Source organism: Eurosta solidaginis, chromosome 2 (assembly GCF_040869045.1).
Source record: "Eurosta solidaginis isolate ZX-2024a chromosome 2, ASM4086904v1, whole genome shotgun sequence".
In the NCBI taxonomy this organism is placed as follows: Eukaryota; Metazoa; Arthropoda; class Insecta; order Diptera; family Tephritidae; genus Eurosta; species Eurosta solidaginis.
The window spans coordinates 182,277,286-182,854,001 of record NC_090320.1 but is presented as its reverse complement, the minus strand read 5'-3'; the positions used below and the strand labels follow the sequence as shown (position 1 = coordinate 182,854,001).

General features: G+C 38.3%; 5 protein-coding genes, 3 long non-coding RNA genes and 1 pseudogene across 21 annotated transcripts; 4 read left to right on the top strand and 5 right to left on the bottom strand.

The window, feature by feature from the left end:
* Positions 1 to 17,843: 17,843 nt before the first annotated feature.
* On the bottom strand, positions 17,844 to 19,821 carry LOC137242480 (uncharacterized). The gene is made up of 4 exons (XR_010950254.1): positions 19,683 to 19,821; positions 19,587 to 19,620; positions 19,323 to 19,523; positions 17,844 to 17,919 (listed from the first exon to the last, which is right to left on the bottom strand). It is a non-coding gene; the product is annotated as an uncharacterized lncRNA (long non-coding RNA).
* A 39,320-nt stretch (positions 19,822 to 59,141) lies between these two features.
* On the bottom strand, positions 59,142 to 61,128 carry LOC137242479 (uncharacterized). 2 transcript variants are annotated; one of them, XR_010950253.1, is made up of 6 exons: positions 60,936 to 61,128; positions 60,651 to 60,870; positions 60,363 to 60,590; positions 59,981 to 60,280; positions 59,331 to 59,927; positions 59,142 to 59,275 (listed from the first exon to the last, which is right to left on the bottom strand). It is a non-coding gene; the product is annotated as an uncharacterized lncRNA (long non-coding RNA). The 2 variants fall into 2 exon arrangements; XR_010950252.1 differs by having other exon boundaries at positions 59,981 to 60,590.
* A 6,907-nt stretch (positions 61,129 to 68,035) lies between these two features.
* Positions 68,036 to 72,934, top strand: LOC137242478 (uncharacterized). Of its 3 annotated transcripts, none has more exons than XM_067769766.1 (3): positions 68,036 to 69,386; positions 71,033 to 71,388; positions 71,448 to 72,934. In XM_067769766.1, the coding sequence occupies exons 1-2, from the start codon at positions 69,029 to 69,031 to the stop codon at positions 71,047 to 71,049; spliced, it is 375 nt and encodes a 124-aa protein (XP_067625867.1). In that variant the 5' UTR covers positions 68,036 to 69,028; the 3' UTR covers positions 71,050 to 71,388; positions 71,448 to 72,934. The 3 variants fall into 3 exon arrangements, with proteins under 3 accessions (XP_067625867.1, XP_067625866.1, XP_067625865.1); XM_067769765.1 differs by having other exon boundaries at positions 68,036 to 69,394; positions 71,033 to 71,381; XM_067769764.1 differs by having other exon boundaries at positions 68,036 to 69,394.
* A 31,426-nt stretch (positions 72,935 to 104,360) lies between these two features.
* On the top strand, positions 104,361 to 409,102 carry LOC137240373 (golgin subfamily A member 6-like protein 1). Of its 2 annotated transcripts, none has more exons than XM_067766525.1 (5): positions 104,361 to 104,694; positions 171,507 to 172,768; positions 263,734 to 264,124; positions 321,034 to 321,557; positions 408,527 to 409,102. In XM_067766525.1, exons 1-5 carry the CDS (start codon positions 104,467 to 104,469, stop codon positions 408,678 to 408,680), a joined length of 2,559 nt encoding a protein of 852 aa, XP_067622626.1. In that variant the 5' UTR covers positions 104,361 to 104,466; the 3' UTR covers positions 408,681 to 409,102. The 2 variants fall into 2 exon arrangements, with proteins under 2 accessions (XP_067622626.1, XP_067622627.1); XM_067766526.1 differs by lacking the exon at positions 408,527 to 409,102 and adding an exon at positions 353,476 to 353,605.
* Positions 145,789 to 473,378, bottom strand: GABPI (zinc finger DHHC-type palmitoyltransferase GABPI). 5 transcript variants are annotated; one of them, XM_067766531.1, is made up of 4 exons: positions 473,271 to 473,378; positions 472,976 to 473,108; positions 453,914 to 454,772; positions 145,789 to 146,162 (listed from the first exon to the last, which is right to left on the bottom strand). In XM_067766531.1, the coding sequence occupies exons 3-4, from the start codon at positions 454,762 to 454,764 to the stop codon at positions 146,159 to 146,161; spliced, it is 855 nt and encodes a 284-aa protein (XP_067622632.1). In that variant the 5' UTR covers positions 454,765 to 454,772; positions 472,976 to 473,108; positions 473,271 to 473,378; the 3' UTR covers positions 145,789 to 146,158. The 5 variants fall into 5 exon arrangements, with proteins under 5 accessions (XP_067622632.1, XP_067622631.1, XP_067622628.1 ...); XM_067766530.1 differs by lacking the exon at positions 145,789 to 146,162 and adding an exon at positions 387,699 to 388,493; XM_067766527.1 differs by lacking the exon at positions 145,789 to 146,162 and adding an exon at positions 439,350 to 439,688.
* LOC137240079 (splicing factor 3A subunit 1 pseudogene) lies at positions 353,520 to 354,759 on the top strand (annotated as a pseudogene).
* Positions 473,379 to 481,111: 7,733 nt separating the features above from the next.
* LOC137242477 (uncharacterized) lies at positions 481,112 to 485,151 on the top strand. Its single transcript, XR_010950251.1, has 4 exons — positions 481,112 to 481,300; positions 482,658 to 482,827; positions 483,769 to 483,880; positions 484,040 to 485,151. It is a non-coding gene; the product is annotated as an uncharacterized lncRNA (long non-coding RNA).
* A 1,630-nt stretch (positions 485,152 to 486,781) lies between these two features.
* LOC137240372 (protein transport protein Sec24C-like) lies at positions 486,782 to 489,010 on the bottom strand. Its single transcript, XM_067766524.1, has 7 exons — positions 488,994 to 489,010; positions 488,391 to 488,933; positions 488,101 to 488,326; positions 487,914 to 488,041; positions 487,810 to 487,857; positions 487,411 to 487,753; positions 486,782 to 487,357 (listed from the first exon to the last, which is right to left on the bottom strand). The coding sequence occupies exons 4-6, from the start codon at positions 487,960 to 487,962 to the stop codon at positions 487,440 to 487,442; spliced, it is 411 nt and encodes a 136-aa protein (XP_067622625.1). The 5' UTR covers positions 487,963 to 488,041; positions 488,101 to 488,326; positions 488,391 to 488,933; positions 488,994 to 489,010; the 3' UTR covers positions 486,782 to 487,357; positions 487,411 to 487,439.
* Positions 489,011 to 505,300: 16,290 nt separating this feature from the next.
* vri (vrille) lies at positions 505,301 to 574,585 on the bottom strand. Of its 6 annotated transcripts, none has more exons than XM_067766520.1 (4): positions 574,478 to 574,585; positions 573,338 to 574,069; positions 515,588 to 515,980; positions 505,301 to 515,500 (listed from the first exon to the last, which is right to left on the bottom strand). In XM_067766520.1, exons 2-4 carry the CDS (start codon positions 573,378 to 573,380, stop codon positions 513,558 to 513,560), a joined length of 2,379 nt encoding a protein of 792 aa, XP_067622621.1. In that variant the 5' UTR covers positions 573,381 to 574,069; positions 574,478 to 574,585; the 3' UTR covers positions 505,301 to 513,557. The 6 variants fall into 6 exon arrangements, with proteins under 6 accessions (XP_067622621.1, XP_067622620.1, XP_067622624.1 ...); XM_067766519.1 differs by having other exon boundaries at positions 574,155 to 574,529; XM_067766523.1 differs by lacking the exons at positions 573,338 to 574,069; positions 574,478 to 574,585 and adding an exon at positions 568,193 to 568,293.
* Positions 574,586 to 576,716: the final 2,131 nt, after the last annotated feature.

Genomic DNA, 576,716 nt, shown 5'->3' with positions numbered 1-576,716 from the left:
CTGGCAAAATATAACAACCACATGAAATTAGATTTTATTAGAAATAAAATTTTTAATTTTTGTGGTAATTTTTTACGACAGCATGACACTAATACGTGTCCAAAAATATCGAGAGAGGTATTAAACGATGCGCCTTGACATCAGTATTTATAATCCAAAGGCAGAAAATAAAAATTTTAACTCGTTCAAAAGATATTAAACAAAAACCGAAAAAAGACAACAACATTACAACAACCACATGAAAATCGCCAACTTCAACTGAAAATATCTCCGGACAGAGATAAAATGCATCTTTTCCGCCACCGAATTATTGTTCTCGAGATTAATACGCGTGTTTTGACACCTCTCTCAATATTTTTGGACGCGTATTACCAGTGTCATGCTGTCGCAAAGAATTACAATTTTTGTTTTCGGATTCTTAAATCGGAGGCCGAAACGTGTCTTTTGATACCAACATTGAACATTTTTTTTAAAAATTAGGTGGTGAACCTGTTACGGTCTGCTGCTACGGTCTATGGCTGCGATCCACTTAGGAGCGAGTTCACGGGAACACGCCTAGCGGTGTGGCGAAGGTTGCGATAAATAAAAATATCGAAAAGAGAAAAAGATAGACCGGCCATCACTAGAAAAATTTTTTCTTTTTCCTACCATGAGTTTCCGCCGACCAGACACGAAAAATTAAGAAGAAAAAAAAGAAACCCACTACTAGAAGGAGCGAAGAAAAAAACTACAATTGCTTGAGCCTAAGTTTTGGCGGCCCTGCGATTGCACAAAAATCACACACAGCTCAAATAGAAGCTCGAAACCCGGCTGAGAAGTGTGAAGAACGCGAGTGTGAATCAAAAAGATATCTCCTACACCTGCACAATTAGAGAAAACCAGATATCACGAAAATTGTTGCAAGAAGAATTCTATCTGTGCGCAAATAAGTTACGTTCTAGTACTTAATGTTTTTATACTACAACAAAAAGCTAGGAGGAATCGATAGCGCAAGTACCGGCACAGTCCATTCCGGCGAACCTCTTTTCGTTTCGTTTATTTTGGGTGGTAATATACATTACAACGGGTGTGTTGTATTGGCACAAACTCAACGTGTGGAATATCCTGTTGAAGTAGGTCGGCGGGTCACAGGCACACCTGGCGAGGAAAGTACTAGTGATTCCGATTCAGATTCAGACGGCACTAGACTAGTGGTGATGAGAATCCTTGGGGTCCGAAGATAAACCCCTCTCCCTACGGGTATGAAGTACACCACCACTTTTGGGAAAGCCTCCAACACCACCCCCGCCTATCGGGCCAGCAGTACGCAGCAGCATTACACAACGAACGCCAAAATGATCACCAAGTCATCAGGATCGTAAAGGTCAACACGGAGTTCTATTGCCACCAGGTTCACTTGATCACCTCAGACAGAGCGCAACAACCAAGGACAGTACCAACACCAACCTGCAACGACAACGTTTAAAGCAATGGGTGAGTTCGTTCCAAAACGAAAGTAATATTAATTCCCAAAATAAACGCTCGCTTTTAGGCACAATAAAATAAATTTTTAGATGATTACATATTTTCGGTAATACATTTATACTTAGAGTGTTTATAAGTTGTAACTAAACATTTAAATATGAATTTTAGTATTTAAGGAGTTGTGTTTTTTTTTTCTTTTAACACGCGCTCCCAGTAACATTAACGTTTAGTTTCACTACATTAGGAATTTGGTTATATAGATATATATAAAAGTAGCACATACATATAAAATTGTTGCACATTGGCGCGCGTTGACGCATTTAGGATGCTACAGTCTTAACTCTACTAGAGCGCAGTTCCAGTTGATTTATTTATTTACATACATTTGTTTTGCGTTTTCCTACTGCTAAATATTGTTGTTAAATTTGCCGAAAGGAAAGACAAAGTTAGTAAATGTGCTAAATCTTAATACATTTTCACGTTTAGAATTTCAACTAAGTTTAGAAATGTTTAAAGGAATTTCAACACATATTAGAAATGTTCGAATGTAGTTTATTGTAGCACATGCAAATGAAAATTTAAATCAGCTAGGAGCTTGCTGATACGAGAAAAGTATAATTAACGTAATTGGATACAATCGAATGAAATTATCGTAAATTGGAACTTAGAAAAGAAAAAAAGAAAAATTTTTACTAAATACAATCCAAGGTAAATTGGAGTTTGGAAAACTATAATTTCAAATAAATATGACATAAGCAAATCTAATTAAATCCTAACCAAAAAGGAAAATTCTAAGTTAGAAATAAGAAAATGTAATTCAAAACCAAACAAAAAGAAAAAAAAAAGGAAATTAGGATTAGGAAAACCAGGCTTAGAAAACTAAAATTCCTGATAAATTAAAACACGCAACCTAAGATAACTTGAGGAACAAAAAGGAAAAAAAAAATTATATATAGGCAATTTTTTTTCTGAAATAACAACATGCTATACACATACCTATGTAAAAGAACACCCAATAAACCAAATATACCAGAAATAAAAGGAACTATAATAAACTACAATGCAATTAAGCAAAATTTAATAAACTAAACGATTACAAATAATAATAATACAAATAAATTAAATAAAATACAATAAAATAAGATAAACTAAAATAAACTAAAATAGAATAAAGTAAAATGAATAAAATAAAATGAAATAAACTGAAACAAAATAAAATAAAATCAATTTCAATAACATTAATCTAAATATATCAAAAACCAAAAGCAGCCTACGATCAAACAAAATATTTTTTTTTCTCTTTTTGCTTAGGGCTATCCTTAAAGCGTGTCAAATAAGTTCTTAGACATTTCGAATAAGTTCGTAGATAAGGGCAGCTTGGTTTGCAACAAACACTTAAAATAAATATTTTATCGGAACGGTTGTAAGGAATATATAATGAATTGCTGTAAATAAATTTTTTAATAAAATGGGAATGCTGACGTCGCTATTTATTTAGAAGGCACTTAGGGAACAGGTAAGGGGCCACCGAAATTTTAGGTGCGTCGGTGGCCATGGTTATTTGAGGGTGGGATAATGCACCGGGCGTCGCAACAAGACCCGCGGCGCCCCCTATGTATATTCGGCCCTTTTCTTTTTGTGTTCCCTTTTCTTTTTTTTATTTTTGATCTTTTCAGCTTTTTGGTTATTATTTGATTTTCAGCGTTTTTTTTTTGATGTTTGATTTTTAGAGTTAGTAACCGGTCATGTCCGGTTCGGTAAATTTTTTTTTGCGGTTATTTTTTTTGAATTTTATGTTGAATTTAGATTTTGAATGTCAACGGTCTGTCCGTGACATCCGGTTCGGCCGGATGTTGTTTTATTTTGAATTTTTAAGCGTTTTGAGTCGGTCTCTGCGCTTCTGTCGGTTTTGTTTTGAATTTGACAGCTGTTGCTTTTGAACAGGCATGATATGACCATTTTCTCTGTTTATGGCGCAGGAACAGTAAGGTTGGCAAGGACCCGCCCCAGCCGACAATGACTAGCCACTGTGCACCACAACATCATGCCGACCGCCTTCCTTACTGCTTCCAATGTAAATGCGTAACCATAACAGATGGCGCCCAACGTGGCACCTAAGGCGCTGGCCGCGGGGGTCAGTCGGGCCAACCTGTGAGTTTGACCATCCCACCAGTCCGAGTGCGCAGCCACAGAAGCTGCCACCTACGTTGCGGTGGGATGGTTAGACGGATCAGGTTGTCCAGGCTGGTCATCGGGGGCAGTGGCCGAAGGAGCCACGGACTTTACGTCAAGTCTCCGGATTTTTTTTTCATTTCACCCGATGAGGCAGTGCTGCACGCACTTGATTTTTTTTGTAGTTGGGATTTTGGTTTGCCGGATGTTTTGTCCGTTAGTCGGCCCTGGTAGCAATATGTCCGCTAACTTGGGTTTTTTTTGTAAAGTAGTTTTTTTTTAGGTTCCTTTAGCCGAATTTGTGTTGTCCAGGGTGAATGTGTGTGTGCGTGTAGTGAGGACCCCAGCTCATCCCACGTCCCAGGTGGTAGCTTGGAATACCACCTGGAGGGTGATGGGTTGAGTTGGGATTCCGAGTGGCACTCCTTTCTGTCCCCGCCAGACTGGGGAGCGGTTTCGAAACCGCTCCACCCATTGCGGCGGAGGCAGGAGGGGTGTCCAGGGAGAATGGACGGGAGGCCTCAACACCCCCAACCAGTCCCAGGGGCAAGCCCCTGGAGACTGCCCCTGTGTTGCGGCTGGGCGTGTTGAGACCAACCCGTGGGTGCCTGGAACGGACCCTAGTGGGCCCAACCTATCTCGGAGAGGGCCTTAAGACCCCCCCTCGATTGCGGTTGGGAGCACTAGGGCCAAGTATGAATGTGTTGTACCAAAAATTTTTTTTTTGCCTGGCCTACTGCCTTCTGATGATGGGATGTCAGCGTTCCCATCACCACCTACATTGTTCATATAAAATTTATATATAACTAACCGTTTTCTTTTCAGCTTTTGAAATTTTTTTCTATTTTGGTGCGATCATTGATAAATGATTGCATTAATTCTCGCACAATTTTTTTTTATATATAGATATATAAATTTTTTTTTTCCTCTTTCAACAAACCATCTTCTGGGAACAGAAGTTTTTTTCGAATACTAGGATTTGACAAAGTAATTTTTTTCTAACGGATTATGTCGCGTGATCAGTCCTACGGGCAAACGGGCCGGAACACTCCGTTCGGGAGTGCGGGCAGTTTTCGAGGGAACCAGCACCGGGGCGGTGCTAATAGGGGGGCTTTTTCGAAAGCTAGGCGTCCTTTGGTGGTGCATACCCCAGTAGGGGGGTCCTACGGAAATCCCGCGGGGACTCATATAGGCTCAAACCGGAACGACGACCGCGACAAATTGGACATACCTGTAAGCACCAGCAATTTGAATGCATCGCTGCTAAACACACATAACATCTCGGGGCTAATGACCAATGTGTCGAACTATGCACCAGATGGAGCTGGTGCCTTACCACCAAATCAAGAGGTTGGAAATTTTGGGGACGCTACCAGTGATCAGGCGAACACCCTAGGAATGCAGGACGAAGCCACTCGTGGAGGCTCGTGGGTGGACGTGCTACACCAACTGTTTCAGGCTTCGCAGGAGGAAATGCGGAGAGAGATGGGCTCAATTAGAGCCAACATGGCCCAGCTCAACGCCGCTCTCGAATCCACGCAGCAAGCACACCAGCAACACAGGAACGCAAGTAGGAAGGACCGTAACCCATTGCCATCGGTAGTACCGCCAATGTACCCGACTCCAAGCAGCATAGCAGTAAAACCGCAGGAGTGGAAATTCGCATTCGACGCACTGGCAGCGTAGCCGATTTTCTTTTTAAACTGAACACCTTGTGTGAGCGCACACAATGCACGGATGAACAAATAATGGCCAGCTTCCACTTGTTCCTTTCTGGACGAGCCGAAGAATGGTACTGGCTATTTACCAAACAAAACCCAAATGCGACTTATGCCTTTTTGTGCTACTCGTTAAAAAGAGAGTTTGGCACTTTGAAAACGGACCACGAGATCATGATGGAGATCTCCATGCGGAAGCAAAAGGCAAGTGAGTGTTATGACGTGTTTCACGCGGACATAATCTCCTTGAACGCGCGCTTAAGGGAGCCAATGTCAGAGCTTCTACTGATTGACATAATAAAAAGGAACGTCAACAGTAGCCTTAAGCTAATGCTTTTTAATGCGGACGTAAGGAACCTCCATGATCTACGCGATGTAGCACGCAGAGGTGAACAAGTGCTGAAAGAGAGCAAGCTGCTGGGAGCCATTTACCCAGGACGGCATGTAAGCGAAGCACGCGTGACAACCCCGGACGCGAAGATGGACGGCGAGGACGGCGAGATAGATCCCCAGATAGAGGCGCTGGAATATAGACGCAGCAGAAGACCAGACTACTCGGGAATCCAGTGCTGGAATTGCCAGGGAATGGGGCACTCCTATATATATTGCGAGGAACCCATAAAAAGTCCTTTTTGTTTTAAATGTGGGTATAAGGGTGTATTCACTCCTAAATGCCCTAGGGACCATCGCAGGCAGGGAAACCAGTACCCGAGCGAGAAGGCGGGGGAACCTCGTTCGGCTTCATAGCTCCCACATCAGCCAGTGCTCGAGGCGTCGTCCCGTGCGCTGAACCAGAGGGCGAATCTCTGCATGGAGGTGGTGAGCTTCCGAGGTGCAGTAGTACCCTGGCAGAAGAACCCTCGACTGTAATAATAACCTTCCCCGATAGTACCGACGATTCGAATAGTTCTGAATCCGAGAGTCGAACGTCCTCTTTCACGATGGGCGAGCAAATCAAAATTCTGCGACGCCAGCATAGGGATGTCGCGTGCCAAACGCAACTTTCCCCAACCCTAGAAGAAAGGGAGCATAGGTATGAACAAATAAGACATACCATTTTTGACCAATATCCGGTATCGGACAATATTTTGAAGTGTAGGAAGAGATACCACCGGAGAGTACAGGAGCGTAGACTGCTGCAAGCTACCACGTTAACGCTTACAGAGGACGAAAGGCCTCTAGTAAAGGCTAAAATTAAAAATAGTTTTCTTGTAGGGTTGTTGGACTCGGGAGCCAACGTCTCCATCTTAGGGAAAAATGGATTAGAATTCCTAAAGGATAACAGCTTCGAATATCAGCCCTTACATGCGTTCGTATATACCGCAGGCGGCAACAAGCAAAAAATTTTAGGCTCAGTATCTCTACCGGTCACTTTTAAAAATATCACAAAGATTATTCGTTTTTACCTTGTTCCCTCATTGCTCCAAGAAGCATACTTCGGGGTAGATTTTTGGAGAGCATTTGCGTTAGCTCCCGAAATATTCCCGAGCGTAGAGTGTTTAGAGACTAGGCTTGAAAAGGAAGAGGAACTTAACCTCCATGAATTGTCACCAGAACAGAAATCAGAATTGCGAAAAGTCATCGAGACGTTTCCTTCGTACGAGAAGTTAGGCCTAGGGCAAACTAAATTAGTGGAGCATCACATCGACACCGGTGATGCTGTACCTATAAAAAGCAAGCATTTCCCCCTTTCGCCGCCGAGGCAAGCCGAAGCTTTTAGAGAACTAGACAGGTTACTACAGTTAGGAGTTATAGAAGAATCCAACTCCCCGTGGTGTAGTCCTGTAGTACTGGTCCGGAAACCAGGCAAAGTCAGGCTGTGCATAGATTCGAGAAAGGTCAACGCGGTGACTAAGAAGGATTCGTACCCCCTGCCTCATATCAACGGCTTATTGAGCAGACTCAAGGACACGCATTTTATTAGTGGCATTGATCTGAAAGACGCGTTCTTCCAGATCAAATTGACAGAGTCCTCTAAGGAAAAAACAGCATTCGCAGTTCCGGGGAGGCCTCTGTACCACTTCAAGGTGATGCCATTTGGTCTGTGCAATGGACCGCAGACTATGAGTAGGCTGATGGACAAGGCGATCCCTTCGCATCTGCGAGAGAACGTCTTTGTCTACCTGGACGATCTGATGGTATGTAGCACTAATTTTGAGGATCATCTAAAATTGCTAGCGGAAGTGGCGAACTGTTTGAGAGATGCAGGTCTGACAATAAATGTGGAAAAAAGTAAATTTTGTCAGAAGGAAATACGCTACTTAGGGTACTTGATAGGCAGCGGGTGTCTGAAAGTGGATCCGGGAAAAGTAGAAGCAATACAAAACTTCCCGATCCCTAAATCCCCTCGGCAAGTGCGTAGGTTTGTGGGCATGGCGAATTGGTACCGAGCATTTATTACCAATTTTGCTGACTTGGCAGGTCCCTTGACCGACTGTCTCCGCAAGTCAGCAGGCCCGTTTAAACTCACTCCTAAAGCTATAGAGGCGTTCGAAAAACTAAAAGTAGCCTTGAGTTCGGCGCCAGTCTTGGCCCAACCAGACTTTTCCAAAGAATTCGTAATACAATGCGACGCTTCCAAAATAGGTGTTGGCGGAGTGTTGTTCCAGGTCGATGATGACGGCGCTGAGCATCCAATCGCGTTCGTGTCGAAAAAGCTGAATAATGCTCAACGCAATTATATAGTAACCAAGCTGGAATGTCTTGCAGCCATAATTAGCGTGAAGCGTTTCCGACCCTATGTCGAAGGATTACCTTTTCGGATTGTTACGGACCACTCCAGTCTCAAGTGGTTGATGACACAAAAAGACTTGAGCGGGAGGTTGGCGAGATGGTCACTCTTACTGCAAAGATACGATTTTAGAATGGAACATCGTAAGGGCACCCTGAATGTAGTACCAGACGCGCTGTCGCGTTTTGATGTTGACGAGTTAACTTTCACTACCACGCCCGGAGAAATAGATTTAGTCTCTCCCGAATTTTGCAGCAACGAATATTTAGACTTAATTCGGACCGTCACCGAAAACGAGGAATCACTTCCGGATTTACGAGTGGTAGACGGTGTAATCTTCAAAAGAGTTAAGTTTCGTAAGGGGTTGGAAGGGGAAATAGACTCGCTGTGGCGTTTATGGTTGCCAAAAGGGTTGACTGAGGAAGCAGTGAGATTAGCACATGACGCTAACCGGAGTTACCATGGCGGATGGCAGAAAACCTTAGAACGTGTTAGGCAGAAGTACTTCTGGCCGCAGCAGGCTAAGGACGTCAGGGACTACGTCCAGCGTTGTGACACCTGCAAAACGGTAAAACCCACCAATCAGCAGTCGGGACCACCTATAGGGAGTACCTTTGAATCCGAAAGGCCATTTCAGCGGTTGTATTGCGACTTTCCAGGGCCGTATCCAAGATCTAAACGGCGAAATCAATTTCTTTTCATAGTACTAGACCATTTTTCAAAATACGTTTGGCTAAAGCCCATGCAGAGAGCTACCACTGTTAACGTTATAAATTACTTCGCGTCAGAAATTTTTCCGGCTGTAGGGGTCCCTGAGTTTATTCACAGTGACAATGGTAAACAGTTTGCCTCGAAGGAAATTAACCAATTTTTAGTAAATTACGGGGTGACGCACGTGAGGACGGGGCTATATTCTCCCCAAGCGAACGCATCCGAACGCGTCAATAGAGAAATTGTTTCTAAGATTAGGATTTTCCTGAAGGATAAACCTGACCACACTAATTGGGATAAGCATATACCCGAAATTTTATCAGTTTTGAGAAGTGATTTTCATACGGCGATTCAGTGTTCTCCATACTTTGCATTATATGGCCAAAACATGGTCCAGCATGCCTCAACGTACAACATTTTAGGGAAACACGGCAGCCTTCGAGAAGACCAGGTTACGGTAGTAAGCCGAGCTGACAAGTTGACTAATATTCGTGAGCAGATCCGCAGAAATTTAGATCAGGCCAAAGATAGGGGAGTAACCACCTATAACAAGCGCTCTAGACACGTCAACTATAAGGAAGGTCAGGAAGTTTTTCGGAGAAACTTTGCCTTAAGTAATTTTAAACAGGGCATTAATGCCAAATTCCTACCCAAATACCTGAAGTGTCGCGTGCTTCGAAAAATAGGCAACGCATTGTATGATCTCGAGGACCTAAACGGGAAATTGATAGGTCGCTTTCACGCTTCGGACATTCGTCCACAATGAACCAGCAAACGTCTCCTTGCTAAATTACAATTTGATTTTTTTTTATATATACCCACCAATTGGACCTTTTTTTTTGTCTGGGCGTTTTGGCGGTCGGGGACATCTCGCCCAGTATTCTCCCCGAGCACTGACCTCATAGGATGTTCACACGCGTACTCACCGAGGACCGTGAACACCCTGGCAGTCCACGCTTAAGGCGGACTAGCCTTTCGGAGTTTGGACGAGTTCTCCATATCAAAATGTCTATACTTTTTTTTTGTCTTGCCTTTTGTGGGGGCGATAACCACTAAAACCTTTCGGAGTTTTGACGAGTTCTCCATAACAAATGTCTAATTGCCGCAAAGCCCTTTTAAACTAGGAAACAGAATTAATTCCCAAATTTGACTTAACTTTTTTTTGATGGACCTATGTTGCCCGGCTAGCTTCGTAGTAGGACTTTGAGACTCTTATCTCAGGGGTGAGTCGTGCCCCACGTTGCTTGTCGTCGAAGATCCCTGGCAGTAGCTTCCCACAGATGACCCGGTTTCCTGTTCGCTTCATCGTCAGGTCTCCAAAGCGAAGCCGGTTTGTTACGGTCTGCTGCTACGGTCTATGGCTGCGATCCACTTAGGAGCGAGTTCACGGGAACACGCCTAGCGGTGTGGCGAAGGTTGCGATAAATAAAAATATCGAAAAGAGAAAAAGATAGACCGGCCATCACTAGAAAAATTTTTCCTTTTTCCTACCATGAGTTTCCGCCGACCAGACACGAAAAATTAAGAAGAAAAAAAAGAAACCCACTACTAGAAGGAGCGAAGAAAAAAACTACAATTGCTTGAGCCTAAGTTTTGGCGGCCCTGCGATTGCACAAAAACCACACACAGCTCAAATAGAAGCTCGAAACCCGGCTGAGAAGTGTGAAGAACGCGAGTGTGAATCAAAAAGATATCTCCTACACCTGCACAATTAGAGAAAACCAGATATCACGAAAATTGTTGCAAGAAGAATTCTATCTGTGCGCAAATAAGTTACGTTCTAGTACTTAATGTTTTTATACTACAACAAAAAGCTAGGAGGAATCGATAGCGCAAGTACCGGCACAGTCCATTCCGGCAAACCTCTTTTCGTTTCGTCTATTTTGGGTGGTAATATACATTACAACGGGTGTGTTGTATTGGCACAAACTCAACGTGTGGAATATCCTGTTGAAGTAGGTCGGCGGGTCACAGGCACACCTGGCGAGGAAAGTACTAGTGATTCCGATTCAGATTCAGACGGCACTAGACTAGTGGTGATGAGAATCCTTGGGGTCCGAAGATAAACCCCTCTCCCTACGGGTATGAAGTACACCACCACTTTTGGGAAAGCCTCCAACACCACCCCCGCCTATCGGGCCAGCAGTACGCAGCAGCATTACACAACGAACGCCAAAATTATCACCAAGTCATCAGGATCGTAAAGGTCAACACGGAGTTCTATTGCCACCAGGTTCACTTGATCACCTCAGACAGAGCGCAACAACCAAGGACAGTACCAACACCAACCTGCAACGACAACGTTTAAAGCAATGGGTGAGTTCGTTCCAAAACGAAAGTAATATTAATTCCCAAAATAAACGCTCGCTTTTAGGCACAATAAAATAAATTTTTAGATGATTAAATATTTTCGGTAATACATTTATACTTAGAGTGTTTATAAGTTGTAACTAAACATTTAAATATGAATTTTAGTATTTAAGGAGTTGTGTTTTTTTTTTTCTTTTAACACGCGCTCCCAGTAACATTAACGTTTAGTTTCACTACATTAGGAATTTGGTTATATAGATATATATAAAAGTAGCACATACATATAAAATTGTTGCACATTGGCGCGCGTTGACGCATTTAGGATGCTACAGTCTTAACTCTACTAGAGCGCAGTTCCAGTTGATTTATTTATTTACATACATTTGTTTTGCGTTTTCCTACTGCTAAATATTGTTGTTAAATTTGCCGAAAGGAAAGACAAAGTTAGTAAATGTGCTAAATCTTAATACATTTTCACGTTTATAATTTCAACTAAGTTTAGAAATGTTTAAAGGAATTTCAACACATATTAGAAATGTTCGAATGTAGTTTATTGTAGCACATGCAAATGAAAATTTAAATCAGCTAGGAGCTTGCTGATACGAGAAAAGTATAATTAACGTAATTGGATACAATCGAATGAAATTATCGTAAATTGGAACTTAGAAAAGAAAAAAATAAAAATTTTTACTAAATACAATCCAAGGTAAATTGGAGTTTGGAAAACTATAATTTCAAATAGATATGACATAAGGAAATCTAATTAAATCCTAACCAAAAAGGAAAATTCTAAGTTAGAAATAAGAAAATGTAATTCAAAACCAAACAAAAAGAAAAAAAAAAGGAAATTAGGATTAGGAAAACCAGGCTTAGAAAACTAAAATTCCTGATAAATTAAAACACGCAACCTAAGATAACTTGAGGAACAAAAAGGAAAAAAAAAAAAATTATATATAGGCAATTTTTTTTCTGAAATAACAACATGCTATACACATACCTATGTAAAAGAACACCCAATAAACCAAATATACCAGAAATAAAAGGAACTATAATAAACTACAATGTAATTAAGCAAAATTTAATAAACTAAACGATTACAAATAATAATAATACAAATAAATTAAATAAAATACAATAAAATAAGATAAACTAAAATAAACTAAAATAGAATAAAGTAAAATGAATAAAATAAAATGAAATAAACTGAAACAAAATAAAATAAAATCAATTTCAATAACATTAATCTAAATATATCAAAAACCAAAAGCAGCCTACGATCAAACAAAATATTTTTTTTTCTCTTTTTGCTTAGGGCTATCCTTAAAGCGTGTCAAATAAGTTCTTAGACATTTCGAATAAGTTCGTAGATAAGGGCAGCTTGGTTTGCAACAAACACTTAAAATAAATATTATATCGGAACGGTTGTAAGGAATATATAATGAATTGCTGTAAATAAATTTTGTAATAAAATGGGAATGCTGACGTCGCTATTTATTTAGAAGGCACTTAGGGAACAGGTAAGGGGCCACCGAAATTTTAGGTGCGTCGGTGGCCATGGTTATTTGAGGGTGGGATAATGCACCGGGCGTCGCAACAAGACCCGCGGCGCCCCCTATGTATATTCGGCCCTTTTCTTTTTGTGTTCCCTTTTCTTTTTGTGTTCCCTTTTCTTTTTTTTATTTTTGATCTTTTCAGCTTTTTGGTTATTATTTCATTTTCAGCGCTTTTTTTTTTGATGTTTGATTTTTAGAGTTAGTAACCGGTCATGTCCGGTTCGGTAAATTTTTTTTTGCGGTTATTTTTTTTGAATTTAAAATTTTTGAATTTTTTGTTGAATTTAGTTTTTGAATGTCAACGGTCTGTCCGTGACATCCGGTTCGGCCGGATGTTGTTTTATTTTGAATTTTTAAGCGTTTTGAGTCGGTCTCTGCGCTTTTGTCGGTTTTGTTTTGAATTTGACAGCTGCTAGTTTTGATAGGCATGATAGGAACATTTTTCTGTTTATGGCGCAGGAACAGTAAGGTTGGCAAGGACCCGCCCCAGCCGACAATGACTAGCCACTGTGCACCAACATATCATGCCGACCGCCTTCCTTACTGCTTCCACTGTAGATGCATAACCATAACAAACCGTCTTCTAAAACGTAAAATTTTTTCAAAACAACTGCAAAATTGCATGAGACAACTGCTAGTAAGCAGTTGTATAATTTTGACGTTTTTGACAGCTACACCAACACAAGGTTGTAAACGGCAATGCCACAAAAAGTTGTAAGACTAGACAACTCAACCGAAATTTTTTTTGACAGGTTGAGTTGTAATCTGTAATACCAAATTGCGAAATTTCAACCCAACAAGAGTTGAGTTGTAAACGGTAATAGGGGCATTAAGACTCTTATCTCAGGGGTGAGTCGTGCCCCACGTTGATTGGCATCGGAGGCCCCTGGCAGTGGCTTCCCACAGCGGATCCGGTTTCCTGTTCGCTTCATCGCCAGGTCCTCAAAGCGAAGCAGGTTTGTTAGGGTCTGCTGATACGGTCTACGGTTACGGTCCACTTGGGAGCGTATTCGCGCTAACACACCTAGTGATGGGGCGAAAGTTGCGATAAAAAGTATCGAAAAACAAGGAAAAAAACAGACCGGCCATCACTAGCGAAAAAAGCCATGAGCTTCCGGCAAGAAAAAAAGGAGGAAGGTTGGTAAATTGTGTGAGCAAAATTTTTGGCGGCCCTACAATTATATAAAAGGGATTATATAACATCTAGGGGCACAACTTCAACAGCAAAGGCGTCAAGCTCAGTTAATATACTGCTTCAGTAACCTTATTGCTCACTTCAACTGCGTATCCCCAATGATACTCAACTAATCACAAAACATCCTCGCCGGCTATGCGCGTAAGCAGGTAAATGTCCAGAAACTAGGAAAGAGTCGATAGCACAAAGTACCGAAACCGTTCTTTCCGACAAATCTCGTTTCTACGCGTCTATTTTGGGTGGTAATAAACCTTACACCGGTTGTGTTGTGTGGACACAAGATCCAGTTGAAGTAGGTCGGCGTTCGCAGTTACACCTAGTGAGATAAACCCCTTCCTCTACGTTTACGAAGAACACTACCACCTGCGGAAAAGCGTCCCACACCACCTCCGCCTCCAGGGCCAGCAGTACGCTGCCGCGTAATACAACTAACGTCAAAATGGCCAAGTCATCCGGCTCGTAGAGGGCAGCACGAAGCTTTACCGCCACCCGGTTCATTCGGTTACCTCGGCCCGAAGCGCCAGCCACCACCAACGGCACCTACTATTATCACGGGCATCACCATCGGTAGTACCTCCCCCAACCCCTTCATTAGCACCAACCACGAGCGCAACAACCACCAGACGTACCGCCACCACCAGTTGCAACGCACGTAGCAGGGCCGCGAACATAGGCCTGCGGCCACTAATGTTAACACTGACAACAGGCGGTACCACCGACAACAATACTAGCCGCAACCATATCAGCTACGACCATAACGGCTACAACAATACTAGATGCAACCTTATCAGCTACGACCATACGGGATACAACAATACCAGCGTAACAATACCAGCTACAATAACCACCGCTGGGCAGCGAACATAGGCCTGCGGCCATCCCAATTACGACAACGAATATCAGCGGTTAAAGCGGTGAGTTCGTTCCGATACTGACTAAATATACGTATTTGTAGCCTCAACCCTGTTCTTTAATTTTTTGTTGACTCTGCAACAACATATAGTATTAATATACAAACATATTAAAATGCAAGGCTACAACCCTAGTATCGAATCTTAACATGTAATACATACATACATGCATATACCTAATTTAAAGAGAGCAAGCAGCATCCACTTGTAGTAAAGTTAAAAAAGTAGACGTAACGTAAAGTTAAGTTAAAGAGGTTTAATTAACTTAGAAGCAAAAAAAAAAAAAACAAAACAAAACAATACCAGCACTGACTGGTAAATGCAAAACAGTTTACGTTTTACTTGAACATGTAAAACGAATTCGTTAATTTTACTATAAATTTAAAAGTTCACGGTTTACCTGAGCATGTAAAACGATTTCTTAATTTTACTATAAATTTAAAAGTTTATGTTTTACTCGAATATGTAAAACGATTTCGTTGATGAGTATGATTTGCTATGAATTTAAAAGTTTACGTTTTACTTGAATATGCGAAACGATTTCTTCGAGGAGTATGATTTACCCCAAATTTAATCTTAATTGCTTGTATAACCAATTTTCTTAGTACGTATTACATATTAGTGTCCTTATACTATGCGTTATACCAAATGAATATTTTGTTAAACTCAAAAATAAGTTCTACTACAACAACATAATTATTTTGTAAGGGGGCCCCAATTATCGGAATTTGTATCCAAACTTTATAGCCCTAAATATGTTTTGTGAATAACAAAAAAAAAAAAAAAGGCATCTAACCAAATTTTTACTTTGTATGTAGTATATCTACTATTCATAAGCACATTTAATTATTTTTTTTTCTCACACCAAGCGTTACAACCCCCCTTATCAAAAAAAAAACAGGTGACATAAATATAGGTATAGCTTGAAATATTACGAGCAAAAGTAAGAGAAAAGAAAGGAACCCCAACAGGACAAACTTAGCCAGACTTAAATATTCATATTAGATTTCGTTTTCAATTTCGGCCCAATGAAGTGGGAACTGTTGGATCATTTTTTTCTCTCCCTTTATATACTACACGCACTTACATACATTTTCATAGCGTAATTAGCTGCTCGTCTTTCAACATTTTTTTTCCTCGTTCTGAAGTTGTCATGGGACGATGCTATAAGCAGCCTTGTTTTGGCTTTGGAGCCTAGGCGGTAGCCCTGGTTAAGAAACCTGTACTATCAAAAATTTTTTTTGTAGCATACATACGCTAATAATAATGAAATTTGAATAAACTTTATAAATAAAATGGGAATGCTGGTGTTCTGGCTCATTTAGAAGGCACGTAGGGTTACCAGGTAAGGGGCCACCGAAAAATAGGTGCGTCGGTGGCCATGGATTTTGAGGGTGGGCAAAGCACCGGGCGTCGTAACACCACCCGCGGCGCCCCCTATATATATTCGGCCCTTTTATTTTTATTTTTCAGCCGTTTTTTTTTTTTGTTTGATTTTCAACGTTGGTAAGCGGCCATGTCCGGTTCGGTAATTTTTTTTGCGTTTGATTTTTTTTGAAGTTTAATTTTTTTGAATGTTAACGGTCTGTCCGTGACATCCGGTTCGGCCGGATGTTGTTTTATTTTGAATTATAAGCGTTTTGAGTCGTCTCTGCGCTTCTGTCAGTGTATTTTAAATTTGACAGTTGTTAGTTCTGATAGGCATGATATGACATTTTTTTCTGTTTATGGCGCAGGAACAGTAAGGTTGGCAAGGACCCGCCCCAGCCGACAAAGACTAGCCACTGTGCACCACCACATCATGCCGACCGCCTTCCTTACTGCTTCCATCGAAAATGCGATTCCATAACATCCTGCACTTAAAATTCGGGTCGCACATGTCGATAGCGGTATCAAAAGACACGTATTTGCGTCAAGATTCAGAATCCGAAAGCAGAAACTACATTTTTTTATCTCGTTTAAAAGTTATTCGCGAAAAACCCGTCGGTACTATTGTCGCTTTTTTCGTTGTTGCAATTAAACAAATGACGGTGGTGAATAGTGTTGCCAGCTCCGCAACAATATCTTTTTATCTTGGTAGAACAGTATAAGGTTTTGGCACGTTGACATAAATGCAAACAAACATACACTATTAATGTATTTTGTTTTTGTAAAACACTTTTAATAATTGTAGTCTAATATTATTTGGGGTGCTGCGCAGAAGGGTGTACTACGCAGAAGGACATAACCGTGGCGGTAGCCACGGTTATACCACACACCCGGACTTGGCATGGCGTAGCCCAGGGTTATTTTTTATAAGCACGGCATTTATGTCGACGTGTCACCACCTTATAATCTTATACCAAGTTAAAAAGATATTGTTGCGGAGCTGGCAACACTATTCACCACCTTCATTTGTTTTCGTTTGTTTAATTGCAACAACGAAAAAAGCGACAACAGTACCGACGGGTTTTCCGCGAATAACTTTTAAACGAGATAAAAAATGTAGTTTCTGCTTTCGGATTCTGAATCTTGACGCAAATACGCGTCTTTTGATATCGCTATCGACATGTGCGACCCGAATTTTAAGTGCAGGACTTAAGTTGAAATTTTACTAAATTTGGAAATTAAAAGGCTTATATTTCATAAACTAAGAGTTTCCTAGAGTTGCGGATGATAATTTTGTGATTTCTAGGACCCCCGCCACCCCTCGAACAAAAAGAAAAGTTGGAAAATCATGGCATCTTATTCTAAATATTCCCCTCCTCAAGATATGAGGAAGGAGAGTTCCACACTCTTTTGCCCAGAATGAAAAAAGATGGTGCAAAATTCTTTGCATGTATCTTATGAGGCAATTCACACCTAGCGGCAGCAGCACTGCGCGACACTTCCCAACGCGGCTTTTTTGCCTAGTTGATCAAATTTGCCGCGCTGTGCCGGGTCGCGCAGTGCTGCTGACGCTAGGTGTGAATTGGCTCATAAGAATACATGCAAAGAATATTTTGTAGTGCAGTACAGTGCTGCGTAGTGCAGCCTAATGTGGCCTTACCTTTAATTGTATTTAAAATATTGTTATCGTGATTATCCTCATCGATACGTTCACGCTTGAGCGGCGGCTCATAAAAGTATGGCTTTTGTTCTTTAGCGGTTGCGGCCAATTGTGTTTCGCCTGTAACTGTAATTACTAAACGTGAACTTATATTATGGTATGATATTTAACAATAATTAAATAATAAAAACAAAGTACACTTCTTTTTAAACTGTTAGCAAATTATAGAGCGAAATGAGTACCAAATTCTTTTCTCAAATGTTGTTGTTGTAGCAGTGCTTCGCCCCACCTAATAGCTGCGACCTATGACAAATTGTCATAAATAGCCTCCAACGGGAGTCAAAGGAAACTTGCTGTTTCAACAGGGGTGGACCATAATGAAAGGGGTGTTAGAGGCGTTGGTTCCACATTACAATTAAAGAGATGTTTGGTGTCATGTGGGGACACATTGCAAGCGAGGCATACATTTTGTATGTAGGGGTTGATTCTGGATAGGTAAGAGTTTAACCTGTTACAGTATCCAGAATGAAGTTCAGCTAGAGTGACTCGCTCTTGGAAATTTAAGGTCGAGCTAAAGGTTCGAAGGGAAAGTTCTGGTAAAACTCTCCTAACATTCAGGGAGGGAAACACAGGATGAAGTGAACAGCATAAGATCAAAAGTCATAGAACTGTTATGGAAATGTTTTTTTTTTTTTTATTTCTATAGCAACACAACATAAATTTGAATGCAGGTTTGAAATCATGAAGTATTTTGTTCTACTAGTGGTTCTATCATACCTCATTTAACGTAAACTGGGAATCAAAAACTCACGGAAGGAATTGTTTGGATGATCCAGCTTGAAATCGATCCCGAGATAGTGGGGCTAGTATCTTAAAGGTAATATTTTGTTGTACGTACCGAAATTATGTATATTCGGCAAAGGATTAACAACACAGACCCCGGCGGGTTAAGGGGTCAGAATATACCCGCGGTGGGTATGCCTGTCGTAAGAGGCGACTAAAATAACAGATTCAAGGGGTTGTGTAGCGCAACCCTTTCAGGTTACCAGAGCATAATATAGCTTCTCCAAACCCAATTGTTAACTCCACCTATCCGTGGCGAATCCTGTTTCATTAACGGCCGAGGCTCTGGCCACCCCGAACTCATCATGGATCTAGAGGGTGGGAGGGCGGTATGGCCAAGAAGGTTGCATGAGGTCATAACAAATCGTTCCCGAGATGGTCGGGCTTGGTATCGGAACGTACCGGATCTGCATCCGGCAAAGGACCATCAACATCGATAACACGCCCCAAGGCCTTGGGGAGTGTCCTTATCGCTACAACAACAACAACATTAACAACACTGGGATTGAAAGAGTTGTTTATAAAGGGTCGCACATTTGACCTACTACCACAGCAAGCACAATGAAATATCTGTTTACATATTGCCGAATCTGATCGCATTGCTCATGACAATGCCCCTTTTCAAAACCACGCTCAAATCCATGTATATATGCATTAACTTTTAAGTACTATGTAGTTTCACTTACGGAATTTGCTGCACAGAAACTTCAGTTGGTTATGACGCCTCAAGTGCACATGATAAAATGATTTTAGTAAAGCGCGTCCACAGAGATTACAATCCATATACTCATCATTTTGGTAAACTTGCCGTCTATGTAAGCGTGAAGCATTTTTCGTAACAAATCTATTTTCACAAATATCACAGGGGAAATTTAGATTTTTATCTCCTAAAAAATGGAACAATTCAACAAAACTTTTGGTATATAGCGTAGAACTCCGTAAATACCTACCATGATCTAATTCATAGTGATGTAACAAGTCCCTCTGAAACTCGAATATAGATGTACAAAACTCGCATTTAAAATCAAAACAAGTTTTACGTGTACCACGAATACTCATCTGGTAAATTATCATCATAGCCAGCAACTCCTTTTGTCAGCCCGTTCTCATCATTTGCAATACTATCCTCTTGCTCAATACAAACGATGCCGCCTACACTTTCACTAAGGTGTAACTGCTTTTTACTAGTATATTTATTTATTTATTTTATTTATTTATTTATTTGTTTAAGTCTATGAATTTTAATCCTTACAGACTATGATACAAGGAAAATTTAAAAAATACTTATGCCTAAAAGTAATCGGTTTACTTAGAAAGCAGACTTCAAAATATTCATAAATTCAGCTCTTTGTATAGAAAAATCAAGAGCAACGGAATTACTTATTGAGTTAAGCTCCCGAATAGCACGCGTAATGGGAGCATTACCAGCGTAATTCGTTCTGAAATAATCGTAATAAAATGGAGAGGAATTTCTGAGAGATCTTTGGGGAACATTAAATCGAATCCTTTCCAGCAAATAAGGGCAATCAATGTAGCCATTAATAATATTATACATGAATGACAAGCACAGTATAGATCTACGATTTTCCAAAGACTTGAGGCTTAAAAGTAAAAGACGTGCAGAGTAGGAAGGAATCGGCTCCGAAAAGTTTAACGGGCGAAGGGCATATTTAAGGAAAATTTTTTGAATTCTCTCAATTCTACAAATGGCCGTTTGGTTGCTTGGTCTCCAAATGAAGACAGCATATTCAATGTGAGATCTAACGTAAGACGTGTAGAGCAGCTTAAAGGTATAGGGGTCTGAGAATTTTGAAGCATTGCGCCGTACAAATCCGAGCATAGAATATGCTTTCGACGTTACGTAGTTAATGTGATTAATGAAGGAAAACCTTTTGTCAAAAACGACACCCAGGTCTTTAATCTCGTCAACACATTGAAGTTCACAGTTAGATATACTGTATTTTGTAGAGAAATTGTTAGTTGATTTTGAATAAACTATTTGGAAGCATTTTTGCGTATTTAAAGAGAGACAGGAGTTCAGGCACCATTGGTGAAGCTTATTTATATCATCCTGCAGCTTTATGGCATCTTCTTGCGATTTAATAGCTGAGAATATTTTTAAGTCATCTGCATAAAGTAAACACTTTGCAAACGAAAAACAACTGCTGATGTCATTAATAAATAATATAAATAAAAGTGGGCCTAGTATGCTTCCCTGGGGAACGCCAGAAGTCGCAACAAACGGACTAGACATTTTCCCATCAATGGTAACAACGCAGTGTCTATTACTTAAATAAGAACGAATCCACAAAAGAAACGTTGAATGAAAACCGATACAGCTTAATTTTTTTTATCAGAACTGTGTGAGGAACTCTATCAAAAGCTTTGGAAAAGTCAGTGTAAATGCAATCAACCTGTAGTCCAGAAGAGAAAGAATCTACACAGTATTCGCTAAAAACAGCAAGATTTGAAACCGTGGACCTATCAGCAACAAACCCGTGCTGGTTGGGTGATATAAGGGATTTAACAGCAAAACTCAACTTGGCATTCACAGCATGCTCAAAAAGTTTAGAGATTGTGGACAGCTTGGATATTGGTCTATAGTTACGCACATCGTTCTTATTTCCACATTTGAAAACGGGCGTAATCGAGGTGAGCTTCCAATCATCGATGAACGTCCCAGATGATAATGATTTATTGAAAATCAGAGTCAACGGATAGACCAAGGCTGGACAGTTTTTTAACAAGACAGAAGAAAACCCATCAACGTCAGTTTGGGATGAGGATTTAAGTATAATAATAGCCTTACTAACATCCTCACAGGAGAGAGTAAGCGTACCGAAGTTCAGGGTACTAACGGCATCCAATGAAAAATCAACCGCTTTATTATTATCATCCTGAGAAAAATATTGGCCGGTTTTATGTGGGTTGAGGCTTTCTACCACTAATTTAGTTAGCTTTTCGTTTGCGATTTCGAAATCATAATTATCGGTATCACTTATGTCAACGGGATCATCAACAATGTTTGCGTTTGATTCTTCGTATTCGAACTCCTTAAATTATATTTAGTTACATTTCCATTTTAATACACATATCCCTATATTTACCTTGCTAATGAACTCCACTTCTGCGTCCTCGTTCCCGTCCCCTTTTACGGCTATCGCACATCCTGAATTTTTAAAATAGTCTTGATGAATTTGCGTATGCATATTTTTTGATTCCGCGTTTAGCTCCTCCGCTGCGGTATCAAGTTGTGCGATTTTATAATTTCATCGCAGCCTTTTAAATATAAATTAAACACAGTGAGAAATTTCGTAAACAAAGTTCTGTCTATAAGCCACGAACAATTTCACAATGCCAATATCGGAAAAATATACCAAATATTAAGAAACAACAACTACCCACATAACATGATACAAAATCTAATACAGCAAAAAACACTGAGAACAGAAACGAAACATACCAAAGCACTAACATCGCAAACAACGAATTCAACGAAACAATACTACAGCGTTACATATATCCCCAAACTTACGGAAACTGTTCGAAAAAGCATGAATATTAAGCCGAACATTACAATAGCACATAAATCCAACTGCACCCTATCCAGCATATTTACAAATACAAAGAGCCCCATCGAGATCCTACAACAAAATAATGTTGTGTATGAAATCAGTTGCATGGGAAACAAAAAAGTTAACGAAAATTGCAACCGGGTATATATTGGGACCACAAAGCGAAATCTGAGCGTACGACTAAGAGAACACGAAGCTGTCATACAGAAGAAAAAGAACAACACTGCGTTATCACAACACATAACATCAACTGGACATACAGCTGTTCTCGCGAATACCACAAAAATAGACAAAAACAAAAGAGGAAAGAGCCTCCGAATAATGCAAAAAAGGGAAATCACAATAAACAAGAAGGAGGATACAGAAGCGATTGCAGCAAGCTATCTTTTATGTTTATAATATTTTTATGTTTAGTATGACTATGATACCCATTGCAAGTGGTACCAAAAATTTTTTAGAGTTAAGAAAAAATATCATGTGAGTGATGTTAATTTTTGTTTACGTGTATATATGTATGTGCGTCCTTTTTGTACCTAAATTAGTATTAGCTTAGCTAAAATTGTTGTTTTGTGACACTTTATTGTTGTTGATGTAAATAATTTCAAAAATTGTGACAAAAAAACTAATGTAATTATTTCTTATGTTTTATTGTTGAAAATAAATAGACTTCGCCCCTGAAGAAGCTAGGACGGCTAGCGAAACGTAGGGCCGCAACAGTGGAATAATTACCATATTTTTATTTCTTACTGGAACCCACAATAGGTCAAATAGCCTAAAAACAAAATATTAAAATTTATTAAAATTGACCGGAATAACCCTAATACTTATAATTTCTCAGTAATATTTGATTATTCAATTGCGCTCGGTTTATGAATTGATGTGATTGCTTTAGATCTTGATAACGGCGACCACACAAATAGTGACATGGTGGATATCCTTTGACATCGAAATCATCAGGTTTAGTTTGTAATTTTGCATATTTATTGAAAGCCTCTAATATAGTGGAAGTAACATCACTTTGAGAAAGCGTAAATGACTCCATCAGATCTATATAGTCATTAAGTTCGTCCTGACTAGCAACGGATAGACACGAGCGACAGCAGCGCATATATTCCAATGAAACTTCCGTTCTTTGTGAGGAATCCATATTTGATTTAAAAGCAAAGATATTTTCACTTCATTTTACTGATGAAAAAAGACTTATCTTTTGCCCAGCCAGCCCCTTGCCAAAAATCACACACACAAGATTGGCGGTGGATCTAAGTGAATTATATCATATACACCAAGTGCTTGAAGCATAAGCACAGCATTCCCAATATTTATGAGCCGTATCCCTGGTACAATATTATTTTCTGATTCTTGTTTGTAAGCCCAAGCGGTATAGAGGCGAAAACATTTGCCTGGCGCAGTGTGTCCAGCACGTCCTGCACGCTGATGCTTTAGAAATCGGTACAACCATTAATGATTTCATACCAGTACGAGAATTAAAATTATTTTGCTTGGCGATACCAGGATCTATCACACATATATAATGTTGTCAATTGTGAGCGAAGTTTCGGCGATATTTGTTTAGATATGTTAAATTATAGTTGACCGCTAAAAACGATACATTTCTCGGGTAACCGTAAGGCTAAAAACCGTTTTACAATTAATTAAAATAGAATAAATTTACGCAAAAACATGCTCTTTTATTTTGCAATAAAAACAACATATCAGCTGTTCGCTCAAGTCAAATGTGACGTAGATGCGCAAAACGAGGCAATTTTAACTCGTCAATGCGCGATCTGGGTAGGTTATTAGTGGGTTTTAAATTTAGTTCGCATTTTTTTGACAGTTAGCTCTTAGAAAATTATGTCAAAAAGCTGCAACTAAATTTAAAATCTATTTTCTTTTGACTATGACTATGCGCCAGTGTTTTTAGTATAAGAATACTCGTGCTGTTTTGTCAAAACTGTTGTCATATTATTGAACTCAGTTAAGTGCATTTATTTCATTAAATTGGCCTTTTGTAAATATATGCAAATAGTGTAATGCGAAAAATGAGAGTGAAACATAAGCACTTCAACCAATTTTATCATAAAAAATGAGGTAGTAGGAAAACAATAATGCAATGTGAAAGTAAGGCAAGATGCACACGAGGCGTAGCTCATAGACGCGTACAAGATATGACATGTAGCTACGATTTCTCTACGCCTCAAGATCTTCACACGAAGCTACTTTCGAGCGTCGCTACAAAAAGCAACAATTATTGAAAATAATAAGAAATTAAATTTCTTCAGGTATATTCGTCCCCGAAACCAAAGGAAAATAGGTATTAAAAGTTGTTTGCATCCCCGTGCCTTTGTAAATTATGAAAGGCAACTTTACACCACCGCGGACTAGAGAAAAAAGTGATTTCTAGTTTCCAACACTTTTTAGCCTTTTAATGGTTTCAAAAATGTCTAACTAAGATCTATAGTGTTGAACACTCTTTTTCGCTTTGGTAATATACCTTTACTGTTGGCAGCCATAATTTCGAAATACTAAAAGACTTCGTTTATTTTTAACATGCATAAATATTTGTTATACTCAGCGTGCTTTGCACACAGAGTATATTAACTTTGATTGGATAACGGTTGGTTGTACAGGTATAAACGAATCGAGATAGATATAGACTTCCATATATCAAAATCATCAGTATCGAAAAAAAATTTGATTGAGCCATGTCCGTCCGTCCGTTAGCACGATAACTTGAGTAAATATTGAGATATCTTCACCAAATTTAGTACCACTAGCTTATCTGGAATAGATTGGTATTGGAAATGAGTGGAATCGGATGATAACCACGTCCACTTTTTATATATATACAATTTTGGAAAACACAAAAAACTTGATAATTTAGTAAATAATACACCTAGAATGTTGAAATTTGACATGTGGACTGATGTTGAGACTCTTGATAAAAATTTGAAATATTTGTTTAAAATGGGCGTGGCACCGCCCACTTGTGATAAAATCAATTTTACAAACGTTATTAGTCATAAATAAAAAACCGTTAAACCTATCGTAACAAAATTCGGCAGAGCGGTTGCCTTTACTATGAGAAATGCTTTGAAGAAAAATTAACGAAATCGGTTAAGGGCCACGCCCACTTTTATATAAAAGATTTTTAAAAGGGTCGTGGACGAATAAAATAAGCTATATCTTTGCAAAAAAGAGCTTTATATCAATGGTATTTCATTTCCCAAGTGGATTTATAACAATAAATAGAAAAAATTTCAAATTTAAAAAAATGGGCGTGGCACCGCCCCTTTTATGACTAAGCAATTTTCTATGTTTCGGGAGTCCATTTTTGCTTGGTGAAATTAAGTTTAACGTTCCTATTAGGCCATCTAGACATTTTCAATCCATTTTTGTAGCTACATGCAGGTCGAATTATGAAATGCATGAACCACTTCGCTGTTTATGTCGTGTTTTTAATAAACACTGTAAAAATTTAGACGGATGCGACTCATTTCTTGGTATTAAAAAATACCTTTTAACTACATTAAATTTTTAATTCGAAATGAAGCAAAGAAGCTAAACCGTGATAATACTGTTCAACCCTCTGTTTCAAATATGAAGTACCAGTTACTTGAAACTTGTTTGCAAAATTGCGTTGTGATCATTATTTGTATATGTATTTAATCAAATTTATTCTGTATAAATTCTATTCTGTATAAATTTTATCTACTATTAATTTGATCTATTGTCAATTTCATAAATTATTATTTAATTTGCTCTATGTCAATTTCATAAATTATTATTTAATAGCTCCTTCATGAGTACATTTTAACACATTTACAACATTTTAACTTTTGCTTGCTTCTAAGTTTTCAATTGAAATTGTCAAGCGTTTAATTAAATACTGTTTAAATATTACTTTAAAATGGATGACTGCTTATGTTGTTTATATCGTGTAATACATCTGTGAATTAAGTATCGGTATATTTGGTCTGTATAATTGTTTAATTTGTAGACTGATAAATAAATAAATAAATAAAAGGGGCGTAGAAGAAAATAATAAGCTATATCTTAGCGAAAAAGACCTTTGTGTCAATAGAATTTTACTTTCTTAATTGAATTATAACATTAAATTGTAAAACACAAAAATTTTTGAAAATGAGTGTGGCACCGCCCCTTTTATGACTAAGCAATTTTCTATGTTTCGGTAGCTATAACTCGAAGAAAAATTAACACATCGTAATGAAATTGTGTACACACATTTTCCTTATAACAGAAAATATTTCTAGTAAAAAGGACGGGATCGGTTAAAGACCACGACAAATTAGATATAAAACAAGTTTTAAGGGTCGTAGACTAGAATAATAAGCTATAACTTAGCAAGAAATAGTTTTGAATCAATGATATTTCACTTATCAAAATTTACTGTAAGAGGAAATGGGAGGACATTTTTTTTAAACGGGCGATGCCACATGTTATGTAGAAAAGTAATTTATCTGAAATGAAATGTACAATTGAAGCTCACGCTGAGTATATAATGTTCGGTTACTCCCGAACTTAGACACCTTTACTTGTTTTTCAACTAACATATGTATTTCCGTAAGGTAAATTACTGTTAAATTTTGTTCTGTATAAAAATAAGTACTTCAGAAAAGAATATAAAAACAGTTCATCACCAGCGTATGAACAATTATTTTCGGACGGCTAAGGAAAACCAAACTGGCGACCCCGCTTTTGACTATAATATTTTTGCCGAATTTTTAAACTTTTATAATGGCAAACAATAGCGCAAAGGAAGGTGAAAAGCCAGCCTTCCGTCCGATTGGACATACATATTTTCCGTCACCCTTGTCAAATATGGTTTCGAGACAAACCGATTCGCCTTATTCTCGTTCTTATTTTCCGTCCTGTTTGTCCTATGTAACTGTGTTGGCATCGGCAGGTAAGCTAAACGGATCCTCTGAGTTAGTATTAGTTCTTAGATTCCGCCCTAGATTGTTCGATGTTTTCAACGCTGTATTAATGTTGTACTTTTTAAAAAGTTTGCCAATTTATATGTAGCTTTTCCAGTACATGCCATAGTCGTCCAGGTGTTGTTATTTTCCTTTTCATTATTTCTTGTTTGTTCTCCATGTGTCTTTCTGAGCTTATTTATTAGTGCTTTCTTATATCCGTTGTTTGTAGCAATTTTATATATTACTTCAAGCTCTGTCTTATATGCTTCTTGTGTGAGAGCTCTTCTTTCAAGTCTACATGCCATATGCCTTAATGCTGCATTTTTATGCTGTTGGGGGTGATTTGAGGTATTATGTATTATTCTGTCGCTGGCCGTTGCCTTTCTATTAGAGCTGTAAAAAGATTGAATCAATTGAGTGTGCATTCTCTCAGCATTATTTTAAAAATTGTGATATTTTGGTTGCATTTAGTGACGAATATTGATTCACTAATTGAAACTCACATCCCTAAGATCACTAAATAAATACACAACAACAAAAACATTAAAGCAAGCTACATAAACACATTAATCATCATTTACCCACATAAATACAAGGCAACGAAGAGATAACTCACAAACATGTCATTATCAGCCGAAGTAGTACTCACATATACACACGCATATGGATACAAACTACACATATACATGTATATCCTGGCAACCAAGCATGAAGTTCACCAAATTACTAGACCTTAGGAGAAATGGGTGAACGAGGAAACCGAGAGTTTAAAAGCAGAGCAAGCTGAGGCAGGACTAAACAATTTGATTTAAGCACGTAATTAGTTGTGAAGTAAGATTTATTGTGAAGTACTTTCAAAATAGTCTAATAAAGATCATTTTGCATTATTAAATATTGCAGTTATTTATTCAATAGTTTAGCAATTCGAACGTTAGCAGAAGGTTTGGAATAAGCGGCATTTCACTAAATTCGTTACATTGGTGTCACAAGAGGAATTTTTGAATAAATTCCCAAGATTTCGAATACAACTTGGACATGGCAAAGTTAAGTGAATTAAAGATCCAGCAAATGAAAACGGAGTTGGAGAACCGTGGATTGAATACAACCGGCAATAAGATCGAACTTCAAACACGCCTACGAGCGGGAAATGAGTCGGAACGAATTAATGTGGACGATGATTTCTTTCATCCTGATGGGGACGCGACAACAACAAAAATTGAAGAGAAAAACGAAATATCACAGACATCACAGACTTGAACATGATATTGGCTGCAATATCTGCACAAACATCGACAGTAACATCTAATATGGCATCCAAACTGGAATCGCAGGAGACACGCACATCATCAAAGATTGAAGCACAAGAAGCGCGTATTTTAGAAATGTCGACACAGATTACATCCAAGATGGAAGCACAAGAGGAGCGCTTATCATTGCAGGTGGCACAAATGTCTTCACAGTTAGAAGCACAGGAAGCAAGGGTAACATTAAAGCTGGAAGCACAGGATACAAAAATTGTACAGCTCGAGGACAAAGTTGATGCCGAGATAGAAGCTTTGAGAGGTCGTATACAGGAGTTGCAAATAAATCGCCCTGCAGTTTCAGCGAGTAATCCAAAGGTAAAGACACCATCTTTTGACGGTTCTGTTCCTTTCCAGGTCTTTAAGCTACAGTTTGAGAAGACCGCAGCAGTGAATAACTGGAATGCCGAAGATAAAGTTGCTGCTCTATTCGTATCATTGAAGGGGCCAGCAACCGAAATCCTACAAACGATTCCCTAAGGAGAGCGAAATAACTATGAAGCATTGATGGCTGCTGTAGAACAATGTTGCGGAAGCGAACACAGGAAACAAATCTACCAAATAGAATTGCAAAACCGTTACCAAAAGGTTGGATCATTTGGCAAATGCCCATGCAGCCGTGGAATACACAGAAAGGGTAAAAATTCAGAGCTTTATCAATGGAATACGGGATAAGCGGACGGAAGAAAGGAAGCGGACGACATATGCAAACCCAAAACCTACATTCCCAGAAACGGTATCACATGCTCTGATTCAGGAAACAGCATCACTTCTGTGTAAGCCAGCTTTCAAAGCACGCAGTGTGGAAGTGGAAAGGCCAGATTGGGTAGACACAATTTTGGAAGTACTGAAGGGATCACAACAGAAAAATGCTGGAGTTATGCAGTGTTTCAAGTGCGGTAACCCAGGTCACATTGCACGTCATTGCAGCACCGGTCCTGGTAGTTCCACCTTGGCTGGTCGTAAACGCAAAGCTGGAGGAGATAAGCAAGAGCGAGTCAGATGTAAAGATCGAAAACTTGCCCCAGAAAGCCCTGTGATATCTATCTCGCAAATTGGAAGAAAATCGAGCAGTCTTACCGTCAAAAGAAATGTGGATGGCAAGGAGCGTGTACTGACTGTAGATACGGGCACATCTCATTCCTTAATCCGTTTTGATACGGTCACTGGGGAGTATAACCAAGTCTAGGGAGAAGTGATATGCGAATTTTTAATTAATAAACTCACGGTTCTACACAAATTCGTTGTGGCGAAAATCGTTGATAGTCATATTGGGAGTGGACTTCTTAGTTGACCATGACATCAGGATCGATTTGCAGACAAGGATTATGCGCTATCAGAACCAGGATGTACCACTAAACTTCAGTTTGGAGAAAGGGTTCAGCAGTAAGCGAGTGCTGGTGGAGGCGATTCAACAAAGACCACCAAAGTCAAAGGCAGTAGATCGGTGCAATTCAGAAACGAAACATCAAAACCAAGGAGAATTAAACAAGGGGTGCCACAGGGTGGTGTCCTATCCCCACTTTTGTTTAATTTCTACATATCTAAGCTACCTTCACCACCGGAAGGAGTCACAATCGTTTCCTACGCCGATGACTGCACAATAATGGCCACAGGCCCAGGCCCAGAGATCGATGAGCTATGCAATAAAATAAACGGCTATCTCCCTGATCTCTCCAGTTTTTTCGCCTCGCGAAACCTGGCATTGTCACCGACTAAATCTTCCGCGACCTTATTTACAACATGGACGCCCCAAATGTCGACCATATTGAACATCCACGTCGATGGCACTACGCTACCGACTGTCCTACACCCCAAAATCTTGGGTGTGACGTTTGATCAGGATCTACATTTTGGTGCGCACGCAACCGCAATTGTTCCGAGAATTCAGAGCCGTAATAAAATCCTCAAATCCCTTGCTGTCAGTACCTGGGGAAAAGATAAAGAAACGCTCATGACCACATACAAAGCAATTAGCCAGCCGATTACGTGCTACGCGTCACCCATATGGTCGCCAAGCCTAAAAACTACCCACTGGAAGAAACTACAGGCCTGCCAAAATACTGCTCTCAGAATCGCCACGGGCTGTCTTCTTATGTCCCCAGAACACCATCTGCATAATGAGGCTAGAATACTCCCCATCAGGGAGAGAAATGAGATGCTGACCAAACAGTTTCTGTTAAATACCCAGAAACCTGGGCATGCCAACAGACATCTGATTGACGAACCAGCACCGCCTAGGGGCCTAAGGAGTCATCTCCGTAAGCATTTTGAGGAAATACGGCACCTGAGAACCCAGCCGTATGAAGCGAAAAAACACAAGCAGGTCCTTGGTGAACTCCATAGACAGGCGTCGGACCTTTATGTCGGGAATTGCCCGGTGAATCCAGTACTTGAAGAAAAATCTCCAGAACTCGCGGAAGAGGAACGCATACTCCCCAGGGAAACGCGTGTCACTCTTGCTCAACTTCGTTCTGGATACTGTAACAGGTTAAACTCTTACCTATCCAAAATCAACCCTGACATACAAAATGTATGCCCCGCTTGCAATGTGTCCCCACATGACACCAACCATCTCTTCAATTGTAATGTGGAACCAACGCCTCTAACACCCCTTTCCTTATGGTCCACCCCTGTTGAAACGGCAAGTTTCCTTGGACTCCCGTTAGTGGATATTGATGACAATTTGTGATCGGTCGCGGCTATTAGGTGGAGCGAGCATTGCTACAACAACAACAACAACAACAGCAGTAGATCGGGCAAAGGTTGATGGAACGAATGGGCCAAATAAAGCAAAATCAAAGATACCTGCGAGAGAAACACTGGCATTGGCAAAACCAAATGGACGCACTATAACGAAGGAAAGAATTTCCCAGAAAGAATGCAAGGGTAGTTTCAAGCCAGGGCACACTACTCTTGTGAACCGTCAAGACGATACTGATGATGCAAAGTCAATCCGTCAAGATAAAGCTCTGCGGAGTAGTTCATTGGCCAAAGAACAGAGTTTGAGGGAACGGTCCAGGATAATGAGCAGTGGGATGAAACACAGGTACGACAAGAACAATAATTCGGAAGGTTTCCTGGAGGGAGATTTGGTGCTGTTATACAACCCTCATTGGCGGAAAGGTGTTCCATCCAAATTTTGGTGCAGTTGGGAAGGCCTGTACAAAGTTGTGAATCAGTGATGCCATATACCGCATACAAACCATTGGGAAACCAAGAAATAGAAGGGTGGTTCATTTGGAGAGCCTCGCAGCGGTTAGATCGAGAGATTTGTCGGATTGGGACGATCAGACTTAGGTGGAGGGCAGTGTGACGAATATTGGCATCACTAATTGATACTCACATCCCTAAGATCACTAAATAAATACACAACAACAAAAACATTAAAGCAAGCTACATAAACACATTAATCATCATTTACCCACATGCATACAAGGCAACGAAGAGATAACTCACAAACGCATGTCATTATCAGCCGAAGTAGTACTCACACATACACACGGATACAAACTACAAATATACATGTATATGATGGCAACCAAGCATGAAGTTCACGAAATTACTAGACCTTAGGAGAAATGGGTGAACGAGGAAACCGAGAGTATAAAAGCAGAGCAAGCTAAGGCATGACTAAGCAGTTTGATTTAAACACGCAATTAGTAGTGAAGTAAGAGTTATTGTGAAGTACTGTCAAAATAGTCTAATTAAGACCATTTTGAATTATTGAATATTGGAGTTATTTATTCAACAGTTTAGCGATTCGAACGTTAGCAGAAGGTTTGGAATAAGAGGAATTTCACTAAATTCGTTACAATATTATAAATCTCCATTCCTGAGGGGCTTAAAATACTTTCAACTCAAAGCCAAAGTGTGTGTGTTATTGAATGGTAAAATATAATTCAATATAGAGTGTGAATGTACGAACCATTCCCAAACTTTATTGAATATAAACTTGAAAAATGAGTGCTCACTTTTTTCATTCAGTACTAAATACTTTTGCCCGAAAGTTATTTTTTTGTATACTTTCATTGCCCCAGATAGGTTAAATCAATTGAAGAGTTGGGTGCAAAAAGGCGTAAAACTGGTCAATAGAAATGGCCCCTTCTAATTATTCAAGTAGTTTATTACAAAACGAGAAAGACTAAAATCATCTTCATGGTGTCCAAACATAAGACATACAAGAAATAGTACTTCATAGCAGATTTTGTATACATCATAATTGGGTTGATTTTTCTTTCACTAATCGTGTAAAAAATTTTGAAGCTCTTGTGGGTTGACTGGTTTCCTTTTTAGGTATATCTCGCGGAAAACTTGCTTATATAAAATCATAGGGCTCTTCATTATGTAAAGTATTATGTAAGGTATTCCAAAAACATGAAGATATAGTCGAATTTTGCGGAAACTGCGCAAAGACAATCTACTGCTTTCTTGTTATGTGTCAAAATGTTACTATATGTCCTACTTATTTTGCTATTGTTGTAAAATGGATTATGTACATAAATGAACACATTGTGCATTGACCAAATAGAGTAAATTGCGGTTATTTTTTGTCGATCATATAACAAAAACAAATACTTGAATTTTAAGGCATTTAAATTCATCAAAGCACATACATAGGTCTATCTCGGCAATTTCGATGGAGCTTTCTAATTCCGAGAATTTCGATAAAATTATGTCTATTTCCATGGCATCGTCGTACAGCGATTCAGGCTTTATCTATTCACCTCAGTCACCTTCCCCGTTTTCTTTCATCTATGCCACAAAAATTGGTAGAAGCTCTTCAGAGGTTATTAATTTCCCTCCCCACAAAGAGATTGACTGGCTCCTTCGGACTACAGTTTTTTTAAAGCTGATGTTTTGACAGTGTTTGACGGGATATAAATATAGGACCCAAGTGATTGAGAAGGACCATTAGTCTATATGCCTATTTGCACTACATTGGTAAAAGATTGAAATTGCTTTGGATGGTTGATATCTATCTTACTTGAGCAGATTTGTATTCAAAGTCAATTTTCTTTGCTATCAAAAAAGCTACAACTGCCTATAGAGCCTAGGTTAATTGACTGTAATTACAAACTATTGTGTTTAGAAGAATATTTTTCTTAGAAAATAGAGAAAAATAGTATATTGCTATTATAATTTGCAAACCCACAAACCCGTATAGATACAGTATTTGACCATATACCGCTAAGAAGAATATATGAAGGAACTTAAGATCTTTTTTTTATTGAATTGCATTGTCTTCAATTGTTTAATCACCAATCGAGGACTTCAAATGTTAGTACTTTTTAATGCAAATATCTTTTATATGGCACATTGGCCACACTTATTTGAAACGATGACAATTTTCGGAACAGGGATGTTGAAATATTTGTCATTTGCTTTTTTTATTATTAAATTTTTAGGAAAATTTCAATAAAAATACTTTTCCAATTAACTTCTTTGTGCTTTATTACCATTTAAATAACGAATAAACTGGTCCTCACGGACAATAATTAAATTTTTGTGTTGATATTAAGTGGCTTTAATTAAATGCAACCATGTGATATTTGAGAGGGTTTTGTGCATGTACGACATTTTTCATAATTGATTGGTACTAGAAAGTGTGTGCACACTCAGCAAAGGGTGCATTCCATTGTAAAGGTCTACAAGTATGATATGTAGCAGCACGCACCTGAAAAAATGCTTGTTCTTGTACGTTTTTTTTGTGGATGCTATTTGGTACTGTTGTACTTCTTAGGTCCAAGAAAAGTGTAGTAGCAGCTAACGAAAACTGCGTAAAATGTTTATTGTAAAATTACAAAGAAATATCCTTATTTACTTTCAAACGAGCATTTAATTACATCTCTCTTTAAAATCCATATGCTCTGGACAATTTTAATTAACAAATTGTGACACTTTATTACCGGGGACGATTGCTAAAACACGACCAAAACCGTCGGGGGAGTTATTAATAGACGCGTTTTTGCCTCGCTTCCAATAATTCGAATACTTTTTCGCCTTTGGACTATTGATAACAGGAAAAACCGCGTATTTTCATTTCTCTTGATCGTACTATCCGTCATTGTGAATGACAACTAAGTGTGATATCTTCTGCATAGACGTCAAAATTCCAAAGTGTTTGGATCACCTGATTTGTATTTGACTATCGCTGTCTCATTCTGTATCTCTTTCTATCACCCGCTGAAGATAGGCTCCGCCATATTGAACACCCTGTCAAAACGCTAAAAAGTAGCCATATTGAAAATCCTGTCAGGCATTTGACAGATAAGATATCACACTTAGTTATCGTTCACAATGCTATCCGTCACGTAAAATGTTACTTTTTTGGATTACTACATACGTGAACGTATTTGTGGATCGTAAATCGGTATCGCGACAACCGTGAACGAGAGATAATTGCACTCGATCGTTCGTGTTGTTATTCGATTACAAACCGACAATCGAAAGCGAGTACAAATATATAAGTATACAAAAATTAAATACAAATAGAAGAGAAAATGTCAGTTATTTCTCAAAATATGTGTTTAAATTAAAGTTGAACTAAATTTTAATGTTAAGGACGAATTTTAACAAGCTAAACCCAAACCAAAAGGAGTGCATGGCACAGTTTATGGCGGAACACCCGAATTTGGTGAAAAATAAATGTCCCAATTCTGCACAAGGTAGAGCAACGTCAAATAGACTGTGGGAGGAGCTTCCCAAGCGTTTAAATGCTGACGGACCACCAGTCAAAGGCGCCACGATGTGGAGGAAGGTATATATATATATATATATATATATGGAAAGTGCAACAAAGATACTTACAAATGTTTTCTCGTAGGTTTTCCTGGATCAAAAATACCAAGCGAAGAAGCTTTCCTACAACAAATTATCGAAAAGATAAACTGGACGAGCTCCCTATAACGAAATTCCCATCAGTGCAACTGAGGAATTGATTATAGAGTCTGCCGGACTTGAGGTCACAGTGGACGAGAATAGTACCGTTTGTAGTAATTGAAACCACGTTTTTATTTTGAATACACACCACACAATTTTTTAAAATAGGCAGAGATCGCCAATGTAGTAATTGAAACCACGTTTTTATTTTATAACAAAACTTTAAACTATATTTTTTAAAACGCTCAAATGTATGCGTCAAATTATTTCTAAATTTTTCACCATCATGAAAATTTTTGAAAATTGAAAAATCAATATTGAAAATTAAAATATTGATAAAACATTTTAAAATTATTAAGTGCAAAGTCACTAAAATACAAAATTATACAAAAATAATAAGCCCCCACACCGTTCGCACTTTTGGCAATTCACCCGCTCAAGGAAACAGCACCGTAAATAGTGATAGTGAGAGCAACAGTGATGGTGGAATAAGCAGCGCATAAGCCAGCGCTTTGCCTGTTCCATCTAAGTTGGTTACTACCCCAAAACCGCGTGTAACCTCTCGGTGCAATACTCCACGGCGAGTAAGTAAGGGTGCCGAAAAATTGTCCCTGCTCCAACAAAATTTGAGTAGAGTGTCTGATTTTCAGCGCGATTTGGGGAAGAAGATTGACCGATTGGTGCAGGTGCAGGAGAGGTTGTTGCAAGTGCAAGAAAGGATGCTGACGATTAAGGAGAAGCATCGACTGCAACAAGATTCACATGCACTTGATTTACAAATCAAAAATTTAGAATTAGAGTTTCTAGCAATAAGTGTAAAAAGAAAAAGAAGAAATTTAAATTTTAAGTTAGCTTTAACAAGTTTGTACCTGACCTTTTTTTATTTTTGTGATTTTAAGCAATTAGACGAACAGTCATTTCGTTTATTTTATTTCTAATTTTAACATACATACTTAGCACTTAGTAAAAACAAAGTTTGTACCTGAATATTTTTTTATTTTTGTGATTTTAAGCAATTAAACGAATAGTAATTTCATTTATTTTATTTCTAATTTCAACATACATACTTAGGACATAGTAAAAACAACTAAATGAATTCATTTGCTTTTACAAATCGTTTTTGCTTAATGTTTACGTGGAATTAGAGAGAGTGTTTTATTTGGTCGCTTGTTGTTTGACCAATTGTGGTAAGATGGTTGGCTTCGCCTGGGTCAACATCGCTGATTTGGTCTGATTCATACCTTCGTATGTTGTAATCAATTTTGAACTGTATGCAGATATTATGTAAAGCTGCACACACATTGGCAAATCGTGCCACTTGTAGGATGGTATCTACCCCTATTGCCATACCCGAAAATTGTCCAACGTCCTTTAAAAATACCAATGATTTGTTGGATGATACATCTTGCTTTGAGTGTACATCATTAAATGCGGATTCACTGGAGCCATCGGCGGGGTTTCGGTAAGGCGTTATGCACCACGGATCTAGTGGATAGCAAGAATCACCTGTTTAAATGAAAATTCGCATTATAAAAGTAATATTAACCACAAAGCATACACTGTCGTACCTAAAAGCAATGCATTGCTCCGCCTATTAAGTTCAAACCGCTCTTGCAATACTCATCTTTGATCTGAATACCTCCAAACGCACCACCACGCACGACAGTTGATTGCCAAAATGTGTATATATTTAGTACAAAGAATAAAGAAGATGAGCAAAAACTCACTATCATGGCGTTGATACTATGTTATCCTTTCCTATTAAAGTACATATGCTCATCCACAGATGGTCTTTGCAAGCCGATGTGTGTGTCATCAATGCAACCGATGACAGTAAAATAGATACTCAATTAAAAACCTTAATTTATAAATTTAATTGCACGTTTGCCTACCTCCAGGTATTTTGTATTTATCCATAAACCATTGCTTGCATTCCGAAGTTCCGTTTAAAAGAAATTGTATATGTTGTGGACACAACTTGTTCTCTATTTCGAGAATAACGTGGGATGTTATCTTCAACACAGTGCTCTGGCACATTCCAACCAAATAATCACTGCCGACACAATGTTGATACCCGCCACTTCCTAAAAGAGAAAGTGTGGCAGCTAGTTGTAGAACTGGAGGCTCCGCTTTTGCATCCGACTGCTTCAAATTTAAGGCATGAAGTAAAAACTGGAAATCCTCTTTAGATAATCTAAATCGTTTCAAGAATCTGCAAAACACATATTTTTGTATACTTGTAAAACTTTATTTCCCACATACTTACGCAAATTGTGGTAAAGCTAAAGGATCACTTTTATCTCTAAGTAGCCTCCGTGGTACTGTTTCATCTTCCTCACTATCGCTTGAACTTATATAGAAAAGTAAGTGTACATCCATTTTGAAATTTCGTTTGTTTATTAAAATTTTTAAATATTTTAACATTTCCACATCTATTGTGACATAAAAATAAAATCCGCAGTGATGTGGACCTTAAAATCTTTTGTGAACTGAGAATGAATTACGATACGAAAGCTTTCGTATGTGGTAATGCCAATCGACCTATACGTCTGACGTATCACGTAATTGTCTTTTTGTCTTTCATATAGTTTCCGATCCGTGATCGTATGTGGCGATTCGGGCCCTGGTATATATATATATTGTACATGTCTATACCAGGGGCGACTGCTTATACGCGCCGTAAAAGATTCGGCTTGACCTCAGTATTAATAATCCGAAAGCGGAAACCAAATATTTTGAGTCGTTCAAAAGATATTAACGAAAAACGAAAATACTTATTTATGCCAAAGCTCTCTAAAAGAGTGAGAAGAAGAACACTCACATATGTGGCGTTCCATTGAGTTATAGAGCTCTGGCTCACGATCAAATCTCACTGGAACGATCTGAATCAACTTAATGAGAGCTGGGTGCACTAATATAAAATATCTGTTTTGTTGAAAATAAGAAGAAGAAACGTACACAAAAATTGAAGATACTGATAGAATTATTAACATTTAAATAATTTCGCACGTAAACAAACTATTTATTTTCCTTACATGTTCTTCAGTGGTTTATTCTTTGCGTGTTTTTGCTTATAAATGTGGCGAAATCTTTTATGTACATGCATATGTTAACATATTTATTTCCGTGCTACCATGACTCAACTATATGGTTGGCTCATCCCACCAGCTGATTTTATTTTTTTCATTTCACTGGAGTAGGGATTGTCAGAAGGAGATGACAAATGAAACCACCACATTGACAACATTTTCTTACTACACACAAAAGCTGCTAAGTTTTATGTTTTCATCCCATTACATTCGTCTAATACCAACACGCTGATTTTGATAATCTGAACAAAGGTATGTTGTTACTGTAGAGATGAGCCAACCACCCTGCAAAAATCGTGTGACCAAAAACGCACACAGCCACACGAATTTTTGACAGCGGTGACGGTTTGGAATGAAAAATTTTGCAAATGAAATAGCATGTTGACAATTTTAGCTTTCCCACAATGTATCGTTCTCTCTCGCACATATTATATTCATAAGGATGGTGAAATATGTCATTTTTCCGTCCAAAAATATTTTCTTCCAGTCCACCATTTCTAATTCAGCATTCCATATCGGCGGTGGAAAATTTTTTAAATACTTTGGAAATTTGACTCAAAGTCAGCGTAAATTTAATGAAATACATTCTTCAACGCGAATGGTTGTGAATATACATATGGACTTTTAAAAGGACGTTTTCAAAGACTTGAAGTTTACCTAACTCGCGGATTTGGAAACGATTATCAACATCTAATTCAGCATTTGAAGTCATTTGGCGGTGGAAAATTTTTGTTAGCGAATTTTAACTGAAATATCTCCGGACAGAGATATACTACAACATATAGTACAAGCATAAGATAAATCGGTAAGTATATACATGCAAACATATTTTTAATTGCTGGTTGTGCTACTGGTGGCGGCTGCTGTGGTTGTTGCTGTGCCACTACTTTAGATTTGAGACTTGCGGATTTTGTGCGGCCTTGTACTTTAGACACAATTTCTCGGAGACATGTGCCTTGAGATAATAGTGCAATCGAATCTGAAATCAGTGTTGTGGCAGGTCTGAAGCCTTTTCCAATGGATAATTTGTAAGTTGTTAACAGCGTTTAATTGACTTTCCCCAAGTGCTGCCGCCAAAGAGACTTGAGGATTCTGTTGCGTCTTGTACTTTAGATACAATTACATCTCCATAAGCACTATGATGAGATCCGGCACCTGTAAACACAGCCATTTGGTCCAGATAAGCATAAGGAAGTTTTATCGTTATTACAACAACACCAACAACAACAACAACAACAACAAGTATAAGGAGCCCCTAGGCAAAATCCACACAGAATCGGTATACGCATTTGTCAGGACTCGCCCAGTAAACCCCTTTATTTATATGCAATATCCCACCCTTGCAGAAGAAGAAAGCACACTACCAAAGGAAATACGAGTCACCCTGGCCCAACTTCGTTCTGGATACTGTAACAGGTTGAACTCTTACTTGTCCAGAATCAACACCGACATACGTAATGTATCTCCTGCATGTGATTTGTTCTTATATGACACCAACCATCTTTTCAATTGTAATGTGGAACCTACGCCTCTAATACCTATCTCCCTATGGTCCGCCCCTGTTGACAGCCAGATTCCTTGGAATCCCGTTAGAGGACTTTGATGGCAATTTGTGAGTGGTCGTGCCCATTAAATGGGGCGAAGTACTCTTAATACAAAAACAACAACAGCTGGGTCCTAAAACCAATGCGTTATATACAATCTTTAAACCTTTGAGTCTAATGTAGTATTATCATACGTAAATTTTTTATTACCGGTACCTTAAAATAAAAGAAAGACTATCATTTTTTGGACGTATTAACAGTGGATTTACTATTTTCAAGTTATTCAAATTTTTGGTGTATGATTTCAGCATCTGAGTGACCAAATAATAACGAGTCCTGGAGCCCTGTTTGTGTAGTACTATTAATATCAGCAATTTCGCTCTTTTTACGTTTGGACCAAAAGCTAAAGCAACCACTGTACAAGCCAAGCAAATAACATTGTATGGCATGCTAAAATGGGGTGTTGGCAGTGAAAGTATTAATGATTCAGTACGAATTTCTAAAAATATGGTGTACGCGAGGCATTAAAAGAAGCAGCGAAAATATGTTTATCAACAGGTCTATCAGACTTATCTTGTTTGGTTGATTTTCCGACAGGGTGGATAAATGATGTATATTGGAACGATTTTCCGTCATCCCTTGTCAAATTTGGTTTTGAGACAAACCGGTTTCGGCGTTGTGCCACCATCAGTGTCGATTTTCGTTCTGATCTGTTGTTGTCATTTGTCCTGTATTTATAGTTCGTAGGTATATGAGCAGGTATTGTCAAATTCATGCTTGTGTATATTTAGTTATGTGTATGTGCTGTTGTTCGTTCAGAACCGAGGGTGGTTTACTAATCGATTTGTGTGGCTGACTGGGGTAGGTAGAAATCTGTGATTTTAGTCGTTTGACCTTCTTTGTCGGTTTTTTGTTTTGGTGTGTTAATTGTTTTGTGTTTATTTGTTGTTGTGCGTTTGTCTGTTGTACCTGTGTGATTAAGTTGTTTCCTGTAAACAAGTTTTAAAGGCTCGAATATTGTGTCAGAAATGGTGTTTATCTGTTCGTTTATTATTCTACCGTCGAATGTTTTCTGTTTGTAGATTTCCATGTTTTCGAGTACGTTGAGACGTCGGCCCTTTTCTTGTATGTGAAGAACCCTAATTGTTTTATTGATGTTTGCTGGGGAACATTCATTCTCGACCATGTGATTCGCGAAGTTAGACTCGGGTATAATGTTTGGATTCCGTATTTTTTTGTTGCAATCTCTAATATGTTCTCTGAACCTCGTTCTTATTTGCCGTCCTGTTTGTCCTATGTAACTATGCTGGCATCCGCAGGTAAGCTTGTATACGCCGTGGCTGCTAAACGGATCCTCTGAGTTAATGTTAGTTCTTAGTTTTCGCCCTAGATTGTTCGATGTTTTGAATGCTGTGTTAATGTTGTATTTTTTAAAGAAATTTGCCAATTTATATGTTGCTTTTCCAGTATATGTCATAGTCGTCCAGCTATTATTTTCTTTTTCATTATTTCCTTTTGGTTCTCCATTTGTCCTTCTGAGCTTATCTACTAGTGCTTTTTTATATCCGTTGTTTGCAGCGATATTATATATGACCTTAAGTTCTCTCTTATATGCCTCTTGTGTAAGAGGTGTTCTTTCAAGTCTTTCGAGGACGCAGTTGTAAGTAATTTTCTTCTCTTAATATTTTGTATAATGTTTATACTCGTGCCTAGTTTTATATATTACTTCATAGCAACATTATTTGCAGATTACATATTTTTTTCGCTCTCAAGGGCGGGTCCGGCGATCTTTGTGGTGTGGTAAAACCGATATTAGCCGTGTTTTTTTCACACGCGTATACGTTTAAGTTTGCGCGTGAAAGAAAACGCGTATCCTCGCTTAGATAATGCTTAGGATACCCATCTAGCGGCAGTGGTTAAATAACTACAGCTGCAACACAGGGTGTGCCGAAAAGCGAATACGCAACCCTCTGATGGCCATAGGGTATAAAATATAGCTGAATCAGTTGCGATGAATTGTGGACACACATAGAATACATAGAATTAGTGTAGAGGGTGAAACAGAGACACATATTTCAGTTACATCTGAGTATAATGCTTATTAAAATTTAGTAGGACAAATTTTATGCGCAGCAATTTCAGAGGTGTATTTAAAGTTTGTCGCTTAGCAGTCCATATAAAGTTTAAGCGTAAACGTATATAGAAGAATAAAAAAACACAACTATTAGCGATGATGTGCTCGAAATAATAACAGAAACTGCTGCCACCGACACAACGGTCATCTCTACTTCGCCAAGTAGCGGCTGGTCCGACTATCTATCGAAGACAGTACCATCATATCTTTTGCCAACACAGGTTAGGGATGTGCTTGCGCAGGACCGTGCCTTCGCTACTTTATGATGAATGTCAATTCCCACCAATGGGTATTGCTGCGCGCGATTGACCAACAAGACGACGGCACAGTATAGAGGAAGAACGTTTCACTGCCGCAGCGAAAGCTTAGACAATTTCTGTTTGAGCATGAAAAAGGATTATGCATTCTTTTACTGGTTTAGTGGAGGCTGTTGCGGCGGCGCTTGAATTGTGAAAGTTATCAAAACTTTAATTTGATAGTAAATTTAAAACAAAAAACGCTTAAGCTTTGTTATCACGTCATTATTATGAATATAATATAATGTAATATAACAATCTTTTGCTATGTACAGTGCTGGTCACTTAGACGACGCTGCAGCAATATATCTCAAAGCAATTAATATTGTAACGTATTTTACTTGCAAATCCTCTTATTTGTAATCCTCTGCTGAGTTCGTATCACTAAACTGTTGAATAAATAACTCCAATATTGAATAATGGAAAAATGGCCTTTATTAAAGTACTTCACAATAACACTTATACTTTGCTACTCGCTGGCTTAATAACCAAACTGATTGATAACTCAAATGAAACTCTACTATTGGCCGCCAGATCGCGTGCTTAATCAAACTGATTGATAGCTCAACTCAAACTGAATTACAGCGCCTCTACATCTGTTGCCTTTTATCAAAGAAATTGAAATTATAAGAAGGTTGAACTCGCTGCTTCAAAATTCAGCGAGAAAACAAAAATTTTCTGAAAGAGCAGGTTAGTGGAGTTCACCATACTCTTTGGCTCGTCTTTCGCACCGCGCGGCGAAAACGAATTCTAATTGAATTTTCGTGTAGTTTTGTTTTGGATTTGGTCAGTCGCGTAGTTTTTGGTTTTATTTAAATTATTATTTATCAGTGAATAATTATTGAAATAAGTTCTAAAGTGTTGTTAAAAAGTGAAGTGCTTTAAAGGATTAAAAAAGAAATTGTGATTAAAAAGTGAAGTAACAAAAGAAACTGTGTGAAGTGCAAATTTAAGCAATGTCGGCCATTGCTGAAAATGATAAGAAAAGAAATACGAAGTAATTCTTTCAAAAATGAATTAATAAGTGATGGTCGGTTTAGTAAAATTATAGTAATCAAAGTAAAAAACCGTTCTGAGTGAAATAAAGAAATATGAAATAGTGTAAATAATATCAAAAAGTGGTCTGAAAGAAAAAATATTTGTATATTTGTGAAATTTGTGTTGTGTTGTTGATTTAAATGTCGGCCATTGCTCAAAGATGTAGCAAAACAAAAATGTGCAAGAGGAAGAAGTGTGAAAGTGTAAAGAAGTGTTTGTATTTTAATTTTGAAATAATTGCCAAAATAAGTGTTTATATTATATTTAAGTTGCATTAGTTGTATTTGAAAACTGTGCAACAATATATAAATAAGCAAGTGTTTTGGTTTCAATCAAACAAAATCAAAAGTGAATTGTGTATTAGGTGGTATAGTGAAGCAGTATCTAGCAAGGTCAACAGCCGAGAATATAGCAAAACAAAGACAAGTGATGTGTTTACAAACAAATAACATATTGCCAAAATTGGAGTTTAATTATATTTAAGTTGCATTAGTTGTATTTGAAAGCTATGCAACAATATATAAATAAGCAATTGTTTTGATTACATTTCAAACTTGTGTTTGTGTTGGATTGAGCTTGCTTTGTCTAATTGGCAACCTGCAACCTGCAACGGTATATCTGATTAAAGATAAGGAAAGATGCGCCAAAAATGATGACAACTTTAAAAAAAATTCTAACGAACTTCAATTGTTCGCCAAGAGTGAATGCGTTTAGGAGTGATTAAAAGTGCTAAAGTATTTTAATAAGCAAAAAAAAATGCCAAGTGATAGAAGGTGCGTGGTTTTGGGATGCGGTCGTACATCCGTATCCGACCGCAAAGTGAAGTTCTTCCTTATGCCTAAGAACATGAAGGAACAGTGGTTTGCCAACTTAAGGCTGCAGGAGCACCAAAACGTACTGGTGTACGTTTGCAGCCTTCACTTCCCAAAGGAAGCTTATGGAGATAGGCTTAAAAAGAATGCTGTACCCACAATTAATTTGGGTAAGTATATTTAATTACAATATTCTTGTATATAAAAGTGAATGTGTTGAGTGAAGTGACTACATACATAGTTGGGCACATTGCAATGTCAACCTTGGCCAAAGGCAGAAAAGTGCTTGAAGCTTATGTTTATCTTTTGCTTGCTTCATCATTTTAAGTGAAGTTTACTTGACTTTTTGCTAAGGACGGCATTGCAAAATTTTTTAAAATTTTTAATTTAATTTTATTTTAATTTATTTTTTTTTTCATTTATTTTATTTGGTTTTACTTTACTTGATTTTATTTACTTCATTTTATTAAATTCAATTTTATAATTTTTTTTTTTTAAATTAGTTTACTTTGCTAAATTTTATTAGAATTTTTTGTTTGTTTATTTTTGTGCGAGTGAATGGTATCTTTAATATTAAATTGGATCAACCATACCCCATCTCATCAGCCCCAATCGCCTAGCCCTGGACCCTTAATCTGTTATCTACTGGCTAAACAGTTTTCGGGACTATTCCGGGACCTTTTTTAGACCCTTCCGAAAACATTTCTGATGGTTTTCGGATCATTTGGGGATCCCAGCTCATTTAGTTCTTTTTTAATACAAAAATAAAATACGTTAGTCAGAAAAAATTTTTTTTAATAGATAATGCTGATAAGCAAGCTAATACCAATTTCACACAGAAACTAATCAAATATATGACTATTTTTGAAAAAGCTACATATATTATTTATATTTTCTTGGTGTTTTTCATATATGTAATACTCCTATATTGCTACAAAAGGCTAGGTACATTCCCAAATATCATAATGCCGATATATTGCTGTTTAAACGTTTTATACTCAGTTGAGCAGAGCTCACAGAGTATATTAACTTTGATTGGATAACGGTTGTTTGTACAGGTATAAAGGAATCGAGATAGATATAGACTTCCATATATCAAAATCATCAGTATCGAAAAAAAATTTGATTGGGCCATGTCCGTCCGTCCGTCTGTCCGTTAACACGATAACTTGAGTAAATTTTGAGGTATATTGCTGAAATTTGGTATGTAGGTTCCTGGGCACTTATCTCAGATCGCTATTTAAAATGAACGCAATCGCACCATAACTACGCCCACTTTTTTGATATCGAAAATTTCGAAAAAACGAAAAAGTGCGATAATTCATTACCAAAGTCGGATAAAGCGACGAAACTTGGTAGGTGGGATGAACTTATGACGCAGAATAGAAAATTAGTAAAATTTTGGAGAATGGGAGTGGCACCGCCCACTTTTAAAAGAAGGTAATTTCAAAGTTTTGCAAGCTGTTATTTGGCAGTCGTTGAAGATATCATGATGAAATTTGGCAGGAACGTTACTTCTATTACTATATGTGTGCTAAGTAAAAGTTAGCGAAATCGGATTACGAACACGTCCACTTTTAAAAAATTTTTTTTTTTAAAGTAAAATTTTAACAAAAAATTTAATATCTTTACAGTATAAAAGTAAATCATGTCAACATTCAACTCCAATAATGATATGGTGCAACAAAATACAAAAACAAAAGAAAATTTCAAAATGGGCGTGGCTCCGCCCTTTTTCATTTAATTCGTCTAGAATACTTTTAATGCCATAAGTCGAACAAAAATTTACCAATCCTTGTGAAATTTGGTAGAGGCATAGATTTTATGACGTTAACTGTTTTCTGTGAAAATGGGCGAAATCGGTTGAAGCCACGCCTAGTTTTTATACACAGTCGTCCGTCTGTCCTTCCGCTCGGCCGTTAACACGATAACTTGAGCAAAAATCGATATATCTTTACTAAACTTAGTTTACGTACTTATCTGAACTCACTTTATCTTGGTATAAACTATGGCCGAGATCCGACTATGACCACGCCCACTTTTTCGATATTGAAAATTACGAAAAATGAAAAAAATGCCATAATCCTATACTAAATATGAAAAAAGGGATGAAACATGGTAATTGGATTGGTTTATTGACGCAAAATATAACTCTAGAAAAAACTTTGTAAAATAGGTGTGACATCTACCATATGAAGTAGAAGAAAATGAAATACCATGATACCCATGTCATACAAACACATTCCAGGGTTACCATAGGTTCACTTTCCTACATGGCGATTTTCCCTTTTTTATCTCCAAAGCTCTCAGCTGAGTATGTAATGTTCGGTTACACCCAAACTTAGCCTTCCTTACTTGTTGTTTTTGATTTCAAAATTTGATTTTTCAAAAAGTATTAGGAGACAATCAGTTTACAAATACTCGATAAGTATTGAACTGCACAATTCATTGGAGCATTTTTTAATTTTATGATGAATTTATTAACTATGTCATGATCTATTAGTGTGGGTGAACATAGTTTTTATGAAAAGTACGGACACTAAGGAATCGTACAATTTCGTAAACCTATGAACATACGAAACCTAAACTAATTTTAAATTCTGTCTGTTGCACTTAGTAATAGGTAATTTTTGCAATTTTAAGGTTATGATGGAGAACCTCCGTACAAATACATTGACCAAATATCACAGCGTAGAGCTTGTTGTATGGGATGTAGGCCAGATAAGCGCCTTATTATATACGAATTCCCGAAAACAGAAGTAGCCCGTCATATGTGGATAAAAGCTTGTAATTTAAAGCTGTCTGACGTAGCCAATAAGACGCTATATATTTGCCAACGTCACTTCGCCGGTAAATATATTTCCACAAAGCGATTGCTTGACGGAGCTTTCCCAACATTGCTTTTAGCACCACAGCCAACAACAGAACAAACCTTCCCCACTCAAAATGTGACGCCCGCTAAAGCCGCAGCTCCAACCCTAAATTTAACACCAGGGCCAAGCGTCGAACAAAACGTCCAAACTTGTTATACCGAAAAAGAGCGAACCGTTGATTCTCCTCCGTTAAAAGAAAATATTGTAAAGTCGCCTATAGTTTTAAATTATCAAAGCGATTCGTCAAACAATTTGATAGTGCCACCTATCAAACGTTCGTTTAAGGCACCAGGCGAAATGACGTTAGAGGAATTTGAGCTATTCTCTGATCTTGAAGAGAAGCGACAACGTTTGGACGTACGCTACAGTTGGGAAGGGTTAGATGAGAATGTTGAGCTAGTATGCGACCATGAACGATTTGCAAAAAATGCTCGAAGGCACATAAGAGTTAACGGCAAACTACGCAAAATGATTCAAAAATTGAAAAAAGAAAATGCCACTCTTAAATTGCAAATCAAACAACTTAAGCGTTCACAATTCACGCCTGCGGGCGGGGCAAGCAGCGATGCCATAATATTCGCGCAGATGATAACCGGAGCTAAAGGTAAAACGTATTTACCAGAACAAAAAGAGTTGGCTCAAAATGTATATTATATGTCAACGAAATCATATAATTTTATGCGGCAAGAGTTAGGTTTCCACCTACCACCTAAAACCACTCTGCTTCAGGCGAGACCAATACGCTCCGTTCGCCCTGGTAACGATCCGCAAGTTATCGAAAATTTGAAATTAATCATACAAAAAATGTCAGAAACTGATCGGCTTTGCGTAATAATGTGGGACGAAGTCGCAATAAAAAAGGACCTGCAATATAACAATACCATCGACGTTATTGATGGTTTTGTTGATTATGGTGACGATAACAGAGAACCAGTTGTAGCCGACAAGTGCCTATTTTTTATGGTGAAGGGCATAACATCTAAGTGGAAGTACATACTATCGTACTATCCAACAAAAACAGCGGCCAGCCAAAAGCAAATAATAGAGTTGTTGTACAAAAATATAGATGTCGCACAAAGCATTGGGCTAAAGGTGAAAGCAACCTTATGCGATCTAGGCTCGGGGAATACAGCAGCATACTCAACCCTTAACGTCGACAAAAACAACACCCATTTCATTTACAAAGGCATGAAAATACATTTTATGTTTGATTACTGCCACTTGATTAAAGCGGTCCGAAATAATTTCTTAAGTAATAAAGAAATAGGATCTGCTGATGGCATAGTAAGGCACGAAATTGTTAAAGAGCTTTATAACATTGACAAAAAAAATAGTAATTTTAAAGTGTGCCCGAAATTAACCGATGCTCATGTTGAGCCGAGTCCATTTGAAAAAATGAGTTTGTCCAGAGCCGTCCAATTGTTAAGCCACTCCGTATATGCGGGTATAAAAATGTTTGCAGAAACAAATCTGTTTGGTAATGATCCCAAAATTTTAACATCCATTGAGCCGACTCAAAATTTTATAAAGCATTTTAATGATTTGTTTGACGAGCTCGACTGTCGATTTATTGGCAATAAAAATCCACTTAAGTGGCCCTTGCGGAAAAATGACGAGTGCAAAATTTCCCGGCTACTCGATCACATAACTTACCTGGAGTCGCTAAAGTTCAAGCGTAAGATATATTGCATTGATGGATTTATATTAACGATTCGCTCAATGATAAATTTATCACAAGATCTATTTGAAACGCACCCAGAAATAAAGTTTATTATGCTGGGAAAATTGAACCAGGATGCACTCGAAAACTTATTCTACAGAGTGCGAGCGAGTCAAGGAATAAACATGCATCCATCAGCATATCAAATGCAGTATATTGTATCCAGGTTGGTGTCGATGAACATTTTGCGACACCGCTTTAAAGGCAAAGGCACAAACTGCGAAGATGATGATGATGTGTTCCTGGAATGGATTGATGACAAGTCCACTAATCCAGATGAGCTGGAAAAGGATCCAGATGAGCTGACAAGTAGTCTGGATCAAACCCAAAACGATCCAGATGAAGAGGCAGCCGTGGATAGCGAAGAACCAGCCGTGGATAAAGAAATCGCGGACATTATAATAGAACATGTTAAACTCGATTGCTCAACAGAGATTCCGGTTCAAAGATATTATGCCGGTTATACAATAGGCAAACAAGTAGCCAAGAAAATTAGATGCGAAACGTGTTATATGGCTATGACGAAAGATAACGTTGATCTCACAAGCTCAGAAGCCTTAATAAGAGCCAAAAGCTTTGTGGAAGAGAACCGATTAGTGAACCCATCCCGTTTGTGTTCGAAATATGCACTAAACACATGAAATGGTTTGTTGACGTATTTACTAAAATGGCCCATTTTTCGAACATTAAAGCCAGTATATTGTCTTATATCAAACGTAAGACTGACGAAATTTTGCCAGATTGGTTCGGAGAAGATACAGAGTGCGCTAACCATCGGATTCAGTTGCTGGAGTTTATGATAAAAGTTTTGCTATATAAAAACGCTAAATGGCAAATTCGCAACGACGATGACAATAGACGTCAAAAAGCCAGGGACAAAGCCAAAACATATTAATGTATAGTATATCAAGCCATAGCAGAATGCCGCTAAAAGGATGCGTGCAGGACTGACATTTAGCAACCAGGTAAATATTTCCAAATTTAAAAAAGTAACTTAGATTTTTTATTTTTCTTTTGATATATATTTGTTTTTTAATATTTATTTGGTAAATATATAATAATTTTTTCTTTTATTATTGTTTCTTTTTCAGATGTCAGATAACGGCTAGTATTGAATTAACACGTTTCGCACGCATTTGAATTCCTAGCTGACATTAAGCAACCAGGTTAAATAATCTTTTATTTCTTTATTTATTTACATTACTCTTTACTTTTATGTTTTTCAGATATGTTGGCGACGTAACCGTACATACAAATATAATAATATATACATACATACATATATAGGTATATAAATATTATTCATATTTTGTTGTTTTTTACTAATTTCCAATTTATTTCATTTATATTATTCATATTTTGTTGTTTTTTACTAATTTCCAATTTATTTCATTTATTGATTTCAATTTTCCAGATGTCGCACTAAAAAAGGAGGAGTGCTGGAACAGGACAAGTTTTGGAACAGGAGTGCTGGAACAAGAGGAGTGCTGGAACAGGACGAGTGTTGGAACAGGAGGAGTGCTGGAACAGGACGAGTGTTGGAACAGGAGTGCTGGAATAGGACGAGTGTTGGAACAGGACGAGTGTTGGGTGCTGGAACAGGACGAATGTTGGAACAGGACGAGTGATGGAATCCACTTTTTTTTTTAGTTTTTTCTTTTCAGCTTTTCTCTTGTATTTCCGTTTTTTTTCTTTTCAGCTTTTCTCTTATATTTCAGCCAAGTAGTTGTTGCGTACTACTTTTCTTTTTTCCCCTTCAGGTGCATCTGAGCTTAGCTTTTTGAAGATTTGGTTTTGTCGAAGTGGATGAAGCCAGGTTTTCAAGAGGCAAGTAAATAAGATTCGGTGCATATTTGAAAAAACTTCATACTTTAGTCAAACTATTATGGTGCTTTTTTAAATATGCACAGAATTGATTGAGTCAGTTGCCATTATATGGCAGTAAGCAAGCTTCGCAATTCTTGTTAAAAAAATTGTAATGTGTTTGTTTAATATAAGCTTTAAGTTAAAAAAAAAGAAAAATAAATAAAAAATTTAATTGAATTGAATAAGAAATATATGTATATTAAAAACAGAATGTTTTTCAATTATTACTTTGTTGTTAATAGTTCGGTAGGTAAGTATAAAACATTTATTTCTTAGGAAATTTACATTAAATACGTTGAATAAAACGTCTTAATACAAATCCAATTTTTTATGGAATTTTGAGACGGAATCCCCCATAGATATTTGAGTATCTAAAGCTTATCAGCACAATACAATATTATACATGCATACTAAATTGCTTCTGATATATGCATATATGTACATATGTGTTTATGTTCATAAGTTCAATGTACTTTGCTAACATCGCAAATCTATTTTTATCTCCATCTCCATCATATGTAGATACAAAAGTGTGTCAAATAACATACGTGTATGAATGTATGTATGTATGTATGTATGATTTTCAACCAACCCTCCACCAAAAAAACCACATAAGCAACAAATGATAAAATTGATAAGCGCTTGCAAGTGCATACATACGTATGTACGTACATGCAAAGACAAGTGCATATGTACCAAAGTATTTCTTTTATTTTCTGTCTGACAAGTGCATGTGCACCTCGTTAGTAAATCAACTTTGCCAAAAAAATGAAAAAATCCAATCCATTTCGGATTTTGTTATGTTGCATATTGCTTTGTGACGTAGTACGCGGGACGAAGACTTAATAAATGGAATTAAGCAAGAAAAATAATTTTTTGCAAAACACTCCGATTTCGGCATAGGTTTTCCAAAAGAGTAACAAAGTAGACAAGATCCTAGACAATATCATTTTTATTCATTCTATTTATTTGTATTTTGACATTTCTCATATTTTATTTTGTTTGTGGATCAGACGAAGGCGAGAACGGAAGAAGATCTTTTTATATTATTTCCTAAGTCTGAAATATGAGATGGCTATACTCACCCTCGTGCGTAAAATTCTTTGCGTAAAAGGAGTTGCATACATGTGTCCGCACGACCCCCAAAAAATTCGTTTAATATTTTTGACGGACACGCGCTAGTTTTTATGAGCGCCAGGTGAAGTAAAAATTTCCCTACAAATAATCTTCTTCCTAGATAGAGGAAAAAAAATTCTCTGCAAACAAAATAAATTCGAGAAATTTGCTTTATGACGAGAAGTAGGAGGGAATGGAAGTTTTCCTCGCCTAAGTTATAAGATTGTGTTAGTTTTGGCCTATACGTACGAGGCCAGACAAAAAGTGTGCATGTATTAGTAGCAAGAATCGAAATAAAATCAAATTTTAAATTTTGTCTGACTGCTCTGCCATCGATTTCTTGTTCTTCCTTTTATGGCTGTCGATCAGACGTAGGCGGGAATGTAAGATTTCCTCGCCAAAATGTTAGATTGTGTTAGTTTTGGCCTATATGTACGAGGCCGGACGAAAGGTTTGAATGTGTTGGTAATAAGAAACGGCACAAAATAAAAATTTAGGATTTTGTGTCTGGTTTGATTTTTGTGCTTGTAGATGAGGAGAAGGCGGGTATGGAAGTTAGGAAAAACGTTTGCATAATTTTAGCGACATATGCTATTTTATATGGTCGCCTATTACCATGCCAGCTTTCGATGGTCTCTTCTTTTACCTCTTGTTTTTGAATATTCTTGAAAAAAATTTTCCTTTTATATTTTATCGGCAAAATTTTGCTATTTTGGCGCATTTATCAGCATTTTTATAATTTCAGCTAAAAAAAAAAACTAAGAATTAATTTGAGCGGGCTTCGAACCCACAAAAACCTACAATATTTCAGCAACCTATACAGCTGTGCCATAATAGCTGATAATATCCCGTAGCCTAACAGGCAGTTATATGAATGATGCATAAGTTTTAGTCTAGTGAGGGTTGAGTGAATGCGTAGGATATACATACTAACTAACGATAATTTCTGGCTTCAAACATATTTACATGTTGTACAAAGAAGATAGCTCTATTATCCTTTGGTTTGTATATTACTTTTTCTTTTCATTCATTTATGGATGAGTATTTAATTTACATTTTTCTAACATACTCCAATACTCCAGTAACCCTACATATTTTTCTGATGGCCTGGTGTATTGGGCTGTTTTATACATTTTCGGGCTTCTCTGTTGTGGCCTTGTGAAACAACAACTTTTTTGATGATTTTGGTTGTTGATTCATTGTGATGATTTAAAGAAGAAAAAATATAAAAATAAATAAAATGTTGGTATTCGAACCAAGAATCATTAAAAGTTGCGCGCGCAGCGGGGCGAGGACATTATGAATTATGAATGAAAGTTTGGTAATTGCCACACACCTAAGAATTTAAGGCCACCACAGTTAAAATCAATTGGTGGAAGTGAACAAGTACCATAATTGCTTGCCAAAAAGCACCCCAATTTCGGCATAGATTGTACCGAAAGAGAAACAAAGTAGGCAAGACAAGATGATTTTTATTCAATTTATTTGTATTTTGACATTTCTCTCATTATCAAACATTACGAATGAAAGTTTGTTAATTGACTCACACCTAAGGATTTAAAGGCCGCCGCGGTTAAAATCAATTGGTAGAAGTAAACAAGGAATATAATTTTTGCCGAAAAGCACCCCAATTTCGGCATACATTTTACCGAAAGAGTAACAAAGTAGACAAGATTCTAGGCAATATCATTTTTATTCATTCTTTTTATTTGTATTTTGACACTTCTCATATTTTACGCGGCGAAAATATGCTCGCCGCGGCTTGCATTTGGTGAATTTGGCAAACACGAAAAATAATGTGTGGCATGTGGTGAACTCCACTAATTTGTTCTTCTGGACTCAACTCGCCAAAAAAACTGTTATACCGACGTGTTCAACCTTCTTATAATTTCAATTTCTTTGCTTTTATACTCTTTGGTTTCCTCGTTCGCATTTTTCTAGAATCTACTAGCATTGTCCATGAGCTCTCAAACTTCTCAGCTATAACTAAAATTGCACAATTTTATACATCTTTTAGGCGCTTCCAGAATCTACTAGTCCAGTAGCTCTCAAACTTCTCAGATATATGCATGTGTTTGCGCACTGACTCTCCGCTGGTCGTATTCGTACATGGTACATATGTGTAGACGCAATTATTTATTCGTTTATGTAGATACATAAAGATTGAATTATTGATGTGAATGTTTGTAGTTTACAGTCTCTCGCGCGCACATAGGCGTATAAGTAAATGCATCTGTGTGTGACATCTCTTGGCTGCCTTATATATGTGTATACATGATTTGATTATTGACGTAAATATCGCTTAGCATGGCCTTAGTGATGGTATAGCTTAGTGATGCTAATATCCGTGACAATATATTTTTTATGTTATTGTAACGAATTTACTGCAATTCCCCTTATTTGCAATCTTCTGCTAACGTTCGAATCACTAAACTGTTGAATAAATAACTCCACTATTCAATAATGCAAAATGGCCTTTATTAAAGTACTTCACAATAACATTTATACTTCGCTTAACTCAAACTGATTTTTGATGCCTCAGCCTGTGCCGCTTTTATACTCTTCGGTTTCCTCGATCACCCATTTCTCCTAAGGTCTAGTAATTTCGTGAACCTGATGCTTGTTTACGAGCTATATACACGTATAATTGCAATTTGTATCCATATGCGTATGTATATGTGAGCGGCTGATGATGACATGCGCTTGTGAGTATCTCTCTCTGTTGCCCCGGATGTATGTGTGCAGACATAATGATTAATTTGTTTACGTACATACAAGTATAGCAGCTCGCTTTATTGTTGTTGTGGCTTTATTTACTTAGTATCAGATTAGTGATGGGAGTATCACTTAGTGTCACTAATATTCGTCACATTATTATTAAAGTACTTACTTTTCTTTATATCAACTGTATTAATTTAAGTTGCAATTTCATGTACATATATAATAAGGGATGTCGTGATCCGATTGCTGTCGGAATTGGATTTGAAACCAATCAATATTCCTGCTAAGGGTTGCAGAATTATTGCTTGATTGATTAGATTTGGAACAATAATAAGTCTGACTAAGTTACTAGTCCTACATTTTTAAGTTCATATTTTACTTTACTTTATTGCTTCCAAATTCAATTACGACAGGAGTCGGATTCCACGACACATTTGAATATTCTTGATCTGAAAAAAAAGAGTTAATCTAATCTAAATTTCTACTTAGCTTTAAGTTGTAGACTTAAATTGATTCAAATAATTAGGGTTTTTTCTAAAGCTTAAAATTATTTTCTGCTCGCTTGGAAAAGATTTCAATGGGAACACAAAAACCAATTAAGCGAGTTTATCTATTATTAAAGTACTTACTTTTCTTTATATCAACTATATTAATTAAAATTGCAATTTCATGAATATATATAATAAGGTATGTCGTGATCCGATTGCTGTCGGAATTAGATTTGAAACAAACCAATATTCCTGCTGAGGGTTGCAGAATTATTGCTTGGACGATTCGATTTAGAACAATAATAAGTCTGACTTAATTACTAGTCCTACATTTTTAAGTTCGTGGAGAAATATCGCTTTCAAATCTAAGATTCTACTTAGCTTTAAGTTGTAGACTTAAATTGATTCCAATAATCAAATTTTATATTCGAAACCTGGTACATCCAACGATTCCTGAAGATGACTTCCAGTTGAAGTCGAAATATCGATAAATAAAAAACGACAATATATAACATATATAATTAAAAAGTTTTTGTGTGTTATTTAATATTGTATGGCCTCGAGCTCGACAATTTACAAACATTTTTACAAACTAAAGACCAAAAAACAACAAAAAAATAATTATATTTTTTATGTTATTATTAAAGTACTTACTTCTGTTTTATATTAACTGTATTAATTAAAGTTGCAATTTAATGTACATATGAGGCTCCTAGAGGCAAAACCAGATGTATCCATTATAAGCGAAACTTAGAAAACCACAAAAAGGCTGAAATTTTTAAAATGGTCTATGAATTTTCAATAGGGGTTTTTAAAATCTGATTTTTGTTAGTATTTTATTTGAATGTTGGCTAGGCGATGCAATATTGTCGCAATTTAAATATTAATTAAAAAATTTGAAATATCTGGTTTTGCATCTACCCAGCAAAAATGTACCAGTAAAATGACTAATATCTGTGTCGATGGAACACGTAAATCGTTAAGTAGCATTTGTACAGGGCGTCGGGCCCTTTTGTGACCAGTCCATTTCGTCGTACCTATTTATGTGATTGTCCATACTGCTCACACATATGCGGTATTAGGTTATCGAAATGTAAACAAACTATAGTGCTGTACTGTTCTTACATTCACGTTATGGGAGTAATTTTTTAAGTTATATACCTGTAACTTTGCGAGTATTTTTACAGTATTTTTATGTTAATATGACCGCCTTTTCACTAGTATTATGACCGTTTTTTTACTTGGATTATACTGCTATATAAATAAAACATTTCTTCAATTCAAATCCATTAACATTTCTTTTATTCAACGTTTTTATAATATATTAGATTATTTATAATAGTTGTAAATTATTAACTATAAGTCTTAAGGAAGGAATAGTTTTTCAGTCTTGTTGGTGAGCCATAAATACAAATTTTATTGTATGCGATTGTATGCATACAAAGTTAAGGGAAACTTAAATAAATAAATTAATGATATAGAAAACAAAAGAGAAGAACTAACAGAACTATTCGTTGCAGTAAACCATCAAATCGCGAGTAGGCAATTCACAATTTGAGTAAGTTGACTTGTAATTCGCCAATTTTAATCCTATACCTTTTTTATTTTAGTTCAGAAAGCTGCAATTGAGGTTCGAAAGTTACAATTTAAGTTCAAAAATTTCAATTCAAGTTCAGAAAATTTAAATTCAAGCTCAAAATTTCTATTTGTAGTTCAGAAAATTAAAATGGAAGTTCAGAATTTCTGTTTGTAGTTCAGAAAATTATAATTGAACTTAAATTGTAATTTTCTGAACTTCAGTTGAAATTTGCTGAACTGCAGTTGAAATTCCTGAGCTTCAATTGTAATTTTTTGAACTTCAATTGAAATTTCCGAGCTTTCAGAACTTCAATTGCAACTTTCAAATTTTTTTTACATAAAATGAACAATTTAACATTTTTTCTGACAGTTAAAGTGGTGAATTGCCTACCAGAGGTTTGAAACCACTTGCATTCGTATTGGCGCTTCTCTATATCATTAATATAACAAAATCTTTTTAATAATTTCATTAACAGACAAATATAAAATTTTTTCCTTTACATTTTAGAACTGTGTACAAAAATATGTAATTTTATATATTGCAACCTAAACCAAAAAGTATTGCAACTCATAATCAGAGAAGATTTGTGTTGAATGTTGATTTATACCACAAAAATAACAAAATTCTTAACAAAACCAGGCTAAACGATAACGTTAACTACCAAAAAAACATACGTTATTTTACGATGCTTTCATGGATCGATTTACACTTAAATACCGATTTAATTTTTTTTTAAGTTTTCACATCTTTTAGCGATATGTACATTCAGTGGAATAATTTTAGATTGAGGGTACTTCATGCAATTTTCTTTCTTCGTGATTTTGCAATAATAAACGTAGGTACTCATAGTAATTTTTTGTTTTGAATTATGTGATTACAATATTTATAAGGACCATTTAGTTGATGGTATTGGTACTGTCAGTTAAATTCATCAGCAATTATTTCTATTCAAAATATTTTTTTGTTATACATCTCTTTTTTAAATTTTGGTTAAAAATTGTTGACAAATTCGTTGCAATTAAATTGCTTTAAAAATCTTTGCAAACTTTAAGAGATTGTTGAATATTATTTTAATTAGAGCATAAAAAGCTTAGAATAGTAACGTAGGAAAAAACTTAGAATTATTTCAGTTAAGTTCATCACAAATATTTATATTCAAAATACTTTTTTGTTATATATCTAGTTTATAAATTTTGGTTAAAAATTATTGACAAATTCGTTGCAATTAAATTGCTTTAAAATTCTTTGCAAACTTTACGAGATTGTTGAATATTATTTTAATTAGAGCATAAAAAGCTTGGATTAGTAACGTAGGAAAAAACTTAGAATTATTAGATTCTTAGATACTTTTCAACCAAGATTATTTCAGTGTGTGTTGTTCGTTTGTTGTACAAATTCGTTGCATATTAATTTTCAGATCAAGAATACTCAAAGGTGTCATGGCATCGTCTTGTTGGTCAATCGCGCTCCGCAATATCCAGTGATGGGAATTGAAATTCATTATACAGTAGCGAAGTAACTTCAAAAAAACTCACATTCAAACCGGTGTCATATCCCTTCTTCTGTTTAAATTGTACATATCAATAGCTAAGTATCTTCACCACTAGAAGGAGTCACTATTGTTTCCTACACCATATGGTCGCCAAGCCTAAGGATTACCCACTGGAAGAAGCTACAGGCCTGCCAAAATACTGCCCTCAGAACCGCCACGGGTTGTCTCCTTATGTCTCCAGAACACCATCTACATAATGAGGCGGGAATACACCCAATAAGTGAAAGAAATGAAATGCTAACCGAACAGTTCCTGTTGAATATCCAGGAACCTGGGCATCCCAACAGACATCTGATTGATGAGCCAACACCTCCCAGGGTCTTGAGGAGTCACCCCCGTAAGTACTATGAGGAAATACGGCACCTGAGAACACAGCCGTATGAAGCCAAAAAACATAAGCAGGTCCTTGGTGAACTCCATAAACAGGAGTCGGACCTCTATGTGAGGAATTGCTCGATAGATTCAGTGCTCAAAGAACAATACCCTAAAATTGCAGAACAGGAACGCACGCTCCCTAGGGAAACGCGAGTCACTCTAGTCCAACTTCGATCTGGATACTGTAACAGGTTAAACTCTTACCTATCCAGAATCAACCCCGACATACAAAATGTCCCTGCTTGCAATGTGTCCCCACATGACACCAACCATCTCTTCAATTGTAATGGGGAACCAACTCCTCTAACACCCCTCTCTTTATGGTCCACCCCTGTTGAAATAGCAAGTTTCCTCGGACTCCCGTTGGAGGACATTGATGACAATTTGTGATTGGTCAGACCTATTGGAGGGGGCGAAGCACTGCTACAACAACAACATCAGAAGGCACTCGAAGACGATGCCTCAAAACTGACAACCAAAAGCAATAATTATCATTTCACTGACACAAATTTTATAGTTTTTTCTTCCGTAGTTGGACACAATCTTTTCATAATAGTACTTAACAATTTAAGATTAGACATTTTTTTCAAGTTGTATTTTGACTTACCAGCAACAATAGAATCATGTTTAATTGTACGCTCCACAATCATTGTACCATCATGTAACGAAGCTCAGTTTTTTCCAAAAAGTGTTCGGCACTGCCACGTAAAATCAATGCATATGTTCTAGCATTAACGCAACCTTTAAATAATTATAAACTATAAAAATAAAATTAATGTCAAACCCACTATCAAACCTTGGAAAATGTTGAAATGTTCACCACCAAAAACACTTGAATTAATTTCATTAGCTGTAGTCATAACAGCACCACCACAAGCATTCATTGTACGTTTCAAAGTGTACGAACATCACCAATTGGTACTTTGGATAACATAACATTAGCGTCGTACTTGGATAGTTTATTTTACAGAATACGCCATTCAGCATCAACAATTTTCTGATACTTTTGAACATTATCAACACGTACTTCAGCACTATCACGCTCAGCCTTGAATTCCAATTCTATATTTAAATTAGCGATTTTGTATTTTTTGTATGACGTTGGATCCACCAAAGAAAAGTACAGCGTCCACAACCATTTTAGAAAAGAAATCTTTTATAAGTTTGGAGGACATTGCTGTGGCAACGCAGTTTTCCAATAAAGCACGTTGTTGTTCCTTTTATTGGCGCTTCGACATGTTCAGCCATGTCATATTTTGGTCATGCATAATTGTAATGCTTTGCGTATAGCTTTAATGATGATACGTGCATGCACGCCTTCCTCAACATATGGCTTAACTTATTTTAAGATTTCACATGCTTAAAGTACTACTGAAGTGGTGCCATCGCCGACCTGATAAGAGAAACATTTTTATTCTACACATTCCAATATAACAAAAAACTTACCTCAGCATTTTGAGATTTGGCGATGTCGACTAGAGTTTTACGGCTGGATGCACAATATCCAATAGTTTCATAATGGTTGCCCCATCATTTGAAATTGTGGGCCTACCACTGGAATCAACAATATGTTTGTCCATACTGTGTGAACCCAATGTAGTGCGTACAGCGTCCACAATTGAATACGAGGTATTGATGTTGGATATGAGTTGAGGTTCTACCTTGAGAGCTATCGGCACCCAAATATTTTTACACAAAAACTCATGTCCACAATACAAGTTCAGGACGTTCATATTTATCGACACGCTGTCCGGTGTGGCCCAAATGTTGGCAGTTGAGAAAGAATATGGATCAATGAACACAAGTAAAAGTGAAAGAGTATTTTTACCATCTGTTGTTACTTTACACATTAGACATTGGAAACGACGACCAGCATCTACAAATTGCATATTAGCTTTGCAACGATCACATCTAATTGGACCCATTTTACCAAAATTTACAATGGGTGGCTCATATTCACCCTCAACCGTGAGTGCCATTGGTGAGATGGTAAGTGTAAAGGACAAAGCTGTTGTTTTTAATAAATCAGCTGTTGCAGGTATGCAATAAAAAAGGCCTGAAAACGAGAAAGATCAATGTAATTGCCAAACAAAAAATTAATTTCGAATATCAATACCTAACGTAACCTGGCGAGGAGTTACCCTGATCGTGTACCATATATTTTGTGGTCACAAATGGTGGTAATAAACCCTATTCATTAGTAATAAAAGCACCACCAGCGCTATTTTGATTTTCAACGATAACGCTTATCGGATTAGGTATCTGATCGGGATCTATACGGCGTTGGGCTACTGTTGCGGCTGTTGATATTTACCAGTACCAGGTGCAGGTGGTTGCTAAAGAAAATAATACAAAAATAATCATCAGTAATATTTGAAATATATTAGTTGTATTAGCATACATTATAACCATGACGTCCGGGTATTGGGGATTGACCCGGCATGGGTGGCTGACTGGGCATTGGCGCCTGTCCAGATTGTGTTGGTGGCATCATTTGACCCACGTAACCACCTGGTGAACTTGGTTGTTGTAGAAGTTAGCCTGGATGTTGAGGTTGTGGAGGGCAACCAGGTGGACCAGGTTGTGGTGGATAGCCCGACTGTTGTGGCATTGGCAGATAGGTTGTTGCTGCTGCTGTCGTGGCATTGCATAAAAAATGGCTTTTCGTTTGAACTCCGGAAATAGCTTTCACAACAGTGGACTTACCGTGCCTAATCCTGCCAATATTGATTGTTGCCTGACGCGAAATTACCTCTGGCGATAATGGGGACAAATTTTCGATATCCTGTAAATAACAGTTTTTTATTAATTCAAATTATATTAAAGCAAACCTACAATATAACAGATTGAACGATGCAGATTTTGTAGCACCAGTAATGAAAATGAATGAACGGATGTGTAGCGATATGGGAAAATGATGTTAGATTTCCCAGAAAATGGCTTTTCCCATATCGCGTTAAAACTTACTTGATTTTGGTTCCTTTGTGGAAAATATATATGTATTATTAATATAAAATGCAAATACCGTAGCGCACACAACACTTAATTTAAATTTAGTTTTTATTATACCCGAAATGGTTTGTAAATCATTTTTTATTACTCTGCTGTTGCTGCGCTTGTGGTTTCAAGCTGAAAACAACAAATGTCGGATTCGCAGAAAATTTTTGTGACGTATTTGAGGGTACATTGCCTGTAAGAAAAGGCAAGCATATATGGATCGGACATTTCAATTAGGCCATCTCATTCTGTCATACTAACAATTGTGGAACAATGTGGGATATTTTGTTGTTGGTCTCCATTTTCAGTCACTAGATTTTTGCTGGGTAGGGCCTCATATACAATAATCTTATTTGAAAAAAATGACTAAATCTAATGTATAGAAATTTATTCAAATAATATAATATTATCAATAAATAGTACATATAATGTTTTAAATAAATGTTTATATATAAGTATAAATAAATATTGGAAATAAAATTTCTTGTGGCTGCTCCAGGTAAAGTAAGTCGACAGGTAAAATTCAAGTAATACGGCGGTTATAGAAATGGTAAAACCGCGGTAAAATTGATTGTCACATGACTCGAAAATGTAGTGTGAAATGACCAAAAATATGACCGCCTTTTGACGAGCATTGTGACGTGTGTGACCAGAACAGTGCTATGTTCATAACCTATAAGTGTGACCGAAATGCACAATCACATAAATAGGTACGAAATGGGAAAGAAGTGTAAATAACCCTGCAAAAATCGTATGACCAAAAACGCACACAGCCACACGAATTTTTGACAGGGGTGACGATTTGGAATGAAAAATTGTGCAAATGAAATAGCATGCTGACAAATTTTGCTTTCCCACAATGTATCGTGCTCTCTCGCACCTATTATTTTCATAGGGATAGCAAAATACGTCATTTTTGCGTGCAAAAAAATCCGCCATTTCTAATTCAGCAGAGACAGCAAGACAAATCGATTTTTTGGTTAATTTTTTCAACCTGTATTTACTACATTTTGCAGAAATTAATATACGCATTCTTTAATATTTTTTGGTCTACTAAAGTGTGTTTTAGCAAAAAAACTCATATCAATGTGTGCATGTTTATAAAGAAAGAAAGTGAAATATGTAATTGCATAGTATAAATAATCGTGAGCAATTCTAATGCAGAATAGTAAATTTTGATTTCCACATACATACAAGGAAAAAATTCTCGTTACAGTACTTATATGGATCTACTTATAAAATACATACCATTAAGATTTATTATCCAAAATTGAAAACAAATGATTAGAAAATTCGGTGTAAAAAACGGCTATGTGTGCAATAAAATAGAATCTCTTGTTGAGATACCCATCCATGGTCTCCATTAATTATTGTGAGGGAGGTGTGTTTGCAGCAGCAAAGTGAACCGCATCAACTGGACCAGGTGGGGCATTGACGCCACATCCAGTTATACCAAGGTATATACCACAACAGCAACCAGGTAATGCAATGCCACGATAGCAGCAGCAACATCGTATCATCGTAAATTTATAAAAAAACAGTGTCATGCATCTGTAATACTTAAATATATTCGTCTGTTGAAACAGTTTCCACGATTCACTGTTCAACGAAAGCAGCAGCTCAGCGTATGCCGCCACCGAACAGCTGATAACAAAAACGTGGATGCACAGCAGTTGAAGGCCAAAATGGAAGTTGGGGAAATAGCTGAAAATAAGGTAATTATATGTTTCGCGTTATTAACAAAATCGCCCTAAATTTTATGAATTAACAGATCGCTACGAACGACAAAGCACCCGAACGTGTGATCAAAGAAAGCACTACAGAAATTATTGCCGGCGGGGCCGTATTCTACAATCCAGTACAAGAATTTAATCGTGATTTAAGTATGTCAGTACTTAATGTATACTCAAAGCGGCTGATAAGAGAGCGGGAAGCGGCGGCGCATAAAAATGCACAAAATACAAACAAAAGCAATGCTAATGACAATAAACCATACACGGCTGGTGTAAAATACGACGATGGACTGCGAATATTGGAAGCGCTTGCTGCATCAGGTTTACGTAGCATACGTTATGCAAAAGAAGTAGCAGGCGTGCGTTAAATTGTTGCAAATGATCTATCTAAGATGGCAGTAGATTCCATTAGCGTAAATATGTGACACAATGGAGTGGAACATTTAATTGTGCCAAGCGAAGGGTATGCAATGTAGGTTTGATATACGAATCAATAGCTAGTGATTTAACTGTAATAATAATAAAATTCGCAATAAGACTCTCATGTACCTTTCAACTTCATATGATAAGCGTTTCGATGTTATAGACCTGGATCCTTATGGTTGTCCGAATCGCTTTCTGGATGGCGCTATACAATCCCTGACGAGTGGGGTTTTATTACTTGTAACTGCGACTGATATGGCTGTGCTGGCTGGCAATACGCCTGAAGCCTGCTATGCCAAATGTAGTTCTGTGTCTTTGCGTATGAAATGCTGCCATGAGATGGGATTGCGTATACTATTGCATTGCATTGAAACGCACGCTAATCGTTATGGAAAATATATTGAGCCACTTTTGAGCATTTCTGCCGATGTTTATATACGCGTATTTGTGCGTGTGCATAGTAGTAAAGCGAAGTGTAAATAAAGCACGAGGTTGGTATACAGCATTTTGGCCTTTTACCACAGTCCAATTACGTACCATATCTTTATATTATGAACACAGCAAACAATCAATGATATTTCAATGCACTGGTTGTGATACCTATACGCTACAGCCTATGGGCATTGTTAAAAGCAAGATCTCAGATAAAGGCAATGCGGAAGTAAAATGCGGTATATATGCGGTATTATATACCTTTTATTAAAAATTAATACAAACAATATTTTCAACATTTTTTTCTCGATTTACGAACACATTTAGAAAGGCTACAACGCCTGCTAAATAGCCGGTATCTTGCCAACGCTTTAGCTTGGATTTAGAGGAGGATCTACAAACTTTGCTAGAAGCACGCGCAGCTCCTCGTGTAGCGAATATGGATCAACAGGAAAGTTACGTTGCTGTTAGCGGAAATGCAATGAACAAAATATTTGAAATTGAGGATGATGAAAATAAATCCAACCAAATAGAAGATGCTAAAAAGCGCAGCGCCGATGGAAACTGTTTTAAAACCCCTTGTAAACAAGGTAAGTGAATATACAACATATTGAAAGCTGATAAGATTGTGTGGTTTAAATTTAATAATATAATTTTAGAACTACAAGAAATAGATGAAGAAGCACAATCATTGCAACGTCTATTGCATGACTTATGCGTACAGGAGCAGCATCAATTGGATAATGAAACTCCTTTAAAAAGTATGATGTAACACTCCTAGAAGATATTGAATCGCCATCTAAAATGTGGGACTCCACAATAGTGGGCGATACCACTTTACAAACTTCACCTTTGAAAATGGTGAGACATCTCAGACCATCTACTATACTAGAGGAAAATTTCGAAGATCAGTCTAATAGTTCTTTGGGTGGTGATGATGTATCATCACACATAAGCTTTCAAAGCGCTCAGAAAGGCAGTGAAAACAAGTAAGGAAGGCTAAGTTCGGGTGTAACCGAACATTACATACTCAGTTGAGAGCTATGGAGACAAAATAAGGAAAATCACCATGTAGGAAAACGAACCTAGGGTAACCCTGGAATGTGGTTGTATGGCATGTGTATCAAATGGAAGGTATTAAAGAGTATTTTAAGAGAGAGTAGGCCATAGTTCTATGGATGGACGCCATTTAGGGATATCGCCATAAAGGTGGACCAGGGCTGACTCTAGAAATTGTTTGTATGATATGGGTATCAAATGAAAGGTGTTACTGAGCATTTTAAGAGGGAGTGGGTCTTAGGTCTATCGGTGAACGCCTTTTCGAGATATCGCCATTAAGGTCTACCAGGGGTGACTCTAGAATGTGTTTGTACGATATGGGTATCAAATGAAAGCTGTTAATGAGTATTTTGAAAAGGAGTGATCCTTAGTTCCATATGTGGACGCCGTTTCGAGATATCGCCATAAAGGTGGACCAGGGGTGTCTCTAGAATGTGTTTGTACGATATGGGAATCAAAGGAAAGGTGTTACTGAGCATTTTAAGAGGGAGTGGGCATTAGGTCTATAGGTGGACGCCTCTTCGAGATATCGCCATTAGGGTGGGCCAGGGGTGACTCTAGAATGTTTGTACGATATGGGTATCAAACGAAAAGTGTTGCTGAGCATTTTAAGAGGGAGTGGGCATTAGGTCTATAGGTGGACGCCTTTTCGAAATGTCGCCATTAGGGTGGGCCAGGGGTGACTCTAAAATGTGCTTGTATGATATGGGTATCAAATGAAAGATGGTAATGAGTATTTTAAAAGGGAATAATCCTTTTCGAGATATCGCCATAAAGGTGGACCAAGGGTGACTCTAGAATGTTTGTACGATATGGGTATCAAACGAAAGGTGTTACTGAGCTTTTTAAGAGGGAGTGGGCATGAGGTCTATAGGTGGACGCCTTTTCGAGATATCGTCATTAGGGTGGGCCAGGGGTGACTCTAGAATGTGTTTGTACGATATGGGTATCAAACGAAAGGTGTTACTGAGCATTTTAAGAGGGAGTGGGCATTAGGTCTATAGGTGGACGCCTTTTCGAGATATCGCCATTAGGGTGGGCCAGGGGTGACTCTAGAATGTTTGTACGATATGGGTATCAAACGAAAGGTGTTACTGAGCATTTTAAGAGGGAGTGGGCATTAGGTCTTTAGGTGGACGCCTTTTCGAGATATCGCCATTAGGGTGGGCCAGGGGTGACTCTAGAATGTGTTTGTACGATATGGGTATCAAATGAAAGGTGGTAATGAGTATTTTAAAAGGCAGTAATCCTTAGTTCTATAGGTGGACGCCTTTTCGAGATATCGCCATAAAGGTGGACCAAGGGTGACTCTAGAATATTTGTACGATATGGGTATCAAACGAAAGGTGTTACTGAGCATTTTAAGAGGGAGTGGGCATTAGGTCTATAGGTGGACGCCTTTTCGAGATATCTCCATTAGGGTGGGCCAGGGTGACTCTAGAATGTGTTTGTACGATATGGGTATCAAATGAAAGGTGGTAATGAGTATTTTAAAAGGGAGTAATCCTTAGTTCTATAGGTGGACGCCTTTTCGAGATATCGCCATAAAGGTGGACCAAGGGTGACTCTAGAATGTTTGTACGATATGGGTATCAAACGAAAGGTGTTACTGAGCATTTTAAGAGGGAGTGGGCATTAGGTCTATAGGTGGACGCCTTTTGGAGATATCGCCATTAGGGTGGACCAGGGGTGACTCTAGAATGTTTGTACGATATGGATATCAAAAGAAAGGTGTTACTGAGCATTTTAAGAGGGAGTGGGCATTAGGTCTATAGGTGGACGCCTTTTCGAGATATCGCCATTAGGGTGGGCCAGGGGTGACTCTAGAATATTTGTACGATATGGGTATCAAACGAAAGGTGTTACTGAGCATTTTAAGAGGGAGTGGACATTAGGTCTATAGGTGGACGCCTTTTCGAGATATCGCCATTAGGGTGGGCCAGGGGTGAGTCTAGAATGTTTGTACGATATGGGTATCAAACGAAAGGTGTTACTGAGCATTTTAAGAGGGAGTGGGCATTAGGTCTATAGGTGGACGCCTTTTCGAGATATCGCCATTATGGCGGGACAGGGGTGACTCTAGAATGTGTTTGTACGATATGGATATCAAATTAAAGGTATTAATGAGGGTTTTAAAAGCGAGTGGCCCTTAGATGTATATGTGAAGGCGTTCTCGCGATATCGACCAAAATGTGGACCAGGTGATCCAGAAAATCATCTGTCGGGTACTGCTAATTTATTTATATATGCAATACCACTAACAGTTTTCCTGCCAAGATTACAAGGGCTGTTGATTTCGCCTTGTAGAACTTTTTCATTTTCTTCTACTTAATATGGTAGGTGTCACACCCATTTTACAAAGTTTTTTCCAAAGTTATATTTTGCGTCAATAAACCAATCCAGTTACCATGTTTCATCCCTTTTTCGTATTTGGTATAGAATTATGGCATTTTTTTCATTTTTCGTAATTTTCGATATCGATAAAGTGGGCGTGGTTATGGTCGGATTTCGGCCATTTTTTATACCAAGATAAAGTGAGTTCAGATAAGTACGTGGGCTAAGTTTAGTAAAGATATATCGGTTTTTGCTCAAGTTATTGTGTTAACGGCCGAGCGGAAGGACAGACGGTGGACTGTGTATAAAATCTGGGCATGGCTTCCACCGATTTTGCCCATTTTCATAGAGAACAGTTACCGTCATAGAATCTATGCCCCTACCAAATTTGAGAAGGATTGGTAAATTTTTGTTCGACTTATGGCATTAAAAGTATTCTAGACAAACTAAATGAAAATGGGCGGAGCCACGCCCATTTTGAAATTTTCTTTTATTTTTGTATTTTGTTGCATCATATCATTACGGGAGTTAAATTTTGACTTAATTTACTTATATACAGTAAAGATATTAAATTTTTTGTTAAAATTTGAATTAAAAAAATTTTTTTTTTTAAAAGTGGGCGTGTTCTTCATCCAATTTTGCTAATTTTTATTTAGCACATATATAGTAATAGTGGTAACGTCCCTGCCAAATTTCATCATGATATCTTCAACGACTGCCAAATTACAGCTTGCAAAACTTTTAAATTACCTTCTTGTAAAAGTGGGCGGTGCCACGCCCATTGTCCAAAATCTTACTAATTTTCTATTCTGCGTCATAACGCCATTTACCAAGTTTCATCGCTTTAACCGGCTTTGGCAATGGATTATCGCATTTTTTCGGTTTTTCGAAATTTTCGATATCGAAAAAGTGGGCGTGGTTATAGTCCGATATCGTTCATTTTAAATAGCGATCTGAGATGAGTGCCCAGGAGTCTACATACCAAATTTCATCAAGATACCTCAAAATTTACTCAAGTTATCGTGTTAACGGACAGACGGACGGACGGACGGACGGACATGGCTCAATCAAATTTTTTTTCGATACTGATGATTTTGATATATGGAAGTCTATATCTATCTCGATTCCTTTATACCTGTACAACCAACCGTTATCCAATCAAAGTTAATATACTCTGTGAGCTCTGCTCAACTGAGTATAAAAAGCGAGTCCGCCGAAGAATCGCATGAACTGGAAAAAAGTATAATACTGATAAACCTAGATAACACACTAGAGCCGCCAGCAAATGAGCATGCAACTGTGACTGAACTTATCACCAGTGATAATAAAAATATGCATGGCAGTGAAAAACTATCTTCCAGCGCGTCCTTTGATGATTCTTTAGGAGTAATTGAGTTGTCGGATGATGAGCCAGATGAAACGGGCGGAAATTTTAACAAAAGTGTCTATTAAAGAGGAGAAAGAACAACAACAGAAGGAAATTGCAATAGAGCCAATAGCATGAAATGCGGAAAGCATGCTCAGTAATTACCATAACAAAAGTTCTATTGACTTTGAAGAATCATTTGAAAATGATAAAGAAAATCGTAGTTTGTTCAATGAGAGTACCGAAAAATCATTGCACGTCAATGATACCATGGAAGAAGTTGAGTACATGATGAAAAAAGGTATGCAGTATATGCAAGCCGCTGAACCTACAACAAAACTGGGTAATCTATCGTCAACCGTAAATGAAACCCAAATGGTGGTGAAACCATTACAGGAACGTGAAAAAACATTTACGTATTCGCCGAAAAAAGCAAAAAGCAACTGTGGCTCGCCAGCTAAAACGTTTATCAATGGAAAACCTACAGCTGTTGTAACAGGCACTAAAGGTATGCAGGTAAGAGTTTTTATTTTTATAATCATTTGTTGGAATAATCCTAAAGACCTTGTGAAGTCATACCATATCTCATTAAAGATGTTGATGTTGTAGCGATAAAGACACTCGAAGGTTTTCGGGAGTGTTAACGATGTAGATGGTCCTTTTTCAGATATAGATGCGTACACTCCGGTAACAAGCACTATTATCCCCAGTGCTTTAGGGGGGTTAGAATATAGACGCGGCAGGTGTGCCTGTTGGAGGAGGCGACTAAAATACCAAATTGATTCAAGGAGTTGCCAGCGCAATATATAGATACTACAACCCAATTGTCAACTTCCCCTAAGCATGGTTCATCCTATTTCTTTAACAACTGGAGCTCTGACGACCTCATAGCTTTTGTGGTGAGAGGGCGGAATGGCCTTGAAGGTTTCATGCTGCTATAACATGTTTGCCTGTTACTTTTAGCTCATCTTGATTGGATTGCCATTTGGAGGCGATAGTTTTGAGCACAGTAGAGAATGAGGGCATACCCCAACTGCAAGTAATTAAAATAAAATCAACTTTAGCACTGGTTGCTGTTGTAACAATGCTTCGCCCCATCCAATAGGTCTGACTAATCACAAATTGTCATCAATATCCTCTAACGGGAGTCCAAGCAAACTTGCTGTTTCAACAGGGGTGGACCATAAGGAAAGGGGTGTTAGAGGCGTTGGTTCCACATTACAATTAAAGAGATGGTTGGTGTCATGTGGGGACACATTGCAAGCGGGGCATACATTTTGTATGTCGGGGTTGATTCTGGATAGGTAAGAGTTTAACCTGTTACAGTATCCAGAACGAAGTTGAGCTAGAGTGACTCGCTTTTCTCTGGGGAGTACGCGATCTTCTGCAAGTTTTGGGTACTGTTCTTTGAGTACTGGATTCACCGGGCAATTCCTAGCATAAAGGTCCGACGCCTGTTTGCAGCATTTTGGCAGGCCTGTATTTTCTTCCAGTGAGTAACCTTTATGCTTGGCGGCCATATCGGAGACGCGTACCATGCAAACGTCTATTTATATTTATCCCAAGTACTGCCGATTTATCGAATTATATTAAATGTTTGTTACAGCTCTGGATTTTCGTTACTAGTATTCGTGCTAGTGCATGCTCTCCAAGATGTAGATCCTGATCGAAAGTCACACCCAAAATTTTAAGGTGTAAGACAGTCGGTAGGGTAATGTCATATGGTCGACATTTGGCGCGGCCATGTTTTAAATAAGATCACCGATGATTTGGTTGGTTACAATATCAGGTTTCGCGAGGCGACAAAACTGGAGAGATTGGGGAGATAGCTGTTTATTTTATTACAAATCTCATCGGTGTAGGAAACAATAGCATAGGCGTAGAAGCAATAGTGACTCCTGGTGGTAAAGGTAGCTATTGATATGTAGAAGTTAAGCAGAAGTTTGAATATGAGTTTTTTTTAAGTTATTGCAAAAAAAAAAACGTTGAGGATTTTTAATATCTTATCAGGTACCTTCGTACATGTTTCTAAGAATGAAGAATAAAACCTATTGAAACTTCGCTACACTTTAACATACAATAATTTACCCCATTTTGACACAACTATCATTTTTTGATTTTATTAAATTTTATAAAATGTTTCTTCCTCCACAGTTCAATTTACTTATTAGATGGTAAAGATAGCTTCGCATTATCTCCATCAGTAACTGCGACAAGGAGGCCACAGCGTGACTCGGAGCGTCTCTTCAATAGCTCTCTAGTGGTGATGGTGACAGCAGAGAAACCCAACTGTTTATAAATGTTACACTTCAAAAAGAATCAAAATATCTGCCATTGCGTCTACGGCTCAAATACCCACAGTATATGTATGAATCGAACGCACCTAATTGTCTGCCTAGCGGATAGTATACATAATTAAATCGAAAATATTGCACCAAAGGAACTAGGTGTGAATACTGAAACAGTACACATATTCAAAATCGATGAGAAGGCTGTGATGATGGTAAAGGGTGAGTTGTTGAATACCATACGAAAACCACTTTAACCCATCTATATATTTGCATTACAGCTAAAGCTTTACAAACAGCAAAAATTGCTGGCGCCAAGCAACTGGAAAAGGCAGTGAAGCATTCATCACGCTGTACGGATGGTGCAAAGTTAGAAACTGCTGTTGTAACTGCTGCCACCGACACAACGGTCATTTCTACATCGCCGAGTAGCGGCTCGTCCGACTATCTATCGAAGACAGTATAATCATATCTTTTGCCAACAGAGGTTAGCGATGTGCTTGCACAGCAAAAGATTTCAATTGAACCCAATTATGAGAGTTTATTTATTATTAAAGTATTTACTTTTCTTTATATCAACAGTATTAATTTAAGTTGCAATTTCATGTATATGTATAATAAGGGATGTGATACGATTGCTGTCGGAATTAGATTTGAAACCAATCAATACTCCTGCTATGGGTTGAAGAATTATTGCTTGAATGATTAGATTTAGAACAATAATAAGTCTGACTCAATTACTAGTCGTACATTTTTAAGTTCCTCAATTACGATAGCAATCGGATTCCACGACACCTTTGAATATTCTTGATCTGAAGAAAGAGTAAACCTAATCTGAATTTCTACTAAGCTTTAAGTTGTAGATTATTCAAATAATTGGAGTTTTTTCTAAAGCTTAAAATTATTTTCTGCTCGCTTAGAAAAGATTTCAATTGGAAAACAAAAACCAATTAAGAGAGTTTATTTATTATTAAAATACTTACTTTTCTTTATATCAACTGTATTAATTAAGTTACAATTTCATGTACATATATAATAAGGTATGTCGTGATACGATTGCTGTTGGAATTAGATTTGAAACCAATCAATACTCCTGCTAAGGGTTGCACAATTATTGCTTGAATGATTAGATTTACAACAATAATAAGTCTGACTCAATTACTAGTCGTACATTTTCAAGTTCATCAATTACGACAGCAATCGGATTCCACGACACCTTTGAATATTCTTGATCTGAAAAAAGAGTAAACAACCATGGAAACAACTCAAATTTTACATGAATATAACACACTTCTGAATTGTCCAAATATAAAGTTAGCTGCTGCAGCAATATAGCTCCAAGCAATTAATATATTTTTTATGTTATTATTAAAGTACTTACTTCTTTTTTATATGAACTGTATTAATTTAAGTTACAATTTCATGTACATATATAATTAAGTATGTCGTGGCACGATTGCTGTTGGAATTAGATTTGAAACCAATCAATACTTCTGCTAAGGGTTGCAGAATTATTGCTGGAATGGTTAGATTTAGAACAATAATAAGTCTGACTCAATTACTAGTCGTACATTTTTAAGTTCACCAATTACGACAGCAATCTGACTCCACGAAACCTTTGAATATTCTTGATCTGAAAAAAAAAGTAAACCTAATCTGAATTTCTACTAAGCTTTAAGTTGTAGATTTAAATTGATTCAAATAATTGGAGTTTTTTCTAAAGCTTAAAATTATTTTCTGCTCGCTTAGAAAAGATTTCAATTGGAAAACAAAAAACAATTAAGCGAGTTTATTTAATATTAAAGTACTTACTTCTTTTTTATATGAACTGTATTAATATAAGTTCCAATTTCATATACATATATAATAATATTGAAAATAATAAATATTGAAAATTCAATTTTTTGGTTCATATTTTAATCATATGGCTGCTCCAGGTAAAGTAAATCTGCAGGTAAAATTCATGTTATATGGCGGTTATATAAATGGTAAAACCGCAGTAAAATTGAATATGACCGCCATTTGACGAGCATTGTGACGTGTGTGAGAAGCACAGTACTATGCTCACATCCTATAGGTGGGAGCGGAATGCATGATCACATTAATAGGAACGAAACGGAAAATTTGGTCACAAAACCTAATCACGCCATGCAAATATGACTATGAATATAACCGCTGGGAAAAGTCACAATGGCCGTAAAATGGCTAGTAAAATGACGTGGAGCGTTTTTGCAGGGAAGTTACCGCCCTACAAAAAATTTGGCCACAAAACTTACCAACGCCCATGCAAATGTGACTATGAATATAACCTATGACTGTAAAATGACTAGTCAAATGACGTGGATTGACGCGAGCGTTTTTGCAGGGCGACGACTGAAATGGAGTGACCGCACAATGGCCGTAAAATGACTAGTCAGAGACAAGAGCTAAAGGAAAATTATGTAAAAATTGCCCATAAAAGACAGCTGGTCTTTTGTTTACATGCGCAATGTGCAATCTTGTGTGTGTGATTTGTGCAATATTACTGCAATAAAGCTAAAGCTGCAGACATTGGTGCGTTATCGGTAACCGTATCGGCAACCTTATAACAGCTGATTAAACCAACCTTCTGGGAATCAATGTAATCGATTATTGGTTTCATATCGTAACGCTAAGTCGTAACCGTATCGTAGCCAACCAATTGGTTTTTGGTTTTTCTCCATATCCATAACCTAAAAATATTTGAGTTGGTGAATTTAATACCTTTTTGTAGATTTTATTCATTGTTTTGGATACATTATGACTAGGAGACTTATTTTTTGTGAAATATGTTTGTAATTTTTTGCGTTTCCTCATTTTTATGAAATTTTCACGATTTTTAGGTTAAGGCACCATTAATCGATAACAATGTATCGTATAGGGTTCGTTAATACTAGGTTCAAACACACACCAAATTGGCAATTTATACTATTTGGGCAATTTATTACGCAATTTGTCATATAATAAATTGTAATAATAAATTGCCAATTTAAAAAAAAATTGCGTAATAAATTGTTTCAAACTGCAAATGCAACATTGTAAAGTGTGTTTATTGAGTATACTTAAACGTCAGTTACGCATGTCTTTCATTTCACTGGAGTACGGATTTCAAAAGAAGATGGCAAAATCAAAATGAAACCAAAACATTGAACACATTTTCTTACAACACACAAAAATTTCAAAGTTTTATGTTTTCATTCCATTTCATTCACCTAATAATGTGCGTGTTCATTTTGACAGTCTGAACAAAGGTATGTTCTTGCTGTAGAGATGAGCCAACCAGCTATCAAATTACTATTGTGTAAGCTAAATCGAGTTGTATGAACAGCACTCAATTCAAATCGAAATTTCCTCAATTTATTTTTCTGTTTGAACATAGTATAAGGGCGAATTAATGGTGATTTATAACCATATAGCCATAACCAGATAAAACAGCTGATCGAACCTACCTTATGGAAATCAATGTAATCGATTAATTGTGCCATACCATAACGCTAACTCCATTACATTGATTTCCATAAGGTAGGTGTGATCAGCTGTTTTATCTGGTTATGGCTTTATGGTTATAAGTCACCATTAATTCACCCTTTAGGGGTACGACTACAGCGATACGACAAACGGCACCAATGACTCCACTTTAACAATAAACATTGATTATGTTGGAACTCTACACACTACTGTCACGGGTGGCAGCACTATTTCGGAGTTGGTACTTTTTCCAAAGAGGATAAATATAATAAGAGCCGTCACTCGTTATATTTTAGGCATTTACTCGATGTAAACTATGAGGTGGTTGCTACTTTTGTTTTATGAGGGACATTTTTGAATTGCCTTCCATTTATCCCTGCGGTGTTGTCACTTTATGCAAACGTGTTTTTTGGAAAGAGAATTAAATAATTAATTAAATACAGTCGGAAAAATAAACACAAATACCCCATGAAAATGTATAGAAGACATTTATAAACATCTCGCCCAAAAAAAAAGTAGCGACTACCTCATAGTTTACATCGAGTAAATGCCTAAAAAATAACGAGTGACGGCTCTTATTATATTTATCCTCTTTGGAAAAAGTACCAACTCCTCTTTGCTTTTTCTTATAACTTTTTGTTACTACAATCGTATTCAGTTAAGCATATATGATACTACTTTATTTTTGCTTGGATTCCAAGCTAAAAAAACTGACGAAACTTTATCGGAACTTCAAAAGACAAAAACAAATTCTATCATGAAAAAGCGGGACCACTATTTCCCTAAAATTGGTGAGTTTGACATGTTTTTGTTTATGTTTATGTTTTACATTTTATTTTTACATTAACACTTTTACCAATAAAAACAATGCAAATAACACGCGAAAATAATTTCGGCTCTAATGGTTCATTTTTTCACAAGAAAGTTGATTTTAATTGTTTTTATTCACCAAATTTTCAAACTAAAAACAAAATTTTCATGTGTCAGAAAAAAATAAAGAAAATACGGCCGAATGTCAAAAAAACGTATCGAAATACAAACTGGCTCGTTTGCTTTTAATGAACTAGATTGTATTTTCCTTGTATTTCGTTAGTTTTTTGAAATATAGTTTACACACTTACACCAGTACTAAAGCCGTATTAGGAAGGAGTGCGACAAAAAAATTAAGATAAAATACAAGAAAAAATACACGAAAATAAAGCAGTGTCATATAGGTATTAGAAGGGACTTTTCATATTTGTTCCCAAGCATTGACTTTCTAGAACCTCTCAAATTAACACGCATACATTTTGTATTAGTTTTAAGTTTGATTTATTTGATAAATAAACGTACATTTTGAAGTTGTACGAACGTTTAATTAAATGTGGAAATTATTTATCCCCACAATTACAAAACAATGAATGCATAGCCATAACTTAATCCAAAATAGCGGATATATTAATTTTGGATATAGCAAAACTGGCTAGACTTAAGGATGAAACCATAGAGGATCGTTATTATTTTATATAATGGGTGTGGCATTTAGGCACTTCTTAAATCAACGCTCATATACTATTCGCCCTATATGTTGCAAGTATATATCTATACACCTAGATAAGCGCTTATGAATTACTACTGCATCCTAAAATATACTTGTATGTAGAAATTATCCTAAGAATTTTTGATTACGGTAAAGGTCTAGTTGAGGGGTCGACTGCTAATACGCTACCAAAAATATCGAGAGAGGTGTAAAACGACGCGTCTTGATATCAGTATTAATAATCCGAAGGCGGAAAATAAAAAATTTAACTCGTTCAACAGATGTTAACGCAAACTCGAAAAATTACCCGCCGGTCCCTCCGAAACCGGGGATGGTATCCATAGTTTTTTTTACGCAGAACACCTTTCTGCGTTGGCGGCCTTCGGGCGCATTTATTAAAAATTACCCTGGGTGGGTCCAACACCGGTTTGGGACCAAAACTATATCCGCGCAAAACACTTATGTTCACAATTTGTTTTGTGGGTACCGCAACATTACAACAACCACATGAAAATCGCCAACTTTAACTGTAAATATCTCCGGACAGAGTTAAAATTTTTCTTTTCCGCCTTCGGATTATTATTGTCGAGGTCAATACGCGTCTTTTGACACCTCTCGATATTGTTGGTAGCGTATTAGTAGTCGACCCCTCAACTAGACTTTTACTTTACTATTACTTTTGATTTTTATCACTAATCGTAAAGAATCATGATTTTTTTTTTTTGATTATTTTTTTAATCAATTGGAAAGTAATCATTAACAATAGAAAATAATGTCAAGCAATCATTAAAGGGCCTTTAAAGAAAATAATCAATTGAAAGGGTAATCATTATTCAACAGGTCTGGTTAAATATTTTGGCAACTTTGTCACTACTTATGGTGATAGATAGTTGATTCCTCCGTCTTTTTCGGTTTACATTGTGAATTTTATGTTCCGGTGCTGCTTGTTGAAGTACTGAAGTACAAGCTCTTCATTATTAGTAGTTAAAACGCATATGTGGACCGCAAATTATCTGTCTGGCCGGCAGACATCGATGCAATTCAGGAACGTAGCATTTAAGCCCAGAAGAATTAAACAATGTGTGCTTCTATCACCGCTTTTGCTTAAAGCCGGAGTCATTGGTGCCATATGTCGTATCGCTGTATCCGTATCGCTAACGTAATCAGCTGTTTATCGTTACGACGGTAAACCAAAACCCAATTGGTTGGCTACGATACGGTTACGACCTTAGCGGCACCAATAATCGATTGCATTGATTCTCATAAGGTTGGTCGAATCAGCTGTTAAAAGGTTACCGATACGGTTACCGATAAAGCACCAACTTAACTTCTACGTATCGAAGCTCCCTTCGCCACCAGAATGAGTTACCATTGTTTCCTACGCCGATGAATGCACGATAATGGCTACCCAACCAACATTTAGGTTAGAAAACGATTAGAAGGCGAATCGAATTCTAATGTATTTCTCTAAGGTAAAAGGTTAGAGGACGATTTGCGAAACTGTCACGAATTATACCATTCTCGACAAAAAGGGGACTTCGTTCTCGATATCGAGAAAAGGGTTGGAATTCTAATCGAATTCTAACGTCAATTGCCAATGGGTTTCTAATGAGAATTTTGAAGTGATGCGCAAGTAAGTTCAGTTATTTAAAATCAGCGAAATTATCATTGTTTCAAATACTTTTATTTGGTTATAAGCTTATAAATTATAATAAAATAAAAATAATTCAAAATCCTATCGTATATTTCACAGTTTTCAGTACTAGTTATTGTGTTAAAATTTTCGCTTCCACTTATTTCCCCAGGATTGAGCTCGCCATTGGTTTGAGGTACGGATGAGGAAGCGTTTTCTTCCTGTCATTCAATAGCACTTCAATAATCTCCTCGCTTTCCCCTTTTTAACTTTTCCATTTCATTTACTAGTATTTATTATTATAAATAAAATAAACTTCTTTCGCAGCTTATAATATTTCCACACAACTGTTCACTATTTTTTATTATGTTTTTATAACACTAAGGATGACTGATCATGTCGTGCAAATAATCGATAACTGTGACAATAATCATAACTTCGTATTTCCAGTTTTATTCAAATCGTTTCACAGCCGAATTCTAGCATAGTTCTCTAACCTATTTTTCGATTCGAAATGCATTAGAGAACTACATAAGAATTCTAATGTAAAACTACAATATTTCTCTAACGTTAGAAACTGTGTTTGCTGAGTACAGGTTCCCCCCACTCATCGATGACCTACATATATAACTAAATAACTCTCGGGTTTTCCCTTCGTGAAACCTAACATTGTCACCGACCAAATACAAATACACCGACCAAACATACAAAAAACAAATGCCGAACATATTGGACATCCACGTCGATGGCATTGCGTTACCGACTAAAAAAAATACTAGGTGTGGCGTTCAATCAGGATCTACATTTCGTTGAGCATGCATCAGCAATTGTGCCCAGAATCCAGAGCAGTAACAAAATTCTCAAATATCTTGCCGGCAACACTTGGGGTAAAAATAAAGAGACACTCATAAAGCAATTGGTCGGCCGCTTCCATGCTACGCGTCCTCGATATGGTCGCCGAGCTTAAAGGTTACTCACTTGAAGAAAATACGGGCCTGTCAAAATCCGCTCTCAGAACCTACATAGTAAGGCGAGAGTACTCCCCATTTGGGAGAAATAAAATGCTTAAAAAACAGTTTCTGTTGAAGGCATCTCAACAGACAACTTATTAAAGAGGTCCCGCCTCCCAGGCTCGCAAGAAGTAATCTCCGCCATCATTATGAAGAAAACGTCATCTGAGATCTCAGCCGTATGTGGAAGAACACAAAAAGGTCCTCAGTGATGTCCACAAAAAGGCGTCGGACCTCTATGCCAGGATGGCCCAGCGAAGCCCGTTGCTGTTGTTGTTGTAGCGATAAGGACACTGCCCGAAGGCCTTGGGGAATGTCATCAATGTTTATGGTCCTTCGCCGGATGCAGATCCGGTACGCTCCGGTACCAAGCCCGACCATCTCGGTAACGCTTTGTTATGACCACATGCGACCTTCTAAGCCATCCCGCCCTTCCACCCCTAGATCCATGAGGAGTTGAAGGTCGCCAGAGCCTCGGCTGTTAATGCAACAAGATTCACCACGGATAGGTGAGATTGACAATTGGGTTTGGAGAAGCTATATATTGTGCTGGCAACCTGAAAGGGTTGCACTACACAACCCCTTGAATCTATTTGGTATTTCAGTAGCCTCATACGACAGGCATACCTACCGCGGGTATATTCTGACCCGCCAACCCGCTGGGGGAGGCGAACCCCGTTCTTAGAGTTAAATACCCTGAACTCACAGTAGAGGAGAGCAGTCTCCCTAGGGAGACGCGCGTCAATCTAGCTCAACTTCTTCAATATGGATACTGTAACACAGTGGTTTTCAAACTTTTTGCAGTCGCGACCCAAAAATGGCTTCCAAAAAGTCCCGCGACCCACCAAAACTGCCAAAATGTCTGAAAAACGTAGAAATCGTACAAAACACAAAAAAGTGAAGAGAAGACACTTTTCTATTTCCCTTCATTGTGGCATTCTATTATCAAAAACCAATATAAAATACTAAAACTAAGACCATTGCGCCGTTTAGCGTAAAAGTGTATCAACGCCACTCTCGGTATCAGCGCAATAATGCAATGGGAAAACAGATTTAAAACGGCAACGGCGACGCGGCATCTGTCAAATTATTTTTACACATGTTCTTATGGGGATGAATTTTTTGAGCACGACACGCCAAAGCGGCAATCAATCAGAATAGCCGCCGTCGCCAGATTAGATCTTTTTCTATTGTTGACAGCGACGATCGTGGCGTCCTTTTTTCTTCTTTATTAATTAAAATGATAAAACAAGCAAATAACTTTCAATATGTGTTAAAATCGACAAGTTATACATTTTTTAACACGTGCTATAATTTTTTGAAAATTTGTTGCTGTTGTTTGAGAAAATTCGCAACTGTCGTTGCCATTTCCTTTATAATCATGTCACCAATTGGCGGAAAATATCGTCAAGCATGGGTTTTTCGTCACTGTCGTTCGCAGCCGTCGTTTTGAATGTGGGCATAGCTGCAGAATCACTGAGAGTAACTAACGGAACTAAGCTGCCGAAAAACTTTTTCTTTTTTTAGTTGCAACTTTCACTCCGTTGTTGACAGTCGTGCATCATAAAGTAAATAACTGCAATTGCGTAACATTTATTATTTATTATAAATATTTAAATGGATAAGTTTCTAAAAAGACTTGGGGGGGGGGGGGGGAGGGGCATCTATTTCAGAGGCAGGTGACTCAAAAGCAAAAGTAAATAGAATTTATGACGATGCATATTTACAATATGGTTTTACTGCCATTGATAACAAACCACAATGCGTGATTTGTGGACAAGTTTTAGCACAAGAAAGCATGAAACCTTCAAAATTACTACGCCATCTCTCATCAAAACATGAAAACGACAAAAATAAACCGTTGGATTATTTCCAAAGAAAACTCGATCTACTTAGGAAGCAAAAGACCAGTATGTGCCAGGTAATTTCAGCACTATATCCTGACATTAGTTAGGTTTGTAATATGTTCCCTCTTTTAAATACCTGAATACTAAAATAAGTGAAAAAGCTTCCTTGGCTAGTTATAAAGTTGCATATCTCGTGGGTAAAAATGGAAAACCACATACAATCGCTGAAAATCTTATTTTACCGGCAGCAGTAGTCATGGTTGAGATAATGATTGGAGAAAAAGAAGCCCACACATTGAATTCGATGAATCGACAGATATATCCAGTTGTGCCCAGTTTCAATGTTATGTTCGGTTTGAAAACCTTGATCAAATTGCGGAAGAGATGTTGTTTTGCAAAGATTTACCGAAGAATGCAACTGCTTAGTGTTTGTATGAACTTTCTATAGAAAACACCCAGGATTTGGGTTTTGACTGGGAACTTTGCTTAGGTATTTGCACTGATGGCGCTAGGGCAATGACCGGCAATAAAAGTGGGTTCGTAGCTAGGTTGAAAACAAAGATGCCGAATGCACACTGGACGCACTGTTTTCTCCACCGTCAGGCCTTGGCAGCCAAATTTTTTCCGTCGAATTTAAACGACGTGCTTAATTCTGTCATCAAAGTTGTGAATTGTATCAAGGGAAAAGCTTTACAAACAAGGTTGTTTCGTACGGTGTGTGAAGACATGGGCGCACTACATCAAAATCTTCTTTTTCATACAGAGGTGAGGTGGTTATCTAAAGGAAATGTGTTGACAAGAGTAATAGAATTGAGATCGGAATTGAACATGCTTTTGAAAAAAATGATCCCGACAATGCGAAATTGTTTACTGATCCTACATGGCTTTTAAAAGTAGCATATATATCAGATACTAGTATGCAAGGAAGAGACGAAAACATTATATCAGCCAAAGATAAAATAAAAGCTTTTGTTTCAAAAATTTAAATGTGGCTATCATATCTGCAGCACTTAAAATTTGGTTCATTCACTTGCTTTGAAAGTATTGCTGCAGAGATTTCATCAGACGAACTGGTAAGGAAATGTATTCCTTTCATGACTGAAGCGCTGCAAAATTTAAAAAACGAATTGCACCGTTATTTTCCAAGAGAGCTACAGGAAGATAACAGCAAGTGCTGGATATTAAATCCACTTCTCAGTAACTGCGCTGAGGTCGCAGATCTCGGCAACATTTTGAACGAAAATTTATGTGAGCTAGCAGCTGACAGTATGCTCAAAATGGAATTTTTATCCGAAAATATTTCAACATTTTGGATAAAGCGAAAGCCTCAGTATCCTGGCCTAGCGAAAATAGCGCTTAAAATACTCACTCAGTTTCAACATAATATCTATGCGAAATGACTTTTTCACAAATGGTGAACATAAAAACAAAGAAACGAAATAAACTTAATATAGAAAATGATTTGATTGTTTGCATGTCACGTATGTAGCCGCGTTATTCAAAATTACTTCAAAATAAGCAAGCCCATCCTTCGCATTAACTTATGTCTGTAAAATTAATGTAATACGTATAATATAAAATATATCGCGCAGGTAGATCTAAGCAGCGATAAACTAAGAAAATCACAATTTTCAACTTCAAAATTTCAGATTTTTGAGTTAGCTCCCCTTAGATTTAGGTGCGCGATATGTACATATGTCATTTTTGGATTTTTTAAAGAATGAATAAATTATTTTTCTGTTTAAAAAAATTTATTCAATCAAGCCCGCGACCCACCAGGAAGGGACCCACAGTTTGAAAACCTATGCTGTAACAGGTTAAACTCGTACCTATCCAGAATCAACCCGACATACCAAATGTATGTCCTGCTTACGACGTGTCCACACATGACACCAACTATCTTTTCAATTCCAATGTGGAACCAACGTCTTAAACACCACTTTCTCTGTGGCCACCCCTCAGGTTTCCTTGGACTCCCGTTAGAGGATATTGATGACAATTTTTGAGTGGTCGTTCTAACTGGACAACAACCAGTAGAGATATTGCAGTGCAAAGTACAAAATTCCTATTAGGTAAATCTCTCCACAAAACGTTTGATGCCATAAAAAAAAATACTTGACGCAATTTACCTCTCTTCCAATTTACGTCGTGCTACATATTTTATAGCGATTCCGAACGGTATTTGCAAGGCAGATGAATCATCACTGGGAAGCTTTTCATAGGAGAAGTACACTCGGCGTGCTTGCCGAACCACTGCCGATAGGCGACCCCGTTTATAAAAACTTTTTTCTAAATGAACAATTTTTTTATCGTCATAAATCGATCAAAAATCTTTTAAATCATTTAATGTTCGTGACGTTTCTCTTTAAATGTATCATTAAGATATATGTAAGAGCACACAAATTGGTATATAATGTTCGGTTTCGTCCAAACTTAAACTTCCTTACTGGGTTTCTATTAAATTCAAAACATACGATCTCATTTAAAAAAAATAACTTTACTTTTGGTAAAGCTTCCGAAGTACTCATTTGGATCGAGTATACTGGATACTGGAGAGAGATGTTGCAGGCGCGGACTTCGGTGGAAAGCAGCGGAGCTTTACAAAATTCTGGTAGGTCACTTCCACCACACCACAAATTTTAACACAAGTTTTAACATCATTTAAGCACACAAAATACACGGATTGTAGTTTTAGAGTGTAAAAATGTAACTTCTGAACACATTAGTTGAATTAAAAGTGTACAAATAATTGCTAAATAATAAATACGGACGGTGGTAGTTTAACAAATTCTGCTGTGGTAAGTAGTGAATGTGACCTAATAGAATTTTGTGAAGCTTGCTTCACACAATTTTTCGTCCCTGCAACATCTCTATCTTAAAATTGTCTCAGGACCTGGAAAACTTTAGTTCGACGACTTTTTTTCCTAGAGCGTCAATCTCTGCCGCAAACAAATGTGTAACCAAAAATTTTTGAATATAAAGATGTTGCATGCGCGAACTTCAGTGGAAAGCAGCGGAGCGTAACAAAATTCTAGTAGGTCACTTTCACCACACCAAAAACTTTAACGCAATTTTTAACATAATTTAAGCACAGAAATACACTGGTTGGAGTTTTAGTGAGTAAAAGTTAAAATTATGAACACATTAGCTGAATAAAAAGTGTACAAATAATTATTAAATAACAAATACAGACAGTGGTAGTTTAACAAATTCTGCTGTGGTAAGTGGTGAATGTGACCTACTAGAATTTTGTGAAGCTTGCCTCACACGATTTTTCGTCTATGCAATGTCTCTATATTATACCGTTTCTGGTGTAACTGCAGATACGCAAGGAAAACTTTAGCCCCCATTACTGATACTTAGCATAGACTTGACTTGACTTGGCGTAAACTTGGCAACTTAGACACGATTATACTCCACTTGGCGCATAAAATCTGGCATCATAATCAGCGTTGAAATTTATTTTTAAATAAATGTCAATTTGTATGACAAAATGTCAAAATGAAATGGAAGCAAACAAATGGCATCTCAAAATGTAAACGTCACTTAGAACTTACATAGAAAATCAAAATTCAACAGACTTCTAAGTCAAGTTAAGTTTTGAGTAATCAGTAACATGCAATGTTCATTTAACAGAACTGTAAGTGACAGTTCGCAAGCCAAGTCAAGTCTATGCTAAGTATCAGTAATGGAGCCTTTTGCATCTCAAACATGCATGGGAAGGCATTCGATCCAGAGAGATTTTAAGACGTCGCCGTTTATCTTGCCATTCCCTAGCTCTTTCATGCGCTTTAAAAGCTGCGACGATTTAATGTCACCGAGTTCGACTTCTTTCACCAGCCTGCGTAACTTTTTTTGGTCTGAGTCGGAGAATTGCGAAATTAGTGCGACTTTTACGGTATCATACTTGCCTGTTTCAGGAGTGCTACGAACAATGTATTGGACGTCGAGAAATGATATAACGTGGTGTATCCTAATACAGCGAACTGTGATTCCATTTGTATGAAGTAAAGGTCTGGCTGTTCCTTGCAGGATACAATTGGCTTGATGCCGGCACGGAAGCTATTGCCAAAAAATCGCTGAGGCACGGGAATGTGGTGTTTATTTCACTTATTTTCTTTTGTTGATTTTCCCACAGGGTAGATAAATCCCTTGTCAAATTTGGTTCCGAACAACTCATAGAGGAAACGAAATGTCGTAGAATAAGAGAATCCCATGGACGAATACCAAAAACAAATGAAAGTTGCTATAAAAAATGCAACAAATATAGTCACAGCTGCTAATTCCATACAGCGCAATTTCGCAGTAGAACGAAAAAGCTCATTGTATGACAAGTTAAAATGTCTTGAAATTTTATTTAGTTAGCAGCTAATTTTGTTGGAGTAAGTGATCATACCGAACATACCGACAGAGGATGATTGGAAGGTACTTACTGTATCTCGACCTACGGAGGAAGGTCACTTCTACATCTTCCAAATAAATAAGCAGGCGGAGGATATATTGTACACGCAGCTTGGCAAAATGTCCTTTGGTACAGGCAAAATTTATATGCGACTCAGGAAAAGAAGTCCCGAGGATAAAAATCCTAACACGCTAGAAGTAGGTGAAGTCGAAAAGGACCTCAAAAGCCTAAGAGAAAAAAGACAAGTGGAGGTAGTCGACGTCACCACGAAGGTGTTAGAAGAGGACCAACAGCCAAATGGTGCTGCGAGTCGCACAGAGGAACACCCGGCATAACAGTTACGATAGGCTGAAGGGGGCCTCGAATACTCTAAACCAAAAGGGCAAGGGGAGGACGACGACGTCACGACGAAGGTGATGGAGGGGGACAAACAGCCCAATAGTGCTGCGAGTCCTACAGATAAACCTCCAACACAGTAAGGTGGCGTCGAGCGAACTCTTTCTAACCCTTGAGCAGGGTTCGTTTGACGCGGCGCTGATCCAGGAGCCGTGGCTCTCATCGGGAGGAAATGTTTCTGGACTTAGCGCGCGCGGATTTGGCGTTTACTACGCGCAAACGGAAGGACGGGTGCAAGCTGTAGTAATGGTAAGGAAACAGCTGCATTCATATATGCTGCCTAATTACACTACTGAGGACCTCGTAGTGATGGCCGTTGAGGAAACGAATAAGCAGGCATTTATCTTGCCATCCTGCTATAGGCCCATGCTGCGGAGTTTCCACCGATGGAGTGAAATAGGCTAGTACAGGACGAAGGGCGGTTGGTCAAAGGCGCGGATGAAAATGCGCACCATAATGCGTGAGGGGGAGGGCAGATTCGGACGAGGGAGGCGAATCTCTATTTTGTTAAATCCTGCAAACCAATTTGCAGATAGCCAACAGGGGAAATGTCCCTACATACATTGGTCCAACATCCAGCAATGTTATAGATATTACATTGAGCTCCGAACGTGATATATCAAGGTATGGTTGGATGGTTCTTGATAGGCCATCCTTCTCCGACCATGCGTATATCACATTCAGCATCCCCCTAATGAGGTTAGAGAAGGGAGGAACCTTTAGAAACCCTAGGTCAACGAACTGTACTAAATTCCAGAAACAGGTAGGACCAAAACTCGGACAACCGAAAGAGGTCGCCAATGTGGGTGAAAGGGAGAAGTCTAATGAATTCCTAACAAGGACGCTTATGCCTGCGTATAACAAAGCTTGCCCTCTGGGAAGATTCAGACGAAAAGCAAAGCCGCCATGGTGGAGCAATGAGCTGAGTCTTCTAAGAAGACAGGTAAAAGAAATGTTTAAGCTAGAAAAGACCGCGGAAAGCGAAGCGTGTTGAGAGGAGTACAGTGATCTACTGAGGATCTACAAGCGTGAAATTTCCAGGGTAAAGAGAATCTCATGTAAAAGTTTCTGTAGGGACACAGAGTGCTCCAGCGAAACAGCACGGTTGAAAAAAGTCCTAGCAAGGCGAAAAATAGTCCAGGGACTAATAAAGGAAGAGATCGGGGAATGGTGACGTAATAGTGAGGAATCCACTGAGGTGCTTTTCGATACACATTTCCCATCGGGAGATGGTTTAGAAGAGCCAGCACTCGCACTTCGATCACGGAGCGGGTAGTGCCGGGATTGGTGACCAATACCAAGATCGAATGGGCAGTGAAGACGTTTTCTAAGTTTAAATCGCCGGACCCAGATGGTATATTCCCGGCCTTGCTACAAGTTTTAAGTAGAACGGTTCTGGAATGGCTTAAAATAATTTTCGATGGGTGGATAAGACTGAATCATGTTACCGAATTCTTGGAGATCTGCTCGTGTAGCTTTCCTACCCAAGGCGGGGAAGATCGTCCACTTGTATCCCAAAGACTATAGATCCATTAGCTTAGCATCATTTCTGCTCAAAACCTTTGAGAGGCTGATATATGTGTACATAAATTCCAACGTGGATGAAAAGCTGCTCTCCACAACACAGCATGCGTACACCAAAGGCAAGTTGGTAGACACTGCATTGCATGGGTGGTAATAAGCATAGAGAAAACCCTGGAATATAAGGAATATGCTCCAGGAGTCTTCTTAGACATTTCCGAGGTTTTCAACAATGTTTCTAAATGGGCGATTATGGATGGTCTTAATTACATAAAAATAGGGAGGGGTGCTATCACCTCTGCTGTGGACGCTGTTCATCAACCAACTGCTCTGACGATTCGATGAGGGGCCCGTAAAACATACAGAAGACGTTGCAATTGTCATAAGTGGAAAGTGTCTTCCAACGATGGATCGGGCGCTCGGGTTGAAAGTCAGCGTGGAGAAGACGGATATGGTCTTGTTTACAAAGAGGTACAAGGTCCCAAATTGGACCAGGCGGGTGAGGAGGGGTGACCCTACGGGAGAAACCTTGCACAAAATATCTAGTTATCATCCTAAGCAGTAAGCTCTAATAGAAACTCAACGTTGAGGAGAGGGTGAAGAAGGCCTCAACGGCACTTTATGCATGTAATTGTAAGCCCTATTCTATACTATGGAGTTCTTGTTTGGTGGAAAGCAATACAAAAAACAACCTACCTCAAAAATTAGAGGTGGTATGCAGACTATCAATGCTTAGCATTTCGGCAGTCCTGAAAACAACCCCGATGGCTAAACTGTATGAAATTCTGCCCATTCCATCTGTAGACCTGGTAGCAAAGAACATAGCGTTAACAACTTCAACCAGGCTCGGTGCCTCGGGGCAGCTTGAGCGCCGACCATATGGCCATAGTAGTATAGCGTCATCAATCACAAGACGAACAGACCACCTTATTCCCTATGTGCCCTTCGAAGGAGATCTTAAGGCCACAATAGAGGTGGACGGTTGACGCAAGGGTGCTCAAATGGCTGACGAGGCAATACATGTATACACAGATGGTTCCAAAGTAGGGGAACGAGTAGGGTCTGCGGTGTTGTTGTTGTTGTTGTTATAGCCGTGTTGTGTTGTATTAGCCGTAACCAAAGCAGTAGAACCCTGGAACAGAACAGCTTAAACTGCAACCGTGTTAACTTTTATATTGACAGTCAAGCAGCAATTAAGGCAATAATCTCACATAGCACAGCATCTTAATGCATGTTAGAGTGTAAGTAATCTCTGGAGGGAATCGGGACAGGGAGAAGCATACATCTATATTGGGCCCAGAGCATATGGGAATAGATGGGAATGAAAAAGCGGATGAACTAGCTAAAAAGGGCGCATCCCTTGAAGCTTGAACCGTAGACGTCCCAATTAGACTGGGCGAGATTAAGCGAAGGCGAGAGGTGCACATGATCGACCAAGCGGGAAAGGCGTGGGTTCAAGCGCGGGGCTTTAAGTGTCGAAGATTATGTGTAGGTTTTACAATCTTAGACTAACAAAGTTGCTTATATCATTAAAAAGGGAGGACTGTAGACTCATGGCGGGTATTCTGAGTGGACACTGCCTTCTGAAGTCACATGCCTTTAGATTAGGCTTGGCCAGTGATAGCAGATGTAGGAAGTGCGGGTTGGAGGAGGAAACGATCGAGCACGTTCTGTGATCGTGCCCTGCGCTTGTCAGGCTAAGACTCCAGCTTTTAGGAGTGATACAGCTGTCAGATCTAGAAGCAGCAATTGGCTTAAGTCCTAGGAAGCTTCTAGTACTTACCAAGAGGACGGAGTTATGTTGTAACACAGGTCCTGGTTTTTGATAGGGTTTTTCAGTTTCATCGTTAAAAAAAATTCTGGTAACACTACGGACTCATTCAGTCTATGTGAGGTCCTCATGGAACGGTCAGTTCAACCTAACCTAACCTAAGTGATTCTGGACAGTAAGCACATACTTTCCTTTTACCACAATATGCAGAAATCCCACTCCACCATTATCAAAAAGTTTAAGTTAATGGACTGAACTTTGTTGAATTTAAACATGTAGACCATCGGCACTTGATAAAGTATCAGGGAAAATTATCAATACTCTACTCAGCAGGGCATTTTTTAAGGATTTTTCACTAGGTGGCCAAAAGAAAAATATCTCCTCGAGATTTTGCGTTTGGACTAATTCAAAAATATTCTTAACGGTTAATAAAAGTGAGTATTGCTCTTTACGTTGTAGATATGTTAAACATGTATCACAAAAAATTGTAATTGTCTAGTTTAATGCCCTAATCCAAAACCAAAATAGGTCTCAAAAATTAGAAAAAAATAGAAAAAGCGTGTTTGAAGAATAGAGTAAGACCGAAAAACGTCCTTATGCAGTTCATAGCGAAAAGTAGCAAAGGACTGTTCGACTCAGAATAATATGAAGAAAATTTGGGAAAAGTTTGGTCTGTGAATTCCACCCCCACTTGTAAAGACAGCGCATTTATTGTTTAAACTTTAAGCTTGAATAACTTTTTTAATTTTGAGTAATTTGAAAAATGGCAAAGGAAAATTGTCTTAGAATTTTGAAAACTACAAACTCCTAAAATATTGATTGTTGACTGTGGGACACCCTGTATGTACATGGAAAATCACAGTATGAAAAAAAAATCATCATATTGCAATTTTTAAATCAAATAAATCAAAATAAAAAATATTGAATAAATATTATTGTATCATATTTTCAGTAAATATCTGATTATTTTCCCTTATAATGCTGATCTCTAGCTGTGACTGTAGGTGGCAAACACATGAGACAAATCGTCGTTACTGCGCTAGGGTCTGTTGATGTATTCTTTTCATTTAACATAGTAGATTATTGTTGTGAAACTGCAAGCTGCAAGACAGGAGAATTTTTCTGCCACAAAAAAATAAAACTCGCGTCATGCGCTACATCTGTACGTTCTCCCTTTTTTAAAAAACCTTTTTCTGTATTTTCTCTGAATTTTTTGAACTAAGTTCGGACTGGAGCAGCTAAGCTAGACACTGACTACTATTTTATTTCAAAACTTTTTTGACTTCAAAAGCAACGGTTCCTGAAATGAAACTTTGGCTGAGCAATACCACAGCTGTGGCCAAATATTTTCGTACATCACCTTCGGAACTGAAGGAAATACAAAAATTTTGCTCAGAATATAGTTCATTCCCAGGTTACTTTGAAGTAAGATTTGCCGAACATGTCAATAATTTGATCACTGCAGTTTTACACAATTTACCGGGATGTTTTAAGTACAGGCGACATTTCTCAAAAGCTCCAGGTTCACTGATAGACAAGAATGTAGCAGTTGGGATGCTTAATACTTGGAGCAAATCGGAATTTCAACAACTTCTCCAACCATGCTTAATGGCACATGTTTTATTGATCATGAAAGATTTGCAAAAAAATCTCCAGAAAGGGCGTTTGATTCTGCCCGATGTTTTAACTTTGAAACAAAACGCTCTCAGAAAGTTGAAACTCATGCTCCAGGGCCCATATCTAGGTGGACAGGAAGAGAAGTTTCCTTTACACCAAAAACATTTAAAAGACTACTCTCACAATGAAGAAAACGACAGAAAAAGACGCAAAGTATCGCATTCTCTCGTCACAACAGGCACCCGATCATGGACGGCACTCCGAGTCGAAATAATATCAGCGTCCATCAATTTTCTTGACATCCGGCTCAACATTGAAGAAAATGAGCTGGTCAAAAGATTTTCTACATTTCTAATGGCGAAAACCACAGCAGAAATGATTCAAGAGGGTCGATTCTTGGTCGAAACCATTTTTGGCGAAGAAAAAGTTTCCGACTTTTCATCAAATGTTTGCGATTATTGGACAGCAATCCAAGAAATCAGAGATCTCGATACTTCAGAGGAAGGTGCAAAAATCTCGCATAAGCTGCTTCGACTGATACCAGTGACATGTGGGATTTTGCAGAAACTGTTGTGCTCTTTACTGGTCACTTCACCTCACTCCATGATTGTTGAGAAAGTGATTTCTCATTATAATCAAATTAAATCAAACCACCGACTGTCAACTTCAGATGAGACCATGAACTCGAGAATGTTTGTGGCACTGAATGGAGTAGGTACAGCTTTATATGATCCAAGGCCAGCTGTAGCGGAGTTCCTTCGCAAGAAAGAGAAGCGTTACCGAGAACCTGATCTCACGTTGTACTCCGACAGGGATTTCGTTCGGAAGTTTTTTCGTAAAGATGGCGGTTTGTGATTTTATAATCATATCATTTAATAGACGAGTTGTCATTTTTATTATACCACATCGAAGTATTGTGGCAGATACCTACCAAAATAAGTATTTTGTATGGAAAACTTTGAACTCTTAAATATTTTAATATAAATATGTGTATAATACTACGTTTCCACCAAACCCAAACTCCGTGTTTGCCAGTTTCGTAAGACTGTTAAAACATGTCTAAAAATATCGCGAAAGCTATCGAAAAACGCGTTTTAACTTCGGTATCAGTAATGCGAAAGCAAAAATCAAAAGTTGCATTTCTGCCAAGAGATATTTTGCATAAAAGAGTTGGCAAACACCGAGTTTGGGTTTGGTGGAAACGTAGCATAAGACTGAAAAATTCACCTATGTATATGTGATGAAATGTATTTAAAATTTTTTAACGTGCAATGTGAATTTAAGCACTTTTTTGCTATTGTTATATTAATTTATTAATTACATTGTTTGTGTATCAATAAATAAGAAAAAATAAATTTGGTCCTTTTTTTTGAGTTTTGGTCCATTTTTGGTCAAAAAAAAAAAACATGCTGTGGCAACCGTGGTTGTGACTCACTCATACCAAAACATTTGCAATGAAACAAGTAATCCCAAGAATAGTTATTTTTCATATCCAACTTATTATATACTTGCCCAAAATTTGTTTATTATATGCTGACAAAAATCCTCGAGCAAGTGCAGAATTTGTAGAATTTTTATATGTCACGGAAGTCGTGAGTACCTATGTTCTTTTCCATATAAATCCTCATTGACAGTATATTTGATGAACTATCATTCATTCGTTGATAAATTTCTTCGATTAGCACCAAACAACTTCATTAGAATTATCACGTTATATATTTTTTGACATTTTGGGGAAATCACGTATGTTCAGAGAATTTCTGATATTATTTCAGTTAGGTGTTGTTCACGCATTTTCGAAATTTAATTGTGGCCAGATTATGATTACTACGTGGCCATTCGGCCACGTTCGTATTACTTAAAAAATGGCCTGTTACTCAGGACTTGCAAAAAAGCATCGAGTACGAAATATTCCAGTATTTTTTTGGAACAAATATCGATACTACTCACTCAGTACTCGTATCGTTCTATCACTAGTCATTCCACTAACTAGTTGCACTTCACCAAAAACATATACCATATATGCTGCAAATTGTTCACCCATCAACGTATACGGACATATGGTTTGGGAGTTTGTCGAAGCGGATGTGACTAGACCAATATTGGGTGCGGAATTCCTGTTCAAGCATGATCTGTTAGTTGACTTACGCAAACAAAAGCTTGTTGATAACAAAACGAAGTTTGAAGTTAATGGTATGAAATACAATGACTTCATACAAAAGATTTTTACAACCAACTCACCATAAAATAAAAAAAAAATAAATGTAAGGCACGATAACCTCCGAAGAGATCTAAGGCCGAGCTCCTCTTCCAATTTGCGTCGTGCTCCTCTTGATTTTCCCTACAAACTGGCCGGACGGGACCTACATGTTTTATGCCGACTCCGAACGGCATCTGCAAGGCAGACGAGTTTTCACTGAGAGCTTTTCATGGCAGAAATAAACCCGGAGCGCTTGCCAAACACTGCAGAGGGGCGACCCCGCTTAGAAAAAGTTTCTTCTAATTGAAAACCTTATTTCCTTATTTCTAAAATTTTGATGTTGCTTTGCCCGGGGTGCGAACCCAGGGCATATGGTGTGATAGGCGGAGCACGCTACCATCACACCACGGTGGCCGCCAAGTACAACAAAATTTACGAGGTCCCTGCTCGAAAAGTACAAAGACTTGAAACAACCTGTAAAAGTATCATTTTCTTCGCGAACTACCACTGTACAGCACCATTTCATCGCATCAAGTCCACCCATCTACGCAATGGCAGCCGGCTTAACTCAGAAAAAATACGCCATAGCAAACGGGGAGTTTGACTTCATGCTGGATCTGGCAATTTGTTGTCCTAGCAGCACCCAGCGGGATCATCCGTTACACATGGCCTAAAAAAATCAGCCGGTGATTCGCACCCGTGCGGCGATTATCGTCGTTTGAACGCTGTCTCGAAACCGCATCGCTAACCAATCCCGCAAATCCAAGATTTCTAGGAGAGAATGTGCGGAATAACTATATTTTCTCTAATTGACTCAGAAAGGGCCTATGATCAGATCTCAATCATTTCGGAAGATCGCGAAAAGGCAGCAATCATCCCACCGTTCGGTCTGTATGAATTAAATTTTTGATAAAAAAAAAAATGTTATTAAGCGGCCTTGGTTCAATCAATGAAACTAATGTTTACACCTTGAAGTGTTTTTATCATGGTAAATTCGGTGACTGACGTTGGCAGCTTCTCTTTCTAATCCGCCATTTTGAACTCCCACTCTGAAATTCAATTTGCCTCTTTGCGAAACTACTTTTTCATTCAGAGTAAAAATCGTAGTAAAATCCACACAAATAAATTTTCCTAGCAAATTATGCAACGGCATCAATTTTTTCTCTAATTCTGTTTTGTGTTGACTTTTATATGATTCGATGTTGTGACAATTTTCATAAAATAATTTTGTTTATCTAACAAAATTATAGAAATTTGAACATTTTCGATACAAAATGAAGGTATTTTGTTTAAAATAACTCAGTACGGTATATGTATGTATTCTTATTTATCCCTATTTAAATTAATACAAAACGAAAAAAATATATATAATATAATATGTATTTGGATATACAAAAGAAAGAAAACGAAATAAGCGGTGAAATAAAATCTCGTTCACAGTGGTACAAGAGTGGTGCAGTGCGCGTAATAGCCAACCAACTTAAAAACTATCACTACCGAAAACAGCGAGGATATACAAAGGTTGCAATCATCGGTAAATAATTGCCTTCAAATTCTCGCCACGAAACAAGTCTCCACAGATAACTGGGACCCAATTCTTATATACCTCGTTACCTCCAAACTCCCGGAAAACACGGCAACCCTGTGGGAACAGTCTCTAACCTCCAGGAAAGAACTTCACAACTGGTCCCAAATGGCCCAGTTCCTCACAACGCGATACGAAGTGGTAGAAAGAGTTGATTAATGGCGCCCAAGTAAAAGTAAATTCACTCCTCCTCAAACTAGGAAGCCATTTAAACCTCAATCGTCCCATTCGTTCCAAAATAGATCTACAGCTCAGACTCAGTCTCACGCAACAGAGCATCGAACGATGTACAAATGTTCAATGTGCGAAACCTCCTCTCATCCCTTAATAAATTGTTTCAAATTTAGGAAATTGTCTACCTCTGACCGCAGGAAGTTTGTCGAAGACAACAATATGTGTTTCAATTGTCTCTCCCAGTCACACATGTGGAAAGATGGTCCTAGCAGTCAAACCTGGAAGCAATGTCGGGATCGGCACAACTCAGTGCTTCATGAAGACACTTCACCCACGCCGAAGAGACAATCCTCCCGATCGCAAAGGACAACCTCCCAAACCACAACGACAAACCCCATTAACTCATCCGACAAAACCCCGGATCAATCCGATCTCATGAATGAAGAACCTTCCTGCTCTCAGAAAAGCCAAGTACAATCGTTCTGTGCAGAAACGGATTGTAAAATAATTTTGCCCACGGCTATCGTCCCGGTAGAACATAGCGGGGAGATATTCAAGCTTAGAGCTCTCGTAGATCAGGGATCTGAAAGAACCTTCATTTCCACAAGAGCCCAAGACAGGATCAGACTCCCTTATAAACCCTCCAAGTTTGATATCTCTGGCATGGGAGGGAAAGTAGTGCAAACCTCCCTGGCCCTTGTTTCCGCTGATATGCAAACAAAAATCAATGCGGAAGCGATAGTATTACCTCGGCTGACGAAAATGCTCCCTAACATCCAATTGACCAACGAACTCCAGCGAAATGGGCGCACCTTAACCTCGCGGATTCGAATTGTCACTCTCTATCCCAAATATACCTTGTTCTAGGTAGTGACATAATCCCCCACATAATTAAGGAAAGCGTTGAAAGGCTCTCACCCCACCTGTTAGCCTAAAACACGATATTTGGATGGATCATCAGCGGCAAGGCGCCCGTGGAAGTAACCTCCTACTCCATCCTAGTATCAGAGGCAACAAATAACCAGCTAAGCTCCCTACTAACGAAGTTTTGGGAATTGGAAGAAATACCCAGCTCAATGACAAAACTCCTGAAGATGAGTTTTGTGAAAATTATTACACAGACACAACTACCCGCCCGGATAATGAACGTTATGTGGTCAGGCTCCCCTTTAAGCCTAGCTTCCCTGACATGATCCCCTTATCCAATTCGCGCCCCTCTGCCCTCAGCCATTTTTTAGGGAGGGAAAAGACTCTCCACAGAAAAGAAAATCTCAAGGACCTATATGATAATGTATTAGAAGAATACATCACCCTCGAGCATATGGAAGAAATGGGCTCCCATGAAAAATTCAACGAAGGCAAATGCGCCTCGTTTTATCTCCCCCATCATGCGGTTATAAAGCCCGAGAAAAAAACCACAAAAGTAAGGGTCGTATTTAACGCCTCGAAAAAATCGGCATCAGGATATTCTCTTAATGATGTTCTCTATACCGGACCTACCCTCCAATCGGATCTGATGCTCCTTATTCTCAAATGGAGGACATACCAGTTTGTTTTTAACGGAGATGTCGAAAAAATGTATCGTCAAATCATAATGCATGAAGACGACAGATACTATCAGAGGATCGTCTTTCGCTCATCTCCGAGCGACCCCATAAAAGACTATCGTCTGAAAATAGTCACATTTGGTGTGAACTGTGCCCCTACCTCGCCATACGTACTCTTCACCAATTGGCCAAAGATGTAGAAGAAACTTTTCCCAAAGCCGTCCCTGTCTTAACCAAAGAAACGTATGTAGATGACATTCTCTCTGGTAGCCATGATATTATCTCGGCTGAAGAGTCTCTCTCTCAAGTCATCCAAGCGCTCGGTTCAGCAGGATTCCCATTACGGAAAATAACGGTCAACCACCCTGGTATTCTGAAGGATATCGACAAAGAGGACTTGCCCGACACAAATCTCTTAGAGTTCGAGAAAACGAGTAACGCCAAAACTCTCGGAATTCAATGGTACGCCCTCACCGACACTTTCTCGTATACAGTCGACTCTATACCCCTGTCATCGGCTAGGGCAAAGCGTCAGATCCTCTCCTCTGTCGCTAAACTTTTTGACTCCGCAGGGTGGCTTACGCCGATAATGATTCAGGCAAAGATTCTCCTCCAAGAGGTGTGGATAGACGGAACCGATTAGGATGATGACGTCAAACCCCTCCATCTCATAAAGTGGTCGCAATTCACAAAAAATATATACGGTATCTCGAACATTAAGATCGCCCGATGGGTCAACTATAACCCAACCAGCAAGTAGAATGGCATGGATTCTGTGACGCATCGGAAAAGGCATACTGCGCCAATATATATGTTCGGACAACTCACGATACCAGTACCTCCTCTCATCTCTTGGTTCCCAAGGGTAAAGTTGCACCCCTTCGCACTTCCAGCCTGCCAAGGCTAGAGCTATGCGCGGCTCTTCTTTTGGCACGCCTCGTCGCTGTAGTCCAGTCAAACCTCAACCTCTCGATTACAAAAGTAACACTATGGTCTGACTCGGAAATAGTTCTAGCATGGCTGGAAAAACCCCCCATATAAATGGAAGACCTTTGTCTCTAACCGCACAGCTGAAATAATGGATCTAGTCGGAAATGCGTCATGGAAACAAGTCGGCACTCGCGACAACCCAGCGGACATGGGCACTCGGGGATGTAAATCCATCGACTTGGCTAGTTCTCCGTTATGGTGGAATGGCCCTGAGTGGCTGACTTTGCCCCCGGAAGCCTGGCCAAAACGCATCATACGAAACACCAACCCACCGGAGGTGCGCCGAGTCGAAGCTCTACTCGCCACGGAAGATGAACCGGATTTTCTCGACCGATTCTCCTCTTTTCCTCGCGCCCTCAGGGTCATGGCATATGCCTTCAGGTTCATTAATAATCTCAAGGACCGAATTCGAGGCATTAAACCCGCTTACACTCCCTCTCTGTCTCATGAAGATCTCCGCAAAACGAAAAATAAACTTGTGACGTTAACGCAAACCCGATATTTTCCTCGCGAAAGAGCATGCTTGGAAAATGCAAAACCCATTGATAAAAGAAGCTCTCTACTAACCCTCAACCCATACCTCGATGAAAACGGGCTCTTCAGGGTTCATGGTAGATTAGTTCATTCGACGTTGACTTACAATGAAAAACATCCCGTTATTATATCAGAAAAATCTAGATTCGCTGCCCTCTATATACAGTACCTCCACGAACTTCTCCTGCACGCCGAAATACATCTAATGCAGCATTGCCTCAGACAGGATATCTATATTCCACGACTCAAACCCCTCATCAAGAGATGCATCCATCAGTGCAAAACTTGTACCCTCCACAAGCAGCAAATGCGATCGCAAATCATGGCGGCCTTGCCACCGGAAAGATGCACATATGCTCCGCCTTTTACCACTACCGGTGTCGACTTTGCGGGGCCTTTTCAAATAAAAGCCTCCTTGCTAAGGTTTCACACCTTACTGAAAGGCTACGTGGCCGTTTTTGTCTGTTGTGTGACAAAAGCGATCCATCTTGAGCTGTGCTGGGACTTAACAACCAATGCCTTTCTCGCAGCATTTGCTCGCTTCGTCGGACGTCGTAGATATCCTGCCACAATGATGAGTGACAATGCAAGACGTTTATTGGAGCCAAACGAGCGACCGAAAAGGAGTTCGTTGACTTCATGAAATCTGTCTCTCAAGAAGTAATCGCAAAATACTCTCCCCAGGGCATCAATTGGAAATGCATTCCACCCGGAGCTCCCCACATGGGCGGCTTGTGGGAGTCTGCAGTGAAGAGTTTCAAACTGCACTTCAAAAGGACTGCAGAAGCCCACAAGTTCACATTTGAAGAATTTACCACCCTCTTGGTAAGAATAGAAGCCGTGTTGAACTCTCGTCCTATTCAGTTTTATCCCAAGATCCCACCGAGTTTACCGCGCTGACCCCCCGCCACTTTCTCAGAGGTGGCCCCCTCCTCGCTATCCCTGAAATAGATCACGCGGATTTATCTCTTATAAACCGATGGGACAGGGTAAAAAGTTTACATCATCAATTCAGCAAAAGGTGGAAGGAGGACTACCTAAAGGATCTCCAGAAAAGGTAGAAGTGCAAAAATCCACAACCCAAACCCAAGGTCGGTGAGTGTGTGTGCATTCACGACGACTCACTTCCCCCGACTGAATGGCGCCTTGGACGTATTGAAAGAATACATCCAGGACCTGACGGCCATATACGTGTTGTTGACGTTCGTACGCAAACCGGCACCCTCACACGACCACTTGTTAAGCTCTGTTTCCTCCCTCAGACTGAAAGCCCACCATCTCGGGCAAACCCGGAGAATTTGTAGCTACTCTCAAACTACCTCTGCCCACTCTTACCACATCACCGACACTAATAGTCGTATTTCGCAACATAATGCCAACTGAAACTCCCTGCTTAACATTTCTCTCACCTAAAAGGCATTTACAACTATACTTCCAGATTGTCATGGATCGCGATCAGCAACGGGCACCCCGAAATTCCTTGCGATCAGCAGTGGTCGCGCGCAGCCCGCCGCTGCAAACCGACTACCGACGATGCCGCGTATGTATGCAAACCCACGCTCTTCGCAATTGCAGCGTCTTCAAGAAACTGAAGCCGCCACAACGATGGATTCTCGCGAGGGCGCATAAATTCTGCCTAAATTGCTTAGCGCTATCGCACGCCACAGATGAATGCAGCTCACATGATCGTTGCCGAACTTGCGGCTTACGACATCATTCTCTGCTGCATCGACGGGATGGAACCCCGAGTATACCACGTCACACCCAGGCACCCCGGCCTGGTCGCCAAGTAGTACCATCTCCGGTACCCTCTGCGCCCACTGCGCGACCCCGTTCTCGCCCAGTTCCCTCTCGTTCTCGTCCAGCTATCGACGCACAACCGCCAGCATCTACTGCCGCTCGATGCACTGCTCAAGGGCTGCAGACTGCCACTTTCAGGGCAAAGGTGTCAGACCTCCTCGTACGCGATGCTTTACGGACTCTTCAAGAGCTGCAAGAGGCTCTAGCTACTGAACGCGCCTAGAGCGGGGACGATGTTTGAGCGACTGTCGTGGTCGCCAACAACCAACCCTTTTATTTTAAGAACATTGAATTTATAAACAATTTTTAATTATTATATATATTATTATATGTATTATTGCATATGTTCTATTGCATTTAAACCTATTTTGAATTTAAACGTATATTTATGAATTATTATACATCGAAATATGTACTTTATTACATGTTTTATACTGTTATATTATATTAGAACTACTCATGCATTACTTAGAATACATATAACCATTATACGTAACACTCATGTTAAACTCAGATTAGCACTTAAAAATAAAAAAAAAAATGTAAGGCGCGATAACCTCCGAATAGATCAAAGGCCGAGCTTCTCTTCCAATTTGCGTCGTGCTCCTCTTGATTTTCCCTACAAATTGGCCGGACGGGACCTACATGTTTTATGCCGACTCCGAACGGCATCTGCAAGGCAGATGAGTTTTCACTGAGAGCTTTTCATGGCAGAAATACACCCGGAGCGCTTGCCAGACACTGCCGAGGGGCGACCACGTTTAGAAAAATTTTCTTCTAATTGAAAAACCTTATTTCTAAAATTTTGATGTTGCTTTGCCCGGGGTTTGAACCCAGAGCATACGATGTGGTAGGCGGAGCACGCTACCATCACACCACGGCGGCCGCCAGATTAGCACTTATGGAATTGTAAATGAATGCTTGAACATATTTCGCCCCTCTGGCAACCCCAACTGATGAGTTGACAGTGACATGTACGTATGTACCCTACAAGAAACGCTGATAGTTTTACTAATACACACACACTTGTAATTGACAATGCTGATCCTGCTATGACGTAAACATTGATACTCAAATTTATGTATGTTCCTTTGTTCGCTCACGCATGTCCGCATGTTCCCAACGACAGCCTATAATCATGAAAAAGGACTCAAACTGGGAAGGCTTCGGATACCTGGTACAGAACAAAAGAACATACAACAGATACCATAATGCATGTGAGACAGATACATAATTCTCAACGGAATTTTATGTATGCGACAACAGATTATCCGATTTAATCATGTTGTCACTACTGACTCTCATATGGCAATCAAATGATTATCACGGTTGTTTTGTTATTTTTTAAATTCCGCCATTTTCAAACGACGAAAACCATATAAAAAATAAGTCTAAAAAATGAAAAAGAGAGCATTTTAAAGCTCCATGCTAAAAGAAAAAAAATCTAAAATAATATTAAAAAATACCAAAAGCTGTCGGAATGTATGGGGCGCACTCAAAAAATTGATACGCGAAAAATAATAGTGGTTAGTGGTGATTCATTTTTAAATGTGTTTCCGCATGAGGAAAGCGCTCTTCTGTAGTTTTGTTATTTTCTGAATTTAAATTGAACATTTTGAACTCGAATTCTTATAAAACTATTTATTTTAAACAAATAAGAAACACGTACGCTTTTATCACGTACAAAATTAAAAACGTAATGAAATAAAGTAAATAAAAAGCAAAAAGCATTGTTTTATTTTTGGCGGAATATAACAATGGTCATTTATGATAGTATAACAGTCAAACCTGATATCTACAGTAAACTATCATTTATGACAATTTTTGATAGTTAGAGTGTCAGCACTGATCCAGGAAAAGGAATGAAAGTGAGCAGTACGGCTATATACTTAATCAGTAGGCCATGTTAGTGTATAAGAAGGAGACAAAAACTCACACGTACACAGTTGTTTGCATCACATTTGCGCAAGTCCCCTTAAGTTTGTGATAGAAAGTTTGTATGAGGCGCTGATCGTTAGGTTGACATTGCTGACAATCAGATGATAGTCAGTGTTCTTGTAGGGTACATTCCGTTCTAGTCGTTCAGTCAGAGTGGTCGTGCGGGTCATCCTCGGCTCAACTGTAATTTGTCGGGCTTTTTTAGTTGAGTCGAAAATTTTGATACGCCTCAAGGTTGGCTTTGTGCTTCCTTATGGCTTTTCGGCGGAGTTGGGAGATGCAGTGCTTCTCTGATCTGGTGTCAGATAGTGGTTGTGCAATCCCAACAGGAATCAGTGAAAGTATAAATGAAAGCATATTGAAAAATTAGAATTGATAACCTGGCGTGGGCCACATAATACCAACTCGATTTACATACAAAGAAAATTCTCGAAACATAACGGGATAGTGAGTGAACATGGCGTCAGCCACATATGGAGAACTATACACGTTTATATAGAATTGAATAAATGGAAATCGGGTCTGGCGTGGTGCCACTTAAAATACCAAGAATACATATTGAATAAATCTTGACAACCTGGCAGCATAAGGGCTCTTTTAAGCACCTTGGCCATACGACGCTTGCGAATGCAGTGTCATTTATATCTCAAAAAAAAAAAAAATGTACGTATGTACATATACATATATATGTGTATATATAGTTGTTTTCACATTTCTCTTTATCTTTTATTACTTATTCGAAATTTTTGATTATCCCGGACACACGAGCTTGTTAAACCCTTTTTATAACTTAATTGAAATAAGTGAACAACTTTGGTCTCTCTTCGCTTTATTCAAACGCACAAATAAAAAGAGGTTTATATCTTTTTGTTTTTTCCGAAAACGTTATAATTCTCTTTAATTTTATTATTGAAATGAATGCAAACTTTCTACAGATTGGTAACTTCAAATACCAATAACTCTATATATGTATAAAAATGTATACAAAAAAGCATCGCGTCCGCGGTTGCCGGTTGATAGTGCAAGACTAGCGGTCGGTTGCCGTTCTGTTGAAGGCGATGGCTCTTCGTGGGTGTTGGCACCTTCTAATTCGCCGCGCACGGCTGCGCGTAAGGATGGTGCGCGCCGCCGTCTAATTAGGGATGTAGGCGGCTTAAACAACAAGAAAAATACAATTTATTGAAATATTAACTAAAGTAAATAACTAAATACAAGTTTTCATTTTTCCGAGTAAAGTTGTATTGAATTGGACACACCAACGAGTTAAAATTGTGAAAACAGAATTTCGTTCCATACCAAAAGTTATTTCATAGTTAAAATTGTGCATTTGCAAAGTTTCAGCAACTAAACACTGCAGGACACACTCAACCCAACGCCATAACTTCACAAACCGATAACCAGGTACCGGTCTATTGCCACCGCCGCTTAATCGCCATCAGCAAAGCGCCATACCACCACCACCACATCGTCAATACAGCCGTGTCCAGCCATCGCTGCATCACCAACCCAGCGGTACCCACAGTCACTCAGCCACATCCCAAAAGAGGTAAGGTAAATTTATTCTGCCACCCCCTAAATATACATATTTAAATAATTATCCTAATTTTGGCCATTTGCTTTTGTTTTGCAGGTGTTTTTTTTCCTGTTTTCGCTGTTCTAAGGCGTCTTCCCAAAGTACTCCTTTTTCAGCCTTGCCAATATTTCAGATATTGCGAACTTGAATTGCCAATTTATTGGGTGGGATATCGTCCTAGAGGCTATATTTTTATTGGCTCAGGTACACATTTGATAACCCTCGCGTTAAAGTCGGCAAGTGTGGTGTTATATACAAGTAAAAGTGGTGTTATATAGTGACAGAGGAGCGCTTGTATGCATTGCAAGCGCTTGTACAATGCAATATGCTTCGTCGGTAGTGGGTAGATTAATGTTATAACGAACTACCAAATTTAAGCTTATCTACCTCGGTCTGGGAGCAATAGTGTTAGATTACACATTGTAATGCGGTCCATCAGAAAACCTTCAAATATTTTATGACTGAGTAACCTTGCCTTGTTTTAGCCTTAAACACATCTTCATACTGATGGTCAGTTTACCCGCAGGCTATTGCTTTAGGGCAGTGAGACGTTCCCCATATGATGTAGCAGTCACACGATTCGATGCTCCGCCCGACATGGCAAACTGCTATAATCGTATTGGAGCCTGATGGTAATGCCCTGGTTACCGGGTAATTGAATAGCCGGGTATTATCTCAACTGTCTTGTACTCTGTAATAACTCATGCTCGGATTGATATACAAATACATACCGGTATCTTTATTAACAAAGGCCCAAACAATTTGTCGAAATTTGTGTCTGAGTTTTTGGGTACTCCAGTAATACCCGGGCAGTTGGATCCCTGACACCTGAGTACCCGGGTACCTCATTACTCAGGTAAAATTATCAGCCCTACCTCCTATCAGACGCATGGCAAACTATAGCACCCCACTGGTATTTTAATCGTCAGCGCCTCGGTATGGAACCTTCTTCCCTCACTGCATCTAAAATCGTACGTCCTCTTAAAAAGGAGCTCCCGCTGCTCTTTAAAAACATCCGAGATAGCGAAAGTTATTTCGGTAAAGTAGCTGCTCATTGTATAAAAAGCTAGCTCTACTATTTAAATTAACCGACAGCATTACGGCAGGAGTGTGGTCTTCATTAAGTTGCCCCATAGAGTGCGCTGTTTATTCTTCTTGTAATTCATTTGCCTTTCGGAACACAAATTCAGCGGTTCTGGTTCTGCTATGAAAAGTATCTGAGAGAGAACTCATCAGCCCTAGCAGATGCAGTTCGGTGTTTGCATAAAATATTCAAGGCGGCCACTTAAATATATATAAATATCCTTTCTTCAAAGGCTTCTTGTACCTAATGTTCTCGAATTCGGGAAAGGTATAGCAACTTGTAGTATATTCGGAGACATTGTCGTAAACTTGTATTAATATAAGGTATATCTTTATGAAAAATGTATATCTTCATGAAAAATGTAAAAAAATTCACTTAGTACTTTGATACAAAAAAGTATTAAATTTAGTACTGTTTTACAAAAGGACATCTTCTTTTCTTCCCCTTTCTCTCAACCTTCGTTTAGTATGGGAGTTTTCAAAATGAGCTGTCACTACATAGAACACCTGGCTTTATTACATCATTTATCGGTAACTATTAAGTTACCGTTCGGTTGTCACCTGGCAACCAACAAACTTGTTTGGTAAAGCTTCAAAATAAAAAGATTTTTCAGCATATTTTCCGTGGTATTAAAGTTCGACAAAAGTTTAATAAAACATATATTATATTCACAATGAAACAAACGCGTAAAGAGAAATGTTCCTCCCAGAAGCTAACACGGTGGGATCGAATTCGGAAACGAAATGTTAGCAGAAGTTCATTTATGGTAAAATCTGATGTGGTTAAACATTTTGTGGAGAAGAACTACATTTCTCATTACGATGAATCAGTATTACATGGGGAGCGCAAATTGAACAGAATACTGAATCCAGCAATGGTTATGGATATGCGCCACGAATTGGTAATAATATAAATATATGTACCTAGTAAATACATATACTCATATACCTAAAGGCATTCCTTGACATTACCCTGCAAAAATCGCGAGTACTCCATGCATGCATGTATGGAGCACTCGCTATGGACCAAGCGCGTGCTCCAAAATGAACCACAATTCATACAAAAAATATGGTCCAATTAACATTGCGATGTCCTAGGACTGGACCATATACTCCAGCTCATCATTATATCAGAGTAATCCATGGAGTACCCACAGTCCAATATACATCGTGTAGTGATTACAATCGTTAAAAACGATCAATGATCGGCTTGCAGTATGTTTGTGTAGAAACATGAGTTGGTCCATTGCTGCATTACAGTGGAGTAGAATGGTAAGTGCTCCAGTATGACATAAGTGGACCACATGATCCAACAATTTTTCAGGGTAGTACAACGTACATCCATTTGCCAAACAAACAAAATTATTTAGGGGTCAGTAACCATATTTATTTATGATTCAATGTCTCCACCATGATACAAAAAAGAAGGTAGTTCCACTCAAAATTTTTTTACGTATTTGGGGATTTTTAAAGTTTCATAACGTTTGGTGTTTTGCCAGAAAGGCAAAATTGTGCTTTTTGAGGATGGAAATTTCCTTTAGAATACAGTAAAACATGCACTCATACATGGGTTAATGACTCATATCTTTATGGCAGCTTGACCCCTAGACAGAAAAAGAAATACACGAAAAATCCTGTTGTTCTAGCAAGGCCCTATTATCATGCCCCTACAGTGAATATTTCTCAAGGCATGGTGAGAAAAAGTGTCCTTCAAAGTCTGCATATCTATGTTAATGCTAAAAGGGCACAGAATGTGTATAGGCGTGGTTGCCCCAAGGTGACCCCCGGTACAACGGGCAAAACACTCTCATAACTAGTGGCTAACCTGCAGAGCTACAGGGTAATGTTCTCCCTAAAAAAAGGTGTAACAATTCCCTCCTAAAGCGCAACGCTTGAATTATACAATAAATAAAAAAATTAAAAATGTGGATCTGTAGCCAATTTATCAAGAAATTGCGGTGTCGGTAAGGATAAGGACCTCCTTTGAGCAAGCAATTGACAAACGTGTATGTTTCGTCAAAATGTTCTGAGCAAACGTACGGGCTATATTCCCTTGCTTTGCATACTTCGATCCATGTTTCTTCCACCAAAACATTTTTCGGGAGCTCGAAAAACTTATTAAAAACCTTATTTTCTAGGCTGATATTTCGTATTAAAATATTTCCAAGGTATGGGGTCATTGTTTTTTTTTTTTCTTTTTTATTTAAAATAACTATGAAAGTAATTTAGTCGTATTCGTTAATATGAAATCCATCAAAATAGAAAAATTCGTAACATCTTTCAATTTGGTAGCTTGTTTTTGGTAAAATTGTCATTGTCCCTGGAAAAGGCAAGTGGCTAACAGCACACTAAATGGAACTACCTCCATTTTTTTTATCATGGTCTCCACTCATGATTCAATTACTATAGGTTTGCTCTCCAATGATGACAGATCTTTGACACTCCCAAATTGAAAAATCTGGACGGGTTGCTTTTACGAAGTAAGGAAAACGGAGAATTGAAATTTGTGAAATTTTGAAAATTGTAGTAGAAAAGTATCTTTGATAGTATATTAGTAGTGATAATAAACTTGTAAATGCCAAAAGTTTTTGGGGAAATAATTCATTTTCTACTAAATATTTCGTGGATTGATAAAGTTATGTTGGTTTGGTCATTCTTTCAGAACTTGTTTGAAGAATCCGCACGCTAGAATTTTATTCAAAAATGCACTATCTTCAAAATTTGTTCAAAAACTCCCTATATGAGCATAAGTTGAATGCATTTTGTCATTTTGGAGTTAATGAAAAGAAAATGAACTTTATATTCCTACCTTGACTTTGACAGAAGAGTTAAGCTTTGGTGTGGTCCTGCTACACAGGGAGTATTCACCTTTTTATTCTGAAATTTCGGAAAGCTTTTTTCCGTTAAGTATTCATGGAAGCGTTCCGGATAAACCGTTAATTTATAATATTCATAATACATTCATTTGATACTACCTCACGAGATCCGAATATATCAAATAAGTAAATACAAAATATTCCAAATATAAAGCGATTCCCCAAATTCTTGAATGGAGACGAATGTTCCGAACATACTGAATTAATAGAACAGAAGGTCGACGTCAAAAGACGCGTATTGACCTCGATAACAATAATTTGAAGGCGGAAATAAAAATTTACGCTCGTTCAAAAGATATTGACGAAAAACCGAAAAATTACCCCGGGTTGCGTTGGCGGCCTTCAGCCGAGCTTATAAAAAATTACCCCGGCCGGTCCACCAATGAGGTGGGACCAAAATTAGTTGCGTGCAAAATCCCTTTGTACACAAAATTGCCAACTGCAAATACTGCGTATTAGCTGTAGACTCCTGTTCTAGACTTTTACCTGAATATGTTAACATGCCCAATGAGTAAATTTCGTTATGGCATCTCCATTATTTACTAATGACATTTTTACGTGAATCGATTTAATAGTCCAGGTTTTGACGTGGAACGATGAATTTTGAATTGGTTTAGGTTTCGTATATTCATAGGTTTACGAAAGTGCACGATTTCTTGGTGTCCTCACTTTTCATAAAATTACCTATGTTCAATGTTCAGCCATACTAATGGATCGAGGCATACCCTGCAAAAATCGCGAGTAATCCATGCATGCATGTATGGAGTACTCGCTATGGACCAAGCGAGTGCTCCAAAATTAACCATAATTCATACAAAAAATATGGTCCAATTAACATTGCGATGTCCTAGGACCGGACCATATACTCCAGCTCCGCATTACTTCAGAGTAATCCATGGAGTACCCACAGTCCAATAAACATCGTGTAGTGATTACAATCGTTAAAAACGAGCAATGATCGGCTTACAACATGTTCGTGTAGAAACATGAGTTGGTCCATCGCTGCATTACAGTGGAGTAGAATGGTAAGCACTCCAATGGCCCACATGGTCCAACGATTTTTGCAGGGTAGTTAATAAATTCACCATAAAACAAGTAAAGGTGACGTAAGTTCGGGTGTAACCGAACATTCTTTAACCGATCCCGTGCATTTTTACTAGAAATATTTGCTGCTATAAGGAAAATATTTGTACACAATTTCATTACGATATGTTAATTTTTCTTCGAGTTATGGCTCCCGAAACATAGAAAATTGCTTAGTCATAAAAGGGGCGCTGCCACATCCATTTTCAAAAATTTTAGTGTTTTCCAATTTAATGTCGTAATTCAATTTATAAAGTAAAATTCTATTGACACAAAGCTCTTTTTTGTTAAGATATTTTCTTATTATTTTCGTCTACGACCCTTTCAAAATCTTTTATATAAAAGTGGGCGTGGTCTTAAACCGATCTCGTCCATTTTTCCTAGAAATATTCCCTGCTATAGGGCAAATTTGTGTACCCAATTTTTTATTACGATCCGTTAATTTTTCTTCGAGTTATGGCTCCCAAAACATAGAAAATTGCTTAGTCATAAAAGTTGCGGTGCCACGCCCTTTTTTAATTTGAAGTTTTTTGCAAAGATATGGCTTATTTTATTCTTCCGCGACCCTAGGTGTATTATTTACTAAATTATCAGGTTTTTTGTGTTTTCCAAAATTTTATATATATAAAAAGTGGGCGTGGTTATCATCCAATTTCGCTCATTTTCAATACCAATCTATTCTGCGTCCAGATAAGCTAGTGTACCAAATTTGGTGAAGATATCTCAATATTTACTCAAGTTATCGTGCTAACGGACGGACGGACGGACGGACGGACATGGCTCAATCAAATTTTTTTTCAATACTGATGATTTTGATATATGGATGTCTATATCTATCTCGATTCCTTTATATATCTACAACCAACCGTTATCCAATCAAAGTTAATATACACTGTGTGCAAAGCACACAGTACTTAAAACCTCAGCTGTTTTGTATTCCTACGCCAGGCAGCTTTTTCTGCTCAATGAACGCTTCGCTTACCTTGATAAATGTTGTGCCGGTCCCTAGCTTTTGTATTACAAGCCTCCCTGGTACTATTCCGCGATTTCATGACAATGTTCCAGGCCGTCAACCATCTCATTGACGTCAAAATTCTGTTTCCATAATTCTTAGTTGTGAACAATGGGATACTCTGAAGATCCAGCTATTCAGTTGCGTTGACTAAAACTTCTCCATTTCTACTCAGGAAAAGCAAATAAATCATCCACAAAAGGAAATACAGACTGCAGGCGTTGTTTTCCTACACGTTACTGAAAAAATCAATGCTGCTGAAGTCAAGCAGCAACATTTAGAATTATGAGGGCGAGTATTGTCAAATCCGACTTCATTATGTAATAATGACTTCACCTGTCTAGTTTTATTGCGTTATGTTGTTGAATAAGAGTAAAACAAAACATTAACAAGTTCCAGTATTGTCTCCAGTATTATTTGTATTGAAATCTTCAGGTTTTGGTACCATTTTCGTTCATATTTAAGAAGAACCAACAGCTTCTGTTGGTGTTTTGTAAGACATAAGGCATCGAATCCTCAAGATTTTTTGCAATTCTGGGATTTCGGGACTCGGAAATGAAAATCATAGAACTCAGGAATTTTTCGGGATTACCCAGAGCCTGATATTTTTGAACTATGATTCAAAAATAATGATGCAACGTAAATGCACACAAGTAGTTAAATATACATATTTAGTTAAATGTTTTAAAGATAATTCAAGACAAATTTTATAAACAAATAAAAAAATTTTAAACAAAAATAAATAATCTGTCTTGTGCACTTTTACAAAAGTTTTACATATGAAAGTAGCAGGCACAGTGTCGTTGGTGTGAGGGCTTAGTCGAACTCCATAGCCCCCGACTATGGGGTTGAGCGGTTTAGGGCCTGCATCTACGCCGTCGGGGATGTCGGTGACGAAGAACTGCCAACCTCCCAATTCAGTGTGTTATGCGGGCGTGCCTATTGGATGATTTGCAGTCAGGAGGCATTTTGGGCTGTATTTGAACAGAGACTTCCCTATACCGAGCCGCCTTATCAGGCAGGTAAGAAACCCCCCCAAAATATCGGGAGGTATTAAGAATTATGCAGCGCTTGGGTGCAGTGGTTGACCCAACCAACGATGACCAACGATGACCAACGATCGCTTGGCATATGCCCGTGAGGCAGTGGAAGAATATCGAAGGCAGTTCACTGCCGAAAACTTTGCTGCGAGGAATCCTCAATTTCGCAACCGCATCGAGGAGGAAGAAGCCTTGAGAGGCAAGAGGCAGAGATCTGCCGAACCCGACAAGCTTGATTTTATGTGGGAGAAGGGGGATGGCAAACACCCCAGGCCCAGAACCAGGAGGCGAACTAGTCGGAATGACAGGACCCAAATCTCAAGATCTGCAAAGCGGATCGAAGAGGGAAATATAAGTACTGGAAGGTCATGTAGCCCCAAAGCTGTAATACAAGTACAGGAAGGCAATAATGGCTTGAGAAACAAAGACACAAATGTTAATAAGCTAAAGTAGATAACGATCAGACTCCAGCTTACTCGATCATGCCAAAGCGAGCTAATGCTGAGACTCCGGTTTTCACCGAGAAGAAAATGAACGAAGTTGTGAAGCAGTTCCTGACTGTGGCACTACTGGATTGCATCAACCGCAATAGGCAGATCATACCAAAGCGAGCTAATGCTGAGACTCCGGTTTTCACAGATAAGAATATGAACGAAGTTGCGAAGCAATCACTGCCTCTGGCACTACTAATTTGCAGCGTCCCCAATGGACATATGTCAACCGAAAGGTGGGGATCCGTAGAAGGGGAGCTGATTAGTATCATTATCAAAATGATGCATGATAAACCAACCAGACCACTACCAGCCTTCGAACCAGCTGGATGCCACAATGGGGTTAAATTGATGACCTGCACCAATAACGCGACTTTAGAATGGCTGCGCAGAGAGTTGTTCCAGACCTTCAAAAACAAGAAGACGCAAGATTGAAGGTGATTGATAGAGCACTGATCTCCACGATACCAAAGGCCAAGGTTTTAATACCCCGAGAGGTGAAGGCAGAGGATACGCTTAACTTGCTACAGCGGTAAAGCCCGGATATACCAACACGGGATTGGAAGTTACTTCATGCATCCCTACCCGTACTACATCCTCCAAATTAATAAGGAATCGAAGGATATGTTGCACTCACAGCTTGGAAAAATGTCCTTGAGCGCAGGTAGTATTTTTTTGTGCCTTTAAAAAAGGAGTCCTATGGACAATAACCCCAATACACTAAAAGCAAGCTAGGTGGAAAGGGACCTCGAGAACCTGCAAGTAGCGGCAAATAACGGGGACAAAGGCGCAGTGGCGGAGATGCACAAGCCAATCAATGATGATGAGGACCTTAAGAAAAACACAATATGCTAAAAGCAGGAGAGGTAGGAAAGGACCTGGAAGTAGCAGAAAAAGACAAGGGTATAGGCGTTGAGGCGGAGCTGTTGGAAGTGGAAAAACAGCTCAATGATGCTGTGAGTACAACAAATACGCTACGAGCAGGGGTGGTTGAAACGGACTTCCAGACTCTGAAAACAGCGGGAAAAATCCATTGCGTGAGCGCAGTGGCGGACAATTTGGAGACAAACCGCTCAAGGGCATTGCGAGTCTTACAGATAAACTTCCAACACAGTAAAGTGCCATCGAGGCGAGGTCCTCCTGACTCCTGAGGAGGGTTCATTTGATGTGTCGCTGATACTCTCACCTGGAGGAAAGGTTTCTGGACTCAGCGCTCGCGGATTCAGCGTTTATTACGCAAAGATGGAAGGCAGGGCTAGAGCTGCAGTTATGGTAAGGAACACCTATTGCACGAAAGACCTAGCGTTGGTCGGAATAGAGGGGAAGAAAGAACCGTCCGTTATCTTGGCATCCTGCCACATGGTGGATCAAGAAGCGTGAGAGGACGCCTTGTCATAGGAGCCGATGCGCATGCGCATCACAGCGTATTGGGAGGGGACGATATTAATGATAGAGGTGAGGCCCTTTTCTGTTATAACAGAGTAGTATACAGGGGGCCAACAGCGGTAGCGTGCTTACATATGTTGGGCCAACGTCAAGCAATGTGCTGGATATCACTTTGAGTTCTGAGCAGGATATATCGGGATATGAATTGAGGGTCCTTGACAGGCCATCTTTCTCAGACCATGCATATATCAGCTTCAGAATCCCCTAAAGAGGGTAGAGATGGGGAAAACCTTGAGGAACAATGAACTGGTACCAATTTCAGAAATGTGTGTCAGGAAGACTGGGGCAGGCTAAAGATGTTACCACCGCAGATGAGTTGGAGGAGTGCAAAAACTTCTTATCAAAGGTGCTGACAACTGCGGGCAACAAAGTTTGTCATCTGAGAAAATTCAAGGGAAAAGCAAAGCCATTATGTTGAAGTAAGGAGCTGAGGCTTCTTAGAGGGCAGGCGAAATAGATTTTTAAGCTGGCAAAAGTTGCGGAAAGCGATAAGTGCTGGGACGAATACAGAGATCTGTTGGGGATCTATAAACGTGAAATCAACAGGTCAAAGCAGGTTTCGTGGAAGAAATTCTGTGCCGACTTAGAATGCTCCACCGAAACGGCGAGACTGAGGAATGACCTATCTAAGGGAGATGCAGTCCTGGTCACGCAATAGTGAAGAGTACCTTGAAGTACTACTTAACACACACTTCTCATCAGGAGATGATGCGGTAGAGTTATGTAATCACGTCTACAATCCTAACACGGAGCGAAAGGTAGCAGGATTGGCAACAAATACCAAAATTTAATGAGCAATAAAAACTTTTCTCCAGATGGGATATTCCCTGTGGTTGTTGCTGTTGTAGCAGTACTTCGCCCCATCCAATAGGTGCGATCCACCACAAATTGTCATCAATATCCTCTAACGGGAGTCCAAAGAAACTTGCTGTTTCAACAGGGGTGGACCATAATGAGAGGGGTGTCAGAGGCGTTGGTTCCACAATACAGCTGAAGAGATAGCTGGTGTCATGTGGGGACACGTTACAAGCAGGACATAAGTTTTGTATGTCGGGGTTGATTCTGTATAGGTAAGAGTTTAGCCTTTTACAGTATCCAGATCGAAGTTGGGCTAGAGTGACTCGCGTTTCCAAAGGGAGTGTGCGTTACTCTTCTGCAAGTTCTGGGTATTGTTCTTTGAGTACAGGATTCATCAGACAATTCCTGGCATAGAGGTCCGACGCCTGTTTGTGGAGTTCACTGAGGACCTGCTTGTGTTTTTTGGTTTCATACGGCTGTGTTCTCAGGTGCCGTATTTCCTCATAATGCTTACGGAGATGGCTCATCAATTATATGTCTGTTGGGATGCTCAGGTTTTTGGGTATTCCACAGGAACTGTTTGGTTAGCATTTCATTTCTCTCCCTAATGGGGAGTATTCTCGGCTAATTATGTAGATGATGTTCTGGGGACATAAGAAGACAACCCGTGGCGGTTCTGAGGGCAGTATTTTGGCAGGCCTGTAGCTTCTTTCAATGAGTAGTCTTTAGGCTGGGCGACCATATCGGGAACGCTGGCCAACGGCTTTGTAAGTGGTAATGAGCGTTTCTTTATCTTTACCCCAAGTACTGCCAGCAAGAGATTTGAGGATTTTATTGCGGCTCTGGATTTTCGGTTCAATTGCGGCTACATGCTCACCAAAATGTAGATCCTGATCAAACGTCACACCCAAGACTTTGGGGTATAAGACAGTCGGTACGGTAGTGCCATTGACGTGGATGTTCAAAATAAAGACTTACGCCGATCACTTTACCGGCGGCGGCGGCGTGGGCGGCGCGCCGGCGTACGCCGGTGTTCTTACTTTAAAATTTTGATTTTTCTATTTAAAAAAATAATATTTAGGAAAGGTTTTGTTTGTATGTATTTAAGGAAATTAACATTTTGGCCATTTCGGAAAGATACTGAGTTTTTGTCTCAAAATCTCGCAGATCGTTGAAAAATTTTCAGGAGTAGCTACAGAGAGGCTTCGAACCTAACCCCGGTCTTTGGAATTGGTACTGCTGCGTCTGCAGAAAAGAAATAGAGATACATAAAATGGTCACACTTTTGTCTGTATATCTCGTGCGAAGCGTAGTTTCACCTTGGGTTAACTCCTAATAATCGTCGGGAAAACAATTTCTTTAAATCATTTGTGGCTCCTTGGCGGTCATGCACACAGGCGACTTACGGTTGCTATTAATGGTCTATTAATACTCATGACTCTTGTGGCACAGGGTGCATCCAGTTTTTTCGAGCTACAATTCCCGATGGTTAAGAGCTACAATTCCCGATGTGTGCGAACAGTAGCAATCGCGACCACCAGTCGCTACCACGCCTCCTGCGACTTCGAGCTCACATGCACCTTCGTCGACGTCATTTCCTTGATGCTCTAGGTGTAGCTCCGAGGACTTTCTAACGGATGTTTTTGTCGCACTATGCTGCCTAGCTACACCAGAGACACACCTTGAAACGTCAGGGTGTGACTCTTCGGCCAAGGATGCCGCCCTCGAAATCATAAGCAGTCTAAATGGATGTCATTGCGTAACTCATGGGTGAAAATCGTATAATCCTCAGCGCATCTACATAATTAATATTTTACAAGGACCCTGGAGATATTTTTTAAAATGTAGACCAAAGTTTGCAGACGGGAGTGCCACGAAATCCTCCCAAAAAAAATCCCCAAACACAAAATCCCAAAAGAAAAAAAAATACCCAAACACATAATCGCCAAATTCAAAATCCCCAAAATCAAAATCTCCAAACACAAAATCCCAGTGCTATGATAAACATCATGACCGTGTAAAAAATAGCAATATCTATTTCCTCTTTCATTCATATTTATATATTTATAACTATATATTCACGTTTTGGCAATACATGTTTTTACTTATCCATATATAGGACTGTGTAATATACGAAGGCGAATCCTGCTTAGGGTATATCCAGGATTTTTCTCCAGCAAGGTCTTCATCAGTTTTGCTAATTCTTGACCAAGCTGGCAGGATCGCCATGTAAAATATTTACCAGATTTAAAACGATGGCAGGATCGCCATGTAAAGTTCATGATTTTAGATTTAAAACAAAACGATTTTTGTTGGCGCTAATGTTCAGCGCATACATCAGATTTATAATTCTTCTTTTTTAACAAAATGCTTTCCCTTTTATAGGAATTCTACTTACAATACTATTACAATATATTTGTACAATACTTACACACTAAAAATAACTACATTCTATTTCTATATACATATTCAGTACAATATTCTTATTACCTAAATATGTAACAATGTTTTGTCAGTCGCACCGGCAAACTGACGTTGTCATTCAGTTATGTTTACGGGTTAAACAACTGTAAATGGACTGAGTAATTGGTGTGTGTTCGAAAGTGAAATTTATTTGTTTATGTATTTCAAGTTAGACATATTCTGGCGTGTACATAAGTACAAATATCTTGTAATGCGGTAATACCACATCATCCACCTTTAAGAAGGAATCGCACACACTTGAGAACAATTGTATGTGATTCTTAAGGTGATTTAATGACCATGTAGAGTTTACTAAATTTTAATTGCTTTTTATTTTGCTATTGTAATTTACTTTCTTGCGGTAATTTGATAGTGAGCGTGAAGCGTTGTTTACTTATTTTTATATCCGTTTACATTTGCTTGCCATGTGTGATTTTTTGTGTTGACAAATTTTTTTTTCTATTGTTCTTTTGTTTGTACAAAAAAAATTTTTTTTTTTTTTTGAAGTATAATATATAATATGTACATTTGTATGGTTATGTGCTTGTGTTTATGAATAATGTTTTGCTTCAAGTGTTATTGACATTTGGTTTTATATATCAGAGTTTTAAGTGTGTCGACCTACCTAAAATCTGTTATGTTCGCAAATTTATTATGAAGTAATAGTCACTTGATGCCCGCATGGGTTCACATTTATGCATTTTTCTTTCTTTATGTGTTTACGTTTTATTGATGAGTAAATACTATGGTTGAAACTGGTTTTTGTTAAATTCTGAGAGTTAATAGTAGATTTTTTTTTTGTATTGGTATTTTCCTATTACCATTTTCTAGTCTATTGCGAAATTTGAAGTAAGAATATTTTTTACTACTATTCAACTCTATTTAGCGTAAACGATATTTCCTATTACTATTTCCTTTTCTACTGGGGGTTGAAGTAAAATATTTTCCTATTACTATTTCCAATTCTATTTTACCGGAGTTAAAGTAAAAAAATATTTTTCCTAAAATTATGATCTCTCTAAAAGCGAGGTTTTATAACTGAAACACCTCATACTTATATATATTTCTTTAATTATTTCTATTAAATAACAGCTTTTCATTGTTATATCATTTTATTAGGGTTACATTAAACTTAGAACCAATAAAAAATTTTATAGCTAATTATTCGGAAAATTTAGTAGCTGTAGTTGATGGAAGAGCGAGGTAATTTATATTTGCGGTAGTAGTTTAGCTGGTTAGTGGAAGAAAGGTACAGTGGGCGCAAAAATTATTCTATCTTTTAATTTAATTTCCTTTTTTTTCTGGCAATCTATTTGATCTTATTTGTCATGCGATTTCTGTGGCGGCCACCAAGACAGAATCGTCATGACTTTTATGAAGAATTATTTTTATTTTTATACCGCGATTGTCACAAGCACAACCTCTTTGGTTAATGCAATTATTTGATCTTAGAGAACTTGGATATCAATTTGCATCGTGCTCCTCTTGATTTTCCCTACAAATTGGCCGGATGGGACCTACATGTTTTATGCCGACTCCGAACGGCATCTGCAAGGCAGATGAGTTTCCACAGAGAGTTTTTCATGGCAGAAATACACCCGGAGCGCTTGCCAAACACTGCTGAGGGCGATCCAGCTTAGAAAAATTGTCTTCCAATTGAAAACCCTTATTTCTAAAATTGTGATGTTCCTTTGCCCGGGGTGTGAACCCAGGGCATTCGGTGTGGTAGGCGGAGCACGCTACCATCACACCACGGTGGTCGCCGTGGATATCAATTATTATTTTAAATTTGCCTACTCGAGTAAATATTCAATTATTTTTCACCAATTTGTCCCTCAGGACAACTGTGTTTTCCTTATGAATTTCAAGTCCTGGATTGGCGGCATTTGTACAATGTGTGTACAGTCTGATAAGTAATTGTCCCAAGTCAATTTTATCATCTACAATCAGGTTTCTTGTATTTCTTACGCTACCATTTTAGGAGCGCGACATGTCTTATTGCTGCAAATTTATATAGCGCTTTACATATATTTTTATATGTTCTCTTTGTGACTTTTTCTTCATTTTTGTTGTTAATATTGGCTGGTTGTAAAATTTTTGTATATATATATATATTTTTTTTCGTTCTTAGTTTTTGCCTATTTCAACTGTCCTAGAATTTTCTATTGCTTCATGACCATCTTTGTCAGGAGCATTCAACGGAAGAATTAAAATTTTTTATTTGCTATTAAATTTAGGCAGGGCTTTCGAAGCTGCCTTGCTGTCGATTGCTACATTTTGAAATTTACTTGAAGTGTTTATAGCTCTTCCTCAGATTTGGGTTTGGTACTAACAATAGAGTTCCTTAGATACGAGTTTGAAGGGGTTTTTGTTGCCTATATTTAAATTTCATATAAATTTTGAGCGTCATAGCTATTGCGACGATCAATAGCATGAATGCGGAAATTGTAACTGCTAACCAAACATCTGGAACGTTTGGCGAGTTTTTTGTATCTATTTCTGTTGGTGGTTCATATTTAACTATCCTGTTCTCTGTTTCTAAATTTTCCTTTTCTACTTCGTAGCCAACTGTGGCTATCATTATGCCTTGCGCAATCTTTGTCCACCAAGCCATGTTGAGAATTTTCTATAATTATCTTTCTACTTTTGTGAGAAAGGAACTAAATTTAATTTTTAATACAATTTTTGATTTCATTCTTTATCCTATGTATTCCATTTTACTTGTTTATTTAGTTAACGCTATTATAGTATAAAAAAAAATTTGTTTTTAATGGCTAAATTTGTTTAATTTAAAAATTTTTAGCAATTTTTTCCATTTAAAAATTTTAAAATTTTATTTATTTTAAAAATTAATTTTTATGCCATTTTGCCTAAGAAGAATTTTGTTAATGTTATTTTTCCTTATAAAATTAATATTATAGGAATTGCAGAGCAGAGCTCACAGAGTATATTAAGTTTGATTGGATAACGGTTGGTTGTACATATATAAAGGAATCGAGATAGATATAGACTTCCATATATCAAAATAATCAGGATCGAAAAAAAAGTTGATTGAGCCATGTCCGTCCGTCCGTCCGTCCGTCCGTTAACACGATAACTTGAGTAAATTTTGAGATATCTTGATGAAATTTGGTATGTAGGTTCGTGAGCACTCATCTCAGATCGCTATTTAAAACGAACGATATCGGACTATAACCACGCCCACTTTTTCGATATCGAAAATTTCGAAAAACCGAAAAAGTGCGATAATTCATTACCAAATACAGATAAAGCGACGAAACTTGGTAAATGAGTTGAACTTATGACGCAGAATAGAAAATTAGTAAAATTTTGGACAATGGGCGTGGCACCGCCCACTTTTAAAAGAAGGTAATTTAAAATTTTTGCAAGCTGTAATTTGTCAGTCGTTGGAGATACCATGATGAAATTTGGCAGGGACGTTACTCCTATTACTATATGTACGCCTAATAAAAATTAGCAAAATCGGAGAAGGACCACGCCCACTTTTAAAAAAAAAGTTTTTTTAATGTAAAATTTTAACAAAAAATTTAATATCTTTACAGTATATAAGTAAATTATGTCAACATTCAACTCCAGTAATGATATGGTGCAACAAAATACAAAAATAAAAGAAAATTTCAAAATGGGCGTGGCTCCGCCCTTTTTCATTTAATTTGTCTAGGATACTTTTAACGCCATAAGTCGAACAAAAATTAACCAATCCTTTTGAAATTTGCTAGGGGCATAGATTTTATGATGTTAACTGTTTTCTGTGAAAACGGGCGAAATCGGTTGATGCCACGCCCAGTTTTTATACACAGTCGTTCGTCTGTCCTTCCGCATGGCCGTTAACACGATAACTTGAGCAAAAATCGACATATCTTTAATGAACTTAGTTCACGTACTTACTTGAACTCACTTTATCTTGGTATGAAAAATCACGAAATCCGACAATGACCACGCCCACTTTTTCGATATCGAAAATTACGAAAAATGAAAAAAATGCCATAATTTTCTACCAAATAGGAAAAAAAGGGATGAAACATGGTGAGGTAATTGGATTGGTTTATTGACGCGAAATATAACTTTAGAAAAAACTTTATAAAATGGTTGCGGCACCTACCATATTAAGTAGAAGAAAATGAAAAAGTTCTGCAGGGCGAAATAAAAAACCCTTAAAATCTTGACAGGTATTACATATATAAATAAATTAGCGGTATCCAACAGATGAAGTTCTAGGTCACCCTGGTCCACATTTTGGTCGATATCTGGAAAACGCCTTCACATATACAACTGCCACCACTCCCTTTTAAAACTCTCATTAATACCTTTAATTTGATACCCATATCGCACAAACACATTCTAGAGTCACCCCTGGTCCACCTTTATGGCGATATCTCGAAAAGGCGTCCACCTATAGAACTAAGCCCCACGCCCTTTTAAAATACTTATTAACACCTTTCATTTGATACCCGTATCGTATAAACATATTCTAAAGTCACCCCTGGTCCACCTTTATGGAGATATCTCGAAAAGGCGAACACCTATAGAACGAAGGCCCACTCCCTTTTAAAAATACTCATTAACACCTTTCATTTGATACCCATATCGTACAAACAAAGTCTAGAGTCACCCCTGGTCCACCTTTATTGCGATACCTCGAAAAGGCGTCCACCTATAGAACTAAGGCCCCTCCCTTTTAAAATACTCATTAACACCTTCGTTTGATACCCATATTGCACAAACGAATTCTAGAGTCACCCCTGGTCCACCTTTATGGCGGTATCTCGAAACGGCGCCCACCTATGGAACTAAGGATTACTCCCTTTTAAAATACTCATTAACACCTTTCTTTTGATATCCATATTGTACAAACAAATTATAGGGTCACCCCTGGTCCACCTTTATGGCGATATCTCGAAAATGCGACCACCTATACAACAACCACCACTCCCTTTTAAAACCCTAATTAATACCTTTAATTTGATACCCATATCATACAAACACATTCTAGAGTCATCCCTGGTCCACCTTTATGGCGATATTTCGAAACGGCGTCCACCTATAGAACTAAGGCCCACTCCCTTTTAAAATACTCATTAACACCTTTCGTTTGATGCCCATATTGTACAAACAAATTCTAGGGTCACCCCTGGTCCACCTTTATGGCGATGTCTCGAAACGGCGTCCACCTATGGAACTAAGGATTACTCCCTTTTAAAATACTCATTAACACCTTTCTTTTGATACCCATATTGTACAAACAAATTCTAGGGTCACCCCTGGTCCACCTTTATGCCGATATCTCGAAACGGCGTCCACCTATGGAACTAAGGACTACTCGCTTTTAAAATACTCATTAACACCTTTCATTTGATACCCATATCGTGCAAACGCATTCTAGAGTCACCCCTGGTCCACCTTTATGGCGATATCTCGAAAAGGCGACCACCTATACAACAACCACCACTCCCTTTTAAAACCCTCATTAATACCTCTAATTTGATACCCATATCGTACAAACACATTCTAGAGTCACCCCAGGTCCACCTTTATGGCGATATTTCGAAACGGCGTCCACCTATAGAACTAAGGCCCACTCCCTTTTAAAATACTCATTAACACCATTCGTTTGATGCCCATATTGTACAGACACATTCTAGGGTCACCCCTGGTCCACCTTTGTGGCGATATCTCGAAACGGCGTCCACCTATGGAACTAAGGATTACTCCCTTTTAAAATACTCATTAACACCTTTCTTTTGATACCCATATTGTACAAACAAATTCTAGGGTCACCCCTGGTCCACCTTTATGGCGATATCTCGAAACGGCGTCCACCTATGGAACTAAGGATTACTCCCTTTTAAAATACTCATTAACACCTTTCATTTGATACCCATATCGTACAAACGCATTCTAGAGTCAACCCTGATCCACCTTTATGGCTATATCCCTAAATGGCGTCCACCTATAGAACTATGGCCCACTCCCTCATAAAATACTCTTTAATGACTTTCATTTGATACACATGTCATACAAACACATTCCAGGGTTTCCCTCGGTTCATTTTCCTACATGGTTATTTTCCCTTATGTTGTCACCATAGCTCTCAACTTAGTATGTAATGTTCGGTTACACCCGAACTTAACCTTCCTTACTTGTTAGGTTTAGTTTGTGTCATTTTTAAAGCTGACATCAAACTTTTGGAAAAAAAATATTAGAAATATCTCCTATTGTTATAAAAAAATCATAGGCAAAAATATAATTTTTGCCAATGGTTAAGCGTCACAGGGCCGCTCAAATTATTCTAAATTTTATACTTATTTGGTTGCTCGTTCTGCTGTTACGCCGCCAACTGACATCAATTGTGAAGATATCGCCCGTTCTGTTTTTTTTTTTGCTGCTATATTTTATTCCACTTCGTCTATGCTCGCTTGCTGCAAATTTATGTTGTTGTTGGTCATCAATCCTTAATCGTATGCCACTTCTTTTATGCTCGCTTGCTGCTATGCATCATAGTGATTTTTATTTTGGGTAGTACTTTTTCCTGTAGTGACTTCCTTCATTTTCTTTGCCAAAAAATCCAATCTCATTTGTGTGTGGTTTTCTTTTTGAGTTGGTAGGATCGAAGGTGAGTCCTACTTGTTTTATTTAACGCGACGCGAGAAAGTTGATTCTCGCGAGCTGACGGGTTCCTTTGACCAGCTAGATCTTTAGCAGTTTTGCCAAGTATTGATCTAGACTGGCAGGATCGCCATGTAATATACGAACGCGAATCCTGCTTAGTTTATATCCGGGATTTTCCTCTAGCAAGGTCTTCAGCAGTTTTGCTAATTCTTGACCAAGCTGGCAGGATCGCCATGTAAAATATTTACCGGATTTAAAACGATGGCAGGATCGCCATGTAAAATGTATGCTTTTAGATTTAAAACAAAATGATTTTTGTTGGCGCCAATGTTCAGCGCAGACATCAGATTTATAATTCTTCTTTATTAACAAAATGTTTCCCTTTTATGGGAATTCTACTTACAATACTACTACAATATATTTGTACAATACTTACACAATAAAAATAACTTCATTCTGTTTCTATATACATATTCAGTACAATATTCTTATTACCTAACTATGTAATAATGTTTTGTCAGTCGCACCGGCGAACTGACGTTGTCATTCAGTTATGTTTACGGGTTAAACAACTGTAAATGGATATGGCTCCCCGCTGGGTTCAATGTAACTTAGTTATCCCGCTATGAGTAATTCGTATGTGTTCGAAAGAGAAATTCATTTGTTTATGTATTTCAAGTTAGACAAATTCTGGCGTGTACATAAGTACAAATATCTTGTAATGCGGTAATACCACAACTGCTAGTCGCTCTAATAACAGAAGCGTGTACTACGCAGAAGGACATCATATACCACACACCCGGACTTGGCATGGCGTAGCGCAGGGTTATTTTTTATAAGCGCGGCCGAGGTCGCCTATGCAGAAAGTTGGTATGGATTATTAGCCTTTTTTGGTCGCGGCGATTTTAAACCCAATTTGAATTTATTTCACACATAAAATGGGGATTTTGTGTTGGGGATTTTGATTTTGGGGGATTTTGATTTGGGGATTTTGTTTTGGGGATTTTGATTTTGGGGATAACGTGGTAGACCCTTTGCAGACGTTTGTGCTCACAACATTGATTTCAATAGTCTTCGTTAAATCAAAACGATATTTTAGAATGAAAGTCGACCGATTTCAAGTTGAAAGATGTTAACTGCTGTTTTCCGGCCTTATGATATAAGAGCTCATTATGGATGACCGCGTAGCTTCAGTTTTCAGACTAGATCGACTGGTCACTACGTTAGAGTAGTAGCACACACGTTTATTAGTTCGACTGTCTTGGGAAAGCTTTTGCTTCACCACTTTGAGTGTTCTTGCGAAGGACAAAGCCTCACCTAGTAAATATATGTGCCTACGTATTCACATTTGTAAAAGGAACCGTAACGTGTAGATGATATTTAAACTTGGTTGATAGGCTATAATCAATGTGTATCACTCCAACGGACTGGTTTTGGATAGGGCCGCCAACTTTGGGAAATGTCAAACCAGGAGACTTGGGTGTTGACGTATGAAGTGTGAAAATCAAAATTAACATTTCAGACACTATTTTAAAGTTTCGCAAATAAACAACAGATGTTTGAATATAACGCCAAGTGATTTTTCAAACCCGTCTCATACGTACATATATCTTCAACTTAAGTATGAAATCATTTCAAAGGTTTAAACACCCCTGGAACCTACTAAAGGCTTTTGCATCACTGTTTTCGCTTATTATTTTAGCCAATCGGAATATAGAATTTTTGAAAAAAATCATCACTTTTTTCAGGTAATTTGCTTTTTTTAACAACTTGAAAACAATTTGAAAACATGTTCGCCTTGGGTCATTTAATTTGAATTCATTGTTCATTATTAATTTTTTGAAAAAAATATGCAAAGGGAGCATATAAATTTATTATATAACTTTCCTTTTAGTGTTTTGTTTTAATAACTTGGTGAATTGGGTGATGCAAAGTCCGTGTTAACCTTACATCGAAAGCGCCTGTTTTTTTTTAAATAACTTTTGAACAGTTAGAAAGAGTTAAAATTCGCAATTAGTTTCTTATAACTGGCAGTGATGCGCATTCGTTGATATAACTTTTGACCATATCAGACCAATTTTCGACATGAACAATAAATCGCCTAAACAGTCTTAAACGAGTAGAAAATATAGTTACGCGCCGGACGCTGCCGCCGCCGCCGCCGCGCCGATATTTTTACATTCGGCGGCAGCATGCAAAAAATGACCAAAATCAAAGTCGGCGGTGGCATTTGTCGTCGGCGTATATCTCTAGTTCAAAATTGTCGACATTTGGGACGTCCATGTTGTAAATAAGGTCGCCGATGATTTAGTCGGTGATAATGTCAATATCAGGTGAGGTTTTTGGATGTAAATTGAAATACACCAGTTGAGTTTTCTTGCTGACGATCAGTTTATGGTTGGCAAAACACACTCTCAACAAATGAACATCGAAGTTGACGCCTGCTACCTAATCCAGATAGTTCGAAGAACTATGCGAGGAAACAAAATCTGTAAACAGAGGAACGCCGCAGGGCGTTACCAATGCTGTGGAGGCTTGCTATAAACCAATTGCTTATGGTGTTCGACGGAGGACCTGAGAGGACGTTTCAGTCATCATAAGATGCCTAACAACAATCAGATCTCTGATGGATCAGGCACTGCGGAATGTACATGCCTGGGCATCAAAATCAAACAGTGGTTTGTTTACACAATTTTTAAAAAACTGAGCGTGGTCTTTTCCGTTTTCTTACCAAACATGCTAAGTTTCTTAAAAATTGTGTAAACAAACCACTCTTTGATTTTGATGAAGACATTGAAATAATAGAGTTGATTCCACCTCCGGAACTTCATCTCTTACTAGGCGTTATAAATAAACTTCATGAAAGCACGTTAAAAGAATTTGAAATAGAAAGCAATGAATGGGGTAAAGAATGCCATGTAGGTCGTGAAGTTTACTTCGGACAGTCTTCTTTTAACGGCAATTCCTGCAAAAAATTGCTTAAAAATGTAGATATTTTGAGAAGAATTTCAGAAAAATATGGCCGTAGATGTATGAAATATGTTCAGTGTTTTCAAGATTTTGGTCTGGTAGTTAACTCTTGCTTTTCGCATAATCTACACCCGCAATTCAAAGTGTATATTAATAAATTTAAAGGAAGTTATGAGGACTTGGAAATTAGTATTACTTCTAAAGTTTATGATGTAATTGAACACGTGCCTTACTTTTGTTCAAAACATGGAAAAGGACTCGCTTTTTGGAGAGCACAAATTTTTGAATCTGTGCATGAAGATTTTAAAAAGACGTGGGTTAAGTAAAGTGTTAAAATATCTCATCCAGAATACTCTAGTCATTTATTTAGAGCAGTTTACGAATACAATAGTTGCCATTTGTGATTCAAATAAATTGGAGAAGCTGATTAACGAACTTTTGTGGTTTCAAACAAAAATATGCATTAATTTGTAAATTTTGTTGAAAAAGACTGTTTGCTTGTATGTAACGTTACATAAAATAAATGTTTGCATTATTTTTTGCAAAGAAACATGATTATTATTGCGTTAAAATAGATTTCCTTATCAATAACGCGTAGAAAGCTTTAATTGCAAAAATTAAATAGTTCAAATGACTCTAAAAAAAAGCGCCGAATATGCGATTTCGCGGTTGGCTTTTTTTGACACTAGGCACCTCCTAGAATAAGCCCACAGAAAAATCTCCCGGGTGATCGGCAGAAAAATTTAAATTTTTTAAACCCACCGTGGGGCATCTGGAGTCGGGCTATATAAGGTCCCTAGTTGGACAAAGCCTAAGCTCGAAGATGTCACCCTACAATAAAAATGAAGCACTAAGTATCTAGGAGTTATACTAGGTAGTAGTTGTCGTTTAAACTACATGCAAGAAGATGCTAGTTGTGGGGCCCATCAACTAAGCTCTCTCATTGGGTATTTACGGAAATTGTGTACCAATACTTTACTATGGAGTTCTTGTTTCGTGGAAAGTCACACAAAAAAGTACGTATACCAAAAAACTTGAGGGTGTATTCGTAGTATCAATGATTAGCATAACGGGAGCCCTAAAAACCATTCCGACAGACAGCACGCTGCTTCATTGCATATAAATTATTTCCGGTATTTTTACATACGATTACGAAGCAGAGAAAACAAAAAATAAGGATGAAATAAAAAAGAAAATAAAAATTGTTGGTTTAACTGAAAAAGTTAGCAATGAGCGTTTGGTAGAATGCTTAACTAAGCAAAATGACTCATGTAACGGAAAGGATTTTAAAGTGTTAAAACTGTATGAAAATACCAATCGTAGAGAAGTAAGCTATATTGCGTTAGTGGAAACAGATGCAGTAACATTCGATAATGTGTTGCAACAAAAGAAACTATATATAGAGTGGGATACTTGCGTCGCTTACGAGCATATAAGTGTTCTGAGGTGTTTTAAATGTCTGGGATATAAGCACAAAGCAGCTGAGTGCACGAATAAAGTAGCTTGCAGCAAATGTGCTGGACCCCATGATAGAAAAGAGTGCACATCTAACATTGTTAAATGTGTAAACTGTAGCGAACTTGTTCAAAAAAAAGTTATTGACGTCGATGTTAGCCATTACGCCTTCAGAAAAGATTGTCCTGCGTATAAAAAATATTCGCAGCCAAGAAATAAGGCACGAGTTTAGCAACGAATACCAGAGGAGCTAAGTTGTATATATTTAAATATTAGTAGTATCGTCGCCAATAAAGCTGAACTAGAGCGTCTGATAGATGTACATAAACCACATTTAATATTTTGTTCGGAGACTTGTTCGACTGAAGAAATAACGAATCAAGAGCTACAGATACAAACATATAAACTTGTACGGTGCGATTCCCACAGCAGGCACACAGGCGGTGTGCTAATATATATAAATGAAACAATTGAATACTCAATAAGTTACAACAGAACATTAAACAAGAACATCTGGTGTATTATACTAAAAGTTAAAAATATTTTCCCCCAATATCAAATAGCTCTGATATATCACTCACCGAGCTCAAGTGATGCAGAATTTATAACGTACTTATACGACATTTTAAATAATAACTGCGTAACTCAGGATAATATTATCTTCGTGGGCGATTTCAATATAAACCTTTACAAGAGCACAACTTATAGTAAACAGTTAGTTGACTTATTTCGATCCTTTGCTATGGAGCAAAAAATAGATTTTTATACACGAAAGGGCGATAAGACAGATACATTGATCGACTTGTTATTTACAGATAGTAGCTCTATATCATGTTTAAAATTAGAAGAGTTTCAGATTTCAGATCATGAAACGATTAAATTCAAAATCAAATTACATAAGTTATTTCAGATGAGAACGAAGAGAACAATAATTTCCTGGGAAAATTATACAAGCGACAGCCTTGTTGATGAATTACGCCAGCTTAACTACACTGACTTTGAAAATCTGAGCATCGAAAATAAGGCAACATTCCTATATAATACGCTATCAAGCGCAGTGACCACCCTGACATACTCTAAAGAAGTCAGTGTCAAACTTATGAACAAGTGGTATGATTTTGAGCTGGCTAACTTAAATAAACGTAAGCTAAATCTTTACAAGATCAGCCTATCCACTGGAGAATGGAGTGAATATTATAGTGCGAAACGCCAATATAAACGGCTAATTAAGATAAAAAAAGCCAAGTACATGGAAAACAAAATCAACCATAGTGCTGGTGATAGTAAGGTCATGTGGAAAAACTTGAAAAATTCCATAAGCATGGCTAAAGAAAATAATGGTATTAAAAAAATTAAAATAAACGATGAACTCTACACAGAGGAAAATGAAATAGCGCAGTCTTTGAATGTCTATTTCATTGATAGTATATTGGAGATTAGCATGAATATTCCTACTTCTTTTAGTAATGAAGGTACTATAGATGAGCAAAATGGCCCTAATGTTTTTAAGTTTCAGAAAGTATCCACTTCAGAGATAGTTGATATAGTAAGTAAGTTTAAAAATAAAATTGGAGGGAAGAAACTTGTGTCGGAAGGAGTCGTTAAATACTCCATAACGTATACAGGTTTCTTCTATTCTCAACTTGTTAATGAGAGCTTAGATAAAGGTCTCGTTCCTAGTTTATGGAAGTCTTCTATAGTTGTGCCATTAGAAAAAGTTAAAAATACCATCAAAGCTGAGGAGATAAGACCTATTAACACGTTACAATGTGATGAAAAAATTTTGGAAACAGTGGTAAAAAATCAGCTGGTAAAATATTTAGAAGATAATGTAATTATTATACCTCAACAATCTGGTTTTCGAAAGAAACATTCATGTGAAAGTGCTTTGAATTTGGTTGTAGCTAACTGGAAAGAAGACTTAAGCAGGAAAAAACACATATTAGCTGTGTTTTTGGATTTAAAGCGTGCATTCGAGACGATCGACCAAAACTTAATGCTGAAAAAGCTTTCTTGCATTGGCGTTTCTGGTATAGAACTAAAATGGTTTCAAGACTTCATAATTAACAGATACCAAAGAACAGTGATTGGAACGTCCGTATCGGATAAAAGGGAGGTACCTGTTGGTCTACCTCAAGGGTCATTGCTGGCACCCATACTGGTCAATATATATATTAATGATATAACTAGCTCCATTAAGCACTGTGAAATAAAATTGTTTGCTGATGATACATTGCTGATGATAAGTGGGAACAATATTACTGAAATATATGCTAAGCTGCAAGAAGATCTTAACAGCGTATATGGTTGGTTATGCGTAAACAGACTAAAAGTGAATGTCAATAAAACGAAATTTATGGTTATATCTAGACGCAATTTTCAAAACAGTGAGCTACAAAACTTAAATATAAATAACGAACTAATTGAAAAAGTCAGCACCTTAAAATACTTGGGAATAAAAATAGATGATAAGCTGAATTTCAACGAGCACGTGGATTATACGGTAGGAAAAATAGCGAAAAAGTTATATTTTACACAACGAACCTGCAAATATTTAAATAGAAGGTATAAAATCATCGTCTACAGATCTATAATCGAACCTCATTTTATTTATTGCCCAACTATATTTTTCATCTTGCGAGATAGTCAGATATACAAGCTACAAAAGCAACAGAACCGCGCTATGAGATTCATTCTCAAAAAACGGTATGACACACCTATCAGAGACATGCTATGCTCTCTTAATTGGCTTAGCATTAGACAGCAACTTTTTTATTATACCATAAAATTTATTAAAAACATAATAGAAGGAACTTTGCCTGCGTATTTGAGGACGAATATAAAATATGTAAAAGATATACACTCTGTAAATACTCGTAATAAAAATGATTTTAATCTGCCGGCTTATAAAACTGAAGCAGACAAATGTAATCTGTATTATAAAGGTCTTAAATCCTATAATGAACTACCGAATGATATTAAATCATGTCATTCCAATAAATTTAAACAAAAATTGTACAATTATTGCAGAACACTACCAATTTAGTGCTGGACAGGCGGACTTCCATAGCATCGATAGAAGTGCAGCGAAACTATACTCTATATTGCTATGTAGCGCCAAGACTTCCAAGCTCTTGTACGCATACAAAAAAGGTTGCCGAATCACATACTGAAGCGCATCACTCGATTAACTCAGTGCATCGCCGTGCAGATGTTGCCTTCGCGCTTTACTAACATGCGTAAAATGCCTATATACTACACAAGCACAACGCTTTGTTCGCATGATCTGGAAGTCTCCCATCCATAGTACTCCAAGGTAGGACATAGATGTAACTATTCTAGATTGCATAGTCCAGAAGACAATTATAAACATGTAAAATAGATTTAAGTTAGGCTTAGGAAAGCCGTAATAAATAAATACATTACATTATATATTTTAATAGCAATTAAAGTGTGAAATTCAAATTTAATATTTTTAATTTAAGGGAAATTCTCCGTATAAAACTAAGTGTTTGAAAATTGTTTAGTTGAATTTGAAATTGACATCCCTGGTGTGTTTTAATGTACAATTATCTCTAATGCTGGCCACAAATACTGATGCAGCTCGCTCCAATTTTCTGTTTTCGGTTCCCCCCTGTGTTTTAGGTTCCCCCCTTACCCGGACATCAAGCACACAGAATCGCACGCATCAGCACAGTGCAAATGTGCTTAGCTTGCCCGCCCCATCTATAGCATAAATACACATTCTAAAATGCGCAAGATTCTGAACACCCTTAATGTTTGCATATTCACAATTAAATAACATAATTCAAGGGATGATTACAACTTAATTCCCACTGCGAATCAGCTCAAGATCTCTTGGAGCAAACGGTACGGGAACAAAACGTTAATATAACCTTGGTCAGCGAGCCGTCCAAGGGAATATGCAAACTATCTGCCAGACGCTAGTGCAAAGGCCGCAATATGAGCTTGCGGAGAACATTCTCTTTTCCTAGAAAGCATATTGTAAGAAACAGTATTTGCATGAGGAAAGGCGACTTTTACATATATATCGCTGCTACATACCACATAGCACTCCGATTTCCCCTTTGAAGAAATTGTCGGAATGATAGCCCTCGACGCTACCACGAGACATATATTCGTTAAAGCGAGCGACTTTAATGCGTGGGCTATCGAGTGGGGCTCAACGCACTTCCCCGAAAGGGAGATCCCTGCTTAAAGTATTTGTCTGCCTGGATATAGCGCTACTTAACACAGGTGATCAGTACTCCGGAAACGGCTTTGGTTCAATAATGGACCTAACATTTGTTAGTGCCAATCTTTTCAGGTTAGGGGAATGGACGATCAGCGAGTGCTATACTCGAAGCTACCACTCAACAATTATCCTCGACATCAACTTAGATGGGGAACGGAGCTCCAACCAACAATTTCCATCAAGGAACCGAGGTTGAAAACTCGACACCTTTGATCCGGATACATTCAAGTCAATGTTAGCAACAACTCAATATGTTGGAAGCGCTAACGACATTGCCAATAAGGTAATGACCCATATTCGAGCGGGCTGCGACGCGGCGCTAACTAGGAAGTCAAGCTGTAAGCAACACAGTCATACTTACTGGTGCAACGAGCGCATACAATCACTAAGAAATGAATGTACCCAGGCCAGAAGGCGCTTCCAATGATCATAGAATGCAGAACTATTTTCAAAGATGCACGCCACACGCTAAAGGCTGCAATAAAGGATAGCAAGGGTCCATGCTTTAATGTTTGCGACGAGGCCGAGAGCAAGCCATGAGGAAGAGCTTATAAAATCGTGCTTAAGAAGTTAAAACAGAAGAGAAAGGCTACGCCAACTTGGCATTCCTTCCTCAAAACGTGGTCAATACCCTATTTCCCACACAAAGGAAACTAGTTACAGTTTTAACTAGTTTTTTTTTTTATAAAATTTTTTTGATATTAAAATAAAGTAATTCCACATATTTAACACGCTTATTAGCATCACTTATATGTATGCTTGTTTGTATCTCACTAGGCTAGGCGCGCAAAGCAATGCAACGAGACTCGATGCCTCGAGACAGTTTGCCAGCTTGAGACCATACGGCAATAGTAGTATAGACGAACAGACCACTCGATCCCATACCTGCGATTATAAAAATAAATACAAGGCGCGATAACATCCGAAGAGATTTTATCCCAAACTTCTCCTCCAAGTCGCGTCTTGCTCCTGTTCATTTTTCCTACAAACTGGCGGGACCCATATATTTTACGCCGACTCCGAACAGCAGATGAGTTTTCAATGAGAAGCTTCTCATGACAGAAATACACACGGAGCGTTTGACAAATCACTGCCGAGGAGAGACCCCGCTTAGAAAAACTTTTTTCTAAATTTTTGATGTTGCTTTGCACAGGAATTGAACCCAGGATTTTCGGTGCCATAGGCGGAGTGCGCTACAACCACAACGTGGCGGCCGCCGAACCTGTACCTTAGGTACAGCACAACGTAATCGGGAATGAAGAAACGCACATCTATATTGGGCCCCCGGGCAAATTGGAATAGATGAAATTAAATAGCGGATGAGCTAGCAAAGGAGGGAACATCCCTCGAAGCTTGTGGCGTATAAGTACCAATCAGACTGGGTAGCATAAATTGAAGGAAAGAGTTGCACGTGGCCGACCAAATGGGAAAGGCGTTGACCGGGTACGGGCTGTAAAGTGTTGGAGATCACGTGAAGGTCTCAGGGCCGTCAGATCAATAAAGTTAGTGTTATCACTAAATATAGGTAATATACGATGGGTGTTCAGACTGGACACTGTCTCTTGGCGTCACACGCTTCTAATTAAGATTTGTGACAGTAATGGTCGTGTCCTGCGCTAAGACTACAGCAATTAGATCAGCAGCAGGTCCTAGAATGCTTCTAGTATTTTTTAAGGACTGTGTTATTTTGTAAAATGAGCTCTGGTTTTTGATAGGGTATTTCACTATGCACACATTCAGTCTATGTATGACCATCAGGGACTGGTTAGTTCAATCTAACCTAAGATGAAAAGGTATAATTGCACGTTTTAACCGATTAATATTTGGAAATTTTTATATAACCCATACATACGTATGTATGTATGTCGCCAGCAACTTTTACCAATCGAATCTGCCTTTGAATATAATGCAGTGTAGAGAGCCTGTTTAAGGAAAAGTGGTTATTACTGTTCCGAAAACTTATTATTTTTTCAAACTTACAATGATATTTTCGCAATTTTTCTATTTTGTTTTCTCAACGAATACATTTTTTTAAAAAGGAAATTCAAGTTAAAGCTACGACAGAAATCATATATGTAATACACCTATATTGCTACAAAAGGCTAGGTAGATTCCTAAACAAGAGTGCCGATATGTTGCTGTTTAAAAGTTTTTGTTTTTGTATTCAATAATCGAATGTACCTAAATTTGAATTTTTTCTTGTCACACTTATGCTGCTACAATCAGAAAAATTGTATAGGCTGTCTTGTTTTGATTTCGAATTCAAAACATATTGCGAGCTTTTCTTTTATCAATATAGGAGTATTACATATATGCATTAAGAGCATTTTCTATTAGCAATATAGGAGTATTACATGTATGACAGAAATAAAGTAGTGTCTACTTGTTTATTTTTAGATGTTTGTTCCCATTTTGTTCAATTTCGTATGGAAATATAATAAATTATGTAGGATTTGTATAACTTCATAACACACTGTGACGAATATGAGTGACACTAAGTGATTCTCACATCCCTAGTCTGATGCTAAGTAAATGAAGTCACAACAACAATAAAGCAGACATTCCCTTGTATCTACATAAACGAATAAATCATTATGTCTACACATATGTACGTACACGCAGCAGATAAGAGATGCACAAACACATGCAGATATCTGAGATGCTCCCAAAAGTATGCAATTGTAATTGAGGAAGTGTCGCTCACAAATACAAGCATACGAGAAGCTATATACGTGCATCTGTAGTTATAATTATGTGGCGGTGACTAAGTAAATTCTGGAAGCGCCTAGAAGATGCCACGAGGAAATCACAGAGTATAAAAGCACCAGCGGTAGAGGCGCTACAAGCAGTTTCAGTTAAGCACGCTATCTGTCGGGCAATAGATCAGTTTCATTTAAGCTATCAGTCAGTTTGGTTATTAAGCAAGCTAGTTGCAAAGTATAAGTGTTATTGTGAAGTACTTTAATAAAGGCCATTTTTCCATTATTCAATATTGGAGTTATTTATTCAACAGTTTAGTGATTTGAACTTAGCAGAGGGTTGTAAATAAGAGGATTTGCAATAAATTCGTTACAATACATATTTTATGCATGCCGATCTTGTCATAATAACGAAAAACGTAAATGGCATGAAAACACCTGAAATCCATTTCATCATGGGTTGAACCTTATTTCAAAATGAAAATTTTTGTCAGATATTTTATAACTTTAATAAATAAATACAGTTAAAAAAAAACTAAACAAGTAAGGAAGGTTAAGTTCGGGTGTAACCGAACATTACATACTCAGTTGAGAGCTATGGTGACAACATAAGGGAAAATAACCATGTAGGAAAACGAACCGAGGGAAACCCTGGAATGTGTTTGTTTGACATGTGTATCAAATGAAAGTCATTAAAGAGTATTTTATGAGGGAGTGGGCCATAGTTCTATAGGTGGACGCCATTTAGGGATATAGCCATAAAGGTGGATCAGGGTTGACTCTAGAATGCGTTTGTACGATATGGGTATCAAATGAAAGGTATTAATGAGTATTTTAAAAGGGAGTAATCCTTAGTTCCATAGGTGGACGCCGTTTCGAGATATCACCATAAAGGTGGACCAGGGGTGACCCTAGAATTTGTTTGTACAATATGGGTATCAAAAGAAAGGTGTTAATGAGTATTTTAAAAGGGAGTAATCCTTAGTTCCATAGGTGGACGCCGTTTCGAGATATCGCCACAAAGGTGGACCAGGGGTGACCCTAGAATTTGTCTGTACAATATGGGCATCATACGAATGGTGTTAATGAGTATTTTAAAAGGGAGTGGGCCTTAGTTCTATAGGTGGACGCCGTTTCGAAATATCGCCATAAAGGTGGACCAGGGGTGACTCTAGAATGTGTTTGTACGATATGGGTATCAAATTAAAGGTATTAATGAGGGTTTTAAAAGGGAGTGGTGGTTGTTGTATAGGTGGTCGCCTTTTCGAGATATCGCCATAAAGGTGGACCAGGGGTGACTCTAGAATGCGTTTGTACGATATGGGTATCAAATGAAAGGTGTTAATGAGTATTTTAAAAGCGAGTAGTCCTTAGTTCCATAGGTGGACGCCGTTTCGAGATATCGGCATAAAGGTGGACCAGGGGTGACCCTAGAATTTGTTTGTACAATATGGGTATAAAAAGAAAGGTGTTAATGAGTATTTTAAAAGGGAGTAATCCTCAGTTCCATAGGTGGACGCCGTTTCGAGACATCGCCATAAAGGTGGACCGGGGGTGACCATAGAATTTGTTTGTACAATATGGGCATCAAACGAAAGGTGTTAATGAGTATTTTAAAAGGGAGTGGGTCTTAGTTCTATAGGTGGACGCCGTTTCGAAATATCGCCATAAAGGTGGACCAGGGGCGACTCTAGAATGTGTTTGTATGATATGGGTATCAAATTAAAGGTATTAATTAGGGTTTTAAAAGGGAGTGGTGGTTGTTGTATAGGTGGTCGCATTTTCGAGATATCGCCATAAAGGTGGACCAGGGGTGACTCTAGAATGTGTTTGTACGATATGGGTATCAAATTAAAGGTATTAATGAGAGTTTTAAAAGGGAGTGGTGGTAGTTGTATATGTGAAGGCGTTTTCCAGATATCGACCAAAATGTGGACCAGGGTGACCTAGAACTTCATCTGTTGGATACCGCTAATTTATTTATATATGTAATGTTAAGGGTTTTTTATTTCGCCCTGCAGAACTTTTTCATTTTCTTCTACTTAATATGGTAGGTGCCACAACCATTTTATAAAGTTTTTTCTAAAGTTATATTTCGCGTCAATAAACCAATCCAATTACCTCACCATGTTTCATCCCTTTTTTCGTATTTGGTAGAGAATTATGGCATTTTTTTCATTTTTCGCAATTTTCGATATCGAAAAAGTGGGCGTGGTCATTGTCGGATTTCGTTCATTTTTCATACCAAGATAAAGTGAGTTCAAGTAAGTACGTGAACTAAGTTCATTAAAGATATGTCGATTTTTGCTCAAGTTATCGTGTTAACGGCCATGCGGAAGGACAGACGACCGACTGTGTATAAAAACTGGGCGTGGCATCAACCGATTTCGCCCGTTTTCACAGAAAACAGTTAGCATCATAAAATCTATGCCCCTAGCAAATTTCAAAAGGATTGGGTAATTTTTGTTCGACTTATGGCGTTAAAAGTATCCTAGAGAAATTAAATGAAAAAGGGCGGAGCCACGCCCATTTTGAAATTTTCTTTTATTTTTGTATTTTTTTGCACCATATCATTAATGGAGTTGAATGTTGACATAATTTACTTATATACTGTAAAGATATTAAATTTTTTGTTAAAATTTTACTTTAAAAAAATTTTTTTTTAAAAGTGGGCGTAGTCCTTCTCCGATTTTGCTAATTTTTATTAGGTTTACATATAGTAATAGGAGTAACGTCCCTGCCGAATTTCATCATGATATCTTCAACGAATGACAAATTACAGCTTGCAAAAGTTTTAAGTTACCTTCTTTTAAAAGTGGGCGGTGCCACGCCCATTGTCCAAAATTTTACTAATTTCCTATTCTGCGTCATAAGTTCAACTCATTTACCAAGTTTCGTCGCTTTATCTGTATTTGGTAATGAATTATCGCACTTTTTCGGTTTTTCGAAATTTTCGATATCGAAAAAGTGGGCGTGGTTTTAGTCCGGTATCGTTCGTTTTAAATAGCGATCTGAGATGAGTGCTCAGGAACCTACATACCAAATTTCATCAAGATACCTCAAAATTTACTCAAGTTATCGTGTTAACGGACGGACGGACGGACGGACATGGCTCAATCAACTTTTTTTTCGATCCTGATTATTTTGATATATGGAAGTCTATATCTATCTCGATTCCTTTATATATGTACAACCAACCGTTATCCAATCAAACTTAATATACTCTGTGAGCTCTGCTCAACTGAGTATAAAAAGATGCAAATATGGTGCCGTTTTAATATCTACGATCCACTTAGATATTTGACGGGAACCGTTTATGCATATGTGTATATTTTTAGAGCATCTGGAGGATTTATTTTTTAATTTTGAATAACTAAATAAAAATTGAAATTTTTTTAAAATTCCACATTTTTTAAATAATGAATAGTAACTTCACCCAATACTAAAAATTGCCAAAAATAAGAAAGACCCGTTATCACCACTCAGAAAATTTTGAAACGAAACATATTACACTTGTCAACCACATTTTTGTACATGGGTCGTGCGTATATTTTTATACTCAGTTGAGCAGAGCTCACAGAGTATATTAATTTTGATTGGATAACGGTTGGTTGTACAGGTATAAAGGAATCGAGATAGATATATACTTCCATATATCAAAATCATCAGTATCGAAAAAAAATTCGATTGAGCCATGTCCGTCCGTCCGTCCGTCCGTCTGTCCGTTAACACGATAACTTGAGTAAATTTTGAGGTATCTTGATGAAATTTGGTATGTAGGTTCCTGGGCACTCATCTCAGATCGCTATTTAAAATGAGCGATATCGGACAATAACCACGCCCACTTTTTCGATATCGAAAATTTCGAAAAATCGAAAAAGTGCGATAATTCATTACCAAATACGGATTAAGCGATGAAACTTGGGAAATTAGTTGAACTTATGACGCAGAATAGAAAAATGGTAAAATTTTGGACAATGGGCGTGGCACCACCCACTTATAAAAGAAGGTAATTTAGAAGTTTTGCAAGCTGTTATTTGGCAATCGTTGAAGATATCATGATGAAATTTGGCAGGAACGTTACTCTTATTACTATATGTCTGCTTACTAAAAATTAGCAAAATCGGAGAACGACCACGCCCACTTTTTAAAAAAATTTTTTTTTAAATTCGAATTTTAAAAGAAAAGTTAATATCTTTAGAGTATATATGTAAGTAAATTATGCCAACATTTGTAAGGACGACCGTTAAGAAAAAGAAAAAGGTTCTTCGCATTAATTTGAACGCAATTGAAAAACAACTAATTTATTCCGTTTTCTTTGTACAATAAAATTCAACTGCCAAATATTTAAAAACATTTTAATAATTTCATATTTTCTTGAATCGTCGTTCATTGGCTACTTTGTCGTGAATTCAAAAGTGAGAGTAAAGTAAAGTAGCACAAAGTGGTTTTCTGGATTGCCTTACACATTCAACTCCAGTAATGATATGGTGCAACAAAATACAAAAATAAAAGAAAATTTCAAAATGGGCGCGGCTCCGCCCTTTTTCATTTAATTTGTCTAGGATACTTTTAATGCCATAAGTCGAACAAAAATTTACCAATCCTTGTGAAATTTGGTAGAGGCTTAGATTCTAGGACGATAAATGTTTTCTGTGAAAAAGGGCGAAATCGGTTGAAGCCGCGCCCAGTTTTTATACACAGTCGACCGTCTGTCATTTGATGTTGCTTTGCCCGGGGTTCGAACCCAGGGCATACGGTGTGGTAGGCGGAGCACGCTACCATCACACCACGGTGGCCGCCAATATGGACGCAAAATATAACTTTAGAAAAAACTTGGTAAAATGGGTGTGACACCTACCATATTAAGTAGAAGAAAATGAAAAAGTTTTGCAGGGCGAAATCAAAAGCCCTTGGAGTCTTGGAAGGAATACTGTTCGTGGTATTACATATATAAATAAATTAGCAGTACCCGACAGATGAAGTTCTGGATCACCCTGGTCCACATTTTGGTCGATATCTCGAAAACGCCTTCACATATACAACTAAGGGCCACTCCCTTTTAAAACCCTCATTAATACCTTTAATTTGATACCCATATCATACAAACACATTCTAAAGTCACCCCTGGTCCACGTTTATGGCGATATCTCGAAAAGGCGTCCACATATAGAACTAAGGCCCACTCCTTTTTAAAATACTCATTAACACCTTTCATTTGATACCCATATCGTACAAAGAAATTCTAGAGTCACCCCTGGCCCACCTTTATGGCGATATCTCGAAAAGGCATCCACCTGTGGAACTAAGGCCCACTCCCTTTTAAAATACTTATTAACACCTTTCATTTGATACCCATATCGTACAAACAAATTCTAGAGTCACCCCTGGTCCACCTTTATGGCGATATCTCGAAAAGGCGTCCACCTATAGAACTAAGGCCCACGCTCTTTTAAAATACTCATTAACACCTTTCATTTGAAACCCGTATTGTACAAACGAATTCTAGAGTCACCCCTGGTCCACCTTTATGGCGATATCTCGAAAAGGCGTCCACCTATAGAACTAAGGCCCACGTCCTTTTAAAATACTCATTAACACATTTCATTTGATACCTATATTGTACAAACGCATTCTAGAGTCACCCCTGGTCCACGTTTATGGCGATATCCCGAAAAGGCGTCCACCCATAGAACTAACGCCCACTCCCTTTTAAAACACTTATTAACACCTTTCGTTTGATACCCATATTGTACAAACGCATTCTAGAGTCAACCCTGGTCCACTTTTATAACGATATTCCGAAAAGGCGTCCACCTATAGAAATAAGGCCCACTCCCTTTTAAAATACTCATTAACACCTTTCATTTCATACCCATATAGTACAAACAAATTCTAGAGTCACCCCTGGTCCACCTTTATGGCGATATCTAGAAAAGGCGTCCACATATAGAACTAAGGCCCACGCCCTTTTAAAATGCTCATTAACACCTTTCATTTGATACCCATATTGTACAAACGCATTCTAGAGTCACCCCTGGTCCACGTTTATGGCGATATCCCGAAAAGGCGTCCACCCATAAAACTAACGCCCACTCCCTTTTAAAACACTTATTAACACCTTTCGTTTGACACCCATAGTGTACAAACGCATTCTAGAGTCACCCCTGGTCCCCTTTATGGCGATATCACGAAACGGCGTCCACCTATGGAAATAAGGATCACTCCCTTTTAAAATACTCATTAAAACCTTTCATTTGATACACATGTCATACAAACACATTCTAGGGTTACCCTCGGTTCATTTTCCTACATGGTTATTTTCCCTTATGTTGCCACCATGGCTCTCAACTGAGTATGTAATGTTCGGTTACACCCGAACTTAACCTTCCTTACTTGTTTTTATTGCTTTTGCACCCAGAAATAAGAATATGAACATAAAAAAGTTTTTGATTTGGTTTTGTTCGAAAAAAATGAGAAAAACGAAAAACATGAAAGTTCATCAAAATTTTACATAGATTTGATTTATTCTAGTATAGTAAAAGTCAATTTAAGATTTATTCTTATAAATTTAGTTTTAGAATACAGTTTAAATGTTTTTCCTGCTTTTCCTGCCATATTCGGTAACATTTTCTCTTATTAACGTCCAAATATAGTCCCCCATCATGCTTTCTGTCATAATTTTCTTTGAGATGTATGGAATGTACCAGTGGAATAGATGGAAATTTGTTCCCATTGTTTAGTAGAACTGCTTAGAGTTTTTGTTGATAAAGAGGCGCCATTCATTTGTATTACAAGGAATACCAATTGCTTCAAATACACCTCTCACGTCATAGCAAAAACAGAGTCCATCTTCCTTACTGTAGAAATAAGAAAATTCTTCATGACGCTTTCTTTGCCGAGATATTCGAACATCAGAAGTAACTAAATTTCGTTGTTTGAGCCGCGATGCTTTGTCTTTTGATAGATTTAAGTCTCTTATTAAGTCATTGAGATCTTCAGAGGTGATGAGATGTGGTATTCCTGGTTCAAATTGGGGAACAAATTCGGAATGTATGGATGCAGATGAACTCGGTGTTTGAAAGCTGCCTTGAGGGAATAGTTGCTTTTCCAACACAGGTGGATCAGGTACAGGATTTTGTTTCGAATGTGGTACTGGAGCGGATGTCGATGGTAGTTCCGTATATATTGTTTTCCTTAAACGTTTCCCTTTCAGTGGTTTCACTACACAAAAATAGCAATCAGTGTCGTGATTACTCGGTTCCCTCCAAATCCTCGGCACTGCAAACCTCATGGCTCTTTTCTCACCCTGGTACCAAACTATAATAAAACGTAAAGCATTTCATAACAATTTCTGTTATTATTCAATTATATATACGTAGATAGTAGAGTTTGATTTGTGAATAAAAATGTTTATATAATGAAAATTATATATTGTACAGTAAAGTAATTCAGTTCAATTTTAAGTAGAATAATATTTAAGACAAATTCAGAGTCAAATTAAAGATTTAAGAAGTTCTGTAAAATACGGCTGATAATGCTGATGTTCGGCTAACCACTTATCCCTTATGACTGACTGTTTCGTTATTCGTTCTCTATCTCTCTTCTCATGTTTTACGACGTAGGGTTGCCTTCTCACAGTGCATGCATTGGGATGCCAGATTACACTCGGCCATTCTGTTCGTCATCTGTCCCAGATGACTCCTCTACACCATCGTCATCATCGCTTTCATTAATACAACTCCAAAGTTTTATGTTGTCAGCGCTTGTTGATGTTTTGTTAGGACCAATAAATTCTGCTGCTTTTTGTACATCGTATCTGCCGTTTCGCTTTACTTTCGTTATCTCGTAAGGTCCGGCATACTTCCTACCCAACTTTTGCCCCGTCTTAAATTGCGTGACCTTAATGGCTACTAAGTCATGCAATTGGTATCCGTGATGCCCTTTACGTTTCTTGTCGAATTGTTGCTTATATTTTTCTTGCGCCTTTTCGATTTGATATCTTGCTTCTTGCCTTATTTTGTTACGCTCATCTTGTAAACTCGATAGCAGTTCATCTTTCAAAATTTGCATCAGTTCGAGATCGCATTCATTGCGCATTTTTACACCAAACATTATTTCGAAAGGACTGAACTTTGCTGACGAATGAATGTGTGAATTTATAGCTTTCTGCACCTGCGATGTGTATTTATACCATTTCGAGGGTTCTGCGGATGAAATTTTTGACAAAACCAATAGTGTGACTCTATTCGTCCTTTCGATTTGCCCATTTCCCCTCGGCACTCCTGCTGTTGATTCTACGTGTTCGATTTTGTTCTTTGAACAAAAATCTTTAAATAAATTTGACGTAAAAGCTGTGCCTTTGTCACTGATAATGCGTAATGGATTACCAAATAAAGCGACCCAATCCTCCATCTGCTTGACAACTTCCTGCGCATCTGTTGACTTCGTTGGGTATATCCACGTATACTTGGAAAACCCATCCACTATAGCCAAAATATATTTATAGTTCTTTGCCGTTGGATCTAGTGTACCTAAGTGATCGATTTGAAGTGTGGAAAGTGGAGTATCGCCCTTGTCGATGCAGTGTAAAAAGTCTTCCTGCTTGCCCAACTTTCTGTTACGTGTAATACATTCAACACAATTTGCGATGTATTGATTCACCTTTTTCTCTAAGTGTGGTATGTAATAATCCTGCCTTATCCGGTGCATCGTCTTTTGCGTACCCATGTGTCCGAAGCAGTGAGCTTTTGCAATAACTTCTTTCTCCATGAGTTTAGGCACCACCAACAAATGTTCTCCTTCAACTTGCTTGTATACTAAATTATTTCTTATTTGATAGTCTTTATACTGATGGTGTTTCAGAATTTCCGCAACTGCTGTTAAATGTTCGTCTTTCTGCTGTGCTCGGCGTATTTGTGCGTGAATCTCTGACACTACCATCATGACAGGAAAGCGACTTAAAGTATCAACGTGCTTCATCCTGTTTCCCGCACGATGTTCTGTTTTATAGTTGAAGTCTTGAAGATACATCAACATTTGTACAACCTCAGGTGGAATATCTTTCTTCTTCGTGGTGTGTTTAAAAGCTGAACAATCAGTAACCAGATCAAATTCTATACCCATTAAATAATGACGTAGTTTTTTCGTTGCTAACTAGGCTGCCTTTACTTCTAAAAGGTAACTATGCAATTTTTCCTCTTGCTGCGATGTCTTCTTGCTCCAGTAAAACACTGGGTGCCACCCATTTTCGTGTTGTTGTAGCAATGTGGCCCCAAAGCCATATTTTGATGCGTCAACGTACAACTGTGTTTTTAAGTCTTGACGAAAATTTTTAAGTACTGGCTCTTCCAAAAGTGCTGATTTTAATTTCTCGAAAGCTTGTATCTGTTCATTCCCAATTTTAAACTCAGCCTCTTTTTTCAACAACGATGTCAACGGTCTAGCGATTACAGCATAGTTATGAACAAATTTACGAAAATAACCCGTCAATCCGAGAAATGCCTGAACACCTCTAATGTTTTTTGGCAAAGGAAATTTCTTCACAGCTTTTACTTTCTCTTGACTTGGCCAGACCCGCTCGTCTTCTATCTCGTGACCCAAAAAAGTTACTCTTTGTTTTAAAAATTGACATTTTGTCCAGTTGATTTCTAAACCAAACTGCTCAGCTTGCCGCAGAACGCGATCCATATTTTCTAACCACTGCTCTGCCGTGTTTCCAAATACAACGATATCATCCATATAGATTTCCATGATGCCTTCGTTTATCAGTTGCTGAAAAATATGATTTACATAACGTACAAATACTGCTGGGGAGTTACAAAAGCCGAACGGTGCTTTATTAAATTCAAAAAGGCCCTTTTTCGTTGTAAACGCTGTATATTTTCGGCTTTGTTCTTCAACCTCAACGTGGTCCATGACCGAAAAATATCTAGCACTCTGCATCTTTTCGATCACCTCCTCTACTACTGGTACTGGAAATCTATCTTTAAGGACAAGAGAATTCAGCTTGCGAAAGTCTACGCAAAGCCTGTAGCTACCGTCTTTCTTTTTGGCCAGTACAACTTTACTTGCAACATCAGAGCATGACTCCCTAACAATTCTCTGATGCAGCCATTCGTCTACTTGCTTTCTTATAAATTATCGTTCACTCGCTGAAACCCGACTGGGGTTTTCACGAAAGCTGATTGTACTTTCATTGGGTATAATACATAGTTTTATAGGAGAACCTTTTGGATTACTCACCGGCTTATAATTTTTTATCAACTTCATAACAGCTGCATTGTATTTTTGATCTACATTTATTTCTACTTCATTACAAGCTACGTTAAAAATATTCTAACCAGCTTCGCATTCCTCTGGTTTTTCGTCTAACCGTGAAAACTTGAAGTTGCCACCATTCATAGTGACCAGAAACTTTTGTAGAAAATCATATCCAACTATCATATCAACGCTTAGTTTGCTATCTTCTACGACTAAAAATGTATGTGTGGTAATTAGCTCATCAACCTGGACCTGTGTTACTATTTCACCCAATGCTGACGTAGCAACGTTACCTAATCCAAATAGCTTTACAACGCACTTTTGTAGTTGCTGATTTTTAAAAATTTCCACGTATTTCCTCTTGCGCATAAGAGAGACATCCGCGCCAGTGTCTATCAGGCAAGGTACAGAAATACCATTAACTTTAATTGTTTTGGTACGTGCCTGATTTACCACCATATTGACAGTAGGCTTGGCATTTGTACACTGCTTCGCCATATGCCCTACGCCATTACATTTGAAACACTTTGTTTCTTCTTTGCACTCTGCCCTTTTATGTTGAGCAGACCCACAATTATAGCAGTGCGATTGTTTACGCTCCACCTTAATGTCTTTCTCCGATTGTTCGTGCATACTTATTTGTGTATTTTGCCGGTGTCTGTTTGATGAACCATTTTTTATCATCGTTTCTACTAATTCATACCTTTTCCGTAATTCTTTAAACGTCGTTGCACTATATAGAGGAAATTTCAAATCGTCTCGCACATCTATGCCATCAACTATGTAACTTATGACAGCCTCATCTTCTATTTCTCCAAGCGCCGCAATTTTTCGCATTTGCAAAACATAATCGTGAAATTTCTCAGAAGTACGTTTTTTTCGACAGCGCAGCTGCTTATGTATTTCAGCGCTACTCAACTTCTGCTCGAATTCTTCTCGTAATACTGCACACAACGATTCGTAATCATAAACAGTGGTGGTTTCTAAGAACAATATTGCCGTACCTACCATTTTATTACGACCATTTACATATTTTTGTCTTGCACTTAATTCGTATGCTTCTGCGTTATCATGGAAATTGCGTATCCATTGATTAACTGGTATCGAAATGCCATCGAAATCCGGTATAATTTTAGAAAACTTTCCACGGTAACATTATTTTTGCTTTTGTTTTTATCGTCTTTTTCTAATTTTTCAGCGAGTACTTTGATTAGTTCTGCCAACTCACTAGAACGTATTTGTATTTTCTTCGTCTGATTCAAAGCTGTTGTTTCGTTTTTCTCGTTCGTTGTCCATTGCTGCTTCAACTGCGCTGCTGCCTGCGCTGTTGCGTGCTCTGCTTGCTACACACGGAGTAGATTCAAGTATGCTACTGTTGCCCTGCGCGTTCAGCTGTTCGTCGTTTTCGTCTTTCTCACCTACTTTACGCCGTTGTATTTTAAAAGTGTCGTTCGCTTCGCTTTGGATACACACTTCTTCACTTTTTGTGCTCGAACTTGGTTTCTTGTTCTTCCCACGCTGCTTTTTATTTGAATGTAACATGCTGCTTCACCAGAAATTTGTCTGCTTGGTTGAGCGGTTGAGCCCCCATGTAAATCAAAAGAGTTTGATTTGTGAATAAAAATGTTTATATAATGAAAATTATATATTGTACAGTAAAGTAATTCAGTTCAATTTTAAGTAGAATAATATTTAAGACAAATTCAGAGTCAAATTAAAGATTTAAGAAGTTTTGTAAAATACGGCTGATACTGCTGATGTTCGGCTGACCACTTATCTCTTATGACTGACTGTTTCGTTATTCGTTCTCTATCTCTCTTCTCATGTTTACGACGTAGGGTTGCCTTCTCACAGTGCATGCATTGGGATGCCAGATTACATATATATAAAACAGTACAATAAAAAAGAGAGTTTCATGAAACATGTGGAGCCCATTTTTTGTCCTGGTTTTTAAAAAGTAGACCGAAGTAGGCTAGGTAGGTCTCGCAAATCCTTGTGTTTTTAGTTAAATCAAACTTTTTTTGTCTTCTTTTAATACATTCGCCACATATATAGCAAAACGAATTAGCCGCTCGTTTACAACTTCTCGAAGACATCATTCCTCTGTGATATGCAAAAACATAGTGTCGCCCACAACGAGTGACCCAAGAAACTACAGCTTCTTAAAAAAAATTTTACTTACAAAAACGCTATCAGGTAGCTGGCATGCTCTATTGCTAGGCCTGCCAATCCGTCAGTAAAAGTTTCGATGAGTTTCTTAATATGTACTTAACGAATTGCCAAATCTGCCTAAAATCATGTGTATCTGGGACCTTTTATCTCCTTTTTACTGTTTCTCAGACTTAGGTTACTTCTGCAAACAGAATATTGGAAGAAAATCGACTTCAGTGAAGAATCTAAAATTCCTTTTTAATAGTAATAGACAAAATAAACCAAAAAATCAGAAGAAAACACATATATAACGTATAATAGGAAAGAAAATAAAATGATTTAATCAAATAATCTTGAAATGTACATGCATATAATAATACATTGATAATTGTTTTAATTTCCATTGATTCAACTAAAATTTATTTTCTTCAACTTCATCCAAATCTTAATCTATTTCAACTTCGTGTTGTCCTTCCACTTTAATATTTGGTAAAAGTTATGCAACTCTGGTTTGATCAATGGCAACATATCGTAAATCGCGCTCTTTGTTTACAGAAATCGGAAGAGAACCTGTATAACATTTTGAGAGTTCGGTGTTTTGATTTCTTTTGCACCGTGCACTTATATTCAACTCCTTGAATGAATCGTCTATGTCAAGAGAATATTTGTACCGTATCAGCTCAGGTTCCTTTTTTGCATACCGCAACCACCTTACCAGTTTCCACTCAAATTTTTCACCTAAAAATACGAATAAAGATTAAATAAATACAAGTAAGTGTAAAATAGTATTAAATATAAACCATTGCACAGTGTTTCGTGTAGAACAAGCTAGCTGGACAAAAACAAAGTTCTTATTCCAAGAAAAGTGTAATGAGAAATGAAAGAAAACAAGCAAAATAACGGGATTTTTGCTTTTTTTTGATATTTTTGCTCATATGCATTGAGTAATTGAAGTAAGAAGGCAGGAGTGGCCGTAAAATGCATTGATTAATTTGCAAAATTCGTGTTGAATATTAAGCTTCATATTTCTTTTATGTGTACACTTTTATATAATTTTTTTGATGGATTCTAAGCTCGAAGTAAAATTTTTTAATAGTAAATCTTTTGCAATTAGAGTATTTTCAATATATTTAACAATCCGTTATTAAGAAGAAAAGGTATTTTTTCTCTATATTTTTAACTTTAGGGACAAACAAGTTACATACATCCGCGGACATCCGGGCTAAATTTTACATATGTTATAGTCGCAAGTATTCTCTAATAGTCGAAAGAAAAAACCATTGCGAATTCTTTGCACATCTATTTTTAATTTTTTTTTTAGTTTTTTTAGTTTTCTCTACATATAAAATAGGATGTATGTACGTACCAGCTCCGACGAGATATTTGAACCTTTAAAGCTGATCCACAAACGGCAAAACCAACTCCCAGGTACGGGGAACAAACACGTAGCCATAAAACGCACAAAAATAAACGCGCAAGGTCAACAAGAGCACACCAAAAGCAAAAAGGAGAAGCTCACTGACTTCAACCTGCCACAACCTACCGCACCAGTCACCAAGGCATAAAAACAGGTACATACAAAGCAATCCTAACGCAGGTATAACCACACAGGAACGTTACACAAAACAACCCCATTTGGGCATCTACGCCAATACCTGAATGTAATATAAATACTGCACAACTGATAACAAATCAGAACAATCAACGACACTTAAGATGGCAACACAAGAATCATCAACTATTCACCCTGTCGGAAAATCAACAACACAAAGCAGTTTAGTTATAACCGTACCAATAACGGAGTTTTTTGATATTTGGGTTCAACATTCGAAGGAAACCAGATATAAAGAATTATTTAGTAGTTTTGTTGTACTTATGTACGATTTAAGCGAAGCAGCCGAGTATTCGATAAAAAGTTTAAGCTTACAAATATCGGCACATTCATCGTAGTTGGATCAAAAGTGGAACACTTCTGGAAGACATAAGGAGCGATTTTTGAATAAAAACTCGGAGTGTCCGGGTCCAGACTTTACATTTACAATAACGGTGGATTCAAAGTTGCCATCATACCAACCAACCACTTCTTCAGGTAACCCCGGCCCCGGAAGACGAAAGAAGGACTTTGTTAGCTGCAGTGAAAAAACCAAACGGCGTCGAGTGGATGACCTCTTGCAATCTAGAAGTCCTGGCGAGTTACTTTATGCGGCAGAAGTATCAAAGCGTATGTCCGGAGACAGAAATGTTGCTAACATTATAAAAAAATCACAGGAAACCACTCAAATATCCGGTAAAAAGATGACATGTGAGCCAGATGCAAGATGCTTGAGCAATGTAGAAGCTTTAGCATACTACGTAGATAGCAAGTCGACGACTCATGGGCACAAACCGACTCGGAAGTGGAGCATCAAGGCAGGCCATAAGGTTTATCCATCATTTTATAGTCTAAGAAAAGCTAAGGCAGAATGCTATCCAAATGAAATTGATGTGTGTGAAACACGTCCGGAAATTAAAGTCCAGTCCGTATTAGATAAAACTGTTGAGTTTTAGCAAATCAAGAAGTTTTTGTTAGTTTATTACCTAAAAACTTGACGTATACTTTAATCAGCAAGTGGGGTTGCGATGGAAGCTCTGGCCATAGCACATATAAGCAAAAGTTTACATGCAGTTCTGACACTGATGAGTTTTTGTTTATATTTTCTTTCGTTCCTCTTCAATTACAGGATGAAAAAGGTAACATTGTTTGGCAGAATCCTCGACCTTCTTCTACCATGTATTGTCGTTCAATTAAATTTATTTTTTCTAAAGAAACAAAAGATTTTATTGTTTTTGAAACGAACAAAGTTTTAGAGAAAATAAATGCGTTGTTGCCAACAAAGAACATGCTCGAAGAATACGAAGTTTCCGTAAATCACAATATGCTTCTAACAATGATTGACGGAAAAGTTTGCAATGCTTTGACTGAAACTTCTTCCGCACAAAAGTGTTATATTTGTGGTACCACTCCAAAAGATATCAATAATGAGTTACGGAACTTTACGCCTAACCGACATAATCTTGGTTTTGGTTTGTCTACTCTCCATGCATGGATAAGATGTTTTGAATGCTTGCTTCACATAAGTTATCGCCTCGAAGTAAAAAAATGGCAGCTTAGGAATGAGTCAGATAAAGAGAGTGTAAAGCTACGTTCCAACGAAATCCAGAATAAATTTAAAAGTGTACTTGGATTGATAGTAGATAAACCAAAACCAGGTTTCGGCAATACCAATAACAGCAACACTGCTCGTAGGTTTTTCGAAAATTCTGAGGCTAGTGCTGAGATAACGGGATTGGATGTAACGCTTATCAAAAAAATCGACACTCTCCTTCGCGCATTAGCATCTGGGTACAATATAAATATCCAAAGATTTGAAAAATTTGCGGTCGAGACTAAAAAACATTACATAGATCTCTATCCATGATTTAATATGCCTGTTACAGTTCATAAAATCTTAGTGCATAGTACTGATATTACAAAATCAGCAATTTTACCTATTGGTCAACTTTCTGAGGAAGCACAGGAAGCCCGTAACAAAGATTTGAGACGATTCAGGGATGATAACACAAAAGCAGTCAAGTGAAGCCACGAATAGAGATCTTATGAATATGTTGCTTATAACATCGGATCCTTTAGTTAACAGTTTTAGGGAGATACCTAAGAAAAAATTTAAAAGTCTGACCTCAGAAGTCTTAAATTTACTGTCCCCCGATAATGTTGAGGAGTCAATGAATACCCCAGTTGTTTCAAGCTTTCACAGTAGTGTTGCTGATGCTCATGACTATTCCACAAGTGACTCATCGAATGAAAATGATGATAGCGAATAATAACATAATTATAAAAGATAACCTACCCTATAACTTTTTGTTGGATCAGGTTTTATTTAATTTAAATCTATTGTCTTTTCTACTTTGTATGATACTTTACTTTTAAGTTTTTTTGTAATAAGTAATTTTCACATAATTAATTTAATTATTTACATTGTTATTATTATTATTGTAATTCACTTTTACATTCCTGACTGGTACTATAAAATAATTTTGTAAAAATTGTAGTGCCAGGATAAATACTCAAATAAATACAAAATATTGTCACGGATATTAGCATCCCTAAGCTATACCATCACTAAGGCGATGCTAAGCGATGTTCACGTCAATAATCAAATCATGTATACACATATATAAGGCAGCCGAGAGATGTCACACACAGATGCATTTACTTATACGCCTATGTGTGTGCGAGAGACTGTAAACTACAAACTCACATACATCTGAGAGACGCTGAAAAGTAGAAAATTGTAAACAAGTAGAAACTATATGAGAACTATAAACACTCGAAATAGTTGGTAAGTTCTGGAAATAGAAGAGCCTAGATGTATGCTGCGTAAACTATAAAAGCGGCACAAGCGAGTAAAATGTAATTCAGTTTGAGTTGAGCAATCAATCAGTTATTGATTAAGCACGCGATCTGGCGGCCAATAGTAGAGTTTAATTTGAGTCATCAATCAGTTTGGTTATTAAGCCAGCGAGTAGCAAAGTATAAGTGTTATTGTGAAGTACTTCAATAAAGGCCATTTTTCCATTATTCAATATTGGAGTTATTTTTTCAACAGTTTAGCGATACGAACTTAGCAGAGGATTGCACATAAGAGGATTTGCAAGCAAAATCGTTACAATTGGTGTCAGAAGTGGGATTGTTGAATAAATTCCAGAGGACAACAAGGACATGGCAAAGTTCAGTGAATTGAAGATCCAGCAACTAAAGAAGGAGTTGGAGAGCCGTGGATTGAATACAAGCGGCGTTAAACTTGAACTTCAGGCACGGCTACGAGAGGCAATGGAAGGAGAAGGAATTGATGTGGAAGAGTATGACTTTCATCTTGATGGCGAGGAAATAACAAAAATCGAAGAAACACCGCAGACAATGGCGAACACAGACTTGAACATGATTTTGGCTGCAATATCTGCTCAAACATCGACAGTGGCATCTCAACTAGAAGAACAGAAAACGTATATGTCATCTCAACTAGAAGAACAGAAGACGTATATGGTATCCCAGATGGAAGCACAAGAAACGCGTATATCCGAAATGTCGTCGCAAATGTCATCTCAGCTGGAATCGCAGGAGAACCGTATAACAGCGAAGATTGAAGCACAAGAGGCACGGATATCCGAAATGTCGGCTCAAATTTCAGCACAGATATCATCGCAGATCTCTGCTCAACTGGAAGAGCAAGAAGGACGTATTTCCTCGAAGTTGGAGGCGCAAGATGCAAAAATTTTACAGTTTGAAGAAAAAATCGAGGCCGAGGTGGATGCTTTGAGAGGACGTATCGAGCAGTTGCAACTGAATCGCCCAGCAGTTTCAACTAGTAATTCAAAGGTAAAAACACCATCCTTTGACGGTTCTGTTCCTTTCCAGGTCTTTAAGCTACAGTTTGAGAAGACCGCAGCAGTGAACAACTGGAATGTGGAAGATAAAGTTGCCGCACTCTTCGTAGCATTGAAAGGACCAGCTGCCGAAATCTTACAGACTATTCCAGAGTACGAACGGAACAGTTATGACGCACTGATGGCTGCTGTAGAACGGCGATACGGAAGCGAACACAGGAAACAGATATTTCAAATAGAATTGCAAAACCGCTACCAAAAAGCTAACGAGACTTTGCAGGAGTTTGCTTCGGACATTGAAAGATTGGCTCATCTTGCAAATGCGGATGCACCCGTGGAATACACGGAAAGAGTGAAGATTCAGAGCTTTATAAATGGCATAAGGGACGTCGAAACGAAGCGAGCCACATACGCGAACCCAAAGCCAACATTCGCAGAAACGGTGTCACAAGCTCTGATTCAGGAAACGGCGTCGCTTCTGTGTAAGCCAGTTTTCAAAGCACGCCGTGTGGAAGTAGAAAGGCCAGAGTGGGTAGACGCAATATTGGAGGCACTGAAAGGATCGCAAAAGCGAAGTGAAAAAGTTATCAAATGCTTCAAATGCGGGAAGTCCGGTCACATAGCACGTCATTGCGATCTTGGTCTTAATAGTTCCAACAATGTGGGTGGCCGTAAACGCAAAGCTGGAGGAGATGAGCAAGAGCGAGTAAGAGGTAGAGAGCTAGATCCAGCTATTGAATGCCCTGTGATATCTGTGTCGCAAATTGGAAGGAAATCAAGCAGTCTTACCGTCAGAGGGAATGTGGATGGCAAAGAACGAGTACTGACTGTAGATACGGGCGCATCTCATTCCTTGATCCGATCTGACTTGGTCAACAGGAGAGTAAAACCGTTACCTGGAGCAAAGTTGCGTACGGTCACTGGCGAGTATAACCAAGTTCAGGGAGAAGTGATATGTGAAGTATTGATTGGGAAGGTCATGGTTCTACACAAATTTGTTGTGGCGGAGATTGTTGATGAAGTTATATTGGGAGTGGATTTCTTGGTTGACCATGACATCAAGATCGATATGCAGAGAAGGGTGATGTGTTATGAGAACCAAGATGTGCCACTTAACTTTAGTTTGGAAAAAGGGTTCAGCAGTAATCGAGTACTGGTGGAGAAGACTCGACGAAGGCCACGAAATTCAAAGGTAAAGGTTGATGGAACAAATGGGCCAAACAAATCAAAACCGAAGGTACCTGTGAGAGAAACACTGGCATTGAAAAGCCCTAACGGACGTACTGAAACGAAGAAAGAATGCAAGGGTGGTTTCAAGCCAAGGCACACTACTGTTGTGAAGCGTCGGAACGATACTGATTATGCAAAGGAAATCCGTCCAGCGCAAGCTCTGCGAAGTAGTTCTTCATTGGTCAAGCAACAGAGTGCGAGGGAACGATCCAGGATAATGAGTAGTAAGATGAAACACAGGTACGACAAGGAAAATAATTCGAAAGGTTTCTTGGCGGGAGATTTGGTACTGTTATACAACCCTCACCGGCGGAAAGGTGTTCCATCCAAATTTCGGTGCAGTTGGGAAGGCCCGTACAAGGTTGTGAAGAAGATCAGTGATACCATCTACCGCATACAAAGCATTGAGAAACCACGGAGTAGAAGAGTGGTACATTTGGCGATGCTAGCAGCGTTTAGATCGAGAGATTTGTCTGATCGGGACGATCAGACTTAGGTGGAGGGCAGTGTCACGGATATTAGCATCCCTAAGCTATACCATCACTAAGGCGATGCTAAGCGATGTTCACGTCAATAATCAAATCATGTATACACATATATAAGGCAGCCGAGAGATGTCACACACAGATGCATTTACTTATACGCCTATGTGTGTGCGAGAGACTGTAAACTACAAACTCACATACATCTGAGAGACGCTGAAAAGTAGAAAATTGTAAACAAGTAGAAACTATATGAGAACTATAAACACTCGAAATAGTTGGTAAGTTCTGGAAATAGAAGAGCCTAGATGTATGCTGCGTAAACTATAAAAGCGGCACAAGCGAGTAAAATGTAATTCAGTTTGAGTTGACCAATCAATCAGTTATTGATTAAGCACGCGATCTGGCGGCCAATAGTAGAGTTTAATTTGAGTTATCAATCAGTTTGGTTATTAAGCCAGCGAGTAGCAAAGTATAAGTGTTATTGTGAAGTACTTCAATAAAGGCCATTTTTCCATTATTCAATATTGGAGTTATTTATTCAACAGTTTAGCGATACGAACTTAGCAGAGGATTGCACATAAGAGGATTTGCAAGCAAAATCGTTACAATATGTATGTACATATCGTCGCTGCGCCAACAAAAAGAGCTATACGTTTTTCAGCAACTTTTTAGGAGAGCAAAAAAACCGTTTCCTGGTGATCCTAGAGAATATTTTTTCTAGTTTCCATTGTTAACTAATGATACTACACATATGTAATAGACTTTGCAATTTTTTTTTCTTTTTTTGACCAACCACTTTGCATGAAGCATTTGCGCCGTTTTACAACACATAGCTCTTTTTACAAATTATTTCAATTTGCTAGTGGGGGTAAGAAATCGTGAAAGTTGTGTATACAATTCTTCGCTAATTCTTTTAAATGGAATTAAAAATATTAAGGTTGTAATTTTAATAGGCAAATAATTCAGTTTATATTAGATACATATGTATGCACGTACATATATGCATATGAGTCTTAATATAGATTTATAGTTTAATAACAGATGCGTAACACAGTCAATTGCATAAAATATTAATACAAAGTTTTTATCGAGATAAACTATCATAAAATGAATGGAAGTCTTTGTGCATGTATTGTTTTAACGATTGTAGGCTACTGTATTTAGATTGGTCAATTTTTATTGGACCATCATACAACGACTTAGGTTTATCTTGAGTCTGCAAGGCAGGTGATTTTAGGGGTATGACGGTTTCGGTATGACGTAACTTAAACTTAACTTCGCCATTTATATAAAGTAATCCTCTGATATCGCTGACAGTGGCTTCCCCAGATTTTTTACCTGGTATTATACTTGAAAGCTTACTTGGAACTTTTTCATAATTTAAAAAAAAAGTGTACTCTAAATAATTAACAATATAAGGTTGTAAAGGCCTTGCCTGCCTCATACGACTTACATAGTCCATTGGGGAATAAATGGGTGGCCTAAACATGTTGTCTAATGTAGAGTGGACGCTGTCAACCTCCATCATAGTATGCCCTCTTTCTAAAATTATTTGCTCTATTTCCAAGCCACCTCCTGATGATAGGTTTGCTAAGGCACTGCTAAGTATTCTATTTTTGTTCTGGTACATGCATCCATCGGATATCATCTTCTTCTCACTTGTTTATATGAAGTGGTATATTCCTTTAAAAAGTGTACAATACAACTCGTTATATTGTTAGCTGTTACACCGCCGTCGCATTCATGCCATGCGTACAAATATACATCTTTGGTATTTTTTAAATAAATCGAAAAGTTATGTACTGCTAGCTTCATTTTATAGTATTGTTCTGAAACAAGGAGTTTTGGACAGAGCAACACACTCTGCATGCCCATTGTCAATACTAAAGTTTCAGCTGACATCTTTTCTAAAGCCCAATTTTTTGCTTCCGTAGCTTCATTTTTTTGGCAATATGTAATTCATAATTGGAAACGGTAACATTGCCCTCTTTATATCCAACACAAGTGTCGCACTGGTCCTTCCTGGGCTTGAATATAGATATTTTATGGGAGTTTAGATCTTCACAAAACTTTTTTCGCATAACAGGAACCTCCTTATTGCTGCTACACTATTCAGTGTATATTTTATGTATATGCGTTTTAGATTTAAATATATCCTCCACATAAATACGATTAGACGTTGCTCTGCAATAGTGACTAGGTATCTTTGGTAGTATATCCAGCCACTTTAAAACAGAATCAGACCTTGTTGGTCTTGGCTCCTTTGGCAAGAATACGGATACAGACGATGAAGGTCTTGACTTCTTTGGTAAGGATACTGTATTATTTCGGGTTATCCTCTGGTATATAAAATAATCCAGTCTCTTCGTTAAGGAAGCATTCCGTTGCTTCCATATTTTGACCGCTATCACTGTTGAGGTCCTCGAATAAGCCGGTTTCTTCATTGAGATTGCATCCCATTTTTTCCATATTTCAACTGTCCAAAAATGTACAATTATGGTAATTTAAAGCGTTATTTTAAGTCTATGACTTTTTACCTGTGGATTTCAATAATAGGATGGTTAATATCTATGTATAGTCTTCGGGACACCTGAACTATATGTACATAGCTTTTTATACCTTTCATGAAAATGAAATGGTATATTAATTTCGTCACGAAACCGAAAATTGTAAGTCCTTAAAGGAAAATAGATAGACCCACCATTAAGTATACCGAAATAATCAGGTTGAAGAGCTGAGTTGTTTTAGCCATGTCCGTCTGTCCGTCTGTCTGTTTGTATGCAAACTAGTCCCTCAATTTTTGAGATATCTTGATAAAATTTGGTGAGCAGGTGTATTTGGGTGTCCGATTAGACATTTGTCGGAACCGACCGGATCGGACCACTATAGCATATATCCTCCATACAACCGATTTTTCAGAAAAAGAGGATTTTTGTAATATCTTACCCAATTTAACAGATTGAAGCTTCAAACTTCACCATATACTTTCGTATATTGAACATATTGTTGCCTGAAAAAATTTATGAGATCGGTCGTATATATAGTATATATCCCCCACAACCGATTGTTCAGATAAGGAACTTTTCGTAATTACTGCCCTATTTTAAGAGCTAGAGGCTTCAAATTTCAGCGAATGCTTACGTATATAGCATATATTGTTGTCTGAAAATATCATAAAGATCGGTGGTATATATAGTATATATATGGTGGTATATATAGTTGTTGTTGTTGTTGTTGTTGTAGCAATGCTCGCCCCACCTAATAGCCGCGACCGATCACAAATTGTCATCAATATCCTCTAACGGGAGTCCAAGAAAACTTGCCATTTCAACAGGGGTGGACCATAAGGAAAGGGGTGTTAGAGGCGTTGGTTCCACATTACAATTAAAGAGATGGTTGGTGTCATGTGGGGACACATTGCAAGCAGGGCATACATTTTGTATGTCGGGGTTAATTCTGGATAGGTAAGAGTTTAACCTGTTACAGTATCCAGAACGAAGTTGAGCAAGAGTGACACGCGTTTCCCTGGGGAGTATGCGTTCCTCTTCTGCGAGTTCTGGATATTTTTCTTCAAGTACTGGATTCACCGGGCAATTCCCGACATAAAGGTCCGACGCCTGTCTATGGAGTTCACCAAGGACCTGCTTGTGTTTTTCCGCTTCATACGGCTGGGTTCTCAGGTGCCGTATTTCCTCAAAATGCTTACGGAGATGACTCCTTAGGCCCCTAGGCGGTGCTGGTTCGTCAATCAGATGTCCGTTGGGATGCCCAGGTTTCTGGGTATTCAACAGAAACTGTTTGGTCAGCATCTCATTTCTCTCCCTGATGGGGAGTATTCTCGCCTCATTATGCAGATGGTGTTCTGGGGACATAAGAAGACAGCCCGTGGCGATTCTGAGAGCAGTATTTTGGCAGGCCTGTAGTTTCTTCCAGTGGGTGGTTTTTAGGCTTGGCGACCATATGGGTGACGCGTAGCACGTAATCGGCTGGCTAATTGCTTTGTATGTGGTCAAGAGCGTTTCTTTATCTTTTCCCCAGGTACTGCCAGCAAGGGATTTGAGGATTTTATTACGGCTCTGAATTCTTGGAACAATTGCGGTTGCGTGCGCACCAAAATGTAGATCCTAATCAAACGTCACACCCAAGATTTTGGGGTGTAGGACAGTCGGTAGCGTAGTGCCATCGACGTGGATGTTCAATATGGTCGACATTTGGGGCGTCCATGGTGTAAATAAGGTCGCGGAAGATTTAGTCGGTGACAATGCCAGGTTTCGCGAGGCGAAAAAACTGGAGAGATCAGGGAGATAGCCGTTTATTTTATTGCATAGCTCATCGATCTTTGGGCCTGGGCCTGTGGCCATTATTGTGCAGTCATCGGCGTAGGAAACGATTGTGACTCCTTCCGGTGGTGAAGGTAGCTTAGATATGTAGAACACCACCCTGTGGCACCCCTTGTTTAATTCTCCTTTGTTTTGATGTTTCGTTTCTGAATTGCACCGATGCCTGCCGACCACCCAGATAATTTGCGGTCCACCTTTTAAGACATGGGGGAAGGGTGGACCCTTCCAGGTCTTGCAGTAACGAGCCATGGTTGACCGTATCAAAAGCTTTTGATAGGTCTAACGCTACGAGTACTGTTCTATGGTGGGGATATTGATTCAAACCGCAATTTATCTGGGTGCTAATGACATTTAGCGCGGAGGTAGTGCTATGGAGTTTTCTGAAGCCATGCTGATGAGGGGCTAGCTGCAAATGTGCTTGGAAATAAGGGAGCAAAATGGCTTCAAGCGTCTTTGCCACTGGCGATAGGAGAGATATCGGACGATATGACTCACCTACGTTAGCTGGTTTCCCAGGCTTTAGTAGCGGGACCACCTTGGCCATTTTCCATTTCTCGGGTATGACAAAGGTGGAAAGAGACAGGTTGAAGACATGCGCTAAATATTTGAAACCCTCTTTCCCTAGGTTTTTAAGCATCGGCATGGCTATGCCGTCTGGGCCCACTGCTTTGGATGGTTTAGCGCGACCAATGGCGTCCTCAACCTCTCTAGCGGTGATGGTAATTGGTGACGCGCTGAGTTTGTGTTTATGTGCGTGTCTATTGGCTCTCCGTCTATCTTTGTCGACCGTAGGATGCATTATATATTGTCGGCAGAAAGCGCTCGCGCATTTTTTCGCATCCGACAGCACCTTATCGCCAAAGGCGATGGAAACTTTGTCTTTGTGCTTAGTCGGATTCGATAGGGACTTTACGGTGGACCAAAGTTTACCTACACCGGTAGAGAGGTTACAACCTCTTAGGTGCTCTTCCCATTTCGCCCGCTTGTGTTCGTCCACATATATATATAGTATATATATATATATTTTCGCAAATTTTAGCCCCATTTTAACAGCTAGAAGCTTCAAATTTCACCGAATATTTACTTATATAGCATATATTGTTGTCTGAAAAAATCATAGAGATCGGTTGTATATATAGTATATATCTCATACAACCGATTGTTCAGATAAGAAACTTTTCGCAATTTCTACCCCATTTTAACAGCTATAAGCTTCAAATTTCACCGATTGCTTACGTATATAGCATATATTGTTGTCTGAAAAAATCATAGAGATCGGTTGTATATATAGTATATATCTCATACAACCGATTGTTCAGATAAGAAACTTTTCGCAATTTCTACCCCATTTTGACAGCTATAAGCTTCAAATTTCACTGATTGCTTACGTATATAGCATATATTGTTGTCTGAAAAAATCATAGAGATCGGTTCTATATATAGTATATATCTCATACAACCGATTGTTCAGATAAGAAACTTTTCGCAATTTCTACCCCATTTTAACAGCTATAAGCTTCAAATTTCACCGATTGCTTACGTATATAGCATATATTGTTGTCTGAAAAAATCATAGAGATCGGTTGTATATATAGTATATATCTCATACAACCGATTGTTCAGATAAGAAACTTTTCGCAATTTCTACGCCATTTTGACAGCTATAAGCTTCAAATTTCACTGATTGCTTACGTATATAGCATATATTGTTGTCTGAAAAAATCATAGAGATCGGTTCTATATATAGTATATATCTCATACAACCGATTGTTCAGATAAGAAACTTTTCGCAATTTCTACCCCATTTTGACAGCTATAAGCTTCAAATTTCACTGATTGCTTACGTATATAGCATATATTGTTGTCTGAAAAAATCATAGAGATCGGTTCTATATATAGTATATATCCCCCACAACCGATTGTTCAGATAAGGAACTTTTCGTAATTACTGCCCTATTTTAAGAGCTAGAGGCTTCAAATTTCAGCGAATGCTTACGTATATAGCATATATTGTTGTCTGAAAAGATCATAAAGATCGGTGGTATATATAGTATATATATGGTGGTATATATAGTATATATATATAGTATATATATATATATTTTCGCAAATTTTAGCCCCATTTTAACAGCTAGAAGCTTCAAATTTCACCGAATATTTACTTATATAGCATATATTGTTGTCTGAAAAAATGACAGAGATCGGTTGTATATATAGTATATATCTCATACAACCGATTGTTCAGATAAGAAACTTTTCGCAATTTCTACCCAATTTTAACAGCTATAAGCTTCAAATTTCACTGATTGCTTACGTATATAGCATATATTGATGTCTGAAAAAATCATTGAGATCGGTGGTATAAATAGTATATATCTCATACAACCGATTGTTCAGATAAGAAACTTTGCGCAATTTCTGCCCCGTTTTAACAGTTAGAAGCTTCAAATTTCACAAAATGCTTTCGTATATAGCATATATTGTTGTCTGAAAAAATCATAGAGATCGGTGGTATATATATTATATACTTCATATAAACTGTCATATTGACCCCTTTTTTACGGCTAGAAGCTTCAAGATTCATCAAATTTCATCAAATAGTTACGTTTACGTCATATATTTTTGAAATACGTGATTCGTAGCCATAGTTTTTACATGCAGACCACAAAAAACGTGAAGCATTGCATCCTCACACAGATTACCTACCTATTTTTTATTTTATATTTATCTTAAAAATCGTTTAGATATGTTCAAATTTCACCAAATGCTTACGTGTATAGCATATATTGTTGTCTGAGAAAATCATAGATACCGGTGGTATATATAGTATATATCCCATACAACCGATTGTTCAGATAAGAAACTTTTCGCAATTTCTACCCCATTTTAACAGCTAGAAGCTTCAAATTTCACTGATTGCTTACGTATATAGCATATATTGATGTCTGAAAAAATCATTGAGATCGGTGATATACATAGTATATATCTCATACAACCGATTGTTCAGATAAGAAACTTTGCGCAATTTCTGCCCCGTTTTAACAGTTAGAAGCTTCAAATTTCACAAAATGCTTTCGTATATAGCATATATTGTTGTCCGAGAAAATCATAGATACCGGTGGTATATATAGTATATATCCCATACAACCGATTGTTCAGATAAGAAACTTTGCGCAATTTCTGCCCCGTTTTAACAGTTAGAAGCTTCAAATTTCACAAAATGCTTACGTATATAGCATATATTGTTGTCTGAAAAAATCATAGAGATCGGTCGTATATATATTATATACTTCATATAAACTGTCATTTTGACCCCTTTTTTACGGCTAGAATCTTCAAAATTCATCAAATTTCATCAAATAGTTACGTTTTCGTCATATATTTTTGAAATACGTGATTCGTAGTCATAGTTTTTACACGCAGACCACAAAAAACCTGAAACTTTGCATCCTCACACAAAGTACCTACCTGTTTTTTATTTTATATTTATCTTAAAAATCGTTAAGGTATGTAGATCTGTTCCCTATATATTTCTTATCTTATACATCCGATTATTCGGAGATTACGAACGTGATAAGATTATTGTTCAGCCCCATTCATAAAAGGTATGAAGTCTTCGGCACAGCCGAAGACAGTCCCGTTCTTACTTGTTTTAAATAATTTTTGTACACAAAAATAAAAGCAGGTTCGCCTGCAATCAAAAATAATTATACGCAAGTAGATGTATAACTGATTTTGCAGGGCATTTCTACTACTGAGAGCATATAGCTGTTTTTGATAACTTCTAACCAAAGAAAGATATCAAAAAACGGCAAATGCAGAAATGTGGCTAGCAGATAGTGCTAAATAAATATGTAATAAAAAAAATCGAAAAAAACATATAACTCAATTTTTTGGCGCAGCGACGATATGTACAGTCACTCACATAAATAAATAGACACCCCTTTTTGGACAATTCTTACAATTTTCGCTTACTCAAATTTATTTAACTAATTTCCCATACGAAAATTTGTCACGATCTCTAACAAAAACTAAATTATATTTAAACAAGTAAGGAAGGCTAAGTTCGGGTGTAACCGAACATTACATACTCAGTTGAGAGCTGTGGAGACAAAGTAAGGGAAATCACCATGTTGTAAAAGGAACCTAGGGTAACCCTGGAATGTGTTTGTATGACATGTGTATCAAATGGAAGGTATTAAAGAGTATTTTAAGAGGAAGTGGGCCATAGATCTATAGATGGACGCCATTTAGGGATATCGCCATAAAGGTGGACCAGGCCTGACTCGAGAATTTGTTTGTACGATATGGGTATCAAATGAAATGTGTTAATGATAATTTTAAAAGGGAGTGGGCCTAAGTTCTATAGGTGGACGTCTTTTCGAGATATCGCCATAAAGGTGGACCAGGGGTGACTCTAGAATTTATTTTGTACGATATGGGTATCAAATAAAAGGTATTAATGAGTATTTTAAAAGAGCGTGGGCCTAAGTACTATAGATAGACGCCTTTTCGAGATATCGCCATAAAGATGGACCAGGAGTGACTCTAGAATTTGTTTGTACGATATGAGTGTCAAATGAAAGGTGTTAATGAGTATTTTAAGAGGGCGTGGGCCTTAGTTCTATATGTGGACGCCTTTTCGAGATATCGCCATAAACGTGGACCAGGGGTGACTCTAGAATTTGTTTGTATTATATGGGTATCAAATGAAAGGTGTTAATGAGTATTTTAAAAGGGAGTGGGCCTTAGTTCTATAGGTGGACGCCTTTTCGGAATATCGTTATAAAAGTGGACCTGGGTTGACACTAGAATGAGTTTGTACAACACCCATATTGTACGAAAAGTGTAATAAGTTTTTTAAAAGGGAGTGGGCCTTTGTTCTATGGGTGGACGCCTTTTCGGGATATCGCCATAAACGTGGACCAGGGGTGACCCTAGAATGCGTTTGTACAATATTGGTATCAAATGAAAGTTGCTAATGAGTATTTTAAAAGGGTGTGGGCCTTAGTTCTATAGGTGGACGCCTTTTCGAGATATCGCCATAAAGGTGGACCAGAGGTGACTCTAGAATTTGTTTGTACGATATGGGTATCAAATGAAAGGTGTTAATGACTATTTTAAAAGGGCGTGGGTCTTAGTTCTATAGGTGGACGCATTTTCAAGATATCTCCATAAAGGTAGACCAGGGGTGACTCTAGAATTTGTTTGTACGATATGGGTATCAAATGAAAGGTGTTAATGAGTATTTTAAAAGGGAGTGGGCCTTAGTTCTATAGGTGGATGCCTTTTCGAGATATCGCCATAAAGGTGGGCCAGGGGTGACTCTAGAACTTTTGTGTACGATATGGGTATCAAATGATAGGTGTTAATGAGTATTTTAAAAGGGTGTGAGCCTTAGTTCTATAGGTGGACGCCTTTTCGAGATATCGCCATAAAGGTGGCCCAGGGGTGACTCTAGAATTTGTTTGTACGATATGGGTATCAAATGAAAGGTGTTAATGAGTATTTTAAAAGGGCGTGGGCCTTAGTTCTATAGGTGGATGCCTTTTCGAGATATCGACATAAAGGTGGACCAGGGGTGACTCTAGAATTTGTTTATACGATATGGGTATCAAATGAAAGGTGTTAATGAGTATTTTAAAAGGGAGTGGGCCTTAGTTCTATAGGTGGATGCCTTTTCGAGATATCGCCATAGAGGTGGGCCAGGGGTGACTCTAGAATTTTTTTGTACGATATGAGTATCAAATGAAAGGTGTTAATGAGTATTTTAAAAAGGCGTGGGCCTTAGTTATATAGGTGGACGCCTTTTCGAGATATCGACATAAAGGTGGAGCAGGGGTGACTCTAGAATTTGTTTGTACGATATGGGTATCAAATGAAAGGTGTTAATGAGTATTTTAAAAGGGAGTGGGCCTTAGTTCTATAGGTGGATGCCTTTTCGAGATATCGCCATAGAGGTGGGCCAGGGGTGACTCTAGAATTTGTTTGTACGATATGGGTATCAAATGAAAGGTGTTAATGAGTATTTTAAAAAGGAGTGGGCCTTAGTTCTATATGTGAACGCCTTTTCGAGATATCGCCATAAACGTGGACCAGGGGTGACTCTAGAATGTGTTTGTACGATATGGGTATCAAATTAAAGCTATTAATGAGGGTTTTAAAAGGGAGTGGCCCTTAGTTGTATATGTGAAGGCGTTTTCGAGATATCTACCAAAATGTGGACCAGGGTGATTCAGAACATCATCTGTCGGGTACCGCTAGTTTATTTATATATGTAATACCACGTACAGTATTCCTTCCAAGATTCCAAGGGCTTTTGATTTCGCCCTGCAAAACTTTTTCATTTTCTTCTACTTAATATGGTAGGTGTCACACCCATTTTACCAAGTTTTTTTCTAAAGTTATATTTTGCGTCAATAGACCAATACAATTACCATGTTTCATCCATTTTTTCGTATTTGGTATATAATTATGGCATTTTTTTCATTTTTCGTAATTTTCGATATCGAAAAAGTGGGCGTGGTCATAGTCGGATTTCGGCCATTTTTTATGCCAATACAAAGTGAGTCCAGATAAGTACGTGAACTGAGTTTAGTAAAGATATATCGATTTTTGCTCAAGTTATCGTGTTAACGGCCGAGCGGAAGGACAGACAGTCGACTGTGTATAAAAACTGGGAGTGGCTTCAACCGATTTCGCCCTTTTTCACAGGAAACATTTATCGTCCTAGAAGCTAAGCCTCTACCTATTTCACAAGGATTGGTTAATTTTTGTTCGACTTATGGCATTACAAGCATCCTAGACAAATTAAATGAAAAAGGGCGAAGCCACGCCCATTTTGAAATTTTCTTTTATTTTTGTATTTTCTTGCACCATATTATTACTGGAGTTGAATGTTGGCATAATTTACTTATATGCTGTAAAGATATTAACTTTTCTTTTAAAATTTGAATTTAAAAAAAATTTTTTTTTAAAAAGTGGGCGTGGTCGTTCTCCGATTTTACTAATTTTTATTAAGCAGACATAAAGTAATAAGAGTAACGTTCCTGCCAAATTTCATCATGATATCTTCAACGACTGCCAAATTACAGCTTGCAAAACTTCTAAATTACCTTCATTTAAAAGTGGGCGGTGCCACTCCCATTGTCCAAAATTTTACTAGTTTTCTATTCTGCGTCATAAGCTCAACTCACCTACCAAGTTTCATCGCTTAATGCGTATTTGGTAATGAATTATCGCACTTTTTCGATTTTTCGATATCCAAAAAGTGGGCGTGGTTATTGTCCGATATCGTTCATTTTAAATAGCGATCTGAGATGAGTGCCCTGGAACCTACGTACCAAATTTCATCAAGATACCTCAAAATTTACTCAAGTTATCGTGTTAACGGACAGACGGACGGACGGACGGACGGACATGGCTTAATCGAATTTTTTTCGATACTGATGATTTTGATATATGGAAGTCTATATCTATCTCGATTCCTTTATACCTGTACAACCAACCGTTATGCAATCAAAGTTAATATACTCTGTGAGCTCTGCTCAACTGAGTATAAAAATGTTTGAAAAATTCGACGAATTTTCATAAAAAATTTTAATTTTTTTTCCGAATTTTTAGAATTTTTTAAAGTATTGAGATTTGTATTCCATTCAATTTGAGTACAATTACGTAATATTCTTAAGTCCTTTAAATTTTTTTTGGATCTGTGTCACTTATTCACATGAGTTACTGTATATGAAATAAGCAAATGTATGCATATGAAGTAAAATTTTTGGAAAAAAATAAAAAAAAGAACATATGGCTGAAAAAAATGACGTAGTTGTAATAAATGACTGCATATGAAACGGAAAGTCTCATAAAATAATTTTGTCCAGCTAGCTTGTTCTACACGAAACACTGTGCATTGGTGTTATTGCTTCGACAGGTATATTTGTCTTTCATCAATGCATGAAAATTGTAGAAATCCTCCTGTTTTATGTGCTGAGTAATATAATTTTTGTTTGTAGCAGCAATTAAATTAGACCTGTCATGGGGATGCTGAATAGAAACAGAAGAGTTTCATTTCTTCTTTTCTATTTGTGGGTGAACTGTATCACACTCTAGATGAGTATGACGAACAACAAGAAATTGTTGATCAATCATCTCAATTGTAGGATGATAGTCCAATACCTTTCCGAACATAGCACAAATAAATGAGTTACGGTTCTGACCAATGCAGGAATCGCTGTACAAAATGGCATGCTTCATATTATTGGGTAAGCCCAGAAGACATTTATAAATGCACGAGCCGATATCATTGGCTACACGCTTCGCAATAGTTTCATGCCAAATATAGCAGTTAGCTTTATTGGTTGCATCATCATGAATAGTTAAATTGAAAGTCCACAAAGGACGTTTATAAAAACAAGTAAGGAAGGTTAAGTTCGGGTGTAACCGAACATTACATACTCAGTTGAGAGCTATGGTGACAACATAAGGGAAAATAACCATGTAGGAAAATGAACCGAGGATAACCCTGGAATGTGTTTGTATGACATGTGTATCAAATGAAAGTCATTAAAGAGTATATTATGAGGGAGTGGGCCATATTTCTATTGGTGGACGCCATTTAGGGATATCGCCATAAATGTGGATCAGGTTTGACTCTAGAATTTGTTTGTATGATATGGGTATCAAATGAAAGGTGTTAATGAGTATTTTAAAAGGGAGTGATCCTTGGTTCCATAGGTGGAGGCCGTTTCGAGATATCGCCATAAAGGTGGACAGGGGTGACCCTAGAATTTGTTTGTACGATATGGGTATCAAATGAAAGGGGTTAATGAGTATTTTAAAAGGGAGTGGGCCTTAGTTCTATAGGTGGACGCCTTTTCGAGATATCGCCATAAAGGTGGACCAGGGGTGACTCTAGAATGTGTTTGTACAATATGGGTATCAAACGAAAGGTGTTAATGAGTATTTTAAAAGGGAGTGGGCTTTAGTTCTATAGGTGGACGCCTTTTCGAGATATCGCCATAAAGGTGGACCAGGGGTGACTCTAGACTTTCTTTGTACGATATGGGTATCAAATGAAAGGTGTTAATGAGTCTTTTTAAAAGGGAGTGGGCCTTCGTTCTATAGGTGGTCGCCTTTTCGAGATATCGCCATAAAGGTGGACCAGGGGTTACTCTAGAATATGTTTGTACGATATGGGTATCAAATTAAAGGTATTAATGAGGGTTTTAAAAGGGAGTGTTGGTAGTTGTATAGGTGGTCGTCCTTTCGAGATATCGCCATAAAGGTGGACCAGGGGTGACTCAAGAATGCGTTTGTACAATATGGGTATCAAACGAAAGGTGTTAATGAGTATTTTAAAAGGGAGTGGGCTTTAGTTCTATAGGTGGACGCCTTTTCGAGATATCGCCATAAAGGTGGACCAGGGGTGACTCTAGACTTTCTTTGTACGATATGGGTATCAAATGAAAGGTGTTAATGAGTCTTTTTAAAAGGGAGCGGGCCTTCGTTCTATAGGTGGTCGCCTTTTCGAGATATCGCCATAAAGGTGGACCAGGGGTTACTCTAGAATATGTTTGTACGATATGGGTATCAAATGAAAGGTGTTAATGAGTATTTTAAAAGGGCGTGGTACTTAGTTCTATAGGTGGACGCCTTTTCGAGATATTGCCATAAAGGTGGACCAGGGGTGACTCTAGAATATGTTTGTACGATATGGGTATCAAATTAAAGGTATTAATGAGGGTTTTAAAACGGAGTGGTGGTAGTTGTATATGTGAAGGCGTTTTCCAGATATCGACCAAAATGTGGACCAAGGTGACCCAGAACATCATCTGTTGGATACCGCTAATTTATTTATATATGTAATACCACGAACAATATTCCTGCCAAGATTTCAAGGGTTTTTTAATTCGGCTGCAGAACTTTTTCATTTTCTTCTACTTAATATGGTAGGTTTCACACCCATTTTACAAAGTTTTTTTCCAAAGTAATATTTTGCGTCCATAAAACAATTCAAATACCATGTTTCATCCCTTTTTTCGTATTTGGTATAGAATTATGGCATTTTTTTCATTTTTCGTAATTTTCGATATCGAAAAAGTATGCGTGGTCATAGTCGGATTTTGGCCATTTTTAATACCAATTCAAAGTGAGTTCGGATAAGTACGTGAACTGAGTTTAGTAAAGATATATCGATTTTTGCTCAAGTTATCGTGTTAACGGCCGAGCGGAAGGACAGACGGTCGACTGTGTATAAAAACTTGGCGTGGCTTCAACCGATTTCGCCCTTTTTCACAGAAATAAGTTATCGTCCTAGAATCTAAGCCCCTACCAAATTGCACAAGGATTGCTACATTTTTGTTCGACTTATGGCATTAAAAGTATCCTAGATAAATTAAATGAAAAAGGGCGGAGCCACGCCCATTTTGAAATTTTCTTTTATTTTTGTATTTTGTTGCACCATATCATTACTGGAGTTCAATGTTGACATAATTTACTTTTATACTGTAAAGATATTATTACATTTTTTGTTAAAATTTTTCTTTAAAAAAAAAATTTTTTTTAAGTGGGCGTGGTCGTTCTCCTATTTTGCTAATTTTTATTGAGCATACATATAGTAATAGGGGCAACGTTCCTGCCAAATTTCATCATGATATCTTCAACGACTGCCAAATTACAGCTTGCAAAATTTTAAATTACCTTCATTTAAAAGTGGGCGGTGCCACGCCCATTGTCCAACATTTTACTAATTTTCTATTCTGCGTCATAATTTCAACTCACTTACCAAGTTTCATCGCTTTATCCGTTTTTGGTAATGAATTATCGCACTTTTTCGGTTTTTCGAAATTTTCGATATCGAAAAAGTGGGCGTGGTTATAGTCCGATATCGGTCATTTTAAATAGCGATCTGAGATGAGTGCTCAGGAACCTGCATACCAAGTATGTTATATGTAACCTAAGTATGTTGTGCTTTAAGTAGATCTTTTTTCGATGCATTGCTGCATCAGGTAGCTACCCGCCGCCCTTTATCGACCGAAATAGCGCGAAAGGACCTACATTAGCCTGGTGCAAAAATGCAAAATTTTCAAATCGCTATAACTTCTACAAAACCAAATATTTTTGATTCGTAATTGCATTTTTTTTTTATAGAATTGAACATAGAATCCGAATATATAGGACAAAACCCATGTACAAAAAAAATTTGTTTGTTGACCTGTGTTATTCATTATTCAAGAAATGCTTGAATAAAAAATAAAAAAATAAAAAACAAGTAAGGAAGGCTAAGTTCGGGTGTAACCGAACATTACATACTCAGTTGAGAGCTGTGGAGACAAAGTAAGGGAAATCACAATGTTGTAAAAAAAACCTAGGGTAACCCTGCAATGTGTTTGTATGACATATGTATCAAATGGAAGGTATTAAAGAGTATTTTAAGAGGAAGTGGGCCATAGTTCTATAGATGGACGCCATTTAGGGATATCGCCATAAAGGTGGACCAGGCCTGACTCTAGAATTTGTTTGTACGATATGGGTATCAAATGAAATGTGTTAATGATAATTTTAAAAGGGAGTGGGCCTAAGTACTATAGGTGGACGCCTTTTCGAGATATCGCCATAAAGGTGGACCAGGGGTGACTCTAGAATTTATTTTGTACGATATGGGTATCAAATGAAATGTGTTAATGATAATTTTAAAAGGGAGTGGGCCTAAGTTCTATAGATGGACGCCGTTTCGAGATATCGCCATAAAGATGGACCAGGGGTGACTCTAGAATTTGTTTGTACGATATTAGTATCAAACGAAAAGTGTTAATGAGTATTTTAAAAGGGAGTGGGCCTTAGTTCTATAGGTGGACGCCTATTCGGAATATCGTTATAAAGGTGGACCAGGGTTGACTCTAGAATGCTTTTGTACAATATGGGTATCAAACGAAAGGTGGTTATAAGTATTTTAAGAGGGCGTGGGCCTTAGTTCTATATGTGGACGCCTTTTCGAGATATCGCCATAAAGGTGGACCAGGGGTGACTCTAGAATTAGTTTGTACTATATGGGTATCAAATGAAAGGTGTTAACGAGTATTTTGAAAGGGAGTGGGCCTTAGTTCTATAGGTGGACGCCTTTCCGGAATATCGTTATAAAAGCGGACCAGGGTTGACTCTAGAATGCGTTTGTACAATATGGGTATCAAACGAAAGGTGTTAGTGAGTATTTAAAAAGGGCGTGGGCCTTAGTTCTATAGGTGGACGCCTTTCGAGATATCGCCATAAAGGTGGACCAGGGGTGACTCTAGAATTTGTTTGTACGATATGGGTATCAAATGAAAGGTGTTAATGAGTATTTTAAAAGGGCGTGGGCCTTAGTTCTATAGGTGGACGACTTTTCGAGATATCGCCATAAAGGTGGACCAGGGGTGACTCTAGAATGTGTTTGTACGATATGGGTATCAAATTAAAGGTATTAATGAATATTTTAAAAGGGAGCGGCCCTTAGTTGTATATGTGAAGGCGTTTTCGAGATATCGACCCAAATGTGGACCAGGGTGATCCAGAACATCATCTGTCGGGTACCGCTAATTTATTTATATATGTAATACCACGAACAGTATTCCTTCCAAGATTCCAAGGGCTTTTGATTTCGCCCTGCAAAACTTTTTCATTATCTTCTACTTAATATGGTAGGTGTCACACCCATTTTACCAAGTTTTTTTCTAAAGTCATATTTTGCGTCAATAGACCAATACAATTACCATGTTTCATCCCTTTTTTCGTATTTGGTATATAATTATGGAATTTTTTTCATTTTTCGTAATTTTCGATATCGAAAAGGTGGGCGTGGTCATGGATTTCGGCCATTTTTTACACCAATACAAAGTGAGTTCAGATAAGTACGTGAACTGAGTTTAGTAAAGACATATCGATTTTTGCTCAAGTTATCGTGTTAACGGCCGAGCGGAAGGACAGACGGTCGACTGTGTATAAAAAATGGGCGTGGCTTCAACCGATGTCGCCCTTTTTCACAGAAAACTGTTATCGTCCTAGAATCTAAGCCTCTACCAAATTTCACAACGATTGGTAAATTTTTGTTCGACTTATGGCATTAAAAGTATCATAGACAAATTAAATGAAAAAGGGCGGAGCCACGCCCATTTTGAAATTTTCTTTTATTTTTGTATTTTGTTGCACCATATCATTACTGGAGTTGAGTGTTGACATAATTTCTTATATAGTGTAAATATATTAACTTTTCTTTTAAAATTTGATTTAAAAAAAATTTTTTTTTTAAAAAGTGGGCTGGTCGTTCTCCGATTTTGGTAATTTTTATTAAGCAGACATATAGTAATAAGAGTAACGTTCCTGCCAAATTTCATCATGATATCTTCAACGACTGCGAAATTACAGCTTGCAAAACTTCTAAATTACCTTCTTTTAAAAGTGGGCGGTGCCACGCCCATTGTCCAAAATTTTACTAGTTTTCTATTCTGCGTCATAAGTCCAACTCACCTACCAAGTTTCATCGCTTAATCCGTATTTGGTAATGAATTATCGCACTTTTTCGATTTTTCGAAATTTTCGATATCGAAAAAGTGGGCGTGGTTATTGTCCGATATCGTTCATTTTAAATAGCGATCTGAGATGAGTGCCCAGGAACCTACATACTGAATTTCATCAAGATACCTCAAAATTTACTCAAGTTATCGTGTTAAAGGACAGACGGACGGACGGACGGACATGGCTCAATCGAATTTTTTTTCGATACTGATTATTTTGATATATGGAAGTCTATATCTATCTCGATTCCTTTATACCTGTACAACCAACCGTTATCCAATCAAAGTTAATATACTCTGTGAGCTCTGCTCAACTGAGTATAACAAAAAATGTGTAACAGTTTACAAAACTTATAGCATATCTCTACCTAGAGTTTTAACTGTTAAGATTTATTAAATCTCATATTTTAACGTGCACTGTCTCCACTATCATTTATTTGAAGTTTTATTTTTTTCATATTAAAAAAACTATAATGTGGGGCCACTTTCACAGTTTTATTTTTTGAGAAGTTTTTCAGCCACAAAAAAAAATACGTTCTAGAGTTAAATACATACGTTTTAACATGTTCCACAAAGCAAAAAAAAAAAAATATCTAAATATTCTATTTTGCTAAATTTTTTTGTACCTGTAAACCTTCAAAAGTATCTGTCATACATGAATTAAAAGCTGCTCCTACTTTAAAATATTTTCTTATCGAAAAATTACATGACACATGAATTTTAGGTTTCCATACCTGAAATATTGTAATGATTGAACAAATGATTAAAGATTTAATGAAGATTTAACTTAAGTCTTCTGCGTGTCGAGGTTTAATTTTGTATGATAAAGTTTGTAAGGTTTAACGTTAAATCCTTACAGATCCCTAAATCTCGACTAAAGCTCTAAGTGGAGATATGCTATAAGATTTACTTTAAAGATATCTTATTGTTCTTGTATATTTTAAGAGAAATGTCAGTAACAGATAAGATAATTACATTGTAAAAGTTTAAGAAGCTAACATAAAGCAACATCTATTATGGTACGCTGTTAATATTTTATTAATTTCTAAATTGCAGTTTCGAAAGTTGTCTCCAAAATTACCTATAGCTACAGTGCGTGCCCAACGTATAGTAGAAGCATGTGTTTCTCATAACTTGGTGGTTGAAGATCGCTACCTCCAGAGCGAACTGAATAAATTTCGCCAGCAATTGCAGAAAAATTTCAAAAGAAACACACTTACGATTAAATTCATAGAAAAGACTGAACACCATACTTATAACATAGATAACAATTACTTGATAAATAGTTTGGAACGCAACGCTAAACACATTGAGAACTTTTACACGGCTCCAATAAATGCATTGAGGTCAGTTGAGAATTTATTTGAAAGCACACATAAACGATATTTTAGAGAAGACAAAGGATTGTGTGCTGAAAAAAACGGTATCCACAAACAGGAGGAGAATTCAAATAACAGTGATTTTGAAAAAGACAAGTACATAGATGAAGAATGCATTGCTGAATCCACAAATAGATTAGAAGGAATTTATGTGAAGCAAGATGTCGTCAGATATTCGCACATGGTTGTGTATGAGCTCCAAGCCGGTGAAAGAGAAATGACAAACTTAACGTCGAATAAGCCTGAAGCTATTTCTGATAAAATGAAAGTTATGGAAACTAATAATGAACATCTGCGTCAAATTCGAGCAGTACGTTTCCAAGACCCGGCGGAAATAAGAAGTTTTAGTCGTGATACCTCTGCATGTTCCAATTTCAGTACTGGAAACGACTCAGTTGTTTCAGGTTTAGCAGAAGGGGCACTTCAAGCTGAAGCCCAATCACCAGAGGTAATGGATTTCCAATTATTGCCTGAAAAATCCTCTGGACCTAATGAATTTGGAATATATTTAGCAGGAGCCACAAGTCCCAAAAAAAGGGATGATACATTTGAACCACTCGTGATAACAAAATTAACCAAAACTAAAAGAGAAGATCCTGTACCACTTTCTGACGACATAGAGGAGGAATGCGTTCCTAGTCATGAACTCTCTAACACTCTAATAGAACAACCCAATTCAAGAGCAAACACTAACCAAACATTTCTTCGCAAATATTTCCTCAAGTGGACTCATTTTGTTACCATTGAGAAGATTGAACGAGAAGATGTATCCAGCAAGGGTGATCGTATACATAAAATCAATTTATTTTTAGAAAAAGTACGTAAAGAAAAATTGCATTTAATTCGCCAATCTCGTCAATGCACGCATGCAAATACACGAGAAGATCAGTCAAAGAAGTCAACGGAGTCAACACTAGCTACAAAGAAATATCAAAACAAGTAAGTTACGATTACCTATAACTTTTAAATTATTTTATATATATTTTAACAAGGTTTATATTGAACAAGTTATGAAGAAAATATGAACACTACACGTCGCTCTCCTTCCATTATGTGCTCCAAATAGGACCATAAATACTATTTTTTTAAATATTTCGATCCGATCACCTATCGGAGTTTTTTTCTTATTATTGCAAGTTACCTAAGTTTAAATTACAAAATTCTGTTCGCTACACAGAGTCAAACTAAGTTCTTAGCGCAGCGGTCCTAAAAGGTACTTATGGTGAATTCTTAGCAATCTTCAAAATGGATTTATCTGCACAGCGAAATTAAAAAATAATTTTTCAATTATAGAAAAGCTCATGATGTAATAATAAAGGCGATGTCAACAACCTCGCTTTTTCGGTAGCTCTATTTTCCAGTATTTACTTGTATTACAAAAGTATTAAATTTTGATTGCTTCATTTTTCGTACAAATTTCCCCAAAAAATAAGTTTTTTTCTGCAAAATTTTTTCTATATTCTTTTGGGGAACACAAAGTTCCGTTAGTCTTTTTGGCTAAACAATTCTAGAAGCGGCTTATATAGTTATAATATTTATAAACGTATAGTAAAATTTACTCCGATCGTAGTAGAACTCATAGGCAGTTCTGTATGATAGACAACCCTCCAAAATATGCATGCCGAACTTGTCAGAACAAAAGAAAACGACAACGGGATGTGAACACCTGAATATTCATCTCATCATGAGAAAAACTAAACAAACAAAAGTTATCATAAAAATTATTGTTATAGGCCTTGAGCTCTAATTCGAACCAGGAATCCTTTATCAATAGGCCCATAAAATACAAAAGCAATTTCTAATAAACCAAGAGTAGGTACATGGAAATGTCAAAAAACGATTGACAGTAAATAAAAATCCAACATTATCACTGATTTCCAACAGATAGCGCAAAGCTGTTAAATATAGTTGGTTAAGAGGAATAGAAGTAGCAATTTATTAGTCCAACAAACCTTTGCTGTGTAGTCAATCGCTAGGGCCATTGTAAATCTTAATAAGTAGCGCAACTAACAGCTGATCGCTGAAAAGTCACACATTCACACGCACGGGCTCGACTCAGTTTCAAAAAAAAAAAAAAACTTCCTTAAACTCTAAAAGGACATAATCCTTACCAGTTGATGTATATATACGATATATAACTCGTATTTGTTGTTATAAAAAGAAAATATTTATTTATTTCAAAGCTTTTATAAACTTTTTCAGCTTTATTTTAACAATTCCGTGCGTTTTTTAAGCACTTTCGTACACGTTCGTATATGGTTCAACTATATGGTTGGCTTATCTCTCCAGGAACAACTTTGCAACTCTTGAGTGTTGTGGGAAAATGATCCGCTAAATTTATGGCGATATCTCGAAAATATGTTCACCTATAGAACTAAGGCCCACTCCTTTTAAAATACTCATTAACACCTTTCATTTGATACCCATATCGTACAAATTCTAGAGTCACCCCTGATCCACCTTTATGGCGATATATCGAAAAGGCGTCCACTTATAGAACTAAGGCCCACATCCTTTTAAAATACTCATTAACGCCTTTCATTTGATACCCATATCGCACGAACAAATTCTAGGGTCACCCCTGGTCCACCTTTATGGCGATATCTCGAAAAGGCGTCCACCTATAGAACTAAGGCGCACACCCTTTTAAAATACTCATTAGCACCTTTCCCTTGATACCCATATCTTACAAACAAATTCTAGAGTCACCCCTGGTCCACATTTTGGGAAATATCTCGAAAACGCCTTCACATATACAACTTAGGGCCACTTCCTTTTAAAATACTCATTATCACCTTAAGTTTGATACCCATATCGTACAAACAAATTATAGTCACCCCTGGTCCACCTTTATTGCGACATCTCGAAAAGGCGTACACCTATAGAACTAAGTCCTACTCCCTTTTAAAATACTCATTAACACTTTTCAATTGATACCCATATCGTACAAACAAATTCTAGAGTTACCCCTGATCCACCTTTATGGCGATATATCGAAAAGGCGTCCACCTATAGAACTAAGGCCCACTCCCTTTTAAAATACTCATTAACACCTTTCATTTGATACCCATATCGTACAAACAAATTCTAGAGTCACCCCTGGTTCACCTTTATGGCGACATCTCGAAAAGGCGTCCACCTATAGAACTAAGTCCCACTCCCTTTTAAAATATTCATTAACACTTTTCAATTGATACCCATATCGTACAAACAAATTCTAGAGTCAGCCCTGGTCCACCTTTATGGCGATATCTCGAAAATACGTTCACCTATAGAACAAAAGCCCACTCCTTTTAAAACACTCATTAACACTTTTCATTTGATACCCATATCGCACAAACAAATTCTAGAATCTCCCCTGGTCCACCTTTATGGCGATATCTCGAAAAGGCGTCCACTTATAGAACTAAGGCCCACATCCTTTTAAAATACTCATTAACGCCTTTCATTTGATACCCATATCGCACGAACAAATTCTAGGGTCACCCCTGGTCCACCTTTATGGCGATATCTCGAAAAGGCGTCCACCTATGGAACTAAGGCCCACACCCTTTTAAAATACTCATTAGCACCTTTCCCCTGATACCCATATCTTACAAACAAATTCTAGAGTCACCCCTGGTCCACCTTTATGACGATATCTCGAAAAGCCGTCCACCTATAGAACTAAGGCCCACACCCTTTTAAAATACTCATTAACACCTTTCCTTTGATACCCATATCGCACAAACAAATTCTAGAGTCACCCCTGGTCCACCTTTTTTGGCGATATCTCGAAAAGCCGTCCACCTATAGAACTAAGGCCCACACCCTTTTAAAATACTCATTAGCACCTTTCCCTTGATACCCATATCTTACAAACAAATTCTAGAGTCACCCCTGGTCCACCTTTATGGCGATATCTCGAAAAGGCGTCCACCTATAGAGCTAAGGCCCATACCCCTTTAAAATACTCATTAACACCTTTCCTTTGATACCCATATCGTACAAACAAATTCTAGAGTCACCCGTGGTCCACCTTTATGGTGATATCTCGAAAATGCGTCCACCTATGGATCTAAGGCCCACTCCCTTTTAAAATACTCATTAACACCTTTCCTTTGATACCCATATCGTACAAACAATTTCTAGAGTCACCCCTGATCCACCTTTATGGCGACATCCCGAAATGGCGTACACCAATAGAACTATGGCCCACTCCCGTTTAAAATAGAACTATGGCCCACTCCCTTTTAAAATATTCTCTTATACCTTCCATTTGATACCCATGTCATACAAACACATTCCAGGGTTACCCTAGGTTCATTTTCCTACATGGTGATTTTCCCTTATATTGTCCCCATAGCTCTCAGCTGATTATGTAATGTTCGGTTGCACCCGAACTTAGCCCTCCTTAGTTGTTTAATAAACAATTTAACACCACGGCATAATCAGTTGAGCAGTCGAGGATTGCGGACGTCTTTTTTTCGCTCTGCTCTTTTTTCGGGATTTTACCAATTTTTCACTGTGTTTTTGAGTTTTAATATGTAAAAGTACCTATTTATTGGTTTTATTACATCGAAAAGCCATTTTTATTTTACAATATTGATATTGACATTAAATTTGTGAATTTTACTTTTAATAAACATTAATAAATAATACATATTATTTATTTTATTTAAATAATACATATTTGTGGGATGCCTTGTGTGTGCGGGCATAAAGTTGACCGCGGTAAACCAAAAATATCTTGTGCTCAATGCAAAGAGTATTTCCATTTGGAGTGCGTTGACTTATCTCCCGCTGATGCGGATTTTCTCTTAAATTCTAATTGACTATTCTTTTGCAAGTCTTGTTTGTCTGAACGTCGTAAATCAATTCGTTCGCCTCCACTCTTTTCCGCTACCAACAACAATGCATCGACAAGCCATTATATTGAGTGTGGAACCAACTGCAAAATACATTCCGCTACTATCATTAAAGAAATTGTTAGGGTCTGCTGCTACGGTCTACGGTTACGGTCCACTTGGGAGCGTATTCGCGCGTACACACCTAGTGATGGGGCGAAAGTTGCGATAAAAAGTATCGAAAAATAAGGAAAAAAAAACAGACCGGCCATCACTAGCGAAAATTGCCATGAATTTCCGGCAAGAAGAAAAAGAGAAAAGGTGAAAAATTGCGTGAGCGAAATTTTGGTGACGCTACAATTATACAAACGGGATATATAACATCTAGGGGCATAACTTCAGCAGCAAAGGCATCAAGTTCCGCCAATATACTGCTTTAGTAACCTTATTGCTCACTTCGCATTCCCAACGATACTAAACTATACTGCTTTGGTAACCTTATTGCTCACTGCGCATCCCCAACGATACTCAACTAATCACAAAACATCCTCGCTGGCTGTGCGCGTAAGCAGGTGATTGTCCAGAAACTAGGAAAGAGCCGATAGCGCAAAGCACCGAAACCGTTCTTTCCGACAAATCTCGCTTCTACGCGTCTATTTTGGGTGGTAATAAACCTTGCACCGGTTGTGTTGCGTGGACACAAGATCCAGTTGAAGTAGGTCGGCGTTCGCAGTCACACCTAATGAGATAAACCACTTCCTCTACGTTTACGAAGAACCCTACCATCTGCGGAAAAGCGTCCGACACCACCTCTGCCTCCAGGGCCAGCAGTACGCTGCCGCGTAATACAATCAACGTCAAAGAGCCAAGTCATCCGGCTCGTAAAGGGTAGCACGAAGCTTTATCACCACCCGGTTCACTCGGTTACCTCGACCCAAAGCGCCAACCACCACCAACGGCACCTACTATTATCACGGGCACCACCGACAACAATATTAGCCGCAACCTTATCAGCTACGACCATAACGGCTACAACAATACTAGCCGCACCCTTATCAGCTACGACTATACCGGCTTTGACAATGCTAGCGCAACCCTATCAGCTACGACCATAACGGCTACAACAATACTAGCCGCATCCTTATCAGCTACGACTATACCGGCTATAACAATGCTAGCGCAACCGTATCAGCTAGGACCGTACGGGCTACAACAATACCAGCTACAATAACAACCACAGGGCAGCGATCATAGGGCTGCGGCCATCCCAATTGCGACAACGAATATCAGCGGTTAGAGCGGTGAGTTCGTTCCAATACTGAACTAAATATACGTATTTGTAGTCTCAACCTTGTTCTTTAAATTTTTTTTTTGACTCTGCAACAACATATATTGTTAATATACAGACATATTCAAATTCAAGGCTATCACCCTAGTATAGAATCTTAACACGTAATACATACATACATGCATATACCTAAGTTAAAGAGAGCAAGCTGCATCCACTTGTAGTAAAGTTAACTTATTATACCATGCAAAAAAAAACTAGACGTAACGTAAAGTTAAGTAGATAGGTTTAATTAACTTAGAAAAAAAAAAACAAAACAATACCAGCACTGACTGGTAAATGCAAAACAGTTTACGTTTTACCTGAACATGTAAAACGATTCCGTTAATTTTCCTATAAATTTAAAAGTTCACGTTTTACCTGAACATGTAAACGATTTCGTTAATTTTTCTATGAATTTAAAAGTACCCGTTTTACCTGAACATGTAAAACGATTCCGTTAATTTTCCTATAAATTTAAAAGTTATGTTTTACTTGAATATGTGAAACAATTTCTTCGAGGAGTATGATTTACCCCAAATTTAATCTTAATTGCGTTTATAACAAAATTTCTTAGTACATATTACATATTAGTGTCATTATACTATGCGTTATACCGAATTGATATTTTGTTAAACTCAAAAATAAGTTCTTCTACAACAACATATTAATTTTGTATGGGGGCCCCAATTATCGGAATTTGTATCCAAACTGTATAGCCCTAGAATAGGTTTGTGAATGAAACGAAAACGGGCATTTAACCAAATTTTTACTTTGTATGTAATATATGTATCTACTATTCATAAGCACATTTGTTTACAATTTTTTTTCACACCAAGCGCTTATAACCCTTGTCAAGAAAAAAGGGGGGTGACATAAATCTAGGTATAGCTTTAAATATTTCTTTTATAGCATACATACGTTAGTAAAAATGAAATTTGAATAAACTTGTAAATAATATGGGAATGCTGGCGTCGCCATTTATTTAGAAGGCACGTAGGGTTACCAGGTAAGGGGCCACCGAAATATAGGTGCGTCGGTGGCCATGGATTTTGAGGGTGGGACAAATGCACCGGGCGTCGCAACAACACCCGCGGCGCCCCCAAGATATATTCGGCCCTTTTATTTGTATTTTTATTTTTTAGCCGTTTTTTTTTCTGATTTTGATTTTGGACTTGTGGTAACCGGTCATTTCCGGTTCGGTAATTTTTTTTTGAAGTTAAATTTTGAATGCTTTAACGGTCTGTCCGTGACATCCGGTTCGACCGGATGTTGTTTTAGTCCATTTGAGCGTTTTGAATTAGTTCTGCGCTTTTGTCAGTTTTTTTTTAAGGCATGATATAAACGTTTTTTCTGATTATGGCGCAGGAACAGTAAGGTTGGCAAGGATCCGCGCCAGCCGACAATGACTAGCCACTGTGCACCAACACATCATGCCGACCGCCTTCCTTACTGCTTCCACTGAAAATGCGATACCATAACAAAATTGCTGCTCTTAGGGAAGATAATGCTCATTATCTTTTGATTTTGAGTACAGTATGTGATGACCTAAAACACTTGCTAAAAAAATCTAATGACACGCATAGTGAGCTTTATGCCATGCCCGCTCTACTTTCTGATAAAAACAATGCACTATCTAAGCTTAATTCAGATGTAACAGATAGCGTTTTCTTTTCTGGCTAAAGTGTTACGCTTTTTGTACGCCGCGCAAGGATTGTTGTTCTATTCTAAAAAATAGGCAACGCCTTTACGGGGTATTTCGTTCTTTTATGAAAATTGTTGCCTGCTCGCAACGCAAAAGCGTTACACTTTTACCCTGTATAAAATGGCGGTGTGGTAGTGCAACTCTGTGAAATTCTCAATTCGCACTTAAGTTCCACATATACTCTGTTAATATGAGTGAATATGTTGAGTTGAAATGTTCTTTGTATGCACTATAAATGGTGAAAATTTTCTGGGGTAGGAGTAACTCTATTAAGGCTATACCATTTACTTAGGCAACAATTTATTTCAGAAAAGAAAACGCTATAAGCCATGCTGTAGTGACACCACGAATGCTCATCACCAATTTCCCTGCAAAAATCGCGAGTACTCCATGCATGCATGTATGGAGTACTCGCTGTGGATCAACCGAGTACTCCAAAATTAACCACAATTCATACAAAAAATATGGTCCAATTAACATTGCGATGTCCTAGGACCGGACCATATACTCCAGCTCCTCATTACATCAGAGTAATCCATGGACTACCCACAGTCCAATAAACATCGTATAGTGATTACAATCGTTAAAAACGAGCAATGGTCGGCTTACAACATTTTCGTGTAGAAAGATGAGTTGGTCCATCGCTGTATTACAGTGGAGTAGAATGGTAAGTACTCCAGTGGACCACATGGTCCAACGATTTTTGCAGGGTTTCGGCTGCCAACAACGATGCTGACAGTTTAATCTCTTTTCTGCCTTCTCCTTCTTGTTCGGATGCTGCTACGGCCAATGCTACGTCTATTGGTACGTATAATTGTTATAATGCAAATGATCTCAATGCCAATGCGACTAGTTCGAACTCATTGTCAGCTGCAGTTTCAACACCTCCCGCTAATGAAAATGCTGGCTCTGCTAACAACAAACATGCCAAAAATTCGTTAATTAGTGATACTTGCTCTCCTACTGCTGCACTTGCTGGCAGTGTAAACAATAATAAACAAGCCAAAAAAAGTTACGCCAGTATTACTGCCACTCAGCATACCTTACAACCTGCTGTTTCACCTTTGCGAACTGACTTGGAAGCATTTGGAATATTTGAATACTGCTTCTAAAACTTCACGCAAGAAACTTAGCCCACCCCTATTCATCGGATATAATACCAGTAGTGAGCTAAGTGCAGTTTCTAGAATGAAATGGCTACACTTATCATCGTTTTCCTCTAATGTTACTACTGCCGACATCTTATCGTACACGTCCACACCAGCTAGTATTGATAGAAAATATCTGGCATGCTTCTGTTTGGTAAAAAGGATACCCAAGTCTCAGATCTGCGGAAAATCAACTTTAAACTAGGTGTATCTGAGGGTTTATACGATAAAGTTTTAAATCCATGTATCTGGCCGGTGAATGTTAAGTTCGCCCATTTGTAAATATCGCCGCGCCTCAGCCAGTTCATATTTAAATGCTGACAATAAGTTGGTTGTGAAAAATATCCAAATCTACTTCCAGAATGTCTCTGGGATCAGGACAAAATCTAAAGACATTTTTAATTTGAGTGCTCACTTGGAATATGATGTTTTTGCACTTGTTGAGACCTGGCTGAACTCTGACTTTTACGATAATGAATACTTTGATTCCAATCTTTATAATGTCTTCCGCAAGGATCGAGAACCTAAAAAAACTGGTCTGTTAAGAGGTGACGGTATTTTGATTGCTGTCAGTAGGAGGTATCGAGCCTCCGTTGTTCCATTGGATAACGAGGATTCTCTTCCTGATCAGCTTTGTATCAGTGTACGTGGTGCGTCTGATCTCCTAATCTGTGCTTCCTACATACCGCCGGCAAGAGCTGACGCCATCTATAAAATGCACGTGGACAATATTGTAGGCTTAGTTTCTAAGAATTCTAGTTGTAATTTCTGCATTCTGGGTGATTTTAATTTAAGTAATTTAGAGTGGATTTCCTGTGATAACAACTTTACATTCTTTTCAAAAACTGTTATTAGTTTTCCTGAGTCTTTCGTAGTCAACAACATGACAAGCCTAGATCGTTCTCAAGTGAACCATTTTTCCAATAGTCTTTCTAGATAAAAACAAAAACAGTCTTTCTAGATATCTTGATCTTATTTTGGTTAATGATAATTGCCGTCTTCCAGTGAGTTTTACAGCTCCGGCTCACGCTCAATTCTCACGGGAATGCTCTCGATCATTGCCAGACTTGGGAAGCAGATGTCGTGAAATTTCCGCACACGTGAAATGTGATAGGCAGATGCCGCCGCTGTTTTTCATTTAACTCATACGGCGAAAGGCTACGCAGCGGCATCTATTTTTGAAAAAGTAGGCTTATTAAAAGCAGCGTTGCCAAACTAAAAAGAAGTAATTAACAAATTATCTGGCTCAAATCGTTGTTGTTGCATTAACATGCAAAATTATTTATCTGGCTCAGGATTTTGCCACCGGATGATGGCAAATATAAATTTTTCTATAACCGAATGTTTGGATCCTATTTCTAAGACTACCATTCATCATATTCCTCCTGGTGCACAATTTTTTTTGTGGGTACAACACAACAACAACCACATGGAAATCGCCAACTTCAACTGCAAATATCTCCGGACAGAGATAAAATTTTTCTATTTTTGGTAGCGTATTAGCAGTCGACCCCTCAACTAGACTATTACCTTCCTCCTATTATATTTATTGAGTTCTATAATTTTAGTGAGGTTTCGCTTAAAAGTTATTGTTAAAGTTTCAATTTCAAACGTGGAAACTTGCATAATGTTAATTTGGATATATCTGCCTTAGATTGCGACTACTTACTTGCTAAATTCAATGCTGAGGAATGCTTTGAAGTATTTAGAAATAGACTTCAAACATTCTGTACAAACCATGTTCCAGCTTTTGGAAAGAAATGCCATAGGATACCATGGTATACAGCGAAATTAAAGAGGTTAAAGAATCTAAGAAACAAATTTTACAAAAAGTACAAGTCTTCTAACTCTGTTTCTCATAAAGAAAAGTTTCACCGCTATCGCAAAGAGTTTAAATCCCTAAATAAGGACTTATACCGAGAATATGTTCACAATTTTGAATCTGAGATCAAAAGTCTTTTTGACGTTTTATTAAATCCAAAAGAACACGATGACAACTATCTCCCAGATACCAATTAATTTTGTATCACCTTGCCTATCGCCTGATGATGTACTCGATGGTATTGTGCATATTAAGTCGTATACGAGTTCGGATGCTGATGGTTTTTCATCTTACCTTTTCAAAAACTACACTGCTGTTGCTTATCCTCTTATGATAATTTTTAATAAATCACTTCATTCGTGTGTTTTTATTGATGCCTGGAAATTTACCTCTATCACGCCTGTTTTCAAAAAAGGTAATAAAAATGATATTGCCAACTACAGGCCAATTTCAAAATTGTCAACCGTATCTAAATTGTTTGAATATATTGTAAAGCAAAAGATGTTTTTTTCAATCAAGAGATATATTTCTATCAACCAACATGGCTTCATGTCGGGTCGATCCACGGTTACCAACCTTGCCGTGTTTTCCGAATTCTGTACATCTGCTTTTAATGATCATCTGCAAGTTGACACTATTTATACTGACTTTTCCAAGGCCTTTGACAAAGTGAGTCACACACTTTTAGGTGAAATGTTGGCGCATCTGGGCTTTCACTCTTCTTTTTTATCTTGGATAAAATCATACCTTTCTTCTCGGCACTGCATTGTACTTGTTGACAATTTATCATCTTATGGCTTTATTGCCTCCTCTGGTGTGCCTCAAGGTAGCATTCTGGGACCCTTACTCTTTATCATTTTTATTAATGATATTTGTGGGTGTTTTATCTTCTCCAATTTTATGCTATACGCTGACGATCTTCAAATTTGTTCCTCTGTTCGTTCTCTAAAATTCAAAATGATATAAACAACGTTGTTTTGTGGTGTTAAAAAAATTGACTTCTTCCTAATGTTAGTAAATGTTTCCATGTATCGTTTGCGAAAGTCTCATTTCTCTATTCCCACCTCCTATTCCATTGGCAACTCCAATCTATCCACTCTGAATGAAATATCCGATCTGGGTGTTATTTTCAATGCAAAGTTTTCATTCTTGAGCCATATCAACAGCACTATAGCAAAGTCGTATGCTATGCTTGCTTTCATCCGTCGGTTTAGTTCGGACGTGAGTGATCCGTATACGCTGAAGCTCTTATACACGTCACTTGTTCGCTCCAAACTTGAATATACGGTCTTCATTTGGAGACGTTATTTTGATTGTCATATCAAACGACTTGAACGTGTTCAAAAGGGGTTTTTGCACTATGCTCTATGTTCATTAAATTTTATAGACCCACTTCCACCATATAATGCCAGATGCAAATTAATCAACCTGAAATCGTTAAACTCCAGAAGAGCTATTCTCTCCCTCTCTACAGTGTTCGACACTATAAATGGTATAATAGATTGCCCTCTTTTACCTGAACGTATATTTTTCCATGTTCCGCTGCGTCGTCTTAGGAATAATGATATTTTTTTCCTTAAAACAAGTCAGAAATACTTATGCTACCAATGCACCTATCTATAGAGCTCTAAGGGAACTTAACACTCCATCGGATTCTTTTGCCTCTGATTTATTTATGAATAATGATCTTTTTTCCTTAAAACAAGTGTTGTTGTTGTTGTTGTTGTAGCGATAAGGTTGCTCCCCGAAGGCTTTGGGGAGTGTTATCGATGTGATGGTCCTTTGCCGGATACAAATCCGGTACGTTCCGGTACCATAGCACCATTAAGGTGCTAGCCCGACCATCTCGGGAACGATTTATGTGGCCACATTAAACCTTCAGGCCATTCCCTCCCTCCCTACCCCCAAGTTCCATGAGGAGCTTGGGGTCGCCAGAGCCTCGTCTGTTAGTGAAACAGGATTCGCCGCGGATAGGTGAGGTTGACAATTGGGTTTGGAGAAGCTTTATATTGCGCTGGCAACCTAAAAGGTTGCGCTACACAGCCCTTTGAATCTGGTATTTTAGTCGCCTCTTACGACAGGCATACCTACCGCGGGTATATTCTGATCCCCTAACCCGCTGGGGTCTTAAACAAACAAGTCAGAAGTACTTATGCTACCAATGCACCTATCTATAGAGCTCTAAGGGAACTTAACACTCCATCGGATTCTTTTGCCTCTGATTTATTTAGCTCTAAAGCCAAATTTGTAGCTTCACTACATGTAAGTTTTGATTAATGTTGTAATTGTATAATCTTGTAATATTTATATTGCTCACTTAGCATTTATTATTTATACTAAGCAAAAAAAAAAAAATCCAAAGTTTTGTCATTAGTCTGTAAGTGCACTCTCGTCATGTATGACTACAAATAAAAAAATAAATAAAAAAAAAAATAACTGTCAATGTGTTGGTTACATTTAGCGTTTGCCCTCTCCTTTCGACAATCCCTATGCCACTTAAATGAAAAAAATTAAATCAGCTGATGAGATGAGCCAACCATATATTTGAGCCATGCGTTCGTATTTGCCATGTCTTTAAATTCGTAAATAAGGCTGTGGAAATTTTAGAAATGTGATTTTTTTTATTATTCTGAGTGCTTTTTAAATATTTAATTGTATATTAAAATGCGCTTCCTCACGCAAAGCTGTTTAAAAGATATGAATTGGGACCAAAAACAATGGAAGTCACTGTAATCGCTGGGCGAGACTCGAAAATAAAATTTACATACCGCGGTTGCGTCTCGTCGGGCTTGCATTTAGCGATTGACAAAACGACCGCAATTTGCACATACATAAAAAAAATTCATAATAGCATAGAATGACAGCGTAAAGCTGGAGTCATTGGTGCCGTATGTCGTATCGCTGTATCCGTATCCCTAACGTAATCAGCTGTTTATCGTTACGACGGTAAACCAAAACCCAATTGGTTGGCTACGATACGGTTACGACCTTAGCGGCAACAATAATCGATTGCATTGATTCTCATAAGGTTGGTCGAATCAGCTGTTAAAAGGTTACCGATACGGTTACCGATAAAGCACCAATGTCTCCAGCTTAAGGAGTACATGAGAGGGTTGCCTGCAACCGATCTGCAAAGGCCAAGCAAGAGTAGTTGCGGGCACGGCAAATATCAGCAGCACAAATAAATTGAAGGAGTAATGGGAGGTTAATATTGATGCAACATTTTAGGATTTAGAGAAGCCTGGTATAGATACTGAACCATCCCAAGTGCTATTGCGTCATGAAGATGGTTAAAAATACAAGAAAGTTTTTGGTCCACTTATGCGCCTAGAAGCAGAATACGATAAAAAGTTAAAAGAAATGCTAACACAGAAAGGGATAAAAGTAAGAAGGGATCTTGTCTTGAACAACACCAGTGGATTTTTTGGCTTTTCTCCGCATCGGCATTTATGCCAAACTTCAAATCAGCTGGCAGTCGAAGGTCATTGCCAAAAATTACCTTTGCGGGAGTTTGGCCCGTTGTCTCATGCACTGCCGATCGGTAACCCATCAAGAATAATGATATTTGTGTATCCCACTGTTTATGGGCCTTGTCTACTACTTTCCATTAGTGCTTCTTCAAGATTCTATTGAATCGTTCCACCATACCATCGGACTGAGGATGCAATGCAGTTGTCCGTGTTTTTCGAAGGCCTAATGTCTTAACATTTCTTGGAGCACAGCTGATTCAAAATTCCTGCCTTGGTCAGAATGTAACTCCATTGGTATATCATATCTTGCAACCCAATTGTTTCTAAACACTTCTACGACTGTTTCCGCTTCTTGATTTGGGATTGGGAATACCTCTGGCCACTTGCTGAAATAATCTATAACCACCAGTACATATGTATTTGTTTTCACGGTTGATTATAGGAAATGAACATGCGACATCCGTAGCGATCCTTTCAAATGGTGCACCTGTGTTATATTGCTGCATCTGGCCATGACTTCGGGTTTTGGGCCCTTTAGCTCTGCTTCAAACCTCGCAGTTGGAAATCCACTCAGTGACCGACTGACGGCAACCAGCCCAATATAATCTCTGCTTAACTTTCTCGAGCGTCTTCGTGATTCCCAGATGACCTCCACTTGGACCATTATATAGCTCGTTGAGAATGTCGGGAATCTTTTTCCTGTGAACAACTATCAGTTTCCTCTTACATTTACCATCCTCACTCTCCCATACGCGATGCAAGCAACCTGTTAAAGATCAATACAATCAGGCAGCACAGCAACCCTAATAAAAACGCATGAATATATGCTGAGAGTGCACCTTTCATCGGTAGCTATGCTTTGTGCATCTTACTTTCGTTAACAAGAGCTTTTGATGTGTTCGCAGCCTTTGATTGGTCGATCTCCGCTCTCTATGTGCATTTGTAAAGCCAACAACCGTAACAAAAGGAACATCAGCGACAGCAGGCGAAAAACATGTTTTTTATTATTTCAGATAACTGTTGCTCCTCAAGTCATTTCCATTGTAAAAATTCGCTTGATACAGAAATAAATATTATACCGCTTTTCTAATAAACATTAACATTTTGGCATCCCTTGCGGGGACCCGTCTCTCGCCAATTGTTTAATTGTTAGCTACGCTCGTAAAACAATTAAGTCCACTACAAATTATCGCAATCATTTAGATATGTCTATTAAAAAGGAGGAAGGCCTATCCAGGTTAATTCTTAACTTTGCTGCAAACAACAAAAAGGTCTCGAAACAAAAGAGGACGAAGGGTTACCTGGTGGCAAGGCGCAATCTATTATCGGATTATTGGAAGCGCTATAATGATGCTCGCGATGAATTGGGTTCAGCGGACATTCCCGATGGGGAAGAAGAAAAAATTAAGACGATTTTAAGCGAAACTCGGCTAGCAACTATAGAGTCGGCATATTGCGAAGCACTAGGCGAAATGCACGACGAAATCGATGAACTCGACAGCAATTATCGCGAAGATTCTCGATCAGCCATGCTTAATACTACATGTGGCGGGTCGAGCAACACATCTACGTCCAAACTGCCGAAGATTGTGCTGCCCAAATTCGATGGCTCCTTTGACAAATGGTTAAGTTTCAAGGACATGTTCACAACATGCGTTATAAACGAATCAAAGTTATCGGATGTACAACGTATGCATTACTTGAAAGACAGTCTACTTGGTGAGGCCGAAGCCGTTATTCGCAGTGTCACTGTACAGGAGAAGAATTTTAAAATAGCCTGGGATATGCTTCAACAACGTTATGATAACAAGCGTCGCCTCGTTAAGTCGTATCTTCGAAATATCACCAAACTTCCAACAATCAGCTATGAGTCATACGTTGCCATGCGAAAACTATTGGATACTGTCACCGAATCAGTTCGCGCACTACAACAGCTTGGACGACCTACAGAGCATTGGGATGATTGGCTTGTGCTACTTGTAACTGAGAAGTTAGATCCGGCAACAGTTAAGGAATGGGAAATGTCATTGGAATCGGCGAATGTTATACCCGAATATAAAACACTGGTACAATTTCTCGAAAAACGTATTCAGGGACTAGAAGCAGTTTCTTCGGCTCATAAGACCAAATCGAAAGAAGCATCATTCAGTAGTAAGCCAATAGCCCTTGGTACAGTTCGTAATCATCAAACCAATATCGGACGTTGCGTATGTTGTGCAGGTAAGCATGCGTTAATGTACTGCGCTGAGTTTAAGAAGAAACAACCAGCATTGAAGCTTGAACTGGTCTTAAAGTTCAAACTATGTAAAAACTGCCTTAAAACAAATCACTCCGCGGACGAATGTCAATCATCATATACTTGTCTTAGGTGCTCTCTGAAGCACCATACTCTTCTTCACGACAGCCTGTCGTCACCACGTAGTAGCGTCGCTGCACTTCACATGTGTTCAGACCACTGCGATAACCAAACTCCTAGCCATGCTAAAACCAGTGTTCCAGCTGTTTTGCTAGCTACGGCGTATATCAAAGCTCAGTCATTGACGGGGCATTACATAAAACTGCGGGCATTACTCGACAACGGCTCGCAAGCATCCTTTATAAGCGAGTATGCCGTTCAACAATTACGACTTCGTAGGAATCGGATGCAAATTCCCATAACAGGCGTTGGCGGTCGTAGCGTTGGCGAATCAAAAGGTATAACCTCATTCGTTTTAACATCACCTACAGAACCATCGTTTAGGGTCACTTGCTCTGCGCTCATTTTGCCAAGGTTGGGAAATCTTTTACCATTAAAGAGAGTCAATCCAAAACCGTACACGGACTTTTTAGGCCTCACACTCGCAGATCCCTGTTTCTTCGAGCCAGGCTCGATTGACTTCATCATTGGCGCAGACCTCTATGGTCTATTATTAAAAGGTGATGTCAAGCACACCGCCTGTGGTGCGTCTATAGCACAAAATACACACCTTGGTTGGGTTGTTTATGGGCGTATACCCATCTCTGCATCTCCTCAGCTATGTACAACGCTGTGTACTACAACAATTGCGGATGACTTAAGCAGCTTAGTCCAGCAGATGTGGAAGTTCCATGAATGCGATGATATTCAACCTATGTCCACGATGACACAAGACGAACTATTCTGCGAAGAATTTTTCAAATCCACAGTTCAGAGAACCAGTTTAGGGCGGTATCAAATTCGTTATCCGTTCAAAGAAGACTGTGACCTTACACAATTATCAAGATCGAAAGCTGACGCTATCAATCTCTTCCATTCTATGCAAGGTAGACTTAGAAATAACCCTGAAATGAATCAGTTGTACACGGCCTTCATGACAGAGTACCTATCTTTAGGGCATATGGAAAAAGTAGTTGAAAACGACGAACCAAAAGCTGTTTGCTATATACCGCATCATGGCGTGTACAAGGAATCAAGTTCTACAACTAAATTGCGTACCGTGTTTAACGCGTCCCGTAAACCGGGAGGGCACATCTCTTTAAATGACTACCTCTATGTCGGGCCGAAGTTGCAAGGCGACTTAAGCCGAATAATTATGCAATGGCGACTACATCGCATTGCTTTCATGGCAGATATAGAAAAGTGTTATTGCCAGATTCTGGTAGGTCGAGAAGACGCTGACATGCAGCGCATTATCTGGAGAAATGACGAGGGTGGGGCAGCAGCATATCGGTTGCTAACCGTCACATACGGGTTGAACTGCTCACCATACCTTGCAATTAAAGTACTGCGAACATTACCTGACGATGAAGAGAAAGATTATCCGGAGGCGTCAAAGGTTTTACGAGAGTCGTTTTATGTTGCATGGAACTGACACCGTTGAAGCGGCATTGGAAGTGCAATACCAACTCCGAAAGTTACTCGAAAGAGGTGGGTTCGTTCTTCGTAAATGGAGCTCAAATTCCGCAGACTTCATGCAGCGTTTAAGCATAGATGACCAGCAGAAAACCATTTGCTGTAACCTAAATCTAGACCGCGAGACGAAAGCTCTTGGTATTTATTGGCTGTGTGATTCAGACTCCTTAACATACAAAGTTAGCTTGACTTCTTCACCGACACAAATCACCAAACGTCAGCAACTATCAGACATCGGAAAAATGTATGACCCTCCAGGCATATTAGCCCCATAACTGTAACTGGAAAAGCTATGTGTCAAAAGCTGTGGCTAGTAGGTTTAGACTGGGATGATCCCATCCCCGACCCATTGCAGCTGGAATGGCAACGATTTAGAAAAGAGTTAGGTGAAATTGAACGTCTAAGGATTCCCAGGTGGCTTGGTGTAGAAACCAAGTCTGGAGGTTTTCAACTGCACGTATTTTCCGACGCGTCTAACATTGCATATGCTGCGGTAGCATACCTCAGAATTAAAACATCGCATAACAACGTTCAAGTTTCGATTTTAGCAGCAAAGACAAAGGTCGCTCCTCTAAAGAAAATTACCATTCCTTGTTTGGAATTAAACGGTGCTCTCTTGGCAGCCAAGCTTGCAAGCAAACTTTCTGAAACGCTTCAGCTACCGTCTCTTGAAAAGTATTGTTGGTCTGATTCAAAAACGGTACTCAGTTGGATCCGATCAAATCCTGGAAAATATAAACAATATGTCAGTAACCGAATAAGCAAAATTCAAGCCTACACATCGATTGACTCTTGGAAATACGTTCCAACAGCAAGCAATCCTGCAGACGTAGCATCGCGTGGTTGCATGCCGTCACAATTAATGGAGCTCTCTACTTGGTGGCATGGACCAAAATGGCTTCAGTTGCCACCTCACCAATGGCCCAAACAAACTCACCATGAACCAGCTAAGAGTGATGGAATTGTTTCGTCGTGTGTCACAACGCCATTAAGCGACTCTGCCTCGTTTTTAACGGCACTACTCTCCATGTATTCAAATCTTAACGAATTGCTAGCAGTCACCGCCTTTGTTCGACGATTCATCGCAGTTTTAAAGAAGAAACCACACGAAACTACTTCATGGTGCTCTGCCGAAGAGCGGACAGAAACGTTGAAATTCTGGTTAAGGCACGTTCAACGTATACATTTTAATAACGAATTGTCTTGTTTTCGCATGAACCGGCCGATCAATACAAAAAGCAAGCTTCTTAAGTTCAATCCAATTCTTGATAAAGATGGTATCATTCGGTTAAATGGGCGATTACAAAATGCGCGATTTCTCTCAGAAGATGAACGTTCTCCAGTCATTTTACCGCATGATGGAATACTGAGCAATCTGTTAATTGCGCATGCCCATGAAACTACCTTACACGGAGGTACACAAGCTCTCTTACTTTTTTAAGACAGCGCTATTGGATTATCAAAGCACGACCAGCCGTCAAACAGTACATTCATAGATGTATAAAATGCGTCAGGCAAAACCCAACAACACTCACGCAACTTATGGGAAACCTCACCCCACATCGCTGCAATCCAGCTAAAGTATTTGATTATTGCGGTATCGACTATGGTGGACCGTATTATATTCGCACTACAAAGGGTAGAGGCCATCACAGCTACAAAGGGTATATCGCACTGTTTGTATGTTTTGTTACTCGCGCCGTTCATTTGGAGCTTGTTAGCGAATTAAGCACCGATGCCTTTTTAGCTGCTCTACGACGGTTTATCTCGCAGAGAGGGTCTGTTTCTCACATATTCAGCGATGCGCAACAACATTTGTTGGAGCGAATGCAGAACTTAAGGCTGACCTTGCGGCCTGTAATGAACAATTTGAAGCTGCAGCTCGTTTTTTGGCAGTCAAAGGCATTTCGTGGCACTAAACTCAAGGCCATTATGTGCTGTGACGGATGATCCCAGTGATTTAACAGCACTTACTCCCGGCCACCTTTTGGTGGGCGGTCCGTTGGTCGCTATCCCTGAGCCCAACCTCCTTTAGCTAAGCACAAATAAGCTGAAACGATGGAAATTGTTACAGCAGATTCAACAAGATGTGTGGAAACGCTGGAGCCGTGAGTATCTTCCGGCGTTGCAAGTCAGATACAAATGGAAGCAGACGTGTCAGAACCTTAAGATCGGCGATTTAGTGTTGCTTTGAGATGAACGCTCTCCTCCGTTGCAATGGCCCCTTGGTCGAGTTGTAGAGATACACCCAGGTAGCGATGGTATTGTGAGGGTGGCAACTATACGCACTGCCACGTCAACATTTAAGCGCGCCATCTCTAAGCTAGTCCCCTTACCGAACGACCCTGATATTGATTCGCATGGTGGGCGGTTGTCACTGAAAAATTTCGTCGCACCGGATGGACGAGGTGGGCGGAATGTTAAAGATCAATACAATCAGGCAGCACAGCAACCCTAATAAAAACGCATGAATATATGCTGAGAGTGCACCTTTCATCGGTAGCTATGCTTTGTGCATCTTAAGGCTCCATTACTGATACTTAGCATAGACTTGACTTGACTTGAGAACTGTCACTTACAGTTCTGTTAAATGAACATTGCATGTTACTGATTACTCAAAACTTGGCAACACTTAACTTGACTTAGAAGTCTGTTGAATTTTGATTTTCTATGTAAGTTCTAAGTGACGTTTACATTTTGAGATGCCATTTGTTTGTTTCCATTTCATTTTCACATTCTGTCATACAAATTGACATTTATTTAAAAATAAATTTCAACGCTGATTATGATGCCAGGTTGTATGCGCCAAGTGGAGTATAATCGTTGCTAAGTTGCCAAGTTTACGCCAAGTCAAGTCAAGTCTATGCTAAGTATCAGTAATGGAGCCTTTACTTTCGTTAACAAGAGCTTTTGATGTGTTCGCAGCCTTTGATTGGTCGATCTCCGCTCTCTATGTGCACATGTAAAGCCAACAACCGTAACAAAAGGAACATCAGCGACAGCAGGCGAAAAACATGTTTTTTATTATTTCAGATAACTGTTGTCTCTCAAGTCATTTCCATTGTAAACATTCGCTTGATACAGAAATAAATATTATACCGCTTTTCTAATAAACATTAACACAACCGGATATCAATTCTAAACTCTTCCCCTGTGTCCAATATAACTTCGCAATAGGATTCTCCGCTGCCATCTCTCTATTTGGTCTTTTGTTTCGTTGGAGCCCTTGCATAACATGTGACATGTACACGTTATAGTCATTAGCCGGATATCTATAATGTCTTCTTTAGCCTCAGCTTTTGAACAGTGTTTGCATTCCAAACTGCTTGGTCTTCGTGACATTGCATCACCATTTCCATGGGTACTACCTTTTCGATGCTCAATGGAAAAGTCATAGCTGTGTAGTCACTCGATCCAACGTGCCGATTGATCTTCTGGACTACGGAACTGCAGGAGCCATTTCAATGCTGCGTGATCTGTCCTGACGCGGAATCGCTGCCCGTAGAGGTACTTGTGAAAATGTTTAATGCACTCTACCAATGCCAACAGCTCTCTTCTTGTAACGCAATAGTTCCTCTGTGATTTTCCAATTGATCGGTTGTAATAGGAAACTACCTTCTCCTGTCCATTGACCAGTTGTAACTAGTGATGGCTCGATATTTCGCTATTGGTGATTGCATCGCCGCTATTGACAAATCGCTAATAGCTATAGCTATTGCAATCCAAATATAACAGTGATTGGCTATTTTCCTTCATTCGATTCTTTTGAATGACAATCACCTCTGGCAGAATATCGCCAATAGCGATTATAGCGATTGGCGATTTTCCTTCAGCATGAAATTCTAATACTAATAGCAGCGATGCAATCATCGATAGTGAGATATTGTTCATCATTGCTCATCTGTGTGCTTTACTTTCCGAAACATCGAACGGAACAAAGCAAACTTGTGCAACAACTAGAACGACGACATTGGGAAGTCGGCTAGAAAAGCAGCCAAGTGGTTTGGGTAATTTTTACAGACAAGCGAAAGATCGAACTCAAAAATAATCAACGCAAAGATCAAAGAGACCGCAAGGCACAACTCATTCAAGAGCAATTATCGAAGTGCAGAGGTATATAGAAGAAACTGTAATTGCAGGAAAAGCTGATCCTTTTTTATGGTGGCAGAAAAACAATTACAAGTATCCCAATCTATCTCCTATAGCTCGCGAAAAGTTGGGGTGTTTAGGAACATCGGTTCCCTGTGAAAGACTTTTTTCTCAAGCCCGTCTTATTTTAAGCGAGAGAAGAATGCGCTTAGATGATGAAAAGGCTAAAATGCTTATCTTTTTAAACGCCAATCATAAAATATAAAATTCGTTATATTTTGATTTTATATTTAAGTATTTATAATAAAATAATTAATATTTGTCAAAATATTAAACAAGCGATATAAGTTAATTTTAAAACTTTAATTTCATGAAATGTATAAAAGAAATGGAATGACTGAATTTTTTTGTTTTTAATTACACTATGTGACGCCAAATAGACATGGGTCTTTAGACTTGGCCTAAGATTTATTGCCTGTGTTATTCATAAGTTCATACTTCTAGGCAGTAGCCGTTAACAGTTTTATAAAATTTGTGTTTTTGATGGTAAAATAAAAGAATTATAGAAACATATATCACTCGTCTTATTGTAAACAGATTAACTCAAAATTTAAGGTTTTTGGGAGAATGCAATTCAAGATTTGTCATATGGTTTGTATATGGTTGAATTCTCCGGCTAATTTCTAGGGCACTGCAGTGGGTGGCTAATTTTCTGCTAAAGAATATTTTTATAATAGTTTGAAGAATTTGCTATATTTTTCCTCTGTATTTTTCATTAAAAATTGATTCACTTTACTGTACAAATTTATGCAGCCAAGTACAACTTTCAGAATAAATTCATACGGAGTATTTCTGAATACATCGGTGTAGTATAATATAGTAAATAAATCATGTTTTTATGGATTTATTTCGGGTTGATTCATCTTACATTTAAAAATCAAAGCATTTTCAATTAACAAAGATGCATATACATTTATTTCAGCTAGTTTCATCTCATTGAGTGTAATACGAGTCTGAACATATTGTCGTCAGCCAGTTAATAATATATATCATAACATCTCAGAAAATTAGAATTTCACATTACATTAGTTTACAATTAAAGGTACATACTTTTTTCTTTTTATTCCAATTTTGGTTCATATATTCTAATAAAATTTAATTTAGTATACATTAATGTATAACATTCAATCTACTCTGGTAAAAAGACTTAAACATTCATTTTTTATATACAAGTATACAAATAATTGCAGATTCGCTTATTAAAGATAAATTAAAGCGATCGCCATAGCTGTAAAAAATAGTCATAGCTGTAAAAAATAGCCATACCTATATTCACTGATAGCTGAAAATCGCTCTTCTGTATGGAATCGCTTGTTGAAATAAAGCGATCGCTATAGCTATAAAAAATAGCCGATATTCAAAAATAGCCATATCTATTTTCACTGATAGCTCAAAATCGCCATATCGTCCATCACTAGTTGTAACAAAACGCCTCCTGTACTCGCATCTGCATCTAGAATAAACGTTGCTCCTGGAATCGGATACGCCAACATTGCCAACAGTGCACAAACGTTCTTTCAATGTTTGGAAAGCCACTTCTGCTCCTTCTTTCATTCAAAACTTTTATTTTTTCATTGTAAGCTCGTGGAGGTTATGGGCTACGCTGGCAACGTTTGGTATAAATCGGCGGTAATATGTGCACAGCCCAAGGAAACTTCTTAATTCATGCAGGTTCTCTGGTCTTGGCCAATCGTTTACAGCTTCTATCTTTTCATTCGCAGTGCAGATGCGCTCTGTCGTTACCTTGTGACCCAAATAACTTACTTCTTTTTTAAACAGCGAACACTTTTTGGGACTTTGTTTCAAACCAGCGCCAGCTATTCTCTGGAAAAATTCCTCCAAGTTTTTAAGATGTTCATCAAAGTTCTTTCCCAACACCAAGCATGTTTTCCAATGTAGGCCTTTCAATGCCTGATCCATGAGTCTCAAAGTAGCTGGTGTATTACAAATCCCAACAGGCATCACTGTAAATTGCCAAAGACCATCTCCGACACTGAAGGCTGTTTTCTCTTTGTCTTCCTCCTTCACCTCCACTTGCCAGTAGCCGCTTTTCAAGTCCAGTGTGGAAAACCACTTCGTTCCAGATAGCGAGTCAAGAGTATCCCCAATTCTTGGCAATAAGTACCTATCCTTTTTCGTAACATCATTCAACTTCCGGTAGTCCACACAAAACCTTATTATTCCATTCTTATTCTTCACAAAAGTACCACTGGTGACCTTCATGCACTAGCTGATGGTTCGATTACGCCACTGTCGCTAATTTTTTGTATGATTTGACTCACAACTTCCCGCTTCGCCAGTGGAACACTACGAGAAGCTTGACGGAGCGGCCTCGCATCTCCAGTGTCAATTTGATGTTTCACAACGTTGGTGCGTCCAGGTTTGGAACGATCCTGGTCAAATATATTTGCGTATGTCAAGGATGACTCGATACCGATTTAATGTTGATTATTACATATTATTGAATATGTATTTATTGAATATTAATTATAAAAGTAATTAAAAAGTAGTACATGAATGAATATGAAATAGCGAGACTGACTAACTCCTACTTGACAGCTTGGCCTCTCCTGACCCCTCGTCCGTCTCGGATGATGCCAGGTCACCTTCATCAATAATGTCTATTTCGGGACCAAGAATGCGCCATGGACTCATATGATCGTTGCTCACCTCGTTGCAATATTTTCGCTGAGTTACTGTATTATCTGGCAAATCTTCCACCGCATATCGGTCAGAGTTCTAAACCTTCGTTATGACATAACGACCCTTGAATGACGAATCAAGCTTGTGGGACACACCCGTTGCAGTGGGTACGTATTCAAGATACACCAAATCTCCCACATTGTATTCACGCGGTTTTGTATGTTTCTCGTCGTACCTCTCTTTCCGCCGATTACGCTCTTTGTTGATGTTTACTAATGCTTCCGAACGTTTTTCTTCTACACTGATGTCATTACATTCGATGTTGTCATGTATTGATTGTATCACCCGATTCTGGGAAACATCTCTCGGGTTGAAGTTGAAAATAAGTTCATTTGGACAAAACTTAGTTATGCTATGGCATTGAGAGTTGACCGACCATTGAATAGTAGGTAAGGTCAAGTCCCAATCCTTCTCTGTCTTGGTACTGCATTTGATTGCACTAAGTATCGTCTTGTTGACCCGCTCTGCCTGTCCTGTTCTCACAGCAGTTTTCACATTTTGAATACCATATTTCCCAATGAAGTCTTGAAACATCTTGGATGTGAATGCCGTGCCCCGGCCGGACACAATACTCAACGGTTGTCCAAAAATTGCCATTGCATCTTCCAAAGCTTTCACCACTGGTTCGGATTTTGTATTACACGTTGGTTTCAAAATGATGTATTTGCTGAAGCTACACTCGATCACCAAAACATGAAGATTGACCCGCTTGCTCTTGGGGAACGGACCCAAATGATCGATGTGGATGCTACGGAACGGAATAGGCAAGACCTCACCAAGATGTAGTTGACCCTCCGGTTTACCTCCCTTTACCTTAAAGAGACAACATTCTTCGCACGCATTAATATAAGTTTTTACATACCTTCCAATCCGAGGAAACCAGAAATGTTTCCCGATTCGATCAATCGCTTTCTCAAGTGCGAAATGCCCAACGTCATCGTGCCACGCTTTTATACTGTATCTGCTTTTCTTCATCGTTGTCGGGTGGACGACCACTCCGTAACACATCCGCAATTTTCGCACTTTGTCGTCCTGAATTTGCATTGCGTATAACCAATCAGGACTTTCATCAACTGGTGTAACTCCCATCACCCTCTCTGCAACTGTAGTCATCACCTTTTCAGGTTGTACTGGTGCTCTGCTTAGCCCGTCTACATGAGCCATTTGCGCCCCTGCCCGATGCACACACTTGAAGTCAAACTCTTGGAGTTTTAGCCACCATCTAGCTATTCATGGTTGAACAAGCATTGTTACTTTAGTTGCTACTAAGGCATGACAATCGGTTACCACGATAAATGGCCTACCCAAAAGATACACTCTCAACCGCTCCAGAGTTTCGACGACTTTTAACTCATGGCTGGCGTACTTGGATTCAGGTGCACTGCATTGACGACTGAAGTACTGAACTGGCTTTAATCCCTCTGTTTTGCGCTGTAGTAATATACCAGACAAACCATGGCTACTAGCATCTGTGTACACTTCATGTTCTTTGGCATTATCAAACATCGCCAACACTGGATCTCGTGTCAATGTCATCTTCAATTCGCTGAACGCTTTTTCCTGCTCCTGTGTCCACTTGAACACCTCGTCCTTCTTGAGTAATTTAGTTAATGGTCTCGATATGTTACTATACTCTGGGATAAATCTTCGGAAGAACCCCGTTAATCCAAGGAACTGCCGTGTATTTGTCGGTGTAGTTGGTGTAGGGAATTCCTCCACGCACTGAACTTTGTCACGTCCAGGCCGTATGCCTTCGCCACTCACACTGTGTCCTAAGAAGGTTACCTGCTTTGCCATGAACGCACACTTGGAAGGGCGTAACGTTAGCCCGGCACTTCGTACTGCCATTATAAATTCTTCTAATACCTCGATGCCTTCATGTTCGGTTACTGTGGCAATGATTACTTCGTCAGCGTAATTGATAATTTTATCCCGGTGATTCAAATCTCTTACCAGGTTGACTACCATCTCTTGGAACACCATGGAGGCATTAACTAACCCAAACGGCATGACTTTGTGTTTGAAGAGGCCATCCGGAGTCAAAAATGCAGTATATGGCCGACTAGCTTCTTTTAGTGGTATCTGGTAGTACCCGGCAGTCATATCCAGCGTTGTAAACCATTGATTACCTTCTAATCGTGCCAGTTATTCTTCCAAAATTGGCATAGGGAACTGTTTTTTCACGGTCACTGCATTTAAGGCCCTGAAGTCCACGCACATTCTATCTTCGCCGTTCGCCTTCTTCACCAAAACCACTGGTGCTGCATGCGGAGAAGAACTTGGCTGGATAACGTCACAACTTAACAACTCTTTGACTATCGACGACAATATCGGCCTATGTGACAACGGAACTTGATATCTCTTATCCACAACTTGTTCTTCGGTTGTAACTTTGATTTCCATTTCGGTTGTTTTACACCGACCTATACCTCTTAGATCTTCAGAGAAACAATCGTAATACTTGTTCAACAAACGCTTGACCCCGTCATGTTCTACGCTTTCACCTAATACGTTGACTGACGAATTACTATCAGATGCTTCTATATTTAGCACACCTGATTCGATAACTACCTTTGTATCATGCATAATATCACGACCCAATAACTTTTGATATGGCATAAATCAATCCGGTGCTACCAACAACGACAATTCTACTAAACGATCGTCAACCATTGCATTTACTTTTACCTTTTCCTTTGTCTCGACGACTCCACCTCCGAAGCCTGTGAGCTGATGAGTTTCGTGCTCACGTTCTACTTCACTAGGAATCTCGCTCGCTGCCACCAGTGAATAGTCGCTACCGGTATCTACAAATGCTGGCACTACCTTGCCCCAAACCATAACTTGTTTCATAAATGGTGGGGGTGTTGCGCATGGCGCAACCAAACTTGCTACGGTATTCTTACCTACGTTACACGACTTTGACTCGTGCCCAATCTTATTACATTTGCTGCATCTGGGTTTACGTAATGGTTGAGGACACTTCGCTGCTAAATGTCCAGTCTCGTTTCAATTAAAACACCTAATGGACTTTCTCACCTGTCCTGTACTTGTTTCGATTTCTTTCTGTTGATGCTGTTGCTCTATGTTGAATGCTGGTTTAACTCCAACGGACGTTGCTGATAAACTTTCAATTGCTTTCAACATATCGTTACGTGTATTAAATTTTATTGCTAACAACGTCTGCGACAAATGCGGATCGTTGAGCCCCCCAATGATGTACGAATTAATTGATGCTTGGTCCATTTCTGCTCTACGACCAATATTAAGCATGGAGTAATACTAGTATTTCATAGACCCACCTTGCTTTCTTTTGCGTCTGTCCATTTCACGGTGTACATCCGCTACGTTGACTTCACTTGGAAAATCCATAGTCAATGCTTAAATAAAAGGTCGCCATGAATTGAAAGGGGGTTGAGAATCTGCCCAATCAGCTGCGACACCCTTTAGTTTTGGCTGTGTTGCAAATAACATTTCGTCCTCTGTCCGCTGATATATCGCACTCAATTTTTGCGATAAACTGCTTTGCTGTTAAATAACCCTTAAGTGGATTGAACTCGGGTTATATGCTTATAATTTTCCTCATCGTATACCTAATCGTATCACTATACTGCCTTGCTGGTATAGAATGCCCTAGTTCATGACTCAACTGGCCAGTGTGTGGGGTGGATGAGCCCACTGTTACTCCTCCCCACTCTAAATTCGACGGTTGCTGTATTGCTGTCATTACGTTGTAACTTGCAGGCATCATGTTACCTGTTCCGACTACCGACGTGAATGCTGATTGATCTGTAATATATGTTGCTGGTAATGTGGACGTCTACGCGTTGGCGATGGCGAGTACCGAAGAAGATTTAATGATGAGCTGTACGAACTATACGCAGACATCAACATAGTCCAGCGAATCAAAACGCAGCGGCTGCGCTGGCTAGGCCATGTTATGCGAATGAAAGATGATGCTCCGGCCAAGAAAGTGTTTCTATCGGAACCCGCCTATGGAAGCAGAGGTAGAGGGCGGCCCCCACTCCGTTGGAGGGACCAGGTGGAAGACGATTTAAACTCCCTTGGTGTGACCAATTGGCGCCGGTTGGCGGAGCGAAGGAGCGACTGGCGCGGCTTGTTGGACGGCCATAACCGTTTAGACGGTTAAGCGTCAATTAAGTAAGTAAGTAAGTAATATGCCATATGATACTGGCACAATGTTGCCTGTTGCTGTGTATGACGTTTCGCTACATGTAGCGACGGAGTTTGCTTGCGCATAGCTAGATGTTGCGCCGGAGTTTGCTTGTGCATCGCTACATGTTGCGCCGGAGATTGCTTGCTCATTGCTACATGTTGCGCCGGAGTTTTTGGGTGCTCCGCTACTTATTTGCGTTTGTTATACTTGATTCAACTGCGCTGTTGTTATTTGACTTATACTAATTTCACACAGACGGCTTATTGAATAATAAAGGCAATTTTCTACATTAAGACGCTTATTGAGCTCAATCTTCCCTACAAAATTCGAATCTATTATTATTTCATTAGTAGCTAATCGAATGCCTAATGAAGTCAAAAGCACAATGCAACTCTGTTGGCAGCGTTCCGCTTCCGTTTCCGTTTCTTAGTTTTCAAAGCAAATGTCATTGTCTGCATGGCGGAACGATACAAGGTGGCCGCATCGAACAGCTGATTATAACCTTTTTTATTTGATTTGATACATCAACTACCGGCGCAGTACGATTTTGACATTTGTCCATCGAATTTACAAGTACATGGAATTTTTTGTTTGTAGGTATGTCACCATGCTCCCACCTTGTATCGTTCCGCCATGATTGTCTGTCTCATCCTTCATACTAATCGAGCAGTTACTTCTGTGTGAAAGCAAAAAATTTACGATTTCATTAGCAGGTGAAATGAGATCATTAAGTTTCTGTGTGAAAACAGTATTACCGTCTCCGCCATGCTGGTTACTATATCACGCAATTCTTTGAATTGATTCTGCCAATTCGTCTCGTTGTTTTGCATTTCATCGACTTCGTCCTCGTCTAATTCATCTGCCTCATAAACTTTTATCAGCTTAGCAACTTTGCGTATCTTATTGCCAGAAACTGATAATCCTTGTTGTTGTAACAAACGATTTAGCTGATCCACCTTAAGTGTTGAAAATTTAATTTTACTTGCCATTATTACGAGTTGATTTTGCACAATGGCAGTTTCCTTTTCGTTATTAATGACCGGAGCAAATATTAAATATCACCTTACTTGTTGCTTGCTGAAATCTTTTTTTTCTGCGTTACACCAATTTTTTTTGGTCTCCGTTTTTCGCCACGATGATTCGTGCTCACAAAATTACCAACGTTGCTCGGTTGCGTTGTGAACTCACACTTCCATTCCAAACACAAAGCATTCACATACATACATACGTATGTTTCTTTAACTGGAATGAATACTGTGAGCGTCTATCGCTCAGTCCCTCTCACTATTCACGGCTGCTCTCGGTTGCTACAAAAACTGTGTAGCAAACAGCGTTGCCAAATATTTTTTTTTTCAAGTCGTCAGACGCCGCCGAAAAAATCGTCATATCAATGGCAACAACCAATAACAACCAAAGTTGAGTTATGACGAAAAATGAAAATTGTCTTTTTTTGTTGCCACATACAACATATAAAACCGTTTTCAATTAATTTCGTTTTATTTTATAATTAACAAAAACGTCTTAAAAGATAAAGGTACTTGTTTTCAGTCATTTTAAAATTGATTATTTTTAAGATCGCGGTATTTGCTGATTCTCTTCCACCAGCACTCGTTTACTGCTGTAGCCTTTTTCGTAGCCGAAATTAGGTGGCACATCCATGTTCTTATATCGCATCGTCTTGCTTTGCATGTTGATCTTGATGCCTTGGTCGATTAAGAAGTCCACTCCAATTATGATTTCATGACAATCTCTGCCTCTATATAATTGTGTAGTATTGTGACGTTCCCAATTGCGAATTCACATGCTACTTCTCCTAGAGCCTGGGGTATTCTCCAGTGGCTGTACGCAATCTTGCTCCATGCAATGGTGTTGTCTTCTTGTTGAATAAATCCGATCGAATGATGGAGTGAGATGTACCCGTATCTACAGTCAGTAAACGTTTCTTTACATCCACATGTTCTCCGACCGTAAGATTGCTTGACCTTCTTATAATTTGCGAGATAGAGATTATGGGGCATTCAATTGCGGGAGCCAGCTGTCACCCCTTGCTGCTGACTCGCTTTAGTTTAACGATTGAGTGGACTTGGAGATTTGCTCATCTCCTTCAGCTCTGCGTTTACGGCCACACACATTGTTGGAACTATTAAGACCGGTGCAGCAATGACGTGCAATGTGACTTGGGTTACCGCACTTGAAACACTTCATAACTCCGGAATTTTTTTGTTGTAATCCGTTCAGTGCTTCCAAAATTGTGTCTACCCACTCTGGTCTTTCTACTTCCACACGATGAGCCTTATATGCTGGTTTACTCAATAGGGAGGCAGTTTCCTGAGTCAATGCATGTGATACCGTTTCAGCAAATGTCAGCTTTGGGTTTGCGTATGTAGCTCGCTTCGTTTCCACGTCCCGTATGTCATTTATAAAACTCTGGATTTTTACCCTTTCGGTGTATTCCACGGGTGCGTCCGCATTTGCTAAATGAGCCAATCTTTCAACATCCGAGGCAAACGTGCAAAATCTCGTTAGCTTTTTGGTACCGGTTTTGCAATTCTATTTGGTAGATCTGTCTCCTATGTTCGCTTCCGTACCGTCGTTCTACAGCTTCATAACTGATTGGATATGTCTCCAAATGTTTTTGGAAAAGTGGAAAAAACATCTATGAATTAATGCTTCGGGAAACGAGTTTTTTACTGAATTAATTGCCGCCTTCTCGAAATCCAACATCACATATTTAGGTTAAAATGAGTTTCTTTGTTCTAATAAAGCCTTCATTATGATATTATATGTTTCTTGTTTTTTGTAACATACTAGTACATATACCAAGGGAACTATTAAACCATTTAAACCTCCTGCAAATAATAGAATTTCAATAGAATCGAGAACTGTATTCAAATATATACATATAAAGGAAACACTTACCATGCAATGTATATAATTGGGAAAAAAGTGGAGGAACAACAGAAAATGTGCCGTCCATATGAATCGAGGAGCAACTTGCTAAAAATTTAAAATTTTCTTCTGTGGAAAAAATGATTAGTCTTTGATAATTTGGCCCACTATCATATAGCAAAAATTGTTTTCCATCTATTGTTTTGATAAACTCATTTTCAAGAACGAGTTCTTTGAGATTATTAGGATTTTTCGGAACGAAATTTAAAGCACGTGTTCGCCTGACGGTGCGCATCATTTGATCGACTGAAGGGAGAATCGGTCTAACAGCTATATTTGCATTTGATATAATCTGTCCTACAATATCTCTCGAGGTAGGACACTCTTCAGTAGCCTTTCGTTTTAAGTCTTTTGCCAATCGATAACATTCCACTTTCCTAGTATCTGGTGCATGTAAATGTTTGCCTGTTATCCGCATGTTGTCATTATTTTCACCTGGTTCCACGTCGTTATATCGAATTAATTTGGCACCACAATTCGATTCACATTTTTTACTAAAAAATATTCACGAAAGTGAAAAAACTTCCAATTTTGTGAATTAGAATTAAGTTCTTACTTTCTACAGAAAAAATAATCCGTTTCATTATACGACCTATCGAATGTATATTCAAATCCATCTAAGAAAATTTACAATAACACGAAAAAGTGATGATAAAAAATAAAGTCAGTGATAATACATTAAAAATGGATTAGTAGTTTATACTTAAAATATATCAAAACTGAAAAACCAAACATTTAAGTAATCAGAAGGCAGAAATGCATTTATAACTTAAAATTTGGAAAATAACCAGATGGCTGAAAAAAATATTCAGAAGTCAAATTTCAGAAGTTAAAATTCAGAAAGTAATCAGACAGCAAAAAAACATAAAATTTTGCGCAAAATTTAATGTTTTTTTGCTGTCTGATTACTCTCTGAGTTTTGACTTCTGAAATTTGACTTCTTAATATTGACTTCTGAATTTTGACTTCTGAAATTTGACTTCTGAAAATTGACTTCCGCAATTTTGATTTCTGAATTTTTCTTTCTGAGTTTTGACTTCTGAATTTTTGCTTTCTGAAAAAAGACTTCTGACTAATGTTTTCTGAAAAAATGTGTTTCTGAATTTTTGTTTTCTGAATTAATGGGGGGAACTGTGTTCGCCATTGTCTGCGATGTTTCATTTTTCTCCTCCAATTTTGTTGTCTCATCGCCATCAAGATGAAAGACATACTCTTCCACGTCAATTCCTCCTAATTCCATTGCCTGTCGTAGTCGTTCCTGAAGTTCTAGTTTAATGCCGGTTGTATTCAATCCACGGCTCTCCAACTCCTTCTTCAGTTGCTGGATCTTCAATCCACTTAACTTTGCTATGCCCAAGTTGTATTCGAAATCTCCAGAATTTATTCAACAATTCCTCTTCTGACACCAATTGTAACGAATTTACTGCAAATCCTCTTATTTGCAATCTTCTGCTAAGTTCGAATCACTAAACTGTTGAATAAATAACTCCAATATTTAATAATGCAAAATGGCTTTTATTAAAGTACTTCACAATAACACTGAAACTGATTTTCAAAATAATACTGCTATTTCTCGCTAGATAGCGTCTTAAATCCAACTGATTTTCGCGCCTCTAGGCGCTTCCAGAATTTACTTAGTTACTGGTATATAATTATAACTACAGATGCACGTGTGTAGCTCTCATATGCGCGTGTATTTGTGAGCGACACTTGCACAATTACAATGCTTCTCCGCTGCGTGTACGTACATATGTGCAGACATAATGATTGATTCGTTTATGTAGATACATAATGATTGATTTATGGATGTGCATACAAGTCACTCTTAGCATCGGCTTAGAGATAACAGTACCCCTTAGTGTTACTAATATTCGTAACAATATATATTCAGATTAATACCAGGATAGATTTTATATATGTATATATATTGAATTTTATTTCGTTGATATTTCGACCTCAATCTGAGGTCATTCTCAAGATTGTAAAAAAACAAACATGAAACATTAAAATCATAAAACATATAAACACCTATTCATAAACTTACATTCTTGGGTGTATGTTGTCGACTAATTTAGCAATATTAAACATAAGTACAAGGCAATAGAACCGAAAAAGTAAACATCCTTGCGAAAATGGCGGGCCCTACGTATGCCCTAAAGTATATGTTGGTACTACTAAGTGAAGACTAAAAACAAGGATTTCCGCGCATAAATAAAATTTAAAAAATCGCGACCACCCTAATGAGAAGGAAACAGCTTTAAGTCAGCATTGCAGAGAAACCGGGCACGCTCCAGGTTTCGAGCACGTGGCAATAATGCAACAGGGGAAGCATTACAACAAAAGATACACACTTGAGATGTTTATCAATAATGAACCGAGAGAGAAACGAATGAACTACAAAGCAGATACGGAAAAAATGCGCGTCGGCATACCGCCGATCAACAAGAACAACCGAGGAGAATTATGAGAGTTTCGGCTATTATTTAGTTAGTTTTATGCAGGGATAACCAAAACTGAAACTGTGGCTGTGTGAGTAAAACTAAAATCATCTTATTGGTGGTGGTTTAGTTGTTGATGAAAAATCAATGATGTTCAGGTCATGTTTGTTAACACACAAAAAGTAATTCGTAAATATGCCATATTGCTTGAGTCTAAGGAAAAATTTAAGCAAAATAAATTGCTAACATTAAACTATGAAAACATTCTGCGCATGAGCGTTTCTTTGCAAAATATCTTTTCGAAAATGCGCAAATAAACAATAGCTTCACCCGATGTTGCTACTCTGCTTGTTCAGCGACCGACAACTAAAGACGAAAGAGAATAATAATTCGTGTGAAGTGTCGCCAAAAATTATTCAACTAAGTGGTTATCCCTGGTGTAATGTATTGCTGTTTGTGTATAATTTGTTTACAATTACTGTATATTTTTTGAATTTTACTTTTTCGGTTCTATTGCCTTCTTGTACTTATGTTTAATATTGCCAAATTAGCCGACAAGCTACAGCCCAGACATGACTCAATCACAAGAGGTTTGCTCGGCTGAGAAATTTTTTGACAATTGCAGACATTTTGCTCCCAAATCGAGTTGACATCCGTTAACTGTGTTGTTTCTTTGCGATTTTTCGAAAAATGTTAGTAGTAGAAATAGGAGGCAAATAGTTTACAAATATCCGATAAGTACTGAATTGTATAATTCCTTAGACCAATTTTTTTAAATTTCATGATGAATTTATTAACCATGCCATTATCTACTAGTGTGGCTGAACATACATAGGTAATTTTATGAAAATTGAGGACACCAAGAAATCGTGTACTTTCGGAAACCTATGAAACCTAAACCAATTTAAAATTCATCGTTCAACGGCAAAAACTCGACTAGTTAATCGATTCACGTAAAAATGTAATTAGTAAATAATGGGATGCCATAAAGAAATGTACTCATTGAGCGTGTTACCTTATTCATATGTTCGGAACATTCGTCTGCATTTAATAATTTGTGGAGTCGTTTTATGTTTGGAATATTATGTGTATACATCTAAATTAACGGTTTATCCGGAACACATCCATGAATACTTAAACGGAAAAGAGCTTTCCGCATAAAAGTTTAACTCTCCTGGCAAAATCAAGGCCGGAATATAAAGTTCTAAGACAATAAGTAATTTTCTTTAATTTGTTTTGTCAGTTCATTGCGGCTGCTGAATAGAGTATCACGCTATGCCGGCTGCCAGTTCGAAGTCGTCCTATCTTAAAACGCTTTTAAAAAATTTTCCATTTCAGGATTTGTCACAAAAACGCCCCATATCAGAATTAGGTTGAAGAACGCCTTATCTCAGAATGAATTTCGTTAGCTCCCTCTTATGACAAAATGCATTGAACTTATGCTCAGATAGGGATTTTTTGAAACAGATTTTGAGATAGTGTATTTTTGAATAAAATTCTGACGTACGGCATCCTTCAAACAAATTCTAAAAGAATGACCAATCCAACATAACTCTATATCAATTCACGAAATATTTAGTAGAAAATGAATTTCCCCCAAAACCTGTAGGCATTTACAAATTTATTATCACTACTAATATACTACTAAAGGTGCTTTTGTACTAAAATTTTCGCTGAGGGGGATTGAATTTTTCCTTCTTTTCCTTACTTCGTAAAACCAACCCGTCCAGATTTTTAAACTTGGGAGTGTCAAAGCTCCGTCATCATTGGAGAACAAACCTGTAGTAATTGAATCATGCACCCAAGAGTGTGAGTTTATGAATAGGTTTTTATACATATGTTTTATGATTTTAATGTTTCATGTTTGTTTTTTACAGTCTTGAGAATGACCTCAGATTGAGGACGAAATAAAATTCAATATATATGTATATGGGGTATTCCATCCCATTTCGACCAATTTTGAACCCGACCCCTTTAGAATTGGCTGAAAGTTTTTCTACTATTTCTAGCTTACGAAAGACGTTTTTCAGAAGTTTTTCAAATTTTTTCATCCATCTCAAAAAAAGTTATGAATTTTTAAAAAAACACCGTTTTTGTTTTCAAAATGCTATAACTTTTTCAAAAATTGACCGTTTGAGATCTTTTTTTTTTTAAATTTATTTTTAAATGTAATTTTCGGAAAAAATTCAAAAAATTTTTAAAGTTTTTTTTTGTAATTTTTCAGTTTTTCGAGATTTTTCGAATTTCGCCCTTTTTTTTCTCATAAAAAGCTTCAATCAATTCTGTAATCATCCCCACTAATCCCGGAGTGGGCAGAGAATTTTTTTTATTTAATTGACAAAAAAACTTTAAAATTTTTTTTTGTATTTTTTCCGAAAATTACATTTAAAAACATATAAAAAAAAAAAAAATGATCCCAAACGGTAAATTTTTGAAAAGGTTATAGCATTTGAAAAAAATCACCGTTTTCCAACTCAAAATAAGTTTTAAATATTTTGAAAAAAACGGTGTTTTGTTCAAAATGCTATAACTTTTTCAAAAATTGACCGTTTGGGATCATTTGTCTTTTTTTTTAAATATGTTTTTAAATGTACTTTTCGGAAAAAATACAAAAAAAAATTTTAAGTTTTTTTTTTCAATTAAATAAAAACAAAAAAAAAATTATCGGCCCACTCCGGGATTAGTGGGGATGATTGCAGAATTGATTGAAGTTTTTTATCAGATAAAAAAAAGGGCGAAATTAGAAAAATCTCGAAAAACTGAAAAATTACAAAAAAAAAAACACTACAAATTTTTGAATTTTTTCCGAAAAGTACATTTAAAAACAAATTTAAAAAAAAATTGAAGAAAAAAAAAAACTTTTTTAAAAATAAGCTTTTATTATTTTGGTTAATAAAATTAACTAAAAAGTAAACAATAAATTGACTATAAAGAAATATAACACTTTATAAGTTCATTGTAAGCTTAAACGATAATTAGGCTTTTTCGTCTGCGACAAAAAAATTCTATATTGTACATAATTATATATTTTTAACATTAAAACTTTACACCTAAATTATTAAATCTTACAGTTTATATCACAGTCCAAATTGTTCTAATAAAAAACGTGTTAAATTTTGATGGTATAATTAAGAACATTTAGGATCTCATTTTCTTGCTATCGCAATGTAACACGCTTTTATTAGAACAATTAGGACTGTGATATAAACTGTAAGCTTTAATAATTTAGGTGTAAAGTTTTAATGTTAAAAATATATAATTATGTACAATATAGAATTTTTTTGTCGCAGACGAAAAAGCCCAATTAACGTTTAAGCTTACAATGAACTTATAAAGTGTTATATTTCTTTAAAGTCAATTTATTGTTTACTTTTTAGTTAATTTTATTAACCAAAATAATAAAAGCTTATTTTTAAAAAAGTTTTTTTTCTTTAATTTTATTTTTTACTTTTTAGTTCGTTTTATTAACAAGTAATAGAAGCTTGTTCTTAGAAAAGCCTTTTTCTTAAATTTAATTTAAATATGAATTTTTTTTTTTTTTTTAGTAGGGTAAATTATTATGGCTTTGGCCGTGTAAATTATTATGGTGTATTTGTATATTTTAGATTTAATGCACAATTAATATGTGTGTGTGTTTAAGCGACCAAATAATAACAGTAGTATTGCTAAAGTGCTGCTTAGTTGATGGAATGTCGCTAATTTCCTAGCGATGATCAGGAGATTGTCAATATTTCGTTCGACGGACGCGCGAAATTGCCACATCTGCTCAAATTTTCCAAGATTTTCCATTCTTGATTTAACTTAAGCAAGCTGTTATGCCAATATTTTTCAGCCAGCTTTTTTCAAATAGGTAATTTTTCCAAAAGCAAAATAAATTACAGAAAAGATTACAGAGTTAAACAGCCTTAAAAATTCAGCTATGTTGGTTATACACAGAAATACAGCAGAGGGTTGTGTCTCCGCTTTTCGCAAGCGTTGAGATTCACCACGTCCAAATATCACAATCCACGGATAGGTACCGGCGGGTTTGTATGGGACTTAGGCTGTTATGCCAAAGTAAATACAAATCTTTACCGGTAACTGTGTTATCGATTAATTTATCGAATTCTAACAAAGTAATATTGCATTGTCATCGGAGCTATATATGTGTGCAAAATTTCAGCTCAATCGGACACCGTGAGGTGTATCAAATTTAACTTGCAAGATTCCATTACAGACAACAAAAGTGAAACTAAATAAAAGCTTATAATATAAAAATGATGTGATTTTGTGTAACCTTCTAGCTCTGTGGATTTTAGTCGCCTCTGCCCGTCGTTATGCTTATCGCTATAACATTCTAAGCCCCTAACCCGCAATGAAATCCTCAGGCCGCTTGTATGAAGCACTTGGGTAGTAGAAAAGAAATTCTGCTGACCACGCACAAGGCAATTGGTCTGACAATTTAGTGATAGCTTCGCCAATATTGGCTCCCGATCTACACTATCCCTTTGAAGAATGCCGCAGGCCTGACAAAACTTCACACGGAATGCCTCCTTATAACGCCCGAGCACCACCTACATAGTGAGGAAGTGCCCTACATTATACAAAAGAATGACTTGTGAAAAAGCGGGGCCTATTAGATTGTTCCAAAACGAGGCATCCCTGCAGACAACTGCTTTATCAGCTCAATGAAACCCGTTATTAAACCCATTTTTAGTCACAGCAGAAAAAGAACACACACTTCCTAGATAAATGCGCGTGCCGTGGCTTTTCTGCAATCCATTTTCCATATCTCGAGGAATGTACCGAGCCAATATATGTCAAAAAAATGCGCACCCTACTTGCCAAGGAGGTTAAATCCTCCAAGTCGACAACAATGCGAAAAATCCGAACAGTAAACGATTCAAAACATTTTTCTATTGTTTTTTAAAAGTTTTTATTTGGCATTTGGAAAAGTCAAATATACAAAATTTTTGTTTGTTTCCTGTGGTTTGGTACATGGCGCAACGATACAAGGTGGCAGCATGGAACAGCTGATTACAAACTTTTTTTATTTGATTTGATACATCAACTTCCGGCGCAGTACGATTTTGACATTTGTCCATCGAATTTACAAAAACAAAGTACATGGAATTTGTATTTATATTTGTAGGTATGTCACCATGCTGCCACCTGTATCATTCCGCTATGGTTTGGTATTTCCACAGAGTTTGGGAGAGTGATTTTCAAATTTTTTTTAAAATCAAAAAAGCATTATGGCCCTGGGAAAAGAGAATGGAGTTACCTTCGTATAATTTTATCATGTACATTTCAACCGATCACCAAATTGTTGTCGGCCGTTGTTGTTTTTCACTGCCGATAAATTCGCGCGTGTTCAGTTTTGTCTGATTCCGTTTATTAAATTGCGTGCATTTACTGTGAAAAATTAATTGGTTGTGCGATGGAAAAGTTAATTAATTGTGTGCAAAGAGGAGCCCTTTATGGGATAAGCACATAAAAGCGTTTATGCATATGTGATATAAACTGTAAGCTTTAATAATTTAGGTGTAAAGTTTTAATGTTAAAAATATATAATTATGTACAATATAGAATTTTTTTGTCGCAGACGAAAAAGCCTAATTATCGTTTAAGCTTACAATGAACTTATAAAGTGTTATATTTCTTTAGAGTCAATTTATTGTTTACTTTTTAGTTAATTTTATTAACCAAAATAATAAAAGCTTATTTTTAAAAAAGTTTTTTTTTCTTTAATTTTATTTTTTACTTTTTAGTTCGTTTGTTCTTAGAAAAGCCTTTTTATAAGCTTTTATTTAGTTTCACTTTTGTTGTCTGTAATGGAATCTTGCAAGTTAAATTTGATACACTTCCCGGTGTCCGATTGAGCTGAAATTTTGCACACATGTATAACTCCGATGACAATGCAATATTACTTTGTTATAATTCGATAAATTAATCGATAACACAGTTATCGGTAAAGATTTGTATTTACTTTGGCATAACAGACTAAGTCCCATACAAACCCGACGGTACCTATCCGTGGATTGTGATATTTGGACGTGGTGAATCACGCGTGTCACGCGTGGTGAATCTCAACGCTTGCGAAAAGCGGGGACACAACCCTCTGTTGTATTTCTGTGTATAACCAACATAGCTGAATTTTTAAGGCTGTTTAACTCTGTAATATTTTCTGTAATTTATTTTGCTTTTGGAAAAATTACCTATTTGAAAAAAGCTGGCTGAAAAATATTGGCATAACAGCTTAAGTTAAATCAAGAATAGAAAATCTTGGAAAATTTGAGCAGATGTGGGAATTTCGCGCGTCCGTTGAACGAAATATTGACAATCTGCTGATCATCGCTAGGAAATTAGCGACATTCCATCAACTAATCAGCACTTTAGCAATACTACTGTTATTATTTGGCCGCTCAAACACACACATATTAATTGTGCATTTAATCTAAAATATACAAATACACCATAATAATTTACACGGCCAAAGCCATAATAATTTACACGGGTCATCAATTCTTTCTCTGATTCAAAATCTGAACTACCAGCGCTACCGTCAACAGCTCAGTGTCATCATTGCCAGTAGCGCCAATAACACCAAACTCGTGCCTGACACACAAAAGTCGTTTCACTCAATAGCGAAAGTAAAATGTACTACGCACTCACTACTAAGTAGCGTCAAAAATTTGCTTGGAGTCATTTCGTCAATGAGCTACCATTGAGCTGGCACCGCATTGGCGCTGGCGCCATGCAATTTACATCACTAAAATTGCGCGAATGCCCAGGCTCATGACTTTGTTAATCCAGATGGTGAAAACGAACACTCAAAGGAATGCAACCTTGCAAACAACAGCCGTCATTTTCAAAGTGTAAAAATTCTGTGATACAACGAACGCTAACGCGGTTAGGCTCTTATCGGTAAGTGTTGCATACTTTTCTGCGCACTTGATTTTGTTTTACAGATTTTTGGCGATGGAATTTTAGCTAAGCGAAAGTTGGAATATTAGCCGTGTTTTTTATACACGCGTATAGGTTTACGTTTGCGCGTGAAAAAAAACGCCTATCCTAGCTTACATAATGCTTAGGAGACCCATCTAGCGGCAGTGGTTAAACAACTAGCTACAGCTACAGCGTGAACCGAAAAGCGGAGACACTACCCTCTGTTGTATGCCTGTGTATAACATATAGCTAAATCAGTTGCGATGAATTGTGGACACACATAGAATACATAGAATTAGTGTAGGGGGTGAAACAAAAACACATATTTCAGTTACATCTGCGTATAACGCGTATTGGAATTTATTAGTACACATTTTATGCGCAGCAACTTCAGAGGTGTATTTAAAGTTTGGCGCTTAGCAGTCCATATAAATTATAAGCGTATAGACGTTTACGTGTAAAAAAAAATACGGCTATTATTTTAAAACAGATTTAACACACAGATCAGAGATCTGCAATGAGTAGTTGTAAACTGAACGCCACATAGGCCAAGTCACAATAAAATATGATTTTAAGTTAGTTAACACTGTTTGACACAATTTTATATGTGCTCTCTGTCAAAAGCCGAGTTAGGTCTTTAGCAGGTATTCGAATCGAAGAACTTGACTGTTCAAAATTGACTTCGAAGAAACCCTCTAATGTTGATGCATTAAAAGAAATGGATAGGATGAGAAACGTTACAAATAACTAAGTAAAGTTTACGTAACTAATTTAAACAATATTTTACTCTACTAAAAATTAAAAAAAAAAATCATATTTAAATTAAATTTAAGAATAAGGCTTTTCTAAGAACAAGCTTCTATTACTTGTTAATAAAACGAACTAAAAAGTAAAAAATAAAATTAAAGAAAAAAAAACTTTTTTAAAAATAAGCTTTTATTATTTTGGTTAATAAAATTAACTACAAAGTAAACAATAAATTGACTCTAAAGAAATATAACACTTTATAAGTTCATTGTAAGCTTAAACGATAATTAGGCTTTTTCGTCTGCGACAAAAAAATTCTATATCGTACATAATTATATATTTTTAACATTAAAACTTTACACCTAAATTATTAAAGCTTACAGTTTATATCACAGTCCTAATTGTTCTTATAAAAGCGTGTTACATTGCGATAGCAAGAAAATGAGATCCTAAATGTTCTTAATTATACCATCAAAATTTAACACGTTTTTTATTAGAACAATTTGGACTGTGATATAAACTGTAAGATTTAATAATTTAGGTGTAAAGTTTTAATGTTAAAAATATATAATTATGTACGATATAGAATTTTTTTGTCGCAGACGAAAAAGCCTAATTATCGTTTAAGCTTACAATGAACTTATAAAGTGTTATATTTCTTTAGAGTCATTTTATTGTTTACTTTTTAGTTAATTTTATTAACCAAAATAATAAAAGCTTATTTTTAAAAAAGTTTTTTTTCTTTAATTTTATTTTTTACTTTTTAGTTCGTTTTATTAACAAGTAATAGAAGCTTGTTCTTAGAAAAGCCTTTTTCTTAAATTTAATTTAAATATGAATTTTTTTTTTTATTTTTAGTAGGGTAAATTATTATGGCTTTGGCCGTGTAAATTATTATGGTGTATTTGTATATTTTAGATTTAATGCACAATTAATATGTGTGTGTGTTTGAGGGACCAAATAATAACAGTAGTATTGCTAAAGTGCTGCTTAGTTGATGGAATGTCGCTAATTTCCTAGCGGTGATCAGCAGATTGTCAATATTTCGTTCAACGGACGCGCGAAATTGCTACATCTGCTCAAATTTTCCAAGATTTTCCATTCTTGATTTAACTTAAGCAAGCTGTTATGCCAATATTTTTCAGCCAGCTTTTTTCAAATAGGTAATTTTTCCAAAAGCAAAATAAATTACAGAAAAGATTACAGAGTTAAACAGCCTTAAAAATTCAGCTATGTTGGTTATACACAGAAATACAGCAGAGGGTTGTGTCTCCGCTTTTCGCAAGCGTTGAGATTCACCACGTCCAAATATCACAATCCACGGATAGGTACCGGCGGGTTTGTATGGGACTTAGGCTGTTATGCCAAAGTAAATACAAATCTTTACCGGTAACTGTGTTATCGATTAATTTATCGAATTCTAACAAAGTGATATTGCATTGTCATCGGAGCTATATATGTGTGCAAAATTTCAGCTCAATCGGACACCGGGAAGTGTATCAAATTTAACTTGCAAGATTCCATTACAGACAACAAAAGTGAAACTAAATAAAAGCTTATAATATAAAAATGATGTGATTTTGTGTAACCTTCTAGCTCTGTGGATTTTAGTCGCCTCTGCCCGTCGTTATGCTTATCGCTATAACATTCTAAGCCCCTAACCCGCAATGAAATCCTCAAGCCGCTTGTATGAAGCACTTGGGTAGTAGAAAAGAAATTCTGCTGACCACGCTCAAGGCAATTGGTCTGACAATTTAGTGATAGCTTCGCCAATATTGGCTCCCGATCTACACTATCCCTTTGAAGAATGCCGCAGGCCTGACAAAACTTCACACGGAATGCCTCCTTATAACGCCAGAGCGCCACCTACATAGTGAGGAAGTGCCCTACATTATACAAAAGAATGACTTGTGAAAAAGCGGGGCCTATTAGATTGTTCCAAAACGAGGCATCCCTGCAGACAACTGCTTTATCAGCTCAATGAAACCCGTTATTAAACCCATTTTTAGTCACAGCAGAAAAAGAACACACACTTCCTAGATAAATGCGCGTGCCGTGGCTTTTCTGCAATCCATTTTCCATATCTCGAGGAATGTACCGAGCCAATATATGTCAAAAAAATGCGCACCCTACTTGCCAAGGAGGTTAAATCCTCCAAGTCAACAACAATGCGAAAAATCCGAACAGTAAACGATTCAAAACATTTCTCTATTGTTTTTTAAAAGTTTTTATTTGGCATTTGGAAAAGTCAAATATACAAAATTTTTGTTTGTTTCCTGTGGTTTGGTACATGGCGCAACGATACAAGGTGGCAGCATGGAACAGCTGATTACAAACTTTTTTTATTTGATTTGATACATCAACTTCCGGCGCAGTACGATTTTGACATTTGTCCATCGAATTTACAAAAACAAGGTACATGGACTTTGTATTTATGTTTGTAGGTATGTCACCATGCTGCCACCTGTATCATTCCGCTATGGTTTGGTATTTCCACAGAGTTTGGGAGAGTGATTTTAAAATTTTTTTTAAAATCAAAAAAGCATTATGGCCCTGGGAAAAGAGAATGGAGTTACCTTCGTATAATTTTATCATGTACATTTCAACCGATCACCAAATTGTTGTCGGCCGTTGTTGTTTTTCACTGCCGATAAATTCACGCGTGTTCAGTTTTGTCTGATTCCGTTTATTAAATTGCGTGCATTTACTGTGAAAAATTAATTGGTTGTGCGATGGAAAAGTTAATTAATTGTGTGCAAAGAGGAGCCCTTTATGGAATAAGCACATAAAAGCGTTTAAGCATATGTGATATAAACTGTAAGCTTTAATAATTTAGGTGTAAAGTTTTAATGTTAAAAATATATAATTATGTACAATATAGAATTTTTTTGTCGCAGACGAAAAAGCCTAATTATCGTTTAAGCTTACAATGAACTTATAAAGTGTTATATTTCTTTAGAGTTAATTTATTGTTTACTTTTTAGTTAATTTTATTAACCAAAATAATAAAAGCTTATTTTTTAAAAAGTTTTTTTTTTCTTTAATTTTATTTTTTACTTTTTAGTTCGTTTTATTAACAAGTAATAGAAGCTTGTTCTTAGAAAAGCCTTTTTCTTAAATATAATTTAAATATGAATTTTTTTTTTTTTAATTTTTAGTAGGGTAAAATATTGTTTAAATTAGTTACGTAAACCTTACTTAGTTATTTGTAACGTTTCTCATTCTATCCATTTCTTTTAATGCATCAACATTACAGGGTTTCTTCGAAGTCAACTTTGAACAGTCAAGTTCTTCGATTCGAATACGTGCTAAAGACCTAACTCGGCTTTTGACAGAGAGCACATTTAAAATTGTGTCAAACAGTGTTAACTAACTTAAAATCATATTTTATTTTGACTTGGCCTATGTGGCGTTCAGTTTACAACTACTCATTGCAGATCTCTGCTCTGTGTGTTAAATCTGTTTTAAAATAATATCCGTATGTTTTTTTTTTACACGTAAACGTCTATACGCTTATAATTTATATGGACTGATAAGCGCCAAACTTTAAATACACCTCTGAAGTTGCTGCGCATAAAATGTGTACTAATAAATTCAAATACGCGTTATACGTAGATGTAACTGAAATATGTGTTTTTGTTTCACCCCCTACACTAATTCTATGTATTCTATGTGTGTCCACAATTCATCGCAACTGATTTAGCTATATGTTATACACAGGCATACAACAGAGGGTCGTGTCTCCGCTTTTCGGTACACGCTGTAGCTGTAGCTAGTTGTTTAACCACTGCCGCTAGATGGGTCTCCTAAGCATTATGTAAGCTAGGATAGGCGTTTTTTTTCACGCGCAAACGTAAACCTATACGCGTGTATAAAAAACACGGCTAATATTCCAACTTTCGCTTAGCTAAAATTCCATCGCCAAAAATCTGTAAAACAAAATCAAGTGCGCAGAAAAGTATGCAACACTTACCGATAAGAGCCTAACCGCGTTAGCGTTCGTTGTATCACAGAATTTTTACACTTTGAAAATGACGGCTGTTGTTTGCAAGGTTGCATTCCTTTGAGTGTTCGTTTTCACCATCTGGATTAACAAAGTCATGAGCCTGGGCATTCGCGCAATATTAGTGATGTAAATTGCATGGCGCCAGCGCCAATGCGGTGCCAGCTCATTGACGAAATGACTCCAAGCGAATTTTTGACGCTACTTAGTAGTGAGTGCGTAGTACATTTTACTTGCGCTATTGAGTGAAACGACTTTTGTGTGTCAGGCACGAGTTTGGTGTTATTGGCGCTACTGGCAATGATGACACTGAGCTGTTGACGGTAGCGCTGGTAGTTCAGATTTTGAATCAGAGAAAGAATTGATGACCCGTGTAAATTGTTATGGCTTTGGCCGTGTAAATTATTATGGTGTATTTGTATATTTTAGATTTAATGCACAATTAATATGTGTGTGTTTGAGCGGCCAAATAATAACAGTAGTATTGCTAAAGTGCTGCTTAGTTGATGGAATGTCGCTAATTTCCTAGCGATGATTAGCAGATTGTCAATATTTCGTTCAACGGACGCGCGAAATTGCCACATCTGCTCAAATTTTCTAAGATTTTCCATTCTTGATTTAACTTAAGCTGTTATGCCAATATTTTTCAGCCAGCTTTTTTCAAATAGGTAATTTTTCCAAAAGCAAAATAAATTACAGAAAAGATTACAGAGTTAAACAGCCTTAAAAATTCAGCAATGTTGGTTATACACAGAAATACCACAGAGGGTTGTGTCTCCGCTTTTCGCAAGCGTTGAGATTCACCACGCGTGACATGTGTGATTCACCACGTCCAAATATCACAATCCACGGATAGGTACCGGCGGGTTTGTATGGGACTTAGGCTGTTATGCTAAAGTAAATACAAATCTTTACCGATAACTGTGTTATCGATTAATTTATCGAATTCTAACAAAGTAATATTGCATTGTCATCGGAGTTATACATGTGTGCAAAATTTCAGCTCAATCGGACACCGGGAAGTGTATCAAATTTAACTTGCAAGATTCCATTACAGACAACAAAAGTGAAACTAAATAAAAGCTTATAAACAAAGATCCCAAACGGTCAATTTTTGAAAAAGTTATAGCATTTCGAAAACAAAAACGGTGTTTTTTTTAAAATTCATAACTTTTTTTGAGTTGGATGAAAAAATTTGAAAAACTTCTGAAAAACGTCTTTCGTAAGCTAGAAAAAGAAGAAAAACTTTCAGCCAATTCTAAAGGGGTCGGGTTCGGCCAGGGCTGACTCTAGAATTTGCTTGTACGACATGGGTATCAAATGAAAGTGTTAATGAGTATTTTAAAAGGGAGTGGGCATTAGTTCTATGGGTGGACGCCTTTTCGAGATATAGCCATAAACGTGGACCAGGTGTGACTCTAGAATGCGTTTGCACAATATGGGTATAAAACGAAAGGTGTTAATGAGTATTATAAAAGGGAGTGGGCCTTAGTTCTATGGGTGGACGCCTTTTCGAGATATCGCCATAAAGGTGGACCAGGGGTGACTCTAGAATTTGTTTGTACGATATGGGTATCAAATGAAAGGTGTTAATGAGTATTTTAAAAGGGCGTGGGCCTTAGTTCTATAGGTGAACGCCTTTTCGAGATATCGCCATAAAGGTGGACCAGGGGTGACTCTAGAATTTGTTTATACGATATGGGTATCAAATGAAAGGTGTTAATGAGTATTTTAAAAGGGAGTGGGTCTTAGTTCTATAGGTGGACGCCTTTTCGAGATATCTCCATAAAGGTGGACCAGGGGTGACTCTAGAATTTGTTTGTACGATATGGGTATCAAATGAAAGGTCTTAATGAGTATTTTAAAAGGGAGTGGGCCTTAGTTCTATAGATGGGGGCCTTTTCGGAATATCGTTATAAAGGTGGACCAGGGTTGACTCTAGAATGCTTTTGTACAATATGGGTATCAAACGAAAGGTGTTAATAAGTATTTTAAAAGGGCGTGGGCCTTAGTTCTATAGGTGTACGCCTTTTCGAGATATCGCCATAAAGGTGGACCAGGGGTGACTCTAGAATTTGTTTATACGATATGGGTATCAAATGAAAGGTGTTAATGAGTATTTTACAAGGGAGTGGGTCTTAGTTCTATAGGTGGACGCCTTTTCGAGATATCGCCATAAAGGTGGACCAGGGGTGACTCTAGAATTTGTTTGTACGATATGGGTATCAAACGAAAGGTGTTAATGAGTGTTTTAAAAGGGAGTGGGTCTTAGTTCTATAGGTGGACGCCTTTTCGAAATATCGCCATAAAGGTGGACCAGGGGTGACTCTAGAACTTGTTTGTACGATATGGGTATCAAATGAAAGGTGTTAATGAGTATTTTAAAAGGGAGTGGGTCTTAGTTCTATAGGTGGACGCCTTTTCGAGATATCGCCATAAAGGTGGACCAGGGGTGACTCTAGAATTTGTTTGTACGATATGGGTATCAAATAAAAGGTGTTAATGAGTATTTTAAAAGGGAGTGGGCCTTAGTTCTATAGGTGGACGCCTTTTCGGAATATCGTTATAAAGGTGGACCAGGGTTGACTCTAGAATGCTTTTGTACAATATGGGTATCAAACGAAAGGTGTTAATGAGTATTTTAAAAGGGTGTGGGCCTTAGTTCTATAGGAGGACGCCTTTTCGAGATATTGCCATAAAGGTGGACCAGGGGTGACTCTAGAATGCTTTTGTACAATATGGGTATCAAACGAAAGGTGTTAATAAGTATTTTAAAAGGGAGTGGGCCTTAGTTCTATTCGTGGACGCCTTTTCGGGATATCAACATAAACGTGGATCAGGGGTGACTCTAGAATGCGTTTGTACAATATGGATATCAAATGAAAAGTATTAATGAGTATTTTAAAAGGATATGGGTATCAAATTAAAGGTATTAATGGGGGTTTTAAAAGGGAGTGGTGGTAGTTGTATATGTGAAGGCGTTTTCGAGATATCGACCAAAATGTGGACCAGGGTGACCCAGAACATCATCTGTCGGGTACCACTAATTTATTTATATATGTAATACCACGAACAGTTATCTTTCCAAGATTCCAAGGGCTTTTGATTTCGTCCTGCAAAACTTTTTAATTTTCTTCTACTTAATATGGTAGGTGTCACACCCATTTTACAAAGTTTTTTTCTAAAGTTATATTTTGCGTCAATAGACCAATCCTATTACCATGTTTCATCCCTTTTTTCGTATTTGGTATATTATTATGGCATTTTTTTCATTTTTAGTAATTTCGATATCGAAAAAGTGGGCGTGGTCATAGTCGGATTTCGGCCATTTTTTACACCAATATAAAGTGAGTTCAGATAAGTACGTGAACTGACTTTGGTAAAGATATATCAATTTTTGCCTAAGTTATCGTGTTAACGGCCAAGCGGAAGGACAGACGGTCGACTGTGTATAAAAACTGTGCGTGGCTTCAACCGATTTCGGCCTTTTTTCACAGAAAACAGTTATCGTCCTAGAATCTAAGCCTCTACCAAATTTCACAAGGATTGGTAATGTTTTGTTCGACATATGGCATTAAAAGTATCCTAGAAAAATTAAATTAAAAAGGGCGGAGCCACGCCCATTTTGAAAAATTCTTTTATTTTTGTATTTTGTTGCACCATATCATTACTGGAGTTGAATGTTGACATAATTTACTTATATACTGTAAATATATTAACTTTTCTTTTAAAATTTGACTTAAAAAAAAATTTTTGTAAAAAGTGGGCGTGGTCGTTCTCCGATTTTGCTAATTTTTGTTAAGCATACATATAGTAACAAGAGTAACGTTCCTGCCAAATTTCATCATGATATCTTCAACGACTGCCAAATTACAGCTTGCAAAACTTCTAAATTACCTTATTTTAAAAGTGGGCGGTGCCACGCCTATTGTCCAAAATTTTACTAGTACAACCAACCGTTATCCAATCAAAGTTAACATACTCTGTGAGTCCTGCTCAACTGAGTATAAAAAGCATAATGAAGCCCCATATAGTTACATAGTAACCTTGCACATCCTTCCTTCTCTTTGCTACTCTCTCTTAATTAAGCTTCCTTTAGTTATACTTTTAAGAAACTACATACTCTTACTTTGCTATACTACTTTCTTCTTACTCTTACTTATCGTACTTATCGTAACGTTTAAGCTAGTCACATTTTAAGTCTTACTTTTTAAGCTCTCTGTATTTTGAATTCGGAAATAAAGTTCAGTTTATGTTTGAGATTCCGACTATAAAGGCACTCGATCACGACTACATTATTATATTAGCTGTTAAGGTTTATTAAATCCCATATTTTAACCTGCACTGCTTCTACCCATGAACCAATAAACAGATCTCGCGTTAAAAAATGAGAGAGCAAAAAATCATAGCTGTGAAATAAATTTTGTCATCGTGACGTCACGCTTTTGACAACATGTTTCATTGCTGACGCAGTGTTCAGACTTTAATCCAATCGGAGTATTTTGCTCTTACCTCCTACTACATTTTTTATCTCCAAGGCTTATTTGGGTCGAGTTGAAAACTAAATAGTATTGAAATTATTATTGTATACGTATGAAAAGCTGATTGTTTACAAGTGACGATTGGATGAAATGACGTGAATTCATTGTTCGTGTCTTAAGACATGTTTGTTCCCATTTTATTCACAGTTTTTGTACTTTTTTCATACGGAATGGGAATAGGAGTAAAATGTAAGCAAAAAATGTGTCCGGCCGTGATCTGTAAATCCTGCCAAAATTCAACATACAGCACTTCTTGAAGTTTTTTATAAAAATAAAGTACGTTGAGTCATTGAGGTCACCTAACCCTGTTTTGCGATAACAGTCGCCAATGGGGGCACCAAGCGAGGTCAAATCTTCCTCCAACTGTCTCTCCCAACTCAGTGAAGGTCTTATCTTTCCTCTGTTTACAAACTGCCGGAGCGTATTCGTTCATCCGCATAACATGCCCTAGCTAGCGAAGCCTTTGGATTTTCAAACGTTGCACTATCGTCATGTCTGCGTAAAGCCCATATAGCTCACCATTATACCTCTTTCGATACTCACCGTCGACATCACGGATAGAACTATAAACCTTCCGGAGAACTTTTCTCTAGAATATTCCAGGAGCCATCTCGCCTTCTCTCGACACTTGCCATGATTCCGAGCCATACATCAGGACAGGTATGATGAGTGACGTGTAGAGCGAGAATTTTGTTCGTCGAGAGAGGACTTTACTTTTCAATTGCCTAAAGAAGCACTTGTTGGGAAGAGTTATTCTCCGTTTGATTTCTAGGCCGACATTGCCTTTGCCCTTAATGCTGCTTCACAAATGACCGAAATCCTTCATAGTCTCGAATTTATATCCGTGAACAGTGACGTGACCACACAGGCCACGATGGCAGCAAGTACTTCGTCTTGTCCAAATTTACTGCAAGACTCACTTTTTTTCTTCTTTATCTTATACCAACTCTTCGCCTCCGTGTTTGAACAGCCCGGCGGGTATCCCGTCATTATGACTTCGCCATAGTTGGATCCCGGAGAGTGTTTTTTGTCATCGGCGATCGGGGTATCGGGTTCGTCTTTCCCCACACTCTGTCATTCAGTTACCAGATCGCCATTATCGTTCCTACAGGAATCTGCCCCGGTCTTGAAACCTTCTGTCATTAAAAGAGCATGAAATATGTATGGTAAACCGAAAATAATAATAATAATAATAATACTTTTTCGCGACAAATATCCGGGGAGATAGAATGTGGTGTGTTAATGGGAGCATTAATTGGTCATCCTGCATGTTTTAGGACGACTCCATGTGCATCTGATAAGGCAGATAACTTTTTTGCTAAGAAACATTTCAATGCAAATACACAATCGAAATGTTTGCCACCAAATCAATTTGATGTTAGATGTTCGCCCGCTTTCAAAAAGGAAGAAAAATTATACTCCGAAAATTAAATTTCTACTCCCGCGTAGTCGTTTACACAGGTAACAGTTTTACTGTACTCCGAACACTTGGTTGCGAAACATGAGAGAAATGTAATAGATCGAAAAATTTCAAAAGCGTTACGTGATCAAACTTTTTTTCAAATTCGATTACAAGTACAACAATTCGGGAATGCGGGATCTTGGCTCATTCGATTATGGTCTCTACCATGATAAAAATATTACAAGGTAAAACCAGTGAGAGCCACATGACGTTTGAAAAAATTTTAAAATTCTCACCGCTCTCACATTTTTTATAAGCTTTTATTTAGTTTCACTTTTGTTGTCTGTAATGGAATCTTGCAAGTTAAATTTGATACACTTCCCGGTGTCCGATTGAGCTGAAATTTTGCACACATGTATAACTCCGATGACAATGCAATATTACTTTGTTAGAATTCGATAAATTAATCGATAACACCGTTATCGGTAAAGATTTGTATTTACTTTAGCATAACAGCCTAAGTCCCATACAAACCCGCCGGTACCTATCCGTGGATTGTGATATTTGGACGTGGTGAATCACGCAGATGTGGCAATTTCGCGCGTCCGTTGAACGAAATATTGACAATCTGCTGATCATCGCTAGGAAATTAGCGACATTCCATCAACTAAGCAGCACTTTAGCAATACTACTGTTATTATTTGGCCGCTCAAACACACACATATTAATTGTGCATTAAATCTAAAATATACAAATACACCATAATAATTTACACGGCCAAAGCCATAATAATTTACACGGGTCATCAATTCTTTCTCTGATTCAAAATCTGAACTACCAGCGCTACCGTCAACAGCTCAGTGTCATCATTGCCAGTAGCGCCAATAACACCAAACTCGTGCCTGACACACAAAAGTCGTTTCACTCAATAGCGCAAGTAAAATGTACTACGCACTCACTACTAAGTAGCGTCAAAAATTCGCTTGGAGTCATTTCGTCAATGAGCTGGCACCGCATTGGCGCTGGCGCCATGCAATTTACATCACTATAATTGCGCGAATGCCCAGGCTCATGACTTTGTTAATCCAGATGGTGAAAACGAACACTCAAAGGAATGCAACCTTGCAAACAACAGCCGTCATTTTCAAAGTGTAAAAATTCTGTGATACAACGAACGCTAACGCGGTTAGGCTCTTATCGGTAAGTGTTGCATACTTTTCTGCGCACTTGATTTTGTTTTACAGATTCTTGGCGATGGAATTTTAGCTAAGCGAAAGTTGGAATATTAGCCGTGTTTTTTATACACGCGTATAGGTTTACGTTTGCGCGTGAAAAAAATCGCCTATCCTAGCTTACATAATGCTTAGGAGACCCATCTAGCGGCAGTGGTTAAACAACTAGCTACAGCTACAGCGTGTACCGAAAAGCGGAGACACGACCCTCTGTTGTATGCCTGTGTATAACATATAGCTAAATCAGTTGCGATGAATTGTGGACACACATAGAATACATAGAATTAGTGTAGGGGGTGAAACAAAAACACATATTTCAGTTACATCTACGTATAATGCGTATTTGAATTTATTAGTACACATTTTATGCGCAGCAACTTCAGAGGTGTATTTAAAGTTTGGCGCTTATCAGTCCATATAAATTATAAGCGTATAGACGTTTACGTGTAAAAAAAAAACATACGGATATTATTTTAAAACAGATTTAACACACAGAGCAGAGATCTGCAATGAGTAGTTGTAAACTGAACGCCACATAGGCCAAGTCACAATAAAATATGATTTTAAGTTAGTTAACACTGTTTGACACAATTTTATATGTGCTCTCTGTCAAAAGCCGAGTTAGGTCTTTAGCACGTATTCGAATCGAAGAACTTGACTGTTCAAAGTTGACTTCGAAGAAACCCTGTAATGTTGATGCATTAAAAGAAATGGATAGAATGAGAAACGTTAAAAATAACTAAGTAAAGTTTACGTAACTAATTTAAACAATATTTTACCCTACTAAAAATTAAAAAAAAAAAATTCATATTTAAATTAAATTTAAGAAAAAGGCTTTTCTAAGAACAAGCTTCTATTACTTGTTAATAAAACGAACTAAAAAGTAAAAAATAAAATTAAAGAAAAAAAAACTTTTTTAAAAATAAGCTTTTATTATTTTGGTTAATAAAATTAACTAAAAAGTAAACAATAAATTGACTCTAAGGAAATATAACACTTTATAAGTTCATTGTAAGCTTAAACGATAATTAGGCTTTTTCGTCTGCGACAAAAAAATTCTATATTGTACATAATTATATATTTTTAACATTAAAACTTTACACCTAAATTATTAAAGCTTACAGTTTATATCACATATGCATAAACGCTTTTATGTGCTTATTCCATAAAGGGCTCCTCTTTGCACACAATTAATTAACTTTTCCATCGCACAACCAATTAATTTTTCACAGTAAATGCACGCAATTTAATAAACGGAATCAGACAAAACTGAACACGCGTGAATTTATCGGCAGTGAAAAACAACAACGGCCGACAACAATTTGGTGATCGGTTGAAATGTACATGATAAAATTATACGAAGGTAACTCCATTCTCTTTTCCCAGGGCCATAATGCTTTTTTGATTTTAAAAAAAATTTTAAAATCACTCTCCCAAACTCTGTGGAAATACCAAACCATAGCGGAATGATACAGGTGGCAGCATGGTGACATACCTACAAACATAAATACAAAGTCCATGTACTTTGTTTTTGTAAATTCGATGGACAAATGTCAAAATCGTACTGCGCCGGAAGTTGATGTATCAAATCAAATAAAAAAAGTTTGTAATCAGCTGTTCCATGCTGCCACCTTGTATCGTTGCGCCATGTACCAAACCACAGGAAACAAACAAAAATTTTGTATATTTGACTTTTCCAAATGCCAAATAAAAACTTTTAAAAAACAATAGAAAAATGTTTTGAATCGTTTATTGTTCGGATTTTTCGCATTGTTGTTGACTTGGAGGATTTAACCTCCTTGGCAAGTAGGGTGCGCATTTTTTTGACATATATTGGCTCGGTACATTCCTCGAGATATGGAAAATGGATTGCAGAAAAGCCACGGCACGCGCATTTATCTAGGAAGTGTGTGTTCTTTTTCTGCTGTGACTAAAAATGGGTTTAATAACGGGTTTCATTGAGCTGATAAAGCAGTTGTCTGCAGGGATGCCTCGTTTTGGAACAATCTAATAGGCCCCGCTTTTTCACATGTCATTCTTTTGTATAATGTAGGGCACTTCCTCACTATGTAGGTGGCGCTCGGGCGTTATAAGGAGGCATTCCGTGTGAAGTTTTGTCAGGCCTGCGGCATTCTTCAAAGGGATAGTGTAGATCGGGAGCCAATATTGGCGAAGCTATCACTAAATTGTCAGACCAATTGCCTTGTGCGTGGTCAGCAGAATTTCTTTTCTACTACCCAAGTGCTTCATACAAGCGGCTTGAGGATTTCATTGCGGGTTAGGGGCTTAGAATGTTATAGCGATAAGCATAACGACGGGCAGAGGCGACTAAAATCCACAGAGCTAGAAGGTTACACAAAATCACATCATTTTTATATTATAAGCTTTTATTTAGTTTCACTTTTGTTGTCTGTAATGGAATCTTGCAAGTTAAATTTGATACACTTCCCGGTGTCCGATTGAGCTGAAATTTTGCACACATATATAGCTCCGATGACAATGCAATATTACTTTGTTAGAATTCGATAAATTAATCGATAACACAGTTACCGGTAAAGATTTGTATTTACTTTGGCATAACAGCCTAAGTCCCATACAAACCCGCCGGTACCTATCCGTGGATTGTGATATTTGGACGTGGTGAATCTCAACGCTTGCGAAAAGCGGAGACACAACCCTCTGCTGTATTTCTGTGTATAACCAACATAGCTGAATTTTTAAGGCTGTTTAACTCTGTAATCTTTTCTGTAATTTATTTTGCTTTTGGAAAAATTACCTATTTGAAAAAAGCTGGCTGAAAAATATTGGCATAACAGCTTGCTTAAGTTAAATCAAGAATGGAAAATCTTGGAAAATTTGAGCAGATGTGGCAATTTCGCGCGTCCGTTGAACGAAATATTGACAATCTGCTGATCATCGCTAGGAAATTAGCGACATTCCATCAACTAAGCAGCACTTTAGCAATACTACTGTTATTATTTGGTCGCTCAAACACACACACATATTAATTGTGCATTAAATCTAAAATATACAAATACACCATAATAATTTACACGGCCAAAGCCATAATAATTTACCCTACTAAAAATAAAAAAAAATTCATATTTAAATTAAATTTAAGAAAAAGGCTTTTCTAAGAACAAGCTTCTATTACTTGTTAATAAAACGAACTAAAAAGTAAAAAATAAAATTAAAGAAAAAAAACTTTTTTAAAAATAAGCTTTTATTATTTTGGTTAATAAAATTAACTAAAAAGTAAACAATAAATTGACTCTAAAGAAATATAACACTTTATAAGTTCATTGTAAGCTTAAACGATAATTAGGCTTTTTCGTCTGCGACAAAAAAATTCTATATTGTACATAATTATATATTTTTAACATTAAAACTTTACACCTAAATTATTAAAGCTTACAGTTTATATCACAGTCCTAATTGTTCTAATAAAAGCGTGTTACATTGCGATAGCAAGAAAATGAGATCCTAAATGTTCTTAATTATACCATCAAAATTTAACACGTTTTTTATTAGAACAATTTGGACTGTGATATAAACTGTAAGATTTAATAATTTAGGTGTAAAGTTTTAATGTTAAAAATATATAATTATGTACAATATAGAATTTTTTTGTCGCAGACGAAAAAGCCTAATTATCGTTTAAGCTTACAATGAACTTATAAAGTGTTATATTTCTTTAGAGTCAATTTATTGTTTACTTTTTAGTTAATTTTATTAACCAAAATAATAAAAGCTTATTTTTAAAAAAGTTTTTTTTCTTTAATTTTATTTTTTACTTTTTAGTTCGTTTTATTAACAAGTAATAGAAGCTTGTTCTTAGAAAAGCCTTTTTCTTAAATTTAATTTAAATATGAATTTTTTTTTATTTTTAGTAGGGTAAATTATTATGGCTTTGGCCGTGTAAATTATTATGGTGTATTTGTATATTTTAGATTTAATGCACAATTAATATGTGTGTGTGTTTGAGCGACCAAATAATAACAGTAGTATTGCTAAAGTGCTGCTTAGTTGATGGAATGTCGCTAATTTCCTAGCGATGATCAGCAGATTGTCAATATTTCGTTCAACGGACGCGCGAAATTGCCACATCTGCTCAAATTTTCCAAGATTTTCCATTCTTGATTTAACTTAAGCTGTTATGCCAATATTTTTCAGCCAGCTTTTTTCAAATATGTAATTTTTCCAAAAGCAAAATAAATTACAGAAAAGATTACAGAGTTAAACAGCCTTAAAAATTCAGCAATGTTGGTTATACACAGAAATACCACAGAGGGTTGTGTCTCCGCTTTTCGCAAGCGTTGAGATTCACCACGCGTGACACGCGTGATTCACCACGTCCAAATATCACAATCCACGGATAGGTACCGGCGGGTTTGTATGAGACTTAGGCTGTTATGCTAAAGTAAATACAAATCTTTACCGATAACTGTGTTATCGATTAATTTATCGAATTCTAACAAAGTAATATTGCATTGTCATCGGAGTTATATATGTGTGCAAAATTTCAGCTCAATCGGACACCGGGAAGTGTATCAAATTTAACTTGCAAGATTCCATTACAGACAACAAAAGTGAAACTAAATAAAAGCTTATAAAAAAGGGATGAAACATGGTAATTGTATTGGTCTATTGACGCAAAATATAACTTTAGAAAAAAACTTGGTAAAATGGGTGTGACACCTACCATATTAAGTAGAAGAAAATGAAAAAGTTTTGCAGGGCGAACTCAAAAGCCCTTGGAATCTTGGAAGGAATACTGTACGTGGTATTACATATATAAGTAAATTAGCGGTACCCGACAGATGATGTTCTGGATCACCCTGGTCCACATTTTGGTCGATATCTCGAAAACGCCTTCACATATACAACTAAGGGCCACTCCCTTTTAAAACCCTCATTAATACTTTTAATTTGATACCCTTATCGTACAAACAAATTCTAGAGTCACCCCTGGCCCACGTTTATGGCGATATCTCGAAAAGGCGTCCACTTATAGAACTAAGGCCCACTCCCTTTTAAAATACTCATTCACACCTTTCATTTGATACCCATATCGTACACACACATTCTAGAGTCACCCCTGGTCCACCTTTATGGCGATATCCCGAAATGGTGTCCACCTATAGAACTATGGCCCACTCCCTTTTAAAATACTATTTAATACCTTCCATTTGATACCCATATCGTACAAAAAAATTCCCCTGGTCCACCTTTATGGCGATATCTCGAAAAGGCGTCCACCTATAGAACTAAGGCCCACTTCCTTTTAAAATGCTCATTCACACCTTTCATTTGATACCCATATCGTACACACACATTCTAGAGTCACCCCTGGTCCACCTTTATGGCGATATCCCGAAATGGTGTCCACCTATAGAACTATGGCCCACTCCCTTTTAAAATACTATTTAATACCTTCCATTTGATACCCATATCGTACAAAAAAATTCCCCTGGTCCACCTTTATGGCGATATCTCGAAAAGGCGTCCACCTATAGAACTAAGGCGCACGCCCTTTATAATACTCATTAACACCTTTCATTTGATACCCATATCGTACAAACACATTCTAGAGTCACCCCTGGTCCACGTTTATGGCGATATCTCGAAAAGGCGTCCGGTGGTCATGCATTAAATGCAGATCAACTGAGGTTGACCTATTTAAACTGTTTAGACAAAGACGAAATGCGTTTTCTGAAATTGCTAAAGAGTTTTCCATAATCACGGAAAAGTTCAATCAATACGATAGCTTGTTCAAATCTTTCAAGTGTTTGGATGAGTTACCGCATTGTTTAAATAGAAATAAAGACAACCGCAGTTATAAACAAAAATACTTTGAAGACTCACCTAACACTTTGAATCTTAATCGTGCTCAGAACATTAATCTTCCGCAAGTGGAGCTCATAGACTTGGCTTCCCCTAATCCGCAAGCTGTGGTTCCATCCACTTCTAAGGCCGCGGAAAAACCCTTAGAGTCTCAAACTGTAACTTCTCAATCTGTGATTTCTTATTCAGAAGCACCGGCTAAGAAGCTGGTTGTAGTCCCGCTCAAAAAATCGATTTTTGTATCTCGATTTGACAAAGACACTTCCGTTGAGGATATCAAGTCTTATGTCACTTCGAAAATTAAGACTGACGGCATGACTTTAAGAAATTTAATTAATTTAATTTAAATTTAATTACGAAAGAAACATTTCTTCATTTAGAATTGATGTATACTCAAAAGATTTTGATAAACTTTTGGACAGCGCATTTTGGCCGCCAGGGGCTTTTGTTCGCGAATTTGTGCATAAGACTATTGAGATTACTCAAAATGTAGCAAAAATTCCTCCTCAAAGTTCCGATCCACAAAACTTAATTTAACATCTTGCTTAAGCATTTACTATCAAAAAGTTAGAGGCTTAAATACTAAATTAACTGACTTATATTTGAAAACCATTCACTGTAACCATAATATGATTGCTTTTACCGAAACATGGCTGAAACCCAATGTTTTAAATTCCGATTTTTTTTGCGGTGAGTATCAGACCTATAGAAATGATCGCTTAAATAGGACCGGAGGTGGTGTCTTGCTAGGTGTACATTCATCAATTCCATCTGAAGATGTTAATTTAGTCGAAGTTGATTCCATCGAATTTAAATGCATCCGAATCTTACTAGGCCGGGGTCATATTTACTTAGCCGTTTGCTATATTCCACCGTCTTCTGATCGATAAATGTATATGCACCATATTTCACTGTTACAATCAGTCAATTCGATGATAAAGCCCACGGACTCAATGATTGTTTTAGGCGACTTTAACCTGCCACATATATCATGGAATTCCGTTGATCACAATATTGTCCCCGTATCATCCAAGATGCATAACAATGACTTTTTGGATGGAATTACTGATCTTTACCTTAATCAGATCAACTTCTTTCCGAATAAGTATGGAAATTTCTTAGACTTAGCATTTGTTGACGACATATCTAAATTCTCTATAAATCGGTGTGAACCTCTTGCTTTGCCAGAAGGCGTTTACCATCCTTCTCTTGAGATAACTTATGAAATCATAAGCAACGAAGTCGGCTGCACTAACAAAACACGTGTCTACCAGATGCTTTGATTTTTCCAAAACTAATTTCAACAATTTAAATAAAGAGCTTTCTGAGATAACGTGGCCTCGATATAAAGGGGATGTAGAGCAAAACGTTTTACATTTTAATAAAACCATTTATGCTTTCTGGCGGCCGCCGTGATGTGATGGTAGCGTGCTCCGCCTACCACACCGTATGCCCTGGGTTCGCACCCCGGGCAAAGCAACATCAAAATTTTGGAAATAAGGTTTTTAAATTAGAAGAAAAGTTTTCTGAGCCGGGTCGCCCCTTGGCAGTGTTTGGCAAGCGCTCCGGGTGTATTTCTGCCATGAAAAGCTCTCAGTGAAAACTCATCTGCCTTGCAGATGCCGTTCGGAGTCGGCATAAAACATGTAGGTCTCGTCCGGCCAATTTGTAGGGAAAATCAAGAGGAGCACGACGCAAATTGGAAGAGAAGCTCGGCCTTAGTACTCTTCGGAGGTTATCGCGCCTTACATTTATTTATTTATTTTATTTATACTTTATTTGAAAAACATGTGCCCAAACGCACATGCTCGTACATTGAACCAGTGCAAGTCTGGTTTACTAAAGATTTAAAAGCTTTGAAAAATAAGAAATCACGTTTATTCGAATTATATAAGAGAACCGGTTTACATTCTGATTATGCGCAGTACGCTCTTTTCCGTCATAAGTATTTTGAACTTAATAAAAAGTGTTATAAAGCTTACATATGTAAAATTAAAAGAAACATTATTTGCAACCCGAAGTCTTTTTATGATTTCGTAAATTCTAAACGCAGAACTAACGGGTTTCCTTCTGCCATGAAGTTTAGAAATAGCATTTCCAGCGACGATCAAGAGATTGCAAACTTCTTCGCTCAATTCTTTCACTCTAATTACTCTGCTGTGGTTGATTCATCACCAACAAATTATCCGTATGAGCTCCATTCTAGTAACTCAATATATGACCCACATTTGTTGCCTGAAGATGTTCTACTACATCTAAAGACCCTAAAAGAATCCTTCAAATATGGTCTCGATTTGATCCCAACATGTTTTCTTAAAAAATGTGCGGAATACATTTACCAGCCCCTTACTGATCTGTTTAACCTCTCTTTAAAAAATGGCATTTTCCCGACGGCTTGGAAGGAATCTTTTCTTATCCCACTCCATAAAAAAGGAAGCAAGTCGTCTATTGAAAACTATCGTGGAATAGCAAAGCTCTCCGCTATCCCTAAGATTTTCGAAGCAATCGTTACTAATCTCCTTACATTTTCCATTTCTACATTGATAGATAGTTCTCAGCAGGGCTTTTGTAGAGCAAAATCAACCACAACCAATTTGCTTGAATTTACAACTCACGTCTTTAATGGGTTTAGAAACAATCATCATACCGACGTTATATACACTGATTTCAGCAAAGCATTCGACAAAGTTCGTCACTCATTACTTGTTTATAAACTCGAATTGCTTGGTTTTCAACATGGCCTAACTCGCTGGATCTCCTCCTACCTTTGCGGTAGAACTCAAAGAGTAATTTTTAAAAACATTTTTTCGAATGTCATCGATGTTCCCTCCGGTGTGCCTCAGGGCAGCCATCTCGGTCCCATTCTGTTTTTGATCTTTATAAACGATGTTTCCACAACTATAAAATATTCTAAAATTTTAATGTATGCCGACGACGTAAAAGTTTTTAAGTCATACGCGTCGGTTGAAGAACGTTCTGTGCTCCAGGCGGATTTAAATCGTTTATTTACTTGGTGTAATGCGAATTTTATGCCTCTCAACATAGAAAAATGTAAATCCATATATTTTTCACGTGGGAACATACAGCCAGCTTCCTACACAATTAATGGCCAAACTCTGGAAAGCGTTGATGTTTTTGTCGACTTGGGAGTTACAATGAATTGCAAACTTAGTTTCAACCCTCATATTAATGCCACAGTCAATAAAGCGAGAGGAGTTTTAGCATTTGTGAAAAGATGGGCAAAAGAGTTTAGTGATCCTTACGTTACAAAAACCCTTTTTACATCATTGGTGAGACCGATATTAGAATCAATTCAAAAACAGTTTTTACTTTTCGCCTTGAGAAATCTTCAATGGGACTCTCCGTTTAATCTTCCTCCTTACACAAATCGATTAAAACTAATAAATCTTCCTACCCTTGCAAGTCGTAGAGAAATGCTAGGTGTACTATTTATGGCTAGACTTTTAAATGGATCGATGTCAAGCCCATTTATTTTGAACGAAGTAAACTTGAATGTTCCATGCCGAGTTTCAAGGCATTATAAACCTATAATTCTTAAACAATGCAGAAGAAATTTCCAACTACACGAACCTTTTCTATGTTCTAAGATTATTATAAGTCTCACTCGAGAATAATTGATGTTTCGGACTCGCTCTTTGCCATAAAAAAGACGGTTCTATCTTCTCTTAATAATTAAAAAATTATATTTACTTTTAGTCTATTGTATTTTGTGAATCTATATTTCTCAGCTGATGAGTTTCTCTGTAGCTGAGCGGCTTTAGATCTCGGCGCTTAAGAAGCCACTGCCTCTCAAAGACTCGGTAACAAAAAAATTATAAATAACACATAAATAAGAATTAGGATACAAAAAAAAAAAAAAAAACAAGTATGTATGAATTAAAACAAAAACAAAAAATAAAATTAAAGAAAAAAAAAACTTTTTTAAAAATAAGCTTTTATTATTTTGGTTAATAAAATTAACTAAAAAGTAAACAATAAATTGACTCTAAAGAAATATAACACTTTATAAGTTCATTGTAAGCTTAGGCTTTTCGTCTGCGACAAAAAAATTCTATATTGTACATAATTATATATTTTTAACATTAAAACTTTACACCTAAATTATTAAATCTTACAGTTTATATCACAGTCCAAATTGTTCTAATAAAAAACGTGTTAAATTTTGATGGTATAATTAAGAACATTTAGGATCTCATTTTCTTGCTATCGCAATGTAACACGCTTTTATTAGAACAATTAGGACTGTGATATAAACTGTAAGCTTTAATAATTTAGGTGTAAAGTTTTAATGTTAAAAATATATAATTATGTACAATATAGAATTTTTTTGTCGCAGACGAAAAAGCCCAATTATCGTTTAAGCTTACAATGAACTTATAAAGTGTTATATTTCTTTAGAGTCAATTTATTGTTTACTTTTTAGTTAATTTTATTAACCAAAATAATAAAAGCTTATTTTTAAAAAATTTTTTTTTCTTTAATTTTATTTTTTACTTTTTAGTTCGTTTTATTAACAAGTAATAGAAGCTTGTTCTTAGAAAAGCCTTTTTCTTAAATTTAATTTAAATATGAATTTTTTTTTTTATTTTTAGTAGGGTAAATTATTATGGCTTTGGCCGTGTAAATTATTATGGTGTATTTGTATATTTTAGATTTAATGCACAATTAATATGTGTGTGTGTTTGAGCGACCAAATAATAACAGTAGTATTGCTAAAGTGCTGCTTAGTTGATGGAATGTCGCTAATTTCCTAGCAATGATCAGCAGATTGTCAATATTTCGTTCAACGGACGCGCGAAATTGCCACATCTGCTCAAATTTTCCAAGATTTTCCATTCTTGATTTAATTTAAGCAAGCTGTTATGCCAATATTTTTCAGCCAGCTTTTTTCAAATAGGTAATTTTTCCAAAAGCAAAATAAATTACAGAAAAGATTACAGAGTTAAACAGCCTTAAAAATTCAGCTATGTTGGTTATACACAGAAATACAGCAGAGGGTTGTGTCTCCGCTTTTCGCAAGCGTTGAGATTCACCACGTCCAAATATCACAATCCACGGATAGGTACCGGCGGGTTTGTATGGGACTTAGGCTGTTATGCCAAAGTAAATACAAATCTTTACCGGTAACTGTGTTATCGATTAATTTATCGAATTCTAACAAAGTAATATTGCATTGTCATCGGAGCTATATATGTGTGCAAAATTTCAGCTCAATCGGACACCGGGAAGTGTATCAAATTTAACTTGCAAGATTCCATTACAGACAACAAAAGTGAAACTAAATAAAAGCTTATAATATAAAAATGATGTGATTTTGTGTAACCTTCTAGCTCTGTGGATTTTAGTCGCCTCTGCCCGTCGTTATGCTTATCGCTATAACATTCTAAGCCCCTAACCCGCAATGAAATCCTCAAGCCGCTTGTATGAAGCACTTGGGTAGTAGAAAAGAAATTCTGCTGACCACGCACAAGGCAATTGGTCTGACAATTTAGTGATAGCTTCGCCAATATTGGCTCCCGATCTACACTATCCCTTTGAAGAATGCCGCAGGCCTGACAAAACTTCACACGGAATGCCTCCTTATAACGCCCGAGCGCCACCTACATAGTGAGGAAGTGCCCTACATTATACAAAAGAATGACTTGTGAAAAAGCGGGGCCTATTAGATTATTCCAAAACGAGGCATCCCTGCAGACAACTGCTTTATCAGCTCAATGAAACCCGTTATTAAACCCATTTTTAGTCACAGCAGAAAAAGAACACACACTTCCTAGATAAATGCGCGTGCCGTGGCTTTTCTGCAATCCATTTTCCATATCTCGAGGAATGTACCGAGCCAATATATGTCAAAAAAATGCGCACCCTACTTGCCAAGGAGGTTAAATCCTCCAAGTCGACAACAATGCGAAAAATCCGAACAGTAAACGATTCAAAACATTTTTCTATTGTTTTTTAAAAGTTTTTATTTGGCATTTGGAAAAGTCAAATATACAAAATTTTTGTTTGTTTCCTGTGGTTTGGTACATGGCGCAACGATACAAGGTGGCAGCATGGAACAGCTGATTACAAACTTTTTTTATTTGATTTGATACATCAACTTCCGGCGCAGTACGATTTTGACATTTGTCCATCGAATTTACAAAAACAAAGTACATGGAATTTGTATTTATATTTGTAGGTATGTCACCATGCTGCCACCTGTATCATTCCGCTATGGTTTGGTATTTCCACAGAGTTTGGGAGAGTGATTTTCAAATTTTTTTTAAAATCAAAAAAGCATTATGGGCCTGGGAAAAGAGAATGGAGTTACCTTCGTATAATTTTATCATGTACATTTCAACCGATCACCAAATTGTTGTCGGCCGTTGTTGTTTTTCACTGCCGATAAATTCGCGCGTGTTCAGTTTTGTCTGATTCCGTTTATTAAATTGCGTGCATTTACTGTGAAAAATTAATTGGTTGTGCGATGGAAAAGTTAATTAATTGTGTGCAAAGAGGAGCCCTTTATGGGATAAGCACATAAAAGCGTTTATGCATATGTGATATAAACTGTAAGCTTTAATAATTTAGGTGTAAAGTTTTAATGTTAAAAATATATAATTATGTACAATATAGAATTTTTTTGCCGCAGACGAAAAAGCCTAATTATCGTTTAAGCTTACAATGAACTTATAAAGTGTTATATTTCTTTAGAGTCAATTTATTGTTTACTTTTTAGTTAATTTTATTAACCAAAATAATAAAAGCTTATTTTTAAAAAAGTTTTTTTTTCTTTAATTTTATTTTTTACTTTTTAGTTCGTTTTATTAACAAGTAATAGAAGCTTGTTCTTAGAAAAGCCTTTTTCTTAAATTTAATTTAAATATGAATTTTTTTTTTTTTAATTTTTAGTAGGGTAAAATATTGTTTAAATTAGTTACGTAAACTTTACTTAGTTATTTGTAACGTTTCTCATTCTATCCATTTCTTTTAATGCATCAACATTACAGGGTTTCTTCGAAGTCAACTTTGAACAGTCAAGTTCTTCGATTCGAATACGTGCTAAAGACCTAACTCGGCTTTTGACAGAGAGCACATATAAAATTGTGTCAAACAGTGTTAACTAACTTAAAATCATATTTTATTGTGACTTGGCCTATATGGCGTTCAGTTTACAACTACTCATTGCAGATCTCTGCTCTGTGTGTTAAATCTGTTTTAAAATAATATCCGTATGTTTTTTTTTTACACGTAAACGTCTATACGCTTATAATTTATATGGACTGATAAGCGCCAAACTTTAAATACACCTCTGAAGTTGCTGCGCATAAAATGTGTACTAATAAATTCAAATACGCATTATACGTAGATGTAACTGAAATATGTGTTTTTGTTTCACCCCCTACACTAATTCTATGTATTCTATGTGTGTCCACAATTCATCGCAACTGATTTAGCTATATGTTATACACAGGCATACAACAGAGGGTCGTGTCTCCGCTTTTCGGTACACGCTGTAGCTGTAGCTAGTTGTTTAACCACTGCCGCTAGATGGGTCTCCTAAGCATTATGTAAGCTAGGATAGGCGTTTTTTTTTCACGCGCAAACGTAAACCTATACGCGTGTATAAAAAACACGGCTAATCACCCCTATTCTGCATTTCGATTACGTTCCCGTTCTACGCTCCGCTTTAATCGAAGTTTGGTATTCTGCATTACGACGGAATCGTAAAGAGAAGAGGAAGAGCAAATGATTTTTCGAAATCAGCTGTTGGTACGGAATGTGTGAACATTGGAACAAAATAAATTAAAGAAAATTTGTAAAAAAACACTGAAAAACGTTTATATTTTATTGTCCGCGCCATTTTGTACAAAAAAAAGCAATAGAATATATTGCCGCAGTGTTATATTTTTTTGAGTGAAGTGCTTTCATAATTGTAAGTGTGTTTTTGTCGTTCTTTTGGCCAATTCCCTGCCGTGGCCGCCGAGTTTTGTTAAAACGGATTCCTGCACGAATATATTTGACATTTTCTGAATTTTAAGGATGCTAATTTCATTACACTGGCCTAAATTACTTTATAAAGGTTTATTTATTCTTTCCGCAAGGATTGTTTGCGTTTTCGCTTCACCTTCCTCTACGCCGGCAGCTTGCTTTGGCATATAACTGGACCCAACGAACAGACACAAATTATAGCTGTCTATTATAATGGAATCAATAGCCGCGGCGTTATTTTTGGAGTTGGAAAGCAACGCATACGAAAATGGCCAGGCGAGAATGGAAAGGCAAATACTGCGAGATTTGTGTAATCTATTTGAGATGAGTGACGAATTGTAAGAAATTGAACTTAAAAGTGGTAAAGTTTAATGACATATTTTCTTATCTAGGTTCAAAAAAAAACTTTCGACTTAACAAGGATGCTTTCAAGTATGTGTTAGATACTTTTCCGGGGCAAATACGTCCAAGGACTTCGACATCGACATGTTGTTTTTGACCTGGAAACATATAAAAAACAATCATCATCAAGCCTTCTACGTTTCTTAACAAGTTTTACTTACATTTTTGTTAAAATTCTGTTATAAATTAATAAAAAAATAAAAAGAAAATATTTTTCCGCCAACTAATTTGCAACTTAGAAAAACGGAACTACGATCGAAATGCAGAATACAAAAAATCGAACGATTCGAAGTTGGATCGAAAGAGATTGGAACACAGAATACCAAAACTGCCAAATCGAAAAAATTCCAATCCAAGTCGAAATGCAGAATAGTGCTGAATATTCCAACTTTCGCTTAGCTAAAATTCCATCGCCAAAAATCTGTAAAACAAAATCAAGTGCGCAGAAAAGTATGCAACACTTACCGATAAGAGCCTAACCGCGTTAGCGTTCGTTGTATCACAGAATTTTTACACTTTGAAAATGACGGCTGTTGTTTGCAAGGTTGCATTCCTTTGAGTGTTCGTTTTCACCATCTGGATTAACAAAGTCATGAGCCTGGGCATTCGCGCAATTATAGTGATGTAAATTGCATGGCGCCAGCGCCAATGCGGTGCCAGCTCATTGACGAAATTACTCCAAGCGAATTTTTGACGCTACTTAGTAGTGAGTGCGTAGTACATTTTACTTGCGCTATTGAGTGAAACGACTTTTGTGTGTCAGGCACGAGTTTGGTGTTATTGGCGCTACTGGCAATGATGACACTGAGCTGTTGACGGTAGCGCTGGTAGTTCAGATTTTGAATCAGAGAAAGAATTGATGACCCGTGTAAATTATTATGGCTTTGGCAGTGTAAATTATTATGGTGTATTTGTATATTTTAGATTTAATGCACAATTAATATGTGTGTGTTTGAGCGGCCAAATAATAACAGTAGTATTGCTAAAGTGCTGCTTAGTTGATGGAATGTCGCTAATTTCCTAGCGATGATCAGCAGATTGTCAATATTTCGTTCAACGGACGCGCGAAATTGCCACATCTGCTCAAATTTTCCAAGATTTTGCATTCTTGATTTAACTTAAGCTGTTATGCCAATATTTTTCAGCCAGCTTTTTTCAAATAGGTAATTTTTCCAAAAGCAAAATAAATTACAGAAAAGATTACAGAGTTAAACAGCCTAAAAAATTCAGCAATGTTGGTTATACACAGAAATACCACAGAGGGTTGTGTCTCCGCTTTTCGCAAGCGTTGAGATTCACCACGCGTGACACGCGTGATTCACCACGTCCAAATATCACAATCCACGGATAGGTACCGGCGGGTTTGTATGGGACTTAGGCTGTTATGCTAAAGTAAATACAAATCTTTACCGATAACTGTGTTATCGATTAATTTATCGAATTCTAACAAAGTAATATTGCATTGTCATCGGAGTTATACATGTGTGCAAAATTTCAGCTCAATCGGACACCGGGAAGTGTATCAAATTTAACTTGCAAGATTCCATTACAGACAACAAAAGTGAAACTAAATACAAGCTTATAAAAAGAGACGGAGTTTAACGAAATTTGTTAAGAACATTGTTTCAATGACATTAAATGTCTTATAATATATTTCAGCTTACATATTATTTAATGTTAGTAATAGTCCTGCTTAAATATATCTTTCATGTAAATATATGAGCGCACGTTGGGTCAGGGACATAGAGAGAAAATCCGGGCCCGGGACTAAACAATTTACGGGCCCCCATATAAAACATTCACTAATACATTTGATTAGCTTGAATAAATGACGTCTCATTCATGAATCATTATTGATAGATTACATCAAAAAAATTTTTGCCACATCAACTAAATGATTTTTGGACTAAGAGCTGACAATAAAATTAACACAGAATATTTACTATAAAATTCTCTTTTAACAGCCGCAATTTGTTTCAAATAATATTTTCTAGTTATTTGGTAACATTTTAATACATTTCTGACAAATTTAATGATGATTATAAATTTAATTTATTCAATATAGAAGGTTCGGATATCAAAGAGTGGATTTTCTTGCTTTTTTCGCTGCAAAATTTTTTATAATAATATCAAAATTTAACTGTCTTTTTAAAACGGATTGAACACAAAGCGTGGCAAGTCCTGAAACTCGCTCTTGAGATCATGGTATAAATATTACAAGGTAAAACCGGTGAGAGCCGAAATGACGTTTAAAAAAATTTTTAAATTCTCACTGCTTTCACATTTTTATTTTTTTATTTTGGTGTTGTTTTCATAACAAAAATATAACAAACTGTAATATATTTGGTAATTCTATACGACAGCATGACACTCTTAATACACGTCCAAAAATATCAAGAGGGGTATCAAAAGACGCGTTTTGGATCCAGGATCGCGAAACCGAAAGCGGAGATAAACATTTTTGGGTCTGTCAAGATATTTGCAAAAGAAGTTTTGAAAATTTTCATGTGGTTGTTGTAATTTTGATGATTTTTTGGTACCCACAAAAAATATTGTGAACATATGTAAGTGTTTTGCGCGGATATAGTTTTGGGCTCCAAACCGGTGTTGGACCCACCCAAGGTAATGCAGAAAGGTGTTCAGCGCAAAAATACTATAGATCCCACCCTCGGTTTCGGAGCACTCCGGGGTCATTTTTCGGTTTTTCGTTAATATCTTTTGAACGATCTAAAATTTTTATTTTCCGCCTTCGGATTCTTGTTGTCGAGGCCAATACCTACGAGTATTTTGACACCTCTCTCGGTATTTTTGGACGTGTATTACCAGTGTCATGCTGTCGTATAGAATTACCAAATATTTTTGAGTTCTAACATTAATATTATGATATTTTATCCAAAACCGAATTTTTTGTTGGTGGAAATAACTTTTTTTTGGTGGGAAAGAAATCTCAACGGTCCACCGCATTCCAGATTTTTCAATTGTATTGCGGTTTCCCGCAAAAAGAAGCATCAGGCCACGATCCCCTTCTGAGGAATTTTCTTGAACAAATTGTTTAGAAATTTATCTGCGTCTACGCGACGAGAAGAAAAACCCGACTTACCGCCAAGGTGTACGGAAGAGATACATATCTATTAATAATAACAATTTGGTGTGGTATATATCTGAGGAGATTAAGGTCTAGCTTTCCATCCAATTCGAAGGCTGCGTATCGTGTATTCGTTTTTCTACGAACTGGCTCACCTAAATACATGTTTTGTGTCGACCCAAAAATTGATCTGCTAAGGCGGACGAACTTTTGGTGCCAAGGTAATGCCGAGGGACAATCAATACCATTTATACAAATTTTCTTAAATATTTTTGATGGATAGGCCAACACACTCGCTCTACACCACGGCGGCAGGCTTTGGCCGTTCAGCCGGTAAATTCAGCCTCCTCGAACTATCATACTCCAACTGGACGATGATGTTTAGCTAAGCTGCGAAGATCCACAGCATTTTTTCTGGCGTGGGCAAGTTATGGGAAGATCTCCACTGGGTTCGGAGCAGTTGGGGGAAGACTTTGATTTCTATTGGTGCCCCCTGTGGGCTAGCTGGAGTGAATTGTTACGCAACGACCAGCATCTCCTAAACGGTTAATCGGCAATTAAAAAATTTGTCTTCCAACTACGAGGAAAAGGGCCAAAACAAACCAAAGAATACCTCAATAATCATTTTCTTCCGCAGTAGGGAAGACACTTGAGACTGCTGATCTCTTATAAAGTGAAGTTTCAGCATATTTAAGGGTTAAAGACGTATCAACCAAGTTAAGAAGGATGAATGAAAAATCAGTAGGGGTGAACTCCAACATTCGCTTCTTAATTAGAAGAGGTTAAAAAGTAAGGTCTTTTCTTTTGTCCCTTTGCAAAAATAGGACGTGTTGAGGCATCCACTATATTGGTAACTCATATTTTTTCCATATAAATAAAAACCCATTTCAAAACTTTTCGAAATATTTTTATACTCAGCTGAGCAGAGCTCACAGAGTATATTAACTTTGTTCGCATATTGGTAATCCGTAACGGCATAAACTAATCGAGATAGATATAGACTTCTATATGAGCCGTTTATATTGAAAGTGGCATAAGTCATTTCATGTCGTTTAGGTTCAGTGGTAATTTGTTTGTATCTCTCCTCGCCTCCAGTTTTTTAGAGTCCAATATCCAAAAGATGCAATGCTTATTATTATTTTATAATTGTAGAACCATCTATATATGCATTCGTTCAAAAATAACAATGCATTTAAGACCATGAGTTGGAAATGACTTATGCCACTTTCAAAATAAACGGCTCATATATCAAAATGATCTGGGCGAAAAAAGAAATTCATTTAGCCATGTCCGTCCGTCCGTAAACACGATAACTTGAGTAAATTTTGAGGTATCTTGGTGAAATTTGGTATGTAGGTTCCTGGGCACTCACCTCAGATCGCAATTTAAAATGAACGAAATCGGACTACAACCACGCCCACTTTTTCGATATCGAAAATCTCGAAAAACCTAAAAAGTGCGATAATTCATTACCAAAGACGGATAAAGCGATGAAACTTGGTAGGTATATTGACCTTGTGACGCCAAATAGAAAATTAGTAAAATTTTGGCCAATGGGCGTGGTACCGCCCACTCCTAAAAGAAGGTAATTTAAAAGTTTTGCAAGCTGTCATTTCGCAGTCGTTGAAGATATCATGATGAAATTTGGCAGGCACGTTACTCCTATTACCATATGTGTGCTAAATAAAAATTAGCAAAATCGGATGACGAACACGCCCACTTAAAAAAAAAAAATTATTAAAGTCAAATTTTAACAAAAAATTTAATATCTTTACAGTTGTTTAAGCAACTTACGTCACTTAAAGTCTTCGCGTGACTTGCGCTCATGCACCCATGCATCCCTGCAAAAAATTCCTTTACAAGCATCCCTGCTGTAATTGGAACTTCGAATGCGACATTGGAATTGCTTCCAGTGTTGCATAGTATATAGTCTATTGTCACTTAATTTTCGATCTCTTTCATCAACGAAGTATTATTTGAGCAAATAACCGCCGTCACATCAAGACGACCAGGATTAAGAGGATACATCTTCAGCGTCAACACATCTAAGCCAACGTGATAAGTATCTCATATAAATCTATCCATTTTGTATATTTTTCCCAAAATCCCAAAACTCCCGGTTCCATTCCTATGACTTCGATATATGCATACATATGTGCATAGGTTCGCTCATGTACATATATAGCTATATGCAGCAACATAAATCTTCGTTTATATATTTTTCCATTTACCTAAATTGTTACCTATTTATGAATTCGAACATTTTCTTAAGTTGGTAGTTACCTAGTTTAACTTTCATCATTGAAGTTTGGTTTACTTTAAATTTAATTCATTACATCTTCCTTTGTTAGTTCATCAGTTGTTATTGTTAATAAGAACCCTGAATTAATTGAAAGGAAGTTGTACCCATCAATTCGGAATACATACCCTGCGTGAGTATAATTCCCAATTTGCATTCAGGCACACCGCTAGTGTTCAACATGGTCCTTCGAGCCGGATTTGAATGGCAACACCGTATGTTCGAATTCATGGAAATTAGTACAATTTCCAACACTGCATCCATTTGACAATTGTCAAAATCTCTTCCTCTTTTCTTTTATGATTGGCAGCCATCGCGGGAAGCAGAACAAAAAATTGAGAAAAAATTTAAAAGGTGAACTAAAATTGTTTTAAACATAAAAATAGAGTGAAATTAGTAAAGAAAGTTAAATTAAAGTAAATTAGAGTTGTGATACAATAAAAGATAACGTAGACTAAAGAAAACAACAAAAACGAAATTTTAATTCTTACTGCCCAACGAGGGAAGACCAATCAAGGCGCCACCATCAAAAATTTGCTGCGTCCAACGGGGGAGCACCTAATATAAAAGGGAAAATCAAAGGAAAGGCGTTTCTGGAGCACCCACGCCCAACGAGGGATCTTTTTAAAATTAGTATGTCACAAACCACGTAAGTTTTTTGCAAAATTTATTGTGACAAAGAAAGTGCGAATTTTCAGTTACCGTTTTTCAAACGGTAAATGTATATATGTATGTATGCAGGTTCACCGAATAACAGAAAGGAACATACATATATACATATTCTCGCCAGCGTCACTCTCTGAGTACACATTTCTTTCGCAAATTCCTACCTCTGGGTGCGAAACTTGCTGCTTGCGCCAGCGCTAAGCCCACCATATAGCTAGCTTGCGTTCACACGTATAAAAAATCAACCCCTTAGTTAGGCCTCAGTTTTCAGCTACAAATCCCTTACTTTTGCGTAACATTCAACTAAAGTAAGGAAAAAAAGCAAACTCGTTAATTTTTTCTGCTTGCGTCGGCGCAACAAATTATTTTATCATCAAATTAACATATACACAGTGAGAAATCGGGAATTTAAGAAATAACATCAGCTAAAGCATTTATTGAAAGTTTTGCGCAATTTCGCGGTGAGACTTGCTACTTGCGCCAGCGTTAAGTCCACCGCATTCATTCGACGTACATACGTACATGAATCAATCAGTTTTCGTCCCAAAATTCATTAGTATTTCTCAGTAAATTTCTCATATAATAAAAATTCTCGAATCCATAAAAGTTTGCGGTTCGGCAGTTGAATATAATTACGTTATATGCAAGCTTATCCGACATAACCTAAAGGGAGTAAGTCAAAATTTGCTATCGAGAGTATACTTGTGGTTTTCAGTCGGAAAAACTGGAGTATTTACAGATGAAGTAGAAAAATTACCAAATATTTTAAAACCCAGGAAATAATAGTGACGTCTAAAAATATACTTGCGGTCATACTTAGCCGTTCAGTGCCATCCATACCTGCCGGTTTCATTTGTGTTAAGGATTACCTTGCGGTTGTAAAGCCAAAACCCGAGCACACATCGAGTGCCTCATCCACATCAAATCTATGTTGGCATCGGATCATCCGAAGGAACGATACACAGAATATCAAGGACAGTGGGGATTGGAAGCGCTGCTTGCGCCAGCAGAAGCTGCTCAGTCAGCCAGCGATTTGTACCTTTACGACCGCAACACACCGTAGGCTTTTGCAAAGTTACTAAATTTTTTTGGTTTCTCGTCACCAGCTAGGAGTAAAAAATATCAATATCCCGTATTTGAACTCGACCACCGCCAAATCTTGTTTATTGCTAAAAATCCATCTAATTTATCGTTTTGCACACGTATATTTAGTACTTAGATTGCTTTATATTACCACGTATATAAACTTCTGGCAAGCTACGTCATTCTGACTAGCTAAAACATCTTTTCTGTCCACCCTAAGCGGTCTATCTTTGGGTGTAACCAAAGTACCTACCTAATATTTCAGTGCGTTCAAATAATTTTATTTATTTTAAACGTTTTCGCCTCCGCCGTTGGCAGACTTCAAGTTTAATAAAGTCAAGAGTTTAAAGTTTTCATTTAAAGTTTTTCAAACGAGGGTCATCATGTCCACTGATTCACCAATCATGGCTGATTTCATTTTCGATTCAAGCAATCTTGTGCTTTTCTGTACACAACTTGACAAAGAAGATCCCGAGGATCAGACGGACACCCTACTTGAGGTTAAACTTCAAGACCTTAACGCTCTTAGGGAAACCCTTCAAATCGCTTACCGAAAAGTGTGTCTGGCTGACGATAAAATTGTTCCGGCTGATTTTAAAGAAGAAGCAACTAAAAAATTTCAACTATGCACGGAGAGCTTCTACATTTGTAAGTCGCAGATCATGGATCGACTAAAAATCTTGCAAGGCAACACATCTAGTTCAGCCAATACCAATCGACTTTCCACATGTTCACAGCAGTATACCTAAATCACCCTAAGCTAACTCCAGCACAAAAACTGTATCACTTGCGGAACAAAACCAAAGGCAAGGCAGGTGCCATAGTCAAGCAGTACAGTCTATCGGATGAAAATTTCTCTCTAGCTTGGGAGGCGTTAAGAGCATGCTTTGAAAACAAACGAATTCTCATTGACAAACAGTTGAAAACCCTATTCAATCTCCCGTCTGCCAACTCGGAAAATAGCGAAGCTATCCAAAAAATTCAATGTACCATAAACGAATGTCTTTCCTGCCTCAAAACTCAAGGGGTTTCGGTCTCCGACTTGGATCCCATTCTTGTCTACTTATGTTCTACCAAGCTACCTGACGAAACCCTATCTCTATGGGAACAGTCGCTTAAGACACGAAAAGACCCAACTGGTCCCAAATGGCTGAGTTTCTAACTAGTCGCTATGAAGTGGTGGAATGTCTACACGGGTATAAAACCACAAAAACCCGAAATTCAGTATCATCAAAACCCTCATCAAAGATTAAATCGTATCATTCGCAGGAAAAACTGTCCCTCAAATGCAAACTATGCGAGAAAAATTACTCCTTGAGATTCTGCACCGAGTTTAAAAAACTTAGTGTTCCTGATCGCATCAAGTTCATCGAACAAAACGGTTTCTGCTCCAACTGCTTGGCTTACAACCATCTCCTCACCGATTGCCACATTGCATTCAAATGTTTCCATTGTAAGAAGTCCCATCATACCATGCTGCATCCGACTTCTACTCCTAAACCGGATCCCGAGGAACCAGTTCAGAACCAAAACCCAAAATCAAAAAAACGTGCGACCGCCTTGTTGCATACGCCTTGTTGCAACCGCCTTGTTGCAAACATCAGAGGCCAAATCAAGTAAACCAAGACATCATATTTTTGATATTACAGAGGGTAAGGATTCTCCTAATCCTTCACCTGAAGCCGAATCCAATGTTCAAGCTAACTTTTCAAGCAACAACGAAAAAACGTTACTTCCAACCGCCCAGGTACAAATAGAACACTTGGGTCAGCTATATACGCTCCGAGCTCTAATCGATCAAGTATCTCAGAAAACCTTCATCTCTGAAAAGATTCAAAATCGGTTGCAGCTCCCTACCGATCGAGGTAACTTTTCCATTAGTGGTATGGGCGGCAAGATTGTCGAAAATTCAACGCGTGTCTGCAATCTTACCCTTGTCGCCAAACGGCATAACATTCGTATTAGCAACAAAGTGATTGTTCTCCACAAACTCACTAGCACGTTACCTACGTTCCAAATCAAAAAACCATCTGCCTCGGAAATTAAGGCTCTCGACCTCGCCGACCCATTTTTCTTCACACCTTCTCAAATCGATCTCTTAATCGGTAGCGATTTAATACCAGAACTTATACTTCCGGGTGTCAAGCACAAAGTGCTGGGTAGTCTTCTCGCACAAAATACCATATTCGGATGGTACTTAAGTGGGCCTTTAAAATCTACCGAATGCTCCGCATTCCACACCTATGTCGTGGACGATTCCAACGAAAGTCTCAATTAACAACTTAAAAGATTTTGGAAGTTAGAGGAAGTATCGGAGAGTCATCCACCCTCCAAATAGATACCTTTTGTGAACATCTATATCACAATACCACCTATAGGCAACCAGGTGGACGATACGTCGTTAGATTACCTTTCAAATCAGATTTTCCATCGAGCCTCTCCCTTGGTCCATCGCGTTCCCAAGCAATGTCGCAAGCCATTCGCATGGAACACTCGCTTAATAAAAAACCAGAACTCCGAGATGAGTATAATAAAGTTTTGGAGGAATATTTATCACTTGACCACATGAAGCCAAGTACTTCCAGGGAAATTCATAAAAATGATTGTAATTTTTCATACTACTTACCCCACCACTCTGTCGTAAAACCAGACAGTAAATCTACCAAAGTTCGGGTGGTTTTTAATGCTTCAAAGCCAACAACATCGGGAGTTTCTCTTAACGACACACTTCACATAGATCCTTCTTTACAATCAGATCTCATGCTTGTCATTTTAAATTGGCGATTGTACAAATACGTATTCAACGGCGATATTCAAAAAATGTACAGACAAATTCTATTGCATGAAGATGATCAACAGTTTCAAAGAATTCTCTTTCTCAGAGGAAACGAGGTCAAACTGTCAGACTTCGCACTAAAAACGGTAACCTTCGGAGTTAATTGCGCGCCATATCTGGCTATACGCACACTACACTAGTTAGCAAATGATTCCCAAACTTCCCATCCGTTGGCTAAGAGAATTCTCACCGAAGAGACCTATGTCGATGACATACTAACTGGGGGACACGACCTTCAAGGTTGTCTATTGGCTCAATCTGAACTCACTCAATGCCTTAATTCAGCTGGGTTTCCTTTAAAGAAAATAACTGCTAATCATTCTAAACTTCTACGTCATATACCAACCGAAGACCTACTAGATTCCGATTTTCTCAAGATTGATTCCTCAAGCTCCACCAAAACTCTCGGCATTCAGTGGAATGCTTTAAATGATTCCTTTTGATATTCCACGGAAATCATTCCATTAGCTACAGAGGCAACGAAAAGGCAAATCCTATCCTCGGTATCGAAACTTTTTGACCCCGCAGGGTGGCTATCGCCCATTATAATTCAAGCCAAAATACTGCTGCAGCAAATATGGTTAGAGGGAACTGGATGGGACGAATGCGTAAAACCACAGTCGCTTCAAAAATGGAATCAGTTTATTTCGGATCTTCCCAGTATAGGAGAAATACAAATCCCTAGGTGGACGGAATTCACACCAAGTCATAAAATTCAGATTCACGGATTTTGTGATGCCTCCGAAAAGGCATTTTGCGCATCCATCTAAATAAGAACTGATAATAGTAATACCATAGCTTCACATCTTCTCTTCTCCAAAACTAAAGTAGCACCACTTCAAACCGTAAGCATCCCACGCTTAGAGCTGTGTGGTGCCGTTTTGTTATCGAAATGTATCAAATATGTTACAAAGCAACTTCCTCTAGGAGATTCGGAAATCTTTTTATGGTCAGATTCTTCCACAGTCCTTTCCTGGTTAGAAAAACCTCCTTGTACGTGGAAAGTATACATAGCCAATCGCACTTCGCAAATCATTCAAAATGTCGGAAATATCAAATGGCGACACGTATCCACGAATCACAATCCTGCTGACCCTGGGTACACGGGGTTGCCGTCCGCAATACCTACTAAATAAATCACTCTGGTGGCATGGACCAACGTGGTTTTTGAAGCCACCAGAGCAATGGCCAACATCGCACCCAAAAAAAGTCGCTTCTCTCGAAGAACGCAAAGTAGAAGCCTTTCATTCCACGGAAACTGAATCAGACATTCTCGATCGTTTCTCTTCTTGGCCCAAAGCCTTGCGAGTTATAGCCTATATGTTTCACTTCATCCATCGTATCAAACCAAATCCAATACAGTCCACTTCCGAAACACGGTAAGAAACAGTAGTCCTAACTCAAAAGGAAATCCGTTGGGTAAAAGTGCGACTTATAAAGCTCGCCCAAGAAAGACATCCCAAAAAGTATAGCAATCTAACTAATAAACAACCAATTTTCAAGAAAAACTCACTGCTGACTTTGAACCCTCTCTTAGATCAAGATCAACTACTTCGAGTAAACGGCCGGTTGGCAAATTCCTTTATCCCCGATCGCGAAAAGCACACAATCATCATTCCGGAAGCTTCACGGCTCTGTTAACTGTTCATCCAGTTTTTGCACAACTTATTGATGCATGCCGAACACCAATTGATGATCAGGACCGCGAGGCAGGAATATTTTATACCCAGACTTAAGTCAAAAGTGAAAAGTTGCATACGTAGTTGTAAAACATGCACTATCTTCAAACAAAATTCACGTTCACAGATCATGGCTGCTCTACCACCAGAGCGATCCAACTTTTCCCTCCCATTTACCTATACCGGAATTGACTTTGCAGGCCCCTTCGATTTAAAATCATCCCCACTGCGAAACTCACCTGTTCTTAAAGGTTACGTCGGTGTGTTCCTCTATTTTTCAGCCAAGGCAATCCACCTAGAACCTTGCTCGGATCTCTCCACTAAAGCCTTCCAAGCTACCTTCGATAGATTCATCGGAAGACGCGGCCTGGCCCAGTGTGTCTTTTCGGATAATGGGAAAAACTTCGTCGGTGCCGGTTGCGCATATCAACGAGATTTCAATCAGCTCATCAAAGAATCATCAGATGACGTCAGGGCCAAGTACTGTATACATGGCTCCTAACGCTCCCGACATGGGCGGCCTCTGGTAGGCCGGCGTCAAGAGTTTCAAACTACATTTCAAGCGAGTTGCAGGAAGCCTTAAATTCACCTTCGAGGAGCTTGCAACCGTGCTTCCGCGAATAGAAGCCGTCTTAAACTCTCGACCACTTTCATCCATGTCTAGCGATCCCCAAGAGCTTTTAGCCCTAACACCAGGTAATTTCTTAAGAGGCGGTCCTCTTCTTGCTACACCAGAACCCCACATCGACAATTTGTCACTTCAAAACCGTTGGGAGAAACTTAAATTATTGCACCAACAATTCAGTCAGCGGTGGAAAGATGAGTATTTTAAGGAGTTACACCAAAGATATAACTGGAAAGTTCCACAGAAAAATCTATCCATCGGGGAGTTTGTCGTTTTTAAAAACGAACTACTTCCCCCAAACGAATGGCGCTTAGGCCGCATCGAGAAGATATATCAGGGGTCAGACGGGAACGTGCGAATAGCCGACATACGAACTCAACAGGGAATCATAACTAGACCTATCGTTAAACTTTGTCCGCTTCCTATTCAACCAGAGATACCTACGCAAAGCTGACAGCCACACCTATCATATCTACTTATACACCTAGCCATACGTCTATCAAGATCCTTTACTAAATTTCATCTCATTTACAGGTACCGAGTTGCCGTCCCGGCCGAGGCGGGCTTTCACCACGTACCTCGCGTATCGTTTCTGGTCGCGATAGCTCTGACTCCTCCAATCCGTCTCGCCCACGGCGAAATTTAGATGTACACCTCTGCCTTGTGTGCTACAGGTTCCATTCACTACGCTTTTCTAAGCAGTTCTGTGCACTGGAGTTGGAGGAGCGCTAGGAAACAGTACGCTATTTCAAGTACTGTCCGAACTGCTTGGCGCGTACGCATAGCCATGTGCGAGACTGTACCTCGGAGATGAAATGTAAGATGTGCAATCAATGGCATCACACCCTCTTGCCTCGCCCCACCATCGCCGAAGAGGAAGCCGCTAAACAAGGTGTAGCAATCCCGGACCCACGACTTGTCATCCAACTAGACCGTGCCATCTCGCTGCTCCAGAAAATGCGAAAACAACTTGCACCAGTGCAACGGGGCCGGCGTGTTTAAGAAACTTACGTCGCTTAAAGTCTTCGCGTGACTTACGCTCATGCACCCATGCATCCCTGCAAAAAATTCCTTTACAAGCATCCCTGCTCTAATTGGAACTTCGAATGCGACATTGGAATTGCTTCCAGTATATAGTAGTTGTAGTATATAGTCTATTGTCACTTAATTTTCGATCTCTTTCATCAACTACCATCGTCGAGGACACATCATAGTCAACGACGTATTATTTGAGCAAATCACCGCCGTCACATCAAGACTACCAGGATTAAGAGGATACATCTTCAGCGTCAGCACATCTAAGCCAACGTGATAAGTATCTCATATAAATCTATCCATTTTGCACATTTTTCCCAAAATCCCAAAACTCCCGGTTCCATTCCTGTGACTTCGATATATGCATACATATGTGCATAGGTTCGCTCATGTACATATATAGCTATATACAGCAACATAAATCTTCGTTTATATATTTTTCCATTTACCTAAATTGTTACCTATTCATGAATTCGAACATTTTCTTAAGTCGATAGTTACCTAGTTTAACTTTCATCATTGAAGTTTGGTTTACTTTAAATTTAATTCATTACATCTTCCTCTGTTAGTTCATAAGTTGTTGTTGTTAATAAAAACCCTGAATTAATTGGAAGGGAGTTGTACCCATCAATTCGGAATACATACCCTGCGTAAGTATAATTCCCAATTTGCATTCAAGCACACCCCTAGTGTTCAACAACAGTATATAAGTAAATTATGTCAACATTCAACTCCAATTTGGTAGGTGCATAGATTCTATGACGATAACTATTTTCTGTGAAAATGGGCGAAATAGGTTGAAGCCACGCCCAGTTTTTATACACAGTCGACCGTCTGTCCTTCCGCTCGGCCGTTAACATGATAACTTGAGCAAAAATCGATATATCTTTACTAAACTTAGTTCACGTACTTATCTGACCTCACTTTATCTTGGTATAAAAAATAGCCGAAATCCGACTATGACCACGCCCACTTTTTCGATATCGAAAATTACGAAAAATGAAAAAACTGTCATAATTCTGTACCAAATATGAAAAAAGAGATGAAACATGGTAATTGGATTGGTTTATTGGCGCAAAATATAACTTTGGAAAAAAAACAAATATAACTTTGGTAAAATGGGTGTGACACCTACCATATTAAGCAGAAGAAAATGAAAAAGTTCTGCAGGACGAAATCAAAAGCCCTTGGAATCATGGCAGTAAATTAGCGGTACCCGAGAGATGATGTTCTGGGTCACCTGATCCACATTTTGGTCGATATCTCGAAAACGCCTTCACATATACAACTAAGGGCCACTCCCTTTTAAAACTTTATTTAATACCTTTATTTTGATACCCACATCGTACAAACACATTCCAGAGTCACCCCTGGTCCACCCTTATTGCGATATCTCGAAAAGGCGTACACCTATAGAACTAAGGCCCACTCCCTTTTAAAATACTCATTAACTCCTTTCATTTGATACCCATATCGTACAAACGCATTCTAGGGTCACCCCTGGTCCACCTTTATGGCAATATCTCGAAAAGGCGTCCACCTATTTAACTAAAGCCCACTCCCTTTTAAAATACTAATTAACACCTTTCATTTGATACCCATATCGTACAAACACATTCTAGAGTCACCTCTGGTCGATCTTTATGGCGATATCTCGAAAAGGGGTCCTATCGAACTAAGGCACACTCCCTTTTAAAATACTCATTAACACTTTTCATTTGATACCCATATCGTACAAACAAATTCTAGAGTCACCCCTGGTCCACCCTTATTGCGATATCTCGAAAAGGCGTCCACCTATAGAACTAAGGCCCACTCTCTTTTAAAATACTCATTAACCCCTTTCATTTGATACCCATATCGTACAAACGCTTTCTAGGGTCAACCCTGGTCCACCTTTATGGCAATATCTCGAAAAGGCGTCCACCTATTTAACTAAAGCCCACTCCCTTTTAAAATACTTATTAACTCCTTTCATTTGATACCCATATCGTACAAACGCATTCTAGGGTCACCCCTGGTATGGCAATATCTCGAAAAGGCGTCCACCTATTTAACTAAAGCCCACTCCCTTTTAAAATACTTATTAACACCTTTCATTTGATACCCATATCGTACAAACGCATTCTAGGGTCACCCCTGGTCCACCTTTATGGCGATATCTCGAAAAGGCGTCCACCTATAGAACTAAGGCCCACTCTCTTTTAAAATACTCATTAACTCCTTTCATTTGATACCCATATCGTACAAACGCATTCTAGGGTCACCCCTGGTCCACCTTTATGGCAATATCTCGAAAAGGCGTCCACCTATTTAACTAAAGCCCACTCCCTTTTAAAATACTTATTAACACCTTTAATTTGATACCCATATCGTACAAACACATTCTAGAGTCACCCCTGGTCCACTTTTATGGCGACATCCCGAAATGGCCTCCACCTCTTTAATACCTTCCATTTGATACCCATGTCACACAAACACATTCCAGGGTTACCCTAGGTTCATTTTGCTAAATGGTGATTTTCCCTTATTTTGTCTCCAAAGCTCTCAGCTGAGTATGTAATGTTCGGTTACACCCGAACTTAGCCTTCCTTTCTTATTTCACTTATTTCATAAGCATTTTATTTTTTTGGGATTTAAAAAAAGTGAAAGATGTCAAACCAACAATTTTTTTGTGTTTACTTTGGTTTGGCATTTCCACAAACTTTAAGATTGATTTTAAAATTTTTTTAAAAATCAAAAAACCATTAAGGCCGCCAAGAAGAGTAAATGGTTTTACCTGGTAATATTAATACCATGGGTCCCGGGAAGAGAGAATGGAGTTACTTCTTATAATTTTATCATGGTCTCTACCCATGGTGGAATCACCAGGTGAAGTAAATAAAAAAAGACAGAAGATGTACGCTATCTGAAATGGTAGGGATATATTTCAAAGGTCAGAAGAGGGTAAAATTTGTACACGCTTCAAAAAAATAGGAGTAGAAAAATAGATACCTTGCTACGAAAGCCATTACAAGCCATCGATAGTCAGACCTATCGATAGTTTGCGATAGTTAGAGATTGACTATCGTATAAACTATCGATAGTTTTCTTAAGTTGACTATGCGAAGTTCATGTATGAATATGGCAAAAATTATAAAGTTGATTTCTGAAATAATATTGCTAATAAACACTTATTGTTAATTTTATGTATGTTTTTATTTTAAAAACTATTTTGAGAAGGGTAAATATACATTGTGGTTTTCAACGTACCTTCATACATATGTATCTACATTTCATTTACTTCGTATATGTACATTACACACATACATATGTCTGTATGTATTTTTAAATAAACGCTTAACTTCTATTTAGGGAGTTCCCAATATGTTGTAAAGTGTTGTATCGTTCTATAGTTTAGAAGCGCTTTTATCAGCATTGTTGCTTGCTGTAAAAAATGTGAATAGCGACGAAAGCCAGCTGTTCGGCGATATTCAAGTTATGTACAATAAACAACAATGCTGATAAAAGCGGATTTAAACTATACAATGATATAATACTGTACAATACCTTGACAGCTCAATTATTTTGATTTGTATTTCGAGAAAGCCAATGGTTTTTATTGAGAAAAACTATTTTATCCATATTTTTAGGCTTTAGTCTGTTTCGCAGTTCGCAGTTTGTTTAGAAAAAGTTAATCTCGTGTCAAAGATAATTCCTAAATCCTTAATTTCGGATTTACGCAACAAATCAACGCCATCCAAAGAATAGTTGAAAGTATAGACATATGCGCGGCGGCAATAAGAGACAACGCAACACTTGCAAATGTTTAGGCTTAGGTTATTGGTGGTACACCAATTTAAGAAAATGTTTAAATCTTGCTGAAGTTTTTGGCAATCGAGAAGGCTGTTAATATTGAGGAATATTTTGACATCATCTGCGAACATTAAGCACTTTGACGATATGATATGCGACGGTAAGTCGTTTATGAAGAGTAAGAATAACAGAGGGCCAATGTGAGTTCCTTGTGGAATACCCGATGTGGTATAGACTTCAATGTTGGAGCTTATTGAGTTTATTATCACCGATAATTTCCTACCAAAAAGAAAACTTCTGAAAAACTTCAATAAAGTGCCGGAAACACCAAATTTATTGAGCTTGAGTAAAAGAATGTTATGGTCTACTGTATCAAAAGCTTTTGAGAAGTCGGTATATATGACATCGAGTTGCGAATGTTGTTCCATTGCAGTGATAATGTTGTTTGAAATAAGAGATAAATTAGTGACTATTGATTTACCTGGCAAAAACCCATGTTGGCAGCTAGTTAGGGCATGCTGAACATGTTCGAGTAGTTTTTTGTTAAGTATGTGATCGAAAATTTTTGGAAAGACCCCCCTGCTTTACTATAGCTCGATAGTTGGAGATGAGGCTTTTGTCTCCAGATTTGAAGATGGGTTCAATTGAACATGACTTCCAACAATCTAAGAATCTTCCTTGGCGTAAACATGTCTTAAAGAGTTTGATGATTGGTTTTACAAGAGAATCCACGCACTAATGAAAAATATTGGGGGAAGACCATAAGTGCATTTGAAGCTTGGCTTAAGGTCTAAGATTGCATCTGCAACATCACTCAGTGATAACAAATACGTCAATAAAATTAAAATTAGTTGGTCTTGAAATTGTAGAAGGAGTGTTTTCGGGCTGGTAGCTTTCATAAACTTCTTGAAAAAATGAGGCAAATAGATTGCAAGTCTCTAGCGTAGTATTGGATAGGCAGCCTTTGTAGAGTGTAGAGATGCACGACGTTTAACCATACAGGTATTGCAAAAAAAAATACGGTTTATCACTCGGGAGCAAGAAATCAAGATCAGTTGGATTAATACCAACACAATTAATATGAAAAATTTCTTTGCATTTCTGACATTGCACTTTTTGTGTATCAGCAACTATTCTATTGACTCTTTGTTCGCAACAACAATACATTGTTAAAATGATATTTTAATGATTATTTGATTATTATATTTGCTATTATATTTGCTTGCATTAAATAAGAAAATAAGTTTGCTACACAGAGACAGTATCTTAATTCCGACGCAAAGTAAAAATGAAACACGTCTGGACACCACGGCGACTCACGACAATTTATTTTATTTAGTAAAGATATAGCGATTTTTGCTCAAGTTATCGTGATAACGGCCGAGCGGAAGGACAGACGGTCGACTGTGTATAAAAACTGGGGGTGACTTCAACCGATTTCGCCCATTTTCACAGAAAACGTTTGTCGTCATAGAATCTATTCCCCTACCAAATTTTACACGGATTGGTAAATGTTTGTCTGACTAATGGCATTAAAAATATTCTAGACAAATTAAATGAAAAAGGGCGGAGCCACGCCCATTTTTAAATTTTCTTTTATTTTTATATTTTGTTGCACTATATCATTACTGGAGTTGAATGTTGACATATAATTTGACTTAAAAATTTTTTTTTAAAGTGGGCGTGTTCGTCATCCGATTTCGCTAATTTTTATTTAGCACACATATAGGAATAGGAGTAACGCTCTTGCCAAATTTCATCATGATATCTTCAACGACTGCCAAATTACATCTTGCAGAACTTTGAAATTACCTTCCTTTAAAAGTGGGCGGTGCCACGCCCATTGTCCAAAATTTTACTAATTTTCTATTCTGCGTCATAAGTGCAACTCACCTACCAAGTTTCATCGCTTTATCCGTCTTTGGTAATGAATTATCGCACTTTTACGGTTTTTAGAAATTTTCGATATCGAAAAAGTGGGCGTGGTTATAGTCCGATATCGCTCATTTTAAATAGCGATCTGAGATGAGTGCCCAGGAACCTACATACCAAAATTCATCAAGATACCTCAAAATTTACGCAAGTTATCGTGTTAATGGGCAGACGGACGGACGAATGGACATGGCTAATTTTATTTCTTTTTTCGCCCAGGTCATTTTGATATATAGAAATCTATATCTATCTCGATTAGTTTATGCCGTTACGGATTACCGTTATGCGAACAAAATTAATATACTTTGTTCTGCTCAGCTGAGTATAAAAAAAAATTTTCAATCAAAAAAAAATTAAAAAAACAATAATAATCAAAAAATTATTGTTACAGGCTTCCAGCTCGAGTTCGAACCAATTTATTTTTAATTGTTATTTGTTACATTGACAATAAAATCCGAACATTCAGTGTATTTAGTTATTGCTTTTCTGATTAGTTTTTGTTGTATAATTACTTACTTAAAGTCCGTAGAAACAGAGTAAAACGTCAAACGTTTATTCAGTAATACAGTTTAATACGAAGTGGAAGAATAATTGATGAAGTATACATTTATAATGACATTAATTTATAATAAATCAGAGTTTCTCATTTAGTAAATATGTGGGTTGCAGATTTGCAGAGTTGCAATATGAATTCAATATGTTTAACAGTTTTCATTTGTAATATATTTAAAATAGATTACACTCCAGTGTTCAGAAGAAACTGAATTTAAAGTTACCATAATAACACAAGCACAAACAAAAATTTAGACCCAGCAAAGAGCTTATAATTTTCCAAAGATCTCGGTCCTCTGAATATGAATACCAAATGAAATTCCTTGAAGTAGGTTTCCATTTTTTAATGAATATTCCAGGCGCTACTGACTTATTAAACCAGTGTGAGGAAACCGAAACTCGAAGCTTTTTTCCAAATACTGAAGGCATTTTTCACATTTAAAGTAACGATAAGGCAATATTCCTTCGATCCATCGAGTGCCACTTATGGCCTCTTGGGCCGCTTTCTTCGCCATGTTCGCAGCTTGTATGGTAGATCTTCCTTTCCTAAATCCAAACTGGTTATCGAAAATACCCCTCACATCTTCGATGTGTTTTTCGAGTCGGTTATAGAGGACTCGCTCAAAAACTTTACCGGCGGAGTCGAGCAGGCAAATGGGCCTGTAGCTAGATGGTTCCGCCGTATTTTTACCAGGCTTTGGCAACAGCACTAACTTTTGTCGTTTCCATATTGTAGGAAATATCCCCTCAGCCAAGCATGCATTGAATAGTTTCGCAAATGTTGGCGTGTTGTAAGTGAGACCTAGTTTGGGTGCTATGTTTGGTACCCCGTCTGGGCCAGGAGATTTGCGGTCTTGCAGCCTATTCACCGCTTGAAGGACCTCGACGACGGTAACCTCGTCAAATGAGCATAGTGCGGCGCATGATGTGGGAGAAACTAGCTTCCTTTGCGTGGGAAATAAACTATCTACCACGTTTCTAAGAAAAGACGGGCATGTTGGCATCGCCTCTCCTTTGTGTTTTAATTTCTTAAACACCAACTTAACACACCAATTAACACAAAAACAAATCTACACAACACGCAAATTAATAGAGCCAGAATATTTCAATTGTGTTGTTAGTGTAGAAATGAGAAAAACTGAAATAAGCATGAAAAATACCAGCAGGAAAACCTAGTGGTTAAGGCAACTGCAGCTTCACCGTGTGATTCGCGGTTCGAATCTCGGTGAAACCTTTGATAACATTACGAAATTGCCTGATGATGATTACATTGGCGGTTTTCGAAATAGTACCATCGCAATATGCCAGTAAATGTTTCTTTCTTTCTTTTCAGTTTCTCTTAGAAAAATATAATAATTGAATATTCAATTATTATAAGCCGGTGTTAAGCTCATGAATTCTTAATAATAAGTTATTTTATTTTATTTATTTTATTTGATTACTTTTATTTAGTTAAATTTTTAAGTAATAATAGGTGTTTACCTTATACATATATTAATATTTCTTTATCCCTCAAACTGGCAAACTCGTAATACTGTTCAAATTAAGTTCATATTTTGCGGGCATGTAAATGTTGGCTATATATGCTTATAAATAAGTTTTCAGTAAAAAATAATGTCTGGAAAAATATTTATGGGAGAAATAGTGAACACCGTTTCGAGACGGTCTTGCCGGTTCACGTGTGTATAAAATTGTGTTTCTTAAATATTTTTATTATGAAAAGATCGTAATTTAAACGATTTTCTTTAAATAAAGCTTACAAAAACATAAAGTAGTAATACACTAAAGCTTGGCGTTAACAATGAAAAGTAATACAACATAGATATTTTTAATTCATTTCGAAATATTATGGGGGATGGGCACGACTGATCTCATCTTAAAATTAATTTATTTTTGTGATTGTAGTCCCAAAAACAATTTTTGTCTGTTGTGCAACATAAATGCAGATTACATTTGGAACAAGTGGCTGGGTATCCTTCTGTTTTCAATGTTTGCACCGTTTCTATCCATATACTTTAGGAAGTGATCACGGCCGTCAAATCGAAGATCATCGAGAAGATGAAGAGCCCTTTATCCAACTATTGAGAGACCAGCCTTTTGATATAGGGAGCGATCAATACTTTGCCCCGATGACTGTCTACCAACTGTCCGCTTTTCTTTGAAAAAGAACAAAACCAGCAGCTATTTCCTCACGGAATTGCGGATGATTGCACTGTTTTTTTCCTTCAGACACATTGCTCGCATCGTTTGCTTTCTCAGCGCGCATACGTTTATACAAAACATAAGCATTTGTTGCTTCCATGCCCACAAAGTGATAAAAAATCCAAGTCATAATATTTCGGCTTTTAGTCTGAATATGATAACGACAGATAAGATAAGACTGTCCATCAGATCGACTCCACCCATGTGAGCATTGTATTCTCTAATGATTTGGGGAAAGTTTACTTCCATGAAAAGTTTTTGTTTTCTATCATACCTTGATACTTTCGCTGGTTGAATATCAGTATTCGCTCTCAAAAAAGGTTCAATACCAACATATGTAGATATCAGACGTAAACATTTATTATCCTTCCATAACACCGTAGTCACACCGACTCCTTCAAATGAGGTCACATAATCGACGGAAAATCCTCTGCTTTCTTTGCTCACGCCAGCGTCAGTTGGCAGCTTGCAGCCAGGAATGCGATTGGCCACAGCAAAGAAATCCCTTACCTCTCACTGTACCCAAACTATATATTCCACGAGCTCGCAAGTATACTAACAGAGGTAATGATGTATAAAAATTATCAAAATATAATATGTGATTGAATGACAATATTTGATTTGGCTCCAAAATCTCGTGTGTTAGGTAAGACAACATTATCCCCGGCACCACTGTAGATTTCGAAACGGTAGGCAAAGCCGTTCGTGTAACATAGCACAAATAATTTTCCACCCCACTTGTGAGGCTTATTTAGCATATATTGTAAAACTAGGTTGAACTGGCGGTCCAGTAGCTTCAACTGTTGGTAATGGAGATCGAGGCCTTTGAGATGTTCTTAACGATCGTTTTGCTATCGGTGTAGAGGATGTGTATGGGGTTTGTGAACCAATCGATTCATCGAAAATCAGTGTTGAAATTGCTACTGGTTGTTCGATTGAACTTATATTCAGCGATGAATTTGCAGTCTCTTATTCTGAGCCTCATCCATTGTATTTATGCATTCTGCAATTATCTGCTCAGCTAAGTCATTACCCTCAACGTTATCAACGACATAGTCAGGGTCATCGATACCGTCATCACTGCTGAAAGTTTCGTCTTCGACTTCCACGGAATCGATGAATTCTATCAATTCTTCATCGGATAATGCTTCCAAATGTATATTCCTTTAATAAAAACGTCCAGAGCAATCCATATTAACCACAAAACTATATATTCCCTGCAATGAATCCGTGGCGTACAAGTGCATCCGTGGCTTGCTCGTAGGAGATCGCAATAGCCTTGACCAGAACCCGAAGTTTTGGATAATGGTGCGTTTTCCACCTCCTACAAGCTCCTTCATCTCCTTTATAAGCTTTCTGAGGCACTGGAAAGCGTTTTCGTTTTCTGTTTCGCCCTCGGCCCCTGGCTCTGATTCGCTCAATCTATGCGCTGGAGCGGAACGTGGAGGACTGCGCAAGTCTTGACCTCCTGATGAATGGATCCATGCTGCCGGCCTCGCCTATTTCAACCGGGACAATTGGTGGTGTTCTCATATTGCTCTTCTTCTTTCTTTTTTCTTTTATATTAGCTTATATTATATTTGTACTTATATTTTCCATTGTATTTGTGCTTTTAAATTTATTTAATTAATTAAAATTAATTTTTTTTATTTTTATTTTTTTTATTAGTTTTCGGTAAGTATTATTTTATGGTATATTTTGCTTTATTTTCGCTTTATTTTACCTAGTTTTAGTTGATTTTATTTTATTTTATGTTTGTTTGTTTAATGGTGTGTTCAATGTATACTTATTATTAAGAATTCATGAGCTTAACACCGGCTTATAATAATTGAATATTCAATTATTATTTTTTCTAAGAGAGAAGAAAGAAAGAAAACTTTACTGGCATATTGCGATGTTACCATTTCCTAAACCGCCAACGTAATAATCATAAGGCAATTTCGTAATGTTATCAAGGGTTTCACGAGATTCGAACCGCGAATCACACGGTGAAACTGCAGTTGCCTAACCACTAAGCTCTCCTTCTGGTATTTGTTTTCATGCTTATTTAAGTTTTTCTCATTTCTACACTAACCACACAATCGAGACATTCTGGCTCTATTAATTTGCGTGTTGTGTATATTTGTTTTTGTGAAGTTTCTTTTTCGTTGAGAATGAGAAGCTCACTTGGATCGAGTATACTCGATACCTTTTACTGAGTATGAGTACAAGCATCGATACTTTGATCCGAGTATTTTATACGAGTACCGGTATCGATACTTTTTCTAAAAGTTCTATCACTACGTAGGGTTGACCACACAAAAAACATATTAAGGAATTTTTAAATCCGATACTTTCGACTTGATATAGGTCCAAAAGTATTTTCTAATTAAGTTACTTCAAGAGAGATTTCTTCACTCAAAATAGGTTTATAGCCTTAATTATATTTCTTGTTTTACAGAATTAAGATTCAACAGGATGTTATTGATTTGCAACGACTTAAGCTTGAAAGACAGGAGCGAATAATAATGGAATTAAAATTGAATAAATTATCTGAACAAGCAAAAGAAGTTCGTTTAGATTTAAAAAATGACCTGAATTCTATGATACAACATGGGGATCCTAAAATAAAAGCAAAAGCAAAATGTTTGCTACTTATTGGAAATCTTAGAGAAGAAAAGAAGGAAAATCTTGCAAGTTTGCAGGGTAAAGCTATGATCTTGCCACAATTTTTACGTGATATGCAAGAGCGCGCATTAGAGAGAAGTGTCCGTCATGAAAAGGCTAGACAAAGACGTTTGCAACAAGAAGCCGAGAAAGAAGCACACAAAATGGCTGCTGAAGAGGCGAAGGTTGGTATATAATATAAAATATTTTTTGTTAATAAACATGACCAACACCATCAAATATCTCTTTTAATTAATTATGTACACTAATGGCCGAGTCAAAATGCACTTTTTCATACGCATAGGTTCAACTCAACATTGTACAGTACAGTATGTAACGACAGGCTGTCACCATACTGGCTGAAATGAATGGCAGCATGTATGTATCTGTGTCTAGGTGTAATGTGTCCATTTTCGAGTTTCATCGGCAATGTTGCAACGAACAGAGCATCAGCATAATGGCAACATTGTGCCTGCAGCAAACACCATGTTGCCAAAGACGTAGCAACATTGCGGTTAAGGCACGAACTAAACGCATCTGTGTAGGTCTTAGAGTGTATAAGCGTTTAAGAATATAAATGTAAGAATGTAAATGCATAAATGAAAATACGGGAAGGCCGAGAGATAGTTTCCGACGTGTGGGTAAAAATTTTCCGTTCATGGGTGACGTTCTTTGCCACGGCGCTGGTTATAAGAAGGAGAAAGATAAGCCACCGGGCCAAAGTCTTTTTTCAACTGTGCACAGTACAAGTCTCAATCTTGAAAGTGAATTCATAGTAAAAGTGCCACTAAGTAAATTAAAGTGCTCGGATTTAATTGAACAAAAAGAAAAAAGGTATTTGTAGTGCGCGAATAAAAGCGAAAAAAAAAGTTGTGCGCGCGTTAAGTTTCCGCGCGTACATTTGACAGTGCCAGTCGGGGACCCCGACGTTCTAGCAAACCTGCCCAGAAAATTAAAAGCCGGACCACCTCGCCAACCCAAAGACTCACTGGGCACAACAATTCGACGGCACACAACTCCTACAACAACAACATCTTTTTTATTGGCGGTCACACTTTTTGGAATCGGCGGCGCAACGCCAACAACAATTACAACGCATTTTTACTGCCAGCATCAATAACTACCACGGGCGATTTAGGCATTGGCAACAACACTTTTTATTTGCAGCACACCACTCCTCAGCAACAGCTACAACATCTTTTTTCTGGCAGCATATCGCCACAACAACAACTACACACTTTCACAGCAAAGTATTCCTCGTTCACCAGCACCAGCTAATCAGTCAACTAAGATCAATATTTTTTACCTATGTGAAATCACCGTCAATTACAACGAAAACCTCAACTATGTCCAAGGCACTGTATATGCACCGTTCCTCAATAACGTCCCAGAAAACGAAATCGTGGAGGGTCTAAATAACTACAACGTCATTAGCGTTTACAAACTTCAAAGCGCCATCGAAGGAGCTCCTAAACATTCAGGAGTAGTTTTAATAACATTCTATACCAGTTTCCTCCCAGAAAAGATCAATATAGCTTAATAACCAACAAAGTGCGGCCCTACTACCCTAACCTAATGCGTTGCAAAAATTGCCAAGTCTTAGGACACACGGTTAAATTCTGTAAAAACACGGCAGCATGTGAAAGGTGCAACCTCCCCCCTCATAACCCCACTCCATGCACACGAACCTATTGTGCCATCTGTGCTGGTGACCACCCAGCTTCATCAAATTCGTGCCAGATGTGCTGGTGACCACCCAGCTTCATCGAATTCAAAAAGCCAAAGAAATCATGAAAATCAAGACCCAAGGGAAATGCTCACTTAGAGGAGCCAACAAAATGTACAAAGAACGCAACCCCTTCGTCCCAAACTCCAACTCCTTCGCCAATGCAATTAAAAGAAATAGTTCTAACGACAAAGTTACGAATGAAGAAACAAAAGCAACACAACATATTACTTCCCACAGCAAAACCAACATACCAGCTCAACCTGTAAAAACAACCGTATCGACAACACTAAACAATAAACAAGAAGAAAATAAAACCAGTTTTTCCTCCGTCTACCCTACCACCAATTACGATCATCAACCAATTGATATAACAGAAGACCTAATTGTCACAGCAAACTTAAACACCACTAATAATAACTACTCTCGCACAACGCCGACTCCGGCATTAGCATTGAAAATGGTACAGTTGCCTTTAACATACCGAACGCCCCACCAAATAAATCCTCGAATGAGATGGAAATCGAAACAAGACAACAATTAATTTTTGACTACGACTCAGCAAGCAACCTACATCAAAACAACAACATCACCGATTACATCAACTCCTCTACCCCCATCAGCAGTTACAGAATACGTAACTTCTAGAGACACTCAAGTTAATCAAAGTGAACTCTTATACATACAATCAAACTACTAACAAAACTCACTTATTGTAGTATATATACATTTATACTTAAACAATTTTTATTATGGTAAAAATATTACAGTGGAATATCAGAGGATATTTCAATAACTATAACGATGTAGAGTCTGCGGACTCAGCTGCCAAAAGTACCTACTACAATCCCACCTTCTCCTTCAACACATGCTCCAAAAACGATATTCTCAAAACTATCGAACGCCATCTGTGACACCTAAAAACAGTTGAGTGTCCCCAATTTAACCATACATATTCCCTCCTAAATCCACTAGGCGCGAAGTCAATATATCCAACTCCCCTCTCCAAACAGCAAATCACCATATTTATAAAACTCAGGTTCAGGCACACCAAAATATCCCACGAACATATACTACTTGGCACGGCACCTTCGCCTTGTCGGTTCTGCGGGCATCTATTTTCAATTGACCACGTTCATGATCACTGCCCAGCACAAACCACCAAAGGACTAACGACATTTGGAACTACAATACCATCCTCACTATTAAGAAACGTTACCTATAATAATGTGATTACCATATACAACTTCATAAAATGTATACATCTAATAACATCACATACACTAGTCAAGCTTTTAACGCATACTAACATATGGAAATACTTAGTAATAAGCAATATGTAAAGCATGAAGCACCGAAGGCCCTCGCTACCATCGTGCTAAAAACTGTTAGGGTAATATTGGATATTTCCCCAACAAATAATAAATAAATTAGCATCACTATGATGTTAGTAAATAATCACAACAAAAAAAAAAAACAGTAGCCCACTTATGTACATATACACATCAAAGCAAGCAGCCACGCTTATGCACAAGGCAACGAAGAATATTCCACACACATAACCAGCAGCTCGAAGTGAAGAGATTATCCCACATACACATACATATGTGGTCATCAACTACCCAATATGCACAAGTACAACTTTTTTCCAACCTTTGAGAAATATGTAGTTCTCAAATGGAAATCAAACTTTTACAACAATTAGAGATCAAATCGTTTTTTCCAAAGTTTGTTGTCAAATTGAGTGCTCTTGGAGGTCAATTTGAGATATTACTTAAAATTTTTTTACATGGTAACGCGTCTATTCATTTATGTGTGTGGCAATGCTGGCCAATCATCTGTCAAAAGATTGGATAGCAGTGAAACTGAAAGTAGTGGAAAAAGTGATTTAATTAATATATTTCGGGGAAGTACCCAATTTTAATATGGTAAGTATTTAGTTAATTTAATATACATATGTGCAACTATTAAAATGCATAGAAGCAAGAAAATTAGAAGTGAGGTAAGGCAGGTAGTGGCTTGGCTGTCGGAGTGCTCGCCTACAATTGAAAGTTTGCCAATGGAACCTTCCCCGTCAACTGCTGCATTCAATCCTCCTTTGGAAAAAACTTCTTCGGAAAGCGATTCAGAAGAGATTGCTGATGATTTACACAACTTAAATGATGAGTTAGCTAGTTGAGCAGTAGAATTCAATATTACAAATGCAGCTGCCAATAGCTTTTTAAATATATATTTCCATACAAATTTTCTACTATAAGAGCTTTGTAAGCTATTTTATTTATATATTCTATTCTACTGTATACTTCGTACTCTCTTTTTTCTCTAGGTTGTTGAACTCCAAACTATAGTTTGTGGCAATTCCATACGCTTCATAAAAAAGGTGTGGCGAAAAGTGGTGAGCGATGAAACTTCAGGCACTTCACTTGGAAGGGCACGTCCAACAAGAAAGCTATTAGAGTGCTCAGTATAACGGGAGCCCTGAAGAGTAACTATTACATGTCCATTTTTATTTTTATTTATAATTGAAATCTTTTTTATTTCAGAGGCTTACAATCAAAAATTTGCCAACTCTGCAAATGAGGACTTTGAAAGGACTAATATGTCCTTCTTTCATCAAGCCAAAAATCGCATGGTGAGAAAAATGCAATACAGCATGAGAAAAATGCAATACAGCAAGAAAGAGAATGCTACTGAAGTTAAATAAAAATAAGATTTTGATTTATTGCATTAATTTGATGATTCTAAAATAATCATTAAAAATTTTAACTAATTGTAATTTATTAATAAGATTCTTACAAAATTTTAAAAATTCTTTGCATCAAAGCTGAGGTATTTTTGTTCGTGCTCAGAGCACCCAGAAACATAGAAAAATGTAAAAAAATTGGGGGTCAACCGGAGAAATTCTGAGATAATTGAGGTTATGTACGCGAAAACCGGATTTCCCCCATTTTTAAGATCTTATACAGGGTACAACAATTTTTGGTGATTTCTTTCTCCAATCATATCATTTAGTACTGCTCCTACCCTTCAATTCAAGATATTACGATCTTAATTACGAACTCTTTTCGTAAAGTTATGGCTATTTTAAGTTATGTTCTTTGTCGAAGTTGTGTAAACAGTATATTTGATACTTGAAAAGTGCATTGAAATTTGATGCATAACTTAGAACAGCCATAACTATTCGAACAGAGTTCGTAATATCTTGAATTGAAGGGTAAAAGTAGTATTAAATCATATGATTGGAGAAAGAAATCACCAAAAAATTGTGTACCTTGTAAAAGACCTCAAAAGTAGGGAAAAACGCCGTTTTTCGCGTACGTAACTTCAATTATCTCAGAATTTCTCCGGTTGACCACCCACTTTTTAACATTTCTATGTCTCTCGATGCTTTGATCATGAAAAAAAATATCTCAGCTTTGGTGAAAAGAATTTTTAAAATTTTGTAAGAATCTAATTAATGACTTACAATTACTTACAATTTTTAAATACTTTTAATTTATTTGTAAATATGTAAAAGAATTACTATTTATTTTAATTTATGTTTGTTCTATTGAACTGAATTCAAATTTATATACAACGCTGTTATTTTTATTCAATTCGGATGGGAAATTTAATTCTAGAAGAGTTTTCTTTTTCATTTGAATCCAATTGGAGATTGATGTTGGAGTTCAAATTTATATCAAAGGATTTCTTAAGTGGAGAACTAGGATTATTTACGTATAGAAAATGTGCCGTTTTGTTTGAGAATGGGTTGGTTCTCCAATGGAGGTACAATGGATATTAAACATTGGAATTTGGAAACCGAGTTGGATTTCCATTTGACCTCAAACCAATTTCCAACAAAACTGTTTATTGGATAAGAGCAGAAGTTGTTACTCACACATGCATACCCACAAAGCTAAATAACCAAGTATAAGATACAACTGTTCCAGAAGCGGGTTCATGAAAAGTCTAGACCTTAGGAGAAATATGTGGACGAGTCTAACTGAGGGTACAAAATCAGCGTAATGCAAGCGATAATCAGTCATTTTGATTTAAACATGCTAGTATTACTCCCAAAGTAGACTAAATAAAAACCACTTTCCAATACTGAATATGGGAGTTATTTATTCGACAGTTAAGCGACTCGTACATTAGGAGAGTGTGCATAGTTATAACGAACTCCCCAAAAATTCGTTACAATTGTTGCCAGAAGAGGAATTGTTTAATAAATTCCAGAGTTGCAGAGCACATCAAGAACATGGCAAAGTTGAGTGAATTGAAGATCCAGGAACTGAAGAAGGAGTTGGAGAGCCTTGCATTGCCAAACGGCAATAAATCCGAACTGCAGGCACGACTACGAGAGTTTATGGAGTCGGAAGGAATCAATGTAGAGGAGTATGTCTTTAAATCTGATGGGGAAGAGGCTTTGTGGTAAGGCCATTTCCGAATGCACCTGAATTCAGACGTCCTTAATAATGCCTTTCTTAGTGGTCCTATGTGTAGTTTAAGTCCTGTGAATTCCCTGTATTGTGTACCTGTATGTAATTCGGAGGAGAGGCTTAAGTTCTCTGCGGTGACAGAAGTTGATGTCATAAGGTGCATCCTCAAAATTAAAACCAAGGCTATAGGAGTGGATGAAATACCTATCAAATTTTTGAAAATTATTCTTCCGTTTATAAAAGGACAATAACTCACATCATCAATTACTCCATTACAACCTCATGCTTTCCGGATGTATGGAAAGTGGCCAAGGTTTTACCTCATCCTAAAAATAGGAAGGCAAGCTCTCCAGGAGACTTTAGACCTATAAGCATTTTACCAATGTTGTCTAAAGCATTCGAGAGTTTACTAGCGGATAAAATTGGCACACACGTGCTTAAATATAACTTATTATCTTCGTGTCAGTCCGGATTCAGATCTGGACATAGCTGCTGAACTGCCCTAATAAAAATTTTGGATGACATACGTGTGCCCTTTGACAAAGGCCAACTAACGCTGCTATGCTTAGTCGACTTTTCCAAGGCATTTGAATCTGTTAACCACTCATTATTATGTTACAAGTTGCAACGATGCTTTAGATTCGGTAATAACGCTCACAACTTGATAAAAAGTTACCTATTCGGTGCAAATTTGTTAATGTGAATGCGTACGCTGATGATATTCAGTTGTATTTGTCTGGTGAGTTTACTGATATATGTGACTTATGTTGTCGAGTAAATAGTGACTTGCCATCCATGTGTGTATGGCTTGACCATGTTTCTGCATGGAGATCTCGTCTATTAGGTTGCAAACTAACTGAGCGTCAAAGGGCAAGGAGTTGCATATTTTTATTCAGACTAATCTTAACGAAGTCTCCCCCATATTTGTATGACAAACTTGCGTTTAATAGGTCATGTACTCTGAATATACCCAGTTTTAATTATTTAGCATAGACTACGCTGTTCTTCGTCAACACCATACGTCTCTGGAATTCGATTCCGCCTACTGTGAGAAACTCTTTAAACCAAAACAACTATACACGAGTCCTTTATAGTTTTTTTTTCTAATAACACATAAACCAACTATCAGCATAATGCAACCTATCCTCTATTGACTTCTTACCTTCCTTTTCCTATGCTTTTTATACTTAAGCTATTTATTCTGTTTAAAATTTGTTAAATTAATTATATGTATGTATATTTATAAATGAATATGATTCACTTGACTTGTAATAATTTTGTGTTGTACGATAAAATATTTTGTTATCTTACTGTACTAATAACGAACTCTTAAATAAATGAAATGAAACAAAAATGGAAGAGAAAAACGAAACATCCCAGACACTTACGAGCTCAGACTTGAACATGATATTGCCTGCAATATCTGCACAAACGTCGACAATGGCATCTCTACTGGAATCGCAAGAGACACGTTTAACATCCAAGATGGAATCCCAAAAGACACGCACAACATACAAGATTAAAGCACAGGAAATACAAATTTCATCACAGCTGGAAGAAAAAAAGGCATATATGACTGAAAGAACAAGAGACACGTATAACATAACAAGTAGAATCACAACAGGCACGTATATCATCAAAAATCGAAGCGCGCATGGACGAAAAAAACAAAGCAGTTTGAAACAAAATCGAGCCAGAGGTGGATGCTTTGAGGGGTCGTATACAGGAGTTGCAACTTAATGGCCCAGCTGTTTCAGCAAGCAATACGAAGGTAAAAACTCCATCTTATGACGGCTCTGTTCCTTTCCAGGTATTCAAGCTTCAATTTGAGAAAACGTGAGCAATGAACAACTGGAATACTGAAGATAAAGTTGCTGCACTGTTCGTAGCATTAAAAGCGCCCGCAGCTGAAATATTACAGACTAGACGAGAAGGAGAACGAAACATTGATGGCCGCAGTGGAAAGACGATATTGAACCGAGCATAGGAGATAGTTATACCAAATGGAGTTACTGAACCGCTTCCAGAGGGCTGGTGAAACATTGCAAGACTTCGCGGCGGACATTGAAAGATTGGCTCACCTTGCAAATGCGGACGCACCTGTGGAATACACTGAAAGAGTTAAAATTCAAACTTTAACAAATGGAATTCGGAATGTCGAAACGAAGCGAGCGACATACGCAAACCTAAAAACTTACATTCGCAGAAACGGTATCACATGCACTGATTCAAGAAGAAAGAAAGCCAGCTTTCAAAGTACAACGTGTGGAAGTAGAGGCCAGACTGGTTGAACGAAATTTTGAAGCATTGAAGGGAACGCAGCAGAGGAATAATGATGCAGTCAACAAGTATGAACAATGCAGCTCAGAAATCTCCACAAGAATCTCCACAAGGTTGTGTCGAGACTTCCAGTGAGACGATATCTGGCAAATTAAACGATGCACGAACTAATAGTGGTACCTTTGCGGCTGTTTGTTCTACGTCACCAATGTTGATTTCGCTGGACTCCCCAATTCATCCTACACCTCCACCGGTATTTTTAGCTCCAACAATAACAGTTACTGATACTGGGGTTGTTGCTAGCGATACAAGTGTACCTGAAAAAAATAGTACGGGCTCGATAACCAACGCTATAACGGCCGCACCTTCCCAGCTCTCTGGTGCGCTATCCGCTACTCCTTTGCAGGTGACTGCCGTGCCACCTCGTAGGGCTGTATTTGTGTCCCGATTACACGCCTCGCTTACGGAAAATGACATTGCTCATTACGTTTGCTCTAAACTTGGTGTTGCACCCACTAGTAACATCAATGTGTATAAATTTAACTTTAAATATGAGAGAGACATCTCCTCATTTAAAATATCCCTTTCAGATGAATATTTCGATAAGGTACTTGATTCCTCTTTTTGGCCCAAGCATACTGTGGTTCACTTGTTCACGAGAAAGGCGAGGGCCGAACCTGTTTTATTACAGCCAAAAAACGGTATGACGAACACAGTAATAACAACACAAAGGTAATTGCTGATCTGTCCCGTCTTCTCATTAATTATCAAAATGTTCGTGGTTTACGATCAAAACTTGTTCCATTCTTCCTTAATTCTTTCAACTTTTCTGCACAAGTTGTAGCTTTTACGGAGACCTGGCTAAAGCCTGATAATTACAATTCTGAGGTTTTTTCAAATAAATATGCTGTTTATCGGCGTGATCGCATCTCTAGAGCGGGAGGTGTCCTTATTGCTGTTGAATCTAACCTATCGTCTGAGTTGATTTCGCTGGACAATATCTCCCATATCGAATTCATAGCAATTAGGCTTTCATACGGTAGCTATAGCGTAATTGTTTGCTGTTCGTATATACCACCTCGTTCGGATATGGATGTTTATGCTAGTCATAGCTCGGCCATCTGTGATTTGCATTCGCAGTTGGGAGATAACGATCGACTTGTTGTTGTTGGTGACTTTAACTTGCCAACAGTTAGTTGGGTTAATATAAGTGATTCAAACTTTTTAACTCCCACTGCTCAACATGAGTTTCTCAATTGCTTGTTAGACTCATCTCTTTTACAGATTAACAATGTTCCAAATAGTGGAAATAAAATGCTGGATTTAGTATTTGTGGATGGCTCGGTGGGTACTGCCCTTACGCAAATACCACCTTTATCCCTTCCAGAAGACCCTCTTCACCCTACGCTAGAGATATCACTTGATATCAGCCTACCCCGTAGGATTCAAGTACAGTCTCGTCCCCGATCTAGATGCTTCTACAAAGCGAATTTCATTATGCTCAATGATCTGTTGGCTTCCCATGATTGGTCGGATCTCTATGCTTGCACTGATGTCGATTCGGCTATCTCTGTATTTTACAGTACGCTTGATAGCTTCTTTGATACCTGCATTCCTACTCGCTATACCCTATGTTCGAATAAGCCCCCTTGGTTTTCAAGGCAACTTATCAGACTTAATAACATCAAATCTAGGCTTTATAAGAGGTTCAAGAAATCTGGAGCATCTGCTGACCTCTCTAAATATCTAATAGCTCATTCTAAATTTCACCGTCTTAATCAGCTTTGTTATAAAAATTACTTGAGTTGTTGTAAAGCCCATTTTTTTAGAAATCCAAAAAAGTTTTACAGTTTCGTAAATTCAAAGCGGAAAACTTCTGGGTATCCTTCCTCATTAACCTTTGGAGGTAAAAAAGCTTGCACTGATGACGACGTTGCTGAACTATTTTCTGAGTTCTTTAAGTCCACGTATTCATCCAGTGGTTTTCATTCTGGTCAATATCCCTATCGCTTAGATAGCTCGAATTACATTAGGAATCCTGCTATTGATGGTAATATTGTTCTTCAGAGTCTTCAATCTTTGAAGCCCACCTTTTCTCCGGGACCGGACGGTGTTCCTAGCTGCGTGCTTAGGTACTGCGCCGAAAACATGTATGAGCCTATTTTAAAATTATTTGAGCTATCTCTGGGATCTGCGTCATTCCCGGCACTTTGGAAACAGTCTTTTATTATACCCCTGCATAAAAAAGGTAGTAGGTCAAAAGTTGAAAACTACAGGGGTATTGCTAAACTTTCAGTCATTCCTAAAGTCTTTGAACAGATTGTCACCAATCAACTGCAATATCAGTGTTCTAGTCTTTTATCTCCATGCCAACACGGTTTTATTCGTCAAAGGTCAACCACTACAAATTTGCTTGTATTCACCTCTATAGTTATGGAAGGATTTTTAGCGAACAAGCAAACGGATGTCATCTACACGGACTTCAGCAAAGCATTTGATACCGTCAACCACGAGTTGCTTATTCATAAGCTTGATTTACTGGGCTTTCCGTTTCACCTATTAATGTGGCTGAAAAGCTATCTTTCTAACCGGACCCAAAAAGTCCTGTTCAAGTGCAATTGTCGGAATCGTTCGGAGTTTCCTCTGGCGTACCCCAGGGAAGTCATCTGTTCAAGTGCAATTGTCGGAATCGTTCGGAGTTTCCTCTGGCGTACCCCAGGGAAGTCATCTAGGCCCTTTGCTCTTTGCCCTTTTCATTAATGACTTGCCACAGACAATATTATATTCCCATACTATAATGTATGCGGATGATGTAAAACTTTGCTACACTTACTGTCCTACCGATTTGAGTTCCTTGGATCTTCTTCAGGCCGACTTGGACTCGTTCCAATGTTGGTGCACAACAAATTTATTAGCTTTAAATTGCTCTAAATGTAAGCATATGACATTTCACCGAGTGAAGCCAGCATTGAAATCTTATGTAATAGATGGTACGCCTTTGGAGCGTATATCTATTGCAAATGATCTAGGTGTCCTTTTTGATCCGAAATTGAATTTTAACATGCATATTTCATCTATAGCCAACAAAGCGTTGGGTTTACTTGGATTTGTTAAAAGATGGGCTAAAGAGTTCGATGATCCGTACCTCACTAAGGTTCTTTACACATCGCTGGTTCGTCCAATACTCGAGTATTGCTCATGCGTTTGGTCCCCTGTTTCTCAAAAGCATATAAAGCGTCTTGAGTCAGTTCAAAAGCAATTTTTGATATTTGCATTGCGCGGCCTTAATTGGGACTCAAGTCTCCACCTTCCTCCATACAGAAGTAGACTTCTTCTTATTAACTTACCCACTCTGGAAAATCGGAGAATATTACTGGGGGTATTGTTCATCCATAAGCTCATTATTGGAGAAATTGATTCCGCGGACCTCCTCAGCCGCTTGTTTTTTGCGGTTCCCCCTAGAGTATCCAGACACTACGTTCCTTTCTATTTACCCCTTTGTCGACGAAACTTTGCTAAAAATAATCCTCTTCTTATCTGGTGCGCGCACTACAATGACTTGTATAGCTGCATCAGTCTTGAATGTACTTTTGCCACTATACGTAATGCAATACTTGCCTATCTAATTTAAGAGATACAAGCTAATTTAATTTGCCGGCATTTTATTCCTTCGATAAAAAACAGGAACTATCTCGCTTAAGGATGGAGGAACATTTATCAACATGTCTCATTAAGAAGGAACAAGACAGTACTGTGTTGATTGGAATCTGGTGCATTCCAACAACGTAAAAAACATGCTTTTTCAAGAGTCACTGACCGGAATCGTATGCATTCCGGCAGTATAATCTTATGGGTCAGGCATCGAGCTGATTGGAATCCGGTGCATTCCAACAACACAGGTCATGTTACTTTTTTATGCCTTGTGATGGCGTATCCTCATTACACTACTCTTAGCACTGCCGGATTCCCATGACATGCTGATTGGAATCTTGTTGCATTCCAACAGGGAGATTGGAATCCACTGCATTCCGAAGTCATGCTGAGCGGAATCTGATGCATTCCGCCAGTATAAGATTTCGGCATAAGATCTTATTTCTGCTCATATTTCTTATTATTATTATATTCTGAAATTAAATAGTAATGTTCATTAATATTTCTTTGTTTGTAATATAACATTGTTGAAAGCTCGATATATCTTAAATTTTATCTTTTGAGTTGTATATTTATATATATTTTATATTATGCAGTCGACCATAGTTTGTCGTCGACTTTAAATAATAAATAAATAAATAAATAAATAAAAAATGCTTTAAGTGCAGAAAGCCACATTGCACGTCATTGGAATACCAACCCTAATAGTTCCAACAATGTGGGTCGTCGTCCGCACAAAGTGTAAGGAGATGAGCTAAAGCGAGCCAGATGCAAGGAGCGAGAACTTGCTGCAACTATTGAATGTCCTGTGATATCTGTATCACAGATCGGAAGAAAATTGAGCAGTCCTACCATCAGAGGAAATGTGGATGGCAAGGAGCGTTTACTGACTCTAGATACGGGCGCATCTCATTCCTTAATCAACAGGAGAATAAAGCTGTTACATGGAGCAAGATTGCATACGGTCACCGGCGAGTACAACCAAGTACAGAGAGAAGTGACATGAGAGGTCGTAATTGGAAAGGTCTCGGTTCTGCACAAATTCGTTGACGAAGTCATATTGGGAGTGGACTCTTTAGTTGGCCATGGTATCAGAATCGATATGAAAAGAAGGATTATGCGCTATAAAAACATGGATGTGCCACTTATCTTCAGTTTTGAGAAGGGGCTGCTGAACCACTAAGCGAGTGCTGTTGGAGGAGATTCGACAAAGACCACAAAAGTCAAAAGCAGTAAACAGGGCAACAATTGGTAGAATGAATTGAACACACAAATCAAAACCGAATGGGAAGAACACTGGCATTGACCAACCCAAATAGACGCACTAAAACGAAAGAAAGAATGTAAGGGTAGTTTCAAGCCAGGGCGCACTACTGTTGTGAAATGTCAAAACGATACGGATTATGCAGCGCCAAACCATCAAGTTCAAGCTCTTTGGAGTAATCCATTGACCAAACAACAGAGTGCGAGGAAACGAACCAGGATAATCAGTAGTAAGATGAAACATAGGTACGATAAGAACAACAATTCGGAAGCTTCCCTGGAGGGAGATTTGGTAGTGTATACAACCCTCACCGGTTTATCACACTTGTATTATTATTACATTTTTTTGCCCGAAACATTTTTTTGTTCACTTAATTTTGGGTTTTAACTTTTAACCTAGTTTTTTTTGTCTTTTGACGTCTGTACCTAAATTCCTTAGTCCTCTAATTCTTTCCATATCTGGAAATAACTTTTTTCTTTTAGTTTCATCTTCTTTATTCCCTGTCTGTTCCCATCAGTTTTTTATGGAAAACCTCCTCACATGCGTATACGCTAAAGCTTTTATATTCCGCGTTTGTATGATTCAAACTTGAGTACGCTTGTTTCATCTGGTCTCCGTATTATTTCTGCCATGTTGCAAGAATTGAACGAATCCAAAAGTATGCGTACACTTTGCATTACGTGGTCTGCGCTTCTCGGATCATATCCCGACTTATAAAGCTCGTTGCTTATTGATTAACTTAAAATCATTGCAGGACAGGAGGACAATTTTATCGCTTTCGTTCGTTTTCGATTTGTTACGTGGAGTTCCTGGAGAGGATTTTCATTAATATACCGGCTAGAGCTCTTCGTGGTCCTTTTAATTTTTTTCATATTGGTGTTCTTAGGGCTCTTTATGCGCGGAATGCTCCAATTACTAGAGCCTTAATTGAGTTCAATAGAATTTCTAAATTTTGTGAGATTTTTGTAGATTTTTCTTGTTCGAAAGATGACTTTCTGAGTATTTTAAATACTTTTTATAAGTAAGGTAATTTATATTAACATTGTTACTACTTTACACTTTTATAATTAGCCTATAAGATTCTTTTTTAATTGGCTTAAATAAATAAATAAATAAATAAAAAAGGCAGATAGAGGATTTTTCCATTCAATAGGAAACTATTTATGAATTTTACAGGAGACGAAAAAAAAAATGAATAATTTTTGAAAAAACCTCGTTGTCAAGAGAGTAAAGACTTGGATATAATTTCATTGTTTCAAAATTTGTTGCAATGGTTGGGTTCAGTAGACGTAACACCAGTGACTTTAAGGACGTTGAAGGCACTTTATATATCCTTGGTCAGAAGTGCTCTTGAATATTGCTCAATAATATGGAATCCTTTCTATGAATTTAACTCCTATAAAATTGAGAAAGTTCAAAAAAATTTTACAAAAATTTCTTTACATATGCTTCACTGGCCAGACGGCCCCCCATCACATACCAGCAGGCACAAATTGGTTGGTCTTCAGGCTTTGCATGACAGAAGAACTTTTATCTCACTCATGCTTGCCTATAATTGCCGTCTTTCAGTGAGTTTTACAGCTCCGGCTCACGCTCAATTCTCACGGGAATGCTCTGGATCATTGAGAGGCTTGAGAAACAGATGTCGTGAAATTTTCGCACACGACGAAAGGCTAAGCAGCGACATCTATTTTTGAAAAAGTAGGTATATTAAAGGCCGCGTTGCCAACCTAAAAAGAAGTAATTAACAAATTATCTGGCTCACAAATTGAACCAGATTGATTTATCTGGCTCAAATCGTTGTTGTTGCATTTACATGCAAAATTATTTATCTGGTTCAGGATTTTGCCACCGGATGATAGCTAATGTAATAAACTTTAGCACGAATTGCTCTGATTTATCTAATTTGTTCATTCCATATATTCCACTGCGTGATCTTCGGCATAATAGATTATTTATCGAAATAACTCATAAAACGAGTTATGCTGTGAATAACCTATACAATTTCAAAATGGGCGTGGCTCCGCCCTTTTTCATTTAAAGTGTCTAGAATAATTTTAATGTCATAAGTCAAACAAAAATTACCAATCCTTATGAAATTTGGTAGGGGCATAGATTCTATGACGATAACTGTTTTCTGTGAAAATGGTCGAAATCGGTTGAAGCCACGCCCAGTTTTTATACAGAGTCGACCGTCTGTTCTTCCGCTCGGCCGTTAACACGATAACTTAAGCAAAAATTGATATATATTTACTAAACTCAGTTCACGCACTTATCTGAACTCACGTTGTATTGGTATAAAAAATGGCCGAAATCCGACTATGACCACGCCCACTTTTTCGATATCGAAAATTACGAAAAATGAAAAAAATGCCATCATTCTATACCAAATATGAAAAAAGGGATGAAACATTGTAATTGGATTGGTTTATTGACGCAAAATTATAACTTTGGAAATAACTTTGTAAAATGGTTGTGACACCATACTAAGTAGAACAAAATGAAACAGTTCTGCAGGACGAAATCAAAAGCCCTTGGAATCTTTACAGGAATACCGTTCGTAGTATTACATATATAAATAAATTAGCGGTATCCGACAGATGATGTTCTGGGTCACCCTGGTCCACGCCTTCACATATACAATTAAGGCCCACTCCCTTTTAAACCCCTCATTAATACCTTTAATTTAATACCCATATCGCACAAACACGTTCTAGAGTTACCCCTGGCCACCTTTATGGCGATATCTCGAAAAGGCGTCCATCTATAGAACTAAGGCCCACTCCATTTTGAATAATCATTAACACCTTTCATTTGATACCCATATCGTACAAACGCATTCTAGAGTTACCAATGGCCACCTTTATGGCGATATCTCGAAAAGGCGTCCACCTATAGAACTAAGGACCACTCCCTTTTAAAATACTCATTCCAACCTTTCATTTGATACTCATATCGTACAAACAAATTCTAGAGTCACCCCGGTCCACCTTTATGGCGATAACTAGAAAAGGCGCCCACCTATAGAACTAAGGCCCACTCCCTTTTAAAATACTCATTAACACCTTTCATTTCATACCCATATCGTACAAGCATATCCTAGTGTCAACCCTGGTCCACCTTTATGGCGATATCTAGAAAAGGCGTCCACCTATAGAACTATGGCCCACATCATTTTAAAATAATCATTAACACCTTTCATTTGATACCAATATCGTACAAACGCAGATACTTTTAAAATTTTTTTAAACTTCCTTACAATTAGTAAAGGTTGACATGTTGCTGACAAAAATATATTTCAATCACTAGGACTTTAAATGATAACTAAACACATATAACAGATAATAACAATTAATAATTTATAATTTTCAACAAAGCACGTATTGGCTGTAACTTGGAGGTTGTATTATTTTCATGATGGTGTATCACGGTATTGTCTGGTACCGCTTACGTGCTCCACATAGATGTCCCGCGACCAACGGATGGTATCGCTTATCATGAGCCTCCTCATCAGGCTTGCATAATAGCGCGTGATGTTCAGAAGGTTTATAACTCGTTCGTTTGCCGGGTCCCATCCGCCCAGTACTCCAACTATATATAAAGGCCTCCACTCTGACTTCATAGCCAAGTGTCGATAGCTGGTCAGCAAGCGGCTGGTATTTCTGTAGCTTTTGCTGCCGAGCATCCTTAAAAGCCTCGCCTCTATTTTCAAACGGAATAGCCACGTCGATCAGAGTGATGCGTCGGCTTACTTCGTCCCGTATGACGATGTCCGGTCGTAGGGTGCCAGCAGTACCGTGGGAGCCTTCTACTATTCTATTTACTCTCACGTTCCCGGGGCACCTCAGGGCTCTTACGAGTCTGTCTTGGACGTTGTTGTGGCGTTGCTGTCGTGCCGCGGAGTGGGGGGGGGGGGGGGGGGGGGGAGGTGTGCAGTGGTTAAGCATATGTGGTAATGTCTCCAGGTCTCTTCCGCACTTGCGGCAGTGCTTGTCTGCGTCTATAAGCCACCTCTTTGCAGCGTTCAAAGGGAGGTCATTGAGACGTGCCCGGTGTATAAAACGCCAGTCGCAAAAGCGGGTGAATTTTCCCGAGCGGAGAAAGTGGTTAGCTGGTGGTGTCCTGCACGTCACTTCGAACACCTTACCTTGGTCGGGTTTGTTTATTAGCATGTCTTCGTAGTGCTGTGTTACACACCGTCGCAATGTCGAAATGATGCGATGGGCGTCCCCAGGTTCGACAACTGTGAAGTTCGAATTAGTTTGTGTACCACACTGGATCCAAAACTCGGACTCCGGTGAGGACCATGTCCAGCGTAGCTTTACCTTGCTGCTAATTCTGGCCGTTGCCGTCCGCACCGTCATCCAATAGTTCGCGATACTATTTGAACGTGGGACGTTGGATTCGCTGGACAGGTAACTCGCCATGTCTATATGACATGCTGGTTTTCTTTGCCTTTCCGCCGTAGCCTGTCTCAGCGATGTAACCGCTATATCACTCACTACGTGGTCTTTTGAGCTTAACATCCTTAATGCATGGGCCACGGTGAGGAGATCCGTCAGGTCTGCCAGGGGTAGCAGCCCGCCACCACCTTTGTGGGGCGGCATGAAGACGAGTTCTGGACTAGCCCGTTGGGGCAGGTTCATCCAGCGTTTGGCTGTTCTCTTTATTACCTTATCTGCCTCGCTCAAATACTCTTTGTCTACGTCTGCCCCTTGCAAAATAAAGTCTAGGCGTGGCAATAAAAATGTTGCCATAGCGTCTATCTTCTGCCATGGGGCCAGCCCTGAGCGATCCAGTGCCCGCACGTCGCTCAGCATACCAGCTATGGTGCTCACCGGTGTCTGTCTAATATGGAAGCCAGTGGGTACTCCGAGGTAGTCGTAATACTCCCCTGGCCCCAGTGCTCGAACAGGCTGGCCCTGGACTAGGAAGTTCGTAGCCATTATGTCATTGCATCTGATCCACCTTTATGGCGATATCTAGAAAAGGCTTCCACTTCTAGGACTAAGGATTGCTCCCTTTTGAAATACTCATTACAATCTTTCATTTGATACCCATGTCGTACAAACAAATTCTAGAGTCACCCCAGTCCACCTTTATGGCGATATCTCGAAAAGGCGCCCACCTATAGAACTAAGGCCCACTCCCTTTTAAAATACTCATTAACACCTTTCGTTTCATACCTTTTTTATTGAACGTTGGGGTAGCGCACTACCCTCAAGTGGCCGAATTAACCCAGGATGATCCTGTGCATGTGTCCGCACCCCGTGGGACCGCCGTTAGGCATAACGTCACGGGGGGAGACCATTTAGTCGCCACTACTTCGTATGCGCATTTCTCTGCGCTCCCTTTCAGCATGCATCAATTTCGTCATTACTATAAAGGCCATCTTGCTCACAGCAATCCAACAATCTATTTGTCCGCACATTCGTGGAACTAAATTCCTAATGGAAGGCTCCTCTCCAAAAACTCTGGTTACAGACAGTATTTCGCCGTGAAAACGAGGGCAGTGAAATATTACATGTTCTGCGCTTTCCAATTCGGAGGGACAGCTTGGACAGAAAGGATCCTCTATCCCACGCTTATGTAGATATTCCTTGAAGCCGCCGTGCCCGCTCAATATCTGTGTGGGGTGGTAATTTAGTTCGCCGTGTTTTCGCTCGTACCATTCCGCTATATTTCGGACTAGCATGAAGGTCCAGCGCCCTTTTCTCGAATCTTCCCACCGTTCTTGCCACCTAACTATTGTTCGTGACCTTGCGCTTTTCTTAGCATCTTCAGATGGTCGGCTGATTCCAATGCCATTTCACCTGAGAGTGGATCTACTGGAATTTTCCTGGATAAAACATGGATCGCGTCGTCGGACACCGTCCGATAAGCACATGCTATTCGTATAGCAGTAATGCGGTAGGCTGCTAGTATATCTTTTTTTGGACCATTTAGATCCGTGCCATACTGGTGCTGTATTTAATATTATAGAGCTGGTTACGTTGGATAATAGCTGACGGGACACTAACTCTAGAAACTTTCTCCCCCACCGCCCTGAAGCGATCCCTAAAAGTTAGTTTTGGGTCAATGATTACTCCTAGATATTTCACGGAGGGCTTTGAATTTATTTGATAATCTCCTATGGTTAGGACCAACTCATCCACAGTCCGCTTTGAGCTCACCAGAACCACTTCTGTCTTATTGCTAGCCATCTCCATCCCCATGTTCGGCAACCATTCTCTTATTCTTCCCAAGGCAGATCAAGTTTCCATATCATACAAATATATCCTAGAGTCATTCCTGGTCCACCTTTATGGCGATATCTAGAAAAGGCGTCTACCTATAGAACTAAGGCCCACTCCCTTTTAAAATACTCATTAACACCTTTCATTTCATACCCATATCGTACAAACATAGCCTAGAGTCACCCCTTGGCCACCTTTATGGCGATATCCCGAAATGGCGTCCACCTATAGAACTATGGCTCAGTCGCTTTTAAAACACTCTTTAATACCTTCCATTTGATACCCATGTCTTACAAACACATTCCAGGGTTACCCTAGGTTCATTTTCCTACATGGTGATTTTCCCTTATTTTGTCTCCAATGCTCTCAGCTGAGTATGCAATGTTCGGCTACACCCGAACTTAGCCTTCCTTACTTGTTTTTTATTTATTTCAATAAAGCAATAATGAGATAATTAAGAATTTGTATTTTGTATGGAAGATTGAGTTCAATTAGGGCTTTAATGTAGAAAACTTGACTAATTATTTCATTAAGCCTCTGTGCGAAATTGGCATAAGTGTGACAAGAAAAAATTAAAACTAGGTACATCCGATTATTGAATACAAAAATAACAAGTAAGGAAGGCTAAGTTCGGGTGTAACCGAACATTACATACTCAGTTGAGAGCTATGGAGACAAAATAAGGAAAATGAACCTGGGGTAACCCTGGAATGTGGTTGTATGACATGTGTATCAAATGAAAGGTATTAAAGAGTATTTTAAGAGAGAGTAGGCCATAGTTCTATGTATGGACGCCATTTAGGGATATCGCCATAAAGGTGGACCAGGGCTGACTCTATAATTTGTTTGTACGATATGGGTATCAAATGAAAGGTGCTACTGAGCATTTTAAGAGGGAGTGGGCCTTAGGTCTATCGGTGGACGCCTTTTCGAGATGTCCCCATTAAGGTGGACCAGGGGTGACTCTATAATGTGTTTGTACGATATGGGTATCAAATGAAAGGTGGTAATGAGTATTTTAAAAGGGAATGGGCTTTAGTTCTATAGGTGAACGCCTTTTCGAGAAATCGCCATAAAGGTGGACCAGGGGTGACTCTAGAATTTGTTTGTAAGATATGGGTATCAAATGAAAGCTGTTAATGAGTATTTTGAAAAGGAGTGATCCTTAGCTCCATAGGTGGACGCCGTTTCGAGATATCGCCATAAAGGTGGACCAGGGGTGTTCTAGAATGTGTTTGTACGATATGGGAATCAAATGAGAGGTGTTGCTGAGCATTTTAGAGTGGGCATTAGGTCTATAGGTGGACGCCTTTTCGAGATATCGCCATTAGGGTGGGCCAGGGGTGACTCTGGAATGTTTGTACGATATGGGTATCAAACGAAAAGTGTTACTGAGCATTTTAAGAGGGAGTGGGCATTAGGTCTATAGGTGGACGCCTTTTCGAAATGTCGCCATTAGGGTGGGCCAGGGGTGACTCTAGAATGTGTTTGTATGATATGGGTATCAAATGAAAGATGGTAATGAGTATTTTAAAAGGGAGTAATCTTTAGTTCTATAGGTGGACGCTTTTCGAGATATCGCCATAAAGGTGGACCAAGGGACACTCTAGAATGTTTGTACGATATGGGTATCAAACGAAGGGTGTTACTGAGCATTTTAAGAGGGAGTGGGCATGAGGTCTATAGGTGGACGCCTTTTCGAGATATCGTCATTAGGGTGGGCCAGGGGTGACTCTAGAATGTGTTTGTAGGATATGGGCATCAAACGAAAGGTGTTACTGAGCATTTTAAGAGGGAGTGGCATTAGGTCTATAGGTGGACGCCCTTTCGAGATATCGCCATTAGGGTGGGCCAGGGGTGACTCTAGAATGTTTGTACGATATGGGTATCAAACGAAAGGTGTTACTGAGCATTTTAAGAGGGAGTGGGCATTAGGTCTATAGGTGGACGCCTTTTCGAGATATCGCCATTAGGGTGGGCCAGGGGTGACTCTAGAATGTGTTTGTACGATATGGGTATCAAATGAAAGGTGGTAATGAGTATTTTAAAAGGGAGTAATCCTTAGTTCTATAGGTGGACGCCTTTTCGAGATATCGCCATTAGGGTGGGCCAGGGGTGACTCTAGAATGTTTGTACGATATGGGTATCAAACGAAAGGTGTTACTGAGCATTTTAAGAGGGAGTGGACATTAGGTCTGTAGGTGGACGCCTTTTCGAGATATCGCCATTATGGTGGGCCAGGGGTGACTCTAGAATGTGTTTGTACGATATGGGTATCAAATGAAAGGTGGTAATGAGTATTTTAAAAGGGAGTAATCCTTAGTTCTATAGGTGGACGCCTTTTCGAGATATCGCCATTAGGGTGGGCCAGGGGTGACTCTAGAATGTGTTTGTACGATATGGGTATCAAATGAAAGGTGGTAATGAGTATTTTAAAAGGGAGTAATCCTTAGTTCTATAGGTGGACGCCTTTTCGAGATATCGCCATAAAGGTGGACCAAGGGTGACTCTAGAATGTTTGTACGATATGGGTATCAAACGAAAGGTGTTACTGAGCATTTTAAGAGGGAGTGGGCATTAGGTGTATAGGTGGACGCCTTTTCGAGATATCGCCATTAGGGTGGGCCAGGGTGACTCTAGAATGTGTTTGTACGATATGGGTATCAAATGAAAGGTGGTAATGAGTATTTTAAAAGGGAGTAATCCTTAGTTCTATAGGTGGACGCCTTTTCGAGATATCGCCATTAGGGTGGGCCAGGGGTGACTCTAGAATGTTTGTACGATATGGGTATCAAACGAAAGGTGTTACTGAGCATTTTAAGAGGGAGTGGACATTAGGTCTGTAGGTGGACGCCTTTTCGAGATATCGCCATTATGGTGGGCCAGGGGTGACTCTAGAATGTTTGTACGATATGGGTATCAAACGAAAGGTGTTACTGAGCATTTTAAGAGGGAGTGGGCATTAGGTCTATAGGTGGACGCCTTTTCGAGATATCGCCAATAGGGTGGGACAGGGGTGACTCTAGTATGTGTTTGTACGATATGGATATCAAAATAAAGGTATTAATGAGGGTTTTAAAAGCGAGTGGCCCTTAGATGTATATGTGAAGGTGTTCTCGCGATATCGACCAAATTTTGACCAGGTGATCCAGAAATACATCTGTCGGGTACTGTTAATTTATTTATATATGCAATACCACTAACAGTATTCCTGCCAAGGGTCCAAGGGCTGTTGATTTCGCCTTGTAGAACTTTTTCATTTTCTTCTACTTAATATGGTAGGTGTCACACCCATTTTACAAAGTTTTTTTCCAAAGTTATATTTTGCGTCAATAAACCAATCCAGTTACCATGTTTCATCCCTTTTTTCGTATTTGGTATAGAATTATGGCATTTTTTCATTTTTCGTAATTTTCGATATCGATAAAGTGGGCGTGGTTATGGTCGGATTTCGGCCATTTTTTATACCAAGATAAAGTGAGTTCAGATAAGTACGTGGGCTAAGTTTAGTAAAGATATATCGGATTTTGCTCAAGTTATTGTGTTAAGGGTCGAGCGGAAGGACAGACGGTGGACTGTGTATAAAAACTGGGCGTGGCTTCTACCGATTTCGCCCATTTTCACAGAGAACAGTTACCGTCATAGAATCTATGCTCCTACCAAATTAGAGAAGGATTGGTAAATTTTTGTTCGACTTATGGCAATAAAAGTATTCTAGACAAACTAAATGAAAATGGGCGTAGCCACGCCCATTTTGAAATTTTCTTTTATTTTTATATTTTGTTGCATCATATCATTACTGGAGTTGAATTTTGACTTAATTTACTTATATACAGTAAAGATATTAAATTTTTTGTTATAATTTGAATTTAAAAAAATTTTTTTTTAAAAAGTGGGCGTGTTCTTCATCCAATTTTGCTAATTTTTATTTAACACAAATATAGTAATAGTAGTAACGTTCCTGCCAAATTTCATCATGATATCTTCAACGAATGCCAAATTACAGCTTGCAAAACTTTTAAATTACCTTCTTGTTAAAGTGGGCGGTGCCACGCCCATTGTCCAAAATCTTACTAATTTTTTATTCTGCGTCATAACCTCAACCCATCTACCAAGTTTCGTCGCTTTATCTGTCTTTTGTAATGAATTATCGCACTTTTTCGGTTTTTCGAAATTTTCGATATCGAAAAAGTGGGCGTGGTTATAGTCCGATATCGTTCATTTTAAATAGCGATCTGAGATGAGCGCTCAGGAACCTACACACCAAATTTCATCAAGATACCTCAAAATTTACTCAAGTTATCGTGTTAACGGACGGACGGACGGACGGACATGGCTCAATCAAATTTTTTTTCGATCCTGATTATTTTGATATATGGAAGTCTATATCTATCTCGATTCCTTTATATATGTACAACCAACCGTTATCCAATCAAACTTAATATACTCTGTGAGCTCTGCTCAACTGAGTATAAAAACGTTTAAACAGCAATATATAAGCACTCTGATGTTTGGGAATTTCCTAGCCTTTTGTAGCAATAGGAGTATTACATACATATATGGAGCCAATAGATAGTGGTACACTTATGTCCGTGGTGACAATGCGCCAAAAAAAAATGTGAAAATAGGAAAAAGATAAAAAATTGATGCGGGTTTTTAAAAGCAAGCTCCTAAGGCTACATGCCGAAGCTTAGTGTCCAAGAAGAAGGTAAATTGATCCAAAAAAAATTACGTCCAATAGTTTTATTTTCTAGAACAAATAAAAAAGGATTTGAAAACGAATTAGGATAGTTTTATTTTCTAGAACAAAAAAAAAAAAAGGATTTGAAACTTCCTAGTCCAGGGTCCGACTACCTCGGAGTACCCACTGGCTTCCATATTAGACAGACACCGGTGAGCACCATAGCTGGTATGCTGAGCGACGTGCGGGCACTGGATCGCTCAGGGCTGGCCCCATGGCAGAAGATAGACGCTACGGCAACATTTTTATTGCCACGCCTAGACTTTATTTTGCAAGGGGCAGACGTAGACAAAGAGTATTTGAGGGAGGCAGATAAGGTAATAAAGAGAACAGCCAAACGCTGGATGAACCTGCCCCAACGGGCTAGTCCAGAACTCGTCTTCATGCCGCCCCACAAAGGTGGTGGCGGGCTGCTACCCCTGGCAGACCTGACGGATCTCCTCACCGTGGCCCATGCATTTAAGATGTTAAGCTCAAAAGACCACGTAGTGAGTGATATAGCGGTTACATCGCTGAGACAGGCTACGGCGGAAAGGCAAAGAAAACCAGCATGTCATATAGACATGGCGAGTTACCTGTCCAGCGAATCCAACGTCCCACGTTCAAATAGTATCGCGAAACTATTGGATGACGGTGCGGACGGCAACGGCCAGAATTAGCAGCAAGGTAAAGCTACGCTGGACATGGTCCTCACCGGAGTCCGAGTTTTGGATACAGTGTGATACACCAACTAATTCGAACTTCACAGTTGTCGAACCTGGGGACGCCCATCGCATCATTTCGACATTGCGACGGTGTGTAACACAGCACTACGAAGACATGCTAATAAACAAACCCGACCAAGGTAAGGTGTTCGAAGTGACGTGCAGGACACCACCAGCTAACCACTTTCTCCGCTCGGGAAAATTCACCCGCTTTTGCGACTGGCGTTTTATACACCGGGCACGTCTCAATGACCTCCCTTTGAACGCTGCAAAGAGGTGGCTTATAGACGCAGACAAGCACTGCCGCAAGTGCGGAAGAGACCTGGAGACATTACCACATATGCTTAACCACTGCACACCTCCCCCCCCCCCCCCCACTCCGCGGCACGACAGCAACGCCACAACAACGTCCAAGACAGACTCGTAAGAGCCCTGAGGTGCCCCGGGAACGTGAGAGTAAATATAATAGTAGAAGGCTCCCACGGTACTGCTGGCACCCTACGACCGGACATCGTCATACGGGACGAAGTAAGCCGACGAATCACTCTGATCGACGTGGCTATTCCGTTTGAAAATAGAGGCGAGGCTTTTAAGGATGCTCGGCAGCAAAAGCTACAGAAATACCAGCCGCTTGCTGACTAGCTATCGACACTTGGCTATGAAGTCAGAGTGGAGGCCTTTATATATAGTTGGAGCACTGGGCGGATGGGACCCGGCAAACGAATGAGTCATAAACCTTCTGAACATCACGCGCTATTATGCAAGCCTGATGAGGAGGCTCATGATAAGCGATACCATCCGTTGGTCGCGGGACATCTATGTGGAGCACGTAAGCGGTACCAGACAATACCGTGATACACCATCATGAAAATAATACAACCTCCAAGTTACAGCCAATACGTGCTTTGTTGAAAATTATAAATTATTAATTGTTATTATCTGTTATATGTGTTTAGTTATCATTTAAAGTCCTAGTGATTGAAATATATTTTTGTCAGCAACATGTCAACCTTTAATAATTGTAAGGAAGTTTAAAAAAATTTTAAAAGTATCTGCGTTTGTACGATATTGGTATCAAATGAAAGGTGTTAATGATTATTTTAAAATGATGTGGGCCATAGTTCTATAGGTGGACGCCTTTTCTAGATATCGCCATAAAGGTGGACCAGGGTTGACACTAGGATATGCTTGTAAGATATGGGTATGAAATGAAAGGTGTTAATGAGTATTTTAAAAGGGAGTGGGCCTTAGTTCTATAGGTGGGCGCCTTTTCGAGATATCGCCATAAAGGTGGACCGGGGTGACTCTAGAATTTGTTTGTACGAAATGAGTATCAAATGAAAGGTTGGAATGAGTATTTTAAAAGGGAGTGGTCCTTAGTTCTATAGGTGGACGCCTTTTCGAGATATCGCCATAAAGGTGGATCAGGGGTGACTCTAGAATGCATTTGTACGATATGGGTATCAAATGAACGGTGTTAATGAGTATTTTAAAAGGGAGTGGTCCTTAGTTCTATAGGTGGACGCCTTTTCGAGATATCGCCATAAAGGTGGCCATTGGTAACTCTAGAATGCGTTTGTACGATATGGGTATCAAATGAAAGGTGTTAATGATTATTCAAAATGGAGTGGGCCTTAGTTCTATAGATGGACGCCTTTTCGAGATATCGCCATAAAGGTGGCCAGGGGTAACTCTAGAATGTGTTTGTGCGATATGGGTATTAAATTAAAGGTATTAATGAGGGTTTTAAAAGGGAGTGGGCCTTAATTGTATATGTGAAGGCGTGGACCAGGGTGACCCAGAACATCATCTGTCGGATACCGCTAATTTATTTATATATGTAATACTACGAACGGTATTCCTGCCAAGATTCCAAGGGCTTTTGATTTCGTCCTGCAGAACTGTTTCATTTTGTTCTACTTAGTATGGTGTCACAACCATTTTACAAAGTTATTTCCAAAGTTATAATTTTGCGTCAATAAACCAATCCAATTACAATGTTTCATCCCTTTTTTCATATTTGGTATAGAATGATGGCATTTTTTTCATTTTTCGTAATTTTCGATATCGAAAAAGTGGGCGTGGTCATAGTCGGATTTCGGCCATTTTTTATACCAATACAACGTGAGTTCAGATAAGTGCGTGAACTGAGTTTAGTAAATATATATCAATTTTTGCTCAAGTTATCGTGTTAACGGCCGAGCGGAAGAACAGACGGTCGACTCTGTATAAAAACTGGGCGTGGCTTCAACCGATTTCGACCATTTTCACAGAAAACAGTTATCGTCATAGAATCTATGCCCCTACCAAATTTCATAAGGATTGGTTATTTTTGTTTGACTTATGACATTAAAATTATTCTAGACACTTTAAATGAAAAAGGGCGGAGCCACGCCCATTTTGAAATTTTATAGGTTATTCACAGCATAACTCGTTTTATGAGTTATTTCGATAAATAATCTATTATGCCGAAGATCACGCAGTGGAATATATGGAATGAACAAATTAGATAAATCAGAGCAATTCGTGCTAAAGTTTATTACATTAGCTATCATCCGGTGGCAAAATCCTGAGCCAGATAAATAATTTTGCATGTAAATGCAACAACAACGATTTGAGCCAGATAAATCAATCTAGTTCAATTTGTGAGCCAGATAATTTGTTAATTACTTCTTTTTAGGTTGGCAACGCGGCCTTTAATATACCTACTTTTTCAAAAATAGATGTCGCTGCTTAGCCTTTCGTCGTATGAGTTAAATGAAAAACAGCGGCGGCATCTGCCTATCACATTTCACGTGTGCGAAAATTTCACGACATCTGTTTCTCAAGCCTCTCAATGATCCAGAGCATTCCCGTGAGAATTGAGCGTGAGCCGGAGCTGTAAAACTCACTGAAAGACGGCAATTATAGGCAAGCATGAGTGAGATAAAAGTTCTTCTGTCATGCAAAGCCTGAAGACCAACCAATTTGTGCCTGCTGGTATGTGATGGGGGGCCGTCTGGCCAGTGAAGCATATGTAAAGAAATTTTTGTAAAATTTTTTTGAACTTTCTCAATTTTATAGGAGTTAAATTCATTGAAAGGATTCCATATTATTGAGCAATATTCAAGAGCACTTCTGACCAAGGATATATAAAGTGCCTTCAACGTCCTTAAAGTCACTGGTGTTACGTCTACTGAACCCAACCATTGCAACAAATTTTGAAACAATGAAATTATATCCAAGTCTTTACTCTCTTGACAACGATTAAGAGATTTAGCATTTAGTTTGTAGATAAAGTATTTGGCAGTTGTCTTTATGGAATAAGACACAACACAGCATTTGTTTGAATTTAAAAATAAATTATTGTCTGCGCACCATCCGGCAAAAGAGTCTAGATCAGAACCGTTAGAAATAGTTTGATAAATAAATAGTATTTTTTGTGAAGTATGTATATAGTGTTAGTGTTATATTTCAATCATTAAAGGGGAGGAGTGATGGGGAAACATATTGAGTAAAAAGTGCTAAGTCAGGAGAAAAAATTTGTTTTGATAGCTGCTGGGTTAGCATACATGATTTTTATTTATCTTTTTCAAAGCTTCTACACTCAAAAGTATTCAACTAAGGTATCATAATTCACAGTTTTGAAGAAAAAAGGTTTTTTCAAAAATTATTCATTTTTTTTTTCGTTTCCTGTAAAATTCGTAAATAGTTTCCTATTGAATGGAAAAATCCTCTATCTGCCTTTTTTATTTATTTATTTATTTATTTAAGCCAATTAAAAAAGAATCTTATAGGCTAATTATAAAAGTGTAAAGTAGTAACAATGTTAATATAAATTACCTTACTTATAAAAAGTATTTAAAATACTCAGAAAGTCATCTTTCGAACAAGAAAAATCTACAAAAATCTCACAAAATTTAGAAATTCTATTGAACTCAATTAAGGCTCTAGTAATTGGAGCATTCCGCGCATAAAGAGCCCTAAGAACACCAATATGAAAAAAATTAAAAGGACCACGAAGAGCTCTAGCCGGTATATTAATGAAAATCCTCTCCAGGAACTCCACGTAACAAATCGAAAACGAACGAAAGCGATAAAATTGTCCTCCTGTCCTGCAATGATTTTAAGTTAATCAATAAGCAACGAGCTTTATAAGTCGGGATATGATCCGAGAAGCGCAGACCACGTAATGCAAAGTATACGCATACTTTTGGATTCGTTCAATTCTTGCAACATGGCAGAAATAATACGGAGACCAGATGAAACAAGCGTACTCAAGTTTGAATCATACAATCGCGGAATATAAAAGCTTTAGCGTATACGGGTCACTGAAATCCAAGCTATGACGCCTAACAAAAGCTAGCATGGCATACGACTTAGCAATGCACACATTAATATGACTTGAAAACGAAAACTTCGAGTCAAATATTACTCCCAAGTCCTTAATTTCACTAACCCGCAACAGGGGCGAGTTTGATATTTTGTAACGTAGCGTTACAATAACGTAACCACCCCCTGTATTTCCTTATTTACTTAAACCTGAACCTCCTTGTACTTATGTTTGTATAGCATAGTCAACAACCACTGATAGCAAACGAATGAAAAGCACAATAATGGTGCGTTGACTTCTCAACCAGTTTGCGGCACCACCCATATAAACATCGAATTTGCATTTTTGCAATTCAGTCCTCGCAGGTGAGCCAGCGGGAGTGGTTGTCTTGTAAAAGACAAAATAACCACTCCGGCTAGATAGCTGAGTGGAAGGGGCCCTGTCATGGGGCGGGTCACCCTCCACCAGGGCTGGACGACGAGAGCGGTGTCTTCGGACTATTTTTCCCTCCGTCGCCCACCTTGGTGCTTGAGTGGCCCGCTGCCTCAATGACCACATACCCCCTTCCCCCTCAGCTCGGGTTGCGTGTCAGGGGCGCCGTCATGGCGCGGGTCACCCTCCACCAGGGCTGGACGACGAGAGCGGTGTATTCGGACCACTTTTCCCTCCGTCGCCCACCCTGGTGTTGAGCGGCCCGCTGCTTCAATGACCCAAAGCACCCCTCCCCCCAGCTCTGGTTTAATAGGCTGGCCGGAGCGGTGGGACCACTCCCACTAGTTAGCTAGGGAGAAGAGGGTGCGGCCGTGGCCTGAGTCAACCCTTGCTGCACCAGGACGACGATAGTGGTGTCTTCGGGCTACTTTTCCCTCCGTCGCCCTGGTCTGGTAAGCAATGACCCGCTGCCAGAAGGACCGCACGACCCCTGTCCATAGCTCTGGTTTCAGCCGTGAGCCGATGCGTGTGCACAGGGGCTATCGCTGTGCCGTTAAGGTGCACTTCCACTCCGCGCACGGATCGACCCACGGTGTCTCGGCTGGTACGGCGCGGCCCTTACGCACCTTCTATTAGCGTGCAAGTAGGGAGGCGGGGGTGTCCAGCGGTGAAACCAGCACTAACCGAGTCCTCGCAGTTTCTCCCGCAGGTGACTGATCCCGCAGGTGACTGACCCTGCCGATTACCGAGCCTGCCGAAGACGTTCGATCAGCCCGATCCTGCCTAAGCCGACCGACCAACACAAGCCCGCTGGTACGCCCTCCTATCCCGCCCGGAACACGCAGCCGCTGTTCAGGTAAACCCCGTCGCCAGCCTATCTTCCCTCTCACCCCGGTCCTGGTACGCGCTCCGTAGCCCACCGCCGTTGCATCCGTCACGCCGCTGCTACGACGACCGTTGGCCGTCTGCCATCCTACCGCCGTTAAGCCGTTGAATCCGTCCCGCCGCTGCTACGACGACCGTTGGCCGTTCCCCACCCTACCGCCGTTAAGCCGCTGCATCCGCCCCGCCGCTGATACGACGACCGTTGGCCGTTCGCCATCCTACCGCCGTTAAGCTGCTGCATCCGTCTCGCCGCCGCTACGACGGCCGCTGGCCGCTTGCCATCCTACCGCCGTTAAGCCGCTGCTTCTATCCCGCCGCTGCTTCTATCCCGCCGCTGCTTCTATCCCGCCGCTGCTTCCGTACCGCCGTACCAGTCCGTCCGTTACCCGACCGTTCAACCGCCCTACCGAACCTCCTCTACTCCAACGACCGTTAGCCGCCGCTCCGCCCCCTCGCCACCTTGCTACGGAAAGCTGCTGCCCGCCTAATATCTCCAGCCGTGTGTGCGTGTGTTCGTAACACATAAATATCGTGTATTTATTCAGTAGGGGTTTGTGGGACCTTTACTTGACTCTGGATTGACTGCGCGTTACCCCAGCCTTATACAAAACCCACCTCATAAATGGCGCCCGAGCAGGGACCCTCCTCCGCAGATGACCGTGGAAAAACAACTACAACCACCACCAACACTGCCGTGGTGGGTTCAACGAACACACCGCTAGAAACAACAAACACACCAACCCCCGAAGTTACGATGCTGAATACCGACTCACTCAATTGGATCTACTTACTGAAAAGGGAGAGGCTGATAGAGGAGTGTAAGAAGCATAGCATTCCCGTGGAAGGCCAAACCGTAGCCGATCTACGACGCGCACTGAGCACGTACGTGCAAGCAAAACGCACGAGGAAATCAAGTGAAGACCTACTGAAGGAGTTGGAGAAGGAGGTAGAAGAGGACGAAGGAAAACCAGTTAAACTACCATCACCGACACTAAACATCTCACTCACACCACCGACCAAGTCAATCCCCACCATCCCGATTCATAGTCCCCAGCCGCATGCGCATGAAAGATAACGCGCACCACCGAAACGAGACGAAATGAGCACCGGTGAGCTAATGAATACCGTCCGCCAGTGGGATCTGCATTTTTCGGGAAAGGAGTCGCTGCACGAATTTCTGGAGAGAATAGAGGAGCCCGCCGAATGTTACCGCATACCCGTCGACCGGCTCCTCCTAACGCTGCCGGAACTGCTGCGTGGCAAAGCACTCCAATGGTACCGCATCCGTAAGCAACAAATCAACCATTGGAGCGATTTTCGAAGGGAGGTGAAAATTTGTTTTCTGCCTAAGCGTCATCTTCAACATTTAGAAGAGGCCATCCGAAAACGCAGGCAACAAGGCCGAGAAAAAGCCAAGGACTATGTCCTCGCATTGGAAACGCTGATCCGCCAGCATCCGACAATGTGCAAGGGAAATCACCTCGAGCGAATATACGGTGGCCTACACGTTGAATACCGCCTCTTCGTCAAGCGCAGCGAGTTTAAGACGATCGATGAGCTCCTGGAAATAACGGAGGAATATGAGCTGCTAAAAAACGAGGAAGCGAAACAGGACAAAGAGGCGATCCACAGCCTGTATCATCTTCAAAAGGAGTACGATAGCAAGGAGTGCTGCTGGCGCTGCAAGGAACGCGGCGTCCAGAGAAGCCAACGAAACCACCAAGCTGCGAGCCCACTACCGAAATGCAAGTAGATAACCGTTTCTACATACCGATAACCATCGAGGGCATGGGCGTGTGCGCGCTAGTGGACACCGGCGCCACCCTCTCATACGTCGATGAGTCAATACGAAACCACCTGGAGAGGAACAACATCAAACCACATCTTAACAGGCGGAGCGTCCAATTGGCGGACCAGACGTGTGTCTATAGTTCGAATTCCTACCCAGCAAAGATTACGTACCACGGACGAATGACTAACACAGTGATGTCCGTCAGCCCGAACCTGGCAGAACGGATGATATTAGGAATGGACTTTTTACGGGAAAGGGGAATCGCCCTCACGCTAGATGGCCAGCCGTTAGAAGTCACCTTGACCAGAAGATCAGCCGAATTAGACACACTATGTACAATGACCAGCTGGAAACACGCGGACAATGGCCAAAATTTGGAGCAGGAAACTTTTTCAGCGCACCACCAGAAGCGATCGAGCAAAACCGTTAGCCCAATTACCGCAGCCGAACATCCGACCATCCGTAAGCATAACCGACCGCTGAAGCAACGCTTCTACCCCCGTTACACGGCTATACAACAATACAACTTGAATAAAGAGTACCGAAAAAGAGCGCCGAACGCGATATGTCATGCGCTGTCCCACCGCCCGTTACAAAACACCAACACACCGACACAAAAACCAGACATATTTTACACAATAAAAAGCGACAGAGAAGAGACCGGTGAGATTATTGGCAACCATGCAATAGCCGCAGCCATGGGAAATAGTAACCATCGACTTCGTGCCACCACTACCACGTTCCAAGCAAAGAAGCAATTACCTCCTCGTTATGATCTACAAGTTCTACAAGTGGGTGGAGTTAATCCCGGCGCGCCAAGCAAAAACAGCAAGCGTGCTCAAGGCGCTACAAGAAAAGGTCATATACATACTTAGTTGTCCGAAAACCTTCCTCACACAATGGGAAGCAGTTCGGCGGAAAATCGTTAGCACCGTTCCTGAGCGACCACCTCACATGGGATTAGGAGATTCCACAAATGGCACTTGCAATAAACATGGTCAGAAAAGACGACTTCAGAGCGGGTGCACACGGAGGAAGTACCAGTGGCTAGCCAACCGAACAAAAACGCGAAGGGGACCTATTTTTTTCGTGCCACATTTTACCGAATACCTGATAGCAATGATGAAATCACAACCCGAGGAAGATGGAAACGAAGAAGAAGAATATTATATATTATAATGAATTGTATGAAATATATTCTGTTAGTTTTAAGAACAATGAAATGTAATTATTCTTACGTTATACAAATGAATTAAAAACATAAACTCTGTTAGATATAAGTGGAATGACTCTGTATATTTTTGAGAAAAAAAAAAGAAAAAAAATAATTAATAAAGTGCTTCGCCCACACGCACACCGGCATAAGACCTAGGCCATGCCTGGAGATCCATCTTTCCCCACCGCAGCTTTCCGTCAACCGAAGTGGGAGGGAGAATGTAACGTAGCGTTATTTCCTTATTCACTTAAACCTGAACCACCTTGTACTTATGTTTGTATAGCATAGTCAACAACCACTAATAGCAAACCAATGAAAAAGCACAATAATGGTGCGTTGACTTCTCAACCAGTTTCTATAGCATAGCCAAAAACCACTTGCATAGCATAGTCAACAACCACTGATAGTAAACGAATGAAAAGCACAATAATGGTGCGTTGACTTCTCAACCAGTTTGCGGCACCACCCATATAAACATCGAATTTGCATTTTTGCAATTCAGTCCTCGCAGGTGAGCCAGTGGGAGTGGTTGTCTTGTTAAAGACAAAATAACCACTCCGGATAGCTAGCTGAGTGGAAGGGGCGCTGTCATGGAGCGGGTCATCCTGCACCAGGGCTGGACGACGAGAGCGGGGTCTTCGGACTATCTTTCCGTCCGTCGCCCACCTTGGTGCTTGAGCGGCCCGCTGCCTCAATGACCTCATACCCCCTTTCCCCTCAGCTCGGGTTGCGTGGCAGGGGCGCCGTCATGGCGCGGGTCACCCTCCACTAGGGCTGGACGACGAGAGCGGTGTCTTCGGACTATTTTTCCCTCCGTCGCCCATCTTGGTGCTTGAGTGGCCCGCTGCTTCAATTACCACATACCCCCTTCCCCCTCAGATTGGGTTGCGTGGCAGGGGCGCCGTCATGGCGCGGGTTACCCTCCACCAGGGCTGGACGACGAGAGTGGTGTCTTCGGACTATTTTTCCCTCCGTCGCCCACCCTGGTGCTTGAGCGGCCCACTGTCTCAATGACCACATGCCCCCTTCCCCCTCAGCTCGGGTTGCGTGGCAGGGGCGCCGTCATGGCGCGGGTCACCCTCCACCAGGGCTGGACGACGAGAGCGGTGTCTTCGGACTACTTTACCCTCCGTCGCCCACCCTGGTGTTGAGCGGCCCGCTGCCTCGATGACCCAAAGCACCCCTCCCCCCAGCTCTGGTTTAATAGGTGGGACAACTCCCACTAGTAAGCTAGGGAGAAGAGGGTGCGGCCGTGGCGTGAGTCAACCCTTGCTGCACCAGGACGACGAGAGTGGTGTCTCCGGGCTACTTTTCCCTCCGTCGCCCTGGTGTGGTAAGCAATGACCCGCTGCCAGAACGACCGCACGACCCCTCTCCATAGCTCTGGTTTCAGCCGTGAGCCGATGCGTGCGCACAGGGGCTATCGCTGTGTCGTTAAGGTGCACTTCCCCTCCGCGCACGGATCGACCCACGGTGTCTCGGCTGGTACAGCACCTTCTATTAGCGTGCAAGTAGGGAGGCGGGGGTGTCCAGCGGTGAAACCAGCACTAACCGAGTCCTCGCAGTTTCTCCCGCAGGTGACTGACCCCGCCGATTACCGAGCCTGCCGAAGACGTTCGATCAGCCCGTTCCTGCCGAAGCCGACCGGCCAACACAAGCCCGCTGGTACGCCCTCCTATCCCGCCCGGAACACGCAGCCGCTGTCCAGGTAAACCCTGTCGCCAACCTATCTCCCCTCTCACCCCGGCCCTGGTACGCGCTCCGTAGCCCACCACCGTTGCATCCGTCACGCCGTTTCTACGACGACCGTTGGCCGTCTGCCATCCTACCGCAGTTAAGCCGCTGCATCCGTCCCGCCGCTGCTACGACGACCGTTGGCCGTTCGCCACCCTACCGCCGTTAAGCCGCTGCATCCGTCCCGCCGCTGCTACGACGACCGTTGGCCGTTCGCCATCCTGCCGCCGTTAAGCTGCTGCATCCGTCACGCCGCCGCTACGACGGCCGTTGGCCGTTTGCCATCCTACCGCCGTTAAGCCGCTGCATCCGTCCCGCCGCTGCTGCGACGACCGTTGGCCGTTCGCCACCCTACCGCCGTTAAGCCGCTGCTTCCGTACCGCCGTATTCCAACGACCGTTAGCTGCCGCTCCGCCCCCTCGCCACCTTGCGACGGAAAGCTGCTGCCCGCCTAATATCTCCAGCCGTGTGTGCGTGCGTTCGTAACACATAAATATCGTGTATTTATTCAGTAGGGGTTTGTGAGACCTTTACTTGACTCTGGATTGACTGAGCCTTACCCCAGCCCTAGACAAAACCCATCTCATAATTTGACACGGTATCAATCAAGTTAACACGCTTCGAAAAAGTTATTTGAAGGCACTTTATTATTACACATTGAAGGCACGATTATTATTACACCAGTTACTAAGTTTATCCAAAGCTTCTTGCAACAATACCGCATCATGAAGGCTATGAATAGGCAAGTATATCGTAAGGTCATCTGCATACAGCAAGAATCTTACTTTAGAGTAGAAAGAGCGAATATCATTAATAAACATGACAAAAAACAGTAGACCCAGGATAATACCTTGTGGAACACCGGAGGAAGCAACGAATGGATGAGACCTAACACCATCAACTACAACCATGCAACGACGATTAAATAAGTAGGATTCAATCCAACTCAAAAATACTCAGTGAAAGCCCAAACAAGCTAACTTTTTAATCAAAATAACATGGGAGACCCGATCGAATGCCTTGGAAAAGTCTGTATACACACCGTCAACCTGATATCCTGCCTGAAAAGCTGCGAGGCAGTCATCCGAGAAAATAGTCAAATTAGACACAGTTGAGCATCCTGGAAAAAATCCATGCTGCTCTGGACACACAAAGTTCTTAACACAGAAACGTAATTTATCTTGGATGATACATTCAAAGAGCTTTGCAATGGTGGAAAGTTTTGAAATAGGCCTATAATTAGTAATATCATTTTTATTGCGCCCTTAAAAATAGGTGCATCAATAAAAGTACCTGTAGATAACGAATTATAAAACATACATTGTTTAAACAAAATTGCAGAGAAACCATCGATACCGCTACTCGTCGACGTCTTAAGCCGAATAAGCCCATTAAAAACATCTTCTTAGACAGTACTACATTACCGAAGTCAATAGAAGCCTGAATATTAAAATTAATATTATCATGATTGTCATCAGAAGTGAAATTGTTCATAAAGTATTCAGCAAAACGATTTGCAGCGTCCTCCGGAGTATCGACAGCTTTTTCAGCAAGAAAAAGAGAGGACGGAATATTCGAAACTGATTTCTTCGAGTTGACAAAGTTCCAAAATAATTTTGGGTTAGATTTAAGGTATTTTTCAAAATTTAATATATAATTTCTGTGTAACAATTTATCTAGACACGCGAATTTCATATCATACTCTTTATACAAGTCGAAAAGCGTTGGATTTTGAGTTCTTTTAAATTTACGGAAAAATTTATTTTTCAAATTCCGGAGTTTCATCAAGGCTCTATTATGCCAGGGTACCTTGTATTTCTTTATAACATTTCTACAAATTTGGAGAACAGTAGACTTAAATATCTCAAACCTTTTAGTGGTATCAAGACTGTAAAACAAATTATCCCTATTTATTTCCAGCAAAATGTTCAAATTCGAAAAATCGTATCTCTTAAATTAAAAGAAAAATTAGAGCTGGTAGTACTAGCTTCGGCAAATTTATATAATTCCAGATCAAGAACTAATGGAACATGATGCATATCGGATTTTTTAATAGGCGAAATACATTCAAAAAGTGAAAAATGTAGATTATTAGATAAAAATATCAAAGTACGGTCTAGTCTCTTTGAAATACAATTAATTTGTTTAATATCAATACTCAAAATCTATATATTAAATATATTTCACTGGAGCCAATGACCTCACATGTTATTAAAGCCGAGTTTGATAGAGTCTGTGACCATTTAACATTACACAGATTAAAATCACCCAGCACGCAGATATGATCACCACCAACTTTGTTCAATACCAGTGACGTAATATTATCGACATGTGCAGTGTATAAGTCGTAGCTACTATTGGGCGGTATATATGAAGCACAAACAAAAACAGGGTCCGGGAGCTAAATAGCCGCACCAGCTGGGATTTTGTTCTAACACCAGCCAACTAAACTAATCCGAGTTTAGAATGAAAAACTGATTTGAATACACAACGGGTTCTTTTATCATCCATTGGGGTACTTCACGTTACTAGCAAATTACAATATACCAGCCAAAACGATTTTTCGCTCTCCTGAAAAAACACTGTGTTTTTGATGATGGGTATTGAATATAAGATAAGCCGACGATATGTATCAAATACATATAATATGTACCTAGGTGACGTATTTCCTATATTTGAACCTAAATGCGAAACATACTAAAATTTAATTCACTTGGAAAAAGAAAACCAAAATAAAATAGCATTCGTAGATTTAGAAATACACATATTCAACAATTTAACATTCAACTGGTACGTAAAAAAAGTTGCATCTGTAGAATTATAAACTAACATTCCAACCATTTGTGGTATCAGTAAATTAATAAGCGACCAGTCTAATAAAGAAAATATTTTCGCTAAGTGACGAACATTTATTGACACTAAGAGCCACTTGCAAAACCGCATGTTATTTTATTAGCTCTGAGTTAATTTAAAAATTTTCTAGCAATTGTGCGAGTTTAACCCGTCATGTGAGGTTAACTTTGAATTAGAAAGTTAACTTGCCGTTCTGCAAGTGGGCCTAACAAAATTAAAGTTAAAAATTTACTTATAAAAAATAGCCATCCAGCTACAGTAATCGAAAAGCTAGTTAGTAATACAATAAAACAATTGGGTACTGCAAAACAACATCATAAGCGCCATCATCCAATGAGTTTTCTAGATCCGTATCACGCTCAATTCTCACGGGAATGCTCTGGATGATTGAGAGACTTGAGAAGCAGAGGTCGTGATATTTTCGCACACGTGAAATGTGATAGGCAGATTTCGCCGCTGTTTTTCATTTGTAGTGTACTTGATTGTATTGATACTACTGTAGTCACGTTAGATTATACGTTTATTGATCAAACGTAAATTTATTACATAAATAATACTCTTACAACTTAAGAGCGGTACGCAGATCACAAGAAAGTAAAAATTCCATATAAAAAACGCTCAAGAAATGCTCAAGAAAATTAAATTTTCTTGAGGTAGTACGCAGTTTACAAGAAATTTAGTACGCTACTTTACTACTATTTTTCCATCAAATTTGCATACAGCAACACCGGTTTCCGCAAGAAATATGTCAAGCGCCATATATTTCTTGAAGAAAAAAGGTAAACAAACTGGAAAAATAAGCTAAGCGCATGGTTTTTTAATTTTTCTGCAATAAATAATTTTTATTTTATTTCAGAAATGGAAATAACAATAGCCGCAGCACCAAAACGCAAAAAGCGCATAGCGAATTTCACGGCGGTGGAGAAACGGGCACTTATAAGGGAAGTGACATTCTTTACATTTCTTTTGTTTATGTGCTTTTCTCTCTTGGTTGTTTCACTATTCACTGTGGATATTTAAACGTCAAAACTACTTCCATACTACCATTTTTCACGCCAGAAAAAAGGCTAAATTTTCCTTGAGCAATTACTTGTGATCTGCGTACCGCTCTTTATAAATGAAATTTAGTTGAAATTGAGATGTTCTTGCTGAAACTTGTTGCGCGTCGTTCATTGCGTTCAAGAATCGGGCATTAGCCCAAAACGGGTTGCCGTCATGCAGAAAAATTAGCATGTTGCCACACATTAAACGGCAAAACTCTAAGCAGCGACATCTATTTTTGAAAAAGGAGGTTTTTTAAAGGCAGCGTTGCCAAACTAAAGACAAGTAATTAACAAATTATATGGCTCACAAATTGAACCATATCTTCTATCTGGATTTATCTGGCTCAAATCGTTTTTGTTGCATTTACATAAAAAATTATTTAACTGGCTAAGGATCTTTGCGGCGGGATGATCTTACTTACTTACTTAATTGGCGCTTAACCGTCTAAACGGGCCATTCGCTCCTTCGCTTCGCCAACCGGCGCCAATTGGTCACACCAAGGGAGTTTAAATCGTTTTCCACCTGGTCCTTCCAACGGAGTGGGGGCCGCCCTCTACCTCTGCTTACATAGACGGGTTCCGATAGAAACACTTTCTTGGCCGGAGCATCATCTTTCATTCGCATAACTAGGCCTAGCCAGCGCAGCCGCTGCGTTTTAATTCGCTGGACTATGTTGATGTCTGCGTATAGCTCGTACAGCTCATCATTAAATCTTCTTCCGTACTCGCCATCGCCAACGCGTAGAGGTCCATAAATCTTTCGAAGAACTTTTCTCTCACTCCCAAAGCCGCTTCATCTGCTGTTGTCATGGTCCATGCTTCTGCCCCATATAGCAGGACGGGTACGATAAGTGACTTGTAGATTATGATTTTCGTTCGCAGAGAGAGTACTTTACTTTTCAATTGCCTACCTAGTCCAAAGTAGCATTTATTGGCAAGATTGGTTCTTCGCTGGATTTCAGTGCTGATGTTGTTGCTAGTGTTGATGCTGGTTCCCAAATAAACGAAGTCTTTTACTATTTCGAAATTATGGCTGCCAACAGTAGCGTGGTTGCCAAGGCGCATATGCGCTGACTCTTTGTTCGATGACAGCAGGTACTTCGTTTTGCCCTCATTCACCATCAAACCCATCTTTACCGCTTCTTTTTCCAGTTTGGAGTAAGCAGAACTAACAGCGCGGGTGTTTAGGCCGATGATATCAATGTCATCAGCATATGCCGGTAATTGCACGCTTTTATAGTATGTTGTTCTAGTGTGGTTAAGTTTTGCAGGTAGTATAATTTTATCCAGCATCAAATTAAAGAAATCGCACGATAGGGGTCACCCTGCCTGAAACCTCGCTTAGTTTCGAACGGCTCGGAGAGGTCCTTCCCAATTCTAACTGAGCTGATGGTGTTGCTCTACGTCATTTTGCACAGCCGTATAAGTTTTCCGGGGAAACCAAATTGAGACATAGCGCATATAGGCAGCTCCTTTTCGTGCTGTCGAAGGCGGCTTTAAAGTCGACGAAGAGGTGATGTGTGTCGATTCTTTTTTCACGGTTTTTTTTTTCCAAGATTTGGCGCATTGTGAAAATCTGGTCGATGGTAGATTTACCAGGTCTGAAGCCGCACTGATAAGGTCCAATCATCCGGTTCACGGTGGGCTTCAATCTTTCGCACAATACACTTGAAAGGACCTTATATGCGATATTAAAAAGGCTGATTCCACGATAGTTGGTGAATTTTGCAGTATCCCCCTTCTTGTGGATGGGGCAAAGAACACTTAGATTCCAACCGCCGGGCATGCACTCTTCCGCCCATATTTTGCTAAGAAGCTGCTGCATGCGCCTTACCAACTCCCCACCACCGTACTTGAATAGCTTCGCAAGCAATCCATCAGCGCTGGCAGCAGCGATTGCGGGATCGGGTTCGTCATCTCTGCGCGGTGAATTGCTGCCTCCATTTAGGAGAACAGAGAAGTGTTCCCTCCATAATCCAAGCACTCTCTGGACATCAGTTACAAGGTCGCCGTTTTCGTTCCTACAGGAGTTTGCCCCGGTCTTAGAACCTTCCGTCTATCGCCGTATTTTTTGGTAAAATTTTCGGCGTTATTCCTGGTGGCTAGCAGCTCAAGCTCCTCGCACTCACGCCTTTCTGCTTCTGCTTTTTTCTTCCTGAAAAGGCGTCTCGCTTCCTTTTTCATCTCACGATAGCGTTCGACGGGATGATCAGAGGGTAGATATATTGGATTGAGCTACATATATACCTGGGCTAACGAACAACCAGGCGCTCAGAAAAATAATGAAAAACAAGTAAGGACGGGACTGTCTTCGGCTGTGCCGAAGACTCCATACCTTTCATGAATGGGGCTGAACAATAATCTTATCCCGTTCGTAATCTCCAAATAATCGGATGCATAAGATAAGAAATATATAGTGAACAGATCTACATACCTAAACGATTTTTAAGATAAATATAAAATTAAAAATGGCAAAAAAACCCCTAATCTGAACGATCAGTTGTATGGGATATATATTATATATAGCTCCGATCGAAATGATTTTTACAGGAAATCTTCTATGATATATTAGAATATATATCACCAAGTTTCACGTTTTTATATTGGAAGTTAAGGGAGAAATGGCTAAAAATCTTTCTATCTGAACGATCGGTTGTATGGGATATATATTATATATAGCTCCGATCGAAATGAGTTTTTCATGAAATCTTCTATAATATACTAGAATAAATATCACCAAGTTTAACGTTTTTATATTGGAAATTAAGGGAGAAATTGCCAAAAATCTTTCTATCTGAACGATCGGTTGTATAGGATATATACTATATATAGCTCCGATCAAAGTGATTTTTTCAGGATATCTTCTATGATATATTAGAATATATATCACCGAGTTTCACGTTTATACTTTCTAAATTATGGCAGGAATGACAAAAATCGTCTTATTTGAACGATCGGTTGTATTTGAGATATATGTTATAGAGGTCCGATCCTACCGGATCCGACAAATGTCCAGTATAATTCAAAAATACATCCTTGTGCCAAATGTCATTGAGATATCTCAAAATTTGAGGGACTAGTTTGCGTTCAAACAGACAGACGGACGGACATACGGACATGGCTATATCAACTCAGTTAGTCGCCCTGATCAATTCGGTATACTTAATGGTGAGTCTATATTCTATATTTCTCAACGTTACAAACATCGGACCAAAGTTAATATACCATTTCATGTTCATGAAAGGTATAACGATAACATAAAGTATGCACATAAACCACACAGTACTCACAAGCCTAACAGTCGCCCGGGGTTCTCAGGGGGCCGCGATTTAGAGGTACTAAGACATTTTTTTTAATTCAGGAGAGTCTTTAGTTGTTCCATGTGGAAATTTTAAGCCGAATTTCAAAAGCAACAAATATTCATAATGATTTTTTGCCTGGGCCTGAGGAGACAACAAAAACATCAAACAAAAATGTGTTTCTCAGGGGGCCCGCGATTTAGAGGTACTAAGACATTTTTTTTAATTCAGGAGATGTTTTAGTTGTTCCATGTGCAAATTTTAATCCGAATTTCAAAAGCAACAAATATTGATGATTTTTTGCCTGGGCCTGAGGAGACAATAAAAACATCAAACAAAAATTTGTTTCTCAGGGTGCCAGCGATTTAGAGGTACTAATACATTTTTTTTAATTCAGGAGAGCCTTTAGTTGTTCCATGTGCGAATTTTAAGCCGAATTTCCAAAGCAACGAATATTGATAATGATTTTTTGCCTGGGCCTGAGGAGACAATAAAAACATCAAACAAAAATGTGTTCCTCATGGGCCCGCGATTTAGAGGTACTAAGAATTTTTTTTAATTCAGGAGAGCCTTTAGTTGTTCCATGTGCAAATTTTAATGCGAATTTCAAAAGCAACTAATATTGATAATGATTTTTTGCCTGGCCCTTCGAACAGTCACAATGCAGACAATAAAAACATCAAACAAAAATGTATGTTTATATGAATGCAAAATCGTAAAGTTTTCGTGGTGACACTGATGAAGGTTCATCTTCAAAAGTCTTCCAACAATACCACCAACTCTGTATCAAAGTCCAGATTATTTAAACGACTTCGATATCGGTACCGTGAATAATGAGTTTTTGCAATCTGAAGAAGTGAACGAAATAATTCGTCGAGGTTATCAAAAGTGTCCTGTTATTTTTCCTCGTGATTGTCATGACGAGGCATTTCCCACCTCGTTGTTAAACAGAATCTTGCCAAATGGAGAAAGTGGAGCGTGACTGGTTAGTGTGGAGGCCCAGTAACAACGCTTTTTATTGCTTACCATGTCGTTTGTTAAGCACCAATACTTTAAATCGACCTAAAATTTGTTGTACTATCGGATATTCGAAATTCCACGTATGGAAGAAGCTATACGATAAACTGCCATCACACGAAAATACTCAAGATCACATAAAATGTTGACAGCTAATGTGAACAGCTAATCACTGAAACTCGAAAGTGGAAAGAAATTTTATATAGAATTTTGGACACTATTTTATTTTTGGGTGAAAGAAGCCTAGCTTTCAAAGGAGAAAGTATATATCTTGGTGAACGAAACAATGTACATTTTTTGGGCATCTAAGATCTCATAAGCCATTATGATCCGATACTGAGAGATCATTTGGAGAAAGTTAGGATTTCACAACAGCAGCACAAACATTTACAAGTTCACTATCTTTCCCCAGGCTTTCAGAACGAGTTAGAATAGAATAGAAATTTGTGCAAAGCACGTGAGGGAAACTATATCAGATCAAAGCAAGAAAGCCAAGTATTTTGCTATTATCGTTGATCATATGCCTGATGCTAGTCACGTTGACTACGTTCATTTTGCGCTAACTCCATTTCAATTCGAAAGCAACAAATTTTACAATTCAAGAACGGTTTTTGGCTTTCGTGATTTGTAACCAAAAAACTGGTCCGAAAATCGCTGATTTAATGTGCCATACTCTAGGTAAAGATGAAATCCCATTAAAAGATTGTCGTGCACAAGGGTACGACAACGGCGCCAATATGAAAGGGGCTTACAACGGAGCGCTACGTCACATTCTCGACAAAAACTCGAATGCTGATTACTCGCCTTGTGTAACCCACAGTCTGAATTTATGTGGTGTTGATACTGCAGAATGTTGTTGTAGTGCCATAGTAATTCACTGCATTAAATTGTAGCTGGGGGTGTTCAGCTGGAAATGTGCAAGATGCAACCATGCATCAGATGCACTTGGCAGCACTAAAATTGTTGGAGTCGAGCAACACGGATAATTTGTGATTGGTTGAAACTGCCGTTGCTCGACGCCATCATGAATTTCGTTGCTAAGCAACGTAAGGAAAAATTAGTCTAGCTACAGAGTTGCGTTAGCGGCAGTTTTCAGTTTGAAGAAAACCGGCAGCTTGAAATCACGCGAAAATAAAAAGTGCGCACGCAAACCGAGGAATTAAAATTATTTTTGTACAGTTAATTAGAAATTAAAAATATTTTATAAAGTTGACTAAAAAGTTTGTAAACCTAACTAGATATTAAATAGTTTTATAAAATTACAAAAAAACACAGTTGTACTAAGAACAAAAACGAACCTGAGTGTTGAACTAAATTTTTTATAAATAAAAATACGTTTGATAGTACAAAAAGAAAATTAGTTCTATTTACTTGGAAAATTCAAATAATAACCAGACCTGTTAAATTTGAATTAGCATTAGTAATCAATTAATTAGCTGCCTATTTTAATGGCCAATGATTATTTCAATTGTTTCCCGTAAAAAGCAATTACTAATTGATTACCATTAGAAAAAAATCAAAAAAAACAATCATGAGTTTTTCCGATTATTGAAAAAAATCAAAAAAAAATAAAAAATTATCAAAAGTAATCAAAAATGGCCTTTTTGATTACTTTTGATTATTTTTGATTTTTTGGATTATTTTTTATTTATTATTATTATTTTTTTTTTTTTTTTGATTATTTTTAATTATTTTTCTGCTTTTTGAAAGAAAAATTCTCGTTTGTTGCATGCACGGAATAATTTTAGGATGCAATAATAAATCGTAACCGCTTATCGAGACAAATATGTATATCCGTGCAACATATAGGGCGAATGGTATATGAGCGTTGATCTAAACATATTCTCCGGTAAGTATGTATACATGTGCATTATTACACTTTTCTCAAGCGCTACGTCCGCGTAAAAATATGATTACAAATTTTCTTTAAAGCGGGGCGTCCGTCATGTCATACATTTTTTTAATCCCGGTGCGTCCGAGGACATTTATATTACAAGTTTGAAAAGATGCGGTGCGCCCGTATCTATAAAAATAAAACCATACAATTTTGATAAAAGCGGTGCGTCCGTTTCAGGCCTTATATAAAATAATTTGCCATTCTTTAATTTTTGCATTTAGATAATAAAAATTCAATTAAAAATTATAACTTTTGCCATACATTTCAAATTCAAAATTTCTGTACAATTAAAAATTCTTACATTTCAATAAATATATTCGTAAACAATATTCAACATCTTTTAAATTGCATGTGAGGTTCAATTTTTCTTTTGAGCTCAACTTAGGTTAGGTTAGGTTAAAGTGGCTGCCTCCGCTGTCCGAGCGGAGACTCACGTAGGCCGTTGTGGCCCGTTGTGCTACCACGCGGGGCCCCTATTTCCTATTACCCTACTTTTCGAAGGAGAAGAAAGTTTAGACCCCAGTGAGGCTAAACCAGCGTGTTTGCCTAATGAAACGCAAGATGTCGTTTGGGTTTATAGATTCAAGCTCCGCAAGGCACCCAAAGGAGTGTCTGTGGAGGCATTGGTACCGGGTTTTTGACAGTGCGGGACAGCGGCACAGATAGTGCTCTACGCTTTCTATCCCCTTCTCGTCCCTACAGCTGCGGCAGAAGTCATTTGTCTGCAGGCCCATATAGGCACCGTGAGTGCCCATGAGACAGTGACCTGTAAGAAGGCCTACTAGTGGGCTTATAGAGATACGGTTTAACAATATCACCGTTTGCGATCTCTTTCCATCCAGCTTAGGCCTGATTTGCTTGGATATACTACATGTAGGTTCCTTGGCCCATCTGGCGTTTGCCTGATCCGTGAAAAGAGATCGCAGGCAGTGTTTGCAAGTATTTAGAGGAGGGCTGGCCCAACCCGCGGAGGCTATTGTTTGCAGGTTGGTGCCTTCCCTAGCTAGCTCATCCGCAGCGCAGTTTCCCGAGATGTCACGGTGGCCAGGAACCCATGTTATGCTTAGACTGCAATTTTCAGCTAGTTTGTTGAGGGTTTCCTGCACTTCAATGCCACTAGTGACGAGGTGTTACTGCATTGCAGGGATTTTATGACAGCTTGGCTGTCAGAGAAAATTGAAATAGAATTGGTCACCTGCAGGTTAGTAAGATAGAGAGCTGCTTCCCAGATAGCTATGAGTTCAGCCTGAAAAACACTGCAGTGGTCGGGTAAGCGAAAGCTCTCACTTAGATTGAGCTTCTCCGAGAATATTCCGCTGCTGACTCTGTTGTTTAGTTTAGATCCATCTGTAAAAACGGAGATTTCGTGAGATCCCGGCTCCTCGCCGTTTTCCCACTCGTTCCTCTCTGGGATTCTTGTGGAAACTTTGTTGTCCCAGCAAGGGGACGATGTTGTATGGTCCAATTTCAAGAAGGTTTCGGGGACTTGCTTCAGGATCCGGGTCACCAAACCATGGTTCGATAGCGTTGATCCTTGCCGCGTTTCAGGAGGCACAGTATCTACCATACAGATCAGTTGGGAGAAGGAATAATATGGTTTCAAGAGCTTTGGTGGGAGTGGAGGGAAGGGCACCGCTGGTAAGCATTGCCGCCGTCCTCTGCACTCTCGTTACTTTGATCTTGTTAGATTCGATATCGAGAGCCATCCACCATACGGTGACGGCGTAGAAGAGTATGGGTCTCACCACTGCCGTGTAGATCCAATAGACTATGCGTGGCTGGAGACCCCACCTTTTTCCAATTGCCGACTTACAAGCGTAGAGAGCCATTGTGGCTTTCCTGGATCGTTCCTCCACATTTCGTTTCCAGTCAAGCTTCCTGTCTAGAATAACTCCGAGGTATTTAACCTCGGTAGAGAGTTTGATTTCCCTCCCATTTAGGGGCGGGAGGGTAAATTCCGGTATAATGCGTTTGCGGGTAAAAAGCACCATCTCAGTTTTTTCACTGCTGATGCTGAGTCCGCATTCCCTAGCCCAAGTGTTTGTTAGATTAAGAGCATTTTGCAAGAGTTCGCCAAGCACCGGAAGGAACTTAAATCAGTTCTATGATCAAAATTCAGATTTTCGTTAAATTACCGGATAATTCTTTCAGTTTTACTCTCTCAAATCCCACTTGTCTTTCAATTCTGCATAATTTTTCTAATCCAGCATAATCCATTTTCGAATAATTCTCTCGTCAAATTTAATTTCCTTTAAATACAATTTCTATTCAATCTTCATAAACAAATTCCACATATCTTGCTCCAATAAAATTTTTAAAATTTAGTCTGTTCGTTTCAACACGTATAGACCTAAGAAACGGGAAGGTTGTTTCTAAAAATTCACATCCAGGTTCAAATCCCAAAAATTCAGAGCAAGATTTAGATTGCAAAAACTCAGAGCAAGATTTAGATTCCAAAAACTTAGAGCAAGATTTAGATTCCAATAATTCAGATTCCGATTCAGCTTCAATTGCATCTTCAACTGATACCTTAACAAGGGAACATAATAAATTATCCCTGAGTGCAGAGAGAAAACTACAGTGGAGACCCGTTAGCACTTGGCTCATTTATAAATAAAGTTGAATTAATGGAAGTATTCTCTAACGAAACTTTAACCCCTACTTTCATTGCATTATTAAAATCCAAGCTCGAAGGCAAAGCTCGCGAAGCCCTACCAACGCATATAGAATCAGTCAGCCAAATTAAAGAAGCGCTATGTAGTCAAATTAGGTCTGACAACTCGAAAGTTCTCGCGGGAAACATTCCAGCATTTAGAGTAACCAATAACAATTTTTCAGAATTTTCCAAGCAGGTAGAAGAGCTTTCTGATTCGTTACAGCGCTGTCTAATCATTTAAGGTATGACGCAGGCAAAAGCCCATGAGACGGCGGTTGAGCAAACCATTATCGTTTGTACATTAAATAGTAGGTCAGATATGGTGAAATCAATCCTTGCGTCAACAACCTGCACATATCCAAAGGACGTTGTAGCGAAAATGATTATAGTGCGAGAACAGGAAGTTAAAGAGCGGCAAGTGTTAGCGTTTCGGTCACGTCCGATAAGATACAGTAATAAAATAAGGTAACAGTAATTTCAGATATAACAGCAATAGTAATTTTCGATTTAACGGTAATGCAAATAGGCAACACAATAATACAAATTTCCGAAATAACGATTATAACAGAGGCAATAATGGATGGGTCCCCCCCTCACCTATGGGAAACCAACCTTTTGCACAACGTCCGACGGGGTAGGAGGGAATACGCTCCCCTTCTACCTTGAAGGACGGATGGGCACTGGTAGTTCCACCAAGGTGCGTCCAGGACCAGTCCTGGGCTCCACTTGAGGGACCTGCCAGGCCCAATAAATATCAATACGGGTGGCATTTGTCGCGGACAGTTCACCTAGGGTTTCCGAGGATCATCTCGCTCCCCCGCTCCCTGGTTGAAGTGCCGAGCCATATGCAACGGTGGACTTTACTACACAGCTCATGGTCGCTAGGACTCTTCTCCGAGGCTCTCTGAGAGGAGTACTGAATCTACCCAGCACCCATGTATACACATATAATTGTACGATGGGTATTACTAACCGATATACTTCACCTAGGTCAAACCGCGCCCTTCCTGCCTACCGCTTTCAATCGTTAGCCACAGCAGCACCACCGTAACCCGCCTGAACCAATCCGAGTAAGCTTTCTCTGGGGGTAAGATACTATTTGAGGATCATCACCACCGTTCCCTGAGAACCGCGACCCGTACCGTCATTTTCGAGACCCGATTCCGTCGCTGCTGCGCTATCATCCGTGGCATCCCCTCCCTCTCTGGCATAAAAGGCTGTCGGCATCGAAAGTCAAAGCCGCATCGTGTGTGTGTGTGCGTGTTCCGAACAAAAACAACAACTAATTGTGTTATTAATTGGTAGATGGTTAGTGGGAACTTCGCCTGACCCTGGAGCGGCTGAGCTTACCTCAGCCTTCGACAAAACCCACCTCACAACACTTGTAATCACAAGCCGAAGTAGTACTCACATATATACACACATATGCCTATGCGAGAGACTATAAACTACAAATACACACGCATATGCCTATGCGAGAGGCTATAAACTACAAATACACACGAATATAGTTGGTTACCAAGTAGAAGATTCTAGAAGGAGAAACGTCTAGACATTTGGAGAAATTTGGGCCAAGGCAACAGAGAGTATAAAAGCAGAGCAAGCTGAGTAGTCAGTAATCAGTTTGATTTAAACAGCTATCAGTTGCGAAGTGAAGTATAATTGTGAAGTATAATTGTACTACTCCCAAAGTAATCTAATAAAGACCTTTTGCATTACTGAATAGTGGAGTTATTTATTCGACAATTTAGCGATTCGAACGTTTGCAGAAGGTGTCAAATAAGCGGAGTTTCCCTAAATTCGTTACAATATGTATGATGGTAATGTGTTTAAATCAAACGAAAATGCACTCAAACACAAAATTTATTTAATTTAATAATGTAAGTGTCCAAATTAATGTTACTTAATTCTTGTATATTGTAACGATTTTCCGTCATCACTTGTCAAATTTTGTTTCGAGAACGAAAATCGACACTGATGATGGCACAACGCCGAGGAACAACTCTCTGAGGAAGACGTAACAGCGTCGAAACGAGTGTTTTTATACCCAGCTGTACTTGTACACAGAGTATTATAACTTTGATTGGATAACGGTTGGTTGTACAAGTATAAAGGAATAGAGATATAGACTTCCATATATCAAAATCATCAGTGTTGAAAAAAATTTATTGAGACATGTCCGCCCGTCCGTCTCTCCGCTAACACGATAACTTGAGTAAATATTGGGATATCGTCACCAAATTTGGTGCACGAGCTTACCTGGATTCAGAATAGATTGGTATTGAAAATTAGCGAAATCGATGATAACCACGCCCACTTTTTATATAGATAACATTTTGGAAAACACAAAAGACCTGATTATTTAGTAAATAATACACCTAGAATGTTGAAATTTTTTGTGTGCACTGATATTGAGACTCTTGATAAAAAATAAAAAAAAAAATTTTTTTAAATGGGCGTGGCACCGCCCACTTGTGATCAAATCAATTTTACAAATATTATTAATTATAAATCAAAAACCGTTAAACCTATTGTAACAAACTTCGGCAGAGAGGTTGCCTTTACTACAGGCGCGCAGCCAGGGGGGGGGGGGGGCGGTTTGGGGGTTAAAACCTCCTCGAAAAACTCCTGGTCATTATAACATAACATAACATTTATTTAATTAATTTCATTGTACAACTAAGACTAGTCAGTCTTTTATATGTACATCAGCAATGGGATACATTCTATTATTTAGTATTTATATTTAAAAAAAAAAACATTACTTAAAAGATAAAATAAAATATTTGATTCAAGCTTAATACTAATGCAATGGCACTTAACAATTTAAAAGGCAGTAAGTGATATAGATAGTAAGTGAAATTTAGAAAATAGAGAGAGACAGAAAATAGAGATTAAGATACTAGCAGCTTATTTGTATTTACGAGGCCAGCGTCATATCAAGGTCACTAAAATATTTGTATATTAGCTTTCTGAAGTTGCTTCTATTTAGTTCTGATTTTAAATTTTCTGGAATCCTGTTCCACATTTTAATTGCCCTAATGAAAAACAGCCGGCTAGATGTTAGTATACTATATTTCGGGATTATTAAGCTGTTTAGTCTCTGAGATCTGGTTAATTTAATCTTGTCATACAGATATTTAGGGGTTTTCCATTCTAGCAACTTAAACATGAAAATACAGTTCCTGGCGGCCAAATATTGCATAATACTACAACCCAAAATTTTGTCGTGCCATGGTGATATGTGAGCATAACGACTTATGCCATAAACATACCGTGTAACATTGTTGAAGGCTACATTTACCTTATTTGCTGATAGCGAGTCAAGTTTACTATATACTAATTCCGCGTACGTAAAATGGGGCACAATCAATTGTATCGCGAGTTTTTTACGTGTCTCTTGTGGCGTAAACGCTGCAGACATTCTCAACCTACGCAGAATAAAATAAACATTGCTTACCAATTTGTTAACATGATCACCACAGCTAAGTTTATTATTTATTAAAAACCCAAGGTTCTTTATTTTGTGAGTGATCTCAAGGGTGGATGTACCGATTACTAAAGGCGGTATATCATCAGGGTCTATTTCGGTTTTACATATGGGTACAACATATGATTTACTTGCATTTAAACACAAAACATTTTTTTGCGCCCAGCACAATATAGCAGACAGATCGTTATTTACTTTGTAACATAAATCTTCTACAAGACCGATACGATTTGAAAGATATAACTGAATATCATCAGCATACGCATGCGCACTAACATGTTTACACACTGAAAATACGTCGTTAATAAACATACTAAACAAGAGCGGGCCAAGTATTGAGCCTTGCGGGACACCTGTTTTGATAGCTTTGAACTGAGATGAGGCATTACCACATATAACACGTTGAACCCTTCCCGTTAAATAACTTAACAACAGTTTCGAAGAGCTATCAGAGAACCCGAAAAAATGCCTTAGCTTCCAGCATAACAGAGAATGGTTGACTGAGTCAAATGCCTTAGAGAAATCTAAGAGGCAAAGTATAGTTATATCTCCTTTATCAAAAGGCGTTCTTATGTCATCTACAATTTTAAGCATAGCAGTAGCACAACTGTGCCCAGGCCTAAGCCCAGACTGCAATGGAGAAAGCAAATTATTCTTTTGAATATGCACCGCAATTTGGTCAGCCATCAAATTTTCACACACTTTGGAAAATGATGGCAGGATACTAATTGGTCTATAGTCACTCGTGTTGGACGCAAGAGGTTTTTTAGGAGTCGGAAAAATAATTGCCTTTTTCCAAGCATCCGGAAAATAGCCACTTGTGAAGATATGGTTAATAATGTGAGTGAGAGCTCCTACTATATACGGAAGTAAAATTTTAACAAATTTCAAGAATATACCATCATTTCCAACTGCGTAAGACTTGATCGCCATTACAGCTTTGTACACTTCATTTTCGCTGACGCAGATGAATTCAAAGGGGTTTTGGATTAAAAGTTGTGAGGGCAACTCTGTGTCGTCACTAATACTGACGGAGCTTACATTCTCAGTGAAATTCTCAGTGAAATAATCGTTTATAACATCAGGGTCAATTTCACATTGCACATTATTCTTTCCATGGATGTGCAGACTTTTCAGATTGCTCCACAGCTTCTTAGATGGGAGAGACGGATTCAATTTTAGTTGACAGTACCATCTTTTTGCTTGCCTAGTAACAACTGTCGCCGAGTTGCGGGCAACTTTATACTCACACCATGATGCATTCGTCTTTAGTCTTCTCCACTTTGCATGCAACTTATTTCGTTTTTGGATTGCAGCACTAACTCTCTTGTTAAACCATGGGCAAGATTTATTTATGACTTTAGCACTACGTAGGGGCACATGTCGATCAAAAAGGAAAGTCAATTGATTATTAAAAAACTCGAGCTTTGAGTCTACCGACTCATAATTCCAACACTGATTCCAATAAATGGCGTTACAATCAGAGAACAAAGCACTGGTATCTATAGAACGGAAATCACGGTACGAGAAAGTAACACCAGCAGCAGGACGTTCTAACACTACATCAACAGTACAGAAAAGCAAATCATGGTCCGATATGAAAAATAGTTGGTCAAATTTAAGAACTAAGGCCAGATCAGTGGTAATAAAAAAATCTAGAAGGCTTGGCCTAGCGTTATTAGCGTTTCTTGTAGGTATATTCTCATTAACAATAGTTAGTCCAGCTGCTGATATTTGATCACGCAGTTTGATACTAATCGAATCTTTGACAAGTAAGTTTACATTAAAATCACCACATATAACATAACACTCATACTCAATAACATGAACAGATAAATCAGAAAAGTAGCCATCTAATAATAAAAATTTATTCGGGTTGTATACGCATGAAACAAGTATTTTGGTGATACCATCTGTAACTTCTGAAATAATATATTCAGTACCACAACCTTCAGATTTAACCAGAGTTTTGATTTTAAGCGATTTTCTGCAATATATAGCTACCCCACCCCCTTTTTTGTGCTTTCGATCATTTCGCACAACATTATAGTTGCTAATGCAGCAATGAAGGTCAGTGACATGTTCACCGAACCAGGTCTCAGATATACAAATAATATCTACCAACGAATTATTAAAAATATATCTAACATAGTCCATCTTATCAGAGCACAGGCTCCGTGCATTAAAGTGAACTACGTTAAGACCATTCGATTGTTTACACAGTATATCCAACATCACCTTGTGTTTATCATTAGAGCCGAATATTTGTTGAACAGTCACGTTAAATGATACACAACTTCAATGAAAACATTTCTAATCAGCAGTAAAACAACATGCAAATTTGCCTAGTAATACAAGTAAGGTAAAGATACGCCAACAGAGGGCAAGTGAATAGTACAGGAAAAACAAGTGTAAGAAGAATTGAAGAAGTAAACAGGAAAAAGAGGAAGTGTAAGCAAAAATTAGAGCAAATAAGAATACAGAAAAAAGCAACACCAGAGATTGAAAAAGCAATAAGAGATGTGAGAGAAAAATGCTTAGTGAAACTTAAATTAAACATAACAAATAAATCACTGCATGAGAGAATCATTCTTCCTAATCTATGATGTGCCGACAATTTCATCAATTTCTTGTTTACCATTTACACAAGTCGCCTCCCCGTCTCTTTTACGTACAAACACTTGCCCGCGTATCGAGAAAGCAGCTGCCAGATGTTTTTGGCGTTTGAGCTGGGCTGCATAAGGCATTAGCTCACGTTTTGCTCTCGACAAACTTTCGTGCAGGTGAATGTTCGCTGCACCTTCAACAGCAATATCATATAAAGTAAGAGCTCTCTTATTGGCTTTGCAGTAGCTAGCTACCGACATGAAGAGTCTACTGCGAGCATAAGACGAGTGAAGTTTCACAATGATGGGTGAGGAAGTCGACGTCGAAGTGTGTGGGGAGCTGCTGCCACGGTTTGATTTCGTATCAGGTACTCGGAAAAATTCTCTTACTGCTGGCATCTCATGTTTCACTGCTTTGCAAATATCAGAAAAGATCTCCAAGCAACTCTTATTTGAACAATTGGGTACGCCGTTAATTATAATGTCAGTAGCAGCAGCTGCGTTCTCTTGCTTTGCCAACTCATTTTTCAGCAAAACCACCTCTGCCTTAAGCGCGGCAGTTTCTTCACACGCTGCTTCTACAGCAGTCAACCTCACATCAAATAGTTTGACAGTGGTCTTAATACTTTGCAACTCTACTGCAATGTCATTGAATCGCTGCATAAGTCGCTCTTCGCTGCTCTTTATGTTTCCACTTATATTCGCCACCAGGCTCTCCAGTTTACTCTCCATTTGTTTCATTTGTTTCAGCCATTGCGCCGTTTGTGGGCTCTCACCGTCTCTAACTTTGCCATGAAGCGGGGTATTACCCTTCGGCGGGGATAACTTTGTGCTTCTTGTCACTTTTTTATCAACCGTAGACATTAGAAAAAATTATGAAAATCAATATTTACGCGCAAAAAAGTTAACTATAATATAATATTTCAATGCCCGAAAGACAAACAACAGATTAGCACTCAGTTTTTGGCTACTTTACGTGCATATACAAATTATAATTACAGGAAAAAGTGACAAAACCAGCAGCACAACACAAACACGTCTACACTTGCATATTATTATATATATTATTCTAATGCTTTTTTAAACGATAGTTTTTATTTCTTTCTTTACTCTTTATTCAGTCTATAATTTACATTAATCTTACAGAAAATTACAGTTAAAATATTTATAAACATTTACCCTCAAAGCTTACAAAATATTTTCTGAAAAACATTAAAATATATTTAATATTGAAAACTTTACTTTAAGTTACTTTTAAAACCATTTACAGAAATGTCTGTTGGGAATGTTCTCAATCCACAGACAGCGCAACGGGAACGCCAAATAAAAAACTGTTTAAGAGCGGTACGCAGATCACAAGTAATTGCTCAAGGAAAATTTAGCCTTTTTTCTTGTATGAAACATGGTATTATGGAAGTAATTTTGACGTTTAAATATCCACTGTGAATAGTGAAACAAGCGAGAAAAAGAGCACATAAACAAAAGAAATGTAGAGAATGTCACTTCCCTTATAAGTGCCCGTTTCTCCTCCGCCGTGAAATTCGCTATGCGCTTTTTGCGTTTTGGTGCTACGGCTATTGTTATTTCCATTTCTGAAATAAAAAAATTATTATTTATTGCAGAAAAATTAAGAAACCATGTGCTTAGCTTATTTTTCCAGTTTGTTTACCTTTTTTCTTCAAGAAATATATGGCACTTGACATATTTCTTGAGCATTTCTTGAGCGTTTTTTATATGGAATTTTTACTTTCTTGTGATCTGCGTACCGCTCTTTAGTCTAAACAGCAGGAAATATTTCTAGAAAAAATGGACGAGATCGGTTAAAGACCACGCCCACGTAGACGAAAATAATAAGCTATATCTTAGCGAAAAAGAGCTCGGTATCAATAATATTTTACTTTCGAAATTGAATTATAACATTAAACACTAAAATTTTTGAAAATGTGTGTGGCACCGCTCCTTTTTTGTCTAAGCAATTTTCAATGTTTCGGGAGCCATAACTCGAAGAAAAACTTACATATCGTAACAAAATTGTCTACACATATTTTCCTTATAGCAAGAAATATTTCTAGTAAAAATGTATAAGATTGGTTAAGGACCACGCCCATTTTTATATAAATGACTTTAGAAAGGGTCGTAGGCAAAAATAATATGTTAAATCTTAGCGAAAAATAGTTTGGTACCAATCGTACTTTGCGCCATTATAACAAGAAAATGGAAAAAATTCAAATCTTGAAAAATTGGCGTGGCACTGCCCTTTTTCACAATGCATTTCCCAACATGTATGCCTTTTAACAGGAAATATTTTCAGTAAAAATGGATTAAATCGGTTAAATCGCCTTCTTTTATATAAAAGATTTTGTAAGAGTGCGTAGATGCAGGTAATAAGCTGTTTCTAGTCAAAGTTGGAAAACTTCGTTAATAACCCTGCCCTTTTTTTTGTAATAACGTTTTTTAGTACAATGGCACTTGTGTGTTTATGTTTATTGTTCTGTTATATCTTTATTTTAAAATAAACAGTAGGGAAATCCCCATATCTGAATTATTACCCGCTCAAGGTCATTGGTGTTAGCCTCTGTATCCTTTTTGCTTCTTTTAAACGAAAATTAGTTCAGAATTATGGTTCTATTCTGATGTGTATATGTATTATTGCGCAGCCTTGTAACACTATTAAGCACACAAAACAAATAACAACAGCAGTTGAAGTGTACAGCTGGGTATGTAATGTTCGGTTTCACCCAAACTTAGACTTCCTTACTTGCTTTTAATTTATTTTTTTCTTTAACTTTTATTTATTTCCTTATAATAACTGGACTACATCACTCTTATTTCTTTACAGAGGCTGGAAGACGAAAAGACTAAACGGCTGCGTATTGAAGCTCTAAAAGAAAAACGACGACAAGAGAAAATGGCTAAAATTCTTAAAGAACGCGAGCATCAGCGAGCTATTGAGTCGAAAAGTAAAGCCGATGAATTTTATCGACGTTTGCTTCTAAGCCGTGTTGGTATGGGAGGATTTAAAAATTTAGTAGTTCGTAAACGTGAAAATGAACAAAAATGTGAAGAACTAAGACGAAAGATATTTAAACGAACATACTTTTCGAGTTGGCGCAACTATTACCTAAAAATTCAAAACGAAAAACTAAAGTTAGCTCATGAATTATACAAAAAAATTTATAAACGGAAGACATTATGGGCGTGGCAACATTATGTACAGGAAGAACGAAGCAAATTTCATGTTGCCGCTGATTGGTGTGACTTGAAAATTATCGAGGCTGCATTCAAATTTTGGGCTCAATACACCAAACGTTTGAAGGCAATAGAAAGCCGGGAACTGAATCAAGCTAGATCACATCATGAATGGTAAGTGATTTGCAAAGCTTCTGAGAAAATATTAGAAATATGCAGAGCGCACAAAGTAACCAAATAAAACACTTCTTTGTGTATTCTTTACAAAATTAGTTGAGTTGACCTGGGGCCTGTTTCAGAGAAGTCACAATTGCTACAATTGTCGTTTTTTCATAAAAATTACATGAGAGAAAATTTTTCTGTTTCATAGGTACCTGTAGAAAACTTCGACAAAACTTTAAAATCAACTGCTTCAAACTCGACAATTTTCGGACAATAATGGCAAAACTAAATATCTCTATCAGAAGAAATAGAAGGGCAAACTTTGCATATTTATTTGCGTGATATTGAATATAAATTCATTGTCCCTGTCAATTTTATTAAACAGGCCCCTGGTCATTGTGAATTCATACAACTGAATTTCCATTGCCACAACTACCTGTCAAATAAGTTCATAGGGAGAACGACTGCTACGGATTCGTTTGTTTGCTCGTGGTAAATTAATTGAATTGCTATTTATTGCCCATTTTTGATTCCAACGTAATTTTCTATTAAATGAGTCAGGCATGCTTAACCAACGAACCGATATCATTTCGTTACGATAATTAACGTTAATAAACGAAACAAAGTCATTTCGTTTCGTTTATTAACATTAAGAACGTCAAATTAACGAATGATTTTGTTTCGTTTTCTGCCATATCAAAACGAAATCAAATCGTTTATGTTGATTATTAATTTCAAACTATGCTGGCAAAGTTGATTGATGGCGGAGTCATTAACGGTGAAAGCATTAGCCAAGCTGATTGTAACTTTTTTCATGAATTTTGACAGTACGAACATTTCTCAGAGTATTTTTGACATTACCACCAACGAATTGCACAAACAAATTACATGGAGTTTGTGTGTATGTCCGCTCGCTGTTACCACCTTACGGCTTCACCATGTTTTCTGCCATATCAAAACGAAATCAAATCGTTTATGTTGATTATTAATTTCAAACTATGCTGGCAAAGTTGATTGATGGCGGAGTCATTAACGGTGAAAGCATTAGCCAAGCTGATTGTAACTTTTTTCATGAATTTTGACAGTACGAACATTTCTCAGAGTATTTTTGACATTACCACCAACGAATTGCACAAACAAATTACATGGAGTTTGTGTGTATGTCCGCTCGCTGTTACCACCTTACGGCTTCACCATGGCTATAGCATTGCCAGCACAATTCAAACATAAAGTATCACGTTTTTGTTAACGTTTTTAACGTTAACTAAAGCTTTTCGTTTCGGTTAAAAACGAGATACAATTTATCTTGAGAATTTCTTTATCGATATTTCGAAGTGTTTCAACGGAAGCGGTGAAAATTTTTTGATAAACGATTAGCTTAACGTTAAGGTGCATCCCTGAAATGAGTCTATAGAAAATCAGGCTAGAAACTTACAATTCACAAGGTCTACTATTCGCCGATTAACTCGCTGAATATCACAGCCGCCGTACCATTGGGTGTGACTGCGAGTGTGATTTTCAGCGAGTTAACCGTAGCTCGATTCTCAATGAAAAGCATTACGAAATTGCCTGACTATGATGAGCGCTTGGCTGTTAGTGTAAAAATTGACGCGGCTCCAGTTTAAGCTATTTTCTTCCAGTGTTTCTACGGCTTTAGTCTTGACTATATCTTCCGGCTAACAAACACTAGGTACAGTGATCTCGCAGCTTTTGGGATCTGCTTGTTTTCGGACCAGCTCAGTATACCGCAAACCTTACTCCTTCATTTACTTTGTAACCATCGATGTCTGCCAATTGAGCGTTCTTGCGACAACCTTCCATGGAAACGTAGGTCAGGAATTTGGTAGTCAGGCACTAAGTCTCGTTGCAGTTGTTAAAGCTATGTTCTTTGCAACCAGATCCACAGGTGGAATGTACAGAATGGCGTACAAAGCATTGATAGCCTGCGTAGCCTAATTTTTTGAGGTACGTTCTTTTTTGAGTGGCCGACCACATACAAGGACTCTTACACTCTAGAATGATCCCTAGATATTTGTTAAAAGGTTTTTCCTGTAGGGACACACCTTCTTACTGAGGCCTGGACCAATTCAGAACCTTATACCTCCTAGTAAACAAGACCACATCTGCCTTCTTAGCGTTGGCGCTGAACCCGACATTAGATGCCCAGGTATATATATCCCGAGGCTCCCGATCCACCAAAGAGATTTTTATTGTCCATTTTTAATAAATGTAAAGTCATCTGCCTACGCCGTGAATTTGACGGGTCCCACATCGAGCCGCCTAAGTAGTTCGTTCATCACCAGCGCCCACAGCTATGTTATAATACCTCGCTCTGTGCCCACTAATTTCGTGCCCTCATACAGCCCTACTGCGAAGTAATCTTCCTGCAGTTAAACATGCAATCAAACCATTTGTTTAGGGCTGGATGTACTTCGATGTACTTTAGGCATGCATTATCGCCTGTTTAGAGATATTGTTGTACGCCCCGTAATATCTTAGAAGGCCCCTAAGGAGTACTGCTCATATTTCAAGGTTTCCTCTATGGTTATAACCGCCCAATGCAGTTCCAAGTCTACCAACTTGCCTTTGGTGTACGCGTGTTGTGTTTTGAAGAACAGTAGTTCATCCATGTTGGAGTTTATATACACATCTATCAGCATCTCAAAGGTTTCGAGCAGAAATAATGTTAAGGTAATGAGGTTGTACTCTTTCACACGAGCAAATCTCAAGGAGTTGTGTACACGATTCAGTCTTATGCACGCGTCGAATATTGTTTCAAGCCAAACTTCTTGCACTACCACAGTGGTGCCGCCGCAGTATGGACGCCAGGGTAAATGCCTCTTTCTTCCGCTCGACGGTCACCACATCGAGGTCCTAGGTAGTGTAATTGGGCAGCGTATATGAGTGCAGCTGTTTCCTTAACGTTCTTGCCGCTCGTACCCGTTCTTACCGATTAGGACCAAGGCTCCTCGATCACCGCCATACGGACCCTCCTCAAGGGTTAGAAGAAGTTTGCTCGACGCCAATTTACTGGGTTGGGGGTTTATCTGTAATACTCGCAATACCATAGGTGTTCGGCAGTGGCATAAGAACACAAATATATTAAAAACGACAGTTTATATACACATCTAAAATTTGTTGCGTTTTAATATCTGGAAGAATGTTATTGATTAATACAATATAATTTGACAAAATCTCCCTCTTACTTATTCGTGCTTCTCTTCCTCCGTTCGTTTTTAAAAGGAAGCGGAAACGGTAAATATTACAAAGAATCGAATTATACAATATTCACAGTGGTATAAGAATTCAAGTCACAATAAATAATAATAAGAGTTACCATACGAATAAAAACAGGAACTTAAATTTTGTTTGGCTCAGTTGGCTCCGTAACATTCCGCCCCCCGTGAATCGAAGGAGCATCAGTGATTTGAGGTTCACTCCTTACGTCCAGCACCGCTAGTTTTGAGGCAGGTCTGCGTAGATTACCACCTTTTGTTTTAACCAGCGCCGATCTAACTTGACCATCAGGAGCAGGATACACCTCCAGAACTATTCCACGTTTCGATTCGCCTCTGCTTTCCTTGTCGTCGCAGATAATAACCACGTTCCCGACCTCTAGCGGCTTAACTGGTTGTTGCCATTTGGTGCGCCTAGTTAGAGTTGGCAAATATTCCAACATCCACCTGCGCCAGAATGTTTGTTTCAACCGTTGAACAATTTGCCATTGTTTTTGAAGACACACAGGTTTTGAGAAATCAGATGTTTGAATGTAGTTTGGGCAACCTAGAATAAAGTGGTTAGGAGTTATCGGATCCGAGTCAGCGCTATCGATGGATAAATGTGTGAGCGGCCTAGAGTTTACCAGGTTTTCAGCTTCAATAAGCAAACTTTGTAATGTTTCTATTTGTGGCGCTACTTCCTTTAAGGTAAATGATAAAACTCTCTTTACACTGCGTACCATACGCTCCCATGCCCCTCCAGCCGATGGATTAGCTGGTGAGTTAAATATCCACTCGATTCCGCGCCGACTGCACTCTGCTTCCAAGCCATTTTCAACGCAAACCCATTCAATTTTACTTGCCCCAACGAAGTTTGTCCCTCTGTCGCTGCGTATACGTACAGGTATGCCTCTGCGATTCACGAAATTCTTTAAGCATAAAATTACTGCGTCAGAAGATAGATCTCGTGCTATTTCCAAGTGTATAGCCCGAACTTTGAAGCACGTAAATAGCGCAACCCATCTTTTTTCACGCCGGCGGCCTATAGATACCATAATGGGCCCAAAATAATCTAGGCCAGTGTAAGAAAATGGTCTAACATACGGCGTAAGTCGATCTATGGGGATTTGTCCCATTAGTGGCGGATTCGGAGCTGCTGACTTGTTTTTACAAAGCTGATATTCATGCTGTACTGACCGTAGGAGGTTTCGTATATTGGGTATCCAATATTTGCTTCTAATAGCGCAAATGATGGCTTCTTGATTTTGATGGTAGAACATCTCATGATAATGACGAGTAATTAACCGTGCCATCGCATGATTTTTTGGCATTATAATTGGCCGTCTTGTATACATTGGAAGTGATTCAGCATTGTCGATTCGGCCACCCAGTAGCAGTACTCCTTCGTCATCAATCGCCGGTGTTAGACTAAAAAGTGAACTATTCTTTGGCAGGGTCTTGTTATTTCGGAGTAAAACAATATCCTCAGAAAATGTTGCTTCCTGCACGAACCGAACTAACATATACTCCGTCTTTTTTAACTCATATGCATTGATTTTGCAATCTTCTCGCGTAGTTGTATTATTCCGTAAATATGTCTTGAACTTGGAAATTGCAAATCTTACACAGGTCATAACTCTCAAAGATTTATAATAATTGGAATACTTCATAAATGGTATTACGTCTACATCGGCTTGGATGGTGAAGAGCTGCTTTGTCCGTTTCTCTTCTTCTTCTGAAATAATCGACACTTCTTCTGGCATAACGGGCCAATTTTTTTCTGGGCACTCGAGGAACGAGGGCCTGAGAATCCACCTGGAGTTCGATGAAAGCTTAACTTCCTTCTGCGGTCTGGTCGCATCATCAGCTGGGTTCTGAGATCCAGGAACCCACCTCCACTGTAAGACTTCAGACGAGTGAAGAATTTCAGATATTCTATTGGACACAAATTGCTTATAACGTCGCGCATCGGAACGAATCCATTGGCTTACGGTCTTTGAATCTGACCAGAACACTATTTTTTGTGGCTTTACGGTGTGACTGCTTAAAATAACGTCTTTAATTCGCGTTCCCAGAACTGCAGACTGAAGCTCCAAACGTGGGATTGATAACGGCTTCAGTTGGCTGCAACGGGATTTCCCAGCAACAAAACTAACTCGTACTTGGTTTGAGTGGCAAATGCGCCAGTATGCAACGGCTGCGTAAGCAAGCTCGCTCGCATCGACAAATAAATGCAGCTGAATATCGGTTGAGGGATCCCCGAAATCTAAATGATAACATCTGGGTATATTAAATGCTGTTAGCGCTATGAGAGACCTGTACCAATGATACCAGGTTTCGTTAATTTCATTCGGTATGGGTTCATGCCAGTCTATATTTAACTGCCATAACTTTTGCAGCAAAATTTTTGGTGTTAACGTTATATTAGATAAAAACCCATACGGATCAAAGATTGACATTGTGAGGCCCAACAGTTCCGCTTTAGTCGGACGCCGTTTACCGTCCAAAACCTGCTTTGGTATTCTTGAAAACATTAGCTTAAACGTGAATATATCGCTATTTGCATCCCAGTGCATGCCTAGCACTTTCTCGCAAACTGATTCTCCACTACACATATATTTCGTAGTGTTAGTGTATTCCTCCGGCTTCGGATTTTTGTAAATTGCTCGCAGAAGTTCGTTTGAGTTCGACACAAAGCCTCGAAGTTCGAACCCAGCTTTTTGGTGAATATCAGTTACCTGCTCTGTAACGCGTATAGCTTCATTTACACTAGAAAAGCTGTCTACATAATCGTCTACACAATGGCGATCAACAATCGCTTCTACAGCACGCGGATACTCTTCTTTGAATCTACTCGCATTAAGGTTTTTTACGTACTGGGCTGAGCATGGAGAACAAGCGGAGCCGAAAATCATTGCAACCATAACGTACACATCAGGCTGTCTACCACCATCACCTTCTCGCCAAAGGAATCGCTGAGAATTTTGATCTAGCTTGCGTATATTAACGCGGTGGAACATTTCGCGAATATCTCCACAAACGGCAATCTTGCCTTCGCGAAATTTAAAAAGAATTGACTGCAATGACTTTGGCTGATAAGAATCGGGCCCTTTCATGAAAACTAAATTTAGCGAAGCTCCATTTATTTTTGCAGCAGCATCGAAAACGAGTCTAGGTTTCTTACTTTTATTCATATTGTACACAGCGAAATGCGGTAAATACCATGTTCGCTGATCTACATGACCGGCTTCAGCTGAACTCAGCTTTCTAGCATAACCCTTATCTACGTACTCGTTTATTTTTTCATTATACCATTTGGCATAACTTTCATCAAGCATCATTTTTCTTTCTACTATTTGGAGACGTTTTAACGCCATAGTGTAACTTTCAGGAAGCGACACGTCATCATCTTTCCACAAAAGTCCGGTCTCATACCTACCATCAATTAACTTGGTTGTTTCTTCAAGTATTTTTTCGGCCCTAACATCACTAGCAGATTTTATTTCAGGCAAAGCATTTGTTTGGTAATTCTCAAACATAAGGAAATCAGATATTTGTTTTTGTAGCTTACACATATAATTTTCTTCAATATGCACATGACAAATGGTAGTGTTATCCTCCCTATTCTCATTGGAACCAAAAAGTGTCCATCCTAGCTTTGTCTCGTGAGCCGTATAACCTTCAGCAAAGTTTATAACACGCAGGGGTCTAACTAAATTGGTATGTGACACACCTATTAAAATATGCGGTACAGCGTTTTTATAGCTCTCAATAGGAATATTGCTTAAATCTTCATAGGTTTGCTTAAACTCCTCGGCACATAAACTCTGTGGGGGTAGAAGAAGTTGCTTTATTGTACGTACATCTTTCATGTGAAATCGCGTTGACTCGTGTGCACTAGAAACTTCACTTCCACTCGCTTTGATACTTCTGTTGTCGTTTGGTTATCGAACCACTTTAAGTGCAACACATTACTTGCACCTCTCAAACCTATACGATTGGCTATGCGTTTCTCTAATAGTGTAACCTTCGACCCATCGTCTATAAAGGCCATTACTTCCAAGCTGCCTTTTGGTCCATGTAGTTTTATCGGCAAAAATTTAAGCAAAGTACCACATTCATTGCCTTTTTGCAAGTTTTGTTTGTTTATTTTGCGATTATTGTTTTGATGATTGTTCTTTTGACATTCGCTAACAGTTGCCACAGCTTGTTCTGTGTGAGCGGCGTTGCCAGCATGTAGGGTTGCTGTTATATGGTTATGGAGTAATTTATGGTGGTATTTACGGCAAGCTGATACACCACATTCACGCCGGCGAGGACAATTTTGCATGTTGTGGCTTGTAGAAAGGCAAGAAAAACATAATCTATTCTTTTTTACAACTTCCCAACGTTTATTATAATCCGCATCTTTGAAATTAGTACACTGGTACAATTTATGATTCGAATTACAAAACTGGCATATTTGTTTTTCTTCTCCTATCGTTAACACTGGTCTTGAAATTCTATTACTTTTTTGTGCAAGCTGATCTTTGTTTTTGACGTATTAACTTCAGTAGCCATAGCGATATATAAAGATATTTGTTGCAACCAGATGCTAAATTCCTGTATGGTTGGATATGGTTTATTTATGGCGAATATGTGACGAGCCCATTCTTCTCTTTTATTTTGCGGCAGTTTGCTTACAAGCTCTTCAAGCAGCATTGGATTTGAGAGGTGGGGCGAGGCACCAGCATTCTCGAGAAAGGCAAAAAGATTTGAAACCATTGTGGACAAATTAACAATTTCGCTGATATTTTTGAAGCTGATAGCAGGAAAGGCTCGTGCTTTAGAGAGTTGACTCCTAACTAGTAACTCAGGGTGGCCAAAGTGAAATTGGAGCGTTGACATGATTGCGTTAACGGTCGAAGGGTGAATCAATAAAGATTCTACCCTACTACGGGCGTCTCCTTTTAGACATTTTTGGAGGCGTTGTAAATTTTCGAAATTTGAGTAGCCAAATGCGCTTGTAGTTTCTTTAAATGCAACCGAGAACATTGGCCACTCTTCTGCGGCACCGGAAAACTCTGGCAAATCTCGCAATTTTCGCATTGGCGGCTGATTATAGGACGGTGTCCACGTTATTTGATTGTTTAATGGCAAATTATGTGGGGGGCTTGTACGGGCGTTTACTTCGGCAGAACTAACGTTGGGCAAGTAAAATGAAGGGAAATTACCTGTTGTACGATGAGCAGCATTGGCGTTGGTAGTGAAAATACTGGCTGAGACTGGTAACTCGGTGAAAGAGGCGGCGTTATTGTAAGTAGAAATTTGTACTTCATTTAGATTGGCGGTAGAATTTATCATTCGTATGGAACTTTCGTCGGCACGATTGACGTAGGCGTTATTTATAGGAGTATTTGATTGTATTGTACGATCGGCAAAATTATCAATAGCGGCTGGCAAATATGCGGAGTAGCCTATTGCGCTACTGTAGCTTCTAGTGGCGGCGGGTGTGTTGGCGTGGCTCATGTCGGCAAGAGAGACAGTGGCCTTTGATGTGCTGGCAGGTGCACCTAATTGTGTCAATGAAAGTGTTTGTTTCAAACATAACCTCTCCTTCTCAGAAGCAGCAAGAGAAAATTGCAAATTCTTTATTTGTTCCTGTAGTTTGGAAATTGCATCCTCTTGGTCGATTACGGTGCGACCCACCTCCTCCTCATTTTCTGAGCTATGTTCGGAATTTGTCATGTCTATGCTTGCACTATCGGTTGATTATTCATTCATTATTCAATCAATTATTACATCAATCAATTGGCAAGAACCAGAATTGAAGTAGGAATAATGAAGACAAACAAAAAACCGCTGTGGTGGCTGAATGGTTATAGCAGCGGCGCCTAAACGTTGCCGATGAAGGAATTTAGCAGTTCCCGAAATGGATCTATACAACGAGCTTTGGCAGTTGTCTAAATTTTTTCTTTCTTCTATTCTAATTTAAAAATTTTTTCAATTAAGAAAAAATATATTATAACAATAATAATGATAAAATAATTATTGTTAGGCCTTGAGCTCGATTCAAACTCGCGATCTTACAAATCAGTAGGCCGATATAACAACAAAAATTGTTAATACATCCCAGAGCACGGGGAAAAAGTGTCAATAAAATATGACACTATGGCATCATCGGCATAAACAAAGTCCAATTTTCACAACTATTCTGTAACAGATGTCGCAGTGCTGTGAATATCAATTGGCAAGAACCAGAATTGAAGTAGGAATAATGAAGACAAACAAAAAACCGCTGTGGTGGCTGAATGGTTATAGCAGCGGCGCCTAAACGTTGCCGATGAAGGAATTTAGTAGTTCCCGAAATGGATCTATACAACGAGCTTTGGCAGTTGTCTAAATTTTTTCTTTCTTCTATTCTAATTTAAAAATTTTTTCAATTAAGAAAAAATATATTATAACAATAATAATGATAAAATAATTATTGTTAGTCCTTGAGCTCGATTCAAACTCGCGATCTTATATATGACTTTGTTAAAGATTTTTTGACCAACCGTTTCTTCACAGTAAAAGGCATCCCACAGGCATCGCCATTATCAGCAGTCCTCTTCTTAACCGCTTTTGACGAAATAAGAAAAATTATATTAAGTCACAAAAGAATCAATCATGTTATCTATGCCGACGATTTGCTGCTTTTCACCAAATGTAAAGATTTATGATGACTTCATGAAAATTGTAGTATATATAATAAAGGGGGGTCAAGCCTCAGGAGCCAAAATATCGTTCAGTAAATGCAAACATTTCCATATATGTAATAAATAGTTTTGCCCACCTATTAATCTATATTTTAATAATATAAACCCGCTATCGCATCTATCAGCTGTCGCTAGATGCATAAATGCAGCTAAAGAACTATCCAAGTGGGACAACAAGCGACAAGAGCCGTGGTCACCCAAAGCTCTGAATTGTCGACATGCAATGAAATAAGAAAAAGGACAACTACTCCAGTAATCTATCAGCAAACCATTCAACAGATTTGTACAAACCTAAAAGATCAAGGATGGACATTTTTATACACGGACGGCACAGAAAATACGAATATCACAGCTTTTGCTGTTATAGACTCGAAAGATGAAACCATTGGAGTAGGACACATGCTAACTCTCTGTTCCGTCTACATGGCTGAAGCTTACGGGGTGAAACCCGTTATATGCACCGACAGTTTATCCACAATTCAGTCAATAGCCAACACATCTATCAAAAAATATCTAAGCTTCTCCATTCGCCGCATTTTGGCACCATGAAACTATTAAATAAAAATCATGTGGGTTCCAAGCCACGTTGGAATACCAGGTAACGAAGCTGCTGACGAAAGAGCCAAGCTAGCAGTCAACCAACCACTTATAGCCACCAAAACAACACCTTTTCTGAGAAGTCCGTTGTTTCATTAACAAATAACAAAAATTTTAAATTATGTAGGCTAGTGAAAATCGACTGCAAATTTTGTAGGCAGTGTTTTGCATTTTTACTTCAGTGAAAAAGGCTCCTGCCTAAAAAATACCCACATTAAAAAAAAGAACCAGCGGACGAAATCGGATGGGAAAGGATCATTTTTGGTCCAAATGGACCAAATTGGCATCTGTGCTGTAAACTTATAGAATTATTTCCCAATAAAACACGAATTTTTTACATGCAAAAAAATTGTTTACTTGTACATTGACACTTAAAGAAAATAGGAAAATTGAGTGCATCTCAATTTTTTTTATAAAAACGACGAACGCGAGCTCTAAAATGACTACCAGATAAAAATATATATGTCTCTTCATTATTCACAAGATAAAATATTGAGGGGTAACGTTTGCGATTTTCCCAAAAAAAATTTTTATAACCACTCTAATGTATATAGTACCCAAAAGTATGCTCAGATTACAAGGGGTTAATGCGCTTGTTTACAATTTTTTGTCGAAAAATAAATTTTTTCAGTTTTTTCGGTAACTCTATTATCTAGTATTTACTTGTATTACAAAAGTATTAAATTTTGATTGCTTCATTTTTCGTACAAATTTCCCCAAAAAATAAGTTTTCTGCAGATTTTTTCTATATTCTTTTGGGGAACACCAAGTTACGTTAATCTTTTTGGCTAAACAATTCTAGTAGCGGCTTATATAATTATTAAATTACTAAACGTATAGTAAAATCGACTCCGATCGTAGATCGTAGTAGAACTCAAAGGCAGTTCTGTATGATAGACAACCCTCTAAAATATGCATACCGAACTTGTCAGAATAAGGGAAAACGTCAACAGAATGAGAACACCTGAATATTCACTTCATCATGGAACACATGACGCAATAAAACCAGACAGATGAAGTCATAGTATAACACCAAAAATTTGATGACCCTCATAATAAATTAAAATTAATAAATTTAGTAGGGCGGGAAAAATTGTTGGTAATATTTTGCTACTTTTTAACGGCCTTTGTAATGTAATGTGCGGAAAAAGCCAAATTCGATATATGTATTTCCACATTGGAACCATGAAATGAAAGAAAAAAACAGATTAAAATATGAAGAAAAAGTAGAAAAAGCGGGAAGGAAGTCGGAAAAGAAAAAAGAGAACGAGAGGAATATGGACATTGACATTGTAAGAATAAGGGTAATGGTTTGAGAAAAAGTAGTAAAAAGAGGTTTACAGGAACATTAAGAATAGGGATAATGTTAAGAGTAATAGTGAGAGTTAGAAGAGAAAGAGGAAAAGCGGGAAGATATAGTTAAGAATGAAAGAGATGGGAAAATTTAATGAGCCGATGTAGGTAAACTAAAAAATGCAGAGGGTAAAGGAAATAAGAAAGGAAGAGGTTAAGACAGGAGAGGTAGATGGATAGATAAAGGGAGCCAGAACCATCTATGTAGGGTGTGATAATATGGCTGGAAGTATTTCATGTTTGTTTAAACGTTTTGAGGGTTAGGCAGAGCTATGTGATATAAACTTCTGATAAGCCAAGTTTTTTTGACATCAGGTATATCTATAAGCTATGATTTTTTCGAAAACCGTTGCTATAGGTAAAGTCTGCCGCTATATACTTTTACCGCGGCCACCGTGCTATGGTGGTAGCGTGTGCCGCCTACCACACCGAAGGTCCTGGATTCAATCCCCGGCAAAGGAACATCATAAATTTAAAAACAATTTTTTTGATTAGAAAAAAGTTTTTTTGACGGAGTCGCCCTTTTCAGTGATTTGGCAAACACTCAGAGCGTATTTTTCTCAGTGAAAACTCATCTGCTTTGCAGATGCCGTTTGAAGTCGTTGTAAAACATGTAGGTCCCGTCCCTCCAATTTGTAGGGAAAATTAAAAGGAGCACGACGCAGCCACCTCTTTCTACTCAATGATCCTAACTCAATGCTTGGTTTACATAGATACATGTTGGGTCTTGGGACTTATACCTTCAATCCCTAGTTTTCTTATTTCAAGCCTCCCAGATACTCATTCGAGCTTCATTACATTGTTCCAGATCGTCAATCATCTTATTTACGTCAGAAATATTTGTCCATATTCCTTAGTTGTGGGCAGTGTGATACTCTGAATATTCAGCCATTCAGTTCCGTTGACTAAAACTCAGGAAAAGCTGATAAACCCTCAAAAGGAAATACAGATCGCAGGAGTTATTTTTCTTCACGTTACTTCATATTTAATAAAGGCACTAATGTAGTATTATTTTATGATACTGCCAAAATCGATGTTAAAGATAAGTCAAGCAGCTACACTTAAATTTATGAGGGCGAGTTTTGTCAAACGCGACTCCATTTTGTAGTATTAACTTCACCTGTCACGTTTTATTGCGTCATGAATGTTTCTATATTTTATTTTTTTGTTGTCACACTTATACTCCTACACATAATAAAAACCCTACAAGCAAAACAAACGTAATGTAAGTTTTTAATAAGTTTTCTCAAACAAATCTCATGGAAAAGTTTCTGTACGGACATAGAGTGCTCCAGCGAAACAGCACGGTTGAGAAAAGTCCTAGCAAAGGGAAATATAGTCCAAGAACTAATAAAGAAAGAGGACGGGGAATGCTCACGTAATAGTGAGGAATCCCTTGAGGTGCTTCTCAATACACATTTCCCATCGGGAGATGGTTTAGAAGAGCCAGCAGACAGCACTCACACTTCGATCATGGAGCGAATAGTGCCGGGCTTGGTGACCGATACCAAGATCGAGTGGGCAGTGAATACGTTTTCTAAGTTTAAATCGCCGGGCCCAGATGGTATGTTCCCGGCCATGCTACAAGTCTCAAGTAGGGCGGTCGTGGAATGGCTTAAAATAATATTCGATGGGTGCATAAGACTGAATCATGTACCGCACTCTTGGAGAACTGCTCGTTTAGCTTTCCTACCAAAGGCGGGAAAGATCGGACACGTGTATGCCAAAGATTATAGACCCATTAGCTTAACATATTTTCTGCTCAAAACCTTTGAGAGGCTGATAGATGTGTACATAAAGTCCAACGTGGATGAAAAGCTGCTCTCCACAACACAACATGCGTACACCAAAGGCACGTCGGTAGACACCGCATTGCATAGGGTGGTAATAAGCGTAGAGAAAGCCCTGTAATATAAGGAATATGCTCTAGGAGTCTTCTTAGACATTGCCGGGGCTTTCAATAATGTCTCTAAATGGGCGATTATGGATGGTCTTACTTACATTAAAGTACATCCAGCCTTAACCAGATGGATCAGCTGCATGTTAAATTGCACGAAGATTACATCACAATGGGGATTTTACGAGGCCACGAAATCAGTGGACAGGGGATCGCCGCGGAGGGGTGCTATCACCTCTGCTGTGGACGCTGGTCATCAACCAACTGCTCAGGCGATTTGATGAGGGACCCTTAAAACTAACGGCTTACGCGGATGACGTTGCAATTGTCATAAGTGGAAAGTGCCTCCCAACGATTAGCCCTTTGATGGATCGGGCGCTTCGGGATATTCATACATGGGCATCAAATGTCGGGTTGAAAGTCAACGCGGATAAGACGGATATGGTCTTGTTTACAAAGAGGTACAAGGTCCCAAATTGGATCAGGCCTAAGTTAGGAGGGGTGACCCTACAGGAGAAACCTTGCACAAAGTATCTAGGAATCATCCTAGACAGTAAGCTGTCATGGAAGCTCAACGTGGAGGAGAGGGTGAAGAAGGCTTCAACGGCACTTTATGCATGTAAAACAATGCTGGGGTGTACGTGGGCCTATCGCCCTCTCGTTCTCATTGGGTTTTTACAGCGATTGTAAGCCCTATCCTACACTATGGAGTTCTTGTTTGGTGGAAAGCCACACAAAACTCAATCTACCTCAAAAAATTAGGGGGGGGGGGGGGGGGGTATGCAGACTATCAATGCTTAACATTACGAGAGCCCTGGAAACAACCCCGACAGCTGCACTGTATGCCATTCTGGACATTCAACCTGTAGACCTGGTAGCAAAGAACATAGCGTTAACAACTGCAACCAGGCTCGGTGCCTTGGGGCAGCTTGAGCGCCGACCATACGGTCATAGTAGTATAGCGTCATCAATCACATTACGAACAGACTACGTGATTCCCTATCTGCGCTTCGAGGGCGATCTTAAGGCCACAATAGAGATGGACGGTTGGCGCAAGGGTGCTCAAATGGCGGACGAGGTGATACATGTGTACACAGATGGTTCCAAAGTAGTGGAAGGAGTAGGGTCTGCGGTATACTGTGCTGATCCGGAAATAAACAGATCCTACAGACTGCCGTATTACTGTAGCGTTTTCCAAGCGGAAATAGTAGCCGTAACCAAAGCAGTAGAAACCCTGGAAGAAAATTGCCCAAGCTGCAATTGTGTTAACTTTTATATTGACAGTCAAGCAGCAATAAGGCAATAATCTGGCAGCATCTAAATGCGTGTTAGAGTGTAAGCAGTCCCTGGAGAGAATCGGGACAGGGGGAAGCATACATCTATATTTGGTCCCAGGGCATATGGAAATAGATGGGAATGAAAAAGCGGATGAATTAGCTAAAAAGGGCGCATCCCTTGAAGCTTGCTCCGTAGACGTCCCAATTAGACTGGGCGAAACTGGGAGTGGGTTCAAGTGCGTGTAAAGTGTCGAAGATTATGTGCAGGTCTTACAACTTTAGACTAACAAAGTTGCTTCTTTCATTAACAAGTAAGGAAGGCTAAGTTCGGGTGTAACCGAACATTACATACTCAGCTGAGAGCTTTAGAGACAAAATAAGGGAAAATCACTTTAGTATACAACAACAACTTTATTCGTTATTAATTATTAAATCTATGCTTAACAACGTTATTCTTTGCTGCTCACTGCGCGACTCTATTTCTTGTACAGCTCAATTCTACCTTCGGTTAAACTTCGGTTACTTATGCATACATATATTTTACATCAGAGCGGGCCAAAAGTTGCACATTGTGCAATTTGAGTTCGTATTTTCACACAGACACTAACGATGTGCGATCACGATCGTTTGCTTTCACTTGTCACTCACTAAAATCAACAGTGAATGCAAAAGGAAAAGTCCATGCTACCTTTTGGGCACATAATAAAAACAATATGCTGCAAGGTTAAAGTGACTTTAAATACGTTTTAGTTAGTATTATTAAGTTCCTTCGAACATACATGTTAATATTGACAATTTAAATATTAATAATTAATAAGAATTAATTAATTATTAATAAATTTTGACAATTTAATATAAGTCACTTTTTATACGTTCTACTCAGTTTTATTAATTTTTATACATTTTTTTTTTATTGAATAACTTTATGTTTTGAAAATATATATTTCTATCTTTACATTTACTTTGTTTTATAGTTCTTTCTTAATGAAAAAGTGATTTTTTAAAGTAAATTTTGCATTGAAGAAACACCATACCTTCTTTTATAAAAATTTTTATCTGGCTAGTTCGACCTCCGCGTTCTTAGTTATATGAATATAAGTAAATATTGTTAGGATTAACTTGAAATCAAATAACCAGAGTCCTTATTAATTTCCAACTTCACAGTCCACATTTTCTTTTAGCACACTGTGGGGAGTTGTCACTCAATTTTTACACACACTTATGAAATTGTTTTAGTATTTGTGTGGCCGGCTCTGTTTTACATACTAAACAGTTCAATAGCAATACCTAAATAATGTAAGCAGTGAGAGAATGAGTCAAATTTATAGTTTGAGTGCATGAGTTCTACTCGAACATAACAATCACCATTTAGCAAAATGAACCTAGGTAACCCTGGAAAGTGTTTGTATGACATATGTATCAAATGAAAGGTGTTAATGATTATTTAAAACGTAGTGGGCCCTAGTTCTATAGGTGGACGCCTTTTCGAGATATCGCAATAAAGGTGGACCAGGGGTGACTGTAGAATGTGTTTGTACGATATGGGTATCAAATTAAAAGTATTAATGAGGGTTTTAAAAGGGCGTAGCCCTTTAGTTGTATATGTGAAGGCGTTTTCGAGATATCGACCAAAATGTGGACCAGGGTGACCCAGAACATCTTCTGTCGGGTACCGCTAATTTATTTATATACATATGTCATACCACGAACAGTATTCCTGCCAAGATTCAAAAGGCTTTTGATTTCGCCCAGCAGAACTTTTTCATTTTCTTCTACTTAATATGGTAGGCGTCACACCCATTTTACAAAGTTTTTTCTAAAGTTATATTTTGCGTCAATAAACCAATACAATTACCATGTTTCATCTCTTTTTTCATATTTGGTACAGAATTATGGCATTTTTTCATTTTTCGTAATTTTCGATATCGGAAAAGTGGGCGTGGTCATAGTCGGATTTCGGCCATATTTTATACCAAGACAAAATGACTTCAGATAAGTACGTGAACTAAATTTAGTTAAGATATATTGTGTTAACGGCCGAGCGGAAAGACAGACGTTCGACTGTGTATAAAAACTGGGCGTGGCTTCAACCGATTTCGCCCATTTTCACAGAAAACAGTTATCGTCATAGAGTCTATATCCCTACCAAATTTCACAAGGATTGGTAAATTTTTGTTCGATTTATGGCATTAAAAGTATTCTAGACGAATTAAATGAAAAAGGGCGGAGTTACGCCCATTTTGAAATTTTCTTTTATCTTTGTATTTTGTTGCACCATATCATTACTGGAGTCGAATGTTGACATAATTTACTTTTATACTGTAAAGAAATTAATTTTTTTGTTAAAATTTGACTTAAAAAAAAAATTTTTTAAAAGTGGGCGTGTTCGTCATCCGATTTCGCTAATTTTTATTCAGCACACATATAGTAATAGGAGTAACGTGCCTACCAAATTTCATCATGATATCTTTAACGACTGCCAAATTACAGCTTGCAAAACTTTTAAATTGGGCGGCGGCACGCCCATTGTCCAAAATGTTTCTAATTTTCTATTTTGCGTCATATGGTCAACGCACCTACCAAATTTCATCGCTTTATCCGTCTTTGGTTATGAATTATCGCACTTTTTAAGTTTTTCGAAATTTTCGATATCGAAAAAGTGGGCGTGGTTGTAGTCCGATTTCGTTCATTTTAAATAGCGATTTGAGATGAGCACCCAGGCACATACATACCAAATTTCATCAAGATACCTCAAAATTTACTCAAGTTATCGTGTTTACAGACGGACGGACGGACATGGCTAAATGAATTTCTTTCTTCACCCAGATCATTTTGATATATAGAAATCTATATCTATATCGATTAGTTTATGGCGTTACGGATTACCGTTATGCGAACAAAGTTAATATACTCTGTGAGCTCTGCTCAGCTGAGTATAAAAAGAGAGGACTGTAGACTCATGACGGGTATTCTCTACTGGATACTGCCTTCTGGCGTCACATGCCTTTAAATTAGGCTTGGTCAGTGATAGCAGATGTAGGAAGTGTGGGCTGGAGGAGGAAACGATCGAGCATGTTCTGTGCTCTTGCCCTGCGCTTACCAGGCTAAGACTCCAGCTATTAGGAGTGATACAGCCGTCAGATCTAGAACGACCAAGTGAGCGCCATCACATTGTGTCAAGAGTATTCCATATCAAACTACACCAACTCATGAGTTTAATTACAAAACAAGATATTTGTGGAAAAGTTAGACGCCATATGTTTACTGTTGAATGGCAAAAGCGAGGTGTACCTCAAGGCGGTGACACAATGACATTTTTCATATAGATGCATTTAACACAAGCTTATGCATTCCAATAACATCGCCACAATCAACCAAGATGTTGCGTTTGTAAATATGAAGGAACTTCAGACTTGGCAATTAAAGTTTATTACGCCTTGCCCATTCACATACAAAATTTCGCGAAGCACTGTTGTAAACATTCTCCCTATACAACAAAAATACTTGCTACCATATTTTGTGTCGTATTATCTTGTTATATTGCAGTTTTTAATTGTGAAAAATGTTAGAAAATTTACCAACCAGTGGGAAAAATAATTTCACTTGCAAAGTATGCCAACACCCTTAGCCAAAGCTTCTTCTTCTTCTTCTTCTTCTTATGATTTAATTGGAACAAAATTGGGGAGTTGGCTCCTTCTCAATATCAGATGGCGCTAGTGCCGCTCATTCTACCATTCTCCATAAAAATGCATGCAATCTACTCATAATACATAAGCATGTGTTAAACTCATCTATATGAAAAACTGCTTATGTTTCGGAGCTGTCGCGCGCATATTTTAATTTGGCTAATAGAAATAGAGCGAAATTAGACTCAGCAGTCGATTTAATAAAGCATATATGACACTACTTTATTTTTGCTTGGATTCCAAGCTAAAAAAACTGACGAAACTTTATCGGAACTTCAAAACACAAAAACAATTTCTATAATGAAAAAGCGAGACCACTATTCCCCTAAAATTAGTGAGTTTGACATGTGTTTGTTTATGTTTTACATTTTATTTTTACATTAACACTTTTAACAATAACAAGTAAGGAAGGTTAAGTTCGGGTGTAACCGAACATTACATACTCAGTTGAGAGCTATGGTGGCAACATAAGGGAAAATAACCATGTAGGAAAATGAACCGAGGGTAAACCTAGAATATGTTTGTATGAAATGTGTATCAAATGAAAGGTTTTAATGAGTATTTTAAAAGGGAGTGATCCTTATTTCCATAGGTGGACGCCGTTTCGTGATATCGCCATAAAGGGCACCAGGGGTGACTCTAGAATGAGTTTGTCCACTATGGGTGTCAAACGAAAGGTGTTAATAAGTGTTTTAAAAGGGAGTGGGCGTTAGTTCTATGGGTGGACGCCTTTTCGGGATATCGCCATAAACGTGGACCAGGGGTGACTCTAGAATGCGTTTGTACAATATGGGTATCAAATGAAAGGTGTTAATGAGTATTTTAAGAGGGCGTGGGCCTTAGTTCTATATGTGGACGCCTTTTCGAGATATCGCCATAAAGGTGGACCAGGGGTGACTCTAGAATTTGTTTGTACTATATGGGTATCAAATGAAAGGAGTTAAAGAGTATTTTAAAAGGGAGTGGGCCTTAGTTCTATAGGTGGACGTCTTTTCGGAATATCGTTATAAAAGTGGACCATGGTTGACTCTAGAATGCGTTTGTACAATATGGGTATCAAACGAAAGGTGCTAATAAGTGTTTTAAAAGGGAGTGGGCCTTAGTTCTATAGGTGGACGCCTTTTCGAGATATCGCCATAAATGTGGACCAGGGGTGACTCTAGAATTCGTTTGTACGATATGGGTTTCAAATGAAAGGTGTTATTGAGTATTTTAAAAGAGCGTGGGCCTTAGTTCTATAGGTGGACGCCTTTTCGAGATATCGCCATAAAGGTGGACCAGGGGTGACTCTAGAATTTGTTTGTACGATATGGGTATCAAATGAAAGGTGTTAATTAGTATTTTAAAAGGGAGTGGGCCTTAGTTCCACAGGTGGATGCCTTTTAGAGATGTCGCCATAAAGGCGGGCCAGGGGTGACTCTAGAATTTTTTTGTATGATATGGGTATCAAATGAAAGGTGTTAATGAGTATTTTAAAAAGGAGTGGGCCTTAGTTCTATATGTGGACGCCTTTTCGAGATATCACCATAAACGGGGACCAGGGGTGACTCTAGAATGTGTTTGTATGATATCAAATTAAAGGTATTAATGAGGGTTTTAAAAGGGAGTGGCCCTTAGTTGTATATGCGAAGGCGTTTTCGAGATATCGACCAAAATGTGGACCAGGGTGATCCAGAACTTCATCTGTCGGGTACCGCTAATTTGTTTATATATGTAATACCACGAACAGTATTCCTTCCAAGATTCCAAGGGCTTTTGATTTCGCCCTGCAAAACGTTTTCATTTTCTTCTACTTAATATGGTAGGTGTCACACCCATTTTACCAAGTTTTTTTCTAAAGTTATATTTTGCGTCCATATTGGCGGCCACCGTGGTGTGATGGTAGCGTGCTCCGCCTACCACACCGTATGCCCTGGGTTTGAACCCCGGGCAAAGCAACATCAAAATTTTAGAAATAAGGTTTTTAAATTAGAAGAAAATTTTTCTAAGCGGGGTCGCCCCTCGGCAGTGTTTGGCAAGCGCTCCGGGTGTATTTCTGCCATGAAAAGCTCTCAGTGAAAACTCATCTGCCTTGCAGATGCCGTTCGGAGTCGGCATAAAACATGTAGGTCCCGTCCGGCCAATTTCTAGGGAAAATCAAGAGGAGCACGACGCAAATTGGAAGAGAAGCTCGGCCTTAGATCTCTTCGGAGGTTATCGCGCCTTACATTTATTTTTTTTTTTTATATTTTGCGTCAATAGACCAATACAATTACCATGTTTCCTCCCTTTTTTCGTATTTGGTATATAATTTTGGCATTTTTTCAATTTTCGTAATTTTCGATATCGAAAAAGTGGGCGTGGTCATAGTCGGATTTCGGCCATTTTTTACACCAATACAAAGTGAGTTCAGATAAGTACGTCAACTGAGTTTAGTAAAGATATATCGATTTTTGCTCAAGTTATCGTGTTAAAGGCCGAGCGGAAGGACAGACGGTCGACTGTGTATAAAAACAGGGCGCGGCTTCAACCGATTTCGCCCTTTTTCACAGAAAACAGTTACCGTCCTAGAATCTAAGCCTCTACCAAATTTCACATGGATTGGTAAATTTTTGTTCGACTTATGGCATTAAAAGTATCCTAGGCAAATTAAATGAAAAAGGGCGGAGCCATGCCCATTTTGAAATTTTCTTTTATTTTTGTATTTTGTTGCACCATATCATTACTGGAGTTGAATGTTGGCATAATTTACTTATATACTCTAAAGATATTAACTTTTCTTTTAAAATTCGAATTTAAAAAAAAAAAAATTTTAAAAAGTGGCCGTGGCCGTTCTCCGATTTTGCTAATTTTTAGTAAGCAGACATATAGTAATAAGAGTACCGTTCCTGCCAAATTTCATCATGATATCTTCAACGATTGCCAAATAACAGCTTGCAAAACTTCTAAATTACCTTCTTTTAAAAGTGGGCGGTGCCACGTCCATTGTCCAAAATTTTACCATTTTTCTATTCTGCATCATAAGTTCAACTAACTTACCAAGTTTCATCGCTTAATCCGTATTTGGTAATGAATTAACGCACTTTTTCGATTTTTTGAAATTTTCGATATCAAAAAAGTGGGCGTGGTTATTGTCCGATATCGCTCATTTTAAATAGCGATCTGAGATGAGTGCCCAGGAACCTACATACCAAATTTCATCAAGATACCTCAAAATGTACTCAAGTTATCGTGTTAACGGACAGACGGACGGACGGACATGGCTCAATCGAATTTTTTTTCGATACTGATGATTTTGATATATGGAAGTCTATATCAATCTCGATTCCTTTATACCTGTACAACCAACCGTTATCCAATCAAAGTTAATATACTCTGTGAGCTCTGCTCAACTGAGTATAAAAACAATGCAAAGAACACGCGAAAATTATTTCGGTCTCTAATGGTTCACTTTTTTTACAAGAAAGTTGATTTTAATTGTGTATTTATGCACCAAATTTTCAAACTAAAAACAAAATTACCATGTGTCAGAAAAAAATAAAGAAAAAACGGCCGAATGTCAAAAAAACCTATCGAAATACAAACTGGCTCGTTTGTTTTTAATGAACTAGATTGTATTTTCCTTGTATTTCGTTAGTTTTTTGAAATATAGTTTACACACTTACACCAGTACTGAAGTCGTATTAGGAGGGAGTGCGACAAAAAATTTAAGATAAAATACAAGAAAAAATACACGAAAATAAACTAGTGTCATATAGGTATAATGTTATTTGAATTGTTATATTTTTGCGTTTTGGTTCTTTCAAAGTTGTTTATTAATAGGGGGACTCATGTAACCGTATAAATGCCTTATAAAGTGTGTAAACGTATAAATTTATCTAGTTTACGCACGAGCTGTCAAATTTTGTATGAAAAATCATTTACACAATTTGTATAAATTTACGCGCACATTTCATTGTGTAAACGCGGTAAACTCAAAGGAATGCAACCTTGCAGACATTACAGACGGCATTTTCATCAAAAATATCCAACATCAGCAAGTAAAGGCGTTTTAGTTTTGATTTTTCACTTAATCTTGGTATTTTTTAATTTGTATAACAATCAAAAAAATTTTTTTGGAAATAATACAGCTGAAAAACAATCAAGTTTATCAAGAGTATTACTAGGTGCGTTCATATAACCGCGTGTGTAAATGGATATAATTTTACACCTTATAAGTTTATATGCTATCATGAGTCCCCCTAATAACTCGTTTATAATGTTAACGAATTTAGAAGTGTTTGCATTTCATACAACAGAGCGTAGTACACTATTGCCTGCGTAACAGAAAAAACACATGACATATGTATGTATGTGTATCTCTTCTTTTACACTATACCCAAATAGCAAAAACTCAAAATAGATTTACTTTTTGCGGCGGAACGAAGTAAGCCGGGTACTTGCTAGTATTATTATATGATAGAACCGCATGTACAGTTTCATTTTTTTGAAGTTTTGCAGCCGTTAAAAGAACTTATGTTATCGAAATAAACACATTTGATTTCTTATATTCTACAAATCAGAAACATATTTGAACAAGTAAGGAAGGCTAAGTTCGGGTGTAACCGAATATTACATACTCAGTTGAGAGCTATGGAGACAAAATAAGGAAAATCACCATATAGGAAAATGAACCTAGGGTAACCCTGGAATGTGGTTGTATGACATGTGTATCAAATGGAAGGTATTAAAGAGTATTTTAAGAGAGAGTGGCCATAGTTCTATGGATGGACGCCATTTAGGGATATCGCCATAAAGGTGGACCAGGGCTGACTCTAGAATTTGTTTGTACGATATGGGTATCAAATGAAAGGTGTTACTGAGCATTTTAAGAGGGAGTGGGCCTTAGGTCTATCGGTGGACGCCTTTTCGAGATATCGCCATTAAGGTGGACCAGGGGTGTCTCTAGAATGTGTTTGTACGATATGGGAATCAAATGAAAGGTGTTACTGAGCATTTTAAGAGAGAGTGGGCATTAGGTCTATAGGTGGACGCCTTTTCAAGATATCACCATTAGGGTGGGCCAGGGGTGACTCTAGAATGTTTGTACGATATGGGTATCAAATGAAAGGTGTTAATGAGTATTTTAAAAGGGAATGGGCTTTAGTTCTATAGGTGAACGCCTTTTCGAGAAATCGCCATAAAGGTGGACCAGGGGTGAATCTAGAATATGTTTGTACGATATGGGTATCAAATGAAAGCTGTTAATGAGTATTTTGAAAAGGAGTGATCCTTAGTTCCATAGGTGGACGCCGTTTCGAGATATCGCCATAAAGGTGGACCAGGGGTGTCTCTAGAATGTGTTTGTACGATATGGGAATCAAATGAAAGGTGTTACTGAGCATTTTAAGAGAGAGTGGGCATTAGGTCTATAGGTGGACGCCTTTTCAAGATATCACCATTAGGGTGGGCCAGGGGTGACTCTAGAATGTTTGTACGATATGGGTATCAAACGAAAACTGTCACTGAGCATTTTAAGAGGGAGTGGGCATTAGGTCTATAGATGGACGCCTTTTCGAAATGTCGCCATTAGGGTGGGCCAGGGGTGACTCTAGAATGTATTTGTATGATATGGGTATCAAATGAAAGGTGGTAATGAGTATTTTAAAAGGGAGTAATCCTTAGTTCTATAGGTGGACGCCTTTTCGAGATATCGCCATAAAGGTGGACCAAGGGTGACTCTAGAATGTTTGTACGATATGAGTTTCAAACGAAAGGTGTTACTGAGCATTTTAAGAGGGAGTGGGCATTAGGTCTATAGGTGGACGCCTTTTCGAGATATCGCCATTAGGGTGGCCCAGGGGTGACTCTAGAATATGTTTGTACGATATGGGTATCAAATGAAAGCTGTTAATGAGTATTTTGAAAAGGAGTGATCCTTAGTTCCATAGGTGGACGCCGTTTCGAGATATCGCCATAAAGGTGGACCAGGGGTGTCTCTAGAATGTGTTTGTACGATATGGGAATCAAATGAAAGGTGTTACTGAGCATTTTAAGAGGGAGTGGGCATTAGGTCTGTAGGTGGACGCCTTTTCGAGATATCGCCATTAGGGTGGGCCAGGGGTGACTCTAGAATGTGTTTGTACGATATGGGTATCAAATGAAAGGTGGTAATGAGTATTTTAAAAGGGAGTAATCCTTAGTTCTATAGGTGGACGCCTTTTCGAGATATCGCCATAAAGGTGGACCAAGGGTGACTCTAGAATGTTTGTACGATATGGGTATCAAACGAAAGGTGTTACTGAGCATTTTAAGAGGGAGTGGGCATTAGGTCTATAGGTGGACGCCTTTTCGAGATATCGCCATTAGGGTGGGCCAGGGTGGGCAATGATGCCTGTCGGGTACTGCTAATTTATTTATAAATGCAAGGGCTGTTGATTTCGCCTTGTAGAACTTTTTCATTTTCTTCTACTTAATATGGTAGGAGTCACACCCATTTTACAAAGTTTTTTCCAAAGTTATATTTTGCGTCAATAAACCAATCCAGTTACAATGTTTCATCCCTTTTTTCGTATTTGGTATAGAATTATGGCATTTTTTTCATTTTTCGTAATTTTCGATATCGATAAAGTGGGCGTGGTTATGGTCGGATTTCGGCCATTTTTTATACCAAGATAAAGTGAGTTCAGATAAGTAGGTGGGCTAAGTTTAGTAAAGATATATCGGTTTTTGCTCAAGTTATTGTGTTAACGGCCGAGCGGAAGGACAGACGGTGGACTGTGTATAAACACTGGGCGTGGCTTCCACCGATTTCGCCCATTTTCACAGAGAACAGTTACCGTCATAGAATCTATGCCCCTACCAAATTTGAGAAGGATTGGTAAATCTTTGTTCGACTTATGGCATTAATAGTATTCTAGACAAACTAAATGAAAATGGGCGGAGCCACACCCATTTTGAAATTTCTTTTATTTTTGTATTTTGTTGCATCATATCATTACTGGAGTAGAATTTTGACTTAATTTACTTATATACAGTAAAGATATTAAATTTTTTGTTAAAATTTGAATTAAAAAAAAATTTTTTTTAAAAAGTGGGCGTGTTCTTCATCCGATTTTGCTAATTTTTATTTAGCACATATATAGTAATAGTAGTAACGTTCCTGCCAAATTTTATCACGATATCTTCAACGACTGCCAAATTACAGCTTGCAAAACTTTTAAATTACCTTCTTGTAAAAGTGGGCGGTGCCACGCCCATTGTCCAAAATCTTACTAATTTTCTATTCTGCGTCATAACGTCAACCCATCTACCAAGTTTCATCGCTTTAACCGCCTTTGACAATGAATTATCGCATTTTTTCGGTTTTTAGATATCGAAAAAGTGGGCGTGGTTATAGTCCGATATCGTTCATTTTAAATAACGATCTGAGATGAGTGCCCAGGAATCCACATACCAAATTTCATCAAGATACCTCAAAATTTACTCAAGTTATCGTGTTAACGGACGGACGGACGGACATGGCTCAATCAAATTTTTTTTCGATACTGATGATTTTGATATATGGAAGTCTATATCTATCTCGATCCCTTTATACCTGTACAACCAACCGTTATCCAATCAAAGTTAATATACTCTGTGAGCTCTGCTCAACTGAGTATAAAAATAGGTAGGTACTTTGTGTGAGGATGCAAAGTTTCAGGTTTTTTGTGGTATGCGTGTAAAAACTATGACTACGAATCACGTATTTCAAAAATATATGACGTAAACGTAACTATTTGATGAAACTTTATGAATTTTGAAGCTTCTATCCGTAAAAAAGGGGCAAAAATGACAGTTTATATGAAGTATATAATATATATACCACCGATCTCTATGATTTTATCAGGCAACAATATATGCTATATACGTAAGCATTTGGTGAAATTTGAATCTGCTAGGTGTTAAGACGGGGCAGAAATTGCGCATAGTTTCTTATCTGAACAATCGGTTGTATAAGATATATACAATGTATACCACCGATCTCAATGATTTTTTCAGACATCAATATATGCTACACACGTAAGCATTTGGTGAAATTTGAACATATCTAAACGATTTTTAAGATAAATATAAAATAAACAAGTAAGGAAGGCTAAGTTCGGGTGTAACCGAACATTACATACTCAGTTGAGAGCTATGGAGACAAAATAAGGAATATCACCATGTAGGAAAATGAACCTAGGGTAACCCTGGAATGTGGTTGTATGACATGTGTATCAAATGGAAGGTATTAAAGAGTATTTTAAGAGAGAGTGGCCATAGTTCTATGGATGGACGCCATTTAGGGATATCGCCATAAAGGTGGACCAGGGCTGACTCTAGAATTTGTTTATCAAATGAAAGGTGTTACTGAGGATTTTAAGAGGGAGTGGGCCTTAGGTCTATCGGTGGACGCCTTTTCGAGATATCGCCATTAAGGTGGACCAGGAGTGACTCTAGAATGTGTTTGTACGATATGGGTATCAAATGAAAGGTGGTAATGAGTATTTTAAAAGGGAATGGGCTTTAGTTCTATAGGTGAACGCCTTTTCGAGAAATCGCCATAAAGGTGGAACAGGGGTGAATCTAGAATATGTTTGTACGATATGGGTATCAAATGAAAGCTGTTAATGAGTATTTTGAAAAGGAGTGATCCTTAGTTCCATAGGTGGACGCCGTTTCGAGATATCGCCATAAAGGTGGACCAGGGGTGTCTCTAGAATGTGTTTGTACGATATGGGAATCAAATGAAAGGTGTTACTGAGCATTTTAAGAGGGAGTGGGCATTAGGTCTATAGGTGGACGCCTTTTCGAGATATTACCATTAGGGTGGGCCAGGGGTGACTCTAGAATGTTTGTACGATATGGGTATCAAACGAAAAGTGTTACTGAGCACTTTAAGAGGGAGTGAGCATTAGGTCTATAGGTGGACGCCTTTTCGAAATGTCGCCATTAGGGTGGACCAGGGGTGTCTCTAGAATGTGTTTGTACGATATGGGTATCAAACGAAAGGTGTTACTGAGCATTTTAAGAGGGAGTGGGCATTAGGTCTATAATAGGTGGACGCCTTTTCGAGATATCGCCATTAGGGTGGGCCAGGGGTGACTCTAGAATGTTTGTACGATATGGGCATCAAACGAAAGGTGTTACTGAGCATTTTAAGAGGGAGTGGACATTAGGTCTATAATTGGTGGACGCCTTTTCGAGATATCGCCATTAGGGTGGGCCAGGGGTGACTCTAGAATGTTTGTACGATATGGGCATCAAACGAAAGGTGTTACTGAGCATTTTAAGAGGGAGTGGACATTAGGTCTAAAGGTGGACGCCTTTTCGAGATATCGCCATTAGGGTGGGCCAGGGGTGACTCTAGAATGTTTGTACGATATGGGTATCAAACGAAAGGTGTTACTGAGCATTTTAAGAGGGAGTGGGCATTAGGTCTATAGGTGGACGCCTTTTCGAGATATCGCCATTAGGGTGGGCCAGGGGTGACTCTAGAATGTGTTTGTACGATATGGGTATCAAATGAAAGGTGGTAATGAGTATTTTAAAAGGGAGTAATCCTTAGTTCTATAGGTGGACGCCTTTTCGAGATATCGCCATAAAGGTGGACCAAGAGTGACTCTAGAATGTTTGTACGATATGGGTATCAAACGAAAGGTGTTACTGAGCATTTTAAGAGGGAGTGGGCATTAGGTCTATAGGTGGACGCCTTTTCGAGATATCGCCATTAGGGTGGGCCAGGGTGACTCTAGAATGTGTTTGTACGATATGGGTATCAAATGAAAGGTGGTAATGAGTATTTTAAAAGGGAGTAATCCTTAGTTCTATATATATTTCGAGATATCGCCATAAAGGTGGACCAAGGGTGACTCTAGAATGTTTGCACGATATGAGTATCAAACGAAAGGTGTTACTGAGCATTTTAAGAGGGAGTGGGCATTAGGTCTATAGGTGGACGACTTTTCGAGATATCGCCATTAGGGTGGGCCAGGGGTGACTCTAGAATGTTTGTACGATATGGGTATCAAACGAAAGGTGTTACTGAGCATTTTAAGAGGGAGTGGGCATTAGGTCTATAGGTGCACGCCTTTTCGAGATATCGCCATTAGGGGGGGCCAGGGGTGACTCTAGAATGTTTGTACGATATGGGTATCAAACGAAAGGTGTTACTGAGCATTTTAAGAGAGAGCGGCCATTAGGTCTATAGGTGGACGCCTTTTCGAGATATCGCCATTAGGGTGGGCCAGGGTGACTCTAGAATGTGTTTGTACGATATGGGTATCAAATGAAAGGTGGTAATGAGTATTTTAAAAGGGAGTAATCCTTAGTTCTATAGGTGGACGCCTTTTCGAGATATCGCCATAAAGGTGGACCAAGGTTACTCTAGAATGTTTGTACGATATGAGTATCAAACGAAAGGTGTTACTGAGCATTTTAAGAGGGAGTGGGCATTAGGTCTATATGTGGACGCCTTTTCGAGATATCGCCATTAGGGTGGCCCTGGGGTGACTCTATAATGTTTGTACGATATGGGTATCAAACGAAAGGTGTTACTGAGCATTTTAAGAGGGAGTGGGCATTAGGTCTATAGGTGGACGACTTTTCGAGATATCGCCATTAGGGTGGGCCAGGGGTGACTCTAGAATGTAATGTAATGTAATGTATTTATTTATTACGGCTTTCCTAAGCCTAACTTAAATCTATTTTACATGTTTATAATTGTCTTCTGGACTATGCAATCTAGAGTAGTTACATCTATGTCCTACCTTGGAGTACTATGGATGGGAGACTTCCAGATCATGCGAACAAAGCGTTGTGCTTGTGTAGTATGTAGGCATTTTACGCATGTTAGTAAAGCGCGAAGGCAACATCTGCACGGCGATGCAGTGAGTTAATCGAGTGATGCGCTTCAGTATGTGCTTCGGCAACCTTTTTTGTATGCGTACAAGAGCTTGGAAGTCTTGGCGCTACATGTTTGTACGATATGGGTATCAAACGAAAGGTGTTACTGAGCATTTTAAGAGGGAGTGGACATTAGGTCTATAGGTGGACGCCTTTTCGAGATATCGCCATTAGGGTGGGCCAGGGGTGACTCTAGAATGTTTGTACGATATGGGTATCAAACGAAAGGTGTGACTGAGCATTTTAAGAGGAAGTGGGCATTAGGTCTATAGGTGGACGCCTTTTCGAGATATCGCCATTAGGGTGGGCCAGGGGTGACTCTAGAATGTGTTTGTACGATATGGATATCAAATTAAAGGTATTAATGAGGGTTTTAAAAGCGAGTGGCCCTTAGATGTATGTATATGTGAAGGCGTTCTCGCGATATCGACCAAAATGTGGAACAGGTGATCCAGAAAATCATCTGTCGGGTACTGCTAATTTATTTATAAATGCAAGGGCTGTTGATTTCGCCTTGTAGAACTTTTTCATTTTCTTCTACATAATATGGTAGGTGTCACACCCATTTTACAAAGTTTTTTCCAAAGTTATATTTTGCGTCAATAAACCAATCCAGTTACAATGTTTCATCCCTTTTTTCGTATTTGGTATAGAATTATGGCATTTTTTTCATTTTTCGTAATTTTCGATATCGATAAAGTGGGCGTGGTTATGGTCGGATTTCGGCTATTTTGTATACCAAGATAAAGTGAGTTCACATAAGTACGTGGGCTAAGTTTAGTAAAGATATATCGGTTTTTGCTCAAGTTATTGTGTTAACGGCCGAGCGGAAGGACAGACGGTGGACTGTGTATAAACACTGGGCGTGGCTTCCACCGATTTCGCCCATTTTCACAGAGAACAGTTACCGTCATAGAATCTATGCCCCTACCAAATTTGAGAAGGATTGGTAAATCTTTGTTCGACTTATGGCATTAAAAGTATTCTAGACAAACTAAATGAAAATGGGCGGAGCCACACCCATTTTGAAATTTCTTTTATTTTTGTATTTTGTTGCATCATATCATTACTGGAGTAGAATTTTGACTTAATTTACTTATATACAGTAAAGATATTAAATTTTTTGTTAAAATTTGAATTTAAAAAAATTTTTTTTAAAAAGTGGGCGGCCGATTTTGCTAATTTTTATTTAGCACATATATAGTAATAGTAGTAACGTTCCTGCCAAATTTCATCATGATATCTTCAACGACTGCCAAATTACAGCTTGCAAAACTTTTAAATTACCTTCTTGTAAAAGTGGGCGGTGCCACGCCCAATGTCCAAAATCTTACTAATTTTCTATTCTGCGTCATAACGTCAACCCATCTACCAAGTTTCATCGCTTTAACCGCCTTTGGCAATGAATTATCGCATTTTTTCGGTTTTTCGAAATTTTCGATATCGAAAAAGTGGGCGTGGTTATAGTCCGATATCGTTCATTTTAAATAACGATCTGGGATGAGTGCCCAGGAATCCACATACCAAATTTCATCAAGATACCTCTAAATTTACTCAAGTTATCGTGTTAACGGACGGACGGACGGACGGACGGACATGGCTCAATCAAATTTTTTTTCGATACTGATGATTTTGATATATGGAAGTCTATATCTATCTCGATTCCTTTATACCTGTACAACCAACCGTTATCCAATCAAAGTTAATATACTCTGTGAGCTCTGCTCAACTGAGTATGAAAATATGTTCATGTTTATATTATCCCGAAGATGGCTTTAGAATAAAGCCGAAATATCGACAAGAATAAATTATACAACTATAATACAAAAAGTTGTGTTTTTATTTAAATTGGCCTTCAGCTCAAAAATTTAAAAATATATTATTTAATATAAAGGCTATTAATTCTTATCAAAATGTAAAAATCTAAATTTAAAAATCTTTAAAAGGCAACTGCCATCAATGGTTTTAGAATTCACCCCTACCTTAAAATATCTTCCTTTTAAAAAACGATATGACATATGAATAGTAAGTTGCAATATCTGATATATTGTACTGATTGAACAAATAATCAAAGATTTAATTTAAATCTTCTTTGTCTCGAGATTTAATTATGTATGCTTAAACTTGAAACACTTAGGCCGGGGTTTTCAGTGCATGTTTAAACTGAGATGATCAGCAAAATTTTATGTTGTAGAACAAAGTGGCAAGGTTAAACACTAGTACATTAACTAGAGTTAAAACTCGCACTGAACAACACGGCATTAACGTTAAATCTTTTCAGATGCCTAAATCTCGAATAAAACTGTAAGTGGAAATATGCTATAAATGGATATAAAGTCTTCAGGATATGTGGACGAAGCTTCTAGTGATGAAGAAACACCCTCAAATAGAAAAATTTAGCCGCCAGTAGCACCGCTCTTGCCACCAACACATGATCAAGTCGTTGTGAAGAAATATGATCCAAAAGCAATACAACAGAAGCAGCAAAAACCGTCTACTAGCGATGAATATCTAATATCACCAATAACGGGAGAAAAGATACCAGCTTCAAAAGTGGCCGAGCATATGCGTATTGGATTATTGGACCCACGTTGGGTGGAACAATTGTCACATTGCATACAGTTGAAAAAATTAATCAGGACACTGTATTTGCCGGCGGTACTGCCATAGAAGACAGTTTAAAACAACTAGCAGAACGTCGTAGAGATATTTTCGGTGTGGACGATGAATAGGCAGTTATTGGTAAATTAGGGGAAGAAGAAAAGAAAAAAATGACAGGGTCACATGGGATGGTCATACTTCAAGTGTAGAGAAGCAAAAAGAGCTGCTCGAGCAAATATAACATTAGAGGATCAGATACATCAAATACACAAAGTAAAATGCCTATTACCGGACGAGGAAAAAGAAAAAATTGGACCGAAACCAGTTACTAATAAAAATGGACCACCATTGCCGCATATGACTACCATTAAAGGGCCCGGACATCAGCCCGTTTCTCACCAGCAACAATCACAGCCTCCTCAACCATCTTCCCATGGCTTACAAGTTCCTCCGGTGATGATGATGTCTATGAGACCTCCATCGTCATTGATGCCCCGCCATTCCCTGTATCTGGTTACATAGTCCCGATGCAGAGAAGTGGACCACCACAAATGCCATCAGGTGCAAATGTATTGGACCAAGCCATGCTTAATCATCCTCCAATACAAGTAGAAGAAGAGCCTCCACAAAAGAAATTGCGATCGGAAGATAATTTGATCCCCGAAGATGAGGACTTATCAAAACATAAGGGTCCCATTACTATTCAAGTACAAATTCCAAACGTAATTGACAAATCAGAATGGAAGCTAAATGGGCAAACAGCAGCATTTTCGTTGTCTCTCTTGGAAACCGTCGCTACTCTTAAATCTAAAATTTTAGACGAAACCGGAATGCCAACACTAAGCAAAAAATTTCATATGAGGGCATGTTTTTCAAGGATAACAATTCAATGCCATTTTATAATTTGCTAAGTGGCGCTACAATACATTTACAGATAGAAGAACGTGGTGGTAGGAAAAAATAGAGTACGAACAAATTGCTATTAAATGTATATGTAGTATTTAAGAGATCTGTATAATTTGAAATATCATATAATAAATAATAGGCAATTAAATAAAGAATAAAAACTTGAAAATAAAATAATTAGAAAAATGTTTTAAGTTAAACGGTTTTATTGAAAACAATACTTACATGAAGTAATAATAATACTAAACGCTAGAAAAAATTAGTTAGGTCCGAGGTACTAGTCATCACACTCCTCATCAATCTAGGGCGTTGATCAGACAATCAGATCAGAATAACAAAAATGGCTTAAAACTCTCATAAAGGTAGAGTAATGCCTTGTTGGACGGCCATAACCGTTTAAACGGTTAAGTAATGCCGCCATGGGATTATGGCTAAAATATTATCCCTTTAAAGATCTATTAACCATGAAAATAGAGTAAACAAGTAAGGAAGGTTAAGTTCGGGTGTAACCGAACATTACATACTCAGTTGAGAGCTATGGTGGCAACATAAGGGAAAATAACCATGTAGGAAAATGAACCGAGGGTAACCCTAGAATGTGTTTGTATGACATGTGTATCAAATGAAAGGTTTTAATGAGTATTTTAAAAGGGAGTGATCCTTATTTCCATAGGTGGACGCCGTTTCGTGATATCGCCATAAAGGGGACCAGGGGTGACTCTAGAATGCGTTTGTACACTATGGGTGTCAAACGAAAGTTGTTAATAACTGTTTTAAAAGGGAGTGGGCGTTAGTTCTATGGGTGGACGCCTTTTCGGGATATCGCCATAAACGTGGACCAGGGGTGACTCTAGAATGCGTTTGTACAATATGGGTATCAAATGAAAGGTGTTAATGAGTATTTTAAAAGGGCGTGGGCCTTAGTTCTATATGTGGACGCCTTTTCGAGATATCGCCATAAAGGTGGACCAGGGGTGACTCTAGAATTTGTTTGTACTATATGGGTATCAAATGAAAGGTGTTAATGAGTATTTTAAAAGGGAGTGGGCCTTAGTTCTATAGGTGGACGCCTTTTCGGAATATCGTTATAAAAGTGGACCAGGGTTGACTCTAGAATGCGTTTGTACAATATGGGTATCAAACTAAAGGTGTTAGTAAGTGTTTTAAAAGGGAGTGGGCCTTAGTTCTATGGGTGGACGCCTTTTCGGGATATCGCCATAAACGTGGACCAGGGGTGTCTCTAGAATGCGTTTGTACAATATGGGTATCAAATGAAAGGTGTTAATGAGTATTTTAAAAGGGCGTGGGCCTTAGTTCTATAGGTGGACGCCTTTTCGAGATATCGCCATAAAGGTGGACCAGGGGTGACTCTAGAATTCGTTTGTACGATATGGGTTTCAAATGAAAGATGTTAATGAGTATTTTAAAAGAGCGTGGGCCTTAGTTCTATAGGTGGACGCCTTTTCGAGATATCGCCATAAAGGTGGACCAGGGGTGACTATAGAATTTGTTTGTACGATATGGGTATCAAATGAAAGGTGTTAATGAGTATTTTAAAAGGGAGTGGGCCTTAGTTCCACAGGTGGATGCCTTTTCGAGATATCGCCATAAAGGTGGGCCAGGGGTGACTCTAGAATTTTTTGTACGATATGGGTATCAAATGAAAGGTGTTAATGAGTATTTTAAAAAGGAGTGGGCCTTAGTTCTATATGTGGACGCCTTTTCGAGATATCGCCATAAACGTGGACCAGGGGTGACTCTAGAATGTGTTTGTATGATATGGGTATCAAATTAAAGGTATTAATGAGGGTTTTAAAAGGGAGTGGCCCTTAGTTGTATATGTGAAGGCGTTTTCGAGATATCTACCAAAATGTGGACCAGGGTGATCCAAAACTTCATCTGTCGGGTACCGCTAATTTATTTATATATGTAATACCACGAACAGTATTCCTTCCAAGATTCCAAGGGCTTTTGATTTCGCCCTGCAAAACGTTTTCATTTTCTTCTACTTAATATGGTAGGTGTCACACCCATTTTACCAAGTTTTTGTCTAAAGTTATATTTTGCGTACATATTGGCGGCCACCGTGGTGTGATGGTAGCGTGCTCCGCCTACCACACCATATGCCCTGGGTTCGAACCCCGGCCAAAGCAACATCCAAATTTTAGAAATAAGGTTTTTAAATTAGAAGAAAATTTTTCTAAGCGGGGTCGCCCCTCGGCAGTGTTTGGCACGCGCTCCGGGTGTATCTCTGCCATGAAAAGCTCTCAGTGAAAACTCATCTGCCTTGCAGATGCCGTTCGGAGTCGGCATAAAACATGTAGGTCCCGTCCGGCCAATTTGTAGGGAAAATCAAGAGGAGCACGACGCAAATTGGAAGAGAAGCTCGGCCTTAGATCGCTTCGGAGGTTATCGCGCCTTACATTTATTGTTTTTTTTATATTGTGCGTCAATAGACCAATACAATTACCGTGTTTCCTCCCTTTTTTCGTATTTGGTACATAATTTTGGCATTTTTTTCAATTTTCGTAATTTTCGATATCGAAAAAGTGGGCGTGGTCATAGTCGGATTTCGGCCATTTTTCACACCAATACAAAGTGAGTTCAGGTAAGTACGTGAACTGAGTTTAGTAAAGATATATCGATTTTTGCTCAAGTTATCGTGTTAAAGGCCGAGCGGAAGGACAGACGGTCGACTGTGTATAAAAACTAGGCGCAGCTTCAAACGATTTCGCCCTTTTTCACAGAAAACAGTTATCGTCCTAGAATCTAAGCCTCTACCAAATTTCACAAGGATTGGTAAATTTTTGTTCGACTTATGGCATTAAAAGTATCCTAGACAAATTAAATGAAAAAGGGCGGAGCCACGCCCATTTTGAAATTTTCTTTTATTTTTGTATTTTGTTGCACCATATCATTACTGGAGTTGAATGTCGGCATAATTTACTTATATACTCTAAAGATATTAACTTTTCTTTTAAAATTCGAATTAAAAAAAAAAAATTTTTAAAAAGTGGGCGTGGTCGTTCTCCGATTTTGCTAATTTTTAGTAAGCAGACATATAGTAATAAGAGTAACGTTCCTGCCAAATTTCATCATGATATCTTCAACGATTGCCAAATAACAGCTTGCAAAACTTCTAAATTACCTTCTTTTAAAAGTTGGCGGTGCTACGCCCATTGCCCAAAATTTTACCATTTTTCTATTCTGCGTCATAAGTTCAACTAACTTACCAAGTTTCATCGCTTAATCCGTATTTGGTAATGAATTATCGCACTTTTTCGATTTTTCGAAATTTTCGATATCGAAAAAGTGGGCGTGGTTATTGTCCGATATCGCTCATTTTAAATAGCGATCTGAGATGAATGCCCAGGAACCTACATACCAAATTTCATCAAGATACCTCAAAATTTACTCAAGTTATCGTGTTAACGGACAGACGGACGGACGGACGGACATGGCTCAATCGAATTTTTTTTCGATACTGATGATTTTGATATATGGAAGTCTATATCTATCTCGATTCCTTTATACCTGTACAACCAACCGTTATCCAATCAAAGTTAATATACTCTGTGAGCTCTGCTCAACTGAGTATGAAAATATGTTCATATAAGAGCAAAAATACTCCAATCAAATTCCCCCCTCCCCCTGCTATTGGGTGCTCTCATACTTCTAAGCGAATTATATTCTAGAAATCTTGTCCCCAAAATCCGCAAAACAACAGAAGCCAAATAAAAACAAGTAAGGAAGGCTAAGTTCGGGTGTAACCGAACATTACATACTCAGTTGAGAGCTGTGGAGACAAAGTAAGGGAAAATCACCATGTTGTAAAAAGAACCTAGGGTAACCCTGGAATGTGTTTGTATGACATGTGTATCAAATGGAAGGTATTAAAGAGTATTTTAAGAGGAAGTGGGCCATAGTTCTATAGATGGACGCCATTTAGGGATATCGCCATAAAGGTGGACCAGCCCTGACTCTAGAATTGGGTATCAAATGAAATGTGTTAAAGATAATTTTAAAAGGGAGTGGGCCTAAGTTCTATAGGTGGACGCCTTTTCGAGATATCGCCATAAAGCTGGACCAAGGGTGACTCTAGAATTTATTTTGTACGATATGGGTATCAAATGAAAGGTGGTAATGACTATTTTAAAAGGGAATGGGCCTTAGTTCTATAGATGGACGCCATTTCGAGATATCGCCATAAAGATGGACCAGGGGTGACTCTAGAATTTGTTTGTACGATATGGGTATCAAACGAAAGGTGTTAATAAGTGTTTTAAAAGGGAGTGGGCCTTAGTTCTATAGGTGGACGCCTTTTCGGAATATCGTTATAAAAGTGGGGTGACTCTAGAATGCGTTTGTACAATATGGGTATCAAGTGAAAGGTGTTAATGAGTATTTTAAAAGGGCGTGGGTCTTAGTTCTATAGGTGGATGCCTTTTCGAGATATCGCCATAAACGTGGACCAGGGGTGACTCTAGAATTTGTTTGTACGATATGGGTATCAAATGAAAGGTGTTAATGAGTATTTTAAAAGGGCGTAGGCCTTAGTTCTAGAGGTGGATGGCTTTTCGAGATATCGCCATAAACGTGGACCAGGGGTGACTCTAGAATTTGTTTGTACGATATGGGTATCAAATGAAAAGTGTTAATGAGTATCTTAAAAGGACGTGGGCCTTAGTTCTATAGGTGGACGCCTTTTCGAAATATCGCCATAAAGGTGGACCAGGGGCGACTCTAGAATTTGTTTGTACGATATGGGTATCAAATGAAAGGTGTTAATGAGTATCTTAAAAGGACGTGGGCCTTAGTTCTATAGGTGGACGCCTTTTCGAAATATCGCCATAAAGGTGGACCAGGGGCGACTCTAGAATTTGTTTGTACGATATGGGTATCAAATGAAAGGTGTTAATGAGTATTTTAAAAAGGAGGGGGCCTTAGTTCTATAGGTGGACGCCTTTTCGAAATATCGCCATAAAGGTGGACCAGGGGTGACTCTAGAATTTGTTTGTACTATATGGGTATCAAATGAAAGGTGTTAATGAGTATTTTAAAAGGGAGTGGGCCTTACTTCTATAGGTGGACGCCTTTTCGGAATATCGTTATACAAGTGGAGCAGGGTTGACTGTAGAATGCGTTTGTACAATATGGGTATCAAACGAAAGGTGTTAAAAAGTGTTTTAAAAGGGAGTGGGCCTTAGTTCTATAGGTGGACGCCTTTTCGGAATATCGTTATAAAAGTGGACCAGGGGTGACTCTAGAATGCGTTTGTACAATATGGGTATCAAATGAAAGTTGTTAATAAGTATTTTAAAAGGGCGTGGGCCTTAGTTCTATAGGTGGACGCCTTTTCGAAATATCGCCATAAAGGTGGACCAGGGGCGACTCTAGAATTTGTTTGTACGATATGGGTATTAAATGAAAGGTGTTAATGAGTATTTTAAAAAGGAGCCTTAGTTCTATGTGTGGACGCCTTTTCGAGATATCGCCATAAACGTGGACCAGGGGTGACTCTAGAATTTGTTTGTACGATATGGGTATCAAATGAAAGGAGTTAATGAGTATCTTAAAAGGGCGTAGACCTTAGTTCTATAGGTGGACGCCTTTTCGAAATATCGCCATAAAGGTGGACCAGGGTGACTCTAGAATTTGTTTGTACGATATGGGTATCAAATGAAAGGTGTTAATAAGTATTTTAAAAGGGCGTGGACCTTAATTCTATAGGTGGACGCCTTTTCGAAATATCGCCATAAAGGTGGGCCAGGGGTGACTCTAGAATTTTTTCGTACGATATGGGTATCAAATGAAAGGTGTTAATGAATATTTTAAAAGGGAGTGGGCCTTAGTTCTATATGTGGACGCCTTTTCGAGATATCGCCATAAACGTGGACCAGGGGTGACTCTAGAATGCGTTTGTACAATATGGGTGTAAAATTAAAGGTGTTAATGAGAGTTTTAAAAGGGAGTGGCCCTTAGTTGTATATGTGAAGGCATTTTCGAGATATCGACCAAAATGTGGACCAGGGTGACCCAGAACATCATCTGTCGGGTACCGCTAGTTTATTTATATATGTAATACCACGAACAGTATTCCTGCCATGATTCCAAGGGCTTTTGATCTCGTCCTGCAGAACTTTTTCATTTTCTTTTACTTAATATGGTAGGTGTCACACCTATTTTACAAAGTTTTTTTCTAAAGTTATATTTTGTGTCAACAAACCAATCCAATTACCATGTTTCAACCCTTTTTTCGTATTTGCTTTAGAATTATGGCACTTTTTCATTTTTCGTAATTTTCGATATCGAAAAAGTGGGCGTGGTCATAGTCAGATTTCGGCCATTTTTTATACCAATCGAAAGTGAGTTCAGATAATTATGTGAACTGAGTTTAGTAAGGATATATCGATTTTTGCTCAAGTTATCGTGTTAATGGCCGAGCGGAAGGACAGACGGTCGACTGTGTATAAAAACTGGACGTGGCTTCAACCGATTTCGCCCTTTTTCACAGAAAACAGTTATCGTCCTAGAATCTAAGCCGCTACCAAATTTCACAAGGATTGGTAAATTTTTGTTCGACTTATGGCATTAAATGTATCCTAGACAAATCAAATGAAAAAGGGCGGAGCGACGCCGATTTTGAAATTTTCTTTTATTTTTGTATTTTGTTGCACCATATCATTACTGGAGTTGAATGTTGACATAATTTACTTATATACTGTAAAGATATTAAATTTTTTGTAAAAATTTCACTTTAAAAAAAAAATTTTTTTAAAGTGGGCGTAGTCGTTCTCCGATTTTGCTAATTTTTATTAAGCATACATATAGTAATAGAAGTAGCGTTCCTGCCAAATTTCATCATGATATCTTCAACGACTGCCAAATTACAGCTTGCAAAACTTCTAAATTACCTTCTTTTAAAAGTGGGCGGTGCCACGCCCATTATCCAAAATTTTACTTATTTTCTATTCTGCGTCATAAGTTCAACGCACCTACCAAGTTTCATCGCTTTATCCCTCTTTGGTAATGAATTATCGCAATTTTTCGATTTTTCGAAATTTTCGATATCGAAAAAGTGGGCGTGGTTATAATCCGATATCGTTCATTTTAAATAGCGATCTAAGATGAGTGCCCAGGAATCTACATACCAAATTTCGTCAAGATATCTCAAAATTTACTCAAGTTATCGTGTTAACGGACAGAGGGACGGACAGACGGACGGACATGGCTTAATCAAATTTTTTTTCGATACTGATGATTTTGATATATGGAAGTCTATATCTATCTCGATTCCTTTATACCTGTACAACCAACCGTTATCCAATCAAAGTTAATATACTCTGTGAGCTCTGCTCAACTGAGTATAACAATATTATATACGATTGCCAACTTTTTAGATATCAACTGTTATTTATTTACTTGTGAAAAGCTCTCCAATTGTGAAAAGCTCTCCAATTGAATAATATACTGTCACGGATATTAGCATCACTAAGTTATCCCATCACTAAGGCGATGCTAAGGCCACGATAAGCAGTATTTACGTCAATAATCAAATCATATATACACATATATAAGGCAGCCGAAATAAGTCACACACAGATGCATTTACTTATACGCCTATGCATGCGCGAGAGACTGTAAACTACAAACATTCACATCAATAATTCAATCATTATGTATCTACATAAACGAATAAATAATTGCGTCTACACATATGTACATAAACGAGCAGCGGAGCGGCAATGCACAAACACATGCATATATCTTATCTGAGTTGTCACAAGAGAGAGCAATAATTTGTGCACGTAGTTGTGGCTGACGATTTTGTAGCCGAAACAAACTAGTAAGTTCTGGAAATCGAAGAGCCTAGAAGTATGCAGCGTAACCTATAAAAACGGGGTAGGCGAGTAAGAAGTAATTCAGTTTGAGTTGAGCTATCAATCAGTTTGATTAAGCACGCGATCTGGCGGCCAATAGTAGAGTTTCATTTGAGTTATCAATCAGTTTGGTTATTAAGCCAGCGAGTAGCAAAGTATACGTGTGATTGTGAAGTACTTTAATAAAGGCCATTTTTCCATTCATCAATATTGGAGTTATTTATTCAACAGTTTAGTGATTCGAACTTAGCAAAATGGCAAATAAGAGGATTTGCAAGTAAATTCGTTACAATTGGTGTCAGAAGTGGGATTGTTGAATAAATTCGAGCAGACAACAAGGACATGGCAAAGTTCAGTGAATTGAAGATCCAGCAACTGAAAAAGGAGTTGGAGAACCGTGGATTAAATACAACTGGCAATAAGATCGAACTTCAAGCACGGCTACGAGAGGTAATGGAATCGCAAGGAATTGATGTGGACGAGTTTGTCTTTTATCCTGATGGGGACGAGACAACAACAAAAATTGAAGAGAAAAACGAAAAATCCCAGACAGTTACGAGCACAGACTTGAACATGATATTGGCTGCAATAACTGCTCAAACATCGACAGTAACATCCAAGATGGAAGCACAGGAGGCACGCATTTCAGAAATGGCGTCACAAATGTCATCTCAGCTGGAATCGCAGGAGAACCGTATAACAGCGAAGATTGAAGCCCAAGAGACACGTATAACATCAAAGACTGAAGCACAAGAAACACGGATATCCGAAATGTCGGCGCAAATTTCAGCACAGATATCATCGCAGATCTCTGCTCAACTGGAAGAGCAAGAAGAACGTATTTCCTCGAAGTTGGAGGCGCAAGATACAAAAATTTTACAGTTTCAAGAAAAAATCGAGGCCGAGGTGGATGCTTTGAGAGGACGTATCGAGCAGTTGCAACTAAATCGCCCAGCAGTTTCAACGAGTAATCCAAAGGTAAAAACACCATCCTTTGACGGTTCTGTTGCATTCCAGGTGTTTAAGCTACAGTTTGAGAAGACCGCAGCAGTGAACAACTGGAATGTGGAAGATAAAGTTGCCGCATTATTCATGGCGTTGAAAGGGCCTGCAGCTGAGATTTTACAAACCATTCCAGAGGGCGAACGGAACTGTTATGAAGCATTGATGGGCGCTCTAGAGAGACGATACGGAACTGAGCATAGGAGACAGATATACCAAATGGAGTTGCTGAACCGCTTCCAGAGGCCTGGTGAAACATTGCAAGAGTTTGCGTCGGATATTGAAAGGCTAGCACATTTAGCGAATGCGGATGCACCCGTGGAATACACTGAAAGAGTAAAAATTCAGAGCTTTATAAATGGCATATGGGACGCCGAAACAAAGCGAGCTACATACGAAAACCCAAAGCCAACATTCGGGTAGACGCAATTTTGGAAGCATTGAAGGGTACGCAGCAGAAGAATAATGATGCAGTCAAATGTTTCAAGTGCGGCAACCCAGGTCACATTGCACGTCATTGCGATCTTGGTCCTAATAGTTCCAACAATGTGGGTGGCCGTAAACGCAAAGCTGGCGGAAATGAGCAAGAGCGTGTCGGATGTAAAGAACGAAAACTTGCCCCGGCTATTGAATGTCCTGTGATATCTGTGTCGCAGATTGGAAGGAAATCAAGCAGTCTTACCATCAGAGGGAATGTTGATGGTAAAGAGCGTGTACTGACTGTAGATACGGGGGCATCTCATTCCTTGATTCGATCTGATTTGGTCTACAGGAGAGTAAAGTCATTACCTGGAGCAAGGTTGCGTACGGTCACAGGCGAGTATAATGAAGTCCAAGGCGAAGTGGTATGTGAGGTATTAATTGGAAAAGTCATGGTTCTACACAAATTCGTTGTGGCGGAGATCGTTGATGAAGTCATATTGGGAGTGGACTTCTTGGTTGACCATGACGTCAGGCTCGATATGCGGAGGAAAATTATGCGCTATAAGAACCAGGACATACCACTTAACTTTAGTTTGGAACAAGGGTTCAGCAGTAATCGGGTAATGGTGGAAAAGACTCGACAAAGACCACGAAAATCAAAGGCAAAGGTTGATAGATCGAATGGGCCAAATAAATCAAAATCAAAAGTACCTGCGAGAGAAACACTGCCATTGAAAAAACCTAAACGACGCAGAAAAACGAAGCAACGAATTTCCGAGAAAGAATGCGAGGGTAGTTTCAAGCCAGAGCGCACTACTGTTGTGAAATGTGGGAACGATACTGATTATGCGAAGCCAATCCGTCAAGCGCAAGCTCTACGAAGTAGTTCATTGGCCAAACAACAGAGTGTGAAGGAACGAACCAAGGTATTGAGTGGTACGATGAAACACAGGTACCATGAGAACAATAATTCGAAAGGTTTCTTGGCGGGAGATTTGGTACTGTTATACAACCCTCACCGGCGGAAAGGTGTTCCATCCAAATTTCGGTGCAGTTGGGAAGGCCCGTACAAGGTTGTGAAGAAGATCAGTGATACCATCTACCGCATACAAAGCATTGAGAAACCACGGAGTAGAAGAGTGGTACATTTGGCGATGCTAGCAGCGTTTAGATCGAGAGATTTGTCTGATCGGGACGATCAGACTTAGGTGGAGGGCAGTGTCACGGATATTAGCATCACTAAGGCGATGCTAAGGCCACGATAAGCAGTATTTACGTCAATAATCAAATCATGTATACACATATATAAGGCAGCCGAAATAAGTCACACACAGATGCATTTACTTATACGCCTATGTATGCGCGAGAGACTGTAAACTACAAACATTCACATCAATAATTCAATCATTATGTATCTACATAAACGAATAAATAATTGCGTCTACACATATGTACGTAAACGAGCAGCGGAGCGGCAATGCACAAACACATGCATATATCTTATCTGAGTTGTCACAAGAGAGAGAGCAATAATTTGTGCACGTAGTTGTGGCTGGCGATTTTGTAGCCGAAACAAACTAGTAAGTTCTGGAAATCGAAGAGCCTAGAAGTATGCAGCGTAAACTATAAAAGCGGGGCAGGCGAGTAAGAAGTAATTCAGTTTGAGTTGAGCTATCAATCAGTTTGATTAAGCACGCGATCTGGCGGCCAATAGTAGAGTTTCATTTGAGTTATCAATCAGTTTGGTTATTAAGCCAGCGAGTAGCAAAGTATACGTGTGATTGTGAAGTACTTTAATAAAGGCCATTTTTCCATTCTTCAATATTGGAGTTATTTATTCAACAGTTTAGTGATTCGAACTTAGCAAAATGGCAAATAAGAGGATTTGCAAGTAAATTCGTTACAATTCGTATGTAAGTTAGCAACAATAATGTTAACTAAAGTCAGCGGAATAATGCTGACTACCGATATTGCAAATAACGCAACCACATCCGCCATGCGCCGACTAAATACAAACATAAGTCAGCAATAGCTAAATAGGCCAAACAAACATCCGGCACGAATTACCAAAGTGGTAAACAGAAATAATGCTACCATAAGTAAATTTAAGTTATAAATAGGGAAGATTTAAAAATTGTAAAGTTAGTCATTAACATCTAGATTCACAATAAAAAATCTTTTGACCAATAAAAACATTTTTTTCGGTTATTAAATCTTTCAGCCGATAACTGGCGTCCGAGGCAAATAAGCTTGGCGGTGCCCGCGAAGTCGTCCCTTTCAATAAGTAGTGCCACTCAAAATTAAAATAAAAAAGCGCCGCACAAAAAAGAGGAAAAAGAGACTTTAGCGGCAATTACCCACCGACGTGTGCCGTACGTACGGACGTTTGTCGTACGAAACACGTTTGACCGAACCCTCAAGCCCGTAGGAATCAATGTGTGCGTCTGTGTACATGTACATAACATATTTGTGTGTGTATTGTTTACGGATAAGCACTGTTGCCATTGACCATTTTGCATGCATGCTTATGGAAACATCAACTTTTTCCAATTTAATTTTTGATGTTGTAAAAGGCTGGAATTAATATTAAATAAATATAAATAGATTACATATTTATAATCTGCACCTTTACATAATTATTTCGAATTATTTTCACAATTTGTCAAACTTTAATTAGGTGTTTTTGCATAAAACTGCAAACGGTCAAAAATTAACGCAAAACAGTTTACTAGGCAACTCTGTCTAGTGAGTGAGCGATCAGCTGACACGTTCTTACGGAAAAAATTAAAATTGTTTTGATTTCTACGTTCCGGGCTACGTACGTACGGGCGTTGCACGTCGGTGAGTTTTCATTTACATTGCACACTCATAAGATAGGTCGTGTCAGCTGACACGTTTTTGGTACGTACGTTCGTGAGTAACTGCCGCATTTGGAAAGTGCACATGTGTGTGTACATGTACATAACATATTTGTGTGTGTATTGTTTACGGATAAGCACTGTTGCCATTGACCATTTTGCATGCATGCTTATGGAAACATCAACTTTTTCCAATTTAATTTTTGATGTTGTAAAAGGCTGGAATTAATATTAAATAAATATAAATAGATTACATATTTATAATCTGCACCTTTACATAATTATTTCGAATTATTTTCACAATTTGTCAAACTTTAATTAGGTGTTTTTGCATAAAACTGCAAACGGTCAAAAATTAACGCAAAAAAGTTTACTAGGCAACTCTGTCTAGTGAGTGAGCGATCAGCTGACACGTTCTTACGGAAAAAATTAAAATTGTTTTGATTTCTACGTTCCGGGCTACGTACGTACGGGCGTTGCACGTCGGTGAGTTTTCATTTACATTGCACACTCATAAGATAGGTCGTGTCAGCTGACACGTTTTTGGTACGTACGTTCGTGAGTAACTGCCGCATTTGGAAAGTGCCATACAAAAACAACACGTTAATAGTGCCACACAAAAACAAACGTTTGAAAAGTGCCACAAAAAGAGCCACAACACGTTAATAGTGCCACACCAAGACAAACTTTTCAAAAGTGCCACATAACAAAAGGCCACATAAAGTGCCACAATACGCTAATAGTGCTACATTAAAATACATGCTTTCGAAGGTGAAAAAAAATATATATGAAAAGCGAAAGAGGCGTGAGAGGAACGTGGAACTTCCTCGACGCCTCAACGGCATCACGACACCAGCCAAGGACAACAACCCGGAACAGCAAGGAGTGAGACCGTGCCCCCTAGTACAAAGGAAACGGGATACAGCACACTCACCAGCATACCGATGCAGCTGAAACTACTATTGTAAGAAAAATATTAAATCATATTTGTTTAAGAAGAATGACGATTAACGAATTCTACCAAAAGGTTTACAGCCATTTATGCCTTATCCTCAACAAAATAGGTTGCATGGAAATTGGCGAAGAAGCAGCAGTACATTTATTAACCGATAATTACCGCGCTAAGGCCCTCGACACCTTCGTTAGAGGACTTTCTGGCGATCTTCCCAGACTCCTAGGTATTAAAAAACCAAAGAGCTTGCCAGAAGCCCTACACCTTTGCCTTAAATTAGAAAACCAAAATTTCAGAGCATACCATGCCAACAACCAAATGTCGAACGTACCATCAACCTCCTGCCAATAAAGCTTCAGTTCTTTAAATCCTAGACAGCAACCCTTCACACCAAGAAATGCACAACCGGAAAACCCACCGTTACCTCAATCAAAATGCTATCCCGAATTGGCACATGTACCACAAACCCCGCAAAACTATCGCCGACATAGTTTTAACCCCCACAGCCTCCATCAATACCCAAACCAACCGAATCCATATAATAGATACCAGTCACAAAACCCCTATAACCAACCACAAAACACACATACCCAACAACAAAACCACCCCCTCCAAGCCCACCTAGACCACCACATCCTATGGAGGTAGACGAAAGCATCACGACTAGAGCAGTAAACTACGTGAACCGTCCTAAACCCCAAGAAACTGGTAAACGACCACCAAACACATCTATGATAAACCATTCCCCACCGAAAGTCCAAAGGAACTTTCATATAAACTCTGACGGAGTCACAGACGACCAACACTACACAGACCAATATTACGACCAATACAACAACAGCCAGGACACAGCTTAAGACAACGTAGACGAAGAACCGTACGACCTGACGGACGTACATTTTTTAGACTGAATAGCTCTTCGTTACTTTATTTTAGATGCAAAACGAAGAGCGGCGAAATACTAAATATCCTGGTAGATACAGGATCCAACAAAAATTACATCCAATCTAGCCTAGTTAGGAAATCAATAGAAAACGATAAACCGTTTTTCGCCGAATCAGTTGGAGGGAAAATAAAGATTACTCATCATACATTCTTGAATCTGTTTAACTTAGAAGATTGCAGACTAAAATTCTTCCTGCTACCTACACTCAGAACCTTCCATGCTATATTAGGAAACGACAGCCTAAAAGAACTTTCAGCAAGGACAATTTCATGGTTATAGCAAACACAAAAAAAATCTACCTTAGACAGTACAGTATACAGAACGTTAACACGATACACATTCGAGACGAACACATTACAACAGTAGATAAACACGAAATAGGACAGCTAGTACAAAAACACGGCAACTTATTTTCAGACCAAACGAAAAACTGGCGTACACAACAAAAGTAGTAGCAGAAATACGGACATATTCAGACAAACCGATATATTCAAAATCCTACCCATACCCTATTAGTCTTAAGCAAGAAGTTGAAAACCAGGTAAATAAATTGCTAGAAGACGGAATAATACGAAAATCAAGGTCACCCTACAACTCTCCGGTCTGGCTTGTACCTAAAAAAGACGACGCCTCAGGCGAAAAAAAGTTTGGAATGGTCATTGACTATAGAAAACTTAACACAGTCACAATCGCAGATAGGTATCCAATACCGGAAATAAATGAGGTACTTTCTCAACTAGGAAAGAACAGCATTAAGAAAACACATAGGATATGCTACGTATACATATTTAGCAAAAATGAAAAAGAACATTCCGACCCTATAGATACAATTTTTGAAACCCTTAATAAGGCAAATATGAAAGTGCAGATCGACAAATGTGAGTTCTTCAAAAAACAAGTTGAGTTCCTAGGATTTGTAGCATCTTCCGATGGAATTTCCACAAACCCAGCCAAAGTAGAATCAATAGCAAATTTCCCCTATCCCCAAACGATTAAAGATTTAAAGCCATTCTTAGGCTTATCTGGACACTATAGACGATTTATAAAAGACTAGCCTTTACCCGCGGCCCCGTCCGCAAGGAGAAAATAAAATATATCGGCCATTCACGTTAGCCTGCTTATCAAGTTATCTGTTTAAAAATTATTTTTGTCAATGTATTTTATTTTTGTAATAGAGTAAAAAAAAAAATAAATAAATGAGCTGATAAACTGAAAGGCACGCTTACTTGAACAGTACAATACAGTTTTTGCGAATTAAACAAAAAAATACATTTTGTTTTTAAGTTAAATTAATTAATTGATATGACAGGGGTGAAGGAATTACTATTCATAGAACAAAGGAGTGAAACTACAATTAGCTAAAACCGAAGAGAAGAATAGAGGAAAATAATGTTGCTTTTTGGGTATTTATTTGGTTAAAATATTATAAAAAGTATAATTATAGTTATTACAGTTCATAACAGGATTCATTTAAAAAAACCAAAAAACATAGAACGAAAAAGTTGGGTTAGATTTTAAAGATAAAACATACCGAATTTTAATTACGAATAATTTGCAGCGAATCCATGGCCATAAAATCTTCATAATTTAAAAAGGCTTGTGTGTTGAACTATAGGTTTGGAAGAGTCCTTAAATGAGCTCGGAAGGGTCCCAAAATAGTCCCGAAATGATCCCGAACAAATCTCGAAAACCATCCAGATATGATCCTTTAGGGGTCTCCAAATGATCCCGAAATAGTCCCGAAACTACCCTGACGGGATACCGGACGGATCCCGAAAACTATCAAAAAATGATGCCGCAAGGGTTCCAAAATGATCCCGAAATTATACCGAGAAAGTTCCGAAATGACCCTAACGGAATACAGGACGTATCCCGAAAACCATCCAGAAATGATGCCGGAAGGGTCCCCAAATGACTCCGAAAAGTCCCGAAATTGCCCTGACAGGGCCCCGAAAACCATACAGTAATAATCCCGAAAAAGTCCCGAAATTACCTGACGGGGTCCCTAAAACCATACAGTAATGTTCCCGGCAGGGTCACGAAAATATCCAAAATAGTCCCCACAAAAGTCCCGAAGTGACCATGACATGATCTCAGACTGATCTCGAAAACCATGCAGAAATGATGCTGGAAGAACCCCAAATGATTCCGAAAAAGTGCCGAAATAATCCTGACGGGATCCCGAAAGCCACCCAGAAATGATACAGGAAGGATCCCGGAATAGTGCCAAAAATGTTCCGAAATGAACCTGACTGGATCCCGGACGCATCCCGAAAGCTATCCAGAAATGATGTCGGAAGGGTTCCCAAATTATCCCGGAATAGTCCCGAAATAACCCTGACGCGATCCCGAAAACCATCCAGAAATGATACAGGAAGGATCCCCAAATGATCCCGGAATAGTGCCAAAAATGTTCCGAAATGACCCTGATAGGATCCCGGACGGATGCTGAAATGATCTCAGAAGGGTCCCCAAATGATGTTGAAATAGTGCAGAAAAAGTCACGAAATTACCCCGTCGGGATCCCGGACGGATTCCGAAAAACATTCAGATATGATGCCGAAAGGGTCCCCAAATGATCCCGTATTAATCGAGAAAAAGTCTCAAAATGACCCCGACGGGATCCCCGACGGATACTGAAATCCATCCATATATGATGCGGGAAAGGTCCTCAAATGATCCCCTAATAGTCCCGAAATAACCCTGACGGGATCCCGGACGTATCCCGAAATCCATACAGAAATTATGCCGAAAGGGTCCCCAAATGATCCCGTATTAGTTGAGAAAAATTCCCGAAATGACCCCGACGGGATCCTGGACGGATCGCGAAAACCACCTAGAAATGATGCCGGAAGGTACACCAAATTATCCCGAAATAGTACCGAAATGAACCAGACGGGATCCCGGACGGATCCCGAAAACCATTCAGAAATGATGCCGAAAGGGTTCCCAAATTATCCCGTATTAGTCGAGAAAAAGTCCCGAAATGACACCGACGGGATCCCGGACGGATACTGAAAACCATCCAGATATGATGCCGGAAAGGTCCTCAAATGATCCCCTAATAGTCCCGAAAATACCCTGATGGGATCCCGGACAGAAATGATGCCGAAAGGGTCCCAAAATGATCCCGTATTAGTCGCGCAAAAGTCCCGAAATGACGCCGACGGATCCCGGACGGATCCCCAATCCGTCTAGGAATGATGCCTGAAGGTACCTCAAATGATCCGGAAAAAGTCCTGAAATGACTCCGACGGGATCCCGGACGGATCCCGAAAACCATTCAGAAATGATGCCGGAAGGGACCCCAAATTATCCTGAGAAAGTCCCGAAATGACCCCGACGGGATCCAGGACGGATCCCCAATCCGTCTAGAAATGATGCCGGAAGGTACCCCAAATGTTCCGGAAAAAGTCCTGAAATAACTCCGACGGGATCCCGGACGGATCCCGAAAACCATCCAGAAATGACGCCGAAAGGGACCCCAAATGATCCCGAAAAAGTCCCGAAATTACCCCGACGGGATCCCGGACTGATACTGAAAACCATCCAGATATGATGCCGGAAAGGTCCTCAAATGATCCCCTAATAGTCCCGAAAATACCCTGATGGGATCCCGGACAGAAATGATGCCGAAAGGGTCCCCAAATGATCCCGTATTAGTCGCAAAAAAGTCCCGAAATGACGCCGACGGGATCCCGGATGGATCCCCAATCCGTCTAGGAATGATGCCTGAAGGTACCTCAAATGATCCGGAAAAAGTCCTGAAATGACTCCGACGGGATCACGGACGGATCCCGAAAACCATCCAGAAATGATGCCGGAAGGGACCCCAAATGATCCCGAGAAAGTCCCGAAATGACCCCGACGGGGTCCCGGACGGATCTCGAAAACCATCCAGAAATGATGGCGGAAAAGACCCAAAATGACCCCGAAAAAGTCCCGTAATGATCCCGGAAACCATCAAAAATTTATCTCTCAAAGGTACGAAAATGATCCCGAAAATACCCGGACGGGATGCCGGACGGATCTGGAAACCCATCAAGAAATGATCGCGAAATAGTCCCGAAATGATCCCGGAATAGCCCCGAAAATGTCCCAAACTAACCCCGACGGGATCCCGGACGGATCCTGAAAACCATCCAAAAATGATCCCGAAATAGTTCCGAAATGACCCCGACAGCATCCCGGACGGATCCCGAAAACCATCCAGAAATGATGCCCGAAGGAACCACAAATGGTCCCGAAATTACCCCGACGGGATCCCGGACGGATACCGAAACCCATCCAGAAATGATGCCGGTAAGTACCCCAAATGATCCCGAAATAGTCCCGAAATGACCCTCACGGGATCCCGGACGGATTCCGAAAACTATCCAGAAATGATGCCGAAGGGGTCCCCAAATGATCCCGTATTAGTCGAGAAAAAGTCCCGAAATTACCCGGCGGGAACCCGGACGGATCAAGAAAACCATCTAGAAATGATGCCGAAGCGGTCCCCAAATGATCCCGTATTAGTCGAGAAAAAGTCCCGAAATTACCCCGACGGGATCCCGGACGGATCCCGAAAACCATCCAGAAATGATGGCGGAAGAGACCCGAAATGACCCCGAAAAAGTCCCGTAATGATCCCGGAAACCATCAAGAAATTATCTCTCAAAGGTACGAAAATGATCCCGAAAATACCCGGACGGGATGCCGAACGGATCGCGAAACCCATCCAGAAATGATGCCGAAAGGGTCCCCAAATGATCGCGAAATAGTCCCGAAATGATCCCGGAATAGCCCCGAAAATGTCCCAAAATAACCCCGATGGGATCCCGGACGGATCCTGAAAACCATCCGAAAATAATCCCGAAATAGTCCCGAATAAGTTCCGAAATGACCCCGACAGCATCCCGGACGGATCCCGAAAACCATCCAGAAATGATGCCGGAAGGAACCCCAAATGGTCCCGAAATGACCCCGACGGGATCGCGGACGGATACCGAAACCCATCCAGAAATGATGCCGGTAAGTACCTCAAATAATCCCGAAATAGTCCCGAAGTGACCCTGACGGTATCCCGGACGGATCCCGAAAACCGTCCAGAAATGATGCCGAAAGGGTCCCCAAATCATACCGTATTAGTCGAGAAAAAGTCCCAAAATGAACGCGAAGGGATCCCGGACGGACCCCGAAAACCATCCAGAAATGATGCAGGAAGATACCCCTAATGATCCCGAAACAGCCCCGAAATTTACCGACGGGATCCCGGACGGATCCCTAAAACCATCCAGTAATGATTGCGGAAGGAACCCAAAATGACCCCGAAAAAGTCCCGTAGTGATCCGGGAAACCACAAAGAATTTATCTCTCAAAGGAACGCAAATGATCCCGAAAATACCCCGACGGGATGCCGGGCGGATCACGAAACCCATCCAGAAATGATGCCAGAAGAGGGTCCCCATATGATCGGGAAATAGTCCCGAAATTACCCCGGAATAGCCCCGAAAATGTGCCAAAATAACCCCGACGGGATCCCGGACGGATCCCGAAAACTATACAGAAATTATCCCGGAAGCGTCCCAAAATGATCCCGAGATAGTCCCGAAATGATCCCGGACGGATCCCGAAAACCATCCAGAAATGATCCGGGAAGGGTCTCGATATGACCCTAACGGGATTACAAATAAGGTGAAGCTAATTATAAAACCAGGTTAATAAGGCAGCAGGCGCCTTGGAGCGAATGAAGAGCTACATAGAAACATACAGGTAAAGCTAATAAAAGCATGCTAATCAATACAATTGAAGGAGGGAGGATGGCGAGAGGAGAAGGAGAGGACTACTGATCGCTTTTCCAAATTGTTTAGATCTCGATCTGTATGTGCCAGATACCAAAAACTATTGATTCAGGAGAAAATTTAAATTGAGTTATAACAATTTATAGATTTTACACCAGAGTGATAGAGAAGGGGGGGGAGGAGGCGGAGGGTTTCACTGCTCGCTTTGTAAGCCCTTGACTTATTGGACCCATTGAGTCTGTAATATTGGTGAAGGCCAGTATACGTAAAGTTATAATGTGTAAAAATTATTAAAAAGTAATTGTTTGAAGGGGTCATGGCACCCCACACCCCTTTCCATGCTCGAAAAAAATTTCGCTAGTAGACTATTGTCTGTGTCCCAAATTTCATCAAAATCCGTGTAGCCGTTCTGGCGTGATTCAGTCCCAAAGACGAAAAAATATAATAATTAAATTATAACTGTTTCTAGGGGCCGGGGACCTCCCCCCTTTTGAAAAATATATAGCTAGTAGATCCTTCTAGACTATTGGCTATATGTGTGCAAAATTTCATCCAAATCCGTCCAGCCGTTCTTGCGTGATTGAGTCACAAAGCCAAACGTTTGGACAAACATCCAAACATCTAAACATCCAAACTTTCCCATTTACAATATACTAGCCTTTACCCGCGGCCCCGTCCGCAAGGAGAAATTTAAATATATGGGCTATTCGCGTTAGCCTGCTTATCAAGTTATCTGTTTAAAGTTTTGTTTTCTGTCTAATGCATTTTATTTTTGTAATTGAGTAAAAACAAGTAAGGAAGGCTAAGTTCGGGTGTAACCGAACATAACATACTCAGTTGAGAGCTATGGAGACAAAATAAGGAAAATCAATCTGGGGTAACCCTGGAATGTGGTTGTATAACATGTGTATCAAATGAAAGGTATTAAAGAGTATTTTAAGAGAGAGTAGGCCATAGTTCTATGGATGAACGCCATTTAGGGATATCGCCATAAAGGTAGACCAGGGCTGACTCTAGAATTTGTTTGTAGGATATGGGTATCAAATGAAAGGTGTTACTGAGCATTTTAAGAGGGAGTGGGCCTTAGGTCTATCGGTGGACGCCTTTTCGAGATGTCCCCATTAAGGTGGACCAGGGGTGATTCTATAATGTGTTTGTACGATATGGGTATCAAATGAAAGCTGTTAATGAGTATTTTGAAAAGGAGTGATCCTTAGTTCCATAGGTGGACGCCGTTTCGAGATATCGCCATAAAGGTGGACCAGGGGTGTCTCTAGAATGTGTTTGTACGATATGGGAATCAAATGAAACGTGTTACTGAGCATTTTAAGAGGGAGTGGGCATTAGGTCTATAGGTGGACGCCTTTTCGAGATATCGCCATTAGGGTGGGCCAGGGGTGACTCTAGAATGTTTGTACGGTATGGGTATCAAACGAAAGGTGTTACTGAGCATTTTAAGAGGGAGTGGGCATGAGGTCTATAGGTGGACGCCTTTTCGAGATATCGTCATTAGGGTGGGCCAGGGGTGACTCTAGAATGTTTGTACGATATGGGTATCAAACGAAAGGTGTTACTGAGCATTTTAAGAGGGAGTGGGCATTAGGTCTATAGGTGGACGCCTTTTCGAGATATCGCCATTAGGGTGGGCCAGGGGTGACTCTAGAATGTGTTTGTACGATATGGGTATCAAATGAAAGGTGGTAAGGAGTATTTTAAAAGGGAATAATCCTTAGTTCTATAGGTGGACGCCTTTTCGAGATATCGCCATAAAGGTGGACCAAGGGTGACTCTAGAATGTTTGTACGATATGGGTATCAAACGAAAGGTGTTACTGAGCATTTTAAGAGGGAGTGGGCATTAGGTCTATAGGTGGACGCCTTTTCGAGATATCGCCATTAGGGTGGGCCAGGGTGACTCTAGAATGTGTTTGTACGATATGGGTATCAAACGAAAGGTGGTAATGAGTATTTTAAAAGGGAGTAATCCTTAGTTCTATAGGTGGACGCCTTTTCGAGATATCTGCATAAAGCTGGACCAAGGGTGACTCTAGAATGTTTGTACGGTATGGGTATCAAACGAAAGGTGTTACTGAGCATTTTAAGAGGGAGTGGGCATTAGGTCTATAGGTGGACGCCTTTTCGAGATATCGCCATTAGGGTGGGCCAGGGTGACTCTAGAATGTGTTTGTACGAAATGGGTATCAAATGAAAGGTGGTAATGAGTATTTTAAAAGGGAGTAATCCTTAGTTCTATAGGTGGACGCCTTTTCGAGATATCGCCATTAGGGTGGGCCAGGTGTGACTCTAGAATGTTTGTACGATATGGGTATCAAACGAAAGGTGTTACTGAGCATTTTAAGAGGGAGTGGGCATTAGGTCTATAGATGGACGCCTTTTCGAGATATCGCCATTAGGGTGGGACAGGGGTGACTCTAGAATGTTTGTACGATATGGGTATCAAACGAAAGGTGTTACTGAGCATTTTAAGAGGGAGTGGACATTAGGTCTATAGGTGGACGCCTTTTCGAGATATCGCCATTAGGGTGGGCCAGGGGTGACTCTAGAATGTTTGTACGATATGGGTATCAAACGAAAGGTGTTACTGAGCATTTTAAGAGGGAGTGGACATTAGGTCTATAGGTGGACGCCTTTTCGAGATATCGCCATTAGGGTGGGCCAGGGTGACTCTAGAATGTGTTTGTACGATATGGGTATCAAATGAAAGGTGGTAATGAGTATTTTAAAAGGGAGTAATCCTTAGTTCTATAGGTGGACGCCTTTTTGAAATATCGCCATTAGGTTGGGCCAGGTGTGACTCTAGAATGTTTGTACGATATGGGTATCAAACGAAAGCTGTTACTGAGCATTTGAAGAGGGAGTGGGCATTAGGTCTATAGGTGGACGCCTTTTCGAGATATCGCCATTAGGGTGGGCCAGGGGTGACTCTAGAATGTTTGTACGATATGGGTATCAAACGAAAGGTGTTACTGAGCATTTTAAGAGGGAGTGGACACTAGGTCTATAGGTGGACGCCTTTTCGAGATATCGCCATTAGGGTGGGCCAGGGGTGACTCTAGAATGTTTGTACGATATGGGTATCAAACGAAAGGTGTTACTGAGCATTTTAAGAGGGAGGGGGCATTAGGTCTATAGGTGGACGCCTTTTCGAGATATCGCCATTAGGGTGGGACAGGGGTGACTCTGGTATGTTTTTGTACGATATGGATATCAAATTAAAGGTATTAATGAGGGTTTTAAAAGCGAGTGGCCCTTAGATGTATATGTGAAGGCGTTCTCGCGATATCGACCAAAATGTGGACCAGGTGATCCAGAAAATCATCTGTCGGGTACTGCTAATTTATTTATATATGCAATACCACTAACAGTATTCCTGCCAAGATTCCAAGGGCTGTTGATTTCGCCTTGTAGAACTTTTTCATTTTCTTCTACTTAATATGGTAGGTGTCACACCCATTTTACAAAGTTTTTTCAAAAGTTATATTTTGCGTCAATAAACCAATCCAGTTACCATGTTTCATCACTTTTTTCGTATTTGGTATAGAATTATGGCATTTTTTTCATTTTTCGTAATTTTCGATATCAATAAAGTGGGCGTGGTTATGGTCAGATTTCGCCCATTTTTTATACCAAGAAAAAGTGAGCCCAGGTAAGTACGTGGGCTAAGTTTAGTAAAGATATATCGGATTTTGCTCAAGTTATTGTGTTAATGGCCGAGCGGAAGGACAGACGGTGGACTGTGTATAAAAACTGGGCGTGGCTTCCACCGATTTCGGCCATTTTCACAGAGAACAGTTGCCGTCATAGAGTCTATGCTCCTACCAAATTTGAGAAGGATTGGTAAATTTTTGTTCGACTTATGGCAATAAAAGTATTCTAGACAAACTAAATGAAAATGGGCGGAGCCACGCCCATTTTGAAATTTTCTTTTATTTTTGTATTTTGTTGCATCATATCATTACTGGAGTTGAATTTTGACTTAATTTACTTATATACAGTAAAGATATTAAATTTTTTGTTAAAATTTGAATTTAAAAAATTTTTTTTTTAAAAAGTGGGCGTGTTGTTCATCCAATTTTGCAAATTTTTATTTAGCACATATAGAGTAATAGTAGTAACGTTCCTGCCAAATTTCATCATGATATCTTCAACGACTGCCAAATTACAGCTTGCAAAACTTTTAAATTACCTTCTTGTAAAAGTGGGCGGTGCCACGCCCATTGTCCAAAATCTTACTAACTTTCTATTCTGCGTCATAACGTCAACCCATCTACCAAGTTTCGTCGCTTTATCTGTCTTTTGTAATGAGTTAACGCACTTTTTCGGTTTTTCGAAATTTTCGATATCGAAAAAGTGGGCGTGGTTATAGTCCGATATCGTTCATTTTAAATAGCGATCTGAGATGAGTTCTCAGGAACCTACATACCAAATTTCATCAAGATACCTCAAAATTTACTCAAGTTATCGTGTTAACGGACGGACGGACGGACGGACGGACGGACGGACGGACATGGCTCAATCAAATTTTTTTTCGATCCTGATTATTTTGATATATGGAAGTCTATATCTATCTCGATTCCTTTATATATGTACAACCAACCGTTATCCAATCAAACTTAATATACTCTGTGAGCTCTGCTCAACTGAGTATAAAAAGAACTAAATGGGCTGATAACCTGATAGGATCCCAAATGATCCCGAAATTATCCAGAAAAAGCTACGAAATGACCCCCACGCTATCGCGGACGGATCCCGAAAACCATCCAGAAATGCCCCGGAAGGGTCTCCAAAAGTTCCCGGAATAGTCCCAAAAAACCCGAAATGACAACGACACGATTCTAGACGTACCCAGAGAACCACAGAGAAATTATCCCTGAAGGTGTTCCAAAATGATCCCGAAAAGGTTCCGAAGTGACCCTGACGGGCTCTCGGGCGGATCTCAAAAACCATCCAGAAAATATCCAGGAAGGGTCCCTAAATTATCCCGAAATACTCCAGAAAAAGTTCCGAAATGGCTCCGAGGGGATCCACGACGGATCGCGAAAACCATACAGAAATGATTCCGGAAGGATCCAAAATGATCCCGAAATAGTCCGGAAATGACCCAGATGGGATCCCGCACAGATCCAGAAATGATCCCGGAAGGGTCCAAAAACTAACCCGGAAAAGTAACAAAAAATCCCGAAATGGCTCCTACGGCATCCCGGACGAATCCAGAAATGATCTCGGAAGGGTCCCCAAATGATCCCAAAATGTCCCGAAATGACCCTGATGGATCAGGAAAACCATCAAGAAATTATGCCGGAAGGGTCCCCAAATGATCCCGAAATAATACAGAAAAAGTCATGATACGACCCCTAGAGGATCCCCAAATGACCCCGTATAATCCCCGAAAAGGTCCCGAAATAACCCCGACGGGATCCCGGACAAATCCCAAAAACCATCCAGAAATGATGCCTGAAGGGATCCCAAATGATTCCGAAAGAGTCCCGCAATGATTCCGATGGGATCCCGAACGGATACCGAAAATCATCCAGAAGTGATGCCGGAAAGGTCCTCAAATGATCATCTAATAGTCCCGAAATTACCCTTAAGGGGTCTTGGACGGATCCCGTAAACCATCCAGAAATGATCCTGATATAGTCCCGAAGAAGTCCCGAAATGACCCTGACGGGATCTCGAACGCATCCCTAAATGACCAGAAATGATTCCGGAAGGGACCCCAAATTATCCCGAAAAAGTCCCGCAATTATTTCGACGTGATCCTGAACGGATACCGAAAACCACCCAGAAGTGATGCCGGAAAGGTCCTCAAATGATCACCTAATAGTCCCAAAATGACCCTGACGGCATCCCGGACAGATCCCGAAATCCATCCAGAAATGATCTTGGGAGGGTCCCAAAATGATCCCGAAATAGTCTCGGAAAAGTCCAGAAATTACCCTGATGGGACTCCGAAAGGAACCCGAAAATTATCCAGAAATGATGCCGGAAAGGTCCTCAAATGATCTCCTAATAGTTCCGAAAAGAGCCTGACGGGATCCCGAACGGATCCCGACAACTATCCAGAAATGATACCGAAAGGGCCCGCAAACGATCCCGTATTAGTCGAGAAAAAGTCCCAAAATGACCCCGACGGGATGCCGGACGAATCCCAAAAACCATCCAGAAATGATGCCGGAAGGAACCCCAAATGATCCCATATTAGTCGCGAAAAAGTCCCGAAATGACCCCGACGGGATCCCGGACGGATCCCGAAAACCATCCAGAAATGATGCCGGAAGAGCCCCCAAATGATCCCGAAAAAGTCCTCAAATGACCCCGACGATATCCCGAACGGATCCCGAAAACCATCCAGAAATAATGCCGGAAGAGCCCCCAAATGATCCCGAAAAAGTCCCCAAATTACCCCGACGAGATCCCGGAAGGATCCCGAAAACCATCCAGAAATGATGCCGAAAGGATCCCCAAATGATCCCGTATTAGTCGCGAAAAAGTCCCGAAATGACCCCGACGGGATGACGGACTGCTTACTTTGTAAGCCCGCGACTAATTTGACCCATTGAGTCTGTGATATTGGTGAAGGCCAGTATACTGGGCGGCCACCGTGGTGTGATGGTAGCGTGCTCCGCCTATCACACCGTATGCCCAGGGTTCAACTCCCGGGCAAAGCAACATCAAAATTTTAGAAATAAGGTTTTTCAATTAGAAGAAAATTTTTGTAAGCGGGGTCGCCCCTCGGCAGTGTTTGGCTAAGCGCTCCGGGTGTATTTCTGCCATGAAAAGCTCTCAGTGAAAACTCATCTGGAGTCGGCATAAAACATGTAGGTCCCGTCCGGCCAATTTGTAGGAAAAATCAAGAGGAGCACGACGCAAATTGGAAGAGAAGCTCGGCCTTAGATTTACATTTATTTTTTTTTTTTTTTTTTTTTTATTTAGTATACGTAAAGTTATTATGTGTAAAAATTATTAAAAAGTAATTGCTCGAAGGGGTCGTGAGACCCCACCCCTTTTTCCATGTTCGAAAAAAATTTCGCTAGTAGACTACTGTCTGTGTCCCAAATTTCATCAAAATCCGTGTAGCCGTTCTGGCGTGATTCAGTCGCAAAGACTAAAAAATATAATAATTAAATTATAACTGTTCGTAGGGGGCAGGGACCTCCTCCCTTTTGAAAAATATATAGCTAGTAGATCCTTCTAGACTATTGTCTATATGTGTGCCATATTTCATCCAAATCCGTGTTGCCGTTCTTGCGTGATTGAGTCACAAAGACAAACGTCTGCACAAACATCCAAACATCCAAACTTTGCCATTTATAATATTGTAACGAATTTGCTGCAAATCCTCTTATTTGCCCTTTTGCTAAGTTCGTATCACTAAACTGTTGAATAAATAACTCCAATATTGAATAATGAAAAATGGCCTTTTAAAGTACTTCTATATAACACTTATACTTTGCTACTCGCTGGCTTAATAACCAAACTGATTGATAACTCAAATGAAACTCTACTATTGGCCGCCAGATCGGGGGCTTAATCAAACTGATTGATAGCTCAACTCAAACTGAATTACTTCTTACTCACCTGCCCCGCTTTTATAGTTTACGCCGCATACTTCTAGGCTCTTCGATTTCCAGAACTTACCAACTATTTCGAGTGTTTATAGTTCTCATATAGTTTCTACTTGTTTACAATTTTCTACTTTTCAGCGTCTCTCAGATGTATGTGAGTTTATAGTTTACAGTCTCTCGCACACACATAGGCGTATAAGTAAATGCATCTGTGTGTGACATCTCTTTCGGCTGCCTTATATATGTGTATACATGATTTGATTATTGACGTAAATACTGCTTGGTATGGCCTTAGCATCGCATTAGTGATGGTATAGCTTAGTGATGCTAATATCCGTGACACTGCCCTCCACCTAAGTCTGATCGTCCCGATCATACAAATCTCCCGATCTAACTGCCGCTAGCATCTCCAAATGTACCACTCTTCTAATCCGTGGTTTCCCAGTGGTTTGTATGCGGTAGATGGTATCACTGATCTTCTTCACAACTTTGTACGGGCCTTCCCAACTGCACCGAAATTTGGCTGGAACACCTTTCCGCCGGTGAGGGTTGTTTAACAGTACCAAATCTCCCGCCAAGAAACCTTCCGAATTAAAGTTCTTGTCATGCCAGTGTTTCATCTTACTACTCATTACCCTGGGCCGTTTCTTCACACTCTGTTGTTTGGTCAATGAACCACTTCGTAGAGCTTGCGCTGGACGGATTTGCTTTGCATAATCGGTATCGATCCCACATTTCACAACAGTAGTGTGCTCCGGCTTGAAACTACCCTCGCATTCTTTCTCGGAAATTCGTTGCTTCGTTTTCCTGCGTCTTTTAGGTTTTGTCAATGCCAGTGTTTCTCTCGCAGGTACTTTTGATTTTGATTTATTTGGCCCATTCGATCTATCAACTTTTGCCTTTGACTTTCGTGGTCTTTGTCGAGTCTTTTCCACCAGTACCCGATTACTGCTGAACCCTTTTTCCAAACTAAAGTTAAGTGGTATGTCCTGGTTCTTATAGCGCATAATTTTTCTCCGCATATCGATCCTGACGTCATGGTCAACCAAGAAGTCCACTTCCAATATGACTTCACCAACGATCTCCGCCACAACGAATTTGTGTAGAACCATGACTTTCCCAATTAATACCTCACATACCACTTCGCCTTGGACTTGATTATATTCGCCTGTGACCGTACGCAACCTTGCTCCAGGTAATGACTTTACTCTCCTGTAGACCAAATCAGATCGAATCAAGGAATGAGATGCCCCCGTATCTACAGTCAGTACACGCTCTTTACCATCCACATTCCCTCTGACGGTAAGACTGCTTGATTTCCTTCAATTTGCGACACAGATATCACAGGACATTCAATAGCCGGGGCAAGTTTTCGTTCTTTACATTCGACACGCTCTTGCTCATTTCCGCCAGCTTTGCGTTTACGGCCACCCACATTGTTGGAACTATTAGGACCAAGATCGCAATGGCGTGCAATGTGACCTGGGTTGCCGTACTTGAAAGATTTAATAACTCCGGCATTCTTCTGTTGAGATCCCTTCAGTGCTTCCAGAATTGTGTCTACCCACTCTGGCCTTTCTACTTCCACACGGCGTGCTTTGAAAACTGGCTTACACAGAAGCGACGCTGTTTCCTGAATCAGAGCTTGTGACACCGTTTCTGCGAATGTTGGCTTTGGGTTTGCGTATGTAGCTCGCTTTGTTTCGGCGGCCCGTATGCCATTTATAAAGCTCTGAATTTTTACCCTTTCAGTGTATTCCACGGGTGCGTCCGCATTCGCTAAATGTGCTAGCCTTTCAATATCCGACGCAAACTCTTGCAATGTTTCACCAGGCCTCTGGAAGCGGTTCAGCAACTCCATTTGGTATATCTGTCTCCTATGCTCAGTTCCGTATCGTCTCTCTAGAGCGCCCATCAATGATTCATAACAGTTCCGTTCGCCCTCTGGAATGGTTTGTAAAATCTCAGCTGCAGGCCCTTTCAACGCCATGAAAAGTGCAGCAACTTTATCTTCCACATTCCAGTTGTTCACTGCTGCGGTCTTCTCAAACTGTAGCTTGAAGACCTGGAAAGGAACAGAGCCGTCAAAAGATGGAGTTTTTACCTTCGTATTACTCGCTGAAGCAGCCGGCCGATTAAGTTGCAACTGCTCCATACGACCTTTTAATTCATCTACTTCTGCCTGAAATTGAGCCATTTTTGCATCCTGCGCTTCCAGTTTTGATGATACGTGTTCCAAAATTTCTGCCGACATTTCAGATATACGTGCCTCTTGCGCTTCCAATTGAGATACCTTATATGTCTTCTGATCTTCCAATTGAGATGACACTTGCGACGTCATTTCTGAAATACGTGCCTCCTGTGATTCCAGTTGGGATGCCATATATGTCTTCTGCTCTTCCAGTTGGGATGCCATATATGTCTTCTGTTCTTCGAGCTGTGTTTCCACCTTGGATGTAATCTGTGTCGACATTTCTTTTACAGTCGATGTTTGTGCAGATATTGCAGCCAAAATCATGCTCAAGTCTGTGCTCGTAACTGACTGCGATGTTTCGTTTTTCTCTTCAATATTTGTTGTTGTCTCGTCCCCATCAGGATAAAAGACATACTCATCCACATCAATTCCTTCTGCTTCCATTGCCTCTCGTAGCCGTGCCTGAAGTTCAAGTTTAACGCCGCTTGTATTCAATCCACGGCTCTCCAACTCCCTCTTCAGTTGCTGGATCTTAAATTCACTGAACTTTGCCATGTCCTTGTTGTCCTCTGGAATTTATTCAACAATTCCTCTTCTGACACCAATTGTAACGAATTTGCTGCAAATCCTCTTATTTGCCCTTTTGCTAAGTTCGTATCACTAAACTGTTGAATAAATAACTCCAATATTGAATAATGAAAAATGGCCTTTATTAAAGTACTTCTATATAACACTTATACTTTGCTACTCGCTGGCTTAATAGCCAAACTGATTGATAACTCAAATAAAACTCTACTATTGGCCGCCAGATCGCGTGCTTAATCAAACTGATTGATAGCTCAACTCAAACTGAATTACTTCTTACTCGCCTGCCCCGCTTTTATAGTTTACGCTGCATACTTCTAGGCTCTTCGATTTCCAGAACTTACCAACTATTTCGAGTGTTTATAGTTCTCATATAGTTTCTACTTGTTTACAATTTTCTACTTTTCTGCGTCTCTCAGATGTATGTGAGTTTGTAGTTTACAGTCTCTCGCACACACATAGGCGTATAAGTAAATGCATCAGTGTGTGACATCTCTTTCGGCTGCCTTATATATGTGTATACATGATTTGATTTTTGACGTAAATACTGCTTGGCATGGCCTTAGCATCGCCTTAGTGATGGTATAGCTTAGTGATGCTAATATCCGTGACAATATATATATGTAGATATAGATATTAGATTACGCTAAGTTAGCAAAACCCCTAACATCCCTACTTCGAGGCGAAGAAGGAAGAATGTCCAAAAGTAGCTCAAAGAAAATCCCAGTAATGAAGAAGCAAAAGCAGCATTCAATAAAATCAAATCCACTTTGACTTCCAAAGTAATTTTGCAATATCCCGATTATAACAAAGAATTCGACCTAACCACAGATGCCTCAAAATATGCCATAGGCGCAGTTTTAGAGCAAAATGGACCAATAACCTTCATATCAAGAACGGTGAACAAAGCAGAGGAAAATTATGCGGTAAACGAAAAAGAAATGCTCGCCATAATTTGGGCCCTAAATTCCTTTAGAAACTATCTGCACGGAACAGCAAAATTAATTATCCACACAGATCATCAGCCCCTTACATATGCCTTAAGCAACAGAAATAATAACTCCAAACTGAAACGATGGAAAGCGATCCTGGAAGAATACAACTATGAAATAAAATATAAGCCCGGAAAAGCTAACGAAGTTGCAGATACATTATCCTGGCCCTTCGAATTAAATTCCTTATCAGTTGCTACACACTCTGATGAGAGCTCATCACACAATCTAATCCCAACATTGGAAGGACCCATAAACGCCTTCAAAAACCAACTTTGGATATCTTTAGGAGAAGAAGACAGTTATCAATTCAAGATACCATTCCCAACCTACCATAGACATATACAGCCTTATTGTAAACTTCATGTGAATAAATCAATCCTATGAATTTTGTATTTCCCATGAACAAAAAATTCGTATCGTTAATTTCATGTGAATCAATCCTTATATTCGAATTTCGAATATGCTATTGTGAACATCACTCATGTTTTGTTTACAAATTTTGCAGAAAAACTTGCTGTTGTGTAGTCAACATTTTTATTTTTGCGTTAAATATTAAAATTGTAATGATTAGTGCTTACTTGCGTCTTTGTTTAATTGAAGAAGAAACTAATACCAGTCAGCAATTGGCTGAACGAGTGTCCAGGAGGATATTACGCGACAAGTGTAATCCCCTTGAATTACCCAATGCAAGGTAAACATGCAAATAATTATACTCGTAAACCAAATAAATAATCGCGTTTTAACTATTTATACATAGCTTTCACCAATTGTATAGAATAAATCAGCCGGCGTTCAAATATTTGTTGGATGTATTGCACAGTGGTCTGCCAGTGGCACGTAAACGTTTTGCAATAGACACAGTCGTAAAGCTTTCAGCTGCTCTAAGATTTTTTGCTGAGGGAGCATACCAAAAAGGAGTAGGGAGGCAAGTGGATGTTGGCTTATCGCAGTCAAGTTTTAGCCACGTCTTGTCTGAATTATTGGATGTTTTTGACGAGTGCCTTTGCAATCAGTGGATAAAATGGCCTACTAAAGACGAAATGCGTGAAATTTCTTTGGATTGTCATCAACAATTTAATATCCCAGGCATTATTGGCTGCATAGATGGCACATACGTTAGAATTATAGGCCCTAGGAATAATAAACACTTATATTTTAACAGAAAGGGTTACTATAGTATGAATGTTTTGCTGGTAGATTGGTAAAATTTGTGTATGCTTTTACGCATGTTAATAATGTTATCTGCAGATATGTGATAAAAAAATGGCAATAAGATACGTCGATGCTACACACGCTGTAGCCTGCCATGACTCATTAATTTGGAATACAAGGGAATTGAGGGTTTCAATGGAGCGGGATTACTTGCTAGGCACTAGAAATGTTTGGCTGCTAGGTAAAATTTTAATGAAATCTCTAAGTCCCAAAATCAAATTTTGTTCATAGGCGACGCTGGATATCCACTGGAGCCTTGGTTGCTAACACCCCACAGATCAGCGGAAGAGGGCTCCACAGAAATCAAATTTAATGAGGATCATGCACGTGGACGTAACATTACTAATGTCTGTTGCGCGTTGCACAATATATGCTTAGTATCGGTGCGATGACACACCTTTTATTTCAAATAGAGCTTCTCAACCGGAAATTTCTGAACACGTGCAGTTTGAAAAATCTGAATCGCATTCATCATACCTCAATGAGGCTAAGCGTATTAGAGCAAATATAGGCAATTGCCTTATGTAAATTTATGACAAAATGTCTTTATAATTGAATGACACTCTTCAAAGAAAAGTCTGACTTGTATTAGCTCAAAAGCGGCTTTATTGTTAATCTTGCTTTATCAATTTGAAAAAATAAAGTACATAAAATTCATTTTTTTACAAAAACGTTCGAAACATTCTAATTAATGCCTAAGCTTTTCTTTGCAGCTAGTATTTTCAAATTTTGAACCTCGATTTGGGTGTTTATAAGTGTGAGTTTACGGTCAACTTCAATTTTTCCGAGCCGTTCAATTTCCGAATTGTGGCGTTTTGTTTCCTTTAGTAAACTGTTTTAAATATTTTGAAAGTTTTCGAGGCCTTGGTTTAATTCCTTTAAGTGGCCTTCTATTTCAGTATAGTGATGACTCTGGATTTCCAAGCCCTTTCTGACGTTGTCATTCATTTCTGTTTGAACATCTAGTTCAATGTTTAATAGCTCCGAAGGGTTAATTTTTTTGCGAGTTTGCTGGCTGGTTTTTTGTGCAGGCAAAGCACTTTCCCTTTGCGTGTCACCGGCAGTTTCGGTGCTATTTTCGTCCAAGCTATTGTCCATGCAACTAAGTTCCACTTCAGAGTCCTCACTAGAGCTGTTGTCTTCATCACTACTGTTATTTTCACGTTGCTTACCAGTTGATTTCGTTGCATTCAAACCAAAAGGCTTGCCATCTTCGACACCTTCCGCAGCTGCTACTGACACAGTTATATCCAAAATTGACTGTTCTAATACAGAAAAAACATGTTGCTTGCAAGGTCCTCCACCGGTCTTTTTCCTATTTTTGGTATTTTCGACAGCCTTGTTTTGTACGTATCGTTTTCGATCAATCCAAACCTGTAAGAAAAGGCTATATAAATTATGGCACATTCCATAGCCCATGCTATTGAGGGAATTGTTCAATTTCTTCCAAAGAGCCAGCATTTTATCTTTATTTTTTTTTTTGGAAGCCCTTTCCTATTTCAGGATTTTCGGCCATAGTGCTTACCAAGAAAGTCAACTGAGTTTTGTTTATAGACCTAATGTGATATAAAATAATTCTTAACTAAGTTTAATAAGCAATAAACAATCCTTACATTTTATCGAGTGTTGTTCCCCACTTTCAGTTTTGCGAATAAATTCTATACATTCACGTGGAAAAATATTTGTTGACGGTTAGGGTAATTTTTCGAAAATGGGAAATTTTTCACATGTGAAGTTGACAATTAGAACAGAACAAATGTGGGAATTTTTCCATTGGGAATTGCATTCACGCGAAGTTTACAATAACGCTGATAATTATTAAACACGAATTTTAAACACACAACCTAACTGCACTATTAAAACGCTACCTAAATCCTTCGGTGATAAATGGTATACTGTCTACAAACAGAACGGACCCATCGCTCATTCCAAGAACTTTTAGACAGATCTACATATGAATACAACTATTCCATACATCACGCAACAGGAAAACGACCGATAGAGACATTTTTCGGCAGACGAGTTTCAATAGACCCAGAACAGTACGAAAATTCACGACGAGAAAACACAGACATCCTTAAGAAAAGGCAAGAGAAAGACTTAGAAAATCACAACAAAACACGGCAACCCACGAAAACATATACCCCTGGTGATGTAATTTACGTTAGGATAAATAAACGCATAGGATCCAAATTTACAGCTAGATATAGGAAAGAAATAGTAAGAGAGGACAAATCCAGCGTACTAGTCACGGAAAAAGGACGAACTATACACAAAAGCAACATTAGGACTTAACCCCAAATTTTTATTTTCAGGCTCCTTTTACCACTAATAAATGCAGAGTACAGGATTCTCGACTATACGAGCTCGCTTATAGCGACTTTCAATGCAGGATTTATCAAAATACAAACAGGAACTTAGAGAATTATTCACTCAATAGACATAGACGCATATCAGAAAATATTAGACGGATTAGACGATACAATAAGACGGAAAACCACAGCAAACAATTCCTTCCTTCCTTTCCTGAACACAGAATTATCCCAAACCCAAAATTATTTAAATAGAATAAGACCTCAAGTTAATAAAAGATCTATAAATGAAACTGGAACAGCTTGTAAAGGGTTAGCAGGAAATCCTGACCACGAGGATTTCGTAATTTTAGAAAATCAGATAAACGATGTATAATAATAATAATAAACAAGTTATAATTAATAAACTAATTAATGAGAGAATGAAAAATATTACAGAAATTTCAAATAAGATACTTTCACTTTATAGTAATAAGGACAACATCCAACATGATGTCGCTGTCAGTATTAAATATAAGTTGCAAACGATAAAAGAAGAAATTATAAATGTAAATTAAGAAATACATTGGACCAATACAGAAATTAATACAATAAAAAATATTTTCGAAAACGACAGTATTCCTTTCAATAATATAGAAGAAGCATTTCAATTTGCAAATGTCAAAATAGCTTCTAATAGTTCAATGATTTTATATTTAATTAACATTCCAATTACCAATAAGAATATTTGCGAAAAATTGCTAATTAAACCATTAAAAAAGGGTAATAAGGTATTCAAAGTACCATATGAAAATTTGTTATTATGTAATAGTAAGATTTTCGGATTAAAAAATAAACGTGAAGAATACAATAATAACGAAATTTGCTCTAAGAAAAATATTATAGATATAAGTAATTCATCCTGTTTACCACATTTGCTCAAAAGCCATGATGCTATGATGAACAATCAACATGTCCCTACCATCGAAGAAATTCTTCCGGGTATAATTCTAGTAAATCAATTTAATGGAACTATCCTTATCGACGAAGAGGAAATTAAACTCACAGGATCATATGCAATCGAATATCACAACTCCAGAGTAACAATAGATAATCAGGTATTTGTTTTTAACGAAGTTTCTAGCAATAAACCACTTCCAGCTGTACTTCAACTAAGCTCAACGCAATCGGTCGAAGAAGAAATACTAAGCTTGGAAATGATGAAAGAGCTCCATCTAGAATATACAAAGTACATTGAAACCATAAAAACTAAAAGTGCAATAGCCTCATCAACAAATCTTTGAATATCTGTGACAGCACTGGCACTGATAATAATATTGGCACTCAAGGCAATGATAATTCCGGGATTAACAGGCAAATATGTAACCAATGAAGACAGCATACCCCTTGAAAAGGTAACCATTAGCCAACCGCCTTATCCACAACCATCCCCTCGAGTAGATCAAGTAACATACCAAAATTTTGTTGTAACGACCGAGGACATCCGTTTTTAAGGGCGGAGGAGTTAGCAACAATAATGTTAACTAAAGTCAGCGGAATAATGCTGACTACCGATATTGCAAATAACGCAACAACATCCGCCATGCGCCGACTAAATACAAACATAAGTCAGCAATAGCTAAATAGGCCAAACAAACATCCGGCACGAGTTACCAAAGTGGTAAACAGAAATAATGCTAGCATAAGTAAATTTAAGTTATAAATAGGGAAGATTTAAAAATTGTAAAGATAGTCATTAACATCTAGATTCACAATAAAGGTCTTTTGACCAATAAAAACATGTTTTTTGGCTATTAAATCTTTCAGCCGATAACTTGTATGTATCTTTAACTGGTAGTTCTAAAATCGATAAGTATTCAATCAATAGACTTCTTTCTATGAAATCATACCACATTTCAGCATTTCGCTGCACCATGTGTTTGTTTTGTGTTAATTTACAGTTATTTGCGAATTCAACAAAAAATTAACGAACTTTGATCAATTTTTATAGGAACAGAAATATAAACAGAAAAATTTGCAACAGAAAGTGAAAAAATCATACCCGCACTTTGTGCGACTATGTGCTCTGTTGATGCGCGCCTGTAAATATACACCGCAATTTGGATCAAAAAACATGCTTTGTGGATTGCATTCCAAAAGCAATAGATATTTAGCATTGCATTCTCCAAAAAATTATATACGGCTTTGCATTTGCTACGTCATGGCAAATACGCAACCTCAAAAACCGTAGTTTATTTTTTTGATGCGTTACAAACATGTGATATAAGTTCTATATATGACCGATCTCTATGATTTTTTTAGACAACATTTTTTGTAATATATGTAATGCTTTGTTTTCACTATGTCAAAATCACTGACATCAAATACTGACATTAACTGTCACCATGGCGATTTGGTGTCAAATCCCTACAAGAAACGCTGATAGTTTTACTAACACACTCACACTTGTAATTGACAATGCTGATCCTGCGATGACGTAAACATTGATACTCAAATTTATGTATGTTCCTTTGATCGCTCACGCATGTCCGCATGTTCCCAACGACAGCCTGTAATCATGAAAAAGAACTCAAACTGGGAAAGCTTCGGACACCTGGTACAGAACAAAAGAACATACAGCAGATACCATTATGCATGTGAGACAGATACATAATTCTCAACGGAATTTTATGTATGCGAGAACAGTTTATCCGATTTAATCATGTCGTCACTACTGACCGTCATATGACAATCAAATGATTATCACGGTTGTTTTGTTATTTTTTAAATTCCGCCATTTTCAACCGACGAAAACCATATAAAAAATAAGTTTAAAAAATGAAAAAGAGAGCATTTCAAAGCTCCATGCTAAAAGAAAAAAAATCGAAAATAATATTAACAAGTAAGGAAGGCTAAGTTCGGGTGTAACCGAACATTATATACTCAGTTGAGAGCTGTGGAGACAAAGTAAGGGATATCACCATGTTGTAAAAGGAACCTAGGGTAACCCTGGAATGTGTTTGTATGACATGTGTATCAAATGGAAGGTATTAAAGAGTATTTTAAGAGGAAGTGGGCCATAGATCTATAGATGGACGCCATTTAGGGATATCGCCATAAAGGTGGACCAGGCCTGACTCGAGAATTTATTTTGTACGATATGGGTATCAAATAAAAGGTATTAATGAGTATTTTAAAAGAGCGTGGCCCTAAGTTCTATAGATGGACGCCTTTTCGAGATATCGCCATAAAGATGGACCAGGAGTGACTCTAGAATTTGTTTGTACGATATGAGTATCAAATGAAAGGTGTTAATGAGTATTTTAAAGAGGGCGTGGGCCTTAGTTCTATATGTGGACGCCTTTTCGAGATATCGCCATAAACGTGGACCAGGGGTGACTCTAGAATTTGTTTGTACTATATGGGTATCAAATGAAAGGTGTTAATGAGTATTTTAAAAGGGAGTGGGCCTTAGTTCTATAGGTGGACGCCTTATCGGAATATCGTTATAAAAGTGGACCTGGGTTGACTCTAGAATGCGTTTGTACAATATGGGTGTCAAACGAAAAGTGTAATAAGTGTTTTAAAAGGGAGTGGGCCTTTGTTCTATGGGTGGACGCCTTTTCGGGATATCGCCATAAACGTGGACCAGGGGTGACTCTAGAATGCGTTTGTACAATATGGGTATCAAATGAAACGTGCTAATGAGTATTTTAAAAGGGTGTGGGCCTTAGTTCTCTAGGTGGACGCCTTTTCGAGATATCGCCATAAAGGTGGACCAGGGGTGACTCTAGAATTTGTTTGTACGATATGGGTATCAAATGAAAGGTGTTAATGAGTATTTTAAAAGGGCGTGGGTTTTAGTTCTATAGGTGGACGCCTTTTCGAGATATCTCCATAAAGGTAGACCAGGGGTGACTCTAGAATTTGTTTGTACGATATGGGTATCAAATGAAAGGTGTTAATGAGTATTTTAAAAGGCAGTGGGCCTTAGTTCTATAGGTGGATGCCTTTTCGAGATATCGCCATAAAGGTGGGCCAGGGGTGACTCTAGAACTTTTGTGTACGACATGGATATCAAATGAAAGGTGTTAATGAGTATTTTAAAAGGGTGTGGGCCTTAGTTCTATAGGTGGACGCCTTTTCGAGATATCGCCATAAAGGTGGACCAGGGGTGACTCTACAATTTGTTTGTACGATATGGGTATCAAATGAAAGGTGTTAATGAGTATTTTAAAAGGGCGTGGGCCTTAGTTCTATAGGTGGATGCCTTTTCGAGATATCGACATAAAGGTGGACCAGGGGTGACTCTAGAATTTGTTTATACGATATGGGTATCAAATGAACGGTGTTAATGAATATTTTAAAAGGGAGTGGGCCTTAGTTCTATAGGTGGATGCCTTTTCGAGATATCGCCATAAAGGTGGGCCAGGGGTGACTCTAGAATTTTTTTGTACGATATGGGTACCAAATGAAAGGTGTTAATGAGTATTTTAAAAAGGCGTGGGCCTTAGTTCTATAGGTGGACGCCTTTTCGAGATATCGACATAAAGGTGGACCAGGGGTGACTCTAGAATTTGTTTGTACGATATGGGTATCAAATGAAAGGTGTTAATGAGTATTTTAAAAAGGAGTGGGCCTTAGTTCTATATGTGAACGCCTTTTCGAGATATCGCCATAAACGTTGACCAGGGGTGACTCTAGAATGTGTTTGTACGATATGGGTATCAAATTAAAGGTATTAATGAGGGTTTTAAAAGGGAGTGGGGGGAGTTGTATATGTGAAGGCGTTTTCGAGATATCTACCAAAATGTGGACCAGGGTGATCCAGAACATCATCTGTCGGGTACCGCTAGTTTATTTATATATGTAATACCACGTACAGTATTCTTTCCAAGATTCCAAGGGCTTTTGATTTCGCCCTGCAAAACTTTTTCATTTTCTTCTACTTAATATGGTAGGTGTCACACCCATTTTTCCAAGTTTTTTTCTAAAGTTATATTTTGCGTCAATAGACCAATACAATTACCATGTTTCATCCATTTTTTCGTGTTTGGTATATAATTATGGCAGTTTTTTCATTTTGTCGTAATTTTCGATATCGAAAAAGTGGGCGTGGTCATAGTCGGATTTCGGCAATTTTTTATACCAATACAAAGTGAGTTCAGATAAGTACGTGAACTGAGTTTAGTAAAGATATATCGATTTTTGCTCAAGTTATCGTGTTAAGGGCCGAGCGGAAGGACAGACGGTCGACTGTGTATAAAAACTGGGCGTGGCTTCAACCGATTTCGCCCTTTTTCACAGAAAACAGTTACCGTCCTAGAAGCTAAGCCTCTACCAAATTTCACAAGGATTGGTTAATTTTTGTTCGACTTATGGCATTACAAGCATCCTAGACAAATTAAATGAAAAAGGGCGGAGCCACGCCCATTTTGAAATTTTCTTTTATTTTTGTATTTTGTTGCACCGTATCATTACTGGAGTTGAATGTTGGCATAATTTACTTATATGCTGTAAATATATTAACTTTTCTTTTGAAATTTGGATTTAAAAAAAAAAATTTTTTAAAAAGAGGGCGTGGTCGTTGCTAATTTTTATTGAGCAGACATAAAGTAATAAGAGTAACGTTCCTGCCAAATTTCATCATGATATCTTCAACGACTGCCAAATTACAGCTTGCAAAACTTCTAAATTACCTTCATTTAAAAGTGGGCGGTGCCACGCCCATTGTCCAAAATTTTACTAGTTTTCTATTCTGCGTCATAAGCTCAACTCACCTACCAATTTTCATCGCTTAATGCGTATTTGGTAATGAATTATCGCACTTTTTCGATTTTTCGAAATTTTCGATATCGAAAAAGTGGGCGTGGTTATTGTCCGATATCGTTCATTTTAAATAGCGATCTGAGATGAGTGCCCAGGAACCTACGTACCAAATTTCATCAAGATACCTCAAAATTTACTCAAGTTATCGTGTTAACGGACAGACGGACGGACGGACGGACGGACATGGCTAAATCGAATTTTTTTTTCGATACTGATGATTTTCATATATGGAAGTCTATATCTATCTCGATTCCTTTATACCTGTACAACCAACCGTTATGCAATCAAAGTTAATATACTCTGTGAGCTCTGCTCAACTGAGTATAAAAAATACCAAAAGCTGTCGGAATGTATGGGGCGCACTCAAAAAATTGATACGCGAAAAATAATAGTGGTTAGTGGTGATTAATTTTTAAATGTGTTTCCGCATGCTTTGTTATTTTCTGAATTTAAATTGAACATTCTGAACTCGAATTCTTATAAAACTATTTATTTTAAACAAATAAGAAACGCGTATGCTTTTATCACGTACAAAATTAAAAACGTAATGAAATAAAATAAATAAAAAGCAAAAAGCATTGTTTCATTTTTGGCGGAATATAACAATTGTCATTTATGAGAGTATAACAGTCAAACCTGATATCTACAGTAAACTATCAAATATGATGCTTTTTGATAGTTAGAGTGTCAGCGCTGATCCAGGAAAAGGAATGAGAGTGAGCAGTACGGCTATATACTTAATCAGTAGGCGATGTTGGTGTATAAGAAGGAGACAAAAACTCACACGTACACAGTTGTTTACATAACATTTGCGCAAGTCCCCTTAAGTTTGTGATAGAAAGTTTGTATGAGGCGCTGATCGTTAGGTTGACATTGCTGACAATCAGATGATAGTCATATGATAGTCAGTATTCTTGTAGGGATGTGTTTTCATTACATATTAAAAACTGGGATGAAGTCGATCATTTGGGTTACCTTCCGGCATTATTTCTAGATGGTTTTGGGTATCCGTCCGTGATCCCGTCGGGGTAATTTCGGGACGTTTTCGCGACTAATACGGGATCATTTGGGGACCCTTTCGGCATCATTTCTGGAACGTTTTAGGGATCCCATCAGGGTCATTTCGGGACTTTTTCGGGATCATTTGGGGTACCTTCCAGCATCATTTCTAGATGGTTTTGGGTATCCGTCCGGGATCCCGTCGGGGTAATTTCGGGACTTTTTCGAGACTAATACGGGATCATTTGGGGTACCTTCCGGCATCATTTCTTGATGGTTTTGGGTATCCGTCCGGGATCCCGTCAGGGTAATTTCGGGACTTTTTCGCGACTAATACGGGATCATTTTGGTACCCTACAGGGATCATTTCTGTGTGGTTCTCTGGAAAAGTCTAGAATCGTGTCGTTGTCATTTCGGGTTTTTTTTTGGGACTATTCCGGGAACTTTTGGAGGCCCTTCCGGGGCATTTCTGGATGGTTCTCGGGATCTGTACGGGATCGTTTGGGGACCCTTCCGGCATCATTTCTGTGTGGTTCTCTGGATAAGTCTAGAATCGTCTCGTCATTTCTGGTTTTTTTGGGACTATTCCGGGAAATTTTGGAGACCATTCCGGGGCATTTCTGGATGGTTTTCGGAATCCGTCCGCGATATCGTCGGGGTCAATTCGTGTCTTTTTCTGGATAAATTCAGGATCATTTGTTGGATCCCATCAGGTTATCAGCTCATATAAATCTTTTTTTTTTACTCAATTACAAAAATAAAGTGCATTAGACAGAAAAAAATTTTTAAACAGATAACTTGACAAGCAGGCTAACGTGAATAGCCCATACATTTCATTTTCTCCTTACGGACGGGGCCGCGGGTAAATGCTAGTATATTTATAAAGAAAAAAGGAACTCACGCGGAAAGAGCAGCGCAGGCAGTTCGACTTGGCAGATACCTCAAATCGCGACATCTTTAAAATATCCGCCACATCTTGTCATTGAGCCTCCCTCAAATTCCGGCCCCTGTATTGAGACGAAAGAAAATTCAAGGTCCCCTCCCTGACCTCTACTTCCTGCAATAGCCTCTCCCTTTGCTCGGCTGTCCATTTTTCAGTCAGTTTTCTCACCCGCTTCCTTTTTTCAGTGGTAGTACCGACTGGGTGAACGAAAACTGCAGAATTTGAAGCTGACTTATCCATTACGTCCTCCAACTACTCCAACCCCAAACGGCAACCCTACTCAAAAATGTCCCTATTGTAATTCGGAGTGAAATACCGTTCGTTTGATACCCATGTCGGCATATCTCATGCAATTTTTTTAAATTTCGAATAGGTGGCAACCCTAAATGGCAACCCTACTCAAAAATGTCCCTATTGCAATGCGGAGTGAAATACCTTTCGTTTGATACCCATATCTCATGCAATTTTTTTTTTAATTTGGAATAGGTGGCAATCCTAAATGGCTATCCTACTCAAAAATGTTCCTATTGTAATGCGGAGTGAAATACCTTTCGTCTGATACCCATATCGGCATATCTCATGCAATTTTTTTAAATTTCGAATAGGTGGCAACCCTAAATGGAAACCCTACTCAAAAATGTCCCTATTGTAATGCGGAGTGAAATACCTTTCATTTGATACCCATATCGGTATATGTCATGCAATTTTTTTTTTAATTTCGAATAGGTGGCAACCTTGTGAGACATTCTGAGTGGCAACACGTAAGCAGAAAGTCTTAGAAGGTGATACATTATCTCTGTGCCAAATTTCATTTAAATCGGTTGAACCGTTCCCGAGATCGTTCAGCTATACAAACAAACACGAATTGCTCGCTTAATGAGATTTGCCAGCATGTTGGCAAATCTTTTTTGTGTGTCAAACGTTTCCAACAGCGCTGGCAAACTGAAATTTGGCCGTTTTCACTTGAATGCCATTTTGTCTCACAGTGAGCTGACAAACCTGACTGCAAACGCAACTGACACTATTTGGCAGCCCGTTTTCATTAATTTGGCAAAATTGGACGACATAATTGCCATAATGAAAACGAGGCTTAAGCATTGTTTGAAATTCGAAGCTTCTATCTGTTAAAATGGGGCAGAAATTAAATCATGCCTTTATAAAGGCAGTTCAGAGTTTTGTGCATTTGATATTGGACATTTTTTAATTTTTAAATTTTAGACGCTTTCCACAAAATCATGATTACTTTTTTAACTTTGAAAAGCAAATCAGTTACTGTCAATATCAGCTGTGTCGAATATTTGAAAAAAAATTTCACAACAGTAAACAGCCTCGATCACCTGTTCAATCGCTGTTCCCATGATTCAATCACAAGAGGTTTGCTCGAAAGACACATTTTTTGACAATTGCAGCCATTTTGCTCCCAAATCGAATTGGCATCCGTTAACTGTGATGTTTCTTTGCGAAATTCGAACGTATTTTTTTTTTAATTTTAAAATAATAAAAATAACGTTCTAATGTCGGCTGAGTAGGACGTGTTTTTTAAGCGCTCTCATATAAATGTATATTTCCTCAGAAATACCTCGACTATTGTCCACATCGTTTGTGTTGTAGGTATGCGCGTGTGCTGCGAACTGTTTGTGGTGTTAATTTGTTTGTACCAGTTTACCTGTTCCAGCCAATTGTCGAATAAACTTGAATAATACAAAAAATAATTTATGAAACCAACAGCTATGTCGCGGAAAAATCCAGCAAGAGGACAGTCATCTCCCCATAAAACCCCCCTCACACCATCATCGAATGTGCTTAAAAAGGAATTTGAAGAGCTGAGAGACTCCATAGTTAAAGAGTTGACAGCTGTAATGGGGAAGACTGAAGAGCGCATTATGCAAAAATTCGGTGAGTTAGCTGCTGAAACGGCTAACCTGAAAATGTCTTTCACGGCAATTGAGAGGAGAGTGACTGCAGTTGAGAACGCGTGCTCTGATGTTCTGATGCTGCGTAATGAACTTATCGAAGCTCAGGCCCAACTCAATGCTCTTGAGAGTAGTTCTGTTGCATCCGATTTAATTATTACTGGCATTCCACAAACTGCTAATGAGTGTTTACCTGAGCTTTTCTCGAAAATTTGTTGTGTGGCTGAGCACAAAGCACCACCACTACGAGATGTGTTTCGACTGCGAAAGGGAGTGGGTAATAAACATCAAAAAACACACAATTCACCCATCGTTGTGAAACTGTTTTCTGCACCTGACCGAAATCAACTTCTGAAATCTATCGCTGTGTTCTGCAAGTCAAAAAAGAGATCGCTTGCGCTCTCTGATGTTGATTTGCCGGGTTATGGATCAGTGTTTTTGCATGAAAGCTTACCAAAAAAACTGCGAGTGGTGATGACACATGCCTCTGTGCTTAGGCGGCAGAAAAAGTTAGCGTCGGCGTTCTCAATTCGTGGCAAAGTTTTTGTTCGGCACAAAGCAGGTGAAGAGGCGAAAGTGGTAAGCAGCATAGCTGAGGTGAACGCTGTCATTGGGACATGAGTGCGTAAATAATAACATACATTGTATAACTTGCGAATGAACGTTTTGGATTATTTAAGATATGTTTTTTACCTTTTCATTTCCCATCTTACTCTCTTAAATATACTTTTTTCTATCTCTTTGATTCTGTGCTGCAATCTACATTATTCAAATGTTTACTATTATTGTTTCTTCTTAGTCTTTACTCTTCCCATGCATAATTTTATTTGTTATGATCTCCTGCATTTGTTTCTGTGCTGTTGTTTTTATGTATTTAGCACCGCTTGTATTTGTTCCTTCTCCGACTGATGGACTCAAATCCCTGTAGGAAATCTGCCTTCAGCATAAACGAATATCACAAGATAGTAATTAACATTTTATGCAAGCAGTCTAATGGATTTAACATTGTGCATTTCAACGCTCGTAGCTTAAATAGAGAGAAACTGGATTATGTGAGGGATGTTTTTGCTGAGTCGAATGTGGACGTTGTTTGTGTTTCAGAAACCTGGTTTTCTAATGACATATCCGATTTCTACTACAATATCCCTAACTATAGACTTATGCGCGTTGATCGAACATCTAAAAAGGGAGGAGGCGTTGCCATCTATTGCAAGACTTCCCTTAAAGTTAGAACCCTAGTGGAATCAAAAAACAATGGTGCGGAGTTTATTATTGCTGAAATCTCAGATAACTCGAATAAAGTATTAGTATCATGTGTATACAACCCCCATAAGTGTTTTCTGTTAGACTCGTTCCTTGCCGAGTTATCCCCGTTTTTGATTGATTATGAGCGTTATGTTATATGTGGTGACTTTAATGTTAATATTCTTGTTGATGACTCTTATACCAATAAATTGCTCGATCATGTCTCAGCTGCAAGTATCACCATCGTAAACACACATTTACCAACAAGATATTCGCAAAATACGACTCCGAGCTTGTTAGATCTCTTTATCACGTCAAGCCCGGACCATGTTCTTAAGTTTGACCAAATTAGCTTTATTTCGGACCATGACTTAGTTTTTTGTACACTGGATGTTACCTTTAATTGCCCTGTTGATACTCTTACTACTGTATATCGTGATTTTAAGTCTATAAATGTACGCTCGTTGTTTTGGGATTTGTCTAATGTCGACTGGACCGCGTGTTGGAGTATTGCTACGGTGGATGCGAAGCTGAACTTTTTGAATAAAACTCTTGGTAAACTTTATGATACACACGTCCCTCTAAAAAAAGTGAGTGTTAAAACTAACTCTGTTCCTTGGTATAACGGCAAAGTGAGATATGCAATTAAAAATGGTAACAAGCTTTACTCCAAGTGGAAGAGGAGCAAAACCGTGGTTGCCTGGTCGCAGTATAAAATCGCCCGGAATAAAGCCACTGATATTACCAGAAAAGCGAAACAGATGTACTGCGATTATAAGCTAAACCCTTCACTACCTTCAAAAGACTTATGGCGCAATTTGAAACATCTAAATATACATGGTAAGCAGCAATCTGAGTGTCAGGTTGATCCGGATACCCTTAATGACTATTTTGTTAGCTCAGGCAACCGCCGGGTCAATCCTGTACCTTATCATATAACCAGAAACCTTTCACCGGAGAATAACTTTGAGTTTAGGGCAATGTCGGAGGAAGAGGTTCTAAAATCACTTATGGCCATTAAGTCCAATGCGATTGGTGAAGATGGAATATGTTTGAAATTCGTGAAACTATTGCTGCCATATGTTTTAGGAACTCTCACACATATTATTAACCACTGCTTCACAACGTCATGTTTTCCAAAGGAATGGAAAAAGGCGTTGATTATTCCCGTCGCAAAAATAAATAATGCAGTCGAGCTTAGTAATTATAGGCCTATTAGCATCTTATCTGCTTTTGCAAAAGTGTGTGAGTCCTTGATGGCTTCTCAAATTTCAAAATATGTCCTAGATCACCATCTTTTAAGCCCATTCAAATCAGGGTTTAGATCCAAGCATAGTTGCTCTACTGCAATAATAAAAATACTTGACGATATAAGAGTAAAATTCGATAATAGTGACCTTACTCTCCTGTGTCTCCTTGATTTCTCTAAAGCATTTGACTCAGTCAGCCATAGTCTCCTATGCAAAAAGCTTGAGTCCTATTTTGGCTTCTCTGACAGTTCTGTAAAGCTTATGGCTAGTTATTTGGCGAGAAGGACCCAGAGAGTGTTATGCAAAGGCTCTGCATCAAAACCATGTACTGTTTCCTCGGGTGTACCACAAGGCTCTGTACTAGGCCCTCTCCTGTTTAGTCTTTTTGTCAATGATGTGTTCCCTGTTTGCCAGTACGTAAATATCCATGCTTATGCCGATGACATTCAATTATATTTGTCTAGCCGTGTTGGTCTCGTCGAGGATTTGTGTTTTAAAATTAATAGTGATTTGTCTGCAATTTCGAAATGGGCGTTTGAAAACTGTCTCTGTTTAAATGCTCAAAAGTCCTATGTGTTGCCCATTAGTAACAGTGTTGTGCACGTTGAAGATATTCCTAAATTGTTAGTTGGAAATAGTGTTCTTCCGTTTACTGACAAAATTAGGAATTTAGGTTTTGTGATAAATTCTAAAATGAACTGTGTTGACCACGTTAATAAAGTCGTGAGTAGTGTTTATTCGGCTTTACGCAGATTAAGAATGTCTGCCTCGTTTACTCCCTTAGAGACAAGAAAAAAGCTAGCTGTTCAGCTTAGTCCCACACATAACGTACTCAGAGCTAGTTTATAGTCAGTTTGATTCTGCCTCGTACCACAAAATTGATGTTGCGTTCAACAATATCACGCGTTATGTCTACGGCCTAAGGAAATATGATCACATCTCTCTATTTAAGCGCGAAATACTAGGATGCAGTATTTTTGAGTACATTGAGGCGCGAAACTGTATTTATATGTTCAAGCTCATCGAGTTCAAAACCCCTCAATATCTTTACGAAAAGCTTAAATTCCCAAAGTCTTGTAGGCACCGCAATCTGATAATCCCCAAATATTACTATCTGGCCTCATCGAGGCTATTTTTTGTAAATGCTGTAAGGCTTTGGAACTCTATACCTGATTTTCTCAAGGGTGCTTTGAGTAGGAGCAATTACAATAAGGTGATCCATGATTACTTCAGCTCAGCGTGAATATTGTGATTTCAACATAACTGCATGACTACATCTCTTTCACTTCCTATCTCTGTTTTTTCTTTCCTACCATATTTAAATGGCTCTACTCTTTAGTCTTAAGTGTGTATTTAAGGTTTAACATTAAGTTTAGTTTTAACATTAATATGAATTATAAGAAAATCGTTTTATTGTTAATCTTAAACTCGAATTTAGTTTTATGGTAATTATATTGTATTTATAAAACGGACGATGTGCTATAAAAGACTCCGTCCTACTGTCACAACCACTTTGTTCAACTAATAAATTTGAATTTGAAATTTGAATTTATAGTGAATTTATTAACTATGCCTCGATCTATATGTATGGCTGAACATTGAACATAGGTAATTTTATGAAAAGTGAGGACACCAAGAAATCATACACTTTCGTAAACCTATGAATATACGAAACCTAAACCAATTCAAAATTCATCGTTCAACGTCAAAAAATCGACTATTAAATTGATTCATGTAAAAATGTAATTAGTAAATATTGGAGATGCCTTAACGAAATGTACTCATTGGGCATGTTAACTTAGAACAAGAGTCTACTGCTAATATGCGCCTAAAAATATCGAGAAAGGTGACCTCGACAACAATAATCCCTGTCAGGAGATATTTGCAGCTGAAGTTGGCAATTATCATGTGGTTGTTGTAATGTTTTTGTGCACTGAAAAAGATTTTGTGTACAAAGGGATTTTGCACGCATTTAATTTTGATCCCACCTCATTGGTGGACCGTCCAGGGAGTTTTTTATAAGCTCGACTGAAGGCCGCCAACGCAACCCGTGGTCATTTTTCGGGTTTTCGTCAATATATTTTGAACGAGCTAAAATTTTTATTTGCGCCTTCGAGTTATTGTTATCGAGCTTTTTGACACTTTTCTGGATATTTTTGGGCGCGTATTTAAAGTCGACCTTCTGTTCTATTAATTCCGTATGTTCGGAACATTCGTCTCCATTTAAGAATTTGGGGAAACGGTTTATATTTGAAATATTATGTATGTATATACTTATTTGATATATGCGGACCTCGTGAGGTAGTATCAAATGAACGTATTCCGAATATTCTAATTTAACGGTTTATCCGGAAGGCTTACATGAATACTTAACGGAAAAGAGCTTTCCGAAATTTCAGAATAAGTAGGTGAATACTCCCTCTGTAACAGGACCGCACAAAAGCTTAACTCTTCTGTCAAAGGTAGGAATATAAAGTTCTAAGACAATAAGCCATTTTCCCTTGTTTTTGTCAGTTCATTGCGGCTGCTGACTAGCGTATCACCCCATATTGTTGTTGTTGTAGCAATTCTTCGCCCCACCTAATAGCTGCGACCGATTGCTAATTGTCATCAATATCCTCTAACGGGAATCCAAGGAAACTTGCTGTTTCAACAGGGGTGGACCATAATGAAAGGGGTGTTAGAGGCGTTGGTTCCACATTACAATTGAAGAGATGGTTGGTGTCATGTGGGGACACATTGCAAGCGAGGCATACATTTTGTATGTCGGGGTTGATTCTGGATATGTAAGAGTTTAACCTGTTACAGTATCCAGAACGAAGTTGAGCCAGAGTGACTCTCGCTTCCCTGGAGAGTATGCGTTCCTCTTCCGCAAGTTTTGGGTACTGTTTTTTGAGTACTGGATTCACGGGGCTTTTCCTGGCATAAAGGTCCGACGCCTATTTGTGGAGTTCGCCAAGGACCTGCTTGTGTTTTTTTGCTTCATACGGCTGAGTTCTCAGGTGCCATACGGCTGAGTTCTCAGGTGCCGTATTTCCTCAAAATGCTTACGGAGATAACCCCTTAAGTCCCTAAGCGGTGTTGGCTCATCAATCAGATGTCTGTTGGGATGCCCAGGTTTCTGGGTATTCAACAGGAACTGTTTGGTTAGCATCTCATTTCTCTCCCTGATGGGTAGGGAGTATTCTCGCCTCATTATGTAGATGGTGTATCACCCCATGTCGGCTGCCTATTCAAAATCGTGCTAACTCAAAATATTTTTCAAAAATTTCCCAATTTAGTGTTTGTCACAAAACCGCCCTATATTAGATTTGCATTGAACTTATGCTCATATAGGGAGTTTTTGAAACAAATTTTGAGATAGTGCATTTTTGAATAAAATTTTAATGCACGGCATTCTTCAAACAATTTCTGAAAGAATGACCAAACCAACATAACTTTATCAATTCACGAAATATTTAGTAGAAAATTAATTATTTCCCCAAAAACTTTTGGCATTTACAAATTTATTATCACTACTAATATACTACCAAAGATAGTTTTCTACTACAATTTTCACTGAAGGGTATTGAATTATTCCCCGTTTTCCTTACTTTGTAAAAGCAACCCGTCCAGATTTTTCAACTTGGGAGTGTCAAAGATCTGTCATCATTGGAGAACAAACCTCTAGTAATTGAATCATGCGCTGTTCCATTCTTAAATCATTTGCCAATGGTGTTTCTCAAACATTTTTGTAACGACTGGTAAATTGCATTATTTATGTACATATTTTAAAAATGCTTGCTTTAACTGGCTGCTCATATTTTATCTAATAACTATATTTTAGAAATTAAAGTCAATATGTAGTCTGATTTTCTGTATACATAATTAAAAGAAAAGCTGATTTGAATGCACTTCAATTTAATAACGGCGAAGAAAAAACAAGCCTTTTTCCATTCTCTGGCCGTTCGCGACAGCCATTCTCCCTGTCAGCTATTACACTGTGAAACAAATTCAGGTTAGCAAAAGTTAGGTCGATTCTGAGAGTGAGGGGTGAAAATAGAGGCTAAATTAGAAGATCGCGGTGTTTGTTTATTTTATGTCGAATTTTTTTTAATCGACCTTCGAACTTTGCAGTCAAATGCCGATTTTCAGCCTATTGTTTGTATGGTTTTTTGGCTATAACTCGTCGACCAATTGATATTTTTTCAATCTGTTAAAGCCAAATTATTGCTAGAGACCTGTGCAACAATTAAAATTAAAAAAAAAATTTATTTAGAAAATTTTTGTAGTGCTTATGAAGCAAAATGTTGGAAATTTTATTTTTTTTTTGGTTTTGGTTTTAAAGAAACATTGTAAAAAAAATTATAAAAATACGGAAAAATATAATTTTGGAATATTAGTTTTAAGTAAAAAAATTTAATAAATTAAATTAATCACCCCCATTGTCAGTGTCGTCGTCGACATCGTCGTCGTTTTTCAGACGACGTCACATCGTATCGACGCCGTCGTCACTTCGACACCAAATCGGTATTGGCTAAGCTCATGATGGAATTATAGAAGGTGGCGCATTGCGCATGTAAACATTATTTTATGGGCAATTTTTACGTCATTTTCCTTTAGCTCTTGTTGTTTCTCTTTCTTTCATTCGCTGAAGCAGTCAAGTGTGAAGTAGATGCGCAGAACGAAGCAATTTTGAGCTCGTGAATGCAGAATCTTCTGTTTGTGATTTGTGGGCTAAGCTTATTGAGACGACGACGACAATTTATCGATAAAACGAAAGGAGAATATACCATCTCTGCCATTTCTGGATCAGCTGTTCTACTATTTCTGTATCTCTATTCCCGATTTGCGATTTGTTTAAATAATTCATTTCAAGGTTTGAAAAAAATGTTTTATTATGACAGTAGTGCGAGCTCTACTGACGAAAACAATAAAGAGGAGCTTAGACTCAATAGAAAAAAAATCATAAATAACTCCGATTTTTCTAGCCCAGCTACAAGACCCTCGATTTGTTGCGCACTTGTTATTTTCATTTTGAATATCTAAAAAAACAATGCATATTATATGTTTGTATATTTCATTAATTAAAAAAAAAAGTTTTACTTAAAAATGTTCCTTCTGTCGTCAGTAAAACCAGCGTCGACAAATTAGCGTCGTGTGAGGGCGACGACGACAGCAAATATCCTTAGCCAACACAAATCACACAACAGAAGATTGCGCATTGCGCACGTAAACATTAGATCAGCTGTTTTTTATGAGCAATTTTTACGTCATTTTCCTTTTGCTCTTGTTTTTTCTCTCTTTCTTTCATTCGCTCAAGCAGTTAAGTGTAATGTAGATGCGAAGCAATTTTGAACTCGTGAATGCGCAATCTGGTTAGGTGATTTGTGCTTAGCCAATACCAAAGATGTGTCGATAGTCGTCAATAGTTATCGAAAACGACGATGGCAATACCCCGAATTTAACACGTCAACGTGAGTATTGCATCTGCAATTTCTTTCCTATGACAATAAGGGTGAATAATTTGGCCAGTTGCTGTTTAGCAGGTGGCTGTGGATCAACATCACTGCTCTCTCTAATATCTTGGTCATCATCATCATCAGAAAGGTCTATAAATTCGTCCAACTGATATTCTGGAATTTCATCTTTGTCTTCCCCTTCTTCGTCGCCTTCCTCTTCTTCAAAGGTGCTTTTATACCACCAACAAATTTCAGCGAGTATTGCATCTGGAGATTTCTTACTTAAAACGAAAATAGTTTTCAATCCTTAACATGTTTAAATTGTGCACTCTGACAAAGATATTAGAAAAATCTAGTTACCTTATTTCAAATGGAGGTGCAGTTAAAGATGGGTAAAGAACGCAAAGACAACTACAGGGAATCTGTTGAAAACATGTTGGCAGCTTTCGATGAATTGGGATTAATATGTCGTACAAGATTAATCTCTTGCATCAGCATCTTGATCAACTCGCTCAACAGTTGCCAACTGAATCTGATGAGCAAGGCGAACGTTATCACCAAACTGCGCTTCCATTTGAAATAAGGTCACTAGATTTTTCTAATATCTTTGTCAGAGTGCACAATTTAAACATGTGAACGATTGAAAACTATTTTCGTTTCAGGTACAGAGGAAAGAAATCTCCAGATGCATTACTCGCTGAAATTTGTTGGTGGTATAAAAGCACCTTTGAAGAAGAGGAAGACGAGGAAAAAGAGGAAGACGAGGAAAAAGAGGAAGAAGGGGAGGACACAGATGAAATTCCAGAATATCAGTTGGACGAATTTATCGACCTTTCTGATGATGATGACGATCACCGAGATATTAGAGAGAGCAGTGATGTTGATCCACAGCCGCCTGCTAAACGGCGACTGGCCAAATCATCAATTTAATTTATTTAATTTTTTTACTTAAAACTTTTCATAACTAAAATTTCAAAATTATATTTTTTCCGTATTTTTATAAATTTCTTTTTCAATGTTTCTTCAAAACCAAAAAAACAAAATAAAAAAAATTCCAACATTTTGCTTCATAAGCACTACAAAAATTATCTAAATAAATTATTTTTTTTTTTAATTGTTGCACAGGTCTCTAGCAATAATTTGGCTTTAACATATTGAAAAAATATCAATTAGTCGACGAGTTATAGCAAAAAACCATACAAACAATATGCTGAAAATCGGAATTTGACTGCAAAGTTCGAAGGTCGATTAAAAAAAATTCGAACTTAGCAAACGCCGCGATACTGGTCTTCTAGTTTAGCCTCTATTTTCACCCCTCACTCTCAGAATCGGCCTAACTTTTGCTAAGCTGAATTTGTTCCACAGTGATATTTTACAGATAGGAATGATAATGGAGGATTGGAAAAATTGTTCATGATAATTGTATATTCCTTAATAGTCACATATTTGTGTAAGAATGAGTATTGAACTCGAATATTTTTGTACTGACATTTCAGGCATTTGAAATGGAAAGTATTGGACTGCTGGCAGCGCCTACCACAAGTATTACAATTGGAAAGAGAAACCGAACAAAGACGTCAGCGATGGCGTATGAAAATATGGGAGCTTTTACCGGATTACGCACCAAACAGAGATGATAACTATGAATAAAATAAGGAAAGAAGTCTAAGCTCACGTGAAACCGAGTTATGACTCACGTAATGCTGGAAATTTTAAAATTGGCATGGTGGCACGCTCAATTAAATTTAATTGTAATTTTTCACATTTAGTCTTATAATAACATTTTGAGAACGGCAAGTTATTTTTTAACACGCTTATATTAGCTTCACTGGTATCTTTGTAACTCTCGGCAATTATTGAAGAAGGCTGTGGTTAAATAACTCGCTACAAAAGGAGCTGTGCTTAATAGCGGAGACACGACTCTCTGCTACGGCGTGTTCTTTAGTTTTTTAAACTATATTTATGTTATTTACCTCATGTCAGGTTAACTCTGAGGTAAAAAGTTAATTTGCCGTTCTGCAAGTGGGCATCAGACTTAAAAAAAACATTGATATAAAGTTATTTTTAACATAGATACCGACTTTTACTATCTTTTACGATTATTTCAAAAATCTTGTATATAAAAGGATGCGTGGTCTTGAAGAGATTTCGTCCATTTTTAACAGAAATATTCGCCGTTGTAAGCACTTATCATATTTACGAAGGTGATGTTTACATAAGAGTGCGGTGCCGGACAGACGGACGGATATGTTTTTATGAATTAAATAAAATAACAATGACGGCTGTGAAGAACACTTTATACTTTTTATGAATTTAGCCGAGCAATAATGTTACCCCCTTCGTAATATCCGAATATCTAGCTGCTAAAATTACGAAAACCTTCTTATCCGCAAAATCGGTTGTATGTTACGTGTTCAATACTTTTATTTAAATTCAAAAAGCATGCCATGATGATAAATTACTGCGATGTAAACGTCAGTAGTCTGCGTCGGACTTGTAAAGCGCGAGTTACGTCTTTACGGAGACGCTAGGGCAGGGTACTAAGTACTTACGGTTTGATCGGCACTAAACAAGAACGACACTTTAGTTTCGATATTGTTAAAATTCTTTATTTAATATTAGTTACTCCTTATATTTGTAAAATTATTTATTTCGTATATTTGTATAATTATTTACACAATATTATTTGTTCTTCAGGTTTAAGATCGGTAGGATTCAGATTAAGCCCTTAGGTTCAAGATTTGTAGGATTCTCTTTCAATTCTTCTCACTCGACCGAGATGGACGGGTCGTCTTAATTTCCGGGCAACAACTGCCTATTCAATATTTTACAATCTTTTGCTTAACCTAAATACATAAGGCATCTTTCCAATGCACATACATAATTACTTATTTACTAAGCTCACTCAACAATTCACATACTCCCACATATGTACTTTGGCTGCAACATAGTTGCAGTCATCATTATTATTTATTATGCTTATTGGGGTATCTCATTTCATTCAGAAAAGTTTTGCATTCCCGAATATTGACACCAACAAATATGTCAGTTTGTATATCTGTATGCATTATAATGTATGTATGAACAGTCTTGCTGGTTGCCACAAAGTATCTTATTTGCTTTATTTATTGTGTGGGTGGCCTGATGTGGAATGCTGAGTAAGCACTACTTAAAAGAACTAAGTTCTTATTTTGGGTGAACAAGTCTAGCTTAAAATATACTTGTTTTCCCTTTTTCTTCGGTATAGGGGCATTCCACATAACTCGCGCATCATATGAAAGTATAATTTGAGTTTGTGCCGTGTTCTAACATAGTAAAACCAAAATTAGCTGCAGAACTTATTAAAACTACATTTATTAAACTAATTTCTATATTTCTTGCATTTAGTTTGTTTCTGTTACAAGTGAAAAATGCGCAAAACAGAAGAAATTCGGTAATTAATTGTAGAAGATAGGAAAAAGGGTGAGACATATGCAAAAATTGCTGAAAAATATTCTATTTCGATCGGAGGGGCCAGAAAGATTTTTGAAAATTTCAAGAAGCGGAAAACATGCAAGACTCAGTATGGAGGAGGTCATTAGAAGAAAAGTTGCAAGCAACCCAGAAATTTCAGCGAGGGAGCTAATCGAATGTTTGAATTTTAATGTTTCTACCAGTACAGTGCAAAGAACATTACGTACATGTGGCTTGAAAAACTATGATTTGGACTGCAAATAGAAAAAAGACTGGCTTTTGAAAAACAGTACGTAAGCATGCCAAACACATTTTGGGACAAAGTGATTTGGTCCGATGAGTCAAAATTCGAGCTGAGGAATTCAAAAAAAGTAACCGAGTGTGGTGCAAACCTTCTGATCGCTTAAAGCCTCAGCGTATACAATCAACGGTGAAACATGGAGGCGGCTCTCTCATGGTTTGGGGCTGTTTCTCAAAATTTGGCGTAGGTAATCTAGTAAAAATCGATGTTCGTATGACGAGGGCTTCTTATGTTGATGCTCTCAGTGAAAATTTGGCAATAATTGCGGCAAAAATGAATTTGCGGTGGTTTATCTTCCAACAAGATAACGACCCCAAACACACTTCTCGACTTGCTATTCGCTTCTTTGAAGAAACCACCATAGAAAAACTCAACTGGCCAGCTCAATCGCCAGATTTAAATCAAATTGAGCATTTGGACTAAAAAATACCAAAAAGCAGCCGCACCAACTTGGAGTCGTTTTTCTTAGAGATGACGCGTCAATGGGCTAATATTGCATCGGTAGTGGTAGAGAATTTAATTCGAAGTATGCCAAAACGTCCCCGTGCAGTCATTCAGAGCAAAGGTGGAAATGCCGATTACTGAATTTGGTTTATAAATAAAGCCTTTTGTTTGTTTTGCACTTTTATACTTTCATTTGCAGCGCTTTGTATTAGAATTCCTATCGTAGAGTTAAAAAAATCATATTTTTCGTTTGATACTTGGAAAAATACATAAATATGTTTTTGGTATCCATGCACCTATGATAATATGATAATACTGAAATAACTACTGTGAAATTTATACTTTCATTTGATACAGCTGATCTCTACGTTTTTTTCAGACTACAATAAATGCCGTGTAGGTGATTATTTACTACTAGAAGACCCGGCAGACGTTGTCTTGCCCTAAATTTTACCTATCTGCATACATTTTAATAAGCTTTTTCCGTCTGACTCTGTCCTGCCCCCCTCTTCACTTTTTCCTAATCCTTTTATTCACTCCTCCCTCCGTCTTTTTCGCTTCATCTATCTCCATTTTCGTCTCATTCTATCTCTTTCTCACTCTCCTTCTCTCTTTTCTCTTCTCTCAATTCCTTCTCATTCTTCTGCATCCCTTATTGCCTGTCCCAGAGAGTGGTATGTATTTTATTCCAGTCCCAGTCCCAGTCCCACTCCGAGTCTCAGTCCCAGTCCTAGTCCTAATCCCAGTCCCAGTCCGTCTCTGGATAATATATTACTCTGTACTAAAGCACTCATCAACAGCTTTCATTTGATATCCATATTGTATAAACACTGTCTAGGCATTCACTGGCCTACATTTTGGCCTATATCTCGAGACCCTAGTCACCCAGGGGCATGAAAATTACCCTCTCCTAAAGCACTCATCAACAGCTTTCACTTGTTATCCATATTCTATAAACACATTCTAGGGGTACTCGGGTCCACGCTTCGGCCTATATCTCGAGACCCTGTACGTCGATCGCACCAAACCTATGTAGTAACCACCACGTAGGGTTTAAACAACTTGTGTGAAAGTTTGAACAAAATCGACCAACGCATCTCTTCAAACACCGGCGACCAACTAACACACATTTTAGCCTTTCTTTTTATATATATACATAGGTTTTTATTTTTCACACTCCACTATAATATTAAAACGAAATGCATATTTTCGTTGCTTTTGAAATTCGGCTTAAAAATTGCACAAGGAACAACTAAAGATTCTCCTGAATTAAAAAAAATGTCATAGTACCTCTAAATCGTGGGCCCCTCAGAAAACCTCACCCTCTCGGCGGGCCTGGTGATGTGCTATACTTGATATCATTCGCTATAATATTTTTTATTGATAAGCACGTTGCTTAATTAAACACTAACCAATTACACGGAAGTATATCCGCACCCCTGAAAATGTGAGTGCCGGTGTGTATACGTAACATTTTATTATTACGTATAAACAAATAAAAAAATTTGCAATAAAATAAAATTGCGATTATAAACTAAGATACAACCTATCCTATCTCTCAAGTTAGATCAAACTACACACGGGGTGCAAAACAAATTCAAAATCGGTTCAGTAGTTTAGGAGTCCATTTGCGCTTTTTATATATTAAGATATATAGATGTAGATAGACTGAAGCTAAAAAATTTTTTTAACGGCGGCAGATTACTAAACGTCCAAAAGGAATAACAGCCAAACTCAACAACGCAGTCAAACTTTATGTGTTAAAATAACCTAGGTTTGTACGGCTGCAATAGTTCTGAAAAATCCCATTTGTAGGGAAGGTGCCACGTCCCTTTTTTTCCAATCCCACATTTTACTGGAGGTGTTAAGACTTAACGTCATATAGCTCCTTACCAATTTTCATTATACTACCATTACTACATCCAGAGATATGCAGTATGATATGTTCCATTTCTATGGGAGGTGCCACGCCCTCTTTTTCCTAATTCCACATTTTCTTGGTGTCAATCCCTAACAGACTTCATATAACTTCTTACTGAATTTAAATGTTCTGGCAAGTATACATTCAGAGTTATGCAGTACCAAAGATTCAATTTGTATGGGAGGTGACACGCCCCTTTTATATATCGAAATTATTTTTAGCCTACAACCTTCGTGTTGATGGAAGGAACCTATAGCCAAAATTTGGTGATGATTGAAGTGTGAGAAATACGTTTCCATAGCGAACACACACACACAGAATTTGATTTTTATACTCACGTTGGGCAGAGCTCACAGAGTATATTAACTTTGATTGGATAACGGTTGGTTGTACAGGTATAAAGGAATCGAGATAGATATAGACTTCCATATATCAAAATCATCCGGATCGAAAAAAAATTTGATTGAGCCATGTCCGTCCGTCCGTTAACACGATAACTTGAGTAAATTTTGAGGTATCTTGATGAAATTTGGTATGTAGCTTCCCGAGCACTCATCTCAGATCGCTTTTTAAAATGAACGATATCGGACTATAACGACGCCCACTTTTTCGATAACGAAAATTTCGAAGTGCGATAATTCATTACCAAAGACGGATAAAGCGATGAAACTTGGTAGGTGAGTTGAACTTATGACGCAAAATAGAAAATTAGTAAAATTTTGGTCAATGGGCGTGGCACCGCCCACTTTTAAAAGAAGGTAATTTAAAATTTTAAATAAAAATTAATTTGGCAGTCGTTAAGGATATCATTATGAAATTTGGCAAGAACGTTACTCCTATTACCATATATATGCTTAATAAAAATTAGCAAAATCGGATAACGACCACGCCCACTTCTAAAAAAAATGTTTTTTTAAAGTAAAATTTTAACAAAAAATTTAATATCTTTACAGTATATAAGTAAATTATATCAACATTCAACTCCAGTAATGATATGGTGCAACAAAATACAAAAATAAAAGAAAATTTCAAAATGGGCATGGCTCCGCCCTTTTTCATTTAATTTGTCTAGGATACTTTTAATGCCACAAGTCGAACAAAAATTTAGCAATCCTAGTGAAATTTGGTAGGGGCTTAGATTCTAGGACGATAACTTATTTCTGTGAAAAAGGGCGAAATCGGTTGAAGCCACGCCCAGTTTTTATACACAGTCGACCGTCTGTCCTTCCGCTCGGCCGTTAACACGATAACTTGAGCAAAAATTGATATATCTTTACTAAACTCAGTTCACGTACTTATCCGAACTCACTTTGAATTGGTATAAAAAATTGCCGAAATCCGACTATGCCCACGCCCACTTTTTCGATATCGAAAATTACGAATAATGAAAAAATGGCCATAATTCTATACCGAATACGAAAAAAGAAATGAAACATGGTAACTGGATTGGTTTATTGACGCAAAATATAACTTTAGAAAAAAACTTTGTAAAATGGGTGTGACACCTACCATACTAAATAGAAGAAAATGAAAAAGTTTTGCAGGGCGAAATAAAAAACCCTTGAAATCTTGGCAGGAATACTGTTCGTGGTATTACATATATAAATAAATTAGCGGTATCCAACAGATGAAGTTCTGGGTCACCCTGCTCCACATTTTTGTCGATATCTGGAAAACGCCTTCACATATACAACTACCACCACTCCCTTTTAAAACCCTCATTAGTACCTTTAATTTGATATCCATACCGTACAAACAAATTCTAGAGTCACCCCTGGTCCACCTTTATGGCGATATCTCGAAAAGACGACCACCTATACAACTACCACCACTCCCTTATAAAACCCTCATTAATACCTTTAATTTGATACCCATATCGTACAAACACATTCTAGAGTCACCCCTGGTCCACCTTTATGGCGATATCTCGAAAAGACGACCACCTATACAACTACCACCACTCCCTTTTAAAACCCTCATTAATACCTTTTATTGGATACCGATATCGTACAAACAAATTCTAGTCAACCCCGATCCACCTTTATGGCGATATCCCTAAATGGCGGCCACCTATATAACTATGGCCCACTCCCTCATAAAATACTCTTTAATGCCTTTCATTTGATACACGTGTCATACAAACACATTCCAGGGTTACCCTCGGTTCATTTTCCTACATGGTTATTTTCCCTTATGTTGTCACTATAGCTCTCAACTGAGTATGTAATGTTCGGTTACACCCGAACTTAACCTTCCTTACTTGTTATATATATAGATCAACTTCTAAGCTTGAAGCTGTTTAAATGGGGCAGAAATTACGATAGGTTTCTGAGCTGAACAATGGGTTGTGTGAGGTCTATACTACATATAGTACCGATCTGCACGATTTTTTCAAACAACAATACGAGACAAATACGAAAGCATCTGGTGAAATTTGAAGCTGAAATCTCATGGATTGAAGAAGATATGAAACAGCACGGTTGAAAAAAGTCCTAGCAAGGGGAATAATAGTACAGGGACTAATAAATAAAGAGAACGGAGAATGGTCACATAATAGTGAGGAGTCCCTTGACGTGCTTTCGATCGGGAGATGATTCCGAAGAGTCAGCAGACAGCATTCACACTTCGATCACGGAGCGAGTAGTGCCGGGTTTGGTGATAGATACTAAGAATGGGCGGTGAAAACGTTCTCTAAGTTTAAATCGCCGGGCCCAGCCGGTATATTCAAGGCCATGCTACAAGTTTCAAGTAGAGCGGTCGTGGAATGCCTTAAAATAATATTCGATGGGTGCCTAAGACTGAATAATGTACCGCACTCTTGGAGAATCGCTGGTGTAGCTTTCGTTCCAAGGGCGGGGAAGATCGGTCACATGTATTTTAAAGACTACAGTCCCATTAGTTTAACATAATTTCTGCTCAAAACCTTTGGGAGGCTGATGTGTACATAAAGTCCAACGTGGATGAAAAGCTGCCCTCCACAAGACAACATGCGAACACCAAAGGCAAGTCGGTGGACACCGCATAGCATAGGGTAGTAATAAGCATAGAGAAAGCCCTGGAATAAAGGGAATATGCTCTAGGAGTCTTCTTAGACATTACCGGGGCTTTCAACCATGTTTCTAAATGGGTGACTATAGATCGTCTTAATTACATTAAAGTACATCCAGCCATAACCAGATGGATCGGATGTTAAAATGCAGGAAGATTACCTCACAATGGGGATTGTATGAGGCCCCGAAATCAGTGGTCAGGGACGAGCCGCAGGGAGGGGTGATATCACCTCTGCTGTGGACGCTGGTCATCAACCAACTGGTCAGGCGGTTCGATGAGGGACCCGTAAAACTTACGGCTTACGTAAATGACGTTACAATGGCCATAGGTAGAAAGTGCTTTCCAACGATTAGCTCTTTGATGGATCGGGCGCTTCGGGATATTCCAACCTGGGCATATAATGTCGGGTTGACAGCCAACGCAGGGAAGGCGGATCTAGTGTTGTTTACTAAGTGGTACAAGGTCCCAAATTGGACCAGGCCTAAGATAGGAGGGGTGACCTTACAGGAGAAACTTTTCATAAAATATTAAGAATCATCCTACACAGTAAGCTGCCGTGGAAGCTCAACGTGGAGGAGAAGGTGAAAAGAATGCGGCGGTGTACGTGGCGTTTATCGCCCTCTCTTTGTCCTTGGGTATTTACAGCGATTGCAAGCTCTATGCTATTCCGTGGAGTTCTTGTTTGGTGGAAAACTACACAAAAAGCAACCTACCTCAAAAAATTAGAGGGGGTATGCAGACTATCAATGCTTAGCATTACGGGAGCCCTGAAAACAACCCCGACAGCTGCATTGTATGCCATTCTGCACATTCCACCTGGGGTTGATGCTACTGGCAAGTAAAAAATTTATAGTTTGCTAGTTTTAAAAATTAATATTTAATTTATAAGCTTTGAGCGTGTTACACTTTGTTGGCGTCCAGTAATAATAAATTGAACGAGTGTCATAGAAGAACATAAAGAAATATGATAAATATTCAGCAATACGAAATACAACAAATAAAGAAATAATGCAAATATTCAACAGGTTGCGTTTGTTAATACGATAATGGAGCAATTACACCACCTGTATACCTGGTAGCAAAGAACATAGCGCTAACAACTGCAACGAGGCTCAGTGCCTCGGGGCAGCTTGAGCGCAGACCATACGGCCATAGTAGTATAGCGTCATCAATTACAGGTTGAACAGACTACCTGATTCCCTATCTGCGCTTCGAGGGGGCTCTTAAAGTCACAATAGAGGTTAATACAACAACACGGTTGGCGCAAGGGGGTGCTCAAATGGCGGACGAGGCGATATATATGTAAGTACACGGATGGTTCCTAAGTAGTGGAAGGAGTAGTAAACTGTGCTGATCCGAAATAAACAGATCCTACAAGCTGTCAGATGACTGTAGCGTTTTCCAATCGGCAGTATTAGCAATAATCAAAGCAGTAGAAACACTGGAAGAGAATAGCTTAAACTGCAGCCGTGTTAATTTTTATATTGACAGCCAAGCAGCAATTAAGGCAATAATCTCGCATAGCACAGTATCTAAAAGTGTGTTACGGGACGGGCAAAAGCATTCATCTGTAATTGTCCCAGGGCATATGGGAATAGATGGGAATGAAAAAGCGGCTGAACTAGCTAAAAAGGGCGCATCCCTTGAAGCGTGCTCCGTAGACGTCCCAATTAGATTGGGCGAGAATAAGAGAAGGCGAGAGGTGCACATGATCGACCAAGCGGGGAAGGCGTGGGTCCAAGCGCGGGGCTGTAAAGTGTCGAAGATTATGTATAGGTTTAAGCACCTTAGGCTAACAAGGTTGCTCCTATCATTAAAAGGAGAGGACTGTAGGCTCATGGCGGATATTCTGACTGGACACTGCCTTCTCGCGTCACATGCCTTTACAATAGGCTTGGTCAGTGATAGCAAATTAAGGAAGTGCAGGTTGGAGGAGAGACCAATCGAGCACGTTTTATGATCGTGCCCAGGCTAAGACTCCAGCTATTAGGAGTGATACAGCTGTCATATCTAGAAGCAGCAAGTGGCATGAACTTCTGGTAACACTACGTACTCATTCAGTCTATGTTGCAATTACTTGTCCACCGAATTCCTGCAGGAATTTACAGAGTCGTGTTGCTAGGTGCTTGTGACGCCAACAATACATTTACTGCTGTAGGCATTGAAGCATATGGTAGTCAAAGCCATGTATCCAGAAACTGCTGAGTTGTAAATGCTATGGTTGTATTGCATAACTTTTTAAAAATGACTGATGGTTCATATTGCCCACCCTCCTTCGTTGACCCATAAAGAAATGGCGAAATAATTGAGGGACTATAGCGAAACACGACCTTAGATTTAGATTTGGATTTCTCTTAGACGTTGGATATTTGTTAAACAAGGATAATGCCGCCATACATAGAAATTGTAAGAACTTGGGTGAATTTTATAATATAGATTTCGATGGAACAGAACTTTTTTTTTCGAAATATGTGTTTGCAAAATATTACTTCGCAGTAGAAAAGAAATTGAACCTAAAACTCCGTTAGAATTACTTAATTTTATAATCTCGTTTGGAGAAGATGTTTTTCCAAACTTGCGAGTGGCACTTCAAATACTCTTGATTATCTCAGTATCAATTACTAGCTGCGAACCTTCATTCAGCAAATTAAAACTGATTTTGACATATTTACGATCAACGATGGGGCAAGGTCGCCTAAGTGACCTAACATTGTTAAGTATGGAAAAAGAAAAATTTGAAATGATAAAAGTATTGTGCCGGGGCACAAGAAAACCTCACTACGCTACTGGCTCGCGCGCTCTTCATTTTATTCTAAACTAGCTATACCCGGCGTACGTTGTTACGCCCGAGATCGAATGAATGTTGCGTTATTTTTATACTCACTTGAGCAGAGCCCACAGAGTATATTAACTTTGATTGGTTAACGGTTGGTTGTACAGGTATAAAGGAATCGAGATAGATATAGACTTCCATATATCAAAATCATCAGTATCGAAAAAAAATTTGATTGAGCCATGTCCGTCCGGCCGTCCGTCTGTCCGTTAACACGATAACCGATAACTTGAATAAATTTTGAGGTATCTTGATGAAATTTGGTATGTAGGTTCCTGGGCACTCATCTCAGATCGCTATTTAAAATGAACGATATCGGACTATAACCACGCCCGCCTTTTCGATATCGAAAATTTCGAAAAACCGAAAAAGGGCGATAATTCATTACCAAAGACGGATAAAGCAATGAGACTTGGTAGGTGAGTTGAACTTATGGCGCAGAATAGAAAATTAGTAAAATTTTGGACAATGGGCGTGGCACCGCCCACTTTTAAAAGAATGTAATTTAAAAGTTTTGCAAGCTGTAATTTGGCAGTCGTTGAAGATATCATGAAGAAATTTGGCAGGAACGTTACTCCTATTACTATATGTAAGCTTAATAAAAATTAGCAAAATCGGAGAACGACCACGCGTACTTAAAAAAACATTTTTTTTGTCAAATTTTACCAAAAAATTTAATATCTTTACAGTATATAAGTAAATTATGTCAACATTCGACTCCAGTAATGATATGGTGCAATAAAATACAAAAATAAAAGAAAATTTCAAAATGGGTGTGGCTCCGCCCTTTTTCATTTAATTTGTCTAGGATACTTTTAATGCCATAAGTCGAACAAAAATTTGTGAAATTTGGTAGTGGCTTAGATTATAGGACGATAACTGTTTTCTGTGAAAAAGGGCGAAATCGGTTGAAGCCACGCCCAATTTTTATACACAGTCGACCGTCTGTCCTTCCGCTCGGCAGTTAACACGATAACTTGAGCACAAATCGATATATCTTTACTAAACTCAGTTCACGTACTTATCTGAACTCACTTTGGATTGGTGTAAAAAATGGCCGAAATCCGACTATGACCACGCACACTTTTTCGATATCGAAAGTTACGAAAAATTAAAAAAATACCATAATTCTACATGATAATTGGATTGGTTTTTCTGACGTAAAATATAACTTTAGAAAAAACTTTGCAAAATGGGTGTGACATCTACCATATTAAGTAGAAGGAAATGAAAACGTTCTGCAGGGCGAAATCAAAAGCCCTTGGAATCTTGGCAGGAATACTGTTCGGGGTATTACATATTGTATATATAATGGAAAAATGGCCTTTATAAAGTACTTCACAATAACACTTATACTTTGCTACTCGCTGGCTTAATAACCAAACTGATTGATAACTCAAATTAAACTCTACTATTGGCCACCAGATCGCGTGCTTAATCAATAACTGATTGATTGCTCAACTCAAACTGAATTACTTCTTACTCGCCTGCCCCGCTTTTATAGTTTCCGCTGCATACTTCTAGGCTCTTCGATTTCCAGAAGTTACTAGTTAGTTTCGGCAACAAAATCGCCAGCCGCAACTACGTGCACAAATTGTTGCTCTCTCTTGTGACAACTCAGATAAGATATATGCATGTGTTTGTGCATTGCCGCTCCGCTGCTCGTATACGTACATATGTGTAGACGCAATTATTTATTCGTTTATGTAGATACATAATGATTGAATTATTGATGTGAATGTTTGTAGCTTACAGTCTCTCGCGCATACATAGGCGTATAAGTAAATGCATCTGTGTGTGACATCTTTCGGCTGCCTTATATATGTGTATACATGATTTGATTATTGACGTAAATACTGCTTATCGTGGCCTTGGCATCGCCTTAGTGATGGTATAACTTAGTGATGTTAATATCCGTGACACTGCCCTCCACCTAAGTCTGATCGTCCCGATCAGACAAATCTCCCGATATAACTGCCGCTAGCATCTCCAAATGTACCACTCTTCTAACCCGTGGTTTCCCAGTGGTTTGTATGCGGTAGATGGTATCACTGATCTTCTTCATAACTTTGTACGGGCCTTCCCAACTGCACCGAAATTTAGCTGGAACACCTTTCCGCCGGTGAGGGCTGTTTAACAGTACCAAATCTCCGGCCAAGAAACCTTCCGAATTAAAGTTCTTGTCATGCCAGTGTTTCATCTTACTACTCATTACCCTGGGCCGTTCCTTCACACTCTGTTGTTTGTCGTTCCCACATTTTACAACAGTAGTGCGCTCCGGCTTGAAACTACCCTCGCATTCTTTCTCGGAAATTCGTTGCTTCGTTTTCCTGCGTCTTTTAGGTTTTGTCAATGCCAGTGTTTCTCTCGCAGGTACTTTTGATTCTGATTTATTTGGCCCATTCGATCTATCAACCCTTACCTTTGAATTTCGTGGCCTACGTCGAGTATTCTCCACCAGTACCCGATTACTGCTGAACCCTTTTTCCAAACTAAAGTTAAGTGGCACATCTTGGTTCTCATAACGCATCACCCTTCTCTGCATATCGATCTTGATGTCATGGTCAACCAAGAAATCCACTCCCAATATAACTTCATCAACAATCTCCGCCACAACAAATTTGTGTAGAACCATGATCTTCCCAATCAATACTTCACATATCACTTCTCCCTGAACTTGGTTATACTCGCCAGTGACCGTACGCAACTTTGCTCCAGGTAACGGTTTTACTCTCCTGTTGACCAAGTCAGATCGGATCAAGGAATGAGATGCGCCCGTATCTACAGTCAGTACTCGTTCTTTACCATCCACATTCCCTATGACGGTAAGACTGCTCGATTTTCTACCAATTTGCGACACAGATATCACAGGGCATTCAATAGCTGGATCTAGCTCTCTATCTCTTACTCGCTCTTGCTCAGCTCCTCCAGCTTTGCGTTTATGGCCACCCACATTGTTGGAACTATTAGGACCAAGATCGCAATGACGTGCAATGTGACCTGGGTTGCCGCATTTGAAACATTTAATAACTCCGGCATTCTTCTGTTGAGATCCCTTCAGTGCTTCCAAAATTGTTTCTACCCACTCTGGCCTTTCTACTTCCACACGGGGTGCTTTGAAAACTGGCTTACACAGAAGCGACGCTGTTTCCTGAATCAGAGCATGCGATACCGTTCCAGCAAATGTTAGTTTTGGATTCGCATATGTAGCCCGCTTCGTTTCCACATCTCGTATGCCATTTATAAAGCTCTGAATCTTCACTCTTTCCGTGTATTCCACGGGTGCATCCGCATTTGCAAGATGAGCCAATCTTTCAATGTCCGAAGCAAACTCCTGCAAAGTCTCGTTAGCTTTTTGGTAGCGGTTTTGCAATTCTATTTGAAATATCTGTTTCCTGTGCTCGCTTCCGTATCGCCGTTCTACAGCAGCCATCAATGCGTCATAACTGTTCCGTTCGTACTCTGGAATAGTCTGTAAGATTTCGGCAGCTGGTCCTTTCAATGCCACGAAGAGTGCGGCAACTTTATCTTCCACTTTCCAGTTGTTCACTGCTGCGGTCTTCTCAAACTGTAGCTTAAAGACCTGGAAAGGAACAGAACCGTCAAAGGATGGTGTTTTTACCTTTGGATTACTCGCTGAAACTGCTGGATGATTTAATTGTAACTGCTCCATACGACCCTTCAAATCATCGACTTCTGCCTGAAATTGAGCGATTTTTGCATCCTGCGCTTCCAGCTTTGATGTTACCCTTGCTTCCTGTGCTTCTAACTGTGAAGACATTTGTGCCACCTGCAATGATAAGCGCTCCTCTTGTTCTTCCATCTTTGATGTTATCTGTGTCGACTGCGATTCCAGCTGAGATGACATTTGAGATGTTATTTCTGTCTTTTGCGATTCCAGTTGGGATGCCAATTGTGACGACATGTTGGACATTTGTGCCGATATTGCAGCCAACATCATGTTCAGGTCTGTGTTCGCCATTGTCTGCGGTGTTTCATTTTTCTCTTCAATTTTTGCTGTTGTCTCGTCCTCATCAGGATGAAAGACATACTCGTCCACATCAATTCTGCTTCCATTTCCTCTCGTAGCCGTGCCTGAAGTTCGAGTTTAACGCCGCTTGTATTCAATCCACGGCTCTCCAACTCCTTCTTTAGTTGCTGGATCTTCAATTCACTGAACTTTGCCATGTCCTTGTTGTCCTCTGGAATTTATTCAACAATTCCTCTTCTGACACCAATTGTAACGAATTTACTTGCAAATCCTCTTATTTGCAATCCTCTGCTAAGTTCGAATAACTAAACTGTTGAATAAATAACTCCAATATTGAATAATGGAAAAATGGCCTTTATTAAAGTACTTCACAATAAAACTTATACTTTGCTACTCGCTGGCTTAATAACCAAACTGATTGATAACTCAAATTAAACTCTACTATTGGCCGCCAGATCGCGTGCTTAATCAATAACTGATTGATTGCTCAACTCAAACTGAATTACTTCTTACTCGCCTGCCCCGCTTTTATAGTTTACGCTGCATACTTCTAGGCTCTTCGATTTCCAGAAGTTACTAGTTAGTTTCGGCTACAAAATCGCCAGCCACAACTACGTGCACAAATTATTGCTCTCTCTTGTGACAACTCACATAAGATATATGCATGTGTTTGTGCATTGCCGCTCCGCTGCTCGTATACGTACATATGTGTAGACGCAATTATTTATTCGTTTATGTAGATACATAATGATTGAATTATTGATGTGAATGTTTGTAGTTTACAGTATCTCGCGCATACATAGGCGTATAAGTAAATGCATATGTGTGTGACATCTTTCGGCTGCCTTATATATGTGTATACATGATTTGATTATTGACGTAAATACTGCTTATCGTGGCCTTGGCATCGCCTAAGTGATGGTATAACTTAGTGATGTTAATATCCGTGACAATATATAAATAAATTAGCGGTACCCGACAGATGATGTTCTGGGTCACCCTGGTCCACATTTTGGTCAATATCTCGAAAACGCCTTCACATATACAACTACCATCTCTCCCTTTTAAAATACTCATTAACACCTCTCATTTGATACCCATATCGTACAAACAAATTCGAGAGTCACCCTTGGTCCACCTTTATGGCGATATCTCGAAAAGGCGTCCACCTATAGAACTACGGCCCACGCCCTTTTAAAATACTCATTAACACCTTTCATTTGATACCCATGTCGTACAAACAAATTCTAGAGTCACGCTGGTCCACCTTTATGGCGATATCTCGAAAAGGCGTCCACCTATAGAACTACGGCCCACGCCCTTTTAAAATACTCATTAACACCTTTTATTTGATACCCACATCGTACAAACAAATTCTAGAGTCGCCCCTGGTCCACCTTTATGGCGATATCTCGAAAAGGCGTCCACCTATAGAACTAAGGCCCACTCCCCTTTAAAATACTCATTAACACCTTTCATTTGATACCCATATCGTACAAACAAATTCTAGAGTCACCCCTGGTTCACCTTTATGGCGGTATCTCGAAAAGGCGTCCACCTATAGAACTAAGGCCCACTCCCTTTTAAAATACTCATTAACACTTTTCATTTGATACCCATATCGTACAAACAAATTCGAGAGTCACCCCTGGTCCACCTTTATGGCGATATCCCTAAATGGCGTCCACCCATAGAACTATGGCCCAGTCCCTTTTAAAATACTCTTTAATACCTTCCAGTTGATACCCATGTCATACAAACATATTCCAGGGTTACCCTAGGTTCATTTTCCTACATGGTGATTTTCCCTTATTTTGTCTCCATAGCTCTCAGCTGAGTTTGTAATGTTCGGTTACACCCGAACTTAGCCTTCCTTACTTGTTTCTGTTTTGTTTAGTTTATTGTTCTGTAAATTTAATTGAATTTTGTACGCATATTTGGTGAAATTTTCGTTTAAAACATTTTATTATTGTATCTTGTTCTAAAGCATGTGGGTACACAATATTGTCACGGATATTAGCATCACTAAGTTATCCCATCACTAAGGCGATGCTAAGGCCACGATAAGCAGTATTTACGTCAATAATCAAATCATGTATACAAATATATAAGGCAGCCGAAATAAGTCACACACAGATGCATTTACTTATACGCCTATGTATGCGCGAGAGACTGTAAACTACAAACATTCACATCAATAATTCAGTCATTATGTATCTACATAAACGAATAACTAATTGCGTCTACACATATGTACGTATACGAGCAGCGGAGCGGCAATGCACAAACACATGCATATATCTTATCTGAGTTGTCACAAGAGAGAGCAATAATTTGTGCACGTAGTTGCGGCTGGCGATTTTGTAGCCGAAAATAACTAGTAAGTTCTGGAAATCGAAGAGCCTAGAAGTATGCAGCGTAATACTAATTTCACACAGACGGCTTATTGAATAATAAAGGCAATTTTCTACATTAAGACGCTTATTGAGCTCAATCTTCCGTACAAAATTCGAATCTATTATTATTTCATTAGTAGCTAATCGAATGCCTAATGAAGTCAAAAGCACAATGCAACTCTGTTGGCAGCGTTCCGCTTTCGTTTCCGCTTCTTAGTTTTCAAAGCAAATGTCATTGTCTGCATGGCGGAACGATACAAGGTGACCGCATCGAACAGCTGATTATAACCTTTTTTATTTGATTTGATACATCAACTGCCAGCGCAGTACGATTTTGACATTTGTCCATCGAATTTACAAGTACATGGAATTTTTTTTGTTTGTAGGTATGTAACCATGCTCCCACCTTGTATGTGTATGCAGTTACTTCTGTGTAAAAGCAAAAAATTTACGATTTCATTAGCAGGTGAAATGAGATCATTAAGTTTCTGTGTGAAAACAGTTGAACTATAAAAGCGGGGCAGGCGAGTAAGAAGTAATTCAGTTTGAGTTGAGCTATCAATCAGTTTGATTAAGCACGCGATCTGGCGGCCAATAGTAGAGTTTCATTTGAGTTATCAATCAGTTTGGTTATTAAGCCAGCGAGTAGCAAAGAATACGTGTGATTGTGAAGTACTTTAATAAAGGCCATTTTCCATTCTTCAATATTGGAGTTATTTATTCAACAGTTTAGTGATTCGAACTTAGCAAAAGGGCAAATAAGAGGATTTGCAGCAAATTCGTTACAATTGGTGTCAGAAGAGGAATTGTTGAATAAATTCCAGAGGACAACAAGGACATGGCAAAGTTCAGTGAATTGAAGATCCAGCAACTAAAGAAGGAGTTGGAGAGCCGTGGATTGAATACAAGCGGCGTTAAACTGGAACTTCAGGCACGGCTACGAGAGGCAATGGAAGGAGAAGGAATTGATGTGGAAGAGTATGACTTTCATCTTGATGGCGAGGAAATAACAAAAATGGAAGAAACACCGCAGACAATGGCGAACACAGACTTGAACATGATTTTGGCTGCAATATCTGCTCAAACATCGACAGTGGCTTCTCAACTGGAATCGCAAAGGACAGATATAACATCTCAACTGGCATCTCAACTAGAAGAACAGAAAACGTATATGTCATCTCAACTAGAATAACAGAAGACGTATATGGTATACCAGATGGAATCACAAGAAACGCGTATGTCAGAAATGTCGACAAAGATTACATCGAAGATGGAAGCACAAGAGGCACGGATATCCGAAATGTCGGCTCAAATTTCAGCACAGATATCATCGCAGATCTCTGCTCAACTGGAAGAGCAAGAAGGGCGTATTTCCTCGAAGTTGGAGGCGCAAGATACAAAAATTTTACAGTTTGAAGAAAAAATCGAGGCCGAGGTGGATGCTTTGAGAGGACGTATCGAGCAGTTGCAACTAAATCGCCCAGCAGTTTCAACTAGTAATCCAAAGGTAAAAACACCATCCTTTGACGGTTCTGTTCCTTTCCAGGTCTTTAAGCTACAGTTTGAGAAGACCGCAGCAGTGAACCAATGGAATGCTGAAGATAAAGTTGCAGCTCTGTTCGTGGCACTGAAAGGGCCTGCCGCGGAAATCTTACAGACCATCCCAGAGTACGAGCGGAACCACTACGAAACATTGATGAGCGCTTTAGAGAGACGTTACGGAAGCGAGCATAGGAAACAGATATTCCAAATTGAGTTGCAAAACCGCTACCAAAAAGCAAATGAGACATTGCAGGAGTTTGCTTCAGATATTGAAAGATTGGCTCATCTTGCAAATGCGGACGCACCCGTGGAATACACTGAAAGGGTAAAAATCCAGAGCTTCATAAATGGCATACGAGATGTGGAAACGAAGCGGGCTACATATGCGAATCCAAAACTAACGTTTGCTGAAACGGTATCGCATGCACTGACTCAGGAAACAGCCTCACTTTTGAGTAAGCCAGCGTACAAAGCTCATCGAGTGGAAGTGGAAAAGCCAGACTGGGTAGACGCAATTTTGGAAGCATTGAAGGGTACGCAGCAGAAGAATAATGATGCAGTCAAATGCTTTAAGTGTGGAAAGCCAGGGCATATTGCACGTTATTGCAACACCAACCCTAACAGTTACAACAATGTGGGTGGTCGTAAACGCAGAGCAAAAGGAGATGAGCAAATCTCCAAGACCAATCAATCGTTAAACTAAAGCGAGTCAGCAGCAAGGGGCGACAGCTGACTCCCTCAATTGAATGCCCCATAATCTCTATCTCACAAATTGGAAGAAGGTCGAGCAATCTTACTGTCGGAGGACATGTGGATGGAAAGGAACGTTTACTGACTGTAGATACGGGTGCATCTCATTCCATCATTCGAGCGGATTTAGTCAACAAGAAGATAAGACCATTGCATGGAGCAATATTGCGTACAGCCACTGGAGATGACACCCAGGTAATTGGAGAAGTAGAATGTGAAGTAGCAATTGGGAACGTCACGGTACTACACAATTTTATAGTGGCAGGTATTGTTGATGAAATCATAATTGGAGTGGACTTCTTAATCAACCAAGGCATCAAAATCGATTTGCAAAGCAAGACGATGCGATATAAGAACATGGATGTGCCACTTAATTAGAGAGGCTACAGCAGTAAACGAGTGCTGGTGGAATAGAGTCAGCAAATACCACCAAAATCAGAAGCAGTCATCTGGGCAAAGATTGATGGAGATTGTGGGACAAACAAATTGTGGGTTGTCGAAGCAGCAAATAAATGAGCACTGAACATACTTGTAGGAAAAACCCTGGCTACGACAAAACAAGATGGACGTATTCCGGTAAGAGTACTCAATGAGTTCAAGTCACCATTCAATTTGACCAAAGGAGCTATTTTGGGAAGATGCCAAGAGGCCGAAGTAGTTATTAACTGTGAACAGCTCCAGGAACACGTTTCATCTAGTAATACTGATCTTTCAAATGATATCACGGCATGGACGCATGGGCTAGAGGAAGCCTATCAGAGTAAGGCAAAACAACTACTCATAAAATACGCGAACATATTTGACCAGGATGGTTCCAAACCAGGCCGCACCAATGCTGTGAAATATCAAATTGACACTGGAGATGCGAGGCCGATCCGTCAAGCTCCACGTAGTGTTCCACTGGCGAAGCGGGAAGTTGTGAGTCAAATCATACAAGAAATGAGTGACAGCGGCGTCATCGAACCATCAGCTAGTCCATGGAGCTCACCGGTAGTACTTGTAAAGAAGAAGGATGGAAAAATGAGGTTTTGCGTGGACTACCGAAAGTTGAATGACGTTACGAAAAAGGATAGCTACCCGTTGCCAAGAATTGACGACACTCTGGACTCGCTATCTGGTACGAAATGGTTTTCCACACTGGACTTGAAAAGCGGCTACTGGCAAGTTGAGGTGAAGGAGGAAGATAAAGAAAAAACAGCCTTCAGTGTCGGTGTTGGTCTTTGGCAATTTACAGTGATGCCTTTTGGACTTTGTAATGCACCAGCTACTTTTGAGAGACTCATGGACCAGGTACTGAAAGGACTACATTGGAAAACATGCTTGGTCTACCTGGACGACATCATCGTATTGGGCAAGAGTTTTGATGAACATCTTAAAAACTTGGAGGAAGTTTTCCAGAGAATAGCTGGTCTGAAGTTAAGTCCCAAAAAGTGTACGCTGTTTAAAAAGGAAGTAAATTATTTGGGCCACAAGGTAACGACAGAAGGTGTCTGTACAGCAAATGAAAAGATAGAGGCAGTAAAGGATTGGCCAAGACCACAGAATCTGCATGAATTGAGAAGTTTCCTTGGGCTGTGCACATATTACCGCCGATTTGTACCAAATTTTGCCAGCTTAGCCCATAGTCTCCACGAGCTAACAAGGAAAAATAAAGCTTTTGAATGGAAGAAGGAGCAAGAAGTAGCTTTCCAACCATTGAAAGAGCGGCTGTGCACTGCCCCAATGTTGGTATACCCGATTCCAGGAGCAACGTTTATTCTAGATACAGATTCGAGCGGATATGCTATAGGAGGCGTTTTATCACAACTGGTCGATGGGCAAGAGAAGGTAGTTGCATATTACAGCCGTTCAATTGGAAAACCAGAGAGGAACTATTGCGCTACACGGAGAGAGCTGTTGGCATTGGTAGAGTGCATTAAACATTTTCACAAATACCTCTACGGCCAACGATTCCGTGCCAGGACAGATCACGCAGCGTTGAAATGGCTTCTGCAGTTCCGTAATCCGGAAGGACAATTGGCACGGTGGATCGAGCGACTACAAAGGTACGACTTTTCCATTGAGCATCGAAAAGGTAGTACCCATGGAAATGCTGATGCAATGTCACGAAGACCATGCAGTTTGGAATGTAAGCACTGTTCAAAAGCCGAGGCTAAAGAAGACATTATAAATGTCCGGCTAATGAATATAACATGTACAGATGAATGGGACAAGGAACAGCTAAGAAAGTGCCAGCTAGAAGATGCAGAAATGTCACGTGTTATGCAAGGGCTCGAACGAAATGAAAGACCAAACAGAGAAGAGATGTCAGCAGAGAGTCCCATTGCGAAGTCATATTGGGCACAGTGGAACAGTTTAGAATTGATATCCGGTCGCCTTCATCGAGTATGGGAGAGTGAGGATGGTAAATACAAGAATAAACTGATAGTTGTTCCCAGAAAGAGGATTCCTGACGTGCTCAGCGAGCTGCATAATGGTCCAAGCGGAGGTCATCTTGGAATCACGAAGACGCTCGAGAAGATTAAACAGAGATTCTATTGGGTTGGTTGCCGTCAGTCTGTCACTGAGTGGATTGCGAACTGCGAGGTTTGCAGCAGAGCGAAAGGGCCCAGAACACGAAGTCATGGCCAGATGAAGCAATATAACTCAGGTGCGCCATTTGAAAGGATCGCCATGGATGTCGCAGGTCCATTTCCTACTAGCAACCGCGGAAATAAATACGTACTGGTGGTTATGGATTATTTCAGTAAATGGACAGAGGTATACCCAATCCCAAACCAAGAAGCAGAAGCAGTAGCAGAAGTGGTTAAAAACGAATGGGTTGCAAGGTATGGTGTACCAATGGAGTTACATTCTGACCAAGGCAGGAATTTCGAATCAGCTGTGTTCCAGGAAATGTGTAAGTCATTGGGCATTCGAAAAACACGGACAACTGCATTGCATCCTCAATCCGATGGTATGGTAGAACGATTCAATAGAACATTGGAGGAGCACTTAAGGAAAGTAGTAGACAAGTACCATAAAGAATGGGATACCCGCATACCATTATTCTTGATGGCTTACCGATCAGCAGTGCATGAGACAACGGGCCAAACCCCTGCAAAAGTAATTTTTGGCAATGACCTTAGACTGCCAGCTGATTTGAAGTTTGGGATAGATGCCAATGCGGAGAGAAATGTCAGGAAATCCATTAGTGATTTGGAAGAAGAGCTAAGAGAAATACATGATCAGATAAGGCAACGAACAAAGATTATGAGTGACAAGATGAAAGCCAGATATGATAAAGCTATTAATTCAGAAGGTTTTCAGGAAGGAGATTTGGTGCTGTTATACAACCCACAACGTAAAAAAGGTTTGTCCCCGAAATTGCAGTGTAATTGGGAAGGCCCATACAAAGTTGTAAAACGGATCACCGATGTAGTGTACCGCATACAAACCATCGGTAAACCACGAACCAAAATGAAAGTGGTCCATTTGGAAAGGCTGGCAACTTTTAGATCGAGAGATTTGTCTGACCGGGACGATCAGACTTAGGTGGAGGGCAGTGTCACGGATATTAGCATCACTAAGTTATCCCATCACTAAGGCGATGCTAAGGCCACGATAAGCAGTATTTACGTCAATAATCAAATCATGTATACAAATATATAAGGCAGTCGAAATAAGTCACACACAGATGCATTTACTTATACGCCTATGTATGCGCGAGAGACTGTAAACTACAAACATTCACATCAATAATTCAGTCATTATGTATCTATATAAACGAATAAATAATTGCGTCTACACATATGTACGTATACGAGCAGCGGAGCGGCAATGCACAAACACATGCATATATCTTATCTGAGTTGTCACAAGAGAGAGCAATAATTTGTGCACGTAGTTGTGGCTGGCGATTTTGTAGCCGAAAATAACTAGTAAGTTCTGGAAATCGAAGAGCCTAGAAGTATGCAGCGTAAACTATAAAAGCGGGGCAGGCGAGTAAGAAGTAATTCAGTTTGAGTTGAGCTATCAATCAGTTTGATTAAGCACGCGATCTGGCGGCCAATAGTAGAGTTTCATTTGAGTTATCAATCAGTTTGGTTATTAAGCCAGCGAGTAGCAAAGAATACGTGTGATTGTGAAGTACTTTAATAAAGGCCATTTTTCCATTCTTCAATATTGGAGTTATTTATTCAACAGTTTAGTTATTCGAACTTAGCAAAGGGGCAAATAAGAGGATTTGCAGCAAATTCGTTACAATATTTTTGGTTTGTTCGTTCGGTGCAAAGATAAGTAAATTTTTTGGCGTTCCAAGTCTAGAGCAAGCAACATATAGCTGGCCATGGGAAAACACGGACTCTCTAAATTTAATCCTGCAACAGTAAGCGATTTTCCTTGTGCTTTGTTTATTGTAATTGCAAAAGCAAGGCGTGCAGGAAACTGTAAGAGCTTAAAATTGAATGGCAAAACTGTAGGAATCATTGGAATCCGTGGAATGAGCACATCTTCACCTTCGTTTTTACCGCTGATGGTTGCTGCATCGATTACATCCGGCATTAATTTCTTAACGCAAAAGGTGGGTTTAAATTCCGAAGAAGCATGATTGGTGACCCAATTTTCAAAGTTAATATATGCGCAGGCATTCCAGGTGGTTCTAAAGAGTTTAGAAATTCAATTTGATAATTCACAATTTGATCTTCATCTGTAACTGTGTCGATCGATTTATATTTCACCACTTCACCAGGAATTCGGTTTTGAATGCGATCATTGATTTTGTTAACATGATCATTTTTGGGAGCTAAGAAAACTAAAATTTAAAATTCTTTATTCTGAAATATGAAAAACCTTCGTCTTGATCGAAGGAACCTGTAGCCGAAACTTGGTGATGTTTGAAGTGTGGGAAATACGTTTGCATAGGGACACACACACACAGAATTTGATTTTTATAGAAGATGTAGATAGACTGAAGCTATCAAATTTTTTAACGGCGACAGATTACTATAGGTCCAAAAGGAATAACAGCCAAACTCAACAATGCAGTGAAACTTTAGGTGTTAAAATAACCTAAGTTTGTACGGCAGCCATAGTTCTGAAAAATCCCATTTGTAGGGAAGGTGCCACGCCCCTTTTTCCCAATTCCACATTTTACTGGAGGTATTAGGACTTAACGTCATATAGCTCCTTACCTATTTTCATTATCCTACCCTTACTACATCCAGAGATATGCAGTATGATATATTCCATTTGTATGGGAGGTACCACGCCCCCTTTTTCCCAATTCCACATTTTCTTGGTGGTGTTAGGGATTGACCTCATATAACTCCGTACTGAATTTCAATGTTCTGGTATGTATACCTTCGGAGTTATGCAGTACCAAAGATTTCATTTGTATGGGAGGTGCCACGCCCCTTTTATATATCCAAATTATTGTTAGCCTAAAACCTTCCCGTTGGCCGAAGGAACCTATAGTCAAAATTTGGTGATGATTGAAGTGTGGGAAATGCGTTTCCATAGGTAATACACACAGAATTAGATTTTTATATATATAGATGACCTTTGGAATACAAATTGCTATGCAAACGCACCTCGTTTACTAATTGAATCGTCTATTTTCAAAACCGGAACCAATGACTAAAACTATTTGTGTTTATTATTTTTATGTTTGTGATGATAATATAAATACATATGTATTACTAATACAAAACAATCGGTTTCGTTTAATACACCTAAAAATTATTCAAATAAATTGTGGATGGCTAGTTTTGGAACCAAGCTATGGAGTTAGCCGGATTTGAAACTAAACTAAATGGATGTGGTCGGTTTTGAAATTACCTTCCGATGTTTTTGGCCTATATTGGTGTAGGTAAAAAGCCAAACATACTTTCGTTTATTAACTAATAATGCAAGTAAAACGTATACAGTGTTTATTAAATTTTTCGCCGTATTTATTTTATATTTCATTGGTTGGCAAGAATGAAAATTTATAAGACGACCAGATGCTAGGGGCTTTGTGAACCAATCAAAGGACAGACTTCCATTATTTTTGTTTTTGAATATTCTGACATCCAGATAAGTGATGCTGTAATCATTCTCCATCTCAGTAGTGAATTTTATTTTGTTGTGATAACTATTTAAGTTTTCTTTCCCACTAATCTAGCTATAAAAATAATAATGGATAAATGGGATAATATAAAATCCATGACTAATATACCCAGATGCAAATTCCATGAAATTTTAAAATTTTGTCTACTCGACAACAACTATTTTATCTATAACAACGAGGTATCATTTTAGACGATATTTTAGACAACACGCTAAATGTACTAAAACAAAAACATAATATCGAAGTAAAATTTATAGTAAAATATGTTGACGATATCCTCGCAATAATAAAACGTAAAGACGTTGAATTAATACAAGAAAACTTAAATAGTTATCACAACAAAATAAAATTCACTACTGAGATGGAGAATGATTACATCCCTTATCTGGACGTCAGAATATTCAAAAACAAAAATATTGGAAGTCTGTCCTTTGATTGGTTCACAAAGCCCCTAGCATCTGGTCGTCTTATAAATTTTCATTCTTGCCAACCAATGAAATATAAAATAAATACGGCGAAAAATTTAATAAACAAGGTATTAATGATGGTACTATTTTTTAATTTTTAGATCCTAACTAAACATATTGTGTAAGTGTTGTTTCTTCTTGTTTTTAATGTTGTTACACGTAAATTTGTTAATAAGTGTCTTATATAAGGCTTATTATTGTTTTTCACGGTTGTTTATTTTTTGTTGTATTTTAAATAAATAGATCACCCCTGATGATGCTAGGAAGTCTAGCGAAACGTTGGGTTGGAAAAGTGGAATAAATTATTTTATTTGCACTTCACAATTAATGGTCAAAAGAGCCTAACTCAAAAAATTTAAATTAATCTAAAATTGACAGGAAAACCTCTAAAAAGTATACAGTTTAAATTTTATTACAAAACTTAATAAAAAATAAGTATTCATTGACAAAGACACAATGACATTTTAACTAAATGAAACGTTCATAAACGAAACCAGTAGAAAGCTAACTGACGCAAAATATGTCGTCACCAGTGGTGCCAGTGGAAGGAGACGAAAAATCTGCATTTTTATAGAAAAAATAAATCTGATAACCACAGCCACTTTTTATACATATAACATTTTTGAAAACACAAAAAACATTATTATCAAGTAAATAATATATGTACCTAGACTGTTGAAATGTGATGTGTGGACTGATATTGACACTCTTGATAAAAATTTTAAAATGGGCGTAGCCCCGCCCACTTGTAATAAAATCAATTTTACAAATATTATTAATCATAAATCAAATCCCGTTAAACATATCATAACAAAATTCGGCATAGAAGTTGCCTTCACTATAAGTAATGCTTCGAATAAAAATTAACGAAATCGGTTAAGGGACACGCCCTCTTTTATATAAAAGATTTTCCAAAGGTTCGTGGACGAAAAATGTAAGCTATATCTTTGCCAAAAAGAGCTTTATATCAATGGTATTTCTTTCCCCAAGTGGAATTATAACAACAAATAGGAAAAAGTTCACATTTTTTAAAATGGGGGTGGCACCGCCGCTTTTAAGACTAAGCAATATTCTGCGGCCACCGTGGTGTGATGGTAGCGTGCTCCGCCTACCACACCGTATGCCCTGGGTTCACACCCCGGGCAAAGCAACATCAAAATTTTAGAAATAAGGTTTTTCAATTAGAAGAAAGTGTTTCTAAGCGGGGTCGCCCCTTGGAAGTGTTTGGCAAGCGCTCCGAGTGTATTTCTGCCATGAAAAGCTCTCAGTGAAAACTCATCTGCCTTGCAGATGCCGTTCGGAGTCGGCATAAAACATGTAGGTCCCGTCCGGCCAATTTGTAGGGAAAGTCAAGAGGAGCACGACGCAAATTGGAAGAGAAGCTCGGCCTTAGATCTCTTCGGAGGTTATCGCGCCTTAAATTTATTTTTTTTTAATATTCTGTTTAGGGAGCCATAACTTGAAGAGAAAATTAACGGATCGTAATAAGATTGGGTACATATATTTTCCTTACAGCAGGAAATATTTTTAGAAAAAATGAACGAGATCGGTAAAGAATTACGCCCGTCGTAGACGAATATTATAAGGTATACTTTTGCGAAAAAGAGCTGAATATCAATGGTTTTTTACTTTCTCTAAATGGAATTATAATAGAAAATAAGTAAATATTGAAATTGTTTAAAATAGGCGTGGCACTGCTCCTTTTTTTACTTAGCAATTTTCTATGTTTCGGGAGCCGTAACTCGAAAAAAATTAATGGATCGTAATAAAACTAGGAATACATACTTTCTTTATAGCAGAAAATATGTCTAGTAAAAATGGACGGCATCGGTTAAGGACCACGCCCACTTTTATAAAGAAAGATGTTTAAAACGTCGTAGACTAGAATAATAAGCTATATTTTACCAAGATTTATTGTAAGAGAAAATTGAGAAACTTTTTTTTTAAACGGGCGGTGCCACGCCCCCATTCCGGCCAAATATACACAATATTTCTATATTACCGCAAAGGTAATTTTTGGCAATGACCTTAGACTGTCAGCTGATTTGAAGTTTGGGATAAATGCCGATGCGGAGAGAAATGTCAAGAAATCCACTGTCTTAGAAGAAGAGATGAGAGAAATACATGATCGTGTAAGACAACGAACCAAGATTATGAGTGACAAAATGAAAGCCAGATACGATAAAGCAATTAATTAGGAAGGTTTTCGGGAAGGAGATTTGGTGCTGTTATACAACCCACAACGAAAAAAAGTTGTCCCCGAAATTGCAGTGAAATCGGGAAGGCCCATACAAAGTTGTAAAACGGATCAACGATGTAGTTTACCGCATACAAACCATTGGCAATCCACGAAACAAAATGAAAGTGGTTCATTTGGAAAGGCTGGCCGCGTTCAGATCAGAAAACTTGTCTGATCGAGACGATCCGACTTAGGTGGAGGGCAGTGTGGCGAATTTTAGCATCACTAAGCTGCTAGTAAATAAAGGTACAACAACAAAAAAAATAAAGCAAGCTACACTTATGTATATGAACACATCAATCATTATTTATACACATACACAGAAGGCGACGAAGAGATATCACACACACACACACATGTAGTCATCAGCCGAAGTAGTTACTCACACATACACACGCATATGGCTATAAACTACAAATTTACATGTATATAGCTGGTAACCAAGCATGAGCTACAACTATACGCGAAATTACTCGACCTTAAGAGAAATGGGTGAACGAGGAAACCGAGAGTATAAAAAGAGCGCAAGCTGAGTAATAACTAATCACTTTGATTTAAACTCCCGAAGCAGTCTAATAAAGACCATTTTGCAATACAGAATATTGGAGTTATTTATTCGACAGTTTAGCCATTGGAACGTTAGCAGAAGATTTCAAATAAGCGGAATTTCCCAATTGTTTCGGAATTGTTTCGAGAAAAATAAGAAAATTTGTTTCATGAAATTAAATAACATAATAATAATCCTTAAAATTGTTTCCCAATCTATTCTGCTACAATCACAAAAATTTTGTAGGTTGTCTATTTTTGATTTCGAATTCAAAACTCATTGCGAGCTTTTTCTATTCAATATAAGAGTATTACATATATGGTCATATATAATTTCCGATACTTGTCAATGCTATTATTTCAAAAGCATTGAATTTTTTTCATATCCTATAAACCATTCGCCTTATTATCTACTGCTGAACGTATCGAAACAAAATATGAACATAATGAATTTTTGTAATAATTATTTTTAAGTTTCCGATTACAAAATAAACGTATATTAGTTAATTCGCATGCATATGTATATTTACATTCAAAACTTTTAAATAAAAAGCCATTTAACCGAATATTAATCAATTGAGTTTACGTTAAAATTTGTCTCACAGTAGGCCAGAAATATTTTGCCTTATTGCGAACAATTTTCAAAATTCAATTTTGAATCAAATACGTAACTTCTTTCCGTCAAAGCTGTTCGCTGTTGGGATCTCAAAAGCCAAGTATTTAACTCAACAGGTTCACGACCTCCACTGTTAGCTTCAATGAAAAGTATTTAAATCAACAGGGTATACACTTTTATTGTCTTAAGAACTAATTTTGTTAAAAAATTAATAGTCTTCATTCTTGCATCAAATTCGTGTAGTTGTTTGGTTACATTTTAACCAATAAAAGTTTTTGCAAATACGTATTAAATTTTTGGATCTACAGTTTTTTTCCCAGTGTGTTATTAATTTCTAGATCAACATCACCTGACCGTATAATTATGCCTTGACTTTCTAAGGTTTTGCTCCTGCGGATGATGTAGACTGTATTGCATGGAGTGATGGATGATAAAAACGAGGCCTTCACCATTACCCCTTACGCGATCTTTTTTTTGGCTGTCGTGGCTGTTAACTTCGTTTTTTGAGTTGTGGATGTACAGACTATATTTTTATTCATTATCTTCACGATCTTTCCGGATAGCCCGTTACAACTGATTTGCATAATTTTGAAGTTCAATGGGGAGCTATCGTCACTCTGGGGGTTAGATATGGGGGACACGCCTTGAAGGACTTAGGCTTTGGTGGAGTTGATGGGCTGGTACTTGTGTTTTGGCACAACGTTGGAAACAGGGTTGCTATTTCTAAGCTCGAAGCATCGATGAAGGTGGTAGCGGCCAAGGCATGAGCTGCATTAGAATGATAAATATTCTTAGCTGGCATTCGGATGACGTGGTGTGGGCTTCTAGTCCCGTAGACTAAAGTGATGGGTTGGAGAGGCCGTGTGAGCTGGGTGCGCCGATTGGCGCACATTTTATGTGACCTGCTGGACAGTGTTGCTGCTAGAAGGCGGTGGAGGTACGCTAGACGGTGAACCGAGTAACGTCATTGGAGGCGAACAGCAAGGAGCCACAATAGTTTTGTTGAAGTTTCAGGGTCGACGAACGTTGGGTTCTAGCTCAGAACATCCCAAACGATGCGGCCATTTTTTGCACGTCGCACACTAATAAGAATATGATCGTCTGGGATAGATCCTTTTACCGGCATACGCAGCAGAACCACATCCATGGGCCGGGGCAGGGTTCAATAACTTCCCGGAGCAGGAGGATATGGAGTAGTCCAGCTGCAAGAAGCTGATCCGAGGATGACAATTTGTGCAAGGTACGCAACAAATTAAATTAATTTAAAATTACAGCTCTTGGTCGGGAAAAAAATTCCAAGTCACTGCTACATAGAACCGGCTGATGTGGGTAGCGCTTTATTCTGAATATTTTTCATATATGGCTCGAACAAAGAATTCCGGTTTTTGGCAGCCCTCGATAAAAGCTGAACTTGGCCACATAGGCTAACGACTTCTTCCTACAAGTTGTGCTCTGAGTGAATACCTTTACAACAACATATAACTTATTAAAATCTAGGATTCTGTTTTTGCATGGTGCTGAAAAAAATGTGTTTCAATTTTTAACATCTCTATGAAATAAATATTCTAACCAAGGGAGCAGATTTTCCACTTTTTTTTAGTGATACGTGCTTATGTAAACTTCATATCTGTCGAAAACTTGGAAGTAAAAAACAGTTACCAGACTTACTCTGTTAATTAAGAGTATATTTTTATTACCATTAGTTTACAGAATGCGATATATGCACTTAATTAACTAGATAAAATGTGTTACTTGAATTAAGTAAGCGTATAATATCAGCTCAATTCATGCATAATTTTATGAAAAAGGCGAAAAACTTCAAGGGAATAATTATCTCAAATTCGCCTAAGAGATAAAACTTCCCCAATTGCTTGGAGTTTTATTATTACCACGTAAGCCTTTATTACATTCGTACAATGTAATTCCTCGAGAAACGAAATATATTTGTCGTAGAAGTATAGTGATCATATATACTGCCATTATCAAAGCATATGCGGCAATGACGAAGGCTAAGCTCAACCTATGAAAAATATTTTTTAGTATGAATTTGTTTAAATGAACATAGATATGTACATGGCCATTTCCTGGAAAACGTCAACAAGATCAGAGCAAGAAAATATGGCGCAGTCCCGCTGCAAGGATCTGATGGGAGGAAGACAATTTGTGGGAGGGACGCAACCATAGAACCGGCTGCCTTGGAAAGCATATATTTTCTATTTATTTAAGACTGTCTAAGTCGCTAATTTTTCATGTCAAATATTGGTCCTATAGGAGCGGAAGGGGTATCAGCTGATGCGCATCACTGCCAGTTATAAGAATCTAATTTCTTTCTAATCGTTCAAAAGTTATTTGAAAAACAAGCGCTTTCAATGCCAGCTCTACACGAATTTTGCATCACCGAATTCACCAAATTATTAAAACAAAAACTTAGTAAAAAGTTATACAATACGATAAACAAATAAGCCAAGATCCCGCATTCCGGAATTGTTGTATTTGTAAACAAATTTGAAAAAAAGTTTGACGACGTAGCGCTTTTGAAATTTTTCGATTTTTTACATTTCTCTCATATTTCGCTACCTGAGTTCGGAGTATTTAAAACTATCACCTGAGTAAACGACTGCGCCAGAGTAAAAATTAAATTTTCGGAGTATATTTTTTCTTCCTTTTTGAAAGCGGGCTAGCAGTGGGCTTTATCTCCCCGGATATTTATCGCGAAAAAATATTATTACTATTACTTTCGGTTGACCATACATATTTCATGCTCTTTTAATGACAGACGGTTTCAAGACCGGGCAGATTCCTGTAGGAACGATAATGGCGACCTGGTAACTGATGTACAGAGTGTGGGGGAAGACGAACCCAATACCCCGATCGCCGGTGATGAAAAACACTCTCCGGCATCCAACTATGGCGAAGTGAGAATGGCAATATCACGGCTAAAAAATCAGAAGGTGCCAAGTAATGACGGGATACCCGCCGGGCTGTTCAAACATGTACGCGAAGAGTTGGTATAAGATAAAAAAACAAAAAAGTGGGTCTTACAGTAAATGTGGACAATCAAAGCACTTGCTGTCATCGTGGCCTTTGTAGAGACGTCACTGTTGGCGGATCAGAACTCGAGACTGTGAAGGATTTCGTATATTTGGGAAGCAGCATTAAAAGCAAAAACAATGTCGACCTAGAAATCAAACGGAGAATAACTCTTGCCACCAAGTGCTTCTTTAGGCAATTGAAAAGCAAGGTCCTCTCTCGACAAACAAAATTCTCTCTCTACAAGTCACTTATCATACCTGTTATTTCTGGGGGGCAGCCACTTTAACCTAACCAAACGTATCTAGCGGCAGTGGTTAAATAGCTAGCTACAGAACATGTTGTACCGAAAAGAGGAGACACACACCTCTGTTGGACATAGTGTGTAACCTATAGCTGAATCGGTTGCGGTGAATCGTGGACACACAGTAGAGGTGAAACATAGACACATATTTCAGTTGAAATTTAGGAGTACTAATTTTCTGCGCAGCAATTTCAGAAGTGTAGATAAAGTTTAGCGCTTACCACAGCTATTATATAGATACATTTTTCCCGCCAAAACCATTTCTTTCGCAATGAAACAATAACTACCGTGAAATTCGGATTATACGGTTGTATATCAAATAAACGAGGAGTTGTGATTTTGTAAAAACAAATAACCACGGGTAATTCAAATGTAAGGTATGTATGGCAACTTCAACAGGCATATTTTGACAGGTAGAGTTGTAATCTGTAAAACCAAATTTCAAAATTTCAACTAAAAGAGAGTTGAGTTGTAAACCGTAATAGGGACAGAGGTTCCCTGCAGAGTTAATAGGCTCTGCCAACTGACGTTGAGCAACACCACCAGCTCCGTAAGGATTGGGAAGGACCGGAAGAACGATGCATCAGAAGGAAGAAGAGCGAGGCTTCAGACAAGCCGACTCTTTCATGCACTTTCTTACTGTCGTATGCTGATGATATTTATATTGTTGGCCTGAACAATCCGACTTCTCGGGATTAGATAAAGTGGGTCTTGCGGTAAATGAGGATAAGACAAGTACTTGCTGTCATCTAAAAAAAACTCTGCGCATTCGCGCCTTAGCAGCCACGTCACTGTTGACGGATATAAATTCGAGACTGTGAAGGATTTCGTGTATTTGGGAGCCAGCATTAGCAACAAACTATGTCCGCTTAGAAATCAGATTAAGTTTTGAAAACAAGTCCTACTTTGGACTGAGTAGGCAATTGAAAAGTAACGTCCTCTCTCGACGATCATAAATCACGCTTTACAAATCGCTCATCATACCTGTCCTTATGTATGGCTCATAATCATGGAAGGTGTAGAGAGAAGATGAGATGGCTCTTGGAGTATTCGAGAGAAAAGTTCTCCGGAAGATTTATAGTCCTACCCGTGATATAGACGGCAAATATCGAAGGAGGTATAATGATGAGCTATATGAGCTTTTCGCAGATATGAGGACAGTGCAGCGAATAAAAACAGAAAGCTTCGCTAGCTAAGTCATGTTATGCGGATGAACGAATACGCTCCGGCATTTCGTAAACAGAGGAAAGAGAAGACCTTCACTGAGTTGGGAGGGACAGTTGGCGACTGCTTTCGCAAAACCGGGGTAGTTGACCCCACTGACTCAACGCACTTCATTTTTATATAAAACTTCAAGAAGTGCTGTATGTTGAATTTTGGCAGAATTTACAGATCGCGTCCGGACTAATTTTTTCTTACATTTTACTCCTTGTATTCTCATTCCGTATGAAAAAAGCACAAAAACTGTGAGTAAAATATGAACAAACATGTCTTAAGACACGAACAATGAATTCACGGCAATTCATCCAATCGTCACTTGTAAATAATCAGCTTTTCATATGTATTGTGAATTTTAACATCACTAAGCTGTTATTTAATAAATGCACAACAACAAAAACATTAAAGCAAGCTACATAAACACATTAATCATCATTTACACACATATACTCACGCACACACATGTAGTAATCAGCAGAAGTAGTTACCCATACACACGCATATACTATAAGAGAAACCTAAACTACACATAGGTATACATGTATATAGCTAATAACCAAGCAATGGACACAATTGTTCTAGAATACAGTTTCTCGAAATGACTAGACCTTAGGAGAAATGAATGAACGAGAAAACTGAGAGTATAAAACCAGCGAAAGCTCCTCCAGTAATCAGTTTTGATTTAAACACGCTTTTATGAAGTACGTGATTGTGAATTGTACTCTCCCAAAGTAGTCTAATAGAGACAATTTTGCAATACAGAAAGTTGGAGTGGTTTAGGCATCAGTTTAGCGATTCGAACGTTAGCAGAAGGTTTCAAATAAGCGGAATTTCTCTAATTTCAATACAATTGGTGTCAGAAGAGGAATTGTTGAATAAAGGTTTTGAATACAACAAGGAGATGGCGAAGTTAAGTGAATTAAAAATCCAGCAGCTGAAAAAGGAGTTGGAAGCTCGCGGATTGAATACAACTGGCAACAAATCCGAGCTACAATCACGTCTACGGGAATCTGAAGGAATCGCAGTTGATGAACACACTTTTCATCCTGATGTGGAAGAGTCGAAAAAAAATGGAAGAGAAAAATGAAAATCCGCAGACAATGGGGAATACAGACTTGAACATGATATTGGCTGCAATACCGGCACAAATGTCCGAAATGTCATCACAAATATCCACAAACATGTCATCGCAGCTGGAATCCCAGGAGAACCGTATAACATCCAAGATGGAATCACAGGAGACACGTATAACATCCAAGATGGAATCGCAGGAGACACGCATAACATCGAAGATTGAAGCACAATTGGAAGAACAGAAGACATATATGACATCTCAACTGGAAGCGCAATAGACACGTATATCTGAAATGTCGACACAAATTTCGGAGCAGGTATCATCGCAGCTCTTTGCGAAACTGGAAGAACAGGATGCAAAAATTTTACAACTCGAGGACAAAATTTATGCCGAGATAGAAGGGTTAAAAGGTCGTATGGAGCAGTTACAACTAAATCGCCCAGCTGTTCCAGCGAGCAATCCGCGGGTAAAAACTCCATCTTTTGACGGCTCTGTTCCTTTCCAGGTAATCAAGCTTCAATTTGAAAAGACGTCAATAGTGAACAACGGGAATGCGGAAGATAAAGTTGCTGCACTGTTCGTCGCATTGAAAGGTCCTGCAGCTGAAATCTTACAGCCTATTCCAGAGTACGAACGAAACAGTTATGAAGCATTGATGGCCGCTGTCGAGAGACGTTATGGAAGCGAGCATAGACAACAGATATACCAAATAGAGTTGCAAAACCGTTACCAAAAAGCGAATGAGACTTTGCAGGAGTTTTCGTCGGATGTTGAAAGATTGGCACATCTCGCAAGTGCAGACGCACCCGTGGAATACACCGAGAGGGTTAAAATTCGAAACGAAACGAGCTACATATGCGAATCCAAAACAAACATTTGCTGAAACGGTATCACATGTACTGACTCACGTTTGAGTAAGCCATCATACAAAGCCCATCGTGTGGAAGTAGAAAGACCAGATTGGGAAGATACAATTTTGGAAACACTGAAGGGATTACAACAGAAAAATTCCGGAGTTATGAAATGTTTCAAGAGGGGCAACCCAGGTCACACTGCACCGGTCCTAATGGTTCCAACAATATGCGTGGCCGTAAACGTAGAGCTGAAGGAGATGAGCAAATTTCCAAGTCCACTCAATCGTTAGACTAAACCGAGTCAGCCGCAAGGGGCGACGGCTGGCTCCCGCAATTGAATGCCCCATAGTCTCTATCTCGCAAATTGGAAGAAGGTCAAGCAATCTTACTGCCGGAGAACAGGTGGATGGAAAGGAACGTTTACTGACTGTAGATACGGGCGCATCTCATAATCATAATTGGCGTGGACTTCTTAATCGACCAAGGCATCAAGATCGACATGCAAAGCAAGAAGATGCGAAATAAGAACATGGATGTGCCACTTAATTTCGGCTACGAGAAAGACTACAACAGTAAACGAGTACTGGTGGAAGAGAGTCAGCAAATACCACCAAAATCAGAAGCAGTCATCTGGGCAAAGGTTGATGGAGATTGTGGGACAAATTGTGGGTTGTCGAAGCAGCAAACAAATCAACACCGAACGTACTTGTAGGAAAAATCCTGGCTATAACAAAACAACATGAACGTAACTCGGTAAGAGTACTCAATGAGTTCAAGTCACCACTCAAACTGACCAGAGGAACTATTTTGGGAAGATGCCAAGAGGCTGAAGTAGTAATCAACTGTGAACAGCTCCAGGAAGACGTTTCAACTAGCAGTATTGATCTTTCAGATGACATTATAGCATGGACGGAGGGACTAGAGGAAGACTATCAGAGTAAGGCAAAACAACTGCTCCTAAAGTACGGCAACATATTTAACCAGGATGGTTCCAAACCAGGTCGCACCAGAGTTGTGAAACATCAAATTGACACTGGAGATGCGAGGCCGATCCGTCAAGCTCCTCGTAGTGTTCCACTGGCGAAGCGGGAAGTCGTGAGTCAAATCATACAAGAAATGAGCGACAGCGGCGTAATCGCACCATCAGCTAGTCCATGGAGCGGTGGTACTTGTGAAGAAGAACGATGGAAAAATGAGGTTTTGCGTGGACTACCGTAAGTTGAATGACGTTACGAAATAGGATGGAAAAATGAATTTTTGCGTAGACTACCGGAAGTTGAATGACGTTACGAAAAAGGCGGCACTCTGGACTCGCTATCTGGTCTAAAATGGTTTTCCGCACTGGACTTAAAAAGTGGCTACTGGCAAGTGGGTGTGAAGGAGGAAGACAAGGAGAAAACAGCCTTCAGTATCGGAGATGGTCTTTGGCAGTTTACAGTAATGCCCTTTGGACTATGTAATGCACCAGCTACTTTTGAGAGACTCATGGACTACATTGGAAAACATGCCAAGACGACATCGTCGTATTGGGAAAGAACTTCGAAGAATATCTGAAGAACTTGGAGGAGGTTTTCCAAAGAATAGTTGGTGCTGGTCTGAAACTTAGTCTCAAAAAGTGTTCTCTGTTCAAGAAGCAAGTTAGTTACTTGGGTCATAAAGTAACGACGGAGGGCATCTGCACCGCGAATGAAAAGATAGAAGCAGTAAGGGATTGGCCAAGACCACAGAATCTTTTTACCAAAAGGTCAATTGGCACGGTGGATCGAGCGACTATAAAGCTATGACTTTTCCATTGAGCACCGAAAAGGTAGTACCCACGGAAATGCTGATGCGATGCCACGAAGACCATGTAGTTTGGAATGCAAACACTGTTCAAAAGCTGAGGCTAAGGAAGAAATTATAGATGTCCGGCTAATGACTATAACGTGTACGGATGAATGGGACAAAGAACAATTAAGGAAGTGTCAGCTAGAAGATACAGATCTGTCACATGTTACGCAAGGGCTCAAACGAAACAAAAGACCAAATAGAGAGGAGATGTCAGCGGAGAGTCCTATTGCGAAGTCATATTGGGCACAGTGGAACAACTTAGAGTTGATATCCGGTTGCTTGCATCGAGTATGGGAGAGTGAGGATGGTCAAAGTAAGAGGAAAGTGATAGTTGTTCCCAGGAAATGGGATTCCTGACGTTCTCAACGAGCTACATAATGGTCCAAGTGGAGGTCATCTGGGAATCACGAAGACGGTCGCGAAAATTAAGCAGAGATTCTATTGGGTTGGTTGCCGTCAGGCGGTCACTGAGTGGATTGCCAATTGCGAGGTCTGCAGCAGAGCGACCCAAAACCCGAAGTCGTGGTCAGATGAAGCAATATAACACAGGTGCACCATTTGAAAGGATCGCTATGAATGTCGCAGGTCCATTTCCTGCTAGCAACCGCGGAAACAAATATGTACTTGTGGTTATGGATAATTTCAGCAAATGACCAGAGCCCTGCAAAAATCGTTGGATCATGTGGTCCACTGGAGTACTTACCATTATACTCCACAGTAATGCAGCAATGGACCAACTCATATTTCTACACGAACATATTGTAAGCCGATCATTGCTCGTTTTTAACGATTGTAATATGGTCCAATTAACATTGCGATGTCCTAGGACTGGACCATATACTCCAGCTCCGCATTACATCGGAGTAATCCATGGAGTACCCACAGTCCAATAAACATCGTGTAGTGATTACAATCGTTAAAAACGAGCAATGATCGGCTTACGGTGGTCCTTGTAAAATTGAAATTATGTAGATGCGCCGAGGATTATGCGATTTGGACCAATGAGTGACGCAATGATATTCACTTAAACAGCTTATGATTTCGGCTAACGTCTCAAGGCGTTTCTCTGGTCTAGCTTGGCAGCATAGCGCGACAACAACATCCCTCAGAAAGTCTTCGGAGCTACACTTAGAGCTTCATTAGAAGCAATTCAGGAAAGTGACCGCGACGAAGATATGAGTTCGAAGTCGCAGTCCTATAGCTTCTGTCCTGGCGTATGGTGTGAGGGCCAGGAGTCGTGGTAGCGACTGGTAGTCGGGATTGCTACTGTCCGCACATCGGAAAGACAGCCGAAAGAACTGGAAGCACCTGTTGGCGCGATCAACAATAGGCCAGCATTTAATTATTTATTTATTAGTTTACAAATTTAGTAATTAATCGGACTAAATATAATTACGGATTAACTGTACAGAAGCATGCAAAGTGAAAAATTTATATTATAAAATATGCATGCATATTATTAATATTAAATCAGTTGTCAAGACGGACTGTTATGCCAAGCAACGGGAATTGATTATTAGTGCTGTCGGAATGGACATGATTTCAAGCAGCTGATGCACATTGAACACACAACAAGTAGGGCTGCGATGTGTGGGAGGTTGGACGTGATTCCAAGCCCCCCGCCCAAAATTACTGGTGCTGGCGATAAGAGTGCGGGTTGGAAAGGACGTGATTCCAAGCCACCCACTACCCAAATCATTCAAGGTAGTCAGTAGATATTTTTTATTACGAGGTGTGAGTCACACCGTCAATGTTTTTGTAGTGCTTATTGAAATCAGTACACAGACAACGAATAGGTTCGTACATTTCAAAATTTGATCTTCATGTGCTTCTATGAAGCGGTTCAAAATGTCTAGATGGTCTAAAGGGAACATTAAATAAAATTTCACCAAGCAGAAAATGGCTATTTCCTAGGGTTATTGGAGATAGCCATTTTCTGCTTGGTGAAATTTTATTTAATGTTCCCTTTAGGCCATCTAGACATTTTCAACCGCTTCATAGAAGCACATGCAGATCGAATTTTGAAATGTACGAACCTATTCGTTGTCTGTGTATTGATTTCAATAAGTTTTACTAAAAATAACACACCTACCATCTCCCTAAGACTCTGTAACGTAGGGAGCTGAATAAGTTTTAAACGGCAGGAGTAGGAAGGAAGAATCCTTGAGGGGTCCAACGGTAAGTCTTAGCGTAAAAGCAGGTTTTGGTTTTGAACCGATCCAATTTGTCGCAGTGTGTGTGATCATGAGGGTTCCAGATTATCGGAGCGTATTCCAATATTGGCCTCACCAAAGATATGAAGTTTTAGTAATATATGGATCATCGAATTCTTTAGACCATCGTTTGACGACACCAAAGTTTCTTTGGCTCTGCTTCACGCAACCTTCTACGTGCAATTTAAGGTCAAATTTAGGGTCCATCGTATCGTTAAGGTCTACGAAGCTAAAGAGAGGGGCTTAAGGAGTCATTTTTATTCGCTGGACTATGTTGATGTCTGCGTATAGTTCGTACAGCTCATCATTAAATCTTCTTCGGTACTCGCCATCGCCAACGCGTAGAGGTCCATAAATCTTTCGAAGAACTTTTCTCTCGAACACTCCCAAAGCCGCTTCATCTGCTGTTGTTGTGGTCTATGCTTCTGCCCCATATAGCAGGACGGGTACGATAAGTACTTGTAGAGTATGATTTTCGTTCGCCGAGAGAGGACTTTATTTTTCAATTGCCTACCTAGTCCAAAGTAGCATTTATTGGCAAGATTGATTCTTCGCTGGATTTCAGTGCTGATGTTGTTGCTAGTGTTGATACTGGTTCCCAAATAAACGAAGTATTTTACTATTTCGAAATTATGGCTGCCAACAGTAGCGTGGTTGCCAAGGCGCGTATGCGCTGAGTCTTTGCTGGATGACAGCAGGTACTTCGTTTTGTCCTCATTCACCATCAAACCCATCTTTACCGCTTCTTTTTCCAGTTTGGAGTAACTAACAGCGCGGGTGTTTAGGCCGATGATATCAATGTCATCAGCATATGCCAGTAATTGCACGCTTTTATAGTATATTGTTCCAGTGCGGTTAAGTTCTGCAGCTAGTATAATTTTCTCCAGCATCAAATTAAAGAAATCGCACGATAGGGGGTCACCATGTCTGAAACCTCGTTTAGTTTCGAACGGCTCGGAGAGGTCCTTCCCAATTCTGACTGAGCTGATGGTGTTGCTCAACGTCATTTTGCACAGCCGTATAAGTTTTGCGGGGAATCCAAATTCAGACATAGCGGCATATAGGCAGCTCCTTTTCGTGCTGTCGAAGGCGGCTTTAAAGTCGACGAAGAGGTGATGTGTGTCGATTCTCTTTTCACGGGTTTTTTCCAAGATTTGGCGCATTGTGAAAATCTGGTCGATGGTAGATTTACCAGGTCTGAAGCCGCACTGATACGGTCCAATCAGCCGGTTCACGGTGGGCTTCAATCTTTCGCACAATACACTTGAAAGGACCTTATATGCGATATTAAGAAGGCTGATTCCACGATAGTTGGTGCATTTTGCAGTATCCCCCTTCTTGTGGACTGGGCAAAGAACACTTAGATTCCAACCGTCGGGCATGCTTTCGTCCGCCCATATTTTGCTAAGAAGCTGCTGCATGCGCCTTACCAACTCCTCGCCGCCGAACTTGAATAGCTCCGCAGGCAATCCATCAGCGCCCACGGCCTTGTTGTTTTTCAATCTGGTTATTGCTATTCTAACTTCGTCATAATCGGGCGGGGGGACATATATTCCATCATCATCGATTGCGGGATGGGGTTCTTCATCTCTGCGCGGTGAATTGCTGCCTCCATTTAGGAGAGCAGAGAAATATTCCCTCCATAATCTAAGCACTCTCTGGACATCAGTTACAAGGTCGCCGTTTTCATTCCTACAGGAGTTTGCCCCGGTCTTAAAACCTTCCGTCTGTCGCCGTATTTTTTGGTAGAATTTTCGGGCGTTATTCCTGGTGGCTAGCAGCTCAAGCTCCTCGCACTCACGCCTTTCTGCTTCTGCTTTTTTCTTCCTGAAAATGCGTCTCGCTTCCCTTTTCAACTCACGATAGCGTTCACACACTCCTCTTGTCGCGCTCGCTTTTAACGTAGCCCTGTAGGCAGCGTCTTTTCTTTCGGTTGCAACGCGACATTCTTCATCGTACCAGTTGTTTTTTCGTGGCCGCCGGTAACCAATCAATTGTTTCCTCGGCGGCAGTACGAAGTGCTTTGGAGATATGCTCCCACTGCTCCTGTATTCCTTCAGGATGAGTTGTGCTCTCAGAGAGCAGGTGTGAGAGTCGAGTTGCGAAATCTTTGGCAGTCTGTTGTGATTGAAGCTTTTCGACGTCTAGCTTTCCTTGAGTTTTTTGTTCCTTGGTTTTAGCCGCGTTGAGGCGGGTGCGCATTTTGGCTGCAACGAGATAATGGTCCGAGTCGATGTTAGGTCCTCGGATCGTGCGCACATCTAAAACACTGGAGGCAGGCCGTCCGTCTATCACAACGTGATCGATCTGATTGCGAGTATTTCGATCAGGAGACAGCCATGTAGCTTGATGTATCTTTTTATGCATGAACCTCGTGCTGGATATGACCATGTTTCGAGCACCGGCAAAGTCAATCAGCCTCAGTCCGTTAGGAGAAGTTTCATTGTGTAGGCTGAACTTTCCGACTGTAGGGCCAAAAACACCTTCTTTGCCCACCCTGGCGTTAAAGTCGCCAAGCACGACTTTTATATCATGACGGGGGCAGCGCTCGTATGTGCGTTCTAATTGTTCATAAAAAGTGTCTTTCACCTCATCGTCTTTCTCCTCTGTCGGCGCATGGGCGCAGATGAATAATATATTAAAAAATTTTGCTTTTATTCGGATAGCGGCGAGACGCTCGTCCACAGCCGTGAACGCCAGCACTTGGCGACAAAGTCTCTCTCCCACCACGAATCCGACGCCGAAACTGCGCTTATTCGTATGGCCACTCCAATATATGTCACAATTTTTGATCTTTCTTCCTTGCTTCGTCCAACGCATTTCTTGGATGGCGGTGATATCAGATTTTGCTTTGACGAGGACATCAACCAGCCGGGCATCTGCACCCATCCCATTCAGGGAGCGGACGTTCCAGGTGCATGCCCTCAATTCATTGTCCTTCAAACGTTTGCCATGGTCGTCATCAATGAAGAGTGTATTTATCCGAGGCTTGTTGTTATATTTCATTGGAGTATGGTTTTACGTGGCGGGGGTGAAAATATTACATGGCACGTTTATATAGCGAGCCGCTTGCTCCAAGACAGACGCCCGCTTGCAGCCGCACCTAGAGGTGTACAGACGCTGCCGATGAGATCTCCCCCGGCTAGCCCTTAAACCGATTATGTCAGAGTGGCCTAGCCAGGTTGTCGCCTTCTCACATTAGCTCACCGCTAAGCCGCAAGCGACCGGCAGTAGTGAGCTGCTTGAACCGCATGCAAAAGAATCGCTCTGGCCATTCCCAGGTGAATGGCGGTCAGAAGCTTTCCCCACTTTCGTGGACTTCTACACACAGCCCCATCTCCGTAAGCATTATGAGGAAATACGGCACCTGAGAACACAGCCGTATGAAGCTCAAAAACACAAGCAGGTCCTCAGTGAAATCAACAAAGAGGCGTCGGACCTCTATGCCAGGAATTACCGGTGAATCCTGTACTCAAAGAACAATACCCAAAACTAGCAGAGAAGGAACCCACTCTCCCTATGTAAACGCGCGTCACTCTAGCTCAACGTCGATCTGGGTACTGTAACAGATTAAGCTCTTACCTATCCAGAATCAACCCCGACATACAAAACATATGTTCTGCTTATAATGTGTCCCCAAATGACGCCAACCATCTCTTTAACTGTATTGTGGAACCAACGCCTCTAACACTCCTCTCATTACGGTCCACCCCTGTTGAAACAGCAAGTTTCTTTTGACTCCCGGTAGGGGACATTGATGACACTTTGTGATTGGTCGCACCTATTGGATGGGGTGAAGCACTGCTACAGCAACAACAACAACAACGAAGCTAAAGACTTGGTTAATTGTATAATCATCAATCATATGCTCGTGGGATTGGTAGGATTTCCTTGTAAAGCACATGAAGTTGCACTTCGGCATGTTTATTGACATTACATTTACGCTAAACCATTCAACTAGGCAATTGAGATCCGATTGTAGATTTGATCTATCCACTGGTGAGCGGATAGACATGACAAGTTTGACATCATCAGCGTACATTAGCGGCTTGCAGTAATTCAAAACATTTGGAAGGTCATTAATGAACTGCAGCAATAGCTCTGAACGAAGGTGGCTGCCTTGAGGAACACCAGAAGTAACATCGATAGACTCTGACCTACAGTTATTAAATAGAATTGTTTTCGTTCAATCAAGTATGAAGATGCCCAGGATGGAAACCATAGCGGGAAGCCAAATCGATCTAGTTTCAACAGAAAAAATAAATGGGAAACTTTATCGAAAGCTTTACTAAAATCAGTATAAATGACATAAATTTCGCTATAAACCTTAAATCCGTTCAGCATATGAGTTGGGAACTTAATCAAGTTAGTCACGGTAGATTTACCCTTTATTTGATGTATGACGATCTAAGCATTAAGCTTTGCTGTTCCTCGGTAATTTAAAACACAGGGCCTGTTCCCATTTTTGTAAAGTGGTATTATAAAAAACTTTTTCCAATTCCTGGGAAATATCCCTTGCTTTCGGGATCCGTTAAAAAGACATATAAGAGGTTTACACAGGAATTCAGCACTCGTATTTAGCACAGGAGATGGAATTTCATCAGGTCCGCTAGAATAGGAAATTTTTAGGCTTTCCAGGTGTCTTAGGACGTCCTCCGTATAAATATACGGAACAAACGCTGAATTAAGCGAGGACAGTTTGAATGGATAGTTCAATGGCGGGGAGTCATAGGCAGTGGTGTAATTCGATTTAAAGAAGACGGCAAACATATTGGCAATTTCATTGTCATCTTTAGAACTTAGATCGTAAAGCTTCATTACGGTTGGAAACCTCTTGATTTTTCTTTTCGAGTTGATGAACGAATAAAATGACTTTGGATTAGAGGAAATTTTATGCTTAATCTTTTTTAAGTAATCCGCTTAACATCTTCTATGTAGCCACAAGTGTGGCGTAGAATAGAATATGCCGCATAGTCACTTCATGATCCGGATAGTTTGAATCTTTTAAAATAATGCATTTTCTGATTTTTAAGATATTTGAGTTTTTTAGAACTCCAAGCAAAAGTTAGAATTGCTAAAGAGGTGTTAGATAAAGATACGCATTTGTGAAATATTTCATATAAAGGGTTGTTAAAGTGGGTGCGTGCAACTCATTTCAACATCCCCATCGCAGCTTTGATGCTAAACGTTAAAACTGTGTCACGTGAATCATGACTATTAATAGACCATTAATAGAGGCAAAGAGTCAGATGATTTAAAGAAATCGTGTCGAGAAGGAGTATTAGGAGTTAGCCCATAACATCTTCGGTGAGACTTGCTTTGCACGTGACATACAGACAAAAGTGTGACTCTTGAATTTTTTCACCAATCCGCGAGATTTTGAAGTAAAAACGCCGGATCTTTCCGAAATGGCCAAAACTTCCATTTCCTTAAATACATACAACCAAAACCTCTCGTAAATATAAAACAAGTTTTTTAAAGTAAGTTCGCCGCCGGTATACAATGCGCCGCGCCTATAAAGAAATCGGCTCGTCTAGCAAAATGATGCAAAATGAAATAGTGTCAACCTTACGAGACCTTATAACCGCCAAGAATGAATGCAATTTTTTAAAGTAACATTTGACTTCAACTAATTTGGAATTAAGTCAGAAATGTTGAGGAAAGTCAGATATTTATAGTAGTGAGGTCAAGGCAGGAAATGCCCATTTATACTTTACTTACTCATACATGTCGAAAACCTCCGAGCAATCATCTGGCAGCAATATTTGTACACCTAAAATGTTTGCTGCCAAAAACGGATGGCAAACCGCAGTCAGTGTCAAATCAGCACCCAGCAGCAAAGCCAAGATCCCGAATATTAAGCCAGTAAGATAAAAACGATGATTTGATTCGCCTATGCATCCATTAAGCCAATAGCTATGGTGATCATACCGCTTTACACAGGCATTGCAAACTTTGCAATGTGCGGAATACGGCTGGATGTGTTTGCGGCAGATAGAACAAATACTTGGCTGCTTACCAGATTGTTGTCCAGTTTCGAGTTCTTGATCTAATAATATAAGTGTTTGTTCAGCATTTTCGTTTGTATTTGACGCTTCAGTGATATCGGTAATTCCATCCTCAGTATCTGTAATCTTTACATGATTAAAGCTGGCACGTTTATAAGCTTGATAGAAACAAATCAAAGATATAAGTGTAAAAGCTGCTAATGTATAATTCTCCTCTGGGAGCACTTCCAATAGCGGTACGGTAACTTCGAATAATAATAATATATAAACTACTGAAGAGATTATCCACATGTTAAAAAAGCGTGTTCGTAATGACCTTTGTCGTACATAACTGAAAGTATAGCACAATATCACAGCGGATGCCACAAAAATAACGGTAAAAGTATATGCATTTATGGCGGCCAAGCTAATCAGCAGAGGCAAAATAAATATAGGAAAAATAGCACCAAATGTAACTTGCTTTGCACCTCCCCTCCAAGGAATACGTAGTCTATCTTGAAAAGTTAACAACATATTGCTGAAACGACTTTTATCGATTGCACGGCCAGTTACACACCTAGACATTTAAAGATATGAAATACATGGTAATTCTTTACTTTAGCCCCCAACATGCCTTGGAACATACAGTGGCTCACAAAAATCTTTTGTATAATATCATGTGTGCACGAATTTCTATTATCTATATTACATATTTCATTTTTCACATGGGAAACCTATCACTATATATTTACTAAACAGCTGGTCTAAACAGAGTGATATTTTTAGAGATTCTTGTATCACAAAAGTATTTTGCCTATTGCTTTGAAAGCCGGTCGAAGCTGTGATCTGTTTGTTTGTCTGTTTTGCTATATTGGCGATTCTCCGCGAGCTCTCAGTTTTACTAACCCAAAATTTTGAAAAAAAATTTTCGATTTTCAAATATTTTCAATCATTTTTCTAAGAGTTTTCATAGCTAAAAAACATTCTCAAAATTGGACGGGCTACAGCCATGAACAAATGAGCTAAGATCCCGCATTCCGGAATTGTTGTATTTGTAATCGAATTTGAAAAAAAAACTTTGGTGACGTAGCGTTTTTGAAGTTTTTCGTTTTATTACATTTTTCTCATATTTCGCTACCAGTGTTCGGAGTATTTAAAACTGTTACCTAAAAGTAAACGAATACGCCGGAGTAAAAAATTGTTTCCGGAGTATATTTTTTTCCATTTTGAAAGCACAACTAGAAACAACTAGCGTCAAATTGATTTGGTGGCTTGGCAAACCCCTCGATTCTGTTTTTACCATGAAATGTTTCTCAGCAAAAAAGTTATCTGTCTCATCAGGTGCACATGGAGTCGTTTTCAAGACCGGGGCAGATTCCTGTAGGGACGATAATGGCGACATGATAACTCACGTACAGAGTGTGGGAGAAGACGAACCCGATACCCCGATCGCCGATGATGAAAAATACGCTCCGACATCCGACTATGGTGACGTGAGAATAGCAATATCACGGCTAAAAAATCACAAGGTGCCAAGTAATGACGGAATACCCGCCGGGCTGTTCAAACATGGAGGCGAAGAGTTGGTATAAAATAAAGAAGCAAAAAAGTGGGTCTTGCAGTAAATATGGGCAAGACGAAGTACTTGCTGTCATCGTGGCCTTTGTAGTCACGACACTGTTGACGGATATAAATTCAAGATTGTGAAGAATTTCGTCAATTTGGGAAGCAGCATTAAAATCAAAAACAATGTCGGCCTGGAAATCGAATGCAGAATAACTCCTGCCAACAAGTGCTTCTTTAAGCAATTGAAAAGTAAAGTCCTTTCTCGACGTACAAAATTCGTGCTCTATAAGTCATCCATCATACCTGTCCTGATGTATGGCTCGGAATCATGGAATGTGTCGAGAGAAGATGACTCTTGGAGTATTGAAGAGAAAGGTTCTCCGGAAGATTAATAATCCTATCCGTGATGTCGACGGCGGGTATCGAAGGAGGTATAATGATGAGCTATATGAGCTTTTCGCAGATATAACGAGAGTGCAGGGAATAAAAAGAGAAAGCTTCGCTAGCTAGGTCATGTTATGCGGATGAACTAATACGCTCCGGCAGTTTGTAAATAGAGGAAAGAGAAGATCTTCACTGAGTTATGAGAGACAGTTGGAGGAAGATTTGACCTCGCTTGGTGCTCCCAATGGTTTTCGCAGAACAGGGTTATCTGACCTTATTGACTAAAGGTACATCACTTTTATATAAAACTTCAAAAAGTGCTGTATGTTGAGTTTTGGCAGGATTTACAGATCGCTTCCGGACACATTTTTTGCTTACATTTTACTCCTTCTATTATCATTCCATACGAAAAAAGTTCAAAGCTGTGAGTAAAATGTAAACAAACATGTCTTAAGTCACGAACAATGAATTCACGTCATTTCATCCAATCGTCACTTATAAACAATCAGCTTTTCCTACGTATTAGTAGTATACTATTTAGGTAGTGATAATATTTAGTTTTCAACTCGACCCAATAAACCTTTGAGATAAAAAATGTAATAGGAGGTAAGTGCGGAGCAAAATACTCGGATTGGAATAAAGTCTGAACACTGCGTCAGCAATGAAACATGTTGTCAAAAGCGTGACGTCACGTCCATAAAATTTATTTCCCAGCTAACATGATTTTTTTGCTCTCTCATTTTTTAATGCGGGATCTGTTTATTGGTTCATGGGCTACAGCTATTAATTTCTGTTCTTGATACTGCAACCTGCCACGGTTGTGACATTACACGCGTGCCACGGTTGTGACATTTTGACAATAAATTGATCATTAAAAAAGGCTAGTATGACTCGCAAGATTTTCCGTAAAATTTTAAGGTTATGCCAGCAAACTTTAAAGAAAAATGGTACAAGAGACGGTACTTAACTTAAAACTACAAAGATACAAGTGCCACGGTTGTGACACGATTTTTTGATACGTACCGTTTTTCCAGTTCTTCAGTGTTTAAAAATGGATATTAGTTATTTTAAGACTGCAAACATTAACATGGACATATGCGGGGACACTTGCTGATCAAAATGCACACTCACATGTCACAAACCAGTGTGCAATAAAGCAGTACCAACCTAACGATTTGAATAACATTTTTTACTCAAAAACTCATGGACACCTTTCAAAAACAAATTACAAAGCGAAAACAGAAATGTTATCATTAAAACAACATTTAATTTTGCATATTAAGTCAAGTATTTAATATTGTAACGATTTTACTTGCAATTCCCCTTATTTGCAATCTTCTGCTGAGTTCGAATCACTAAACGGTTGAATAAATAACTCCAATATTTAATAATGCAAAATTGCCTTTATTGAAGTCATTCACAATAACACTCAAACTTTGCAACGAATAGCTTGCTTAATAACCAAACTGATTGATTGCTCAAATGAAACTCTACTATTCAAAATAATACTGCTCTTGCTCGCTAGATAGCGTTTTAACCGAAATCTCAAATAAAACTGAATTCCAGCGCCTCTACAATTGCCGCCTTTTATACTCTCGGATTTCAACGTTCGCATCTTCTAGGCGCTTCCAGAATCTACTAGTCCAGCAGCTCTCAAACTTCTCAGTTGTACCTACAATTGCATGATATTATAGTTTTTTCATTGCATACCTTCAGGAGTATCTCAGATATATGCATGTGTTGGTGCATTGACTCTCCGCTGCTCGTATACGTACATGGTACATATGTGTAGACGCAATTATTGTTTCGTTTTTGTAGATACATAATGATTGATCTATGGATGTGAATTCACGTCACTGCTTAGCATCGGCTTAGAGAGGATAGCATCGCTCAGTGCTGCTAACATTCGTTACAATATAATGAAAGTTTATTACTCGTGTAATTAAAAATTAAAAAAGTTACCACCTAAAATGTTATGAAAAATGTGGTTCTGACATTTGTAGGGTATTATGAATTATAACTTCATAAAACTGATGACCAGTCAATAAAATTAGACATGAGACTTTAAAATAAACAAAATTTTAGCTCAATTACATAATTTAATTCAGAGAAAATGCTTTAATATATTTCAAATTTCGAAAAGACACAAAACTGTAAGCTCGCGGAGAATCACCCATATTGTTTGTTAGGAAAACGCCTCTTTTTCGCTAACTAGTGCAATCCCAAGGTTTTTGACTACTGGAAAACAGCAGTTTCTAGTGATGAGAGCAAATATAACATATTTTGATCAGATGGTTGTTGTTGTTGTAGCGATAAGGACACTCCCTGAAGGCCTTGGGGAGTGTTATCGAGTTGATGGTCCTTTGCGGGATGTAGATCCGGTATGTTCCAGTGCCAATCACGACCAGCTCGGGAACGATTTGTTATGACCCACATGCGAACTTCTAGGCCATACCCCCCTCCCACCCCCTATATCCATAAGGAGTTCGTGATCGCCAGAGCCTCGGCTGTTAATGGAACAGGATTCGCCACGGATAGGTGAGGTTGACAATTGGGTTTGGAGAAGCTATGTATTGCGCTGGCAACCTGAAAGGGCTGTGCTACACAAACCCCTTGAACCCGTATTTTAGTCGCCTCTTACGACAGGCATACCTACCGCGTGTATATAACCCGCCGGGGTTTGGTCAGATGGTCGTTGCTGTTGTTGTGTCAACAGTACTTCGCCCCATTCAATGGGCACGACCAATCACAAATTGTCATCAAAGTCCTCTAACGGCAGTTTCAACAACGGCGGACCATTTATTTGTTTATTTATTAGTCTACAAATTTAACAATTAATCAGACTAAATATAGTTACGGATTTACTGTACAGAAGCACACAAAGTGAAAAAATTTATATTATAAAATATGTATGTATATTTTTAAATCAGTTGTTGTATTAACGATAATGATACCCCCCGAAGATGTTGGGGAGTGTTATCGATGTTGATGACCCTTTGTCGGATATATATCAGGTACTTTGCGGTAACAGAGTACCATAAAGGTGCTAGCCCGACCATCTAGGGAACGATTAATATGACCACATTAAACCTTCTAGGCAATTACACTTACATTTGAAGCTATAAAGCTTTGTATTGCGCTTATCAACTCCTTGAATCCCTTAAATTAGTTTTCGGGATGGACTATGATGGCGAGCAGCTAATGTATTTATACGCGCACTAGTTAGGGCTGCGTTGTCTAGGAGGTTTGAAAGGACGTGTATCCAAGTCACCCTGTGGTCAATATGTGGATCATCGAATTCTTTAGACCATCGTTTGACGAACGCCAAAGTTCCTTTGACTTTGTTAACACAACCTTCCATGTGCAATTTAAAGTCAAGCTTAGGGTCCATCGTAACGCCAAGTTCTACGAAGCTAATGACTTGATTAATTGTACAATCATCATTCATATACTCGTTGGATTGGTAAGATTTCCTTGTAAAGCACATGAACTTGCACTTCGATAGGTTTATTGACATTACATTTACACTTCAACTAGGCAATTGAGATCCGAATGCAGATTTGATCTATCCACTGGTGAGCGGATAGACATAACAAGTTTGACATCATCAGCGTACATTAGCGGCTTGCAGTACTTCAAAACATTAGATACATTAGTAACCAAGAACTGTTGTTTTTTGCCTTAACGGCTATAAGTGAGCGGCTGTTTTCCAATGTTAGGGACGGCCCTTTTTGTCCGCCGGATGCGTCTGTTTCCCTATGTTAGGGGCGGCATCTGGTACACACAGCCCTAATGGGTGAATAAGTCGCCAGGTTAGGGGCGGTCGAGTCCGAGTCTTTTGGAAGGAGTGGTCGACTTGAAAGAAACTCCAAGGGTGATGGCGAATTCGGTTCGTCGATTATGAGCGACACGGGAGGAAGGGAAGTTACGGTGCAGGGAGCCGGATCCCCAGTACCGGCGGTAAATGTTGGACGAGAAGGCCATCTGGCAACGAGATCCAGCGACTTCTCAGGCTGTGGAGCGGAACCTCAGGCTACACAGTCTACACGAATGCTACTGGAAGAACAAAAGCTCTGTCCCTGTCCGAGCACACTCTTTGGAGTATGGCAAAAACAGGTTCTGAGTCTGGTGCTGAGGGAAGCGTTAGGTCTCGGTTGAGAAGTCTAACCATTGTAGCGCCACCGAGGATGAGCTATCATCACTGGTGAGCTACGACGATTAAATGGACTCCGAGGCTGTTCAGAGTCGGAGAAGGCAAAAAAGGAGCAGAAAGCCCTGAAGGGCTGCAGAAGAAAGATCCCGTCACTCTCACTGTGAGAGAAAAGGCTCTTATTAGGAATCACAGGAAGGTAGTAGCAAAGTCCAAAGCAACAACTAGCAGACGGCCGGAAAGCGCCAGACGACCAGGGCAAGGACGCTAACCAAGAATCTTCGTCCGGATCGACGGGCGCACAAGGCCGCAAAATAATCAGGTCCGATGAGGGACCGGAGAAGGAGTTGAAAAAGCGTAGACCTCACGTTACCTTTGACTGCCCCTCAGGTCTACAAGTAACCATCATCGACAAAATCCACCCGCTTCCCAAGGCAGTTGGTTCTATGTACCGGAGCGACTCGGAATTTTTCCCGACCAAGGTCTGTCATTTCAGTGTAACCCCATTTAAGTTGTTGCGTCCCGCCCACAAATTGTCATCCTCCCAGCAGCTCCTTGCAGCGGGACTGCTCCATATTCTCTTGCTCCGGGAAGGTATCGAATCCAATCCAGGTCCGTGTCCTGACCCCGGTCCTGAGAATTGGTTTTGCTGCGTCTGCCGGAAAAGAATATTTTTAGGACGGTCATACTCTTGTCTTTGTTGCATCGGACAGGTTGTTCTGGGCTAGATCCCAAAACCAGACGTCCACGTAACTTCTATAAATCGTTTGTGGCTCCTTGCTGTTCACGCCCAAGGGCGTCCCGTAGTCTACGCCTTAGTGCACCCCCACTACCTTCCAGCAGCCCCGCGGCTCAGCAAGCCACAACAAGTACCCGCTGCTGCTCGCGCCCCACGGCGCCACCAAATCATACGGCTGCTCCCACTCACACCTACAATCTCCGTAGTCGGAAGCAATGCCGAGCAGCAGCCCTTGCCACCGTCTTCTCTCACCCTCTTTTCCGGCAGCAATCGTGTAGGTCAGTGAAACAGACTCTTAGTCCCTACCACCTTTTGCACCGTTTGCCAGCACAGAATATATGTTTGCGACATCCGCCGAATGCAGCTCCTGCTTTGGACGGTGCCACTTTCCAGATGTTCTGGTCTCCGCGACGGCAACCCCCCGACGGGTTTCATTGCGCCATGTTGCCAGGCCGCATACCAAAATACACCGGGTACCCCAATGCTTACCAAGGACGTCCAGTCCCAGGGCCGCAACAGCAGTTGCGTCCTAGCTTTTCACAACCCAGGCGTAGTCACCCATCACTTACTCCCAGAGTGATGACGTCTCCCCCGTTGCACTTCAGATATCTGCAGTTAAACTGTAATGGATTAACTGGAAAGATCACGGAGATAGTCGATTTCATGAAGCGGCACAACATGCGCATTGCTGCGATTCAAGAGACTAACCTCACAGCAAGATCTGCTCTGCAGACCTCTACTGGGTATAATGTCCACAGAAAAGATCGCGAGAGCGGAAATGGAGGCGGCCTCGCGTTTATCATACACCACTCTGTGCAATATCATATATTTGGTCCCGACATCGGCCGCAGGGACAGTGTCTTAGAACGTCAAGGCTTATCTGTCCGGTCAGGCGATGCAAACCTAGAAATCATCAACATCTACATCCCTCCTGCCACCTGTTGCCCCAGTGGATACTTCCCTAATATTAGCGCCTTACTCACTGGCAATAATCGCATTATCTTAGGCGATTTCAATGCCCATCACGATCTATGGCATTCAAACTTGTAGGCAGACAGTAGGGGTGAGATGTTGGCGGATCAAATAGAAGAAACGACGTTTTGCACAATAAACGGAGACGCCCCCACACGTATGGTAGGAAGCTTTCACAGTTCGCCGGATATATCAATCGTGAGCGCAGGACTCGTAAACTGCGTCAACTGGCAGCCGATGATAACAATGGCATCCGATCACCTGCCTATACTTACTTCGCTCGACCGTACCCCCGACTTCATCGTCACAGAAAAACGCACTTTCATAAACTTCAAAAAAGGAAAGTGAGACGAATACAAATCCTTTACAGACAACCGCTTTGCTGCCCTCCCTATCCCGACTGATGCTCGCCAAGGGGAGCGTGCTTTCCGCAAGGTCATTGAATCCGCCTCGGCTCGATTCATTCCCGCCGGTAGAATTTCCGAAATTCGGCTTCATTTTCCGGCGGAGGCCGCAAACTTAGCGAGAGAACGTGACCTTATAAGACAGCTCGATCCCGGCGACCCTCAAATAAGGGATATAAACCAACGCATCAGAATGCTTGTGGATGAACACAAGCGGGCGAAATGGAAGGAGCACCTAAGCGGTTGTAACCACTCTGCCGGCGTAGGTAAACTTTGGTTCACCGTAAAGTCCCTATCGAATTCGCCTAAGCACAATGACAAAATTTCCATCGCCTTTGGCGATAAAGTACTGTCGGATGCTAAAAAATGCGCGAGCGCTTTCTGCTTTATAATGCATTCTACGGTCGACAAAGATAGATGGAGGGCCAGGAGACGCGCACGTAAACATAAATTCAGCGCGTCTCCAATTACCATCACCGCCAAAGAGGTTGATGACGCCATCGGTCATGCTAAACTATCCAAAGCAGTGGGCCTAGACGGCATAGCCATGCCGATGCTTAAAAGCCTAGGGAAAGAGGGTTTCAAATATTTAGCACATGTCTTTAACCTGTCTCTTTCCACCTTTGTCATTCCCGAAAAATGGAAAATGACCAAGAGGGTCCCGCTACTAAAGCCTGGGAAACCAGCTAACATAGGAGTCATATCGCCCGATATCTCTCCTATCGCCAGTAGCCAAGACGCTTGAAGCCATTTTGCTCCCCTACTTCAAAGCAAATTTGCAGCTAGCCTGTCATCAGCATGGCTTTAGAAAACTCCACAGCACCACCACCGCGCTAAATCCCATCAGCACCCGGATAAATTGCGGTTTAAATCAAAACCCCCACCATAGAACAGTACTCGTTGCGCTAGACATATCAAAAGCTTTTGATACGGTCAACCATGGCACGCTACTGCAAGACCTGGAAGGGTCTACCCTTCCCCCATGTCTTAAAAGGTGGACCTCAAATTATCTGAGTGGTCGGCAGGCATCGGTGCAATTTAGAAACGAAACATCCAAACCAAGAAGAATTAAACAAGGGGTACCACAGGGTGGTGTCCCATCCCCACTTTTGTTCAACTTCTACATATCAAAGCTACCTTCGCCACCAGGAGTTACTATCGTTTCCTACGCAACTCTTACCTATCCAGAATCAACCCCCTCATACAAAATGTATGCCCCGCTTGCAATGTGTCCTCAAATGACACCAACCATCTCTTTAATAGTAATGTGGAACCAACGCCTCTAACACCCCTTTAATTATGGTCCACCCCTGTTGAAACTGCAAGTTTCCTTGGACTCCCGTTAGAGGACATTGATGACAATTTGTGATTGGTCGCACCTATTGGATGGGGCGAAGCACTGCTACAAAAACAACAACAACAAAATCCACCCTGACGGGAAGATAACGCCGGAAAGGTTGCTTGTAGAGGGCAAACTAATGGAAAGGATTCTCGAGGCGATAACCTTCGACGGGGCGGGCTGGCTCTTTTTGGCCGGAAGCACAGTTGGAGGTGATCCCTCGCTAGCAGTTTTGATCGCAATTGATCAAACGACGCCTGTCGTAAGAGGCGACTACAATACCAGATTCAAGGGGCTGTGTAGCGCAACCCTTCAGGTTGCCAGCGCAATATATAGCTTCTCCAAACCCAATTGCCAACCTCACCTATCCGCGGCGAATCCTGTTTCACTAACAGACGAGGCTCTGGCGACCCCAAGCTCCTCATGGAACTTGGGAGGTGGAAAGGGGATGACCTGAAGGTTTAATGTGGCCACATAAATCGTTCCCGAGATGGTCGGGCTAGCACCTTAATGGTGCTGTGGTACCGGAGCGTACCGGATCTATATCCGGCAAAGGACCATTACATCGATAACACTCCCCAAAGCCTTCGGGGAGCAACCTTATCGCTACAACAACAACAACAACATCAAACGTCGCTGCAAGCCATAAAGAGGCTTAATGGGAACGTTAGGTTTGGGTTGGACTCCCTTATAGTTTTTGTGCCGGTTGACAGGCCAGATAACGCAAATCGAGAAGCTCGCGGTGGTGCAGATTAATTTGCACCACTCAGCTTCCGCTTCGCTAGACCTTACGAAATTCAGAAAACGGAGTGGACATAACTCTAATCCAAGAACCCTGGCTGGTTAGGAACAGGGTTTGCAGATTAGGGCTAGACGGCTACCGTCTACATGCACCAAAAGAGGGTAAAATTAGAGCATTATAATCTCTACACAGCACTGCAACGGAGACATCGTCACTTTAGTGTGCGAACAAAAGCTGGGGCGCAAGCTGCTGCTATCGTCCGCATACTTCCCGTACGAGGGGGACACGCCACCACCGGCACCTGTCCGAAATTTCGTGGAGTTCGCTGAACCGCATGGAACGGACCTTGTCATCGGCTGCGACGCCAACGGACATCATGAGCTATGGGGGAGTAGCAACACAAATGCAAGAGGTGAGTACATTTTTTACTACAAAGGCAACCAGCCAATGTTTAGGAATAGAATTAGAGAGGAAGTCATAGATATCACCCTGGCCACAGACTCTCCCACTGTAAGAATCGATAACTGGAGAGTGTCAGACACATGCTCCTTCTCAGACCACAGTAGGATACTCTTCAACATCAATCTTGAAGTGGAAGTTCCGCGGCCATACAGACTGGAATAAATATTCTGAAGTAGCATCTCACAAACGGGCATCCATGGAAATGGAAGTCAGACGGGGAGCTAATATTATAGACAGAGCGGTAAATCGACGGACAACGATATTGACAAACACTTGTGAACTCTGTTGTCCCCTTACTGGACAGACCACGGACAAGACCTAGGACTACGTGGTGGAACACAGAGCTAAGCCAACTGTGGTTAACAAACAACAAGAAAACCTAACCTATTAAATAGAACTGTTTTCTTTCCATCAGGTATGAAGATACCCAGGATAGAAACAAAGGCCGGAAGCCAAATCGATCGAGTTTCAACAGAAAAAATAAATGGGAAACTTTATCGAAAGCTTTACGAAAATCAGTATAAATGACATCATTTTCGCTGTTAACCTTAAATCCGTTCAGCACATGAGTTGTGAACTCAGCAAGTTAATCACGGTAGATATACCCATGCAAAAACCATGTTAAGTCAATGGTTGAAGATACCCTATGTGCTAGTGCTAGTTGAATGTGTAGTTCAATGGCGGGCAGTCTATTTATTTATTTATTTATTTTACCGGACATAGTCCTCACAGATATGTAACAACTTAGATAAAACTCTTGACTCTTTTTTCGAGTTGAACGAATAAAACGATTTTGGATTAGAGGAACTTTTATGCTTAATCTTTTTTACGTAATCCGCATAACATTTTCTTTGTAAGACTGTTGTAGTTGTGGCGTACAATAGAATTTGCCGCATAGTCACATCTTGATGCGGATAGTTTGAATCTCTTAAAGGATCGAGTTTTTTTGATTTTTAAGTTATTTGAGTTCCACATTACAATTAAAAGGATGGGTGGTGTCATGTGGGTACACATCGCATGCAGGATATACATTACGCAGGTAAGAGTTTAACCCGCCACAATATTCAGAACGAAATTAAGCCAAGGTGACTCGTATTTTTGTAGCGATAGGGACACTCCTCCAAGGCCTTTGGGAGTATTATTGATGTTGATGGTCCTTTGCCGAATGCAAATCCAGTACGTTCCGGTAACAAGCACCATTAAAGTCTAACGATAACGATTTAGTATGACTACATGAAACCTTCTAGGCCATCCCGCCCTCCCACCTCCTAGATCTATGAGGAACTTGGGTCGCCAGAGCCTCGGCTCTTAAAGAAACAGGATTCGCCACGGGGAAGGTAGGTTGCCAATTGGGTTGGAGAAGCTATAAATTGCGCTGGCAATCCCTTGAAAGGTTTGCGCTACACAACCCTTTGAATAAATTTTGTATTATAGTCACCTACGACAGGCATACCTCCCGCGTGTATATTCTAAGCCATTAACCCGCTGGGGGAGCTGGCTCGTGTCTCCCTTGGTAGTGTGCTTTCTTTTCTGAAAGACTAGGATATTATATAATGATAACAAGGTTCAGCGGGCGCCTGCTCGCAAAGATGTTTACCGCAGCTGTGTGGTTTTTTCAGATGGCCTGCTTATGCTTGTCTGGATCAAAAGGCTGTGTTGGCAGGTTCCGGATCCGTCATAGTGTTTATGGAGATGTTCCCTCAACCCCCGTGGAGGTGGGGCTAGGTCAAACAGTTGATTGCCAGGGTATCCTGTTTTGTGACAGTGTAACAAAAACTGCCTGTTCAGCATTTCGTTGTGCTCTTTAATGGTGAGCTCTTCGGCCTTACTATGTAGATGGTGTTCGGAGGTCCTAAGAAGTCATCCGGTGACAGTTCTGATTGCAGAATTTTTACAGGCAGCCTTTTCCAGTATGTGTTTTTAAGATCAGGCGCTGTCGGCAAGCGACTGGAGTATTTTGTTGCGGCTTGGCACTTTGGATACAGGTGAGTGTATTATCGATCGTCACCACTAAGATCTTTGGGTGACTGACAGTCTGTAGCGTGACACCATCGACGTGAATGTCAAATATTTGCGTCATCTGTTCCTTCCACGACGTAAACAGAGTGACCGTGGATTTTGTCGGTGATAAAGACAGGTTGAGCGAGGTGAATAATCTAGAAATACCGGGGAGATTGCTGTTTATTTTATATACCAATTCATCTATTGAAGGGCAAGGTCCCGTTGCCATAATCCTGCAGTCGTGGACAGTGGACATAGGAAATGATTATAACTCCCTCAGGTGGGGAAAGTGTAGAAATTAAACAGAACCGGGGATAATTTTCCTAGACTTTGAGATTGAGCCGACGCTTGCCGACCATTAAGATAATTTACGATCCATCTTTTTACACAAGGGGTTGACAGTGTCAAAAGCTTTGGACAGGTCAAATGCCATGAGCACCGTACTGTGATAGGATTTTTTCTGATTTAGTTCGTAATTTATTTATTTATCGGTCTACAAGTTCAACAATTATGCAAACCAAACAAATACTTAAATTAAAGATATAATGTTTCGTGTGTGTGTTCGATAGAAATACCATATGCAGTCATCAATTTTAAAATAATATTTAAACAATACTTATAAAACGCTTGCGAATTTCAATAAATAAGACACCAAGCATCTCCCTGCGGCTCCGTAACGTGGGCAAATGTAATAGTTTTAACCGGTTTTTAAGGTTAACAGCAAAGGCTATGGCGCCCCGAAATCCTCATGGATCTAGGGGTGGGAGGGCGTTATGGCCTAGAAAATCGCATGTGGCCATAACAAATCGTTCCCGAGATGATCGGACTTGGTACCGTAACGTACCGGATCTGCATCCGGCGAAGGACCATGTTGCTGTTTTTGTAGCAGTGCTTCGCCCCATCCAATAGGTGCGACCGATCACAAATTGTCAACAATATCCTCTAACGGGAGTCCAAGGAAACTTGCTGTTTCACCAAGGGTGGACCATAATGAGAGGGGTGTTAGAGGCGAGGTTCCACAATACAGTTGAAGAGATGGTTGGTGTCATGTGGGGACACGTTACAAGCAGGACATATGTTTTGTATGTCGGGGTTGATTCTGGATAGGTAAGAGTTTAACCTGTTACAGTATCCAGATCGAAGTTGAGCTAGAGTGACTCACGTTTCCCTAGGGAGTGTGCGTTCCTCTTCTGCAAGTTTTGGGTATTGTTCTTTGAGTACAGGATTCACCGGGCTATTCCTGGCATAGAGGTCCGACGCCTGTTTGTGGAAATTACTGAGGGCCTGTTTGTGTTTTTTGGACTTGTTTTTAGACTTACCAACCATATCGGGGACGCGTAGCATCCAATCGGCTGGCCAATTGCTTTGTAAGTGGTAATGAGCGTTTCTTTATCTTTTCCCCAAGTATTGCCAGCAAGAGATTTGAGGATTTTATTAAGGCTCTGGATTTTCGGTACAATTGCAGCTGCATGCTCACCAAAATGTAGATCCTGATCAAACGTCACACCCAAGATTTTGGGGTGTGGGACAGTCGGCAGCGTAGTGCCATTGACGTGGATGTTCAAAATGGTCGACATTTGGGACGTCCATGTTGTAAATAAGGTCGCCGATGGTTTAGTCGGTAATAATGTCAGGTTTCGCAAGGTGAAAAATCTGCGCACCCCTTGTTTAATTCTTCTTGGTTTTGATGTTGCGTTTCTAAATTGCAAGGATGCCTGCCGACCGCCCAGATAATTTGCGGTCCACCTTTTAAGACTTGGGGAAGGGTAGACCCTGATAGGTTTAGCGCAACGAGTACTGTTCTATGGTGGGGGTTTTGATTTAAACCTCAATTTATCCGGGTGCTAATGGCATTTGTCGCGGTGGTTGTTATTTAGTTAGTTATTTTATTTATTACAGTCTTTAGACTTAGATTAAATCTATGATATCACATTTATACATTATACAGTCTTTGGATTTTGCATAATTAATTTTGAGTTATAAAATGTATTTCTTTTTTACCTAATATGTACTCCTTTACAATATTCGTATAATAGCCTCTTGAACTCTTTCATATTTTTACAATCTTTTAAGTCCCTAGGAAGTACATTGTATTCTCTTAATCCCTCAAAATATATACTCTTTTTATCAAATTCGGATTTTACAATTGGCAAGTGGAAATTATTTTTGTTTCTTGTGTTATAGTTATGGACATCGTTGTTGTATTTTACACGATCATTTAGATAATTTGGTAGGTTTCCTAATTTCATGTTGTGTATGAATTTCAAAGTATAATATAACACAAGCTGTTTTACACCAAGCCAGTTGGAGCTGTTTAGTAGCTCTTGTATGGGAGTATCAAAACGCTTCTTTAAAATAAATCGCATCACCGTATTTTGTTTTTTCTGCAACGTATTTATCCTTGAATCAGCTATTGTAAATAGAATCGTTGGGCAATATATAAAATGAGGTTCAACGATAGACTTATAAACCATTGTTTTATAGTATTGGCCTATGTGCTTGCACGTCCGTATCATAAAACCTATCTTCTTTGAAACTTTCCCCTCTACATATCTAAGATGCTCATCAAACTTTAATCTTTCATCTATTATAACTCCTAAGTATTTTATTTGCTTTATTCTTTCTAATGGGATATTTGCTATTTTTAGGGTTACATTGTCAACTCCTGAGTGTATTTTACTCATAACCATCCATTTTGTTTTCTCAATATTAATTTTGAGCTTGTTTTGACATAGCCATTTATATACAGAGTCTATATCCGCTTGTACTTTTGATATGGCCTCAGTTACGGATGGACAGCTTATCGTCAACAATGCATCATCTGCAAATAGTCTTATTTTACAGTGACTCAAACAAGTTTTAATATCATTTATGTAGATTATGAACAGAATCGCGGCTAGTACTGATCCCTGTGGTAAACCTATTACAACTTCTATTTCAGGAGCTGTCACGTTCCTAATTATTGTGCTATGAAGTTTTCTAAAGCCATGCTGATGACAGGGCGAAGGACCATCAACATCGATAACACTCCCCAAGGCCTTCGGGGAGTGTCCTTATCGCTACAACAACAACAACAACATCAACATTTTTTTAAGGATCACATGGTAAATGTTTTAAAGCAAAAAGCAAAAAATTGTTTCTGGACCGATTCCAGCTTGACAGAATAAATCTGATAACGTGGCTTCCAAATTATTGAAGCGTATTCCAAAATATGCCTGACTAATGATATAAAAATAATTTTGGTAACGTATGGATCATAGAATTCTGTAGATCAACGTTTGACGAATGCCAAAGTACCTTTAACGGTATTCACGCATGATTCAATATGAAATTTAAAATCCAGTTTAGGGTCCGTTGTAAGCCTAAGTCCATAAAGTTAGTGACTTGCTTACTTACATAATCGCCAATAGCATAATCATGGGATTGGAAGGAACTCCTTGTAAAACACAGGAACTTGCATTTTGGTAGTTTTTGTGTCATGGCGTTTACATTACACCAATCAACTAGACTATTCAGATCCGCCTGAGTTTTTATGGTGTTTATCGCGTTGGTGGTTCTATACGGAAGTCATGTTGGTTGGTGGCTAGGCGAATATTCGCCGTGAAATGAGAAAACAAGTCGGTTTCCAATGTCTTCGCTCTGGCGAAAGGAGTGATATCGGTTGATATTACTCGCCTTTCTTAGCTGGCTTACCAGTCTTTAGCAGTGGAATTATCCTTGCGATTTTCCATTTTTTGGGAATGACAAAGGACTTCAGCGACAGGTTGAAAAAGTATTTTGGGAAGTTTATTTCCTCAGCGCCAAGGATTTTTAGCATTGCATGGTTATTCCGTCTGGATCTAATGATTTAGACGGCTTGGCCTTGTGAATGGCTTCTTCAACCTCTGTGGGGTGATGGTAATGGGTGACAAGCCGTGTTTGTTTATGGGCCTGTTTGTTTGCACAACGACTGGCTTTGTCTACTGAAGGATGCATTATAAAATGTGGGCAAATGGTTGGCACTTGCGTTTTGGAAGCACGATGAAACGAATGCACCGGTCGAACGGTTGCCATTTATCGGCTGGTTCTCGGCTTCAGAGAGTGTATGTGACTATTTTCTAATTTGGATGATCCTAGGACTAATCTTCGACATCACAGAATCTACAGAGGCTACTAGCCGATATGCCCAATTTATGCATATGGCTCTTTAGCCTACAGTGACCTGTGAGTATAGCTGTTAAAATCCTCAGGCTACTTATTGGGAGGTTAATTATAGCCTTATATCGCGTTGAGTTGTAGCCTCCTATTAGTGCCTTTGCCTGCCGAAGTCCTTGACTTTCGCGCCAGTGTTGTTCTCTGGACACGCCTCCTTTTGTCTAAACTCCTCCCTTATTGTATGTGAACCTATTGGCACCATAGGCTGGGGTTCTATTGTCTTTCCGGCCGCTGCCAACCTGGCAAGCTCGTCCGCTCGCTCGTTACCATCTACTCCTCTGTGTCCAGGTACCCATGCTAGACGGATGGTGTTATTAGCTCCTAGACTGTTTAACCTCTCTACGCACTTAAGGACTGTTGATGATTTAATCTGAACTGAAGATAATGCCTTGAGCGCAGCTTCACTGTCGCTGAGTATAGCGATTTTCTCGTTGGTATATCCCCGCTGTAAATTTATCTCTGCACACCGGCTTATGGCGACTACTTCGGCTTGGATATATAACTAATTTACCGCTTATTTACCATTTGGGTATTTACCAGTTTCCCATCTCTATACATGGAACATTAAGCGTGTAAATGATGGTTACACCATTCGGGTTGTTCCCGGTGAGAACTCAACGTTTGTCGCCCCTAAATATCTATAAACCCTTTGAGGCTCCCTACTTTGCAGAAAGTTGGTGGAATCTATTACAAATCGTTTGGATCCTGGTTGCAACCATGGCTACCATACATATGTAGTTTAATAGCATTCACTTAAGATTTTTTACAAATACTTGTGAAAAGTAAAATACTACCCCAGCGGGAGGGGGGTCCTAAGGGCGACTAAAATGCCAAATTGATTCAAGGGGTTGTGTAGCGCAACATTTTCAAGGGGTTGCCAGCGCAATTTATAGATTCTGCTACCCAATTGTCAACCTCACCTACCCGTGGCAATGATGCTTATGGACCTAGGTGGTGGGAGAACGGTATGGCCTAGGTTTCATGTGGTCATACTAAATCGTCCCGCGATGGTCGGGCTAGTATGTTGTTTCTTGTACGTTCCGCATCCATCCAGGACCATTAACATGCGCTTCCAAGGCAGCCGGTTCTATGACCAAGGGCTGTCATTTCAGTGTAACCCCATTTAATTTGTTGCGACCCTGGTCGCACCTATTGGATGGGACGAAGCACTGCTACAACAACAACAACAACATCGATAACACTCCTCAAAAGTTTGGGGAGTGTCCTTATCGTTACAACAACAACAAAAGCAAAATACTTTTTTGAGCATCGAAATATAGATTTTTTGTTATGTTCAGTTTACGGAAAATAGAAAAAATATTTTGAAATTTAAATAACTTATATCACTAGTTTAAATCATTAGCTTTAATACCACTGAAACTTTTTTACTGAATAAATAATAAAATCATAATAAATAACAAAATTTTAAATTAACCAAAGATTTTTATAATCAGCTTCGAATGCAAAATACTGGGATTCAAGGGGTTGTGTAGCGCAACATATAGCTTCTCCAACCCAATTGTCAACCTCACCTTCGAGCGGCGAATCCCGTTTCACTAACAGACGAGGCTCTGGCGACCCCAAGCTCCTCATGGAACTTGGGGGTGGGGAGGGAGGGATGGCCTGAAGGTTCAATGTGGCCATATAAATCGTTCCCGAGATGGTCGGGCCAGCACCTTAATGGTGCTGTTTTACCGGAGCGTATCGGCTCTGTATCCGACAAAGGACCATCACATCGATAACACTCCCCAAAGCCTTCGGGGAGTATCCTAATCGCTACAACAACAACAACAATGCAAAATACTATTGCGAGCCACTGTAAATGTTTAAGCAGAGTTCTTACTATGTGTATACTTTATCCAACTGATCGCAGTTCCAGCAGCAAACGAGAACGCTGTTTCGTTGATTTTCACGATCTATGTATATATTAACAACAGCACAGATTGGAACCAATAGCTTGCCCTTTGGTAAGTATCCTGTGAAATCCATTATTAGCCATCGGTGCCAGTATAAAAACAAACACGGAAATATAATGTTGATGTCGCCCGCCCACCAATATTTTCCATTAAAAATTACAAGCAGCAATAAAAAAAAATTAGGTATAGAATTGACAACTCTACTCAGAAATTAAAACTTACTTTATAATTTATAAGTAAAGCAAGTTAATTTTTCAAATCTGTAAATCTGTAAAATATGTAGTATTATTTTATATAATGGGTATGGGCACAAATTTCGATACGATACTTCATCGATAGTTTTGACATTCAATACCGATACATTATGCCATGGTTCAACTCATGATTCAAGGCCGTGACACAATGATATTTTTCACCTTTAATACTGTAACGATTTTGCTTGCAAATCCTCTTATTTGCAATCCTCTGCTAAGTTCGAATCACTAAACTGTTGAATAAATAACTCCAATATTGAACAATGGAAAAATGGCCTTTATTAAAGTACTTCACAATACACTCAAACTGTGCAACGAATAGCTTGCTTAATAACCACACGGATTGATAGCTCAATGAAACTCTACTATTCAAAATAATACTGCTATTGCTCGCTAGATATCGTCTTAATCGCAACTGCTTGACAACACAAATCAAACTGAATTACTTCTTACTCGCCTGCACCGCTTTTATAGTTTACGCTGCATACTTCTAGGCTCTTCGATTTCCAGAAGTTACTAGTTGTTTCGGCTACAAAATCGCCAGCCACAACTACGTGCACAAATTATTGCCTTCTCTTGTGACCACTGAGATAAGATATATGCATGTGTTTGTGCATTACCGCTCCGCTGCTCGTATACGTACATATGTGTAGACGCAATTATTTATTCGTTTATGTAGATACATAAAGATTGAATTATTGATGTGAATGTTTGTAGTTTACAGTCTCTCGCGCGCACATAGCCGTATAAGTAAATGCATCTGTGTGTGACATCTCTCTGGGCTGCCTTATATATGTGTATACTTGATTTGATTATTAACGTAAATACTGCTTGGCATGGCCTTAGCATCGCCTTAGTGATGGGATAATTTAGTGATGCTAATATCCGTGACAATACAAACTTATGCGTGACAGTTATAAGAATCCCCCTCTCACCCCCTTAACAGAATAGCTCTACGTATTCTCTTTTAATTGAATTTATTTTCCAACTTCACAACTCAGAAATGAGAAAACATGATTCAATCACAAGAGGTTTGCTCGACAGACACATTTTTTTGACAATTGCAGCCATTTTGCTCCCAAATCGAATTGACATCCGTTAACTGTATTGTTTCTTTGCGAATGTTCGAAAAATATTAGTATTAGAAATAGGAAGAAATCAGTTTACAAATACCCGATAAGTACCTAACTGCATAATTCCTTAGAACATTTATTTTAATTTTATGATGAATTTATTAACTATGCCCCGATCTGTTAGTGTGACTGAACATAGGTTTTATGAAAAATACGGACACCTAGGAATCGTGCACTTTGGTAAACCTGTGAACATACGAAACCTAAACCAATTCAAAATTCATCGTTTAACGTCAAAACCTCGACTATTAAATCGATTCACGTAGAAATGTCATTAGCAAATAATGGAGATGCCATAACGCAATTTACTCGAGAGAGGTGACCTCGACACCAATAATACGAAGGCGGAAAAGAAAAATTTTATCTCTGTCCGGAGATATTTGCAGTTGGCAATTTTGTGTACAAAGGGATTTTGCAAGCATTTAATTTTGATCCCACCTCATTGGTAGACCGGCCAGGGTAATTTTTATAAGCTCGGCTGAAGACCGCCAATGCAACCCGGGGTCATTTTTCGGGTTTTCGTCAATATATTTTGAACCAACTAAAATTTTTATTTCCGCCTTCGAATTATTGTTATCGAGGTCAATACGCGTCTTTTGACACTTCTCTCGATATTTTTGGGCGCGTATTAAAAGTCGACCTTCTGTTCTATTAATTCCGTATGTTCGAAACATTCGTCTCCATTTAAGAATTTGGAATATTATGCATATTCGTACCTCGTGAGGTAGTATCAAATAAACGTATTCCGAATATTCTAAATTAACGGTTTATCCGGAACGCTTCCATGAATACTTAAGGGAAAAGCTCTTTCCGAAATTTCAGAATTAAAAGGTGAATACTCCCTGTGTAGCAGGACCACAAAAAGCTTAACTCTTCTGTCAAAGTCAAGGTAGGAATATAAAGTTCTAAAACAATTATCCATTTTCTTTTATTTTTGTTTTTGCCAATTCATTGCGGCTGCTTAGTAGCGTATCACCCCATGTCGGCTGCCTGTTCAAATCATAAATAAAAAAAAAATGAATGTAAGGCGCGATAACCTCCGAAGAGATCTAAGGCCGAGCTTCTCTTCCAATTTGTATCGTGCTCCTCTTGATTTTCCCTACAAATTGGCCGGACGGGACCTTCATGATTTTATGCCGACTCCGAACGGCATCTGCAAGCCAGATGCGTTTTCACTGAGAGCTTTTCATGGCAGAAATACACCCGGAGCGCTTGCCAGGGCATCCGGTGTGGTAGGCGAACCACGCTACCATCACACCACGGTGGCCGCCGTCAAATCATGCTATCTCAAAATATTTTAAAAAAATTTTCCAATTCAGGATTTGTCACAGAACCGCTCTATGTTAGAGTTAGATTAAAGAACGCTTCATATCAGAATGCTTTTCATTAACTCCCACTTATGACAAAATGCATTGAACTTATGCTCATATAGGGAGTTTTTGAAACAAATTTTGAGATAGTGCATTTTTGAATAAAATTTTAATGCACGGCATTCTTCAAACAATTTCTGAAAGAATAACCAAACCAACATAACTTTATCAATTCACGAAATATTTAGTAGAAAATTAATTATTTCCCCAAAAAGTTTTGACATTTACAAATTTATTATCACTACTAATATACTACCAAAGATAGTTTTCTACTACAATTTTCACTGAAGGGTATTGAATTATTCCCCGTTTTCCTTACTTTGTAAAAGCAACCCGTCCAGATTTTTCAACTTGGGAGTGTCAAAGATCTGTCATCATTGGAGAACAAACCTCTAGTAATTGAGTCATGCGCTGTTCCATTCTTAAATCATTTGCCAATGGTGTTTCTCAAACATTTTTGTAACGACTGGTAAATTGCATTATTTATGTACATATTTTAAAAATGCTTGCTTTAACTGGCTGCTCATATTTTATCTAATAACTATATTTTAGAAATTAAAGTCAATATGTAGTCTGATTTTCTGTATACATAATTAAAAGAAAAGCTGATTTGAATGCACTTCAATTTAATAACGGCGAAGAAAAAACAAGCCTTTTTTCCATTCTTTGGCCGTTCGCGACAGCCATTCTCCCTGTCAGCTATTACACTGTGGAACAAATTCAGGTTAGCAAAAGTTAGGTCGATTCTGAGAGTGAGGGGTGAAAATAGAGGCTAAATTAGAAGATCGCGGTGTTTGTTTATTTTATGTCGAATTTTTTTTAATCGCCCTTCGAACTTTGCAGTCAAATGCCGATTTTCAGCCTATTGTTTGTATGGTTTTTTGGCTATAACTCGTCGACCAATTGATATTTTTTCAATCTGTTAAAGCCAAATTATTGCTAGAGACCTGTGCAACAATTAAATTTAAAAAAAAAATTTATTTAGAAAATTTTTGTAGTGCTTATGAAGCAAAATGTTGGAAATTTTATTTTTTTTTTTTGGTTTTGGTTTTAAAGAAACGTTGTAAATAAAATTATAAAAATACGGAAAAATATAATTTTGGAATATTAGTTTTAAGTAAAAGAATTTAATAAATTAAATTAATCACCCCCATTGTCAGTGTCGTCGTCGACATCGTCGTCGTTTTTCAGACGTCGTCACATCGTATCGACGTCGTCGTCACTTCGACACCAAATCGGTATTGGCTAAGCTCATGATGGAATTATAGAAGGTGGCCCATTGCGCATGTAAAAATTATTTTATGGGCAATTTTTACGTAATTTTCCTTTAGCTCTTGTTGTTTCTCTCTTTCTTTCATTCGCTGAAGCAGTCAAGTGTGAAGTAGATGCGCAGAACGAAGCAATTTTGAGCTCGTGAATGCAGAATCTTCTGTTTGGGATTTGTGGGCTAAGCTTATTGAGACGACGACGACAATTTATCGATAAAACGAAAGGAGAATATACCATCTCTGCCATTTCTGGATCAGCTGTTCTACTATTTCGGTGTCTCTATTCCCGATTTGAGATTTGTTTAAATAATTCATTTCAAGGTTTGAAAAAAATGTTTTATTATGACAGTAGTGCGAGCTCTATGACGAAAACAATAAAGAGGAGCTTAGACTCAATAGAAAAAAAATCAGATATAACTCCGATTTTTCTAGCCCAGCCAAAGAGGATAAATACAATAAGAGCCGTCAGTCGTTATTTTTTAGGCATTTACTCGATGTGTACTGAGAGGTAGTCGCTACTTTTTTTTTGGGCGAGATGTTTATGAATATCTTCTATACATTTTCGTGGGGTGTTTGTGTTTATTTTTCCGACTGTATTTAACTAACTTATTTAATTCTCTTTCCAAAAATCACAGTTGCACAAGGGACCTACACGGCATGGATAAAGGCGAGACAATTAAAAATGTCCCTTTCAGAAAACATTCGGCATCAATTTTTTCAATTTCCAGCGAAATACTCGCCACAAAATAACGAGTGACGGCTCTTATTGTATTTATCCTCTTTACAGAAAAATAAATTGAGGCAACTTCGATTTAAATTGAGTGGTGTTTATACAATTCAATTTAGCTTACGCAATAGTGATTTGATATCTGGTTGGCTCATATCTACAGCAACAACATACCTTTGTTCAGACTGTAAAATGTGCGTGTTGGTATTAGGCGAATGGAAAAGAATGAAAACATAAAACTTTGAAATTTTCATGTGTTGTAAGAAAATGTGTTCAATGTTTTGGTTTCATTTTGAGTTTGCCATCTTCTTTTGACAATCCCTACTCTAGTGAAATGAAGAAAATAAAAGCAGCTGATGAGATAAGCAACCATATAGTTGAGCCATGCGTATCTGACGTTTAAATCTACTCAATAAACACACTTTACAAGGTTTCATTTGTAGTTTGAAACAATTTATTACGCAGTTTTTTTTATACTATGTTCAAACAGAAAAATAAATTGAGGAAATTTCGATTTGAATTGAGTGCTGTTCATACAACTCGATTTAGCTTACACAATAGTAATTTGATAGCTGGTTGGCTCATCTCTACAGCAAGAACATACCTTTGTTCAGACTGTCAAAATGAACACGCACATTATTAGGCGAATGAAATGGAATGAAAACATAAAACTTTGAAATTTTTGTGTGTGGTAAGAAAATGTGTTCAATGTTTTGGTTTCATTTTGAGTTTGCCATCTTCTTTTGACAATCCCTACTCCAGTGAAATGAGAGACATAAAATCAGCTGATGAGATGAGCCAACCACATAGTTCAGCCATGCGGAACTGACGTTAAAATATACTCAATAAACACACTTTACAATGTTGCATTTGCAGTTTGAAACAATTTATTACGCAATTTTTTTTAAATTGGCAATTAATTATTACAATTTATTATATGACAAATTGCGTAATAAATTGCCCAAATAGTATAAATTGCCAATTTGGTGTGTGTTTGAACCTAGTATTAAACTGGCTATTTATTATTACATTATATGATAAATTGCGTAATAAATTGCCCAAATGGTATAAATTGTCAACTTGGTGTGTGTTTGTACATATAAACTTCAATACGTATTATAAATAAAATAAATAAATGAAAGGCGCGATAACCTCCGAAGAGATTTAAGGCCGAGCTTCTCTCCCAATTTGCTTCGTGCTCCTTTAAATTTTTCCTACAATTCGGCGGGACGGGACCTACTTGTTTTATGCCGAATCCGAACGGCATATACAAGGCAGATGAGTTACCACTGAGAGCTTTTCATGGCAGAAATATACTCGGAGTGCTTGCCAAACACTGCCGAGGCGCGACCCCGCTTAGAAATATTTTCTTCTAATTGAAAAAACTTGTTTCTAAAATTTTGATGTTGCTTTGCCCGGGGCGTGAACCCAGGGTCTTCGGTGGGGTAGGCGGAGCACGCTACCATCACACCTCAGATGTAACTGAAGTATGTGTATATGTTTCACCTCTACACTAATTCTATGTATCACCTGCTAAAATGGTGCTAGTCCACAAATCATCGCAACTGATTCAGCTATATGTTATACATTATGGCCATCAGAGGGTTGTGTCTCCGCTTTTCGGTACACCCTGAGCTGTAGCTAGTTGTTTAACCTAGATGGGTATCCTAAGCATTATATAAGCGAAGATAAGCGTTTTTTACGCGCAAACGTAAACGCATACGCGTGTAAAAAACACAGCAAATATTAGCTAACGCATCCTAGCAACAGCTGTGTTGTTTTTTTAAATCTGGATACATATACATACGCTAAAACTATATATGGATTGCTAATTGTTAAACTTTCTACACTTCTGAAATTGTTGTGCAGAAAATTAGTACTCCTAAATTTCAATACGCATTATACTCAGATGCAACTGAAATGTGAGTATGGTCAGCGCAATCGATCCAGCTATAGTTTATACCAAAGAAATTGAAGTTATAAGAACGTTGAACTCGCCAGTATACGAGTTTTTTTGGCGAGGTGAGTCCAGAAGAACAAATTAGAGGAGTTTACCACATGCCGCACACTATTTTTCGTATTTGCAGACTCACCAAATGCAAGCCACGGCGAGCATATTTTCGCCACGTGAAATATAAGAAATGTCAAAATACAAATAAATGGAATGAATATAAATATTCATATCTAGGATCTTATCTTCTTTGTTACTCTTTGGGTAAAATCCATGCCGAAATCGGGGTAATTTTTGGCAAACAATTATTGTACTTGTTCTCTTGCACCAATTGATTTTAACCGCGGCGGCCTTTAAATACTTAGGTGTGAGGCAACTAAGAATCTTTCATTCATAATGTTTGATAATGTCCTCGCCCGCTGCGCCCGTAACTTATGCGGATTCTTGGTTCGAATACCGCCATATTTACATTTTTATAGTTGCATCTGAGCGAAATCAATCCCCAAAATCATTAAAAAAAAGTTTTTTTTTTTTTTACAAGGCCACAGAGGAAGCCCGAAAATTTATAAAAGAGCCCAATACACCAAGCCATCAGAAAAATGTGTATGGTTACGGAAATGGGTTAGAAAAATATAAATTGCATACACATTCCTAAATTACATACATACTCATCTCTAAAATATACATGCCTGTGGTGGAATTTACTAACTTTTTTAACGATATTTGCCATCGTTTTATTTGCGAATCGATAACTATTGTAGCATTACAGAATGCGCTTTACATACAATGTATTTATTATGCATATACAAATATTGAACACACACATTCAAGTCATAGCGACCCAAATAAATTATTTTGAACTCGGCATGAGTTCAACATCACATGGACATGCCGACACACAAGGCACATATCTGTGTTTACATTTTGCAACCCTAATTGTTAACATGTCACATTGACCAACACACTTATCTATCAGCGTGACTGATCGACATTGTCGGTTTGTCAATGTGACTGCCATAATATTTACATGTATATAATTATACTGTATCTATCTATAATTTGGTCAATGTAATAATATGCTGACTTGGCATACATGCATTAGTAATGTAGATACTTTTTAGTTTGTAAAGCGTGGTACGCAGATCACAAGAAAGTAAAAATTCCATATAAAAAACGCTCAAGAAATGCTCAAGAAAATTCCTTGTGGTAAATTTTCTTGAAGTAGTACGCAGTTTAAAAGAAATTTAGTACGATACTTTACTACTATTTTTCCATTAAATTTACATACTTCAACACCGGTTTCCGCAAGAAATATGTCAAGCGCCATATATTTCTTGAAGAAAAAAAGGTAAACAACTGGAAATAAATATTGCTGCAGCACCAAAACGCAAAAAGCGCGTATTAAATTTCACGGCGGAGGAGAAACGGGCTCTGATAAGGGAAGTGAAAGAGTGGCCCAGGATATGGGATACTTCTGATCCATTGCATTGCAACAAAAATGCAGTGGATCAGGCCTGGGTCCACTTAAGTAGCTCCCTTGGGAAAGAAGGTATGTTAATAAAACTTTTTGTATGTATATTTGTGGCAATTGTTTACTTTAGCTCACAACTGCTAAAACTCGTCCAAAAATATCGGGAGAGGAGTACAAAGACACGCTTTGCACCCAGGATCACGAATCCGAAGGCGGAAATTCAAAATTTTATTTCGTTTCGGAGATATTTGGGTAATAGTCTAGTTGAGGGGTCGACTGCTAATACGCGTCAAAAAATATCGAGAGAAGTGTCAAAAGACGCGTATTAATCAGAACAATAATCCGAAGGCGGAAAAGAAAAATTTTGTCTCTGTCCGGAGATATTTGCAGTTGAAGTTGGTGATTTTCATGTGGTTTTTGTTGTGTTAGTGCCCCCAAAAAAAATTGTGCATCACCGTGGCGGTAGCCACGGTTATACCACATACTCGGACTTGGCATGGCGTAGCCCAGGGTTATTTTTTATAAGCGCGGCCGAAGGCCGCCAACGCAGAAAGGTGTTCTGCGCAAAAATACTATGGATCCCACCCCCGGTTTCGGAGGTACCCGCGAGTCTTTTTTCGGTTTTTCGTTAATATCTTTTGAACGAGTTGAAATTTTTATTTTCCGCCTTCGGATTATTAATACTGATGTCAAGACGCGTCGTAGCGTATTAGCAGTCGACCCCTCAACTAGACTATTACCGATATTTGCAAACAAAATTGAAAATTTTCATGTGGTTGTTATTTTGATGATTTTGTGGTACCCACCAGAAAAACTGTCGGTAAAAGTGTGTTGCTCGGATATAGTTTTGGTCTCCAAACCGGTGTTGGACCCACCCAGGGTAATTTTTTATAAGAGTGGCCGAAGGCCGCCAATGCAGAAAGGTGTTCTGCGCAAGAAAACTATGGATCCCACCCTCGGTTTCGGAGCGCTCCGGGGCCATTTTTCGGTTTTCTGGAAATAACTTTTGACAGAAATAAAATTTTGAGTTTCCGCTCTCGGAGTCGTGGTCCTGGGATCAAAACTCGTCTTTTGACACCTCTCCCGAATGGTCGGGTTTTTGCAGTTGTGAGCTAAAGTAAACAATTACCATATTTGTGTATTTTAATTGGTAATTATTTACTTTAGCTCAAAACTGTTAAACCACGTCCAAAAATATATGTAGGAGTGTCAAAAGACGCGTTTTGTCTTTTATAAATAGGTATTTGCAAGCAAAGTTGGAAATTTTCTGTTCGTGTACGCACAAGTATTGCGTGTTCCGAAAACTGCAAGTGTGTTATTGGTACGGAAGTCAAAACGTATCTTTATATACCTCTCGCGAGATTTTTGGACATGTTTTAACAATTGTGAGCAAATGCAAAGTATCACATTTAATTGCATGTGTTATTTACATTAGTGATTGAAAGCAAAGACGCGTGGACCAGCCTTCGGGAAAGCTATCGCTACCACGCCAGAGCATCCAAGCGGCAAAAGAGTGGCAGTAGCGGCGGAGCTGCGTTGGATGCGGCTATATTGGGAGTTTGCCGGGGAAATGGCATTCTTGCCAAACGTTTCACAAAAACGAAGGTAATTTTGCAATCCACTTTTAACTAACTTCCCGATGACCTTCTCCCCCTCCCCACATTTTGTTTGTGTTGGGGATTGACCTCATATAACTCCTTACTGAATTTCAATGTTCTAGCATGAATATATTCAGAGTTATGTAGTACTAAATATTCATTTTGCATGGGAGGTGCCACGCCCCTTTTATATATCGATATTATTTTTAGCCTATGACCATCCTTGGAAGGTTTCTAGTGGGTTGTGCAAATTTGGTTGTGATCGGTCGATACGTTTAGGATGCAACTCGATCTATACCTACATACATACATACATAATTTGATTTTTATATATATAGATAGATGTGTAAGTTAGAAGTACCTCATAAGTTTCCCCGAAATTTCAGAATTTTTTTTGTCGAGTGTTGAGTATGTATTTTTTCCATATGTTTTGATTGAAAAATCACTTTTGTGCATGAGTTGTATGGAAGAAAACAAGGCTGTACAACGAAATAAACAAATATTTTTTTTTCGACAACGAAGTCAAAAAAATTTTTTTTAAATTCGTTATGTTGGCATCAGAAACAAAATCAAAAACTTAGAATTTTTTAGTAATTTTTTGAGCGTTTTTTGTATGGAAAAACATACTCAAACTCTAAAAATCAATTTTTTTTTACTTTTATATCAACGAAATGAAACTTTTGAATATCGAATAAAAAACGAAATATTTTTAATTTTTTTTAAAGAAAATAACCAACACTGTCTACAAAAAAGTTCTGAAAATTCGGCAAAACTTCTGAGAAACTTCTAACTTGGACATTACAAAACTGCATATTCGAAAAATTTTTGGAAATTCGGATAAAAAAATTCAAGTTTTGATAAAAAAAGTTTTTGAAGTTTGATCCATTGTCATGAATTCTGTGTGTATACTTCAAAAAATGTTAACATTGTACATGTACCCCCTTGCAGGACATTTACATCTTCATCGAATTTCAGTGAGGAATCAAGCCAATCTCCCTTAGATCCCTCAGAGGACTTGAACAGCACGCAAATTAGTGACAACGATTCCCAATACGACTATGTGAGTATGGGTGCAGATGGTAATATCGACAGCAGTATTGCGCATTTGCACCAGCATCACATTCTGCGTTGATGTCTGGCAATATGCGCAACAGCATGACGTTCTATAAATAATAAATAAATAAAATATATAAATAGACCTATCATTTTGTATTTACAGAATCCAAAGCGTTCGAAACCGTATACGTTATCTCAAAGTCCAGATGAGAAGTGGGGGCGCTTCAATAGAATTTTAAAAAGCAAGAGGAGTTTTTGGAGGATCGTAAGAAATCCCCATACGCCCAGGCATTATCGACTTTTGACTGGCTGCTAAATAAGCTGCCACGTTCTGTCGGAGATGATATGTGTCTTCACATAAACAGTATCCTTCTACAGAAAATCGTGGAACACAAATCCAGCCAGACCACAGAAGAAATTGGTCTGTACGTCAGTGCACCACCTGTGATCACATATCGTCCTCATGAAAAATTGTTATAAATTATATTTAAGTAAGCAGGCTAGACCGCGCCGTCGAAATTATGATTCCTTATGTTGGTACGAACAAAAAATTGGTCTACAACATACACTCATTGCCAAATTAATAGGTACATAATTGATCGGTCAACTACACCTTTCAGAATAGTTAATTGAATTTCAAAATTTGTCATTTGGATTAAGACTAGTTATCTGGATTTCAGAATATGTTAATTTGATTTCAAAATAGGTAATTGGAATTCAGAATGTGTGAATTGGATTTCAGAAATCGTCAAGTGGATTTCAGAAAATACCTTTTGAACCATTTTATATTTAAATGAATTTATGAAATGCCTTGAACTTACAAATTATTTTCCAACTTTGCGTAATCAATTGTTTGATATCTGAAATCCAATTGATGCCTTCCGAAATTGAATTGTCTATTTTTGAAATCCACTTCACACATTCTGAATTTCAATTGCCTATTCTGAAATCCAATTACCTATTCTGAAATTCAGTTGACGTTTTCTGAATTCAAAATGGAAAAGATTTAGATTTGCGAATGATTCCTTCTAAGTTTTTAATTTTTTTTATAACATTAAATTTTTGGTTCGTACGAACATGAGGAACTATAATTTCGACGGCACGGTATAAATTGCCAAATCGCCTCAGCTTAATACAGGCCCTTATTGAAAGTATACATTTAATGAATTTAATAAGCTCTTAAAGCGTCCAAATATTGAAGTCTATTAGCAAACTCTTTTGTTCATATTACCCAATATATTATTAGATAAAAAGAAATGTTATTTTATGTTTGTTATAAATTATACCCTTTATTCATAAAAAAAATAAAATAGGTTTATTAAGCTCTTATAATTGGAAATTTGTATGGAAATGTCATTTTAAAAATCTTTATAAACCCTCATGATTTTTTATGTATAAGGGGGTATATTTATTTAATCCCATTATTCATATAAAATATTGAAGGTTTATAAAGCATTTTAAAATGACATTTCCATACAAATTTCCAATTATAAGAGCTTAATAAACCTATTTTATTTTTTTATGGATAAGAGGGGAAGTTTATAGGCGCTTATTGAAAGCATGCCTTTATTATTATTTATTGTATTGTATTATTAATGAGCTCTCCAAGGGTAAATATTGAAGTCTGTTGGTGAAATTTATGATATATAGTGTGCGACATAAATAAAGCACCGAAATTCCTTTCAGAACATCTACATAGCTCAACAAAAGTCAAATTATAAGTTCTAGGATGTTAAGTCTCGTTTATTAAGGAAGAACATATACTCAATATAATATATAAATGTTTAGTATATCGACGGCTGAGTGGAAGATCACCCTGTTTCAAAACATTTAAAAAAAAAATGCCCTTTCTCAGAAATTGTTTCAAGAACGCCTTAACTTAGAATTTTTTCCTAAAACGCCCTATTTTATAACTTAGTTCCAAAACGCTGTATCTTAGAATGAGTTTACAAAAGGTCATATTTGAACGAAAACTAAATACACTTGCAGCTGAGATAGGGCGTTTCTGAAACTCATTCTGAGATAGGACGTTCTTGAACCAAGTTTTGAAATAGGACTTTTTTGAAGCAAGTTCTAATTTAAGGCGCTCGTGAAACAATTTCTGAGAAAGGGAATTTTCGAAAAATGTTTTGAAATACGGTGATGTTCCACTCAGCCGTCGATGTGGTCTTCACAAATAAAAGCAAAATATTGGGGCATATTCATAGTCAGAATTAAGTGGGTACTTAAAGTTAGTTGTAGCTTTTTGACAAAACTTCCAATGGGCTATCTGTCAAAAAAGTTGCAACTAATTTAGAGTATACGCCCCATTGAATTAAGAACTTGCATTTAAGATTTTACTTAACCAAAAGCAACAGAGACTTCGGTGCTTTAGTTTTGGCGCACACTGTTCATATCGTCACTTGATTGCCAGAAGCGTGAGTGTGCCATTTTTTAAACTTTGATCTAATCAGGTCATTAGATGAACCATTAAATATTCTATATTGTATCAAAATCTCGATTAAAATGCATCACAGGAAGGCTGTATAATTTGCATAACAAAAAGGCACTCTAATTTGCAAAATATAGCTAAATCTATAATAGAAGCCACCTAAACCAATGTTGCAAAAGTTACAAAGAGTTAATCAAACTTTGAAAAACGGACATCAAAATTTGCATCTTTTTTGGCAGAGAGTCTAGCAAATTTTTGAGTACGCAGTTTTGTAGCCCAATCAATTTCAGAATAATGGTGTAAATGCTAGAACGACTGAAAAGTTTATCTGAATTTTCAGAATTTTTTTTGTAGAGGCTGTTGAGAAATTTCTTCCATACAACGCATGAGAAAAATTTTCTTTTGTATGCAAATTCAGATAAACTTTTTAGTCGTTCTAGCATTTACATTATTATTTTTAAATGGATTGGACTACAAAGCTGCGTACTCAAAAATTTGCTAGACCCTCTGCCAAAAAAGGTGCAAACTTTGATGTCCGTTTTTCAAAGTTTGATTAACTCTCTGTAACTTTTGCAACTTTTGTTTAGGTGGCTTCTAGATTTCGGAGCCACTGTTTGTATGTATATTTATTTTTAGTTTTTAATGTTTCTTTGTATATACATACATTGTCTGAAAGTGAAATTTATAGACTGAATAAAAGCCTTCAATTACAATTCTATATTTAATTTTGCGATTTTATATTTTTTGTATGACTTTGGGTCCATTAAAGGAAAGTACAGCGTCCAAAACCATTTTAGAAAATAAATCTTTTTGTTGATGAATAAGTTTGGAGGACATTGCTGTGGCAGCGCCTTTTTCCAATAAAGCACGTTATTATTCCTTTGATTGGCGCCTCTACATGTACAGCCATGTCATATTTTGGCATAATTGTAATGCTTTACGTATAGCTTTAATGATCATATGTGCATGCAGGCCTTCCTCAACATATGGCTTAACTTGTTTTAAGATTTCACCTGCTTAAAGTACTACTGAAGTGGTGCCATCGCTGACCTGATAAGAGAAACATTTTTATTCTACACATTCTAATATAACAAAAAACTTACCTCAGCATCTTGAGATTTGGCGATGTCGACTAGAGTTTTACGGCTGGATGCACAATATGCAGTAGTTTCATACTGCTTGCCCCATCATTTGAAATTGTGGCCTTACCACTGGAATCAACAATATGCTTGTCCATACTGCGTGGACCCAATGTAGTGCGTATAGCGTCCACAATTGATTGCGAGGCATTGATGTTGGATATGAGTTGAGGTTTACCTTGAGAGCTATCGGTACCCAAACATTTTTTACACAAAAACTCATACGTACCCAATACAAGTTCAGGACATTCATATTTATCGACACGCTGTCCGGTGTGGCCCAAATGTTGGAAATATTCAGTTGGCACTGTTGAGAAAAAATATGGATCAATGAACACAAGCAAAATTTACAGATTTTTTTACCATCTGTTGTTACTTTACACACAAGACTTTGGAAACGACGACCAGAATCTACAAATTGTATATATGAGCCTTGCAAAGATTACATCTAATTGCACCCAATTCACCAAAATTTATAATGGGTGGCTCATATTCACCCTCAACCGTGCGTGCCATTGGTGAGACGGTAAGTGTAATGGACAAAGCTGTTGTTTTTAATAAATCAGCTGTTGCAGGTATGCAATACAAAGACGACCTGCAAAGAAGAAAGATCAATGAATTGCCAAACAAAACATTAATTTCGATTATCGATACCTAACGTAACGTGGCGAGGAGTACCCTAATTTTCTACCACATATTTTGTGGTCACCAATGGTGGTAATAAACCCTGTTCATTAGTAATAAAAGCACCACCAGCGCTATTTTGATTTTCAATGATAACGCTTATCGGATTTGGCATCTGATCGGGATCTAAACGGCGTTGGGCTTGATCATACTGTTGCGGCTGTTGATATTTACCAGTAACAGTTGCAGGTGGTTGCTAAAGAAAATAACACAAAAATAATCATCAGCAAATTTGTAAATTATTAGTTGTATTAGCATACATTATAACCAGAACGTCCGGACGTGTCCGGGTATTGAGGGTTGACCCGGCTTGGGTGGTTGACTGAGCATTGGCGTCTGTCCAGGTTGTGTTGGTGGCATCATTTGACCCATGTAACCACGTGGTGCACCTGGTTGTTGTAGAGGATAACCTGGATTTTGAGGTTGTGGTGGATAGCCCGGATTTTGTGGCATTGGCAGATAGCCATCCTGGGGAGGTTGTTGCTGCTGTTATCGTGGCATTGCATAACCCGGTTGCTGTTGTGGTATATACCTTGGCATAACTGGATGTGGTGTCATTGCCCCACCTGATCCAGTAGATGCGGGCGGCATACCTGGAGGACGTTGTTGCTCATGGCCACCAAATGACTGGCGCATAGGGTGTTGAGGTGGCATTTGACCGGATTTTGACTGCATTAGACCAGGCTGTCGTGGCATTGGACCCAGTTGCGGTGGCATTTGCTGTTCATCTGTTTGCTGGTATGGAGATTTAACACTGCCAGCAATTGATGTTGGTGGTGTAGCTGACCAATTTGAGGACCACTCTAGAAAAATAACAGCATTTATTAGACAGAAAATTATCAAAAATATATGTTTGCGAATACTTTCCCTAATAAGGAAGTGACATTCTTTATATTTCTTTTGTTTATGTGCTCTTCTTCTTGCTTGTTTCACTATTCACCGTAGATTTTTAAACGTCAAAATTACTTCCATACTACTATTTTTCACGCAAGAAAAAAGGCAAAATTTTTCTTGAGCAATTACTTGTGATCTGCGTACCAAGCTTAAGCTGTAACGTAGCGTAAAATAACATAACCCCCCTGTACTTCTTCTTCCCACCTACGCCTGAGCCCCCCTGTACTTCTTTATAGCATAGCCAACAACCCCACTACAGATGGCTGGCGGAAACAATACAACCATCATAGGATGTAGAATTAAAACTGAAACATCCTATAGTCTTATAAAGGACTATAAGGTGTTTCAGTTTTAATTCTTCATCCTATGATGGTTGTATTGTTTCCGCCCGCCATCTGTTGTGGGGTTGTTGGCTATGCTATAAAGAAGTACAAGGGGGCTCAAAACTGAAACACCTTATAGTCGTTTATATATATATATATATATATATATATATATATATAAACGACTATAAGGTGTTTCAGTTTTAATTCTTTATCCTATGATGGTCGTATTGTTTCCGCCCGCCATCTGTAGTGGGGTTGTTGGCTATGCTATAAAGAAGTACATGGGGGCTCAAAACTGAAACACCTTATAGTCGTTTATATATATATATATATAAACGACTATAAGGTGTGTCAGTTTTAATTCTTTATCCTATGATGGTCGTATTGTTTCCGCCCGCCATCTGTAGTGGGGTTGTTGGCTATTCTATAAAGAAGTACAAGGGGGCTCAAAACTGAAACACCTTATAGTCGTATATATATATATATATATATATATAAACGACTATAAGGTGTTTCAATTTTAATTCTTTATCCTATGATGGTCGTATTGTTTCCGCCCGCCATCTGTAGTGGGGTTGTTGGCTATGCTATGAAGAAGTACAAGGGGGCTCAGGCGTAGGTGGGAAGAAGAACAGGGGGGTTATGATATTGTACGCTACGTTACAACTTACAAACTAAAAAGTATCTACATTACTAATGCATGTATGCCAAGTCAGCATATTATTACATTGACCAAGGTGTTTCAAGTTTAATTCTTTATTGTATGAGTCGTTTACCGCTCTATATTAATTATTTAACCACTATATGGTAAACGGCCATACGCGACCAACAACTGATGGCAGGCCAATGGTGTGTTTGGTCAGCAAAATCACCGCACGTGACAATCACAATAGTGGTGTATTTATTTCTCAAGCTGTTTGCGGCACAACCCGTATAAAAACTGCGAATTTGCATTTTGCAATTCAGTCCTCGCAGGTGAGCCAGCGGAAGTGGATGTGAGTGGAAGGGGCGCCGTCATGGCGCGGGTCACCCTTCACTTAGGTAAGGACGACGGGGAGGATGCCTTCGTGCTACTTTGCCCCCCGCGCCCTCCTAGGTGTTGAGCGGCCCGACTCCTTCATGGCCATTTAACGCCTTCCCATCAGTGCTAGCTTCGGTTGGCTGAGTGGAGGGGGCGCTGTCATGGCGCGGGTCACCCTGCTCTTAGGTAAGGACGACGGGGAGAATGCCTTTGTGCTACTTTGCCCCCCGTGCCGTCCTAGGTGTTGAGCGGCCCGCCGCCTTAATGACCATATAACCCTCCCCCTCAGTCCTAGCTTCGGCTGGCTGAGTGGCAGGGGTGTCGTCATGGCGCGGGTCACCCTTCACTTGTGTAAGGACGACGGGGAGGATGCCTTTGTGCTAATTTTCCCCCCGCGCCGTCCTAGGTGTTGAGCGGCCCGACGCCTGCATGACCATTCGACCACTTCCCCTCAGTTCTGGCTTCGGCCGTGAACCGATGCGTGTGCTAAAGGGGCTACCGCTGTTCCGTTAAGGTGTACTCCCCCCCTTAGACAAAATCCACCTCATAAATGGCGCCCGAGCAGGACCCTCCTCCGCATCTGACCGTGGAAACCCAAATACAACAACCAGCAACACTGTGGGGCGGGTTCGACGAACACACCGCCAGAAATAAAAAATACACCGGCCCCCAAAGGTACGATACTGAATACCGACTCACTCAATTGGATCTACTTACTGAAAAGGGAGAGGTTGATAGAGGAGTGCAAGAAGCATAAGATTAACGTGGAGGGCTAAACCGTAGGCGATTTGCGCCGCGCACTGAGCACGTACATACGTACAAACAAAACGCACGAGGAAATCAAGCGAAGACCTACTGAAGGAGTTGGAGACGAAAGTAGAAGAGTACGAAGGGAAACCAGCTACGTTCGATGAGCTCTTGGAAGTAACGGAGGAATATAGAGCTGCTAAAAAGCGAGGAAGCGAAAAGGGGCAAAGTGGTGGTCCACAGCCTGTATCATCTTCAAACGGAGTACGATAGCATGGAGTGTTGCTGGCGCTGCAAGGAGCGCGGACACCGCCGCTTCCACTTCAGGGGCCGCTGGAGAATGTTCTGCCCCAGGTGTGGACAAGACAACATCCTCTCCAGGGACTGCCTATGTCGTTCGACCAACCAATACACCGACAACAACACCTCCAGGATGCCGTCAAACTATGTGAGAGGAAGCCTCCAAGCATTGTTTGTTCAGACACAGAAGCCAATGGAACCACCAGCCTGCGAGCCCGCTGCCGAAATGCAGGTAGATGACCGTTTCTACATACCGATAACCGTCGAGGGCATCAGCGTGCGCGCGCTAGTAGACACCGGCGCCACCCTCTCATACGTCGATGGGTCAATACGAAACCACCTGGAGAGGAACAACATCAAACCACATCTTAACAGGCGGAGCGTCCAATTGGCAGACCAGACGTATGTCTATAGCTCGAATTCCTACCCAGCAAGGATTACGTACCCGAGCGGATGATCTTAGGAGTTGACTTTCTACGGGAAAGATGGCCAGCCGTTAGAAGTCACCTTGACCAGAAGATCAGCCGAGCTAGACACACTATGTGCAATGACCAGCCGGGAACACGTGAACAATGGCCAAAATTTATTTATTTTATTTATTTATTTAAGTCTACAATACCAAATACTTTACAGACTAGAACAATATATTTTGATAAATCCCAAACATGGAAGTAAATATTATTTAGAATAATACAAAAACACAAGTTTTTTTACTAACAAATTGCATTAAGTGTTTTTACAAAGTTTGATTTTCAGGAAGCAAAGTCAACATGATTGAAAATAAAGCATTCATTTCACGCAATGCCCGAGCAATAGGCGCCATACTCGCATATTTTGTTTTAAAATTTTCTAAATAGAAGGGGAACATTTTACGCAGATTTCTTCGCGGAACATTAAAACTAATACGCTCAATTAAAAATTGGACAATCAATTACGCCATTAATAACGTTAAACACGAATCCAAGTGAAATAACTTTCCGTCGCTTTTCAAAGAATCCAAATTTATTAGCATACTTCGAGCATCATACGAGGGAGCTGGATCCTCGAACCGAAGGGGACGTAATGCGTGTCTCAGAAAAACTTTTTGCACCCGCTCGATACTATTGATCGAAAGCTGATCATATGGTCGCCAAATAAAGACTGCATACTCCAAGTGTAACCGGACAAGCGACGTAAAGAGTTGTTTATGGGTGTAAAGGTCGGCAAATTCATACGAGTTGCGACGAATGAAACCCAAAATAGAATATGATTTCGAAATTATACCATTTAAATGACTGTTGAAATTAAACTTTGCATCAAACACAACTCCTAAATCCTTAAATTCTGTAACGGATTGCAGTACACCAGTACCAATAATATACGATGTACTCAGATTGGACTAACGCTTGGAAAAAGATAAATGGAAACATTTTTTAATATTAAAGAGAGCCGCGATTTCACACACCATCTATAAAGATTCTCGAGATCCTTCTGTAGGTTCAAAGCGTCGACTAAGTTTCTAACATTACAAACAATTTTTAAATTGTCAGCATAAAGCAAAACCTCTGCATGTAAGAAACAATCACTTATGTCGTTAATAAATGGTATAAATAGGAGTGGTCCTAAAATACTACCTTGGGGGACCCCTGAAGAGGCAACAAATTGGTTAGAAGACACACCATCAATCGTAACTACGCAGCATCTATTCATTAAATATGAATTGATCCACAATAAGAAATATGAGTGAAGTCCTATGCAGGCCAATTAACTAAGTAAAATTTTTTGGGAGACTTTATCGAAAGCCTTAGAAAAATCTATATAAATACAGTCAACTTGGAGTCCAGAAGAAAATGAAGAAGTGCAGAATTCACTGAACAAACTAAATTAGAAATTGTTGACCGACCTGACACAAATCCATGTTGATTTGGGTTAATCAAAGTCTTAACAGCAAAGTACAACATCACTTTTACTACCATTTTTGAAAAACGGCGTTATGGAAGTCAGTTTCTAATCATTTAGGAATGTACCTGCGGATAGGGACTTATTAAAAATGATCACGAGTGGACTAACTAATGCTGAACAACTTTTAAATAAAATAGCTTAGAAACCATCGACATCTGTCCAAGAAGAAGGCCTAAGGTATGCTAAACAATCAATAACATCCTTTGAAGAAATCTCCAAGTTCTCAAAGTTTAAGAATTCGGAGCAGGATACTTTTTCAGCGCACCACCAGAAGCGATTGAGCAAAACCGTTGGACCAATTCCCGCAGTTGAACATTCGGTCATCATTAAGCCTACCCGACCGCTGAAGCAACGCTTCTACCCCTGTTACCCGGCTATACAAATTTTCAACTTCGATGAAGAGTACCGAAAAAGAGCGCCGAACGCGATATGCAATGCGCTCTCCCGCCGCCCATTACAAAAAACCGAACCAGACATATTTTACACAATAGAAAGCGACAGAGAAAAGCCCGGTGAGATTATTGGCAACCATGCAATATCCGCAGCCATGGGAAATAGTAACCGCCGACTTCGTGCCACCACTACCACGTTCCAAGCAAAGAAGAATTTTCCTCCTCGCCATGATCTACAAATTCGACAAGTGGGTGGAGTTAATCCCGGCGCGCCAAGCTACAACGGCAGGCATGCTCAAAGCGCTACAAGAAAAGGTCATATACCAACTTGGTTGTCCGAAACCCTTCTTCACTGACAATGGGAAGCAGTTCGACGGAAAAGCTTTAGCACTGTTCCTGAGCGACCACCTCACATGGGATTAGCAGATTCCACCAATGGCATTTGCAGTAAAGCATCTTCAACAGACATAAACTTCGGCGAAATAAAGCGACGTCAATTTTTTATTACGGTTCAATAATTTGGAATCCAAATTACCGGTGCATATAGATCGAATTGCATCAGTTCGGAAACAGTTCTTACTTTTCGCGTTAAGGAACTTTCATTGGGATCCTTGGTATAATCTGCCTCCATATACATATCGTCTTAAACTTATTAATCTTTCCACCCTTGCTAGTCGAAGAGAAATGCTTGAACTATTTTTGTTATCAAATTACTTAACGGTTTGGTTTCTAGCCCATTTCTCCTGAGCAAAGTGAACTTCAACGTTCCCTCCCTGCCATAAAGATTTTTCAAACCTCTTTTTCTGAAGCAGTGTACAACGAATTTTGAATTAAATGAGCCTTTCCGCTGTTTTTGTCGGAATTATAACTCTCACTTCACATTTGATATTTCAGACCCGTGGTGTAGTTGTAGCGTTCTCCGGGCAAAGTAACTCCGAGTGTATTTCCGCCATGAAAAAGCTTCTGTGAAAATTAATCTGCCTTGCATATCCTTTTCGTAGTTGGCATTAAACATGTGGCCCCGTCCCGGCAATTTGTATGGAAAATTAAAAGGAGCGCGACGCAAATTGGAAGCGAAGCTCGGCCTAAATATCCTCGGAGGTAAATCGCGCCAAGATTTTTTTATAATCGCCAGAGCCATCACGTAGAATACGCATCTAGATGCTATGTTAAAAAAAGCAATACGAGCTTTCTTCGCCCCCACTCGACTGTATGGCTAAACATGGGGGCTATCTGCCAAAATAGTATATTGGGCATTTAATACTTTTGTGAAGTTAATAGTGACTTATGCTTCTTTAGTTTGGTGGCTGAAGACCACGCAAAGAACAGGAATAAGTAAACTAAGCAAACTGCATCGACTAATTTGTATTGGCATAACGGGTGTGATGAGAACGTCCCCTGCTGATGCACTTAGTGCTTCAGTGGGAATACCTCCCTTCCCCATTATAATACAGAAAGAGGCAACACTTTCTGCACTAAGACTTCAAAGTATATCTGAGCTAAACAGCGGAAACATGACAGGGCATATGAAAGAAATAAGAAAATTTATAGGAAATCTCGATGCGACTACGTGATGCAATCCCAGAATCTCATAGAATTTTAAGGTGTCCTCTGTGGACAGAACTCTTTTCTAACGGGTTATCCATATTGGGACCTGACTAAGGGAAAACGGGAGCTGGCATCGAATGATACCCCACTATATTTCCCGAAGGACTCCATGCAATAAAGGTTTTTTGTGGAGAATACCTCGAAGATGGTCATTCTCGAGGAATATCCTCATTATGTCAGATAGTCAGTCACCCTTACGTGCCTTACGTGCCCCACTATATTTCCCGAAGAACTCCATGCAATAAAGGTTTTCTGTGGAGAATGTCTGAAGATGGTCATTCTCGAGGAATATCCTCATTATGCCAGATAGCCAGTCACCCTTACGTGCCTTACAATATTACACAATTACTTCTCAGCATGAATGCATTGGAGTCCTAAATTATCTGGTAGCCAAAAACAAGGTTCTGTTAGGATGGGTTCTCGGGAATCAGGACCATGAAGGTAATGAACAGGCAGATTTTCAAAACGAGAAGGGTGGTATAGTAGCTTTCTAAGGTCCAGCGCCCTTCTGTGGACTCCCAAAGCACACACTAGGGTAACCATAAGCAACTGGGAAACAAAGAAGTTCAGGCAAGACTGGATTGAATGCCAACGGCAAAGAAAGGCTAAGTTGTTCAAACTTCCAGCAACGAGAATATAAGCCAAACTCATTAATTTAAGCAGAGAGGACCTACGAACTCTAAGTACTATAAGAGACGCTGTAGTCTACGACATCACCTAAGTAAATTTAATCTATTCGATGTACACATTTTTCTTCCATCTGTCGTGTTGGTTTACTGGAGGATGAGAATCCAATCAAGAAAAATCAATAGATCTAAATAGAGGTCGTAGTGAAAGGGCTAATAGTTATAATAACAAGTAAGAAAGTCTAAGTTCGGGTGAAACCGAACATTACATACCCAGCTGTGCACTTGAAACGCTGTTGATACCAAATTTCGTTAGGATTGGGAGATTTTTGTTCGACATATGGCATTAAAACTATTTTGGAAAGAGTAACAAAGAAAGGAACGGGACACGCCCATTTTCAAAATTTGTTTAAGTTTTGTTCTCAGCTCAACCATAACACTATTTAGGTGGAATATCAGTTAAATATAGTTAAATACCATAGAGTTATTACAAACTTTGTTAAGGTTAGACCTTTAGGAAAAGTGGGCGTGGTCTTTAGCCGATTTTGATTACCTTCACTCAGTCTATATAATTTGGTAAGGATAGTGTCTCTGCCAAATTTCAATGTAATATCTTTAACGGCTTGTTAAACTTCAAAATTTTCTTCTTATAAATGTGGAATTCTAAATTTTTTTGGAATTTATGTTTTGTGTCATAAACCCAATCCACTTACCAAATTTCATAAGCTTAGCGGTATTCGTTTTTGAATTATACCATTTTTTCCATTTTTCGTGACGTGGTTATCGTCCGATTTCGCTCATTTTTAATACCAATCTATTCTGGTCCCAGATAAGCCGTATAGTGAAGATATCCCAATATTTACCCAAAGGCCATTGCTTAATAAAATTTTTTTTTGATGCTGATGATCTATCTCGATTCCTTTATACCTGTACAACTAACCATTATCCGAATCCTGATTCATTAACAGCCAAGGCTCTGGCGCCTCCGACCTCCTCATGGATCTAAGGGGTGGGAGGGCGTTATGGCTAGAAGTTCGCATGTGGTCCTAACAAATCGTTCCCAAGTTGGTCGGGCTTGGTACCGGAACGTACTTGATCTGCATCCGGCAAAGGACCATCAACATCGATAACACTCCCCAAGGCCTTCGGGGAGTGTCCTTGTCGCTACAACAACAACAACAACATAATGTAGCTGAGGCCGCGTAGGGTCGGAGTGGCGATCTATTGGTGAATATGGCACCTGTTTGTGTTTTTGTAGTGGCAGGAAATAGTTATGCTAAACAATCAATAACACCACGAACCACGATGATGGTGACTGTTGTGAATCAAAGCTGTGCAAATTTTTCTGACATGGTCACTAATTGACCAAAACTGTGTAATCAGTGTTACCCACATCCTATTCCTACTTAGGTAGAGTAAGACATCCCTCAAGATGTGCACCACGACTCTGGGCGAAAAAGGCCCTATGAGTTGGAGTCGATGCATTTCCATGTTTTGTTCTCTTGGGAATTCCTTCCGTGGATCCCTCCCATGTCTAATTGAAGCCCTATATTTCTGCACATTGCAAATACATACAATAAAAGTTTTTTGTGTTATTTGTATGATATTTCAGCATAAAAAACAATTTAGAATGTCCACTCGCACATTAACTGTATTGTGGAACCAACGCCTCTAACACCCTTCTCATTATGGTCCAACCCTGTTGAAACAGTAAGTTTCCTTGGACTACCGTTAGAGGATGTTGATGACAATTTGTGATTGGTCGCACCTATTGGATTGGGCGAAGCACTGCTACAACAACAGCAACATTAATCTGTTGGTTTTGTAAAATTTGTATGGAATTTTAGTTGTAAGGCTTTTTAGTCAGTTATTCAGTAATGTCGAGAAAGACGAATTGCACACATAAGCAGCGCGCTTTCATAGAAAAATTGATTGCTGATGGGAAAACTTATACAGTGCAAGCGACAAATATCATTGGTTGTTCACTAACAATGGTACATAATGCCAGCAATGTCGTAAAGAGTGATTAAATATGCCCTAAAAGTATCTTCAAGCGTTGAGACTGTCCGTTGACGTTTGAGTGAGCACGACCTGGGTGGCCTCAGTCCAAGAAAAGTACCTTTGTCGACTAAAACGCATGAATAAGAGATACTTCGATTTGCTAAAGAACTTTTAATTGGCCTCCGGCCAAATGGCGCAATGTTTATGGTCGGACGAGTCGAAGATTGCCTTGTATGGTGGAAAGGGATCAAATCCGAAGTAAACAAGAACCGTAAAGCATGGAGGTTCCAGTATTATTGTCTGAGCAAGCTTTTCTTGGCTTAGAATCCGACCCATTCATTGGGTTAGGGAAATTATGACTGGAGTTTCATATGTTGATATACTCAAGGATATCATGCTGTCATATGCCAGGTATAAAATGCCACTTGTTTGGATGTTCCAAAGCAGCAAAAAGATGATTTGAGGAAAGCCAGATCAACGTGATGGAATGGCCACCACAGTCACCAGACATAAACCCCATTGAAAATTTGTGGGTTGATTTGAAGAAGGCAATACCAAGGGTCAAGGTCATGCAACTAAATACTAATTTAATTATTAGCCAACACCCAATGTAAAACAAAATATAAAGTTTACCGAATTTGGTGAAGAAAATTCAATATTTGCTCAAGTTATCGTGTTAACGGACGGACAGACGGACGGACATGGCTAAATCAAGTTATTCTGTTTACAATGGACATATGTAATTATTGGCGCGCATTCATAGCCAAAATAAAATAAGTTTTAAATTTACACCCATATGCCGGCTCTGAGTGACTGACAATATATGTGTATAATATAAAAATAAGTCGCTGAATTGTGAAATAAGCGCGAATCTCGAGAACGGTTGGACCGATTTCGCTAATTCTTTTTTTTTAAATATTGTTACGGAGAGAAAAATTCTAAAAATTGCCTAAAAAGTCTAAAAACTCCACTTTTATAGTAAAAAATCATAAAATTTTTCTTTACACAGCTATAAATTCGAAAGGGATGGATCGATTGGAATATTTTTTTTGCAATAAAACTTTGAAATATTTACCTTCGTTCTGCATAAAAAAAATGTAAATCCTTTGTTAAATCAGCAAAATTGTTTAAACAAAGGTATCATGTTTACCAAAAAATGTGTGTGTTCGCTGTCAAATGTGCGCGCAATTGCTTTTGAGTGGTGCATGATGCGACACCAGAGAGCATAGGTAGAATAAGAGACGTCATTTCAATTTTTATTTGTAATGTACCTGATTGGCGGGTATTAGAAAATTGCCTACTACACATTTTTAAGAAGTTTATATTAATATATTGCGATTGTTGGAAAGAGGGTGAATTGCTTAATTAATATGATCCTTTAAAACAATCAAAAATACCTCATGAAAATGTGTAGAAGCAATTTAAATTTGCCCTCAAAAGTATGAAATGACGTCTCTTATATTTAACTTCGGGCGTAGGTTTATAGGTATGTATGGATGTACATATGTATGTATTTTCATTTTATATCAGCTTGACATGTGTATATACATATTTATGCGTGTTGCCAAATTAATGAAACATAAATTGTTAAGATGCATACATCTATTGAAAAATACTATTTCGTTACAAATTATAAACAAAATTTCTATTTTTTGGTATATTTGTATGTATGTATATGCTAATGTCTGTGCACTAAGGAGACTTAATTCTCCAATATATTTTTTACGCTAATTTGTATGTTGATCGTAAAGACAAAATGACTGAGTATTAATTTTTTATATTTTTTCATGACAGCCCCAAATGTGTTTTTTCATGAATTTTCTTATTGAAATTTGTTCGTAATTTGTCTAAGCCGTGCTCATAGCGAATTTATTTTATCATAACGAAAGTGTTATTTTTTAAACAGAAATAAATAGCCCGAACGAAATGATTACAAGTGATCAATATTTTTAAATAAAGTTTAAATTATCGCGTACATTTATCAAAATAGTTGCAAAGGTGTTCAGTGAGCTTTTCTGAAAGGAAAGAAAAGAAAGGGAAGTAAAGAAGAGGAAAGGAAAAGAAAGGAAAGAAAGAAAAGAAACTGAGAAATCGATCGAGTTAGATGAAGATATACAGATAGAGATAGATGGAGCGCAGGAGCAAGGAGAGGGAGGTAGAGCGAAAAGAAGGTTGGGAAATCGGAGGGGGAGAAAGAGACCCAGAAAGAAAGGCAGAGAGAGGAGTGATAAAGGATAGAGAAAATGGGGAGAGAGAGGGAAGGAGAGTACGAATAAAAACTTCTTAAAAGTTATGCAGACAGATAAAAGTTAGGGTTGAACAAAATCTGCCTAGTCTGTTAGTCCATAATATTAAAATGAGTCGCTGCTAAGCGCAAAACTCGAGAACGGATGGACCGATTTATTTCTTTTTTAGAATATTCCTTGAAGTGCCTGTAATTTAGCATAGAGGTAGATCTTTACTTAGATTAGTATTAACGAAACTTTTTTTCCGGAAATTGGAGCAGGGACTCGTTCGATTTGCCTGAAATTTCGTATATACATATGTAGCTCTTTGCCTATTCACGACACTTCGGACCAGGGACCGATATATTCGAACAAGTTCTGTTCATAGTTTGATTTGCTTGAAATTTGTTATATAGGTAACCCTTTGCCTAGATTGGGAATTAAGATTTTTTTTCGGGAAGTTGACCAGGGACCGATCTATTCAAACATATTCTATTAAACATTTGATTTGCCTAAAATTTGGTATATTCGTAGCCCTTTCCTAGATTAGTATTTACGAAACTTTTTTTTTGAGGAAATGGACCAGGGACCGACTGGGAGTGGGACTAGAACTGTAACTAGGATTGTGACTGGGACTGGGACTGGGCCTAGAACTTGGTGGGGGTGAGGTAAGAGTTAAAAACTTCTTAAGAGATATGCAGATAGACCAAGGTTAGGGAAGAACAACGTCTGCGGGGTCTGCTAGCTGTTATAATAAATTCCAGGGTTCCTACTCGCGCTCACTTGTACAGCACAAACATGTACAGGAAATAATTACTCACTGAATTTATTGCTCATGTACATGAGCGTTTGAAATAAAGCTTATGCCCAACTGTGGGTTTTGGTTCGAAATATTTGTATGTGCGGGCGCATGTTCACAAGCGCTATTTGAATAGAGAGAACTCTCCTTTGTTGAAGGTGCTTGCTCCAGGTTATCAATATTCTCCATAGTTGAGCGTAATTAACTACTGCACGTTTCAACGTCTTTTTCTTTAATGATCCCAATATAATTTTATATTTTCTTAACTGACTTGCAACGTGACAGGAGCACACTCGGTAAAACGATCAGATTTCACCTCGCTACCTATAACCCAAACATGACAACCTCATCAACTCACAGTTCACTTTGATACAGTGAGAAAAATATCTTCACAACATACTTGGATTGAAAATAAATTCATTTAATACACAAAGTTATTTCTAACGCAACATAGAAAGGTTTACAATTCATATAAATACGCCGACACGGCCTTCCTGACAATCACACGTCCTCGGGTGTATAATGAAAATAACAACATATAATAATAAAGGTTTTCTAAATTTAACTCTTCTTTTACAATACACCAAAACTAAGCTTCAGAGGTAAGTTTTTCTCGTGACAGGGTTTACAGATATCTAATAAATACGCCAACTACTCTACGCCCTGCACCACTCGCCATGAATTATTTATTATAATTTTTTTTCACTTGAGCTTGCAGTTAATAGATATAGTATAGCCTCAGACCAAAACAACATTGACGTCTCTTTCAACGCCTTGACTGATTTCTCCTTTTTCATTAACGTCTGTTTCAACGTCATTTTCAGCTAATAGGCTCTCATTAGCATTCTCAGTTATGCTTAACTCATTAGGAACTTGCCCCTCTGGGAACTTCCTCAAGTGTTCATGCGAATACTTATATGTTCTTTTACTACTTATAGACTTCAAAATATATCTGTCTCCTTCTAAAACCTCTACCACCAAAAACGGACCTCTGAACTTAGGATCTAGTTTAGTCTGATGTCTTTCCTCATTCTTAAGTAAAACGTAATCTCCAACTTTGTGTGGAATGATTTTGGCCTTAGTTTTGTCAAACGGTTTTTTGTCATAACATGCATTTTTTTGAATATTTTTAAAGTAGCGATATTAACTGAATTTTATCATTTCCAATTAGTTCGGTATTAACAGTAGACGAGTCATAAGAACAAGTATTTGCAATATTCTCTTCAAAAAGATTAAATTTGTTACACGTTATCGTTACTCCAAAACCTTGACTAAGAATTTCACGGCCAACCAAAATATCATATTTTAAATAACTATCAAAAACTACATGAAACAAAATTTCCAGAACAAATTCACTAATTTTTACACACGTCAATTTTTGCAAAGAACTGCATATGGAGGCATTTCCGATGCCTTTTATCACAACTACATTGTTAATTCTATTCCCCGTAGACTTCTTTGATATGGTTTCCTTTAAAAGCGTACACTCAGCACCGGAATCAAAATAAAATTGGAACAACTCACCATCCTGGATCAATACTCCCTTTGGTTCAGCCACATTACAAATAACAACCCTCTTCTCGTAGCTATTGGTACTGTTACTTGAAATCTGACTGCTATTTTTTGAGCACTTCGAAGCAATCTAAAGCAAACCAACGATGTACGACATTTTTCAGTTGACGAGCCACTTGAAAGTTGATTAATTTTAGGTAATAGTTTCCCTCCCTTCCTCTTCGAACGACATTCAGCAATTTTGTGTCCAGCTTTTCCACAATAATGGCATTTGACGTTCGACATTAACTTGCTCTTTTTAATTTCCAGAGGATTATCAAAATAATGTTGTTTCCTTTTCCCAAACGTGAAAGCCCTAAGCTCTAGTTGAAGCTCATTACGTGTTTTGATATTTGTTCTGAATATTAAACGTTGCAAACCAGCGTCAAAACGGGATGTATGTGCAAAGATCACCGAAACAACTATCTCTTCAACAGGCATTGCTTTCCATTTAGACATCAATGACGTAACCAACCGGCTTGCATAAACTGAGGGACACTCACCTTCATTTGGATGACCATTTAATATATTTACAATCGTAGCTGCTGATGTCTCAACACCCTCAAACCGCTGTATAAACAATTCTTTGAATTGTGTCCAAGTGATACCAGGATAACTTATTTGCGACAACCAATGCGACGCGCAACCTTCTAACGACTTACTCAGGGCTATAATTAAGACACTCCCCACCAAAGGATTATCTGCTATTACCATATCAACTGTCGAATACTATGAAATTGGATCTGCTCCTGAAACGTCAGGATTATATTTAGGCAGAGAGATCCTCTCCGCTTGTCCCGTTGATTTTGGAGCCTGCAAAGACTTTACTAGTTCCAAAAATTGTCTATTTTGCAATTCTAAAATATTTCGTAATTGCGTATTCGGATCAATTTGAGGCGGAATCCATCCCACTTCTGATGCGGGCGCATGTTCAAAAGCGCCATTTGAATAGGGAGAACTCTCCTTTGTTGAAGGTGCTTGCTCCAGGTTATCAATATTCTCCATAGTTGAGCGTAATTAACTACTGCACGTTTCAACGTCTTTTTCTTTAATGATCCCAATATAATTTTATATTTTCTTAACTGACTTGCAACGTGACAGGTGCACACTCGGTAAAACGATCAGATTTCACCTCGCTACCTATAACCCAAACATGACAACCTCATCAACTCACAGTTCACTTTGATACAGTGAGAAAAATATCTTCACAACATACTTGGATTGAAAATAAATTCATTTAATACACAAAGTTATTTCTAACGCAACATAGAAAGGTTTACAATTCATATAAATACGCCGACATATGCATTATCTCGTGCGTGCGGTTTTTTCAAAGCACTTGCTCATATAGACTCATATTCTGGCACTCGGTGACTGACAGTTGTTATAGTTAGGAACATAGGAACAGTTAAAACTTTTTATAACAATTGTCAGCCACTCAGAGCCGGAATATGGGTGATAATTTTGCTTAGTTAAACTCATACACACGAGCATGTACATATTAGCTTTGAGTTCAGATTTTGAAGACCTATTACAAGTCTTCCAACCCGGCCACAGATTAGTGATGCATATCAAAGGGACGTACACAACATATTACGAAATTAATCGCTTCCCAACTGGTATTCATAGGTCAAATCCAAACATGGCTGTATGTCATATGAAGAGAGAGAAAAAACCTGCTATATATCAAGGAAAGAAATATTTAGAGTGCTCAAAGAATGCGGATCCCATTCAATAACGGATCCACGAGTTGCGACAAATAGCACTACAACGAAATCGTTAAGCACTACTTTTCCGAATACCCAGTTCAGCTTAATTTTAAAACTGATCAGAAAACATCAGCAGATTCATCAGATCCTAGATAGATTGAATATCAGCAACAAACGCAAACAAAACGCCGACAGATGCACGAAACTGACATGAAATTCGCTAATTCGGCTCGGGCTATTCTGTGATTACCCAGACAGCACAGGAGCCAACCAACCAACACACTTACATATATCCTCAGATGTATGACGAGCAGAGAGTCTGTGGTTTCCACAGTGTGGAATCTTGAAATTTGTTACAGAAGAATTTGATAAATTTGATTCATTTCTTATTTTCCAAGTTGCACGAAAAAATATGTGAGTCTTTTTCGAAATAAAAAACAGTTTCTCCTTGCACAAATATTTTTTGTACATAGCACAAGAGTATGGAAGAAATATTTTATACACAAAGCGCACACATGTGCAAGCGCTTTATTCGAGTCAGCACACAAATGGGCTGTGAGCTTATATTTGTTCCTGATTGCACGCAGCCCGTGTGCAGAAGCGATGAAAATTCCAAAATTTAATATATGTAATTTATAATGATTCAATTAAAACAGAACTATAACATCTGTCAGTCCTCCAGCGCCTGACTATTGGTGTTAGTTCCAGCTTTTTAAACAGATAGCTCATAGGAAATAATGTCAAACTAAATAAATTAAGAACCTATTTTATTTAGGATATGAATATTCGTCATTCAGTCTTTGTGAGGACCTTCTCCATGGTGCAGACGGACGGCTTAATCCGCTCCCTTTGATGCAATAACAATCAAAATGGCATGAGCCAGGCAGAACCAAAATTACGGGAAGATGTTTTCTGACTTTTTATCTTTCTATTGGTAAAGCAGACTCCGTTTGGAAATGGAAGAAAGGACTGGAGTTTGTACGAAAACGACGAAATTCATTATAGAAAAATAAAGTTTAATGTTGTCAACTCTTTTTGGAAATGTTTGGGTATATTTACAATATGTAGGCATTCCTTAAAATTTAATAATTAGTAAAAATACATATTTAGGTATGAAAAGCTATATAAATATATATATATTTACAAAAAAATATTAGCTCATAATTAAATATAGATTATAAGGGTTATTAACAAACATAATTATAAATATTAAATATATGTATACCTAAAACGTCTTTTTACATACTCAAAGATACGATACATAAATATGTAAATGGAACTATTAACAATTAATGTGATTATGTTAAAAACTTTTAATACATTTTGTATGTATATAATTATAAAACCAGTCCTCTTTTAATATATATACTACATTATTTTCACTTCGTACTAAAATCCACTTGAGAATGAATTAAGTGTAGCATATAGAGTAATGTATTTTAGTCAACACATATGTATTTGATTAATGCCAGCTTAAATGAAGTACTACTTAGTTTATGATTAACAACCAGAACTTTATGTGTACTTGTCCGATTTTTTAGAGTCCTGGATTATATACATATATATACTTGCTTATATTTTTATAATAAATTATAATTTTGTTTCTCTTAACTATATTACTTTGTTTTCACATAATACAGATTCTTTACACATGTGTATGCACATATACACATTCATATCAGATGGCAAACTATTCTGCAGTAAACCTAAATAGTGGTCAACTAACACCAACAAGTACTTGGTATTTTTAGTATTTCGATGCCGAGACGAAATGCCAACCAGATAACCAGTCGCAATTAGTTCAAAATATACTAAAGATCCTATTTCCTAACCATGGTAAGTGAAATGATGTATGTAAAATATTCGGCTCATATGCGTACTAATGCAAGCAGTCAAGACGTAAAAAACCGCAAAATTAAAAAATTGTATATACTGGAACTTCCCAACTGTGAGTACTACACCTACATAACAATTTTTTTGATGCGAGTTTGGTCTTTTTGAGACTTGCTTGGTCGCAATCAGAAAATGCTAATAATAAACTAGTATTGTTTCTGACTAGCTTAGTTTAAAGACATGGTACTACTTAAGGCATAAAAGCCACCTATTGGTTTGTAAGTTCGCAAATTTTTACTTTTAGGCGAATTTATTTACTACCGTTCTCGATGCTTTTTAAGTTGGTTAGTTTTTATTTGTGTGATTCGCTAGAAAAGTTTTAATTTAATTTAATTTTTCAATAAAATTAAAATCTTTTTAGGTAAAAACACAAATAACCGATAGCAACGTGATGGATAATAAAGCTAAGCCTTTATATCTTAGAAAAATACACTAAATTAAAAAAAAAAAGAAAAATACTGTTCCCCAGCAGAAACGCGAGATATCGAATAATATTGCAAATTTTTTACATTCTTATTTCAGATAAAGAAATAAAAATTTGTAAGCAGTCTAGTGTGTTCGCTATGTATTCATATTTAAAACTTCAGTTTTATGTTTATTCATGGACAATTATGTTTACATTAACGCTTGTCAGGGACGCGAATCTGACAAACAGTATAATAGGCTAATGCTTCTCAATTAACATACTTTAGTATGTCTTATAGCTTATAAAATAAACATAAATTTAAAAAAAATCTATTTTCCAATATGCTAATGCACAAACGAGCTGCAATAATACTTTATAACAGGCTTATGTATACCAATAGTTTTAAACATTCAATGTCATTTGAAAAATCCTTAATTAAATACTTATTCATTCAAAGCATTTTTCACTGTGTTTGTGATACATTTACTTGAAACTAACAAAATGCTTGAAAAATACTTACAATTCATAAGCCTATTATAGTAACTATGTATGTTTGAGAAACATTTACTTGCCAAAATAAAATTTTAATGGGTTGCTGCCGTGTTCATGAAAGTTTTCCAACGCTTGACAAACATTTTCTCTTGTATAAACAGTCCAAAATTACTTGCATAAAAAAAAAAAAAATTCAGCGAAAGATTTCGGAGTTGGTGTTATAATTTATTGGTATTTTGTAAAGCTGCAAAACCATCGATAGTGGCGTCATTCGATATTTTCAATAGATTGCTAAATACTGTAAATAGTTTTCGTCAGCATCGTATACTATATTATTGTAAATTCAACTTCTTATAAATAAGATACATTATTGTATATGGTCTCACTCCTTGATATGGTAGTATCAGGGCCCATATCGTGTTATACGATCCCTTATCGAAATCAATATTTCAAATCTCTATAGCTCATAATTGGTGAAACTGAATTATCACATACGCGAACAAGTAATAACGTGTACTCATTACATCCATAATGTATTATAATTTTCATAAATAGTTTCATTTACATATATTTATCATTTGGGTAAAATTGGTTTTCATTCTATGATCGTATAACACGATATCACATATATATTTTAGTTCCGGTTTGAGTCGGTTCAAGGGTATTGCATAGGGGTCTTAGTTACGATTTTCCAATGGAGACTAAACAAATTTCAATCATTTTTTCGTATTTAAAACTCATAATCGATAATTCTATAGTAAATAAGTTCATATATAAATCTTAGTCATGGGCCTTCTTATTACCGCTTGAAAGGGTGAGACTGGAAACAACCGTTTATTTGATTAGTAAGGAGCGAGCTTATACATATGTACATATGCATATCTCTCAACGCCACTAAATAATACCAGATAAACAAAGTGAGGCGGCTCCCCTAATTCAGCGGGTCACTTGGGGTCGCCTCGCCTGCTTAATATGTATATGATACATCCATATTTGTAACACGATTCGTCTTGCGTAGGTGAGGTTGCCAAGTGAGTTGCGGGAGCTGTGAGTTGCGGTTATGAGGCCTTTGGTCAATTCCAATTTTTATTTACTTAATCATTTTCTTGTTAAACATCTCATCGGTGTTTCAAGCAACTCATTTTGTTACTTTAGCTGCACTATTTACTGAATTATCACGTTTTTAGTGTTTTTATATATAAAAAGTGGACGGACGGACAGACATGGCTATATATGTATTTCTTTTTTCGCCCCAATCATTTACATTTATCTCGAGTTGAGTTAATTCCGCTACAAGCCACCGTTATGTCGACAAAAATCAATATACTCTGTCAGCTTCGCTCAGCTGAACATATTTGAAAACTTAATTTTTGGCTTACAAGGGAAATGTAATAAAATCTGAAACTTTTTTCGAGAACTGTATAAAGTGGACTTTCACAAAGTTCATGGAACTAAAAAGTAAGTTTGACGACTCCCTTATTAGGAATTTTTTTTATTTGACATATATTCTTGATATCTACATATGTTAAATAAAGGAAATTCCATACATTACCATACAAAAATGTGTTAAATTTTACTAACGTTTACTGTTTAAAAAGCAAATTATATATAACATATTAAACAGGAATAAAAATATAAAATGATGACTCAGTATCTTAGGTGCAACATAAAAATCATAAACCATCTATATAGTGCTTCAATATTGGCAGTAAAGTATTTTCCCAATAGAAAAAATTATTTCCAAGTTTGGAAAATAACCAACAATATCCAATATGGGTATCGAACTATAAATTAACCTAAGTCCACATTCAGCGTTGAGTGTAGATTAGACAAAGATTTAAAACAAATTTGAACAAAATTGACAGGCATATCAAAGGAGAAAAACAGAAAATAAGGCTCAAAAAACGTCGATAAACTATTCAGGTATCTTTCTGGAGAAGTTAGAAATTTGATTGTGTTTCTTTTTGACATAAATAAATTTGGTGCATTTATTACTTAAATACAAGTAAATACTTGCACATGGAAGCTTTATAAAAATAGCTATATGTCATTACGTAAAAAACAAGTGTGATATCTTATCCGTCAGTTGCCTGACAGGATGTTCGAGGTGGCTTCTTTTTACCGTTTTGGCAGAATTTTAAAAAGATGTTCAACATGGCGGCTCATACGCACTGCTATCTTCGGCGTGTGATAAAAAGATGTAGGATGAGACCACGATAGCATCTTTAAAAATCAGGCGATCGTGTCTATTTGTTCTTTTGAAGGCTATGCTTAAGATATCACACTTGTCTTATCCACAATGCTATATATCAGTACGTAAATATACATAAATAGCAATAAAAGAGTATATTTTCCTTTTTCAAACAAACTAAAATTTTCGATAAAACGTTCGATAATCAATCTATTTTCCAAGGGAAACTCCTTTGAGAGTGTGAGGGTCGCTAATATTTCCCCTCCACATTCACTAGCCAAGGAAATGATTCGTTTCCCAATTGTTTTCGGGAGGGAACCTACTTGTTTTATGCCAACCCCGAACGGCATCTGCAAGGCAGATGAGTTTTCACTGAGAAGCTTCTCATGACAGAAATACACTCGGCAAGAACAACACTGCCGAGGGGCGAGGCCGCTTAGAAAAACTTGTCTTCTAATTGAAAAAACTTGGTTTCTAAAATTTAGATGTTGCTCTGCCCGGGGCGTTAATCCAGGATCTTCGGTGTGGTAGGCGGAACACGCCACCATCACACCACGGCGGCCGCCTTACGGTATAAACTTACTCCTAATATATATTTATATTTTTTTGACATAATAGTCCTTTACAAGAGGTCATACTCAAATTGTCAATCACTCCTTTGTGAGCACATTTAAACATACATAATTAACTAAATTGATTATTTATTCAAACTGTCATTTGCACCTAACTCATACCCAAAATATATTTAACAAAATAATAGTGAACTTAACAGTTCTTTCTTTTTTGAAGGAATTCTTGCGTCAAATAAAAAACAACAATTTCTCCATACTAGCCGCTTACCGCTTGCAAAGACCCACAAGAGTTTTGAAGAAATCACCCTCGAATATTCAAAAACTTATTGTCTATATTCTTCGCCGAATAAGTAATATAGTAGTTTGCGAGAGTGATGCTACGATACAATTCTTGCCGAAATTATTATCGCTGATAACTTTGGTTCCCAAACAGAAGAAGTCGCGAGAGTCTATATTAATATGTTTTGCGGTTTTAACACATGGTTATGGTGCGACCCAAATATCAGCTCTCATGGGTTAATGCACTTGTCAAAAATTGTTTGAAGTACGAATTCCAACAAAACCAAAATATTTTGGTTGCCAATTCTACTCTGTTTGATTTGCCTTGCGCTTACCCAGAGCTGGGTAAATGCAATTCCATTACATTACCAATTACATTCCCCAGTAATTAGAAAAAGTAATAAATTCCTTTTCTCCACAGCAAAGGAATTGATTTTATTTCAATTCCTAAAAAAAAAATACCAAAAGTAATTTCGTTTTTTTTTGAGGCTCAAGTAAAAATGATTTTTTGTTTGTAATTGAATAAAAATACTTTGAACAAATGTAATAAACAGAAAGTTTCAGTACTTTCGAAAGGAATTGGAAATGTAATTGATTTTTTTTTAATTAATTACAAGGAACGCAAAAGTACTTACAATTTGCTCACTCCATTCCGAAAAGGAATTGTGAATGTAATTGAAAAACTACAAGTTAATTCGTGTATAAGAACTTACTCCGGTTGAAGCGGATGACTTTTCGGATCACACTTTTCATTATTTTATCAGATTTTTCTTGCGAGTGGTTACACAAGACATTTGGAAACACCAAGGAATATAAAATCATTATCCTCCTAATATTCCCAGCTAAGTAAGGGCGTCCTATACCCTCCTATATTATAGGAAGATTGCTATATGGATACCGCACACCAGTGATTCCGTTTGCTACTGCTCCGGCTTCCATCATGAATAAAGAATAGAGCAGAACCACAGGATAAAGATGTGATAGCATTTCTCCGGCTCTGCTATGCGCTACGTCGTGGTTTAGAGCGGAGAAATATGGTATTTGTAGCGGAGCGAGAGCATTAAAAAATGTATTGCTTTATGCTCCGTTGGGAGTTCGTGGTCATATCGGCACAATTCGAGGTGATATTAGGATAATTTCGGGATTAATTCTGGATTTTTAAAGGATTATTGTGTAATGGTATCATGGATTATATAGGTGGCATTTTGGGATGATCTCGAGAACATTTTGGGTGATATTTCGGCTTCATTTGGGGCTCACTTCGGGGTTATTTGGGAGTCTATTCCGAATGATTTTGGGGACTTTTTTGTGGGGCGCTATCTCTTTTACACTAACAGCCATATTCTGTGCACTTGACAAATTCACCATCTTGCTTATTTATCAAGTTTGACAATTTATCAAGTAATTGCTATTCTATGTAAAAAATAAAAAGCCTTTTCGCTGACAAATTGTCAATAAGTCAAACGCTCTTCATAATTTAATTTATACGGATAAACTTAAATTAGAATTCTGTTATTGTGCGATCGAGAGAAAATGGAAGATTTATTACTTTTGCTATTATTGTGGGAAGATCCTCCTGAGGTTTTTGGGTGTAATTTCAGGACGTTTTTGGGGACTCCCTCGGGGTCATGTGGGGGACATTCCGGGATGGTTTTGGGGTCTCCATCGGGTGCTCTCGGGGTCATTTGGGGGTCGTTCCTGGATCGGTTTGGGGATTCCCTCGGGGTCCTCTCGGTGCCATTTGGGGGTCATCCCGGGATCCATTTGGGGTATCCCTCGGGGTCATTTGGGGATCATCCCTGGACGGTTTTGGGGACTCCCTAGTGGTCTTTTGGGAGATATTCCGGGATAGTTTTGGGGACTTCATCTGGTCCTCCCGGCGTCATTTAGGGGTCGCTCCGGGACCTTTTTGGGGACTCTCTCGAGATTATTCCGGAATGGTTTTTGGGACTCCCTCGAGGTCAAATGACCCTGAGAGAGTCTCCAAAAAGATCCCAGAACGACCCCTAAATGACCCGATGGAGTCCCCAAAACCAACCCGGAATGTCCCCCAAATGCCCCGAGGGAGTCTCCAAATGGATCCCGGAATGACCCCCAAATGACCAGCGGACCCCGAGGGAGTCCCCAAAACCATCCCAAAATGACTCCGAGGGAGTCCCCAAAAACATCCCGGCACGACACCAATTGACCCTGAGAAGACCCCGAGGGAGTCGCCAAAACCACCCCGGAAAGACCCCGAGGGAGTCCCCATAAACATCTCGGAACAACCCCTAAATGACCCCGTTGGAGTCCCCAAAATCATCCCGGAAGACACCGAAATTACCCCAAGAGAGTCCCCGGAACGACCCCCAAATGACCACGGGAGCACACGATGGGGACCCCAAAACCATCCCGGAATGTCCCCCAATTTACCCCGAGGGAGTCCCCAAAACCGTCCCGGAATTATCACAAAATGACCCCGAGGGAGCCCCTAAATGGATCCCGGAATGACCCCCAAATGACCCCAAGGGAGTCCCCAAAATGATCCAAGAATGACCCCAAATGACCCCGAGGAAGTCCCCAAAGCCATGCCGAAATGACCCCCAAAAAACCAGCGGATTATTTTTTCCTATTCCCATTTCGGGGTTAGAAGCATAAAATGAGACATATCGCTCCAATTGCTCATGCGTAGCACGTTTCACTTTTGATTTCTTTGAAAAAACTATGATTTTAAAATATTTGTTACAAAAAATAATGAACAATATTTAACTCTTACGTTTTTTCCATTTCGCGATTGTTGCACTAAACAGTTGATTTCTGTTTATTTTATTTAGTTCACCACAATATGGTGAAAAGCACAGGTCGTAGAGCTTTTTAGAGTTGTCAAGTTATGCACAGAATAGAAATATTTGTCAACTTGATAAAAATCTTGACTACTTGTCAACTTATTGACAATTTGTCAAGTACACAGAATAACCCCGTAAGAGTTTCTCAATTACTTTTCCAATTCCTTTAAGTAATGCGAATTTTCTAATTACTTTTGGGATTGCTTGTAATGTACTTGGAAAATTTTCAATTATAACCTAAAGTAATCATTACTACTCTCTACGCTAACCCCACAAATACATATGGTATAAAATTTGTGTCTCTGCTCTCTCTCCATTCGTATATAGCATAGTTGCGCACAGTATCCTAAATTTTTAATTTCACTACCACTAAATTTTTGTGGTGCCCAACTATGCTTGGCAGATGCCGATGCCAAATTGGAATATTACATATAGACCCTCCACTAACTTTTTAGTGGTAGGTGGAATTAAAAATTATATTTTCTGTGCCAAAAATTTAGTAGTAAAAAAATTTAGTGTTAGTGGAATTGAAAATTTATTGCGCTGCGCCCAACTATGGCATAAAGTAGGTTTATCAAATTTTGTGTGTCTCAACTCCATTGAAATCGATGATAACACTTTTAACGATTCTAAATTTTTACATCTGTAGGTGCACTAATTTGATCTACTGAAAGGATCATCATGTTTTTTATATTTGCCACCTCCGATTCAAGTCGTGCCAATTGTGATTTAAGTATGTGTTCACGTTCCGATGGTGACACACCAACAATTAACCCATTTCCACACTTTGTTGGATCAACCTTCCGTTGGTATTGGGCTGTTGTCCATTCCGTACTACCGATCGATATACCAGAATCACGTTCATCGCTCGAATTATCTCCATTATCAGCCCAACTTGGCGGTGAAGCTCGATTGCTTACCGGCTCCTGTTTAATATGTTGAAGTGCTAGTAAAGCAGTGGCAGCTGCATCTTTATCGCCTAAATGAGACTTATGCCTGAGCTTAAGCGGTAGACAATTATTTGAATCCGCACTGCTGAGGTTTGTGCTAATGTTCACGGAATTATTATGTTCTATGTCATCGACACCATCTTGTTCATGTTCATCGTCACCTGAAATGACGCCAGACGAAGAAGCCGACGATAGTGATGATGATGTAGTGGATGAGAGCATATGCTCATAAGAAGGTGAACAAGCGCGACGCGATAAATTCAGGACACTACTGCTGGTGTTTGTGTTTCCATTAGAGACCGAAGAAGAAGTGACCGCATCCGCAGCGCTTGAAGTCACACTGTTGGCTTCCGAAAATTTTGTGTGATAGCCATTTTCTAAATTTTGGCTAGATTCTGACACTTGCTCCTTTGTATTGTAGGCATAAATACTGGGCGAGTGTGGTGTTACGTATAGTGGTGGTGCAGTGACAGACGCACTATAAAGTGGTGAATCAGTGCCTTCCGCTGAGCCATTTGTTGTAATAGCAGCACCTACGACAGCCACGACTTTTCTTAAATTATCGAGATCATTGCAGTTTACATTCCGATTGAGAGCTTGAAGAACATGTAAATTCTGTAGATTCGACGGCGTTGAGTGTTGTTGTCCCATCGATGACGACAACATATGCCGAGCATTCTCTGAGATAGGTGATGTATTATTGAGACTCGGGTTCATATTATTTAACAAGGTGGCATTGTTTGGTCCAGATGCTTCATTTGAATAGTTATTATTAATTGGCAGGGAAGTATGTGGCTGGTATTGGTTCATATTGCTATGCGCTGGCGAAGTGGACAATTGCATATGACCACCGACCGTTGACATCGAATGGGACTGTGAGAGCGTAGTGGATATATTTGGAGGATTAACAATTTTGATAACATGTTGTAGAGATTGTTGAGCACTTTTGCACATCAGACTATTATCTGCACTAAGGGTTCCACTCGGATCATTGCCAGAAACTTGATTTAAGGTGTTGGATTTTTGAGGCGTAAGTATTCCACTTGATGATGGATTTTGTGGAATAGGTGTTGTAGGTTGGGGGCCACCTGAGCACTTAGTGCTTGTATGCGCCGGTATGCCATAAACAATTGATGTTGGCACCGAAGTCGTTCCACCATTTAGAGACATTTTTGCACGCTTTGTAATACTCAAGACTTGTTCACTCGTTGGTAATGATGCCAATATCTGTTCGACGCTTACCAAATTTTCACCCGAAATATTAAATTTATCTTTAATAGCATCTAATTGTGCCTTTAATACATGATTCTCTTTTGTTAACTCAACAACTCTTTGTTCCAAAACCATATCGTTGTAGCGACGCTTTTCGCGACTACGTTTTGCTGCTTCATTGTTACGACGACGACGATCCCAGTAGCTGTCGTCTTTCTTATTGTCCGGCGTAAACTCACGTTGCTTACGCTGTGTGAAAAGATCCTTATGCGATTGTGACTGCTGTGAGCTATTTGAACCACTAAAACTACGATATTTTGAACCATTTGCGTGTGACATATTATCTTGTAAACTATGATCACTGTCACTGGACTGCGGACTTATTGGCCCATACATAGAGTATCCATGAACTGTAAATAGAAAAAATAGCAATTAAGTACAGAATAAAACCGAACATTTTGATTATAAATAAATAAGAACGATTTAAGAAATCCTACCGTTATTTGCATCATTTGAGCTGCCGTTCAGCGAAAGAGTTGGTGAAATGGACGGTAAACGAACGTTGTGCATTATGGATGATTTTGTTATTGAAACTGCTGGTAATGAATTAATGTTACTGTTGTTATTATTATTTACAGCGCAAACACTAAGAATTTCCGGCATAGCAGCAACAAAGTTTCCGCTATTTAAAATGTCGCTATTGGAGGTGGCGGAATCATTCGGTATTTGTTGTTGTTGTTGACGAGAAAATAGTTCTACAATGGAGTTGTGCTTATTGTATTGTTGTTGCAAGTGCTCCAATTGCTGTTGGTTTAGATTGTGGCCGTTATTGTTGTTGTTATATATATCAATATTTTTGTTGGTCGTGTTATTTCCTTTATAACACACACCTAAAAAAGAGTAAGCAAGAAAGCGACGTTTCAATGAACTGACCATTTTTAATTTCTTAAAAAGTTGTATTAAAGAATCAGAGGCTAATTATGTATTTATGCTATATACATTTTCTTAAAAGTAAAGCTTGCACACGATGAAATGAGTGCATATATATTTACTTGTAGTTTTTAATTTTAAAAATTTATTATTTTTACCGCAAAATGACTTTGGTAAATACGTACAAATGCTTATGCAAAGGTTCAAAACAATTCCATACATTTGTGCCCAATATGAGCAGTGAAAAAAAAAATTGCGCGAAAAAGTAATTGCTAGAAATTCGAAGATTATCGGGCCTAACGCCTTCACTTTGAGTTCCTTAAGCATTTCCAAAGATAGTTTTGGTTTGGCAAGACATTTGTAGCTGTGACAAGAGAAGCACATCTTTTATAACAGCTGGAACGATTAATACCGAATTAAATGCATAGGAGTGCCATTTATAGGAAAGGGGAAAAATCATTAATATTTAAATGTTTTAAATAAATTTGAACATGAATTAAATTTTCATTTTAAAATTATTTCATTATTTTCAATCCGCAGCTATTTTAAAAGTTATGAGAAATAGTTCGTGCACTAGTTTTACCGTACGCAAACCTTATACATATTTATACATATTTTGCTTTCAATAGCAAGATTATACCGAAATGGAGTGATTATTTAATTCAATTAAATTAAATTATTTTTGAGTGCTAAACGACTTTCGACACTGTAAAGAAAGTGAAACAACACCTTTTAGTCGTTTAAGTTTTTTGTTTTTATTTTAACAACACAAATGTTTCAACACTCGCGTGGGGTCTTCTTCAGTTGCTAGTTTTCAACTAACCATTGTCAACAGAAATAGCAAAGTAACAAAGTAAGCCTATCCAAATTTGTCAAATATTATCGGCTAATACAATGAAAAAGCAAAAATACATAAAGAGAGTATAATACAACAACAAAATTAAGTAATAACAAAATATGGATCAAACGAAGTTTAATGGAGAGCAGCTGAGTAAAGATTTGTATACAGTGGTGAAATGGAGTGGTGTGGAATTTCGTATGTGTTCAACGGTCCCAATGTTTATTTGAAATTTTCTCAAGGGATGCACAAAACTGGTACGCAGACAAATTTTAAAAATATCAGTTTACAACGAGCGCATGTGTCGTTGCATGCCATGCAAAACATGCGTTGAGTATTAACAAATTTTAACAAAATGTCAAACAAGTTAAAGTTTTTTCCTAGATATTTATTTTTTTATTTTTTTTACGTTTGAAAAATGGTTCTTCCGCCTAGTCACTCTTTTCCTTTCTATTCCTGTCCCGTTCCGATTTCCTTATTTCCCACTTTATATGACTATCACGCTTACTTCAACATCCATTCTAACTCCTGATTCCACTAACAATCTAATTTTCTGATACACAACTACATAAGTCAAATCTCATACCATAGTTTTATCTTTTTGACCAAAATTTAGTAAATTTTTCCCGCTTAGATTTTTGAATGTCATTTTGGATTACCGAATCGTGTTATACGATCCGTGACCGAAAATATTTTTTTAAATCACAATAGCTCTGAAGGGGTGAATCGCATTAATGATATGTATATGTACATGCAAATGTGAACTGCAGACCACGCACACTCATTAGATCCATGTTTGGTATAACTTTCACAATTAGTTTGACAAATTCATATTTCTCGTTCCAGTGAAATTGGTTTACTTTCCGTGACCCTATAACAAGATACGGGTCCTGAATTCCGGCATTCAAAATCTTCGTTATCTCCTTTTGTTCGCGAAATTTCGTTTAAGCTTTGGTCCTTTTTATTTCATATTTCACATAGACACGAACACCGTTTCCTCACACTTTTTCCGAAGCGTCAAAAGTTGTTCGAACATTTCTACTTCTTAGGCATAGGAAAGATAAATGATGGTGTACTGTACAACTTGGCACCAAATCGGTAACTCCTCAAAGTTTTAAGCATGTATTACAAACATCGCCTGATTACGCTCTTAAATTTATGTGCATATAAAAAAGAACCAGACTTTAAAGTTGTTTATCGCTGATATTTCTGCTAGAACGGTGATTACTTTTTAACTAAAGCCTAAATATGTTGCGTTGTGTAATTTACTTATTTATCGATGAGGACGATATAATTTTTAGAAAAATACGAAACAAATTCAAGCAGTACTTTTAAATAATTGGGAAAGAATTGGAAATATTTGTATTGAATATCAAGTGCCAGTTAAATAATAATCATTCCAAGTATTAGATGTTTCTAATTAATGAGTATTTGTACTTAATTTTTTCCGCTATGGCCAAGAAAATATCTTAAGTACAAAAGATTTAAGCTGCATTTTCAACGTCTTTAGTTTCTAATAAACTAACGTACACTATTATCTGTTTATATTCTTTGAAAAAAGGCCAACTACTTTTGTATTGTAATGCAAAAAAAAAAAAAAAAATCAAAGGTATGTACATCTATCTGCATTACTTATGAACTGACTAGATTTGTATGTAATTGTAATAATAAGCATAAAACAAAAGGCAACCTTTGATGGTTTTTATTCTGGATGCATGAAATGGGATCTGGAAAAAATATTGTCTGACTTAGAAATTTTTTGGCTTGCTCTTTTCAATTTCAGAACTACAGAGGCTGTCATGGCAGCGTTGCATGACTTTCCAACGAGTTAATGGTGCTACTTTACGGGGTCGCGTAATCAACTATTAGTTGCTTTTTTCACCAATTGCTTTTTCTCTGCAGGACAGTTTTCAAAAATTTTCACAAAATAAACCTAATCCAAATTTAAGAACTATTTTCACAGTCCTACACTAGATTTTTTTGTGAACATTTCCTAGGCTATATTAGGGCGTTCCAATACAACAAAGCAAAGAAATTGGAACATTATTGGAGAAAATTGTAATAGGATACCGTTGGTTACAGTCGCATATCATAGATTTTTGAGTGATTTAATAAAATTGCATGCAGTGAACTAAAAATCAAATTTATTTTTTGAGTGTCATGTAACACGGCAAATCTTTTGTTTAAGGCCTTGTAAATTAGGGTAACGACATTATGTAAATTTCAAATAGTTCCAACAAGGATTCAAGAAAAAAAGGGCGTAAATGTTGGTTCCAAAGCTTTCATAAACTATACCATTTCTCTAAATATATATATATATACGAAAATCAGTATTAGTTCATCCAAATTTTTTTATTGGTGCTTTGTTTCAGTCTCTTATTTTATCAAATTACATTTTCTTAACTGCCAAAGCGCATATTAAATTTCAAATCTGTTGTAACGCATGCATCAATTGCTAGGAAGTACCATAGTAATTGCTTATTTCACTTTATGCATTTGGCATAAAAATAATATCTAAATTCGTTTTAGTTTGTTCATTTCTACACATAGTTAATTTCGAAAAAGTACATATGTATGTAAGGTTGTATGCATGTATGCGCATAATATTGTTGAACAACATACTTTTATCCTTTACGTATATGCTATTGTTGTAATTTTTAACAGCATCCGCTACAGCACCACCAGCTGATGTCTTCGTTTTACCCACATTATTATTCTTTAAAACAAGCACATTTTTAGCTGACGCATTTTTGAATAAATTCACTTTTCTCTCCAAAGTACAAACAATAGACATTTTCGAAACTTTGCCGTTTAATTATAGGGTTCGTTAATTTAATATATTAAAGATTTTTTATATTATTATGCATATGTAAGTATTTAGATTATTTTGCACAGTTATACCACAGCCGGTTTTTATAGATTATTTGTTATTTTTAAAACTGAATCCACTTGATCGCAGTAGTAATTTAGTATTTATTGTTTCCAAAGTAACGCCATATTTTATATTTTCTCAATTGAAATATGCATGTGTTTAGTCACGAACAAAGCCAACATATTCAGAACTCGCCCGCTTTGTAGTATACGTGATTTATTAATTAATTAATTTCACTAACTTATTAGCTTGCTCATGTTGTTTCTAGCTTTTTTAATTCAAGCTACTGGATAAGCGAAGCAGCAAACTGCAGAACCGTTAACGTTGACTGTTGAAATACAATTGAAAAAGAAAAGCTTTCACAAGTAAACCTCTTTCACTGTTGACTTAAGCAAATTGGGAACAAATTCAACAGTTCAGTTGGCTGTTGCTACTATGTTCTGCTGTGTTATGAGGCGCTGTTGTAATGCGGTCACGTTGCAGCAACACACGTTTATTAGTCTCAACTCAAACATGTTGCAACCCACATTTTTCATAATAAGACTGGTATTGACAGCTAAAGTCGGTTGTATATGTGTATGTATGTATTAGAGATGATAATTTTCAGTATTTTTTTGGCTCTCGGGATGCGAATGCTCAATCATGAGATTGTCCCGAAACATAGCCTGTTTATATTTCTTAGTCGTTCATGCCAAAATGCGCCGGTATGTGTGGTACAAAAAACAAATTGACAACTAAAAATTATTCATAAATATGGCACTGAAAAAATTTGTATTCAAAATTGATTCACTAAGAAAATTAAAATTACTCCAGCCATTTAAAGGTTTGTTTGACCTTGGAGTTTGAGATAAGACTTGGAAAATTATACTCCTTTGTTTTGACATTAATTAAATTTGTAATTAAATTAAAGTTAATGGTATTAAAAGTCATGATAAGTCGCAAAATTTAGTACTTCGCAAACATCTCGCTTCCTGTATGATTTTTAATAATCGGGGATTGCCCATATTGCTTTTTTTTTAAATGTATGAAAACATTTATTTGAAGCAATTTTTTTTTTTTTTTTAATTTTTATAATTTATTTAATAATTTGGGAAAAATTTAAACAACGTGACATCTTGCTCGAGTTTCGTGCTTAGTTCGGAGTTCAACATCATGAGACTCTCCACAGGTCCAGCCTGAAGTACTTTTAAGGCTCGAGCGGTTGATGTTGCGGTTGTATTTCGAATAACAGGAACATAATTCAAAATTAAAAAAAAAAAATGGACGTGGCTCCGCCCGTTTTAAACTCCGTTTTTATCCAGGAATAATTCACGTATCGTAAAAAAAAGGGTGGAGATGAGCTGAATGCCATATTAATGACTGAGTGAAGTTGTTGTGCTGGATTTTGAGAATTAAGTTCAATTGCTCTTAAGTATTGTGACGGAACGTTTTGAACATTTAAAAACTAAATTTTCATTTCTTAATTACAAAAAAATTTCAGTGTATGTACAATTTTGTACAGGTATTGTGATTTGCACTTCAGTATAAAAAAATTTCAGCAGCACTGATAAATTATAAAGAAAACGAGTTATTCTAATTTTTGAAACAAACCAATGCATTTAGTAGGTTTAAAAATTATGAAAAATAACAGTTAGAAAGGTATGAAGATTTTTTAAGTGAAATAGGAAGAGGATACACAAACATATTATTAGCTCATATTTCCTCGAGAGTGGATAAGGGCTCATATTTTTGACCCAGTAATAACTATTCAAATACAAGGTTTAAGAATTACTAAAACATGTTTTCGACTCAATACTATTTTTTATAAAATTTTTATTTTATATGTTTTTTTTTTTTTCCAATATTATTATATGTCGAAAGTGAGGAAATTTGTAAAAGCAATCATTTGTATAATAATAACTTAAAACATAACTTATAAAAAATACGGAAATTTTAGTTATTTATTTATCACTACCAGATTAATAAAATCCATCACAATGGGTAAAAAATATCTCATAACAAAAATATTTACCTTAATATTGCTATCGATTTTGATACCACAATATTGTAATAAGCCGGTAAAAGCAAAAAAAAAAATAAATAACTGAAAGGAAATATGCATGTCAGCCGTTTAATTTTCGCTCAGAATAAAATCAGCCGTTTTGTTTAAACACTGTTGATTACTTCAGTGGGAATTAAAATCGTATATAAGTAACTGGATTTTCGGGATCCTGGGATAATCATCTCTATTATGGCTACATGCCGGCCTCATTGCCATTACCATTTCTCCACATCGTTTTATACATTTAAAGTTATCAACGACACAGTAAACTAATATGAATATGCACTCCTATATGTATGCAGTTCAAAGTTGTTGTTGGCATTTAGTGTTTGGGTTATTCGATATTTGGCTTTTACGTTAATTTGCTTTTGTAAACACGGCTGCCACACCATGATTCTATTTAGGACGAAAAATCTTCGATAAAATGGGCTAAATCTCAAAAAACGGACGACATTTTTGTTTTTTTTTTATTGGGATACAGATAATTAGACAGTTCAATAGACTGTCGTACTCGTTGCAAAATCGTAATTTTTAAGTTTGTTTCCATGGCGAATATAAGACCTTGTGAATTTTATAAATGTGTTTATGTTAAAAATAACAAATAGTGCTGTTATGCAAACAGCACATACAAAAATAGAGTGGGATTTTTTATGTATAACATATTTAAATTTCTGGGAGTATTCGCATGTCTTTCACCAACCAACGTTTAGGACCAGGCCTTTCTCACAAAAGTCTTGGATCAGCAATATGATTTTGATTGAAACAAAACTAAATTTATAGTTATGCTGCTGCCAAACTATGTGGCAAAACCAGTAAATCAAATCCTAAAACGTTAAAACGTCCATATCAGGTCTCAGATTTTAATTTAAAAGTCTTAAAAGTCCCTTTTGTATAACGATGGATTCTTGATTACTTTTAATTTGGTACAAGAATTTAGTTGACAATGGTGTTATTGAAGTTTTTAGTGTTTTGCTAGCACCTTGTTAGGAGAAACACAAAACGTTTATATGACTTCTTCCCAGTTCAAATCTCTTTGCATTTGCTTCAAACATATTGTATAAATTGATTTATTGAATAGCCATTTGTTGTAAATTCGTGAAGTTATTGCTTGCCTTATTTTCAATAAAAATATTTCTTGTTTAGATATACTTACTTTTCTTGTATATGGGTATATATTACAATTTTTGAAATATTATTTTTTTGCGTCATTGCACATAATTTGATGCTATAATAACGCGAACAAAATTTTTTGATTGAACTATTTTTATTGGTATTACTTAATATCAGACTGTATGCCAGAAATAGCATAAACAATTTCAATTCTGTATCTAATTTTAAATTTGCCAATTGTATAACAGAAACGCCATTAACTTCCAGGCACGAGGAGGGAAACTATAGCCGCATCCGCTTCCACTATTGTTAATAAAATGAAGACACTTCTAGAGTTGGCTAATAGTCCTGGAATACCTGGAACTCATTCATTTTCTTTGGGTTGTTTGTAAAGATGAAAAAAAATTGTGTCAATCTTCCATTTAGTTTTAAATTCCATTAACTTGATATCTTTTGTGTCAAGCCGTGTTAAAATTCTTACAGGCATACATACGTGCATTTATTAAGTGATGCATTGTGTTGGCATCACTCTCACTTAAGCGCCAAATACACGACACGAACATTTCCGCGAACATTCCGCAATCTTGTTCGCAGCTTTGGCCATACACCATACGAACTTTTGGCCGAACATTAGTTCTCTTTCAGACAGCGATGAATACGGACAACAATTGTGCTGCAGCAATATTGCTCGCTGTGGCAATTAAGGGTAAAAAAAAGAGAGAAGATTCTATAAATTCACTCAGAAATTTTTTATTTTCCATTTTACTTTTCCGCGCACGTCTGTTCCGTTCAGAAATTACTACGATTATGAGCTATTTCGCCATACACGCACGAACATTTCGCGCAAATGTTCGCCAAAAATTAAAATATTTTGATTTTTGGCGAACATTTGCGCGAACTGGACAACACCACCATACACGACAGAAAAGGTCGCAGAAACATGACATAACGGGAATGTTCGCGGAAATGTTCGTGTCGTGTATTTGGCGCTTAAGCAATTTAGACACAAAATGCAAGACTTTTTTAGGGAAAACGCTTTTCTTTTTAGTGCTTCCTTACCTAATGTTACTATCTGAAATGCCATTGTTCTGCTTCATTTAAATGATTGAGCAATTTTTGAATTTGTGCAATACACAGCTAGAAAATGTGGTAAGAAACCCATTGGAGTAAAGGAAAAATTGTAATTAACGGATCGCAAGTAAATTTTGTGGTGCAAGTAAATTATGTGCTAAAACGGACCAAAATTGAAAAAGGGACCAGAGGCCAAACGGGATTGGTCCAAATGAACCAAAGTGGCAACCGTGCTTGTAAAAGTGAAATTTTAACTTCGGCTTCAGAACATGTTCGCGGTCATATGTATTGAGCATTGCCTCACAAGCGTTCGCTCGCATACAGCAATGTGTGAGTTTTAAGTTGACTCATAGAACTTACAAATAATAAATTGTCTGTATTTCTACACACGCCCCCCTTCCAACGGTATATCAGGTCACATTGTACATTTTCATTTTGTATTGAGTAATGATATAATTTCACTGAAGTTCTAAGGTTTGCCGTAATCGGTGGGGAATGGAGATTCGGAGGGGTTTCGTTGCTGACTGGACTAATACTGTGGCGTATGCATAGTCACGCGTCAGGGCCGCACTCTTTTACTCTGCATGGGTCCATTGCTTAATCGAGGCTGCGCCAATTTTTAGTAAATGTTATGCTTTTAGGTTCTATGCAGGGTTTGTAACGCAACGTTTTAGACGTACATAAGTATTTATGTATATATAAGCAAACGTGTAAGTTGATTTAGAGACACATTAATAGGGCGTTAAGAAATTTCCTGAAATTTTTTGCTACTTTTTAATTAAATTGTATATTGTTAACGGTAACTGGGGGTAAACAACGAGAAGTTTGATCTATAGATCCAGTCTTTAATAAATTGTAGTAAATGTACATATATACTGATATGCATCATAGTTATTGATGCGTAAACATCTTTGCTCGCGTTATGGGTATGTATGATGTCGTATGGTATGCTATATGCGTATGTATGTAGAATGAAAGTGCAGGCGTTGTTGTTATTGTTGTTGTAGCGGTAAGGACACTCCCGGAAGGCCTTGGGGAGTGTTATCGATGTTCATGGTCCTTTGCCGGATGCAGATCCGGTACGTTCCGGTAACAAGCACCATAAAGGTACTAGCCCGACCATCTCGGGAACGATTTGGTATAACCACATGAAACCTTCTGGGCCATACCGCCCTCCCACCCCCTAGATCCATCAGGAGTTCGGGGTCGCCAAGGCCATCGGCTGTTAATGAAACAGGATTCGCCACGGGTAGGTGAGGTTGACAATTTGGTTGGAGAAGCTATGTATTGCGCTGGTAACTGCTTGAGAGGGTTGCGCAATACAAGCCCTTGGATCAATTTGGTATTTTAGTCGCCTCTTACTACAGGTATACCTACCGCGGGTATATTCTAAGCCCCCTAACCCGCAGGGGCAAAGTACAGGCGTAGTGTGTGGTAATGGTGTAATGCATGGGGTACTACAGAAGGCGTAAGCAATGAGTGGTATTGCTATGCTGTATGAGGTAATACAGAGTGTAAGCATAAGTGTAATCAGACAGCATATCATGGCAAGGAAAGAGGAAAGGGTAAGGAAAAGACATGACAGGACAAAAAAGGAAATGATAGGAAAGGAAAGAAACTGAATCGAAACTAAAGCCGTAAGGCGTGTTATGAATTTCTCATGCAAGTATTAACGTTTTGTTACCGATGAGATATCGATTAGGTGTGTTATAGACGAGTTATCCATTTGATATCGAAGTGTTATACATTTGCCATCGGAAACAAAAGTTATGAATGAGTTATTGTTTATTAATCGACAAGTCAAGGGCTTGTTACTAAAAAGTTATCGATTTATTATAGGCAAGCTAACAATTATCTATTTATCGAAAAGTAGAAGGATATATATCAAAAAATTATTGATTTTTATCGACGTTTTGCCAATTTGTTATCGACGGGTGATCGGTTTGTTATGAAAAAGATACCGACAAAAGTTTGCTATAGAAGCGATAACACTCTTACCTAGCCATAACTAGCCGACAAGAAACCAATGAGAAGGCGATGACTCGGCGATAAAACCCGATAACCCGCCGATAGTATTTCGTTGTCTGTAATAAGCAGATAGTTAAAGAATAACTTTTGAAAAAGCCCAAAATTATTTGTTTCTGGTAAAGTTGCCCCTGATGTGAAAGATGTGATGTAAAGACATTAGTGTTCTATACCTGTATGTTTACATATCGAACTTTACGAGTACTTGGTACTGACGTCTTTTTCGTATTTTTTTAACTTATCACACTTAACGCAAAAATTGATGTTTACCATGTTGTTCACGTCACCTACTCATATAAGCATATATGTGCATACCTACATATTTTATATGAAAGAATTCATCAGCCTAACCAACGACGGAGCCCTCGAAATTAAGATGAAACGAAATCCTCAAGCCACTTGTATGAAGCACTTGAGTAGTAGACAAAGAAATTCAGCTGACCACGTACAAGGCAATTGGTCAAACAATCTAGTGATTGTTTCGCCAGTATTGGCTGCCGATCTACACTATCCCTTTGAAGAACCCCGCAGCCCTGACACAACTTCACACTGAAGAACTGCCACGGAATGTCTCCTTAAAACGCCCGAGCACCAATAACATAGCAAGGAAGTGCCCTATTTATACAAAAGAATGACTTGTGAAAAATCGGGGCCTATTATAATGTTCCAAAACGAGGCATCCTTGCAGACAACTGCTTGATCAGCTCAATAAACCCCGTTATTAAACCGCAGCAGAAAGAGAACCCACGCTTCCTAGATAACTGCGCATGCCGTGGCTTTTTCTGCGACCCATTTTCATATCTCGAGGAATGTACCAAGGCAATATATGTCAATACAATTCACACCCTACTTGCCAAGGGGATTAAATCCTCCAAGTCCACTACATCCTCCAAGTTCAAAACATTTTTCTTTGTTTTTTATACATTTTTTTCTGGCATTTGGAAAAGTCAAATATACAAAATGTTTTTTTTTTTTTTTGGCATTTCCACAGACTTTGGGAGAGTTATTTTAAATTTTTTTTAAAAATCAAAAAAGCATTATGACTGCCGGGAAGAGAGAATGGAGTTATTTTATCATGGTTTTGAGAATACACGAAGTATATTAATTGAGAAAAATTCGATCGGCAAAATGATTTTTTGACACTTGCCATGCGCTTTAAAGCGGTTGGAGCCGTGTTCGAAAAGATTAAACCGGTGCGCAGTGCTACCCTAACAATACTTGACCTATTTAAATAGTTTTAAAACCAAAATTTTCGTTAATCTATCAGCTTGTACCTGGCGTAGGATTTTATTCCGACGAGAATTGTGCCCACTACACTGCGTGCCAGTTGTACTTGGCTTGAGAGCCTTCTGACTATACTGACTTTATTTTTGATAAACACACTAATGTATACTTATTAAAGCTATTGTTATGAAGTTGCTCAACATTCGGTTTTAATTTAAAACAAGTAAAGGTGTCTAAGTTCGGGTGTAACCGAACATTATGTACTCGGCGTGAGCTTCAATTGTACATTTCATTTCAGATAAATTACTTTTCTACATAACACGTGGCACCGCTCGTTTAAAAGAAAAATGTCTCCCCATTTGCTCTTACAGTAAATCTTGATAAGTGAAATATCATTGATTCAAAACTATATTTGCTAAGTTATAGCTTATTATTATAGCCTACGACCCTTTTAAAAATCTTTTATATAAAAGTGGGCGTGGGCTTTAACCGATCTCGTCCATTTTTTCTAGAAATATTTACTACTATAAGGAAAATATGTGTACCTAATTTTGTTACGATATGTAAATTTTTCTTCGAGTTATGGTTCCCAAAACATAGAAAATTGCTTAGTCATAAAAGGGCGGTTAATTTTTCTTTAAAGCATTCCTTATAGTAAAGGCAACTTCTCTGCCGAATTTCGTTACGATAGGTTTTACGATTTTGATTTATGATTAAAATATTTGTAAAATTGATTTTATCACATGTGGGCGGTGCCACGCCCATTTTAAACAATTTTTTCAAATTTTTATCAACACGTCAAATTTCAACATTCTAGGTGTATTATTTACTAAATAATCAGGTTTTTTGTGTTTTTCAAAATGTTATATATATAAAAAGTGGGCGTGGTTATCACCCGATTTCGCTCATTTTAAATACCAATCTATTCTGGATCCATATAAGCTCGTGTACCAAATTTGGTGAAGATATCTCAATATTTACTCAAGTTATCGTGTTAACGGACAGACGGACGGACGGACATGGCTCAATCAAATTTTTTTTCGATACTGATGATTTTGATATATGGAAGTCTATATCTATCTCGATTCCTTTAGACCTGTACAACCAACCCTTATCCAATCAAAGTTAGTATACTCTGTGTGCAAAGCACGCTGAGTATAAAAATCCCTAACACATATATGCATGTTTCGGTCATGGAGGTGGTCTAATTCCTTAACGTACAAAGGAACCAAAATTTAAGACGAGGGGCATCAGCTTGAGAAAAAAGTTAGTAATATAAAAAAAAAAAAACAAAAAAAAAAAACAAGAAAATAAACGCTGAAAACATGTTCATTTATGAAAATAGACTAGGCCTGTATAGCGGACTTAGCCTTCGTATAATCCCACATAAAGTCCTCTCAAGCGCATTGTGCGAAAGGTTGAACCCTACAATGAATTGGCTGATTGGACCTTATCGGTTCGGCTTCATATCTGGTTAACCTACCACCTGTCACATTTTCACTATGCGCCAAATCTTGGGAAAACTTCGTCGATTTTAAATCCGCTTTCGATAGCACGAAAAGGAGCTGTCTCTATACGGCTATGTCTGAATGTGGTTTTCTCGCAAAACTTATACGGCCGCGCAAAATCACATTGAGCAACACTACGAAATCAGTCAAAATTACTGACGTCTGCTGACGACATTGACATCATCGACCTCTATTAGGTACTACTTACTTGAAACTGAAAAAAGCGGAAAGTGGGTTTGAAGGTGTATGAGGACAAAATGTAGTACCTGCTGTATGAAGCTAAAAGTCAGTGCACTTGCGTCACACCACTGGTGGCAACATCTGATGAAGCTGCTCTAGGAAGTGTTCCAGAGAAAAGTTCTTCGAAATATTTACGGACCTCTACACGACGGCGAGTACCGAAGAAGATTTAATGATGAGGGACAACTCTGGCTTAGCCACACTGAACCAAAAACGTACATGTTTTCTTAAGAAAAAGTTTCATAGAACTTCACTGCGATTTTTTTTTAATTTAAGAAAAATTGCATATAATTTAAGAAAATTTGCGTATGATCTAAGAAAAAATTCGTAAAATTATATTTATGACAAAACTTCGTTCTTATAATATAAGAAAATAGATTCATTAAGCTGCTATTTGTTCTTATATAATAAGAATTTGTTCTTAAAATTTAAGAAATTACGTACACAAAGTTTTTTTTACTAATGAACAGTTCTTATTACCACATAAGAGCTGTTTCTTAGTATTTAAGAACTTTTACACACATTGCGTATAAAAACGTTCTAACAATCTAAATCATTTTTCTTAGAATGTAAGAATTGATACATGAGTTTGTGTCTCAGTTAACCAGGCATGCTTAACCAACGAACCGGTATCATTTCGTTACGATAATTAACGTTAATAAACGAAACAAAGTCATTTCGTTTCGTTTATTAACGTTAAGAACGTCAAATTAACGAAATGATTTTGTTTCGTTTTCTGCCATATCAAAACGAAATCAAATCGTTTATGTTGATTATTAATTTCAAACTATGCTGGCAAAGCTGATTGAAGGCGGAGTCATTAAAGGTGAAAGCATTAGCCAAGCTGATTGCAACTTTTCTCATGAATTTTGACAGTACGAACATTTCTCAGAGTATTTTTGACATTACCACCAACGAATTACACAAACAAATTACATGGAGTTTGTGTGTATGTCTGCTCGCTTTTATCACCTGACGGCTTCACCATGGCTATAGCATTGTCAGCACAATTCGAACATAAAGTATACCGTTTTTGTTAACGTTTTTAACGTTAACGAAAGCTTTTCGTTTCGGTTAAAAACGAGATACAATTTATCTTGATAATTTCTTTATCGATAATATTTCGAAGTGTTTCAACCGAAACGGTGGAAATTTTTTGATAAACGATTAGCTTAACGTTAAGGTAAATCCCTGCAGTTAACGAAAGAGTAAGAAAATGTTCATAGATTTTAAGAAAGTTTTCTAAGAATACAAGAACTGTTCTTATTTAAGCATATACTCGTATTAAAGAAAAGGTTCGTAAAATCCATATATGTAATACTCCTATATTGCTATAAAAGGCTAGGTACATTCCCGAACATCAGAGTGCCGATATATTGCTGTTTAAACGTGTTTGTTTTTGTATTCAATAATCGAATGTACCTAAATTTACATTTTTTCTTGTCACACTTACGCTGCTACAATCACAAAAATTTTATAGGCTATCTTGTTTTGATTTCGAATTCAAAACACATTGCGAGCATTTTCTATTAGCAATATAGGAGTATTACATATATGGTAAAATAAAAGAAAAATTTTTTGTATTTAGGGAAGAATTACATAATTTTTATGAAATGCAATTTCTTAGAAAATAAGAACTTTTTCTTGAAATTTAAGAAATATTCTTAAAAATAAATTTCATGGATATATTAATGTATTTATATTCTTAAATTCTATGAATACGGTTTTTGGAGAGGGTTTCAATGAACATTTCTTAAAATATGCGCCCTTTTTCTTAGTATACATGCACTTTTTTGGTTCAGTGCATGTTATGCGAATAAAAGAAGATGATGATCCGACCAAGAAGTTTTCTTATGGGAAACCGCTTACAGAAGCAGATGACGAGGGCGGCCCTACCGTGCTGGAAGGACCACGTGGAAAACAATTTAAATTCCCTTGGTGTTACCAATTGGCGTTCGCTAGTCCAACGAAGAATTGGCTGGCGGGACTTGTTGGACGGCCAAACCGCATTAACGGTTAAGCGTCAATTAAGTAAGAAAGTACCTAAGGTACTGAAATGTCGAAGCATATCTTTATGGGTAATATTTGATATACAAAAAGTAGGACCAATTTTATAAAAACAAAAAACCTTTATGAGGATGGGAATTCGAACGGATAGTCTAGGGACGAACGAATGGATCGATGACTAATGCTAAAATCGTTAACCTCTACCGATTCGCGTTCGGTAGCCTCTACAGATTTTTGTTGGTAGCATCAATTGACCTCTTTCGATGTAGGGGGAGAAAAGCGATAATTTTTTCTCTAGATAACCTCAGTTTCATTCAATCCAGCCTAAATATTGGTTGAGGCTACGAGAGCATTCGCGAACGCTAGCGCCTCCAAATGTGTCTATCTTCAGTATCTCCCGATAATGTTTCCATATCACAGTTGAACGAAGGTAGAGTTACATAAATTGGTGATGCTCCCTGTATTCGGCCTCATGGGCCCCTGGCTACGCCACTGAATCTGATTAAAAACTGTTTCTAAACTTGTAGACGCAATTGCATTTATCGTATAATCAATTCCATGTAATGTGTCCTCACGTTGCTAAATATTTATATTTATACAAATGTAGGTATTTATATAAGTTGGCATGTACATATACATATATGTATGTACATAACCATACACGTTGCTCACACAATTCTCCAACGTTTTTGCTTGTCGAGCGGTTACGAAACACCTCTGCTTATAAAAACGTAATAGCAAAAGCACATTCCTTAGCAGCTGTTGATATCACGACAGTCGATATGGTTGTTGTAATTTTTTGTTATTGTTGCTACTGTTGTTATAAGTTAGAATCAGCGCTATTTATATATTAACGCACGGGGCGGTAAACTACGCTGCCATCGTATGGTAACTAAGGCACAACGTATGTCACGTGTAGGGAAATGTGAATGGCATTTATTTAAAAAACGTCCAGTACAACGCTCCCTCATCTCACATGTTTTAGACATTCATTTTGATGTAGCGGCGATTAGTAGTGCAATAATAACAGAAATAATGGCAAAACAGTAACACACGTTACGTTTCTAATAAATAACTGATGTCCGATTGTTTAGTAATGACCGGAGAAAGGATTTCATGGAAGTTTCCTTATTCCGGTAACAGAATTAGGCCTCGCATTTCCTCTTCACGCTTTATTCACTCTGTTCTACTTTATGTTGCATTTCTCCTTCTTATTGATGTGGATCCCTTATCCCATTCACTTCCCTCCCACTTCCACTCTAAATCCAGTTCCAATCGCAATCTCACCCCACTTTCACTCCCTTCTTTTCTCCTATGTACCAAATGCTGCTAATAATAATTTCGGAGCTAAAGTGAATTGAATTTTTTACAAAAGGTGGCACCACTTTTCCAAAATTTTCAGTAAAATCTGTTCAGTCGTTTAGAAGGGGTCCGAAGGCGACAGTAGTCCCTTGAACTCAGAATTACAAATTTTTTGTTAAAAAATTTGTTCATTATTCCATTTTTTCATTTTCTTTTTATAAAATATCTCCGAACCATAATTAATGAACTAACTCATATATATTTTAGAAACCGCAGTTGGTATTAACCCAATTAAAACTTAATAGAAAAATTCCAAACAGGTTTTACAGCCGACGGCTAGAGGCAATAAGCTCTAAAATATTAAAAGACGAGTAAAACTATGCAATTCGAAAGCTTCTACTGTTCCGCATTTGCTTTGGGTGATTCTTTTATCTGATAGGGTTGAGCGTACTGTTACTAAATTCACAACCCTTTGCGATAAGCAAATGAAGATGATTTTGACTCAATGGCGCATGAATCCTCCAGATCAACCCAGCAGATTGGATTTTATGTCAGGTGACTCATTATAAATTTAACCAAGGCTGCAAACCGCCTCATTGAAGCGGTTCGGCTCAAGGGTTCGAACCACTTGGCAGAACTTTAACCAAGCTGGTTCCTTGGTATCTCTGAACCGCCGAACCAGTTCGGCTCAAGTGGTTCCTTAATTTTATACTAAACGGTATGTTGCCAATCATATATCTTGTGACAAGTGTTGCATTTAGATCAAGGTTCTGCATTTCATAGCACAATTGTGCTCTCTTTGCGTATGAGATAACGTAACCATTTTAAATTTTTGGAGACCCATGATTTAGATGATCCCTGTTACTAAGATACCTTGGAATTAAATTTATTTTCAGATAAAATATGACATTGCCTTTAAGTTGCAGAAAGGTTATGTTCCGCCTGTAGACCTGGTGGCGAAGAACATGTTGTTAACAAATGGAAAGGAACTCAATGCCTTAGGACCGTTTGGTAGCTTGAGACTATACGGCCATAGTAGTATAGCATTATCAAACATTAGACAAACGGTCTACAGACATAAAATGTCTTCTATACATTTTCGTTGGGTATTTATGTTTATTTTCCGATGTTTATCTTTCCAAAAATCACAGTTGCACAAGGTGCCTACACGGCATGGGTAAATGCGAGACAATTAAAAATGTCTCTCTTAGAAAAACATCACGCATCAACTTTTTTAAATTTCAGCGAGTTACTCTCCACTCGTAGCAGACTAGTGGCTCTTATTATATTTATCCTCTTTGGTTGTAAGGCGTCAAAGGTTCCAAACTTGCTAAACTACTATTTAGCCAATACTTTGTTTGGCCGCGGTTTTAAGAATTGCATGTCCGTATGTCAAGAGGTTGTGCAGCTTTACCAACCCGATTGTCAACCTCACTTATGCGTAGCGAATGTATGTATTATACACATACTTAGCAGGCGAGGCTCCTTACCCCAAGTTCTTCAAGGAGGTAGGGGTGGGGCTGACCTAGAAGGTTTGACGTGGGCTTATCAAAACGTTCAGAAGTTGGTTGGAAACTACCGGATCAATATCTGGCACAATGAACCAGTTTGGTCGACGCAACGTGACGTATTACTAATGGACATCCCTTTCTCTCTCTAAAATATCTGAATATGAAAATATGTATAAGGACTATATTTAGCGTAACTAAAGGCGGCCACCGTGGTGTGATGGTAGCGTACTCCGCCTATCACACCGTATGCCCTGGGTTCAACTCCCGGGCAAAGCAACATCAAAATTTTAGAAATAAGATTTTTCAATTAGAAGAAAATTTTTCTAAGCGGGGTCGCCCCTCGGCAGTGTCTGGCAAGCGCTCCGATTGTATTTCTGCCATGAAAAGCTCTCAGTGAAAACTCATCTGCCTTGCAGATGCCGTTCGGAGTCGGCATAAAACATGTAGGTCCCGTCCGGCCAATTTGTAGGGAAAAATCAAGAGGAGCACGACGCAAATTGGAAGAGAAGCTCGGCCTTAGATCTCTTCGGAGGTTATCGCGCCATACATTTATTATTTTTTTTTTTTTAAAGCTAAAATAAGGCAGCATTATAATGGATGGAGTACTTTATTGACGTTATTATAAAGTTTATCCAACAGCAGAGCAAGCAGCGCGGCCATCGTATTCCTTATTAATAATGCCATTTTTTGATGGGTGATGGTACATGTGAGTACATATATGTATTAGAGATATACGCCGCCGATAAACGCCGCCGCCGCCGCCGATTTTGGTCGTTTTTCGCACGCCGCCGCCGAATGTTAAAAATATCGGCGTGGCGGCGCGGCGTCCGGCGCGTTACTATATTTTCTACTCGTTTAAGACTGTTTAGGCCATTTATTGTTCATGTTGAAAATTGGTCGGATATGGTCGAAAGTGGTATCAACGGATGCGCATCACTGCCAATTATAAGACACTAATTGCGAAATTTAACTCTTTATAACTATTCAAAAGTTATTTAAAATAACAGACGCTTTCGATGTCAGCTTAACACGGACTTTCCATCACCCAATTCAGCAAGTTATTAAAACAAAATACTAAAAGAAAAGTTATATAATAAATTTATATGCTCACTTTGCAGTTTTGAAAAAATTAATAATGAACAATTAGTTCAAATAAAATGACCCAAGGCGAACATGTTTTCCTCAAGAATAAGCGAAATCAGTGATGCAAAATCCTTTAGTAGGTTCTAGGGGCATAAACACTCCTTTGAAATTATTCTTACCTCATACTTAAGTTGAGGATATATGTACATATGAGAAGGGTTTGAAAAATCGCTTGGGCTTACATTCAAACATCTGTTGTTTATTTGCGAAACTATACAATACCGTCTGAAATGTTAATTTTGATTTTCACACTTCATCCTTCAACACCCAAATCTCCCGGTTTGACATTTCCTAAAGTTGGCGGCCCTATCCAAAACTAGTCCCTTGGAGTGAATCACATTGATTATAGCCTATCAACCAAGTTTAAATATCACCTACACGTTACGGTTCCTTTTACAATTGTGAATACGTAGGCATATATCTACCAGGTGAGGCTTTGTCCTTCGCAAGAACACTCAAAGTGGTGAAGCAAAAGCTTTCCCAAGACAGTGGAACTAATTACCGTGTGTGATACTACCCTAACGTAGTGGACAGTCGAACTTGTCTGAAAACTGAAGCTACGCGGTCATCCATAATGAGGTCCTATATCGTAAGGCCGGAAAACAGTAGTTAACAACTTTCAACTTAAAATCCGTCGACTTTCATTCTAAATTTGATTTAACGAAGACTATTGAAATCAATGTTGTGAACACAAACGTCTGCAATCTTTGGTCTAGATTTTAAAAATTTTATCCAGGGTCCTTGTAAAATTTTAATTATGTAGATGCGCCGAGGATTATACGGATTTTCACCCATGACGCAATGACATCCACTTAGACTGCTTATGATTTCGAGGGCGGCATCTTTGGCCGAATAGTCACTCCCTAACGTTTCAAAGTGTAGCTCGGCAGCATAGCGCAACAAAAGCATCCGTTGGAAAGTCTTCGGAGCTACACCTAGAGCTTCTAGGAAAGTGACGTCGACGAAAGTATGAGTTCGAAGCAGCAGTCCTATAGCTTCTGTGCTGGCATATGGTGTGAGGGCCAGGAGGCGTGGTAGCGACTGGTAGTCGGGATTGCTACTGTTCGCACGTCGGGAATTGTAGCTCTTAAAACAGCCGAAAAACCGGAAGCGCCCTGTGCCACGAGAGTCATGAGTACTAATAGACCATTAATACAACCGTAAGTTGCCTTTGTGCGTGACCGCCAAGGAGCGACAAATGATTTAAAGAATTTGTGTTCGCGACGATTATTAGGAGTTAACCCTAGGCGAAACTACGCTTTGCACGAGATATACAGGCAAAAGTGTGACTATTTTATGTATCTCTATTTCTTTTCAGCAGACGCAGCAGTACCAATTCCAAAGACCGGGGTTAGGTTCGAAGCCTCTCTGGAGCATGCGAACGAGGGACAATCCCTTCGCAAGGAGCTACTCCTGAAAATTTTTGAACGGTCTGCGAGATTTTGATGCAAAAACCCCGAATTTTTCCGAAATGGCCAAGACGTTTATTTCCTTAAATACATATAAACAAAAACTTTCCTAAATATTATTTTTTTTAAATAGAAAAATCAAGCTTTTAAAGTAAGAACACCGGCGTACGCCGGCGCGCCGCCTACGCCGCCGCCGCCGGTATATAATAGAGCCTACGCCGCCGCGCCGATAAAGTGATCGGCGTAAACCTCTAATATGTATGCAGAAACAAAAGCAAGAAAAAATTGTTGAATGATGAATGGCGTGGGATCAAACACTCAGCGTGCAATATCCCTTGTCATGGCAGCCATGTCGTATACGTAACTTTGGAGACAGGGGGTGGTAGGCAAGTTTAAAGTATTTGTTTTAGGTTTAGGTTCTTGTATCCCGCGGCAAAGCTATGACGTACGCTGCCTTTAATTAAATATTTCTTCGCCAGGAGAAGAGTTAATATTTTAACAGTTTTTCTTATCCTTGGTTATGTATTTTAGCATAGTTTTTTCATGCACATAAAAAATTTATAAATAGTTATTAAATTGAAGGTTTCAGTGAAAAAGTCATATTGAGTACTGTTGGGTCTAGCCAGACCTTACGTAGTCAATATATACAAATTAATACCTGTACATTGTAAAAATGGGAGGACTACGCCCCTATAAGGAAACACTTAAATTAACTTTATCTCCGAAATTATTTGAAACAGCTATTCAATATATGGTACAGAGATGCCATACATGAGAAGGGGAGTGCAAACGCTAATGGGAATGGGAGCGAGAGTGAGTGTGGGAGTGTGGAAGGGAGTGCAAAATGGGATTGGGATTGGGTGTGGGATTGGGATTGGGTGTGGGAGTGGTAGTGGGCGTGAGAATAGGAATGGTAATGGGAGGGAGAGTGATTGTGCGAATGGGAGCGACAGTGAGTGTGGGAACGGGAATGGGAGTAGGAGTAGGAGTAGGATTGGGGATCGGAACGTGGTCGGGTGGGATGGGAATGGATGGGAGACAAATGGAATAGGGGATGGACAAGAATACGAAGAAAATGGAGTAATCAGGAGAAGAGAATCTTAAATAGAGTGAAGAAGGAAAGAAAAGATCCCACGGATGAATACCAGAAACAAGTAAAAGTTGTTATTAAAAATTCAACAAATATAGTAGATATTAACATAGCACATAGATTGGTCCAAATGAATCCTTCGGCTCCCCCCTTGATTGCGCTACCAAAAATCCACAAGCCGGACACTCTGATGAGGCCCATCATTGATTTTAAATCGGCACCATGTTACAAACTGTCCAAATATCTGAAAACGATATTGAAAGATATTCTGGAGCTAAGGAACGAATATTCAATAGCTAACACAACAGAATTAATAGAGAAACCTGAGACCATAGAGCTAACAAAGAACAGCAAATTGGTATCTTTTCACACAAAAGATTTATACCCATCAATACCACTATCGGAGTATTTGGACATAGTTAGCTAAACAATAGTTCATAATAAAAAAAAAAACAAGTGAAAAGAATGCAAATCACAAATATGTTAAGAACGACTTTACGTCAAAACTATTTTCAAATCAACAATAAAATATATAGACAAGCAAGCGGTCTTGGAATGGGAAGCCCCACATCAGCCATTCTTATGGAAGTGTTCATCAAACTTTGGAAGAAAAGTACATACAGGAGCTGAAGTCCAAATAAGGCGTGTTATTTTATATTAGATACGTGGATGACATAATATGTGTTTTAATTACTAATAACGAAGAGCTTGTTCTGGAGTACCTCAACAAGCAGCACGGGAATACAAAATTCACAATGGAAACTGAAAAAGGCGAAAACTAAGAACTAACACTAACTCATATGATCCGTTTAGCAGCCACGGCGTATACAGGCTTACCTGCAGATGCCAACAGTTTCAGGGAACATATGGTCGAAAATGAATGTTCCCCAGCAAACATCAATAAAACACATACAGGCAAAAGGCCGACATTTTAACGTACTCGAACACATGGAAATCTACAAACAGAAAACATTCGACGGTAGAATAATAAACGAACAGATGAACACAATATTTGAACTTTTAAAACTTGTTTACAAGAAACAAAGTAATCACACAGGAACAACAGACAAACAAATAACAGAAAATAAACACAAAACAATAAACGCGCCAAAGCAACAAACCCACAAAGAAGGTCAAACGACTAGAATTTCTCACTTTTACCTGTCTCAGTCAGCCACACAATTCGATCAGTAAAAACTACCCTCGGTTCTGAATGAACACACTACATATAAACATAAATATACGCAAGCGTCAATTTTGACAATACCTGTTCATGTGCCTACGAACTATAAATACAAGACAAACTACAACAACAGATCAGAACGAAAATCGACACTGTAGATGGCACAACGCCGAAACCGGTTTGTCTCGAAACCAAATTTGACAAGGGATGACGGAAAATCGTTGCAATATACATCATTTATCCACCCTGTCAGAAATTAAACAATACAAAATAAATAAGAAAGTTTCAGTTTTTGAATGTAGGCAAGCCAATTTTTTATAAATATTTCGAACGCATAAAATCAAATTTTAATTTTAACATTTCATTTGATTTAAAGAATACCTTAATTACGGTTTCAAGATATTTTAAAAATAGAAAACTGTTCTTTTCAGCATATCACCTAATGCCAATACAAAAGGGGATACACACGACCAGTGCGCGCTTCCCAAGGCAGTTCTATGTACCGCAGCGACTCGGGATTTTTCCCGACCAAGGGCTGTCATTTCAGTGTAACCCCAATTGATTTGTTGCATCCCTCCCACAAAAGGACCAGTGCGTGCTTATTTTACATTTGGCGTCGAATAGAAATAAAAAACTTAAACTGTGATAAGCAATAAAATTCAGTAATGCGTCTAAAGTAAACTGACCTCATCTTGCACTACAGTTGAAGCTTTCATCGAAAAACCGGACATAAAAGGGATGCATTATTTACTTGAACTGTAGTAATTTTGCTCACTTGAATGGGTTTCGGGTTTGATGAAAGGTTTTACAGTCACACTTGGAAGTGATCGTAATACTTTTAAATGTATGGATTTCCATCCCTAAAAATACATCGTTATTTCTATCTGCTCTGTTGATTTGTCGTTAAGAGTCGGAAGTAAAACATATGTATGTCCTTCTAATATATCAAACTTGATCAGAAGAACCTCCAAAAGCTCTTGGCAGTTGAATTCATAACATATTACTAATGTTACCAAGTTATTATTTACTAAACTATGCCAGAGGATATAATAGCCTCGCGGCAGTCGGCCTAGAAACAAAAGATGCTGATCCGAACGAGCCGGATTCATATATTCTATATTACAATCCATGCCTGTAACATTGCTTTTATCTTAGTGGTCTGATTTTAGGACAAAACAATAACACTTAGTTACAATTTTTTGTAACTATATTTAGAAATCAATTGTTTTAGCTAAGTTTTTACACAAATAAGGTGTAATACGACAGTTTTGGTATTTTTGATGCAGGAATGACAAAAACATTTCTCGAAAGTCTTCAGTAGCGCTGCACAGGCGAAAATCCTTATTGGATATGACGTGAATACAAATAGTTCGTTTTAACAAAGACCTGTTTCAAATTTTTTTTTTTTTGGGAACAAATTAAACATATATATATAATGGAAACATCAACAATATGAATGGAATAGTTTGGTACGGCCTTACTTATGGAAGCCAACACCAAAGATACCCAAATGAGAGATTCATCATTAAAAGTCCTTATATATTCACCTACTGGTTTTAGTGAAAAAAAGTACTAAAACTACCATATTTGACTACTGAAAAATGCAAAAAACATCACTTTTTCGGGGATAACATTGGTGAAAACTTTTCAGATAGCCGAATGACAGAACAAAGAAGAATTTAGAGCTACACAATTGACGGCTTACTTCACCTGGTTATTCCACTATGGTCCAGCGCAAACAATACAGGTATCCATCAAATTGAGGGATAAACGCTTTTAAGAAATCGTAATGGAAGTTTGAAAAAATTATGTTTTAAGCCGAAGTAAACAAGTTTAAAACATAGAACATTCATTTATCTTGTTTTTAGAAAATTTTTTTCGAGTTTTTAATATATTGTACTTAAATATATTTTCGAAATAGAACTAGAAGCTAACGGAAAATAAAATATTAAGGTTTGGAGTCTGTAGATACCATAATGTTTATCACGCAAGTGCAATTCGAGTGTTAATAAAAAGCTAACCAATTTTGTTGATAACCTTTTTCGCCGGAAAGTTTAGCAGTAGAATACAAGAAGGATTTAGAAATTTCTCGTAATTTTCGTACCCGGAAATAAGGAAAGAATATAGACATAAAAGTCTAAAATACCGCCAAATTTTTTAAGTTACAAGAGTTGAAGAATGAACTAAAGCAGAAACAGGGGAGGATCTAATAACCCTATTGGATTAAATTCCAACATAGATTGAAAGAAGAGTTGAACTCGGCAAGGCCGACAAAAAAATCCTTTGCTGTACGCTATAGCATAATTCACACTTTGTTTTGTTAAAGTAAGTACTTATATGTGACTCGGCCTATGAAAAGGTGGCTTATGACTCAAAAAAAAAGAACACTACTAAGAAACTGAAGAAATGTATTGTTTATCTTTAGCAGCTGTTTCTCGCAATTTATTTTTGAGTCATAAGCCACCTTTTCATAGGCCGGGTCACATATACTACTGCTACTACTAGACTAATGTATCAAGGTTATGTATTTATCAACCATTCTTCTGTAACGACCTGTCCTATATATAGCATACTTCTATGTACACCAGTGGCACAATTTTTTTATTTTCATTTTCCAACATATACCCACAGCCTGGTGTTCATTTTAAATTTCCTTTTTGATCTTCCTCTGCATGTGCTTTCTCTTTTTCACATTTTTTTATTGTTTATTTGTTGTTAGTTGGCTTTAAATTCAGAATTAGGTCGTATAACGGATACACGAACAACGTCATATCAAGAAAACATAGCTTAACAATGGTAATGAGTCTCGAACATAATTTTCTGAAAGTTCAACAACTACATTGTAACACCAAAAGAACGAGCAATTGAAAATAAAGCTCAGATTTGAGGGAACCGGTTTCCCTCACGTTTGATCCACTTACAGGTCCCCTTTAACCACCGCTAACGTGGCAAACGAGTACTCACATATTCACATGGAACACGAGCTGTAGTTGATAAAAGCGGATTGTGCAGTTTCTTGTAACTTGCGTGAATAAAGAAAGGAAATAGAGGTAAAAAATTGTATGTTACGTAGAAAGTGTAGAATAATAAAAAGAGAAACAAACAGAAGCGGGTGAAGAAATTGGAAAGTTTTGCATTTGCGCCAAGTGTGGTTGTGAATATAAAAAACTATTGTTCTCTTTTGAATTATTTAATATTTTTTAGATTGATAACCTAAGACATTTATGCTTAATAAACACAAAAATGAGGACGAGGTGGTGTGAACGGCGGGTTCATGAAATAAGGTTTCTCGAATATAATATTTTGGGGCGTGGCGAATTTATCTAACCCATAATACATTCGCGTGGCCAAAAAGAAAGATAATATTTAGTCAAAAATAAGTAAGGAAGTCTAAGTTCGAGTGAAGCCGAACATTACATACCCAGCTGTACACTTGAAATGCTGTTGTAGTTTGTTTTGCGTGCTTAAGAGTGTTACAAGTCTGCGTAATCAGACATATACATACATATGATTCTATTCTGAACTAATTTTTCTTCGAGTTATGGCTCCCGAAACATAGAAAATTGTTTAGTCATAAAAGGGGCGGTGTCACGCCCATTTTTTTAATTTAAAGTTTTTCCTATTTATTGTTATAAATCCACTTGGGAAATGAAATAACATTGATATAGAGCTCTTTTTTGCAAATATATAGCTTATTTTATTCGTTCTCGATCCTTTTAAAAATCTTTTATATAAAAGTGGGCGTGGTCCTCAACCGATTTAGTTAATTTTTCTTCAAAGCATTCCTTATAGTAAAGGCAACCTCTCTGCCGAGTTTTGTTACGATAGGTTTAACGATTTTTGATTTATCTTATCTTACTTTAAACAAGCAATTCTTCTTTGTTTGTATAGCCGAACGATCTCGGGAACGGCTCAACCGATTTAACTGAAATTTGGCACAGAGATAATGTATCACCTTCTAAGACTTTCTACTTAGGTGTTGCCACTCAGAATGTTTCACAAGGTTGCAACCTATTCGAAACTACAAAAAACATTGCATGAGATATGTCGATATGGGTATCAAACAAAAGGTATTTCACTCCGCATTACAATAGGGACATTTTTGAGTAGGGTTGCCATTTAGAGTTGCCACCTATTCGAAATTAAAAAAAAAATTGCATGAGATATACCGATATGGGTATCAAACGAAAGATATTTCACTCCGCATTACAATAGGGACATTTTTGAGTAGGGTTGCCATTTAGGGTTGCCACCTAATCGAAATTAAAAAAATTACATGAGATATGCCCATATGGGTACCAAACGAAAGGTATTTCACTCCGCATTACAAAAGGGACATTTTTGAGTAGAGTTGCCATTTAGGGTTTGGGGTAGTTAGAAGAAAAAGTACTCTGCTTACTCATATTCTATTAAAGCTTTAAAGGAGAACATTAAAGTTAAAAATCTTCGTAAAAAATCTTACACATGATTCGACTTACTTTTCTTAATTTCACACACGCTAATAAAATTGAAATGCAATATCAAGGCACCGTGGTCAATTCTAGCAAAATATATTTAAATGCATATGTTTGGCAAATATGAAATGAATAATTGCAATTTCTCACAGATTACTATTAGAAAGATTTCTGACCATAGCAAAAAGATATCTCACCACGGTAATTTGCTACCGTTGAACACTAGAGGCATATGTATGTTCAATTTGAAAACAACATCTAACCATTTAACTACTTACCAACAGATGGCGCTTAGGGAAGTAAGTTGATATTTAATTATACTAAATGATAGTTGTCATTCGTGAAATTTACAAGTTTTTGAAATGTAATAAAATTGTGAGACTTTCATAGTGTATAACTAAAAAAATGTTTGAAATTAATAATTCGGCGCATAAGATACTCGAGAAACGTTGCCAGCACAACGAAACGTTGCCGAGCAAAACTCGGTCGCCCAGGTACTGATTAATAATATTTGTAAAATTGATTTTATCACAAGTGGGCGGTACAACGCCCATTTTAAAAAATGTTTTCAAATTTTTATCAAGAGTCTTAATATCAGTCCACACGTCAAATTTAAACATTCTAGGTGATTATGTACTAAATTATCAGGTTTTTTGTGTTTTCCAAAATGTTATATATATAAAAAGTGTGCGTGGTTACAATCCGATTTCGCTCATTTTCAATACTAATCTATTATGGGTCCAGATAAGCTCGTGTAAAAAAAGTAAAAAATACTATAAAATCTAATGAAATGCGACCCATAAATACGTTGCCAGCCGATGAAAAAATCATTGAATCAATTGTAAAAGAACAGCTGGAACAGTACCTTGAATTTAACAAAATTATAATACCAGAGCAATCTGGTTTTCGAAAAAAACATTCATGTGAGTCTGTTTTAAAACAATTGTTTTTGAATGGAGAAACCAACTTAATGAGAAAAGTTTTGTAATTGCGGTATTATTAGATCTCAAACGAGCGGTGGAAACGATATCTCAACAAATTATGATAGAAAAACTTTAGAGTATTGGAGTGAGAGATAAAGTTCAAAAGTTACTTCTCAAATCGTCGCCAAAGAACATTAGTAAATGGAACATTTCTATCAAATGAAACACCAGTCGATATTGGCCTTCCACAAGGATCAGTACTTGCACAAATATGTTTTCAAATATATATAAATGATATAATTAAATCAGTAAACCATTGTAATTTAAAGTTGTTTGCAGATGATACTCTCATTTTGATAAACGAAACCAATTTTAATGTAGCTATGCAAAAAAATGCAATCCGACTTAGATAATGTATACTTATGGATGTGCCAAAACAAATTAAAGATAAATGCCGATAAGGCCAAGTACATGATTCTGAGTAGAACCCCCGTTAGTAATAGTTATGAACTAAAAATAGATAACAATGTTCTTATGGAAGTGTCAAAAGTAAACTATTTAGGTATAGTTATTGATAATAAATTAAAATTTGAAGACCACTTAATGGTCTTAAGCAAAAGATTGCTAAAAAGTAGGTTTCCTGTACAGGTCATGTAAATACATATCGAAGAGCCACAAGATTTTAGTATATAGAACTATAGTGGAGCCCCATTTTAATTACTGCCCTACCATACTGTTTCTGGTGGCAGATAACATAATAGATAGCTTACAAAAAATGCAAAATAAGGCGATGAGGTTTATATTCAATAAAAAGCATGATACTCCGACAAGTAATATGCTGAAGGAATTACAATGGCTTAGTGTTAAACAGCGTATACTTTCTTTTGTAATAATTTTTGTTTTTAATATAAAAAAAGGGGATTTACCGGAGTATTTGAGCAATAATATTGTATACCAAAAAGATATTCATAGTATTAATACTACAAATAAGAATAGTTTTAGGCTTCCGCTCTTTTCCACGGAAAGGGGACAGCCATATTTATTTTACAAAGGATTAAAAAGATTTAATGAACTTCCTTTAGATATAAGAAACTGCGAAGAGCTGAATGTATTTAAAAAGAAATTACTGTCATATTTTTTTTGTACAACTGCAACACGATAAATAGAAGAGATCTCATGTAATATGTGATATAAATTTACTAAGCTAGGCTTATAAGCTGTAATAAATAAATAAATATTTTCACAATTTCCATGTCAAAATTTTGAAATCAAAGTTCAGCAAGAATATGACTTTGTACAAGGGCACATTTTCGGCTGATTTTTGTCCATTTATATAAAGGAAGTGCTTAACATTTTTTATACTCAGCTGAGCATAGCTCACAGAGTATATTAACTTCGTTCACCTAACGGTAATCCGTAACGGCATAAACTAATCGAGATAGATATAGAATTCTATATATCAAAATGATCTGGGCGAAAAAAGAAATTCATTTAGCCATGTCCGTCCGTCCGTCCGTCCGTAAACACGATAACTTCAGTAAATTTTGGGGTATTCCGATGAAATTTGGTATGTAGGTTCTTGGGCGCTCATCTCAGATCGGTATTTAAAATGAACGAAATCGTACCACAACCACGCCCACCTCGATATCAAAATTTCGAAAGACCGAAAAAGTGCGATAATTCATTACCAAAGACGGATAAAGCGATGACACTTGGTACGTGGGTTGACCTTATGACGCAAAATAGCAATTTAGTAAAATTTTGGACAATGGGCGCGGTCCGCCCACTTTTAAAAGAAGGTAATGTAATAGTTTTGTAAGCTGTAATTTGGCAATCGTTGAAGATCTCGTGATGAAATTTGGCAGGAATGTTACTCCTATTACTATATATGTGCTAAATAAAAACTAGCAAAATCGGATCACGAACATGCCCACTAAAAAAAAAATTTTTTTTAAGTCAAATTTTAACAAAAAGTTTAATATATTTACAGTATATAAGTAAATTATGTCAACATTCAACTCCAGTAATGATATGGTGCAACAAAATATAAAAATAAAAGAAAATTTCAAAACGGGCGTGGCTCCGGCCTTTTTCATTTAATTCGTCTAGAATACTTTTAATGCCATAATTCGAACAAAAATTTACCAATACTTGTGAAATTTGGTAGGGGCATAAATTCTATGACGGTTACTATTTTCTGTGAAAATGGGCGAAATCGGTTGAAGCCACACCCAGTTTTTATACACAGTCCACCGTCTGTCCTTCCGCTCGGCCGTTAACACGGTGACTTGAGGAAAAATCGATATATCTTTAATAAACTCAGTTCACGTACTTATCTGAACTCACTTTTTCGATATCGAAAATTACGAAAAATTAAAAAAAATGCCATAATTCTATACCAAATATGAAAAAAGAGATGAAAAATGGTAATGCGCAAAATATAACTTTAGAAAAAACTTTATAAAATGGGTGTGACACCTGCTATATTAAGTAGAAGAAAATGAAAAAGTTCTGCAGGGCGAAAACAAAAGCCCTTGGAATCTTGGCAGGAATATTGTTCGTGGTATTACATATACAAATAAATTAGCGGTACCCGACAGATGATGTTCTGGGTCACCCTGGTCCACATTTTGGTCGATATCTCGAAAACGCCTTCACATATACAACTAAGGGCTACGCCCTTTTAAAACCCTCATTAATACTTTTAATTTGATACCCATATCGTATAAAAACATTCTAGAGTCACCCCTGGTCCACGTTTATGGCGCTATCTCGAAAGTGCGTCCACATATAGAACTAAGGCCCACTCCTTTTTAAAATACTCATTAACACCTTTCATTTGATACCCATATCGTACAAACACATTCTAGTTCACCCCTGGTCCACCTTTATGGCGATATCTGGAAAAGGCGTCCACCTTTAGAACTAAGGCCCACTCCCTTTTAAAATACTCATTAATACCTTTAATTTGATACCCATATCGTACAAACACATTCTAGAGTTACCTCTGGTTCACTTTTATGGCGATATCTCGAAAAGGCGTCCACCTATAGAACTAAGGCCCACTCCCTTTCAAAATACTCATTAACACCTTTCATTTGATACCCATATCGTACAACACACATTCTAGAGTCACCCCTGGTCCACCTTTATGGCGATATCCCGAAAGGTTTTGAGAGGGGGTCTACCACATTATCCCCAAAATCAAAATCCACAAAACAAAATCCCCAAATCAAAATCCCCAAAATAAAAATCCCCAAAATCAAAATCCCCAAACTCATAATATCCAACACAAAATCCCAATTTTTTGTGTGAAATAATTTTCAAATTAGGTTTAAAATCGCCGCGACCAAAAAAGGCTAATAATCCATACCAACTTTCTGCATAGGCGGCCTTCGGCCGCGCTTATAAAAAATAACCCTGGGCTACGCCACGGCAAGTCCGGGTGTGTGGTATAACCGTGGCTACCGCCACGGTGATGTCCTTCTGCGTAGTACACGCTTCTGTTAGCTTATTCGAATTAGAGCGACTAGCAGTCCTTTATATGGATAAGTAAAAATATGTATTGCCAAAACGTGAATATATAGTTATACATACATAAATATGCATGAAAGAGGAAAGAGATATTGCTATTTTTTACACGGTCATGATGTTTATCATAGCACTGGGATTTTGTGTTTGGGTATTTTTTTTCTTTGGGGATTTTGTGTCTGTGTATTTTTTTTGGGGATTTCGTGGCACTCCCTTTGAAAGGAAGTGGCCCTTAGCTGTATATGTGAAGACGTCAATTTTCGATATCGAAAAAGTGGGCGTGGTCATAGTCGGATTTCGCCCATTTTTAACACCAAGATAAAGTGAGTTCAGATAAGTACGTGAACTGATTTTAGTAAAGATATATCGAGTATTGCTCAAGTTATCGTGTTAACGGCCGAGCGGAATGTCAGACGGTCGACTGTGTATAAAAACTGGGCGTGGCTTCAACCGATTTCGCCCATTTTCACAGAAAATAGTAACCGTCATAGAATTTATGCCCCTACCAAATTTCACAAGTATTGGTAAATTTTTGTTCAACTTATGGCATTAAAAGTATTCTAGACGAATTAAATGAAAAAGGGCGGAGCCACGCCCATTTTGAAAATTTCTTTTATTTTTGTATTTTGTTGCACCATATCATTACTGGAGTTGAATGTTGGCATAATTTACTTATATACTGTAAAGATATCAAATTTTTTGTTAAAATTTGACTTAAACAAATTTTTTTTTTTAAGTGGGCATGTTCGTGATTCGAATTTGCTAGTTTTTATTTAGCATATATATAGTAATAGGAGTAACATTCCAGCCTAATTTCATCACGATATCTTCAACGACTGCCAAATTACAGCATACAAAACTATTAAATTACCTTCTTTTAAAAGTGGGCGGTACCACGCCCATTGTCCAAAATTTTACTAAATTTCTATTCCGCGTCATAAGGTCAACCCACGTACCAAGTTTCATTGCTTTATCCGTCTTTGGTAATGAATTATCGCTTTTTTTTTTTGTTTTTCGAAATCTTCGATATCGAGAAAGTGGGCGTGGTTGCTGTCCGTTCATTTTAAATAGCGATCAGAGATGAGCGCCCAGAAACCCACATACCAAATTTCATCAAGATACATCAAAATTTTCTCAAGTTATCGTGTTTACGGACGGACGGACATGGCTAAATGAATTTCCTTTTTCGCCCAGATCATTTTGATATATAGAAGTCTATATCTATCTCGATTAGTTTATGCCGTTACGGATTGCCGTTATGCGAACAAAGTTAATATACTCTTTGAGCTCTGCTCAGCTGAGTATAAAAACAAACAAACTTTTTGGATACTACCTACTACTCTTGCATCGCAGGGGGGCGACGACAGAAATAAATCTCTCCCGCAGTCCTCTCCCTGGATCTTTACCAGCTTTGTTTCGAATGTGGATTTATGTAAATTCTATGTAAATCCGACCTATCTGTAAATATTAAATGTCATACGTTTTGATCGTAGAGAAAGTTTATTATCAGTGTTTGCAGTTTTGAGCATTTAATAAGCCGCAATTTGTTAATAATTTTCACTACACAATTTCTTTTCAATTTTTTTGATTATGGTTATATGCATATTTCGTAGGGTGTCCGTTATTTCCCAAGTAATCCTTTTATCTATTCATCCCAAAATTTAAAAACTTAAAATGAATTATTAAGCCAAATTTAAAAATTCTGTTTTAATTATAGATACCGTCAAATGCAGTAAGGCAACTCACTCCATCTCGCAAATGTCTCGTTAACATAGAAAACTCGTCAACAAAAAATATTTGCACACGAGTTTCCTATGTTTGCACGATTTACAAGCTTTGCGAGGCGTTTGTCCGTTTTCATGAGTTGCTTTAATAAATTTTTACCTTCAATAATTGTGTTAGACTTTGAAACTTTTTACAAAAAAAAACAAAAACTCGACGAAAATGTTAGTTGACTCAAATATCTTCATATGTTTCAAGCGCTTGCCCAAAACGTTCAGCTTTAACTTGGGATTGCTTTTGAACTTGTATATTTATTAAAAAATTGCTATATCTTAATACCTTTCTTTGTAGAGCTATCAGTTTTTTATAAGATTTTATTTTTATCGTTGTTAAAAAACATTTTCTAGGAAATATTTTTTTAGTAAAATGCTCAAATAACACATACAATTTTATATGGAAAATATGTATAACACTGCACCAAAATAAAGGATGAGAATAGAACTAAAAATTTAGGCGTGTCTAGTAAAAAATTTCCAACTTAGTAAATAACGGACACCATAATATTTACATGTGTAAAGAAGTACATATACGCATACATACAATCTATACCACAATTTGTTTATTGACTTCAGACATCTTACTTTTGTTACTGTTCGTTCGGATATTGTGATGTAGCGCCCGACTAACATTTTTTCTGTCTAACCACGGCAATGACCTTCTTTATTGCTATGTTATTGCTTTTGTTGAGCTTTCCCCTTCTAGCCTTGGAATATTTTCTAAGGGCATTCATTCCCTTGTCGAAGCGTCACAGTGCGCGTGTCCCTCTCAATAAAATCCACATGCATACATAAATAAAAAGTCACATATCCAGACGCAGACGTACATATGTATATGGGACATTCCTCCCTGAACACAATTTTATTATGCTTAAGCATCTCGGATATTTATTTAATTATTTTTTAGTTATAATACCGTTTGATGGTGCCCTCAATCTTTTTATCAATTTTGTTTAAATCAGTTGTTTTCGAAATAAATACACTGAAAATACTCCCTACTTAAAATTTTTTTGGAGTTCTCTCTTTCCAACACACAAATTTCTTTTTTCTATTTGAGTCTTAGTCGGTTGCAAAGAAATTTGGCACGGGCCTGATAAAAAATCAGACTATGTTCAGACTTGCGTAATTTTGGGTTTAATCTATGTTTACGCACACACTACCTATGTATACATTTCGAAAAAAAAACTACTGAAGGCATTATAACTTTAGTTGAACGTCAAGAGATCGGCTCATGTAAAGAGCCCTACCAAATCAAAGCATTCAAATTTTATTAGAAAAAAACTGTATAACTTCAAAAAATGCGGGTTCTGGCATAGGCCTTGGTACAGAAAATATTTTGCTGTTGTAAATAAATAAATTTGCAAGATAAATTACAAATATGTCTTAGTAATTTATACGAAACAATGTAATTTCACCTGTGGTCTAAACTCAAGGTTAGAAATTTGAGCCTGAATTCTAAGCCATTCATCAGTTTAAGCAATTTTTGAAACCTTTTTTAGTACATTGAAACCTTTAGCTTTACTACTGTTCTTTTAATTTTATTCGGTTTCAATTTAAAGCTTATTTTAAAAATAAGTATAAAATATTTAAATTGTTTTGAACCAAAAGTAAAAATGTTTTAAAATCCTTTTTTTCTACTTTCTAATATTAATTTGGTACTTCGCGTGAATGGGCATTACGCTAATATAAACATAGTTCAAAAGCTTCCCTGGCTGGGCCAAGTTATTTGAATGTAGGGATAAGCGTCTGCCCGAAAATTAATGGTGTAAATGCGAAACTCGCCTTGGTAAACCGGGACGCTTAACAGGTTAAGTGCCGTTTACGGTGAAGATTAATTTGTTCGCTTGTGTATTTGTCTTGGATCGCCTGTCAGATTTCGGTAAATAGTCGATACAAATTAGAAAAATTTTAACGTAGTTTACAAAATAATTCTGAATGAATTGCCTTACAGTAAGATAGTGCGCTCCATGATGAAATGAATATTCAGTTGTTCTCATCCCTTGACGTTTTCCCTTATTCTGACAAGTTCGGCATGCATATTTTAGAGGGTTGTCTATCATACAGAACTATTTTTGAGTTCTACTACGATCGGGGTACATTTTACTATACGTTAAGAACTATATAAGCCGCTACTAGAATTTTTTAGCCAAAAAGATTAACGTAACTTTGTGAAGAAAATAGAAAAAATTTTTCAGAAAATTAATTTTTTGTGGAAATTTTTACGAAAACTTAAGCAATCAAAATGTATTACTTTTGTAATACAAGTAAATACTGGATAATAGATCTACCGAAAAATTGAGGTTATGTTGCTGACATCACCTTTGTAGTTACATCATGCGACAGTGAACGAATCTCGCAATACCAATATTGCCTCTCATTCGATCAGACACGTAAACTTTTCGCATATGATTGCCGACCCAATCACGAAAAACACGACACACATGAGTCGTGTGCTCTCACATGAATTAAGGCAACATTTAAAGAAAAATGTCACGAACATTAAATGATTTGAAGGCTGAAATAAACTAGGTTTACATATTCAAATATCGAGTAAACAGTTGCTGCCATAAAAACTAATTATGTTCTTACCAAGTCGATTTTTGATCGCCCTAACGCATTTGAAAAACAAGAAAAAGCTTTTAAATTTGAAAAAAGTTCTTCTATACGGGATCGCCCCTCAGCAGTGGTTTTGTAAACACTCCCAGTGTATTTCTGTCATGAAAAGTTCCTCACTGAAAATTCATCTGCCTTGCAGTTGCCGCACTATGGGGTAAATGGGAAAAATTTGTCTCAAAATCAAATATCTTTGTAACGGTTTAAGCTAGAATTATCAAACAAACAAAAGTTTGATAGGCAAAAATCGGATATTGATTAAAATTTCAAAGCTAAATATTTGAAAAATGTTTTAAAAAATATCATTTTGCATATTTTCACTGTTTTTTAATTATTAAAAACAAACTAAAAGCTTATTATTCTTTAAAAACAATCATACTATATATATTCTGAGTTGCTGAACTACAACTTGCAAAAAAGTATAGGCTACAACAGCAATTTTCACTTTAAAGGTGGTCAAAATGTTTGCGATTGATAGGATTTCAAACCTTTTTCAATACTAATTTTTGACACTTTTAATGGCATTTGCCTTTTTTCATATGGGAAACTATGTGAATTTTAAGACAGTATTTATAAATTCTTCAGATATAATCGGTAATTTGTAACGATATAAAAATTTGGTCATATAAATTGTACCACAGACCAATATCTTAAATTTCATTCGTACTTTAAGTGAAAATTTGTGTGAGAAGAGATACCCCTTTTGTACATACTCGAATTCCGTATCCCAAAATCTAAAAAATCTATCTATAAGATTTGATTTGTAACAAAAAGAAATATATAGTTTTGCTTTTATAAGAAAAAAATGTTAAAAAAGCAGTCATTTTTTTCAAAAACGTTTACAATATTTTTTTTTGACATTTTTTCCAATATCCGATTTTTGTCACATCCCTAAAAAATTGGATTTTCAAGCGTTTTATGTTGAAAAATTTGATTTTGAAACAACTTTTTCCAGTTTACCCCGTTCGGAGTGGACATGAAATATGTATGTATGTACGACCCAAATTGGAAGAGAAGCTAGGCCTAAGTCTCCTCGGAGGTAAACAGCGCTAAGTCTTTTTTGTTGCTTTGAGCGTTTTGTAGAGAAATTAACTAAAAAAAGACGGATCAGAATAATTTTCTAAACTTTCGTACTTTGCACTACCATATCTCTACTGGTAGTGTTGTTATGTACCATCAGAGCTGGAAGAATCAAGCAGAAGAACTATTACCATTACAAATACTCATTAATTGAAAACACCAATTTCCGAGTATATATGTTCAATATACGCATTTTCAATTCTTTTGCAGTTACTTTCAATTACTTGAAACTTTTAAAATTTTTGTAAGTAAAAAAGTTATTAACCGTTATAAAGCTAGAGCAATACACCATATTATAAGCTAAAATCTTTTTTGTTGAATAGTAGCCATGTTATTTTTCAGAATAAATAAATACTGGAGTGATGTACCTCTGAGATTTGGGCAGAGCTTATCTTCTAAATTGTGTAGCGCTCTTTTTTAATTTTTGCGGGACATGAACCCAGACCTTCGGTTTGTGTGAAAAATTAGAGGCAAACTGAAAATGTTTCAAAAAGTCTGAGCATTGGCACAGACAGGGGAAATATAATGCAATCACGAATTTCATGGTCAGATCGCTGAGTAGTGGGACATTCGCTGTTAGCACCTCTTTAAAGGTCAAGAGGCCCTAAGAAAAATGGTAAACAGTTTTTCTACTAGCCTTTTGTTCACATCAGATTGCATTTGTTTAATAGAAAGTGTGTTTAGAGACTGTAGGTACCACGATAGTTCGCGTTGGGATGATCGCCAGATTGTCAATTTAGCTGTATTATCTTGAAGCTGAGAATGGACACAGTCCTAAGAGATTTAATACTAATAGTTCAAGAGCTGTGCAAACATTGTGAAAAACATTTTTAAAGGATCATTCACCCACGTTAGGTTGCATTTTAGTAATGTAATAGAAGGTTGATTTGATGTTCCTCGCAACTGCGGCAGCTTGAGGAAAGTGTTCAATTAAAAAAAACTTATTTTTAAACTAAGAAAATAAAATGAAATATGCCACTTTGGAAATCATTTTAGAGGACAAGGTAATGACTGTACTGAACGAAAGTGTTTATTTTCCGATTTCTACATCTCATCATCAGAATTACGCTGCCCTTATTCCTTGGGCTCTTTTAGTTTTAGAAAATAATTGAAAAGAATTGAAAATATTTGAAATAATTGATCAGGAATTGAAAAATTATGTATTAATTACCAAGTACCAGTAAAAAGTAATTTTACTTGATAATAAAATATTCAAATTACTAAACTGACCAATTACCATTACCAAGTAAGCGGATTTTGATTTACGACTTGTAAAACATTTAATTTTTCTTCAACTAAATGTGGGCGGTGCCACGTCCATTTTACAAATTGTATACTAAATTGACATTTTGCGTCATCAGTATTTAGGTATTAATGCATTGTCACTTTCCATTTTTCGAGACTTTTGAAAGCGGGAGAAGAAGCCAACAAACAAAGTAGACGTAATGTTAGTGTTTAATAAGCTTTCTCAAAAAAACATAAAGCTTACGAAACCTTGATTTTTTTTATAAATCGTTTAGAAATAAGCGTCAAATAATCGAAACTAAAATTATAAAAAATTGCTAAAATAAAGTTTCTTATAAAATTTTGTTTAACGCTTTTTTAAACAATAATTTTTATTCCAATCAATAATTTATACGTATAATATATGTATACACATATATAATTTCCAAATTTCGTACATATGTACCTACATTAAATCAAGTTAAGCTGCAATTCTAACGCATTCTTGGAGAATTCAAGAAGCGGCTTAAATGCAGCCATTGTGTTCATATACAAACGTTTATGAAATTAATTAAAAAATTTTCAAGTTGAAAAAAGTTGACAAAAACTTGTTTCGTGTTTTTTTTTTTTTTTTGCAAACATTTACAATTTACTTTCACAGTTGATATATGTATTTATAAATATTTCCCCTCAACGCTTACAAAATGTTTTCTGAACAAAATTAAAATATAATTTATACTGGAAACGCTTATATGTATGTATATCGTTTAGCACAGCAAACTTTACTTTAAGTTACTTTTAAAAACATTTACAGATATGCCTGTTGGGAAGTGCGCAAGCTTTTTGTTGGTTATCTAAATACATATGTACACACCACTTCTGAAAAATATGTCTTAATATGATCCGTTTATTTTGAAAGTGGCATAAGTCATTTCATGTCGTTTAGGTTCAGTGGTAATTTGTTTGTATCTCTCCTCGCCTCCAGTTTTTAGAGTCCAATATCCAAAAGATGCAATTCTTATTATTATTTTATAATTGTAGAACCATCTATATATGCATTCGTTCAAAAATAACAATGCATTTAAGACCATGAGTTGGAAATGACTTATGCAACTTTCAAAATAAACGGCTCATATATGTTTTAACTGAATCCATATATATATATGTATACATATATGTATATACAAAGATGTATACGCACACTGTTGCTGCTGACACAAAATTGATCACATTCAAAGGGAGAATAACAAGAATAGCAGCAAACCGAATTCAGCATTCACATGTTGCTTCAATATCCGAGACAGAGAGAAACAAAGTCAACAAATTAAAACGTAAAAAACATACATATGTATATATGTACATACATACATTCAACCGCGACGAGAACGATAACGACAACAGCAATAGCAACGAAGTCAACAATGACGGCGGCGACTGATTTGCTCAGCCTTGAACTTCTGGTAGAGTGCATTAACTTTAAACTGCACCCATTGTTGCCAGATTGACAGTGGTGCCAACTTTCGATTTTGTATTGAATTTATAATTCCATTCATTTGTTGGAGGCTTTTCGAATTTCAATCGATAAATCTATTTAAGAAAATCAGAATAACTTATAAAATATAATTTTCTACTTTTTTTATTGGAAATTTCTTTTTGCAAAACTTACGCAATGTTGGTAATTGTGCGATTATTACGTAATTTTTGCCTTTATATGTTTTAAAACATCCTCTTAGTCTTATGCAATGCGCGGCTGAATGAAAGCGTGTGATATTTCCTATTTTAACAAGTAAGGAAGGTTAATTTCGGGTGTAACCGAACATTACATACTCAGTTGAGAGCTATGGTGACAACATAAGGGAAAATAACCATGTAGAAAAATGAACCGAGGGAAACCCTGGAATGTGTTTGTATGACACGCGTATCAAATGAAAGGCATTAAAGAGTATTTTATGAGGGAGAGGGCCATAGTTCTATAGGTGGACGCCATTTAGGGATATAGCCATAAAGGTGGATCAGAGTTGACTCTAGAATGCGTTTGTACGATATGGGTATCAAATGAAAGGTATTAATGAGTATTTTAAAAGGGCGTGGACCTAAGTTCTATAGATGGACGCCTTTTCGAGATATCGCCGTAAAGATGGACCAGGGGTGACTCTAGAATGCGTTTGTACGATATGGGTATCAAATGAAAGGTGTTAATGAGCATTTTAAAAGGGAGTAATCCTTAGTTCCATAGGTGGACGCCGTTTCGAGATATCGCCATAAAGGTGGACCAGGGGTGACCCTTGAATTTGTTTGCACAATATGGGCATCAAACGAAAGGTGTTAATGAGTATTTTAAAAGGGAGTGGGCCTTAGTTCTATAGGTGGACGCCGTTTCGAGATATCGCCATAAAGGTGGGCCAGGGGTGACTCTAGAATGAGTTTGTACGATATGGGTATCAAATTAAAGGTATTAATGAGAGTTTTAAAAGGGAGTGGTGGTAGTTGTATATGTGAAGGCGTTTTCCAGATATCGCCCAAAATGTGGACCAGGGTGACCCAGAACATCATCTGTTGGATACCGCTAATTTATTTATATATGTAATACCTGCCAAGATTTTAAGGGTTTTTTATTTCGCCCTGCAGAACTTTTTCATTTTCTTCTACTTAATATGGTAGGTGTCACAACCATTTTATAAAGTTTTTTCTAAAGTTATATTTCGCGTCAATAAAACAATTCAATTACCTTACCATGTTTCATCCCTTTTTTCGTATTTGGTATAGAATTATGGCATTTTTTCATTTTTCGTAATTTTCGATATCGAAAAAGTGGGCGTGGTCATAGTCGGATTTCGTTCATTTTTTATACCAAGATAAAGTGAGTTCAGATAAGTACGTGAACTGAGTTTAGTAAAGATATATCGATTTTTGCTCAAGTTATCGTGTTAACGGCCATGCGGAAGGACAGACGGACGACTGTGTATAAAAACTGGGCGTGGCATCAACCGATTTCGCCCATTTTCACAGAAAACAGTTAACGCCATAAAATCTATGCCCCTACCAAATTTCAGGATTGGTTAATTTTTGTTCGACTTATGGCGTTAAAAGTATCCTAGACAAATTAAATTAAAAAGGGCGGAGCCACGCCAATTTTTAAATTTTCTTTTATTTTTGTATTTTGTTGCACCATATCATTACTGGAGTTGAATCTTGACATAATTTACTTATATACTGTAAAGATATTAAATTTTTTGTTAAAATTTTACTTAAAAAAAAAAATTTTGTAAAAGTGGGCGTGGTCCTTCTCCGATTTTGCTAATTTTTATTAAGCGTACATATAGTAATAAGAGTAACGTTCCTGCCAAATTTCATCATGATATCTTCAACGACTGCCAAATTACAGCTTGCAAAAGTTTTAAATTACCTTCTTTTAAAAGTGGGCGGTGCCACGCCCATTGTCCAAAATTTTACTAATTTTCTATTTTGCGTCATAAGTTCAACTCATATACCAAGTTTCGTCGCTTTATCGGTCTTTTGTAATGAATTATCGCACTTTTTCGGTTTTTCGAAATTTTCGATATCGAAAAAGTGGGCGTGGTTATAGTCCGATATCGTTCATTTTAAATAGCGATCTGAGATGAGTGCTCAGGAACATACCTACCAAATTTCATCAAGATACCTCAAAATTTACTCAAGTTATCGTGTTAACGGACGGGCGGACGGACGGACATGGCTCAATCAAATTTTTTTTCGATCCTGATTATTTTGATATATGGAAGTCTATATCTATCTCGATTCCTTTATATATGTACAACCAACCGTTATCCAATCAAACTTAATATACTCTGTGAGCTCTGCTCAACTGAGTATAAAAATGAGATTAATATTGCGGCCGCAGTGGCGTGGTGACGCGTGCTCCGCCTACCACACCGGAGTCCTGTGTTCGAGCCCCGCACAAAGTAACATCGAGAAAAAAGTTTTTCAATTAGAAAAAAGCTACTGAGTGAAAATGTATCTGCCTTGCAGATGTCTTCCGGAGCCGCCATAATACAAGTAGGTACCGTCCCGCCAATTTGTAGGAAACATTAAAGGAACACGAGGCAAATTGGAAGAGAAGCTCGGCCTAAAGTCTCTTCGGGGGTTATGGCGACTTGCATTTATTCCTTTTTATTTTAATATTGCTAGGGGAACTGCGGTACCGGTGTTGTTAATTAAAAATGCACTACCAAGATAGGCATAACAATTATAGATGCAGAAAATCAGAAACCGTATAGAAACTGATAAGTAATTTTTAAGGCGATTTTGTGTTAATAATAATGATTTTTACAATAGCTTTTGGCTATTTCGAAAACAACAAGTATGGCAGCACTAATTGCACCGTACGCCATTGCGGTAGGGTTTTTGCGTCAGGCGAATGTATTCGTGGTATCCTACCCTGCACATAAAGTGATTAGTCTACGATGCGTCCGAAACTAGTCGTAATGAATTATGCGACTTATACCAGACGACAAATTTCACTCTTTTTATGGAACGAAAAGATCCGGCAGGCCTTTAAGCTTTTACCAACTTTTCAGGCCGTTCTTATAATTAAAGGGAAAATAATATTTATTAGATATAAAGGGAAATATAATAATATTTTATAACAAGGCTAAACCAAACTGATTCCATAAATTTTTTTTTTCAAAAATTCCGTTCACCTATTGAAGTATGTAGTAGGTAAATGCAAGTTTTTGTTTTGTTTATAAGTTTTTCATGATATATAAAGTTAATTTTAATTAAAAAAATATCGTACCGAAAGATTTCAGTTTGAGACTAATTAATGCCTATCTGTACCCAATATCCTTGTCTTTAGGGATTAGGTAGTCGCGCATTTTTTTCAGGGTTGTTTGTATGAGCGTAAGCTTCTGTGTGATTGAACCCATTTACACACATACATTAATAAATATATATTGGAGAAACTCACTTCATCGAGATTGGGCTATTTTGTTGCTGCTTGCATTCTATGAAATGCTTGCCCCATCTGTACGATATAAATTTCGATGTAGTATATGTAACTAACTTTAATATGTACATACCTTAGGGTGGTCCGTATAAATTAAATAAACAATTTTATCCAGTCTCACTCTTCAGACAGACCTAGATCAAAAATATCACATATAAATTTTCGTCCCGATTGGTGATAGTCAAAGTTGTCTTGGTCTATGGAGACTCAACAAATTTAAATGGAGTCTTTTGATTTTCAATACTCAAAACCAATAACACTATGCTGGCGTCCATTGAAAAAAATTAAGTTCACTTACTGCCTTACCTTAAAAAAAACCTTATAAAAGTCAAACTCGAACAAAACTTAATTTTTCTCTGATTACACATATAAATTTTGGTCCCGATTGGAAACGGTTAAGGAGTGCTATACAAGGATCTAAGCAGAGGTTGTGCTTTGGTTAATATACTCAAAGTTTGACCCCTGTGCGATACTCTTTAGCCGCACCAAATCGGGACCAAAATTTATATGTATAATTTTTGACCTAGGTAATACCATCTGGTGTTTCTATCGGAACCCGCCTATGGAAGCAGCGGTAGAGGGCGGCCCCCACTCAGCGGGAACGACCAGGTGGAAAACGATTTAAACTCCCTTGGAGTGACCAATTGGCGCCGGTTGGCAGAGAGAAGGAGCGACTGGCGCGCCTTGTTGGACTGCCATAACCGTTTAAACGGTTAAGCGCCAATTAAGTAATTACGTAAGCAATATCATCTGGGACCATCTGTTTTATAGAATTTATAGGGACAATTTTGTCACGACAGAATTATTTCGCTATGTCAGAGACCACTGAACAGCTTTTTGATAAACTAGTTTCACAGAAAAATGTGTCAAGGCTCCTTTTTTTATGTCAAATTTTACTCAATAAGTATAGCTTCCAAAATTACCACATTGTCAACTATAATTTCTTTTGGCTAAAACAAGAACATGTACCTTTATGGTCGTAAGAATAATTAAATTTTTTGAAAAATAATTCATAATCAACATTTTACAAAAACAAGTAAGGGAGGATAAGTTGTATATGAAAGTCATTTTCGAGATATCGACCAAAATGTGGACCAGGGTGACCCAGAACATCATCTGTCGAGCACCACTAATTTATTTATATATGTAATACCACAAACAGTATTCCTGCCATGATTCCAAGGTCTTTCGATTTCGCCCTGCAGACCTTTTCCATTTTCTTCTACTTAATATGGTAGGTGTCACACCCATTTTACAAAGTTTTTTCCAAAGTTATATTTTGCGTCAAAAAAACCAATCCAATCACCATGTTTCATCCCTTTTTTGTATTTGGTATAGACTTATGGCATTTTTTTCATTTTTCGAAATTTCCGATATCGAAAAAGTGGGCGTGATCATAGTCGGATTTCGCCCATTTTTAATACCAAGATAAAGTGAGTTCAGATAAGTTCGTGAACTGATTTTAGTAAAGATATATCGATTTTTGCTCAAGTTATCGTGTTAACGGCCGAGCGGACGGTCGACTGTGCATAAAAACTGGGCGTGGCTGCAACCGATTTCGCCCATTTTCACAGAAAACTGTTATCGTCATAGAATCTATGCATATATATGGCATTAAAAGTATTCTAGACAAATTAAATGAAAAAGGGCGGTGCCACGCCCATTTTGAAATTTTCTTTTATTTTTGTATTTTGTACACCATCACATTACTGGAGTTGAATGTTGACATAATTTACTTATATACGGTTAAGATATTAAATTTTTGTTTAAATTTGACTTAAACATTTTTTTTTTAAAGTGGGCGTGTTCGTCATCCGATTTTGCTAGTTTTTATTTAGCGCACATATTTAGTAATAGGAGTAACGGTCCTGCCAAATTTCATAACAATATCTTCAACGACGCCAAATTACAGCTTGCAAAACTTTTAAATTACCTTCTTTTAAAAGTGAGCGGTACCACGCCCGTTGGCCAAAATTTTACTAATTTTCTATTCTGCGTCATAAGGTCAACCCATCTACCAAGTTTCATCGCTTTATCCGTCTTGGGTAATGAATTATCACACTTTTTCGATTTTTTCGAAATTTTCGATATCGAAAAAGTGGGCGTGGTTATCGTCCGATTTCGTTCATTTTAAATAGCGATCTGAGATGAGTGCCCGGGAACTTACATACCAAATTTCATTAAAATACCTCAAAATTTACTCAAGTTATCGTGTTTACGGACGGACGGACAGACGGACATGGCTAAATGAATTTCATTTTTCGCCCAGATCATTTTGATATATAGAAGTCTATATATATCTCGATTAGTTTATGCCGTTTCGGTTTACCGTTATGCGAACAAAATTAATATACTCTGTGAGCTCTGCTCAGCTGAGTATAAAAATTGCCCAAGTTTGCCTCCTATTTCTTCCAGAAGAGCCATGTACATATTTAGTTTTGTCATTCTTCTCACTACAATTTCGTCAGGCCGACAATTGTCAGCACCATTGTTCCACAATTGTCGATTGAGTCACTATCGATTTTGAAGTTCATATGAACCGTATATACCTATGACCCAGAAAAATTGACGGCGATAATTTTCTCCCATGTTTTTCAGAAAATACTGCAATTGTCGCAATTTTCACTTCTATGAAATAGGCCCCTGCACAGTGCTGCATAAGCGGGCAAAAATAAAATAAAATGGTTGTCAGATGTGAACATATTTGATATTGCTGAAAAGCTAATTTATTTATGATCAAGGTTCTGTTCTCGATCGTCGTATTTAACATTTAACTTGTAAGATATGTACATGCAAGAGGCTCGCAAATTTGCCTCTTTATGTACACTTTTTTTTAATAAGAGTTACCTCAGAACCAAAAGAGAACAAAATTGCCAAAACTGCAATTCAAGTTGAAGTAACTTCAATTAAAATTTTTGTTGTTCACAAATCTCCGAGGAAGACATCCCATGAGAATTTGTAAGAAATCATAAAGTTCCCTGTCTTAGATATGGTATTAATTATAAGAGATAAAAGAGAGAGAGAGAGAGAGAGAGAGAGAAAATACAAATAATACCTAACTTTAAAAAGGTGTATCTAAAAATTTATAAAGCTATGTTTTTTTATATTCCTCTAATTAAACATATTGAACATAATTTTTTAGAAAAAGGAGAAAAGTTTCCATAAATGTACGCACTAATTTTTTTTATTAGTTACATTAGTTTTTTGCATAACTTAAATCCCAAAAAAGAACAAATACATTCTTAAAAATTAATTTTCATAATACTAATTATTGTGAATTTTGTGTGAATCAATGGTACAATACAATAGAACTTAAGATAGGTATAAGTGTGAAATATAGGCATTAATCATAAAAAATGGAATCTTAATCGATACATACTTGGTTCTACTAGCTCCTGAGAGCTACTTCTGCATTTATTTTGAGGCAAAATAGGGAGCTATACATACGACAAACCATTTGTTATGCAAAGGATTGCGTTTTATAACAGTGAGATGCAGAACAAGTGTCAGGATAATAAATATGCTACAGTTTGGTTTAATCACGTCTCATGATTTGTATATTAAAAATTTAAGATAGTTATTAAGGATTGTTTTACAAGTAAAAAACGGGGGGAAGGCCGCCTAAGGATGACTGGCGTTGATAAACATCTGCATTTCTCGGAATTTAAATTTATATATAGAGCTAAACTAGTCTTATACATTCTTAAGGAGTATACGGGTACTCCACAACTTATCCTAATTCATATAAATATGTAAAAATTTTGAACTTAAAAAATATAAAAGTTTTATGAAATTATTGCGTTTTGGTACGGAATGTAGTTTTTGGAATGTTTCCCAATGGCTAAATTTGCTGATCTCTTTATTCTCATAAAGATTATTACACATGTTTTAGAAAGTTAAGTCCCATCCATATCTCCCAAAAAAATTAGTGGGACACTTATTGCATTTTGTTTTGGAACTCCTGATTTGGAGTCAGTGTGTGTTAATCCACTTCGAAACGAAGTTTTAGTTGAATCCGCTTATTATTCCATTTTTTTTCCACTTTTAGCACTGTGCCCAAGAGTTGAGACTGGAAAAAAGCGCTTATTTGATTTACAACCAACATTTTTGTTCAATATTAATTGATGAACAATATTGGCCCTTATAAAATAAGTAACACTTCATACTGGGAAATTCAACCATTTCTCTTTCCACAACTTGGGCTAAAATCAAACTGATTCATTATTCTTCAGCGTGCACTGCCTTTATACTCTGAGTTGCCTCGTTCGCCTATTTCTATTAGGGTCTAGACTTTTCGCGAACAGCTGCTGATTTATTTATCTGGTATTCAATTTTGTCTTCTACTTATATGTGTGTGTATGTGCGAGTAATAACTTCTGTTTTTAGATGATGACTACATATGTGTATGGGAAATAATCTCTTCGCTGTTTGCATGTATGTGTGGCTGCTTGCTTTGATGTGTACATGCACGTTTGAGTGGTTGCTTACAAAGCTGTTGTGCATTTATTTACTAGCAGCATAGTGATTTATAGAACAGCTAATATTCGCAACAATAGTATACGTTGTAGACCTACTGCTTTACCTTTGTTTTTAAATAAATGGCCTTTGAAACTAACAAATATAAGTTTTACTATATATAAAAACATATTTATGTATTTTATATTGTTGCGATTTTGTTTAAATTCAAGCCGCATTCAAGGAATAAAATAAATTCTAAAATAGGGTAGACCAAATTAACCGACTTCGTGTGAAGAATGTCACGTAAAAAGAAAATTAGCATTGATTTCAGTTAACTGACATCCCGTTGTACCATGGCATTGTATGGAAAATATCAAGAAGAAACAATTAGCTGATGTAATAACACATCATGGTACTCAATTCTCCTTGAATGTTGTTTAATAAAGATCATGCCGAGAAGAATTCAAAGATTAAGCAAAAGACATTGTGTGGTGCTGGTTTCTCTTAGATGTGCGCCCACAAATAGCTCTCAAGGCATCGCATTTTGTTGCAGATGTCTGCCAACACCAAAAACTAGTTTTTTCTTAAAACCTACTTTAAGTATAACGTAAAAAATAGCAGTAAAACGAAGTTATGCTTAGAGCCATTCGTAAGCTATTTGCCTATAAATATTATTTAGCCTTCTTGCTCATTGTTTACTATATAGTTTGGCAGCTTAATTTGAGGTTATGCTGCGAATAGAGTGGAAGGCAGTCAAACGGAGTGGAATGAAGCAGGAAAAGCAGAGTTGCATTGAATCAATAAATGTAGAAAAAGTAATTAAATACTTGAATATAAGCAAACATTTTCTCTTAACTACTTGAAATGAAATGCTATATAAGTATTCCAAAAATATCACAGTTTATGTCTGTTTAAAAATTTAACTTGAATTTCCTTAAAGATTTTCGTAATATGGCCATTAGCGAAGTTTGTATGTGTGTGCTAATTTTGAGCGATCAGCTTTTAGTTTCGCTACTTGATAAGGTTTGCAATATTCTTACTACTGCGGAGACACTGTTATCCCCATAGTGCAACGATACAAGGTGGCAGCATGGAACAGCTGATTATAAACTTTTTTTATTTGATTTGATACATCAACTTCCGGCGCAGTACGATTTTTACATTTGTCCATCGAATTTACAAGAACAAAGTACATGGGCGCTTAATCATAGTCAAAATAAAATAGATTTTAAATTTGGTTGCAGCTTTTTGACATAATTTTCTATGAGCTATCTGTCAAAAAAGCTGAAACTAAATTTAAAACCTATTTTATTTTGACTATGATTATGCGCCATGGAATTTTTTTTATGTTTGTAGGTATGTCACCATGCAGCCACCTTGTATCATTCACTATGGTTATCCCACAGCATTAAATACAGTTTTAACCGCGTTTGGTTTTGATGACTTACCTATTTGTGAACAGACGCTGATATTGTATACAATTTACGCGTAATTTTCATAAAATGATATGTATACATATTATGTATATAGTAGTAAGTGGATATATATATTTACATATTTTTAGAAGAGTTTTGTGAAAAATATTCAGAGAAAAGGAAGGTTTTAAAAAGGGTAATATAGTATGTGTGTCCCAGCAGGAAGTTGTACATCTATGTATGTATATCATAAAGTTAATTTTTTCATTCTGCAACGCTATAAACTGAAAAAATTACGAAATCAAATCGCAAAAAAATAAGTGCATTACTTCAAGAAGAAGACGACGAAGTGCTGTGCTTACACTCATTCGTCAGATAAAACCACTGGCAATTACAATTTCTCAATGACGCAGAAGATAGTCAGTTCAGTGGCGAGAACTCGACCTCAAATGATGGCATAGACCATCAACCTGCATGTGAACAAGCTGAGAGTGAGGAGCACATAACTATGTGTTTTTTGGAGTACATCGGAAGTATTCCAAATTGTTTCCAAGAAGCATGTCTTTATGCATCGCTCAATACACTTATGAGAGGTTGAGGAAATAGTGACGGGACGTCAAGGTGGTAGGGCTGCTCAGTAACTGCCACACATCTGAAATTAGTAGTATGATAAGAAAAGTTAAATATAGAACTGGCTTCGTAAAGACGTACCTACCGCAAAATAGTGAGTGGTGTGGACTTGGCAAATCAAACGACGGATGGCATGATATAAACAAAATGGAGCAAATGGTGAAATTAAGTATTTTTTCGTGACATGATGACAGATGCTGTTAACACTTATGTTATATATTCTGAGCTTCACAGGAAGAAGCGGCTCTTCCAGCAAGCGCTTGTAGAAATTACCTATCCCGTCGATCTGGAACATCGTCCAACAGGTAGAATAGGTAGAAGTTCAATGAGAAATGTAGGGGATCATTTCACCATACAGCAGTAAAAAAGACATTGAGGCGCTCCACGCGCCAATCGAAAAATCGAGAAAAGACAAACATTATTTGCCGGGGCTGTCATTTTTCATTCTATATAAAATTTTTCTTCATAAGACAAACAAAATTTAAAATAATTTCTTACTATTAAACAAGTTTTTATACTTCCTGACAAGCCAACCTAATATAAACGCACGCAAATCATTTTCTGTCAAAAATATCTCAAACACATACAACTTGTATGAAAGCAACCGAAATTGAATTTGCTGCGTGAAAACCTAAAGGGCAGTAAAGGGCGTAAACTTGGCAACATAGCCACGATTATACTCCACTTAGCGCATAAAATCTGGCCTCATAATCAATAAATGTCAATTTGTATGACAAAAATGAAATGTAAAGAAACAAATGGCAACTCAAAATGTAAACGTCACTTGGAACTTACATAGAAAATCAAAATTCAACAGACTTGTACTGTAACTGTAAGTGACAGTTCTCAAGTCAAGTCAAGTCTATGCTAAGTATTATTAATGGGCCCTTAACTCGATTTCCAATTTTTGTTCTGCGTGACATTTATTTGGGTTCGGGCAAAAAACGCCGATTGTTTGCGTGCGCTAAAAAAAGCAGTGCGGTTTCATTAGGTTGGCTTGTGAGTGTAGTTTGTACGCTTTTGGGGCAAATAGGTATGACCCATTCTGAAATACTACAGGGATACAAACATATGCCCCACTTTATAATACCCCGATCTACATAAATTGCAAGCTTCATCAAATTTCTACGAATATAAAGTACCAATAGGAATCTATAGAGTCGAAAATAAAGTTTAAGCAGATCGCCTGGAAAAGTCGTAGAAAAAGGGTTAACACATTTTTAATTATATACTAGACTTGCAAAGTCAAAGCCACAATTTAACAAACTTGTTAGATAAATATATGACTACAAAGGATTCCCCTATTAAATTTCGTACGCATACATATGTATGTTTGTATGTACTTGGCCTCAGCTTTCATAAATACATATGTATTAAAATGTTTCGCATATATCATCTACATATTGACGGGCAATATTGTTGCTCTTTTCACAAAACGATAATAGAAAAACAAATGCTATGGCACGGAGAAATTACAAACTAAAACGCATTGTTTACTATATAATTTGGCAGCTTAAATTGAGGTTATGTTGCGAATAGAGTGGAAGGCACTCGAATTCAGTGAAAGAGACACTCGAATGGAGTGGAATGAAGAACAGTAGGAAGAGCAGAGTTGCATTGGATTAATATAACTTCAATCATTTCATCAATATTAAAGATATATTTAGAAAAAATAATTAAATACGTGAGTATAAGCAAACATTTTCTTTCAATTACTGCAATTAAGGTGTCCTAGATGCTATATATTCCAAAAGTATAACATTTTATTTCTGTTTAAAAATTTAACTTCAATTTCCCTAAGATTTCCGTAATATGGCCATTAGCGGTGTTTGTGTGTGTGTGCAAATTTTGAGCGATCAGCTGTTAGTTGCGCTACTTGGTAAAGTTTACAATGCTAAAACGATTACAGACAATCGTTGAGAGGGCCATAGTGTACAAGTACAAGTGTGTTGACTTATCTGTCAAGCATTCTGACAGGCACTCGCTGGATTCGGAATGACAGCGAATTCAAAATGGATACCATTACCGAATGCTCCGAATGATTGAAAAATTGAAAAAGTCCATACGATTGGTAGTCAAAAATGTTGCCGTTGAGACTAAAAATGCGACTCTAGACCTGAGATTTCCATCAGGTGAGCGAGGCTGTTTGTAGTTTTGACGTTTATCGCTTAGTGAACACACTTGGTATAGGTACACTATGGAGAGGGCGTGAGCGAGGTATCTACTGAGAATTAGTGCCACTACTTACATACATAGTTAAAAAACTAAAAACATCATAGTTTTGTGAAAAACGAAAGTAAATTTCTTTGAATGAAAAACATATGAATCACCACAAATAAGAGCAATGACGTCCTCAGTTGCATTAGAAATGAATAGCCACGATTATACATACGGCTATGTCAATGCACAAACATAGATATGTACATATACATTTGTAATAGGTAGGTTAGGATGGGGTGGCGGACACTTTTTTTGGGATATGTATTTTGCATTGATATATTTACCTACATAACTACATATATCGAGATGTTTGTGTTTTCCATTGTATATATTTAAATGTTATGTTGATGCATTGCTTCGTCATGATTAACATTTGAGGGTATATGTACCTGTGAAAATGGGTAAATTAATAATAGTTTAAAAAAACTAAAAACCTACGCTTTTATAGCTAACCGAAATAAAAATTAGAAAATAATTTTTATTCATAAAGACTGTGTTAAATTAGTAGAAGGAATAATTTACCATAAATAATTTACTTAAAATATTATTACCTATAATAAAATTTAAGTTATTAACAGAAGGGTCAGGCACATAGTAAAAAGCGTCAATCCTTAAATTCAAAACCTTAAAGCATGCGGTCAAATTTAAGTTTTATCAGCGGTTTTTAAATGCAACACCCTTATTATTTTTACACTTATAGAATTCCCATATCACATTGTGTTATGCATAACATTTTCTAAAATAATAGCTGCACTTGGCACTTGGCAAAACAATTTTAAAGATTCAATAATCAAAAATTAAACAAAAAAAACTTACATAAAAATAATGCGATAAAATGAAATCAAAGATCATTTTTTAAAAAGAGACGTCAATTGACCTTTTTTTGTCGAACCAAAATATATCGCTGGTTGCCACGGCGAATCTATACCAGGTGGTGGCAAAGCGAATTCAATCAATTCGCCGTGCGAATAGATCATAGATTTCGATTAACTGACATATTGTTGTACAAAGCGTTGTATGGAAAATAATCAAGAAGAAGCAATCAGATGTTGGGATAACATCACCTGGTACTGAATTCGCCTTGGCAACCAGCCAACATGTCAGTTAATTGGAATCAATGAAAATTTTCTTTTAACTTGAAATTCTTCTGTCAAATTCGATGAGTTGGTTGAACTCGCGTTGCCGCCACCTGGTATGGATTCGCCTTGCTGGTTTCTATTGCGGTTTTTGACATTTCGTTTTGTTCTTGTTCCCAAAATTGCAGCTTTCACATTGACTAAAAATTTATTGTTTTATTGCATGAAAAATGTCAAAAGAAATATGTTATGTAAATGAAAAAATAAAGTAAACAAAAATGAACAAATTTTCTCTAATATCAATAACAAAACAAAAATGAAAGAATTGTGGAAAATATTAAATAGTCCATACGCCGTACAGATAACGTGCGGCGAAATTAAAACGAAAAGTGGAAAATCAACTATCAAAAGACTTGTAGCTCGCAACAACGACTGTTTGATTCAAACATACGAGCTAACGACTCATATTCATTTATCCTCCTTGAGGAATGCATGGAAACGGTACGGAGTAGTGATGGTGAAACAACAAAGAAGGGTGCTTATATGCTATCAAGGCGAATTCAATAGAGGTGGTGTTATCCCAACAGCTGATTGCTTCTTCTTGATAATTTTCCATACAAAGCCTTGTTCAACAACCCTACAAGAAACGCTGACAGTTTTACTAATACACTCACACTTGTAATTGACAATACTGATCCTGCGATGACGTAAACATTGATACTCAAATTTATGTATGTTCCTTTGTTCGCTCACGCATGTCCGCATGTTCCCGACGACAGCCTATAATCATGAAAAAGGACTCAAACTGGGGAAGCTTCGGACACCTGGTAAAGAACAAAAGAACATACAGCACATAACATTATGCATGTGAGACAGATACATAATTCTCAACGGAATTTTATGTATGCGAGAACAGTTTATCCGATTTAATCATGTTGTCACTACTGACTGTCATATGACAATCAAATGATTATCACGGTTGTTTTGTTATTTTTAAATTCCGCCATTTTCAAATGACGAAAACCATATAAAAAATAAGTTTAAAAAATGAAAAAGAGAGCATTTCAAAGCTCCATGCTAAAAGAAAAGAAATCGAAAATAATATTAAAAAATACCAAAAGCTGTCGGAATGTATGGGGCGCACTCAAAAAATTGATACGCGTAAAATAGTAGTGGTTAGTGATGATTCATTTTTAAATGTGTTTCCGCATGAGAAAAGCGCTCTTCTGTTGTTTTGTTATTTTCTGAATTTAAATTGAACATTCTGAACTCGAATTCTTATAAAACTATTTATTTTAAACAAATAAGAAAACGTATGCTTTTACCACGTACAAAATTAAAAACGTAATGAAATAAAGTAAATAAAAAGCAAAAAGCATTGTTTCATTTTTGGCGGAATATAACAATGGTCATTTATGATAGTATAACCGTCAAACCTGATATCTACAGTAAACTATCATTTATGACACTTTTTGATAGTTAAAGTGTCAGCACTGATCCAGGAAAAGGAATGAGAGTGAGCAGTACGGCTATATACTTAATCAGTAGGCCATGTTGGTGTATAAGAAGGAGACAAAAACTCACACGTACACAGTTGTTTATATCACATTTGCGCAAGTCCCCTTAAGTTTGTGATAGAAAGTTTGTATGAGGCTCTGATCGTTAGGTTGACATTGCTGACAATCAGATGATAGTCATATGATAGTCAGTATTCTTGTAGGGAATATGTCAGTTAATCGAAATCAATGAAAATTTTCTTTTAACTTGAAATTCTTCTGCACGGCGAATTGGTTGAATTCGCTTTGTCACCACCTGGTATGGATTCGCCTTGTAACAAGCTAACCTAATATAAACGCACGCAAGTCATTTTCTGTCAAAGATGTCTCATGCACATACAACTTGTATGAGAGCAACCGAAATTGAATTTTCTGCGTGAAAACCTAACTCGACTTCCAATTTTTGTTCTGCGTGACATTTAGATTTCACGTTTGCACACATGCTTTACATTAGCCGTCATCCAGTGAGTTTTACAGCTCCGGATCACGCTAAATTTTCACGGGAATGCTCTGGATCATTGAGAGACTTCAGAAGCGGAGGTCGTGATATTTTCCCACATGTGAAATGTGATAGGCAGATGTCGCCGCTGTTTTGCATTTAACTCATGCGGCGAAAGCCTAAGCAGCGGTATCTATTTTTGAAAAAGTAGGTTTATTTAAGGCAGCGTTGCCAAACTAAAGACAAGTAATTGACAAATTATCTGGCTCACAAATTGAACCAAACTTCTATCTGGATTTATCTGGCTCAAATCGTTGTTGTTGCATTTATTGACGCAACGCATGCTTATTTCGTTTAGGAAAAAACGCCGGTTGTTTGCGTGCGCTAAAAAAACGCAGTGCAGTTTTATTAGGTTGGCTTGTAAATAGCGATGTATTTTTTATACGCTTTCGATCATTCCTCAGTAAACCGTCCCATCACGCACCGGTTGTGTTCCCTCAATATAAGACGGTTCGAGCCGTGGCTGCCACTCGTATTTTTTTGGAGCCCAATTCGTTATGAAAAGTTAAAAAAATCGGGAAAAAGGACAACATTTAAATTTCAAATTTTATGTAACGATTACAATAATATATCTGGGAATTCCTGCTCTTATGTACTCTTCACATCAAAACAATTGCCCACTACAATGATGTGGAAATATGGTAAATGCTCCAACATAATTATATAACTATATAAAGTTAACAAAGTTTAGACACATGTATTCCCATGCATTTTGATGCAATAAATTCGAATGGGCTGTTGGAATTGAAACAGCGGATCATGCTTCGGATCTGACCTCAAAATCTCTAACGCTTCAGTGACTTTCCCACGGTTTGAGTTTAGGACGGAGCAACGAACCTTGAGGCTAATTCTTATGGCAGTTTCGGACTCAGCACATTACAATGCATTCGAACACTGTGTTGCATTATCACTTTTATTTGTTTTTCTGTCCATGCACTCTAATGCTCTGGAAAAAATCACTGGCGATTAACGTACCGGTACCCTAGTACTAGGAGTTTAGAGAACGTAGCCAACAAATCCTAAATGTCACAAATTTCTCTTCGATCGTAAAAGAACTTCAGGCAAAAAAAAAACTTTTTTTTTGTAGCCACTATCGATTTTATCGGTGGTAGTGACTAGCGATTTTTTTTTTTATGTCCAGCTTAAGTCAACCGAAAAATCGGTAGTCTGAGCCGAAAAGAAATTTAAATATAAATATAATAAAAATCTATTTTCCGGTGTGATCATCATTTAGAGAAATATATTGTAATGAATTTTAACACACTACTTCTTTTGACCGCGGCTAATACTACTGTAAAAACAATTTTTTTCAAAATGAAATATAATTCCGTGTTAATTCAATATTTAACGGGACATTTCCGTCATTTATAAAGGCACAATGCTAAAACTGTATTTATTTATCTTTAAAAAAAGCGCGCGGCAACGCCTACTAAGGCCGCTTGATTCCTCTGAAAATCTTTGCATCGACTTCAAACACGGTTGAAGATGTTGAGATTTTATTTGTAACCATCTTTCCTTTTTAAAATACTGATTTTAGCGCCCACTTTCTAAATAAAAATGAAAAATACAAATTCGAGAGCTATAGTATCTACCGCTTTTCCCATGTAATTAGGACGATCTACTTCGCTGTTTCCCGAAATGTTTTCATATCGAGCTCAAAGTTTAAACATTAAAAGATACATTTGGCGAAAGACGGAAGGTTTCAGCCCGGGCCAAATTTCTGGTAGAACGAAAAGGACAACCTGGTAACAAAAGTCATCTTGAACGAAGGCAGCTTAGAATCACCCAGCGAAGATGATAAAGTTCCACCAGCTCTTCACAATAATTGCTACTGGAGCATTCCATGGTTCGTACAGGAGAAATAGAACAATTTGTTTTTTTTTTAATTTTTAGACCTTAACTTAAGAAATAAATTTTCAGACAAAGAATTAAGTGCATTAGCACTGTCCATCAAACTGTCATACATCTATCAAACTGTCATAATTAATAGACGATACTAAACGTACGTCGTAGTATCAATTTTGATATTTTCAATCACGGAGTACGTAATTCGAGCTCTGATTCATTGCATCAAAATGCATATGAAAGTAAATGCCGTATAGCCAGTGGTATCTAACCGTGATTTAAGCTGTAGAGATAATCTTTACAATAAAGTTGTTTGTCAAAAACGAACCTGAATCCAAACTGTTCGGTTACCAAACCCGAACTGAATATGCGGTCCGGCACTAGTGACTACACTGGTGCATATATGTAACAAAAATGGTTCATTATAAGCAATGTGCACTCGTTTTTCAGCACTTACCCTGTATGAAAGTGTCGCTATTATTATTTGAAGTGGAGTTCATCGAAATATTTATTTAACCAAGTTGTTGTAGTTTATAATACTTTATACGCCTTTGTGTGTAGATTTGAATCTGTTACCATATATACATATTTAATGTTATTATGTGATTTTGTGTATTTTTTTGTTTGTCAGATTCGTGGTTCTTGAGACGGAAAGTAGAAAAGAATAAAAAGTAGTTTGCCACATTCTGTATTTTCTATTATAGTTATTGGAATTCTTTTTTTTATTAAAAATAAGTAAATTTTTTTGTTATTCTTCTCAAAATGTAGCACGTTTACTGTTTATTTATATACTTGTTTTTGTAATGGTGTCTCGGGTTGACCCCCATTAAAAACCCATCCATACATAGTTGTTTATTTTGTGTTGCTGTTTACGCTGCTTCCGTTTCATATCAGCTAATTTCTTTGATTATTATAGTGACACAGTCGTTTGTTGTTTTTCTATGTTTACATTGTCAAAATGTTTTAATATATTCGCGGGTATATGTGTTTATGAAATTATTTACATACATACAGCTTTTACGCACAGCTGACTGAATGGCGCAATCTCTTAACTATGAGTTCAGCCTGGAATGAGGCCGGTATTTTTCGTTCGTTCTAATTGTGACTCTTACTAACTTCTTATTGTTTTAGTTTTTTCCAAACACATGTGATTCATTGTTTTGTTATACTCGTTTGATAAAATCTAGTACTGGTGAAATTCAATTTTACATATGTAAATAAATATGTACGTATTATTCTATTTATGGCTCAATCGTATTTGTTATGAAACTCACAGATACAATTAAGCATTTGTTTCGTACACATGTACACTGTCATTATTTATGTTTTTAGTCAATTATCCTTATTTGTTATTTTTCTGTTTTAAGTTTGTCTGCAGCGGTCTTTATTTGACTTATTAATTATATATGTATTTAGTTGTTAAGACGATTCTAATTATTGCGTATTTAATCAACTTCTGTTAACAAAAACGAGTCACACGCTATATGTCCATATGTATGTAGGTATTTTAAAACTCTTTAAATTGTATATTAATTAAAATCATAAGACAGATGAAGATTATTTTGGAAGCAATTTTCGATTCAACTGTTCTTACTACCTATAGAATCAAAATATATAAACTTTGATCTTCAACGTTTGGCAAAAGAATTGTGACTGATTCAATGTTTTCAATTGCAATTTCATTCGTTGCTGTAGCTTTGCTCTGGCTTTTGTAGTCGCAATCGTATGTATGAGTTTATGAATATGGCAATGAGCGTGTAGCTATTTTGTTGATTTTGGTTATACAGCTGTAGTGTAAATGATTCTCACGTACACTTATAAAACCAAGGTGTGTTGTGCCGCTCGTCGCTCTTTTAAAGAAAGTCTGACAAAATATGTAAGTCTTAAGCTTGAAACACAATGCCAAGCGACGACGATATACGCCGCGTCGGGCGATGACATTTTTCAAATAACGCCCAGACATTTCGTCTACTTAAAACACAATGCCGGGCGAAATTGACGCTGTTTATTCGGAGTGACCATTATTTAGAAATAAAGATGAAAACAATTAAAACTTTTTAATTCTCTGCTTTAGCACTTGACTGCTAAAACACGCCCAAAATGTTAATAAATTAACAAAACAAACCCCCTAATTCAGGGTGTTATGCGGACCGTGCCTATTGGACGATTTGCAGCCAGGGGATAAATTCGGCTGTATTCGAACGGAGCCTTCCCGGTACCGGGCCACCTCGGGAAGTATTTATGGCCTTACCACAGTAAGGGGCGCTGCTGTGGCGGACGGTTCTTTCCCCGTATATAATACTGGACCGCTGAGCCCGCCTTGTCGGGCAGGTGGTCGTACGACCAAGATGAACGACTCATTACCTGATTATAATAAGGACAATGTAAAGAGGAGGACTGAGTCGCAATCCAAGGACGACAAATAAGAATTAAGCGATGCGTCGGACTCGGGGAGCGAGAGTATTGCTGATTCAATGAACTCCGTGTTGGAGAAGCACACAAATAAAAACGGAGTAGAAGAGTGGAGAAGAGTACGGAGCAGAGGAAGTAAAAGAGCTCTCTCGCAGTACCGTGCAGCACTAAGAATTATACAACGCTTGGGAGCAGTGGTCGACCCAACAGAAGTGGAGAGCGAGCGCTTGGAATGGGCCCATGGAGCGGTAGAAGTATGTCGAAGGCAGTTCAAAAGGTTTGCTGCGAGAAACCCTCGGTTCTGCAACCGGTACGAGGAGGAAGAAGCGTCGAATGGCAGAATGAAGAGGCAACGTTCGGCGGAAGGCGACAAGCCTGCTTTCAAGAGGCAGAAAGGACCCAGTACTAGAGCCGCGAGGCGGAGCAGTCGCATAGACAAGACAAGTAGGCCCAAAGCGGTAAGACAGATGGGCTCCAATAGCGAGGTAGCAACTACCTCGAAAGCTGCGAGTCAGAGGGAAGTTCCAACTACGGAAGTAGGAGATAAGCCAAAGGGAGATAACGCTAAGACTCCGTCTTTCTCGGAGGCGCTAAAGGGAGTTAACGCTAAGACTCCGGCTTTCTCGGAGGTGCCAAAGGGAGATAACACTAAGACTCCTGCTTTTCCCGAGAAGATGAGTGATGTGGCAAAGCAGTCACTGACTGTGGCGCTGGTTGATCGTAGCGCTCCTTTCGGACAAATGACTACTGAAAGGTGGAGATCTGTGGAAAGGGAGCTTATCAGCTTAATGCTTAAGATGATGCGGGAACAACGAAGTAAGCCCCTTCCAACCTTTGATTCGGGGGATGGTATAATGGTGTGAAGATGATAGCGAGCTTGCGGTGGCTGGAGGAAGTGGTTCCAAACCTCCAAAGGCAAGGCACGAACGTGCGGTTTGAGGTGGTGGATAAAGGGCAACTCCCCACGGTACCAAAAGTTAAGGTATGGATACCATGCGTGATGAAGTCGGAGGATACACTGCGACTTCTGCAGAATCAGAATCCGAACATTCCGACACAGGATTGGAAGGTACTTACTGAATCTCGACCTACCGAGGATGGTCAGTTCTACATCTTCCAAATAAACAAGCAGGCGGAGGATATTTTGTACACGCAGCGTGGCAAAATGTCCTTTGGCACTGGCAAAATTTACATTCGACTCAAGTCAATGCGGAGAAGACGGATATGGTCTTGTTTAAAAAGAGGTACAAGGTCCCAAATTGGACCAGGCCTAAGTTAGGAGGGGTGACCTTACAGAAGAAACCTTGCACAAAATATCTAGGAATCATCCTAGACAGTAAGATGTCATGGAAGCTCAACGTGGAGGAGAGGGTCAAGAAGGCCTCAACGGCACTCTATGCATGTAAAAGAATGCTGGGGTGTAC

What these genes read in the sequence shown, in the direction of transcription:
- LOC137242478 (XM_067769765.1), top strand. Translation starts at nt 69,029, where the DNA reads ATGCTCAGTAATTACCATAACAAAAGTTCTATTGACTTTGAAGAATCA. An exon ending in CAGGCACTAAAGGTATGCAG is followed by an intron (nt 69,395 to 71,032) that starts GTAAGAGTTTTT and finishes CTTCCTCCACAG; the next exon opens with TTCAATTTACTTATTAGATG.
- LOC137240372 (XM_067766524.1), bottom strand. Translation starts at nt 487,962, where the DNA reads ATGGCACGCACGGTTGAGGGTGAATATGAGCCACCCATTATAAATTTT. An exon ending in GCCACCCATTATAAATTTTG is followed by an intron (nt 487,858 to 487,913) that starts GTGAATTGGGTG and finishes TACAATTTGTAG; the next exon opens with ATTCTGGTCGTCGTTTCCAA. An exon ending in GTGTAAAGTAACAACAGATG is followed by an intron (nt 487,754 to 487,809) that starts GTAAAAAAATCT and finishes TTTTCTCAACAG; the next exon opens with TGCCAACTGAATATTTCCAA.
- vri (XM_067766518.1), bottom strand. Translation starts at nt 519,652, where the DNA reads ATGTCTATTGTTTGTACTTTGGAGAGAAAAGTGAATTTATTCAAAAAT. An exon ending in CATATACGTAAAGGATAAAA is followed by an intron (nt 515,981 to 519,480) that starts GTATGTTGTTCA and finishes ACTCTTTTTTAG; the next exon opens with GTGTGTGTTATAAAGGAAAT. An exon ending in CTCAAATGATGCAAATAACG is followed by an intron (nt 515,501 to 515,587) that starts GTAGGATTTCTT and finishes TTCTATTTACAG; the next exon opens with TTCATGGATACTCTATGTAT.
- LOC137240373 (XM_067766525.1), top strand. Translation starts at nt 104,467, where the DNA reads ATGAAACAAACGCGTAAAGAGAAATGTTCCTCCCAGAAGCTAACACGG. An exon ending in ACAAAGAAATATCAAAACAA is followed by an intron (nt 172,769 to 263,733) that starts GTAAGTTACGAT and finishes CTTGTTTTACAG; the next exon opens with AATTAAGATTCAACAGGATG. An exon ending in GCTAGATCACATCATGAATG is followed by an intron (nt 321,558 to 408,526) that starts GTAAGTGATTTG and finishes CTGACATTTCAG; the next exon opens with GCATTTGAAATGGAAAGTAT.
- GABPI (XM_067766527.1), bottom strand. Translation starts at nt 454,764, where the DNA reads ATGTCTAGGTGTGTAACTGGCCGTGCAATCGATAAAAGTCGTTTCAGC. An exon ending in GAGGTTTTCGACATGTATGA is followed by an intron (nt 439,689 to 453,913) that starts GTAAGTAAAGTA and finishes TATTTTTCATAG; the next exon opens with GTTGAGCTTAGCCTTCGTCA.